This window comes from Schistocerca piceifrons, chromosome 1, assembly GCF_021461385.2.
Source record: "Schistocerca piceifrons isolate TAMUIC-IGC-003096 chromosome 1, iqSchPice1.1, whole genome shotgun sequence".
In the NCBI taxonomy this organism is placed as follows: Eukaryota; Metazoa; Arthropoda; class Insecta; order Orthoptera; family Acrididae; genus Schistocerca; species Schistocerca piceifrons.
The window spans coordinates 279201665-279778380 of NC_060138.1; the positions used below are offsets into that span (position 1 = coordinate 279201665).

At 41.6% G+C, this 576716-nt stretch overlaps 1 protein-coding gene and 1 non-coding gene across 5 annotated transcripts; one reads left to right on the forward strand and one right to left on the reverse strand.

Moving 5' to 3' along the window:
- Nucleotides 1-76270: 76270 nt before the first annotated feature.
- Nucleotides 76271-76344, forward strand: Trnat-ugu. The gene has a single exon. It is a non-coding gene; the product is annotated as a tRNA-Thr (tRNA).
- A 42220-nt stretch (nucleotides 76345-118564) lies between these two features.
- On the reverse strand, nucleotides 118565-468033 carry LOC124789689 (septin-2). Of its 4 annotated transcripts, none has more exons than XM_047257158.1 (9): nucleotides 467958-468033; nucleotides 201887-202063; nucleotides 183668-183760; nucleotides 156387-156552; nucleotides 153440-153590; nucleotides 148683-148848; nucleotides 137083-137239; nucleotides 124836-124920; nucleotides 118565-123713 (listed from the first exon to the last, which is right to left on the reverse strand). In XM_047257158.1, exons 1-9 carry the CDS (start codon nucleotides 467962-467964, stop codon nucleotides 123579-123581), a joined length of 1137 nt encoding a protein of 378 aa, XP_047113114.1. In that variant the 5' UTR covers nucleotides 467965-468033; the 3' UTR covers nucleotides 118565-123578. The 4 variants fall into 4 exon arrangements, with proteins under 4 accessions (XP_047113114.1, XP_047113107.1, XP_047113097.1 ...); XM_047257151.1 differs by having other exon boundaries at nucleotides 201887-202067; nucleotides 467897-468016; XM_047257141.1 differs by lacking the exon at nucleotides 467958-468033 and adding an exon at nucleotides 331807-331875 and having other exon boundaries at nucleotides 201887-202067.
- Between the last annotated feature and the right edge of the window lie 108683 nt (nucleotides 468034-576716).

A 576716-nucleotide genomic window follows, 5' to 3' on the forward strand; every position in this document is an offset into this window, starting at 1 on the left:
AATCACATGACATTAGATAGTTTACCCCCATGTACGCAAAGTGACACTTTTCAGTACTTCAGGTTAAACATTCCAAATGCTACCTCCATAAACAATTCATCCAGTTGTTATATATGTCCTCTAGATCTTTAGGAAACACAATAATATTGTCTAAATAGATCATACACTGATGCGATTTTAATCCATCTTAGCGCTCCATCTAATAACCCCTGGAATGTGGCAGGAACATTCTTAAGCCCAAACAGAGTCTGCCAATATTGGTAGTGTCCCTACAGAATGGTAAATATGGTCTTTGGCCAGTCTTTTGGAGCCAGTTTTAAGTGATCAAACCCACTCTCTAAATCCATCATGAAGAAATATTTACTTTGAGCCAGGGTGTCCAACTTTTCCATCATATTTGGTATAGGATATGCAACCATTTTTTTTCCACCATGATGATGACTGGTGCTCCTCATGCAATACCACTCTCCTCAGTAGTGCCATCCTTCAGCTGTTGAGTGATAGTCATTCATTATCTGTTACAGAGATGTTCTCTCTGATTTCTTATATACTAGAGAGTTATACCCTGTTGGGGTTTTATTCTGTGTCATGGGTGTAGCTGGTAGCGGTCAACTAGGATCGAAAAATCCATGAATTGCATTAATAAAGTTTCCGTAGCTGATCTATCTTTCCCTTTTCCAAATACTGTAATTTTTTTTTTTTTTTTTTTTCATAATGCATGCATTGATAGTTTGCCTGCAGCAACATTCTCCACTCAGCCTGTCTAAATTGTCCTCATCTAAGATGTCCAAATCAGCAGTCGGTAATACTTTCAGCAGATCTACTTTATTAGAGCCAAAATTATTACCAGAACTGTGTAATCTCTATTTAGGTGTTGCACTAATGCTATCTCTCTACACACAAAACAATCTGAAATATTCAGTTCATCACTGGGTTTCAAAAGCTCTATAACACACAACATAATGTCCGATAGGTCGGTACCACAGTCACACGAAGTAATTTTCCCATGCCTGTTCTTAACTTACCATGCAAATTGATCATTGACCATGTGTGACCTTATTCAGTTCCATCTTCATTATCGCTGAACCTTACAACCCTGTATCCTTATTTTTGAGTGGTTGTTCTCTGCCAACACAATGTTCTACTGAGTTCGATAGTGTTCTGCAAAAGATCAGTTTTTGCGTGCTGCTTATTCAGAAAATCCAGCCCTTGAATTGTGCGGTACCACACACCAAAATGGGGCAATACTTCCACTTATTCCCGAAAAGTTATTGCTCCAGTATGTTACCCCCAATGAAGCCACATCATTGTCCTCTCCTACACATAATCTATATCCTGAAGAATTCAATCTCTTTTGCCCAAGTGGTCAAGACTAGTCACCAACACATTGACCCCTGTGTCCAGTAAAAACTTGGGTTCCATTTACCACATTCACGAAGCAACAGTCTGCTTCTGCACACATCTTTGTATCACTGTGCTTTACTGAGAATGCCTTCTGGTGGTTGAGGAATTCCTGCTGACATTTATCGAACCCATAACGTGAAGTCATCCTCTTTTCTTTTTTTCGTGTGTGTTTTTATGTTTAAGAGGTTTAATCTCACAATTTTCTAAGTGTAAATTCATTCAGTCTGTAGTGCAGTATTTGCTCATTTGTTTAGTTTTGAAGACAAGCATCTGCTTGTTTAGTGATTCGGTCAGTAAGGCTCCAGCTCCCAGCTGATACAGATCTACAGAGTGGCAAGTTAAGTGTTTATCTTTTCCTTCCTTTTCCTCATAGTATATTTATTAAATTTCATGCATGTGTCTCTTTAAGAGGTATAAGCTCGCATTTTGTAAATGTAAATTCGGGCAGTGTGTAGCACAGTTTTCATTTCTTCTAACAGCCAGCTACATAGCTCATTGAGGCATCAGCGTACAGTCCTTAGGTGACACAGTTGCATGTCTAAGATTCTGTCTGCTTTTATAGTTTACTTCTTTAGTTAGTCTTGCTAGGCTGAATAGGAGAGTGTTCATGCTGTGTGCAGACAAAGAAGAGCTGGGTGCAGTTCACGAACAGCTGAATCCACTTTTGGCTTCAGTCAATCACGATCAGGTCTCTGCCACTGAGTGTAGCAGTGGTGAAGAATCTGGCACATCGCATGGGGCACATCAGGTGCCACTTGTTTTGTGCACAGGCCCTGCTACTCCTCCTAGTGTACCCTATGCAGTGGATATGTTCTCACAGCAGAGTGAGTGGCAGGTGATAATGTGTTTGTGTCACTCGAGGCAGAGGGCCAATGTGGAGACTGGTCATCTGGCCTCGTCCATTCACCCTGTGGGTGGACAGGTGGCCACTCCTTCAGCAGTGTCCGAGCTAGTAATCAGGAGCTCCAGTGTTATGAAGCCTCTTAGCCAGATAGCGTTCAGAGCTGGAAAGAAAGCCAGTATGCACTCAGATTGTCTGCCAGGAGGCCTCATCAGGGATGTGGAGATAGCCTTGCCTGCGGCTATCAAATGTGCAGGGTACAGTTGTTTTCAAGTTGTGGCTCAAGTCAGCACCAACAGAACCTGTCACGTGGGTTCTGGAGCTATCCTAGTTGATACAGGTGGCTGGCAGAACTGATGAAAGCTTCTGGCCTTACACAAGGGGTGCAAGCAGAGCTTGCAATATGCAGCATTGTTTCCAGAGTTTGTTGGAGGGTCTCCACCAAAAGTTTTGTCGACACTGATGGTATTGGTTGCTTATTTCTAGACCTGCGTTAAAGGTTGTAGATTTGTAAGACTTCCCTTGACAGGTCAGGGATGCACTACGCAAAGGAGGCAGCTGCTCGGGTTGCAGAGTACTTGTGAAGTGCACAAGAGGTTTTTTTAGGCTAGGCGGTAGTTTGAGGTAATCTGATGAACACTCGTCAGTTGATAAAAAAGCAAGGAAAGTCAGACAGCCTTCAGAGTAAAGATATGTAGACTGTCAAAAATTTATCAGTAATCAAAGTATCTGTAAAAAAGATCGCAAATTTACTGCCCTCCATGGAGGTACTCGCACTCAAATTATTCTCAGGACCAAGAGCTGGCTGGAACCCAGAGCTCAGAGATATTTAGCGAGTCGCGTAACATATATCGGAAAGACAGATTAGAGGCCATAGGATGGGAAGTGTTCATTGCAGTTGACATAAATATTGTCTCTATTGAGGTCAAAGTTGAGTGTGACAGTGAAGTTATATAGTCATGTATAACAGGTCTAGGTGAAACCAAGCTAATTGTTGGATGTTTATACCGGCCACCCTATTCTGCTGTGATAGTTCTAGTGATTCAAAGTTTATGGTCAGTAGCCTGTAAAAACCCAGATCATGCATTACTGGTTGGAGACAACCTACTGAGTATATACTGGGATGTCTATGAATTCATTGCAGGGATACAGACAAACAGTTGCGCGAAGTAATTTCAAATACCATTTTCAGAAAACTTGTCTTGAGAACCTAGTTCGGCATCGGACACACAATGGAAATATCTGTAGACCTTGTAGGTACAGATAGGCTGCACCCTATCAGCAACGTCGGCATGGAATCAGGGATTAGCAATCATGATATTATTATAACAACTATGGTTACGAAATTGGTTGAGAAGGCTATGAGAGTGTTTGTGCTAGAAAGAGCAGATAAGCAGTAGTTCCAGTAAGATGGACATAGAAGGAGTATGGGCAAAGTTTAAGCAGACAGTAAGTCATGATCTGGAGATTTACGTGCCTAGGAAGTGGATTAAGAAGGCGAAAGACTCTTCATGGTTTAATAACAAGATTCAGAAAATGCTGAGGAAGTGGAGGCTGTTGCACTCTCAGTGCAAAAGAGAATGCGCAAATGATGACAAACAAAGGTTGCTATAAATTCATGCGTCTGTGAAAAGATCTGTGCGCGATGCCTACAGATACTACCACCATCATACCATAGCAAAATATCTGCCAGGAAAGCCAAGAAAATTCTGGTCCTATGTAAAATCAGTGAGTGGATCTGCAGCTTCCATCCTGTCACTTGTTGACCTGTCTCGTGTGGCAGTTGAAGATAACAGAATGAAAGCCAAAGTTTTAAATTTTATGTTCAAGAAATCGTTCATGCTGGAGAATCGTACAAACATACCACTGTTTAATAGCAGACAGACTCTTGTATGGACAACGTGGTGATAAGTGTCCCTGGCATAGAGAAACAACTGAAGGAGTTGAAAGCAAATAAGCCCATATGGAATCGCAGTTCAGTTTTTCAAACAGAACTCCACAGCATGAGGCCCTTACTTATCTTGCTTTAATCGTGAATCTCTAGCCCCAGTGCAAAGTCTCAAGTGACTGGAAAAAAATCGCATGCGACTCCTATGTATAAGAAAGACAAAAGAACAGACCCGCAAAGTTACAGACTAAAACTGGTTTGGTGCAGAATCCTTGAGCGTATTCTCCGTTCAAACCTAATAAATTTTCTTGGGACTGAGAAGCTTGTCTATGATCATAATTGTTTTAGAAAGCATCACTCATGTGAAACAGGGCTTACCCTTTCCTCACATGGTAGACTGCGAACTGTGGATAAAGGCCAACAGGCAGATTCGGTATTTCCAGATTTCTGGAATGTGTTTGACACGGTGAGTCACTGCAGGATGTTGAAGTAGGTACAAGCGTATAGAATAGGTTTACAGATATGCGAGTGGCTGGAAGACTTATTAAGTAATAGAAGCCAACATGTCGTCCTCAACAGCAAATGTTCATCAGAGACAAAGGTATCGTCATGAGTGCCCAAGAAAGTGTGATAGGACCACTGTTATCCTGTATATACATGAATGATCTAGTGGACAGGGTAGGCAGCAATTTGCAGTTGTTTGCTGATGATGCTGTGGTTTACAGTAAGGTATCAAAGTTGAGTGACTGTAGGAGATTATAAGATGACTTAGACAAAATTTCTAGTTGGTGTGATGAATGGCAGCTAGCTCTAAATGTAGAAAAATGTAAGTTAATGTGGGTAAGTAGGAAAAACAATCCCTTAACACCCGGATACAGCATTAGCAGTGTCCGGCTTCACACAGTCAAGTCATTTAAATGTCTGGGCATAACATTGCAAAGTGATGAAATGGAATGAGCACGTGAAGATTGTGGTAGGAAAGGTGAACATTCACACTGAGTTTAGTGGGAGAATCTAGGAAAGTGTTGTTAGTGTGTGAAGAAAATTGCATGTACGACACTAGTGTGACCTATTCTTGAGTGCTGCTTGAGTGTTTGGCATCCGTACCAGGTTGAATTAAAGGAAGACAGGTAAGCAATTCAGAGGCGGGCTGCTAGATTTGTTACCATTAAGTTCAAACAACACACTAGTGTTAGGGAGGTGCTTTGAGAACTCAAATGGGAATCCCTGGAAGGAAGGCAACATTCTTTTTGAGGAACAATATTGAGAAAACCTTAGAGAATCAACATTTGAAGCTGGCTGCAGAACTATCCTACTGCTGCCAAAATACATTTCGTTTAAGGACCACAAAGATAAGATTTGAGAAATTAGGGCTCATAATAAGGCATGTAGACAGTCACTTTCCCCTCATTCTATTTGTGAGTGGAACAGGAAAGGCAATGACTTGTAGTGGTATCGGTTACCCTCTATCACCCACCATAAAGTTGATTGCGGAGTATCAGTGTAGTTGTAGATCTACTTTGACAATCCTGTGCACAATCCCCACCGCTTCGCACCTGTAACTTTGGATTCCTGGCATTGTTTCTGAATAAGATCCAAATGTCCTCATCTGCAGCACTTTACTTCTAAGGAAAAAGTGCTCCATTCATATTGCAGCCAAGTATTCTTGACTACTTCCTCTTGTTACTTGGCAACCTGGCAGCAGCCAAATCCTTTGGATTATTCATCTATACTTTCTTCTACATATTGAGTGGAAGTCCTATAAAACATATCTACTGCTCTGTTTTCTGCCTCTTGCAGATTAATTTTATCTGCTTACAAAGTAATTAAATACATTAGCTGCCAGTGTGCATTGATTTATATCAATGGGGCAAGTTGAAAATATGCTCTGGTCTAGGATTCAAACTCGAGTCTCCTGCTTACTGGGCAGATGTGCTCACCACTACACCATCTGGTTGCAGTTTTCACCACAACCACATGGGCTGTCCTAGCACACCTCCCGTCAGACCCATATTCACTACTTATATCACACACTACTGACAGTGTCCCTACTTGTTAGCCTCATTACTTGCAAATAATCGCCGTTCCCATAAGAATGCGAAAGAATGGACGCTACATATATAATTAAGGCAATGGCGGCCAGTGATCCCTTCGGTGCAAATGCAAACCAAGCTCAAACTCTTATGGGAATCAACAAGATGCTTCAAGTAAAGAGGCTAATGAGCAGGGGCATTACACCAGCAGTGTATGGTATATGTCGAGAATGTGGGTCTGACAGGAGGTGTGCTAGGGTAGTCCGTGCAGGTGTGGTGACCACTGTGTCTATATTGCACAGTGATTAGGGCATTTGCCTAGTAAACAGGAGATCTGGGTTCGAAACTCGTTCCACCACAAATTTTCAACATGCCTCATTTATATATGTCAGTGCCCGCTGGCAGCTAAGGTCTTTAATTCCTTTGTGTTTTGATTCATAGTGGTTGCAGGACCAACCTGGTTCCTTTTCTTTTGGACATGTCTGAAGTAACAGACAATTACATAAGTAATTTTATCTGCCTTCTCATTCAACATAAACTCACACCTTTGAACACTGATTTGCCTAATTGAATCTGAGAATGTCTCCACTGAATCATTTCGCTTCTGAGACATCCTGTTATTATGCTCCCTAAAGAATCTAGCATTATACTGCTTGCATTAGTTCTGATGGAGTCTTTTCTTGAGTTGTTCAAACATGTGTACCTTACTTGACTTGTCATGATATATGACATGTGTCTTGTTTACAGTTTAATCGCAGCTAGTTCACCGTGTCCACGCACATGTTCTGCCATTAACATGTCCACTTCTGCCATTAACATATCCACCTGTCTTTGTAACATGATATTACCCTCCAATAATCTGGACATCTGCTTCACCAGAGATTCAGCTGCTTCCTATGTTTTAATTCCTCATGTTTGTGGCATCTGTACAATCTCTGTCTACCAAAATGTAATATATCTAAAGTACATTAACAAAGCAAGAATAACTACCACAAACATAGCGCATCAAGAATCTGAGCATTGATGTTCTTCAAGCCCATAACGTAAGCAAGTACAATGGCATACATGTTAATTTGTGATCTACCAAATTATAATATTGGCACCACACCGGCTCTAAATAGTACTCCCTACAGTTTCCTGTAGATTGTGAAAAATCAACAGGTCCATCAGTTTCACAAATTGTACCCCCAAGTTCCTAGGCACATCAGTCTGTCCACCATAGCCATGTACAAAACAAAAAGGCAACAAAAATAAAAATTTCGCTCATTAAAACTTACTACTAAAGTGTACATTGCAACCTAATCCAGTTGCAGACAACAGTGACAACTTCTGATACCTCTTTCAGTAGAGGCCACATGGTAAATCTCTATGATAGGTGGTGGAACGAGGTTGGCAGAGGTCAGGAGGCCAGTAGTTCCCCATTCTGGGCAAGGCTGCAGTGGTGTGGTGAGGACTGCCTAGTAGTCATTTGACATTTTCATGAAAACATCATTGTTAAAACATTCATTTATTGCTCAGAAATCTACAATGTTTGTGACATTACCCAGAGAAGCCAGACTAGGGGATGCCTTGTTGCACAGGATGGAGTGTGGTGAGGCAAGGAGAATCACACTGTAGACCCATTTTTAATGAGGCAGCTGACAGCAGCAGTAAGGCAGCAAGGTTTTTCCCCCCACAAGCGATGACAGCTGAGCAGTTTCATAGCTCCAGGCTCCAGCTGCAGGCCACCATGTAGCCCACCAGTGCTAAGTTCACAGCTTTGTACTCGGCACAGACACCTAGACTGCAGCTGACAGTGACAGAGTCCAGAGGGGGTGACTTGTTTATCCATGTAGACTCACAGACCATCGTAGGCTCCCCCCTTGGAGCTGGGGACTGGCAGGAGTGAGGAGTATTTGTTTAAGCTTGGCTTGTTGAAAGATCAATTTCTAACATGTAAGAAACAACAGAGCCATGGCTCAGTCATACACTAACCAGGTCATCCTCACTACAGCAACTGTTGTCTTTCTGCTGAGTCAGTGCTATTATACTTCTGGTCCCTCGGCTTATCTGTAGCATGTGGTAGCTGTCTCACCATCTTGGATCCACTTCTTGCCATATCAGCAGGTAGTCATTGATGTAACGTCACCTAGCCAGCCCAATGTGAGCTGCTGCCACGAGGCACTTGCATTAGCTGTGGGCGGTGTCTCAGATTTAACCAGTGGTGCCAAGTAAATTATTTGTGTTACAACAGATGAAAGGAAGCTTTGTTCTTTTGAAACCCTGTTGAGTAAATTTCAAGTAGTAGTATCTGAGGTTAACAGTAATAGTTCTACCACCACCACTGTGTGTGTCAAATATGAATCATGAGAAAAACATAGGAGAGATAGTGTGTATTCAGAGGCATATGGTCAATTATATTTCCTTTCAAGCCATGCACAAATGGAATGGTGCAGTTTGTTGCTGGCATTGACATTAATTACCACCCACTTCAATCGACAATGGCTTCCTTTGAATAAGCACAGTCCAGTTACATTAATGTGACCACCACTTATGTTCAAAGTCAATGTGCAGAGTAGTCACTCACAGACAGAAATGTCAGCACTTAGCAGTGGAGGGTATATAAAGCATGTAAGAGGATGTGTATATGTTGAAAAATAGCTTGAAAATTGCTGTACCTGTTGCCAATAAAGTTTTTCATGTAACTGCGTTGTCTTATATATATATATATATATATATATATATATATATATATATATATATATATATTCCACGTGGGAAAAATATATCTAAAAAATATATCTATATCAGATACATAAAAAAATATATCTTACCAAACGAAAGTGCTGGCATGTCGATAGACACACAAACAAACACACAAAATTCAAGCTTTCGCAACCAATGGTTGCTTTGTCAGGAAAGAGGGAAGGAGAGGGAAAGACGAAAGGATGTGGGTTTTAAGGGAGAGGGTAAGGAGTCATTCCGATCCCAGGAGCGGAGAGACTTACCTTAGGGGGGGAAAAGGGCAGGTATACACTAGCTCGCTCGCTCGCTCGCGCGCACACATGCGCATGCACGCACACACACGCGCACACACACACACACACACACACACACACACACACACACACACACACACACACACACACACACACACAGCCATTTGTAAAGGCAAAGAGTTTGGGCAGAGACCTCAGTCGAGGCGGAAGTACAGAGGCAAAGATGTTGTTGAATGACAGATGAGGTATGAGCGGCGGCAACTTGAGGTATGAGCGGCGGCAACTTGAGGTATGAGCGGCGGCAACTTGAAATTAGCGGAGGTTGAGGCCTGGTGGGTAACGAGAAGAGAGGATATACTGAAGGGCAAGTTCCCATCTCCGGAGTTCTGACAGGTTGGTGTTAGTGGGAAGTATCCAGATAACCCGGACAGTGTAACACTGTGCCAAGATGTGCTGGCCATGCAGATCAACACCTTCAACCCATTACATGCAGTCTCCCATCCTTCATCAAAGACACCAACCACTTTCTCGAATGCCTGGAATCCTTACCCAATCTGTTACCCCCGGAAAGCGTCCTTGTAACCGTTGATGCCACTTCCTTATACACAAATATTCTGCACGTCCAGGGCCTCGCTGCGATGGAGCACTTCCTTTCACGCTGATCACCTGCCACCCTCCTTAAAACCTCTTTCCTCATTACCTGAGCCATCTTCATCCTGACTCACAACTTCTTCCCTTTTGAAGGCCAGACGTACCAACAATTAAAGGGAACAGCCATGGGTACCAGGATGGCCCCCTCGTATGCCAACCTATTTATGGGCCGCTTAGAGGAAGCCTTCTTGGTCACCCAGGCCTGCCAACCCAAAGTTTGGTACAGATTTATTGATGACATCTTCATGATCTGGACTCACAGTGAAGAAGAACTCCAGAATTTCCTCTCCAACCTCAACTCCTTTGGTTCCATCAGATTCACCTGGTCCTACTCCAAATCCCATGCCACTTTCCTTGACGTTGACCTCCATCTGTCCAATGGCCAGCTTCACATGTCCGTCCACATCAAGCCCACCAACAAGCAACAGTACCTCCATTATGACAGCTGCCACTCATTCCACATCAAACTGTCCCTTCCCTACAGCCTAGGTCTTCCACATCAAACGGTCCCTTCCCTACAGCCTAGGTCTTCGTGGCAAACGAATCTGCTCCAGTCCGGAATCCCTGAACCATTACACCAACAACCTGAAAACAGCTTTCGCATCCCACAACTACCCTCCCGACCTGGTACAGAAGCAAATTACCAGAGCCACTTCCTCATCCCCTCAAACCCAGGACCTCCCACAGAAGAACCACAAAAGTGCCCCACTTGTGACAGGATACTTTCTGGGACTGGATCAGACTCTGAATGTGGCTCTCCAGCGGGGATATGACTTCCTCAAATCCTGCCCTGAAATGAGATCCATCCTTCATGAAATCCTCCCCACCCCACTCCGCTGTCCACCTAACCTTCGTAACCTCTTGGTTCATCCCTATGAAATCCCCAAACCACCTTCCCTACCCTCTGGCTCCTACCCTTGTAACCACCCCCTGGTGTAAAACCTGTCCTATGCACCCTCCCACCACCACCTACTCCAGTCCTGTAACCCGGAAGATGCACACAATCAAAGGCAGAGCCACGTGTGAAAGCACCCACGTGATTTACCAACTGACCTGCCTACACTGTGAAGCTTTCTATGTGGGAATGACCAGCAACAAACTGTCCATTCGCATGAATGGACACAGGCAGACAGTGTTTGTTGGAAATGAGGATCATCCTGTGGCTAAACATGCCTTGGTACACAGCCAGCACATCTTGGCACAGTGTTACACCGTCCGGGTTATCTGGATACTTCCCACTAACACCAACCTTCAGAACTCCGGTGATGGGAACTTGCCCTTTAGTATATCCTCTCTTCTCGTTACCCACCAGGCCTCAACCTCCGCTAATTTCAAGTTGCCGCCGCTCATACCTCACCTGCCATTCAACATCTTTGCCTCTGTACTTCCGCCTCGACTGACATTTCTGCCCACTCTCTTTGCCTTTACAAATGTCTGCTTGTGTCTGTGTATGTGCGGATGGATGTGTGTGTGTGCGCGCGAGTGTATATCTGTCCTTTTTTCCCCCTAAGGTAAGTTTTTCCGCTCCCGGGATTGGAATGACTCCTTACCCTCTCCCTTAAAACCCACCCTTTCGTCTTTCCCTCTCCTTCCCTCTTTCCTGACGAAGCAACCATTGGTTGCAAAAGCTTGAAGTTTGTGTGTTTGTTTGTGTGTCTATCGACATGCCAGTGCTTTCATTTGGTAAGTCACATCATCTTTGTTTTTATATATCACAATTTAAATTAACAAAATTAAATTGTGTGCACTATATTTAGACCTACTGTTTGTAAAGGACGTGATTTCTGGATTCCTTACTTCTGAACTGAACTGCCATGAATTGGGAGATTAATAATAATGATAGTAATAATAAAACTTGGTACACATATTCCATAGTGTCAAGCACCAACTGCTATGGGGGTAAGAACCACCTACATACCATAGTTCACGAGTTATGATGCCATAAGTAAGAAAGATGGATGAAAAACTGCCGTATCATGCATGGCATTTAAATTTGTTACTTCTGTGCTACCACCTTATTCGCAATATATTCCGCAGAAAGTATCCACATATGCCGCTAAATGCACCTGCAAAACTATGTCATAGTATCACACACAATTCAGGAGATATGACGCCATAAATACTTAAATGTGTGAAAAGCTGCTGCATTGTTCATGAGTTTTAAATTCATTAGTTCTGTACAACTAACTCTGTTCGCAACGCATTTTGCAGACGGTATCCACATATTCTCCTGAATGGGCCTACAGAAAAATGTCATTGTATGACACACATTTCAAGAGGTATGAAATCATAAACACTGAGATGCATGAAGAAATGCCCCATAATGCATGAAGTTTTAACACACTCTTTTTTTTTTTGTGAATACTCCTACAGTCAAGTCAACTTAAGCTAAACTCCTGACACGTGGCAGAGCATTGGACAGCTTTCAAGTTTATATCACAAATAGCTGTAGGCGAAAACAGTAGCTGTCCATAGAACTACATTGAGGTGTTGTCATAGAGATGTTTACAAAATTGCATTAAGACTGTCATAGCATCTGCACCCAGCATACAGAAACTTTTCAAGATACTGTACTTACACATTTGTACATTATTGGTAGTACTTTTTATGACTGTTTCATAATTTCAAAGGTGTTTTCACCAATACATAGAAATGAAATTTTTTTCGATATTACGCAGCAAACAGTTCATTTTTTGTTTCCATTTCCGATAGAAAGATGGCAAAATAATATTATTATACAATAAAGGTTTTACAGCACTGCAGTAGCTGTTACATACTGTTGTGCTGTAAGTTAGTTCGTTTATTGTTGCAATGTGAGTTTCGAAGCAATTTGTGGTCTGTTGTGGCAACTATCTGAAACTCAAAGAAGACATTTTCGTGAGATGATTAAGGACATGTAATGTCCACATCTACATGGATACTCTGCAAATGACACTTAAATGCCTGGCAGAGGGTTCATCGATCCATCTTCACGATAATCCTCCATTATTCCCCTCTCAAAACAGTACGCGGAAAAATCGAAGACCTGTATCTTTCCCTGGGAGTTCTGATTTCCCTCATTTTATTATGATGATAATTTCTCCCTATTTAGGTCAGTGTAAACAAAATATTTCCACATTCAGGAGAAGTTTGTCATTGAAATTTTGTGAGAAGTTCCTGCCGCAACGAGAAACAACTTCAGTCTAATGATATCCACCCCAAATCCTGTATTATGTCCATGACACTCTCACCCATATTTCTCGATAATACAAACTGTGCTTCTCTTCCTTGAACTTTCTCGATGTACTCCATTGATGCTATCTGGTGAAGGTCCCACACCATGCAGCAGTACTCCAAAAGAGGATGGACAAATGTTCTGTAGGTAGCCTCTTTAATAGATACGTTACATCTTGTAAGTGTTCTGCCAGTAAATCACCTTCCCCACAACATTTTCTGTGCATTCTTTCCAATTCAAGTTGTTTGTAATTGTAATTCCTAGGTATGTAGTTAAGTGTATGGTCTTTAGATTTGACTGATTTATTGCATAAGTGAAGTTTAATAGATTCCTTTTAGCACTCATGTGGATGAAATCACACTTTTCATTATTTACAATCAATTGTCAATTTTCCAACCGTGTATCAACTTTACTGTCATAGATGCGTGCGAAATGTACAACATATGGTTCAAGTAGGTGGATTATGTGAAGATGATGTTCATACATACGTTTCACAAGCTGTAACCACAACAACATTTTGCACACATTAATGCTTCTAGGAAATACAGGGAAGCCATGGCTACGTGAGAAATCTGAAGAAATAAAATAAATAAATAAATAAATGATAGGACAGACTTAGTAGCACTGTGAAAAGTCAAAACAGCCTTCAGTGAAATTAAAAGCAAGGGTGGAACGTTAAGAGTGCAGAGGGAATTCCACTGTTAAATGCAGAGGACAGAGCAGATAGGTGGAAAAAGTACTTTGAAGGCCTCTATGAGGAGAAGGTCTTGTATGATGCCATGATAGGAGAAGAAACAGGAGTTAATAGGGAAGAGCTAGTGGATGCAGTATTAGATTCTGAATGTAAAAGAGCTTTGGAAGACTTCGAAGTACCAGCAGACTTTCAGAAAAACATCAGCCACACAACTGCAAAAATTGCAAGAACCGACAGGTGTGAGAATTATCACACTATCTGCTTAACAGCTCATGCATCCAAGTTTCTGAGAAAAATTATATACAGAAGAATGAAAAAGACAATTGAGGATCTGTTAGAAGACAATCAGTTTGGCTGTAGCAAAGGTAAATGCACCAGAGAGCAGCTCTAAGGTTGTGGTTGACAATGGAAGCAAGACTAAAGAATTAATAAGAGACATTCATTGGATTTGTTGACCTGAAAATACTGTTCAACAATGTCTAATTGTGCAAAAGGCTCAAAATTCTAAGAGAAATAGTGGTAAGCTACGGGGAAAGATGGGCAACATACAGTACAGTATGTACAAGAGCCAAGTAGAAATAATAATATTGGAAGACCAAGAAGTAGTGCTCAGATTTAAAAGGGTGTAAGAGAGGGATACAGTCTTTCACACATGATGTTCAATCTGTACGTAGAAGAAGCAAGGATGGAAATAAAAGAAAAGTTCAAGAGTGGGACTAAACTTCAAAGTTGAAAGATATCAGTGATGACATTACTATCCTCAGTGAAAGTGAAGAGGATTTACAAGATTTGTTGAATGGAATGAACAAGCTAACAAGTACAGAATATGGACTGAGAATAAATTGAAGAAAGATGAGGATAATGAGAAGCAGCGGAAATGAGAACAGTGAGAAACTCGTCAGAATTAGGGATCACGAAGTAGATTATGTTAAGGAATTCTGCTACCTAGACAGCAAAATAACCCTATGATGGACAGAGCAACGAGAATATAAAAGACAGAATAGCCCTGGCAAAAAGGGTGTTCCTGGCCGGGAGAAGTCTGCTAGTATCACACATAGGCCTTAATTTGAGGAAGAAATTTATGAGAATGTACATCTGGAGCACATCATTGTATAATAGTGGAACATAGGCTTTGAGAAAACTGGAACATTTGAGATGTGGTGTTGCAGAAGAATGTTGAAATTAGGTGCAGTGATCAAAGTAAGGAATGAGGAGTTTCTTCACAGAATCGGCAAGGAAAGGGATGTGTGGAAAACACTGACAAGAAGAAGGGACAGGATGATAGGAAATGTGTTAAGACATCTAGGAGTCATGTTCATATTACCAGAGGAAGCTGTAGAGGACAGAAACTCAAGAGGAAGATAGAGATGGGGATACATCTAAGAAATAATTAAGGACATAGGTTGCAACTGTTACTCTTGAGATGAAAGGTTTCCACAGAAGAGGAGTTGGTGGCAGGCTGCATCAAAGCAATCAGAAAGTTGATGACACACACACACAGAGAGAGAGAGAGAGAGAGAGAGAGAGAGAGAGAGAGAGAGAGAGAGAGAGAAGCCCTAACAATCTTTTAAAAATAATTTAGTTTCACGAACAAAACAGAATTGAACCCTTTTCTTTTTACCCCTCGGGGATAATCATCCCAAGATTGGGAACCACTGCTATAGAGGATTGGTGTGTGGCGCTCAGAAACACATTGTAGAAAACAGTTAACACTAACTTTTGAGCGCTTGCGCGCTCACACGCACACACGCACACACACACACACACACACACACACACACACACACACACACACACACCACTCAGACACCCACTCATGTGATAGCAGTGGGACTGATTATCAAATATCAAAAATAGTCGTCAGGGTAGATGGGGGTGGGGCTACGGAAAGACGCATTAGGTAGAGAGGGGATAGGAGAGTGGTGTGAGGGCTTTCTTTTGTCAGTTGGCACAGTGGCTACACATCAAGACGAAAGGAGTTCAGAGGGTAGAGCATATAAGTGATCAAGAGTGGGAGAGGGGGTGGGGAGAATATGCGAGGAAAGAGAGTAAGGGAGAGGGGTGGAAAAGAGGGCATGGGGGGGAGAGTCAGCATGTAGATGGAATAAGTGTGGTGAGAGAAGGCAACACATGATCTGGATGGGGAAGGAGTGGTTTGGACATAGGAGAGAAGGGAAAAGATTTGATGAGGCAGCAGAAAACAAGTTAGCAGAGGTTTAGGCTGAGGGAATTATGAGAGAGTGGGATGTGCAGAAGAGAGAATTGCCACCTGCGTAGTTCAGAAACATGTTTTGGAAGGGAGTATCCAAATGGTCATTGTAGTGAAACAGCTTTTAAGTCATTGGTCTGGTGGTGTGCAGCATGTTAAGCAACTGAGTGATCAAGTTTGCTGTTCACCACAGTTTGGCATGGCCATTCGTGTGAATGGACAATTGGTTAATTTTCTTGCCCACATGGAATGCTGTACAGCAATTGTAGCATATCTGTTACATGGCTGTTTCCATGTGTTGTCTTACCTTTTATTGGTAGGAGATTTCTGTGACTGGATTGTGGTAAGAGGTGGTTGGTGGATGTATGAGACAGTTCTTGACCCTGTGTTGACCACAAGAGAATGAGCCATGGAGTGCAGAATTGTTAGCATGGTTGGAGTAGGTGTGGACAAGGAGATTCTGTAGGTTGGGTCAGCAGTGGAACACTACTTTGGGTGATGTAGATACGATATCCCTCATCTCGAGGCATGACGAGAGGTAGTCAGAGCACTAGCGAAGGAAGTACTTGAGCTTTTCAAGGCCAGGGTGGCACTGGGCGATTAGAGGAGTTAACAGAGTTACTGTTGTCATAGGAGGAGATGGCACAGTATGTGTGTTTATGGATGACCTGGGTAGGATATTGTCGGTCAATAAAGGCTATGGCGCAGTTACCAGTATATTTCAGAAGCTCATGCTTTCTGCTGCAGATGCAGTGTCCATGGGAGGCGAGGCTGTATGGAGCAAACTCTTTAACACGGAACAGGTGACAGCAACAAAGTGGAGTTAACATTGGTGGTTGGTGCACTTAGTATGAACAGACATATTTGTGGAGCCGTCTGAGAGGTGGAGATCAGCATCTATAAAGATGAGCCACCTTTTGAGTTGAGAAAGACCAGATGAAGTTTATTTGGGAATGGGTGTTAAGGTGTGGAAGGAGGAGCACAGGTTGTCCTTTCCATGAGCCGAGATCATGAAAATGTTGTCATTGAATCTGAACTAGTCAATGGGCTTTAGGTGTTGACTGGGAAGGAAGGATTCCCCAAAACGGCCACCCTGCGGGTCCGGGGGATAGAATAAGCCTGAGGTATTCCTGCCTGTCATCAGAGGCAACTAAAAGGAGTCTCACACGTTTCGGTCTTTATCTGATGATCCCCTGTAGGGTTTGATCTCCATTTTCCAAAATTTTCCCAAAGAGCGAGCTGATTGGGGAAGGACGCCTTACATGGTGCATCGTATCCGTCATCCATTTTCTCGTCATTGCATTCCACCTTGCCTATGCAGTGTCACTTTCTGTGCCAACGATGACCATGGATTTCTTTGCACCTCATATCCAGCACAGTAGCCAGTCCGTTGTGGTGGGGCCGCCATGTACCCTGGTGGTTGTAGCCCCCCTTACAACACAGGGATCACTATGCTGATGCCTGCGCTGTTATCTCCACACATATGACAAGGAGTAGATGCCCATCACCCTGAGGCATCGGGACTCCCTGGAAATGGCCTATGCTGTGGCTGGGTTGCGCTCATTTGAAGAGCCCCTGGTCGGAGTGGGTGGCATCAAGGCGGATGACACATAGATGAAGCATAGTACGTCATCTCTTGCTGGTGGTCTGCCACCAGTAGTCTCTAAGCGGGCAAAGTCTAGCATCAGTGCCAAGAAATATGACCCCAAGTTGTTCCCCTCCTTGGCCATACCATGGCAGGAAGGCCAGGCTAAGGAGGCAGTGTAGCTTATTCACCCCGGTACCTCGTATGTACAAGAGTTGATGGGAAATCTTTCATGTCCATGAAGCCTCAGTTTTTTGTGGAGCATTAGGAGGCTGAGTTTGGGAGGTAGAGGGCATGTCCAAAATGTGCTCTTTGTGTTTTTGATAAAAACAGCATCCTCTGTCCAGTCATGGTCATTACTCACTTGGGGCAAGTTGGGGGCTGTTTCTGTCACCATCACGTCTCATAAGAGCTTAAAAATGGTCCAAGGTATTATGTTCCACAGGGACCTTCTTTTGCAGTCTGACGACGAGCTGCGCACCAATTTAGAGCAGCGAGGTGTTCATTTTGTCCGATGCGTCCATCGGGGTCCGAGGGATAACCAGGTAGCCACCGGTGCCTTCGGGGTGATGCATTGCCCGAGAAGGTCAAGGTGATGGTCTACCGCTGTGACATCAAGCCATATATCCCTCCCCCAATGCGCTGCTTTAAATGCTGGAAGTTCGGCCATATGTCTTCCTGCTGTACTTCCAGCCCCACCTGTCGAGATTGTGGACATCCATTGCATCCCAATACTCCATGTGTGCTGCTTCCCATCTCTGTGTCCACTGTACAGAAAGAGAGGAAAATCGTGGAATATAAGATACTGAACCAACAGACCTACACTGAGGCTAAGAGGAAATTTGAGCGCCTATATCCTGTGGCTGTGACCTCCTCATATGCCGTCGCTACGAGAACAGTTGTCGCCCCGTCAGTTCCTTGAATTCCTGTCACCTCTCAGAACCGGAAGATTACACCTGCCCCCTTGATGGTGGGGAACACTTCCCTTGCTGTTGCTCCCGCACCACCTACTTACGGAGCAACACCACCTCAACCATCGAGGACGTCAGCCCTCACTTCTCAGGTGGAGAAGCGTACTTATTCTTCAGCTCCTCTCGCTAGAAAGGGGTCCCTTGGTCACTCCCTTCCCAGGTTTCTGCTAGTGGGACAGATGACACCCGCCAGCAGCTGAAGAGCCCAAAAGCAGCTGGTCATAGGGCTTCACACTCATCCTCAGTGCCGGAGACTGATTCAGTGAAGTCCTCCCAGCTGGGCAACCCAAGGAACAGCATGAGAAACCGAAAAAGAAGACCCCAAGAACAAGTAATTTGTGGTGGCACCCACGCCACTGCTGCCTACAAGCTCTGTGTCTGAGGATGGGGTGGAGATTCTGGCATCCCCTGAGGACATAGATCTCGCTGGACCCTCAGACACAAATGATATAGACTTATCAGGCAAAAAGTCGGTGGCAGCAGGTGACCCTGAGGGGTAAACTGCCTCACTAAATGCTCCTTGCCTTTCCAGTCTCCCGATGATGTAATCCTCCAGTGGAATTTTGGCAATTTTTTTCTACTGCCTGGCTGAGCCACTGCAACTGTTAAGCTTTACACCTGCTTTCTGCATTGCCCTCCGGGAAATCTGGTTCCCAGCAATGCGAACCTCTGCTCTCCGCGGCTATAAGGGATATTACAGGAACCATAGTGACTATAATCGAGTATCAGATGGAGTTTGTGTTTATCTCCTAAACTCAGTCTGTAGTGAAACTGTGCCCCTTCAAACCCCAATTGAAGCTGTGGCTTTCAGAATATGGACGACACAGGAAACAACTGTCTGCAATGTATATCTTCCTCCAGATGGTGCAGTACCCCTGAATGTATTAGCTGCACTGATTGATCAACTCCGTAAAACTTTCCTGCTTTTGGGAGATTTTAACGCCCATAACCCCTTGTGAGGTGGCACCGTGCTTACTGGTCGAAGCAGAGATGTCGAAAATTTACTGTCACGAATTGACCTCTGCCATTTAAATACAGGGGCTGCCACACATTTCATTGTGGTTTGAGCCTAAAAGTTATCGACCAGTGCTACCCTTGCAAACCTTTGGTAGCATCCCTCCAGGTATCCAGGATTCCACCTATGCCCTGGACCGGTCCCATCGTTCAGTGGTTTTTGTGTGGATCCCAAGACACATCAGCATCCCAGGCAACGATCTTGCTGACAGGCTAAGCGGAAACTGCTTCTGGAGATGGGCACCTCTGAACCTGACCTGCATTCTTATTTATGCCGAAGAGTTTTTCAGCTTTGGGAGATGGAATGGCATAACAGTACATACAACAAACTGAGTGTAATTAAGGAGACTATGAATGTGTGGAAGACTTTCATGCAGGCCTCTCACAGGGAATCAGTTGTCCTCTGCCGGCTCTGCATTGGCCATGCTTGGGCGACCCACGTTTACCTCCTGTGCTGTGCGGACTTGCCTGAGTGTCGGTGCGGCGCCTGATTGACTTTGACTACCCAGCGACGAAATCTTGGGTTACCGGACTCATTGCCGCTAATTTCATCTGACTACATCTCATCGGCTGATTTTAGTTTTACGTTTTATTCGTGAGGATGAGTTTTATCACATGATCTAAGTTTTAGTGCACGTTCTTTGTGCCTCTGTGTCCTCCACCCTAGTGCTTCTAGTCTGGAGGTTTTAATGTGTTGCAGAGTGGCTGGCTTCTCCTATTTTATTCTCATGGTCAGCCAGCCATGGTAATCTGCTTCGTTGTTTTAATCTCTTCATCCTGTTTCTTGCATTTCTGTAGTTTTCTTGTCCCCTTTTGTTCATTTACATGTTTGTTGCCCTTCTTCATTCTTGTGATTTCTCCTTTCATTTTGTTTTGAGTTGTCATTTCATTTGTTTTATTCTAGCACTTGTGGCATTGTTTTATTCAGTTTGGTCCCTTTCCCCCTCTTTTAATCCAACTAACCTCCAGATGGCCCATCAATAAGTTGGCATAGCAAGGTGTCATGAGAGTATCCATGGCAGTACTGCAATATGTGTGTAGGTTTGGCCTTCGGAAGTGAAATAATTGTGGATCAAGATATGGTTGGCTTGGTCGATTAGGAAGGAGGTGTTTTGCTGACTTACTCCGCCTTCCATATCCCTAAAAACTTCCTCCACCTTCCATGAAATGGACTGTTCCTAAATACCCATCATGTATCACCATTGTCAACCTTTCTGCCGAAAGTTTGTACCCCAGCATAAGTCTCAGTACTTTATAAAGGCCACACCTTTATTCCAAAATCCAAATTCAGCCAAGCTGGATAAAAGACCGTCTTTCCTTTACCCATCCTCTGCAGTGGAAACTTTTCCTTGCTACTCATCCCACTGATGAGAGAGAACCAAAACTTCACATAGAGCCTTGTTTAAAACAGTTCCAACTTTCCTCCAACCGTGATCCTTCTCCTCTTCCACCCAATTATCTCCAGGTTGTCTTTCAGGAATTCCTAATTTCTTGCGTGGTCTCGCCTTCCTTTCCTAAATTTTTCCCCAGTGAAGCCAACATCACTCTTATGGGACACACAGCTATCCATAACCTTAAAACCAATCCAGACCTTGTCATTCTTCCCGCAGACAAAGGCTCTAACACTGTGGTCATGAATCACAGTTACTATGTGGTCAAGGCTCTCTGCTACCAACTTTCCAACACCTCTGCTTATAAACCTTGTGACCATGATCCCATCCCGGAAGTTCAAAAGGATCTCCAGCAACTTCTTAAGGCCGTTAGCCCATTCCAAAAATCATCTTCCTCCTCACAGCAGCAAACCCCCACCCCACCCCACCGCATTCCTACCTTCTACCTGCTCGCAAAACTCCACAAACCCAACCACGCAGGTCTCCCCCTTGGTGTCCAATTGTGGTTGGATACAATTCTCCCACTGAACAAACCTCTGCTTTTGTTGACCAACACCTACAAACCATGGACCATACTGCTCACTTGCTTCACCATATTTCCATTTCCTGTCCCATTATTGCCAGACTTCTTGTTGGTCACTGAGGATTTGCATCCTTATACACCAACATTCCTCATGCCCATGGCCTTGAAGCCATGGAACACAAACTTTCTCATTGTCTTTCTATCCCACAATTATTTCTCTTCCAAAGGCCAAGTCTATAAAGAAATTGTGGTAATGCTATGGGTACTCTTATGGCACCTTGCTATGCCAACTAATTGATGGGCCATCTGAAGAAATGTTTCCTTTCCAGTCAACATCTAAAATAATTGCCTGGTTTAGATTCTTAAATGACAGTTTCATGATCTCAGGACAAGGACAACTTGTGCTCCATCCTCCTTAGCCTTAACATCCATTCCCAAATCCACTTCACCTTCCTAGATGTTTATCTCCACCTCTCAGAAGGCTCCATAAATATTCCTATTCACACCAAGTGCACCAACCACCTACGCTACCTCCACTTTGATGCTGTCACCTGTTCCTTGTCAAAAAGTCTCTTCCATACAGCCTCACCACCTGTGGACACTGCATCTGCTGTAGAAAACAGGAGGTGTCAGAATACACCAATAAACTTACCAGAGCCTTTATTGACAAACAATATCCAATCCAGCTCATCAATAAACACACATACTGTGCCATCTTCTCCTCTAACACCAGTAACCCTGTTCACCAGTCACTGACCAGCACCGCTGTAAACCCAGTATTACCAGGGCTTTGACTACCTCTTGCCATGCCCTGAGATGAGGAATATCCCATCCACATAATCTAAAACAGTGTTCAGCCACCAACCCAACCTACAGAATATCTTCGTCCATCCGTACTCCAAGCCTGCTCCCAATCGTGCTCTCCAAGAGTTATTCTCTTGTGGTCAACACAAGTGCAAGACCTGTCACATACAGCTGGCCGGTGTTGCCGAGCAGTTCTAGGCGCTACAGTCTGGAACCACGCGACCGCTACGGTTGCAGGTCCGAATCCTGCCTCGGGCATGGGTGTGTGTGATGTCCTTAGGATAGTTAGATTTAAGTAGTTCTAAGTTCTAGGGGACTGATAACCTTGGAAGTTAAGTACCACAGTGCTCACAGTCTGTCACATACATCTGCCAACCATCTCTTACCATAGTTCAGTCACAGGAATCTCCTACCCAATAAAAGACAGCACCATGTACAGAAACAGGTGTGTGACATGTCGTGTGTGCTGCAATTGTGTACAGCATTCTGTGTGAACATGACAAATAACAAATTGTCCACTGACATAAATGGCAACACCAAAACACTAATGACCTCAACAGCTGCTTAACTACATGGGCATTTAGATACTCCCTTCAAACAGCACAAGTTTCTCTGAAAATCACAGGTGGGAATTACTTTCTCCCCTCCCCATCTCCATCTTCACCACCACCACTCCTCCCCCAACCCTACCTCTCTCTACCCCTTATATGTTCTACCCTCCAAATTCCTTTCATCTTGTTGTGCAGCCCCTAAGTAGTCTGGTGAAGGATCTGCCTGACACTTCCCTGCTACTGCTTCCATGTCTTGTGCATCGTTCTATACATTCTTCCCACCTCCATCTGCTTAGGAAACTGCTTTCAATAATTAATGTTCAGTAATCAATCCCACAGTTACTGTGTTCTGAGTGGATTGCGTATATGTGAATGTGTGTACTCTTTCTAGTAAGAGAACAAGAGCTAGAAAGCTAGGATTAAATTTTTTCCTCGATGTGTTTCTTTACTCAGTGCACCAACCCTTTCCCTTATTTTACATAATACTGAGTAATGCTGTTTTCAAACTTCCTTCTCAGACAAAAAATAATCACTGTGATACATTTTTTGTAAAATCCGCTGTAAGCATAACTAGAAACACTTTACATCTACGGTGGCACTAGTTGGTGTAGTTACTTCAAAGAAGTCGGTGTTGTTGTTCTAGAGTGCTGAGATAGTTTTAGAGACATCCACACGATCACTTTACCGTACGGAGACCAATTGGAAGATGTCGAAAACAAGTAAAAACCGTGTTTGCAATGGAGAAAGAGTGATGTATGAAAACGAGCATAGCTCAGGTGTGGGATGTTCACAGCTTTACTGGCACCCAAGATGAGCTCAAGCTTGGGTCTATAAATGTTAAAAGAGAATGAAAATTTCTTGACTTCACAAAGCAAATAATACAATGTTTTAGATATTGATAACAAAGAACTCAGTTATGTCACCTTGATATCCTCAAATGATGTACTTGTTTTTTCTCAAACCATTTTCTCTGCAGTGGCTACACTTCCCTTCATTATTATTTAGCCATATGTGCACTCTTCTCTGTGTCTTCATGATAAATTTCAAGGAAGACAGAAATACTGTCCCATGGTCAGGATAGTTGCATAGAAGTGCTCACCTAGTACTATATGCACTCAAACACTGATAACTTAAGTGAGTTGAACTTTTATTGATTGCTCATAAATGACACAATTGTTGCTGTGTTTCTAGGAAGCATAGTCATGGGTTGTGACACTTATCTGTCAAACTTTTGTTAGTGTCATCCCCCATCCCATATGATGATATTATGCAATTTCCATTTTGTTTGAGAATAATGTGCACCACTTGTTTCAAGGTGTTTTGAAGGGCAATAATTTAGTACCTACAAAAAAAATGTTGTTTACATAATGATAAAAAGTTTATAGAAATTGATTCTCCTGGAGAATAACCATTATAAAAAAATTAATTAACATGGAAATTTTTTCAAGGTTTTGAAACATCGTTTAGCAGCAGTGCCCATTCCGTCCTACATCTTACAAAGAAAATTCAGCAGATGAGCACAATGAACAACACAGGTAATTATATGGAGTGCTATAGGAACAATATTTTTTGTTTAAATAACCATTATGAAAAAATGAATAAAGATGACAACTTTTTCCAGGTTTTGAGACAACATGTAACAGCAGCACCCAGTCTGTCCTACGTTGTGCAAAGAAAATTCAGCACAAAAGCACATTGAACAGTGCAGGTAAACAAGAAGAGTGTTTTTAATTTTAAATATTACACTTATTAGAACCAACATCAGAAAATGGAGTTTTATAAGTGAAGGCTAGCAGAGTACTCGACATAATGCTTAGAAATAGCATTTCACAGGTATTTAACCTTTATATCCATGATGTTCCACAAACACTTCCCTTAACAGTGTGTTTTCTCAGTGTTGTTGCATAAATGATCTGCTTTTTTGGTATAATTTACAGATGGTTGATGACATTCAAAACTGATAATTTATGTTGAATTGTTATGATTTCGTACTAACCGATAATGTTATGAAAAGACAGTTTCATTTTATTATGTAATTGTTAAACTGATCAAGCAGTTTGAGAAAATAATAAAAAACAGTGATATTATGAATGATGCTGTGCTTAAATATTCGCACTATATCACCTATTTAGTTTTTTGTTGTTACACATCTGCAAAGAGAGATGAAGCAGTGGTTAAAATATTGGCCTAGTATTCGGGAAAACTGCATTTCAAATCTCCTTCCATTCATTCAGATTTAGGTTTCTGACACCTCTTTAAGAGATTGATTTCCTACCTATTGTCTTTTTGTCAGAATTCCTATTGGGCACATTCCACTTTCATACAAGGCTGCACTCCAGACAAATATCTTCATAAAAGACTTCCTTACAATTGAATATATGTTAGATCTCAATGGCATGCCTGCACTTTATATCATCCATTCCTCAGCCATTGTCAGTTATTGTGCTGCCCTTATAGCAAATTTTTTTATTTCTTTTAACGTTTTAATGTCTCTTTATCTAGTCTAATTACCTTAGCATTACCCTTGTTTCACTTTTATTAGTGTTCATCTTACAACCTCTTTTTCAAGACATTATCCACTCCATTCAGCTGCACTTTGCCCTTAGCTGTCTGTGACAAAATTACAGTGTCATTGGCAAACCTGTAATTCTGTTTCTTTTTCTTCTCCTCCTTGAACTTGAATTCACTTACCAAATTCCTCCTGGATTTTCTTCTGTGCTTGCTAGGTGTACATATTGAATAACATTGAAGATAGGGCTACAACCGTCTTACCTGCTTCGTAACTATAACTTCCCTTTCATTTCTATCATCTCTTATAACTTCCATCTGCTTTCTGTACAAGTTTTAAATAACCTTTCACTCCCTATACCTGCTACATGCAAAATTACAAACAGTGCGTTCTAGCCCACAGTGTCGAAAACTTTCTCTCCGTCTACAAATGATATAAATATAGGTTTACCTTACTTCTGCCTATCTTTCAGGATAAGTCAAAGGGTCAATATTGCCTTGTGCCTTCCTATATTTCTCCAGAACCCAAGTTCAACATCTGTGTCAGTCAAAAGGCTGCATACGCGCTGCCTCTGATGACATCATGGCCAGATAGCTACCAAAAGCATTTTCGGTAAAAGTAGGACGTGAACTCTGAGGACTGTACACCTGTAATGTTGACAAAACTGCATGGCAATTGGCAAGATGATTTTCCACATTTAAGGTGAGCAATTAAATTTTGGTGATTAGAAGGCAGGGCGATAGTCCATTTTACATGGAACTTTCCTTACAGGTCACCGACGAATTGTTAATAGTGCGGTTCAGATAGAACATTGTTGTTGTTGTGGTCTTCAGTCCTGAGACTGGTTTGATGCAGCTCTCCATGCTATTCTATCCTGTGCAAGCTTCATCATCTCCCAGTACCTACTGCAGCCTACATCCTTCTGAATCTGCTTAGTGTACTCATCTCTTGGTCTCCCTCTACGATTTTTAACCTCCACACTGCCCTCCAGTACTAAATTGGTGATCCCTTGATGCCTCAGAACATGTCCTACCAACCGATCCCTTTTTCTAGTCAAGTTGTGCCACAAACTCCTCTTCTCCCCAATTCTATTCAATACCTCCTCATTAGTTATGTGATCTACCCATCTAAACTATATAACGTCCATGTTTCACTTCCATACATGGCTACACTCCATACAAATACTTTCAGAAACGACTTCCTGACACTTAAATCTATACTCGATGTTAACAAATTTCTCTTCTTGAGAAACGCTTTCCTTGCCATTGCCAGTCTACATTTTATATCCTCTCTGCTTCGACCATCATGAGTTATTTTGCTCCCCAAATAGCAAAACTCCGTTACTACTTTAAGTGGCTCATTTCCTAATCTAATTCCTTCAGCATCACCCATCTTAATTCGACTACATTCCATTATCCTTGTTTTGCTTTTGTTGATGTTATCTTATACCCTCCTTTCAAGACACTGTCCATTCCGTTCAACTGCTCTTCCAAGTCCTTTGCTGTTTCTGACAGAATTACAATGTCATCGGTGAACCTCAAAGTTTTTATTTCTTCTCCATGGATAGGAACATTATGATTCTGATTATTATTATTATTAGGAATATTATTATATTGTGTGTGTGTGTGTGTGTGTGTGTGTGTGTGTGTGTGTGTGTGTGTGTGTGTGTGTGAACTTTCACTGAATATATCAGTCAGTTTAAACTCAAAACTATTACTTATAGTCATTGTTACTGATCCCACCGAGTAAATTGCCAGTAGGAACATTTTCTTTCAGTGAGCACAATGAGTAATGTGGACTTGGGGACTGGAAATTACGATCAGTATGTTCTCCATTGCTTTCTGGCTAACCGCAGAAATAGATTTACGGCTCTTGTTAACGACGAAGATTATTTACCTGCCACCCCAAAGTAACAAGTTTGCTTTTACTTTAAAAGAAATACTTATACACTTTTAATTTGTATAACATGGTTGGTCTCTGCCCAAATTACACGCAGACACTACACAGCACTACATGTGGTTATAATTATCATCGCAGATCCTGGGCATAGGAATTTTGCAGTAATACTCCACAGCTCGTGGTCTTGCGGTAGCATTCTCACTTCTTGCGCACGGGATCCTAGGTTCGATTCCTGATGGGGTCATGGATTCTCCCTGCCTCGAGATGACTGGGTGTTGTTGTGTTGCCTTCATCATCGTCATTAATCCCTGTTATGGTCAGAGGAAGGCAATGGCAAACCAGCGCCACTACGACCATGCTTAGTCAGCGGTACGGGTCTCTTGCATTGTTCCCTACACTCCTCGGCGTATGGGACCTCATCACCACCACTCATTAAACTAAGACAGTTTACAATACAATGTAAGTTGTTAATTATTCAATTATGGTAATTTTTACCATTCCCTGCTCTATGTTACCTAAATAATCCTTGATTTTGTAGTATGAATTATTAAAGAGATATGCTTTAACTCCTCCTCCCATGAACCATGGACCTTGCCGTTGGTGGGGAGGCTTGTGTGCCTCAGCGATACAGATAGCCGTACAGTAGCTGCAAGTACAATGGTTGGGTATCTGTTGAGAAGCTAGACAAACGTGTTGTTCCTGAAGAGGGGCAGCAGCCTTTTAAGTAGTTGCAGGGACAACAGTCTGGATCGAAATTAGAATTATATCAATACCTTCAGCTGTTGACAGGCATTGATATATATCAACAGGGACAGGTGAAAATGTGTGCCCCAACCGGGACTCGAACCTGGGATCTCCTGTTTACATGGCAGACGCCCTATCCATCTGAGCCACCAAGGGCACAGAGGATAGTGCGACTGCAGGGACTATCTCACGCATGCCTCTCGTGAGACCCACATTCTCACCTTGTATGTCCACACACTACATTCGTACTGTCCCACCCCAACACAATCATTATTCGTGGAAGACATTGTTTCCAAGTCCCGTAAGATTTTAGGGAAATGTGTGTGCATCCGCACAGAAGGAGGTCATGGCCGGTATTGCCAGAACGATATACTTATATGGATATGGTGTCTGTTCTTTCAGACATATTTCCCGAACTCTTACGAGACTTTGTAAGAATGTCTTCCATGATTAATGAGTGTATTGGGGTGGGACACTACGAATGTAGTATGTGGACATAAAGGTGAGAAGTGGGTCTCGCGGGAGGTGTGCGCGAGATAGTCCCTGCAGTCGCGCTATCCTCTGTGCCCTCGGTGGCTCAGATGGATAGTGTGTCTGCCATATAATGAGGAGATCCCAGGTTCGAGTCCCGGTCGGGGCACACATTTTCACCTGTCCCCGTTTATATATATATGTATATATATATAATCAATGCTCGTCAACAGCTGAAGGTATTAATATAATTATAATTTCATTCTAGACACCATATCCATATAAGTATGACAGTCTGGATGGTTGGCTGATCTGGCCTTGTAACATTAACCAAAATGGCCTTCTGTACTGGTACTGCAAACAGCTGAAAGCAAGGGGAAACTACAGCCATAATTTTCCCCAAAGGCATGCAGCTTTACTGTATGGTTAAATGATGATGATGTCCTCTTGGGTAAAATATTTTTGAGGTAAAATAGTCCCCCATTCAGATCTCTGAGTGGGACTACTCAGGAGGACATTGTTATCAGGAGAAAGAAAACTGGGGTTCTACAGATTGGAGCATGGAATGTCAGATCCCGTAATCAGGCAGGTAGGTTAGAAAATTTAAAAAGGGAAATGGATAGGTTACAGCTAGATATAGTAGGAACTGGTGAAGTTTAGTGGCAGGAGGAACAAGACTTCTGGTCAGGTGAATACAGGGTTATAAATACAAAATCGAATAGGGGCAATGTAGGAGTAGGCTTAATAATGAATAAAAAATAGGAGCCCCTGTAAGCTACTACAAACAGCATGGTGAATGCATTATTGTAACAAAGATAGACACAAAGCCCATCCCTACCACATTAGTAAAAGTTTATATGCCAACTAGCTCCGCGGGTGACAAAGAGATTGGAGAAGTGTATGATGAGATAAAAGAAATTATTCAGGTAGTGAAGGTAGACAAAAACTTAATAGTCATTGGGGACTGGAATTCGGTAGTAGGGAAAGGAAGAGAAGGAAAAGTAGTAGGGAAATGTGGAATGGGGGTAATCAATGGAAAAGGAACCGCATGGTAGAATTTTCCACAGAATGTAATTTAACGCAGCTTTGAGAGAGGAAAGAGTGAAGGCTGCAGAGGATCAAGTAAGTAAACACGAAGCTAGTAGAAATCCTTTGGTAACAGCAGAGATATTGAATTTAATTGATGAAAGGAGAGAATATAAAAATGCAGTAAATGAAGCGCGCAAAAACGAATACAAATGTCTAAGAAATGAGACCAACAGGAAGTACAAAATGGTTAAGCAGGGATGGCTACAGGTCAAATGTAAGGATGTAGAGGCATATATCACTAGGGGGTAAGATAGATACTGCCTAAAGGAAAATTAAAGAGACCTTTGTAGAAAAGATAACCACATGTATGAATACCTAGAGCTCAGATGGAAAACCATTTCTAAGCAAAGATGGAAAGGGTCCATACAAGGGCGATGTACTTGAGGGCAATATTGTGGAAACGGAAGAGGACGTAGATGAAGATGAAATGAGAGATGTGATAGTGCGTGAAGAGTTTGACAGAGCACTTAAAGACCTCAGTCAAAACAAGGCCCAGGAGTAGATAACATTCCATTAGAACTACTGATAGCCTTCGGAGCGCCAGCCCTGACGTCGAACAGATGTGCAGCACTATAGACCTACATCTCTAACGTCGATCAGTTGTAGAATTTTGGAACACATATTATGTTCGAGTATAATGAATTTTCTGGAGACTAGAAATCTACTCTGTAGGAATCAGCATGGGTTTCGAAAAAGATGGTCGTGTGAAACCCAGCTCGCGCTATTCGTCCACAAGACTCAGAGGGCCATAGACACGGGTTCACAGGTAGATGCCGTGTTTCTTGACTTCCGCAAGGCATTCAATGCAGTTCCCCATAGTCGTTTAATGAACAAAGTAAGAGCATATGGACTATCAGACCAATTGTGTGATTCGATTGAAGAGTTCCTAGATAACAGATTGCAGCATGTCATTCTCAATGGAGAGAAGTCGTCCGAAGTAAGAGTGATTTCAGGTGTGCCGCAGGGGAGTGTCATAGGACCGTTGCTATTCACAATATACGTAAATGACCTTGTGGATGACATCGGAAGTTCACTGAGGCTTTTTGCGGATGATGCTGTGGTATATCGAGCGGTTGTAACATTGGAAAATTGTACTGAAATGCAGGAGGATCTGCAGCAAATTGATGCATGGTGCAGGGAATGGTAATTGAATCTCAATGTAGACAAGTGTAATGTGCTGTGAGTTCATAGAAAGATAGATCCCTTATCATTTAGCTACAACATAGCAGGTCAGCAGCTGGAAGCAGTTACTTCCATAAATTATCTGGGAGTACGCATTAGGAGTGATTTAAAATGGAATGATCATATAAAGTTGATCGTCGGTAAAGTAGATGCCAGACTAAGATTCATTGGAAGAATCCTAAGGAAATGCAATCCGAAAACAAAGGAAGTAGGTTACAGTACGCTTGTTGCCCACTGCTTGAATACTGCTCAGCAGTGTGGGATCCATACCAGATAGGGTTGATAGAAGAGATAGAGAAGATCCAACGGAGAGCAGCGCGCTTCGTTACAGGATCATTTAGTAATCGCGAAAGCGTTACGGAGATGATAGATAAACTCCAGTGGAAGACTCTGCAGGAGAGGCTCATTAGCTGGGTACGGGCTTTTGGTGAAGCTTCGAGAACATACCTTCACCAAAGAGTCAAGCAGTATATTGCTCCCTCCTACGTATATCTCGCGAAGAGACCATGAGGATAAAATCAGAGAGATTAGAGCCCACACAGAAGCATACCGACAATCCTTCTTTCCACGAACAATACGAGACTGGAATAGAAGGGAGAACCGATAGAGGTACTCAAGGTACCCTCCGCCACACACCGTTGGGTGGCTTGCGGAGTATGGATGTAGATGTAGATGTAGAAATCTACCATCTGGTGAGCAAAATGTATGAGACAGGTGAAATACCCTCAGACTTCAAGAAGAATATAATAATTCCAATCCCATTGGAAACTAGTGTTGACAGGTGTGAAAATTACCAAACTATCAGTTTAATAAGTCACGGCTTCAAAATACTAACATAAATTATTCACAGGCGAATGGAAAAACTAGTTGTTGGAACAGATCTTTACAGGGAATTCAGTTAGTATTTTTATTTATTATTCTCATGTCCTTATTCTGTAGCTTGAAGATTGTGTTCATGTTTTATAAATGGGTCATACAGAATGATTCCTTAACTAAGGAATTAATGCTGATAACAATTCAGGTGGGAGTCCATTCATAAAAGTTTCATGATTGCTATACAGCTTACAAAATTTTCATCCCCATTAAATTTTACAGACTTATTTCCTCTATAATTCATACTGTTTGTTTTCTTTGTGATCATGTAACTTTATTTCATGATGACCAATTATAAACATCCTTCACGGATAAAATGACACGGCCTGACGAGAAAAGTAAAGTGGCCAGAAGCAAGGAGGATACTAAATTAAACTTCACAGGATGAGAGAGTATGTAATATTATATTTTATACATCACACAACGCCAGGAGTGACACTCTTCTGTCTCTCAAAAAGTGCTAGAAGAATGGAATCTATCCTCATGTTGCCTCTGTACTCGCCAACAGTGGCCATCCTGGATAGTACAGAATCACGATTTTTCACTAAACACAGTGCAATGTCATTCACCAGCATTCCAGCCTTGTATCCTCTCGTGAGGCTAGCTGGTGCACAGTTGTTGTAACTGGTCCTTAAAATCCTGCATACTGGCACTGTGACAGAGTTGCAGTCCAAGCTGGTCCCACATTTGTTGTATCGGTCTCAGACCTCAGGATCTTGCTGGCCACAGCAGTACCTCAGCATCACACACATAGTACTTGGAAGCATGTGCTGTGTGTGAATGAGCACTATCCTGTTGAACAATGGCACCATGATACTGTCACATGGGAGGTAACATGTGAGGATGTAGGATACCTGTGACATACCATTAGCCTGCCATCAGAGTTCCCCCAATCACTACCATTTGTGACCTGGAGTCATACCCACACCACACCACATCACCAGGAGTGACTCTCTTCTGTCTCTCAAAAAGTGCTAGAAGAATGGAATCTATCCTCAGGTTGCCTCTGTATTCGCCGACAATGGTCATCCTGGGTAGTACAGAATCATGATTTTTCACTGAACGCAATGCAGTGTCATTCACCAGCAATTCCATGCTTCATAATCAGAACACCCTTCCAAAAATGCCATTTGCGTTGTGATGTTAATGGCAGCCTTCCCATGAGACAGTGATCACCTAAACTGGCCACTGCTAGTCTCTGACCAATGGGATGGGACGACATAGAAAGCTGAAGTGAGTTCATCACTTGTTTACAGGGGCCAGAGGCAGATATGAAGGGATTACAGTATGCTTAGTGCACAATACAGTAGTCCTCCCTTTTGGTGGTGAGGAGTGAGTGACTGATGAGGATGCCTGCCCTAACATTCCCAAGCAATCCAACATTGTGCCAGAGCCAGTGAATCCACAGTGCTTATGAAGGCTGATTGTTATGGATGGCATATGTTGGACCTAGAACAACATTTCCTACGGGAGCACAGACATGAAACGAGGGGGTTTCGGTTGAGCAGTTTGTCTGCTAACTGTATTTCCACAGCTTCCTTGACCCCTGAATCCCAGTAGGATGAGGCTGTGGCCAGTATCTTGACATTCCTGTATTCGATGATATGACCAGTGGAAATACAATATTCAGCCACTGGAAACTTGTTGGTCCATCGTAGGTGAGTGTATTGCTGGTGTAAAATGGATCATTCTTTTACAAGATATAGATAACTTGTCCTGTTTACCTTTTAATTCATAAGGAGTTTTGTACACGGGGTGTCACATTTATATTGACTACCCCAAATAACTGTTTGTCCAGATGCAAATTACAAAATGTTTCAAGCAAATGTTCTTCAGCTGTCAGGGGTACATCAATCAGCATGATCGCCTTTGTTGTAGCTTTGTTTTTTACAAAGATATGAACAGCATTATGACTTTATTAAATGCACCCTTTATTTTTTATTTGGTAATTCATTTCCTCTCCTAAAGACCTATTCAAAAATGTATCACAGTGAACCATTCACTGAAACACAATGTTATTAATTACATAACACAACACTGACTTTGAGCCCAGGATCACAAACTCATCCACTTGCTGAGTTGCCAGAAAACAAATGAAAACCAAGTCAAATCATAACACAAAATCGGTTTTGACTCTCCTATACCATTGCCCAGGAGTAGAACATTCAAAGGTGCTCAGAGTGGTGACCCTGGACACTGATACACTGGTGCCCTCATTGAATGAAAGAATTATTTTCTGCTTCCAGTGTTGCCTGCTAAAGAGAATTACAAGCAAGCATGATATGTTCCTGCATGTCCTCTGGAGTTGTTGAATATCGTGATAGACAACTTCTGACGGCTAAAGAACATTTGCTTGAAACATTTTGTAATTTGCATGTGGTCAAACAGTTATTTAGGGTGGTCAAGATAAATGGGAGGCCCTGTATACCACCTTTCATAAAAGTATCCTTCACAGATCTCAGAAGATTTAACGAGTAAGTATCTGGACAATTCAGCGATGGTTGCTTTAGGAAAGAGCTTGATTTTTGCTCTTACACTAAAACCATCTTTTGTGAACTGAAGAAGCCTTAGAAAACCACCTGATTATGCAGCTGAAGGAATAAGGAGTGAAGAAGCAACATATCTTTGTCTGAAAGAACTGCACCTCGCAAACTCCAGAACAATTCCCATATAGTAATTCTTCCAAGAGACAAGGGTAATACCACAGTTTAGCTGCTGAGAAATGTCTACATAGAGGAAGTGTACAACTTACTTGAGAACACAACATCTCATAAGACTGACAGGGAGCCCACTGCGTGTGTTCAAAGAAAAACTGCTTCACTTCTGAACTCATGCTCTCTGCCCAAGGAAGATATCAACAGATTGAAAGGATGCAGCTCTGTTTCTCCAAGATTATACGGCCTCTCCAGTATCCACAAAGTAATATGGAAACAAAGAAGTGGTTCAGAAGAAGATGGAAGTTAACCATTAACGTTTAAATCAATAGTGAGATGTAAATGTCCCTTCTTATTGGTTGACTAAATATTTAGCTTTGTTGTTAAGACCTTTTGCAGGTAAAAGTGAACATTATATCCATAAGTCAGCAGGTTTTATTAGTAGATTAAACACTTTGAAACACAACAGCTTTGATTTATTGGCCTACTTCCACATTGTTTCCATGTTCACTAAAGCACCCATTGTTATTCCTTGTCATTGATTAGCAGCAAGTTTGAAGCAGAAGTAATGACATTAATAAAGCATGTGTTAAGCTTCACTTACTTTTCATTTGATAGCCAATATTATGAACAATTTATGGTGTTACCATGGACAGTCATTTCTCACCCATGGTAACTAATTTATTTATGGAGGATTTTGAAGAAAAAGCACTCAGGTCTGCATTTTTAAAACTTGACAGTGTTCTCACAGGTGCCAACTCCATGGGGACTGAGGGGGCCTGAGAGACCTCTCAAAATTTTGTTTTTTGGGGGGGGGGGGGGGGGGGGGGGGGGGTGGAGAATATTATTACTTATATTATGCTTTGTAAAATCACAAAATTTTGTTGGACTTTTTTATTTTCCTTGTTTGACGATAGTTACCTTTTAAAATAGATTCAGTAATGAGTTAAAACAAATAATTATCACGACAGTAAGCAGCTTAACTGAAAAGGAGTGGTGTGAATCATGATAGTGTTACAATTATCACGACAGTAAGCAGCTTAATTGAAAAGGAGTGGTGTGAATCATGATAGTGTTACGGGTGCTGCAGGCATACTTAGAATTTATCCGAGTGGGCAAACCTTTGGGCAAAGTCTGGCGCCGGCACTGCAGCCGCAGCAATATCAAAAGGACTGGAGCAGAAGCGCCTGGAACGTTTTGCCTTTCATCGCCTTGACGCGTCAAGACATTATGACGCCGCGGCTATGTAAGGCCCTCCCTGCTGTCTCAGTCATTCAGTGTGGATAGTTTCGTTCAGTGCATGCTGCAGAAGTGTTTAGTATTCCGGCTTTAGTGTCTAGTGGACTATTTTGTATAACTATATTTTATTTCTTTACATTAGTCTCTTAGTTTATTGTGAATTAAGTATGCAATGGATAAATTTGTTACAAAAAAGGCAGGCTTAGAAGTTGATGGCACTGCAAGTCAACCTCCAACAATTATGTCGTCTCCAGGTGAGAACCGTTCACAGCCAAAACCTGGACAATCCGTTAAGGAAAGATCATTTCAGAAGTCTTGGTTGATCAAATATACATGGCTGTCTTGGTTGATCAAATATACATGGCTAGAATACGAATCATTTACTGATAAAGCTCTTTGCCAAACCTGCAAAGAGGCAGATACTAAAACTCTATTACAATTATCTTCAAAAAAAGAAGATGCATTTACTTCCATAGGGTTTTCTAACAGGAAGATATGTTTACGCATAAAGAAGGTGTACTGAAACTAAATTCTATCACTAACTGAAGTGTGGCCTCCCAATTGAATGAACAGTTTGTGATACGAAGAAAGGCCATTTAGCTATTGAAACAGTTTTTACTACTGTACAATTTCTATGTCAACAAGAACTAGCAATTAGAGGGCATGAAGATGTAAACTTCAATTTTTTTCAATTGTTGGAACATCAAAAGAATGACATACTTGAGTTTAAAGATTCATTAGTTGGTTAGGGTGTTCAGGGTTTAAGTGGACATCCCACAATATTCAAAACAAGATCATTGATCTACTAGGAAAGTCTGTGTTGAGAAAGGTATTGGCTTCAATCAAGAAGACTGAACATTTTTTATTATGGTTAGCGAAACAAGTGATTCTTTGATTCACGAACAAGTCATTTTGTATTCGTGCTGTCGATGATTCCTTAATCATCTACAGAGACTTTATTGGCTTATACAAGACCCCCCCTGCCAACACTGAATCACAAACTCTGTTTAGTATTTAAAAAGACGTTTTTGCTTGTCTTGATTTGTCAATGGATAACTTAAAGAGGACAGTGGTATGATGATGGTGCCTCAAATATGAGAGGTAAGTTCAAAGGACTAAAAAAGTTAATTTTGGATATAAAACCAAATGCACATTATGTGTACTGCACTGCTTGCAGTTTAGACTTGGCAGTTGTAGACAGTCTCCACCATCTTAAGTCTATGAGGAATATTATGGCTTTAGCCAAGGACTTAATAAACACCATAAGGGAATCCAACAAAAGGATGGTACTTTTCAGAAGCATATGCTGTGAGAACACCAACAGCCAAGCTGGTCTACGGCCCCTTTGCCTGACTCTTATCTACTATGTGAGCTTTTAGTATCTTGAGAATATTGAAAAACTTTGAAGAACTTCTAGAGCTTTTTGAAACATTTTCTGCAGAGGACAAAACAGAGCCAGGTTACAAATGTGCAGGCTACCTTGAGTCAATGTTACAATTCAAAATTTATTTCTTTTTACGTCTTTATTGCCATGCAGTGAACCCAGTGGAGGATGTCAATGAAAAAATTCAGTGCCCTCATCTAAGTGTTGCTGATCTGGAAAAAATATACGAGGGCATGATTTGTATGTTGAATGGAAGGCGTGATCTGAACACTTTTGGAAATTATTTTTAAAAGAAAAACCTTCACAAGTTGATGATCCTTTGCTTCCCCAGAATTGAAGTATACCAAATAAGTATGAAAACAACAAAGCCAGCTCACCGCACACTTTCAGAACTCCAAAGGAATACTACAAAGCTATTTACATTGAAGTTTGTGCAGTCTTGCTTTACTGAGTGGTTTGCTTCAACTAGACTCACACAGGTCATTGCAGTTTGCTTTTAGTAAAAAGAGGTGAAACAAATTTAGAAAAATCGAGTTTTTCAAAAATTACCTAGACATTGAGAGACCTAGGCATTGAGACACTTGAGTATGTTAGCCAATAGTGCTAATAATAAAGTACTGGTCATAAAAAACATTTGTGATGTAAGAAAGTACATTACACAGAAGCCTGCAGTTGGAGAATTGTTATGTGAAATAGTGAAGTGCATTAAGCTTCTCCAAGTAGTTTCAATCACAACACCAACAGCAGAACAGTCATTTAGTGCCCTTAGGTGTCAGAAGTCATATCTCCAATCAACAATTTCATATTCAGTAATCCAGTCAGATGGTCGACATTTGCGCCTTTCTAAAGACACTGTAGCCCTAATAATGGCATTTAGAGCAATAGTAAAAATCTTTAAACAAACAGAGAATGAAATACATACATAATGTTAAATTTTCGGTTTTGAAATATTAGTACTGGTTTAGTACTGTATTACTATAGTACTGTATTAGTTATTTTCAAATACTTAAATTTTTTAGGGTGTAAGACCCAATTAAAACCTGCTATTTACACACTTTCTGACTGAACATATTAGGCATACTGTATTAACTTCATTAATTGTATTAAAGCATTAACTTGTTTTTATTTAAATGAACTCTGACCCTTATTCAAAGTAAGCTTAAATTAGCTATTTCACTTATTAATGAAAGTGCTGTTACTGTGCGACAGCAATATTTTATGTTTTATTCCTTTAATGATAGTTCAGGATTTATTTAAATATACTTTCAGTCTTTTCAGATCTATATATTCACTACTCTGTAATAGTCATAAGCATCATTATTACTGTAAATTAAATTAGCTTTTTATGAAAATACTGTGCATGTTTATGTTTTGTTTCTTTTTTCAAATGTGTCACACTTGTCGAGTTTCCCAGAGTATCGAGTTATTGAGAGTCCAGTTGACTCTAAAATGCTTAAAAAAACTCACTCTTTTCCATCTAAAATTTAGATCCCCCGCCCGAGTGTTCTGGAGATATATCAAAGACACATTCATATTTTGACCCCATGGCAGGGGCAAATTGAGTCAGTTTTGTGAACATCTAAAACTTGAAAAAAATCTCATTATCTAAAACTCCATTCATAAAAATATAAAAATTTACCATGGAACAGGAAATGAGCATCTTTCTGCCATTGTCGGATGTATTAGTTCGACGATAGGAAAGTGGGATTTTATGACACTGTGTTTACCATTACCCCACCTATACTGGTTTATACTTGCAGGCCTCTAGCTGCCATCATTCTTCACAAACTATGAGTTACCTAAAACTTAAGTTTACTGTGCTTTTGCAGTATCCAATGCTGACAGCCTACTGAGGGAACTGGTACACCTGCAAGAAATTTTCCTTAAGAGTGGATATACAAAACATCAAATTAAGAGAGCTCTGCAGTAAAAATACCAGACCAACCAAACGCAGAGCAAGAAGAGAGATATATCAAGTCTACAGCCTTTCTGCAATATGTGGGAAATACTTTTTCACAAATTGCAAGAGTTATGAAGAAGAATAAAGTGGATGTGATCTTCCTTCCACCGACCAAGACAGCAGCTCTTCTGTGATCTGTGAAGGATGATGTGCTTTTATGAAAGGCAGATATATATGAAATTCCTTTTGAGTGTAGAAGGTACATAGGATGAGCTATAAGCACTGTAAAAGAATGTGTCATTGAACATCAGTTATACGCTTGCTGTAATGTAACAAGAGATTCTCCAGAATAGTCACACGTTCACTGACAGCCAATGAGTGCTCAATAGTGTTCTGAGTCATCTGCTGTGAATGTCATACCCAATAGCTGCATTAAATGTGATCGTAGAAAGTTATTTAGTGATTTTTTTATTCCATTTAATGTAACTTTCATGGCTGATGGTGGCGATAAGTCACAATTTCTACACAGGCAAGAGAGAAACATAATTTACAGGATAAACACTTACATCAAATACAAAGCATGTGTATGCATGTACCACAGCTGTCACTTGTGACCAATAACAATGCAGTCCCCATTCATTTCTTGACCTGCACAAACTGCTATTGTTTGTGGATTGTACTATAGTGATTGAGAACATGCAAGTGTGCACACTTTGTATTATTATATGTGCTGTGGTGATGAAATTAGCACAGACATACACTGTGATCAAAAGTATCTGGACATCTGGCTGAAAATGATGTACAAGTTCATGGCGCCCTCCATCGGTAATTCTGGAATTCAATATGGTGTTGGCCCACCCTTAGCCTTGATGACAGCGTCCAGTCTCACAGACATATGTTCAATCAGGTGCTGGAAGGTTTCTTGGGGAATGGCAGCCCATTCTTCACGGAGTGCTGCACTGAGAAGAAGTATCGATGTTGGTCAGTGAGGCTTGGCATGAAGTCGACATTCCAAAACATCCCAAAGGTGTTCTATAGGATTCAGGTTAGGACTCTGTGCAGGCCAGTCCATTACAGGGATGTTATTGTCGTGCAACCACTCTGCCACAGGCCATGCATTGTGAACAGGGGCTTGATCGTGTTGAAAGATGCAATCGCCATCCCCGAATTGATCTTCAACAGTGGGAAGCAAGAAGGTGCTTAAAACATCGATGTAGGCCTGTGCTGTGATAGTGTCATGCAAAACAACAATGGGTGCAAGCCCCTTCCATGAAAAACACCATAACACCAGTCTCCTAATTTTACTGTTGGCACTACACATGCTGGCAGGTGGTGCTCACCGGGCATTCACCATACCCACACCCTGCCATCAATCGCCATATTGTGTACCATGATTCGTCACTCCACACAACATTTTTCCACTGTTTAATCATCCAATGTTCACACTTGTTTGGTATTTACCGGCGTGATGTGTGACTTATGAGCAGCCGCTTGACCATGAAATCCTAGTTTTCTCACCTCCCGCCTAACTGTCATAGTACTTGCAGTGGATCCTGATGCAGTTTGGAATTCCTGTACGATGTTGTGGATAGATGTCTGCCTGTTACACATTATGACCCTCTTCAACTGTCGGCGGTCTCTGTCAGTCAACACATGAGATCAGCTTGTACGCTTTAGTGCTGCACATGTCCCTTTGTGTTTCCACTTCACTATCACATTGGAAACAGTGGACCTAGGTATGTTTAGGAGTGTGAAAATCTCGTGTACAGACTTACAACACAAGTGACACACAATCACCTGACCACGTTCGAAGTCCGTGATTTATGTGGAGCGCCCTGTTCTGCTCTCTCTCAATGTCTAATGACTACTGAGGCCGCAGATATGGAGTACCTGGCAGTAGGTGGCAGCAAAATGCTCCCAATATGAAAAACGGAAGGTTTTGGGGGTGTGCTGTGAAGGTGTCTCGCTTTGGCTTCACAGTGTTTTGGATGACAGAGAGGAGGTGGTGCTGTCTACAATATCAACATCCAAGAAAACAATATAAACGTTTTAATTGTGAAATGTATCTTGATTTGATGTACACTCTGAAGTGGTCATAAAATTCACTCCAGATATTTTGCTGTAGTTGATGTGAGATCTATTCACCCAGCTTTGTAATTGTTTATTGAGCAACAAAATACAGAAGAGTTCTTCAAAAGACAGTTACATCATTTCACAGTGAGTTGACATAGTTGTGAGCTCTTTTACAGCCCTTGACCCTCTGCAGACAGTGAAGAAGTCCACACTGTGTAATTAGTGGAGATGCCTAGTAGGTCCACAGCTTCAATAAAATGCAATAAGGTGACCAAAGATAAAAGTAAGATAAAAGTTGAGCATGTGGGTGACAGATCGTCATGAAAGGGAAATTCAATTACAGCCACCATCCGAATTTTTCATAATTTTTTTTATTTCACTTCAAAGCCTGCTGCAGCCCATCAAATTTGCAGTGGCTGAACAATGTGTTTCCACTGGCTATTCCATAGATCATGGGAATGTTAAGATAGTGGCCACAACATCATCCTACTGAAATTCAGTGGTCATGGAAGCTGTGGAAATAGACTTAGCAGACAACCTGCTTATCTGAAACGAGGGTTTCCAGCTCTACATATGAAAACTCCTCATTTTATGTCTGCTCTCAGAGGAAATACAGGCACTGTGGATTTGTTGACTCTGTGCTTGCTTTGTCTTATTCTTAGAGATGTAAAAAAAAGAAAAAGTTTCATCTGTGACTGATGCTCTTGTTACCCAACAGTGGTATTTTTAATGTGTGTGCATTTAATCCAGTGTAAAGCACTTTAAAGCAGCTCATCTTGTGAATGGCTGAAAGGTCAGCCGAATTATCAGTACAGGAGTTACGAATATTAGAATTTGAAGCCATGTTGACTATTTTTCGACTGTGATTGTCTGAATAAATATGTAAAGGTTTTTTTATAAATTACTGCTAAACTAAGTTTGTGACTGGTAGTGTAATTTATAAAAAAAAACCTTTACATAGTTAAGAATATCCCAGATGGCCTCCCAAAAAAGTTGGATCATCTAAAAAAAATGGGATTGACAGACAGTGCAAAGCAGGAATTGCTAAATAAGAAAATGCAAATCTGTAGAAGTATGTATTACTATGGGACAGATAGGTGCCATTTATTTAAAATAAAAGAAACTGTTGGAGAAAAAAAGACTGTGAATATCAAGAGCCCAAATGGCAAGCCACCACAAAGCAAAGAATGGAAGGCTCAAAGATAGAATGAATATATAGAGTGGCTATACAAAGAAAATTAACTGTAAGGCAATATTATGGAAAGAGAACAGGAAGTAGATGAAACTGAGATGAGAGATGACATGATGAAAGAAGAATGTGACAGTTGGAATGAGGCATGAGGAGTAAATGCCATTCGCTCAGAATTATTGAGCTACTTGGATGAACATATCATGCTAAAACTGTTCTGCTAAAACTGGCGAGGGCCAATATGCTGCCAATATGGTTGCACTATCAGTCGGAGGATGACATTCATGTATCGTACAGCTGTTAGGCGCATTCAATGATCACCAGCAGCGTACATCGGCCCCACATAATGCCACTCCAAAACAGCAGGGAACCTCTACCTCACTGCACTCGCTGGACGGTGTATCTAAGGTGTTAAGCCTAAACGGTTTGCCTCCAAACACATCTGCGACGGTTGTCTGGCTGAAGCCATAAGCGACACTCATTGGTGAAGAGAATGTGACGCCAATCCTGAGTAGTCCATTCAGCATGTTGTTGGGCCCATCTGTACCGCACTGATTGGTGTCAAAGTTGGACCTCGCACGGACGTCGGGAGTGAAGTTGCACATCATGCAGCCAATGGTGCACAGTTTGAGTCATAATACAATGTCCTGTGGCTGCACAAAAAAAATTATTCAACATGGTGGCATTGCTGTCAGGGTCCCTCCGATCCATAATCCGTAGGTAGCGGTCATCCACTGCAGTAGTAGCCTTTGGGTGGCCTGAGCGAGGCATCAACGACAGTTCCTGTCTCTCTGTATCTCCTCTATGTCCGAACAACGTCGCTTTGTCTCACTCTGAGATGCCTGGACACTTCCTTGGTGAGAGCCCTTCTTGGGACAAAGTAACACGCAGATGTGATCAAACTGCGGCATTGACCATCTAGGCATGGTTGAACTACAGACAACACGAGTCTCGTACCTCCTGATCGGATATCAGATCCCCTCCATCTAATAGGCGCTGCTCATGTATGGTTGTTTACATCTTTGGGCGGGTTTAGTGACATCTCTGAACAGTAAAAGGAACTATGTCTGTGATACAATATCCACAGTCAATGTCTTTGTGCAGGAGTTCTAGGAACCTGGGTGATGCAAAACTTTTTTTCATGCGTGTATATTACTATATATATGTTAATTTATTTTTTCGAATTCAAGAAATAATAAGATCAAATATTTCAGTAAAGTAACTTAACTCTACCACACTATGAATGCCTGGGAAGACGATGTCCAAGCGGTATTCACAAAAGCATTCACTTTGTAGCACGTACTTTAAAGGAAGATATATAGAATAATACAAATTGGCACATCTGTGACAGGAAAAAAAATTACATTTCTCATTTTTTTTCCACTAGTGTGGTAGTAAGAAGTGCTGTAAGTGTTGGTGGGCTATGTCACTATGCTTGATTGCGCCAATGTAGTGTTCTGAAACCAGTAACACAATAAATTAGGCCAACTCTTTTTTATTGGAAGTCTCAAATATCTTGATGATGAGAACTCTGAACACAAATATACAAAACTTCCAATAATACAGTCTCTGCCTGAGGCTAAGTCCAGATAGCAATATAATATTTGACTGTGCTGGTTACAATTACATATCAATCACTGTACAACATATTCCATACGGCATTCAAATTAACAAATGAGGACCAAAGAACTACTACTCAGGATCTTGTGATACCATTCCAGGATTTGTTTTTTTGATGAGACTCACCCTGTCACAGGTTGGTGACTGTGGATGAATACAGGAGAGTCAAGTGATTGGCTGCTGTTATCAGAGTTAGCAAGCTTCTTGCGGGGTGCTTTCCTGACTGGATGATGTCATCATAATCCTGGATTGGTGCCTGTGGGAGGTGTGGCAAAAGTAGTTTATCTGCCAAAGGTGACCTCTGCTGAGAATTCATCAGATTGGCATGGATCACTGCATTGGAGGCATGGCCAGCAACTTGGAACACAGCAATGTGGAAAGGGATGTATTCGGCAGGAGTAACTGGAGTATCCAACACCCCTCTCCCATACAGGAGGGTGGGCCTAAGCCTCGTCTTCGTTGGCCGCAACCTATAGTTGTGAACAATATTTATCTGTGTCATGGTCTCCCTGCTGATGCCGCAGGAATCTGCTCTTGGCAGCATCAGTCACGTGAAGGCATCAGTGATGGTAGGTCATCATTATGAAATCCCTCCCTTCCAACATGCAAAAAGAAGTGTGTGGAACCTGCAATCAGAAAAGAGGTACAGGACTGGCAAGCAGACATAACTGGTACCACATTCAGAGCATGGTGACAGGAGGTCAGTGTGTCTTGTTGTAATGTCCCAGCAAAGTCCCGTTTCTTTATGGCCATGGCCCCGATGGTGAGCTGCTGTTTCCCATACCGGAAGTCAGTAAGTCCTGCTGTGTCCTGGTGGTGATCTGCGGACTGGGACTGGAGAGTTTGCATCGGGTACCCGTGCAGGTTTTCTACTCCTGACAGATTGTGGTGGAAGGAATTTCTGTAAGCAGAGAGAAAGATGAGGAGGACTTTCTCATAATTTAAGTTAATCACTAGATGTTTCATCTGTGTTTTGAAAGTGTGGATGATCCAGGTGGTGGCTCTAAGCCACCATGTGGATATGCCGAATGCTGAGAGTCTGATTCTGATGCGGCTATTACAGATTTGTTAAGCTATAGCTGGTGAGTGTATTTTGGTGTTCAATGCATTGTGCTTTTATGGTGCATATACTTTGTCCTATGCATATTTTACTACACTCATAGGGAATGTTGTGTATACCTGCTTTTCCTGACACCCTTCACGAATCCCAGGGGATCTAGCAAATATGGATCTGGACATCATGCCTATGACTGTTTTAGGAGGGTGGGACTTTGGGAAGTGTTGGGCGACAGAGGAGCATTCCCCTTGTAACTCTTTACCACCCAGGACTGGAGTAACTGCATTACATTCTCTGCCGGAGTTTCGACTACATCTTGTTGTGCCCTGAAATGAGAAGTGTCCTGCCCACTATCCTTGCCACCCCTCTCACAGTGGTATTCCACCGTCCACCAAACCTGCACAATGTACTCATCCATCCCTACGCAACCCCTGCTTCCAACCCCTTACCTCATGGCTCACAACCGTATAATAGACATAGATGCAATACATGTCCCATAAATCCTCCCACCACCACCACCACCACCACCACCACCACCACCACCACCTACTTCACTCTGGTCACAAACATCGAAGGCAGGGCTACCTCTGAAATCAGTCATGTAATCTACAAGATAAGCTGCAATCACTGTGCTGCATTCTATGTGGGGATGACAACCAACAAGGTGTCTGTCTGCATGAATGGCCACCGACAAACTGCGGCCAAGAAACAAGTGAACCACCCTTTAGCTGAGCACGCTGCCAAACATGACATCCTTTATTTCAATGACTGCTTCACAGCCTGTGCCATATGGATACTTCCCACCAACACCAGCTTTTCTGAATTGCACATCTGGGAACTTTCTCTGCAGTACATCCTACGTTCCTATGACCCTCCTGGTCTCAGTCTTCGTTAGTTACTGTCCTCACCCATCCAGCCCCTTCCCTGTTCCCATTCCAGCACTACACAGCCATCTTTCCACCATCACACTAGTCTTTTTACTTCTCTCCTTCTCTGTTACTTTCTCCCCTGCCCACCGTCTAACCTGCAGTACTTCACTGTCCGCTACCCCCACTGTACTATACTTCCTCCTCCCCACCCAGCCTCCTCCTTACCCCCACCCTGTCGCCACTCCCATCGTGCACTGGCGCTGCTGCTCGCAGTGTGGTTTCAGTTGCTTGAGATTGCGGTTGTCTGTGTGAGTTGCGCACACCTGTGTGTGTGTGTGTGTGTCATCTATTGTTGATGAAGGCCTTACTGAAAGCTTTATTTGTGACAGTCTTTTCGTTGTATCTATCTGTGACTCAGCATCTCTGCAATATGGTGATTAGCAACTTTCCTTTTCATAGTATTGTTACGTCAGTGTAGTGTTGTACAACCACTACAAAATAAACATCGATTTATTATAACTCTCAAATACTGCAATGAGAACTCTGAACACAACTATATAATACTTCCAGTAGCACAATATCTGCCTTAGGCTAAATCCATGTAGACTGTGCTGGTTACAATAACAAGTCTGTCACTACTGTAATAGACTGCAGAAGGGGGCATCCGAATTATCTACAATGATCAAAGAATTGCTGGTCACAACTCCGTGATAGAGTTCCAGGATTTTGACTCTGTGATGAGATGCTGCTGAGATTCTCTCTACAGGTCTCAGTCGCAGGTTATAATACCGTGTGGATGAATACAGCGGAGTCACATGATTGGCCACCAGTATTGGAGATAGGGAGCCCGTCATGTATTTGCTTTCCTGATCGAATGATGTCATCGTAGTCTCAGAGTGGTCCATGCAGCAGTTGGGCAAAAGTAACTCCTCCACCAGGGGTGACCTCTGTTGAGCATGTGTCAGACTGCCACTTGCTCAATGCATTGCAGACATAGCCAGCAACACAGAACACAGCAGTGTGGGAAGGGAAGTATATGGCAGGGGTAGCTGGAGTATCCACGGTATGGCTGCATTTCTTGTCGGGAATGGGTACGGCTGGATTTCTTGTCTGAAATGATGCTCCAATAATAGTTACCCAACACTGTAGCTATCAACTTCCCTTCTTATTGTTTTTCCATGGTAGATATGTATTATGGATTCTTTCTCTATGTCAGTCCAATCCTCCACTGAAACTCTCTGGAAGAAGCCAGTGTGAGAGTCTTTCGAAGACATGTTGCAGCCAAAATCTTGAGAAGTGTTGATCATTTAAGTCGCTGTTTCCTTGTACCAGGTGCATTCAGAAAGGTCGAATGACCAATAGAGAAACAAAAGCTTCACTAAGTCAGAAATATTTAATGGAATATTTATATAGATTCATTGGCTACTTCTCAACAAATTCACCACCATTTATCATAAGAGTGTGTCATCGTTGTATACCCATGTCATAGGAGCCTGCCACCAATGTCCAGAGTCACGAAAGTCACTGCAGTGTGTACCTCAGAATCATTGTGGAAATGTTTTCCTGCCAGAAAACTCTTCATGGGACGAAAGGGGTGAAAGTCACTTGAGATGAGGTCAGCTGTGGGACAGATGATTGAAGATACAGCCAACACCACAAAAAATATGTTGAATCAGTTTGAATGCTCCCATTCAAACTGATTCAACATATTTTGTGTGGTGTTGGCTGTATTGCGTCCCGCATTGTCGTGCACAATTATAGTGTCTCTTGTCGACATCCCTTGTCTTTGCTCTTTCTTGCCCTCCTTAGATTTGTCAATGGCTGACAATACCAATCGGCGGTCACAGTTTCCCTTCATGGTAGAACTCATCAGGACACCACATCGATCCCAGAAGACAGTACCCATGATTTTTTGACAGAGGCTGTCTGCTTAACTTTGGTCTTCATAGGTGTAACTCTGTACTGCCAGTGCACGGATAGTAGTTTTATTTCTGGTGTGGCACATTACATCCCTGTTTCATCTCCAGTGACAACATGGTTGAGAAACTCATCACCTTTCTCTGTGTACTGCTGTAGGAATTTCAGTGCTGCAGTCAGACATTTGATTTTGTATTCATCTGTCAGTTGCCATGGCACCCATCTTGCACATACTTCATGAAAACCAAGCTGCTGGGAACTGACTAGAGAGGTCTGAAATTGGGTCTGCCAGTCCTGAAATGTTGCTTGTCAAACACTTTCCATTAGTTCTGGTGTTAACAGGGACAGTTGGCCACTATGGTCTTTATCGTGAACATTGGTTCGTTTGTCAGTGAATTACCTGTTCTAGCATCTGATATCATGTACATACATTTAGCACAGTTGGAAATGTATCACTGCTGGAGATTGCTTCTGAACATGCAAAAATTGAGTAACTGCAGGAACCTCGCAGTTGGCAAGAGACAAAATCACACCAGCCATTTCATCATAACATTATGCCGTAATCACAGCCATCACAAGAATGAAGCTGCATCGCATATTCCGACATACCTCCTCTGCACTCCTGCGCTTGCATGTTCCTGTCCGACTGCTTCTGCTATCTCTGAATATGATCAGAACTTACTTTCTGGATGCATCTCATAATTTGCAGCTCTCCTCCTCCTCCTCCTCTTCCTCCATCATCATCATCCAAAAAAGGTTTCTGATACTTTGTTGAAACATTGGCATGCTTGTGCTTCTACAAGAGTCAAGCATGTTTCGTAATTTTGATCCAGCTGAAGTTCACAGACCTGAGGCCCCATAAAAATACACCTTTCATTTTTGCAGCTGATAGACTAGTAAATTTTTCAGCAAGATATGCAAATTCTCTGCAGGTTTGATCCATCACTTTTACAAATTGTGTAATTGAAGCAAGTTTGTAGTGAAGAAGTGGAAGAAAGATATCTTCATGAGCTACCAGACTTCGGCATTTTTTGCATCCAGTTTCCAGTTTCATTCAGACCGGTTTCTCTTTTATGTAGTTGGATTTTCTATTACAAGTATCCCAGTTGCACAAGAAATTGACAGTGACTGTGAAATGGATGGCAATAAAGGTAGTCATGTTGCTTGCCCAAAAACAATTTGAGAATTTTTTCTACAATTTTGTAACTTTCTTTAACCACACTGGCATATGCAATTGGGGCAGAGCACTTTATTTCCATTGTGGAGCAAAACATTCTTGAGACCTACTTTTGATGGATCAGTAAAATGTCTCCACTCCATGAATATTATTTGAAGTCGAGGGCTTTCATTAAGCCAGCAATGTCAGAGCGCCCTCTCTTGCGAAGTAGGAAAAAAATATGTCTCTAAATTTGTTGGTGTTAGTACTTTGGTGGAATAAATTATATTCATGTAACTTCAAACCAAGCAGTTCTACCTTATGTTTACTCAGTCTTGCCAAGAGTTCAGCCTTCAAAATTCAGTAGTTTCTAGTGGACGTTTTTAGTATTGGCTCTAAAGACTGAGGTATTGATTATACCCCCATCTAGTTCACAGCAAATGTTTACAATCTTCTTCTTAGAACCACTAATACTTTGCACTTAACAAACAAATAGAAATGACTTACAGGTACCTGAATCAGAGATTAGCGTGCATATACATCCAGATGGTTAATAAACTGAAATGGCATCAGGACATGGAAAAAAAGTCAACTAAAACACTTACTTCTGCCTATTCTGCACTTATTTTCTAACACTGTATTGTGGGCATTCTTCGATTCAGGCTCAGGCTGAAATCAAAAATTTATGACAGAAAATGAAAATTCCTCAGCTATGGGATTCAGTAATGAAGTAAAAGAGTACCTCATTTAGCCATTCTTTCTTCAGTTTATTAGAATATTTGGATTCAGATAGATTAATTCCATGTTACTCTAATGTTGTATTAAACAGATTTTACCTTTGCCAGTGCATACATAGCTGATAATGGTCTATGTAAAGGAGATGAAAATAGCAACATGATAATACACACATCCAAAAAGGTTTTGATCATGTCAGTTCCGAGAGCTTTGGAACCTGTACAGGAGATTGGAATACAGATCAACATAAACATCATTTACGCCCATCTTATTGCTCATGATAACCACACATTGCATGTTGTACCACCATACAGCGAGACCTTCAGACGTGGTGGTCCAGAATGCTCTACACACCGATGCCTCTAATACCCAGTAGCACGTCCTCTTGCATTGATGCATGCCTGTATTCATTGTGGCATACTATCCACAAGTTTATCAAGGCACTGTTGGTCCAGATTGTCCCATTCCTCAATGGCGATTTGTTGTAGATCCCTCAGAGGGGTTGATGGGTCACGTTGTCCATAAACAGCCCTTTTCAATCTATCCCAGGCAAATTCAATAGGGTTCATGTTTGGAGAACATGCTGACCACTCTAGTCAAGCAATGTCATTATCCTGAAGGAAGTCATTCGCAAGATGTGCACAACGGGTGTGTGACTTTTCATCGATGAATATGAATGCCTTGCCAGTATGCTGCCAATATGGTTGCAGTATCGGTCTGAGGGTGGCATTCACGCATCATACAGCCGATACGGTGCCTTCGATGACCACCAGTGGCATACATTGACCCCCACATAATGCCAGCCCAAAACAGCAGGGAACCTCCACCTTGCTGCACTCGCTGGACAGTGTGTCTAGGGCGTTCAGCCTGAACGGGTTGCCTCCAAACATGTCTCTGACGATTGTCTGGTTTGAAGGCATACGCGACACTCATCACTGAAGAGAAAATGATGCCAACCCTGAGCGGTCCATTTGGCATGTTGTTGGGCGTATCTGTACCTTGCAGCATGGTGTCATGGTCGCAAAGATGGACCTTGCCATGGACGTTGGGACTGAAGTTGCGCATCATGCAACCTATTGCGCACAGTTTGAGTCATAACACAACATCCTGTGGTTGCACGAAAAGCATTATTCAATATGGTGGCATTGCTGTCAGGGTTCCTCCAAGCCATAAGCCATAGGTAGCAGCCTGTGAGGTATGTCATCAACAGCTCCTGTCTCTCTGTATCTCCTCTATGTCCGAACATCGCTTTGGTTCATTCTGAGACTTCTGGACGCTTTTCTAATTGAGAGCCCTTCCTGGCACAAGGTAACAATTCAGACGCGAATGAACCGCGGTATTGACTGTCTAGGCATGGTTCAACCACAGACAACACGAGCCGTGTACCTCCTTCCTGGTGGAATGACTGGCACTGATCGGCTGTCGGACCCCGTCTGTCTAATAGGTGCTGCTCATGCATGGTTGTTTACATCTTTGGGTGGGTTTAGTGACATCTCTGAACAGTCAAAGGGACTGTGTCTGCGATAGAATACCACAGTCAACATCTGCCTTCAGGAGTTGAACTGGGTTGACACAAAACTTTTTTTGATGTTTGTATAAGAGAAGGAGCAATCACTTTTCCAAAGTAGCTGTTGCTGTCCTAATATACATATTTAATCAAGAAGTAATTCCCATAATTAGCAGTGTTAGTAGATTACCACTTGTCAGAATTTATTTGTAGTATACTCCACAGAGATAGCGAATAGTGTTTTTACCAGTTTATGTATGACTTGACTCGTTTCACATCCCTGAAGGCTCTCCTCCAAGATGGTATTTACAGAATGTGGCAAATGAATGAATCTGCAAGACACCCTGCTCATTATTCAGTCACAACAAAGGTTGGCTTGTTAGTTGATACTAAGGGCCAGAGAAAATCTGCAGTTATGAGTTTTACAGGCTCTAGTTCAGATGTATGTAATAGACACTCTTTAAACCCACCTCCAATAGTGGTAGAAACTGTTCAGGTACTTAGCACTGTGACCTACACACACGCACACGCGTGCCCGAATTTTATTTAAGTGCTAAATTTATTTTTATTGGGAAATATGGTCCATTCATGTCTCATTTTTAACATCATTCATTCTTTTCTAGTTATATGAGCAAATTTTATGAAATTGTTTTTTCATTGTATCAACAAGCATGTGACATAAATTTGCTTTACAGCCCTACATGTAAGTTATATGGAGGACTCAATTGTTAAAAGGATACCAGTCATTACTGAAGCAACCATTTGCAAAACTTTGGATCAACATAAGGCAAGTATACAGAACAGCTGCTATTTCTTCCTATTTGACATATCTGATATTATGACATGGGATATTTCAGTGTTATGTCTTGGTTATCAGTTTTCAAAGCACATTGTTTTCCTTTAAACATTTCACTTGAAGTAGTGTGCTATAGAGTACTATAAGTGGTTGTCTTTTGTTTATCATACATTCTACATCACGCCTTTAAGTTAAAGGATGTGCCCAACACGGGGAAGGGATATCTTTCAAGTTGTCTAAAAACCATTCTTTCTTTTACAACTTCTTAGGAAACTTGTAAATTTGTCAGATTGCGAGTAATCATAGCGTGCTGGCAACATATAATTCAACTTGTAACGTGAGAGAGTGGGCATTTATTGTTGTGTGTTTCGATAGTGAAACAGCATAATTTGTAGTAATGTTATATCATCAAGTTTTGTGCTATACGTGGGTAGTCTGCGAATGTTACCTTTGAAAAGTTGAAACGAGCCTATAGGGAACATTCCTTATCAAGATCGCAAGTTTTTCATTTGCACACATCATTTTTGGAAGGCCGAAAACATGTTGAAGAAGAATCTCATTCAGGAAGACCTTCAACTTAAGAATCCAACAAAAATGTCAAATGCATGTGTGCATTTATGAGATTGTTCCTCCAGGACAAACTGTTTTACAAAGATGTCCTTGAAAGGCTCTGGAAAAGGGTGAATCAAGTGAGACCGAACATTTCAGACAAGTGGATGCTGCATCATGATAATGCTCCATGTCATACGGCCACTTCTTTCATGGAATTTTTTATCTGAAAAGGCATTTGTGCGTTCCACACCCCCTCCCCTCCTAATTGACCTGATCTGAGTCCTTGTGAATTGTTTCTTTTCTTGAAAGTGAAAAAAAGGTGTTAAAAGGATGTCATTTCAGGACTTTAGAGAACATTCAAAAGAATGTCATGAACAAAGGAAGTAGGTTACAGTACGCTTGTTCGCCCGCTTCTTGAATACTGCTCAGCAGTGTGGGATCCGTACCAGATCGGGTTGATAGAAGAGGTAGAGAAGATCCAACGGAGAGCAGCGCGATTCATTACAGAATCATTTAGTAATCGCGAAAGCGTTACGGAGGTGATAGATAAACTCCAGTGGAAGACTCTGCAGGAGAGACGCTCAGTAGCTCGGTACCGGCTTTTGTTGAAGTTTCGAGAACATACCTTCACTGAAAAGTCAAGCAGTATATCGCTCCCTCCTACGTATATCTTACGAAGAGACCATGAGGATAAAATCAGAGAGATTAGAGCCCACACAGAGGCATACTGACAATCCTACTTTCCATGAACAATACGAGACTGGAATAGAAGGGGGAACCAATAGAGATACTCAAGGTACCCTCCGCCACACACCATCAGGTGGCTTGCGGAATATGGATGTAGATGTAGAACATTGAAGCCTGTCAGCACTGCTGCCAAGACTGGGAACATTCTGCCAGTGTATTGCTGCCAAAGGGAACTAACTTTGAATGGAAAATAGTGTTGTCTCAAAACAAATAACCACTTTGGTAGATAAAAAAATCAGTGTCATTACTTTTCTCATGCATCTTGTATAACGCAGCTGTACAAATTTTCTTCTTTGTAATTATGGCATGAACTATTATAAGGTACAGACAGTACTGAATCCTCGCTTTCAGGGGTGAAAGTCTGCAGCCACTCCATTTGAAAAATTATAACTTTCTTACTTTTAGGTGAAGAAGATTCTAATTAATATCATCATCTACTATGCAAAAATTTGATAATCACTTAGACTCCCAATTACAAGAACTATTTACATGCTTCAATGGGATGTGCTGGGAATGTGTAAAAGTCTGAAGTGATACATGATCTGTTCTTTTCTGATCACCGTGTGACACAGAGATAGAGAAGTCAAATGTCAGGGATTACAGACTGGCTTTATTTTCCTGCATAGTTAACATAAAAAAAGAAGGGAAACAAAGTGAAAAATTTTGAAACAAGCAGTTATTGTATAGATCTGAACCTAGAGACATGTGCTTGTGAAATGTTACTGCAGAATACTTACCTTGTACTCGTAACAATCTGCAGATCCCCTCTATGAAACTTTCAGCTATGAAGTGTAGATGCATTATTGAGCTACCTGTCGGACAAGAAGAAACTGTTTGTAGTTTATGGAGATTTCAGTGCAGATTTATTGAAAAATTATGACAGGAAAAATGAACTGTAATCTTTATTTGGCTGTTTAAACCAGATTTCAGTAACGAATTTTCTAACTCTTTTACAGCAAGATAGCAGGACACTAACTCATAAAATTTTTATACACGGTCTTCTGGCTGAAATAGTGTGTACACAATTGTTATGGACCATCTTATGATTATGCAGACATAATGGAAAGAAGGAATTCAACACTTACAGTTCTGAGGCGTATTCATACAAAGCAATGAGGTTTTTTTAATGAGGCAAAGTTACAGTGCTTCAAGAATAAGTTAAAAGATGTTGCATGGGATAAAATTGAGCAGTGGAAAGTTCATGTTGGAATGACAGCAATATAGAAATTATAGTTTGCTACTCCCCATGTAGACGTGTTAAGCTGTAGCAGGCACATTGAAAAACAGTAATCTTATTTTTTTGTTGTGTATGTCTCCAACTCAACATGTCCTTTATGTAGTGAGTAGCAATTTATACTTTCCTTATTATTGTAGTGTGGAATGAGGTACATACAGAAAGAGATGCTAATGTGAAATTAAATATATACTATAATAAATTTCTTTCAGTATTCAAAAGTAGCATGCTAAAGAGTTATTCAGAAAATCCATTCAAAAATCTAGAAGCCTTGGCTAACTAATAGGATTAAAATCTCTTGTAAATGGGAAATTCTTATAAACGTTGTAACATTTAAATATCCAACATTACTGGCATTCTACCAAAAAAAATTCTATTTTAAGGAAAGTCATTAAAATGTTGAGAAATGAGCATGTCATGACAAAAAGATAGCGTAGCTGCAGGACAGATTCAAAATGGTGTCTGTAGGTGATGTACATTACAAGCAATGTGTTGTCATTGAATTTCTCACTGCAGAGAAGGAAACTGTGGGGAATAATCACAAAATTGTGTGAAATCTATGGAGCACCTGCTGTCAACAAAAGTACAGTTAGTCGCTGGGCACAGAGAGTGAGGTCATCAGAAGGCGGTTTGGGAGAGATCCACGATTTGCAGCAGTCAGAGAGACCATCCACAGCTGTCACATCTGACATGTTGCAGCGAGTTGATGTTGTCATTTGCAAGGACAGATTAAAAAATGGAATACATTTTGAGGATGATGATGAAGTGATTCACACAGTGAAGCACTGACTCCGCCACCTTGTTAGACTCCGCCACCTTGTTTCACACTGGAGGAAGGCCACAGAATGGGATAGAGATTACATGAAAAAATAGTATGTGTAAGTAAAACACCATTCTTCTTTGTGTGTAATTCTCATTATGTTCAATAAAGAATTGTCATACTTTCTGGGCAACCATCATAAGTGACAAATGTTGTGACCAATACTTCACGAGTTGCTAATATTTTTAACAGTTACCTATGAAATGTAATAGCAAAAATAGGATTAAATAATTCAGTCCTTTGGAAAACTGTTGCAAAATCTCAAGGTTGGTGCTTGGTATGCAATGTCTGGTATCCACATCATAACGTGATTCTTTCACCAAACTGATATGTCCAAAAACTGTTTAATCTACATGTATCAACTCACAGAAGAATAACTGTATGGATATTTTCAGCAAGGTGGAGCAACAGATACACTCTCGGGAGAACTTCGTCATGAGTGCATAAGGTATTTGGTGGGGAGAGCAAAGTCAGCAGAGGTAGTGCAATCTCTTGGTTGTCTCAACTGCCTTATCTCTCTCCCTGTGATTTTTATCTTTGGGGCACATTGGAGGGTCATATGTACTCAAATAATTGTTACACACTGGGAAGAGCTGTAGCAGAACATTGAAAATGCTATTGCTGCCATCCTTCAGGCAGAGTTGCTATGCATGTCTCACAGTTTGATAAGTTGAGCACAGTGCTGCAGCGATGTCAGTGGTGGCCATTTCCATTATCTTCTGTGATATTCATTAAGAATGTTTGTAAATATTTTTCAGGGCAGTTTCATTTTGCTCACTCTGAATATGTGAATCGTCTTCACTTAACATTCATTTAGCAGAATAGGCACTTTTTGCAGGTGATACCAGTGTTACAATAAATCACATTAGAGAGAAAGCAACAGAAGAGATTGATAATGATGTTTTTCAAAGAATTAGCAAATGGTTATCTGAAAATGAACTACCCTAAAATTTGAGAAAATGCTCTATGTTCACTTCTGCACAACAGATAGTGCTATACGAGCAGTTGATGTAGCACATGAACAGGAGTCTCGGAAACAGGGTAGAATGCTCCGGACTTTTCGGTATACATTTTTAAGAGAACTTGAACTGCAAGAAGCACATTGCTGAGCTGCTCAAACAATTAAGTTCAGCCACTATTGCTATTGGTATAATTGCTAATCTTGGGGACAAACAAATCAACCTCCTAACATATTTTATGTATTTCCATGCAACAATGTCTTCTGGAATAATTATCTGGGGTATCTCCTCAGTTAGATTATTGTATTTATTGCAGAAAAGCAAGCAGTAAGAATAATATGTCATGTTCATGGTTTTGTGTTCACCCATCTTGTTGGTACGTCTTCAAGGAGTTAGGCGTTTTAACTGCTCCATCACAATATATATATTCTGTAACAAAATTTGTCTTGAATAATCTGTCACAATTTGAGAATATTAGTCATGTTCATACCTACAACCATAGGAGTAAAAATGACCTTCATTACCAGTTTTTAAACCAGTTATTGTCTGAGAAAGGAGTTTAGTATGCAGCAATAACGACACAGTCATCACCTGTCCCCACAGGAAGGACTGATTCCTTGTCTTCCTTGCACATCTGAACTCCACACAGTCCAACATCAAATTTATTATGAAGACCTGAAAAGAAAGTAGATAACCAATCCTAGATGTCATGGACAAGAGAGAAGCTGATGGCATGCCGGGCCACAGAGTGTATCAGAAGAAAATTTACCCTTATCTGTATTTGCACACAGTCAACCACCACCATCCTGTGCAGAAGAATGGAGTATTAAAAATACTAGTACACAGAATGTGCACCATCTCAGACGCAGAGTGTCTGCCCCAGGGGCTGGACCACCTCACAGTTGTGTTCTGAAAAAATGTTTACTCAGATAGGCAGATTAAGTGCATTACTCACCCCACAGCTACAGTACAACTAAAGTCATGTAAGAAGAGGTAGCCACAGCCTTCATACTGTCCACCTGCATGCTCTCTGTGGAAGTTGGGCACATATGTTAAAGCATCGAGTAAGAACTGTCTTTTGTCTGCCAGATAAAACACAGGTATCATTGGGGAGTCTCGAAGATGACTTTGGTTCGTGGAAGGCCAGGGTGTATCAGATTCCGTGTCAGTGTAGCAAAATGTGTATTGGACAAACTGTGCACTCTGTAGAAGACTGATGCCGAGAATACCAGCAGCACAATCGACTAATGAATCCCAAAAAACCGGCTGTCGTAGAGCACTGTTTCTCAGACAATCATACGATGGAGTAAGAATGTACCAGGATTTTAGCCCAAGCTTTGAAAAACTGGGACCTTGTTGTTAGAGGAGTGATCATAAGTCATACTAGGGGCAAGGGCTCTAATTAGGAAAACACTCAGCAAACAAAATTCTCTGGCAGCCAAGGCAAACAGAGCAACTACAAAAATGCTATGACAGACGCTGATGCACCAATGTTGAATTTGTATCTGTCCTGAGACGCCATGACCGGCCTCATTTGAACTCTTCTGTTGGGAGAGTTAATTTGGAGTTGGAACGGCTGCTTGGGTCGGGTGCGGGGGCTCATATTGGTGTGGTTCCTGTTGATTATCTCAGTAGGTGGGACTATACCAGGCACGGCCTACATCTCAACAGGAAAGGGAAGGGGAAACTGGCTGGGGTAACAGCAGGAAATTTAAGGGGGGGAGGCACTGCCATGAATGGTAAAATACCAGTGGTTACAGGTGTTGGAGCAGCACCTTTTTTAGGATAGGTAACACAGAAAGATGTCAAGTTCTACGAGAGGTCAGGATTGAAACAAATCTTCAGTTTAGGAAAGAAATTAAACAGCACAATTCTAGCACATTTGATCACCAATCACAGCTATCAATTATAAATTTTCACCAATCACCAGAAATTTTATCTCCACCAAGTTGTATCTCAGTCATAGGTAATTGCATTGATGAATTAAAGTCACCCAACCCAGTTGACATAATCTGCCTCTCTGAACACCATGTGACCACTGGTATAGGAACTAGGCCTAAGCACAATGAGAAACTCGGACAGGAGAGTACTGTAAATGTTAGAATAAGGAAAGGTTCTCATAAAAGTATAATTAAAAATAATGTAAGTATATTTCATCAAAATATTGGGAGTTTAAAGAATAAAGTAGATGAGCTTCTGGTTTGTTTAGAAGATTTAGAAGCTGAGAATGAAATAGATATACTATGCCTGTCTGAGCATCACATTGTTACTGATATGGATAAGGTAAATGTAAGTGGATATAAGCTCTCTGCACATGTAATGAGAGAAAATATGGAGAAAGGAGGAGTTGCCATATATGTCAAAAGTTATCATTGTGCAAAAAGTATAGAAACAAAAAAGTTTTGTGTAGAGAAACATATAGAAGCATGTGCCTGTGAGCTTAAATTAAATAAAGGCACATTTATAATTGTAACTGTATATAGGTCCCCATCAGGAAATTTTCATCTATTTCTGAAAAATTTGGACTCCTTGTTGTGCTATCTGTCAGACAGGGGGAAGCAAATTATTATTTGTGGGGACTTCAATGTAGATTCTCTGAAAGAGGGTAATAGGAAAAATGACCTTGAAGTATTGCTCGGTTCTTTCAATTTGACACCCGTTATTGATTTTCCTAATCGGGTGGTAAAGGATAGCAGCTCACTGATAGATAACTTCTTTATAGACCAAGATAAGTTTAACCAGATAAATGCTCAGCCTGTTGAGAATGGTCTTTCTGATCATGGTGCACAGCTAGTTACAATATATGACATAGCTCCATTCAGCAATACTAAACAGTCCTCCAAAGTAGTATGTTCAGTCAACGATTTAACAATTGCAAATTTCAGGGAAAGCCTACAGCAGTTAGACTGGGATGAGGTGTACCGTGAACCTGATGCCAATTTAAAATATAATTTATTTCATGACATTTTTGTAAATGCATTTGAAAACTGCTTCCCCTAGAAAATAGTTAAATATACTCGTAAGAAACCTTGTAACAAACCATGGCTTACTAAGGGTATAAAAATATCTTGTAACCGGAAAAGGGAAATGTATCTGACAGCAAGAAAGAGTAGTGACCCAGAAACTATCAAAAATTATAAAAACTACTGTGTTATATTAAGAAAAGTTATTAAAAAATCCAGGAGTATGTGTATCATGTCTGAAATCAGCAATTCTGATAATAAAATTAAAACAATTTGGAATATTATTAAAAGAGAAACAGGTCAACCAAGAGCAGAGGAAGACAGTATTACCATCAAATTGAATGAAAACTTTACGAACAAAAAGTCAGAAGTTGAAAATATTTTTAATAATCATTTTCTAAATGTTGTGGATATAGTAGGATCCAGGTGTTCATTAGAAGATGCTAGGCTGTTAATGGAAGAGGCCATACCTATGCAATTTGATACAATTGAAATCTCACCCACTTCTCCCTCTGAAATTAGGAAAATAATAAACTTGCTTAAAAGCAAAAACTCACATGGAATTGATGGCATTTCCAGCAAAATACTAAAAGCTTGTTCTCAACAGATAAGTAAGCTTCTCAGCCACCTGTGTAATAGCTCTCTGGAACAGGGCATTTTCCCTGATAATGAAATATGCTATTGTTATACCTGTGCATAAAAAGGGGGATAGATCTGATGTCAACAATTACCGTCCAATCTCCCTTCTAACAACTTTATCCAAATTTTTTGAGAAAGTAATGTATTCAAGAGTAGCTTCACATATCTGTAAAAATGAAGTACTAACAAAATGTCAGTTTGGTTTCCAGAAAGGTTTTTCAACAGAAAATACCATATATGCTTTCACCAGTCAAATTTTGAATGATCTGAATAACCGAACACCACCCATTGGGATTTTTTGTGATCTCTCAAAGGCTTTTGATTGTGTAAATCATGAAATTCTGCTAGACAAGCTCAAGTATTGTGGCATGAGTGGGACAGTGCACAAATGGTTTAATTCGTACCTAACTGGAAGAGTGCAGAAAGTTGAAATAAGTAGTTCTCGTAACATGCAAAGATCAGCACATTCCTCAAACTGGGGAACTATCAAGAATAGGGTTCCACAAGGGTCAGTCTTGGGTCCTTTGTTGTTCTTATTATATATTAATGACTTGCCATTCTATATTCATGAAGAGGCAAAGTTAGTTCTCTTTGCTGATGATACAAGTATAGTAATCACACCTGACAAACAAGAATTAACTGATGGAATTGTCAATACTGTCTTTCAGAAAATTACTGAGTGGTTCCTTGTAAACGGACTCTCACTGAATTTTGATAAGACACAGTACATACAGTTCCGTACAGGGAATGGTATGACGCCATTAATAAATATAGACCTTAATCAGAAGCATATAGCTAAGGTAGAATATTCCAAATTTTTAGGTGTGTCCATTGATGAGAGATTAAATTGGAAGAAACACATTGATGATCTGCTGAAACGTTTGAGTTCAGCTACTTATGCAATAAGGGTCATTGCAAATTTTGGTGATAAACATCTTAGTAAATTAGCTTACTACGCCTATTTTCACTCATTGCTTTCATATGGCATCATATTTTGGGGGAATTCATCACTGAGGAATAAAGTATTTATTGCACAAAAGAGTGTAATCAGAATAATAGCTGGAGTCCACCCAAGATCCCTGCAGACATTTATTTAAGGATCTAGGGATATTCACAGTAGCTTCTCAGTATATATACTCTCTTATGAAATTTGTTATTAACAACCAAACCCAATTCAAAAGTAATAGCAGTGTGCATAACTACAATACTAGGAGAAAGGATGATCTTCACTATTCAAGATTAAATCTAACTTTGGCACAGAAAGGGGTGAATTATACTGGCACTAAAGTCTTTGGTCACTTACCAAATAGTATCAAAAGTCTGACAGATAACCAACAAGTATTTAAGAAGAAATTAAAAGAATTTCTGAATGACAACTCCTCCTACTCCATAGAGGAATTTTTAGATATAAATTAAGAAAAAAAAGAAAAAAATATTTAAAAAATAAAAAAATAAAAATAAAAAATAAAGAAAAACAAGAAACACAAAAAAATAAAGTTGTTATATTAACTTAAGTATGTTGTTAAATTAACCTAATTATGTCATGTATTAGAAAATTCGACTCGTTCCACATCATTACGAAATATCGTATTCATGATCCATGGAACTAGTATTAATCTAATCTAATCTACTCGCCTCTGTGGCTCCAACTTGTGCCTTCAGGCATGGACGGTGGAGGGAACGGCTTGCAGTGGGAGTGATATAACTAGTTTATGTGCCCCCAAGAGCTGAGTTCATCAGCACACCTGGCAACAGTGACTGACAAGTCTGATTGCCGAAATATTGTGCCTGTTGGCCACTATGAACAGAGATTACTTCCATGGACTGTTCGATCAACAAATGTGCCAGGAGAAATTGAAGAATCAGATGTTGAAATCATTCTGGTGACATCAATCAGTCTTACTCAAATGGTGTGTGTGGTCAGTCAATGCCAAGCAGTCTTTTTGGTGAATCCGTGCTACCTTGTATGAAGCTGTTATTACGGAATTTATATATGCATGTTTCAGATGGCAGTTTTTGGTCATGAATGTCGTTTGTGGGAAAGTGTTCTGTGTCACTTTACTGATGAAGCACAATTTACAGTGTGTCTCGTATAACCCTGTGCAACCACATACCTGAATATAGGTTCTGCAGAACAAATATGATGTTGCATGTATAAATACTGTCTATCGTTAAAATACGTCTGCCTTACTACATTATCAAAAAGATTCCCTAGTTCTTAAGCAAATGCTCATACGTATTCGTGAATTTGAAGATTAAGGGTACTAGTGTACAGAACTAATCTTACATAGCTGGTGTTTTACAAAAAAATGCCTTTATTAGTTTGATAATATAGTCTCTTCTTTGATATAATTTATTGTATTGAAGTATAAAACTTCAATGACTGTAAAACTTAAATGACTGTTGATCACACTGCACGAGTTGTCTGTCGCATCCCGGCTAATCCCATATTGAAAATAAAGCCAAATGTATACTGAAAATAAAACCATTCACTCTGTAGTAGGATGTTAAATTCATTAGCAAAACTACTTACGGAAACTTTTACTTATCATAAATTAAATCCAGTGAAAATTACTCTTTTCTTTTGTCAGTTTGAAACAGTAACAGAGATTAAGTTACAAGCCAGGTCAGGAATATCATTTGCTACCTGTAATGGCTTTATTTTATTTTGCTTTTCTGAAGATAAAATCTAATTTTCTCAGCTTTTTATATTTTTGCCTTAAACTGTTTGTAATATTAATAATTTGAATAGGATGTTTGAAGCTGTGCTTTTTGGTTAATTTCTTTTCATAATAATAATAATAATTATTATTATTATTATTATTATTATTATTATTATTATTAATATTATTATTATTATTATTATTATTATTATCATCATCATCATCATCTTTCCAGCTAGCAAGTTTTCAATATCTTTGCTTCACTGGATAGGACTTTATCAAGTTGTTATTTTCTTAGCACTTTGTTAGACTTTGTTTTAAATACAGGTCATAGAAGGGTTATTTGTGTGAATTTATTGGTCGGAAACTAATTTTTCCTTTTTAACTTTCATGGCTTTATTATTTTTTTTCTTTTATTTCAGAATCAGTACAGCCAATTTGCTTTAGGTGTAAAAGTGCCAGCAAAAACTTTAACTTCCATTAACAGGCGTCAATAATAAAAAAAGAAATCAACAACCTAGATGCTACCACCACTTTAATCCACAAAATGCAGCAACTTCTCTCTCTCAAGGAAATTCATTATATTCGAACTGAGAATATGTTCGAGAATCCTGCAACAAACCGATGTTAAGGATATTGGTCTGTAATTATGAGGATCCGTCCTTCTACCCTTCTTATATACAGGCATCACCTGCACTTTTTTCCAGTCACTCGGGACTTTAGGGTAGGTAAGAGATTCGTGATAAATGCAAGCTAAGTAAGGAGCCAATGCAGTAGAGTACTCTTTGTAAAACCGAATTGGAATCCCATCAGGACCTGGCGATTTATTTATTTTCAACCCATTCAGCTGCTTCACAACTGCAGGGATGTCTATCACTATGTCCTCCATACGGTAATCTGTACGAGACTCAAATGGCGGTATGTTTGTACGATCCTCCTGCGTGAAAGATTTCTCAAATGCTAAATTTAAAATTTCATATTTTGTTTTGCTGTCTTCCGTTGCCAGGCCAGACTGATCAGTGAATGACTGGGTGGAAGCCTTCGACCGGCTTACCGATTTTATGTAAGACCAGAATTTCCTTGGGTTTTCAGCAAGATCTTTTGCTAAGGTATGACGGTGGTAGTGGTTGTATGCTTCACGCATCGCTCTTTTTACAGCAGCACGAATCTCTACTAACTTTTGCCTGTCCTCATTCTCCCGATCTTTCTTGTACTGCGAGTGCAACTGTCTTTGCTTCCTGAGCATTTTCCAAATTGCGCTGTTAAACCACAGTGGGTCTTTTCTGTCTGTAACCCACTTTTTTGGCACATACTTCTCCAATGCATGATTTACAATGTGTTTAAAATTTGCCCATAATTCTTCCACATCCATTGTACCGGAAGTAAATGAAGTCAATTCATTTACTAAGTGGGATGCTAACAACTGCTTATCTGCTCTTTCTAGTAAGAATACTCTCCTAGCCCTCTTGACCGACTTTTTAACTTTCGAGACCATAGTCGTAATGACAACATCATGATCACTAATCCCTGTCTCAACACTGACACGGTCAATGAGGTCTGGTCAGTTCGTGGCTACCAGATCTAAAATATTTCCATTATGCGTTGGCTGTTGATTTAGCTGCTCAAGACAGTTTTCGGATAATGTGTTCAAAAGTAATTCACACGACGGCTTGTCTGTACCACCCGTAACGAATCCATAGACATCCCAGTCTATACTAGGTTCGCCTCCAACTAATATAGCACGATCCGGGTACTTCTGCGATACAGAGTGTAGATTCTCTTTGAATGATTCTACAACTGTCACGGTGGAACCTGGTGGCCGGTAATAACACCCAACAATTAACTTTATTTCTCCTAGCCCTGTTAAACGTATCCAGATAACTTCACAATCACACTCTACTTTGACCTCAGTAGACACAATATTTAATCAACTGCAATGAAGACACCACCTCCTACAGTGTCTAATCTGTCTTTCTGATAGACGTTCCAACCCTCACTAAATATTGCATAACTTTCTATCTCAGGGTTCAGCCAGGTCTCATTCCCGAGAATAATTGCGCGCCACACTCTTCCTGTACACTGAGCACATCCTGATTTCCCTGCCTGCATGTCGACTGGTGAGTGTTCGTCAGGACACCTCGCACTACTGCCTAGCCTAAAAAAAAAACCCATGTGCATGCCACAAGTACTCTGCTACCCGAGTAGCCGCTTCCTTTGTGTAGTGCACCCCTGACCTATCTAGGGGCGTCCTACAATTCCCCACCCAATAGCGCAAGTCTAGAAATCTGCAGCCAAGACCATCACAGAGTCGACGAAGCCTCTGGTTGAGACCCTCCACTCGGCTCGAAACCAAAGGACCCCGATCCACTCTGGGAATGATGCTGCAAATAGAGAGCTCTGCTTGCACCCTGCATGCGAGGCCAGCTGTCTTCACCAAATCCGCCAGCCACCTGTACAAACTGAGGATCGCCTCAGAACCCAAGCGACAGGCATCATTGGTGCCGACGTGAGCAACTACTTGCAGATGACTGCACCCCATACGGTCGATAGCCGCTGGCAAGACCGCCTGCACATCTTGGATGAGGCCCCCCATCAGACAAACAGAGTGCACGCTGGAATTCTTTCCAGCCCTGTACACTATTTCCCTAAGGGGCTCCATCACCTGCCTAACGTTGGAACTCCCAATAACCAGCAAGCCTTTGCCCCCATGTGCCTGCTTAGGCCCTGCAGAAGAAGCGGCCACCTGCCCACTGACAGGATGAACGGGCGAGGCCAGCCTCCACATTGACCCTCCGAATTAGACAATTGTTACAAACAATCAGACAATGTAAAATCCGGGATGGAACGGTATTAACAATATTTTGAAAGGGAAAGTTGCCACTCACCATATAGTGGAGATGCTAAGTCGCAGATAGACATAACAAAAAGACTGTCACGAATAGAGCTTTCGGGCCTATGAGGCACACTTACATATGCGCACACAAAACTCACAACTCACACGCACGACTCCAGTATCGGGCAACTGTCCAGTACAATTTTCATAATTGTTACAAACATTTGTTTGAATGTGTCCCGGCTATTAACACATTTCCAGATGCTCTTTTCAATAAGGAAAGGCAATAAAAATCTCTCTTTCATCTGGCAAAAAAGTTCTTTTCATTGGAACATTCGCTCAGTGATCATCTGGCTGGATTAATCTTTTTTGTTTTGGTCAGCCTTGTCATTAGTGTAGTGTGTCCAGATGTCATTTGTGTTTAACAAGAACAATATGAGATCAACAATTGGGTATTGTTGTACGCATGTCAGTTGAGTAAACAGTGCATTCTTGGGTACAGTCAGTATGGAAGATTTGATTCTGACCATTCAGTTGTAGTGCCTCTCACTCCATTTTAATTCTTTGATATATGGTTTTATGAAGTGTATCAAAAGCTCATGAAAGATCTAAAAGACTGCTACATTAATTTCTTACAACTTAATGATATTAGGCATGATTTGATATATTCATATATTGCTGTGACTAGTATTTTTGTTTTTCTATAATCGTACAATTGGCTTGATATTAAAGAAGTTATTATATGAAGCTTTCTAGTGTGCTGTGAAATAATTTCTCATTATTTCATAAAATGATCTTAATTGGGATGGTTTTTGATTGGTTATTGGTGATCTGTCTGCTTTGATGCAGCCCACCATAACTTTCTTTCATATGACAATCTATTCAGTTCAAAGTAGCACCTGCGCCGAACATTCTCAATTACTGGTCATACATATATTCAAACCTATGTCTACTGCTACAATTTTTGGCCTCTTTAGATTCCTCTAGTAACATAGAAGCTGCTCCATTATAGTTTTGTCTTTATTTTGGTTTACTCTCAGTTCATATTTTTTGTGCTCAGTAGAGTGTTCATCTCATTCTTCACATTTTCACAGATGATTGCAGTGGCATCAGTAAGTCTTATCATTGATATCCTTTCACTCAGAATCCTAGTTCTGAACATTTCGCTGTCTTTAACTTTTTTTTTATCTGAGCATACCCTTCTTCTTCTCTACTTTTCTGAGCTGTCACTGTAATTCTCCTAAAGCTCTGTCAAATTCTGACTTACTTCCTTAGATTCCTTATCTCAAAATCGACATCTATTTCATCTGTCGTAATAGCAAATAGTTCCTGCCTGTAGTAGCCACCCTCAGTGTTGTCTTTCCACATATTTTCTCTTTCCTCTGTGTTTAACATTGGAACTCCTTTTGTTCTTTAATTATGGATGCTTTGCTTTTAAATTCTCTTCAAATTATTGTGTTTCACTGTTTTTTGTACTTCCTAAGACCATGTCCTTTTCAACTTATTCACATTTCTCCTGTGGCCACTTTTCTTTAGCTTCCTTACATTTCTTATTGATTTCATTCCCAAGTTACTCAGATTGCTGTATTTCTGTCTTTTCCTGAACATCTTTTTTATTTCCTACTTTCGTCCATCTGTTAAAGCACTTCTATTGTGATTACTGTTTTTTAATATCCAGTCCTTGTCAACTGAACTACCTACTGTACATACTCATCATTGCTGTACCTACAGCCTCAGAGAACTTCAAACATCATTTCTCAGTAATTTGTATCCCACTTCTATATACATTGATTCTTCCTAATGATCCTCTTAAACTTCAGTATGCGCCCCTGCGTATGTCTTGCAATCCAATATCTGGTCTTGTAGGCTCTGTCTCATCATTATTCAAGCTAACCGGCATCTTCCGGTGTCTCATGGCCTATTCCAATTATACCAACTCCTTTGTGATTGCTGAAAAGTGTACTCGCTGTTAATAGTTCAAACTTCTTGTTAAACTCGAGCAGCCTATGTCTTTTTCTCATTCCTATTGCTGATGTTCAGTTTTTGCATAACTCTGCCTTCTATTCTTTCCCCTACTATTGTCTTCCAGTCCCCCAGAATATTAAGTTGCATATCACTTTACATATTGAGTCATCCTTCCAGTTCCCACGCATACTCTCTGGGTCATCATCATATGCTTGTGACATCAGTATGTGTAATTGACATACAATCGTTGGCTTTAGTTTGATTTCAGTTCTGATGAGAAAGAAACCTGTCACTGAACATTTAACACTAACTTATTATTTGTGCCACCTTCCTATTCATAACAAATTCTACTCGTGTTGTACTGTTGTCTGCTGCTGTCGATATTACCCAACATTTGACTGATGAACAGTGGCAAGCGGGACTAAAATGTAATATATATTGGAAAACTGATTAAAAATTGCTGCTTAAATAATTAAAAGGTAAATTTTGAAAGAATAATTGAAAGAAATTGGAAGGTACACATATCCTGAGTGAACTTTAACTGGCACTAATACCAACAGATCTTTAATATTCAATACATTTAAGATCAACATTCACAATTTAAATTTATGTACTTCTTGCTATCACCATTGCGCACAGAGTTGGTTATGACGATCGCCCCTCCTCTGCTCATGCAAATTTCTCATTTGCTTCAATTCTCTTGATGCAGGATTCTTGGTGCGTCGCAGAATGATGAACAAATGGTTGTTTAATAAACTTCGTCTGTCAAATAACTTTTATAACACTTCTTTAATGCCCGTTTAGAATATACATTTTCCCTACGTCCCCCCGCTACCACTTACAGAGACAGATTTTTTTAACAATGTTAACTCGGTGGAGCTTGTAATATGTCGGCCCACTATCACTTCTAGAGACGAACAGATTTTTTAACAATATTAACTCGGTGGGACTTGAATTAGTCCACCCACTATCACTTACAGAGAGGAACAGAGTGTTTTATCAATATTAACTCAGCGGAACTCTTAATATGTCCACCTGCAATAATGAATACAGATGAATATAGAGAAATTAAAAAATTGAACATATATCTACTTGTTTTGTTTCCATTCCATTGTTATCTATGGTACAAAATTATTATTATTTTATATACACACATCAAAAAAAGTTTTGCATCACCCCGGTTCCCAGAACTCCTGAAGATAGACGTTGACTGTGGATATTGTATCACAAACACAGTCCCTTTGACTGTTCAGGGATGTCACTAAACCTGCCCAAAGATGTAAACAACCATGCACGAGCAGAGCCTATTAGACAGAAGGGCTCCAACAGCTGATCAGTTCCAGTCGTTCCACCAGGAAGGAGATACACGGCTCATGTTGTCTCTAGTTCAACTATGCCTATACGGTCAATACCATGGTTCAATCGTGTCCGCATTGTTACTTTGTGCCAGGAAGGGCTCTCAACTAGAGAAGTATCCAGAAGTCTCAGAGTGAACCAAAGCGATGTTGTTCAGACATGGAGAAGATATAGACAGACAGGAACTGTCGATGACATGACTCACTCAGGCCACCCAAGGGCTGCTACTGCAGTGGATGACTGCTACCTACGGATTATGGCTCAGAGGAACCCTGACGGGAATGCTACCATGTTGAATAATGGTTTTTGTGCAGCCACAGGACATCATGTTACGACTCAAACTGTGAGCAATAGGTTGCATGATGCGTAACTTAATGCCTGAATTCCATGGCGAAGTCCATCTTCGCAACCACGACACCATGCAGCGCAGTACAGATGGGCTCCAAAACATTCCCAATGGACTGCTCAGGATTGGCCTCACGTTCTCTCCACCGATGAGTGTCGCATATGCCTTCAGCCAGACAATTGTCGGAGATGTGTTTGTAGGCAACCCAGCTAAGCTGAACACCTTCGACATACTGTCCAGAGTGTGCAGCAAGGCGGAAGTTCGCTGCTGTTTTGGGGTGGCATTATGCAGGGCCGATGTATGCCGCTGGTGGTCATGGAAGGAGCCAAAATGGCTGTATGGTGCGTGAATGCCATCATCTGACCGATAGTGCAATCATATCAGCAGCATATTCGCGAGGCATTCGTTTTCATCGTTGAAAATTCGCACCCCCATCATGCACATCTTGTGAATGACTTCCTTCAGGATAACAACATCGCTCAACTAGAGTGGCTAGCATGTTCTTCAGACATGAATCCTATTGAACATGCCTGGCATAGATTGAAAAGGGCTGTTTATGGACGACGTGACCTACCAACTGCTCTGAGGGATCAGCACCTAATCACCGTTGAGGAATGGGACAGTCTGGACTAACAGTGCCCTGATGAACTTGTGGATAGTATGCCACGCCGAATACACACATATATCGATGCAAGAAGACATGCAACTGGGTATTAGAGGTACTGGTGTGTACAGCAATCTGGACCACCACCTCTGAAGGTCTCACTGTATGGTGGTACAACAAGTAATGTGTGGTGTGTGGTTTCATGAGCAATAAGAAGGGTGGAAATGATGTTTGTATTCAAAAAGATTTCGGGCTTGCAGTCGGTCGTCATTAGCTTCCATCCACGATATTTTGACTGGACAACTGCCAGCCATCCTCAGGTGAGTCATCGAAGACTGACGAAGACACCCTCCGTTCCGCAATATATAGCGTGCAGCGAGTAATCAGCGCATGTGTCAAAATCGTATTGACACACCACCCGCCGGCAGCGCCCTCGCTGGTGGAACTGCAGAACTCAGCTGTCTTCGGTGTTGTCAATTGCCGCGGCCATTGGAGTACTCTGATGACTTCGTCTGCAGCAGATCTTAGAGATGACAGGGTTCCACACATTATCTACCTGGTAGCCATTGTCACGGTTCATAAGATTGTCTGTCATGCGAGTTTCCACCGATTCTTTTATGGCAGAGTCCCAAAAGGATGTTGCTGTGGCCAAAATTGTTGTCTTGTCATACTCCATTGAGTGTCCAGTGGAAATGCAATGCTCAGCAATTGCAGACTTGCTAGGTTGCAAAAGGCGAGTACAGCGTTGATGTTCAGCGCAACGTTGTTCCACTGTTCGCAATGCTTGTCCTATATATGACATGCCACACTGACAAGGTATTTTATAAATTCCCGCCTTCCACAATACCAGATCGTTTTTCACTGATCCCAGCAGGTCGGAAGTCTTCGATGGTGGACAGAAAATCACTTTCACTTCGAAACCGTGGAGGATTCTTGCAATTTTGAAGGAAATGTTGCCAACAAAGGGAAGAAAACCTAAAGATTTAGTAGACGTGCTCTCTTCTTTCTCTGCTCCCTGATTCTTTGGCTTAATTGCAAGTGCCTTGCTAATTTTCCATGTAGAATATCCATTCTCTTTGAAAACCCTCTTCAGGTGGGCAAGCTCTTCAGGCAAACTATCTGCTTCTGACACTACATGAGCTCTGTGTACAAGTGTTTTAAGTACACTCATTGTTTGCAATGGGTGATGGCAGCTGGACGAATTTAAATACAAATCAGTATGTGTGGGCTTCCGGAAACTGAATGCCCCAGAGAGCCATCACTCTTCCGTCTAACTAGCACATCCAAGAAAGGGAGGCAACCATTTTTCTCTAATTCCATGGTAAACCGAATGTTCTCATAAATGGAGTTGAGGTGATCTAAAAACTCCATTAATTTGTCTTCTCCATGAGGCCACACTACGAAAGTATCATCCACGTACCTCCACAAAACAGTTGGGTTGAGGGCTGCTGATTGAAGTGCTCTCTCCTCAAAATCCTCCATATTATCCAATGCTTCATCAGCTATCCATACAAAGTTGTTTCACTGTTAATGTACAGCTAACACTGTTGGGAAAACAAACCCAAGACAGAGTCGAGCAGTACTGAATGTAAGCATGAAGGTGAAGAGTAAAATGGGTACTACGGTTGTCAACAGCCAGTACCATGAGTGAGTGAAAACAATGCACACAGCACATATCATTGACATTTTCATTGTTGTGCACTGCTTTTGATGCAATGCAGATGCCAAGGTAATGGGGGCAAGAAACCAAACAAGATGCAATAACTCTGTAACAAGCCACTGGAAACCTAATATCAAAATACTCTGGTAGTATACCCAAACAACTTCTGAAAGTTTGTCAGTGGATTCTGGTTCGCCCTGTATAGTGGTAAGACTTAGATTCAGAAGACAGATTTGAAACTGCAAAACATTTTCAGTTGTAAAGTGTAGACAGAAGATGAGGAAATTGCAGAAAGTAGAGCAGTTAGGAGATGCAACCTGGATAAGTGGAAACAAGCAGAAATCATTGAAAGTTTTGGAGAGAGCATTAAGCAACAGCTCACTGAAGTGGAAGAAATGAATACATTAGATAATGATTGGGTAGGCTTGATAGATAAAATAGTAAAGGCAGCAGAGGGACTCTTTGAATAAAAGTAAAGACTCGGGGTAGAAATCCATGGATAACATATGAAATACTAAATTTAAAAGTGATGAAAGCAGAAAATACAGAAATAGAGCAACTGAATAAGGTGAAAGGAATGCAGACACATAGAAAATGAGGCTGACAAAAGGTATAAATTGTCAAAGCAAGAACTTCTAGAAAATAAATACAAATCTGTAGAAGCATGAATGATTATAGGGAACATAGATGCTGCATGTAAAAATATTAAAGACTGTGTTGGAGAAAAGAGAAGCAGCTATATGAATGCCATGAGCTTAGATGCCTAGTCTGTAATCCAAGCAGGGAAGGCTATAAGGCAGAAGGAGAATGTAGAAGGGCTATATAAAGGAAAGGAACTCGAAGACTATACACTGATCAGCCAAAACATTATTACCACCTTACTTAAAAGCATGTTGGTACACATCTCAAACGCAATTCAGCAGTGAGTCTGAGTGTTATGAATTCGACAAGTTCTTTATAGGTTTCCAGAGGTATGTGGCACCAGACACCTATGCACAGGTCACACACTTCCTGTAATTTATAGGCAGTTGGTTTGTGGGCGCAGAGCTGGCACCTGATACCGACCGAAATGGGTTTATCGGATTCAGATAAGCTGAATTTTCTGGCCAAGGTATCATGCGAGTTCACTATCACACTCCTCAAACCATTACTGCACAGTTCTGTCCTTGTGACATGGCCAGCTATCCTGCTGGAAGATGCCGTCACTGTTGGGGAGAACATAAAGTATAAGGAGTAACAGATAGCCCCTAATAATGTTCTTGTTGTCTACAGCTGTCAGAGTGCCTTTGTTTATTACCATGGAAGCTCAGGTGAATGCCTCCCATAACATAACACTGCTCCCACTGGCCTGCATCCGTGGTGCTCTGCATGTTTTGAGCAGCCGCTCGCCTGGACGACGGCCTATCTGGACATGACCTGGTTTAGCAATAAACAAAATTCAGTTGACCAGGCGACACAATTCCACTGATTGACAGTTCAACCTCAATGATCCCACGCCCACTATAATCATAACTGATGTTATTCTTGGGTCAATATGGGAACACTTAGGGGTCCCCTGCTGCAGAACACCACATTCAACACTGTGTACTGAACAGTGGGCTCTAAGGCACTTGTGCCTGCACCAGCACTGTATTCTGTCATCTGATCTGCCACAGATTGCCATCCATGCTGCTTTAGAGGGCAGGCATGCCTATGTTCTGTGATGAGGTATGGACGTCCAACTTCTTGTCGTACTTGTGGTTTCAGCATTCTTCAACCACTTTCCATCGATTCTTACAACAATGTAGCACGAAAACAGCCAACCAGCTTTGCTGTTTCTGAACTGCTCGCTCCCAGGCACTGGGCCATAACAATGTGGCTTTTGTCAAACTTGCTTAAATGGGTGGATTTCTTCATTTGCGCCACTTATCATCACTGGAATGATTCCCCATTCATCTCTTCTCCACTCATATACTTGTCTTATTGCTTCACATGTCCTCAGTGCCACCAGGTAGCATACCACCTCACGGTGGGCAGTGGTTATAATGTTTTTGCCAAGAGTAGTTATATTCCCTCAGAATTATTAAAATTATGCGAGAATCCACCATGACAAAACTGTTGTCCCTACTATGTGGTGCATGTGAGACAGGTGTCAGATTACAAGGAGACTAATTATTTATGAGACAGAAATGCTCCTCAGTACTTACTTTCAGGAGGCTAATATATATCCCTGTCAGTACACACGTAATAGTTAATCTAAAGACACTATACTAACTTTAGGAACTATTAGTTGCTTTCAGAGGGACCCACATGTAGGGTGAGATCTTTAGTGAGCAAGCCCTTCCTCCTCCTCAGTTTTATTTTTATATCTGTGTACTGGCAGTACTAAACATTTCGCTATTTGTGCCTCATAATTAATTAGTTTCTTTGATTGAATTTTCATTTGATACAAGATTACAAGAAGAATGTAATAACTGGAATGCAACAGAAGGCAGGTGTTGACAGATGTGAGTACTGCTAAACCTTCAGTTTGTGTCATGGTTGCAAAACTTCAACTCGAACAAAGGGTGGAAGTTAACCTGGGATGGATCATTTTGGATTCTGATGAAATAGAGGAACACGCTTGATAATACTGAACCAGTGACTTATCTTAAGAGATATAGTGAATAAAGACAGACCTACTTTTTTAAATTTAGGAAAATATTGTTACAATGTTGTCTCAGATTCACTTTTTGAAATTTTGAAATTATCAGGGTTCAGATATGGCAACAGAAGATTATCTGCAGCTTGTGCAGAATCCAAAGTGCAGTTCACTTGGAAGATGAATTGAATGATATATATATAATACATTGAAAAGTGGTCATAAGATGAAACAAAGGTAATATACACTGAAGCACCAAAGAAACTGCTATAGGCATGCATATTCAAATACAGAGATATGTAAACAGGCAGAATACAGCACTGCAGTCAGCAGACAACAAGGGTCCGGCGCAGCTGTCAGATTGTTTACTGCTGCTACAATGTCACATTATCCAGACTTAAGTGAGTTTCAACATTGTGTTATAGTCTGCGCACAAGCGATGGGACACAACATCTCTCAGGTAGTGATCAAATGGGGATTTTCCCATACAATCATTTCATGGGTGTACCCTGAATATCAGGAATCTGGTAAAACATCAATTTCCGACATCGCTGTGGCCAGGAAAAGATCCTGCAAGAATAGGACCAACGACGACTGAAGAGAATTGTTCAGTTTGACAGAAGTGCAACCATTCCACAAATTGCTGCAGATTTTAGTGCTAGGCGATCAACAAGATGTCAGTGTGCAAATGAAACATCATTGTTTATTGCTTTCGAAGCCGAAACCCCACTTGTGTACCCTTGATGACTGCACGACACAAAGCTTTATGCCTTGCCTGGGCTTGGCAACACCGACATTGGACTGTTGATGACAGGAAACATGTTGCCTGTTTGGATGAGTCTCATTTCAAATTGTATCGAGTGGATGGGTATGAGTATGGAAACAACCTCATGTATCCTAGCACCCTGCATGTCAGCAGGGGACTGTTGAATCTGGTGGAGGATGTGTAATGGTGTGGACATGTTCAGTCGGAGTGATATGGGATCCCTGATATGTCTAGATGAGATTCTGACAGGTGACATGAACCTAAGCATCCAGTCTGATCACCTGCATCCATTCATGTCTGTTGTGCGTTCCAATTGACTTTAGCAATTCCAGCAGATCAATGTGACCCCCCGAAATCACTACAGAGTGGCTCCAGAAACCCTCTTCTGAGTGTAAACACTTCTGCTGGTCACCAAACTCTCCAGACATGAACATTATTGAGCATATCTGAGATGCCTTGCAACATGCTGTTCAGAAGAGATCTCCACCCCCTCATGCTCTTATGGATTTATGGACAGCCCTGTGGGATTCATGGTGTCAATTTCCTCCAGCACTACTTCAGACATTAGCCGAGTCCAAGCCACATCTTGTTGTGGCACTTCTGCATGCTCGCAGGGGCCTTACACGATATTCGGCAGGTTTACCAGTTTCTTTGGCTCCTCAGTATAGTATAGTCTGATTAAATTGGGTATTGCTTATGGAATTGGATTAGGAAATAGCACACAAAAAGTAGCAGATGAGTCTTGCTGTTTGGGCAGCTAAACATACAATGATGTCAGAAGTAAAGAGACTGTTAAAATGCAGACTGGAAGTAACAAGAAAAGCATTTCTGAAAAGGAGAAATTCTTTTAATACCAAATATAAATGTAAGTTTTAGGAACTCTTTTCTGAAGGTATTTGTCTGGTGTGGATCCTTATATGGAACTGAAAAGTGGACACTAAACAACACACACACAAAAAGAATAGATGCTTGTGAAATGTGATGTTACAAAAGAATGCTGAACATTGTGTGAAGATTGGCTATCTAATGAAGACATAATTAGTTGAATTAGGGGAAAAGAAATATAAGGTGCAACTTGTCTAAAGAAAGAGTTGTGTATAAGATACATTCCGATGGATCTGAGAATAGTTAATTTTGTATTGGAAGGAACTGTAGATGGTAAAAATTGTAGAAGGCGACCAATGCAATGCCTAACTGGAGTAAGCAGGTTCAAGTACACAGGTTGCAATAATTATGCAAGATGAAGACACCTGCACAGGTTAGATTAACGTGGAGAGTTGCAGCAAACCAGTTGCCAGAATGAGGACCACAACAACAAAATACATCCCCATTCTCCTTTACAAGTATTTTTGTGTGTTGTCATTTCTCCTGTTCATGGGATTATTTCTGAAAATTCTTAATTGTTTGTTGCATTGTAGAGAAACATTTATTCATTTGCAGCTCTGATAGTACTATTAGTTCTGTCATTTCTTTTTTATTAGAATCCTCAACTGTTTTGTTGAAATAGTTGTTAAAACCATTTTCTTGGGGTCTGATATGACCTCAACATTTTAATTCACTTTCAAATGTTTTGTTATTTACAATGAAATGAACACCCTTAGTTGCTTAAAGGCGTTGACATAAGTCAACGGGGACAGATGAAAATGTGTGCCCCGACCGGGACTCGAACGCGGGATCTCCTGCTTACATGGCAGACGCTCTATCCATCTGAACCACAGAGGATAGCGCGACTGCAGGGATTTATCTCTGGCACGCCTCCCGCGAAACCCACATTCTCAACGTATTGTCCCGCACTACATTCGTAGTGCCCCCGCGCATTATACTCATTACTCGCGGTGCGTTGCCGATTCCCGTAAGAGTTCGGGCACTGTTTGTGCATTCGCACAGAAGAAGAAAATGGTCAAGTCGCCGGTGAGCCTTAACTCTGTGTCCTCGGTGGCTCAGATGGATAGAGCGTCTGCCATGTAAGCAGGAGATCCCGGGTTCGAGTCCCGGTCGGGGCACACATTTTCATCTGTCCCCGTTGACGTATGTCAACGCCTGTAAGCAGCTAAGGGTGTTCATTTCATTGTAATTTCATTCTAACGAGCTGCTTGGTCACCGATGGTTTCTGTTCTTTCGGGCATGTCCTATAGAACAGATACCATCTTAGTAAATATATAGTTATTCTCTGTGTCCTCAGTGGCTCAGATGGATAGAGCATCTGCCATGTAAACAGGAGATCCCGGGTTCGAGTCCCGGTCGGGGCACACATTTTCATCTGTCCCCATTGACGTATGTGAACGCCTGTAAGCAGCTAAGAGTGTTCATTTCATTCTAATGAGCTACTTGGTCACTGATGGTATCTGTTCTTTTGGGCATCTCCTAAAGAACAGATACCATCTTAGTAAATGTTTTGTTATTAGCGTGCTGGTCCTTATTTGTTTAATTTTTTTATAATTTTCCTAATGCCGTCTATTTTATTATTAATTACGTGTGTTAACATGACACTATATAGCGTCTTCACATGTTGATTGCACTGTAGGACTTACAATACATTGTAAAGTTGTTATCTACTTCATATTGTCTTATGTACACAGCTGACTGGTAAAACTGCAACATCAGGAATGAAATTTTACTTACTGTGCATATACAGTGTAATACGGAGAAAATGCTATTAAATATGTTTGTATATTTGAGGCTATACTGGTTGCAAAATATAGTTGATTGGTTGGATGATTAACGGGACCAATTTGAAATGCAATACACAGAACTGCCATCTCTGACAGCAAAAATGGTTCGAATCCAGCTGGAAATTGAGCTGAACTGAGCTGGGATGAAAGATATAGGTACATCATTCCATGCTGCTTCAACTCTGTCCTAGAATTCATCTGTCATAGTGGCTGGCAAGTGGTAGTATGCCAGTCTCTTGGCAAACCATGAGCAGATGTTTTCAGAGAGTGAGATATCTGGAGTATGCGATGGCCAGGGTAACAGTTGAGCACCCTCAGTATCAGGTAGGTCATGACAGGACAGTGTAGACAACATGTTGAAAGGTCATGAAGGCCTCGAAGGTAGATTGCAGTCACCAAACTTAAAGCATTATAAATGTAATTGTGACTGCTCAAATTATTGGCAGTGTGAATCATAGATGATTATGTTGAACACCGAATGGCGCCCAACAGCATCAGATCAGGTGTTGGGTCTTTATGACAATGGTGAATGCTATATGCTGATGTTCTTTTTTTTTTTCCTTTGGGGCTCCAAACATGAATATGTCTTTTGTGATACTGTACACATAATCAGGATGTCTGTGAAGATAGTAAGGCATGCTCCAATCTCTAATGTTTTCTTTGGGTGCACCACTGTCAGTTCACCTCTCTCTGCTGCCTTGCCAAAGCGGACTGCAACAATGGTTGCTGCACTGACTGTCCATGGTGCTCCAGGCATCCTTTCACTGTCCATGTGGACAGTTTTCTTGCTGCATGTGACCTCATTTCCTCACTCAGTCTTTGTGCAATGGATATATAATCGTGCACGGCCAACTGAAAACATGGTGAATTTTGTTTTATTCATCTCATCATGCACATTTGCAATCCATTTGGCTTGCATACAGGAGACATGTTAAAAATTTATAATACAGTTACAATAATTTTTACATTAATAAATAATAGCACTACAATAGATAATAACACTATAAGGATATTTCTTGGATTATGTAACACATTGTATCCATCTCAAATTTCCAGTTTGTCCTGCATGAATTCATCCACTGGGTAATAACACCTCACTGTCACTACCTCATATAGCTTTGTTTTAAGTGAACCTAAATTCATCTGGATCAACTTGTTCCCTTTAAATTTATTACAAATTTTCATTCCCATGTATTGAGTTCTCTGGGCATACAGTCTGAGGCAGCGGGTGGGGAGCATAAAATTTTCTTTGTTTCTAGTACTATGTGAATGGACAAAATGGTTTCCGTCAAATAATTCATGTCTGATATACAAAAATATAATAATCTCACATATGTATAAGAATGGCAGAGTTAATATTTAAAGTTTTCTAAATGATGGTCGACATGGTTCTTTGTGATTTGCAGTGCACATGTTTCAAATGGTTTTTTTCTGTATTTTTAGTATCTGCACTGAGTTTGTCTACCCCAAAAAACAATACCATACCTAATGGATTCGAAGTAGCTTATATATGCTACTTTTCGTGTGTCCATCAGAGTTGCAGTTTATAATATTTGCATTGCAAATGCAAAGCTGCTCAGTTTGTTTTTTGGGTATTCAATGTGTACTTGTCAGCTCAAATTTTTATCTACATTTAAACCGAAGAATTTGACTGAGTCAACTTCTATATTTTGGTTGTTGTGTACAATCTTAATCTGCTCACATTTTGACTGTTTGGTTTTGAACTGCATCCCATGAGTCTTAGATATGTTTAGATTCAACCCATTTAGCTGAAACCAAGTTTCTAAGGCACTCATCTAAGATTTGGGGATGTTTTCCAAATCCTGATCTTCAACTAAGACAGAAATATCATCTGTAAACAGAACTGATGGGGAGCTGATATTTAATGGTAAGTCATTAACATAGAAGAGAAATAGGACCGGGCCTAATATGGAGATTTGTGGAACACATTGAGAATAATTCCCCCCCACCCCCACCCTCCAGTCAGGAAAATAATATGCGCAATTTGAAGAGATGCTAACTCTTTACTTTCTGTTGGATCAGTAGGGTTTAAATCATTTTAGGGCACCACCACTAGTGCCATATTTTTCAAGTTTGTAAACAAGCAATGCAGGATTTACAGAATCAAACGCCTTTGTGAGGTCGCAGAAAATTCCTGCCACCTTATTTCTCTTGTCTAATGATGTACTTATTTTCTCAAACGTGTATTTTCGCCCGGGAAAAAGTATATTTTTTAAATGGGGTATCCAGGAATTTTTTTCCCTTGTCTGCGTACATACATTAAGACTCACAGGAATTACAGACATTGATTGTGAGCAGGCATTGATCCAAATCAATTGGGAAATTTGAAAACTTGTGCTGGATCAGGATTCAAATCTAGGTCTCTTGCTTTCTAGGCAGATACACTGACCACTGCACCATCCAGACATAGTGATTATCATATCTGGACGGACTACCCTAGCATGCCTTGCGTGAGACCTAAATTTTCAACTTACCCGTGCAGTACTAATGTTGTGCTCCCTTGCCCATTATCTTCATTACTCCATGGCATTTTGCTGACCCCTGCAAGAGATTGAGCTAGGTGTGCATCTGAACTGAAGAGATCGTTGGCCATCCTTGTCTGATTTATATATATGTGGTGTCTGTACTTTTGGACATGTCCAAAAGGACAAAAACACCATTTTGATCCAGCGGCCACTATGAATTAAAGCATAAAGGAATTGCAGGCATTGGCTGCGAGAGGGCACCGATTCAAATCAGTGGGGAAAGTTGAATCTTTGTGCTGGACCAGGATGAGGATAATGGGCAAAGGGCACTACATTAGTAGTGTGTGGGTAAGTTGAGAATTTGAGTCTGACAGGAGGCATACTGTGGTAGTCTGTGCAGTTTCGATGACCACTATGTCCAAACGGTGCAATGGTCAGCATATCTGCGTAGTAAGCAGGGGACCTGGCTTTGGATCCCAGTGTGGCACAAATTTTCAACTTGCTCATGGATTTTAATCATTATCTGTTCACAGCCACTGTTGTTTCACAGCAACTGTCTATAATTCCTTTGTGTTTTAATTCTTAGTGGCTGATGGATCAGAATGATGTCTGATCTTTCTGACAGGACAGGCACCACATATATTCTATGTACATGTTATCTTTCAACTTTGTTCATTAAGGCTTGCATCTAATTTCCAGTCCACAAAACATCTCGTCTCATTCCCTCTCGGTCACCGAAGCTAAGCGACATTGTACCCACCTAATACTTGGATGTGTGGCAGCTCAGGGGAAACCGGGTGCCGCTGGTTTTAAGAACATGCAAGTTGCCGTAGTGGTGTCCAATTAAAAGACTTCCACCTGCCCTTTGTGCTACATGAGTTCTTTTTGTAAACTCTCCATTTTGATAGCTCCCTCCACCCCCACCTTACAAATATGCACACATGCTTACATGTACACATACATATGTACGTATGTATGTACAACTGCACCCCCCCCCCTCCCCACACACACACACACACACACACACACACACACACACACACACACACACACACAAATACACAGCTAATGTAATTCTGTTCCGTACAGCTTAAGTATCCAAGGAGGATATATCTGTTCTAACATCAAAACCATCAACTTTCCCAGGTTTTTCTCATTTGCAACTACTCAAGAAACCATGTCCTCTAGTAAATCTCCGAGGTGGTCTTTCTGCCCATCCTTCTGATTAACCCACTTCCAAGAAATTGTGGAGTATCTGCTCATAACTCACTTAAGTCAAATCAAACTTTGAAATTCATTGACACGTCACCAAGGTTTCATTCAAATGATTGTATATGACATGTCATGTGACAATAAAGATTCTATTTTATTCCATTCTAAGTGAACTCTCCTTGAGGTCCTCTCCACACAATGGAGAGTCAGCTTCCATCACCTTCCTAATCCTTACATCATCACTGTCAAACCCTAAGACATCCCCAGGTCGCGGTTGCTACCAAGTCATTCTCTCTGTAAAACTTGCTCCATCCTCCCATTGACTGCCACATCCTCCAGCTCAACTGCTCACAAATTGTATAATATTAAAGGCATGGAAAAATATGTAAGTACTCATATGGTGTACCAACTGAAATTTGTTTACTGCATCTGTGTCCATATGAGGTGATCACCAACGCACTGTCAAAACGCATGAATGTTCAGAGAAGGAACTGCCACCTTGGGAACAGCAAGTATCCAGTTACTGAGCAAGTTTTACAAAATGACTCAAGAGACCTGAGTGCCTGCTATACCACACAGAAAATTTGGTTTTCCCACCTAACACTAAACTCCTTGAACTCAAGGACGGGAACTGGCTTTCCAGCATATCATGCCATCACTCTACCTTCCTGGACTTAATCTCTGTAACTGAAAATCCTCCTCCCTCCCTTTTTACTACATGATACTCACCAGAGACTGGCTTTATTTTATGAATTCATTATTTATTCTACCACATCCCAACCCTCAAACAGATTCCTTTCCCCCAACTCTTTCTTTTTCTTGCTCTCTTTCTTTCCTTACACCCCCTTTTCCCCTCTACACTATTTTTAATTTCTATTCCTCAGCTGGACTATTCCTTTCACATTTACATTTCCCTTCTTCTTGTGATCCAACTCTACTTCTCACCCCGTTGCCTAAATCATCTTTGAACTGCAAGAAACAGCATTCACAATTGTTTTCGAGCAACTGCTGTTTTTCCAACAGTAGTATAACTACATCCATTCACAAACATAAACACCCAAATGCCCACTTCCATGGCAAGACTATCTTGGTGACCTTCGCAACATGTGGGCAGATCCACATGTTGCCAAACTTGTTTCAGCTATGCTGCAGAAGTTTCTTTGGGGAGCCCTTACATATCTTCCATACAGTCCAATCTCTCCCTAAGCAGATTCCTTATATTTTGAACCATGAAGAAAGACATTTGGTGGGCATCGATTTGCTTCGGATGAAGAGGCGCACACTTTCATACCACCATGGTTCCTTAAGCAACCACAAACATTTTTTCCACAAAGACAGTGGCTGTCTTGTCTCAGTGGGATAAATGTGCAAACAGTTATGGTGATTACTTTTGAAATAATAAAGAGTTTACTTACTTTTTTCCATCTGTCTCATTTTAATTGGACTACCCCTTATATGTAAAGTAAGTATTTGGTTTGTGTTGTTATAAATAAATGTGTTATGTACAACCATCTTGTTCTTCTCAGAAAATTGTACGTATGGTCTTTCTCATTTCGGTTTTATTACCTAAGAGCTGGAACTGTAGAATCAGTACCAATTGCTTGCCTACTTTTGCATTAATATTTCCCATTACTATCTTGTCATTCATCAATTTTCGTACTTCTTATTAGGGATCTGAGATATGCTATTTCCTCATCTGATTGTGAGCTAGTTGATTTTTACAGAATATCTTTTTCTTGTTTTTAAAAAAAGGCTTGCTGGCTTGAGGATTCTTCAACACTTATTGTTTTTAAGTTTCTTACTCACAAGAAACAACCCAGATTTTGCAAATTAAACAACATGCAGCATATAAGGTCACTATTAATATTGTCTACCAGGTCATTAATGTGCAGCATGAACAGCGAGATTAGCAACATGGTTCCTTGGGGGCGCAAGTGAAGTTACATCTACATATGTTGTCTCCCCATCCAAGATAACATGCTATGCCCTCCTTACCAAGAAATTCTCAAACCAGTCACAAATTTCATTCACTGTTTGGACTTTCATAAATAAGTGTTGGTGTGGTACTGAGTCAAATACCTTTCAGGAATCAGAACATGCTGTATCAACCAGACTGCTTTGATCCATGGCTTTCAGAAGTTCATATGAAAAAGGCATGGATTGGGTTTCACATAACCATTGTTTCCGTAATCCATTCTGGCTGGCATGGAGGAGGTCTTTATTTTCAACGTCCATTTCAGCTCAGACTATGTTCTATGATTCTGCAGCAGATGAGTGTCAATGATATTTGATGATAGTTTTGTGGGCTATTAGATAAGATATTTTGTTCAAGTGAACGATGTTATATTATGGTTAAAAGACTGACTAAATCAGAAAAAAAATATTTGTACAATTTATTAAATTTTAGTAATTGTAGCTTTTCCTCAATGCTGCTGACACTAATATGTATATATCAGTTGTCTTTGTAGTGGTGCAAAGATTAAAGTGGACAGTACTCTTGGATTTTCCTTCACAAAAGAAGATTTGAAAGCGGAATTCAGCATTACTGCTTTTACTTAACGGCCGTCAGCGGCATACAAGTTAACAGGTTCAGAATGTATTTCAGTCTTGTGAGAGGTCTTTTGATAATATTCTGCTATGTATTCATTGAATGCTTCATACATTGCCCTGTTGACAGCCAGAACATTTTTTTCATTAGAATCTCTCTATCCATAACTGTATGCTTTGTTTTGTACCTATAATGTGTTAGTCATTGTTCTTTAGAAGTCTCTTTACAGAGACTGCATACTACAGATGTCCCTGGCATTACAAAATGTTTAGATGCATGTGTATCCAACACTACTCAGTTATTATTCTAAACTTGAGCCACATTTCTCCTGCCCAGAGTTTGTTGTTTCAACTTCCTCCATGGGTATGACACTACAGAATCTGTATATAGTTTACTGAATATGTAAATCATTCTCAATGTTGAACAATCTTCACATTAGGTGAAGATCTACAGTTGGTTGATAATTTATAGACCAATTTCATTTTGACCAGCCAGTATTAGTGTATTGCTTCATTCTCCAATTAGGAAATGAGGGTACACTAGACATGATCCACAACAAAATAGGAAACAATCTCTACTTATAAAATTTTCCCATCTATATTTGAAATTACTTTTATTTTGGAGATAATTTTTGTTGTGGAAATTGCTATTCTGCTGTTTTTCTTCTTTATAATACACCAGACGTGTGGAAATTAAAACACATGTATACCTAATATGAAGCATGACTAAGTGAAATTGCAAGTGTGAAGCAAGTGACTGTACGAATGTATATAGTGTATACTAATGCTGGAAAAAGAGCTAATCCTTGAAAGCATGTGTGAATGCTGTTTCTTGTTATGACTAATCGTGCTCCACACATTGATCCACTTTAGGTGAGAGATTGCCTTTCCTGTATTAAAGTCCGGGAACATTTTCAATTATTTATTGCACAAGAACGAAATATTGTACAGGTGTCATACATATTGCATTTTGAAGAGAAACTCTGAAAGTTTTTTTTTACAGACATTCGATATGCGAACCTTGAGTGACCCGGCAGACGTCAATACGGTAATTGAATTCTTGCCATACCCATCCCAGCGTGGCATCGTCGACTGTGGCATTCGCTTCTCGTATTCTCTCCCAGAGCTCTGCTACATCACGTGGTAGAGGTGGTACATACACCAGATCTTTAATGTGTCCCCACAGAAAAAAGTCACTCGGAGTGAGATCTGGTGATCGGGGAACTCCAACACTCGGAAAGCCCACTTCGCACCTGAACTCACCATGTTTGCGACTAGCGCTGACCAAACTACGCTGTGGTGGTATACATGAGAAAAAAAAAGAACTTTCAGGGTTTCTCTTCAAAATAACTTATGTATGATATCTGTACATTGTTTGGTTCTTGTGCAGTAAATAATTAAAAGTGTTCCTGGACTTTATGTACATCCTGCATTACTACAGCCAGTCATTTCCATTATTATTATATATTATGACGAGTACGTGGGCAAGTGCACTTATGACTTGTCCATTGAGGGTTACATGCAAACTTAATTATCTATATAGGTAGTTCATTTACAGGTTTTGATGAGTAATTTTGCATGTATCAAAATGTGTGACATAAATGGCTATGTCATTTGATTTGATTGACTTCAAAATTTAAATTTTTTACACCATCAGGGTACCATAGGCCATAGCATTTGACATAAATTTCAACTTAATACCTGTACCCATTCCTGAGAAAATAAAAGAGGTCTTAACACATGGACAGACAGACAAACAATGAGCAGCAAAAAAGTATTTTTTTGTGATATAATTACAAATTAACAATTTTTGGATTTTTTTCCTTTATTTGTACTGTGAATTCTTGCTTCTTGTCAAATTTCATGGTTCTTGGCCAACAGAAAATATACTATAGATTTTGATGAGTGAGTTTGTGACTGTCAAAATATGTGACACAAATTACTGTAAGCTTTGATTACATTGATTTAGAAGGTTAAATTTTTTGACACTACCAAGGAACCATAGGTCTTAGTATTCCATATAAAATTCGACCTGATATTATGCATGCTTGCATCTGTTTTTTGGTGTGGTAGTAATGAGTATTTGTGATAAAAATACCATTTTTAAAATCTCTACCTACAAATTTTGTCCACCTCACTGTTTTACAACATAGTGTGTGCTTTTCAGCTACCTACTTTCTTGCAGGTGTCACATCCAGAGAGTCTTGGTACACTGTATAACAGGATTGGACGTCCAAGGAGAAAGTGTACTGTTGGTGTAAATTATTTCATATCACCATAAAATAACTATTCAGGTACAGCATGTTATTACATGCAGTATTATTTTATGTTATAGTATACTACATTATTGTGTACATTTAAAGATATAGTTATGTCATTCTGTGCAATTTTCTATGAGATGTATGTTGGGGAATACTGTTTTGTTTTAAAATATGTTAAAGTTTTTTCATTCGTAGATAGAGCAGGGAAACAATGATTGCTTAGGTACCTACTGCTACTAGTCAAATTTCATCTTTTCATTGTTTATGAGAGCCGATGTTTGGGGAGGGAGGTGTATAATTATTTTTGTATATTGCATTCTGAAAACAGATTTTATGTTTTTTGGTGTAGGTTTTAATGAGACACAAGGTTTTCTATGATACGTCAGTTGAGGTTTACCAGTGCTTATGTTACAGTTTCTCACAAAAAAGTCTTGTGTGGCATTACTGGCTTGTATATCTCCTAGGTTTTCAACTGGCTAAAGTAGAAAGGCTTTCTTTATTTACGCCCCATAGTTGCTTTTCCTTTTTAAAGTGTGGACGTTGTTTCTTTGATTCCATTGTTTGGAGTAGGTGACTGAAAGGAGTGCATGTTTAATGTAGTCGTGCATTTGTAGCTTTGATGATTATAGTAAAGTAAGAGAGTGAAACTGGGCTTGATATGCCAACCTGGTGTACAAATCACCATCAACAGTGTCTCATGCCCTCACTCCAGTATACACGATTGAGAGGTTCGGAGTTTTTTATTTTCACAGTGGCACAAATTCTGGTGATTAAGAACTTTATGCTAGCAGGCATCATTCCCTTGCTGGCCAAATACTCATGTTTTGAGCTAGCTATATTGAGGCAAGATTCACTGCACAAGTGAGCATTGGCAACTTCAGCTGTAGAGAAGGCCTAACTCAACTGTGCGACAGAAGCACTGGCGCTTGTATACTCTTATAACGTTCTCTGTTAGTCTTACCTGATACATATCTCCCACACTGTAGTGCTGTTGGTTGATACTACTGTTGGCCATACTAATGTATCTCTTTTAGTAGACAAATACACAGTTTGATAATGGGCGACATGATCACTTTGAAGAATGCAGTGATCCAATGTTTAAGAATTTGTAGAAATTAAAAAGTCTTTAATTGCAACTTTCTTGATTTAATTCAGTCACCAGTTTGGATTATTATTATTATCATTAGATTTTGCAACTTTCTCGATTTAATTCAGTTACCAGTTTGGATTATTATGATTATCATTAGACTGCTCCAGAAAAAGAAGGGATGTGCATATTTATGATTAATAGTGATCTAAAAAAAGAAAGGATGTGCGTATTTATGATTAATAGCTTCGTGATAATTTACAACAATATAAGCAGTAGTGTTGATTCACATTACCTGATAATCATTTGAGTAGTAAAATATGTGTCTTCTTAAAGTTAGTAAAAGAAGCAAATAAAAATTTTTGCCACAATTGGTATCATCACAAGAGATGAAAAACACAATAATACTATGGTGAAATCTCAGGGTTGCTGTTCGCACACTACCAATCACCTGCAATACAAACAGCTGAAGGGGCTTTGGTACTAGGTGCCATTGACAGTAAGCGCAGTTTACAATGGCATGTTACAAAGCTAGAGATAGGAAGTGTAAGACTCTACATAAGCCAAAATAGGGATGACTTAAAAATGTAATTAAAATACAGCTGGAGCAGAAGTTGTGTCCACAGTAAGGTATTAGTTAACATTACAAATTCCAGCTCTCAAGTAGGTACCTACAACATACATAGTACATTATGAAATTAGTTGATAGGATTAGAAAATATTTATGTACTAAAACAACAACACATGGAAAGTAGGCGTTTGGTATGAATTCATTCTGTTCTTTCAGAATTTTTTGCAGTGTCCCAGCACCCTACCAATAAATTCTCCGATTTGCTTGCATTTGAACCTATGTGATGAATCGCCTCATATCCCCACAAATTTTTACCTCCTGGTATTTGTGTGACGTGGTTGATTCCAGCTGTGGCTCATTAATCCTGTAGTTCAAGACCAACACATTTTTATGGCCCACAACTTTACATTCCTCTACATTAACTGCTAAGCATATCTGACAAAAAAAAATTAATCATTGTCCAGGAGACGACACACTGATACCATATAGCATTGCTCATAGCCTTGATAATTACCTGAAAACAGTCCACAAGTTTCTTCCCGTATGTCACTGCCAGCTGAAACCACTCATTGATGATTAGATTCCATAGATCTCCTCATGGCTACACTCTTCTAAAGTGTACAATTTCCCTTTCACTAATATTAATAAAAGAGGTTCTATTGTAACAAATTATATTTTAAAGAAATATTAATTCCTATATTTCATTTCTAAGAAAACTTTTATGAATTCAGTGACTTTTGTGGGCTTGACAAGAATTACAAATCTATCTTATATTAGCTTGGATGTAGGACAAATTCATATGCATTTCCTCATCTGACACCCTCATACTTCCATGTTTAACTTTTTTATATTAGTCATAATATAATATGGACTTTCACACAGATGCATAGTAGAAAATTGCAGCAGAACAATGTGTGCTCTTTTGCTTAGGTGGTGTAACTTGCCAGATAGAAATCCTAATGTTGCATAAATCTGATTCTTGTTACTTAAACTTTTATAGTGTGATTGTTCTTCATATCTGCCAGTTCCTTGTCTTCCACAAGTTGAAGTTCACAAGTACTGGGATTGATTGATTTCTTTATTAATCCGTGTAACAATTTACATTGTGTGGATTTTGTCAGCAAAATCATATACAATACAATATACCTACAATTTATACACATAAAATTAATATTTACACACATTTTTAAGGTATCTTACATTAGTTTTATATCCTTATGTAATTTTCATATAGTACTGAACAATTCTGGATTTCATATAATAATTTTTTCCTTGTCTATTACAATGCAGGCTACTTTAATTACACTACGTGTTTTAATTCAGATAGTCCATTACTGTGTAATAACTTTTATTTAATATTTTTTTTTTTAGTTTTGAACTTTCCAGTTGTTCCAATATCTTTTATATTTTGGGGTAATTTAATGGCATTGTACAACAAGCTCTGCTGAGTTTTAACTTTATTTTTCCTCTCTAGGTGCAGATTGTATCGGTTTCTAGTTTCATAGCTGTGTACTGAAGAATTTTTAATATAGCAATCAATATTTTTTTTACATACATAATACTTCGAAAAATGTATTCAAAGGGGACAGTTAGGATTTCCAGCATTTGGAAATGTTCAAGGCAGTGAGCCTTACTGCCACTCTTGGTTATTATACGAATTGCTCTTTTCTGTAATTTGAAAACTATTTGAATATTTTTACAGTTTACTCCCCAAAATATTATTCCATAAGTAATAACAGAGTGAATATAAGAAAAATATACAGATATGACACATGTAGTATCACACAATGCAGTCAGAATTCTAAGAGCATAGCATGCAGTAGCGATTCCGTTACTAAGTATTTTAATATGTTCTTCCCACTTTAACTGACAGTTAACATGTGTACCAATAAATTTTGTGTAGTCTGCACATTCTATAGTTTCATCATTCAACTTAAAGTTGTTATAGTGTGGTTTTTTGCAGACATAGAAGTTAACAGCATTTGGTGTTTTTTTTAATTAATTAGTCTTAGTTTATTATTGGATGCCCACTCACGTACACCGTTTAGTGTTTGTTCAGCTTTTTCTTTCAGTGCATCTGGTGATTTGTCACTGATTAGAACATTTGAGTCATCTGCAAACAATATTGTTTGTCCATGCTTGATGCTCTGTGGGAAGTCATTTATGTAAATGAGGAATTGTATTGGGCCAAGGACACTACCCTGTGGGACACCTATGTTTACATACTTTGGGTCTGAAGTATACTTTACAATATAGAAATATGTGAGATTTCAGTTATCTGTCTTGTATTTTTTAGATATGACTGGAACCACTTTTTCACAAGTCCCCTTATGCCCAGTTCATCTAACTTATTTAACAATATGTTGTGGTCTACTGTATCAAAGGCTTTAGTTAGATCAAGAAATATACCTGTTGTGTAGTTCCCTTTATCTAATGCTTCTAGAATGTGTTTTGTGAGGTGTGCTGTTGCTGATTCTGTGCTTTTCCCTTATCTAAATCCAAACAGGGCAACAGACAGTAAGTTGTATGTATTTAAATAATTCAATAGCCTATCTTTCATAATAGTTTCTAATATTTTTGCAAAGCATGAGAGTAGAGAAATTGGCCTATTATTTTCAATTTTTCCTGCATCACCTTTTTTGAAGAGAGGTAGTAATTTAGCATATTTTAAATAGTCTGGAAAGGAGCCCTGCTTGAAAAGGATTTGTTATCCAGTCATACTGGTTTATATGTAGTGTTGTGAATTATGCATCCAACCCCCCTTCAGTTGCACTAAGTGGTTATGAATCAGTAGCTGTATTTTGTTCAAAAATGGCTCTGAGCACTATGGGACTCAACTTCTGAGGTCATTAGTCCCCTAGAACTTAGAACTAGTTAAACCTAACTAACCTAAGGACAGCACACACATCCATGCCCGAGGCAGGATTCGAACCTGCGACCGCAGTGGTCTCGCAGTTCCAGACCGCAGCGCCTAGAACCGCACGGCCACTTCGGCCGGCGTGTATTTTGTTACTAACTGCACTTTCAGATATCAATGGAAAAATTTCAGAATTGCTTCTTCTGTTTTTTTTTCTTTTCCCAGTGTTGTACCTTGACTTTATCCATTAAGGTCTTAAGGTTGCAATTTTTTCAGTGGCAATCAGGAAATTTGTACCCTTATCTTATAGACTAACATTTCTCTTGTTCAGTATTTCAAATAAATTATAAAACAGATCTAGTGTTTACTCCAGAAATCATCTTGAAATTCATCCACAAACTGTGTTTTGTTTTCTTGTTCAAATAACTGTAGCATTGCATCCTTAGGTTCATACACACAACTGAGTAGTCTCCCTGTGTATAGCCACCGGACTTCTGAATGGAAGAGAAGATTACAATGCTGTGTTCCTAGCCCATCATATATTTGAGCAAAATGTCTTAACTTGAGAGGAACAGTACTGCACAAATGCTGAATAGATCATTCAGAGAAAAGTCATCACTCAAAGAGTTTATCACATCTCCATTTCACTGAAGAGGCCTGCTGTTAATGTAATTATTCATTTCAGTAGTTTTGCCCAAAACTGATTTCAAATCCTTTCTGATGTTGTTGTTGTTGTTTTGCTATAAGAGATTCTCTCTGTAGGTAGGAGCATAATAATAAAGTTTTAATTTCATTGTTTTACCAGTCTGATTAATCCTTTCATGGAACCTGCCATTGAAGGAACTGTGCATAGGCTGACGCACTTCTTCCATGAGGAATTCGTTGTCGCTCTGTATCCATTTATAACTTCAAAAATTTCTTTACTTTTGATAGTTAAGGAAATTCTTTGTGTTGGAAATCTCAGTCCTGCCAGACATATACATTAGAAAATTTGAGAATTGTTCCACTGACGCACCATAGCACAGTAAGCTGGTGTGATGTCCTTGTCTGCAGCTACAAGAGGTAACATATGTTTTGCAACAATCTCAGCTACAAAATAACTATTCTTGGGCTTTATCAGAGATCTTAAATTTCTGAGAGTCGGAAGTTTAGTCACAGAGCAGTGGTAGAGGGCTAAACAGAGCACATTTTGGGTATGTCATTAAAACAGTAGGACACTCTGTATCACCACATGTGAACAAGGAAGTTTAAATGCTAAATTTATATTTTTCCCCTATTGCAGGTATATTCTCTGTCACCATGCGAACCTCTTCATTGATAAATATAACAACAATGTAATAGTATGTAAAAATTATTTTTACCAACTTCGTGCACCAGAAACTTATGTGGTTGTTTTTTTTATGTAAGTTCAGACTTTTATACAGTTTAGTTGTATGTAAAATGTTATACAGTATCCATGTTCTGATATAATCAACCACTATGCTAAGTGAGTGCATAGTGGACTGTACTAGATGTTTTTGTTACATGATATTTATTTACGAGCTTCTTTAAATGCTTTGAAAATTTATTTGTACCTTAGAAAGGGATATTGTAAAAATTATAAAATTTAATATATGTGGAATTTGTATTTATCATTGTAAACAAATATTTTAATGAATGATCAAAAGCGATGTATGTGTACAAGCTGAAGAGGTATAAATTAAATTTTATTCATTGAAACAATATTCGTACTTTTTATGAATGGTCAAAAGAAATATATGCACCAAGTGCATATATGCTCAAATGGTATAAAATAAATTTTATTCATTGAAACAATCTTAGTCAAGAGCAGTGTACAGTTGTGATCATACATACATTTGAGATGTTGACTGGAATACACTGCATATAACTAATTCCTGGTAACAAAAAGTTAACTGCAGTTATATGAGTCACAGAGCACGTAATTGAAAAGGGAGTGTGACAGTGTTGTAGCTTATTCCCAATGCTATTTAATCTTTATACAGAACAAGCAATACAAGAAACAAAGGAGAAATTTGGAGGAAGAATTAAAATTCAGGCTGAAGAAATAGGAACTGTAAGATTTACCAACACCATTGTAACTTATCTAGTTGCATTTTTTGCATGGAATCATTGTCAGAGATAACAAAGTCCTTGAGAGATTAGTTATAATGTGACATGGTGCAGGTTACACAAGTACATGGTGCAGGTTACACAAGTACAACTCCAATACACAGAACTAAATCCAGGCTTAGTCATTGGTAAACAGCAACCAAGAATCTGGCCTATACAAATAATCTGTAGAGAGTCTGTGGAATATGCAAAAGTTATCTTGGGAGATGCACCCGGAGTGTAGTGAAGTAACATTGAACAATCTTACTAACCTTGTAATCTACATCTCTATCACTATCATTGGCATACGCAACAGTCCTCCCTGCCAGAAAATATCACATATGGATGGAAGCAACCCAAATTGTGCTGTCTCTGATATAAAGAACGGAATACTACACCAGATGCCATGGTTCAGGATTCCCCCAGCTCAATGTGTGTGTGTGTGTGTGTGTGTGTGTGTGTGTGTGTGTGTGTGTGTGTGTGTGTGTGTTTCATAAGAAGGCCTTTTGGCAAAAAACTTGCTTGTTTAGCAGTCTTACACTCTGTTTCAACATTGTTCAAATCAAAGGTATTTACTTCAAAAATGTTATTCTCGTAGTCTTATTTTCTCCTCATTTTCAACATTTTTTCCGGCAAAAAAATTATTTTTCATACAAATCTTTATTGACAAATAAAAGTGCATCTCTTAAATGCAGTGTAAATAATATTTGCCGGTAAATTGATGAGCCTGTGCAGCACAAAATGGCAGCCAAAATACGTCTGCACAGATTGTGCAACTAAATGATTCACATGGTTTAGGATAAAGTAAAGATCTGTAATCAAAATTAAATGTATGTATGAGGGCCATTTAATAAGTGATGCAACACTTGTTCCTCAGCCAATTTCAGTTGGAAAAATGCGGAATTTATTGTGGAACAATGTGGAGTATTTCTGCTTCAGCAGCTACAGTTTCACAAAGTCCTGGTGGTGTTACACATTGCCTTCAAAATGGCATCTGTAATAAATGTGCATTCCAGGCAGAGAGCTGTTATTGAGTTCAGTTTGATGGAAAACAAGAGAATTGCAAATATTCTTAGGCGCTTGAAGAATATCTATGGATACCTGACATTGAACAAAAGCACAGTGAGTCATCATCACAACAAGGTTGCACACACCTGTCCAATCTCCTGCGTGCCAGCCGGCAACAACAGCTGTCACTCCTGCAGTGTTGGGATGTGCAACAGATGCCTCTCTTGGTAGTGCAGACACACTCGCTGACCAGTTGGGGTATGCAAACCTGTGTGCCCGCTTATTCTTCACCATCTAACAGAAGACCACAAAGAGCAAACAATTGCTTGCACTTTATGAGGCTGTTCATGATAGTTTTTTGTCGAAAATTATCACAGCCAATGAAACATATTTTCATCACTTCGAATCAGAAACAAAACTGCAATCCATGGTGCCACACCAGCTCTTTTCCAAAGAAAAGTTCAAAGCCGCACCTCAACTGGTAAAGTCATGGCGAAGATCTTCTGGGTCCCTGAAAGGGTTATTCTGTTTGGTGTCCTCCCTCATGGTGCAATGATCAGCTCTGAAGTGTGTTATGCTGCCCTCAGGACATTGAAGAAACGACTTTAGCTTGTTCATCGACACAAAAATGCAAATGAACATCACCTTCTCCATGACAATGCAAAGCCTCACACAAGTTTGGTCACCAGACAGGAGCTCACAAAACTTAATTGGACTGTTCTTCTTCATCCACCTTACAGCCAGATATTGCACCTTTTGATTTCCATCTGTTTGGCCCAATGAAGGATGCACTCCACAGGAAGTGGTATGTGGAAGATGGGAAGTCATAAGGCCATCCTATTGAACTGAGATTATACTGAAAAATAGTGTTTTATAGCCATAAGAGTGGGGAATAATATGCTGTATTGTAACACTGAATAAAACTGACCTGCTTTCAGAAAAAAATTGTGTTGCATTACTTATTGAATGCCCATCATACATTATCAGAATTAAATTCTTTATAGTGTGAACTTGTAAAATAAATCTCCTAAAGAGCATTTTAAAACAGTGGCCATTTGAAAATGTAGATTATTTACCTTTAAATGTAAATGAAAAACAGCATCCATTTGTACCGAGTAATTCTTTTTTAAATCGTGTAAAGCAGTTTACAAAACATTGCCTCGGGAAATATGCATTTAAAGTTTTGAGTTCGATTTTTCTTCATAAAACTTCAGAATTTTTATTTTACCATTGATATCCTATTCCTGGACTATGCAGTAAACTATCCTCTTCTTTGAAGATCCTATTTTTTAAAGCACGAGTCTCTCTAGCTACAATTCTAGTGTTGACATTGCTCTGGAACAAGTGCTGGTCTTAACACTTCATGCATTTCTAGTGCCTTTTTGTGGCAAAGGAGAAAGCCATGGTGCCACTAATGTCTCCCATGACTTTCACATTATTCAAGACACTCTTAAATCCATGATTAATGTCTCGTGGCAGTGGTGCATATGACTCTACTAAATATTTTCCTATGTATTCAAATTTCAAGGTAGGGCGGTGGGAAACATTCCCTTCAATGCAGAGAGAAATGTGGAACTCAGCAATATGGTCATCGTTCTTTTCCGACTATCTCTTGTGCCGTTATCGGTGTAACAAGACTGTTGATATATGCTACAAGAAACATGAAATTGGGCTTCAATTAAGTTTATTATTGAAAATGTATAATTGTTTTATTGAATATATATATATTGTCCTTTGTCCTTAAATATGTCTGCTTGTGTCTGTATGTGCGGATGGATGTGTGTGTGTGTGCGAGTGTATACCTTTCCTTTTTTCCCCCTAAGGTAAGTCTTTCTGCTCCTGGGATTGGAATGACTCCTTACCCTCTCCCTTAAAACCCACATCCTTTCGTCTTTCCCTCTCCTTCCCTCTTTCCTGATGAGGCAACAGTTTGTTGTGAAAGCTTGAATTTTGATAATCAGCATATTTAACGTGAACATTGCTCTTGCCGTATGGCAAAACTAGGCGTCTGCAGTATCTATATTATTTTTCGTGTTCTTTTTATATTTTAGGCCATGATTTTCACTTACTGAAGCCTTACACATATTACTAGATCCAGATATGACTGGAGATATTTTCATGGAGCCTCCAGATGTCATTGTAGAAACAGATGAGGATTGAGGAGAGGAAAACGAGGGTGGGTAAATATCTTATTTCACGTACAATTCACAATTTTGAGATTAATGTGTTAAATATCACTTATCAGTGTTGAATATATGATTACAGGTTGCTTGATAATTTTATCATCTCAGCAACTAAGGGCTAATGCAGAAGTCAGACCTCCCAATAATGAAAGAATGGGCATCGATTATGATAAAGCCACTTTGCCTGATCCAGCATCACATTCTGTTCGGCTTTCAACCAGACCCTTCACTGTCAAAGATACTGAAATGGAGCAGTGAAAGAGCAGCAGGTCTGCTATAGTGAATAAACGATTGGAGATTTTTGAAAGGTTTATAGACAAGGAGATAATTCAGGATTAAGTTGATCAAACAAGACATTATGCATTATTTGTCAACTGTCCAGATTCAAATATAACAGCTGACAGAGATTAAAATGCTTCATTGGGATTTGCTTTGTTACTGGATGTAATATTCTGCCATCTAAAAGAGATTACTAGGACAGTAAGGATGACATGATGAACCAAGCTGTGTGTAAATTGATGAGGAGCTGTAGATTTGTACAAATCTGTCTAGCTTTGCGCTGTCCTGTTAACACCAAAATTTACCCTAACAATAAGGCTTGGAAAATTTGCCCAGTTAAGGAAACACTAAAAAAGTGGTGTAGAGATAATTTTGCATGTGAAGAGCATATGGTGTATGACAAACGGATGGTTAAATATTTTGGCTGTCACAGTTGCAAGCAATTTATTAGGTGTACATCAGTATGTTTTGGGTACAAAATATGGAGCCCCACCATTACGAATGGCTATTTAGTCAACTTTGAACTTTACAGGAGAGAAAATCCAAAAGCAAACACAGAGTATGTGAAAGTCTTTGGCAAAACAGTGAGCCTTGTATGATGTTACTTGATGAAATTCCAGCAGAGAAGTTATATTATACATTTTTCATGGATAATCTGTTTTTTAGTTCTGCACTTTTCTCATTTTTAAAATTCTCTGAGTGTTCAGCCATTGGAAGTATAAGAGAAAATTGAAATTCCAAAAAACTTTCCACTTTGGCTATCTTTCCCAGAAAGATTGTGGGTACTATGAAACAGTACTTGAGAGAAATGATGTCTGTTGGATGGACAATGCAATAGTGACAATGATCTTCTCCTCATGTGGCACCCAACCTGTTGGTATGGTTAAGAGGTTATCTCAGAAAACAAAGCAGAATGTGGCAATGCTGAGGCCGGGAGTAATTGAAAATTATAACATGTACATGGGAGGACTAGATCAATTGAACCAAAATCTGGGATGCTACTGAATTGGAATTCATAGCAAGAAATAATATTGTCCCCTGTTGATATGGATCTTGATGTAGCCATGCAGAACAGGTGGATTCTGTATAATAAAGCACGTACATCAAAAATTTCTCAACTACAGGTCAAGTGGGAAATAGCAAACATGCTGTTATATAAGTCCCAGATCCCTCCCAAAGCAGCTGGATGACCATCTGCATCAAAGGCCTCAACAAATAACGAAAATGTGTACTGGACTTGGATTTGAACCCAGGATCTCCTGCTTACTAGGCAGGTGCAGTAACCACTGCACAACCCGGGACGCAGTGTTATCACAATTGATAACTGTGATCCCCCTTCAATTTATGTATACTGTTTCACAGCTGCTGAATGTGCATGGTGTCTGTTCTCTCGAAGGAACAGACACCCTGCATTCAAATAAAAAATAAATAAATAAATGAATAATTATAAGGGACATTCAAATGAAACCTGGCCACTAGAGTAAAGTAACGGTAACAATTTTATTAATTCAAAAATGTAGTTATACACAGTACACATACTGAAAAATAGTCACCAAAACTGTTGACACGTTTATCCCATTGCGACACTAGCTAGTTGATTCCATCCTTGAAGAAGCTAGTTGGCTACCGTCGGATCCAGGCCTAGCCCCATTATGGTGTAGACGGTGCCCATGCTAATACCCAGTAACCTATGGATCTCGTCCACAGTGATTCTGCAGTTGTCCAAGAGTAAAGCCTCCACTTCCACAACCATTTCCGGTGTGATGATGTGATGAGCCTGTCCAGGATGAGTATCGTCTTCCAGTGACTCGTGTCCCTCAAGGAATCGTTTGCGCCAATCCACAACACTTGAAGAACTTGGACTGTACTCACCGTGCACAGCCTTCATCTGTCAATACATTTCACGGCCTCCAACTCCCTCCACTGCCAAAAATCAAATTACTCCTCGTTTACTCGCCTGCATGTTCAGTAGTGGATGATAACATGTGTGACCACCTTCTCTTCAGTGTGAAACCACACTGGCGCTATGCAACATCAAACAGTGCGCACGTATCAGTTTCTCTACCAATAAATGGCACCACCATACACACAGTTACATGGTACCACCTTACATGTAAGGCGAAGGTAGACGCACTGATCCTCATATATATCTTAATATGGTCAAACCCTACCTGCATTGTGTGCTTATGTAAAGGCGGAATATCAGCTCCTGTAAGCACCTAGTGTTGTCATATGACATGCAATGGAAACATCTTAGACCTTGTAGCTACAATTAGGCCAGACCTTATCGACAATGTCAGTATAGAAATGGGGATTAGCAATCATAATGCCATTATAGCAACTATGAGTATGAGTATGGAAGTTAATAAATGAGTCAAGAAAGCTAGGAGAGTATTTCTGCTAGCTACATCAAATAAGCGGTTATTAGCATCTCACTTAGACAGTGAATGGCATCACTCAGTTCCAGTAAGGTGGATGTAGAGGAAGTTTAAGCAGATTGTAAATCATGGTCTGGAAAGTTACATGCTTAGTACATGGATAAAGCATGGAAAAGACCCACCATGGTTTAATAATGAAATTTGAAGGATACTGAGGAAGCAGAGGCTGTTGCACACACTGTTAAAAGGAAACACACAAATGGCAACAAGCGAAGGTTAGGAGAGGTTAGGGCGCCTGTGAAAAACAGCTATTCGTAAAGCGTGCAGCTACTACTACCGTCACACCTTGGCAAAAGACGTGGCAGAGAAACAGAGGACATTCTGGTCTTATGTAAAGTCACTAAGCGGGTCTAAGGCTTCCATTCAGTCACTTGTTGACCAGTCTGGTGTGGCAGTTAAAGATAGCAGAATGGAAGCCGAAGTTTAAAATTTAATGTTCAGGAATTCACACAGGAGAATTGTACAAACATACCATTGGACAGACTCATGTATGGACGACAATAGTATTAAGCATCCCTGACATAAAGAAACAACTTAAACATTTGAAAGTAAATAAATCACCAGGTCCTGGTGGAATTCCAGTTATATTTTACAAAGAGTACTTTACGACATTGACTCTTTGCCTAGCTTGCATTTTTCGCAAATCTCTCACTCAGCACAAAGTCCAAGCAACTGAAAAAGGCACAGGGGACTCAGATATATAAGAATGATACAAGAACAGACCCGCATATTTACAGACTTAAATCCCTAACCTCTGTTCACTGCAGAGTCCTTGAACATATTCTCAGTTCGAATATAATAAACTTTCTTAAGCTTTTTAGTCTCATGTTTATGAATCAGCATGGTTTTAGAAAGCATTGCTCCTGCGAAACTCAGCTTGCCCATTTCTCACATGATATTCTGTGAACTACAGATGAAGGGCAATAGGCAGATTGCATGTTTATAGAGTTCCAGAAAGCATTTGACACAGTACCCCATTGCAAGCTGTTAATGAACATACAAGCATATGGAATAAGTTCACAGATATGTGAGCAGCTCGAAAGTTTCTTAAATGATAGAGCCAAGTATGTTGTCCTCGATGGCGAGTGTTCATCAGAGACGAGGATATCGTCAGGAGTGCCACAGGGAAGTGTGATAGGACCACTGTTGTTCTCTGTGTACGAGGGCAGTTCAATAAGTAATGCAACACATTTTTTTTCTGAAACAGGGGTTGTTTTATTCAGCATTGAAATACACCAGGTTATTCCCCAATCTTTTAGCTACACAACACTATTTTTCAACGTAATCTCCATTCAATGCTACGGCCTTACGCCACCTTGAAATGAGGGCCTGTATGCCTGCACGGTACCATTCCACTGGTCGATGTCGGAGCCAACGTCGTACTGCATCAATAACTTCTTCATCATCCGCGTAGTGCCTCCCACGGATTGCGTCCTTCATTGGGCCAAACATATGGAAATCCGACGGTGCGAGATCGGGGCTGTAGGGTGCATGAGGAAGAACAGTCCACTGAAGTTTTGTGAGCTCCTCTCGGGTGCGAAGACTTGTGTGAGGTCTTGCGTTGTCATGAAGAAGGAGAAATTCGTTCAGATTTTTGTGCCTACGAACACGCTGAAGTCGTTTCATCAATTTCTGAAGAGTAGCACAATACACTTCAGAGTTGATCGTTTGACCATGGGGAAGGACATCGAACAGAATAACCCCTTCAGCGTCCCAGAAGACTGTAACCATGACTTTACCGGCTGAGGGTATGGCTTTAAACTTTTTCTTGGTAGGGGAGTGGGTGTGGCGCCACTCCATTGATTGCCGTTTTGTTTCAGGTTCGAAGTGATGAACCCATGTTTCATCGCCTGTAACAATCTTTGACAAGAAATTGTCACCCTCAGCCACATGACGAGCAAGCAATTCCGCACAGATGGTTCTCCTTTGCTCTTTATGGTGTTCGGTTAGACAACGAGGGACCCAGCGGGAACAAACCTTTGAATATCCCAACTGGTGAACAATTGTGACAGCACTACCAACAGAGATGTCAAGTTGAGCACTGAGTTGTTTGATGGTGATCCGTCGATAATCTCGAACGAGTGTGTTCGCACGCTCTGCCATTGCAGGAGTCACAGCTGTGCCCGGCCGGCCCGCACGCGGGAGATCAGACAGTCTTGCTTGACCTTGCGGCGATGATGACACACGCTTTGCCCAACGACTCACCGTGCTTTTGTCCACTGCCAGACCACCGTAGACATTCTGCAAGCGCCTATGAATATCAGAGATGCCCTGGTTTTCCGCCAAAAGAAACTCGATCACTGCCCGTTGTTTGCAACGCACATCCGTTACAGACACCATTTTAACAGCTCCGTACAGCGCTGCCACCTGTCGGAAGTCAATGAAACTATACGAGACGAAGCAGGAATGTTTGAAAATATTCCACAAGAAATTTCCGGTTTTTTTCAACCAAAATTGGCCGAGAAAAAAAAATGTGTTGCATTACTTATTGAACTGCCCTCGTACATAAATGATTTGGTGGTTAAAGTGAGCAACAATCTGTAGTTGTTTGCTGATGATGCCATGGTGTATGGTAAGGTGTTGAAGTTGAATGACTGTAGAGAGATACAAGATGACGTGGACAAAACTTCCAGTTAGTGTGATGAATGGCAGCTAGCCCTAAATGTGGAAAAATATAAGTTATTGCAGATGAGTAGGAAGATCAAACCTGTAATGTTCTGATCAGTATTAATAGTCTCCTGTTTGATGCAGTCAAGTCATTTAAAAATCAGGGCGTAACATTGAAAAGTGATACGAGATGGAACGAGCATGTGAGAACTGTGATAGGGAATGTGAATGGTCGACTTTGGTTTAGTGGCAGAATTTTAGGAAAGAGTAGTTCACCTGTAAAAGAGATCACATATAGGACTCTGGTGCGACCTATTTTTGTGCATTGCTCAAGTGTTTGGGATCCGTACCAGGTTGGATTGAGGAAGACATCGAAGCAGTTCATTGGTGGGCTGCTAGATTTGTTATCGGTAGGCTCAAACGACACAAGTTATGGAGATGTTTCATGAACTCAATTGATTTGCTTGGCGGGAAGGCGACGTTCTTTTCAAGAAACACTATAGAGAACATTTAGAGAACCAGCATTTGAAGCTGACTGCTGAATGATTCTACTGCCACCAACATGCATTGCGCATAAGGACCATGAGGATATGAGAAACTAGGGCTCATATGACAGCATAAAGACAGTCATTTTTCCCTTGCTCTATTTGTGAGTTGGACAGGAAAGGTAATTACAAGTAGTGGTACAAGGTCCCCTCAGTCACACACTGTATGGTGGCTTGTGGAGTATCTATATAGCTGTAGATGTACATGTAGATATGGCAATGGCATTTATTTTGAAAATTAAAAATTTGATAATTATTCTTACACAGCATTTGACGTATTTAATTAGCCTTGAGCCATAATGAATCAAAAATACATAAAACAATGTTATGAAAAGGGTAGCAGCTGTTCACTGTATAGCAGAGTTGCTGAGTTGCAACTATCCTTTTTGTAATATTGTTACATTACATCTTGGATTTTTCATTGTTTAAATATATGTAAAAAGCTGAAAAAATTGTGGCACTAGTGGGTTAAAAATGATGCAGGACCAATTGTTGGCAATTTGGATGCTTACACTCGAAAACATGTCCAAATAACAGAATTCAGTGCTACGTTTTTGTTCTGAATATAGACACCAAAGAGATCTCTCCATCAAACTGTCATCAGTCAGGTATGTATACACATCAGCAACAACTTAAGTAACTTCACTCCTCATTTGTGGCCTGTAATTAAAAGGTCCCATTCATCTCAGCTTGTTCTGTCAAAAGCCAGATAACACAGCTCAGAAGACCCTGAATTACAAGTAAGGAAACACTACCCACAAATTAGCTTATTAAAATGCTATTCTAGTGATCAACTGCCAAAGAATTTGCAGCAAAACTCTAAAGTTTGAAACATTCCTAGCAAACATTGGGGCTCACACAATATAGATGCAGATAAAGATACTATATCACTGGCAGAGACTTTAATCATCCAAAAAATTGATAAGAATTATTACAGCTTTGTAAATGATGGGCATGACAAGACATCCTAAGGAATAATATATGTTTTCTCTGCAAACTAATTAAAACAGGTATTTCAGAACTATGATAGAACTATAAAATTATGAACCAAACATTTTGACCAACTGCTTAATAGCATATTTCTCCACCTTTGGAATGCCCCAGGGACACTTGCCGCTCTTTGTTGGGTTTGTTCTTGGCTACTATGGGGCCCTAACCTTTGCAGCACCTTTTCTGTTCTGTGCTGCATGTCTATCCTCTTGCTATTCCTTTTCCCCACCCTTGGTGAACATGTCTGGGGTGTTTTTTGGAATGTGTTCCGCATTTTCAGTGGCTGACATCAGAACAGTCTCACCATTGTTTTTTCATTCCTTTTTCTTTCTTTGTTCACCTTCTCCTGTCCTTCCTCCGCTTCAGCGTTTTTGACAGGTAGGGTTCACACATACCCCTGGTACAGGCCAGGCCCAGGGAGGGTGATTGTCTGAGCTGCTATCTTCCCAAATTGCCGATTGGTCCCTCTATCAGGTGTTTGGGAGGTATGGCCTGAAGTATGAACAATGACTTAAGGCAGGTGTGCTTCCTTCTGAAGGGGGCCGTCAGTTGGAAGGAGCACACCATCAGAGACACTGGCAATCATGGGGGATTTTCTTGCAGTGAGCTAATCGTCTTTACAGTCAACGGCAATGAAACGTAAATGAGTCTAACAATTCAAAGATACCCTCTCAGCTGCACCTTGTAGTTTCCTGTACTGAAGACAGTCAGCCCTTCACAATGGTCAATACATTTCTTATTCAGAAAGGTGTTGATGCAATTGCTGGCCCTGTGAAATCCTGCTCTTGTTTATGCAATGGTACTTTACTTTTGGAAACTACTTCTGATCCTCAAGCACAATAACTGCTTGCACTTTGTTCCTCCATAGCTATCCTGTTTGTGTCAAGGCCCATCAAGCACTGAATTCTTCCTGTCGTGTTATTTACACTAGGCTGCTAAATGGTCTGACAGAGGTAGAAATCCAAATGTACTTCTCTAATTAGGGTGTCATTGCCATCCGTCAGGCGATGAAAAAACGTAGATGCCTCTTTAGTGCGCGCGCGCACACACACACACACACACACACACACACACACACACACACACTCTTTTGATACAGTGGTTCTTCTGTCAAAGATCGATCAGGTTATGATGTTATCACAGCCAGACCATATATTCAGAACCCAATGTACTGCTATCAGTGACATCGTTACAACCACACTCGAGAGTCCTGTCAACACCCAGTCAAATGAGTGACCTGTGGCACAGATGCTCACGAGGGTGGTTGTCCGCCGCCTCCTCCCTGCTGCATCGACTGCAGTGGTGACCATGCCACCTCCTCCCGGGACTGTCCCTTGTACCTCAATGAGTGGGCTGTCCAGGAGGTCCTAGTGAAGGAAATCGTACCTTACCCAGTTGCTCACAAGTTGTTGGCTAGTCAGAAACCCTGTGTTCACCCTCTGGTAACTACAATACTGTTCTTGCTACCTCTCACTCCATGAAGGATGAGACATGCAACCTTAGATTTAGCACCATGGTTGTGAAATTGCCTGGGGTCATGGTAGCATCCCCATTTCCTCCTCCAGTTGTGCAACCTGCCACCAGACTTTTGCCTCATGGGACGAAGTCACCAGCTACACAACCGGCAGCCTGGAAAGAACAGAAGGAATACTCTCGTGAAGATCTACATCCCTCCAGTTACCTAATATCTGAGTCTTCCTGTGCTAACCAGAAAGGCACAAAGAAGTCAAACAAAGGCAAGTGGTCTTCTCCTTTGCTGACTTGAAGATCCTCTTTGACAATGTCGCCAGGCTAACCTGGCTAACCTCCGTGTTGCTGGTGCGCACCACCGACCATTTTGCTGCACTGGACTCTGCAGCCTGACAGCAGAAGAATGCCAGTGCTCCTGTAGACCTCACGGAGCAGGGTTCTCCTACCTCTGTGCCCTGTAGCAATGAGTCTTTGGAGGCTGGCACTCAGCAGCCACTGAGGTGACACCCTATCATATTTTCCTCGTCATGACTCTCCTCCAACACGTGAGGTGCCCTCTTGGCCAATCTTCCCAAACAACTTAACCTCATTTGTCTTAACACAGGAGCATCCACATTCCTTTCAGGCTCCACGCACACCTATTACCATTTGGACCTATCCTTTTGCACTGCCCTGCTTGCCCATTGTCTCAAGTGGTCTGTTGTCTGTGACACATACTTGAGCAACCGTTTCCCATGTGCTATCCCTTTGCTGACTCCCATCCCACCTATGTATACACTCAAATGGCAGCTTACTCATGCCGACTGGAAGCTGTATTCCTCCTTGGCGACCTTTGATGAACAACATTTTCCCAGTTGTGTGACCAGATGGAATATCTTACGAACTTTATCCTTACCACCGCAGATCGTTCCATTCCTCACACTTCCTCTTTACCACACCGTGTTACAGTCCCCCACTCGACTGAGGCATGCCACAACGTATTTTATGCCCAGAGATGTGCTCTCCACATTTTTAACCATCATCCTACAATAGCAAACTGCATGCACAGTGCCATCGCGTTCTTCAGGACAGCAAAAACCTAGCTGGGCTTCATTCACTAGTTCTATTAAAAGTTCCACTCCCTCTTCTGTCATGTGGGACAACCTCTGACGACTCCATGGGACCAAGATCCATTCCCCAATTTCCGCCCTGACTAGCAAATGTCATCAGGGAGCCTATTGCTATCTTCAACAACTGGGGTCGCCATTTTGCGGAGATTTCGAGCTCCTCTCACTATCACCCTGCCTTCCTCCATCAGCAACGAGTGGAGGAGGCTCAGGTGATACTCTTCTCAGAATCGTAAGAGTTTCAATGCCATCTTCACTGTAAGGGAGCTAGATCATGCTCTCACTTCATCGCAATCCTCTGCCCCAGGGTCAGACGCTGCTCACAGTCACATGTTTCAGCACCTTTCTCTTGCAGAAAAGCACTTCCTGCTTCATGTGTACAACTGCATCTGGGCAGAGGGCATGTTTCTCAGATGCTGGAAGTGAAGCCGCTGTCATACTCATACCTAAGCCTGGTAATGACAAACACCTTCCTCCTAGCTACTGCCCCATTTCTCTTACCAGCTGTGTTTGCTAGGTGATGTAACTAATCATTCATACTCAGCTAGTATGGTGGCTCGAGTCTCACAATTTACTAACCACTGCACAGTGTGGATTTCGAGCATGCCGTACTGCAGTTGACCATCTTGTGACTTTGTCCACCACTGTCGTGAATGGTTTTCAGCAGAATTCCCAGACAGTGGCTGTGTTTTTCGATTTGGAGAAAGTCTACATCACCTGCTGGAGGACTGATATCCTCTGTACTCTGTACACATTGGTCTTCCATGGCTGCCTGCCCTGTTTCCTTGAGGATTTTTTTAAAAGACTGAGTTTTCAAGTTACGTGTGGGTTCTGCCTTGTCGGACCCCTTTATCCAGGAAAACGGTGTGCCTCAGGGTTCTGTCCTGAGTGTCACCCTCTTTGCTATGCCATTAACTCTATAATGGCCTATCTCCCGCCGAGCATCTCCGGCTCCCTTTTCGTTCATGATTTTGCCATCTGTTGTAGTTCTCCACAGACCTGTCTCATTGAGGAGCATCTTCAGTGATGACTTGATCATCTTTACTAATGGGGCATCAACAGTGGCTTTCATTTTTCCATTGACAAAACCATTTATATAAATTTTTGGCAGCGCAATTGGTTTCTCCCTCCGTCTTTACATCTCGGGCCTGTTGCTCTTCCATTTGTTGAAACTACGAAATTCCTGGTGCTCCTGCTCGATAGGAAACACTCTTGGTCATCCCACGTGTCTTATCTGGCAGCCCGCTGTGTGTGGTCCCTCAATGTCCTACATGTCCTCAATGATACTTCGTGGGGTGCAGATTGAACCACCGTCCTCCATTTGTACCTGTCCTTTGTCTGTTCTAAACTAGAATATGCATGCTACATTTATGCATCTGCATGTCCATCACTCTTATGCCGTCTCAACATTACGCAACATTGTGGCATCCGTTTGGCCACAGGTGCCTTTTACACTATCCCAGTTGAGAGCCTGTATGCAGAAGTTGCCAAACTACGATTGTCCTACCACCTTGACTTTCTCCTCAGCAGATATGCATGCATTTGTCTGCCATGCGTGGCCATCCATCCTATGCCTCCTGTTTCGATGACTCCTTTGATCGCCAGTATGGGGTGTGACCTCCTGGAGTTCATTTTCGGTCCTTGCTCTGGCAACTTAACTTCATGCTACCTGCAACTTTCCCTATGGGTGTGAACCTTTCACCATCATGGCTTCATGTGGCTGCCCTCATTCACTTTGGCCTTCCTTCATTTCCTAAGGACACTATTCCAGCATCACTCCATCACCATCAGTTTCACTACCTTTGCATAGTATCTTTGTGTACACTGCTGGCTCTCGGACTGACTGTGGTGTCAGGTATGCATCCGTCATTGGCACAGACGTTTTTCAGTATCGGCTTCTGGAACACTGCTCAGTATTTACAGCAGAGTTCTTCACTCTGTATCAGGCCACACAGTACATCCAGCCACACAGGCTTTTCAATTGCATCACCTGCTCAGACTCTCTCAGCACCCTTCAAGGCTTGTGTTTGCTGCACACTGTCCATCCCTTAGTGCAAAGGGTGCAGGAAAACTGTCACTTGCTCACTCGTGATGGAGCCGCTGTGATGTTTATGTGGGTTCCTGGTCACGTTGGTCTGACAGGAAACGGGCACCTATGCTGCTGCCAAGGCTGCAGTCCTCGTACCTCAGCCCACTAGTTCTTATATTCCCTCTGATAATCTCTTGTGTTGCCGTCTGTCAGCAGGTGGTGTCACTTTGACATCACCACTGGCCCTCCCTTCATAGGAACAAGCTCCGGGCTACTAAGCCTCTCCCAGCACCTTGGACGAGCTCCTCTCAGTCCTTTCGCTGCAAGGAGATCATTTTAACTAGTTTGCATATTGGGCACTGTTTCTTTAGCCATCGCCATTTGTTAAGTGGTGCTCCCCCACCACTTTGTGCCCATTGCACATAATTTGTGGCTGTCCATCATATCCTGGTGGAATGCCCTCTTCTGATAATCTCTTGTGTTGCCGTCTGTCAGCAGGTGATGTCACTTTGACATCACCACTGGCCCTCCCTTCATAGGAACAAGCTCCGGGCTACTAAGCCTCTCCCAGCAGCTTGGACAAGCTCCTCTCAGCCCTTTCGCTGCGAGGAGATCATTTTAACTAGTTTGGATATTGGGCAGTTTCTTTAGTCATTGCCATTTGTTATGTGGTGCACCCCCACCACTTTGTGCCCATTGCACGTAATTTGTGGCTGTCCATCATTTCCTGGTGGAATGCCCTTTTCTTAACTGATTATGTTGTCATTTGTGTTTGCCGTCAGTTTAGCAAATGACACGCAGGCTGTCAACCACGTTTTACTTTTTATCCTCATAGCAATATGGCAAAGACCATTTAATTTTTAGTTCTGGACCTCCGTTTCTCTATGGTGTATTTTATAGACCTTTCTGCACATCCCTGTCTTTAGCTGTCTTGTCTTTAATTCTTTGGAACTGACATGTAGTCGTTTTTAACTCCTCTCTTTGTCTTTATGTTCTACAGTTTTTATCTTTATTTTCTACAGTTTTTGTCTTTGTGTTCTACAGTTTTGACATGGATGTGATGACCCTAGTTGTTTTTGTGCACTAAAACAAAACAAAACAGACAAACCTTTGGAATTCAATACAGCAGCGATTCTACACTAAATGGATTCAACAAGTTTCTGGAGCAGGGTGTATACGACCCGGGAGATCCGGGAAAAATCTGGGAATTTTTTCGTCCGGGAGAAAACCGGGAAAAACCCGGGAATTTTTTAGAACTCCGGGAGTTTTTCATTGTTTTAGTTACCAGTTGAATTTTTGTGATTTTGACTGCTAAGAACCAATCCTCTAATGAAGGATATTACTGTATCCCACTTCTGCAGAATAATGCTGCTGCAACAAAACTTGAACGAGAGAAAAAAAAAAAAACGAAAATAAAACTTAAGTCGCAAAGGAAATGCGCCACATACAACAACAAAACACAGTGCTCATACAGGCGTCTGCCAACCAAAGTGTGTCAAAGCCTTTAGGAAGAACATGCAGTGCTTCCTAACAACAAATTGCTTCCGATGAGCGTGACGTGACAGCTGTTTACATTAGATTCATTTGAGCAGTTGCGGGCGGGCTCTTGCGCATGCGCAGTTGAGTCGCGTATGAGTAGTACTGTACCTTCTCCCGCTTCTGGCTACAGACGTGTGGCTGGGCGCCACTATCTAAATTTCTCCGGTTCGGAAATATATCGTAGATCTGGGGCTGATGCACAGAGCACTCTGAGTTGTAGTGGGGCGGTGGATAGTCTCCACGTGACCTGTGCTTACGTTTAGTGATTTTGCTCTTTCCTCTTCGTTTATTGCTCTCACATTAAATGAAAACAAAACGGATTTCTGTGGCCGGGAGCTACCAAATGAATTAAAATACGTTCGCATAATTACGGAAGGCTAAAATATGTTGTTACGTTCTGACAGTCAAGCATTAACCACCTTGCAGAACAATTAACTTATTTTTGTCTGTTTGCTAAAACGATTCGGCTTTTATTAATCTTTTGCAGTCAATTTATTTGAAACGAAGTGTTTAATTTCACACTGTTGGCTAGTTTCAACTTGCATTTCAAGTGCACGTTTTCCATCTTCTAGCTCGTATGGCATTATGCCATAATAAAGAACCAAACATTAGATAATACAGCGCTGGTACTCAAGAAAATTTACATCCGAATCTGGACATAACGATTGTGCACTTTAAGCCGAATTATGCATTTTAGTATGGTTCACGAAATTCCGACGCTCTTGAAGTATCCTTTGATGTCTTGTTTCTTTTATGACATAATGCAAGATCTTTTAACGTTTTACACGTACGAAGATGGCGGGCTTCCTGCGTCATCGTAGCTGCGCAGGCTCAGTGACGCCTGTTATCTGGCGCTCTCTGGCAACTGCTTAAACGAACAGGTCACGGGAAAATATTGCGAATGGTGGCTTGAAAAGTGTTACTTTCAAAGTAAACTTCCTTTTACGCAAGATGAACTATGTGCGAGAATGTACGATGAATTTCGTAAATCACAGAGCGTTTGACTCTCATTTAAAAATCAACTCTTTGAGGACAACCATCTAGAAGAATTTCGAGCCCAGAAGATCAGACATTTACGTCGTTATTAAAAATTTTACTGGTACATTTGTGTGATGTATATTAAAGTGTAACACACACAAAAAGATCAGCATTATATGTGGAAGCTTAGCTTCTCTTGCAGCTTATTAATCTTCAAGACCAATATTATTTATGAAAGCTTTGTTTTTGTTGTAGCAATACTATGTGTATTAATTTAAACCATTAACTTTTCTTTTTTGTGTGTTCGCGCTACTTAAGAGTGATCTTGCTATTGGTTGACTACATCACGTGTCCTGTGATCAGCTGGTGAGATCACGTGACATCAGCCATGACTGGCATACAAAAGCGCATCGCAATCTCGATTTCATTGCTTCGGAGAGTAACATGCACTGTTTGGTGGAATTCGAATTATCTAAAGTGCCGGCAAATTCTACGCCTATGTAGAAAACCATAAACATTCTAAGGATTGAGAAGTTTTACAGTGCCGAGGAAAAGTATACTGTCACTTAAAACGGAAAAAGTGTATTTTCACCCGGGAGAAAGTGTATTTTCAACCGGGAAATCTGGGAATTTTTTTTTCCTTGTCCATGTATACACCCTGTGGAGATGTTTATCACCAGATATCTATGCATGGCTCACATAACTTCCTTAAATTATTGGCCAGTGGTTAATGGGAAGAGTGCTGTGACCTTTTAACTTCACAGAAGTGTTCCATCAGGTTCACATCACACAAATTTAATGGCCAAAATATCATCATATTCTTGAAATCATTGTAGCACGATTCTGGCTTTGAGATATGGACAATTGTCATGCAGGAATATGCAATCACCAACACCATCAGGGAAGACATCAGACATGAAGGGTTGGAGATGGTCTACATTATTATTCACATAGTCCACAACTGTGCTGTTACCTTCGATTACCAACACAGGTCCCATGGAAGGCCAAATGAATTTTTCCTGTTGTTTATACTGCTCCCACTTGCCTGCATCCATGGCACTTTGCATTTTTCGAGCAGCCATTTTCCTGAAAGACATTGTATCTGGATACAACCATCAATCTAGTGTTGCAAGAATTGTGATTCATTCGACAAGGTGTCACTTTGCTATTGATACGCAAGTCCAATCTCCATGATCCCATGTCCACTACAATTTCAATTGATGATGTCATCAGGTCAACATGGAAACACATAGGTGTCTTCTGTGGCAAAACCCCAAGCTCAATGTGTGCTGATTGGTGAGGTCCAAAACACTTGTGCTTGCACCAGCATTATAATTGGATACCAGGTCTGCCTAGACTGCCTCTCATCCTGCTTTGTGGAGTGGACAATTCCCTGACTCCTATGGTTTGAGATGAGGCATGGATGTCCGACACGTTGTTGTCTATTTATGGTTTCACAGAGCTTCACCCACATTCTGTAGTACCATGCTAACAACTAACCACTTTGCAGTTTCTGAGATGCTTGTTCCTAGGTGCTGGGCCATACTAATCTGCCCACTGTTGAAGTCACTTATGTCAGTGGATGAAAGGCCAATTGTAGCAACAGTGATAGCTGAAGTACAAAGGACAAATAAAGCAAGTAGAAAGATTTACATGTTCATCAATCTAAGGACAGTAGCCTGATATTTCAAGGAGAGACTTGAATCTTTTAAGAGTTGAAACAAGTAGAGGAACTGTGGCTCAAGTTTAGAACATTTGACCAAGAATGTGATAATTTGTACCTTGTACAACAGTTCATCATAGGAAGTTCCCTCCATAGAAAAAATGTCTAGTGCACACGGTAGATTGAGAAGTGCTGAGTGAAACCTAATTGGCTGCCTCATGTATTGATAATGTAAAGGTTGTCAGTGACATCTAGGTTAATGTTTATACATGCATGGACTGTTTAGAATATGCCCACCTTATGTGAAAAGATGTGTACTGTGTTTTTGTGATGTAACAAGCATCTGTGAGCTCGTTTTATAGCTAAAAGATTTTTAAGCCCTGAAGATGACAGCAAAATGTGTTGAAACCGGTAGTCTTAAATAAAGAAATATTTATATGATCGAGGTTGACGAATGTTTTTAGCAAGTAAAACAGAGCACTCCTTCAGTCTTCCCAAAATGGGAAAATTCAATCCAGTTTCATCATTAATCGGTCTCATTGTATTCTTACTGTTTCCAAACTGTCCTTACAGCTAAGATACACACTGTGACTAATGGTGCGTCATGATCGGACAATCCATTATCTCCAGATAGGCGTGTGTGTCTCAACTTCTGCTGGTCGAATGAAAACATTGCCAATAAGGCTCAAATAGGAAAATTTATGGCTGATATCACATAATTGGCCGATTCAATTTTCCTGTCAGATTCCTTCAAGAAATCTACAATAAAATCACTACAAATTAATAATTCTTTTCTTGTGTACACTGAAATGTAACTATCTTATTACCACCTGTGTAATAGCTTGCTTGTGCATCTTTAGAATGAAATACATCACTGATTCTGCATCTTGGGGATCCGGCAGTTTGTTGGTAGGTTTGTGGAGTTATGTGGCTTTAAATGTCTATGCACAGGTCATGTAATTTATATAAATAAAGGGCTGCTGATTTGCATATGCGGTGATGGCGCCTGATAGTGACCCAGATGGGTTCCATAGGATTTACATCAGGTGAATTTGGCCACTGAGACAAACATGAGTTCATTATAATGCTCCTCAAACCACTGCAGTGTAATTCTGGCTCCAAGACATGGATAATTATACTGCTGAAAGATGACCTCATCTTGGGGAAGACATAAAGCATGGAGGGGTGCTGTCAGCTTGTCTTCAATTATTACCACAGGTTCCATGCAAGTGTAGAAAACCGTCTCCTGTAGCATTACACTCCTCCCACCAGCTTGCACGTGTGACATGCTGTAAGTTTTGAGCCATCGTTCACCTTGATGATGGTGTTTGTGGAGACAACCATCGACCTAGTATAGCAAAAATGTGATTTACCTGAAAACTGACACGTTTCCATTGAATGATGGTTGGATCCTGATGGTCCCGTGACCACTGGCATTGTAACTGCTGATAATGTTTGGTCAACATGCAAACACATACGGGTTGTCTGCTGCAGAACTCCATGTTCTCTGAAAAGTCATGGATGTCCCACCACTTAGCACTTTGTGGTAGTTTCACTATCCTTCCACCTCTTTCCATAGACACCCAAGCCAGCAGCATGTGAACATTCAGCCAGCTTTGCCATTTTTGAGATACTCATTTACAGGCTCTGCCTAATAATAATCTGTCCTTTGTTAAAATCACCTAAATCAATGGATTTTCCCATTTGCAGCCCATGTCTTTGCTATGGTGATCCGTCCGTGTCTACTCCACTTACATACTTCTGCTAACACGTCACATGCCAGCAGCACACCAGGTGGCATCCAATGTTGTGGTCATAATGTTTTTGATTATCATGGTATTTCCCAATCCTGTAGCGTGTCTCTTCAGATTTTTAGCATTAACGTGTAATTTTGAGTGAACAATTGAAACTTCTGGTAACTAATTCAAGAATTGTTTACTCATTTAATAATTATTTGTCAGATAATATGTATTTCCTGGATATTTCCTTGTTCCAAACAATATGAAAGTACAATTTCTCATATGTAAGTAGTTATAATACTCACATATTAATATCTGAGAATGCACACAATAGGTAAGATACTTTATGAAAGAAATATAATATGTAACTCATATTAAAAAACTCATATCTGTATTGGAATCCAAATTTGTGAAATACTTGTCAGTAATTTTGGACAAAAAGCTGTATTAAATAAGTTGTCATGAGAGGTCCCTTATAAAACTGTGTGACATGGAGACCAAACGGCAATCGGATTTCAGCTGTCAAATACACCCCTCCCAAAGCAATTTGATGCATCTCTCAAAAATACTTGAGAAACTTGACTTTGAAGTTTTCCAACCATTTTTTAATATGCTAAACTAAGGTGGTGGTATTTTGACAAGCAGCATGGCTATGTGATGCTCACTTAACAAGTGGGGAGCCCGGGTTCAGATTGTGGCAGAGTCAAATTTTTAAACAAAGGTGCATATTCTCTGAGAATTTTTGTGAAGTGTGAAACACAAAAAGATAGGGACAAAATTTAGTTTGTTAATCAAGATTGTATAATTAAAAAAATTACAATTTTTTACAAAAAATCAGCAACTAAGGACCTTAATTTGCAATGAGAACTGAATTTTTGTGTGCAATATATAGGGTGTTACAGCTGTTGAGTGCATATACTTTTGTTAGTGACTGAGGACAGTGCACTGACGAATGTTACAGCAGTATTTACTTCATTTGCACAATAATAATCATAGCTATTAGAAGTAGTATGTTTTTAGGTTGTTTAGTATCTCCAAGTGCATGTGACAAGAGCAAGCCATTAATGCTTATTTTCCCCTGGGCAGCAGGTCAAGTGTTGAAATGTGGACACAAAACTTTTAATCTATTCTGACAGGTGTAGCCCACTTAATGGTGCAGTTACTATCTTTCAGAAAACTTGAGGTAGTAAATTATGAGATGTGCTAGTGGGAAGACTGTTAGATACAGAGAAAAAACAACTAACACAGAGAGGTGGGTACATATTAAGGTACCAAAAGAAAAAAAAAATAAGCTGCAAGACAGAAGGGCTGCCTGTGGAACAGAACATGACATCTAGTGGTAGCTGAGCTCTGCATGGCTGGTTTATTGCTGACAGGACACAGACAAGGATAAGACCAAAGCAATCTATGTAAATAACAAAGTGTGCAGAGGGGGAGCCTTCGCCACAATGATGCCAAGAGCGAAGAAAGAGACGATCTGAATCGCAACCAGAGGCGATGATAGTAAATGACAATATCAGACTGACTGATTGATGGGCACCCATATTTATATCAGCTGTAAGCAACACTATTGGCCAGTGTATTCACATAGTGGCACTAGTGTGCTCCCTAATGGCCACCCAGGTCCATTACCTCCAGCGGGCATGCAACTTCCGTAAATGCCGATAGAACATGCGCCGTTGTTTAAAAATTTGATTCCACCTGGAATGTGAGGCCACCCACACACAGCAAGCAAGCACTCCACCACAGGAGCACACTGCTCATTCAAAAATATGAACATTATTTTCGGATATTAAATGTGGCTGGAAAACTTCAAAGTCAATTTTCTCAATAATTTTTGAGAGATGCTTTGGGCGAATTGTAATTAAATTCTGACTTCTTATACCATAAATACAGAAGTCCAATTGCTATGTGGTTGCCTTGTGAATATGATAAAACTAACTGTAACTGAATTTTAAATTAAATAAAACTGTGATAATTGTTTAAAGAGTATATAATGGCAGTGACTATAATAGCTCAGTATCCATTATGTCTTATTTTGGCCCACTGTCAAATAACGGTTCTATAGAGATGTAATACGTGACTGGGTATTGTCAAAAAATCAGATGTCAAGAAGAGAGTCTGGTTTCACATTGTAGATAGCTGTGGAATAACAAACACTTTAAACAACTATATACGTATTCACTGTCAACTATTCATGCATTGTAACATAACTTTTTGCAGTCACAGTGTAACAAACATACTAAACAAAATAAGATGATAAATCTTTCTGTTTAAATGCTGTGTGATTTAATTACACTGTGTGATCAAAAGTATCCAGACACCACCCAAAACATATGTTTTTCATATTATGTGCATTGTGCTGCCACCTAGTGCCAAGTACTCAGTAGTCATTATACATTGTGTGAGAGCAGAATGGGGCACTCTGCGGAACTCACGGTCTTCGAACATTGGCAGGTAATTGGGTGTCACTTGCGTCATATGTCTGTATGCGAGATTTACATACTCCTAAACATCCCTAGGTCCACTGTTTCTGATGTAGTAGTGAAGTGTAAATGTGAAGGGACACGTACAGCACAAAAGCGTACAGGCCGACCTCATCTGTTGACTGATTGAGACCGCCGACAGTTGAAGGAGGTCGTAGTTTGTAATAGGCAGACATCTATCTGGACCATGATATAGGAATTCCGAACTGTATCAGGATCCACTACAAGTACTATGACAGTTAGGTGAGAAAACTTAGATTTCATGGTCAAGCAACTGATCATAAGCCACACATCATGCCGGTAAATGCCAAACGATGCCTCACTTAGTGTAAGGAGCGTACACATTGAACAGTGGAAAAATGTTGTATGGAGTGACGAATCACGGTACACAATGTGACGATCGTGGCAGGGTGTGGGTATGGCGAATGCCCAGTGAACGCCATCTGCTAGCGTGTGTAGTGCCAACAGTAAAATTCGGAGGCGGTGGTGTTATGGTGTGGTCGTGTTTTTCATGGAGGGGGCTTGCACCCCTTGTTGTTTTGATTGGCACGATTACAGCACAGGCCTACATTGATGTTAAAAGCACCTTCTTGCTTCCCACTGTTGAAGAGCAATTCAGGGATGGCAACTGCCTCTTTCAGCACGATTGAGTACCTGTTCATAATGCACGGCCTGTGGGGGAGTGGTTATACGACAATAACATCCCTGTAACGGACCAGCCTGCACAGTCTTGACCTGAATCCTATAGAACACCTTTGGGATGTTTTGGAATACTGACTTCGTGGCAGGCCTCACCATTCGACATCCTCAGTGCAGCACTCCGTGAAGAATAGACTGCCATTCCCCATGAAACCTTCCAGCACCTGATTGAATATATACATGTGAGAGTGGAAGCTGTCATCAAGGCTAAGGGTGGGTGAACACCATTTTGAATTCCACCATTACCGATGGAGGGCGCCATGTACTTGGAAGTCATTTTCAGTCAGATGTCTGGATACTTTTGATCACATAGTGTATGGTAGCAATAGGGATGAATATTTTATCACACACAAGGACACTGCTCAATTGTGTGCCTCCCATAAGCAAATAGGACTAAAAATGATACTGAATGTGTATGTAATGAATGGCAACAGGTATGATCACAGGTTTATTGACCCAGAAGAGAATGTCACAAAAATACTGGAAGATGCTTGATGACAAACTATCTCATGAAAATCTACTTACAAAGTTTCAAGAACCAGTATTATGTGAGTAATCTAGGAATATACAAGGGCTGTTCAATAAAGAATTATAATTTTTTTTTTTTTTTTTTTTTTTTTTTTTAACATACCTTTACTCATCCTTATAATTTTGATGGCCCTTCTCAAAGTAGTCTCCCATGAATGCGATGCACTTGTCCCAGTGTTTCTGCCAGTCTTCAAATACATGTTGGAAACAATTTTTTTGAGAGGTCCTTCAAAATCGCCTCCACAGCCTTTACCATTGCTTCTGATGATTGATAATGCCTCCCACGAGGGTGTTTCTTCATGTTAGGGAAAAGCAAAAAGCCACGGCTAAAGCTGGACTATAGGGAGGGTGAGGGGTGCACTTCATGTTGGTTTTTGCAAGATATTCAGCAGCAACATTGGCAATATGTGACATTATTGTGGTGCAGCATCCAGCCTGCTCTCACGGAAATATGGTCTTTTGCACCTCATATGGACTTGCAATGTTTTCAGGACATCCCTGTAGTATTGTCCTGTTACTGATGTATGTGCAGGTACAACATGCTGATAAACCATTCCATGAATATCAAAGACTTAGATGACCATAACTTTCCCAGCAAAAGCAATCGCTTTTGTTTTTTGGGGGGTTGGTGATGAAGGAGATTTCCACACTAAGCTTTGCTATTTTTTCTCAGGATCAAAATTATGTAGCCAAGTTTCATCAGCAGTGATTACATTTGAAAGAAACTCCAGATTTCACTTTAACATCAACTTTAACTGTATGCAGATCTGCACGTGAATGTCCTTTTGTTCAGGAATCAACAGTCTTGGAACCCATCGCGCACAAACACATGTCGTGTGTAATTTTTCTGTCACCAGGGTGTGGGTGGCACCCAATGAAATGTTTAGTATTTCAGAAGTGATCTTAAGGTAATTCATCAATCTTCTCTCACAGTGACAGCAGCAGTGTTGATGTTTTGTTCCGTAAGAGCAGTAACTGGAGCACCGGGTCCACCTCCCTTTGAAATAGATTGTCTCCCCTCTTTAAACATTTTAAACCACCTTTGAGCTGTGCTGTAGGGAAGAACAGACTCTCCATAGGATTGTGTAACATTGTATAACCATCAGCTGAAGATTTGTTGAGTTGAAAGCAGAATTTCAAAGCCATATATTGTTCCTCACATGTTACCTCCACTGCAGCGGTAGGCAATACTGAACATGTCTCACCTTGTGTGCCTCTCACTGGTGGGAACCAGGAGTCCCAACAATGAAACTACTACAGTGTGTTTGTTGCACATTAAGCTAACAGAATATCATAAGATTAAATTTTAGGGCAAGAAATGATGACCATAAAAAATTGTGATCATTCTTTATTGAACAGCCCTCATATTAAAGCTCATAGTTGAAAGTACTCTCCCATGTATTTCACAGCAGTTTGCAGAGTATGGATAAATGTACATGTGTGTGAACGGTTCCACATGCAGTGGCCACTTGCTTTCTTTAATGGAATTAGTAGTAATGCTGAAAATTTGTCTTAGTGGTGATGTTTTCAATTAGCAGGATGTTGGCAATGTTCAGTCTGATGAGAATCATTCTCACAAGATAATTAATTGGTGATGGCATCTGATGAAGTGAGGAAATAAATCTTAATATCATATAAGTTAACTATTTAATACATAATCTGCAAATTCACAATACGAATAGCAAGGTTATCCAAAATGCTAGATCAGTCAAAATTATATTGGTATGAAATTTTTAGCATTAAAAAGTTAAAAAGAGGGAATAAAAATGTACAAAAATGAGTCCTTCTGGTCCTGTACAGCACATAATTTACATATACATCAGCCTTATAATACACACACTTACACCATAGTGCTCCTAAATGTTCTAATATCACATAATTTACAGACTATGCACAAAATTCATTGTCATTAAGATAAATACAGTACATATCTACAAATGTTGATCAAAAAACAACTCTTTTATAGTATCATGTCATTAACTTTAAAAGATTTGTATACAAAGTGAAAATAAGGCACCTTTATATAGAAAGGTGTACTCTGCATTATTTCTAATCAAGAAAATCCTTTATTATGTTCCAGTATACTTATAAAAATTTTACCCATGGCTAAAATGTTGTGTGTTATTTCATTGATTAACTTTCTGTTGACTCTACAAAACCTGTATAAAGTAACGTATTATGAGACTGGAAATTTAACCCAAGAGACTTTACAATAAGAGATCTACTAGTAAAAGTCAGTCACTTTACTTTAAATAAAGTGGTACCCATTGCCACAACCTTCACTTCAAACACTTACAACTAATTGTGACTGCTGACTTGGTAGCTGCAACATTGTGTGCCAAGTAGTTATTCTGTACATTCATATGAAGGTGCATTTATTTGGAAAATATAGTACATTAACCTATATTTTGGCAGTGCATTAAAATTGTTTACATTCAATTAAAATAAAAGTCCTTCAGAAGGCAGAAAATTAAAGAATAAGTAATTTTGTTTTATGTCATGTTTCAGTGTGAAAGCATGAGTTATAACTAATAAAACTTATTTCTATGAAAACATATGATTTCTGAATAACACAAGTTGTTTTTTTAATGTTCTAGTAAAAAAATAGTTTACTCAGTATTTCCCCACATGTTATTTTTTAGTCTACTGCTTTATAAAACAGAGAAGTATCTCTGAAACAAATTATGTGACTGAAAAAATTAGCTGCTGCATAGAATTCATTATTTTAATTCAAAATAAAGTTTCCCACGAAAGCTAAATATAACAAGCAATACTAATATTACTAACTGGACGACGTTACCAATATAACCTCCTTTCGGAGAAATAGACTTTTTCACAACAATGCAGCACCATAATTACTTGCTTCCAGTAACCTAGACAATGAATTCTGCAATACAGTTTACTAAATCAATTCACAATGGTAGTTACATAAAAACTAGGTAAAGTAGAATCTTGGAGAAAGTGTAACAGTTGAAGATAGCAACATTTGTACAAATATTCCGTTAACACAAAACAATAAAATGGTAAGCAATCCTTAAACAGTGGCCTGTTTGAAAACTACTTTATTGGCATTATAGACAATATGCTAAACATAAATTTAATGATGAAACTTGCATCTACCAAGTATAAAGTTGAACAGAACTATGTTTTTTAGCTTTGTTATTAATGATGAAGTTGTGAAATATGTAAGAGAACTAGAAGACAAATTAAGCTGATATTGATGTCACCTCTTCAGTAATTTTGGACATGTGTGTCCAAAGCATAACTCAAGAGCACATGTATGTAATTATTCTTTATAAACAGGCCATTTTTTAGAGTAACTGAAAACATCAAAAGTAAAGGCTGTGTATAAGAATAGTGAGAAACCATAGTGTGAATAACTTATGGGCTGATTGGTATTTCCTCTTACATATTTAAAGAGGATTATGTACATGGATGTCATATCTTTTACGGATTAAAAATTATATATATCAAAGATCGCAATGTGGATTCAGAAGGCAAAATCAATACAGAAAACACACGATTGCATCAACTGCATATTAAGTCTGATGGACCATAAACAGTGAACAGCTGGGTTATTTTTTAGATTTGTGTAAAGCTTTTGATGTGATGTGGTTGGTGAAAACAGAATACTAAGTTAAAATGTTATAGTATGCAGGGACTTATTAACAAGTGGATCAACTCATTCTTCAGCAATCAAAAATCAGTTGGTGTTTGTGAGATACTAAGTAGCAATCTGTATACTATTAGATGAAGGTATAATCAAATACGGCATAGTCAGAAGCTTGGTTATGTTATAGGACTGCATCTAGAGGGTTGCATCTCAAGAGCTTTGAATCCCTTACCACTATCATCACAGTTATTAGTACAGTACTTACTATGTTCATATTGAGTCTCATTTAAATTATGAAATTATATTCTGAAGAAATTCTTTGGTTTCACTCAAAATCTAAAACAGAGCCCCTTAAGTAATGAGCTGAAGTAAAATAAGAGGTTCAAGTGAACCTGCCCTCGCAGCATATAATATATGCTCCCTATCATGTACATACCTTAGGTAAACATTTATGCTACTTAAAATAAGTGTAACAGAGAAAGATAACAAAGGCTGCAAAGAAACTGGTATTCACAAACATAATACGTGATTTAACAAAAAGTTTCATGTGACCCACACTAATACTGAGTTCTTCCAGAAGAGATTTCACATGGGCTTAAAACTTCTTAACAGTATTCCAAAGTCTATAAATGCAATCAAAGATTTAAAGCTCTTTAAAAACAAAACAGGGGGAAAAAAGGAAAAAAAGTAGTAATGTCTTGCTCAGTGACAGAATATTCCTACTTATAAAGTAGTGCATTCAGGTCCAGTTTATAAATCTGTATTTTCAGATATATAAGCTAAGTTTTATATTTGGTTTAGATTTACACCAGAAGTTTGGCTGAAGTAATTATTGAAGGAAATTCTTACATCAATCCAGTACATTAACACAGTATCATGAATAATCCAATGTCTATAGTATACAATGCTATTGTAGATTCAAAGGGCAAATAAATATAGTGTTCATTGAGGTTATATGTGTCAAAGGGGGAATTTAATTCATTAAATTACTGAAACCACAAATGGACAAAAAGGCTGACCCCCTACTTACCTTCACGAGACAGAACCCCAGGATTGACAGCAGGAACTCTTTAAGTGGAACACAGCATTAGTTTTCAGAACAATAGGTTTCTTAATCAAGAGGAAAAGAAGAACAGCTTAAAGGCCAAAACTTACTGTGATCATGATTTGTACTATCATTAAATGACTGCAGCATATTGAGGAAGATTGTAGTGAAAACTTTGCTATAATCAGGAGTAGGTACAAGAACTCATTATTCCTGGTGGTGATACCTCATTCTTGCATTTTCATATCAGCTATTCATCACTTACTTTTGTTTTTGTTTGTTTGTTTGTAAGTACTCTCCTAAGTGAAATCAGTATAAAATACACATCATTTTGCTGTTAAAAATCTCATTTTCATACTTCATAGTGCTTACTAATATTATGTAATGCCCTTCTTTCCTTCGTCAGCCTCTGTTTGAATCACGGTTCATTTCTTGGAATTATTTTTGAAATGAAATCTTGCCACTTCTCTTTTTTGTCGTATTCGTGCTTCCTTCCTCACACCTTCTTTCTTTTTTATTGTCATACTCCTAGATATGGTGTGACATTGTTAAGTATTCTACATTATTCTTTTGTACTGTAATTAGGTAGCTGCTGATAAACATAAGCTGGACTGCATAATTAGGAAACCATTCATGTCTCTTAATTGCATAAACCAGTAATTTGTACCATTTTAAGTTCTGAGTAGGATGCAGCAAGTTCCTATGGTAGCTACCGTAATATGTTGCTTTTAAGTTACAGTTAGTGTATACTACAGAATTATTAGTTCAGAGCTACATCCCTGTGGCAATGTAGAATTTTATCTCATTCTGTGTCACTGAGGATTGTCCCTCTTGATGGGATTGGGAGCACATACCTTTTTAATAAATATAAATCACACCACCATCAAAACAAGCATTATCTCTAAAAGTTCCATAAGTAAATATGCACAGTGTGAAAGTAACGGTATTTGACACAGGAGGGTAATATCAAACAAGAACAACTTTGAGCATAATTAATCAACACACTGTAAGTCATTTAGTTGTGTCATGAAAACAGTGAAAAGCAAGAGAAGAAAGAAAGAGAGAGAGCAGAGGAAAGAAAAAAAATGAAATATGTTTCATTCATGACTTATTTTCTCAGCAACTATGGTTTATATTTCAAAATAAAATCCAGTTGTCCGTTGCACAACTAACAACTGGATTTTATTCTGAAATTCAAGGAGAAGAACGAATGAAATTTGTGGAAAGAAAGGTTCACCAAAATCCAAACTGAGACAAGCTGGTTGCAGGTGAGCATTAACTGTGGTGGAATAGTTGAGATTCAGATTCTTGAATATTGATGATGTGCTGCTAACAAGAGAAGCTTAGAGCATGCAAATGAAAACAAAATACAAACAACATGGAACAGTTATTTTGACAGATTTTTATCAGATAATCCGCTGATCAACGAACTTTCAACTTTAAGAAATATAATGTTCTTACTTATAGGCCTTATCTCTGATCCTGAGATCATAAGAAAGTCAGTCTAATGGAAGCGGCAAAAAATATTCAGAAACTTTTGTCTTTTCTTAAATTAACTGAACTTTACTAGTGCTTGGCTTAACATGATATAATCACCAAAAAAGGAAATACTTCGTTGTTGTTCTCGTTTTTTTCATCGACAACAGGGCTTGTTTCCATATAAATACAATCTTCATTACATAAGCTGAATGAGAAAAAATTGGAATATGAGACTGGATAAAATGCAAAATAAAGCTTCCTCCATCGAAGCTTTCTTAAATAAGACTGCCGAGAGTCTTATCACAGCACTTTCCACAGGATTGTGCACAGGCAGTTTTCAAGTGCATGCGTGCGTGCACACACTGAGGGAGGTGGGGATGTATTTGATCTTGTAGGCAATTTCTGAAAGTTGAAATATATACTTTCTGTCTTGTTTAAGAGAGAGAGTATTTGCTAACTGAAGGAGAGATATTTGTGATCTGTATTATTCTATTGTTAAATTGAGCTTTTCTGCATTTGACTGAACACTTTCCTTTCCTGTTTACAAGTCGCAACAGTTTCCTTTCCTATTTACAAGTCGCAATGTTTTATCCCAACAAATCTTTCAGTGTGCCATTTTAAAGATTATAACATTAATTAAAAATGAAGTGAAAGGTGAAAAGGGAGGAGGAAGACAGGACGTTTCATCGTATTATAGATTTTCAGTTATTTGAGGTCTCTGCTTGCTGTGTACCACTTCCAGTCAAAGAACACTGACACAATATGTATACTTGCTATTTGAATTAACTAACTATACTCTTCTCATCCATTGGCAATTGGTCAACTGATAGCCTCTTATTACAAGTAACATAAAAGGAAATAAAAAATTATAAATATTTCTTTACATAACAACTGAGTACAATCCATTCAAAGCTGACATGTATACATATAAAACAGTCGAACAATTCTACATACAAAATCTTCAACACAAAATATTTGATTATTTAAATACACAAATTATCATCTTCAGTTTCAGACATTAACAACACTGTCTTGTGGTTCTTGAGACGACTGCCGACCTGGACTCATTTGACGAAACATCGGGCTTGCACCTGTGGCCTTTAGCCTCTCTTGCATTTGTGTTAGCATGTCCTGCATGCGCCGAATCTGTCGAGAGAAAATTGTGAAATTAATTGCTTTTGTTTTTGCCTTTCCCCAAGGGGTATGAAATGATTGTGTTTCACAGTTATGTAACACTTGTATACATTACGGAACAGTGCTGGAGTAGTGGTCTACACAATCACAAGTCACAGAAAATACCAGTGAAATAATTTCTTTCTTTTAGCTCTGCAAGATCTTTATTTTGCAGGAGTCAGACTGAGAGGCAATTGACAACTTATGTTCTCCTAAGAAAAAATGTGTCAGTATTCAGTTGCAGTCTTTCACAAACAAATGTGAAGATTTGAGGGAATAAAATAGGTCTGTCATTAGTATCTCCACTTTTGTAGGTAGTGGTAAGTACTACATATTTAAGTGACTTGGGGAAGACATACTTTCAGTCACTGACTGATCAAGAAGCAAACTAGAAGAGGGAGTCTTTTTTATCACCAAAATGTGTTACTACTTCGTTAGAAACGCTATAGTGCCACCAAAATAACATATTTCCTTTGCTTCTTTTTCTTTTTTTTATAGTTTAAGCTGTATTAGTAACAGAAAGTTTTCTTCTTGCAAAACTCTCATGTATGCTACAGAGCTTTAGCCTATCGTGTTTCTATTGAAAATTGCAAACCATCTCTGATCTTAACACAGTTTCAGTATTCTATGAACATTATGTTTCTAATATACAACAGATCCAAAGGTTGGATAATTCTGTCATTGTCTTATAAATAAGTGTTGTTTGCCCATGAAACACTGCATTCACCAGTTGTTAAAAAATGTTGTCAAGAGCCTACAAAGTCACTACACCTCTAAGGGAGCTTCATATTTAACTGTCTTTCAGAGGGTTAAGAGGCACCATACAATCAGAAGCATTTCCATGAAAGAAACTGATACAAATAAAAACAAACAAAGATGGATCCAGCTTTTAACTGAGTATAAGTGATTATGCAGTTACGCATGTCCATATTTTCTCTCTCTCTCTCTCTCTCTCTCTCTCTCTCTCTCTCTCTCTCTCATATGTGAAGTTTTCTATAAATCACTTCCTCATTTTACATTTCCAAATTGCTGTAGAAAAATATCCCAATATTACCAACCATTGTTTAACAAACCTAAGCTCTACACGGAACTCACCTCTTCATCCTTTTGTAAAAGGAGACGATCAGTGTCGCTGATGGTTACCGGTTCATATGCGGGACCAGAATCTCTCTTCAGTTTGCTGAAACCAGATACAGATGAATAAACGTTAATGCCTTGGAGGGCATATAAAAAATCAGATACTTCACAGACTGCATCCTACAGTATGGACTCAAACTGTTCCTTGCATGTATCCACATAGAATTAGTAACACAAGTGCCACAGCACATAATTACTAATTGTGAAAACATTATCTTAGTAGATACTCCAAATGGTCATATCTCAGACAGCTTACACCAGATATTAGAAATAGATTGCAATGATGGATGTAAGAAAATTTAGGGGTATTCTGTTGTACAGACTCAAACTGTTCCTCGTATGTATCCACCTAGAATAAGTAATACAAGTGCCACAGCAATAAATCACATAATTACTAATTGTGAAAACATTATCTTAGTAGATACTACAAATGGTCATATCTCTGACAGCTCAAGCCAAATATTAGAAATAGGGTGCAATGATGGATGTAAGAAAGTACGGAGGTACAAGAAAATACTCTCCGAGACTAACATTGACTTAGACACAGCTTGTGGTAGGAAACCTGGCAAGCAGTGTATCAGACTAAAGAAGTAGACAGTAAACTGGACACACTGACAGCACATTTCCTTTAATGGAAGTAAATCTAAACAAAACATCAATGTTGTACATGAAACATGTAACATTAGATATTAATACTAAACAGCTGAAAGGGAAAAATGGAAGAATGTATGGGCTACATAGATATACAAATTTAAATATGCATAAAGAGCTGTTACAGGCAGTATAAACACCAGAAAAAACAAACACAAAAATAGAGGAACTAAAAACTCTCAGAGACAAAGGTCAGATTGTTTTGTAAAATCTTGCCGATCTATAGTCAAAGGACTGAAGAACAACCCATCTAGAAATAAAATCAATGATATAAAAATAACTTAAAAAGTTAACATGTAAGTGATCCAGTTACAGTAAATAATTTTTTTGAATGATTATTTTATAGATGTCGTGGAAAGTGACTTTTTTTAAAAAAAACAGTGCACCCCCAACTCATCGATTATAACTGTGACAGATTCCTGAGGTTCCTAGGAACTTCAGGAATATTGTACCATGCTAAGACCTCTGTGCAACAGAACTAGGACTTTGTCAGAAGAGAGTACATGTTCGTAGCTTCTTGCAGAGACAGTTCTGCTGCAGTATGGACAATCACAATGTTCAAATGAAATGGCACAATCCACTGGAAACTTATTTCAAAGTTGAAATACCCTGGACAGTACCATTCTAAATTGTGCACAGATTCACTGTGAATTTCTGGCAGTATATGGATCAAATGCAATTTTGTGACCAGCCATAGAGAAATGGTACCAACAATTTGATTAAGGCTGCACAGACATGGGTGATGGTGATTGGGAAGGAAGGCCATTGACATTGACCACAGATGACAATATTCGTGGAATCAAGGAGAAACATCTGGGAGAAAAAGATTTTCCAACAATGAGGACATTCATGCAGCATTTCTCAAATGGCAGAATTTTCTGACTTGTTAACGGAGCCTTGGTGACTATGTTGGAAAAAAGTGTCATGTATCTGTAGCACTTTGACGTTTAGTGCAGCATTTAGTACAACTAACTTGGCCTACCGTAGTAATGTGTAACCTATTTTTTGAAGTACCCTCATAGATACAAAGCCTGTTCTCCAGCTGATAAAAAAGGTGAAGAAAAAAAGTTCTGAGGGTGAGACAGAGTTTCTCTATTCCTATTTTAAAAAGTAAGCTACACAAATAAAGATCACTTAATTACTATTTACAGAAACATTATTTTATCAGATGTTGTAAATGGTTATATCACAGATCATCACTGGTTCATTTAATTGTCTATTGGCCAGGAAAGGTGTATTTCCCAGTAATGCGAAATTGATAATTGTCAAGCCACTGTTTAAATGTGGAAATGACAAACTTATCTGAAACTGCAGACCTATTTCCTCAGTTTCCACCTTAAATTAATATGTCAAAAAGAATTATAATAAAATACGTGCTAGATGGTAAGGATACATTAGGGGATTTCCAACATGGTTTCAGGGAAATTGGAACAATATCATTATCAATGTACTTTATATACAATACTCTTCAAAAAATTGACTGAATCAAGTGCATAGCTGGAAGCTTTTAGTCTTCATCTTGAGGAAGTATTTTGACATTTCTAGTCATATATGACAAATAGACAACAAAACACTGAAATATTGTGAATAAAGGTAACATCACTGACAGGAAAAGATCCAGAATGAGCCCTAAAATTTGGTTTAGCACACAGCTCAACATTGGGACCATTGACATTGAAGTGGCCTCCCAAGTCCTAAAAAATGAACTGTTCGTCACCATGTACATCTGGTCCTTGGTAATCTTCAAAAGAAGTTCAGAACTTCATAGTGAAAACATCATCTTTTGAAAGTGAAAATTTAATTATTAACCTATTGAAAACCAAAGTAATGTACTTTCAGCCTGTTGGACAAAATGAACAAAATGTGAAGAATAAAAGTCTGATGGCAACTCAAGCCCAATTCGCAAGTTTTTAGGCACATTTTATAGATAATAAACTGACCTAGAAACATCAATTTTATCATGAAAGTAATACACTGATAAGCCACAACATTATGACAACTACCCATTGCAACACTGGACGCCGTGTGGTGGAGTTGCAGGCACATGATGCAGTAACAAAAGTATTTAAGCAGAGCTGACATGGATGGGAGATCACCATAGCAACGACATGGGCTGCAAATGAGAAATTCCATTGAGATAAATGACTTTGACAAAGAGCAGATTATTATTACGCAGAGCCTGTGAATGAATATCTCAATAATGTTGAAGCTGGTCGAATGTTCACATGCTACTTTCTTGAGTATCTATGGAAAGAGGTAGGGGACAGCACACTACCACTAGGAGCTAAATAGTTGGACATCCATGACTTTTCACAGAATGTGGGATTTAGTCTCTCGTCTGCTCATAAGTAGACTAGATGATCTGTGGCATCTTTGCCAAAAGAGCACAATGTGGGTGCACCTAATAACATCATCAATTATGACTGCAGTAGGCACAGAACCATCGTTGATCAGTGGAAACATGTCAACTCTTCAGGTGAATTTCATTTTTGCTACACTAGGTCAATTGTCATCCAGACACAAGCTGGTGGGAGCAGTATTATGCCATTGGAGACATTCTCCTGCACTTGCATGGGACCTGTGGCAGTAATCCCTTCTTCCTTGATGTCTTCCCTCAAGCCTATGTTGTCTTATAACTGTCCATATCTCAGAGGCAGAACTGCACTACAGTGGTTTTTGAGGGGCATTATAGAGAACTCATGTTGATGTCTCAGTGACCAAATTGGCACAATGTGATCATCTGGTAGAGACTAAACATACAATTGTACAGCTCACAGCACAAATATCCTTTTTTGAAATCAGTATTGCATTGTGATTAAGTTGAACAGTCTCCAGGAATAAGCTGGCAATGACAGAAATGGCAATTTTGTACATCATTTTCGCAGCCTTTAAGCAGACCATACCTACAGGAACTGAGAGTATCTTCTGTTGTTGAGCAAACACTTTAAGTACCTGCATACAGTGCTTCTTGTAATTGGGTTGTTATCTAACATGAAAGTTGGATTCCTGTTTAGGGAGATTTTGCCCTCAAGCAGCATGTATGTAGTTTTATTTGCACCTATTGTTAATGCATTGCTTCTACACCATCCATGCTTCCTCGAGAGCATGTGGTTTGCATTTTCTACAAGCTTGCATGTCTATAATCTCCAGAGATCACTACCAAGATATAATCAACATAAGCCATAACTCCATTTGCTTCATCAGCCCCAACTAGCAGTCCCAGCAGCAGCTCAATCGTTAGGTCCCAAAATATAATGTCCATATATTGAGCCTTGTGGACAGCCCTTTGTTTTTTATTTATTTTTTGTTTACCTTTTGCTGTGCAGCAAGCCACTCAACTGTGTGACCCTTATAGAAGGGATTTTGGGATCTGAAGACTTCTTAGGCAAAATAGCAGGCCACTGTAAGTTATCGAATGTGCCTGTGATGTTGATCACAACTATGCACAATATTTCCTGTTTGCCCTGTCTACAATTTTAAGAGCCTGATTAATGGTATAATCTACTGATTTACCTTTGCAAAAGCCAAACTGGCATGCGCTGAGACCCTGGAGCACTCAGTGTTCTTAAAGACACATGCATAGAAGACACTCGTGAACTTGTGCTAATGTATTAAACATATTTGTCTATAGCTCTTCAGCTCTGTGGGATCCTTATCGAGTGTGGGATCCTTATCGAGGCCTTTTGTCACACTAATTGCAAATGCAGGTTTCCAGGTGTCTGGTGCCCTGCTGTATCTCAGTATCTTGTTCAACACATGTATTAAGAATGGCACAATCATTCAAACTACTTTCTGTATCACTTCCAAACAGATACCATCTGGACCCAGTGCCTTGCCATGTTTAAGAATGGCAATCAAAACCACTACTTCATCCTGAGGAAATAGGAACAGAACATCATTGTTACTATATTCAGAACTTATCTGCTCATGGAGCTTTGGTTGACGGTTGTTACCTGTATTTTCAGATTCATCTGGCAAAAGAGTGTTTAGCAAATATTCAGTGAAGTTCCTCGAGCCTTTTGTCATTTTTACATCAGTCTTGCGAAGGATGGACAGGAAGTAATGGTATGAACAAGATAACTTAACTATTAGTAGATTCAATAAGTCAGCTTTGTGGTGTTTTGAAGAATTTGTACAGAGTGGTTATAATACAGGCACAAAAATACCTTGTTTTCATAGTGGTTTTAAAGATAGGTCATTTTTGGAGAGTATGGTAAACAAATAGGATGTCAGGAGCTGTTATAAGTGAAGACTGATGAGTAAATATCTACAATGGATGCTGCAGACCTAATTTACAAGAGGACATTACAATGAGATCAAATTGGTTAAAATTAAGTTAAAGTTCCACATTCTGGACCTAGATAGGCCAATCACACCTGAACAACTTTTGTCTCTCTCTCTCTCTCTCTCTCTCTCTCTCTCTCTCTCTCTCTGCCAATAGCATCACTTGATGTGTTGTAGAGGGGAACGTGTACAGGAAACTGCTCTTCCAGTTGTCGCCGTGTTTATTGACCTCGGAAACCCTACTAATCGGTCACGTAGCTCCTCAGCTGTCATTGCAAGACTGAATGCACTTCAAATCAGTCCTCCCACCAAGGGAAAATCTTTGGCAGCCATGATGACTGTCAGCTATGGAGGCAGGGATTGATGAATGATTAACACTGAAATGATTACAGGAGAAACGGGATTTTATGACACGAATATAATAAGATGGATCCTCATTCACTTTTGGTATCTGATTTTCCACAAAACTGAACTGCCAGGCTGTGGTTAAAGGAGAAGACTAATATAAGAAAGTATGAATAATCACTAATCAGAATGAATATTACATACCAACACAAAAAGAAGAAAGTGATTTGTCACAAGAAATAAAATGGGAGATAGTTGTGGAAAAGAAATGGAGTAGGTGCATCAAGCGAGTTCACCATATTCTTTTGCAGGTGTAAGACCTACTAATGAGACTGCCTACAATACGCTTGTCCGTCCTCGTTTAGAATACTGCTGCGCAGTTTGGGATCCTTACCAGATAGGACTCAGGGTGTACATAGAAAAAGTTCAAAGAAAGGCAGCACGTTTTGTATTATCGTGAAATATGGGAGAGAGTGTCACAGAAACGATACAGGATTTGGACTGGACATCATTAAAAGAAAGGTATTTTTCGTTGCGACGGAATGTTCTCACGAAATTCCATTCACCAACTTTCTCCTCCGAATGTGAAAATATTTTGTTTTTCATAGGGAGGAACGATCACCACGATAAAATAAGGGAAATCAGAACTCGTATGGAAAGATATAGGTGTTCATTCTTTCCACGCGCTATACGAGATTGGAATAATAGAGAATTGTGACAGTGGTTCAATGAACCCTCTACCAGGCACATAAATGTGATTTGCAGAATATCCATGTAGATGTAGATGTAGATGTAGATGTAAGTAACCTTTCTCACAGGAAACCATAGTTGTAGCAGCAGCACCTTGTAAGATGAAGATAAAGCCACATATTTCATATCTCAGGCAAAGAAAGCTGCAATAGAAAAAGAATTACAAAAATAGTAGTGTCTGGAATAACAGCCTATTATTCACAATAAATGAAAATGATGAAGACATGAGATTAGTGCTTTATGCACAGAAAGATACCCGAATTAGCAATGGTTGAGAGAGAGAGAGAGAGAAAAGAGGAGGGTGAGGGTGAGGGTGAGAGAGAGAGAGAGAGAGAGAGAGAGAGAGAGAGAGAGAGAGAGAGAGAGAGAAATACCCAGAAGAGTTTTCTGCCTTTACTTTATAATCAGAAATTGGTGAGCATGAGGCTAAGAATGCATTTATTGAAGAGGCTTTTTCACAAGTAGAATTCGGAGAACTTGCAATATATTATGCACAGACAGTGGGACAGTAAAAAAAAATTATTACTGAAATTTATTGTTATTTATCCAACAAAGAAAACCCTCCACTGAAAATAAATGGTAAAACATAATGAAGACATGGTGGTGATGGTGGTGGTCGTGGTCATGGTGGTCTTGGTGTTATTCAACAAGGTAATAACAAAATGTTGAGTTTACGGCAGAAAAAATCTCCCGATTCAGAAAGAGACTGCAAAAGAAAAGTGCATTGTCATCACATGCGACCAATGCAAATTTTCATTTTAATTTTATGTCATTGAGGGCACACTTAGTAGACTGAGCGAGGCAGCACAGTGCTTAGCACACTGGACTCGTATTTGACAGGATGATGGTTCAAATCCGTGTCCAGCAATCCTGATTTAGATTTTCCTTGATTTCCTTAAATTGCTTCAGGCAAAAACGGTGATGGTTCCTTTGAAAGGGCATGGCAGATTTCCCTCCCTAATCCGGTGGGACCAATGACCTTGCTGTTTGGTCCTCTCCTCTATATCAACCAACCAACTTAAGTCAGTCAGTGGCAGCAATGGACACCCAGTTGCTCTATTGAAACTGAGAATATTAACACTGACAAAGGTATTTAGGTTGTTTTTAAGACACTGGGAATGATATTCTTGACCAAGCTGAAGTTTTAATGAACATAGAGGAAGTTATTATTAGGAAGCCCAGAAGCTCCTCATGTATATATTCATATAGCACACAACCAAAGTTAAAAGATATAAAAGCTCTGTTATATATAAAAACAAAGATGAGGTGACTTACCGAACGAAAGCGCAGGCAGGTCGATAGACACACAAACAAACACAAACATACACACAAAATTCAAGCTTTCGCAACAAACTGTTGCCTCATCAGGAAAGAGGGAAGGAGAGGGGAAGACGAAAGGAAGTGGAAAGGACAGGTATACACTCGCACACACGCACATATCCATCCACACATACAGACACAAGCAGACATATTTAAAGACCAATATGTCTGCTTGTGTCTGTATGTGTGGATGGATATGTGCGTGTGTGCGAGTGTATACCTGTCCTTTTTTCCCCCTAAGGTAAGTCTTTCCGCTCCCGGGATTGGAATGACTCCTTACCCTCTCCCTTAAAACCCACTTCCTTTCGTCTTCCCCTCTCCTTCCCTCTTTCCTGATGAGGCAACAGTTTGTTGCGAAAGCTTGAATTTTGTGTGTATGTTTGTGTTTGTTTGTGTGTCTATCGACCTGCCAGCGCTTTCGTTCGGTAAGTCACCTCATCTTTGTTTTTATATATAATTTTTCCCACGTGGAATGTTTCCTTCTATTTTAATGATATCATTAATTTGAATCCAACAATTACGTTTGTTATTGTCACTGTTGCATTTCGAAAGCTCTGTTAGTGACACATAAAGTAATCTATTGAAGATTTAATGACTGGTTGGATTTCAACAAAGGAATAGTCCACCAATGTCAGAATGTAGATAATTAAAAAAAAAATATCATAAAACAGATTTATAAGAAAGTTATTAGGAGAAAGAATATTGTCAACAACAACTTTTAGTGCAACACGTTTTATTCGCGAGACCCCTCATGAAAAGATGGTTCATATTTATAAGAAACATTTTATGTATTGGATAAATATCCGCTCTGTGCAACCCAATTTGTGATCTGTGGAGACAGTGCACACGCAGTGACAGGGCGTAATGTAGTGGGTGCAGTAGCACTTGCTGGACATGGACGTTTTCGCCTTGGTGATGCTCCTTGAAGGTGTCATGAATGCCTCACGGAAAACTGACGTACAGTAATGTAAATGCTCAAGACAAATGAAGATTGTAAATCTTAGATATTAGGTTGAGTTCAATGTGATTGGATATATTGATTGATGCATTTAAGTTTATAAGTTACTAATATTTGGATGTGTCTTCACAACTGATATAAATAGTACGAACAATACAGATGATTACAGCTGAAGAAAGATTCATCATTCAGTAGTTAGAAGTGGTGTGGCACACTCTTACAGCATCACACTGCCTGGATACAAAGTCAAGAGGAATAAATTTGTGCACAGTCATGGTATGGAGTAGCCAGACCACGAGAATGAAACTAAAAAAGTGACCGTATTGGAAGAAGAACAGTCAACAGTAACGTTAACCACATCACACTGAAAGATATGGAAGCAGAGTAGGACATAACCTTAACACAGCACAAAATTCATTGCCTTAGTTGGAGAATTTATTGGCTTGGTCAGGGGAAAATTATTGATGTTTTCTTTGCCATTTCTGAGGAAATAGAAGTCTTCCTTGAAATGAAAGGGGAATAAATTCAGTTTCAGTTCCTAGCTAAGCATCTCAGTAACATAAATCTGTCATTGCAAGGTGAAGAGATGCTAATAGTTGAAAAGCACAACTAAATCATAGTATCCATGGAAAGGTCATGTTTACTTGAGAGGAAGGAAGATCCGAGTGTATCATCCCATCAACAGTACAGCCATTAGAGATGGGGAACAAGTTAGGATTATGGAAGGATGAGAAAGGAAATTGGCCATGCTTTTTTCATAGTAACCATCCTGGAATTTGCTTCGAGTAATTTGCAGAAAAATGGAAAACCTAAATCTGGATGGGGATTTGAACTGTCATCCTGAATGCAAATCCAGTGTGCTAACTACTATCCCGCCTCACTTGCTGGGTATGAGAGGCAAATAAGTAATGGAATTTTAAGATTTTGTAATTTTATGGCTTCTTCAAGACTACCTGAAGGTACCAGTACTGTTAAGTACAGCACAAAACATTTCCCAAGCCGCACAGATCATGTGCGTATTTTGGTCTACATATTCGTATGAGCATGTTATGGAACAGGCAAACTATTACTCCCATATAGCGGAGATGCCGAGTCACAGACAGGCCAACAAAAATGTTGTCAAATAAGAAGCTTTTGGCCAAAAAGACCTTCATTGGAATTAGCCAACACACAACTCACACACACACGACCACAGTTGGCTGCCAAGGCCAGAGGCCAGACTGCGAGCAATTGTGCACGATAGGAGTAGCAAGTTGAGTGGTGGGGGTAGCTGGGGCAGGGAGGGGGAGGGAGAGCAGCGTATGCATGGGGAATGGTAAAGTGGTGGTAATTCAAGAAAGTTGGTGTTGGTAGCCAGGTGTCACAGGCTGTGAAGCAGTCATTAAAATGAAGAATGTTGTGTTGGGCAGCATGCTCAGCAACTGGATGGTCCAGCTTTTTTCTTGGCCACGGTTTGTCAGTGGCCATTCATGTGGACAGACGGCTTGTTAGTCTTTCCTTCTCATCCCGTATGGTAAGTCTCTCCTGACCTGGGGTTGTGGGTGACTTTTCTGAACTGTACCCCTTTCTCTAAACCTCTCCAGTCCTTTTGCTTCACCCTCTTTCTTCCCATTCAACTCTTCTTTAAAAGTTAAGTATCTTTGTGTGTGTGTGTGTGTGTGTGTGTGTGTGTGTGTGTGTGTGTGTGTGTGTGTGTTTTCCTCTGCCGCTGCCCGGTGAGTAGACTTTCTATCCATCCATGTACATTATATTATCAATAATTGATTATTTTCGTTCCTTCATGTGCTGCAGGATAATACAACATGCTACAATGCTCGTTGTGTGTGCACATGGTTTTGAAGAGCACCAGGATGAGTTTTATGTACTCCCTTGGCCACTAAACACCCAGGATTTAAACCTAACTGAGAATCTGTGGCCACCTCGATCAGGCTGTTTGAGCTATGGATTTTCAACTGAGAAACCGAGCACAGCTGGCCATGGTACTGGAATCAGCATGGTTTCACATTCCTGATGGTACCTTCCAGAACCTCTCTGACCCCCTTCCTGCACATCTCACAGCAGTCTGCAATGCTAAAGGCGATTATTTAGGCTTTTGACAGATGGTCACATTAATGTGACTGGACCAACGTAAGTCACTGAATTATATCACAAATGAAGTGTATCATACCAAGTAGGGTCAAAGTGAATAATTGCTGGGAGTATCACATTCAGACACACTGTTTACAAGATAATTATCAAATCATTTGAACTTGATTTCCAGTGGCAATAATTATCAAGCAGATTTAAAGAACAGAGGTTTATTTTGACACCTATGAGCTTATTAAACTAATTTATCAGACTATTAAGCAATGGCGAATTCTAACATGGTTGTGTAATTAAAGCAGATGGTTCAAATGGCTCTGAGCACTATGGGACTCAACTGCTGTGGTCATCAGTCCCCTAGAACTTAGAACTACTTAAACCTAACTAACCTAAGGACATCACACACACCCATGCCCGAGGCAGGATTCGAACCTGCGACCGTAGCAGCAGCGCGGCTCCGTACTGGAATGCCTAGAACCGCACGGCCACTGCGGCCGGCAATTAAAGTAGACATGAACCATGTGTGGATACACCTCAGCTTTGTTAGGGAGATCATGGAACATTCTGGGTTTTTTTATAGACTACTTGGTCATAAATCTTATAGAACATGGTTTCTCTCTTAACATTTCTGTGCAACTATGTCCTAAAGCCATTAAAATTTTTATTGTAGCCAAAATAAGTAAGGATCTAATACACAGTGATGTAACATCAATAAGTACAGAAGCATCAAATACTATTTCATCCTGAACTCTTCCAAATTTTCTTTGTTTGTTTGTTTGTTTCTTTCTTTCTTTGAAAAAAGCTGTTGCCTCCTCTAGTTATATAGCTGCTGTTCACCTGCCATTAATAGCTTATATTTACTTGATTGCAGTGGTATTTTTCAAAGAAGATATGTTTTACATTTATAGGTACTAAATACTATTTGTGCTACATTAGCAACCTGTCTTGCCTTTGCTTGTGTATCACTAAGTATGTACAGCTGGCAAATTCTTTAAATATGTACAGAAACACAAAACCTTTCCTCCTGAATCAGTCTGTCAATTAGCAAAAATCATATAAAAATCCCTATAGTAGTTACTGGGATCAGCCATAACACATGAACAGAAAAATTCGGTAGGAGACATTAAAATATAATGTGTATAGATTACTATTTCTCATACAGCTTTTTAACAAATGTTTCTACTTGCCATGTAGCTAACAGAACCTTTTGATTCTTGAATCTAGGTTTTCAGATAATTTGTAGAAAGAGTGATTAATGAGGCCTTTTTTTTTATTTTCTACCTTGATGTAATGGGAAGGCTTTCCAAAGATACTTAATAATTATCCCAATATTGCACAAAATGAAATATAATATAGAGGAAAAGGTTCCAATAACTCTGCTTATAAAAAGGGCAACTCTGGAAATTGTAAATAGACAGTTGTTACTAAAAATGGAGAGAACATAGTCTGTAAGATTATCTTCCACAGTCTCTCTCTCTCTCTCTCTCTCTCTCTCTCTCTCTCTCTCTCTCTCTCTCTCTCTCTCACACACACACACACACACACACACACACACACAAGATGTAGCAATGTTTGCTACTTCTGTTTTCTAGACACTCAACTATCTTAAATTCATCCACATGTACACAACTTTTAACCAGAGAATTCACAGGGCAATGTCTGGATGCAATACTTTAATCACAGAGCAGTATATACTGACATTCGCTTATTTAGCAATATTTACAACAAAGATAATACTGTCACACACTGGTTGATTTACGAAGGGAGCAAATGTGAAATACTACAGTATACACATATTGAAATTTGCTGTAATACCTCCGCTCTCTGATTGCCTGCTGCGATATCTGAGAAATGCATTGTGCACGAAAGTTCTCATAGTGAACATCTTGTGTCACATCTTTCAGATCCTGCATGTGGGTAGAAATAAGCATTGTTCGTAGTTTAATGAAGTCACTATGTTTTGGATTTTCAACTGAAAAAGGAGAAATATTTGAATATTAACAAAAATAAAAAAAATAATGCAATTTCACTAGCATAATACTACTTAAGGAAGTTTAGTAAGCTGTAAGAATACCCTTAACACAAAGCATGGGGACAAAATAATTGTAGTACAAGACAAAAAAGTTAATATCTTAGTCCATCTCATCTTCACAACATTTCACCAATGGTTGGTTGGTTGACTGATTCATACATTCATTCAGTCTTCTTGTTCCATAAATACAAAGGCTCTGCTTAGCACAGGTGAGCACAGGATTAAATTATATTACTAACTATACCATAAGATTCCAGACTAAGTGATCTGACTGAAAATGTTGGTAACTCCAAGAAGAAAATAAATTGCTTCAGCAACAAGATAAGAACTACTCTGAACATACAGTGAAATGAGGAGGCAAGACTGACCAGGAAAAATGAAGAAATTTCTTTAAAGGTGGATTTCAATGTTATCTATTCTCTTAAAAATAAATGTTGAAGTAGTTCTGATGAAATCAGAAACGAATTAATCGACTGTTGTTCAACTGAACTTAGTACTATACAAGACAATTGCTTAGGTAATACGTCTTCCCAGACAAACTTTAACTTACTACTGTCAAACCACATCACATAAAAGGAGATCCCATTATTACCAGTATTTTAATTTTCTTTTGAGAAATCCATGCACAATAGACCTGATAAATGCAAATAATATAATTTGAAAAAGTGTTGTCAACTGAACAGATTATATTAATTTTGGATGGATGATATAGCAGATTCAGTAAAAAGGAAAATATGACCATTGGGAATATTTTGTAGCTTGGCTAAAGCTTTTGATTGTGTGAACCATATTCTCACGCAAAAATTTAGTAGCTGCAGCAGGTTTAAGGGTTTAACCTATTTGCTTCATTCAAAGCGCATACCATCAGTTCCATCTCAATCAAACAGCAATAGGCACTCAGAATTTGAAAAATTTCAACATGGTGTGCGGTAGGATCCCATGTTGGGTTCTGAGTTCCATTGATGACAGCCCACTTGCAATGTTGGAAAATGCGAATTTCATGCATTTTGCAAACACAAATACAGGAATAAAAATTATTTAAATAAAAAACTTGTTAATACAATACATTTTTTAAATGAACAAAAAGTGTAAAATAATTTCTTCTAGCCCCATACATATTTCTAACCTAAGAAGTTTCAGCATTGCAGCACATCAGCAATCATAAGTATCGATATAATTATGAAATATCCGCCTCAATTGCACAAACTACCTGGTGTTTACCTGGGTAACCATGCCTTCTTCAGAACAAATGTAAAACAGCTTTCCTAAATAGGCAGATTCAAAGGCTAAAATCAACACCTACAGCGGTAAGACCCCATAAAAGATTTTTACAAATACACATATGTACCAAATCAATAATATTGCTTATCTCAACCCTGTGTGTACCGTGTATTTGTAAAAAAATTTTATGGGGTCTTACCACTGTAGGTGTTGATTTTAGCATTTGACTATGCCTATTTAGGCAAGCTGTTTTATATTTGTTCTGAAGAAGGCGTGGTTAACCACACAGAAACCTAGGTAAACACCACATAGATTGTGCAATTGAGGCGGATATTTCATAATTATTTCATAATTATATTTCTAACCCCTTACAGATAGTCCAGAAAATGTGTGTGTGTGCTTTTTTATAGCTATAAAAATACTTGTAGAATTTAAAACAAAAAATTTGGGGCTCGTGCAAGAGACAATAGTAAGGAAGTGAACTATTCATGCATCAAATATATACTTCATGTGTCCCATGTTTTTAGTTTCAAATTCTGCAAATATTTTCACAGATATTAGAAATACAAAAGCACAAATTTTCAGGACTACCTGTGTGGAGTTAGGAATCTGTATATGGCTAGTTGTTGTTGTTGTTGTGGTCTTCAGTCCTGAGACTGGTTTGATGCAGCTCTCCATGCTACTCTATCCTGTGCAAGCTTCTTCATCTCCCAGTACCTACTGCAATCTACATCCTTCTGAATCTGCTTAGTGTATTCATCTCTTGGTCTCCCCCTACGATTTTTACCCTCCACGCTGCCCTCCAATACTAAATTGGTGATCCCTTGATGTCTCAGAACATGTCCTACCAACCGATCCCTTCTTCTGGTCAAGTTGTGCCACAAACTTCTCTTCTCCCCAATCCTATTCCATACTTCCTCATTAGTTATGTGATCTACTCATCTAATCTTCAGCATTCTTCTGTAGCACCACATTTCGAAAGCTTCTATTCTCTTCTTGTCCAAACTATTTACCGCTTTCCTTGCCATTGTCAGTCTACATTTGATATCCTCTCTACTTCGACCATCATCAGTTATTTTGCTCCCCAAATAGCAAAACTCCTTTACTACTTTAAGTGTCTCATTTCCTAATCTAATACCCTCAACATCACCCGACTTAACTCGACTACATTCCATTATCCTCGTTTTGCTTTTGTTGATGTTCATCTTATATCCTCCCTTCAAGACACCATCCATTCCGTTCAACTGCTCTTCCAAGTCCTTTGCTGTCTCTGACAGAATTACAATGTCATCGGCGAACCTCAACATTTTTATTTCTTCTCCATGGATTTTAATACCTACTCTGAATTTTTCTTTTGTTTCCTTTACTGCTTGCTCAATATACAGATTGAATAACATCGGGGAGAGGCTACAATCCTGTCTTACTCCCTTTCCAACCACTGCTTCCCTTTCTTGTCCCTCGACTCTTATAACTGCCATCTGGTTTCTGTACAAATTGTAAATAGCCTTTCACTCCCTGTATTTTACCCCTACCACCTTTAGAATTTGAAAGAGAGTATTCCAGTCAACTTTGTCAAAAGCTTTCTCTAAGTCTACAAATGCTAGAAACGTAGGTTTGCCTTTCCTTAATCTTTCTTCTAAGATAAGTCGTAAGGTCAGTATTGCCTCACGTGTTCCAATATTTCCACGGAATCCAAACTGATCTTCCCCAAGGTCAGCTTCTACTAGTTTTTCCATTCGTCTGTAAAGAATTCGAGTTAGTATTTTGCAGCTGTGACTTATTAAACTGATTGTTCGGTAATTTTCACATCTGTCAACACCTGCTTTCTTTGGGATTGGAATTATTATATTCTTCTTGAAGTCTGAGGGTATTTCGCCTGTCTCATACATTTTGTTCACCCGATGGTAGAGTTTTGTCAGGACTGGCTCTCCCAAGGCTGTCAGTAGTTCTAATGCAATGTTGTCTACTCTCGGGGCCTTGTTTCGACTTAGGTCTTTCAGTGCTCTATCAAACTCTTCACGCAGTATCGTATCTCCCATTTCATCTTCATCTACATCTTCTTCCCTTTCTATAACATTGCCCTCAAGTACATCGCCCTTGTATAGTCCCTCTATATACTCCTTCCACCTTTCTGCTTTCCCTTCTTTGCTTAGAACTGGGTTTCCATCTGAGCTCTTGATGTTCATACAAGTGGTTCTCTTATCTCCAAAGGTCTCTTTAATTTTCCTGTAGGCAGCATCTATCTTACCCCTAGTGAGATAAGCCTCTACATCCTTACATTTGTCCTCTAGCCATCGCTGCTTAGGCATTTTGCACTTCCTGTTGACCTCATTTTTGAGACGTTTGTACTCCTTTTTGCCTGCTTCATTTACTGCATTTTTATATTTTCTCCTTTCATCAATTAAATTCAATATTTCTTCTGTTACCCAAGGATTTCTACTAGCCCTCGTCTTTTTACCTACTTGATCCTCTGCTGCCTTCACTACTTCATCCCTCAAAGCTACCCATTCTTCTTCAACTGTATTTCTTTCCCTCATTCTTGTCAATTGTTCCCTTATGCTCTCCCTGAAACTCTGTACAACCTCTGGTTCTTTCAGTTTATCCAGGTCCCATCTCCTTAAATTCCCACCTTTTTGCAGTTTCTTCAGTTTTAATCTACAGGTCATAACCAATAGATTGTGGTCAGAGTCCACATCTGCCGCTGGAAATGTCTTACAATTTAAAACCTGGTTCCTAAATCTCTGTCTTACCATTATATAATCTACCTGATACCTTTTAGTATCTCCAGGGTTCTTCCATGTATACAACCTTCTATCATGATTCTTAAACCAAGTGTTAGCTATGATTAAGTTGTGCTCTGTGCAAAATTCTAACAGACGGCTTCCTCTTTCATTTCTTAGCCCCAATCCATATTCACCTACTACGTTTCCTTCTCTCCCTTTTCCTACACTCGAATTCCAGTCACCCATGACTATTAAATTTTCGTCTCCCTTCACTATCTGAATAATTTCTTTTATTTCATCATACATTTCTTCAATTTCTTCGTCATCTGCAGAGCTAGTTGGCATATAAACTTGTACTACTGTAGTAGGCATGGGCTTCGTGTCTATCTTGGCCACAATAATGCGTTCACTATGCTGTTTGTAGTAGCTTACCCGCATTCCTATTTTCCTATTCATTATGAAACCTACTCCTGCATTACCCCTATTTGACTTTGTGTTTATAACCCTGTATTCACCTGACCAGAAGTCTTGTTCCTCCTGCCACCGAACTTCATTAATTCCCACTATATCTAACTTTAACCTATCCATTTCCCTTTTTAAATTTTCTAACCTACCTGCCCGATTAAGGGATCTGACATTCCACGCTCCGATCCGTAGAACGCCAGTTTTCTTTCTCCTGATAACGACATCCTCTTGAGTAGTCCCCTCCCGGAGATCCAAATGGGGGACTATTTTACCTCTGGAATATTTTACCCAAGAGGACGCCATCATCGTTTAATCATACAGTAAAAGCTGCATGCCCTCGGGAAAAATTACGGCCGTAGTTTCCCCTTGCTTTCAGCCGTTCGCAGTACCAGCACAGCAAGGCCATTTTGGTTATTGTTACAAGGCCAGATCAGTCAATCATCCAGACTGTTGCCCTTGCAACTACTGAAAAGGCTGCTGCCCCTCTTCAGGAACCACACGTTTGTCTGGCCTCTCAACAGGTACCCCTCCGTTGTGGTTGTACCTACGGTACAGCTATCTGTATCGCTGAGGCACGCAAGCCTCCCCACCAACGGCAAGGTCCATGGTTCATGGGGGGAGGTATATGGCTAGAAGAAGTTATTTTACACTTTTTAATCCATTTTCATAACATGTTATATTGAAAAGTTTATTATTTAAACAATTATTTTTTGCTTTTAGCCACATGTGTCAAATTTTTCAGTTGATTTCAAAATTTTTGATGATATTATATCAAACACTTGTAAATTTCAGGACTGCTTCATTTTCTCTTCATCTGAATCAACCAATACACTGCTTCCTTCCACAATTGTCTTATGAAACGACCTCAAAGATAAAAATCAGAGAGAATTTAGTTCACACAGGGACTTACCAGCAACCATTCTATAGCTGTTAAAGTTAGAAGCTACCAAAGTAAGCGGGTGTTTTTGGAATTTACTTTAATAGCAATACAAGAAGGGAGTGCAGTAAATCAGTTTAGGGCAGAAGTGTTTTGGATTACTTCATCTTGGGCCATTAATATTCTACAAACAAAGGAGAAATGGAGCAGTTAATGACAATACAAAGAGTGCCTTCACATTAGACTTTACTTTCTCGGGTGGAGTGTATAGGCATGTGCAATTATAACAAACAGGTGGCACACTGAAGATGAGAGTTTATTTCTGAAGGGCAAATATATCAAAACAAACGTTGATGAATGATGACAATGCTGCATCCAAAGATCGTACTACAGTATTTTGTGTGAAAATTGCAACATTAGGAAGGATAGATGTGACAAACGAATTTCTGCTTCCTGCAGAGTGCATCCTTTATTGGGCCAAACAGATGGATGTCAGAAGGTGAGGCACCCACTTGGCGCACACCTTTGAGTACTCCAACTAGTGGGCGAGAGTGTCAACACTAGCAACCAAGACGTCCAGTTGAGCAGTGAGATGTTTGATTGTGGTCCATCCATTGCCTCAAATGAGAGTGTCTACACAATTGAATATTACTGGAGTCACAGCTGTGAGTAGCCTGTCAAGCACACAGATCAGACATGTTTACAATGATGACAGACACCTCGCCCAATGCCTCATCTTACTTTTGTTCACTGCCAGGTCTCTGAAGACACTCTGCAAGCCCCTTTGAATACCTGCAATGCTCTGATTTTCTGCCAAAAGAAACTCAATGATCGCTTTTTGCTTGGAACACAACTCCATTACAAATGCTATTTTGGAGACTATGTCTAGCGCCGCCACCTACTGGAGCTTCATGAAACCATAGGCACCAAGGCGTTAATATTTCACTATGCCCCACAACAAATTCCGCATGTTTTCAACCAAAATTAGCTCCCAAAAAAGTCTTTCATTACTTACTGAATGCCCATCATAAATGACTATGATTACAAAACATAACACCATTTCTGGCTGAGAATTCTGTATGATGTGAAAACTCTGTATCCAGCGATCAGGCTGAGGTTATCCTCCATACACGCGAGTTGAGATAACATGTTTTATCTGGCGGCACCCTAAATCATCACACTTGATGTTTGCAATACTTTACAAAACAGGATGCCACGTTGTGTTCACCATGGTACTATATACCCTGTATGCGACCATCACTGGCAGAGGTTGAGGTGCGGTGCGTCCTGTCTGAAAATATATTTTTTCATTCTGAATTCCCATAATGGTGTTTACATGTTTTTAGCCTGAAGGGTTTGTGGTTTTTGGGTGACAAACTCCTTCAATGCTGTTTATGCCACTAGTCTAGCCTACAGCATATGGCATGGCATCACTGATGCAGGCTCCTATTTAAGCCTATATGGTTAGTGAAGATGCATGGTCAATTACGGCCATGCAGATAGAATAGCAGAAATCCCATGCTTTGGTAACATTATGGTCTTGTACCCATTCATCATATTGCACAGTTGCTTCTGTCCAGTAGTTCCATATATGTATCACTTCACTGCAGCATGCTATGTATCAACCAACGCATAAGGGAAACTCCAGGTTGGAATTTCAACAACATAAGGAAAAGGTGTGATTGATACTCACCGTAAAGATGACATGTTGAGCTGCAGACAGGCACAATGAAAATACTGTTACACATTTAGTTTACAGCCAAAGTCTTCTTCAGAAAAGAAACACACACACACACACACACTCACTCACACCAAAGACTGATCGTACTGTCCTGTTTGTCCTTTAGTGTCTGTCAGCATGAGAGTTCACATTCACTATCACATTTCCACTCTGTTTGATGACTCTTTGTTGTCAAAGTTGGTGTAACAATGAACATTCCAGTCCTACTGAAGAGAGTGCTACTAAGCTTATACACGGTCCAGTCACATTACTGTGACCATCAGTTAGGTTTGATCTCAATGTACAATAACCGCTCACAAATAGCAGGTGAGGTCGCTGCACTAGCAGTGGAGAGCATATACTGTGCGTCAGGAGGGGAGGGGGGGAGGGGCCTCGACACAGAAAACCGTCATTCATTGTCGTGATGCAGAAACAGAGTTTTATCTGACACCCAAAAGGGTATGATCATTGGCTTTCAGGCGAAGGGTGGAAGCACTTCCAAAACACCTAAATTTGTTAACTGTTCATGTGCTGCCATGGTTAACGTACACCTAGCATGACAAAATGGTGCTATCCAAAACCGGTGCCAAAGCAACGTACACCTAGCATGACAAAATGGTGCTATCCAAAACCGGTGCCAAAGCAACTGTGGTGCACCAAGGGCTGTAGATGACAGGGCTGCACGACAACTACGGAGACATGTACAGGCAAACAGATACGCAACTGTTGAGCAACTGACTGCCCAAATGAACTAAGGGCTACCGATAGTGTCTTCTCAATGACCATTCAGCAGAACTGGTACATATGGACCTCCACAGCAGTTAGCTGGTTCATGCACCAATGCTGACTGCCATTCATTGGCAACGAACACTGGAATTTGCATGCCAATATTGCAACTTGACATCTACTGAGTGGCAACAGGTGGCCTTTCCAGATGAATTACATTTTACGCTCCATCGGACAGATGACCTTGCCATGTACAGCGTGAAATGTCAGACAGTAAAAACCCTGCAACAGTTGTGGTCTCTGGAATGTTTTTGTGGCATTCCCTGGGTGATGCCATCGTTCTGGAAGGCACAATTGATCAACACAAGGAAGTGCTCCATCGCAGCGAGGCCCTGGACGTGCGGAATATTTGTGTATAAGGAAGTGGCATCAATGGTTACAAGGATGGTTTCCGGGGGTAACAGATTGGGTAAGGATTCCAGGCGTTCAAGAAAGTGGTTGGTGTCTTTGATGAAGGATGGGAGACTGCATGTAATGGGTTGAAGGTGTTGATCTACGTAGGCAGAGTACTTCCTTTCACGCCGATCAACTGCCACCCTACCTAAAACCTCTTTCCTCATTACCTTAGCCAGCTTCATCCTGACCCACAACTTCTTCACTTTTGAAGGCCAGACATACCAACAATTAAAGGGAACAGCCATGGGTACCAGGATGGCCCCCTCATACGCCAACCTATTCATGGGTCGCTTAGAGGAAGCCTTCTTGGTTACCCATTCCTGCAAACCCAAAGTTTGGTACAGATTTATTGATGACATCTTCATGATCGGGACTCACAGTGAAGAAGAACTCCAGAATTTCCTCTCCAACCTCAACTCCTTTGGTTCTATCAGATTCACCTGGTCCTACTCCAAATCCCATGCCACTTTCCTTGACGTTGACCTCCATCTGTCCAATGGCCAGCTTCACACATCCGTCCACATCAAACCCACCAACAAGCAACAGTACCTCCATTATGACAGCTGCCACCCATTCCACATCAAACGGTCCTTTCCCTACAGCCTAGGTCTTCGTGGCAAATGAATCTGTTCCAGTCCGAAATCCCTGAACCATTACACCAACAACCTGAAATCAGCTTTCGCATCCCGCAACTACCCTCCCGACCTGGTACAGAAGCAAATAACCAGAGCCACTTCCTCATCCCCTCAAACCCAGAACCTCCCACAGAAGAACCACAAAAGTGCCCCACTTGTGACAGGATACTTTCCGGGACTGGATCAGACTCTGAATGTGGCTCTCCAGCAGGGATACGACTTCCTCAAATCCTGCCCCAAAATGAGATCCATCCTTCATGAAATCCTCCCCACTCCACCAAGAGTGTCTTTCTGTCATCCACCTAACCTTCCTAACCTCTTAGTTCATCCCTATGAAATCCCCAAACCACCTTCCCTACCGTCTGGCTCCTACCCGTGCAACCGCCCCCGGTGTAAAACCTGTCCCATGCACCCTCTCACCACCACCTACTCCAGTCCTGTGACCCGGAAGGTGTACACGATCAAAGGCAGAGCCACTTGTGAAAGCACCCACATGATTTACCAACTGACCTGCCTACACTGTGAAGCTTTCTATGTGGGAATGACCAGCAACAAACTGTCCATTCGCAAGAATGGACACAGGCAGACAGTGTTTGTTGGTAATGAGGATCACCCTGTGGCTAAACATGCCTTGGTGCACGGCCAGCACATCTTGGCACAGTGTTACACCGTCCGGGTTATCTGGATACTTCCCACCAACACCAACCTGTCAGAACTCCGGAGATGGGAACTTGCCCTTCAGTATATCCTCTCCTCTCGTTATCCGCCAGGCCTCAACCTATGCTAATTTCAAGTTGCCGCCACTCATACCTCACTTGTCTTTCAACATCTTTGCCTCTGTACTTCCGCCTCGACTGACATCTCTGCCCGAACTCTTTGCCTTTACAAATGTCTGCTTGTGTGTGTGTGTCTGCCGATGGATGTGCGTCCTTTTTTCCCCCAAGGTAAGTCTTTCCACTCCCGGGATTGGAATGACGCCTTACCCTCTCCCTTAAAGCCCACATCCTTTCATCTTTCCCTCTCCTTCCCTCTTTCCTGACGAAGCAACCGTTGGTTGCAAAAGCTTGAATTTTGTGTGTATGTTTGTGTGTCTATCGACCTGCCAGCACTTTCGTTTGGTAAGTCACATCATCTTTGTTTTTAGGTATATTAGTATATAATTATTATTTCTTCCAATTAGTCTTACACACTTTTTCAAAGTCAACCAACAAAAGAACCTTTTGTCACACATTTCTGTGGACAATTAGGTTTGCACATTTTTTTTTATTTTTTTTTACTCTGGATCATCACTGATGGATACACACAAGCAACTACATAATTTTTGTGGCTTGTAAACTTTACAGGCATGTTTCATCTTCTCAATATTAATGTAATGGTGTCACTTTACATTGAGAACAGTTTGTCCTCTTGTTCCGTTTTAGGGCACAAAAATCCACTAGGGTCATATGCACCCATTTTAGAAATGTAGAACACCAAGACAAAGAGAGGAGTTAAAAACGACTACATGTCAAACAGGGACATGGGATAAGGTCTATAAAATACATCATAGACAAAAAGAGGTCCAGAACTAAAAATTAAACGGCCTTCGCCATACTGCTACGATGGGTAAAAAGTAAAGCGCAGTTGACAGCCCATGCGTCATTTGTTAAAACAACCGATAATAAGACGGCAAAACACAAATGAGAACATAAGCGGTTAAAAAATGGGCATTCCATCAGGAAATGGCAAATCATCAAAAGTTGAGCACAATGTGCACAAAATGGTGGCGGAGCACCACTTAACAAATGGTGATGGCTAAAAAGACAGTGCTCAATATGCAATCTAGTTAAAATGACCTCAGATCATCCAAACCGCCGGGAGAGGCTTAATAACCTGGAGCTTGTTGCCATTAAGAGAAGACCAGTGATAATGCCAAAGTGACTCCACCTGCTGACAGATGGTACACAGAGATCATTGGAGGAAATTTAAGAACTAGCAGGGTGAGGTACGATGACTCCAGCCTTGACAGCAGCCTCATTTCTTCTCAGACTGATGTGACCAGGAACCCACATAAACATCACAGTGGCTCCATCAAGAGTGAGCAAGTGACAGCTTTCCTTAACCTGTTGCAGTAAGAGATGGATTGTGTACAGCACACAGAGGCTTTGAAGGGCACTAAGAGTGTCTGAGAAGATGACGCAGTTGAAAAGCCTGTGTTGCCGGATGTATTGCATGGCCTGATAGAGGGTGAAGAGCTCTGCTGTAAATACTGAGCAGTGTTCCGGAAGTCGATAACAAAAAATATCAGGCGCCGATGATGAAGGCACACCCAGCCCTACGGTCAGTCCAAATTGAGAGCAGTGATCAGCTGTGATGACATCATGCAAAATAACAATTCAAGGCCATTTCTTTCAATCCTTTTGCCCAAAACAAGTGAAGATATTTTCTGTCATTCATTAATGAGCACAGCCAGCATTGTTTCTCACTATCGTGTTCTTATAAATCTGGCAATTCAGTCCACCACATAAATACAAGAATTTTCAAGCAATATTACTGTAGCACACCATAATCTGGAACTTACCTTCCACCACACCCCAGGGATATTGTCTTCCCCGGACCCTCTTTCCTGCTACTTCTAGCACAGTGTTGCTTCCAACTACAGCAAATGGAACACAGGCTTTCAGTTCTCTATCCTGTTGCTTAAAATCTTCATCTTCATCAGTGTCACAATCAGGAAACTGATAAATCTGGAATACATGCACAGTGATGTCAAACACTCCTCAGCAAATTGTATACGATGGTGAATTTTTTTTACTGCAACCAAATCAGTTGACTGTTGACTCAGTGTTGAAATTGTCACCTTATAAAATAACTGTTTAGTTTTACAACTTTTATGTGTACATACACATAGAATAACAAAAAGGAAGATTGAGGAATTAAAGCATATTATGTAGAGGAGGTTGTCTGTAGTTGCTTTGCACATACAGCTACAAACAACAATCAAACAGGACAGTGTGCACAGAAAGGTTCTGATACTTCTTGCATGCTACAAACACAGTCTGTGAATGTAAACACTTGCAGACGGTCATGAGAACATCATGCAAAATAACAGATCAAGGCTATTTATTCCTGTCCTTTTACCCAACAAAACCCAGTTGAAGTCTATCTTCTGTCACAGCACAGAAAAAAAAGTGGAAGCCTGTACAACGGATTATGTATATTCGTCTTAAATGTCCTAGGTGACTGACAGCAGTTGAGTTTTCCTTGGATAGACAAGTATGGAGTTAATAGGCATACAATGGAACAATGCTCAAGGCATTAGAAGATATATATACTTAATTTTGCCTGGACTTCTTGTTGTACATCTGTATCTACAATGAGCAGCCAGAATAATAAAAGCCCACCTAACAAATCTTGGCCCACATATTGGATGTGAAACGTTACATTATTGTAGTATGGATTTCACAGGGCAATGATTTGTGACCAGAGGTGAGTGAAACAGTATGTCCATCAAACGACGTATCAATTCTGCAGAAGGAGTTTTCAGTCTTCAGTAACATGTGATTTTTCCACACTCCAGTCCTGGCATGGCGACTGCCAAGAATTTTGAAGTGTATTTTACTGCGAAGTCCCAGTGCAAGACTGGCAAAAAAAACAGTGTGATGGAAAAACACTTGTCACTTCCCCCACACCACCACCACCACCACCACCACCACCGTACTCCACCGCAAATTGTGTCACAAACTTGATACTTGCTTTGCACATTGCGAAAGTCTGATGAAAATTAACTAATATCAATGTTTACTTAATTTTCATTGTCAGACATCAGACCATCTCAAAACTGTCTTTTGTCAAATTAAAACAATGATTTCCCAACTTTCAGTACGCAGAGTCAACCAAATGATTTCTCTTTACACAATTTATTCACTATTTGACTTATGGTTATGCCATGTGGATACATAAGACCATGTGCTCAAAACTTATGAAATAGGGTCATAGTTTATTATATAATTTTCCACAAAATGTTTTGAGGAAGTGCATTCACTTCATTAACATTTATTTGATCCCTTCTCACAAAAGATCAGAGACTGTAAAGGACAATACACAAATTAATGGTTTATTTATTGATTATTAAAGAGATTATTAATTATAGAAACATTAATATTCAATAAATGAAACAGTCTCATTGCATATCCTCTACATAGACGGTCCTTTGAACTTTAATAATGACATATTCCAATTCTTTATAATTATCTATTATCAAGAAAAAAGCTATGAAAATTATTGTTTAGCCTTAAAAAAATATATACAGTTTTGCTATGAAAGAAAATAGAGGACTGGTGATTTGAGGAGGACATTTTACAAGATTGCCATACTCTGTTGGTACCCTAGTTTTCTCATTCTTTAATATCAATTTAATCTAGTGGTACTGATCAATAGTCTCCCATCTCTTTCATGCGGATAATGTTCTCTCTCTCTCTCTCTCTCTCTCTCTCTCTCTCTCTCTCTCTCTCTGTGTGTGTGTGTGTGTGTGTGTGTGTGTGTGTGTGTGTGTGTGTGTGTGTGTGTGTGTGCGTGTGTATTCTTTTTTAATGATAGGTCTTTCTATGACTCTAACACAGATTTCTATCACCGAAATATATATGCTTAATGTTTTCCTTTAAAGAATAGTTTGGAAATTTGATAGTGGAACAGCCTCTCAGTACTTCTGTAACTACTGGTATGTCATTACTTTTATATCTCTGTCCTTACATGGTAGCAAGGACAGCATGAAAGCAAGTTGGCTCCCAGGGTGCAAGGAAAGAAACACATTTACTGGTAAACGTAAATGAACAGTTCAAGTTTTGACTTAAGAATGGAAATAATAGGCATTTGGGTACAATGCCAAAATTCTCTTAACTAGAGTCTAGCTTGGTGTCCTTGACTGGTGCCTGGTAGGTGTCCTGGTAGGTGTCCTGGTTGGTGCCCAGTTTGAGTCCCAGGGTAGTGGAGGTGATGCCCCTTCTAGGATCCACCGAGAGAGGGGACCTCACAAATGATGGAGGTTGCTGCTGGTTGGGTTCTCCTGAGACATGAGTCCTCAGGTTTGGTGGAAATCAGTACTTGGCAGGATCCTGGTCTGTGCTGAGTTGATGTCCAGTCGGTGTCCTGGGCTGCACTGGAACTGCTGCTGATGAGTAGCACCAACAGCTGGGCAGCTGGACTCTGCCAGCACTGAGCCTGGTGCTTGAGCCAATGCTGTCTGCTAGTGGTCACACAGTATCTTAAATAATCTGACAAAAGGATTTCCATGAGGGGTTCATCTGACAGGCAGTGCCGTGGTCAGATGCACACACTGTTGGCAGGCAGTGCTTTAGTCTCTCATGGAACCCCTGGAGTCTGACCACAAAGAGCAATGTTTCACTGTTGTCACCCCATGTATATATAGAGCAACAGGTTGCTGTTGTCGTTCACAAATATTATTAAGCATGTGGTGTGTTTGACCACATGTGGCTGGCTTTGGCAAACAACACTTAGTCTAGAAACCCCCCCTCCCCCTCCCCCTCCCAGCCAGAGCATATGTCCACCTGGCGACAGTGTCCAAGCATCTGGCCTGGCTGCAGTACTTACTGCTTGGTATTTCTCTTGGTCTTTTGTCAGTGGGTTCAAATCGCATATTAGTCTTGGTAGCCTCTTAGCATCCATGCATTGCATATGTCCATGCCTTATCAGCTACTGTGATGTTTCTTGTAGTCTTACAATCTGAACCTCTTTTCGGATTTCCTTATTTTGAATTCTATCCTTCCATGTCTTTCTGACCATGCTATGATGAAACCTCATTTCAGCTGCCTGAGTTCTGCAGATGTCTTTACTTCTCACGGTCTATATATAAAAATGGGCATGTAATAGGTTTCATAAATTACGCTGACATTTTAATTGTACTTTCTGGTTCTATATTAGGTCTTCAATTATTTGATAGAAGTACTGCCCATTTGAATACTGTGAGTGACTTCTTTGTCTATAGAATCAATAACTGAAACAACATTGGCAACATATCTGATATGATGTGTCATCTGAAGCTGTTTTACCTCAGTTTCAATGTATCCCACTGGTTGCCCATATCTTTTAACAGCTTTTACCCCACTTTCTCCTGACTGAAGATGATACCGCACACTGAGAAACTTATGCTAAGGTGTTTATCTGATCTTAGTAGTCATTTTTAGAGTCACCTCACTGTTTGGTGTACTTTTTTCTGGATCTTGTTCATTACAGCACTGAAAAGAAGAGGACAAAGAACTCAACTTCGCATTAATGAAAATTTCATACCAAAGCATTCCAATTTTCTTCAGTGTTTACCACACATTTTCCCATTCAAAATATCAAATACTTCCTTTATGTATGTGATAATGGTATTTTTCCATTAATTTACAGAGAGCAACAATTATATCAGTTTTTTTTATTTTCCTTCCTTGAATGCTTGTGGTTCTTCCAAGAGGTTTTCTTCAGAGAGAAGTCTCTAATAAAGTTCACTCACTTGAGACTTTAGTGATACTGCTACACTTAATAACATTTCTTTCTGTCACCTTTCCTGAAAATTGGGATTGTTTATGCCAGTTTTCCAATCAGCATGTATCTTCCCATTTTTCTGTACCTTACAAAAGGGTCTGTAGATCTATCATTTTCCAGCAACTTCCTTGGGTTTGAACATTTCTGTAATTATTTCATGAACTCCAGCAAATTTTCCAGTTTTATGTACTCCAGGCATATTGCACATCATCCCCAGTTAAACTTGTCTCATTGTCCAAGTGAAACAGATGTGATGCAGTACTGTCTTTTTGTATATTCTGTACATGATGTACTTATAACAACTCATCAAAGTAAGCTTTCCAAGTTTATTTAATCTTATCACCATCCATGATGAGGTTTCCATTGTCATCTGTTATATACTTGGACTGTTCTTCATCTCTTTTTGTTTTTTCATCATCCCATATAGAATTTTCAGTGAACAAGAATCACTCAAGAGGAGGAGTAGGGTAGGTGGACCCTCCTCCCTTGAGCCAAATTAATGGTTGTGTTTGACACCACAACCAAAGGCTGTTTCTTCAACATTGCTAGGTAATACAGTTGAGAAACTAGGTCAACCAACCACAATAGAAACAGGTGGCAATGTATCTATTACAGCTTGTGAGTTTCTGGATTAGCTGACAGCCTTCCCCAAAACATTCACACATTCTTTTTAAAAAATGCACTGCTTTAACTGAAAAAAGCAAAGTTCTGAACTTGAAGGTTACAGTATAAAACATTGTTCTTTAATAGCTGATTACACTAGTTTAAAATGTTACCATGGCAGTTATTCACCTGTATTTTGTTGTCCTCAATATCGGCCATTACCCTCTCCTTGAGCCTGCGAACCTCATTTGCAGTAAGAGTGTCAGCTTTGGCAATAACAGGCACAATATTCACTTTTCTGTGAAGTCTCCTCAGAAACTCCAGATCCAGCTGCCGCAGGCTGAAATTTGTGAACTTTGATAAATTTTTAAGCTTACAATTTAAATCAGCTGAGGTTTTCTAGATTCTTTGCCTCTACAAATCATAAATCAAGTTTTCCCAGAAACATAAATTTGAAAGCATTAGAAATGTTGAGCAGTGAGACACCAAGCGCACAACTTGTAACCTATTTCTAGGTATATTTAAACAATGGAGACTGCAGGTGGGAATACCAACAGTGTAAGAAAAGAAAGATTGCTAACACACGAAGTTTCAGACCAGCACAATTAAAAGACACTTACATGTAAACTTTTGCCCACAGCTTTCTACTAAAAAAAGAGAAATGCACAACATTCATTCACACAAAAAAGCACACCTCAAGCACACGACTCCCAACAGCAGCAGCTCATGCCAAAATGCAGCAGTCACATGGGATGGAAACAGCAATCTTGTAAAGGGGAAGAAATAGCAGTGTACAGGTGGAAGGGACAGAGGAGCACTGTCTGGGGAAGTGTGCAGGACTAGAATGCAAACAGGTGTAGCATCAGGAGGTTGTGAGTCAGGGAGTTGGGGAAAATGGAGCAAAAATGGAGAGGAGTGGGGAAAGATGGGCTGGTGTGTTGGTATAGAGCAGCAAACAAAGAGGATAGGAGACAAGAATGGGAAGGAGGTGATAGGACAGAATAGGTGGAAGCTGTTGAGTGGAGGTTGTGGGGACAGTATGTTACCATAGGTTAAGGCTGAGATCATTACGGGGTTCGAGAATGTGTTATAAGGATAATTCCTATCTGTGCCTTTCAGAAACACTAGTGATGGAGGGGAAGATCCAGATGGCTCAGCTAGCGAAGCAGCCACTGAAATCTCAGCTGCATATTGGCCACATGGTGGTCTACTTTGCTCTTGGCCACAGTTTGGCAATGGCTGTTCATCCTGGTGGGCAGATGGTTCGTAGTCATATCAATATAAAAAGCTGTGCAATGGTTGCAGTAGAGCCAGTAAATGGCATGGCTGCTTTCATAGATTGCCTGGTCCCTGATGGGGTAGGACAAACCTGTGACAATCCTGGAATAGGAAGTGCTGGCAAATGCAACTCAAACAGTCCTGTTTGTATAACCATGTGCAAAGGAAGAGTATGGAATGGCCAAGAGCGACTGAAGAGTGTGTTGAATGAGTGAGAGCCTTTCATGCTTAACACCAAAAAATCAGTTCAGAACGCTAGTTGTGAATTTGTAGTTCCAGTTACATCTGTGTGGAGAATTAAGGAGATGCTTACAACGATGTCCTTATTGTCAGCGGTTTACATGCTCTACAGCCTACAGACTATGGTTTATGTGCAAAATTTGCAAACACAATGTTGCTTCATGATGAAGATTTTCTGGATCATGTCATCTTCAGTGATGAATCGACATTTCACCTAAATGGAAATCAGAACACACACAATGTGTGAATCTGGAGGTCAAAATATCCCCAAAAGATGGTACAGTTGCAACAACACTCCCCTAAATTGACTGTTTTTAGTGCTATATCCTGGTGGAAAGTTTACGGGCCTTTCTTTTTTGGTGAAGTAACAATAACTGCTGTTTCTTAATTCCTCCAGACACTCTGATCAAAGTTTGGGAAGGACTCTCTCATCAACTCGTATGTGCGACAAATGGTGCTCACAATAAATACTTATAAGAAAAGCTGTTTGAGTTGTTCTTTCATTTTATGTATTGTTCATAATTGTAAACTGAATGTAATAAATGCTACAAAGCCTTAAAGCCCATATATTTATTATGGAACACCCTTAGAACAAGTACCTGGTTGGCATAGTTACAGAGTACAACACACTACGAGGCTATTACAGTTTCAGATTTCCATCTCTCCAAGTACACAATTTACACTGCAAATGGTATAAATAAAACATTTTTTACAGCATTATAAACAAGTTTCAATTCTTTTACAAAAATCATTCCTGCATCAGTTTTTTATTTCTTATCACAGATATGGATGAAAAATTCAGATATAGTGTGAAAGCGATGAGGAAGCAAGCAGATTTTCAGATTCCTACTGGAACACAGATTTTGTTTTTTTAAAAGACACAGGTACAGATGCTTTGAACACATAGTTTCATTTTCTGTCATGTACTATGATCATGGACATTCTTATTTTTGCTGAATTTTGCAATGCTGTTTTTTACAAAGTAACATATTTCTATTATGTAGAGATTCCCAAGAGGTAAAATGAGTGATTCTTGGGAGGTCTACAGCTGTCAGGTCTGAAGGTGTCAGTTGACTGTGCACTGTTCGTTACTGTCCAAGCCCTCTTCTGAGTGAGGAAAGGGTCTGAGTTATGTGGGGAGACTCCCCAGAATATGTTATCACACTGAATTACACTATGAAATTGTGCAGAGAAAACACTGCATCCAGTCTCTGAGCTTAAGCAATAAGCAAGGATGCATTAGGCATAGCGTACTTTATTCAGCTTACTATTAGTTTGCTGATATGTGATTGCCATTTTAAGGTGTCCTCGATCCACAAGCTTAAGAATCTTGTTTCTGATGCAGAGGATATTTCAGAATAGTCAGTGTAAATTGTGTGCTTAAAAAGACATATATTCATGGTTTATTCTGTTAATACTATGCCAGACACTGTCTAAAATTTATGTTTCTGTGATTCTACTCTAACCTTGCCTACTGAGCCTTGACTTGTGTATTTAATTCTCTTCTTCTTTTTCTTTTTCTTCTTCTTCTTCTTCTTCTTCTTCTTCTTCTTCCTGTTCTACTACTACTACTACTATTAATACTACTACTACTACTACTACTACTACTACTACTAACCCGTGGCCATAAGGTGGTACAAAGTAGAGACAACAGTGAACCCTGTTGTCTTGTATGTTTTTCCTGTTCAAACCACTTTCATCCCTGAAGTATTGTTGGAACTGTTCATCCACATAGTTGCAGCATGCACGCCAGCTGTCTTCACAGTTCACTGCATCTCCAAATCCTGAATAAAGAAAATACTTATGCTATTTTCCATATAGTTAATTTATAGTAAGCAGCTGCCTCTAACTTTCCAATGCATTATGTGCAGAAGAATGTAAAAATGACAAACAATCAAACACATTTCACCAACAGGGATAATAATTTGAGACATAGCTTGAGATGTTTCAGCGAAAATCCGATAAAGCAAAAACTATTTTGAGATGTCTGTAAGAGAGCGTAAAGATATTTTAGTTTGTAGACTTTATAATGCAGTTGCCTTTAAGCTAAAGAGACTGAATTTGAAAATATATTCAAATAATCAGCCTTATCTGTAATAAATGGGCCTTCAAGTCTCTGTATGTCCATCTTTTAAGGAGATGGTTGTGGGACTCTGCTGTTTGGTACAGGATGTCAAATCAAACACCTTTCAGCCATCTAATTTCCAAACTGTTATTTTATTTGGTTACAAGTTGCAGGAATTTAATACATCATTTTCAGGCCCCCTGACCAATGAGTAGGAAGATTCCAACATAGGTTCCAGTCAAAATAGGGACCAGCATTCAAATACTGGTATCTGTAGACTTCTGCTTGATACAGTGATCACTTCAACCATCATCTGCTGATAGTCAGCTGCCATTTATCAGATATTCTACAGAAATGGAGGCTACAAAATGGAAGTACACAAAACATCAGTGCAAAATAAGATGTATATTAGTTGTTGCGTAACCCAAATAAGCACACTAAAACACAATGAAAATCAAGGTGTGATAAAGGACGCTGCACTATATACTTTGTGCTACTTTTTTGCACATAAGCCATTATACTGTGGGAACTGTTATTTTTACAATTTTGCAGTAAAAGCTATGATGTTCTGGCAAGTTGTCCATGGGAGGGATAGTTTTTTATCTCAACAAAGAGGTTAGTTACTAATAACAACTGAGATATGTTAACACAGGGCAAAGTGAAAGGAAGCACCAAATTTGGTAGACTAAAGTACTTGAGTAGTAACAGCAATGAAAACATGGTAGATGAAAAAAAATTGTAATTTGAACATTCGTATGCTCTCAGGGGACACTATGGTTGGAGAAGAAAAAAAAAAAGAAAAAGAAAAAAAGGCTTAATGTCAATAGAGATCTTACAAAATGCAGGGAAAGAGCACAAATACAATAAAAAAAGAAAATATAGATATTTCACCCTTTTCAGCAATCATTAAAATATCTGGGAATGCATAAACATGTGTCATCATTTTTACTTACCTCTGGTTTTCCCATTTTATATATGTAGCCAGTTGCATTTGACAAATTAGATTGAAACCTAAATGAAGAACAGCACATTTCAGATAGAGTCACCATGAACAGACAAAACAATTAATAATTAGCATATTTAATAATTCTTTCCTTGCTACTGGAAGATGATTAAATTTTAGCCAAATTCCTGACTCCAATAAAATGAGGTATGTGAGAGAAAATGCTACAAGCATCTATTTTCAGTGAATCTAGTACCATTCTCTTCTAACTTCATGCTCTTAGGCCCGTTTCACACTGGAACACTGGTGATAGTCACCAGCAACCGTCACCGACAGATATACATTCGTTTGACCTGGAGCATTCACACCGGGACCCTACAAGGCCTCACCGAGCCACTGTGACGCAGCATTGACTCACTCTTGCCACATGTGACAGACAAGGTCACTGTGTTCACAGCAGTCACCGCTAGACATGCATTAGTTTGAACTGGAGTGTTTGCACTGGGACACTGATCACAGAACAGCACTGCAGATTTGCCAATCAACAGGCAGTCATTTCTGAGACAGTGACGCGAAATATTTATTGTATATTATACTGTACATACTGTAGCCAGTTTAGATTTCATTAACATGGAAGATTTTGTTAGTGAAATAGAAAGCCATCCTGGTGTTTGGAATGGAAAAGCAATGACTACAGCAGCAAAGTGATGAAAACGAATGCGTGGCAAGAAATTATAACAAAGTTTGTGCTTGATTTCAATGAGAAGAGCTTAGAAAAGAAAAACAAAATTGGTGAGTTTTATGTTCTTTTTTCAAATTTAGTACCTTATTTTTCAGGCCATTAAAGGCTAGCGAAATTTAGTTGCTATCCCTGTACAAGTCCATTTCACTAACCAATCAGTTGGCAATACCTGCAATGCTGGACACCAGTGATCCAAGAGTGTTCACCACAGTCACCGGTGACCATCACTGGCAACCATCACAAGTGTCCCAGTGTGAAATGGGCCTTAATTTGTACTTGGATGAAATTTATTGACAACATGTTGGATGCCACAAGACTGCTGCTTGCCACAGCAGACCTCACTTGCAGCCGACACTTGCCTGGCGGTGAAACAACCTTCATTGTGTAAATTATACAATTTTTCATAAAATGAGAGAACGGTAACCACTAACCTATATGAGGGTGATGTGTGCTGCATAGATACATATAACAGGAAGCAGTGTTCACTAACTTTTGAGATCTCTGACTCTTCTTGTCATATAAAGTACGCAATTTCAAATGCTAAACTGGGTCAGTGTGTGTGTGTGGGGGGGGGGGGGGGGGGGGCTTTATTGCATCAAAATATTAGAGGACTGAGAAATAAAATTAATGAATTAACTATCTGCATAGATGAATTGAGTCTTCAAACCTAGCTGACATAATCTGCCTCTCTGAGCATCATGTGACCACTGGTATAGAACTTTGAAGTGTAACAGGGTTTAGGTTAGCATTTCACTTTTGTAGATCAGAAATGGAGAAAAGAGGAGTTGCCACATTCATAAGGAACTGTCATAAATTTAAGAACATAGACATTCATAAATTTTGCCTAGAACAGCATATGGAAGCATGTGCAACAGAATTAGATTTAAAAAAAAAAAATCCTTCATAATATTAAGTGAATATCGAGCACCTGCAGGTAACTTTAATCTGTTTGTAAACCACCTTGAAGCTGTACTGGCCCATTTAACAACCAACAACAAAGAAATAGTGGTTTCTGGTGATTTCAATGTAGATTTCCTTAAAGACTCTCCCAATAAGAACTTATTTGAGTTAGTAACACTATCATTCAACTTATTTCCCACTGTAAAGTTCCCCACTAGGGTAGCCACTTGCTCACAAACAGCCATTGATAATATTTTTATAGAAAAGTCCAATGAACAAAATTATATTACAAAACCAATAGTCAATGGCCTCTCAGACCATGACATGCAATGAAAAATATAACACTTTTGCTAATAAAGTGCTTACCTTATTCGAACACTGTTTTCCCCCAAAACTTACCAAGGTTAGGGCAAAGTCTACAAAAAATCCATGGATTACTCGAGGAATAGGGGTATCTTGTAAAACAAAAAGAAAACTGTATCTGTCAATCCGAAACAGTTCCGATGTTGATGCTATAGCACATTACAAGAAATACTGCAAAATATTAAACACTGTAATACGGATGTCAAAGCAAATATATTACAAGGAAAAGATAGTCATATCAGATAACAAAATAAAGACAATATGGGATATAGTGAAGGAGGAGACCGGTAGAACCAGACATGAAGAGGAACAAATAGCATTAAGAGTAAATGATACATTGGTGACAGACGTGTATAATGTTGCAGAACTTTTTAACAAACATTTTATAACTGTTACTGAAAAGATGGGGTTGTCAGGTTCGGTAAATGCTGCTATGGAATACCTCAGACCAGAAATTTCAAGCATCTTTCATAATATGAATTTGACCCTCACTATCCCAACAGAAATAATGTCCAACATAAAATCTTTAAAATCAAAAACATATAGTGGGTATGATGAAATATCAACAAAGTTAATTAAAGAATGTGATTCTGAGCTAAGTAACATATTAAGCTATCTGTGTAACCAGTCATTTATCCGTGGAATATTTCCTGAATGGCTGAAATATGCTGAAGTTAAGCCACTGTTTAAGAAGGGAGATAAAGAAATAGCATCAGATTTCCATCCAATTTCACTGTTGCCAGCATTCTCAAAAATTTTCGAAAAAGTAATGTACAGTCGGCTTTATAACCATCTTATCTCAAATAACATACTGTCAAAGTCACAGTTTGGATTTCTAAAAGGTTCTGATATTGAGAAGGCCATCTACACTTACAGTGAAAATGTGCTTAATTCATTAGACAAAAAATTGCAGGCAACTGGTATATTTTGTGATCTGTCAAAGGCATTTGACTGTGTAAATCACAATATCCTTTTAAGTAAATTAGAGTATTATAGTGTAACAGGAAATGCTGCAAAATGGTTCAAATCTTATATCTCTGGCAGGAAACAAAGGGTGTTATTAGGAAAGTGACATGTATCAAGCTATCAGGCATCATCCAACTGGGAACTAATTACATGTGGGGTCCCACAAGGTTCCATTTTGGGGCCCTTACTTTTTCTTGTGTATAACAATGACCTTTCATCAGTAACGTTACCAGATGCCAAGTTCGTTTTGTTTGCCGATGATACAAATATTGCAATAAATAGCAAATCAAGCATAGTCTTGGAAAGATCAGCTAATAAAATATTTGTGGACATTAATCACAGGTTCCTAGCCAATTCTTTGTCACTAAACTTTGAAAAAACACACTACATGCAGTTCAGAACTTGTAAGGGGTGTCCCACGAGTATATGTCTAACATACGATGACAAGAAGATAGAAGAAGTGGACAGTGTTAAATTCTTGGGATTACAGCTTGATAATAAATTCAACTAGGATGAGCACACCACAGAACTGCTGAAGTGTCTTAACAAATCTCTGTTTGCAATGCGAATTTTGTCAGACATAGGGGACATAAAAATGAAAAAGCTGGCATACTATGCTTACTTTCATTCCATAATGTCATATGGGATTATTTTTTGGGGTAATTCATCAAGCCAAGCTAAAGTTTTCCAGGCACAAAAACGTGCAGTAAGAGTTATATGTGGTGTGAACTCAAGAACATCCTGCAGAAGCCTGTTTAGGGAACCAGGGATACTAACTACTGCTTCCCAATATATTTATTCCTTAATGAAATTTGTCATTAAAAATATATCACTTTTTCAAACCAACAGCTCAATTCATGGAATCAATACTAGAAATAAGAATAATCTTCACAAGGATTTAAAGTCACTTAGTCTTGTACAAAAAGGTGTGCATTATTCAGGAACACACATTTTCAATAACTTGCCAGCAGCCATAAAAAGCTTAACAACCAATGAAATTCAGTTTAAGAGAAGCCTAAAGGATTTATTGGTGGCCAATTCCTTCTACTCCATTGATGAATTTCTCAGTAAAACCAACTGATTTATATATATATATATATATATATATATATATAAAACAAAGATGATGTGACTTTCGTATGGAAAGTCACATCATCTTTGTTTTTAAATATATTTTTCCCGCGTGGAATGTTTCCCTCTACTTACCGAACAAAAGCGCTGGCAGGTCGATAGACACACAAACAAACACAAACATACACACAAAATTCAAGCTTTCGCAACAGACTGTTGCCTCATCAGGAAAGAGGGAAGGAGAGGGGAAGACGAAAGGAAGTGGGTTTTAAGGGAGAGGGTAAGGAGTCATTCCAATCCCGGGAGCGGAAAGACTTACCTTAGGGGGAAAAAAGGACAGGTATACACTCGCACACACGCACATATCCATCCACACATACAGACACAAGCAGACATATTTAAAGACAAAGAGTTTCGGCAGAGATGTCAGTCGAGGCAGAAGTGTAGAGGCAAAGAAGTTGTTGAAAGACAGGTGAGGTATGAGTGGCGGCAACTTGAAATTAGCGGAGATTGAGGCCTGGCGGATGACGAGAAGAGAGGATATACTGAAGGGCAAGTTCCCATCTCCGGAGTTCGGATAGGTTGGTGTTGGTGGGAAGTATCCAGATAACCCGGACGGTGTAACACTGTGCCAAGATGTGCTGGCTGTGCACCAAGGCATGTTTAGCCACAGGGTGATCCTCATTACCAACAAACACTGTCTGCCTGTGTCCATTCATGCGAATGGACAGTTTGTTGCTGGTCATTCCCACATAGAATGCATCACAGTGTAGGCAGGTCAGTTGGTAAATCACGTGGGTGCTTTCACACGTGGCTCTGCCTCTGATCGTGTACACCTTCCGGGTTACAGGACTGGAGTAGGTGGTGGTGGGAGGGTGCATGGGACAGGTTTTGCATCGGGGGCGGTTACAAGGATAGGAGCCACAGGGTAGGGAAGGTGGTTTGGGGATTTCATAGGGATGAACTAACAGGTTACGAAGGTTAGGTGGACGGCGGAAAGACACTCTTGGCGGAGTGGGGAGGATTTCATGAAGGATGGATCTCATTTCAGGGCAGGATTTGAGGAAGTCGTATCCCTGCTGGAGAGCCACATTCAGAGTCTGGTCCAGTCCCGGAAAGTATCCTGTCACAAGTGGGGCACTTTTGTGGTTCTTCTGTGGGGGATTCTGGGTTTGAGGGGACGGGGAAGTGGCTCTGGTTATTTGCTTCTGTACCAGGTCGGGAGGGTAGTTGCGGGATGCGAAAGCTGTTTTCAGGTTGTTGGTGTAATGATTCAGGGATTCCGGACTGGAGCAGATTCATTTGCCACGAAGACCTAGGCTGTAGGGAAAGGACCATTTGATGTGGAATGGGTGGCAGCTGTCATAACGGAGGTACTGTTGCTTGTTGGTGGGTTTGATGTGGACGGACGTGTGAAGTTGGCCATTGGACAGGTGGAGGTCAACGTCAAGGAAAGTGGCATGGGATTTGGAGTAGGACCAGGTGAAACTGATGGAACCAAAGGAGTTGAGGTTGGAGAGGAAATTCTGGAGTTCTTCTTCACTGTGAGTCCAGATCATGAAGATGTCATCAATAAATCTGTACCAAACTTTGGGTTGGCAGACTTGGGTAACCAAGAAGGCTTCCTCTAAGCGACCCATGAATAGGTTGGCGTACGAGGGGGCCATCCTGGTGCCCATGGCTGTTCCCTTTAATTGTTGGTATGTCTGGCCCTCAAAAGTGAAGAAGTTGTGGGTCAGGATGAAGCTGGCTAAGGTGATGAGGAAAGAGGTTTTAGGTAGGGTGGCAGGTGATCGGCGTGAAAGGAAATGCTCCATCGCAGCGAGGCCCTGGACGTGCGGAATATTTGTGTATAAGGACGTGGCATCAATGGTTACAAGGATGGTTTCCGGGGGTAACAGATTGGGTAAGGATTCCAGGCGTTCAAGGAAGTGGTTGGTGTCCTTGATGAAGGATGGGAGACTGCATGTAATGGGTTGAAGGTGTTGATCTACGTAGGCAGAGATACGTTCTGTGGGGGCTTGGTAACCAGCTACAATGGGGCAGCCGGGATGATTGGGTTTGTGGATTTTAGGAAGAAGGTAGAAGGTAGGGGTGCGGGGTGTTGGTGGGGTCAGGAGGTTGATGGAGTCAGGTGAAAGGTTTTGCAGGGGGCCTAAGGTTCTGAGGATTCCTTGAAGCTCCGCTTGGACATCGGGAATGGGGTTACCTTGGCAAACTTTGTATGTGGTGTTGTCTGAAAGCTGACGCAGTCCCTCAGCCACATACTCCCGACGATCAAGTACCACGGTCGTGGAACCCTTGTCCGCCGGAAGAATGATGATGGATCGGTCAGCCTTCAGATCACGGATAGCCTGGGCTTCAGCAGTGGTGATGTTGGGTGTAGGATTAAGGTTTTTTAAGAAGGATTGAGATGCAAGGCTGGAAGTCAGAAATTCCTGGAAGGTTTGGAGAGGGTGATTTTGAGGAAGAGGAGGTGGGTCCCGCTGTGACGGAGGACGGAACTGTTCCAGGCAGGGTTCAATTTGGATGGTGTCTTGAGGAGTCGGATCATTAGGAGTAGGATTAGGATCATTTTTCTTCATGGCAAAGTGATACTTCCAGCAGAGAGTACGAGTGTAGGACAGTAAATCTTTGACGAGGGCTGTTTGGTTGAATCTGGGAGTGGGGCTGAAGGTGAGGCCTTTGGATAGGACAGAGGTTTCGGATTGGGAGAGAGGTTTGGAGGAAAGGTTAACTACTGAATTAGGGTGTTGTGGTTCCAGATTGTGTTGATTGGAATTTTGAGGTTTTGGAGGGAGTGGAGCTGGAAGTGGGAGATTGAGTAGATGGGAGAGACTGGGTTTGTGTGCAATGAGAGGAGGTTGAGGTTTGCTGGAAAGGTTGTGAAGGGTGAGTGAGTTGCCTTTCCGGAGGTGGGAAACCAGGAGATTGGATAGTTTTTTGAGGTGGAGGGTGGCATGCTGTTCTAATTTACGGTTGGCCTGTAGGAGGATGCTCTGAACAGCCGGTGTGGATGTGGGGGAGGAAATATTAAGGACTTTTATTAAGGATAGGAGTTGACGGGTGTGTTCATTGGCTGAGTTGATGTGTAGGTGAAGGATTAGGTGGGTGAGGGCAATGGATTGTTCAGTTTGGAACTGGTATAGGGACTGATGGAATATATATAACTTCTGCGCAATTTCAGTGCAGTAATGTGTTCATTGTAAATAAGTATTATAGTAGTTTTACTACATGTTTATTACTTTATAAATAAATAAAAAAACTTTTTTATTTTAAATTCAGTGCATTAGTATTTGTAAAATGACTTTCATATAGTGTTCATTAAAAAATGATGATCATTCCACTTGGGACCTGTGGAATGGTACATTAGCTTATTTGTTTTAGTTGTGAGTATTTGTCATGTATTGTTGTTTTTCTGACATGTTCCACATCCTGGAGGGCCTCCTCACTACGGATCAATTGGAATGAAAGTAAATCTAATCTAATCTAATCTAGATTACAGAGAGGGAGGGGATTACAAAAGAGAAATGTGAAGATGGAGAGGAGGGTGAGTGGGGGGAGGTGAGTGAGTGAGAGAGAGAGAGAGAGAGAGAGAGAGAGAGAGAGAGAGAGAGAGAGAATGCTGCAATGTGGAGAGTAGGAGGATTTTGATGGCGTGTGTGTTACTAGTAAACTACACATCTGCCCCTGTAGTAATCATTGTACTCCCAACTATATGAAATCTCCTTACATCTTGACTTGATGCTAATATCTACTAAATCAGTATTCAAATCCAATTTTATTACACATTGATTACACATCAGGCTACAATTTAGCATGTATTTTTATATTAAGACTGATATCCAGTTCAGACTATAACATTAACCAATTAAACAAAATACTATTACAAAAAGATACAGTATATGTTTATATTATTGATGTATACTATGTTGAAATTGTTAATATTCATTGGAGCCGCACACAGCACAGTAATCTCTTCGCTACATTTGTGATGACGTCAAGCACCATGCTACAGTTCTAGTCACCACAGAAAGTCCATAAGGATCCTCTCATGCAAATAAATAGAACAGCCACTACAGAATGCACTCCATTATAAAACATCGTACATTATAAAGACAGAACTAATTTTCAAAATGACTTTTCTATTCAACCTTACAAAAATGCCTAACTTCATGTACCTGTTTGTTTTTATATCAAGCTGGTATGGAATTTTCCTGTTACACAGATGGGTTCCTATTTTGAAATTTTTACCAACAAAATAGTGGAAAATTTGTATCCTCCCAGGGAGGGGTGAGGGTAGGCAGTACATGATATGACAGAAGAGAAAAAGGGGAAAGGTTGGAGGAGGCAGTGGGAAACAAGTTCGTGCAGGCTATGCCCGAGGATTGAGAGAATGTAGGATATGGTGGCGAGACAATTTCCACCTGGACAGATTATAGAAACTTGTGCTTGAAGGGAGTATCCAAATGGTACTTGTAACGTAGCAGCTGTTGAAGTAATCAAGTAATGTGTGTTGTAGTTTACAGCATACTTGGCAACTGCATGGTTAAGTTTGCCAGTTTGGCAATGGCCATTCATGCAAATGGACAGTTTTTACGTGCTATGCCCTCACAGAATGCTGCACAATATTCACAGTATAGATTATATACTACATGATTGCTTTCACATGTGACCTGCCTTTTATGGGGTCTAAAATGCCTGTTATTGGACTGCATTAGGAGTTGGTGGGTGGATGCAAGGGACAGGTCTGGTATCTGGTTTGTCCACAGGGGAATGAACCATGAACTGCAGGACTGGGAAGGGCTTTTCATGTCCAGGGCGTTATTGGGGCGATTTCATGCCAAATCATACAGGTCAAGAGTGAACATGTCACAACAATTCAAAGTTAGCTGAAAAAAAAATATATCTTGAAGTTCCAGAAGATACCTCTCCAAAACTACTAAATTTTAATTTTCTGATGATTTGTTAAAAATGCTACAGACCTTTATAAACGAGAGTATTTGTGAAAATGTCATTACAAATGGGACACTTGAAAAATGTATTGTTCCATTCAGTAATCTCCAGAACTGATCAATGTAGCTGAGAGAACAATTATGCCCACGCCCTTGTGTGAGTGAGTGAGTTAGTCTTGAGGATGTCCACTGTCTAAAAGCATAGCAAATGTGTTAGATTTTACCTAATATGCAACAATTTTGAAGTTATTTAAATTTAAAGATTGTTCTGGTCACAGAAAAGTTTATTAATAAGACTGGTTAAAGTTTGCTACAAATCTATAGGGTCTCATTGATTTATATTTAAAATGACATATTAATTTCTGAAGTATGTACAGTACTTTGAGTTAATTATGTTATGAACTAAAGTTACAGAAACAAACTGTGTGAAACAATATTGGTTAATATATTTATGATATATTAGTATAAATGTACTCAACCTATACTATATACAGAACTATGAAACAAGGTGGTGGTTATTGCTAGAGGTAAGTAGAATTGTATTGTTTGTAGTGGTAAGTCATGTTCAGCATGTAACTGATATGTACCTTGTTTGGACTGTAAATAACACTTGTGACTCAGTGAACTAATTCGTTACCATTTGGTAAAAGACTTTGTTATGTTGCTGGGCAGAATTTTGGTAATAAATTAATATTTTCACATAAACTACAGCATTTTTATGTGTCATGTGTCAGACAATCATCCACTGATGCACTCTTTATTGAGTAAATGCCAGTAATGGGCGAACTTCATTGAAAATCTTTACCATTAAGAGCACACTTGAGAATAACCAAACACTGGAACATTACAAACTATATGGTGTATGGTTAATCTAGAATTCTGACTTCCTGTCTGATTAGTTTGTTTCTAGCTTTGTTACAGTGCTATAACCAAAATCATATAAATTGGTCATCAATCAGAATAACATCTGACTCTTAGTCATAATCTGTCCTTGTCATTACAAATTTAATTACAGAAGAATTATGGTAGTAAGAACCATTGAAAACTCTCTCAGATGGTGGAGCTCAATCCATAGAGACTAACACAAACCACAAAATGCCCCCACATAGTGATTTACACACGTATGTAAGAAAAATTTACTATACTGAGCTGGTCCACTTATTGATAGGTGAAGATCTGTGGCTGTGCTCAAGACTGCACTACCCCAGCACCTACCTAGGAGGAGACTGAGTCACATGGGTCGGGATGAAGGATCGCATGTAGCCCAGCTGTGGGAGTAGTCTTCGAGTCTCCTGCTTGCCAGTGTCTTGTTTACAGGTGGCTTGGTTAACAGTGTCTTGTCTGGTGAGCCAGTAGCAGTTGTATCTGTTGGCGGGGCGAGGGGGGGGGGGGGGGGTGTGGAGAATTAGTATATGATGTGCAGCATTGCACTGGCAGATGGATGTGTAGTAGTTGTTTGATAGTTGATACAGTGCACCTTGGAGTGGAGCAGCTGTGGTAGTTGTAATATACTGTTAGCAAATACAGTCCATTAATTGAGGTGCTATTTGTGTTTGATTGGGCAGATGAGTTGGAGCTGCCATGCACTGCCTCTACTAGTTGCAGATTGTGTATGCTCCCCGATACATGGCTGATAAATTTTGATGGTGGAGAACAAGCATGAAATGGTCAGCATTATGTTTGCATTTAAACAGTTCTGAGTTGCATTTGGACAAGTGGCTCACTAATTTGTTTGATGTTGTTGCGCATGACTTTGCTTTCAAGTTTTATATGTTCGGTGGGCACACTTAGGAATTTTGACTGTTTTAAGAATGGCAGAAAAACTTCATGTTTCATATGTTGTTTGTTTCATGTAATGTTTTAAATTGTTTATTTGCTGGATCAATTATGCTGGTAGCATCAATTTTTCTATAATCTGCACTTAGGGTGATGAGAATTACATTGTTTCTTCACGATTGTGGTTTGAAGTAAGTCTTACCAAAAGATTGTAGAGTCTCACTAAAAGATTGCAGCTAGGATGTAAATTCTGAATGGTTTGGATCAGCTGATTATTGTAAACTGATAATAAGAGAAAATACGTTTTAAATTTGTCCAGCCTTAGGTTATTAAGATTTGTTTCAAAGACAGCTTACTTGGAGTTTCCTGTCTAAAGAATTTTAATTTCCTTTTAAAAGTCATGGCACTTTTTCCCACAGTTCTTTTAGTAAAGATTATATGGTTCATTTACGAACTGCTTTGTTTTACTAATTACAGCTTTTGACTAAGGTAGGATTGGCCAACTAAGTTTTGATAATTTTAAAACAGTTTTCTGGTTTTTGAGTTGCAAAGTTATTGAGCACTTCATCGGTTAATACTGTATTCTGTAATGATTTTAGGTGTTTTAGATTTCTCCTGAGCCTTTTATTTGTCAGTATATTTATGAAGGGAGCTTTCAGGAAGGCCTAAGTGATGTTTGATTTTGAAGGCTGTGCCGTCCAATGCATCTGCAAAGCCGATGTCATTTGAATTTGTTATAAATTGTGGAAGCTCTATGATATGGTACATTTGTGTGTAGTTAACTTCCAGATTTATGTGTAATTTACTGTTAAATAAATTTGAGCAATTTAATCGTGACTCCTCTGCGTATGTGTCCACAATCCTCCCACATCCAAACTGAACATAGTTGGCAATTTAGTTCAGCTCCATAATACGCTTTAGGAGAAGCTTTCAAACACAGACTGGCAGCAGGTATACAAACCAGATGATTTTAATGAAAACTGGGGCCATTTCTATGAAACATGTAACCATAGTTTCTATTGAGAATGGCCAATGGTAAAAAACTAAGGAAATCAAGTTATACAAAAGGTCTTAATATTCCTCCAGAAATCAACAAAGTAAAGAAATATATGAAAGGCCTATATATGTAGTTCATGCAAACTACATTGCTGTACTTGATGACAAAGTCAAAACGTGACAGGAAAACATACAAGAAATCCCCAAAGAAGTTAAAAGTGCATTATTATGTTGAACAGACAAACAAATCTAGTAATGATAGTAAAATAGCATGGAATATAATAAACAAAGAATGTGACACTACCTTCACAGTTTTAAGAAGTATTCTTAGGAAGCAAGTCTTGAGCCTCAGTCGCTAAAGAAGACAGTGTGGAAGGTTTTAAGAAAACATTTACACATGCATCCATACCAGTTACAGTTGGTACATGCTCTAAATCCAAATGACTATGAGATACATTATAACATTACAAGTGGAGTGTTGCAGCAGGAAGCTGACTTGATCATGTAGTGTTCAGTAATAAGGCAACTTCTCATCTTACAAGGGGAGGCCGCCAATTGTGAAATTCAGATTCGATTCATACTGCGCATAATAAAAGCTCATGGCCAGAGGTGTAATGTGGCAAAGCACCAAGATGCACTTCTCAGCTGTTGTCGAGAAAATCGACAGTTAAAAGAAACCATTGCGATGAAATACTCTACGATTAACAATTTTCTACAGCGTTGTGGTGCAGCGGTAAGCGCTCAGGTTCGTAATCCGAAGGTCGCCGGTTCGAATCTCGCGCCATGCAGACTTTTTTTTTTTTAGTGTTTGTTTTTTGTAAAATATATATATATATATAATTCCCAGCAATCAGTTGCAACAATTATGCATATAATAAGTTGTTGAAAGGCGTTTGTCGTGGAAAAACTGGCGACTTTGAACATCATTATGTTTTCCGCAAACAAAGTTGTATTTCACAAATGTTATTAATTGTCTTCATAATGTTAACCACGTATAGTTAACGGAAGACGTAGAAACGATATTCCGAAACGAATACGTATAGCGTAAGTCAAACGTTCGAATTAGAATAGAAACCCCACGAACACAAATTTGCTGTGGCAGGTATGATATATAAACTCCGTTACTTGCTCGTTACACTTGAAGGACAGATGTTGAATGGGCCGAAACGAGCCACCGCATAACAGCGTAGTTGCCTGCTAACTTCGAAAGAAGGTAGATGCGGTACCTAACGCAACTTATAACATCGTCGAAAATCAGTGCGGACGGGAGAGCTTTGGTACACCCTGCTAAACAAACGGAAAAATGGAGGCGGTACAATTGGAGAGCGATCCGCCTTCACCAACATGCATAAGCAATTTTTATATATATATATATATATGAATTACAAAAAACTAATAATAAAAAAAAAAGTTGCATGGCGCGGGATTCGATCCGGTGACCTTCAGATTACGAACCCGAGCGCTTACCGCTGCGCCAGGATGCTCTGGAAAGTCATTCATCGTAGAGAGTATTTCACCGCAACAGTTTCTTTTAACTGTCGATTTTCTCGACAACGGCTGAGAAGTGCATCTTGGTGCTTTGCCACATTACTCCTCTGGCCATGAGCTTTTATTATGCGCAGTATGAATCGAATCTGAATTTCACAATTGGCGGCCTCCCCTTGTTAGTCGGAAGCCGAAAGCCCAAAATTTTCGTACACTATGTGATCAAAAGTATCCGGATGCCCCCAAAAACTTACTTACTTCATATTAGGTGCATTGTGCTGCCACCTACTGCCAGGTACTCCATATCAGCAACCTCAGTAGTCATTAGACATCGTGAGAGAGCAGAATGGGGCACTACACACAACTCACGGACTTCTAACACGGTCAAGTTATTGGGTGTCACTTGTGTCACACATCTGTAGATGAGATTTCCACACTCCTAAACATCTCTAGGTCCACTGTTTCCAATGTAATAGTGAAGTTAAAATGTAAAGGGACAAGTACAGCACAAAAGCGTACAGGCCAATCTCGCCTGTTGACTGACAGAGATTGCCGACAGTTGAAGAGGATCATAATGTGTAATAGGCAGACATCTATCCAGAGCATCACAAAGCAATTCCAAACTGCATCAGGATCCACTGCAAGTACTATGTCAGTTAGGCAGGAGGTGAGAAAACTTGGATTTCATGGTCAAGCGGTAGATCATAAGTCACACATCACGCTGGAAAATGCCAAACAACATCTTGCTTGTTGTAATAAGGAGCATAAACATTGGACAATTGAACAGTGGAAAAACATTGTGTGGAGTGATGAATCATGGTACACAATTTAATGATCCGATGGCAGTGTGTGGGTATGGCAAATGCCCGGTGAACGTCACCTACCAGCATGTGTAGTGCCAACAGTAAAATTAGGAGGCAGTGGTTATCCCTTATCATTTAGCTACAATATAGCAGGTCAGCAACTGGAAGCAGTTAATTCCATAAAATATCTGGGAGTAGGCATTAGGAGTGATTTAAATTGGAATGATCATATAAAGTTGGTCGTCGGTAAAGCAGATGCCAGACTGAGAATCATTGGAAGAATCCTAAAGAAATGCAATCCAAAAACAAAGGAAGTAGGTTACAGATCACTTGTTCGCCCACTGCCTGAATATTGCTCACCAGTGTGGGATCCATATCAGATAGGGTTGATAGAAGAGATAGAGAAGATCCAACAGAGAGCAGCACACTTCGTTACAGGATCATTTAGTAATTGCGAACGCGTTACGGAGATGATAGATAAACTCCAGTGGAAGATTCTGTAGGAGAGACACTCAGTAGCTCGGTATGCGCTCTTGTTGAAGTTTCAAGAACATACCTTCACCGAGGAGTCAAGCAGTATATTGCTCCCTCCTATGTATATCACACGAAGACGCCATGAGGATAAAATCAGAAAGATTAGAGCCTACACAGAGGCATACCGACAATCTTTCTTTCCACGAACAATATGAGACTGGAATAGAAGAGAGAACCAATAGAGGTACTCAAGGCACCCTCCACCACACACCGTCAGGTGGCTTGCAGAATATGGATGTAGATGTAGATGGTTGGTTGGTTGGTTGGTTGGTTGGTTGGTCGGTGTTTAAGGGACCAAACAGCAAGGTCATCAGTCCCTTGTTTCAAATGTGGTCCATTCCGATAGTACGACATCTCAGAAATATCATAACAACAAACGGGAAAAGGCTAAAAAATGTAAAAGGTCAGTCATGTTGTCAATGGTAAAAACAAAATGAGGTAAGTCAGCAAGAGAGCGAACCCAACGTTATGCTGAAGCAGCAGAGGCAAGACCACCTGCGACTTAAAGGTGCAACCACTAGAACGTAGAAGTACATATGGGAAAAGGAAACTAACCAATCCTAAAAAAAAAAAAAAAAAAAAAATTGATAAAAACAGAGTAAAAGGGGAAGAAAAGAGGATCCCGGTCAGGGAAGGGAGTCGGGAATCAAGAGAGAGATTAAAAACTTTAAAACTGAGAATTAAAACCACTTTCCCAGAGGAAACCGAGAACCAGGGAGAGCATCCGGGAATCGTCAGCCAACATCAAATGTAAAGTGCGGGGGAGTCTGAACTTAGCACGCAGAGCCAAAAGAAGGGGGCATTGAACCAAAATGTGGGCTACTGACTGGAAGGCTCCACAACCACAAAGTGGGGGTGGCTCATCATACAAAAGAAAACCATGGGTCAGCCTGGTATGGCCAATGCAGAGACGACACAGTTCTTTTGGGAGAGGCGAAAGGAAGAACGCCACGGGCCTGGTGTCACCTTAATCGCACGAAGTTTATTAGACAGGGAAGTAGCCTCCCAAGAGTTGGCCCATGATTGTGCGAAGTGGGATTTGATGTGAAGCCGTAAATCCGCTGCAGGAGGGGTTACAGAAAATGGGGGGGTAAGTGACTGCTCCCCCAGCCAAACGATCAGCGAGCTCATTACCCGGGATACCCACATGGCCAGGGACCCAAAGGAAGTCAACAGAACAAGAAGCACGGTGAATATCAGCGAGATGGTCATGGATGGCAGAGACCAAGGGATGGCACTATAAACACCGGTCAATAGCCAGAAGGCCACTCATTGAGTCCGTACATAACAAAACGCGGTTGTGTTGGGACTGTTTAATAAAGGTAAGGGCCTGGGAAATTGCCATTAATTCCACAGTAAACACCTCACATGTAGGTGGCAGCAGATGATTTTCCATTCCAACAGAGGACATGAAGGCGTACCCCACATGATCAGCAGATTTAGAGCCATCAGTGTAAAAAACCAACGGCATCCCAAAACTCCCATACAATTCAGCGGAAAAAGGAACGGAACACCATTGGGGGGATGGAATCTTTCGGACCTCGGCAGAGATCCATCCGAATTCAAGGCCTAGGAATTAACCAAGGGGGGTGCAGGGGAGGGAGCGAGGAAGACAGGACAAAGAAGGAAGCTGAAAATCACGACAAAGAGACGCACGGTGGAGCCCAACCGGTAAACCTGCCCGAGGGCGGGAATCAGGTGGGCAACGTCCATGGTCTTGAAACAGGATAGAATAGGAAGGCTGAGTGGGAGAGGAATGGACGATGAGTGCATAAGACACCAGAAGCTGGGACCGCCGAACAGTAGGGGGGGGGGGGGGGGATCCCAGCTTCAACTAGGAGACTATCAACAGGGCTAGTAGGGAAGGCACCAATGGCCAAACAGATACCACGATGGTGGACTGGATCCAGTACGTGCAGTGTGGAAGGAGCAGCCAAACCATAAACTTGACAACCATAGTCCAAGCGAGACAGAACTAGAGCACGATAAAGATGGAGAAGGAGGGCCCTACCTTCAGAAGTCTGATATGGGGCAGCCAAGTGAGCTTGTTGTCGAAAAGAAGACCCAGGGAACGAAACTGTGGGACCATAGACAATCGTTGTGCATCGAGACGGAGCTCTGTATCAGGGTGGATCATAGTACGGTGACAGAAGTGGACCACCCGTGATTTTAAAGGAGAGAATTGAAACCCGTGTGAGAGGGTCCATGCAGAGGCACGCCGTATAGCTCCCTGGAGCTGCCGCTCTGCAGAGGCCATTGAAGAGGAATTAACCCACATACAGGGCAGGGGCAACCAAAGGACCGACAGAGGCCACTAGACCATCGATAGCAATGAGGAAAAGAAGTACACTCAAGACTGAACCCTGTGAGATGCCCGTCTCCTGGGTCCGTGGAGAACTAAAAACAGTACCAACCCGAACCCTGAATGACCGATGGAACAGGAACTGGAGGATAAAAATCGGGAGTGGGCCCCGAAGGCCCCACTGATGAAGTGTAAGTAAGATGTGATGGCGCCAGGCTGTGTCATAGGCCTTGCGAAGGTCAAAAATTACTGCAACCAAATGGCGGCGCTGGGAAAAATCCTGCCCAACTGCGGATTCCAAGTGAAGTAAATGATCGATCGGAGACCGTCCCTCTTGGAAGCCACACTGCTAAGGGGACAACAGATTCCGAGATTTGAGGATCCAATTGAGCCAACGGAATACCAACCATTCAAGTATCTTACAAACAACAATGGTCAGACTAATTGGCCGATAGCTGTCAACAAATAGGGGGCTCTTACCAGGCTTAAGGACAGGAACCACGATGCTATCCCTCCACTGAGAAGGGAAGTCACCCTGGAGCCAGATACAGTTAAACACCCAGAGGAGATGTTGCCGTTGTGGAGCACTGAGATGTTGAAGCAGTTGGTTATTATGAATGGAGTCTGGGCCAGGGGCCGTATCATGAGAAGAAGAAAGTGCGGAAAGAAATTCCCATTCAGTAAAAAGTTCATTGTAAGATTCTGACTGACGAGGGGTAAAACATAAGGTGGAATCTTTGGCCCGCTGTTTCCGGTGAAGGAAAGCAGCCGGATAGTAGGCTGATGCTGATGCCATTGCAAAATGGGTCGCAAGATGTTCCACAAGAATCAACGAGTCCGTACGAAGGCCATCTGGGATGTGAAGGCCTGGGAGGGTGGACTGCCGATGGCAACCTTGGAGAGAGCGAAGTGTAGCCCATACCCGTGACATAGGGACAGTAGAACCGAGGGAAGAAACAAATCGTTCCCAACATATCCGCTTGCTCTGTTTGATTAAATAACGGGCTTTAGCACGAAGGTGCTTAAAGGTAATAAGGCTGGCAACGGATGGGTGCCTCTTAAGGTGTTGCAAAGCTCGACGGCGATCACGGATGGCAATGGCAATGGCCGTACTCCACCACAGGACTTGCTGGTGACAAAATGGTCCAGATGAGTGCGGTACAGCAAGGCTAGCAGTGCAAACAATCGCGTCAGACATGTCACGTAGGATGTCATCAATACAACCTGACAAAGAGGGAGAAAACACGACCTGTGCAGTGTATAGAGGCCAATCGGCGTGTTGGAAAGACCAACGAGGTAACTTGTCCACTGGGGAGTGGGAAGGGGGAAGGGAGAGAGAGAATCAATGGGAAATGGTCACTATCACAAAGGTCATCGTGTGGCGACCAGTGTAATGAAGGGAAGAGAGAGGGAGAAGAAAGAGAAAGATCAATGGTAGAAAAGGTACCATGACCGGCACTGAAATGAGTAGGGGAGCCATCATTAAGAAGGCACAAGTCGTGGTCTGTAATAAACTGATCTAAGAGAAGACCTCGTCTAGATGGAAATGCACGGCCCCACAAGGGATGATGAGCATTAAAATCCCTGAGAAGGAGGAAGGAAGGAGGAAGTTGCTGAGGAAGGGCAGTTAAGGCAGCAGGTGTAAGAGTCCTGTCAGGAGGGAGATAAAGATTGCAAATCGTGACCTCAGAGTCCAGGCGGACCCTAACAGCAACTGCTTCCAATGTAGTTTGAAGAGGAATCCACGTGCTAGCAATGTCTGTACGGACCAACATACAAATGCCACCAGAGGCCCGCAGGGGTCCGACCCGATTTCGACAGAAAACACAGAACCCACAGAGGGTCGGTGAGTGATCATCAGTAAAATGAGATTGCTGTAGAACCACACAAGCTGCAGAGTAAGACGAAATAACGGATTTCAATTCCGGAAGGTGACGGTAGTATCCATTACAATTCCATTGGATAACCACAGAACGATGACTTAAATGAGGGTTGAACAGGCTAAAGCCAGTTATACTGCCGGGTCACCACCCGTTACCGACAAGGAGGGGGCGACATCCATGAACGAAAGGTCAGAATCTGGTGGTGAAGCCGGGGATGGGACCTCTGGTGACACTAGAGGCTCTTTGTCCCAGGATTTGAAAGTCTTCTTCTTTTCTGGTTGAGATCGAGGAGGGCTGTATGGCATAAAGGAACCAGCTGCAGCAAGATCAGGAACAGAAAGAGATCGAGCGACCTGGGGGCCGACAGACCGCCAGTTCTCTCGGTCATCGCGTGGCAGCAGACCTTTGGCCTGGAAGGTGCCGGGACGGGGCATCCTGGGAGGGGCATCGACTTCGCTTCGCACCGCATCTGGATGCAGTGTACAGGAAGTGTAATTAGTGTGTAAATTCCCAACTCTTGTGTGAATCATGCTTTTTGATAACTTTCCTCATCATCTCATACATCGACAATGCTACCGAGGCGCACATGTCATCCGTCGAAACCTGCTCAATGCATCGGTAATTTCACTTCCGGACAGTGCAGTGCTCCTTTGCCGATTAATTTCGACAATTTTGACTTGCTTTTGTGTAATGAATTAACTTCGTGCAGTGCTTCGACATCAGACAATCATGCCAAACAATGGACTGCAACAAACGGGGACTATGTTGCAAATCCCAGTTCGCACGAACTCTGAACTACAGCTAAATCGCATGCCTGGTCGAATTCACAAACGCCCGTCATGGCTACCAAATCTTCTGCGACACGTGCAAATTTGTTCAACCTGGTTTCCGCACCCGTCTTCCAGGGTTTGAATGTTCACGCCAAGTTTTCTGCCGCTTCTCCACGCTTGTCCCTCATTTTCAGCATTTAATTATCAACATTTCTCCCGGACCAACTTCCAATGTGGTTCATGGCTGCAGAGTGTATATTCTCCTCTTATGGCATCACCGACGAAAGTGAAAAATACCTCGTACTCTTCAGGCACCTAAAGGACTATCATTATATAATTGCAGACATTATCTATGACAATTTGAGTGACAAGTACACCAGAGCGAAAGCCACATTAATTCAGTGCCTGTCACCAACATCACAGGAACAGTTTCGTCAAGGGCATCCCACCAATCAATGACAATGCACCAATTACATCGACAACAATGCCGGCTGTTTCTCTGTGCAACACTGGACGTGCCACACCTCCCTCTACGCAGCACCTGAGCCACACCGACTCTGCTCAACTGCTACCAACAGCGACGTCACGACCGCCGCCTGCTGGCTCACTGACCTCGACCCAGTGAAAACAAACAGCTGCACGACATACAATCCTGCCACGACTACCGCACCCACATCTTGACAACATCTCACCGACACTACGCATGCTTACTGCCTGGCCGTTCACTACTCGATCGCGCCCACAACTTGTTCACCCACCCCAGAAGACGATTTCAGCTGTATCAATGCTTCATACAGCAGTGAACGTGTTCTGACTCTGCCGCCGCTGAGTACTGAGTTTCACATTCGCGATCACGTACATGATCTCTTCTACTCGAACTGTTACGTCACTACTGTGCCACCGAACTTGTCTTGTACGCCAGTTACCCATTGATAGAGACAGATTCTGATTTCGACCCCATCTTACTCAGTGATACACAGCATACTGCTTCACGACATACATTTTCGCCTGAACAACTGCGACAGCTACGTGAGCAAATTGTGACATACAACTTGTTGGTACAAGATCAGTTACGTATGCTGCAGCCGACACCAACTGAGAACGACATGCAATGACATGCTCCTGTCATTGTTCCGCCTCCGACTGCTGATGATCCTTCACCATTACTACCAGCTACAACTAATACCCTGACAATCACGCTACATGGATCTATGCCCCAGATGTCACAACTGCCATCATCACGCCGCCTCAAGTGGAAATTCTACGTTACTGATGTGATACAAGCAATTTATTTATGCCGCTGCCACCTTTCCTCGGTAGTTCCACACTCTTCGTTTCTGTACCACTGCATAACCAGCCACATTCCAGTGCCGCTTGCTTTGCTGCCCTCTTCAGTACCTCCACAATGTATGACCAACAGATCTGCCGTTTCTGCTTCGACAAGTGAGTATCTTTCCTCTTCGACACATGACTGTCCAGCAATTTCGCGTGAGCAGCTTGCAGCCTTATGACTCTACTGCAGCGCCGATAGTGACAGCACACACACAGCTCCAGTTCCATCGGACTGTGTCACCTCTCTGCCACGGACCAGTAGTTCATCTGCAGATTTGACTTCTTCACGTTCACATTATGTCTCATCGCCTTCCTGTTCTGACCATGGTTTCGCCGACCGCGTCCGCCTTCCGCGATCTCTCGCCGTCACCATGCCTCATGCACAGGGATCACGGCCATGCCCCCAACCTTCGATTACGGCTGTTTCGCACATCAAAACATCGACAGTGTCAACACTGCCATCTACCTCTGTAACACACTCACCGTCCACGTACTCTGAGGTGACGCTTCCATCTACACCGAAGTCATCCGCCGCCAAGGTCAGTCATGTGCAGCTTGCTGTTTTCTCCCCTGCTGCAACATCAAGCGCCTCTATAACTCCGTCATTACTGTGAGTGTTGCTCATCTGGCATCTCTTATGCAACCTGTTAAGCCACAGCATGCTTGCTCCTTTATGTCATACGGCCAATAATAAACTGTTATTGTAGTAAAAGAGTAACAGGCCCAATATGTAAAGACAGTGGAAGAAAGCCACTGCGCTGCCAGAAATTCATACAAACGGTTTTGTCAATGCAAATCAAAATCCATTGTCAATGCTTCATGAGTAAAGATGATTAAGATATCACTGAAGGTGTCACTCAAGAAGACAAGACCATGGAGAACTACAATAGACTGCAAAGTCATTGGCATAAAGAGGGGTCCTTTCTGCTCCCCAAGAAGTACCGCTTAGGACATGTAGGACATTGAGGAACCGGTTACGGTGGACAACCAGGTAAGACCTGTGGGAGGACCATGAAAGGGAGACAGGCCAAAATAGAGTTAATGGCTATAGCAAAGAGGATGATGCTCATGACGGAGCCCTGAGGCACATTGCTTCCCTGGATAAAGTTGTCTGACAAGGTCTGACCCCCACATACCTTAAAAACTTAGTCTTTTGAAAGTTCCTGGAGGAAACAGAGCAGGTGGCCTGAGAAGCCCCATGTGTATAGAGCAGGGGGATAAAAGTCTACCAGCAGGTGTCTCTCCAAATAAAAAAAAAAAACACTGCCACAGTCTGGTATTTCCACAGAAAATCATTCATGACATGGGTTGACAAAGTGACAAGATGGTCATCTGCAGAGCAGCGTGCTTGAAATCCAAATTGTGCAGGGTTAGGAAATTGCAAGACTCAAATCAGCATATCAGCCAGCCATGGATCATACATTCCATCACCTTGTATACATACCTGGTGAGAGAAATGGGACGGTAGCTAAATGGAAGATGTTTGTCCTTACTGAGCTTAGGTATGCGTATGACAGTGGCTTCAGGCCAGAATCTGGGAAACATGAACTCACAAAAGAGTGATGAGCCCCCCAGGGGGAGAAGACTGCTCTGCATCAGCCCATTTTGAGTGTCTTTTAAATGATCCTAATAATATGTTTGAAATTTACTGTAATGACAAATGTCCATTTGTAGGTACCTATTAGGTGCAGTTCTGGCAAAAGATAAGAATGTTGTTGTTGTAGTCTTCAGTCCAAAGACTGGTTTGGTGCTGCTCTCCATGCTACTCTACCCAGTACCAACCCTCTTCATCTACAAGTAACTACTGAAACCTACATGCTTCTGAATCTGGCTAGTGTAATCATCTACTGGTTTGCCTCTATTACTTTTACCCTCCACTCTTCCCTACAATACTAAATTGGTGATCCATCGATGCCTCAGAACGTGTTCTGCCAACCAATCCCTTCTTCTTATCAATTTGTACCACAAATTCCTCTTCTCCCCAATTCTATTCAATACCACCACATTATTTACATGATTTACCCATCTAATCTTCAGAATTCTTCTGTAGCACCACATTTCTAAAGCTTCTATTCTCTTCTTGTCTACACTGTTTGTCATCCATGTATCACTTCCATATATGGCTACACTCCATACAAATACTTTAGGGAAAGACTTCCTGACACTTAAATCTATACTCTATGTTAACAAATTTCTCTTCTTAAGAAACACTTTCTGTACCATCACCAATCTACCTTCTATATCCTCTCTACTTTTCCATCATCAGTTATTTTGCTGTCCAAATAGCAAATCTGATTTACTACTTTAAGTATCTCATTTCCTAATCTAATTCCTGCAGCATCACCTGACTTCATTCGACCACATTACATTATCTGCATTTTGCTTTTGTTGATGTTCATCTTACATCCTCTTTTCAAGACACAGTCCATTCTGTTCAACTGCTCTTCCAAGTCCTTTGCTGTCTCTGACAGGATTACAATGTCATCGGCAAAGATCAAGGTTTTTATATGTTTTTCTCCCTGGATTTCAATTCCTACTCCAAATTTTTCTTTTGTTTCCTGTACTGCTTGCTTAATATACAGACTGAATAACATTGGGGGCAGGCTACAACCATATCTCACTTCCTTCTTAACCACTGCTTCCCTTTTGTGCCTCTCAACTCTTATTACTGCCATCTGGTTTCTGTACAAGTTATAAATAATTTTTTTCTCCTTGTATTTTACTCCTGCCATGCCACCTTCAGAATTTGAAAGAGAGTATTTCAGTCAACATTGTCAAAAGCTGCTGCTAGAAATGTAGGTTTGCCCTTCGTTAAACTACCTCCTAAGGTAAGTTGTGAGATCAGTACTGCCTTTCATGTTCCTACATTCTACAGAATCCAAACTGATCTTCCCCGAGGTTGGCGTCTACCAGTTTTTCCATTCATAATTGTATGCACATAAAATAATTTATGGTTAATTTGCCAGTGCTCCACAAGCTTTTCTAATTCAGGTTGTATGCTAAGAGGTGCAGGTCATGGTAAACAACGCAGGTACCTAGTTGCATCTGTGTGGATATGTGTCCACATCACACTGCCTTGTATTCCTCCACTGATGGTTGTACCACTGTGATCAATTGCTGATTGCATGGAAGTCCTGGGCTGTCTGAAGGATTGCATGAAATATATGCTTGTAGGATGGCTTCCTGGTTAATTGGCAGTGATATGTGGCTGCATTTCATTTCTCTAGTTATTAAGAGAGGTTGTGTAGTGTTGTTCCATTCCATTGTGCAGTGCTGAGTAAGAACTTTAGGGCTCCAATTTTGCAGTGATTAGCATTTAGAAGCTTGTGCTTTAGAAGTAGAATTGAGGGACAGTTCATAGTAATAGTTGTAACTCAATGTCTCCATCCAATAATAGAGTTGTTTATGAAATAATTACAAGCACTATTAACGTTTTTAACTTCTAAACAGAATGACATACATATGGCAATGTTAAGAGTATATTTTAATATAAGTGTTCAAGGCGAATCTATTACACAGCTATATTAAATTCCTTTCTCATTTCATATAATCCAACTCTCCTTCATAAATTATGACAAAAGTTAAGGTAATCAGTAGCCCTGCTATTGACAATATCTCTGTAGACACATCAGGATTGAAAATAAATAATGTATATACTCACAGTTAAATTATTAAACTAATGAATGAAAAAGGAATTGAGGACTAACAAACAAAAAACTAATTGTATTAGCACACTGGAAAGATGTACACAAATCACTTGGTGTCAGGGAAAAATGTAATATATTCTGTTAAGTAACCTAAGTTGACAAGAAAAACATTTGAAAACAAGTTTAATAAATTATAATTCTCGTTTATTTGATTTTTTAAGTATTTGTTGAGATACTGAAATCAACCCCAAATCCTGCTAAATTGTGTTTCATTTTCCACTGCATGGCTTACTAACACAGTGATATTCATAATGCTGATTGAAATAGCTTGTCAAATCACTTGTATAAGGAGTGTCGAGGCGAGCAACCAATTGCAGGAGATATAGCGCACAATGGATCACTGCAATCCATTGCCCACACATGGGGCCCTCAACATCACTATGTAGGTAAGGTTATTACAAATAGATGAATAAATGATTCTGTTTATCAGACAGCTTTGCTGAGGGGTTCTACATTGTATGCAGCAAGCAAACATTGACAAACGATTTTTAGGCGAGGTTTTTTAGCAATTTACAACAAATTAGCTCCGCAACAATATTGTGGTGCAATTTTGTAATATCACACACTGATCACAGTGGAAGAGAACAGGTAAACAAAACTTTGCTGCCAATTTGTAATACATAAAATGTGGGTTAATAAAAATAATTACTTTTCATGTGTTCTTCAAACTTCCAAAAATATACAGAATTTCATGTCAATGATGTATTATAAATATATGATACAAACATGTGCACATAATCGTAAACAGTGTTATTATTTACAATTACAAAATGTAATGGTTAGTGCTCCCCAAAATTAATGCGAAATGCACTTAGCACGTGCTACATGGATACAGTTTGTACCTGTCAGAAGTCATCCAGCTTTCACTGATTCCTCTGCTTCCAAAAAAGTGCCAAATCATGTTGTGCATATTAATTAAAACATCAAAAGCAACAAAAAATGGAGAGATTGTAATGTGGAGTTTTCAAATATCATTAATTAATGCACAGATAAAATGTAAAATTATTGAATAGGTTACTGGTAATAGCCAAAGAAAGAAATCAATAGATAACTTACAAGAAAGGGGATAAAGGGAGGTGGGTAGAGGAAGGAACAGATTGATGAGATGCACATAAAGGATGTAAAATTACATCAGCTGATACTGGAAGGAGGGGTAGGAGGAACAGTATTTGTGGAGTAACAACAATAAGAGTAATGTGGCAGAGTTGTTCAAAAAACGGGGAATTAGGATGTCACACAATCAGCCTTAATCAGTGCTATGAGAGTAGTCTTCTTTTGAGACAGAAAGTATCGACCATGAGAGTACCTGGCGTGTCAACAACAGTCAGTCGTAACCGCACACCTCGCTCCTCAATGTCCATCGTCTTCTTCTCAATGCTAGTTGTCTTCTCAATGCGTTCTGTCAACAGACATGGAGACTTATTAGAAAGTATATCTAAATCAAATGAGCATCAAAACATTTACATACTTGTGCTGAGCAATGTGTGCACATCCGGGCTTTGTCAGTTGTGTTGACATTGTTATGAAAGTATGTTCATGTTCTGCATTGTTGGTTTTTTACACTGTTTGTGTTTATTCACAAGAAACAAGAGTTCACCCAGCTGTTAACAACTTACACTGTCGACAGGGGCCTCTAATGCTTAACTCACAAACTGTGCTCTCACACACCGCACGATAAGTTTAGAACTTGCCCTCGGAGGTAAATTGTGGTATAGTGCTTCTATACTCCATCTACACTCCTTAAATCACCAACTCTATAATGTTTTACTGTCAGTTGCATTATCACCTTCTTTGTTGCTGAGATGTATTGGGGTCTCCTAAACTTCACCTTGTGAATTACATACCCGTTTTCTTACTACAGTGCAAAATATGTTCTGAGGAAGGTGTCAATTTTAAGGGTTCTAAGTTGGATCAAGTTTTTATTTAGTGAGTGTAGGAATATGCCAGTGATATGGCTCAAGAAAGAGATGACATATATGACAATTTTGCAATAGCCAGAGATAAAAATTCTGCTGGCGAATAAGAGTGCCATTCAGAGGAAGAACTTCAGGACAATGGTGTTGGGTATCTTCCTATTTCTCCAATAAAATACTTAAAGTGTTAGTTAACATAAAATGTGTTCTGAGCTGTGGTATAAAAAAAAAGGTCTGGTAGCAAATGTCAGTTTTGCAGACTTACTTTCTGCCCTATTGAATGCAATTTTTATGTGCAAGTTTAACTCCTGGAATTATTTAGTTTTATGTGAAAATTTAAATGCTACAAAGACTATAATTTTTCAGAATGTAAAATTCAATTCTCTAACAGTTTGTTTTTGTGTACCATTTAAAAAACTGCACAAAACTATATGATTTTGTTTGATAAAAATTAAAATACTGCAAGTTTTATTTAGTGCAATAAAATCAGTGAGGAGTATTGAAATACAGAAATAATTGCAAAAATAAATGTTATATAAATTAAACTAAGATTTTCTAAAGATTTATTTCCTTCATCTCAGTTTAAACATGGAGGTCCCAGAGATGACAATTTTGGATAAGTGAACAGTGGATGATGATGTAGGTACGATTGCAAACAGTGATTTCTGCTCTGAAAACTGTGACAGTTTTTGATGTGTTTGCATCCTAATATCATTAAATCAAAGAAAAATAAATAATTTAAAGTTAATATTAATCACACAGAGAACCTTACATTATATGTACTGAGCAGCAACTTGCCCGCAAAGGTCCTGAGTTAGAGTCTCAGTCCCTCACACAATTTTAATCTGCCAGAAAGTTTCATATCAGTGCACACTCTGCTGCAGAGTGAAAATCTCATTCTGGAAACATGTTATGTATTTTAGTAAATAAGACTTAGCAAAATTTTTATCTTACTAGCCCATTATAAGGATGGGCAGTACATGCATTTACTTACAGAATTTCATTTCACTTCACAGTAACTGGTGCTGTTTCCACAACACACATCATGGGCTAATTCATGTTTTTTTGCTACTTGGCAATAACGTTACAGCACTTCATTATAGTAGTTATATTATTTAATTTATAACTTGTAGGTATAGAGCTGTACTCTGCCCAGTTTCCAGCATGGAATATCAGACTTGTAATACATTTTACTCTCCTGTGGTTCAGGACCGATTTAAGTTAGTGTGAGACTGATGAACTGTGGATCTCCTTCAGCAGTAATCATCACTTTCATATAGTATGTAACGGTAACATCTGATAAAATTTTATTTCGCTAATTTAAGCACTAACAGACACTATACTGTCTAAGATTTTTAACCGTTATCTGAGGAGCATCACAAAAAATAGTCAAGACATAAAATTAATCATCATGACTGATTTTTAGCTCCATTCACGTAGCAAAGAAAAAAAAAGTACTGTTTAGGCAAATAAATAGTAAACCCATTTTTTTCTTGTAAATACTGAAGTCAGTTTCGCTAACACTACATGTAGGTACTAACAACCCAAGTCTATCAAGTTTAGCACGCTTGAATGTGGTTTAGGACACAAGTCATTGCAAGAACCTTTTTTACCTTCCAGATACTAGCCCGGTTGGAAAATGCGACATATGCAGATGAAAGGGCAAGTTGGGAACTACTTGTATTGACACTGAAAAACACGCAAATGTTGTACCTCACATGCTTATTATGGAAGTGGCTTTCGAGTCATAGTCCTTTGAATGGTTTGAAGTGGCCCACCATTAATTCCTCACCTGTACCAACCTTTTCGTCTCCAAGTAGCACTTGCAACCTGCATCTTCAATTATTTACTGGATATATCCCAATCTCTGCCTTACTCTACAGTCTTTACCCCCTACAGCTCCTTCTAGTAACATGGAAGTTATTCGCCGATGTCTTAAAAGATGTCTTATTGCCCTGTCCCTTCTTCTTGTCAGTATTATATATTTTCCATGTATTCCTTTCTTCACCCAGTCTACAGCTAATCTCCTCATTCCTTACCTTTTGTAACATCACATCTCAAATGCCTCTATTTTGTTGTGTTCCAGTTTTCCCATAGTTCATGCCTCACTGCCATACAACAATGTGCTCCAATCATACATTCTCAGATATCTCGTTCTTAAATTAAGACCATGTTTGATCAATTGATTTTGTTGTGTTCCAGTTTTCCCACAGTTCATGCCTCACTGCCATACAACAATGTGCTCCAATCACACATTCTCAGATATCTCGTTCTTAAATTAAGACCATGTTTGATCAATTGATTGACTGATTGAGGGGGGTTATGGGCCTAAAAAGCGAGTTATCAAAAGTTACATGTATAAGATAGAGATGTCCGCTAAAAGTGGACAGATCCAGTCAGAGGTGTCAAACTGTAAGGCAAGAAAGCTGAAACCACACACAGTAGAAGACATAAAAGATTAAGCCAAATGTAAACACTGAAAAAACAGAGGGATAAAAGAGCAGTCTTTGCAAGAGGAAGTGGTTATGAGTCTCAGATTCAGAAAACACGAAGTGAGGCCCCAACCACATACCACCCTACCCTGCTCCAGGAGTAAAGCAAAATATTGTAACTGAATATATAAACCAATTTAATGTAGGAAACAGGAAGAGCACCAAACTGCAATAGTCTCCTTAATTGTGTGGAGTTTATTACTGAAAGCATTCGTGCACCAGATGTCATTCCACATTTTGGCTAAGAGAGATTTGATGTGTATCCACACATCTGCACCTGGAATCATGAAACAGAATGGGACATGTATCTGCCTCTCTAGAAAAATGGTTCATTCCCTGGGATGCCCCCATGACATGGGACCCAGTGAAAGACAACTGAGCAGGTGGCAAGGCGAAGGGTATATAGATCATGGATAGCACAGACAAAGCATGACAAGAGCAGCATTGATTTATAGCCTGCAGGCTGTTCATTGAGTTGGTACATATTAAAACACTGTGAAGGAAGACCTGAGTAACAAAATGGAGGGCCCTGTTAATGGCTAGCAGCTCTGCTGTGAACACACTACATGCTCCTGGCAGTAAATGGTGTTCGATGCCAGTAGGAGTGTGAAAGTGTGTTCTGCCTTATTGTTATAGAACTGACATTGTAGAAGACAATAGCACCACAGACCTCTGCAAGTGGGGAACAGCAAGCTACCAAAACATCATAGGGGTGACAGAGACTGTAGGACCCTGGAATAGATTGGTCCTAATCCGTGGTCTAGGCACCATCTAAGGTGCCAGTAAGGGAGGAAAAACATGGGACACATCCCAGTGAGTGGAGATGGAGATCACAACAGAGGGAAGTGAGACACATTCCAGCCATCAACCCCACAAAAGGGTGGTTTATCGGGAAGGATATGTTCCTCTTTGCAAAGAGGAGGGGTACACTGGATGGTCAAGGAATTGTGGAATGGCAATTGTGCAAGAAACCAAGAATTGGCTCCAGCATTTTTGTAGAGGGCAATCCCCACTTTTGCAAGGAGACTGTTGTTGAGACTAGTGTGAAAGACACTGTTAGCCAGATGCACTCCATAATGATGAACAGGGTCAAGTAGTTTCAGAGTGGAAGGGGCCGCTGAGCCATATGATCATAATTTAGTCTGGACAAAACTACAGCACAGTAAATATGGAGAAGAATAGCACAGCCTGCACCCCAAGATGCATGAGCCAGGAAGCAGAGAGCATTAAACTTCCGCATGCAGGTAATCATCAGGTGGCGAATATAGGGCAGCCACGTTAGTTTTTTTATAGAAATAAGGCCCAAGATATGGGACTGTGCTACAACATCTAGGCGCTGGTCGCCTGCGTAATGTTCTGAATCAGGGTGCACTGTGGGTCAATGACAAAAATGCATTACCCTCGTTTTGGAGGGAGAAAATTGGACGCCATGGGAAAGGGCCCATGCAAAGGCCCAACAGATGGCGCCTTAGAGCTGGCATTCAGCAGATAAGCTACTGAGTGGGAGCTGCACCAGACGCAAAAAATCAACAACATACAATGCTGGGGTAACCAGAGGCCCATCAGAGGTTACAAGCCCATTGATGGCGATGAAGAAGAGTGTGATACTTAACGCAGAACCCTGTGTGAACTGTTCTCCTGAATCCAAGAGACACAGAGAACTGTGAACTCTAGGATGGGGGAGCCAGTAAGATAAAAAGTTGTGGATAAAAATCTGAAGGGGGCCATGAAAGCCACAGTCATGGAGGGTAACTAAAATGTGATGGCGCCAAGCCGAGTCATATGCCTTATGTAGATCAAAGAAGGCCGCAACAAGGTGCCGGAGTTTAGAAAAAGCTTGTCAGATTGATGTTTCCAATCTGAGTAAATCGTCAGTTGTATATTGTATGTTCTGGAATCCACACTGATACAGGGATGAAAGGCCAGTAAAGGGGCAATTGAGCTCTGGGTGCAATTTTGCTACCAAATTGTACGCAAAATTAAGTAAATTGATCAATTAATTACTTCCCCACTCCAACCTCACCACCCCATTGGATGATGTCATGGATTTTCACGACACCCCCCCCTCCCCCTCCAATTTTGGGGGCATTTCAAATTTTGGCGGGAAATTCAAAAAATTGTGGGAATTTCAAAAATGCCGGGAATTTCTTGGTCCCAGAGATTAACTAAAGTCTCAACCCACCTCACCATGGAATTGGCGCGAAATTCAAAATGGCAGGTGCTCTTTCCAGGACTCTAACCCCAGCCCTTCCGACCAGAAAGACCAAGTGAACCTCCATATGCAGGGAAACTGTACAGCTGCAGGAGAGGAATGTTAAATTAGTGTACTTTATTTATTTTCGATCGGAAACTGGAGTAAGATCGAGCGTAATTACATAATTAATCAAAGATCGAGCCTAATTAAACGTCTGTATGCATAGTGCTACGCAAGCAGCGGCTAAAATCGCAATATAGATCAAAAAGTGACTATGTCATACAACTAGCGTTATCCAGCGGGAAAAAAAATCCATAATACCACTCCAAACTAGTGGCAGACATACTCATACTCTATATAGGATGATCCCTTCACCTAAAAGCTAGCGAGAAAAAGGCAGGATTGGAAGGTAGTATCATTAGTTTTGGCAGGAAATGTGTTCAACTAACGACAGTTTAATAAGTGTGTTACCCGTAAGCATACAGCTGAGGACTCACTCTATCGCTACTTGACGCCTGATTTCACTAAAGATGGCTCCCACTGCATTGCTTGACAATCACCCTGCAACAATGGTGTTCGAAATTCTGGACGGCCAGTACATACTATCACAACTGCTGATAGATTCACTGTTCTAAATGCACATTGAAATTGTTGTGAAAAAATCCAGCACAAGTAAAAAACATGTCATAATGCAATACATGTACTGGGATTGAGAAAATCATCATAGCGTAATTAGTGCAAAAACCGATCCCAAAAGATAGCACCAGCGGCAGTTACATGTGTGTTCCCCTTGACGTGTGGTCATGAAGTAACCAGCTTAGAGCCAGTCTTACCTCCCACTCACCATTCCTCCCTCCCCCCACTGTAGGTAGGGATACAGGCCTGGTGTATCCCGTCGCTGAAGAGATCCATCTCGAGGCAGTGACATACCATCTCTGATCTGCGGAAATCAGTCACAGATGAAGAGAGACATGAAACGGACGCTTCATGCAATCTGTTAAATGTATTTCCCAGAAAGACTGGCCCCCTGGAGCACCAACAAAATCCCAGAGAATTTTCCACATCGGTTTTTTGTACATCCGCAGGTTAGGAAATGTGCAGCTGCCACCCCCTCTCCTCGCCCAGCCGTAACTGGAAGCACAGTCCTGAGTCCACAGTGGAACACATGGCTGAAGGCTGTCAGCGCTATTGATGCCGACAAAAGCTAGACATACACAATAGGCCTCGACACTGGCAGGCTACAGAACAAAGCGAGATAAATGACAGCAACCCTGACCATGAGTTGGTTGTCTGAAAGAGCAGTTGTGACTGCCTGTAAGACATGCTCTACGCCACCAGCACGCGCCCCCACAAGCACTCATCATTCTAAGGCAGAAGACATTTCACGGTAACAATTGTATTTAACGTCGACACACCTCTTAGAAGCGAGCATCTATTAATAAAAAGAACAATCATGATGATAATAATGTTCTGTGTTCAGGTATTGTTTTACCCTAGTAATAAGACATTTCTTAGTTGACAGTGTGTCAACTGCACTTAGCATCCTATGCCGTAAGAGCTTCCCTTCTCCCTACTAACAGAGCGCGTCTCCCCGGCTGCATAATTTATAGATGAACAGTTAGCAAGTTGTGCATTCGAACCACAACCATCTGCAGCTGATAGCTCTACACACATACACAGAGAGACTATGCATACCTGTTACCAATCGTGAAGTCTCGATTTCAACCACTCGTACCTTATTTCCGACAGTGCTACAGCCCTGCAAGTAGTGAAAAACTCTTCACGAAAGGTTTCTGTAGGAGTTGTAAGCACATTTAAATTACTCCTGCTAAAGAGCATAATATCTTCGATGCACATTATATTACCGATATTTCATGAAAATATTGTCTAGAGTCTCCACTAATAACAACAAACCAAGGCATCCTGCTGTGCCTATCACACCTTTTATATTCTTAAAGATCAACAATGACAGAACATGATGATCCCAATTCCACTATTTGTGTGCTAGATGTCTGTTGAATGGAGAGAGACAGTTTTCATGCATTTTATTCTTATTTATGAGATAGAACAGCACAGTAGGCGGACAGTATAGTGTAGCACTGTTCTCAGATGCACCTAGTCCCTTACAATCATATATTCTACAGATGCAGTACATTTGCTCTATTTTCTGCACCTGAGACAGACCTTGAAGTCATGGTAGAAAAACAAAATGTATGGTGATGTACGAAGTTATAGTCATACACTTCTTGGATGTGTTATACTTAAAAAACATCGTAAAACTGCTTCTGAAAGATCAATACAGAAACCCTCTCTTCCCACTGATAGTCTGTGGGAGATGGTCTCCCTCCAGTACAGGAAAACAAAACTTCACACAGGTCTTTGCAAGTGACTTCGACCACTGGCCACCTGCTCCAGTGGACCAATGTGTGTACCTGTAATGTGCTTGATGTCAACATGCAGACAGCATTTGTTTTTTGTTATATAAGAAGAGAAAGATACGCAAAAATTTTATAAGAGGTTATTTTACAAGAAGTAGTACAACTGGTTAAAGTTTGGATGCAGATGTTTCATATTTTAACCGATTCTGGATGGTAAAAAATAACAATGAGGAAGAATGCTCTCTAATGTAATAAAATGACTGTATAGCTGTTGGTCTCTATCGGTATTTCATAGTAATGTCCTCGAACTTGACAATTTGTAATTTGGACATGTCGAATGCTCACAAACTATAAAGATTTCGCTCATAAAACTAATCGAAATCGACTGTACATATTCTCATGGAGTCATGACGGTTTTTATTATTATCATAACGATTGTGTGTTTAAAAATATGTATTACCACAAGTCGTATCTTGTTTCATACTTTATAACGTCTAATTATAAAGTACCCATCACTTGAGTTATCGCTAGTTGTGGAACTTAGTAAAGGTAGTGTATTTTCCAACATGTGAGTAAATTGCATGAAACAGGCTGTTCTCTGGTGACCAAATTGCTTACAGAATTACAGCACAAGAATCTGCTGCTATTGTGAATGATGGTCTGCTGGGTGGCAGAAACTTTACACGTAGGTCGCTAGAGGCCAGTTATGGAGCAAAAATGTCAGATGTCAGCGTGCATATGGTATTTGTTTTCGATGTATCGGTGGAATGTTATAAGGTTCTCTACTAGGTGACGTTCTGTTATACGGCACGCTCATGATTTTTTTTTTTTACGTTTTGTTAACGCCAGTGCGATATAGGATCACTCTGGTAAAACGGGACCTGCCATAGTGCACAAAACAAGAACTTCCTCTTGAAATACAGCTTGTTGTTGGCGAACGTAAAATGACTGTGCTTTTTCCCACATGTGAACAAATGGCGTGAAAGGCTGTATTCTGTAATCTTGTTTCGTATGTCTGAAATGTCTGTAATACACATGTGCAAATGGTTCAAATGGCTCTGAGAACTATGGGACTTAACATCTGAGGTAATCAGTCCGCTAGAACGTAGAACTACTTAAACCTAACTAACCTAAAGACATCACACACATCCATGTCCGAGGCATGATTCGAACCTGCGACCGTAGCAGTCGCGCGGTTCCGGACTGAAGCTCCTAGAACCTAGAACTGCGGCAGTGACAATTCAGTTGAGTGGACTGCCCCTCGTAGCTAAGCAGGAGGGGACACTTTTTAAGCCTCCCACCAGCTCGCTCTACTGTCGCTCGCCGTTTCAGAATGGGGGGAGGGGGGAGGAGGCACTCAAACGCCACCAGATGACGGTACGGTCACATGACCTCACTGCCTACGAGTCTGATTGGCCGGCCGGTATTTTAACGCAGCCGGATTCCGAGCTTGGCCCCAGAGATTCATTGAACTTAAAGATTTACCAACATTAGTACGTAAGACTGCTGTGAGGACAATACACCAATGTGTCATGACGCTACATTTTATTACGTGTCAGTGTCTTACGTTGAGAATATCACCATTCAGGGCTATTTGTTTTCATCGAGAACATTACTACACTCCTGGAAATTGAAATAAGAACACCGTGAATTCATTGTCCCAGGAAGGGGAAACTTTATTGACACATTCCTGGGGTCAGATACATCACATGATCACACTGACAGAACCACAGGCACATAGACACAGGCAACAGAGCATGCACAATGTCGGCACTAGTACAGTGTATATCCACCTTTCGCAGCAATGCAGGCTGCTATTCTCCCATGGAGACGATCGTAGAGATGCTGGATGTAGTCCTGTGGAACGGCTTGCCATGCCATTTCCACCTGGCGCCTCAGTTGGACCAGCGTTCGTGCTGGACGTGCAGACCGCGTGAGACGACGCTTCATCCAGTCCCAAACATGCTCAATGGGGGACAGATCCGGAGATCTTGCTGGCCAGGGTAGTTGACTTACACCTTCTAGAGCACGTTGGGTGGCACGGGATACATGCGGACGTGCATTGTCCCGTTGGAACAGCAAGTTCCCTTGCCGGTCTAGGAATGGTAGAACGATGGGTTCGATGACGGTTTGGATGTACCGTGCACTATTCAGTGTCCCCTCGACGATCACCAGTGGTGTACGGTCAGTGTAGGAGATTGCTCCCCACACCATGATGCCGGGTGTTGGCCCTGTGTGCCTCGGTCGTATGCATACCTGATTGTGGCGCTCACCTGCACGGCGCCAAACACGCATACGACCATCATTGGCACCAAGGCAGAAGCGACTCTCATCGCTGAAGACGACACGTCTCCATTCGTCCCTCCATTCACGCCTGTCGCGACACCACTGGAGGCGGGCTGCACGATGTTGGGGCGTGAGCGGAAGACGGCCTAACGGTGTGCGGGACCATAGCCCAGCTTCATGGAGACGGTTGCGAATGGTCCTCGCCGATACCCCAGGAGCAACAGTGTCCCTAATTTGCTGGGAAGTGGCGGTGCGGTCCCCTACGGCACTGCGTAGGATCCTATGGTCTTGGCGTGCATCCGTGCATCGCTGCGGTCCGGTCCCAGGTCGACGGGCACGTGCACCTTCCGCCGACCACTGGCGACAACATCGATGTACTGTGGAGACCTCACGCCCCACGTGTTGAGCAATTCGGCGGTACGTCCACCCGGCCTCCCGCATGCCCACTATACGCCCTCGCTCAAAGTCCGTCAACTGCACGTACGGTTCACGTCCACGCTGTCGCGGCATGCTACCAGTGTTAAAGACTGCGATGGAGCTCCGTATGCCACGGCAAACTGGCTGACACTGACGGCGGCGGTGCACAAATGCTGCGCAGCTAGCGCCATTCGACAGCCAACACCGCGGTTCCTGGTGTGTCCGCTGTGCCGTGCGTGTGATCATTGCTTGTACAGCCCTCTCGCAGTGTCCGGAGCAAGTATGGTGGGTCTGACACACCGGTGTCAATGTGTTCTTTTTTCCATTTCCAGGAGTGTATTATTGTACATACCTCATCACCACAGAGCGGCCCACAGCATTTCGGTTATTACATGAACATGTTGTAAATAAACATATCAATGTGTTATCTTTTTGTAGATGTCTCGGCCGGCCGAAGTGGCCGAGCGGTTCTAGGCGCTACAGTCTGGAACCGCGCGACCGCTACGGTCGCAGGTTCGAATCCTGCCTCGGGCATGGATGTCTGTGATGTCCTTAGGTTAGTTAGGTTTAAGCAGTTCTAAATTCTAGGCGACTGATGACCTCAGAAGTTAAGTCCCATAGTGTTCAGAGCCATTTTTAGATGTCTCGTTGTATTTATCGGCCACCTCAAATATGAATTTATCAAAGGGCATTCCTCGAAAAATGCGTAAGAGCTGACGCTTTGTTGTGCCGCATTGGCAACAGCAGACAGTCCATATGTGACCTGCAAGCTATCACTGGAGAAACGGAGTTTCGAAGTGTGAAATGGGCACTTACAAGTAATTTTATACTGGTTTATGCCACACCCTCCAATGGTAGCGAAATTTAATCCATCTATGACAATTAGAGTAACAAAAAGCATAGCATTCCATTGAGTCCACAGATAACAGAAACTTAAACTTATTAATGATTGCTTGATTTTTATCACTAATTTTATGTGTGATGCTAGGGCAGGCGAGATATTCTACGTACATCTACATCATACTCCGCAAGCCACCTAATTGTGTGTAGCGGAGGGTACTTTCGGTACCACTATCTGATCCCTCCAACCCTGTTCCACTCGCGAATAGTGCGTGGGAAGAATGATTGTCGTTAAAGCCTCTATACATTGGCTCTAATTTCTCGCATTTTCTCCTCGTGGTCAATACGCGAGATGTATGTGAGGGGAAGTAGTATGTTGTCTGACTCCTCCTCAAAAATGCTGTCCCGAAACTGCAGTAGCAAATCTGTCCGTGATGCACAACGCCTCTCTTGTAACGGTTGCCAGTGGAGTTTGTTTAGTATCTCCGTAACGCTCTCTCGCCATCTAAACGATCCCGTGAAGAAACGTGCCGATAGATGAACAATACTCAAAAATCGGGCGAGCAAGCGCCTTATAAGCCACTTCTTTCGTGGATGAGTTACATTTCCTTAAGATTCTTCCGATGAATCTGAGTCTGGTGTCTGCTTTTCCCACTATCTGTTTTATATGGTCATTCCACTTAAGGTCGCTCTGGATAGTCACGCCTAGATATTTTACGGCAGACGCTGTCTCTGGCTGTTTGTCATCAATAGTATAGCTGTACAGTAGTGGATTTCTTTTCCTATCTATGCGTAGTTTGTTACGTTTATTTACATTCGGGGTCAACTGTCAGAGCCTGCACCATTCATCAATTCTCTGCAGGTCGTTCTGCAAATTCGTACTATCTTCTGGCGTTGCTACTTTGGTATAAACACCTGCATCATCTGCGAATATCCTTAAAGAGCATCCGACGCTTTCTACTACATCATTTATATATATCGTGAACAGCAACTGTCCTATCACACCTCCCTGTGGCACTCCGGATATTACCTTTACATCTGCCGATGTACACTTCTGGAAGTTGAAATAAGAACACCGTGAATTCATTGTCACAGGAAGGGGAAACTTTATTGACACATTCCTGGGGTCAGATACATCACATGATCACACTGACAGAACCACAGGCACATAGACACAGGCAACAGAGCATGCACAATGTCGGCACTAGTACAGTGTATATCCACCTTTCGCAGCAATGCAGGCTGCTATTCTCCCATGGAGACGATCGTAGAGATGATGGATGTAGTCCTGTGGAACGGCTTGCCATGCCATTTCCACCTGGCGCCTCAGTTGGACCAGCGTTCGTGCTGGACGTGCAGACCGCGTGAGACGACGCTTCATCCAGTCCCGACCATGCTCAATGGGGCACAGATCCGGAGATCTTGCTGGCCAGGGTAGTTGATTTACACCTTCTAGAGCACGTTGGGTGGCACGGGATACATGCGGACGTGCATTGTCCTGTTGGAACAGCAAGTTCCCTTGCCGGTCTAGGAATGGTAGAACGATGGGTTCGATGACGGTTTGGATGTACCGTGCACTATTCAGTGTCCCCTCGACGATCACCAGTGGTGTACGGCCAGTGTAGGAGATCGCTCCCCACACCATGATGCCGGGTGTTGGCCCTGTGTGCCTCGGTCGTATGCAGTCCTGATTGTGGCGCTCACCTGCACGGCGCCAAACACGCATACGACCATCATTGGCACCAAGGCAGAAGCGACTCTCATCGCTGAAGACGACACGTCTCCATTCGTCCCTCCATTCACGCCTGTCGCGACACCACTGGAGGCGGGCTGCACGATGTTGGGGCGTGAGCGGAAGACGGCCTAACGGTGTGCGGGACCGTAGCCTAGCTTCATGGAGACGGTTGCGAATGGTCCTCGCCGATACCCCAGGAGCAACAGTGTCCCTAATTTGCTGGGAAGTGGCGGTGCGGTCCCCTATGGCACTGCGTAGGATCCTACGGTCTTGGCGTGCATCCGTGCGTCGCTGCGGTCCGGTCCCAGGTCGATGGGCACGTGCACCTTCCGCCGACCACTGGCGACAACATCGATGTACTGTGGAGACCTCACGCCCCACGTGTTGAGCAATTCGGCGGTACGTCCACCCGGCCTCCCGCATGCCCACTATACTCCCTCGCTCAAAGTCCGTCAACTGCACATACGGTTCACGTCCACGCTGTCGCGGCATGCTACCAGTGTTAAAGACTGCGATGGAGCTCCGTATGCCACGGCAAACTGGCTGACACTGACGGCGGCGGTGCACAAATGCTGCGCAGCTAGCGCCATTGGACGGCCAACACCGCGGTTCCTGGTGTGTCCGCTGTGCCGTGCGTGTGATCATTGCTTGTACAGCCCTCTCGCAGTGTCCGGAGCAAGTATGGTGGGACTGACACATCGGTGTCAATGTGTTCTTTTTTCCATTTCCAGGAGTGTAGTTCCATTAAGAGCGACGTGTTGAGTTCTATCTGCAAAAAGTCTTGAATCAAATCGCAGGTCTGCTCCGATACTCCGTAAGCTCGAATTTTTATCATTTAACGGCAGTGCGGGACGGTGTCAAATACCTTACTGAAATCAAGGAACACGGCGTCAGCATGAGTGCCGTTGTCCACTGCGCTGTGAATCTCATGGAGGAACAGAGCGAGCTGAGTTTCGCGGAATCTCTGCGGAATTCATGTTGATTTTTATAGAGGAGATGTTCATTTTCCAAGAACGTCATAATTCTTGAGCATAAAACATGCCCCATAATTCTACAACAGATATAGGTCTATAATTGTGTGGATCTGTCTTACGGCCTTCCGTAAAAACGGGAATGATCTGCGCTTTTTTCCAGTCGTTAGGTACCTTTCGTTGCTCAAGCGATCTACGATAAATTACTGCTAAAAGGCGGGCAAGTTCTTCCACATAATGTTTATATAATCTTATAGTTATCTCGTCTGATCCTGAAGCCTTTCCACTACTAAGCGATTGTAGCTGCTTTTCAATTCCGCGATCGCGTATCTCAATATCTGCCATTTAGACGTTCGCACGAAGATTGAAAGGAGGGATAGTGTTACGATCTTCCGCGGTGAAACAACTTCGGAAGGCCGAATTCAGTATTTCGGCCTTCTCTCCGTTTCGGTACCGGTGTGACCGCTGAGAGAATGAATAGATGATTTTGACCCACTTACTGATTTTACGTACGACCAAAATCTCTTAGGGTTTTTACTAAGGACGGTTGACAACGTCTTACTTTCAAAATCATTGAACGCTTCTCTTATTGCTTTCCTTACGCTCATTTTCGCTTTGTTCACCTTTTACTTCTCTTGAATCTGATATGAAGTGCATTTTGTTTACGTAGCGCTTTTCTAGCACGGCTATTAAACCATGGTGGATATTTCCCATCCCTTAAAATATTACTCGGAATATACTTGTCTAGGGCATATTGTATGACGCCTTTGAATTTTTTTCCATTTGTTCTCCACATCTCCGTCCTCATAACCGAATACTTGATGCTGACTGCTGAGATATTCTGAAATGTGTATCCTGTCAGCCTTGCTGAGCAAATATATCTTCCTACCTTTCTTAACATTCCTTGTAGGACCCGTCGTCATAGATGCTGTCACAGTCTTATGACCACTGATACCTTCCTCTACGTTAACTGATTCGATAAGTTCAGGTCTGTTTGTTGCCAGGAGGTCTAAGACGTTATCCTCACGAGTTAGTTCTCTAACGGTCTGCTCAAGGTAATTTTCGGACAAGACATCCAGAACAATGCCACACGATTTCCTGCCTCTGGCGCCAGTCTTGATGGCACAACACTCACAATCTATACCTGGCAAGTTGAAGTCCCCGGCTCCCTTATTACGTAGTAATAATATGTAGGTCTTCTTCACCACGACCACCATCAAAAGTCGTCGTTCTGATTACTGAGCGCCATGATCCTATGAACCCAATGTCGCCCTCCTTAGCGTTACCAGTTCCTCTTATATCCTGCTGAAGAGGTAGACTGGAAATCTTTATCTGTTCTATCAACCTGTATGCTTCTCTCCCCCTCAGTCTCATCTGCTCGATCTATCCTTCCTAGATTTTCTTTTTAGTTCTCTCCATGTCTTCTAACAATAAGGTCATATAACTTGCAAATCTTTTGGTTGACACAAGAAAAAAGGCGCCTGGGTATATTAAGATGATTAATAATGGACGAATTGGTCCGTTTTTTAGCGTGTTCCGTAAAAATTGCGCCCCTGGGAAAATTAAAACGCTGTCTCGTGAATTCTACATCAAGGGCAATTCCTAGGCGACATTAGTGTTTGCCGACCTAAAGGGCCTGAGCAGCCTTCCCTGCAAATGTGTGAATAGGAACTCAGATTGGCTGCAAAACGTAGCACTTCTCCCATGTTGGACTCCGTTGTTTTCTTCGAGTGCCGAAGCTTTAAATGGCACCCAAAGTTAGCTAGCGGTCGGTCTCATTCTGCTGGTTTGATCAGCAGGCAAAACGCGTCGAAGCGGTTAATACAATCGTCCCCCGGCCATATTCGCCTACAGCTTAGGTGACATGTTGCACCGCTTTACGGGAGTGCCTAAGTCCTAAGAAGTTCAGGCAAGTTTGCGAGTTCTGTCGAACAAAACAGTTTATAATCTTGTTGGTCTCTGGTCGCATAATTAAATACACCGGAATTACGATTGAAGCTCACAATTACGACCATACCAGGACCAAAGACGCACCTACACCGCGGCTAAGGTAATCTTCGACGTTGTTCTGCCTTGTACCATCTCTAGGCAGAATTTCAATCTCTGGTCCCCTGTTTCTCACGCAAGATTCTATTTTCGTACATGCTCCGTGATTTCTTGTGTAAATTTTTTCTTAGCGACCAATTGTAGTTGCCGATCCATTAGCCAATAATTATCTATAGCAACAGCACTTTCTAGTTTTTCAGATGTGAGTCTCCCTGGTAAGTATTTTTACGGGTCTGTATGAAGCGTTGTACACGGAATTTCAGAACCTCACCAACGAACTTCAAGGGATGATAAAACAAGGCGATAATTGTTTGTTACAAAAAGAACATGTTTTGGTCCGCCGAGTACGCGCATGGCCATGATGTGCACTACCGCTCAGCGACCTGCATCTCCTAGTGAGGCGGTTTTATTCTGTGGAGTAATACCAGTCCTGTTACTCAGCTCGTGTTGTTGTAATGCTGTAACTTCGGTGGCATGCGTCTTTCTAACCCTGAAATCAGATTTTCTTGCTGTTAGTATCCAATGAAACATGGAGTATGTATTTGACGAGCTAAATGACGTGTTTGTGTGTTAAGGCAATGCATGGGGAAATGAAAGCAGCTCTCACTATGAACGAAAAACGGTTCCCTAACAGAAGATAGCCACACTACATTACCTTCGCTAGATTCATGGACGTTTACGAGAATCGGAGTTTGCGTCCTCGGCACGTTGATGGTGGTATGCGTGATGTGAGAACACCAGAGTTTGAAGGTGAAGTGATCCGCACAGTTAGCAAAGAAACTTCAAGGGGCCTGTGCTATGGGAACAGGTCACGTACCTGTTTGGAGAATATTGCAGGAATATAACCTACAAGCGCACCATCTTCAAAGGGTGCTAGATTTAGATCAGCCGATTACCCACATCGTACGCAGTTTTTGTTTTTGTTCATACACCAGATGGTGAATGATACTGCCTTCCACTCACGTTTTATTCACAAATTATGGCACCTCTACAAGTGATGGGTATTTTATCAGCAGCAACAGCCACATTTGGATCAGAGAACCAGCATGCAGTTGCCGTCAAATCACAACAAAGAAAACGTGTTCTCTGTAAACATGTGGGCATGAATTGCGCTGACCATCTTCTATGGTCTGTAATACTGTCATCTAGTCCAAATGGGGCGGCTTGCAGTTGCTGTGCACCACATTTCTGGACTGCTGATCTACCTACCGCTTGCTGTGCACAGAAGCATTGGTTCCAGCGTGATCGAGCCGCACAACACTTCGTGTTGATGCGCAGGCACAGCTAAATGTCGATATTGGTCAACACTGGATAGGACGAGGACGACTTTTTGCGTGGCCAGTGTGTTTGACTGCCTTTATGCCCCCTTGATTATTTTCTTTGGGGAAGCGTCCAGAGTACGGTTTACTTTATTCTAATTGCCACTAGAGCCGAGCTGATAATCTTGAGTCAGTTATGCTTTCCATGTTCGCCCCGATAGCTGATTGGTCAGTGTGACGGCCCCCAATGTGGCATCGAATGTAATAAGACCTGCACCAAGGTGGCCGGACCTGCCCCGCAAGGGGCCTCCCGGCCAATGACGCCAAACGCTCATTTCCATTATGCTTTCCATTAAATTCGACAGAACGCAGTCGTGCTCTTCAGTTTTTGAAGGGCACTGATACGAAGGTGTGCGGCATGTATTAAGGCACAGGGCGGATAGTTTGAACCATTGATGTAAATTATTATTAGAGTACGCTAAATAATAATAGACGGTAATTTCCTTGCAATTGTAGTTGGCCATTCTCATAACCTCAAGGACGCATTTACGACTATGATATGTTCTTTCATGAAAAATGACACTGTTCGTGCGAGCTGTCATACGTCAAAGTGTGTCGGTGGGATCCTGAAACACGCCGTATCTGTTTGCCTCTGCAGTCGACTTTTATGTAAATAGAGTTGTGCTGCCCCTCCTGTCCTTAACTTTAATCATGCTCGGCCACCATAATTGCTATCGAACTTGACACCAAGGCGAATTAACCGTACATAGGAAAAAGAAACTGACACTTAGGCAACGGTCAACACAGCTTCCTGGTATAGTTGGGTGCTCGTTTTAAACCCTAGGCCGCGTTTTCGCAAACTGCACTGCTTCACTGACAACTATGCTTTCCTCGTGCCCGGTAGTGAACTGAATGACGTTCGTCGACTCGGCTGTGGAGTGCTTTACGCTGTGCACTTGAGGGGCAAGGACAAAGGACAATTGAGAGCACTTACCGTTGGCATCGGGCACGCGCCGGTCCTTGTATAGGTCGGACAAGAAGAGGCTATTGACGAGCGTGGACTTGCCGAGTCCCGACTCGCCCACCACCATCAGGGTGAACTCGAAGCCGCGCTTCACCGACTTGCGGTGCACCTGCTCCGGCAGAGTCGCGAAGCCGATGTAGTCCCTGTCTCCCTGGAACACAACAGCACACTCAAAAGCGCACCGCACGTCTTGCAACTGAAATACACACACACAAACACACACACACACACACACACACACACACAGATTCTTTTTTACGAGTGACTTTCCCGTATCAGTCTTCTACTTGTGTGATTGAGTCTACTGCAGCGCCCCAGGTATGGGATTCCTGTACTGAGTCCCACTCGTCATGAGTGAGTGTTTTCATTTACACGTCAGCGCCAAAACTGCGTGTCTTGTGAGAGCTGTCTTCTGTGCCACATCTAAACGGGGAAAGTAAGGTTATGACGGATTATATATGTTCTTTACGAAAAACTCTCGTCCTAACAGAATCTAGGAACTATAATGGTAATAGTTTATTAATGACCAAAAGCAAAATTCATAGTGGATGTTTATGACAAAAGTCGAATGGTAGGTTCTTCACACTCTTGACTACTGGAAGAATAAGGAAAGTGTCATCCTAACATTTCGAAACATCTACATTTATATGCTCGACAAAATATGTATTACTGTTCTGAAGCCATCGTACAAATTTATAACAAATCAGTAAGGAGATGCACAAATGCAAACTGGATGAAGAAAGGGAGCGTTTACAAATGTCAAGGTGAGATGAAATAAGAAGGGCTTATTTCAATAGTGGTACAAGTCCATTTTTGTTCATTCTGAGATACAGGGTCCTAAAGTTAAATGAGCACTGAAAAATCTGCAATTTAGATACCAGAAATATTCAAGCACATGGCTTCTTGCTAGAGATGAACCTTTCTTTCTGTTTGTTTCGACCATTAATTTCAGAAGCATCATAGACAGAAAAGTGGAGGTCATGAACTTTTACCACTATTGAAATAAGCCCTTCACATGTGGGTCGGACAGGAAGAAACAAACATGAAGTTCAAAGACATAATAATACAGAATGGTTCATTGGTGGTAACAAAACATCTTAAGAAGGAGCAGCATTCGTTACGAAGCATCACGGACAACTTGAATGTACTGCATATAGAAGAAAAAGTCTGGTTCCTGGAAAATTTAGAGTAAAGAGAGATATTTTGCGCTTTAAAAGATGAACGTGTTGAACTAAAACACGAAAGTGTCCAATGGGCATTTCTGGGTCCACATTATCGAGATTTTAATCGAAAGCAGCCAGCAACGTAATCTCATTAACAGTCGTTAATTGTTAATGTCTCCTGTAGGTAATTCTCAGTAGATGCAGCTATTTAACGTAGGTGTAAGACTGTTTTTAGAATTTGCTATGATATGACAAACGTTCAAAAAATCTTACTATCCGACTGCAGCGTCGCAGGTGGCTTTGATACAACTAGTGCGTAACTAGTTAGTACTAACTTTGGTAGGTGATTGAAGGTTGACTTATGTTTGCATACACAGTTCGGTGAATGTTACACACACGAGATGTACAAGGAGGACTCACAGTCTAACAATGCATGTTTGCTGCTTCCTTATTATTTTTGACTATGCCAAATGACATTAATTTTAAGGCGTGATATCTTTGGTGTGGCGTGACGTGTGCTAGACTGCTGTTGAAATTGCTCATCAATATTTTATAAAGTTCTTGTCTTCAGTTACTTATTTTAAAGTTTATTTGTTTTAATATTTACTGTAGAAGTAACTTCTTTCTGTGTTATTGATCCGACCGTTCCGTTATTGGTGAGTGCGCTTACGTCGTTCATCCAAGACTCACGCCTCAGTAGTGTGTTTACATTTCGCGGTGTGCAGTTGCAGCTGCAGCGATTCTTAAGTTCTGAGAAAGCTGTTTGTCCACTGTTATAAAGTTATTAAATTTTGGTAGTTTTCAACGGTGTCTCGTACTGTTCGTAGCGCAATAACGGTTTAATAAACATTCGGAAACGTGTGCTCACTGTGTTTTTTAGACTTTTCTGTGCGCTGAAGTCGTTTAGTAAATTTCGTCCGGTAGTTTTCAGCTGACGTTTCTTATTGTTTCTAGTGAAATATTTCGGTAAAATTTTCATTCACTGTTTTAACTTCGTAGAGTGTTCCAGCGGACGCTTGCTTTTTTTTTTTTTTTTTTTTTTTTGACAGTAAATGGTGTGAAGTTTTGTTGGTCCTGGTATTAGTTGTGATTTAGCAGCATTAATAAAAGTTGTTGCTTTTCTTAGTAGAGAGAGAATTTCGAAACCACTGTTGTTAGCCATATAAATAGTTCTACTAGTGTAATTTAACTTCGGTACGCAGACGTTCAGCTTTTTAAGTAACTGTAAAATTTTACCGTGAGTGAGAAGTGTGGGATTTGTTCAGTCCCACACTTGTGAGTAGTGGGTTACGGCGTGGGATTTTTTCAATCTATTTTCACTAGGGGGAATGCAGTGAGGAAGCCAGTGGGCATTCTAGCGAGATCCTCTCCTAGGAATGCAGAATCAGTAAGTTGATAGAGGAGCAGGAGCATAAATCTGTGCCCTTCAGGTGCAGTTACAATACGCAAAGGAGGAACTAGATAGGCTGAGGAGGGTGAGGAGTGCTGCGGAATGGGAACTGGCAGTTGGCAAGAGGGCAGCTAGGAGGAGGAGGTATTCAGACAGTTGTACTTTGCGTATATGCAATAGATTTGACCAACTGTCAAGAGTTGAGTGGAGAGGAGCCTCTTGTAGCTGTAGGTGAAGGAAACATGCAACAGTCCTCAGCAGTTAATAGGCCTAAGTCAGTTGCAAAGTCTAACAGAAAGAAGAAGGTTCTGCTGCTAGGTAGTTCGCATAGTAGAGGTGTGGGCCATCAGTTGCAGGAAGTGTTGGGGATTGAGTACATGTCACAAGCATTGTGAAGCCTAGTGCAGGGCTGGCTCAGGTGACTGAAAGCATAGGCGAGTTATGTAGGAATTTCACGAAAGAGGATCAGGCAGTGATTGTGGGTGGAGCAGGGAACAGTCTTGATAGGGATGGGGAATATGATGTAGGTGGTGACCTGGTAAAGATAGCTACTCAAACTGGTAGCACTAATATGCATTTCGAGCAACTGTTTCAGCGTCATGATCGGCCTCATCTTAATGCGGCTTTTAGGCGTGGTAACATGACGCTGGAGAAGACCCTGATGGCAGAAGGCGTGGGTCACATTGGTGCCAGTTGAGCTTATCAGTAGATCGGGTTTCACTAGGCATGGCCTGCACCTCAATAGGTACGGGAAGGGGAGGCTGGCAAATCTTATAGGCGACAGTATAGTGGATGGTGATGAGATCACTCATGGAAAAATTCCTGTAGTAGTTGGTGTTAGAGCTGCACCTTATTTAGACTGAAGTCAGCTGCTAAGTATACCTGCTAAAACGAAGTCCCTCTAACAAAGGAATCACCTTCAGAAGAGGTAAGATGTCCAAGTAGAGAAGGGATTAATATATTTCATCAAAATATAAGTGTTAAAGCTAGTGAACTAGTTATAGATATTGACTCAGAAATTAATGGCATGTCGGAGCACCACTTATATAATGGGAAAATTCAGAGGCTTCCTTTACCAGGATACACATTAGCTGACTGTTTTTCAAGGAGTTCCTTGCGGGGTGAGGGAGTGGCCATGTGTGTAAAAAACAGTATTCCGTTTGAGTCCATAGACGTAACACCGCACTGCACTGAACAGATATTTGAATGTTATGCAGGTGTAGTTGAATTTAGAGAAACTAAATTTCTAATTGTTGTTGTTGTTGTTGTTGTTGTTGTTGTTGTTTATAGGTCCCCTAACTCAGACTTCAGAGGATTTCTGCTCAAGCTAGAGGGGGTTCTTGATTCACTTTGTAGGAAGTACCAGAATCTAGTGACTTCCATATTAATTGTGTATGTGATCGTGCAGAATGTTGGTAGATCTCCTAACTCATATGATCTGATGCAGACTGAGACAACATTTTAATTCATTCTTCATTACTAGATGAGGATTCTGTTAGTAAAAGGGTGAATGGCCTTTCAGGCCATGATGCACAAATTTTGACACTAAAAGGCTTTTGCACTCAAACAAATGAAATGTCACATATAATTACAAACTATGCAGGAAAGTTAGTCCAGCAGCAACAGAGAGTTCTTTAAACTTTGTCATGGAACAAGAGTGGCAGGATGTCTACAGTGCCGATAACATAGATGATAAATATAATGCTTTCCTTAACACGTCTCTCATGCTCTTTGAGAGTTGCTTTCCATTAGAACGTTCTAAACGGGTTACTAGCAGTATAGGCAGCCCGCGTGGCTGACTAGTGGGATAAGGATATCACATACACTCCTGGAAATTGAAATAAGAACACCGTGAATTCATTGTCCCAGGAAGGGGAAACTTTATTTACACATTCCTGGGGCCAGATACATCACATGATCACACTGACAGAACCACAGGCACATAGACACAGGCAACAGAGCATGCACAATATCGGCACTAGTACAGTGTATATCCACCTTTCGCAGCAATGCAGGCTGCTATTCTCCCATGGAGACAATCGTAAAGATGCTGGATGTAGTCCTGTGGAACGGCTTGCCATGCCATTTCCACCTGGCGCCTCAGTTGGACCAGCGTTCGTGCTGGACGTGCAGACCGCGTGAGACGACACTTCATCCAGCCCCAAACATGCTCAATGGGGCACAGATCCGGAGATCTTGCTGGCCAGGGTAGTTGACTTACACCTTCTAGAGCACGTTGGGTGGCACGGGATACATGCGGACGTGCATTGTCCTGTTGGAACAGCAAGTTCCCTTGCCGGTCTAGGAATGGTAGAATGATGGGTTCGATGACGGTTTGGATGTACCGTGCACTATTCAGTGTCCCCTCGACGATCACCAGTGGTGTACGGCCAGTGTAGGAGATCGCTCCCCACACCATGATGCCGGGTGTTGGCCCTGTGTGCCTCGGTCGTATGCAGTCCTGATTGTGGCGCTCACCTGCACGGCGCCAAACACGCATACGACCATCATTGGCACCAAGGCAGAAGCGACTCTCATCGCTGAAGACGACACGTCTCCATTCGTCCCTCCATTCACGCCTGTCGCGACACCACTGGAGGCGGGCTGCACGATGTTGGGGCGTGAGCGGAAGACGGCCTAACGGTGTGCGGGACCGTAGCCTAGCTTCATGGAGACGGTTGCGAATGGTCCTCGCCGATACCTCAGGAGCAACAGTGTCCCTATTTTGCTGGGAAGTGGCGGTGCGGTCCCCTACGGCACTGCGTAGGATCCTACGGTCTTGGCGTGCATCCGTGCGTCGCTGCGGTCCGGTCCCAGGTCGACGGGCACGTGCACCTTCCACCGACCACTGGCGACAACATCGATGTACTGTGGAGACCTCACGCCCCACGTGTTGAGCAATTCGGCGGTACGTCCACCCGGCCTCCCGCATGCCCACTATACGCCCTCGCTCGAAGTCCGTCAACTGCACATACGGTTCACGTCCACGCTGTCGCGGCATGCTACCAGTGTTAAAGACTGCGATGGAGCTCCGTATGCCACGGCAAACTGGCTGACACTGACGGCGGCGGTGCACAAATGCTGCGCAGCTAGCGCCATTCGACGGCCAACACCGCGGTTCCTGGTGTGTCCGCTGTGCCGTGCGTGTGATCATTGCTTGTACAGCCCTCTCGCAGTGTCCGTAGCAAGTATGGTGGGTCTGACACACCGGTGTCAATGTGTTCTTTTTTCCATTTCCAGGAGTGTAGAACAAAGCGGTAATTATATCAAAATGTTAGAAGTAGTCACAATCAAGCTACAGTAGCCCATTACAAACAGTATTGTAAGCTGCTTAAAAATATTATTAGGAAGGCAAAGAGCATGTGGTATGCAAACAGGGTAGCTAATTAACAGGATGAAATTAAGACCATATAGTCAGTTATGAAGGAAGTATCTGGTCAGCAACGCAAGGTCGACGATATAAAGTCAGTTCGTAGTAAAAATATTTCTGTTACTGGTAAGTCAGATACATGTACAGTGATGACACTTTCTACACGACCTGACCATCATTTTTCAGGACAATGTTAAGGCACGTACAGTGAGTTCAACTCGATTTCTAAACTGAAGGAAACACTTCATGGCATTCGCTTCAGAATTGCTACAAATTCGTCGGACAACAGACCGCGCCGCTCGAATTGTCAACACAACTGGCACTACTAAGTTGACAGTACATCGGAGGAAGGCGGAAGTAATGAGGAGAAGCAGATACGAGATTAGAGAGAAACTTACCATCAAAACCGATGATCATAAATACACGAAGTTAAGGAATTGTGCCACCTTGGAATAACACATGGTAGACGAAAGAACGAAGACGTAAAAAGCAGACTAACACAAGCAAAGAAATTGTTCCTGCCCAAGAAAGTCCACCATCTTCACACATCGATCTTAATTAGAGGAAGAAATTTCTGAGAATGTACATTTGGAGCGCAGAATTATGCGTGGTAATTTATCTTGGACTGTGGGAAAATCGGAAAAATGGGAATCAAAGTATTTAAAACGTGGTGTTATACCACAGAATCGGCGAAGAAAGAAATACATCAAAAGAAGTTTTGCATCACCTCGGTTCCGAGAGTTCCGGAACCTGTACAGAAAATTGGAATAGAGATCAACATAACATCATTTCCGTCCTTTTTATTGCTCATGAAAACCACACATTGCATGCTGTACCACCATACAGCGAGACCTTCAGAGGTGGTAGTCGAGATTGCTGTACACACCGGTACCTCTAATACCCAGTAGCACATCCTCTTGCATTGATGCATGCCTGTATTCTTCGTGGCATACTATCCACAAGTTCATCAAGGCACTGTTGGTCCAGATTGCCCCACTCCTCGACGGCGATTCGGCGTAGATCCCTCACAGTGGTTGATGGATCACGTTGTCCATGAACAGCCCTTTCAAATCTATCCCAGACATTTTCGAGAGGGTTCATGTCTGGAGAATACGCTGGCCACTCTAGTCGAGCGATGTAGTTATCCTGAAGGAAGTCACTCACAAGATGTGCACGATGGGAGCGTGAATTGTCGTTCATGAAGGCGAACGCCTCGCCAATATGCTGCCGATATGGTTGCATTATTAGTCGGAGGATGGCATTCACGTATCGTACAGCCGCTTTGGCGCCTTTCATTATCACCAGCGGCGTACGTCGGCCCACATAATGCCACCCCAAACAATCAGGGAACCTCCACCTTGCTGCACTCGCTGGACAGTGTGTCTAAGGCGTTCAGCCTGACCGAGTTGCCTCCAGCCACTTCTCCGACGATTGTCTAGTTGAAGGTATATGCGACACTCATCGATGAAGAAAACGTGATGCCAATGCTGAGTGGTCCATTCGGCATGTTGTTGGGCCCATCTATACTGACCTGCATGGTGTCGTGGTTGCAAAGATGGACCTTGCCACGGACGTCGGGAGTGAAGTTGCGCATCATGCAGCCTATTGCGCACAGTTTGAGTCGTACCACGGCGTCCTGTGGCTGCACGAAAAGCATTATTCAACATTGTGGCGTTGCTGTCAGGGTTCCTCCGACCCATAATCCGTAGGTAGCAGTCATCCACTGCAGTAGTAGCCCTTGGGCGGCCTGAGCGAGGCATGTCATCGATAGTTCATGTCTCTATCTTCTCCATGTCCGAACATCGCTTTGTTTCACTCTGAGACGCCTGGACACTTCCCTTGTTGCGAGCCCTCCCTAGCACAAAGTAACAATGCAGACGCGATCGAACAGCGTTATTGACCGTCTAGGCATGGTTGGACTACAGACAACACGAGCCACGCACATCCTTCCTAGTGGAATGACTGGACCCGCTCCGTCTAATAGGCTCTGCTCATGCATGGTTGTTCACATCTTTGAGCAGATTTAGTGACGTCTCTGAACAGTCAAAGGGACTGTGTCTGTGATACAATATCCACAGTCAACGTCTATCTTCAAGAGTTCTGGGAACCGAGGTGATGCAAAACTTTTTTTTTATGTGAGTATATCGAAAGCACATGAAGAAAGGACAGAGCTATAGGACATGTGCTAAAATATCAAGGAATAATTTCTACAGTACTAGAGGGAGTAGTAAAGGGTACAAAAAGGTGGGGGAATGCAGCGATTGGAATTCACTCAAACAAATAACTGAGGTGCAAGTGCTACTCTGAGAGCCACATGTTTTGTTATTCAACATACTAGTTATAGGGATTACTTTCCTGCTGTCAAGGCATTTTCAACGCAAATTTCACCAATAGCCACTTCTGTAGCCCACTGAATGTCACGACCAGGTGCCAGATCTACAATACCTGCGGCTCTTGGCGTGACAATTAATGATATTATTAATCACTGAACGCAGCTGCAGAAATCGACCAGGTGCCAGATCTACAATACCTGCGGCTCTTGGCGTGACAATTAATGATATTATTAATCACTGAACGCAGCTGCAGAAATCTTTCAATAATATAGAATGTTGAATTTTATCCAATGAGCTCTTGGTTTGGATTAGCTTGAGGTGTGATTCTGTTCTTATCTTATTACATTCAACTACGTTTTGTTTAAAGCATATGACCAGCCTTTTCACAACAGTGGTCAGCTCTGGAAGTTTGTCAGTCTTTTCAATACACTTTTTGCTGTCAAAATATGCACGTCGGGCAAAATACGATGTATATGACTTTCTTTCAAATGCTATGCCTACTCCTTTAACCACTGCACTGATGCCGTTAAGAGACACATGCAAAAAAAAAACCTTTAAATCATGAAAACATTATCGAGAGTGTTTATTTGTTTATTTGTTTTATTTATTGTCAGCATCGAAGGGCGACATTTTGTCTTTAACGCCAATATTACGATATTTTGAAGACTTCAGTATCGATACTGAAACATCGATGTTTGACATACAGAAAGTATGTATCAGAGAAAATTTTTTTTCGGACCCTGTGGATCCATCAGGTGAAAAACGTCTAATACATAATTTACAATTATGAGAGAAACAGTAGAAAAACGTGGAAAAATTTACCGAACAAAGAAGAAGGAAATATGTCTTTAAAAGTACTGAAATAGCTATGGCTAATCAAAGCTGTCTGTTCATTTAACATAGATTCAGGCTTTTCGATTTTGTAGAGGGTATATTTCCTGGAAGAATGAATACACCAACGTATAGTGACCTAAAAAGATTAGAAATGTTGTTCTTTGTTTGTTCGGTAAATTTTTCACTAATGTTTTCGCTGTTTCTCACATATTTTTTGCACTTGATTCACAAAATACAAAACTTAACATCTAACCTTTTCATAACAGGAACATGCATTTCAGCTCATTCAAGACGAAACTTAAATTATGTATTAGACGCTTTGCACCCACAATATACACCGTGCAATTTAACAAAAACCGAAAAAAATTGTGAAAAACCGTTCTTATTTGAATTTCCTGTGCATACAATAGAATGTTCACAGCTGCAAAATATGGATAAAATTAAATCGATGTTTGAACTCCCAACATCGATATTCTGTGAAATCTAGTGAGGAAAGGGATGGCATTCAGTGACAAGGACTGCAATGATAGTGCCAGCGTGTATGGTGCACTAGGAGTGACCCGTGGATCGCGGAAGTGGGCGAGATCTGCATGCACCGGGAGACGTGGCTTCCGGCAGCAACGCCTGCCACTGCACGTGAGCTGCACTCGTGGCCACAGTAGCTCACTTTACCAGCAACGAGCAAGTAAAAGCTGTATCACTTCCTCGTAATTATAGAAGTAAAGCACACAAAAATTTAATTTCAAATAAGCATCTGTCGTATAAACATTGTTATTGTTCTACATAATTTTCTTCTTTGTCGAAGCAAAAGACGGATACTGCGCTGGTTATTTAAGAACCACTTTTCCTCATTTCTTGTGCGTGGACGATTTTTGTTCTTACAAAGCAGGCAAGGGCACCACAACGAAATATAAAGAGTTGTGGGTTTTCAACGCTCTTTGTTGACCGAGAGTAGGCATGCACGTACAACGACACCGCGCGGTGTACGGCTGTAGCCTTCGGCGCATTGTAATAGCTTCTGCTTCAGCGTTCGGGAAAATCTCTGTAAATATTTTGTAAAATCTCTTAAAAATGACAGCTTCATCATAATATCCAAGCAATCTACCGATTCGATTCTGGAAGTAGATTTCTGGTAAAATCTGAACATCGCTCGAGCAAGTTTTCGTGACCACTGTGATGAATAAAAATGCGTGAGAATGCTGTCAGAGGTCTCCCAGTCCTGCACATTAAGTTTGTCGCCACATGCCTTGATGCGAGTGAGACTATATAGCGGGGCCAAAAAATATAGAAAAGAGGTACCGCAGTCGACAGAAAACGATTTTTGTTTGATTATTGCATCCTAAAGCAACAGCGATACTTTATCTCTTTAGACAATTAGTCTCTTATGAGATCTTCGAACATCTTTAGCACTGAATAGCGATACGTTTGTGCTTTAATTATTCTTCTATTAGCAATATTACATTCTCTTCCGATCACCAACTCACTCGCTAACGCAACTCACGTCGATTTAAAAAAAAAAAAAAAAAAATTCGCTCGCAAGACGTCACAGAAATGCACTTTGTGATGCAAATGCCGGCGCGGAATACAAGCGATCACCTGAGAATGCAAACCGAACAAGATCAAATGTTTACTTGCTCGCGCTCGCTACCGTTTACCCTAGAGAGAATACTTTGTCCTGGCGTGGTATAACAAGTTTTAAAGTAGAAATAACGTAATTTTTTGCTCTCTCCTCCCGTGCATTTACCGACCGTGGTGGTTCAGTGGTTAGCACACTGGACTCTCACTCGCAATGACGACGGTTCAAACCTGCATCCGGCCATCCTGATTTAGGTTTTCCGTGATTTCCCTAAATCACTTCAGGCAAACGCTGGAATGGTTCCTTTGAAAGGGCACGGCCGATTTACTTCCATTCCTTCCCTAATCTGAGCTCGTGCTCCGTCTCCAATGATCTCGTTGTCGACGGCTCCTTAAACATTAATCTCCTCCTCCTCCTCCTCCAGTGCATTTGGCACAATGAACTCACATTCGCGAGGACGGCGGTTCAAATCCGCGTCCGGCCATCCTTATTTAGATTTTCTGTGATTTCCCGAAATCGTTTAAGATAAATGCCTGGATAGCGTCTTTAAAAGGACACGGTCGATTTCTATCCTTCCCTAATCTGAGCTTGAGCTCAGTCTCTAATGACCTCGCTGTCGACGGGACGTTGGACACTAATCTTCCTTCCTTCCAGTGCATTTCGTCAGGAAAGGGAGCGAGTTCCGAATAGGTGTCTTAGAACATTGCATATAAGATACTAAAGAGGAAACGAAACAAAATCAGCTTAAATTACAGCTAGATACTGTGTGAGAAGTCAGCTAAATTTATCTTCTTCTGCTTATTTATATGTAACATACGTTCAGGCACGGAGTGACGAAGGAAGCCTTTGCTAATACACGGAAGCACACGGTATAAGTAATATCATTAACAAACGAAAATGTGTGTACCGCGAACAGGGAGCAGTACCTGATACAGCGGAAATTACGATTTGTAAGCGGAAATTTCAAACTCCTCCAGAGGAACTTAGAACTCGCGGAAGTTATATGAAAAGATTGACTGTAAATAATGAAAATATTGCAATATTAAGTGCGTCTTTACAATAGTTTTGTCTTCAGCCTCTGAAGGGCATTTAAACAAAAAACAAGTTAATTGGACAGAAAAATTAATGATTCGTAATGTTAAAATAGTAAGTGCGGGTATAAACATGATGGAAGTTTAATCTGAACAATCTGCGTGTCTTAGGTTTTTCCTTTAATTAATTGAAAATAAGGTATTGTTTCTCTCTTTCTCTCTTCCATTATTAAAGAAGGTGTAAAGACGCATTAGTCTTTGTTTTAATAATGCGATGCGAACAAAATGAAGTCAAGTACGAGGGACAGCTCATAAATGATGTAATAATGTACAGGTTGGTATTATCGTGGATAGTTTGATGCAACAACGATGAATACTTCGTCAGATTCAGCTGGGAGCTTGACGTCGTACATCAAGGTCGAAACTTTATGCGCCAAAAACCCAACAGAAATACACAGAGCGTTAAGTGAAAATCGTGGTGAGTTCACAGTGGACCGTAGTACCGTTTCGCGTTAGATTAATCTTTTTCGTGGTGGTCGTATGAACATAGACAATAATCCAAGAACCGGAAGACCAAAGACGTCAACAGATGCACGAAGTGCGAAACTGTGGCCGATTGTCTTTAAGAAAATCGCAGTGCGAATGGCGACGAACTCTTTGAAGCCAAGGGAATTACCCCAACATCAGTATTCCGTGTTCTGACAAGTATTCTGAAGAAGAGAAAAATTTCTGTAACATGGGTCCCACATTATTTGACTGTGGAAAAGAGACAGAAACCCATGGACACTGCAGCCTTGCTCAAGCAACGACTCGAACGTGAAGGTGAAGGATTCTTGTGTCGAATTGTCGCAGTTGATGAAACGTGGATTAGAGACTGAACCGGAGTTGAAATCAGAGTCCGATGTGTAGAGGGTCGGTGATTTTTGATTATGATCACCGAAGAATCACCATGACAGAGACCCGTGTGGAAAAAGTGTTACAGCAGTGTATTATCGTAACTTGATGCAGAACTTGAGCAGAAAAACGCACAAAACCCGACATTAGTCTGGTCTACTCATTCTCGACGACAATGTTCGCTCGAATATCGGCAATGTTGTAGCCTAAAAACTTCACGAATAGGATAGGAAGTGTTGCCACATCCTCTCTACGGTCCGGACATGAATCCACCAACTTCGACTTGTTCCGGAAGTTGAAAAAACCTATGTGTTGGGTTGGGAGGGATGGAGGGGGAGGGGGAGGGGTTTGGTTCTTTGGGGAAAAGAGACCAAACAGCGAGGTCACCGGTCTCATCGGATTAGGGAAGGAAGTCGGCCCTGCGCTTTCAAAGGAACCATTCCGGCATAAGCCTGGAGCGATTTAGGAAAATCACGGAAAACCTAAATCAGGATGGCCGGACGCGGGACTGAACCGTCGTCCTCCAGAATGCGAGTCCAGTGTGCTAACCACTGCGCCACCCCGCTCGGTAAACCTATGCGGTGGTGGTGGTGGTGGTTAGTGTTTAACGTCCCGTCGACAACGAGGTCATTAGAGACGGTGCGCAAGCTCGGGTTAGGGAAGGATTGGGAAGGAAATCGGCCGTGCCCTTTCAAAGGAACCATCCCGGCATTTGCCTGAAACGATTTAGGGAAATCACGGAAAACCTAAATCAGGATGGCTGGAGACGGGATTGAACCGTCGTCCTCCCGAATGCGAGTCCAGTGTGCTAACCACTGCGCCACCTCGCTCGGTGGTAAACCTATGCGTCAACGGCTTTATCTGGAAGAGCTTTCTACGACCGTTACCCGAGCCATTCGACAGATGAACTAAAGTGGTGTCCTGCATGGAATAATAGAGCTTCCGAGACGTCTGGATTCAGTCATAGAGAAGCAGGAGACAACACTGAAGGGCTGTAAAGAGATACTGAAAAAAAAGTGTAAGTAAAAAAAAACTATGCATCATTTATGAAAAGTCCAACTTTTTTTCTACGTCTGGAAGTACTAATGTGTCCTGTTACAAAGCCAGGTGAAGTCCAATGCCGTCTCGTAAGTATTAATTACAAAAAATTTACGAAGAATTTAAGATACTTTTGGCAGATCAGTTTGACGCAGTACATTTCTGTCCGTGCGGAACATTTGAGGAGCTTTAACACATTCCACCTTTAGGGCCGAACGTACGAAGGAAAGTTGCAGTGATTATAGCAAATTTAATGTAAAGACATGACGTATTAAATAGTATGCTTTTATTACTGCCTATTGATGATTTCGCAGCGCTGGGACAATGATATTCAGTTAAAGCATTACAGAATTGACATCTGGAGTCATTTTAAGGTATGTCTCTTAACATAACTTTTGTTTTCATCATGGTTACTGGTGCAGCCGCAAATATAGCTACACATCACACCGGCTACTAGAGAATGTGTTAAGTTCGACTGAATGTATAGCGGTGACGGTCTGACGCACAGCAAGGACTGTTACAACTGGAAGTTTCGTTTGAGACGCGAAAATGGTAGTCGGCTGGTGTTCGCTGCACTATGAGGTGGCCACACAGCCGAGACCGGTTGGCTAGTAATCGAAACACCGTCGGCAGTCTGTGGTGCGGCTTCCGCGAAGCAGGCTGCGTTCCACGAATGCTGGTGCGGCGCCGCGGTTTGCCAGCGGCGCAGCCGTGCAGGCGGGGGCGGCTCTGTTACGTCATCCGCAGCGACGTCGCGTCAGCCAGTTAACCAGAGCACCAGCTTGTGTTCGTAGATCCATCCCGCGTACCATCTTTTTTCACCGCCACTGCCACGTCAAAATTTGTTTAGAAGGTATATATAGACTACTTTGTAAATACAGAGTGTACTTAAAGTCCGGGAACACTTTCAATTATTTATTGCACAAGAACCAAACATTGTACAGACATCATACATATGTCATTTTGAAGAGAAACCCTGAAAGTTTTTTCATGTATACCGCCACAACGTAGTTTGGTAATTTGCCGATAGTCAGTGCTAATCGCAAACATGTCAAGTGCAGGTGCCGTGCTACACAAGGGGGACAGCTGTTTCATGAAATGGCCTCCCCGATCACCAGATCTCACTCCGTGTGACTTTTTTCTGTGAGGACACATTAAAGATCTGGTTTATGTACCGCCTGTACCATGTGATGTAGCAGAGTTCCAGGAGAGAACCCGGGAAGCGACTACCAAACAGTCGACGATGCCGTGATGGCACGGGTATGCAAGAATTCGATTACCGCATTGACGTCTGCCGGGTCACTCATGGTTCGCATATCAAATATTTGTAAAAAAATACTTTCAGAGTTTCTCTTCAAAATGCAGTATGTATGACATACTTGTTCAGTAGATAATTGAAAGTGTCCCCTGACTTGGTGTACACCCTGTATAATGACTAGCTGAGCATTTGCAATGTGGACGACACATAACCAGAAGCGGTAGAAAGGTGCTGACAACATAATTACAAAACTAGGAATTGAGCTTAATACAGTCAAAAACAAGGTATACTGTTTGGATGGAATAAAATCGGAACTAGTAAAATAATCAGTAAATCCTGTAAGACGTTTGCGGCTATTTAACACGTGCTGACAACACTGAATAATTTCTGATGACTGGATAAAAGCTCTGCTGATGTGTTTTAGAAACAGGTGACAGAAAAAATTGGAAATTTGTGGTAAGTTCCTATGAGACCAAACTGCTGAAGTCATCGGTCCCTAGGTTTACACACTACTTAACCTGACTTAAACTAACTTACGCTGAAGGTTACACACACACACCCATGCCCAAGGGAGGGCTGGAACCTCCGACGGGGGGAGCCGCGCGAACCGTGGCAAGGTGCACAAGACCGCGCGGCAAGGCGACAGAAGTACGACAACGAATTACACAGGGATGGGATTATTAAACAACACAAACACGATATATGGAAAAATTACGTTCTATGTCAGACACTTTCTTCTTTGAAGAACAACCAAGATGTAGAAGAAGCTTGTTGAACGAATACGGGGAACTTCGCCTTACTATGCACCTCACATTCACTGACTACAAAAAGGCCTTTGATAGCGGCCAAAGACCCCTCCTATTGGACATTATGATTAAACGAGAGTGGCTAAGTAGTAAAGTGTCCGACTATAAACCTAAAGAGTTCTATCCATGGTGAGTCTTAGGATTTTTATGGGTAATTTAGCACCTCTGACAATAGTTGTTGATGTGAAAAATGCTGAGCTGCACCGTAGTTACAAGTCCATGATAAGTTGTAGAGCCCCCACCCTCCCGCCCTCAAGACCTGGCTGGGAAAGTCGTTTACAACTTCTGTGGAAGGCAAGGGCGTATCATTGTGCCTAGCAAATCAAGTGGTGTTCAACTCATCCTTCGGAGTGACAACAGCTTTACTTACTACCACTCTTGCGAACGTCATCCAAAGCTTTTTCTGGAGCTCACAAACGATACTGAGAAAAGGAAACATAAAAACAGAAAACCTGTATCACTCAAAGAGTATGTCAAGGCTGTAGCTTAATCGCCTAATAGGCATAGTTTTCATTATTTACACAGATGAAGTAATTAGATAATGGAAGACTGGGAATTAAAATAAATGGAAGAATGCAACTAAATACGAGTAGTAAACTGCTTACTGGTGATAAAGTTACTACTCAACGAACTAAGGATTGCCTTCATAAAACTGTGTATTATCTTCAACAGATATGCTCAAGATATAACATTAAAATCTCTACACAAAATACCAAGACAGTATCTTTACTGGCAAATGTGCAATCCGACTAAGAAAAACCCTAGATAATATACCTACTGATCAAGCGTCTCATTTCCAACAAAGTGGCTGTAACGTAAATTAGGAAATTGATCATGATATAGATTGCAAAATGAATTAGTACTAGGCCGTATGTGACATGATCAGAGGAAAAATACGCAGGAAAACCAGAAAAGAAACACGAATGAAATTTTACGAAGTTATGGTTGTACCAGTTTTGCTATGGCTCAGAGACATGGGTGAAAAATACTAAATATCTTAGTAAGATACTAGGCTCAGAAATGAAATTCCTAAGATCCTTGAAAGGTTGCACGAGACTGGATAGATTTAAAAATGACTGAGGAGACAACGGAACACTTTTAAAACACTTTTGGGACTAACATTTACAATGCAATATTGCTATTATTAACAACATTTGTTACAATGCATATTATTAATTAGTACAACTTGCTGATTTTTTCTATCGGTAATTTATATCGCTAATAATGCATAAAACAAGTATTAACTATTATTAGGTAGTTTCCAGAATTACATTGCGCTTGAAAGTGTGTGGGCGCTGCATGTCCCACAGTCCAAATTTTTGATAAGAGTCTTTTTTATGTCGTCCGTAACAACATATTAAAACACGAAGTAGCATAAAACAGTTGCACTTTTCCGTCGCGGGCTTCCGGACAGGGTGAGCAGCAATATGCGACTACTATGGAGGACTACTATGACTGGGACTAAATATTTATTTGGTGTGGTTAACGGTAGCTAGCACTACATGTTGAAAAATGTTAGTTGATGCAAATAAATAGGAAAAACCATCTGTGTAATGTTCGAAACAGTTGTGCGCTGTTTGACACAGTGACGTCTATTAAATATCTAGTCGTAACACTGCAGAGTGATATGAAATGGAAGGACAACATAAAATCAGTTGTAGAAAATGCGAACGCTCGACTTCCGTTTATTGGTAAAGTTTTGGGGAGTCGTACTTCATCCATTAAGGACACCGCGTATACAACCCTAGTTCGACCCATTCTTTAGCACAGCTCGAGAGTTTGGGATCCCACCGGGTCGGATTAAAGGACGAGATCGAAGCAATTCATAGGAGAGTTGGTAGATTTGTTATCGGTATGTTCGGTGGACATTCGAATATTATGGAGATGCTTCAGATTGGAAATCCCTGGTCGGACGTTTACGTATTTTTCGCCAAACGATATTTAGAATTGCCATCAAAGTATATTCCGCGAAAAGTTCGCGAAATAAGATAAGAGAAATTAGGGGTCGCACGGGAACATACGGGCAGTCGTTTTCCCTGGCTCCATTTTTGAGTGGAACAGGAAAGGAAACTGCTACTTGCGGTACAAGGTACCCTCCGCCAAGCGCCATATGGTGATTTGCGAAGTATGTATGCAGGTGTAGTAGATGACAGGGCTTCTCAGACGTCCAATTCAACAGATTGTTGGGCCTAGCTCGCCATAGTTCGAATCGAAGATGCGCGAGGTATCTAATTGGTTTGAACAAAGTAGGGTGTTTTCGTTATGGGATGCAGTCTCTGTATAGGGCTTCAGATAGTCGATGTCAGTACTGTGCGGCGTATATTATTACAGTCACGTGTTAACTAGGTCATGCGATTCCAGTTGGGATATACACTCAGAGTGTCGGCGCTAAGACACCCCATGTAATTAAACTGCCTATGTTGCCAAACAAGCCAAGCATATTCTCGGATTGAACGAGGGCGGGGAAGAAGATTTCCTCCGTGTTTTTCCACATCTGCATCAACAGCTGTACTCTTTAAAACTGCTGAAGAGCATGGCGGAGAGTACTTACCGTTGTATCACTTATGAGGAGGGCCTTTTCCCGTCATTTCGTATCTGATAGCGGGAAGAATGAGTGCTTAAATTACTCTGCGCGCTGCAGCTAATCTTAATCTTGTCTTCTGGGTCCCTACGGGAGCGAACGTAGGGGGTGGGGGGTTAGTACATCCTTTAATTCTATCTGAGACGCCAGTTACTTAAGTAATATTCTATAACGGGCCGCACAAGTGTTTCGTACGCAATCTCTATTGTATGTTGATTCCACTTTTCCTGGTTTCCTACCGATGACCCGAAGACTGCCTCGTGCTTTACCTACATCCGGTCTATGTGATCGTTCCATTTCATTTCCTCCGCAATTACAGCAGAAAACGTTGTTAAGAGCTCCCTATATCACTCGGTAAAAGCAGAACCCTTATAGCGTCGTTGTGTTGTCCGTCTATCTGCCTGACTGTCTCTCCAACCGTTAAAAACATTATTCTCATGAACGGGTAAACGTATTAAGTTGAAATTTATGTCACATACTAAGGCCCCGGCATAAAAAATTGAAGCTCCTAGGTCAATGCGGTCAAAATATACGGAATATACGGCCATTTATGTCACACATTTTGACAGTCACAAGGCCTCTCATCAAAACCTATAGGCTACTTCACGTTGCCATAAAAGCATGAAATTTGGCAAGGAAAAAGGTTTAAAATTGCAAGTAAAGAAAAAACCCAAAAGTTGTTAATTTGTAGTTGTATCACATGAAAAAGTTTTCTTTGGTCATTTGTTATCCGATGTCACTCTTGAAATTAAAACGATCAGTAGTTTTGCTTTCAGGCTGCCTGCGTCCCAATGGTGAACGTGTAAGTAGGCTTTTGAACACTATTAAGGTAAATACATTGTTTGTTCTCTATCAGAATCTTTCACTTGCTAACTATGCCTATCCGTAGTTAGTGCCTTCAGTAGTTAGAATCTTTTATTTAGTTGGCAGTATTGGTGCTTGCTGTATTGCAGTAGTTCGAGTAACGATGATTTCCGTGAGGTAAGCGATTCATAAAAGGTATAGGTTATTGTTAGTCAGGGTCATTCTTTTGTAGGGATTTTTGAAAGTCAGATTGCGTTGCACTAAAAATATTGTGTGTCAGTTTAGTCATGATCAGAAAAAGTAGAGAAAACTGTGAGTACGGTGAGTTTTGCTCAGCTGTTTGAAAATCAAATAACGTAGAAGCTTACCAGCACAGTAATTCATAATTTTTTAAAGGGCACGTTTGAAACGTAAAACATCAGGCAAGAAATGACTTTATTGCTCATGTGACCCATTTCGGAATTTAATCTGAGAATGTTTGTTTCACGTACAAAGCAGCAATCGCAATCGCTCCTGGATATCTGATGATGAATGAATTCGGAAACACGTCGTATGAGCAATAAAATCGTTCCTCGCCTGATGTTTGACCTTTACAATTACAATCCAGTCAGTCTGTATGCAGGTAGTACTTATTATTGAGACCAATATCTGCTGGTAGCAATGTCGGTAACAGGCTTAAGTGGTCAGTATTTACTATTCGCGGCATGGATGAACTGTCTGCATATATAATTAAGTTTGTACGGAACCCTCAGTGCGCTAGTCCTACTCGCACTTTTTCTTTTTTCTCCCAAGGCAACTAGGTCGGCGTTGCCTTAGAAGCTTTTGGGAGACCTCGAAAAACCGAAATAGGGACAGGTTCGGCGGGATTTGAACTCTGCTGCTACTGAAGGCGATTTGTGTGTTTTAACCACTGCAACATCTCGCACGATTCCAGGGTTCCAGCGTTCGCGCAACAAGAACTACGGAAACAGGGCAGCGAGCTGCCAGGGGAGGGAGAAGGGGGAGAGAGGCGTAGAGGGAGAGGGAGAGGGGGGGGGGAGAGGGAGAGGGGGGGGGGGGGGAGAGAGAGAGAGTGCAGAAGTGATTCTGTGAGGGAGGAGCGTGGAGCGTGAGTTTTCGTGCAAAAATAAATCCAAAAAGTGAAAAGTCACTGTGACGTTGTCTAACCTGCCGGAATTATGTTTAGTACTGAGAACACGGTCGTATCGCTTGCCGCAGAAACGCAATTAGTCCGAAATTTATAAATTCCCATTTTTTGATGATTATAGTCTGAGTGAATCAATGCATTGTTTACCGCGAAAAGCACAATAACACGGGTCTGGCAAAGCCGACAATTTTCCGTTTACTGCAGATAAGGAATTAGTCTGGGGCAGGGTGGAAGGAGGAAAGATACTATACAGTGGAAGACGTCGTTGAACACACGAAACATTCCTAACAAATCGATAGCAAGTTTTCCATTCTTCAAATGATGGTGAATTATTTTATTGATTACAGTTCCCGGTGATCTACATTCTATGAAAGAACCAGCCCGAGGGGTGATTCGTATCGTAAAGTCTTTCCTTTCCAAGGAAAAAGTATTTCAAAATATTATGCTATGACCTTTCAGCTGAAAATCCGCATAGTGTTACGTGAAACATGAATATTGCTCGACCTGTAGCTTCAGAAAAAAAACTTCATAGTCAAGATCGCAAATTGAACTTTATTTGATTACTACGAGCAGTTTCGGCTTATAAATAAGCGATCTTCAGATTACAACAAAACACATTGATTGGAGTAGAACTGTCAAACCGCGCGATGCATCGTCATTCTGTGAGCAGTATTGTTTGTTGTAGAGTCCAATGGAACAATAACGTAAATTACTCCAGAGTAATACACTGATAAACCAAAACATTAATGGCTTGTTTGTCCATCTATGGACGAAATACATCACTAATTCTGCGTATCTGAGATCCGACAGTTTGTTGGTAGGCTTGTGATGCACACAGAGAGAATCAGGCAGTTTACATACATGGACGCTGATCATATTTGCCATTTCTTTTGCCTTCCTCAACATGGGTACTTTCTTGTTCACCGATACTTGTGTCATGAACGACACGTAATGTTTATGTACAAGTTTCTAGTGTGGAAAGGGCATCTCGTTCTACAGAGTCCATAACCATCACATTAATTTAGACTAGATAATGTGTCCACACACATAAATTGCCTGATTCTGCCTGTGTGCATCACATATGACGACGTACCATTCTGGGGCAATTTAAATGGTTAATACATTGCATTCGACAACAAACAATCCTGCTCTAGCAAATTATGACGACGTACACCACCGTATGGCAGTTGTACACTAATCAATGTATTTTGTTCTAATCTGATGGCGGCTTGCACATAAGCCCAAACTAATAATCAAAATTACGTTTGCGATCTTGACTATCAATGTTTTTCACAATCTACAGCTTCAATACAACAGATCGCGTACTTTCATTTTGGGCATGTTAAACAATAAGAATATCGCTAGATTGTCCGCTTGCTTAGCTGGGTGCTAACGTGCTCGCCTCTCATGCAAGCGGGCCCGGGTTCGATTCCCGTCCGGATTTGAGATTTACTCCGTTCGGGGACTGGAAGTTGTGTTATCATCATGTCATCCTCATCATTGGCGCGAATGAAATAAAACTTGCACCTGGCGGCCGAACTTTCCCGAATAGGGGCCTCCCGGCCAACGACGCCATACGCTCATTCCCATTTTCAGCGCTGGATTGACGACAGACATTTTTACGCCGAGCAAAGCTGTAAAACTTCAAAGTAAGCATACATATTAGTCAACCACAATATATTGGACCTGGTAGTGACGGCCCTTCGGTCGGCTTATCGGGAGTTTTCATCGTGATATTGCACGAGAACACACTGAACACATTGAACTACTTTATAGTATATGCACACCATTTCTCAAGGCATTCACAGTGCGACGAGTTTTTCCTTAGTCACCACTGTATTTGTTTACTGTTATATCACTGCATGTTTATGACAACGTCCACAGGAGGCCAAGTATAATAATATCGTGGTCTAGTTATATTGCATTGCCTATAAACAACAACAAAAGGGATGACTTGCAGAAAACTTGGGTTTATATCCCTCAAGACAGGATGCGGATATGGAATTCAGTGACACTGTGGTCGAAAGCAACGGTATTTCGTGTTGTAGATGAAAATAACTGAATAATGCAACCTTGCAAAACGTCAAATGTTACCTAGAAATATTTTTCCAACGATATTTACTCCAATGAAAGATATTTATAGGTAGAATTCCGTTTTAAAAAATGGTTCAAATGGCTCTGGCCACTATGGGACTTAACTTCTGAGGTCATCAGTCCCCTAGAACTTAGAACTACTTAAACCTAACTAACCTAAGGACATCACACACATCCATGCTCGAGGCAGGATTCGAACCTGCGACAGTAGCGGTCGTGCGGTTCCAGACTGTAGCGCCTAGAACCGTTCGGCCACAACGGCCGGCAATTCTGTTTTAAAAAAAAGCAACTAAATTAACCCTAAAATTGATTTTAAAATCTGTGTCCTGCAGAAAGGGAACATGTTCAACACTAACAAAGTCGTCTCCCCCTTTAATCTTACGCCATATTTGACTTTTACATATTTATAATAAGCAAATATATCAACATCACGAAAGCAGAAATACAGGATAGGGGGTAAATTGCATTAACCTGGTTTTATTCAGTTTTTTGTTTCGACTGTAACAGTTGTAAATGTGCGAATGTTGCCTTTCTGCAGTAATTGTGTTTGTTATAAATGTTTGTGGCAGGCCACTCGAAGAGGACTTGACGATTAGTATTTAGAAAAGCCTTTCTGCACAAATCTCTGTTTACGTGTATTAGCTTTATGTAATGCAACAGGTATAATCATGGAAAGTGCTGAACTCCTGCCCGGCGGAGCGTTTCATTATCGAACAGCATTCCCCTGTTTGCCCTACGGTTTGCTTGGACTTGCCACGCTGCGCCTAAACTAGCTGTTCGTGGCGAGATTACGTCTGTCTGAGTCTGTCTGTCTGTTTGCTTTGGTCCGTAGCACGTGGAGCAATAAAGCGACGCAAGCAAAATTCGCACCCATGTTTACTTGCGAGAGATAAGGCGTGGAGGCTGTTTGTTTGTAGGCAGCGACCCGCAGTACACCCAGCTGCGCCGCTGCCACAGGTATGGTCTCAGTGGGAAGACTTTGGCGGCATCAACTCAAGGAACGAATGGAACAACGCGAGAGGGACTGACGATGTGCACGAGGGCAACTGCTACACACAGACCTATACATATTGCCGAAGGCGTAACAGTACGCTGAAAACTGCTTTATGAAACGTAGACAATAGGGTGTACCGAAAAATAATGTCTCCGATTTTTTTATGTGAAAACAATTAAAGATTTTAAAATAACACTTTCTTCTTCACGACTACATATTTATTTCTCAGCATAATCACCCTGGCGACAAACACACTGATCCCAAGGTAAGGCTACTTTGTTTATGCTGTTACTGTAGCATGTTTGACTTCGTTGACGGAGCCGCAACCTAACTTCTGCTTGCATCGCTTCATCACTACAAAGCGAAATCCTCGAAAGTGTTCTTTAAGTTTTTGAAACATCTAAAAATCGTATGGGGCCAAATTGGGACTGCATGGCGGACGATCGATGTCACTGATCCTACGGCATTGATTGTTGCAGATGTCGCAGCGCACGTGCTTGGTCTGGTATTGTCATGCTGAAGCAGAGGATGCTCCATGTCTGGACGAACTCTTCGAATTCGAAATTCGGTTACAGCACGCTGTTTCTCACACGCCGACAGAGTTACGTTACACACTGCCATGTTACACGCTACAATCGGAGCCCTCTAGAGGCAGAGGGCTGTCAATATGCAGACAAGAAGAATAACGATGCAAAAAGTTTGTTTTATTTAAAAATCTAACATTTTTCACAGAAAATTTTGAAGCATTACTTTTCAGCACGCCCTTGTAACTCTACAAGCATAATGAACAAGACACAATTCATAACGACCACTGCTGGGTTGACATTCAACCACGGCTACTAGCGACAATACATTTATAGAACCCACCCCGTATTATCACCATACTGCGCCTCTAGGAAGAGGCAGGAACCAAAGCACATGTACTTTGGCTGCCATTGATACAGAAGATTATCAGACTTCTTATTTATGGAGATAGTCAATAGTCAAATGAATAAAGAACTTCCTTGGATGCATTAACTCTCTTCATCGCGCGCGCGCGCGCGCGCGCGCACGCTTGTGTGCGTGTGTTTCGTTCAATGACAAACCTGTCGGTTAAACTAAGAGACCATTGCACTTAATTACAGCTATCAACCATGTCAATGAAATTACTCAGAAATTATTGAAATGCATAAATACCTTGAAGGTATAGGTATCCCTTATAAGTTTGGACTGGCTGTACTGTTGTACCCAGAGGCCAATAAAAAATTATAAAGTAAATTTAGTTAGTGTCTGCAGCAACTTCCACTGTGTTACATGTTCTGTGCTTCCAACGACGCAATCAGGTCCTCTCGTCTGGGCAACATGTTCATGTGAATACTATCGTAGTCACTAGCTGTACTGACCCATGTTCATGAGAGCGCGAATAATTTAAAAGCTCCATAACACTGGAACATTATTATCTGCTTACTGGTCAGTGGGTGTCTGGAGGATACATGGCAAACAGTAAGCACTGCAAACGACTGAAAACTTCAATGTAACTTTTCCGTATATGCGATCATATCTTCATGTCAACGAAAAGCTTCCGTTTTGGCCATTCACTGTGAGTTATTTACTGCTCAGACAGTGTCGCATTCAGAACATAAGTTACTGCCTAACTAGTACGAGCCTCATTTTGAAGTTCCGCCTCTGCTGACTTGCCGTGTTGTCTGAGCAGCGCATGCCTCCCGTGTTCCGCCTGGCGCGTACTAATAGGACCCCTCGTCTCACCAAAGCAAACTATTCCGTGCTCGCAACTGAATTCGTAGACGTCAGGCGTGTGTAGCTTGTCGATAACATCCTTCGTGAGCTTAGCACTTCTCTGATTTTGTTACTGCTTCACTAGATTGGTCTGATGCCCTCTCGGCGAAGAACTTTTTTCACACGTTCCCCGACGCACTGCACGTATGGTTGGGGAGCGATTTACTTTGTTTCCTCCCAGTCCCCACTTTTCTTTTGTGCTGTCATAATGCTGCGTATTCATTGTGAAACTGGATCGCACTTTCTGCAGTTCCTCCTTTACGATGCAAGACACTTCATATTACAGAAAAATATGGCTTTACGGAGGAGTATTCACTGTAACGTTGATTGTTATCCAGGGGATGGAGGGGTTGAGATTACTGATATACCACTTACTTCTAATCGTTAAGTATGTGTGTCAATTCATTCACGTAACATTACTGCACACTGGACTCGCATTCGGAAGAACGACGGTTCAAATTACCAGCCGGCCATCCAGATTTAGTTTTTCCGTGGTTCCCCTAAAACGCATAAGGCAAATTCCGGAATGGTTCCTTTGAAAGAGTATGGTCAGTTCCCATTCCCAACCTTCCCCAGTCCTAGCTTGTTCTCCGTCTCTAACGACCTCGTTATCAACGGCACGTTAAACTGTGGTCTTCCTTTTTCCTTCCTTCCAGTGGTCTCGCTCTTATACACCACCTCTAGGGTCGTTTAGCATTCGCTACAGACGTGTGTACTTTATGCTCGACCATTGTACCCCACGTTTTTAATTCCCTGTGCTCACTCATTGTCCCATTCATCATCGTTTCATCCCCATCGACGCGCAAGTCGCCGAAGTGGCGTCAAATCGAAAGACTTGCACCCGGCGAACGGTCTACCAGACGAGAGGCTCTAGTCACACTGCACATCCGACTGAGTATGAGGAAGAAATAGGTCATCGTCCCTGACCTCTGTTGCACCAACTACTATGGAAGTAGCACAAATCCCAAAGCAGAAGTGCTAATACGAGGCTTATTTGACCATTGTGGGCCGTAGTTCGCAAGTTATTAGCATCTTATCGATATTTGGTTGAAATAGAGATTCGTTATTTCACTGAACTAAAAGATCTGCTGTAGTTTACAGCTATGACCCCTAAAATTGGTTTAGTTACACATTATATTGATGGAGAGAGTATCATGTTGTTACCGCAGTACTAGTTTTTCAGTTATTCGTGTTTGTAACCGTTTTGGTTATGTCGCCGTAGATTATCTAGCATCAGTTTTGGTCGGGTGTCAAAATTATGAATGAGATTGTTGAAGTCAGTTCAAATGAGAAAGCTGTGCCAAGTTTCAGAAAGATAAGAACTTTTGAAGGACCTCATACAAAGTTATGAAAAACTATCAGTTAGAAACTTTCCTCCAGGCAAAATTTTATACATAGGAAGGCACGCTTCGCACTGAGAAGAAGGCAAATGATCTTTTTACGAAAATCAGAGTGTCGGGCCGGCCGCGGTGTCCGAGCGGTTCTAGACGTTCCAGTCTGGAACCGCGAGACTGCTACGGTCGCAGGTTCGAATCCTGCCTCAGGCATGGATGTGTGTGATGTCCTTAGGTTAGTTAGGTTTAAGTAGTTGTAAGTTCTAGGGGACTGATGACCTCAGATGTTAAGTCCCATAGTGCTCAGAGCCATTTGAACCATTTTGAACCAGAGAGTCGGTAGTGAGCAAATTGGACAGTGGAAGTGATTTAACGCCTCATTGTGCCAACAACCGACCATTACAAGGGCTGGGCAAATCGTGAAAAATCAGCAAGCGTTTTGTACGTGGTCCGCTCCCGTTGTATATACACCACACTATCTGATGAAAAATATTGTGACACCTATGAGTGGACGTTAGAATGGGGTGTGTCCACATTCCGGCTTTATGACCGGATGAACGCTACTGGAGACACTGTCAATGAGATTTCGATGTCTGTGTAGGAATTTCACCCCTTCTCCCTGAAGAGCCGAAACCAGAGGAGGTAGTGGGGTCTGGAGTGAAGTCGACGTTCTAGTTCATCCCAAACGCGTCGGGAACTCTGGGTAGGCGAGCCCATTTCAGAAATTTTATCGTCCCCAAGCCACTGCCTCACAGATGCTCCTTTATGACAGGGTGTATGTCATGCTGTCACAGTAATCATCTCGGAAGTGTTTCTTTACTGTGCGCAATACACAATGCTGTAAAATGTGTACACATCCTTCCGCATTTAGCGTTTTCTTAAACGCAATGAGGGGACGACATGGAAACCCACAAAACACGCGCGTTACTGTACCACCACCTCCTCCGTATTTCAATACTGGCACTACTCGTGATGCTAGGTAACGTGCTCCAAGCATTCGCCAAACCTAAACCCTTCCTTTAAATTACCACAACGTATAGCTTGATTCATCGCTCCGAATCACTAGTTTTCAGTCACCCACTGTCCAGTGGCGTCACCGAACGAGGTAGTGTAGTGGTTAGCACACTGGACTCGCATTCGAAAGGACGACGGTTCAAATTACCAACCGGCCATCCAGATTTAGTCTTTCCGTGGTTGCCCTAAAACGCATAAGGCAAATTCCGGGATGGTTCCTTCGAAAGAGTTTGGTCAGTTTCCTTCTCCAACCTTCCCCAGTCCTAGCTTGTTCTCCGTCTCTAGCGACCTCCTGTCAACGGCACGTTAAACTGTGATCTTCCTTTTTCCTTCCTTCCCGTAGCGTCGCTCTTTACACCACCTCTAGAGTACTTTATGCTCGACCATTGTACCCCATCTTTTTAATTCCCTGTGCTCACTGGACCTCCTGTAGCACTTTTCAAACACACCAGTGATTCCTTCCACTGATTTTATGCGCTTTTTTACGTCGGCTCTTCGCAATGCTTGACGGCCCCTGTATGCCAGTACGTGTGGTCTCTATCTGGTCTTCGTTTAGCTGTAGCTGTTCCTTCCTGTTTCCACTTCGCCGTCACATCACCGGAACAGTCGACTTGGACGACTTCATAGGGGTGTAAATGTCTGTGATGGATCTGTTTCTCAGGTGATATCCAATGACTAGTCCACGTACAAAGCCACTGAGGTCTCCTGGTCGACCCATTCTGCTTCTCTAGAGACAACACAATACCTTCGCCTCCTTTTACGCTCGCGGGTCCGTCTCTCGTTGCTTCTAGTGGGCAATTTCAGTTTACATAGAAATGTCCGGATACTTCTGATGAGACAGTGTTCAAGGTTCGGCATCCAGAGCAGGAAATGTAGTCGACAGTAAAGCTAATCCAAACCCACGACACTTGATTTTCTGATCCACGCAAAGTGACGAAATTTGCGGGCTTAGAATATTTTCTGGAAACAGTCACGTGTAGTACAAGCACTTTAAAAATATTGTAATGCTTTTAGGACTTCGTTTTGAAGAATTTAACTGTCTAGAAGTTCAGTAAACTGTTGTACGGCCGGCCGCTGTGGCCGAGCGGTTCTAGGCGCTTCAGTCCGGGACCGCGCTGCTGCTATGGTCGCAGGTTCGAATCCTGTTTCGGACATGGATGTGTGTGATGTCCTTAGGTTACTTAGGTTTAAGTAGTTCAAAGCCTAGGGGACTGATGGCTTCAGATGTTAAGTCCCATAGTGCTAAGAGCCATTTGAACTGTTGTACGGATTATGCTGAAAACAAACATTCCTGAGTGTGCTGGACCTAGATTTTTCCACAGTTATATCAAGGTGGGAACCTAAGTAATTTTGACAGGCACGTTAATACGTGGCACTCAGAATGTTTTCGTATACATTCCGCTCTATGCCACAAAAACCGCGTGGCGGCACTAACGCCATTTCGGACAGTACCGGTTGTTGGTGTTTCAAGACAAGCAAACATTTTATGAACTTTGCTATTTTTCATTCCTCAAATGATAAGATGTTAGGTTTTTGCTAACTTGGCACTGGTTTGTTCCGAATGAGAACTAGCTTTTTACTACGAGAATATATCAGATATTTACCATAAACAGTGTTGCCAATTACAACCGTACGTCATTATCGGGATTCTTATCAATAAATTTTAGTGCAAGCGTGAATGTTACGACTAGGCATAGTGTTATGCCGTTTCTTCCTATGCGCTTGTCCTAAGTTAGGCACCGAATGAGGTGGCGCAGTGATTAGCACACTGGACTCGCATTCGGGAGAACGAAGGTTCAAACCCTCGCCCGGCCATCCTGATTTACGTTTCCCATGATTTCCCTATATCGATTGCCGGCCGCTGTGGCCGAGACGTTCTAGGCGCTTCAGTCTGGAACCAGCGACTGCTACGGTCGCAGGTTCGAATCCTGCCTCGGGCATGGATGTGTGTGATGTCCTTAGGTTAGTTAGGTTTAAGTAGTAGGGGACTGATGACCTCAGATGTTAAGTCCCATAGTGCTCAGAGCCATTTGAACCATTTTGAACCTAAATCGCTTCAGGCAAACGCCGGGATGGTTCCTTTGAAATGGCACAGCCGACTTCTTTCCCCATCCTTCCCTAGTCCGATGGTACCGATGACCTCGCTGTTTGGTCCCTTCACCCAAATCAACTAACCAATCAATTAGGCAGAATAAGTTGCATGCTCATGGGCTAGTTGAAGAGTACTGTAACTGAAAGAGACGTTTATAAACATTTCAAAAAAATTAACAAATTTCATCCCTGCAGAATTAGATGCAAAACACAGCTTTCACTATCGCAGAGAAACTAACATGTCTAAAATCGAAGGAAGATAGTGTTCAGCGTCACGTCGGCGAGGAAGCCATTCGAGGCGAAATATGAAATGGAGAAGGACATAGGTGGAATCAGCGGTGTCCTTTTAACAGGAATAATCCCGGCATTTGCCTTAATTGGCTTGGGGAAACCACGGAAACTGAAACGAAGACCAATTATTGAAGCATCGTCAATTCTGGTTACAGTGGTCTGGAACTCCAGTGATTCTCCTCTGGGTACCACAGCACTATCATATCCAACACAACGCGGACCTATAAGCAAAGAACGCAAAGCACAAATGGCACCTTCTCATACCTGATTCATCTTCAAGATAGAAGCTAACCGCAGGAAGCACGAGATGGACTAAGAGTCACATGTCACCCACGCCATCATTTTACGACCGGATCAGGGAGGGAGAAAACATTTCACTGCATATTTTAAAGAGGTGGTGCCCTACAGCTCGTAAATATTTGAAGAACGTCATGATTTATCGCCAAGATCTGCTGATAAAATTTCTTTATTGAACAACGAGTTTGAGTCCACAGACCATCAGAATCATAAAAACATTTACATCATCATAGTATGTAAGTATAGTATGTTAACCGGGGGCCTAGAGACGACGGAGACGCTCCGTCCCCGCCGCAGCCGCAGTGGTCCACATCCCCACGACGGCTACCGCAGTCCTCTTCACCCCTCCGCCACCGCCCCCCCCCCCCCCCCCCCCCCCACCCAGGTAACGTCTCACACCAGACGAGTGTAGCCCCTATGTTTGCGTGGTCGAGTAATGGTGGTGTACGTGTACGTGGAGTACTTGTTTACGCAGCTGAGGCGGAAAAGGGGAACCAGCCCACATTCGCCGTGGCAGATGGCAAACCGCGTAAAAACCATCCACAGACTGGCCTTCTCACCGGACCTCGACACAAGTCCGCCGGCCGGATTCGTGCCGGGGACCAGGCGCTCCTTCCCGCCCGGAAAGCCGTGCGTTAGACCGCACGGCCAACCGGGCGGGCTACATCATCATACTAGGTGACAAAATCAATGGCGTCAAATAAAAAATCTATGAATTCGTCACTATTGTCAAATAGAAAAAAAATTACATGGTCAATCATAGAAATGTGCAACACAGTGCGCGCGTTCGTGTTATATTGACAGCCAGCATTAACACTGCAAATGGAAGCATTCTTCATAATAACAGCATACATTAAGCATCTATAATGTAGAATGGCTCCGTTCGAATTGTTAATGGCGACTATTTTTGCACAATTCTAAGGCTGACGATGTAATGTTTTACTATTTGACTACAGTGGCGAACCCATGTATCTTATTATGTGACACCATTGATTTTATGGGCTAGCACGCGGGGCGTCCAGTAAGTTATGAAACACATTTTTTCCTCAGCTAATTTTGGTTGAAAACATGCGGAATCTTTGTGGGACATCGTAGAGTATTCCCGCTTCAGTTGTACGGTTTCATTAAGTTGCTATAGGTGGCGGGGCTATAAGTAGCCTTAAAAACTGCGTCCGTAACGGAGGCGCGTTCCAAGCAGACAGCTGTCACTAAATTTCTTTTGGCGGAAGACCAGAGCATCCAGATAGTCACAAGCGCTCGCAGAATGTCTACGGAGACCTGGCAGCGAACGAAAGCACAGGGAGTTGTTGGGCGAGGCGTCGATCATCGCAACAAGGTCGACCAAACCAGGCTGATCCCCTGCCTGCCAGCCGGCCGCACACAGCTGTGACTGCTGCAATGTTGGAACGTGCGGACACTCTCATGCGATGTGATCGACGCATCACAGTCAAACTCCTCGCTGCTCAGCTGGACGTCTCTGTTGGTAGTGGTGACACACTCGACTACCAGTTGGCGTGCTCAAAGATATCCCCCGGTTGGGTTCCACGCCCGTCTAACAGAAGACCATAAAAAGCAATGAAGGGCTGTCTGTGCGGAACTGTTTCAGCATTACGACGCTGATCGTGACCACTTTTCTGTCGAACACCCTCATAAGCAATGAAACATGGGTTCATCACTTCGAACCTCAAACAAAACGGCAATCCGTAGTGGTGCCACCACCCTCTCCTCCAAAGAAAAAGTTCAAAGCTGCGCCCTCAGCCGGTGAAGTCATGGCGACAGTGTGCTGGGACTCTGAAGGGGTTATTCTATTTGATATCCTCCCTCATGGTGCAACGACTAACTATGAAGCTAATTGAAGAAGCGACTTCATCGTGTTCGTCGCCACAAAAATACAAACTAACTTCTCTTTCTCCATGAGACTATTTTGTGCTAGAGGTTAATAATAATAATAATAATAATGAAGTTTCTACACCCGAGAGCAGATCACAAAACTTCACTGGAATGTTCTTCCTCATCCACCATGCGGCTAGGTTCTCGCACATTCCGGCTTCCATTTATTTGGCCCAACGAAGCTCCGCGAGAAGCAGTACGTGGATGGTGGGGAGGTTATTGATGCAGCAAGACGTTAGCTCCGATGTCGATCAGTAGAGTGGCGCCATGCGAACGTAAAGGCCCTCCAATAAGGTAGCGCAAGACCGTCGCACTGAGTGAAAATTGTGTTGAAACGTAGAGTTTTGTAGCCAAAAGAGTGGGGACTAATATGGTGTATTGGAATCTTAAATAAAACGAACCAGTTTTCAGAAAAAAAGTGTTGTATTACTTGCTTACTGCGCCTCGTGCGATGCTGTAGACTCATGATGGGCCGTGGATCGGAACTGGTTGTGCAATGAAGAAATTTTTTCAGCTGCTCTTGGCGGTAAATCATGACTTTCTTCAATTATTTCACTAAAACGACAAACGGATGTTTGCACTTGATTTGCATATAAAGGACGCTGTGTTCGGTGTTCAGTATGATTTTTTAGTGATTTTCGTTTTTGTATATTTGAGCCAGTCTCTCTCTCTCTCTCTCTCTCTGTCAACTTGATTCAATCAGAATATTATAAATATTGTTTGCACGCGAACATAAGCGGCAATCTGAGTTTCCGCGAATTTTGTTTTGATCCACTGAATGGTATTTAACATTGGCCTTCAACGTCATTTTAAATTGTATAAATGATATTGATTCACAAGACATTGCGTAATTCTGACGTATGGCTAGTTCGACGCCATAAGCATGACATCACGAGCCATGCTAATAGAAGTAGCTGTCTCAGGAGAGGATGACTGTTTTCCGGTGAGTTACGGCAGTTACCAGCATAATGAAGGGGCGACAGGCGATTGTTGGGTTTGACTGCTTCAGATGACACTGGGTAAATTCATTTCCGAGTTATTACGGTGACGACGGGTACATAGAAATGGAGCAGGTACATGTTTTTACTTTATGCTAATAGTAGTAGACAGACCTTACACCAAACTTATTGTTTGGTATTAAAAACCATAGGATTATTTGCATACATAAGCCATACACCTGCAACGCTGGACAAAAACGACGATAATTAGAGAGGTATATCCTTGGAAGTTGTGGAATGAGCAACTACTGAATGGGGACTCGAATTATAAGCCGAACAATGGACATAGATCTCGACGTTTAGGACCGACATCCAGCAACGGTATCTCGGTACCATCTGACTGCTGATAATACCAGACCACACAGGGCTGACATGCTGGACAAGTCCCTACGACACAAGGGCTTCATCCACCATGCGTAGCAGTAGAAAAAAACATGAATGGCCCGCTGTGAGGAGGACCACAAGCGCACCACCTCCACAAAGGACCTTCGTTGACTTTCAGAGGTCACTTGTCTAGCAATGAGAAGCATGGGTCACGGTGAAGGGTCTAATCTGTAGCGTGGAAGACAGCTTCTTTGCATCCTAGACTGCTATGCAATGCATCACATCGTGTTGAAATTCGGTATGCCAACGGCAGATGGAAACCACAAGGGATATGCTGAACAATTACGAATAGTTTGCAACTCTGTTTCTTAGAAACTACAAACAAGTGTTCTAGTTCAAGACGGAGGGTTTTCGGTTTCTCTGCGCACTTGAGAGGGCAGTTTTAACGTCTAGAATTAAGTTCGCATAATCAAATGTGTTAACTAGTTGCTGTATACTGGAGCACGCACATGAAATACATCTACGAAAGCTTTCAGGCAAATTGTGGCGGAGCCGGCCGGTGTGGCCGAGCGGTTCTAGGCGCTTCAGTCCGAAACCGCGCTGCTGCTACGGTCGCAGGTTCGAATCCTGCCTCGAGCACGGATGTGTGTGATATCCTTAGGTTAGTAAGGGTGAAGTAGTTCTAAGTTCTAGGGGACTGATGACCTCAGTTGTTAACTCCCATAGTGCTCAGAGCCATTTGAACCATTTTTGATTGTGGTGGAGACGCCACGAATTCCCCGCATTTGTCACATTTTCACCGCAACAGAACGTTATTTCAGCGTTTAACAGTGCGCTCACTGACTGCAACGACAGCAAATTAACAGAACGAAAATAGCGATTAATTACAAGTTTGCATGGTATATGAAACACATTCATTTCATCTTCAAATCGCTGAGAAAAACAGATACTCTGCAGGAATATTTCCGAATTCCATCGACGAAATATCAGAGGTTGTTCAGGGACGTTTTCTGAGTATTTAGTGTAATGGAGTTGTGGACTCCGGTAGCCCGTTATAGACTAATTGCGATTCATTTGAATCCTTACACCCATTAATCTTTCTGCACAACAATGCGACGATATGTGCAGGGTGTCTTGTTTGGAAACAAATTTGTGCCAGACACATAGTACTTGCTGTTGACAACGGTCTTCGTCCTCAAATCTGCGTTCAGTACTGCTCAGTTCTGTTTCAGGCTTTTTCTTTCGGCGCTGTTGCTTATTCATTGAGCGTGATAAACACTAGTGTGCAGAATGTTAGAGATAAAGTGTCCGTCGATATGCGCCTTGTGTATGGCTATTCTGAGAAGTTCTCGCAGCGACGGCAACCGCATCTTAGTATTATTGCTTCTGCAAGTTATCGTCAGTGAACTTATTCGTACTGATGTGTATTACTATAGATATACATCTGACACTGACGGAGGGGGGGACGGGGAGGAGGATAAAACCAAGCTATACCGACCCCAAGTTTGAGGTCGAAAAGTAAAGTGGGTACTACTATCGTCAGCAGCAAGCAGCTCGACTCAATGGAACGAGCTATTTTTCAAACAAGGTACACAGTGTATACCGTCGACGTTTGCACTGTTGTGCAGATATTTTGAGTATACTGCTTCAAAGGTAAATGAGGTAAGAAATCAAACGAAATGCAATTACTCTGTAAGAGCAACCGAAATACACAGAAAATATCCCTGATAGTTTATTGGCGATATTCTGTTCCACCCTGGATATGATCATTTAATTGCTTCTGGATCATATCCTGATATGAAAGAACTGTGATATTGCACTTCAAACTATACACAATCAAACTGATATATCTGGGAGTCAGTTTGGATCGTGCTTTGATATACAAATAGCATCGTGAGAATGAAGTTAGAAACCAGAAATAATGTCCTTCGCAGAATGACTGGTAGCTCGTGCGGCTCTCGATCACAAATCCTCAAAACGACGGCATTAGCAATACGCTACAGTGCTGCAGAGTACGCATGCCCAGTCTGGTACAGACCGACTCACGCAAACAGTTGACAAGGCGCTACACGAAATCTGTAAGTCTACGGATTTCGTGTAGCCCCTTGTCAACTGTTTGCTTGAGTCGGTCCGTACCAGACTGGGCATGCGTACTCTGCAGCACTGTAGCGTATTGCTGGTGCCGTCTTTTTTCAGCATTTGTGATCGAGAGCCGCACGAGCTACCAGTCATCTGCACACGTTGTTTTTAAACCAATGTCACTTGTAAAACTCTAACAAATCTCTGGCATAGCGGCACCGCATGTTCACCGTGAAGTGTAACGGGAGATCAAATGTTTCTGTACTAGAGCTGTGTAGTCCACACGCCCATCAAGCAGAATCGCCGTGAGCATTGAGGCAATCATTCCACCGACGCATCAAGTTGAAGAGCACCGCGTCCTGCCGCGTGAGAAGTCTGTAACTGCCTGCTGCACATTCTTTTTCGACAGGAATCGGCGTTCCTTCAAGAACTTTTTTAAGGCACGGTAGGCGTGACAATCGCATAGGGAGAGGGCAGGGCTATAGGGCCGATTCTCAACTGTCTCCCAGTCGAGCAGTCGTAACTTCTGCGTTACGATATTTGCGATATCGAGATTTGCGCTACGTAGCAACAGCACGCAACTTGATGCAACATTCCGCAACGGTGGTTTTCGACAGAGATACTGCCCCAAAAAAATTGTTCGTTCTCCGATGGATGTACTTCGGCAGCCAAGAAAGGAATAACAGCATGTTGGACCCGTATGGACGCATTTGGTAATAACGTCAACATAACGTCTGAAGGTGGCAGGGGTAAAATACAGGGAGCGAAAGGCTATTTACAATTTCAATAGAAAGCAGATGGCAGGTATAAGAGTCGACGGGCATGAAAGGGTAGCAGTGGTTGGGAAGGGAGTGAGACAGGGTTGTAGCCTCTCCCCGATGCTATTCAATCTGTATATTGAGCAAGCAGTAAAGGAAACAAAAGAAAAGTTAGGAGTAGGTATTAAAATCCATAGAGAAGAAATTAAAACTTTGATGACATCGTAATTCTGTCAGAGACAGCAAAGGACTTGGAAGAGCAGTTGAGCGGAATGGACAGTGTCTTGAAAGGAGGGTATAAGATGAACATCAACAAAAGCAAAACAAAGATAATGGAATGTAGTCGAATTAAGTAGAGTGATGCTGAGGGAACTAGATTTGGAAATGAGATGCTTAAAGTAGTAAAGGGATTTTGCTATTTGGGGAGCAAAATAACTGATGATGGACGAAGTAGAGAGGATATAAAATGTAGACTGGCAATGGCAAGGAAAGTGTTTCTGAAGAAGAGAAATTTGTTAACATCGAGTATAGATTCAAATATCAGGAAGTAGTTTCTGAAAGTATTTGTATGGAGTGTAGCCATGTATGGAAGTGAAACGTGGACGATAAAATAGTTTGGACAGGAAGAGAATAGGAACTTTCGAAATGTGGTGCTACAGAAGAATGCTGAAGATTAGATGGGTAGATCACATAAATAATGAGGAGGTATTGAACAGAATTGGTGAGAAGAGGAGTTTGTGGCACAACTTGACTAGAAGAAGGGATCTGTTGGTAGGACATGTTCTGAGGCATCAAGGGATCACCAATTTAGTACTGGAGGGCAGCGTGGAGGGTAAAAATCGTAGAGGAAGACCAAGAGGTGAATACACTAAGCAGATTCAGAAGGATGTAGGTTGCAGTAGGTACTGGGAGATGAAGCAGCTTGCACAGGATAGGGTAGGGTAGCATGGAGAGCTGCATCAAACCAGTCTCAGGACTGAAGACCACAACAACAACATACGTTTCTGAATTTACCGCGCGCATGTCGGAAACGCACGAATGCCACACTAATCCCTTGGCTCCATGTCGGTGCTTATATATCAATATCGGAGACGCGCTACGTTGCATATGAGCTGCAGCAACGCCCTCAAACGGAAGCTTTTTGATCGTTCCTTATAGTTGCGGAGAAAACAAATCACGCTTAGCACGAAAATCATCCACTAAATGGGCACGTTACAGCAGTCCTAAGGTTGAGGTCCGGAAAACGTTTCCTAAAGACCACTTCAATCTTGTATACACTAGCAGCTTCAGCAAGAAAACAATTGTACATTTCTCGACTTGAGAATAACTATCGGTCCTCTCCCTTTGGAAACCCTCCTACGTGGGTATGAACAAAATTGGATGATGTGGAGATTACTGGGTCGTCTTCGTTCTGTGTATGGGAGAACCATGACTAATCTGCTGAAAAGGCATTCCCTGTGAGTACCACCAACTGTGACTGTGGAGCACTTACTGGATTCTCAGCTATGCCCTGCATCTTGCACAGAAGGTCTTGAGGCTGAGTGCAACTGAAGATGCAGGATTTTGGTCAACAGTAGTGTAGCGATAATTCTCTCATTTGTTTTTAATGGTAATTACCATTTACTGTATTTGTTTCTGAGCCTTATAAAAATATAAGGACGTTAAATTTAAGGTGGGTCTGAGTGTTGCTATATTCTCAGCTGGCAATTCCTAAATACGTATGGGAACTGGATATACATCGTAATCTTCTTCTTCTCTCCCTCTCTTTCTCCTCCCTGCTCTCTGTCCATCTCCTCTTCCCTACCTGCTCTGTAACCCTGAGCATTGTTTATTGTTATTGCCAACGAAGCATTTATTGGAAATTTAAATTGCTTAAAATGAATGTGTAAATCAGTTGGTATCATTGTTATACGATGAATGAGGCGTCTTCTGCTGCTGGATCTGTCCCGATACTAGCTTCAATGACAATATTTCACATAGTTTTAATCTAAACACGAGTATGATTACTAAGTTTTGGACAATTCAAATTTTGTAATAGTATTCTAATCATAAGTCGATAAGACATAAATACAAATTTCCTGGTTTTTTTTTTTTTTTTTTTTTTTTTTTTTTTTTTGTAAAACAGGCTAAAAGACTATATACGGGAGAAACAATCTGTTCAATGGCTTAAATGTTGTGATATCGTAGTTTAAACAGATTACGAGAAAGAATATGAATCGAACATTTTCACTGCACGGCGTAGCATAATACTCTCTTTCTAACACTCGGTTTTAACAGAAAAACTGTACATTGTTGTTTAAAAATGGTGCAGCCTACATCAACCCGAAAGTTTATTAGACTATCCTATAAAAATTTGAAATAAGTCGTTAAAGAACCTTTCGAGATTTGTCCTGACATTTCCCTTTTATATAATACATATTATACGCGTATATATATTACTTACACAAAAATATGTAGTCTACGTCCGCCCGGACGTTTATTAGAGTATCGTGTTTAACAGCTTCTTACAGCAGTGTAAATTGTATACCACTCATATTTAAAAAGTTATGTAGCCCATGTTCGTCCGAACGTTCATTACAGTATCGTGTAAAAATTTAAAGTGAATCAGTGAAGAACGTTTAGGCATTTATTTGTAAGAACATTAAACAACTACTTGTCTTTGTAACGTAGTATCGATATGGACGCTTCCACTACAAGTTCTGTAAACCAATTACAAAGCAGTACAGAAACTGATGGACATGTTTCTCTACACGACTACACTTGATTGCAACTTGCGAAGAGCCTTAAATTCTGCACAACCATCAGTTTTCTCAGGAAAACAGATTGTCGCGTTCCAACTTGCGATGCAGCTGACTACAGCTCTGTTATGTCCCTATTCTTACACAATCTCGACTTTTGGTACATACAAAACAGCTCATGAACATGCGTCTTCTAGTATTTAGAAGTACTGCGACGTTTCCCGGAAGCCGTTATGCTGCAGGGCGTAGTTAACGTGCTGCTGGTCATTACAGTACCCCCGTGTTATCGTGGCCCAACTAGGGCGGAGCAGGCTTGTGCTGGGGACAAAGTCCTGCGAGCAGCAGCGTGCAGGCAAGCGGCTGAGACCTGTGTGTGGCCGCGAGCACAACCACGTAGCTCGTGTCTACAGCAGCAACGGGCGCCAATTCCGTTTCACCGTATGCTAGCCTTTTATAGTTCTGAAGTTTGCTGTTTCCACGAACTGGCTGCTAATTGGTTCAATACAGCATAAACAACTAAGATGTCTAGTTTCAAAGGGGGCCAAGTTCCCTTTCCCTACAAAGCTTGTCACTGTATCAATCAGCATGATACAACGTGAGTCTCAAAAATTTGCACGATCATTTTTCCCCGTAGATAAAATGGATTTCGCTTTTACCGGTGCACTTTCACCTTTCCCAGGCTGTAGTTAAATGTCTGGTGTGTGATGAAGGCTCTACAAGGTGTTCCTAAACTATTCGTCCACAATAATACAGGAGGTAGACAACATCAATCAAATTTATTTCGTTAAGGAACACACTGTCGCTAAACTCACCTTGTAATATTAGGGAACCTTTTGTTAGCGGTGCTGACGTAAGCTGCTGTATCGACTTACTGATATTCACAACCGCTTTGTGTACGGATGTTTGGCTCTGAGGTCTGCTTGGAAACACACCGACTCATTCGCAGGCGTCACCGCTTTGTGACAATAGCAGTGACTTCCTTGTAAACAACCTGATTCAGTCGCAGTCATTAATGCTTTGGCGCAAGAACAGCGAACATGGATATGTTTATGTGTGCTGAATTGGCTGACATCTGGTACACGGGTCTGTGAACGGAAATGGACGAGCTGCAGTGAGAGAATACCGACAGCGCTTACCCAACCGACAGTTCCACAGCACGAAACCTTCGGACGTCTGTGTCGCCTGCCACGTGAAACTGTCTCTCTCCGTGGAAGTATGCATGCTACAGGTCGGAATCGAACAGTTCGTACTGCCCAAAGTGAAAGAAGAGATTCTGCGACATGTTGAAGACGCTCCACCTACAAGTACAGGACGTACTGCACACATCCTTTGCGTCAGACATAGCCTTGTGTGGAATGTTTCATGACCAGCAGCTTCATCCTTTCCATCTTCAGTGCGTGGCAGCACTAGCACCTAATGATTTTCCCAATGCAGTCGCAAAATGGTTTTTACAACAGACTGCGCTGCATCCCTTATTTCCGGCCGTGGTCCTATAAACCGGCGATGCTTTGTTTACTTGTGAGGGCTGCTTTAATATTCACAATTCACATGTTTGGGCACATTTGGATCCACGAGGTACTTGACGTCGTGTTCATCAACAGCTATTCCGTGTTAATGTGTGGCCGCGCGGTTAGAGGCGCCCTGTCACTAATAGCGCGGCCCCTTCCGCCGGAGGCTCCAGTCCTCCCTCGGGCATGAGTGTGTGTGCTGTCTTCAGCATAAGTTAGTTTAAGTTAGTTTAAATAGTGTGTAAGTCTAGAGACCGATGAGCTTAGCAGTTTGGTCCCTTAGAAAAATCACACACATTTGAACATTTGTTAATGTGTGGGCCGGCATTCTCGGCGACACGTTGATTAGATCATATAATCCTCCATTCCGCCTCAACAGACGGAGATATCTTCGTGAAACATGTGTTGCTAGAACTATTGGAGGATGTATCTCTTAAATGCACGATGTGGCGCCTGCCCATTTCAATACTGCTCTGTGGAATCATCTGAGAGTTACCTTCTGAAATCGACGGGATCGGCTGACATGCCATGTGGCCCGACCATCCAGGTCGCGTGTCTGGATTTCTTCCTCTGGGTGGGAGGGGGGGGGGGGGAAGGCACATAGAGCAGCAAGTGTATGAAACCGTTGTGGAAACAGAAGAAAAACTCGTCGCTAGAATTGCCGTCGCTGCTAGTACCATTGCGGACATGCCACAAATCATAGAAAGGACATGACAATCATTTGTCCGACGATGGACTACATACTTACAGGCCAAAGGTCGCGCGTTCCTGTGAATGCAACTGCTGTAATGAACATGCTAAGCTACCTTATGTGTACATCGTTCTCAGCATCCGAAACTGCCGTCAGGAACCACAAGTACCACAACTAAATATCTTTGTTTTGATCTTCGCTACCTCCTGCATTAAATTCAGTCAGTACTTTCGGAACGTCCTGTGTATCTCGGGTACAGTAACATAATGACACCGTAAGTTCTTAATTATTGTTCAACTTTTCAAAGTTTTTTTTTCTAAATAGTCTTTCAGCGTTTCATGATTAAATAAACGTGACACCCTTTCCGCATGTTTTTATGCAGATCATGTCCATGGTCGTACGTAAGCGAACCAACCTCAACAGTCTCATGAATCTCAATATGACGGTATTATACTTGAAGAAATGGCCTAAAAATTTCAGACACCTCTATCTGGGATCGATAACATGTAAAATTGTCCAATTTACACATAAATAAGCGATACTGAGTACTGATGCGTAGAACTCGAAGTCCACTCAAATGTACTCGTTTCAGTATTGGGACATAGCTGCTCTGTTAAATGATGGTGATTGATTTAGGGCGCTCAGCAGTAATGGTGATCAACGTTCATACTGGATATCTCGTGGTTTCAACTATTTCTGTTTTCACGAGCACACTGCTGCGACGAATCTTCAGAAACACACGTTAGCTACCCACTCAGAGTTCATTGCAATCTTCTCCCAAAACTATGCTGGAGTTCCGGCTCTTCAGAAAATTTTAAAATGCTTCTTCCACAGTTTGCCTTATCGACTAGGGTTGTGGACAGGTCTGAGACCAAGCTGAGAGTTACAGTTATGTCAGCATATGGATCACATGCAACTAAAATGTGTTCCACAAACTTTAAATATTGATCAGTCATGCAGACGGTAGATAAAACTGCGTCTATGTTCATTGTTCTACTCGAAACCTGATGAGTATCATTACCTTCCACCGGTGTGGCTGGCATGAGGTTCGTCACGCCTGGGCATTCGATTTCATTGACTATAGTTTCATGAAGGCGCTTGAATCATCTGTCAAACCAACAGTATTTTGGAGGTATGTGGACGATACTTCCATAGTGTGGCCTCATGGAGAAGATAAATTGTGAGTTTAATCACCTCAACTCCCTTCATAACATCGTTTGGTTGACTCTGGAAATAGAGGAAAAATGATTGTCTGCCTTTCTTGGCTGTCATGGTTAGATGGAAGAATGGTGGCTCTCTGAGTCATTCAGTCTACCAGAATTTGGATTTTCAAGGGTGGAGTTGTCGTCACCCATCGTAACTATGAGCGTCCTTGAGACACTTGCGCACAGAGCTCAAACAGTCTCAGCTCTAGATAGTTTGGCTAAAGAGCTCGCCCACCTAAAGACAGTGACCAGGGAAAATGCACATTTCACCCGGGAGATTAACAGGGCTCTGTCAGTTAAAAGAATCTGGAAGTGGATAAAGAGGAGAACATACCGGCAAAATCTTCAGCTTTTCTTTTTTTTTTTTTTTTTGGGCAACATTTCGTTTGAGATAGCAAAGAATCCTCCATAAATTGCAGGTGAAGTCGTTTCCCGTATTCCATATAAGATTGCACTGCTTCTGGAATCAGTGAAGGACTGTCTGTATCGCAGTAGGCTGGAATTTACAAAACATTTTGCCAGTGTGAGATGATTTACATAGTCACATACTGTGAAAGAACGATACACTGAACACCAATGCTGTATTCGCCTTTTGCAACAAATCAAGTCCGCTATTGGCTGAACAGTGTATTTTCACTGGACATTCAATGTAGTGTGAGAAAACAATGATTCTGACCACAGCAGCATCTTTTTGGACTATTATTAAAGAATCCGTAGAAAACGCCTGGCAGAAAATGTGATGATCTGTGATAGCGGCTACCAGTTGAACAGCGCGTGAAACTCCATCATCTCCACGATTTGTTCTAAACGAAGATTAAATGGAGCGCGCCGACGGCGGAGAGGAACGATAATGCTGACAGTTCAGCAGCTCTCCTGGTGAGGACGCTGCCACCGGCTGGTGTAGTCCGTGTGTAAACTTGATTTTGAGCCATGCGCAGAATACTAACAACGTCTTCAATGGCTCACCTGAGGATGAATGGTAGGCGTCCAGCAGTAATATCGTCGAAGGTACTGAACGACGACTGGCTGCAAGGCTGAATTTGTCTGAACATTCAATTCACTGGGAAACTTTAAAATTCGTATTAGTTCGTTGTTTACTACATCCAATCACTCGTCTTCGCAATGTTGCCTGATCCTTCTGTCCGACTATGAGATGATAAGAGTGCATCCAATCACAACGCCGCCTCTACACGTTTTCGTCGGCTGCATCATTACCCCATGTCCCGACGTGATCCAGTACCCAGCACAGCACTACCTCTTTTCTTTGTCTTTGAATCAGCTGCAAGGCGTTTTAGGCAGTCTGAAACGTTGTTCTCCTCTCTCTCTCTCTCTCTCTCTCTCTCTCTCACTCACTCACTCAACCTGGCACATTTGCCGGCCGTTCTGATTGCAGTTCACAGGAATCGCAGCTGATTAGACACTGCGATACCTTCTACCAGCTCCGGTGCCTTCAATAATGTCCATGTTAAGTTTTTTTCAGTTCGATGACTTCATTACACAATATTCTTCACTCTGATAAGTTGCCTCAAATTTAAAGAAAGACTTAGAAATTTCTAAAAATTATTTATTGGATTAAAGTACATCTTTTGTGTTATATCGAGGAAAAAGTATTTCCTTCACTTTTCATTATTAAATAAACCTTATTTTTGTCACTTTAACATTAAAATAATAACTGATAATTAGTTTCCAGGTAGTAATTTTTCCTGATGAGGGGAGAGGGAGAGTTTTTCTTACTATAACGTTACCAAGGTGCTTAGCAGCATATCAGGTATCCTATGAAATTTGTTTCTTTTTCCGGAACAGGACAACAGATTAATAGCATCACCGAAATGACGCAACATGCCACAACGCATTTCACAAAAAACAGTTCAGTTTTAATAAATCTATTCAAGAATTTGGTTCTTGTGGGGGTTCCACAGCCTTAGTTTGTTTTAAGAAAGAAAACAAGGTTCAAGCAGGCTGTTGTATATTTATTGTCCGTCTTATTCGCTGATTTCGATTGTTAGTATTTTTCAAGCACTTATGAAAAGTTTCAAGCTTCACATCAAGTTTGACTAAATAGCCAGTACAAATGAAAAACCACATATCGCTGTCATGTGCTAATGTATCGCAAGTATAATCCAATAGTGCACTATTGGACTGTATTTGTTCTGCACACGCATATGAAAGCGATGTGTGCCGTTAAATATGTACTGGCTATTTAGTCAAACATGATGTGAGGCTTGAGACTGCCGCTTCGACACACCTTAGATTGGGTCACCTGCCCTTAGGCAGTAGAGCAATCGCGAGCCACCATTCAGCTGAATGAGTGTCGAAGTCTGTGACAGCTACGTTTCTGACGTGCTCAACAAAGGTGCGTGTGTGGCAACGAGGGTGTTACCGAACTGGGCGCTCTTACAAGAACACTTTGCCGTTTTATTCACGCTCATGTCAATGTTGCATTTCTCTGTGATTACGCCACAGGAGGAAGCGAAACGGGAGGAATGGAAAAGTACAGACATCCTTTGCTGTTTCCGATGATTTACACTCCAAATGAATCAGATCATGTTCAATGGTATTGCAGTGCCACGATGTCCTTAGAGTAGCGTTGAATGGTCCGGGCGTCGCCAGCATTGTCGAATGTTGTCAAGAACGTCGTCCTGTTGCCTATCCGACTACGAACTGTCGTTTTCAACAGCGAAATGTGTGGGAATCGTCGTCCCAAGGTTTCATTTACGCCCTTTGTGCCACCTCCTAAGGGCTTTTTCTGTCGACGTGAGCGATGGTGCGCCTGAAATGTTTTCTTCAGCGCTAAGTGTAGCGATTCTCACCTCCACTGCAAAGGCGTCAAAAGAAGGGCTAAAGTGCGGGTAGGACGGGGTGTGGCGACCTTCCAACCGTGCGGCACGTCGACGATGGCGTTGGGCAGAATTGTGGTGAGATTTGGTGCCAATGTGACATCATTAACCCTGCTTACACCTCACATGAACTTCAGACACCTCCACTGCAAAGGCGTCAAAAGAAGGGCTGAAATGTGGGTAGGACGGGGTGTGGCGACATTCCAACCGTGCGACACGTCGACGATGGCGTTGGGCAGAATTGTGGTGAGATTTGGTGCCAATGTGACATCATTAACCCTGCTTACACCTCACATGAACTTCAGAACCGTAGGCTTTTTTTCGCACGTGTCGACACCTTGCTGTTTAAAGCGTTGCCAAGCCCGAGGGTGATGTCGCAGGACGCCACGTTTTTGCTCCACTATAGACGAATCTTTGAACCAAATTTCAAACATGCGGAACACTGAAAGACAGTTACGGGGTGCAATCCAGCAGAGAAATAACACAGTGTTTTGCAATGCTGTATACATATTACTCGATTCTCTCATTAATTTCCGTGGTTTAGAAGTGTGACACATGACTCGTCCGGCGTTGAGTACACTACCGTCACTCCCATATTGACTTTCTTTTCACGTTCTTACTGTGGAGCCAGCGCTTGCACGATGACTAACCAATGTATGAGTACAGATAACGCGCTGTAGCCAGAAATTTCGTTCCCGGCATACTCACTCGCTTCCTTACAAAACCTCCTCAAAGATGGAGCACCGTCACTGGGCTTAACATGTTCGAAATATAACTAGATTACCGGCTATACGAACCAGAAATGACCGCGTGCGTAGTCAACAGCAGCCCACATCATCACTTCAAGTACAGGAACCACATGACTATGACGAATGCAGCCTACAACGGCCCTTTCTCTTCAGAGGCTTCACAAACGAGTACGTCCGTTGCGATGCCCCTCCTGGTGCTCCTCCTGTGCCCAGCGTAACGCAGGCTCACCACTATCGAAGTTGCCCCTCTGCCGCCTCATCGGGGGGAAGCCGTAACAGTGATCGCCTTACTGTCAGTCTTGCTACAAACGAGCCCATTTCCACATTCGAGACACGTAAGTACTCTACACGGCCAAGTGAGCAATATATACCACGCGGAGTGGCCGCGCGGTTAGAGGCGCCATCTCACGGATTGCTTGGCCCCTCCCGCCGGAGGTTCGAGTCCTCCCTCGGGCATGGGTGTGTTTGCTGTTTTTAGTTAGTCTAAGTAGCGTGTAAGTCTAGCGACCGACGACCCCAGCAGTTTGGTCCCTTAGGAATTCACACACACACATGAACATTTTGAGTAATATATCCCTACTCTCGGACGCTAGTCACGTCGGATCTTTGAGAGCCTGCGTGGTACTGAATAGGGTCCTCCTGAACCTATCAATTTCTATCTCCCATGACAGGGATCCCGACTGACGCGAAAATCAGGGACGATAACCACAGTTTCCACTAACCACGATTCTGCCACTTACTAATTCATGCACGTCCTGATAGACGCCTCTCCCCCTGCACACGAGGAACAACACGATCTTCTCACAGACAAACAACATTCAAACGCGATTTCTGAATGAGAAACCAGATGTATAATCTTTCTTTACATGCTGACTGTACGTTGCGTTACTCCAAACCTACTTCGTGTGGCTGCACTGAAACGCTAATCGTTGAAATACTCAAACATGTATGAAGTACACTTTGTGCCAGTTTGACGTCTGCTGCCTGCCTCCGTCATGGTGTAGCTAATTATAATCGTCAGCTGTGTAGTATACAACAGAGCAGTACAAAGCATTTTCCGAGCGCCTGCTTAATGTAGAACAGCCTGGCCGTGCAAAGCACGACGCCACTTGTCAGAAACCACACAGGTGCCACTCGCCTGCAGCTTCTTCATCCATAGATAATAAAACTGAAGAGCGACCTTGGTCCGCAACTATACGGCTCAGATATTTTGCCCTTTTGTTGGTTTCGTTTATAGCTAAGAGCAACGTACGAATCTACTGTAGACGTAAAATTTTATTTTATGTCAGAATCTGTCCTTTCTTAAGCCTTTGTGCCTTCGTACCAGCATACGACTTACACTAATGTATACTCTGGACTGTCAAAACATTTCCGGTGTTGAGAAGGCTGTATGGAAACATTACAAAAGCCAACAAATTTAAAAAAAATAAATAAAATTGGCCAGTTGAGAGTAGTACTGAGGATTCTGTACAAACTTAATAATGTATATATACAGTTCATCCATCACGAGAATCGAGAACTCAACTATTTCTGCCTGTTATCGATACTGATACTTGCAAGATACCGGTTCCGCAAATTCGAAGATTTTCAAGAATGTTGTAATTTTAGTTCTGAAGTCGAATAACAAATGACAAACGATATATTTTTTCGTATGATATAAACTCACAATTTTCGTGCTTTTTCCTTTGGTTGTACTGTTAAGCCTTGCTTCTTGGCAAATCTCATGATTCTAGCTCAATGGCAATAACCCTACAGGTTTCGAGCATTAATTTTGCAAGTATCAATACATGTGACTTGCCGTCTTTTGATTGCATTGTTTTTAGAAGAAACCGTAGACGTTGTATGTAAGAGTCAGCTCGATACGCCTACGCATTCCTTGGAAAAGTGCTTTTTAACAATATGAAAGACAGCAAATTGATCCTCTAAGGATTCCGTTTGTACCGACTGAGGTGCGGCACCCTAAAAAGGGAAACTTTCAAACACTGGACCTGTTTGGATACAAATATATATTTCAGTCATGATGGAGATGTCTGTTGTTCTACAAATCCGAACGGAAGGAAGGAGGAACATCAGAAACTGACGTTTCGTCCACGTGTAGTTCATTAAAGACTGAGTACAAGCTATGATACGATAAGGATGTATCAAGGGGACTGACCATTTGCCTTTCCCAGCGACTACCCTGGAAATGATTTACAACAGCCACGGAAAACTTAAATCTTGATGGCTGAGTAGTGTACACAACACCACCTCCTTCCTTCAGAACTGAACGCTTCAGTATAGTCTTCTTCTTATTGTAAAATGAAGCCGGTCTGGATCGCTCACTGGAATCCAGATTGAAGTGAAATCTTCGCAACATCACAATATCGCAATAGCTGAGTCCTTCTCGTGATGACTTATCGTAGATTTACTATGCACATCATAAATATCTCATACCTTCATAGCAAGTTTCCCAAGTTCACAACAGCTCTCTTGCTTAAATTGTTTTCTGGGAAATTTCGTATATCAAACTCAGTTGAGGTAGGAAGAGGAAAGCAAATGACCATAGTATGACTGAGGGAACTATTCTGGTAGTGTCCTGAGGTTGTTCTCGGCAACAATATGGACCTTAGGTGATGAGACAGAACTAATCCAAGCTCCACTGAATTTAGCACGACAGTGTCTCGATTGATTGTGCTCATAACAATTGTCCTGCATAGATATGACGGTTATCTAACGCACAGTGTTTCTTGATGGCTGTCACTTTTTTTCTGCTACCGGTTCTTTCGCATCCATCTGCGATTTGTTAATATGAAAAATGCCAAGCTGTACCGTGTTGCGAAAGGCACGTTAAAGCTGTAGGATGCTCAGTAGCTGGCTCGGTTAGTCTGCGCAGAGTTCGGAGGAAGGCACTTCCAGGAGGACTATGACAGTTTTACCTGGATCTAACGAATCATAGTTTGCCATTTTAATTCCTCACGCAAAATTTACTTGATTATCTAACATAACTCTGCAGACAGGCATGAGATGAGACATCTCTAAACTGCCCTCCTGTTGACCACCTCTTGTCATTTTATTCGACATAGCCATCCCGAACTTGCTTTCTCGTAAGAAGAAGGAAACTCCCACAAAGGAATAATGGCAAAATATGAGAGGGTGGGAAGGTCTGATCAAAGTGCAAGGAAAGGTTGATCTCCTATCCTCAGAACTGGTTCGCAGAAGACCGTCATTACAAATTCCCTGTCTTAATAAAGCCCACGTAAAATTGGACTCTGTCGTGTAACGAACGCTATAGCTAATCCATCTGATATGTCTACATTTCCCTTCCACATTTACCGGGTCGACATAAGCTACAAATTTTCAGATATCGTCCAAGATGTAGTATACTCATGTACACTGAAGCACCAAAGATACTGTATAGGCATGTGTATTCAAATACAGAGATATGTTAACAGGCAGAATACGGCGCTGCGGTCAGCAAAGCCTATATAAGACAACAAATGTCTAGCGCAGTTGTTAATTCGGTAACTGTTGCTACAATGGCAGGTTATCAAGATTTAAGCGAGTTTGAACGTGGTGTTACAGTCGGCGCACGAGCGATGGGACATAGCATGTCTAAGGTAGCGATGAAATGGGGATTTTCCCGTACGGCCATTATACCGTGAATATCAGGAATCCGGGAATCTGGTAAAACATCAAATCTCCGACATCGCTGCGGCCAGAAAAAGTTCCTGCAAGAACGAGTCAAACAACGACTGAAGAGAATCTTTCCACGTGACAGAAGTACAACCCCTCCACAAACTGCTGCAGATTTCAGTGTTGGGCCATCAACAAGTGTCAGCGTACGAACCATTCAACGAAATATCATCGATTGGGCTCTCGGAGCCGAAGGCCCACTCGTGTACCCTTGACTGCGCTATACGAAGCTTTACTCCTCTCTGAGGCCACTCCAACACCGACATTGGACTGTTGGTGACTGGAAAAACGTTGCCTGTCGGACGAGTCTCGTTTCAAATTTAATCGAGAGGATGGACGTGTATGGGTATGGGTATGGAAACAACCTCATGGATCCACGGACCCTGTATGTTAGCAGGGGGCTGTTCAAGCTGGTGGAGGCTCTGTAACGGTGTGGGGCGTTTGCAGTTGGAATGAGATGGGACCCGTGGTATGTCTGGATATGACGCTGACAGGTGACACGTACGTAAGCATCCTGTCTGATCACCTGCATCCATTCATGTCCATTGTTCATTCCGACGGACTTGGGCAATTCCAGCATGACAATGTGACACGCCACGCGTCCACAATTGCTACAGAGTGGGTCCAGGAACGCTCTTCTGAGTTTAAACATTTCTGCTGACCAACAGATCCTCAGACGTAAACATTATTGAGCTTATCTGGGATGCCTTGCAACGTGCTGTTCAGAAGAGATCTCCAGCCCTCGTACTCTTAAGGACATATCGACAGTCCTGCAGGATTCATGGTGTCAATTCCCTCCAGATACTTCAGACATTAGTCGAGTCCATGTCACGTCGTTTTGCGGCACTTCTGCGTGTTAGCGGGAGCCCTACACGATATTAGGAAGGTGTACCGGTTTCTTTGGTTCTTCAGTGTGTATCGATATACAAATCCCATGGGATCCAATGGCAATTAGCGAGTAATCTGTTGGTTTGGACTAGTTATGTCTCTGGAGACTTCACAGAGGAATTTCACTATCAAAATTAAACCATCTAAACATTGATTACGATCTGATACTGTAATATGACTTGCTCAGAATAGAATACTAAAATTTGAAACACACATTACGTGAAAAAATTAACAAAACTCAGGAAAGTGTATTCCAGGTTACTGTAAAAAAACTGTTTGTTTAACGCATATATGAAACATATCTGCCATAATGAAGATAACAGGTGGACAGTGACGCTTCATGGCCTGTAGCACATGCTTTATTATCATACGAAATTAGCTTTAGTTTCAGTGTCTGCAATAAGCGTAGTAACAGGTCCATGTGCGTCCAGTAAATTAGACTGTTAGCACGACCCAAGATGCTACACATACTGGCCCAGTTAGTCACGGGATAGAACACCACAGTATTCACTATCATTTCTCAAAACGTTCATCAGGTTGCCCCTAAAATATGTAAAAAGTGTCCAACTGGCACTTCACGACTCCATGGATATATTTTGTTCGTAAACAGCACACATTCCTACAACAGTAGATAGTAACAAACCGAATGAATCTCAATTATTTGGTGAAGAGCCGCTGAAGACTGTGTGATCCAATGCAAAACCGCACAGCAAACTACCCTTACAATTGATGAATGTTTGCTAGCAGAGTTTCTGATCCTACGTATCAGTCAAATACAGAAACTCCAGAATTTCTGATTCTATAGCTGCGTGTGTACTCAGATTATCTTTCTTGAACGATTACACTGTTGAAATAGGGCGAGAAGAGGCATCTCTGCCTTGCATGATCAGTGCTCCAGCATCTGCGTCATGCGGACACACCGTGTAGAGCAAGTCGAAGTTTCAATTGTCCGACATCCTATTCCGGTGCAAAACAATCAATTTGCCATCTTAGTCACCACTTCATAGTTGTGCGGTGGGATTTGATTTTTGATTAGCAGTTCCTTGGTTGGAATTATGACGGCAGAAAATTTCATCAGATATAAAGCGTGTCTCAAGGCGATTACACCAATTTTACAACTCTGTATCTTCTACATGAATAAAGATAGAAATTAGCGACAAATTTAGCTTGCGCAATAGAAATTAGCGGTTTACCTTGGTGCTACTTTGAAGTTGTCAGCAGGAAACTCCTTGAAGTAGCTAGCTGGATCGCTAGTTCATTACGGCTTTTTCTATATTTACGAGGACAGACCGAAAATTTCGTTTTTAAAAAAAAAGCGGAGTGCCAGCCAGTGCCCTGGAAACTGGATGCAAGAGCATTTCTTAACAACCAACAAACCTGCCGATTGCTTGAATAGTCTAACTCCCACGCATTAGAAAGCTTCAAACGTTACATATTGGACTTTACCCCTAGATTACTAAACCGTCCCAAAATTTATCACTGCAGTAGAACATACAACAGGACATTTTGTGCTTAATTTGGAATGTAACATACCACTGAAAATCTAACATTTGTAATTAACTAATGCATACCCTATCATATACCCATAAATTATGACTTCCTCTGAATGAACTGTTGGGTGGTACACTTTCCGATGGTTTAGTAGCAATGTATCATTTTCCCCCTTCAGTGTTCTATGGTTAAGCATGTGAGCGCGAAAAAGCTTAGGAAAGGTTTGACACTATACCTGAAGTTTGTTTTAAGTCGCTAAGTGCTCTCATTCTAAAATAGTGGATGAATATAGTCCGGGTATTTGTGCGAGGTGAGTTACTCCGCATCAGCACATATACACCGTATCTAACTGTAATTCTTGTCTTACTGGATTATACACCTTTATGAGTAGTTCATAACAACATTTTAAATTTAAAAATTCGATGAAAAATTGGGCGAAATATTGAAAACAAAATTTTTTGTTCCTAGAAGCCGTTTGATAGGCAACCTGCAATGGCTGCTGAGTTCCGAAAGAGCTGTTTAGCAATGTAGATGAACTACCTTAGTAAAGTGTCGGCAGTAAGGGATGGTCGGTTCTCGTATAGCGTTGTAGAAGCTCACACTGGGCCACAACTCAAACAAAGTAATTTTTTGGGCAAAAATTCAGTATTTCTCTTCGCAAAATGCAAAAGTGCGTTCGAGCCTAAATTTGGCAGACTTTTTGAACCCCTCAGGAAAGTTAGAATTCAAGTCCCGTCGACCTCTGAACCATTAGAGACGCATCATTAGCTTAGTCTGGCGAAGCAAGGAAGAAAGGGGGGGAGGAATCTGTCATGGTCTTGCTCAAGGGACCAGTAGGGATGCTAAAAACCGACTGGTTAAAACCAATACCGATATTTTAGTTGTGAATAACCGGTATTTTTCGGTATTTCTTTGGTCTCTGCCGTAATATTTTTCTTTTTTACTAATAAATGGGTATAAAACTGATGTATCAATTTGCCGTAGCAGTGTCGCTAAAATTTTTGGTTTTAGGTAACACTTAAAAAAATTAACAAGGTTGTAGTATTGATCCTGATGAAAAGAGTCAACTTACAGATCAACACATTATATAATGAGTATATATGAACAGACTGGGCAATAAATATTGGCCAATGAATTGATTCGTTATTGTAATTTTAACTATTGTCATGTAATTGTCCCTGGTAAATGTTATATTTTGCCCACTCTCTAAATTGTTCATTTGAATTTTTGAAACAGCATTTTAGGTTTGACGGCACAAAATCAACTGTATTCTAATTCCCGTTGAAATGTAAGGGATATATATATATATATATATATATATATATATATATATATATATATATATATATATATATATATATATGACTAAAAAAGAGCTTTCTCATTCGTAACAAATAAAGAAAAAGAACGCGACAAGTTTTACACAAAAGCTTATTATTTGTATGTCATTTCCTTGAAATGATAAAAGACAAAGTTACGGCAACAATAATGAGTCAGAAACTTAACCATTCATTCATAGATTGTAATAAAAATAGAAATTACCTGATCTGCTGCCTGTATCTACATAATAAGGCTTTATATCGTTGTAGCCCTTAGAATCTGACAACTTAATACGAAAAACAGAATTTAAACCAGATTTCACCCTTAGCACTGACTATTCGTAATGCCCAAATAATGGTGGATCCTCGATTACCACGTGACTTTTTAACAGATATTTAATAGATTATAACCAGTAGCAGAATACTGGTGAACTTTTTTGCATTAATCAACTCCTGATTACTTTTCGAGAAAAGCAGTGACCAGTAGAAGGACTATTTTTTTTACCTATTTCATTTGATATTTTGACTCTGTCTCTTAAAACGTATAATGCAAAGGTTTGAGGGGAAACACTGAATTTTTCAATGTTTGTGCGATGTCTACGCAGTTGGAAATAATAGCCACAAAAAACCGATAATCGCTTGTTTCAGAAACTATTAATTTTAAGCGGTTTTATCAGTCAGGTTACACTGGATATGAAAAAACGGGTGTAAGCAAAAACCGATTGTTTCTGTGATAACAGCTATCCCTAAGAAAGGTGAGGAACTGAACCGTGCGCCTCCAGTATAAGAGATCTGCTGCTGACCCACTGCCAGCCAGCTTCAAGCCACGAGCGAAACGCTCGAGCTGCGACAGGAACGGCGCCGACGGTTGTGCTGCGACTTACCCGCTTCTTGTAGGCGAGGACGACGGGCCGGCGCAGCCTGCGCTCCAGCTGGTACGAGTCCATGGCGGGACAGGACAGGACAGCAGGCCCGCAGTGGCACTGGCTGTGCCGCGCTAGCCGACCAGCCACATCCGCGTTATCGCGGCCGCGCTGCTCCGCCCCCCGGCCGGACACTGCTGTTTGCGCTCTGTATCGTACACCACTACTGTGGCCTCTGCGCGTCCCCGCCTAGCGCGACCCACTGCGCTGACAACGCACCGTCATGTTGCCATCTATTATCGCAGCGAGCATTCCTGTGTACTTCCTGTCAAACCTCTCTCTCTCTTTAATTCTGTGGAACTGTATGCCCGAAAGCTAACGAGGAAGAGTGCTGAGTCTTCAGCTTGCTCACACACTGTCGGATCGCCTCCTAATGACCACCCCCCTGCGTGTGACGCCTGCAGCACCATGAATCATAACTTACGTCATGTGTTGTGCGCTGGTGAAGTCTGGTTTTAAATAGACCGTCCGGCTGTCTCCTGAACATCGTAAAATTCCTAGAGCACCTCCGGTAATTACCGAGTGAGCTGAGCACTGGTTAAGACTCAGAACATACATTCAGGAAGCGTGGGAGCTTGAATTCTGACCTGTCATTCCGAGTTAGGTTTTTCCAGTTTCCTGCATCGAAGGCGGATGCTACGACTTCTCCTTTGAGGAATAAACGACGAATTTACTTCCACATTCATTGTCTAATCCATTTCAGTGATTCGTCTCCAATGACCTCTTCACCGACGAGACGAAACAGTACAATTCCAGTACATTCTTTCACGTTAATGCTCCAAATAATGAATCAAGCCTTGCAATTCCAGACAGTTCAACTGGGTTGTCTAATATGCTCGCGGCAGTTCTACTCTGTCAACAGCTTCCCCTAGCTGGAACACCATTCCACTAAATTCTACTGTACATTACCAAAAAGTCTAACTACAGGGTCATGCTGTAGCTCTCACTTGCATGTGATACCACCTCTGCTTACTGCATAAACCGAAAGGACGCTGTACCAAAAATCCGCGTCCTCTGACACCAATGGCTTCACGTTACCCAGGAGTCCCCTTCTGGGGAGTTCAGATGCATGGTGCAAGTTCTTTTCTTTGACACAATTTCTGTGAATTTTGCCTCGGTGATGACGAAATGATGAGAAGAACTGAGCACACACACACACACACACACACACACACACACACACACACACACACACACACACACACAGTCCTGAGTGGAGAAAATCTCCATCTGGGAGTTCAGCCCAGGGCCCATGATCAAGTATCAGCAGTACTGAGCACAAGAACATGAGCTAAAGTTGGTGACTGTGTTTGAAGGGATCTTAAGGAGGAAACAACTGTTTTGATAACGAATATTCAAGATGGTAGACAGGAGATGGTGAAGAAGTGTCAAGTTAACTACAGAGGGAAGGTGAATGTACGTCAGTCAGTAGAACCAAAGCATATAGATAATGAAAGTAATACAAGTCAAGTGGAGTTTGCCGAGACAGTGGTTAAAAATGGAACTGAGGAAGATAGAGAATTAGTATTAGCTACAAATGATCCAGCAGGCACTTTAAATGTGGTATTTTAGTGTTTAAATACCCTATCATATTTAATACAATATAAAGACTTCTAACGAATACAATAAAGATGAACAAGATACTAGTCACGTGTGTACAGTTCAAGTTATAGCAAAATAGTTTGCAGTGTCATCTGAGGAGTGGCAAGGTTATCGTAAAAGGAAGAATTTTGAACAGACTACAGCCCTGCTATCAACTCCAAACGAAACAATCTGGACTTTAACTGAAGTCACACTGACACGTGGAACATGCGAGATTTTAAGCGACAGTGGAAAAACATCCACGACAAATAAAAGAAAAACATCCACGATCAATAAGAGACAAATCACGGAAGGCAAATGGATTTGTGGTAATATGTACGTCGAACCTACGTTCATCTATAACGAATTTAGATGCGACTGCTCAGTGTGCAAAAGGCTGTGGTTTAATAAATATTACGAGAAAACTGATTGTCAAATTATACAGGATGTAAAAAATTATGTATACAATCGCCCGATAATCGTACTTGGAGGACACAAAAATAACCTTTTTTATACGACAAAAATATCACAAGCACGTTGTTCAGAGACCGTGTTCAAACTGTGGTGTCATAAATACTGTTTTACACACATTCCTGGAAATGTTGTCCTATGGATTTCTTTTTATATTTGCGGGGAAGGCATTTGGCGTAGGAGGCACTTATTGACAAAGCAGAAGAGATGGTTGGCCTTTCCCGTTGATACATCTTGTTGTTTTCGACGCGTTAGTCAATTATTAGCAGGCAAATGCCAGTCGTGATTTAATGTAAACGAACAACTTTTCAGCAACATCTCAAACAATATTTGTCACACGGGAGTTTGAACACCGTCTCTGACATCACCAGCGTCAGAACCCTGATGACCTCATTGCAGGGAAACGGTGTCTGTGACATTTGTCACGCGAAGAAACTTTCAGACTCATGCTTATCTGACGAGCAGTTATTCGAGGTTCGAGTCTGAGTTGTTCGCCACTTCACCGGTGCACCGGAAGCGGATTGACTGCCGCATACTTTGGGCAGTGCATCGGCGTCCTAACTTCCCTGGTTCAGCCAGGTGGACTTAACGAGTCAGTCGCGTACTAGCCTACCTCGGATTCTTGTTTGCTCGGCCTGGGCTCGCTTGCAATTGTGTCCTGAATTCTTTCGCGCTGTCTTACTTCCGTGTTTGTTCCAGAACGTGCTTTAGACACACTCCCCTCCGGTTAGGTTGACACACTGTTTATCGCGCGCGCCATGCATCGTGGTACTCCGCGTTAGTTTCCGAGCTGTTTGTGGATTCTATCATGTCGCCACGCGATATAGAACATTTTCCTTTTCTAAAATTTTGTATACGTATTTTTTTACACCTCATAACAGAACTAAAAAGGTGACCAGGCCTACTCGCCATCACCGGATTCGTCCAAATTTATCGTCTATGCTGGGGCTGACCAGAAATGAAAATGACAGAAGCGGGAGGTCCACATGGCCAAATGGGTAGAAAAAATAACATTTTGGCGTGGGTCGGGCAAGGCTTGAGACATTTATGTTAATGTAGTTTCCAGGCAGCGGATGCTGCAGAGCAAAGAGTACAGAACACTAATCCGAGGGTCGTGTGTTCCGTATACCTACACGGGAATCTCATTTTTTTAGTCTCAGTTTTACGTTACTTACAATGCAATAAACTGAAACAGAGCTCAGTATATTGCAATTATTAATATTTTCATAAAAGGCATGAAAAGGGAAGCCGAAGGAAAATTTGAGGCTGCAAATAAATTTCCGAGAAGGGATTGTAAGGCGTACACGAAAATTTCGTATATAACATTAGATACCTTTATTGTTTTACAGTTCATGATTTTCATGTGTTGCGATAATATTCACCGTAAAAACAGAGGACGACGATATTTTCTTGGCACCTAGCCGCACTATCACATTTATATGGTTATTTTAAACTTTCTGCAGAAAAACAATATTCTGACTCTATTCTCGAAATATTCTCGAAAAATTCCCGTTTCTCAGCTAGCAAGCGAATTTGCTCCGTTGCTGTACCTAGCGTTGTCGCCAACGGTCGATTTTACCTCCGCCGGAAACCTAATGTTCGTTTGCAGCCGCCTCCGCAAACAAGGGAAACTCCCCATCGTACCCCCCTCCGATTTTGTGCTAAGAGGGCCCAGTGGATAGCCTATAAAAAACCGAACACAGATCAAGCTTGAAAACGGGAAAAAGGTGTACCGAACTGTGAAAAAAAAGGAAAATAGAAAGAGTGAACGGTCCAAGGACAAAAAGTACAAAACAGAGCAAACTGAATGAAGATCGGCGTCGTGGTTAATTGCAGCGGGCACGGTAGCTCAGCGTGTTCGGCCAGAGGATTAGCTGCCGTCTGCAATAAAAAACTGAGTCAACGGCTCAACACTGAACTTGAACGCATGTCATGGGACATCCGCACCGAACAAATGCAACGAACAATATCGAAGAAAATGAGATTAAAAAAATAAAAAAGGGTTAGCTGCCCTCTGTAACAAAAAAACCGAGTTAATGGATCAACGCTGAACCTCAAGAAGTGTCATAGGACGTCGGTCCCGAACAAATGTAACGATCAATTACGAACAAAATGAGATAAAAAAAAGTGGTAACAGTGTCGGTCTTCCAAGCGGGCGAGCCGTGTTCAAACCTCCCTCGTCCTATTATTATTATTATTATTTACGCTGTTTGCTGTATTCAAACTTGTGTCTGCGTAGTGGTGTAACGTCCATTAGCAACGAGATTTAACGAAGAGACCTATAATGACAGATGATACTCCACAAATACTCTATTAGCAGCCCGCCGGCCGTGGTGGACGAGCGGTTCTAGGCACTCCAGTCCGGAAACGCGCTGCTGCTACGGTCGCAGGTTCGAATCCTGCCTCGGGCATGGATGTGTCTGATGTCCTTAAGTTTAAGTAGTTCTAAGTCTAGGGAACTGATGACTTCAGATGTTGAGTCCCATAGTGCTCAGAGCCATTTGAACCATTTTTTATTAGCAGCCGAAAGAAAGTGGATTTCGAATGGGAACCGCAAATGTTTGAAGATAGGGCGACAAGTCAACCGAATCCTCCACCGGAAAACATGTCTGATGTGTCATACATGGCATAGGTGACAATACGTGTGTCATATGACAGGAAAATCTTACCGACTCACCTAATTTGGACACCTGGTGAGTGAGTGAAATATGCCTCCTTGCCCGATTTTGGTGTTCGTATGAATGTGAATGTGATCACTCCCACTAAAATGATGAAAACATAATAGTTTGTCACATAAGCTGCAACAAATGGCCGCAACAGTTTCACAATCACACACTTTCTCTGTGAACTATCAAAACGTAACGTATGTTTTTAACGTTTTTGAAGTTCCGTTCCGTTTTGGATGTTTTAACTTTTGAATTCGTTTTCAGTGACGTATTTCATACCGGTTTATTTGTTGCTTTCATTTCTGTAAGACGTCTATGTGGTTTTCGGCCAGCTTAATCAGTTGACATCACACTTACTTGCGACGACAACGTATTCTTACAACATGACTCATATTCTATAACCAATGTACGGTGTGACAACTACCAAGATTACAGAAAGAGAACAAACATTTCAGTGACCGGACGCCACTGCTGTTCGCCTGCGCTCAAAACTGCATGTATTGAACCTGGACCGTTCACTGTTTCTATTTTGCTCTTTTTTCTCAGTTCAGTACACCTTCTCCCTTATTTCATCCCTTGATCTGCGTTCGGTTTTTGACGGTCTATCCACTGGGCATCTTACCTCTGTACCCCTAAAACTACGGGGGAGGGAGTGGGGGTGGCGGCGATGGTGAGTTTCCCTTGTATGTGAAAGGGCTTGGGTTCGATTCCTGGTAGTATAAACAGCACATTTTCTCCGCTCGGGGACAGGATGTTGCGTTGTCCCTGCGCTCGCATCTTCATAACTGACATTGCACTACTGAGATGGCTGCATGGGAACTTTTCAAAGGCCAGTAAATATTTAAAAAATGGAACCAACGGCTAAAAATCCTATACACCGTAATTACAATCCCGTCATGAGATAATATTTGCTGAATGCTCTTGGACGCTGGTAAGTACAATCCTTTGTTGGAAATTTGTACCCTCCCCACTATACGTTTCTATATTAAATTTAGCCCAACTTTGCCTCCCACACTATATAACGTCTACGTATTACCAAAACTACGTACACTCAAACTGTTATCCAACTTAAACTTGTATGCTAACCTTTGACTGAACAGAACCTAATTTGAACTGAACTGTAACTGGTTACATTAAACAGTAACTTCTTGTATTAAAAGCGCAACTGGAGTAAAACAATTATCTGGCCCTAATCAAAATTCCTGCTTATCTCGCGTCTTCATAACATTGTTGCAGATTTCTCGAAAGCAAAACAACAAACAGCAAGCAGGAAGCGGGTAAGCAAGATTTCTATTTTTAAGTAAAATTTACAAACAATGTTCAACCTGTTGCTTACCACATGGTGCACTGTGGTTATGCATAATGATAAACCTTCTTTAAACAGTGGGATAAGGTATTCCTATGAAAAGACATTCCACGACAACGATTTTAGAATGAAGTTTATATTCAAACAGTAAAATTTCTCGTGATCTTCGCATATAACATTGGTCTGAACAGTACTATACTTAAAGTGAACAATAATTTAAAAAGGGTACAATGTTAACAGAGAGTTTATCTATAAACCCAAACAGCTTAATCAGTTGACATCTTAATGCATGACTCAGGGAAGTGACGTAGTCTTTCTCTGAGCTCAGAGCAAGTTAACTAGCTGACAGTCATTCCCATCTGCGTAGTGCTCCAGCCTTACCTGAAACTACTACTCTTCACAAATAATGTCATTAATCAAAATTTGCATTCTTTTCACCTTCCAGTATATAAATCGTATTTATCATTGCTGTCCTTTAAATTAAATCTTTCTTCATCTAATAGAAACAATCAATCAACAAAGTACTACTGAATAAGACCATCACCTACCACACTTCAACTAAGAATGTATCATACTGCGCAGAAGCAAAGACTATGCCACAACAATAGCAAAGATTGTTTAACAGGAACATAACAAACATAAATAGCATGCCATAAATGGCATGATTTGCAATCATAGATTTTGTTATCCTTTCCTTATAATGCTTATTATGAAAATATTAATAAATACAGTTCCTTTTCACTGTAAGTGACGCAAAAACAGAAAAAGTTTCCGTATAGGGACTGGATCCCTCGATCCTCGGATTACCGTTCGGTACTCTTTCCGCTGTGCCAACTGCTGCCTGAAAACTACGCGAACATAAATCGCTAATATCTTCCCCGGCTGGCGCGACAAATGCTGTTCTTTTTTAGTATAGCTTTGCCATCTGGAGCTCCCACTTGTCCCTTTTATTTCTGGCCGAACCCCGCCTCTACCATAAATCTGGGCGAAATCGGTGGCGACGAGTAGCCGCAGTCCCCCTTATAAGAAAGATACAACGACGGTAATAAGCGAAACCTGAACGAACCACATCAACAAAGCAAAACAGCTAGAAACGGCTGCTTACAGGTGACCGAAAATATTCGCGAAACTTGGTTTCTGGAATATGATATAACCGGTTGGACCGTTTCCGATGGAATGAAACAATGGGTATACACTGACTTTGCATCAGTCCCCTTCTGTTTTGGCTGTTGTAGGCACCGAATCTGTATATCGGTAACATGAGCCACACTTGCAAGGCGTGCTGACTTGGAGACAGATTCATGCATTTTCATGTTTTTTAAAGTTCTTTAGTTGAACTGCCATTCACACTGGTTTCAACTCTCAGTCAAAAATAAATTTTGAAATCGGGGAAAGAGGTTTCGTACACGCTTTACTTGCTCTTCAAGATCCCTATTCAGTAACCACCCACACAATGAAATGAAAAGATGATTCTTAACTGGAAATACCTGTCCCCTATGAGTTATGATTCGTAGTTCATGGTTTCCCCCAGTTTGTCGATGTTAAAGACACAAAAAAACTCCGTCCTTTGCATGGATCTTAACATCTAAATAAAGGTTGATAGCGGCATCAAAATCAATACGTACACATCTCGTCCTTTGAAATCAGAACTGCACGGCTGCATTTACAATGCATTTCAAAAATTTTTAAATGTGTGTGAAATCTTATGGGACTTAACTGCTAAGGTCATCAGTCCCTAAGCTTACACACTACTTAACCTAAATTATCCTAAGGACAAACACACACACCCATGCCCGAGGGAGGACTCGAATCTCCGCCGGGACCAGCCGCACAGTCCATGACTGCAGCGCCCTAGACCACTCGGGTAATCCCGCGTGGCTACAATGCCTTTTACTTGTCAGGGATATTCACTTCTTTTCAATTTGGTAAACTAAATAGAGGGCTTCCAGTCTAGAACGCAAAAAAATTATTTGACATTCTTTTAAGTAGAAATTCATCCACCAGCAGCAATCAACTCGTAATATATAACTACAGTTCATGGGCTTCAATTAAGAGAACGTTTGCACGGGTAGTGGTAATAGCGCCTAAGCACTGTCAAAAAAAGTGTAAATCAAAGTGTGTCTAAGTTTCTCGATGCCATTTCATCCAGTATAGGTCACCCAACCACCACAGTCCGTTTGGGTTTCTAAGGTCCTCATCCTGTCCGCCTCTATCTCAATTTACAGACTTTTGCACGACGTCCATAAATGGATGTGATGCGAACCCTCCCAAACTCTGAATATTGATCTGATAATTTTTTGCTTATTTTACAGATATTTATTACACTATTAATTTCGTATCCAATTATCAGGATCTGTACGCTACTGATAAGATGGAGACGTTACAACTGTTATGCGGACCACGTCGAACGATCTTCTCCTAAAGTCACCAAACAGAGTTTCCAGAAAATGTCTTACTTCATACAGCACATTGTAGGGGAAGGACTTCAGTGCAAGATAAACGATGCTCGTTCAGCATAACTGTCCAAACTCTAGTAAAATTAAGGTGGCATGTCGCAAGCATATAAACACAAGATTGTTTTGTCCACAGGCTTTTTTTTTTATTTTCCGCCCTCTTTTTCTCCTTGACTATAGTGAGTGCCATGTACGAATTACACAACACTGTAATTGTTTCGCAGTGTTAGTTTGGATCTATAATTGGGAATATAAGGCTCCTCACTGACAGTAATCTAAGGATTAGTCTGACGCATTTGATTAGGTATCATACCAATTCAAAGTGTTACACCATTTCGTGCTGACTTGTCAACAGCAAAAAACTATGTGCACGACCGATACAAAAAATATTCGTAGGTGGTGCTACCGAAGTAGATGCAACGAACTGGCTCTTAACTTTTGGGAGTTAAAGGATACTTCAAGTCTAACATTGTGACGTGATACAGTGGTAGAGAGGACTGCTTATTATACGAGGGTAAGTCAATTATCCGCAAAGAAGTTATAAAATTTTATTGTAATCATATAGAGAACTTACAAGAACATCATTTTTCGACAAAGTCTCCTTGCGTTTCAGCGCACCTGGTCCATCGTTGTACAAGCTTCCTGATGCCCTCATAAAAGAAGGTTCTCGATTGAGCTGCGAGCCAAGAATGGACCGCTTCTCTCACTGCTACGTCCGAGGCAAATCGACGGCCCCTTAATGCCTGTTTGAGTGGACCAAATAAGTGATAGTCAAAAGGGGTCAAAAGGGGCGAGATCGGGACTATATGGAGGATGATGCAGTACTTCAAATTTGAGTTTCTGGTGCGTTTCAGCAGTGTGGGCAGCAGTATGCGGACGGGCATTGTCGTGCAACAACACACTACCTTCTGACAGCAACCCTCGGCGTTTGCTTCCAATTGCAGGCTTTAGCCTGGCAGTGAGCATCTCACTGTAACGTACACTGTCTATTGTGCCTCTTTCCCCATAATGTTCCAGTACTGGACCTTGTGCGTCCCAAAAAACCGTAAGCATCAGTTTTCCTGCGGACCGTTGGGTCTTGAACTTTTTCTTGCACGGCGAATTTGGATGTTTCCATTCCATACTCTACCATTTACTCTCCGGCTCGTAATGATGGATCCATGTTTCGTCACCAGCAATGATTCTGTCTGAGAAGCTGTCCCCTTCGTTACAATAGCGATCCAACGTTTTTTTGCAGATATCCAAGCGCGTTTGTTTATGAAACTGAGTTGTTTTGGGACCCATCTTGCACAACATTTATGAAACCCAAGTCTGCTGTGGATCATTTCGTAGGCAGAACCGTGCCTAATTAGTGGACGATGTGCCACTTCGTCAACAGTTAATCGTCTTTCTAAGAGAATCATTTCGCGTGAACGCTCAATGGTTTGTTCATTTGTGGCGGTAAACGGTCGTCCGGCTCCTACATCGTGCGTAACTCTTCTGCGACCATTTCGGAATTTTTCAATCCATTCGTAGACACTCCGTTGTGGCAAAACACTGTTCCCGTACTGTGCCGAAAGTCTTCGATAAATTTCGGCCCCTGATACGCCTTCGACCACAAAAAATGGATCACTGAACGCTGCTCTTCTTTAGGGCAAATAGACAGCGGAGCAGCCAGGATTAACAGCACGGCAGTGATAACGAAACTAACCTAGCAGCTTGAAAATAGCAAAGATATAACAACAAATAAAGCATGGGTCATCAACGTAAAACGGCAGTACTACCAAAATGAACAAAAATATAAATAAATTGCGGCTAATAATTGACTCTGCCTCGTAGTTATATGCCCTGCGCACATTTTTTAACTCATCTAGATGTTTGAAGTTTCTCTAATTTAGCTGGATGGATGGATGGATGGATGGATGGATGGATATGGTGTTATGGGCGCTCAACAGTGTAGTCCTTAGCGCCCGTCTAATTTAGCTGTGACTTCTAGTCACATGAGAGAAATTTCTTATTTTGGACATTCCTTTCATTTGTCTCGTTTTAACACTGCACATTTATGATATCTCAAGTAAAGAAACAACAACTGCACAAACCGGTTCTTAATCTCCATTAATAAGTTAACTTCGACAAGTCATGTACCACCCACATGTATAGATTTGCCGCAGAAAGAGTCAACAACATTCGTATGAAACAAATACATGGTTTTTAAAAATAATTACCTGATTTCAAAACTCCATATTTATTGATAAAAACATACCACAAACATGGGATACATTGCAAATACTCAAAAAAATCAAAGTTTTAGCTATGCAATTAGAAATGCTCTGTATGTCCACCATAAGCAGCAACATGAACTACATCTAGACGAGAGCTAAATTCGTCATAAACTTGACAGTTATGGCGGTTGTTATTTGTTCTTCTGTGTCACTAGGTAACGTGGAGATGAACACACTTTCTTTCACATATCCTGATAAGAAAAAATAGCATGGAGTGATGTCTAGCTGTACTGAAGGTCAAGCATGCAGTGCTGTGTCTCAGGGCCCCGTGCGCCCTATCTAGCGTTGAGCAGTGTCATTGAGAAAACGATGTTCGTTGTGTCAGTGTGGTGGAACTTCATCCTGTTGGAAAATGAAGTCATCGGAGTCCTCCTCCTCAAGTTCTGGAAAATGCCAACTTTGCAGCATTTGGAGATATCTCATTCCAATAGCTGTGTTTTACTCAAAAAAGAAGGGATCGTACTCTTTTTCACGAGAAATGGCACAAAAAACGTTCACTTTAGGTGAGTGTCTTTCGCGCTCAGTACCAAAGACCAAATGTTTCAGGTGCGGGCAGATCAAAGCCAGAACACCAACGAAAAGCACGCTGAACCGAAATCATTCACTAGCTCTTGGCAAACAGCAGCATACAAAACGCCTTCTGTTGAGCGGACGCCATATTACTTTTGACTACCTGCGAATTGGGAAGACGTTTTTACTGACATCTAACGGCGATTTTATGAAACTCTAGGCCACGCGCATTCAAACAACACACATTGTCTTGCCGGCACGTCCCATGTTTCGTAATTATTACTGTCCAATCAGGTACTGCCCTGCATTTATATGGATGGCTGGTATGGGCGGACGCCCCATAGACGACGATGTTAATGAGATTCCTCCACCCTCCGCCTCCCGCACACGCACAAAAAGCATTAGTACAAACTGAAAATCTAACTATAGTTCACGGAGTATCCCAAAAATAATAGCGACTTTTAAAAGACCGATAGCTTCAGAAACGCCAGACCTAATAAGTGTAGTACGTTTCAAAGAGCACAGCCTGCTTGCGGTCCACAAAACCTCTGATTTCTGTCCTGTGACAGCAAAGCAGCGAGTGGTTTTGCCGGCAGTTTCACCTGTCGCTATTCGTGCTGACGATGACTCAAGAGTAGCGAGTAGGAAACCCGCAGCGAACACGGGAGAGCCGGCCCGGCGTGACTCAATGTGTCGGCCCGACATTGCACCCCCTTACCGTCGCACCCGCACTGCACCTTGCCAGTACGGTACTTTTTTACGTATCTAGTGCAACAAAGCTTCTGAACAAAGTTTTCCTGGAGTCGAAATCTGTTTTTCGGGCGATTTGTATCTTAATTTATCTTGCTTTCCTGTAAAAAAACACATATCAGATAAAGCTCCCTTCCTGCTTATACACCGTTACTCATATCTGATTTCTCAATATAACCGATAAACACTACATTTTCGACACGAACAACTTTTAGTGACTTACTGAGTGATTTGTACTCGTATTTTTGGTTTTTCCTTATCACATTCTGATACGAATCATGCGATGCACCGTCTAACGATCCATACTCAAATCCACTAAGTTATATTTTCCAAGTATTAAAGCCACTGTTTCGTCGGAAGTACAAACTTAGTCAAAAATTACAATTTTAAAACATTAAATTATTGACATTTCACCCCATTTCCGACCATATGGGTCATTTTTAAGCCTTGCATGTGCATCACGAGAACAAATGCGTCAAAAGCTAAAGCAAAAAGATTTAGTAAATTCTGTTATGTTGCCCTTGTGACAGTCTCCTCATAGTTTTATACAATGGGACTTCAAGAGCTACGGTACACTTGTCTCCACAAGTGTGTACGTTACATTTGTCTTCGCAAGTGTGGGCTTACCGCTAAGTCTGCTGCGCAACAAAAGTGTCACGTAGTCAGAACAGAGAGTTTGTGTAGAGACAGTTCTGCTGCCGTAGAGATAACAGGTGCCACAGTGGAACGGTGCATACAATTTAACCAAGGACAAAACGACGTGGGTGAGGCTGATCGGGAAGGGAGGCGATCGACATGGACCACAGTCAACTATGTCCAGGCTACCGAGGAAGTGATTCGAAGCAATCGCAGATGGTGCTACGATGAGCGCGTTCACACGGCGATTCTCGAATGGCTCGGTGACCTAAGATTGGATTTCTATCGTCGAGGAACTGGAAGATTTTGTAGAAAGTTCCGATCGAACACCTCAGTAAGACGATCTTAGATGGTGGTGATATATCCTTGCTTTTTTCTGACCTTCGAACCAAATCATGTAATTATGGAACAATTCAAAGATAAAATCGACACAACCTGCTGCTTATTTAACCGTTTAGATATGTGAGAAATGCAGACTTTTAGCCACATTGCGTGTCAGAAAATGGTATTAGTACCACACAATATCTTAATAATGGAATTATTCTTTCTTCGTTTGGGTCATCTAAGGACCAAGCACCAATTTCAATGCTTCCTTCTTTGTTGTTCTTTCGTTTTCCTCCAGTATTCTTTCAGCTTTTCACTTTGTATCCTTTTTCTCTCCTCGGACCATTTCGACCCTGTCTTCTTCTTCTCCCTCCTGCCTTGGAATCCTTTCATTTTTAACACTGTCCTCTTGAAACTCTCTCTTTCTGTTGCATCTTTTTCACTTATGCTGTTTCTTTACAAACTTTTCCTAACTTCTTGAATCCAGGCTATTGTTGACTTCTTGTCCCAAAGATATTTAAAAAATGTTTAGTTAACCTGTTGCTGTTTATTCTGTATAAGTGTCCAAAAAATAGCAGTCGCCTCTTTCGTAGTATTTCATTTATGTTTTCTATGTTGCGATAAATTTCTTCATTGCTTCTTAATTTCCATACCTCTGTAGTTTTTGGGGGTCCAAGTATTTTTAAATGATTTTTATTTCTAGGATTTCAAGTTTGTGTAATTTGTACTTCAGCACTAAACGTTCACTTGCATCAAGACATTCTGGTTTTACTACTGTGTTGCAGTATCTTGAAATTTTTAGACAGACATTTTGTTGTAGACATTCCTAGTTATTCCATAACCTCTCTCCATTTTATGTACTCTTTCTTCTATAGCGAATTTTTCTATGCCATTTTCTTGGATAGTTTCTCCCAAATATTTAAATTTATTCACCCTCTTTATCTGGCCAATATCTGTTGCTAGGGATTCCGGAGCATTTCTTATATTTGTCATAAATTTTGTTTTTCTACAGATTTTCTTAAACCTGCTTTGTTGGCTATTTCTTCTAAGAGATTGATTTGTATTCCAGCATTTGTTAGGTTTTCAGAAGAATGGCAAAATCATCCGCAAATGCTAAACAGTGAATTTCAGTATCTTTGTTTTTAGTTCCCAGTCTGATTGGTGATAGCTTCTCTTCTTTTAGTTTTTGTTTCCATTCTCTTACTATTTTCTCTAGTACGCAGTTAAAGAGGACTGGAGACAGACCATCACTGACACACACACACACACACACACACACACACACACACCAACTATTATTATTATTATTATTATTATTATTATTACAACAAAGCCACTCTTCCCAGGCAAATTAACCATGAAATCGCTACGTAAGTGATAATCATTTTCAGCGCACTGTTGCATATGTACTTCTGTCATTCTTATCCCCTGTTGTCTATCATGTTTGGCTGCATCACCGAACCAGAGGTATCTATCTAATTTTAATCAAACTTTTTTGTATCATGTAGTAATAAACAAAACCAAACCTTCCAAAGAACTATTAGTATTTTGAAACAACATCCTTGTTTGAACAGCTGAAGTTGTTCGCGGAAATGAGAATTATTCTTACACTAATAACAATAGAGACACTAATTTTCGTGATCCATGTACGGCGATGTATGTTATTCCATTCACCCACACTGGGAAAGCAGCCTACCATCAAAATGCTGAAACTAACCGATAACACACATACATACCTCACAATTGCCATTTTGGGCTAATTGGTGTCGTGCGACAACTTTTATTGCCCATTGCCATTTCCCCCATTCATTTACTTTGTACGTTTTCAGAAGCGAATTTTATATAGTGTAAATATCAACTGTGATATTCGGTGTAACTTTGGTGCTAGTGCTTGTGGTTGCATGAAACCATGAATTGGAACGTGCATTATTATATACACTATGTGCAATCCTAATGAGCGAAACGCATCTGACCTACCACATGTCGTTGTTGTTGTGGTCTTCAGTCCTGAGACTGGTTTGATGCAGCTCTCCATGCTACTCTATCCTGTGCAAGCTTTTTCATCTCCCAGTACCTACTGCAACCTACAGCCTTCTGAATCTGCTTAGTGTATTCATCTCTTGGTCTCCCTCTACGATTTTTACCCTCCACGCTGCCCTCCAATACTAAATTGGTGATCCCTTGATGCCTCAGAACATGTCCTACCAACCGATCCCTTCTTCTGGTCAAGTTGTGCCACAAACTTCTCTTCTCCCCAATCCTATTCAATACTTCATTAGTTATGTGATCTACCCATCTAATCTTCTGCATTCTTCTGTAGCACCACATTTCGAAAGCTTCTATTCTCTTCTTGTCCAAACTATTTATCGTCCATGTTTCACTTCCATACATGGCTACACTCCATACGAATACTTTCAGAAATGACTTCCTGACACTTAAATCAATACTGGATGTTAACAAATTTCTCTTCATCAGAAACGCTTTCCTTGCCATTGCCAGCCTACATTTTATATCCTCTCTACTTCGACCATCATCAGTTATTTTGCTCCCCAAATAGCAAAACTCCTTTACCACTTTAAGTGCCTCATTTCCTAATCTAATTCCCTCAGCATCACCCGACTTAATTAGACTACATTCCATTATCCTTGTTTTGCTTTTGTTGATGTTCATCTTATATCCTCCTTTCAAGACACTGTCCATTCCATTCAACTGCTCTTCCAAGTCCTTTGCTGTCTCTGACAGAATTACAATGTCATCGGCGAACCTCAAAGTTTTTATTTCTTCTCCATGAATTTTAATACCTACTCCGAATTTTTCTTTTGCTTCCTTTACTGCTTGCTCAGTATACAGATTGAACAACATCGGGGAGAGGCTACAACCCTGTCTTACTCCCTTCCCAACCACTGCTTCCCTTTCATGTCCCTCGGCTCTTATAACTGCTATCTGGTTTCTGTACAAATTGTAAATAGCCTTTCGCTCCCTGTATTTTACCCCTGCCACCTTTAGAATTTGAAAGAGAGTATTCCAGTCAACATTGTCAAAAGCTTTCTCTAAGTCTACAAATGCTAGAAACGTAGGTTTGCCTTTTCTTAATCTTTCTTCTAAGATAAGTCGTAAGGTCAGTATTGCCTCACGTGTTCCAGTGTTTCTACGGAATCCAAACTGATCTTCCCCGAGGTTGGCTTCTACTAGTTTTTCGATTCGTCTGTAAAGAATTCGTGTTAGTATTTTGCAGCTGTGACTTATTAAACTGATATTTCGGTAATTTTCACATCTGTCAACACCTGCTTTCTTTGGGATGGGAATTATTATATTCTTCTTGAAGTCTGAGGGTATTTCGCCTGTTTCATACATCTTGCTCACCAGATGGTAGAGTTTTGTCAGGACTGGCTCTCCCTCGGCCGTCAGTAGTTCCAATGGAATATTGTCTACTCCGGGGGCCTTGTTTCGACTCAGGTCTTTCAGTGCTCTGTCAAACTCTTCACGCAGTATCGTATCTCCCATTTCATCTTCATCTACATCCTCTTCCATTTCCATAATATTGTCCTCAAGTACATCGCCCTTGTATAGACCCTCTATATACTCCTTCCACCTTTCTGCTTTCCTTTCTTTGCTTAGAACTGGGTTTCCATCTGAGCTCTTGATATTCATACAAGTCGTTCTCTTATCTCCAAAGGTCTCTTTAATTTTCCTGTAGGCGGTATCTATCTTACCCCTAGTGAGATAGGCCTCTACATCCTTACATTTGTCCTCTAGCCATCCCTGCTTAGCCATTTTGCACTTCCTGTCGATCTCATTTTTGAGACGTTTGTACTCCTTTTTGCCTGTTTCACTTACTGCATTTTTATATTTTCTCCTTCCATCAATTAAATTCAATATTTCTTCTGTTACCCAAGGATTTTTACTAGCCCTCGTCTTTTTACCTACTTGATCCTCTGCTGCCTTCACTACTTCATCCCTCAAAGCTACCCATTCTTCTTCTACTGTATTTATTTCCCCCATTCCAGTCAATTGCTCCCTTATGCTCTCCCCGAATCTCTGTACAACCTCTGGTTCTTTTAGTTTATCCAGGTCCCATCTCCTTAAATTCCCACCTTTTTGCAGTTTCTTCAGTTTTAATCTACAGGTCATAACCAATAGATTGTGGTCAGAGTCCACATCTGCCCCTGGAAATGTCTTACAATTTAAAACCTGGTTCCTAAATCTCTGTCTTACCATTATATAATCTACCTGATACCTTTTAGTATCGCTAGGGTTCTTCCATGTATACAACCTTCTTTCATGATTCTTAAACCAAGTGTTAGTTATGATTATGTTGTGCTCTGTGCAAAATTCTACCAGGCGGCTTCCTCTTTCATTTCTGTCCCCCAATCCATATTCACCTACTATGTTTCCTTCTCTTCCTTTTCCTACACTCGAATTCCAGTCACCCATGACTATTAAATTTTCGTCTCCCTTCACAATCTGAATAATTTCTTTTATTTCATCATACATTTCTTCAATTTCTTCGTCATCTGCAGAGCTAGTTGGCATATAAACTTGTACTACTGTAGTAGGTGTGGGCTTCGTATCTATCTTGGCCACAATAATGCGTTCACTATGCTGTTTGTAGTAGCTTACCCGCATTCCTATTTTCCTATTCATTATTAAACCTACTCCTGCATTACCCCTATTTGATTTTGTGTTTATAACCCTGTAGTCACCTGACCAGAAGTCTTGTTCCTCCTGCCACCGAACTTCACTAATTCCCACTATATCTAACTTCAACCTATCCATTTCCCTTTTTAAATTTTCTAACCTACCTGCCCGATTAAGGGATCTGACATTCCACGCTCCGATCCGTAGAACGCCAGTTTTCTTTCTCCTGATAACGACATCCTCTTGAGTAGTCCCCGCCCGGAGATTCGAATGGGGGACTATTTTACCTCCGGAATATTTTACCCAAGAGGACGCCATCATCGTGTAATCATACAGTAAAGCTGCATGCCCTCGGGAAAAATTACGGCTGTAGTTTCCCCTTGCTTTCAGCCGTTCGCAGTACCAGCACAGCAAGGCCGTTTTGGTTACTGTTACAAGGCCAGATCAGTCAATCATCCAGACTGTTGCCCTTGCAACTACTGAAAAGGCTGCTGCCCCTCTTCAGGAACCACACGTTTGTCTGGCCTCTCAACAGATACCCCTCCGTTATGGTTGCACCTACGGTACGGCTATCTGTATCGCTGAGGCACGCAAGCCTCCCCACCTTCGGCAAGGTCCATGGTTCATGGGGGGGACCTACCACATGTGATAACTATATTTCTGTATAAACCTTATACATAATCTCAATACTTGAACCTTCAATTCGAAACACAACCACAAAACTAAATAATATCACAATGTTTTTCAAGGCAATCATTGTTTCTCTGAATATAATTTGGACAATCACTGTTTCCTAAGTACACAAAACAATGTTTAGTTCTGGCTAATTAACACTTGGCTTAACTACGCGATTACATATAAACCAGCTTTGCATTTCTCTAGAATCAACAGAAAAAAATCTCTCTGCTTTTGATAGTACTAAAATACAATCGGAGTGCAATTGAAGTAACAATCGGATCTCGCGTGCTGAAATGCGAGTCCGAATTTCTATTTTTCAAAATTTCTTAAACAGCATTTGGGATGTGGAGGCCCAATGTCGAATAATTTGAAAACTAATTGCACTTCAGTTTTGTATTCATCAGCAGAAATTTGAAGATATGAACGTAACTTTATCATGAGACATTGTTACTAGCAAATAGTTGAAATGTGGAAAAACTTTTAAGTTCACAAATCTAACACACTATATACAACTTCCATAAACATTAATTCTTTACACAAATTTTTATACGGTGGTTTGAAAGAAAGAAGGGTAAAGTGTGGTGCGGCGGTTTCCTGAGCACGCTATATGCATGTTCAGCGCTACTTCAAACAACAGTTCCAAATAGTCAAACAGTGCGGTTTACGAAATGTACAAACCAAAACTGGAAAGATTCATTAAAAGATGACAGCCCACTTTCTGCAAAGCTAGCGCAAGCGGCATATATACCAAATTGCTGCAACAGCATTCCCAAATCACGCCTCCACAGCATCGCACACGTCTACTTCAGCCAATGCTCTACGCCGAAGTCTTGCTCACGCGGGCTAACTAGCTGACAACAATATAAACTTTGGAATCCAGAGCGTCTAATTTACACATATAATCAGGAGAAGTGTTTACCATGGTTTACTGTGGCAACAAACTGCCAATTCTCATAACGTAATAAACTTTCAACTTGTGCGACACACACTGATTATTAGAATTGGCAAAGAAGTTAATTTCATGGAAGCCGGCATTTTTTTTCGATGCTCGACTTCGCAGTTAAGTAAACTGATGCGGTGCCTTAGCAGCAGTAATAGGCTGAGGAGCGGAAGCGACTGGGAGTTGTGTGGACGCAAATATATTCAAACATTCACACAATTTATTATCACAAATTTTCAACTGAGTCACAATCACCAGATATCAAGAAAAACAATTGCAAAAGGATTTGTAACAAAATAAGCACAGCAGAAACAAAAACCTTAACTGGCTCCCTTTTAGTTAAGTTCTAAAATAAACTGGGTAAAAGATTTCTGTGACTGGACAATAAGTTTCTACAACTCAATTAAAAGTACAATTGGATCACACCTCATACAAACATGACAAAATAAATCCATGGAATAATTGAGCTCTATTTCGAACTTTTTGAAATCTTTTAAAATAAAGAAAAATGAAAGCAAAGTGCTCGGCAATTTGAACAGGAAACAACACTCGTGAATTAAGATATATTACATAGCAGGTGAGATGTTCAAGCAATTCACTGTCTAAACAACAAAGCAGGGAGGTGTCACGCATGAGTGTTCCACTTAGGTAGTCCAGCGTGCGGGGCACACAGCACGAGGCGCAATCACTGCTTTTTCAATCCCCTCAGGCACGTGGACGACACTGACCGGTCAGCACTGTGCAGGGGGCGCCGCTACTTGTCGCTATTCACCGCTCAGCCTCCAGCCGCCACAGGCCTTCCTCCGCCCTCGCTCCCTGTTCCGCTCCTCCTTGCCAGACCGCCCAGTCACCGTTGCTCGATGGATCGTCGGCACTGGTGGCGCTGGCAGTTGGCTCCTGTGACCTCTTACTGCAGCAAGAAGCTGCAGCTCTGGCGTCATCTATTGATCGGGGCGGGACCTTAAGAGTGCCGCGAAATCACGGCGTAAGTCTTATTACACATGTGTCGTGCAGACCAGAGGTATTACTATGATGAGGACACAACACAATTTGAATCCGTCGACTCTTAGAGCAGGACAAAGTGCTACCATTTTTCCTCTCCTTGTCATCTTGCCCTGGTGATAAGGGCTTCTTTGAAAACATCTGCTGGAGGCAATGGACAGGGAGAGTGGGACTGCTTCATCAGTTTTATAAACTGACCCTCTTTCTGTAGGAAATAAAGCTGTCGTATAAGTCACTTTCCTGGCACCAGAAAGGTACTTTTTGTGCAAATATTCATAGTTTTTGATGAAGTGATGCAGGGTCAGGTAAGATTCTGAACACCTAAATTTGAACATACCACGGTCCAGTCACACTATGTTAGATGTTTATCTCCAATAACCACTCACAGATCAACAGGTAGCAGCAGTAACAGAGGAGGGTATATAAAGTGTGTTGAGTACAGAGCGATGTATCTCACGTCCAAAAAGGCAAGATCATTGTCTTCTGGCCAAGGATGGAAGCATTTCCGTAACGACTAAGTTTGAAAGGCAAAATGGCACAATACAAAACCAGCGTCGAGGCAACCGTGTATCAGCACCAGCCATAGACGTCAGGGGTGAACCACAGCTGCGGAGTTGTGTACAGGCGAACTGAAGTGCAATTGTTGAGCAACTGACGGCCCATGTGACTCGAGGGCCTATAAACAGCGTCTCCTCAACGACCGTTCAGCTTATGTTGCTGCGTATATGGTCTTGCAGCAAGTGCCTGGTTCATGCATCCATGCTGACTGCTGTTCATCAGCGACGAAGACTGGAATTCGCACTCCAATACTCCAACTGGGCGTCCACTGAGTGGCGACAGGTGGCCTTTTCATATGAATGCTACTCGTACAGATGTACGGCCCTTTAACTTCGTCAGAAGGGTCCAGGCAGGAGGGGAGAGCGTTATGGTGTCATGAATGTTTTCGTGGCATTCCCCGGGTGATTTCGTCATTCTGGAAGGTAAAATGGATCAACGCAAGTATGTATCTAGCCAGGGGGACTATGTCCACACCTACAAACAATATGTTTTCCCTTGGCACGTTGGCATCTATCAGCAGGCGACTGCAATGTGTCACAGCTAGCAGTGTACGTCCGTGGCTCAAAGAGCACCAAGATGAGGTTACTGTACTACTCTGCCCACGGAACTATCCGTATTTAAACCTAGTCGAGAATCTCTGGGACCATCTCAATCGGACTGTTTGCTCCATGGATCCTCAACCGAGAAATCTAGCGCAGCTGGCCACGCCCCTTCAGTCGACATTACTCCACATTCCTGTCGATACCTTCCAGAACCTTCCTGCAATCCGCACTGCAAAAGGTGGCTATTCAGGCTTTTTACATGAGGTCGTATTAACATGCCGAAAGCCGCTGTACCATGCACAGTGGGCGGTGTTTCGTATCAATGTAATAGGTTTTCTGTCCTTCGTTACAGTGTTACATTACCTACTTTTGAGAATAAATATGCATTTCATTATATTTCATCACATTAAGCGGGTTCTCTTCCGCGCTCATGCGTTATTCCGGCGCTTACCTATACCTGTCTTGTAACGGGAAACCTGTGCATTTGGAAACCTCTTGACTCACACAAAGCGACAATAGCAGCTTCCGTAAACATCTACAGCTACGTGATTACTCTGCTTTTCACAATAAAGTGCCTGGCAGAGAGTTCAGTGAACCACCTTCAAGCTGTCTCTCTACCGTTCCACTCGCGAACGGCACGAGGGAAAAAGAGCACTTAAATTTTTCTGTGCGAGCCCTGATTTCTCTTATTTTTTCGTGATGATCATTTCTCCCTATGTAGATGGGTACCAACAGAATGTTTTCGCAATCGGAGAACAAAACTGGTGATTGAAATTTCATGAGAAGATCCCGTCGCAACGAAAAACGCCTTTGTTTTAATGATTGCCACTCCAATTCACGTATCATGTCTGTCACACTATCTCTCATATTTCGCGATAATACAAAACGAGCTGCCCTTCTTTGTACTTTTTTGATGTCATCCGTCAGCCCCACCTGAAGCAGTTCCCACACCGCACAGCAATACTCCAGAATAGGGCGGACAAGCGTGGTATAAGTAGTCTCTTAACATCGACAGACTGGAGATTTTACCTGTGCAAATGCATATGTTTACATAGATAGACACGATACCAGCTGTGAACTCCGTTTCTTACACCGCTGTTTTATTGTTTGCATTTGTATAACACGTAGAACGTACGTTGTCATACTAGAGAAACAGCGCAGCAGCAGCAACAACTGGATAAAGGCTCCTTCAAGAATTCTCCATGCAATACGGTCTTCAGGAGCACGCAGCCATATTGTTTGCGGATATATTTTAATGCCAATTACCCATTTTTCACTAGGTGTCGATTAGGTTTCTTCTTACCGCTTGTAGTCCAGCAAATAACTTCCTTGGTCTGTCTACCATCAATTTGGCAGGTTTTAAGTCTTGTCTGCTTCCATTGCATGTCAATTCTAGTAATGATTATGTCTTCCGCTTCAGTCTCTTTCCGGATTTCTTTGATTGTTTTCAACTCTCTCTCCCCCCCCCCCCTTCTCTCTCTCTCTCTCTCTCTCTCTCTCTCTCTCTCTCTCTCTCTCTCTCTCTCTCTCTCTCTCCCCCATCGCCACCATCCTGGACAGTAATTCCCAACACAGATCTCTCTATCTCTCTAAATTTTGTCGCTGACAACTATCGGTTTTTGAATGGGATTCGCGTTGAAAATTCATGTCTCACTGCTACAAGGGCAGACTGACAGTACTCTCGGATCGACAGCTTTGTCCATACACATTTGATTCTTCGTTTTGATAATCCTATTTGTGGTAAACTAAATTCTTCACGACATTTATACTCTTATTTTTTAATCTATTTTTTTGTATATGTCCAGTCATTTTCATCAGATGGCCTGAATAAAAAACAGGTTAAGTTCATCAGTCACTTCATTGTTGATCTGTATAACTCTCATTTCGATATATTGATTAACCATTATTTTAGTCTTACTACAGATAATTTTCAGGTCTATTTCTAAACTTGCAGTATTAACTTCCATCATTCATTGTCGAAGACGACTTGCACAAGAAGCAAATGGCAATTCAGACGTATTCCACTAACACAAATTATTTCTTCATTTCCAAGCTGAACTAGCTGAAAACTGCATCTATGGCTTTTAGAATAGCTCTAGTTGGTATGGAATCTCCTTGCCCGACTCCTCTTTCAGTTCAGAGTTTCCTCCTGCCATCATGAAGTGTCATGGAAGCTCTGTCATCGTTGTATACATGCTTCAACACACTAAAGTAGGTTGAGTAAAAATGGCTTTCTTGCCTCTAAAAATATACAGAATGAAGGAATTTAGGGTTTAGCGTCTCGTCTACGACGAGAGCATGACAGCCATAGTACAAATCGGTTCGGGAAAGGAAATAGCCCTTGTGTTTTTGAAGGAACCATTCCGGCGCTCGCCATAACGATTAGGAAACTCATCAGAATCTATGAATCCATTTCTTGACAAAGCTACTCAAGTTAACTCAATTAAGTAGTCTACTTTTACAACGAAAATAACAATTTCGTGCAATGACATTTCTGTTCACACTGTCCACTCGATGCATTATTCCTTTTGATAGTGAAAATCACTCACAGCTCATTTCATTAGCACATCGCGCTGATAGTTGCGTTTACACATGGATGTAACACTTTGTTAACAGTAGTTTACATATTTCAGATGATCTGAACAGGACATCGACACAAGGTCTCATTACTAAGCTTTTAATTCATATTTTACAGAATGTTTCAGTCATAAATTAATAAATTATTGAACGGTAAGTGGAATACAAAGGCGGCCAGTCGTGCACGATATTGAATACCAGGTTTCGTTTCTAAAACTGGAATCTGTCGGTGCCCACACTCAGAGCAGCCCCAACTCGCCAATGGTCGCGATACACAGATATGTTATCAATTCCTTATTGATATCTGATGCAAAAGGGATAGAGAGGAACAACAGAAGTAGTTAATGGCCCAGTCTGTTGCAAACAAAGGTACTTAATTAAATACATCCATAACATTATATTAAACTGAAAACTGCCACAGTACACATCCACATCAGGTTTTCCACCTAATTGTGTGTGTGTGTGTGTGTGTTTGTGTGTGTGTGTGTGTGTGTGTGTGTGTGTGTGTGTGTGTGTGTGTGTCCGTCTCAAACAACTAAGAAAGAGATCAGACAGGCTCTGGGGTTGATTTGAGGCAATGTCCCCCCCCCCTCTCACCCCTCCCCCCTAACACGCACACACTCACATTTTAATGTCTAAATTTATGTCGGCGTGCAGAATTCTCGATCTATCTCATGACAGCACTTTTCACGCTGCTACTATGTCTTTTAAAAAGTTTAGATTTCGTTGAGCAAGCTGTATTGTAAATTTTGATTACGCAAAATAACTTGCATCGTTTACACGCAGCATGGACGTCCGTTTCCGTTGCGCAACCCATACTGCAGAAGTTACGTTTCTGCCGCTTGAAAGAGACTTTAATAACTTTGTAACTACACAGACATTAGAAGAATGGCCACTGTACCTTAAGTAACCTGCAAGATAACTTTCAAAACAAGTAGCTCTTTCTGGAATATGCCGTTCTGCTTGGTTTCCCGTCGATGTTAGAATCAGCGGTTATTGTGACGTCGGCAAGGAGAATTAGTTACCATTGTGTGGTCAGCAGCTACTCCTTCAACCACAGGAACCGTCAATACCTTCGCTAGGCGAGGGTGCCCCCCCTCAGCTCATGCTAAATTCACAGCTGCTGTATTGACCCGGCGACAAAGCTCGCCAAAGCCGCAGGCCTACCTACTCATGGCAGTTCCAGGGCATAAACTAACCCTAACCGTTCGCCCAAAAGCGAACACTCGACTGCCTTTAACATAAGCTGCCAACAGCAGTGCGTAGAAATGTGTGTCACAGACATTAGGTCATTTGTGGCTGCGGGAATCGTGCTTAACTCCATATACTAAGAACAGCGCTCCAGTGGTGTGCAGGTTTTGCTTGAGGAGAGGAATTACGATATCTTCTTTAAGAACACAGATCAAATTACACAGTGACACGATATCCAGCCTAACGGTGCTTTCAGATGGTTGGCCATAAGTTGTTAAATGAATAGTGGGGCACTCCCAAATTCCCGCTCTTCAGGTGATACTGATAGTCATCCCAATAAGAGTAATATGGCGACGAAACACATTTAGCCCGATTAACAACTACAGTCAGTCTCGAATTGGTGCATACAAACCATGAATGATTTCCAATGGAAAAATGTAGACATAATATATTGATCAGAAAATGTTTTACACTTCATTCTTAACTTTCTTCCACATTTGTATTACATTTCTCCACGGCCCAAACTGATCTTCCCTTTGGTCGGGCTTCTATCAGTTTTTTGTGTTATTTTGCAGCCACAACTTATTAAACTGATAATTCGATAATATTCACTCCTATCAACTCTTGTTTTCTTTGGAATTGGGATTCTTATAATCTTCTTGAAGACTGAGGGTATTTCACCTTTCTCATGCATCTTTCACACCGGATTGAAAATTTTTGTTACGGTTGGCTCATCCAGCGCAGTCTGACGGAACGTCGGCTGCTCCCGGAGCCTTGTTTCGACTTAAGTCTTTCAGCACTCTGTCAGATTCTCCTCGCAGTATCATATCTCCCATCCCCTCTTCATCTACGTCCTTTACTATTTCTGTAACATTGTCCTCATGTACTTCTTCCTTACGTAGACCCTCTACATATTCCTTCCATCTCTCAGCTTTCCCTTCTTTGCTTAGGACCAGCTTTCCATATGAGCTCTTAATATTCATACAGCTGCTTCTTTTCTCTCCAAAGGCCTCTTTAATTCTCCTGTAGACGATATTTATCTTTTCTCTAGTGATATCCGCTTGTAAATTATTATATCTGTCCTCTAGCCATTCTTGCTTAGCCATCTCGCACTTCCTGTCAATCTCATTTTTTAATCGTTTGTATTCCCTGCCACCTGCTTCGTTTGTTGCATTTTTGTATTTTCACCTTTCATTAGTTAAATTCATATCTCCTGTGTCATCCAAGGATTTCTACTAGGCCTTGTCCTTTTACCTGTTTGATCCTCTGCTGCCTTTGCTACAACATCTCTTAAAGCTACCAATTCGTTTTCTACTGTAATAATTTCCCCCGTTTTTGTCAACCGTCGCCCAAAGCTCCCTCTGAAACTCTCATCAACCTCTGGTTCTTTCAACTTATCCAGGTCCCGTCTCCTTAGTTTCCTACCTCTTTGCAATCTCTTCAATTTTAATCTACAGATTATAACCAATAAATTGTGGTCACAGACCAAATATGCCACTGAAAATGTCTTACAATTAAAAATCTGGTTCCAGAATCTCTATCTTACTAGTATACAATCAGTCTGAGACCTTCCGGTGTCTCCAGGCCTCTTCCACGTTTACAGCCTTCTTCCATGACTCGTAAACTAAGTATTAGCGATGATTCAGTTATGCTCCACGCAAAATTCCTCTTCCATTCCTTCCCTCCCCATCCCTCTCCCCCCCCCCCCCCCCCCCAGTCCATGTTCACCTACTAATTTTCCTTCTCTTCCTTTTTCTACAATCAAATTCCAGTCCCCCATCACTATTAAATTTTACTGTGGTGGGTGTGGGCTTCCTGTCTATCTTGGCCACAATAAAACGTTCACAATGCTGTTCATAGTAGCTTATCCGTATTCATATTATTCGTTGTTAAACCTACTCCCGCATTATCTCTATTTGATTTTGTTTTTATAGCCATGTATTCACCTGACTAGAAGTCCTGTTCCTCCTGCCAGCGAACTTTACTAATTCCCACTACATCTAGCTTCAACCTATCCATTCCTCTTTTTAAGTCTTGTAGCCCATCTACCCGATTAAGTGATCTAACATTCCAGGATCTAACATTCCACGCTCCAATCCGCAGAGCGCCAGTTTTGTTTCTCCTAATGACGACATCCTTCTGAGTAGTCCCCGGCCATCATAATTTAACCATACAGCAGAGCTGCATGTGTTCGGAAATTTTATGGTTTTAGTTTTCCCTTGTTTTTAGCCGTTAGCAGTAGCAGCACAGCAAGGCCGTTTTGGTTGATGTTACAAGACCAGATCAATCATCCAGACCGTTGCCCTGCAAGTACTGAAAAGGCTGGTGCCCCTCTTCAGGAACCACATGTTTTGTGTGACCTTTCAACAGATCTCCGTCTATTTTGGTTGCACCAGCGGTGCAGCTATCTGTACTACTGAGTCACATAAGCCTCCCCAGCAACGATAATATATTATGGAAACATATCTCGGTGACCTATTTGAAAACTACAGATAACACTTCTTGATTTTCGTACTTTTGACCATTTAAATGCTTTTCCAGCGTTTGTAGGCAATTGATTTATACCTTCATCAAGACACAACTGGGAATTAATTTCTTCATAAATATTTCAGGCAATATGTAAAATCGAACTCTTACATCTTATCGTTAAAATCACTTCAATTAATTGAAATTATGACTGTCGCAATACTTTAATTATACTAAAAACACTGTTAATTACTTACATATGTCAATGAGCAAGGGTAATTGAATAATGAAATGAATCGATGAAAATTGTTTACAGGACATCAACAACAATTTGATTCTAACGGAACTTTTTAATGGAAGAAAAAATCCACTTTGTAGCAAGCAGGGCAGGCAGCTGCAATGTGGCAAGTCGCTGTGACTGAAGTGATTTCACTTCCGTGTCACAGCGGTGACGTGACTAGAGCCGTCCTCATCTTGAGAAAACCTTCTTGGTTTTTCATTCATGAAGCGTCAGTCAACGCCAGCAACATTATCTCTTTTAAATACCTACTTAGATACAAGAAGGACCTGCAACAACTTTAGCTGAACTGCAGCACAATGCAGATACCAACAATCACGTCCTATGGTTCAGATAGCTGCTGACCCGACTGATAACGCTGCTACTTACTCATGAGGCTAATGGCTGACTCCAAAATTAGTTAATTTTTTTATTCGCAAGGAAAAATTTTAAGAATTTCACGGTACCTTTTCACTTTTATTGTACTAATGATCACCAAGTTTGCGATTTATATCCTAATCGTGCTTGTTCCTACAATGAAAGATCACCAACTCCAAGTCATATTTTAAGAAGAAAAACGCATGTAATTGACGCAGAAATCGGTACAGCGCAAAAATTTGGGCCATAATTATAATCGTACGCATTATGACTTCCTGAACGTACTTTCAAACTTATGCGCACGCAGGCTGTCTGTCACTCGCTCCGCCCGCTGCAGCCGCTTAATGCGTGATTGTAAGTAGGCTGTTTAGGTTTTTCATTGGTAACGCCACCTCTATGAAAATCACTGGCTGTGCTGTGTGCAGTCTGTGGCTGCTTTGCATTGTTGTAATACTCGCCATTGTAGTGTTGGGCAGCGGCAGCTGGATGTGAACAGCGCGTAGCGTTGCGCAGTTGGAGGTGAGCCGCCAGCAGTGGTGGATGTGGGGAGAGAGATGGCGGAGTTTTGAAATTTGTCATGAACTGCTATATTTATATATGATGATATCAAGGTAAATACATTGTTTGTTCTCTATTAATATCTTTCATTTGCTAACTATCCCTATCAGTAGTTAGTGCCTTCCATAGTTTGAATCTTTTATTTAGCTGGCAGTAGTGGCGCTCGCTGTATTGCAGTAGCTTGAGCAGCGAAGATTTTTGTGAGGTAAGTGATTTGTGAAAGGTATAGTTTAATGTTAGTCAGGGCCATTCTTTTGTAGGGAATTTTGAAAGTCAGATAGCGTTGCGCTAACAAAATATTGTGTGTCAGTTTAAGCACAGTCATGTATAATTGTTCTAAGGGGACGTTTCATATGTCGACCCTTAGCCTAGGATACCTCACTGGAATCTTCTGATTTTTTCTTGTAGTTTGTGTAATTAGTGTAGATTTTGTTTATTGCTAGCGCGTAATTGTAGAGAAAATCTCCTTTGTAGTTGCAGACTTTCATTGTTGTACAGTAAAACAGTTGTGGCATGCATGTAGATTTGCACCAAGTATTTCGCAGCTGCAATTAACTAGATATTATTTTCAGTGCTATGTTAATGTGTTCTCTTATTTTTGATCTTCAAATTGTGTTTTTCTGTGTTTTCGTGTGAAATACTGTGACAATAATGGCGTGTGAAAAACGTAATACTAGGCTCCAAAGTAAACTGAGAAATGACAGTGAAAATGAAAGCAGTGTGTTAGCGCCACCGAGTAATGAATTAACTGATGTTCAAAGTAGTAATTTGGTAATCGTGCATAGGGAAATGGAGCGGGCTGCAAACAATGGTGTAGACAGTGAAACAGGTAGTGAACAGGGAAGCATTATCGATCGATCGGTCGGCAACAGCTCGCCTCAGAAATCCGAAATGACAGGACACAATTTCGCAAATACTGTAGATTCAGGTTTTGGGTCATCACCGTTTTCTCAAATAAGTCAAGACACATTTTCTGCTTGTCAAAATGTGAATGTTGCCGGTGCAAATGCACTGCCGAAAAGCGTAGAGAAACAGATTCCAGACACTAATACATTATTATTGCAATTAATGCAACAAATGGAACAAAATCAGAGACAAATGGGACAAAATCTTAAAAAGTTAGACACAGTGGAACAAAATTTTAAAAAGTTAGACACAATGGAACAACATCAGAGACAAACACAGCAACAGTTAGACACAATGGAACAAAATCTTAAAAAGTTACACTCATTGGAACAAACACTTGAACAAACACGTGAAGATTTAACTACTGAGTTACATAACATTGACTCGAAACGTCAAAAAGTCTGTAATGACGTAAAAACGCAAATTTGTGAGCATTTTCAACCTATTTTTTCGCAGCATGAAAATACATTACAGAATCACGAAGCAGCCATAAAAGAACTGCAAACCATTGTTCATGAAAATCATGAGACCTTGTGGGCTAAAATTGACTCAGTTGCATCTACCGATTCGGTTACGCAACTTGCAAAAACTCAGGAAAACTTAAAGGACACAGTAGATTCGATTTCAACACAAATGGACACTCTGAAACTTGGTTCAGAAAAACACACTGAGGAAATGTGTTCACTATCGGAGAAAGTAGCTGAACTTTCGGATCAGGTCACTAACTTATCTACAAAGGTAGATGATGATCTGAATGACACAAGACCTGTAGCCTTCACTGACACAGAAGAGTATGAACAAGTTAGAAAATTCAAACAGAATCAAAATCAAATCAATACACAGTACAAAAGAGAAATCCGGGACGTACAAGATCAGCTGACACAGGTAATACAAGAATTACGTATTTCAGAGGATACTCGCGCCCCAATACGGGAAGAGGGACACAGAAATACGGAACAGCCACAAAATAATAACACAGGGCATTTCGGAAGTTATGAAAGAAATTGGCAATGTGCACCGAATTTTGAGATGGAACGGCCGACACGACCTAACAATGACCGATATGCAACTCGCCGACATGATGATTTTGACTATAAGCTGTTCATTACTACACGTAAATTCAAAACATTTAAGAATTCTGGCAACGACATTCATCCACAAACATGGCTCCATCAATTCTCGCATTGTTTTCCTCCCAACTGGTCGTTAGAACACAGATTAGAATTTATGTGTGGCTACTTGGAGAATGAACCAGCTGTAAGAATGCGATCGGTAATTCACGATTGCCACAGTGAAGGAGAGTTTTACCATGCCTTCCTCTCAGCATATTGGTCTCAAGCCAGACAAGACCGAGTAAAACATAGCATCATAATGATGAAACGTTTCGAACAATCTGAATTTTCCAGTCTTATGAAATATTTTGAAGACATGTTGCATAAGAATCAGTATCTTTCAAACCCATACAGCCCCTCAGAACTCATCCGCATTTGCTTAATCAAACTGCCTGAACATTTACGACATATTATTTTGGCAGGACGTTGCAAAGACGACATTGAAGCATTTCAGGGACTGTTACAAGAACTGGAAAGTGACACTGACAATCGCGGAATGCAGGAGCACAACAATTACAGATCACATCAGTCGCAATTCCGTGACGACAGAAGTAATAACTGGACGCGACAAGGCTATTCTCACAACACAAATCGTGACCAAAACAGACACCACCCTTATGACAACCGCTGGCAGAAAAATAGTTACAGAGAAAGATCGCATTTCCGTAGAAATGAATATGACAGAGATAACCATAGAAATAGACAATATGGTAACCAGAACTATTATTGTCAAGGGAGGCAGAATAATTTCAGACACAACAGTTCAGCACGCAGTTATGATTCTGGGAGAAATTCTCCACCACGTGGCCGACAAGAAAGAAACTGTGTAAACTACCGACAAAACGACAGACCTGAATTCCATCAGAACTGGCGAGCTTCAAACAGGGCAGGGCCTTCCCGTCAAAGTGAATTTGTAGAAGTTAGGTCTCCTAATTCCAATAACGACGCGCGCCAACAAAGGAACAGACAATGACTTGCACCACAGGCAGCCGCGTGCGCCGGCTGGCTCAGAGAAAAATAACATAGACGCTAACCTTAAGAAAAATTTTAGCATTCCTTACCGACGTATAAAACATGATAATTGCTTTTCAGTTGATAGTCTGCGTACTAGGAAGAGTAAAGGTTTACACCACATTTCACATGTAAAACCGTTTATTGAAAGATAATCTACTTTTTAACTTTGTCTTTGCCATAAAACTTTTCACTTCACATTTCTAGTATGCTTTGTCAGACTTAAGAAACTGTTAACATGCAACAATGTTTGAAGTTAAATATCCAGTCTAGAACCTAGGGAACATTTTTAAACAGTAATTACGAATGCATTGTTATTGTGAAGAGACGACCCAGTGTTATTGTGTGTGTACATTCTTGCTTGTTAGTTGCACGATTATGGAACGACTATAAGGCTTACATACTTAGAACATTTACCAGTACTGCTAATGAGATTTTAATGCAACATTTTGGTTTACTTGAAAATATATTCTGGATTTAAAGTACTTTCAGTGAGATACCAGATGGCACAGTGGTTAGTTTATGTGACAGCTACACGATTTTATCACGACGCTACTAATGAGTGACAATTTACAATGTTGCTTTTGCAGTGTTTCTGTTTTATATCGGCACAGTTTTCTGTTTTATTCTGGAAAGTAAAACAGGTTTTAGTAGTAACTTTTGTGGTATAGCTACAATGAGACTGCCTTTTCCGTAGCACAACAATATGTTACAGCACAGTATTTTCATCATCACAACAATAAGCGTAATAACTAAGACATTTATATGCAAAGCATTTCACTTTTGTGTATTATGAGGTAAGTACATTGACTTCTGCAGAACTTAGCTTTCGGAGGACGATAACTACGACACTTCCACACAGATTATGTTGCAACAAGACGCACATTTAGCGCTACAGGACACGTATTTCAGTGATTAATTTTGTACTTAAAACATTTATTTTTAAAGATTTTTGAATTACAAAAAAAGTTTTCTGTGATACATTTCATTCCATTGCTGTAATCTGTAACACCTGAGGGTATAATTACATTAATCCTCAGGGGGGTACACGCTTACTTTGTGTACCATGTGTGTGGCAACCACAAGGAACCCTAGCTAATATGGTATTTGCTTATACAACTTTACACATCGGTACCATATTTCTCTAACACACAAATTACACAGCTATCTGATCATTTAACAGAGAAAGAAACTTTTTTTTACTACATCAGTGACAGATGTTTAAGTAATTACACAGTTGGATAACTTCACACTTATGAAATTGTATTTTGTCAGTACTTTGTGAAATGTTCATATTTTTTCGGAACCATTGTGATACTATGAGAGCTTTGAATGTCGTATTTGTTATGGGATCATGATTTTTAAAGTACATTTGAGGTAGATGACACTATTGAAATGAGCAGAGAATTTTTTTTTTAGGTTTTGAAATTATTACAGAAAGCTATGACGTTTTTGAGATTTGACTGAGGTGTTATGATATTATTTCGACGACGATGTGTACTATGCTGTTGAGATATGTTTATGATCAATAAGATGATGCTACCGCATATGAGGAATAAGAAGTATGTTGGAAACCAAGAATCGTACTTTAAGAGTTATGAAATGTGCGTAAATGCATGACTGTATCACAATGCTGACGAATATTTTATTTGGACACTTATATTTATAGGATTTTCTTTCTACAGATTTGCAACGCTAATTCTTGACCTGTGAAATATTTTTATGTGAGACTGTCACTGTAGCGGAAACTGCTGTCGTAAATATTTCCGTAAGAAAGTTAAGTGACCACCTGCATGTAATGCGTCGCGGGCACCCACCTGGGCGATGGCCGCCCGAAAAAAAAAAGCCATTAGCCTTTCAGAGGCGCAGGTGGAGAAAAAAAAAGGAGAGACCATTAACCTCGCTATTGACATTCCTTTGTGGAAAGCATCGCAAATAAGACACGCTCATTACTTGGAAACATATGATTATATTGTGGAGCGCCTACTTTCTGCTACTTACTGAAATCCTTATAAACTGATGGGAAATATTCTTACATCTGCAAACCTGATAATGACAAGTGTCTTTCTGCGAGAGTTGAGAGCTACTGACTTATGAAATGTCACATGACTATTGAATGATATTTGTATGCTTTGGTTTGCGTAATTGCTTATTTCATTTGATACCTGTTTTCCAGCTGTGTTACAGCATTAGTTTTATAAAATAAACTTAGATGCATTTGCTAATGTGAACACTTTCTGTCAACAGATCTATTAAATGATAATTTTGTAATCCACATTCTTTAAAAAAAGGAGCACTTGGAAAGGAAAGAACAATAAGAAGGGACTAGTAACAGTAACTGGACACACAATTTTCTTTTCAAGTACATGGTAATATTTTTTTTACAATAAGTTGTTGTGGTGCACCACTTTAATTACTTAGACATTAAGATGTGATTATATATTTCCCTTATCTGCATTGTTATCTTTACTGTAATATTTTTTCTGCTTGAGCTATGTCATGTTTAGATATAAGCTGCTGTTTGCCAGGCATAGTGCTACTGAAGTTTAATTTGTGTTACTCTGCTAAGCCAGATTTATTTTTTTGTTTGCTGCGCATTGCCTCATATTAGTTGTAATGTTGAATTGCTTGGTAATTTAGATTTACTGTAGCTTGCTTTGCGATTTTCCATTTTTTTTTCATTGCTGTTTATATTAATTGTTTTATGTGCTGCTGCATTGCCTCGTCCCTTAGTTTAGCATCTGAGCTCAGTAGATTTAAGTTAGCTTAAGAGGGGGTAGCCTATAAGAGAATGAGTTGCGATGAATTTGAAGAAATGCACTGAGAGGCTATACGAGAAAAGTACGGGAAGGAGGTATAGATAGGACCTTTTGGGAATAATGATGAATGAAGGGAGATCTCCAAGAAGTAAAGAAAGTTTTGTTCACAAAACACTGCAGTAAAACAAACCCTGTCCTTTCCTTGTATTATTCCGCTATATGTTTGTGTACCCTTGGGTATTTATGTTTTTCCTGTATTTATATGTTTATCTGATAAGACTTATGTTGTAGAATTTTTCTAATACTAAGCTACATTCACTATGATGAGGAATACTGTTATCCTCAAACATAATTTGCATTTATAATATGTTATTTTCTTTGTAAAAATGTTTAGACATTATTTATTCTGTTTTGTTTTAATGCTCATGTTTGAGGTTGATGTTTCAAAAGTTATTCTGATCTTTTATATATTTACTTATGTCATAATTCCTGTAACATTGATGTATATGTCTATTTCTATTCTTTTGTAAAGCCTGTTTTAATACAAATGTTATCTGTATTGGTATGTTCTTTAATGATGTATTTTGTACCTTTGTTATTGTATTCTCATGTTATAAAATTGTAATTGACACTAGTTCATCAAATTAAGCAACTTGTAAGTTACATTTCACTGCACACATTTCTGTTGGTCATCGTTTATGGACAATATGTGAGAAGTAGGGACTGTTAGTGTTTGCACGTGTGTTAATAATTCAGCAAGGGACTGGATAACAGCATTGTTGGTTCTAAGGACAGTTCCGAAAACTTTGTAAGTGCACAAGTGGTGGTTATGGACTAGCTATATTATCCGCAAGACTCCTCAATGGTGATTGTGCACCTGCACAGTCACAACAGATGGCTGCTGGCTATCTCTACAAGGACTACAGTGGGTCTACATCTTTGATGATCCATCAATACCATTATTTCTACAAGGACTGCAGTGGGTCTGCACCTCTGGTGGCCCACCAATACCGTAATCTCTACCAGGACTACAGTGGGTCTGCTCTGTGATGACCGACCTACCTACCAATACTCTTCAAAATTACGACTGACTCTGCTGTGGGTTTGCTCTGTTGTGGCCCATTACCTGTATGCATGTCAAGAGTCAGCACTGTCTTTCCGTTGGAAGGACAACACTACTTCTTCAAGACTGCATGGAAATCCACTACTTCTGTGTGCATTTTCTTTTACCGCTCAGACTTTGAGAAAAACTCTGCATTTTTACTGTGATGAACAATCTGGACTGTCTTTATGGACTGTGAGAAATTTTTAGCTTTTGACCAACATTGTATCAATAAGTGTGTGCATTTGATTTCTTTGTTATTGTAATTATGAAAATTTTTTTTCAAATCTGTATTGGCCACTGCCCAATCCAATTTGTAAAAATTTTTTGTGGGGAGCATGGGGGCTATGTAAGTAGGCTGTTTAGGTTTTTTATTGGTAACGCCACCTCTGTATGAAAATCACTGGCTGTGCTGTGTGCAGTCTGTGGCTGCTTTGCATTGTTGTAATACTCGCCATTGTAGTGTTGGGCAGCGGCAGCTGGATGTGGACAGCGCGTAGCGTTGCGCAGTTGGAGGTGAGCCGCCAGCAGTGGTGGATGTGGGGAGAGAGATGGCGGAGTTTTGAAATTTGTCATGAACTGCTATATTTATATATGATGATATCAAGGTAAATACATTGTTTGTTCTCTATTAATATCTTTCATTTGCTAACTATCCCTATCAGTAGTTAGTGCCTTCCATAGTTTGAATCTTTTATTTAGCTGGCAGTAGTGGCGCTCGCTGTATTGCAGTAGCTTGAGCAGCGAAGATTTTTGTGAGGTAAGTGATTTGTGAAAGGTATAGTTTAATGTTAGTCAGGGCCATTCTTTTGTAGGGAATTTTGAAAGTCAGATAGCGTTGCGCTAACAAAATATTGTGCGTCAGTTTAAGCACAGTCATGTATAATTGTTCTAAGGAGACGTTTCATGATAACCAGAGCCGCCCTATTCACGGGATGTTCAAGGCGAGGGCAGTGGAGATGTGGGGGTTTCTGCCCGACATGTTTTTAAATCTTGTTCGAGATCACACGGATAACAGTACGTAATATGTGTACGTCATATGTCAACCTCGCCGACAAATTCAATTCAGTACTATTTTAACAATATTCTCGTAACAATATTCTCGTATCGATATTTTGCAGCTATATATACGCCTCACAATCAAAATTATTAAATCTAACTGACGGATAATTTTGAAATTAAGTTAATTATTTTCTGCTTGCAATTTAGTCACGCCAGTCATATTGATATGCGCATCCCCTGCAAATGTACTTCACTTTTAAAAGAAAAGTGTCAGCTTTAAAAATCCAAAGAAAATGACGCATAACAGCGATGTTAATAATTAAACAGCGTTACACAACTATTTTAATGGCACACTAATTCGTTTCGTTCATTTACACTGCATTTGTGAATCGCAACAAAAATATACAAAGCAAAGAGATTACTGGCACCAGCGACAGGTTAGAATGTGGGCACTCTGACATAGTGAACAAAGTATGTTGCCAGTGTCAAAAACAGTATTTCGTCAATGTTTCGCAATCGGGCATCAGGCGGCTGCAGTGGGTCGGAGCGAGTGACAAACTGTGCGCAAGGGAGTTTGAAAGCTGTACTTTCGGGAGGTCATAACTGCGTAGAGTACGTGCAATATTACTCTGCTGCTAGCTGCGCAGAAAGCGCGGCATGGGAGGGGACTACGGTAGTGGTGAGGGGGCGGGACTCATTTGCAAAGGGGACAGCACGATACAGGAGGTGTAGTTCTGTACCACAAGCCTCCACACTAAGTGCAAACGCCTATCTCGTAGACTTTTTAAGCTACGGCTAGCGACTTTGCAAAGGCCGTATTAACAGGTTATGCCTGCACGACAAATAATACAAGCCAACCATTTATTAATAAAAACACAGTGGACACAGGATTACGCTGAAACTGGATCAGAGAGAGACGCTTTTTTTTTGCCACTCTTGTGCACCTTCTTTTCTTTATCTTGTTGCCATGTTTAAACTAGCTTCTTTTCCCAAAACCCAGCGGTGTTTACACAATTTCACCTCACTAATGCAGCTTGAACTGCAAAAAAAATCTTGAAGGAATCTCTTAAACAATTGAGGGCAAGTGAAGATCAGTAATGACATGCTCATGCTTCGCATAAAACTAAAAGTGTGATTCCTTCATTTATGGTGTCAAAAAATCCATATAATATACATTTCACCAACTATCGACGGACCTTCGAAGAATTAAATTATTTCAATGAAAACAGTCACTCTTATTCGCAGTAGATAAAGTTTTGCATAACAGTTATACGGCAAAATACTCCCCGCTTTGTCTCCTATCATTTGCCAAAATTCCTTTCAGTATCTTGAACCGTATATGAGTTCTGAAGGACGATATGAATGAATATTTCACTACTTCTCTCGTTTGCGCAGACGATCGGAAGGGAGTACACTACATACAATCCATTTTCTCGAGACTGGCGATGGATATAGATATAATGGTTCAAATGGCTCTGAGTACTATGGGACTTAACTTCTGAGGTCATCAGTCCCCTACAACTTAGAACTACTTAAACCTAACTAACCGAAGGACATCACACACATCCATGCCCGAGGCAGGATTCGAACCTGCGATCGTAGCGGTCGCGCGGTTCCAGACTGTAGCGCCTAGAATCGCTCGGCCACTCCGGCCGGCATAGATCTAATCTTACGTTCAAAGTAAAGTTTAGTATGTTGGCTGCATTCCCTACGCAACAATACGCCGACTAACATGCACCAAACACAAACTCATAGTGACCCCTGTTTTTCATTGTAAAGTATTCTAATTTAGCACAATACATTACTAAATACAGAAATATCACGATAACTATCACCGTTAACGAAGTGATAGGCAGTTCATCATGAAGTTGAAAAATGAGGCTATGAGATTTGTGAGAATCATTTATTTTGCCGAATAATTTATTTAAAATCGTTTGAGGAAGTCGTCTGTGCAACCGGCGTACACAAGCCTCTGTTAACACAGTGTAGCCGAGAGACAGCCTAGTAGCCGATAGGCAAGCTGCCGCCCCTTTGTATCAGAGTGGCGGATTCGCCCAGTGCTGAGAACGAGAATGCGTTTCTGCGCACCGGTCAACTAAACCTGCGCGAAATCTACTATCAGAATTATGGCCCCAATTTCGGGAGGGCTCGATTGCTGGGGCTGATGCCTTACAAGTGTCCCTCTTTCTCCTTAAATTATGAGACCGAGTTGGTGACTTTTTTTGTTGGATTAGGTGGCTGCTGAAGCTGTACCGCACAGACGCCTCTCGCTGTGTCAGCTCTCTGAATTCTGCGCAAAGATATGCTAAGGCAAAACTGTGATATGGGCTACATGGTACTGCTGTGACAGACAAATATTTTTAGATGCATTTAATGACAAATAGCCTATCAGAGGTCCAGTGCATTGGAACCAGTTAGTTACAGTTGAAGAAAGTACTCTAAGCTCCTACAAGGAACATAAATTTAACAGACGTAATCCTGTTGAAATATCACTACTTGGGTTGATTTTTACACAGAAGTGACAGTTAACTAACTCGAAAAGTGTTGCTCTGGAAAACGACATTCCAAATCATTTCGTTTATAGTAGTTAAGTTGGGTGAAACAGCGTTCAACGATGAAGAGAGAAGTGGATGATAGCCGACAGTAGTTACCGAAAAAAACGTAGCTGCAGTAGTCAGAACAGGGAGGGCACTTACCTGAATGACATAACTGAAGGCACGAATGCTGTCAAATTGTGCCACGAAATTTACAGTCTTGACCACTGCGTTCAGAATGAATCTTCACTTTGCAGTGGAGTGTCCTCTGGTATTAAACCTCGTGGCAGATTAAAACTTCGTGCCGGACCGCACTTCGAACCCAGGACCATTATCTTTCGCAGGCAAGTGCTCTACCATTTTTTTTTAATCTTTTTTTTTTTTTTTTTTATTAGTGCCACAGTCAGTTCAGGTTGGAGGAGACAAGGTGGGCACTGGTCGAATTCCGAGGCTTGGCCACGATGCCTCCCCCCTCCAATCGCTGTGCTGTACCCTCACATTGCTCTTTTTTTATTTTACTTATTTATTTCTTGTCCACCCCCGGTAGCTGAGGGGTCAGCGCGACAGAAAGTCAATCCTAAGGGCCCGGGTTCGATTCCCGGCTGGGTCGGAGATTTTCTCCGCTCAGGGACGGAGTGTTGTGTTGTCCTAATCATCATTATTTCATCCCCATCGACGCGCAAGTCGCCGAAGTGGCGTCAAATCAAAAGACTTGCAAACGGGGAACGGTCTACCCGACGGGAGGCCCTAGTCACACGACATTTACATTTATTTCTTAATTTTTTGCACATATATACAGTGGATAAAAATATAAACTAGTTCACCCATCCGTCGGCCGCTGTGGCCGAGCGGTTCTAGGCGCTTCAGTCCGGAACCGCGCTGCTACTACGGTTGCAGGTTCGAATCCTGCATGGATGTGTGTGATGTCCTTAGGTTAGTTGGGTTCAAGTAGTTGTAAGGCTAGGGGACTGATGACCTCAGATGTTACATCCCATAGGGCTTAGAGCCATTTGAACCATTTTTTAGTTCACCCATCCGGAATCCGGAAACTCCGCAAGGTGACGACAGGCGGGCCGAGTCCAAGGTGTAGGCGCGTCATGTTTCGTTCCGAATCGGGCGGACGTCTTCCACGCCGGGAACACGCCAGCTTAATGGGGGCGTGGTAAAAACACTGTTAAGATAACTGGTAAAGTACGCGCGATAACGGGAAGGCCCGCATATGCAGTCTGTAAACAATCGAGGCGCGGCTGACGATCAAGTCCGCCGGTCCTATGGTATGGCGCCGCTGATTGGTTGGATACTTCCTCCCACAAGTCGATCAGATATGTGTCGGAAAAACGTTGATGAATGTACCGCCAAATAGCAGTCCACCGCAACAACGGAAACTTGCATTCTACAACGTTACGTGCGACAATATGCAGGAAGACATAGAACTCCTTTGACCGCGGCCGGCGCGTTCGTGAGAGTTCGGCGCGAGCGGTAACTGAGTTCCACATGAACGCCGCGATGTATGTAAACGCGGGACCGGGACCGTCGGGGAGAGGGACATTGTCAGGACAGCAAGTAAATGGTACGTATGGAGGCCTCGACACCGCGCCTTTGTTTAAACATCGTGACCATGTGAAGTGCAGCCGCCCATCCTTCTGCACGTCGGTGGCGAGTGTGTCACAGCGTACTTTGAAGATGTGCCCAGCCCTCAGAAAATATCCGAAAGCCGCTTGAATAAAACGTCCTTTTGTAATCGGCATCGGTAGAACACCAGCAATGTGAACGACTGAGGATGCCACATGGGCATTCAGGTAGGCCGCACGATGTAAAGGATTGAGACGGCGTTGCGAGTTTTAAGTGATCATCATACGGGTAATTCCCAAAACCTGACGAAAGTTTAACACCACTGTACAGCGCGTTGATGATGTAAAGTGATCCCAAGACAGCGAAGACACTGGAGACAGGGCTGGGGCGCTATGTCTTCTGGGGGTAGCCCGCGACCAATAGACAGCGCCGTCGATTTGCGGACATCCATCGTACTTCCAGCCTTCTTCCCACGAGCCGTGATGGTATCGAGAATCTGTGCGACTTTCTCCCGAGAACTAACCAGCACCAGGTCATCTACGTATGCGTGACATCGGAAGGTGTAACCGTGTAAGGAAAGTCCAGACAACTGCGCTTTCAGCAGGCCTATGAGCAGCTCTGACGAGACTGCATAAAGGTACTGTACATGGTCAGGGGGCAGTCTTGGCGGACCGACCGTTGGATCGGTATCGCACCTGCCACACTCCCATTGACCTAGACCAACGAACGCGCCCCGCTAAGGAGCCGGTGAACGACGCTCATGAACAGGCAATGAAGCCCATCCGTTCTAAGACCGAATGTAGAAATACATGGAGCACCATGTCAAACGTGCTGTCAAAACCTACGGCTACGATCGCTGCACGAAGTCTGCACGCCTCTGCCAGTGCAGTCACCTCACGACAGACTCCAGCGGTTATCTGGACTTTAACTGTGCCACCTGACGCAGTTTGCTCAGTGGAGAAGACACGTGAGGTCGGCAGCGGGTCGCCAGTAACCGCGCAAAATATTGTAATCAGTATTTAATAAGCTTCCTGGAAGATTAAAACTGTGTGCTGGACCGAGACTCGAACTCGGTACGTTTGCCTTTCGCGGGCAAGTGCTCTACCAACTGAGCTACCGAAGCACGACTCACGCCCTGTCCTCACAGCTTTACTTCTGCCAGTACCTCGTCTCCTACCTTATCGAGTGGCTGTGAAAGCGGATGTAATTAATTTCTAGTCAGAGCAGCGCATTGCAGTACAGAATTTCTTTCCTTTTTCAGAAAACATGTAGTTCCTTTTTCCTTATTTACGTGAAAGTGACAAACTTAATGGCATTTGGCTGGGACTAATTTGTATCCTATCTTGGGGTAATGGTGGTACAATATTTTTATACAATTAGTGTGAAGATTGTGGTAATTAGATGCTTTCTATTAAAACATATATGAACATTCTTTCCTGTAATTTATTTGTGGAGGTAGGAAGTAGTTTCCTCAGCGTATGATGAAGATGCAATTATGTTTAAACTCTAATGTGTTTTATGAAGTTGGATGAGAGCAGATCGCTTCTTTTTTATGTCACCACATGTTCAAGGCAATCGTAAAATGCGTTTTAGACAGGTACGTGCCGAGTAAAACTGTGAGGGACGGGAAAAACCCACCGTGGTACAACAACAAAGTTAGGAAACTACTGCGAAAGCAAAGAGAGCTCCACTCCAAGTTTAAACGCAGCCAAAACCTCTCATACAAACAGAAGCTAAACGATGTCAAAGTTAGCGTAAGGAGGGCTATGCGTGAAACGTTCAGTGAATTCAAAAGTAAAATTCTATGTACCGACTTGACAGAAAATCCTAGGAAGTTCTGGTCTTACGTTAAATCAGTAAGTGGCTCGAAACAGCATATCCAGACACTACGGGATGATGATGGCTTTTGCTCGAGTATCATGTCGTGTTTGGAAACCCAGAATCTACTATGTAGGGATCAACATGGATTCCGGAAACAGCGATCGTGTGAGACCCAACTCGCTTTATTTGTTCATGAGACCCAGAAAATATTAGACACAGGCTCCCAGGTAGATGCTAATTTTCTTGACTTCCGGAAGGCGTTCGATACAGTTCCGCACTGTCGCCTGATAAACAAAGTAAGAGCCTACGGAATATCAGACCAGCTGTGTGGCTGGATTGAAGAGTTTTTAGCAAACAGAACATAGCATGTTGTTATCAATGGAGAGACGTCTACAGACGTTAAAGTAACCTCTGGCGTGCCACAGGGGAGTGTTATGGGACCATTGCTTTTCACAATATATATAAATGACCTAGTAGATAGTGTCGGAAGTTCCATGCGGCTTTTCGCGGATGATGCTGTAGTATACAGAGAAGTTGCAGCATTAGAAAATTGTAGCGAAATGCAGGAAGATCTGCAGCGGATAGGCACTTGGTGCAGGGAGTGGCAACTGACCCTTAACATAGACAAATGTAATGTATTGCGAATACATAGAAAGAAGGATCCTTTATTGTATGATTATATGATAGCGGAACAAACACTGGTAGCAGTTACTTCTGTAAAATATCTGGGAGTATGCGTGCGGAACGATTTGAAGTGGAATGATCATATAAAATTAATTGTTGGTAAGGCGGGTACCAGGTTGAGATTCATTGGGAGAGTGCTTAGAAAATGTAGTCCATCAACAAAGGAGGTGGCTTACAAAACACTGGTTCGACCTATACTTGAGTATTGCTCATCAGTGTGGGATCCGTACCAGATCGGTCTGACGGAGGAGATAGAGAAGATCCAAAGAAGAGCGGCGCGTTTCGTCACAGGGTTATTTGGTAACCGTGATAGTGTTACGGAGATGTTTAATAAACTCAAGTGGCAGACTCTGCAAGAGAGGCGCTCTGCATCGCGGTGTAGCTTGCTCGCCAGGTTTCGAGAGCGTGCGTTTCTGGATGAGGTATCGAATATATTGCTTCCCCCTACTTATACCTCCCGAGGAGATCACGAATGTAAAATTAGAGAGATTAGAGCGCGCACGGAGGCTTTCAGACAGTCGTTCTTCCCGCGAACCATACGCGACTGGAACAGGAAAGGGAGGTAATGACAGTGGCACGTGAAATGCCCTCCGCCACACACCGTTGGGTGGCTTGCGGAGTATAAATGTAGATGTAGATGTAGATACTACGGGACAGAAAGATATTTCTCATTAAACAACGCATCAGAGTAAGTTTTTATGTTGAATGCATCACGACAACTCAGCTGATAATTTCAGCTTTGAATTTACAATTTCTTGCTGCAGCTCATTTTATTTTGGTTACAGTTCCATTGAGCGCTGGTATCTTCGGCGAACGAACTGTTCATTCCAATACTTCGTTTATTTAGAACGGTACTTCATTCACTTCACGAACGAAATCTGATTTCATGCGGTTATCACTGTACAGTTACTACTGACACAGAAACATTACAACTACACGCCAGACTCAATCGTAAACAGTAATGACACAGCATACGAAAACTAAGCACAAGGTGACGCTTCTTATTTTACTCAATGCATACTGTCTTAATTTACATGAAGTGGTTACAAACCAGCACAAGTGAATGCAACAAATAAGAAGCGGCGTAAGGCGACCTTAATGCAGACTTGCGACATGCACCAGAAAACAGGCATAGAGCATCGCCTCTTTGTCGGTTAATCGCCGTAACTCAATAATAAGGGGTATTATGTCAACGACACAACGAGCGCAGTGTACAGAGGCGGACGGCTTTTAAACAGAGGAAGAGCGGGTCACAGGCGATGACTCCACGGCTGGCAGCTGTCATAGACGATTGCCAGCCATTGCATAATCGTTGCGGGGCACAGACAGCGTACGACTACAGCACTACCGTAGACGTCCGTGAACGGTGCGAAAATTGCGCAGTCGTCACACGTCGCCGGCCGGGGGCTGCAAATTAACCACACAACCGCACATCACGGAGTGACCGGACTGTTCCGAGCTGAGAAAGCCACTTTCGCACTCCCTCCCACCTCTTTCCCCTTCCCCGCCGTCTTACCCTATCGCGCTACTGGCGTCTCTTAGCGCTCCGACAAAGAAAGGGAAAGGCTACACACAAAGGCCATTGTTTTGTGCCGTGTTTACAACGCACACTTCCTACCAAAGCCGTAACAAAAGAGATTCTCAACACTGCGTACGGGACGGAAGTTTCGATCTGTACTGCCCTGTTGCTACACCTTCCTCATTGCACGAAGATTCAGGTTTAAATCTCTTCGGTTACGAGTCATTTTGGATAGAATCTTGGTAAGTGAATTTTACACACTCAAAAATGCCAGTTAGTGTTAGGTGTGCAATCTAAAAGAATTTCGCTGAAATAAAATGTTTTGAACTAAAACCGATAGTCCCACAAGGGTTATAAAAATAATGAAATAGAAGAGTAACCACAGCATCCTGGTTTCGCCAAGGAAGCGCATAAAGTTAGCATAAAATATGAAAGTAGTTCGAATTCTTGATATCGAAGTGACCCCTAACTAAAATAAACTTTTCACTAAACGCTGTGTCGACATAGAGCTATGGCGAACTGAATTTGCCATTTTTATACAGTCATCCGATGTGACCTAACTGATGAACGGAGAAAAAACAAAAATGCAGCAAATGAGGCAGTCGACTAAAAAGAGATTGACAGGAAGTGTAATATGGCCGAGTAGGCAGGGCTATACGAGAAATGAAAGACAGTAGAAGCATGCTTCACTATGGCAAAGGCAAATGCCACCTATAGGAAAATTACACATTTAGATAACATGTATGAATATGAAGGCCTCGGATGGCTAGCCCGTACTAAGCAAAAAGAAGCAGCCTAAAAGGTGGAAGGAGTATATAAGATGTTTATGCAAGGGAAACAATATTGAAGACAATATCATAGAAAGATAAGCTGACGAACATTATGGGACATATGAAACTACGAGAAAAATTTGACACAGCATTGAAAAACCGTGGGAGAAACAGCCAAGACAAAACTACTGCGCCTCGTATGCAAGATATATGATCAGGCGAAATACCCTCAAGCCTGAAGAATGTAATAATTCCCACTACAAAGAATGCAGGTATTGACAGGTGTCAATATTACCGAACCTTCATTTAGTAACTCGTGGTTGCGAAAGTCAGACACGAATTATTTGCAGAAGAGTCGAAAAACCATACAAAGCTGATATTGGGGAAGATCAGTTTGGATCCCGGAAGGAATTAGGAAGTAACATCCCCTCGCCAACCAACGAGGTCGATAGAGACTGAGTACATGCGCGGATCGTTGCAAGAATGGGGAAGGGGACTGGTCGTACCCGTTCAGAGGAACCATCCCGAAATTTGTCTGGAGCGATTTAGGAAAACCACGGAAAACCTAAATCGGATGGTAGGAGGCGTATTAAACCGTCGTCTTCTAGAATGTGAATTTTTTGGAAATGTGTGGTTTTCCAACTATCGATGTAGTTATTTGTTTATTTTTGTAATTTCTTGCGTGTTCGAGTGCTCACTAGGCACAACCTTTTTTATTTTTAATAACAATGTAGCGTACAGTACCACCGTTGTTACAGACGCTTGTATCGACCGTCGTATCGTACAGGCTTTGCTTTGTTTTGCTTAGTGTAGCTCAGTGTCAGACTGTCAGTGAGAGAGCACCTCGAGGTCCTGCTACTAATAACCCGAGTACACCATTCGTTTGGGCACGGGAAATGACCTGAGGGAGTCACTGCTACAACCTTGCGATTCTGGCTAAAAATTGGGGTGAGATGCGAATATAAGAACTCAACAAGAGAGTTCCCTTAGTCTCTCTTGCCTCAATTCTCCACAATCCTACCTACACGTGGTGCCCCTGTTAAGCTGAGCAACCCAGTGGAAGGTTGGGTAACCAATCCCAGCGGTAAACTGGGTCAGCGAGCCGACAGGCTGTGGAGGACAGTGGAAGGCAACAGGAAACCACCACTGCAATTACTTCCCTAGGCGTTCTTGGGATGAACCTCTTTGTACAATATTCTGGAGGTGATGCTTCCCCTCAATCGGATCTCCAGGAGGGGAATACGAGGACTCCAGAGCTTAGGGCAAATGGTAAAGGAAGGAAAGAAGGAGAAGAAGAAAGACTTATTGAGGATTAGGACTTGGAATGTTTTAACCCTTCTCAATGAAGGGAAACTAGAAAACGCCAAACATGAAATGACAAGAAACAAATTGGATGTATTCGGAAAGTGTGAGGTGAGATGGGGTGGTTGTGGAGAACTAGATAGTGCCCACTTCTGATTGTACTATTCAGGTGAAGATGAAAATGGAATGCATGGGGTTAGAATTTTGATAGGTAAAAGACCGAAGGACAAGGTTATCAAGGTTGAATATGTTAGTGGAAGAATAATGATGACGATGAGAGTTAAATGGAAAAATAAAGACTTAGTTATCATCCAGGTCTACATGCCAACAAGTAATCATTCAGATGAAGAGGTAGAAAAATGTTATGAGAAGATAGAAAACTTAGCAGAGAGAGAGAGAAAAGAAATGAATGTATTGTTATAATGGGTGATTGGAATGCAGTAGTTGGTGAAGGACCAGAAGGAAAAGCTCTGAAAATTTGGACTGGTCGTTGAGTATTTTTACGAGCTTCAAATATGAGCGACTTCAGCAGTGGATAGGAACTGTGACTGCTGTGTACAAATGCGAGCTGAGTTGGTGACCCTTCGCTCACAGCTCCAAGGAGTGCTGGCTACCGTCACACAGCTTGAGGCTTTTGCCAAGGGGCGTCACTGTGGGGAGGTCGGACGCAGGATGCGAGTGACGTCGAGCCTGTCCCATGTGTCCTCCGATCGGTCCACTGCTGTGGCCGCCCCGGGTACTGCATGTACCGAGGTTGACCCCTCACCCGTGCTCGAGCGGGGGATCATTCCAAACTCTGGCATGCAGCGAAAGACCTTCTGAAGGGCCGATCGTACGGCCTCCCCGGTTCGTTTGACGAACATGTTTCGCGCGATATCTGTGGCTGACAAAGTCTCTAAGCCGGATGCAGCCGTCCACCCTGTTCCAGAGGAAGCTTCTCGGCCTGCAAGGTCTGGGCATTCACAGAGGATGGGTTTGCTGGCAGTTGGGAGCTCCAACGTTAGGCGCGCAATGGGGGCCCCTAAGGAACATGACTACCAAGGAGGGGAAGGAAGCCAGTGTGCACTCTGTGTGCACACCGGGGGGGAGTCATTCCAGATGTGGGAAGGGTGCTTCTGGATGTTGTGAAAAGTACAGGGTGCAGCCAAATGAAGGCTGTGGCTCATGTCGGTACCAATGACGTGTGTCGCTTTGGACCCGAGGAGATTCTCTCTGGTTTCGAGCAGCTAGCAGAAATGGTAAGACTGCCAGTCTTGCTTGTGAGATTAAGGCGAAGCTCACTATCTCCAGCATCGCTGATAGAACGGACTGTGGTCCTTTGGTGCAGAGCCGAGTGGAGGGTCTGGCGGTTCTGTGACCGTATAGGCTGCAGATTCCTTGAGTTGCGCCATCGGGTAGTGGGTTTCTGGGTTCCGTTTAAGACGTTAGGAATCCACTACACACAGGAAGCAACCACACGGGTAGCGGGGGCTGTGTGGAAGGGACTGGGCGGGTTTTTACGTTAGAGGGTCCCAAGAAACCACAGAAAGGGCGTCTGTCTAATAGGGGGAGGTAAAGCACAGTAAGGTAGTTGTAGAAACGATCGGTATTGTATTTGTAAATTGTCGTTGCTGTGTTGAAAGAACCAGAGCTCCAAACCCTAATAGAAAGGACTGATGCTCAAATAGTTACAGGTGCGAAAAGCTGGCTAAAGCCGGAAATAAGTTCAGCCGAAAGTTTTTCAAAGGACCTAACAGTGTTTAGAAAGTATAGACTAATATCGTTGGTGGTGGGGTATTTATTTCTGTCAGAAGTGGTTTACCTTGTAGTGAAATAGTAGTAGATAGTTCCTGCGAAATAGTATGGGTAGAGGTTATACTTGACAATCGGACTCAACTATTAACTGGATCGTTTTACCGACCCCCTACTCACAAGATATAGTTGGTGAACAGTTAAAGAAAACTTTAGTCTCGTTCCAAATAGGTTCCCCATTCATACAATTAAAGTAGGTGGTGACTTCAATCTACCCTCGATATGCTGGAAAAATTATACGTTCAAAGGCCGGCTGCAGGCATAAAACGTTATCCGAAATTGTACTTAATGCTTTCTCAGAAAATTATCTTGACCAATTAGTTAATGAGCCCACTCAAAGCATAAATGGTTGCGAAAGCATACTTGACCTCTCAGCAACAAATAATCCTGGACAAATAGTGAGTGTTGTGATGAATACAGGGATTGGCGACCACAAAGCAGTTGCTGCTAGGCTGAATACCGTAACACCCACAACCATAAAAAAGAAACGCGAAGTACATCTACTTAAAAGAGTTGATAAAAAGCTCTTAATGCCTTTTTAAGGGGCAGTCTCCACTCCTACCATTCTGATCATGTAAGCGTAGAAAAGATGAGGAATAATTTCAGAGAGATAGTATCGATGGTAATTGAGAGATATATACCACATAAATTAGTAAGTGTTGGTACAGATCCCCCACGGTACATAAAACGGGTCAGATCGCTGTTGCAGAAGCAACCAAAAAGCACGCCAAATTTAAAGGAACGCAAAATCCCTAATATTTGCAAAGTTTTGCACATGTTCGAAATATAGCGCGTACTTCAATGCGAGATGCTTTTAATAATTTAAACAATGCAATGCTGTCTCGGAATCTGGCAGAAAACCCAAAGAGATTCTGGTCATACATAAAGCACACCAGTGGCAAGACGCAATCAATACCTTCACTGCGCGATAACAATGGTGAAGTCACTGATGACAGCGAAACTAAAGCAGAGTTATTAAACACGGTTTTACGAAACTCCTTCACCAAAGAAGACGAAGTAAATATTCCTGAATTCCAATCAAGAACAACTGCCAAGATCAGAAACATAGAAGTAGATATCCTCGGTGTAGCAAAGCAGCTTAAATCACTTAATAAAAGCATGGTGAAAGGTGGCTACACTGTGCCACTGCGCCAGAGAGTGCGCCAAAGAGTACTATTAAGCCGCCTCCACAGTGGTTGTCGAGAGCTCGGAGAAGTCAGTGTGTGTTGAGAACTCAGAGTCAGTGCCTGTTGAGAGCTCGTTGAAGACAGTGTGTGTTAAGAGCTCGTGGTTGTCGTGAAGTTGGAGTAAGATGTTGTAGTAAAGAGTGTTGTTCCATGTTTTATGCAGTTATTTGATGGGAGAGATAGCAGATGTTATTGTGTGCATTTCGTCAATATATATGAAGGTAAAACTTACAATGTTCTTTTATTATTTGTGTATCTGAAATAATGTGTCACTACAGGTTCAGTCAACAAAGCATCTGGCTTGTGTTCTTGGATTAGAGTGTAATTGTGATTTTCTTGCGTAATTATAGTTTTTCTAATTTTCTTTTGTCACGTCAGTATAATTGGTATTAAAAAATTCTTGTCTGTTGGAGAAGAACCGTGCCAGATGTGGACGTTGAGTCACACTCCCACATACTGAACAGTTACTCTTGTGCTTGTTGGCTTCGTAGATTTTTATAGTTGCTGGGGTCTTAATTAATTAACTGTGTTTACGAAAATTTTCTTACATTGTTCTTTGCAGTCAGATTGCGTAATAATACTAGTCAGGGCCAACCGTTTACGAGACTTACGTAATCGGACATACTAAAAAACTAAAAAAAAAAAATATTTTCAATCATTAAATTTAATTAAGCCCCCATGCACGTGGCGACCGCTGCTTCGGATCGTCCCTTGGATTCTTCTGATTGTGAAAATTGTAGACTGTAGTATTGTTGTAGTAATTTGAGTTTAGTAATTGTAGTCTATTTTGCATGTGTAAATTTGGTAATTGGCATTCTTCTAATGGTATTTTTCAAAATTTAATTTTTATTGCCTTGTATACGCGTTTGACAAATTAGTGCAATTATTTCAATTGTTCGATGGATCGTGTCTGAGGGAGACATTTCATGTGAATAGTATTGTTGGAGATAAAGAGTCATTGTGTGTAATTTCGTACAGTGACGAATCTTTCGTATATTTTGTAAATGATTACGCGATCAATGAAAAAGGCGAAAATGATGAATAGTGAGAATAACGAAATTGTTAACATGGCGAACTCGCCAACAGAGGAAAACAGTATGATGGATAATGAAGTGGAAAACAATGTAATAAGTCGGGAAAATAGTCCGGAACCATTTCAAAATTTTTCTCAATCAGAAAATTCACAGAATCCGAGATTAACGATAGAAGATTCTGAAATAGTATCGAACACAGATAGCTTTACAGCTATGACGGAGGAAACTGGTTTTGAGGGAAATGTTAGGGGCGAAAATAATTTTGAAACAGTTACCATGGGGCAGTTGATGAGTGCTATATTAAAAATGGAAACACGGTTTGGATCTGAATTAAAAACAGTGGGATCAAGAATAGGAACAATGGAAACAGAGATGGGAACTTTACGGGCTGAATTAAAAACTGATATAGGAACAATTAAAACTGAGATGGAAGCAATGACAACACGGTTATGCTCACGAATAAGGACATGTTTCAAAAATACGAATGATGAATCAAAGAAAGAAATTAGAGAAGTACAACCGATTTTGAATGCTCACAATAATAATTTAATTTCGACAGAAATCAGACAAGAGGAACAGGGCAGGGAACAGGAAGAAAGAGATCGCGTGATAGTACAGAATTTTTCAGAGTTAAATTTACAACGTGCAAAGGATAAGGAAGAAATAATTGAAGGAACCGAGGAATCCGTACCAAATGACAGAATAAATAACTTAACGCAACAGTGTGAACACTTAACTACTAAAAGTGACAATACTGAAACCCGAGTCGAGACATTTACAGAAGACGTAAATAAAGTGAAAGAACAATTAAGTGACTCATCGGAAAGAGTCGAGGAGATCTCAGATAAATTGACAAGTGTTAGTTTAGCAGAAGGGTGTGAAGAAAATAATTTGTTTCATTTACGAGATGCAACAAGAGAGCGCCAGGCGCGCGAACTTTACAATAATCGACATTCGGACCGGGACAGACGCGGTAGGTCTTTGTCGCCACGAGGCGAAAACTTTGATTATAAACACTTTTTGACTGTCCGGAAATTTAAGATCTTCCACAATTCTAAGAATGACATACATCCATGTGCATGGTTAGATCAATTTACGTACGCACTACCGCCAAATTTACCACTAAGTCACAAACCGGAAATTATGTGCGGCTATTAATGTCCTCAGGGGATTCACTACTCTAAGTGAATATGTGCGGTAGCGAGCATAGGGCCCCGAGCTGTAGTGGTGCTATTTCTCTTTTAGTTTTCTGTACCGCTGCCTACTCTTTTACTATTCTTTGCATCTGTCAAACCAACTCTTCGACTATCAATCTATCTAGTGAGTAAGTGAACAATAACCGGATATGACTGTTTTGCCCAAAAGTGACTTTGGAAATTACCGATTGGACTTACTGTACCTATTGCAGCATTCATTGTAGTTTAAACGAAATGTTACCTGTTTATCTTCGTGACAACATTACTTCGTATGTTGACGACATTCTTATTGTTAAACGTTCTTGGAGTGAGCACAACAAAATTTTGGACTCATTGTTACGTATCTTTGCAAGAGTTGGCATTACAGTGAACTTGGAAAAATCTGAATTTGGTCGTTCTCAGGTGAAATTTGTCGGTCACATTATTTCGACTGAAGGTATTCTTCCTGATCCAGAGAAACTAGATGCTATTTAGTTCGCAATGACATTCTTTTTAAACGGAAATCGGTCGACAACTCTGTTTGGTTAGTTTGTATTCCTGATGAGTGGGTCAATAAATTGATTTGGTATACGCATTTCAGTTATGCACACTTTGGTCCCAGAAAATGCTTTCACAAATTACGAGAAAATTGTTACTTCAGTAATATGGAAAAACGTATCCGATCTGTTCTTGCCAAATGCAAATTATGTCAAATGGCTAAGCCTCCAACGATTTCTCACAGAGCACCGTTGTTTCCCATCATTCCAGCGAAATTAAAGGAGATGGCTGCAGTCGATTTGTTTGGTCCAGTGGTTCGTTCTACTAATGGTTTTGCGTACATTTTCGTAGCAGTGGAACTGACGTCAAAATATGTGTGTTTTACACCTTTACGCAAAGCAACAGCTCGTTCAGTATCTAATGCTTTCATCAAACATTTTCTTAAAGAAGTTGGTCATGTTGATAAGGTTATATCAGATAATGGATCACAGTTTCGTTCTAAAATTTGGCTTCGTACTCTACACCGTCGTAAAATTAAACCAATCTTCATTTCACTTTTTCACCCTCAATCTAACGCTTCAGAGAGAGGGATGAAGGAAATCAATAAACTGTGTCGTCTTTATTGTCATCAGAATCACAGAACTTGGGATCAGTATCTTCATATTTTTCAAAATATTCTGAATGAACTCCCTAATGATTCAACTTCTTTACCGCCTCTATTGATATTAAAAAATAAAGCACCGACAAATCGCATATCTGAAATCATTCCTTTTCCGCCTTCACGGAAACTGCGGCATTCTGAAGTTGTCAACCTGGCTCTACGAAATATTGCATCTGCGGCTGCTAGAAGAGAGAAATCAGCCAAACGTCCTGGTCGTTCAAAAATCTTGTCAGTTGGTCAGAAGGTATTAATTAAGTCCCATCGTTTGTCTCACAAAGGAAAAGGCTTGTGTCGCAAATTTTTTCTGCTTTATAACGGCCCATATAGAATTCGCAAAATTATACATGATAACACTGTTGAAGTAGAAACTCTTAAATCTCGACGCTCTAAAGGAATACATCATATATCAAACGTAAAAATTTTTGTGGAATGACATACTTGTGAAAAACTAACAGCTAGATGTAAACACGCAGAGAGTACAAGGATACCGCGCTGTTTTGGCGGCGGCACATACTCAAAGCAACAGTCAAGTCTGCGCGCCGCACAAGGCAGTCGTTGACCGCGAACAATAGCTTCCTACGTCACGCGCCCACAGCTGATCGAGCGCTCAGTGCGAATGCACTGACAGCCGTAAACAAATACACAGTCTAATTTCTCCGACTAAATTCAGTATAAAGCTATAAGGACTTGTTGAATTGTGTTATTAACATTCAGTATTTTGCAGGATACGGTTGTATAAAGTATTTAAGAACTTCAGGTAAATTCTGTGCGTGTCCGACGTTAAGACGACCTACTATCGAGAAAATTTCAGGAAGAATGTAATTTCGAAGAAGAAAGTAATAAACTAAAAAAGGTAACTATTAATTGAGTTCATTTTTCAGGTAACATATTTCCACTTAGGTACGTACTTTAGACGTAATTTGCTGCTCGCGATTACGTGATTCATACTTTGTGCTAATTTCATGTTCTATGGATTTACTTGTGAAGCGACGTGCTTGTATACATTTACTGATTTTGACAATTATTGATTAATGAACTGGGTTGTGACTTGTATATATTATGCATCGCTTGGCTGCACTGCTTTTTCACTGATGTCATATTTTTTTTTAATTATGTGCCTGCTGTGCTTATTTATTTAAATTATAATTGTAACCTGATTTATTGTGCTGATGAGTTTAGTTATGTAAGTTATACTTTGTGATTTATCTGCTTGCGCCTTCATGTTTACTTATTAAGATGACATATGAACATTTATTTGCTTATGCTGATGTAAGTTATACTTTGTGATTTATCTGCTTGTGCCTTCATGTTTACTTATTAAGATGACATATGAATATTTATTTGCTTATGCTGATATGATGCTAATGACCTGTTTATTACGTAAGATATATGTTTGCTGCTTTTTGTATGGATTGCATATTTACACATTTCTGTTTTGTTGCCATAACTACTCTTCAATTTAGAATATAGAAATGCTGGTATACTGTGTATAAACATAGAGTTTAGGTCACACTATTGGATTAATTATAGATTGTTCGCTTGGCAGAGCCTCGTTGTAGGATTTGAGCTGCATCCACTTGTTGACATTGTGTTCTCTACTGGTATATTTACTCGCTATTGCTTGTTTTGCTTACGCTCAGTGCCTTATATTTTTAAGATAAGAAAATTCACTGCTATCATTCGACGAACGACATTAGTACAAGAAAGTCGTTGAAGTCACATGAGCTGAGGTTTTATGGAAGCTGTATAAATTTATGCTAATAGGAAGGAAGCTAACGACATGACAGACCGAAACTAGGTTTAGACCATTGACAGAATTACACTGCATTTTCGTGAGCAATTGAAATAGGAAGTGACACTTGACACAAGAAATACTCCACAAGTTTGCTTCTGTCTGCCATAATTCTTGAAGTGGTGTACACACTGTGAAACATTATGATTATTCACACTCCGTAATCGTACTTAATTACTGAGAGTTATTCGAACTAAGTCTGTTAGAGGTCAGGTATGCATTTCTTTTATTTAATGATGGACAAGGAACCAAAATGTATCTTATAATTTATAATGAGTAGAAAATTTGGGTTAGATGGATTACACAGAGGTTGTGTGTGGACACTGTGTCTTCGGATTGTATGGGATGCTGAATTGAAGTTGCATTAGGATTTTATCTGTACTTGTTCGAGGAGACTGACTAGAGGAAAGAGTAGTTATGGAAGTGAAATGATATTGGTGCTGAGGTTTATATTTATCGACGTATTATTGAGGTATAGAGATTATATGAAGTTGATGATTATTGGAGTTTTTGTGGACAAGAGGTAAGGTAAATGATATTGATGATAAGACGTATTGAAGAGGTATTATTGAGATTGTGTAAAGCTGATGATTATTGGAGTTTTGGTGTATAAGAGGTAAAGTAAGTGAGGAGCATATTTGTTTTGTTGGTCTTATGGAACAAGGAGGATGAAGATAGCAGACTAGAACACTAAAATAGAAGGAAGATAGTCTATACACACACTTTGTTAAATCACTAAGCAGTATATAATTTTTTTTTGGAGAGAGGAAGTAATTGCATATCTTGGCTCACTGACAGTTGTTCAACAACAGTACATTTGATCTGGCTTGGCAAACATTGGTCTTGACATGATGACTATGACGTTGACTAACTATTATTGACTATTATACATTGTTGCCAGTACTACTTGATACACATGATGAACATCAGATTTAGACAGAATTTCATTTACACAGTTAACACTATTCAGTTACACAGTAGTACTTAATGTGGATGAGAGATGAGTGAGTGTGTTCTGTGTGTTTTCCTTTACTAATCCTACCTTCCTATCCTAAATATTATTTTATTTGTTGGTAGTGGCTTGCACTGACACCCATGAATATTATAGGTTTGCTGGTACTTGTGTATTGTAATAATTAATAGGATAATTATCTGACATCATTTGTGTGTTTGTTATGATTTGTATCTTACTGTAAAAGCATTTGTATGTGCATTCAAACTATTGTTCATGCCTGAACTGTCTGATTAGTGAAGATAAATATTCTGAACTGTTACCTGCACTTTTCAACATGATTTGTGACATTTGGTCGTGTTTAATTTCTGCTGATGAACTGTGCGATCAGTGATTTTAAAAAAAAAAAATTATGGACTGTTACCTGTACCTTTTCTACATGATTGGTACCACTAGGACATGTTTAATTTCTGCTCATAAACTCTGATGAACAGTGTGATCAGTGCTAGTGAGTTTTATGGAACTGCTTCTGCTGAGAAATGTGACTTTTTGGTGTCTGCACCTGCACTCAACATTGCTGGGTGCAACTGATGAACTGTTTCTACTGAAATAATGTCACTTGTTGCTGTCTGCACCTGCTCAACATTGCTGGGTGCAACTGATGGACTGCTTCTACTGAAATGGTGTCACTTGTTGGTGTCTGCACCTGCTCAACATTGCTGGGTGCAACTGATGAACTGTTTCTACTGAAATGAAGTCACTTGTTGCTGTCTGCACCTACTCAACATTGCTGGGTGCCTCTGATGGACTGCTTCTACTGAAATGATAGTCACTTGTTGGTGTCTGCACCTACTCAACATTGCTGGGTGCAACTGATGAACTGTTTTTACTGAAATGAAGTCACTTGTTGCTGTCTGCACCTACTCAACATTGCTGGGTGCCACTGATGAACTGCTTCTACTGAATTAATGTGACTTGTTGCTGGGTGTACCTGCTAAACTTTACTGGGTGCAACTGATGGACTGCTTCTACTGAAAAGATGTCACCTGTTAGTATCTTTTTTTTGTATAGACTAATAATTGAAAGCATTTTATGTGAACATTTGTATAAACTGATTTTTTGTATATTGTGTAAACTATTATGTAAAGTCACATGTATGAAAAGAAGTTGTATTGCTTACTGTATTTCATATGTTAGGTTAGTGAAACGTCAGTGCAAAGCCAAAATTTTAACTAATTATGTGATGTTTAGGTATTAATATTATCTTTTATTTTTGTCTGTATTTTTTTTTTTGGACGAATTTGGTGGTATTTTCACCACCAATGCTGGCAAAAATACCATCAAATTCTGGCCTGTGGAGGAGGGGCATATGAAAGGTGGCTACACTGTGCCACTGCGCCAGAGAGTGCGCCAAAGAGTACTATTAAGCCGCCTCCACAGTGGTTGTCGAGAGCTCGGAGAAGTCAGTGTGTGTTGAGAACTCATGGAGTCAGTGCCTGTTGAGAGCTCGTTGAAGACAGTGTGTGTTAAGAGCTCGTGGTTGTCGTGAAGTTGGAGTAAGATGTTGTAGTAAAGAGTGTTGTTCCATGTTTTATGCAGTTATTTGATGGGAGAGATAGCAGATGTTATTGTGTGCATTTCGTCAATATATATGAAGGTAAAACTTACAATGTTCTTTTATTATTTGTGTATCTGAAATAATGTGTCACTACAGGTTCAGTCAACAAAGCATCTGGCTTGTGTTCTTGGATTAGAGTGTAATTGTGATTTTCTTGCGTAATTATAGTTTTTCTAATTTTCTTTTGTCACGTCAGTATAATTGGTATTAAAAAATTCTTGTCTGTTGGAGAAGAACCGTGCCAGATGTGGACGTTGAGTCACACTCCCACATACAGAACAGTTACTCTTGTGCTTGTTGGCTTCGTAGATTTTTATAGTTGCTGGGGTCTTAATTAATTAACTGTGTTTACGAAAATTTTCTTACATTGTTCTTTGCAGTCAGATTGCGTAATAATACTAGTCAGGGCCAACCGTTTACGAGACTTACGTAATCGGACATACTAAAAAACTAAAAAAAAAAAATATTTTCAATCATTAAATTTAATTAAGCCCCCATGCAATGGGCTCCGGCCCACATTGTATACCAGTCAGGTTCGTTGCAGAATATACTGTGGCTAGACGCCTCACACCGCGCGGCTACCTTGCGCGGCTCCAGAATGTGAGTCCATAGCGCTACCTCACTCGGTCCGGATTCCGAAGAAATGTATGAACAGACGTGGCAATAATGGCCCTACACCTTATTTTAGAAGACAGGCGAATCTATCTATACAGAATTTGTAGATTTGGGGATAGTTTCTGACAATGCTGACGCATACTCGCTTTGATAGTCTGAAGGTAGCAGGGATAAAATACATACAGCGAAAAGTTATCGACAATTTGTAAATAAACTAGACTGCAGTTATAAGAATCGAAGGGAAAAGCAAGCAGTGGTCGAGAAGGAAGTGAGATGAGGTTATTTAATGTATACATTGAACACGGGGGGATACAGAAAGGTAATTAACGTCAAATAAAAAGTCAGCTAAATAACTGCTGATGCCCAAAGCAGAGATGATATTAAGTGTTAGGATGTCTTTTCTGAAGGTAGCCTTGTACGGGAGTGAAACAGCGCAAACAGTAAGGTAATTGAACCTTCTGACATGGGGTGCTACAAAAGAATGCCGAAGATTAGATGGGTAGATTAAATAGAAATGAGGATGGATACTGTATCGAATTGGGGAAGAAATAAATTTGTGGTACAAAATGTATTGGCTGTAGGGCACATCCTAAAACATCAAGGAATAATTAATTTGGCAGCGGAAGAAAGCGTAGGATGTAAAAATTGTGCCGGACGGTGTGGCCGTGCGGTTCTAGGCGCTTCGGTCTGGAACCGCGTGACCGCTACGGTCGCAGGTTCGAATCCTGCCTCGGGCATGGATGTGTGTGATGTCCTAAGGTTAGTTAGGTTTAAGTAGTTCTAAGTTCTAGGGGACTGATGACCACAGATGTTAAGTCCCATAGCGCTCAGAGCCATTTGAACCTTTTTGTAAAAATTGTGGAGGGAGACCAAACATGAACACAGTTGGCAGGTTCAAATGGCTCTGAGCACTATGGGACTTAGCTTCTGAGGTCATCAGTCCCCTAGAACTTAGAACTACTTAAACCTAACTAATCTAAGGACATCACACACATCCATGCCCGAGTTGGCAGGTTCAAATGGATGTATGTTGCAGTAATTATGCAGAGATGAAGAGGCTTGCACGGAATAGACTAGCGTGGGGAGAGGTATCAAACCACTCTTCGGATTGAAAACAACAACAGCAGCAGCGTTACCCACAACCGTAGCTGAAATTTAAGCTCACTAGGCAAGTTGCACTCGAAACCAACAAGAGAGTATTTGAACATCAAGGGAAGGAGCAGTTTTGCATACATTTTCCGATCATGGACTGTGTGGCGGACCTTTTCGTAGTATCTCATGGATGGCATGTGACACAGCGCTTGGCGTCTGCTTTCTCTCTCTCTCTCTCTCTCTCTCTCTCTCCGCCCCTCGTCATTATCATAAACGCAACACCTCGCTCGCAGAGGGTAGATGCTCGTGGAGGTCTGTATAAAACCAGTCTTCCGACTGAAGATAACGACAACAATTTTTGGTTGGTTTATGTCTTCTTCCATCTGTCTTTATATATTTTCTAATATTTATGCCCCCTAAAAAATATTCCATCTTCCACTCCCATCAGTGATACTTTTAACTTTGTCTTTGTGACTCACCAGATTTTTACTTAATCTCATCGTTCTTCTGGTATCGATCTTTCCACTAATTTCTTATTTCCTTAGTCTTTTAGTACTTATTTCGAGTACCTAGTTATTAAGTAGCTTTAAATAATAAAGTTGCATACAATTCGAAAATTGTGTTCAACATCGCAATTGTTTATTAAGCACAGTGCTCTAAGCGACGGTATGTCGTTGCCATCCTCTTGCCTTACCCAGACAGTTTTTGGGGGCACTACAGTTTACATTAATCTGTGAACCACTAAGCATAGTGTCATAATTCCATATGATTCCAGTTTATCCTCCTGACTTTTCGCGGTCCACGTTTCTTTTCCACAGGATGGTGTGCTCGGTGCTCGAAATGAACAGGTCCAGCATATTCTGTTCCACGTCATTATAAAACTACAGCAGAACTCTTGTTGACGAAAACTTCCCAAGACAGCATTAATCTATTTCTCGGCATCTCAGTTGTTCGGCTACGTTTTATAATATTGCTTCCGATGCAGCACAATTTTTTTCACTTTCCTCCTCTATCTTACCCAGTTCTTATTTTTAGTTTTTGGCTGCTCTCGTTTCTGCGGCTATGCACAGTTTTCTCCACCATTTTTGGTTCTTATCTAATAAGATAATCCACTTTATTCATCAATTCGTTATTTCCTACTTGTGATGTAAAGGACTATGTCGACTGTGGTTACCAGCATTTGGGATTTGTTGCTCTTAGACAATTATTCGTGTTCTGAAAATTTCTTTCACCTATTTAACTGCTTCTCAGCCATACAAATTAAACAGTAGTGCCGATTACCCAGACCTCTCCCTTACCATCTACTAAACACAAACTTATCTCTCTTGTTTTCGTGTTTTTATTAACTTCATTTGGTTTTTGTACAAACTTACCAAATACAGAAAACTAGTTTTCATCCAAGGAAGAATTTGTATGCAATGTATTTTGACTTTTAGCTATATAGACATAAGATAATCTGACAGATACAAGATGATGTATATGAGAGATTGTAAAATGATAAAACGTACCCATGTGCGGCAGTCAGTAGGATGTAGAAATGACCAAACATGACAAAATTGCATGCGTTTCATTTCGCGTAAGTTTTGTGTGTGTGTGTGTGTGTGTGTGTGTGTGTGTGTGTGTGTCCAACAGCGCTCTGTGAGAACTGTGTTTCTGTAGAACGTGGAATATAGCTCCGCTAATTGGAGTATCCCAGGCGCAGTTTGTGTGCGTTTATTGACATGCGTACGTAGGAAAGCTATTGCGGCGATAGGGAAGCTAATAACGCAGGTACAGGCCCGCCCTGCCTGGACAAAGAAGAGAGTGCTGCCCAAAGTCAATATTTGATCGAAAGCCTCAGCAGGCGGTGGAGGCACCGTGCACTGCGAGTAATGAGGACACGAAAATCAATTACGGGACAAACTGTACTGCAGCGAGGGGTGATTACTTCGCTAGATTCTGTGACGGTCAACTAACTGCACCGGCTCAATACAATGTAACGTGGAGCAGCGTATCTGTAAAATATTCACTCACCAGAGGTATGCGTTCTGTCAACGTCACAAAAGCGTATTGTCTACAGATATTACAATGAGTTACATACCAAGAATTTCACAATCCCTAAAAAGGGCATTTTGTTGTATACCATGGGCTGCACTTCAGAATTATTTGCCGGACCGGTATTCGGGCATACAGCCCATTATCAGTGGCATGAGCTGAGAAGATAAAAGAAATGTAGGTGTATCGATGTTGGTAACGTAAGAACATTTTGTATACACCAAAGGAGAAACGTAAAATTTCATACATACTGTGCACAGTTACACCAACCGACGTATTTGTCAACTACAAATTGTTTATGATGGTGCAGAACGACGTTTATCTAGGATACACAGAAACCCGACATGTTTTTAAAATCTAATTGTAACACTATACATAATCCTGAAAGGATTCATTGTCTTTCCTTTGCAGTACACAGATCGTCATGTGCTCATGTTGTAACTGTGAAACGCTAGAGGGTCACGCTTCCTGGTCATATCGGACATTATTGTCACAGGAGGAAATCATGGAAATTGCGGTCAGGGCAGAGTGTCTCATAGTTGCGGTACTTTTTTACTTCCAAGACCATACGTAGGTAAATCTGTCGCATGCGTTCACTGTGTACGTTCATTAATTACCAGCTTTGGACAAATGGTATGTAAATGTAGAATATATAATGAGACAAGAATTGATGTCAATTGTTATGAGCATACGTAGGTAAATCTGTCGCATGCGTTCACTGTGTACGTACATTAATTACCAGCTTTGGACAAATGGTGTGTAAATGTAGAATATATAATGAGACAAGAATTGATGTCAATTGTTATGAGCAACACACTTAGCAAAACGCGTAAATCTAATGCAAGGGGGCGATCAAAAAATTTCTGTTTGAGGGCGTCTCTGCAGCGATATGAAACCCACAACCACTCCGAAGCGGGTGTACAAGCGTACAATCAAAGCGAAACGTCCGGGGAAACTGCTACGAGGCGTGCTGCTGCTTCAAGACAACAAATGTCCCCACGTCGCAAGTGTCGTAACGCACAAGTTACACCAACTCAAGTGGGAGGCATTGTTAACATCCGCCTTATAGCCTTGAACTCTCCCCATGCGATTATCACGCTTCAGTCCCATAAAAAGGGTCTTAGATGGTCGAAGATTACTGCCGGACGAGGATGTGCAGCAGACAGTCACGAACTTCTTCACGCAGAAGCACACACCAAACGTCTATCTGCAGTCTGGTACGTCGGTGGGATGATTGTCTAAATGTTCATGACGGCCGCTGTGGCCGAACGGTTCTAGGCGCTTCAGTCCGGAACCACGCGGCTGCTACGGTCGCAGGTTCGAATCCTGCCTCGGGCATGGATGTATGTGATGTCCTTAGGCTAGTTAGGATTTTAGTAGTTCTACGGGACTGATGAAAATCAAATGGCTCTCAGCACTATGGAACTTAACTTCTAAGGTCATCAGTCCCCTAGAACTTAGAACTACTTAAACCTAACTAACCTAAGGACATCACACACATCCATGCCCGAGGCAGGATTCGAACCTAAGACCGCAGCGGTAGCGCGGTTCCAGACTGTAGCGCCTAGAACCGCTCGGCCACTCCGGCCAGCAATCGCTTCGAAATTATGTTAGTCTTCCTTACGGATAATGTACTAAAATCAATTGCTTACTTCATGTAATTGTTATATCGTATACTGGTAAACGATACAATGATAGCGCTTTGGTTGCTACTGGCAGATTGTGTAGCACAACTACAGAAAAAGTAACCCGACGTTGCTGTGTTTTTACCGAGTTGACAGGGTACCGTAACCGTTTACGACTACTCTTCGTAGTACTCAGCAGTAATAGGAAAAAAACATCTGCACCTGATTTGTAACATCATATCTTCTACATTCAGGGAAGACCTTCTTGCTTTCACCGATCTCAGAATATTATTGTTACAATACTGCAGTCTCCGAATTTATTGGACTACATAATTCATTTTTCATATAATCTTTACATATGCTTGTTTCAAACCTGCGTTTCCTGATGCATACAAGCAAAGCATATGAGCTTCCCTAGCTGGTACTGCATGCATTTGAGGAGCTCACGCCACTCCATAGTGCATTACATGATTTGTATCTTGGTGGACGACAAATATTTTCGCTAAGATATCGCAAAATACCTATTAACGATAACTCATCATACTACTCTTTTACATATATAAATCTATTGTGATTAGTTTTTTGGATCATGTCCCACAGTGACATAATTCGGAAGCAAAATTCCTGCAAAAACTTACTACACACCAAAGTAGTAGAGTACCGCGCTAGCTGAAGGCTTTCTTGTCATTACAACGAAATGAATACCCCTAGCTGCATACAGGCGTTGATATAAGTCAACGGAGACAGTTTAAAATGTGTGCCCCAACCGGGACTCGAACCCGGGATCTCCTGCTTACATGACAGACGCTCTATCCATTTTTTTCCCTCATTTTGTTCGATATTGTTCGTTGCATTTGTTCGGTGCGGATGTCCCATGACACCCGTTCAAGTTCAGTGTTGAGCCGTTGACTCAGTTTTTTATTGCAGAGGGCAGCTAACCCTCTGACCGAACACGCTGAACTACCGTGCTGGCTTTTTTTTTTTTATCATATTTGACCATCTTCTTCTGTGCGGATGCACAAACAGTGCCAGAACTCTTACGAGAATCGGCAAAATAATGAGCAGGGGCACTATGAATATGTTGCGGAACAATAAGTTGGGAATGTGGGTCTCACGGGAGGCGCACCAGGGATAAGTCCCTGCAGTCGCACTATCCTGTGTGTCCTCGGTGGCTCAGATGGATAGAGCGTCTGGCATGTAAGCAGGAGATCCCGGGTTCGACTCCCGGTCGGGGCACACATTTTCAACTGTCCCCGTTGACATATCAACATCAACGCCTGTATGCAGCTAGGGGTATTCATTTCATTGCAATTTAATTCTAACGAGCTGCATGGTCACCGATGGTATCTATTCTTTCGGACATATCCGAAAGAACAGATACCATCTTCATATATATATATTTCTTATCATTGCCTGTTACACGCGCTGCAGCAGCAACATTCAAACAAGTTTGAATGCAATCGTCGCCTGTTGTACAGGCATCACCACGAACGTCGCCCTTGTAAGACAGGCGCCGCGCTACCACACAGCAACTGATGTGTATTGTCCCTGCGGCTGCTTCTGTCGCTTGCGTGTAGCGCCCGGCGTTAAACGACCTTCACACGGAAAGTGCAACGCGCTGACGCGGACTTAACCAAGCTGGTGCCTATGTGTCGATACGTCCGAGGAAGCGAAGGGATACCAACCTGATAGTCGTCCGACACATGGCCCGACAACTAGGTGTTATGGTCTGGGATGCCATTTCATTTCGTAGGAGGACCCTTTTGGTTGTTACCCACGGCACCCTTTCAGTACAGCGGTAGTCGACGATATTCTACGCCCCGTTTTGTTTCCCTTCGTGGCAAGGCATCCTGGGCTTGCCAACGGCGACAGTTTCTACTGCTTGTCTTCGTGCTTGTTAAAGCTTAACTTAGGCTGTTAAAGATCGCCAGGTCTCTCCCCAATTGAGAATGTTTCGAGCATAAATGGGCAGGACTCTCCAAACATCTCGCGATTTGACAGAATTTGGCTCCATATCCCCCAGGAGGGCATGCAACAGTTCTGTCAGTCAGTGCCAAACGGAATAACTGCTTGCATAAGGGCGAGAGGTGGACGAAAACGGCCAATTTGTGGAGCGCTTCCTCTTGAATAAATCATCCAATTTTTCTGAAAGTGTAATCATTTGTTTGTGTGCTTGTGTACGTCACATTTACCGATTTCCGGACCGTTTGGATAATTTCTTCGTGGTGCGTCGTTTTCTTGTCTTAGAGTGGGTCTCAAAACAAAAAAGGTATTTACGTTGTACAACACACGGACAAAAAAGCCAACACTATACGTAAATAAATACGTAAATAGACAAACGTTTTTGATGAAAACTGCCTCAAAAGCGACACAAAATTTCGACGTCATTTGACATTTAGGACGGAAATTAAGATACAATTAATGAACTAAAATAGCGGTATTTACTGCAATCTAAAAACAGTTTGATGTGTTTGTAAGTATATATTTTCGCGACCAAGTAAATGTCGATGTTCTGAAATTTTTGGATGACACTTTTTTTACTCTCAGTTTTAAGAGTGTGTGAAACATCCATTCTGAATTTAAAAAAAAAATACAGTAAGACTAGTGCTATGTCAATTTCATTTGCCTTACAAGTAATTGCACCGTAAAAGCACTAAATGAATCACACCTCACACAACGATAGATAGTACTGCTTATGGAGGCAAAATTCAGCATGTACATATATAGTAAATATGAAGCTCATAATCTCTCATGAGCTTTATATTTACTATATACATGCGTGATGAATTTTGTCTGCATAAGCAATACCATCTATCGTCTTGTGATGTGTAACTCACTCAGCTCTTTTACAATGCGAGTCTTTTAGAACAAATGTAATTGACAATGTACAAGTCATAGTTATTTCGTTACCTTTTATTTTTTTTTCTAATTTCTATGTAGAAGTGTCTAGGTAATTGGTAGATGTACTACTAGACTAGCGCCCTCTTGTGACCAGTTTGAGTTAAGACCATGTATCTTCACCATCAGGTTGCACTTGGCTATGGTTCACAGCAAGTGAGACGTGATGAACCAATATGTCAGTACAGTAAACAGTATTTTAACATGAAGATTATTTTAGTGGTAAGATTCCTCCACAAATTTATAAGATCCATTGTGACACTAACGTAACTATTACTTATAACACCACGTATATACTCATTTCAGCCTTTGAAAAAGATATATCGAAACGAGGAAGCAATTTCATCCAATAAAAAGTGTGGCTTAGGCCGGTATTACACTATCAAATTTCTTTGTCAAAGATTTGATCAAAAATGTGATCAAATACTCCGTCAAATATATTTGACAAAGATCTTTGACGTAGCGCTAGAAGGGGTATTACACTGTCATCATATTTTTCGTCAAAGTTCAAGATGGCTGACAACAACTTGTTATTAACGCAGCAGTTGCATGTACCACAACTGCACTGTGTGCATATGCGGAAGAGAAGCGGGGAAAAAAAAGGAAACATACCTGGGTGAAGCTGTGGGTTTTACGACGACACGATAAAAGCATTCAACAAAACTTGTTACGTGAGCTTATAGTGGAGGACGTCAAGTCGTACATCAATTACTTAAGAATGGATGAGCATACATTTCTGGATGTGCTCAATGAAGTGTATACTCATATCACAAAGCACAATGTTCACTTAAGAACTGCTACATCTACAGAAGACAGGCTCACTGTAACAATCCGATTCCTTGCTACAGGAGAGGGTTAGGTTAGGTTAGGTCAGGTCTCCAATCTTCGTAATCTATTTTTGTATTCAGCGTGCCTCACCTTGTAAAGTGCTTCATCAGCTTCATACATATCTATTAATTTTGTAGTTGTCGGCACACACCAATTGTATTTACCCGCAATAAAACACTACAGACGACAGAATACAGCGATGCCAGCGCTCCATGTGGTAACATGTCACATTGCAGTGAACAGAAGACAAGCGACTTCCTTGATCAAAGCTACAGCGAGGCTCTAGATTTGATCAAATATTGGACGACATTTGACAAAGTTCCCTATTATACCATCAAATATCTTTGACAAATATATTGGACAAAGATATTTGACAAAGAAATTTGATATTGTAATACCGGCCTTAGACACGTGAAATTTGAAGCGCAAAATGGCCACGGGTTCTTATACTGCGTTTTTGCACGTTATCAAGCACAACTCTTGAGAGGTCAGACTCAGTACAGGAGTAAAACGCCAGGAGCGCTGCAGTAGACTCACTTGTGGCGAGCAGTCGCATGAGACGAAGTTGCTCTTTGAGAAGGGTCTCTATACAGGGCGGCACGTGGTGGGCGCCCCGTGGGCGGCGGAAGCTGACCCTCAGCACGCGACTCGCGGCTCGTTAGGCTGCTGTGCGGCGAATTAGCGCGGCCGTGGGCGGCGCGCTTCCCAGAAGGCGGCAGCGCCGGCCGCTCCCCTCACACTCCACCGGCTCAAGTGTTCCACGCTAGCGTCGGCGCCAACGCGCACACCACTTTCATGTGACGCGCGTGCTTTGTCTCTACATTACCGCGGCACATGCGCCTGTGCATACACGTACAGTAATGACTGTATACCTCCGGGGGAGGTTCGAGTCCTCCCTCGGGCATGGATGTGCGTGTTTCTCCTTAGGATAATTTAGTTTAAGTAGTGTGTAAGCTTAGGGACTGATGACCTTAGCAGTTAAGTCCCATCGCAGTCTCTCTTCTAGGACGGCTATCCACAGAGTTATGACAGATGTTCACAGGCATTTTCTTCCCATTACTCACTCAACCTGCCGAACATTTTCGAAGCCTTTCTGACGTGCGCTAGTCTCGTTATCAACCAGGGCTCCTAAACAACTCGCAAATTTTTCAGGGGTGCAGAGTCAGGATTCTTATCAGTGTCTCTCTTTCATTGGTTATTGTATTAATTCTTTTGTACCTGTTTGGCCGATGACACTCGACCACACATGTAGAATACGTCAACAACCTCCAAAATCTTAAAAAGAATATCGCCAGTATAATAATAGTTCAGTTATGACATGCCAAAACGTAAATAATAATGACGACGATGTCGAAAGCAATAAAAATAACAACAATATGAAACAGAAAACACTTTCCTGATGTTTAGCAAAATATGTTATTTTTATTTGGCCACGGAATTGCTTTAGGCTTTTTTCGCCGTTGTCAGGCGTCAATTGAATATCTCAAATACAGATAAAATGACGTGCAACTGATTCAGACATAATTTATACAGGAGATACAAAACTTATGACGTTCAGAGTGTATAGAACGGAACGTATTACATTCGTCATGCTGCAATAAACCAGTTAAATATGAACTAAAAATGGAAAGTATTGTTTATGTGGTTATTGTTATATTTAATAATAGATGAAAAAATAAAAATTGAATTCAAGGTCGTAATCTAATATTATTAGGGGCACTACATTAACAAACGTAATTTGAAAGAAGAGGAAAAAGAAAATTCCAACAGGAATCAGAAACTGTTGCACCAGTCCCGTATGTTAGCAACATTTCAGATAATCTCGCAGAACATTTGAAGTCTCACAACTACAGACATGAGTTTTGCATCAACGGAATATCAAAATTTTTATTCAACAGTAAACACAACTTGCAACCTTTGCCACAGAGTGCTGTGTATAAAGCCACACGTAACCACAGTGAAAAACTGTGTGTTCGTCACTGAGGACGAGCTGTGGCGGTTAGTTCAAGAATGTAGAACAACCTGACAACTCGGAAAGACATTCACCCTTTGAGGGCCATCTTATAACAGAAACCCACCTATATTAAGTAGATGCGACACTTCAGACACTATTAAGCAGAAAAGAATCATAACTCTACTGGAAATTCTGAGAATCAGTAAACGTTTGGCAATGAATGCACGACCGAACTGTTTCGTTTCTCCCCTCTGTTAAGTTTTACTCATATAAATAATAAACTACAATTGTTAAATTCAACTTTATTTATTAACTGTTAGGAACGACGTAAAAATGTAATCTTTCCTTTGTAAACTACCTTTTTTTTACGTATTTTGTATGTTTTCCGTAAGTAATATCGTTATAAGCCTCCATAGAACGGAACATAAGTCTCAAATCATTCCTTGCGACATTCAGTTGTCACCTGACAGTGGCCTAAGAAAATGATGGCCAGTGCGCAAGCAGATGAAAATACGTTTTGCAGAACGGTAGGAATATGTTCCCTGTTTATTTCTCTTTTGCTCTGCCAAGCACCCACGGAAAATTTGGTTAGTGTTAATCACACAAACGGCATAATAATTTTCCTAATATTACGAAACTTAATAGCTAGCAAGGAATGCTTAAGATATCAGTGGCCTGTCGGCACGAACTACGCACCTGAAATGATTGGAAACGTGACCTTGGAAAATTCAAATCTGGAATCTTGGTTCAGGTACGCAAGTCAGAAACATGTTCACACTAAGAGTTTTATTTTTCTATTCGTCAGCTTATTAAAATGAGTCGGAGTTACCGAACCAAAAACAAGTGGACCTAATGAAATCAATTATGAACCTATGACGTCTTACTTTTCATTTATTTCAGCGAACTACAAGGCAATAGCCTGCACAGGGTATACCCAAACGAAGTAGGAATAAAGGAAATTCCATTTTCTATCTTGGCTATATTACAAACACATTCATTAATTTCACACGACAAGGTGATTTTGGCGATGCACCATTTTCAAATGGATACTCATATCCTCGTAATTTTACACAGTCACCCTGTACGGGTGAATACAACGTAAGTCTCTCATTTAAATACACAAGGGTGTTTGAAAAAGAATCCCTGTTTTAAGTATAAATTTAATGGGAAAATTAATGAAAAATTACATCAATGAGTACATATCATGAAAGAGAATTACTTCAGAGTATTGATTAACGTTAGTAGACTTCAACGTAGGATCCATTTGTTGCCCTGCACACGTCGAGACGAAATTCCACTTCTCGCCACGTATTCAGCAACATTTCTGGTATAACTGTCCCAACCGCTGCGACGATTCTTTCCCGTAAGTGATTGATGTCTCTGATCTTTTTGCTGTACACAACATTTTTTTATGTGGCTCCAAAAGAAAAAGTCCAGTGGGGTTAATTCTGGGCTTTGTGGTGGCCGCAACAGTTGCAATTTCTAGGCTAGCAACATAGTCTTTTACGCACATCATACACAGTACCTTTAAGCACTCCTAATTGTAGACTGCATCTGGCCAATGACTTCTTCGGTCTCCGAACACTCGAAACACGGATCTGTTCAACATCTTCAGAAGTTCTCAGTCTACCTAGTGATTTTGCTTTTAAAACATTACCGGTTTCCTTTACAGCCTTTAGCCAATGACGGATAGTTTTTCTTAGGTGGTTCACCACCTTACTGACGTTTAAAATTACGTTACACTGTTATAACGGACTCAGTTTTCACAAGCCAAGTAACACACGGCGCTTTCTGTTGCGGAGTACAAATTGTTGCTGTTGCTCTACACTGCACTGCACTGCACGCACGCATGGGCTGAACTGAGGGAAAAAGAGGAAAAAAAAAACAGCACTGATGCTGTCTCAAGGTCAAGCAGACCTGTTAACTGTAGATGAGCCGAACTTGGAGAGTTGATGAATTGAACACCACAAACTGGAATAGTGTAAGTCACTTTGTACAGATTCTAAGGCACATTAAAACTAGGGAGATATTTTACAAACACACTGTGTAACACCAGTCGAAGTCGACGCTTCAGACAAATGACGGGTTGGTTACTTTGAAAATGATGCGACCGATTGCCTTGCGCAATTCGAGCTGGTGCTTAGACTCCAATGACATACCGCTGACGCTACGTTAAACCATTTTCTTCTTTTCCTTCCATGATACGCTCAGTCTTATGTTATGTAGACTGTTATATATTGCCTTGACATATATAAAAGCCAGCAGCGGCCCCCAGAACAGCTGACGGTTCACAATTCAAGCTCGTGAGCGTTTCTGTGAATTGACTAATTCCCGTTCACAATTATTTATCTCGGGATCTCTGGTTTTCTGTATCTGTAGTGCAGCGCTATATTACAGCATTCTTAACCGCAAAGCATATCACTTCAAGATTTGTTCAAAACCCTTTGAATGAGAAAGCCATTGGGTATTTTAATGTTGCTATGAAGTCCAAATAGCTAGATCCATTGCTCGAAAAGTATTAAATCCAAGCCCATATCAGCTCTTACACAGCTTAATGCGGGATAAAGTAACCTGGATAACAACGCATCCACTTACGTTTCTTTTTTTATAGGCAAACCATACCTCACAACTTCATTAAGTTGAAACAGCGTTAAAAGATAGAAACAGTAGGTTCATTGTGGCACGTAAAAGGTGAGCAACTGAATGGAAGGGAACGTGCAACTGCAGCCCTCCTCATCCTTGATCGCAAACCATCGGTACTCCTAGCCTTGACAGACTTGTCTGCGTGACAACGATAAAATGCGCCAATGTGCATCTACTGACATCAATAATCCAATTACAAAACTCATTCGCTTGTTTCCCTAATCAACTTTTGAAGTACATAAAGTTTGACTAACGCCACAGATTCACTTTTTCAGGATTGAGTTATGTATCAGTACATACAGTGTTCCGTGACTGGAGATTGGTTTCCGACGGCTCTGTGGAATCTAGCGCTGCTCCCTATTTAGACAGACCCGAGAGGCTTGTATGACTGACACAATGACACAAAGGCGTGAAGTTCGTCCTCCTAGGATGCATTCAGCCGTCGTGTACTGACTAACCGTCTAGGGTAACATCATACCAACGCTCTTAAGAGAACCCAAATCGCTGTTTAACAGAGACAAAACGCAGTCCAACCGGAACTACATTCTTTCACATCTTTCGCTTGCAAAACTAATAAAATCCAAGAAATCGTCATGTCCTAGACGTGGGAACTTCAATTTTTCAGTACCCCAGATGGTTGAGAAATGAACTTAGGAAATTAGAATAGAAGACGTCTGCCTGTGACAGCGGGAATTGCACCAAACTGAGGACTATATAGTCTTTACATATCTTCGAGCTATCTAAGGTACTTTTATAAAGTGTTCGTAATGCATACAACCTGAACGAAAGCATCCGACTGATTTAATATTTTTTTTAGTTCAGCTGCTTTTGTGTATCAATTTGTCTCCAACAGGTGTTCTATAAAATATTTGTAGTCTCAAATGCCAGTTCTTGAGCTGAAGTCACTATACGCTGCAAGAAGGGCAATCAATTCCAGTGGGCAGCATTTGGAAGTATTGCACTGTACGTGCAGCCCAGTTTCTGTACGGCGTTGCCATAACAGCCCAGCACTACCTTTTAGTTACAGTTCACCTCCTTGCGCAAGACTGACCGCCGACACACACACACACACACACACACACACACACACACACACACACACACACACACACCACACACACACCCACACACACGGTCTTCAGCAAGCGCTCGTCGCCGTCACGTAGGTCGTTTCCTCTACGCCGCCGAACACGCCCAACAAGACGCCGCCTGTTTCCTAACTTCTGCACACCCACAGCCTTTCAATTCACATTCTTCAGACATGTTAGTAAGTGCATTTACTACAAAACTTTGCCTTCAAATCTGCGTATAGAAATAATTATATTTCGTGTTTGCGAGCATGTGTCAAATTTGTTTCTAGCAGTGCCTGGAAGGAGGAAAGTAAGTTTCGAATGAAGCAACACGTTTACTGTTACGTCACTGTCTGTATCCACAACGCGTTGAGAGGGTTTAAACCTCTAGCATCGGGCGGACTTCTGTGTGTGTAGTGTTGCGACTTTGGCGTCAGCGGAGGCACTGTCTACTGAAGAAACAAAACTATTATTTCAGAACATGGTTTTGGGAGGTTTTTGCAAATAACTCAACGGTTATCTACGTGTGAAAATAAAACAACTAAAACAGAATACCTCCAGTGGTCACATGCTTCTTTCTCTGTCGCAATACATTACATGTAAACTGTCATACTGTAAACTGTCATACTTTCTAAACTAAGATGGCGCCTGAAAACTAATAGTTGCAAAGAACATACAGCAAAACAGAAACATTATCTCGAAGTGCAAAGAATATATAGCAAAACAACATTATTATTTCAGAATAAGTTTTAAAGGTCTGTCGAGACCTTTTGTTGGATTGATGAATACATGGGGCAGAATAAATATTGCAGTGTGATATACAAATCCTTTTCTGTCAAGTTTATATAGCTTAAATTTCATACTCGTTTATACAATCAGATGACATGTTTCAAACCAAGTTTGATAATTCTGTTAGTATTTTATATGACTCCTATAAACGTCAAGTTTTTCCATAGCCGATTCAACAAGCCGCGAGCTATGTATGTATCCGATACCAGTTTCTTCTAATGTGATAACACATTTATGAGCAACGGTAGTGCTGTCCGCTTCATGGAATCTCGAGCACAATGAAACACGGCAGTGAAAGGAAACGTAAAATCTCTCGATGCAATTAAACATTTAGCAGCCATTGCCGACAGACAAGAAAGGTCCGTTCTTGACATACCGGGGCACTATCGGCTGGCGCCTTTCCCGGGGCTATGTCGGTCATTACATTGGTAGATAAACGTCGACCACACACTCGTACGGTTAAGAAGTCTCAGACAGAAAAAAAGCTGATAATGCATCTAACAACTGTGATCGCTACGCGATTCGCCAGAGACTAACGATTTTGTCGACTTGCGAGATTGGATATGAAGGAAAGCCGAGATTTTAAGCGGCAACGAAGCGGTACACCCGTCTCACTCCTACTCAAAACTGATCAAAGCTGCATCTACAAGAGGGCCATCGAAAATGTTCTTTTCTGGGAAGAGTAGACATGAACTAGCATTGAGGGAAATGATTTTTCTTCCGCTACCTCCGAAAGACTGGAAAACAGAATTACGGCTTGAAATGTAATGTTAACTAAAATGGCGATCCAAAGGCAACAAAGATTCAAGCACACCGTTATTGATTAAGATGTCTAGCTGCGATTTCAATGCGAAACAAAACATTTTGTGACAGACCCAGAACTTTTGTACCATAAAATAATTTCGCACTGTACCGCAATGGATAAAAAATTACTGTGTACTAGGTGTTAAACAACCAAAAAATTTAGTGCATGAAACATACCACACGTAACAAAAGAAATATGGTATCAGTTCAAATAAACCTAACGCAGAGAAAATCAACAGGCCAAAGCAATTGCTAAATGTCTAGAATACGCATCCTTAACGCCACAGAACTAGTAGAAAGTTAGCTCATCTTGCTAAGCTTCATGTACCAGTCTATTCAGGAGCTTCTGAAGCCTACTCAGTACCATTCGATTTTTGAGGAAACAAAGGATTAGCAGTGAAATGTTCGTTGCACAAGAGATTTAAACCACTAAGCAAAATCTGATTTTTTAGAAGAAACTTTTCATTATAATTACACATTACTAGTCATTTATATGTGGTGTTTACGAGTATGGCAACTAGTGGAAAGTTTCGCTCCATGATAAACCTATTACCGTCTCTCTTTTTACCATTGAGGTTCACCTGTGGGCTGAAAGAAAATAAATGTAACTTATTGTTCATAATTAAGTGCAGAGTTCTGTTACTGTTCGAGTACACTATTGGTGATGAATCACTAGTATCTTCCGTGAAATACGTAGTAGTAACCGTCTAGGATGGCCTAAATGGATATAATTAAATACAATTAGTTATAGAAAAATCAGATTCAAGGCTGAGTTTATTTGGAAGAGTCTTAAAGAAATGCGGTTCATTCCTGGAGAAGTGGCTTATAATGCACTGTTCGATCGGTTCTTCAGTAGTAGTCATCCATCTGCGACTTGCAGATTTGAATTGAGAGAGAGAGAGAGAGAGAGAGAGAGAGAGAGAGAGAGAGAGAGAGAGAAAATATCCATCTAAGAGAGGTACGTTTCTCATCGTATTGTTTAGTAAACGCGAGGGCGTTACGGAAATAATCATTAGAGCATACGCTAGAAGACGAAACTGTGCATTACGAAGAGATTTACAGTTGTGATTCGGAGAGCATGCGTTACAAGAAGAATTTGGCACCATACTACTTCCTACCACATTCGTCTCGCGAAATAACCACGACGAGAAGTCTGCCGATAGTCGTCGTTCGAACGGACTATTTGGAAACGGAATAAGGAAGGCGGATTGGATTGGATTCTTTGGGGAAAGACCAAACATCGAGGTCATCGTATTAGGGAAGGACGGGGAAGGAAGTCGGCTGTGCCCTTTCAAAGGAACCATCCCGGCATTTGCCTGGAGTGATTTAGGGAAATCACGGAAAGCCTAAATCTGGATGGCCGGACGCGGGATTGAACCGTCGTCCTCCCGAATGCGAGTCTAGTGTGCTAACCATTGCGCCACCTCGAATAAGGAAGGCGGAAAAGTCATTGAGCCACAAGTAGCTTCCGGACACTCCACAATGTAGCTTGCGGAAGATAGACGTAGATGTAAACCATGAAAACCATAGAATTTGTAAGGAAGAGATATATGTGCAATACCCATGAAATGTAGGGAGGCGCTTCAGGCGCACAGACCGAATACTACCGGAATGGATTGGTGTATTGACCGCAAGAAGTAAACAGTAAAAGTCGTTCCTCTAAGCTGTAGACCAAGCATTTAGTACTGGCAAGTCATGGTGTAAGGCCTGGGAGCATTACAGTACGAACGCCACAACTGACATAGCAAGGCGGCAGTCCCTCTGAAGCGGCGGCGTGCTGTACTCACATAGGTGACTTTGAAGTGTCGGCCGCCGGCGGACGTCATGGTGGTGGCCGCGGGCATGTCGCTGCGCTGGACTGCGAACCAGGGGCAGCAGCCGCCATACAGCAGCGCCTCCCACCTACGTGCCCCTCCCCCCCCCCCCCACTTTTCTCCTGCCCCTCGCTCCGTAAGATCTCTTCTCCTACCACGCGCCCACGCTATCGTCCCCACCCACCAGATAAGCCCTTCGCACGCATTTTTTTCTCCACCGATAGCGCTTTTACTGTCAAACAGCGGCTTTACGAGAAGGCAAGTGTGACAGCCGCTGGCAAAGCCGCGCAGAAACTGACTTCGACCACTGCACAGGAAGCGAGAAGCAAGCAGTACTTTAGGAAGCCCAGCTTATCTGGCAGGGAGGGCGACCCACTCAGGAATGTTGTCCCCATTCCGACAGGGATGGATTGACAGCTCTTATCTCGCTGGGATTAAAGTCGGGCTGCCCTATTAAAGGCGAGTTTGACCGTCACGACTAAGCACACCGCACAAAAGTTTGGCCACTTCCAGGAGACATCAAGCTAGTCCTGTGTAACGCTAAAGGTATAAGCTTCACACACTATTAGGGAATGGTGCAAGGTTCGATTCCACCCGTCCGCTTTGACCCATGACGTCATATTGAGTAAAGGGCATAGTTTACACAAGTTACTAAGACAACCACAGATATTTCATAACAGGCCGTCAAATAGGATGTAATGGGTCAAAGCACACAAATGGAATCTGACCGTGCGCTTGACCTCAATATTTGTATTGCTTGCTTCTGCCGTAATAATACCTCATTTCCTTCAAATGCAATGCCCAGAGGACCCAGTAAGCAGCTGTCCTGTCCAGTACTATCTCCTTACACTGCACACTGCAGCAGAGAAGCCGCCGCAGCACCCAACTATCCTTGCTCACTGCACATGAGAGTACACACAGATTAGCTTGGATGCTACAACGCTACCATTGAACTGACGAGTCACTGGTCACGTACGTGCACATTAACGGCAGGGCATGAGCTTGTCGCAAACTACAGAGGGTAAGCTACCTGTTCCGACGTTGGTCCTACTGTTCTCTAGCAAACATGCTTGTCTGCTACCATCAAGCATGCAACTATAAATACATTTGCTCATTCATCTTTTCACACAGAAGGGAATGGGGATGACAGTATCTTATCATATACAGTATATAAAAGAAAGCGGATGTAGGTTCCGTATGAGACTGTGTGACATGAATTACATATAAACTGTGTTTTAAAGTGTAGTAGTGTGACAGATCGTTCTTGATTATGTGTAAAAGTAACACTTTCCACTGCTCAGTCTCCTCCCAGATAGTCAGAAACACCACAGTAAATTTAGAAGTGGAATGTATGCCGTAAATGACAACAGTTTTAAAAAATTAACGTGAAAGGAATCCAACAGAGACCTTTCACGTTTCACACGGTGTTCGAAATAGTCTTATACTTTTTCTGTGGGCATAATACCAATGGCGCCCATACGATAGTTTGTATGGGAGAGCCTAGACCTGGGATTATGGAGTATTTTTAGTATTTTGGAAGACTAATGATGACTTACTAGTAGAATTAGTAATAGCAGTAGTCCCGGTGCAGATCCTGTTCAAAAACCTGCGTAATACCGACTTTTAAATAATTTTCTTGAACAAAAAAGAAAAAAGCACTTGACTACCCTACATTCTTTTCCTTCCCCTGAGAGTTAGAGGGGAGGTGCGGTGGCGGTCGCGGACTCCCTTTGCCCCCGTGATGGGGGCCCTTCCGTAACACTGCACTAGCCCGCCTTCGTCCGTGTACTGTAACGAGACGTAGACATCCATCATCCCGTCGCCTGCTCGTCCCGCCTTTAAACCACATCCATAGATGCTTGCAACACTAACCCGCAACTCACAAGGAGACTTTTCTGTATCGTATACTACGAGGCGATGTCTCTTGGACACTTCTGTTTAAACCGAGATTTAAAGCATAAATCATACGGAGATTTTAATTTAACGTATATAAGATTTATTTTTACAATGATTTAAGTGTTGTTAAAATAATCCTTGTTGATAGAGCGTGCTGTATTTTACTTTTAATGTCACAAAATCACTTTTTTGCGGTTATTTAAACAGTACACAGAAAAGAACTGTTAATAGATCTAAATTTTACATTCTGAAAAATTATAGTCTCTCTGCTGCAAGTTAATTTTCACAAAAAACTGAATTCCCAGGTTTAAACGTGCACATAAAAATTGGAATCCATAGGTACAAAAATAAAGTTTGCAAAATTGACATTTAATGCTGGGATTTTCATTTCTCATCACCACCACTCTCAACACATTTGATTTTAACTGACACTAAGTATTTTATTAAAGAAAGAGGAAGGTGCCAACACCATCACCCTGAAATTTTTCCTCTGAATAATTTCCTTGTTCGTTAGCAGAAATGTGATCACTGACAACTGTATAGTCGTAGGCTTCTTCGTCTGGTTCTTGATCTGTATCACTGGCATCTTGCTCCATCCACCACTAACAATTTTAGCAAACTGTCGTTAAAATAGACATATTTCTGCGAGCACATATTGTACTGCACTGAAGAAAACAGGTACATAGTTTACGAGGCGCAGTCTGGGAGACCACAATGCGTGTCAACATTACGTCCAACAACAAACAAAGAAGGCGACAATGCGACCGACAAGAAAATATTCTAAGGTTGATGACTTCAAGTAGGATCGGGGAAATGTGGAAGCATTTCGCCAGGACATACTTTGGAGAGCGTGTTCGCAAATTCTCGTGCGGTGTCGTGAATTGGAGGTCAATGGAGTTCCCCATTTGCGGCTCGTATCGTCGCTACAAAACCTTCTACTTTTCTCTGCTCTGCTCACGCCTGTAAGCGTGCCTTACCACTCACGTGTCCGCAAAACCACCAGGCTGCAGTCAGTCATAATGCCTCGTGAGCCTACCTAAGAGCCAAATTTCAGCTTCTGGTGGGAAGAGTAAAGTTACGAGTAGACTTCCCAGTGTCCTAAGGTGCCCGCTTATGGGACAATAATTCCCAGTTTAGATTATAACATGAGTTTAACTTTGCAGTGCTTCTAATTGTTAGCGGCCGGTGGAATACGTGAGCATGTCCATTGAATACGTAAGCATGTCCATTGCAGTGCTCAATTTCGGCCGAAATCTCCGGAAGGGCATTCCGTCACCTCCCAGGAAATTTTATTTTAACTCACTGGGACAAGTCGGCACCGTGTATTAACTCGCAATGTAACTAAACACATCAAATAAAGTTTAGCATCACCCCGGTTCCCAGAGCTCTGGAACACAGACGTTGACTGTAAATATTGTATCACAGACACAGTCACTTTGACTGTTCAGAGATGTGACTAAATCCGCCCAAAGATGTAAGAAACCATGCATGAGCAGCGCCTATTAGACGGACGGGGTCTGACAGCCGATCAATTCCAGTCATTCCACCAGGGAGAAGGTACACGGTTCGTGTTGTCTGTAGTTCAACCTTGCGTAGACGGTCAATGCCACGGTTCGATCGCGTCCGCATGTTACTTTGTGCCAGGAACGGTTCTCAACAAGGGAAGTGTCCAGGCGTGTCGGAGTGAACCAAATCTATGTTGTTCAGACATGGTGGAGATACAGAGAACATGATCTGTCGATGACATGCCTCGCTCAGGCCGCCCAAGGGTTACTACTGCGGTGGATAACCGATAGCTACGGGCTATGGCTCGGAGGAATCCTGACAGCAACGCCACATTGTTGAATAATGCTTTTCGTGCAACCACAGGACGTCGTGTTGCGACTCAAATTGTGCACAATAGGCTGCATGCTGCGCAACTTCACTCCCGACGTTCATGCCGAGGTCCATCTTTGCAATCACGACACCATGCAGGGCGGTACACATGGGCCCAACAATATGCCGAATGGACCTCTCAGGATTGGCATTACGTTCTCTTCACCGATGAGTGTTGCATATGCGTTCAACCAGACAATCGTCGGAGACGTGTTTGGAGGCAACCCGGTCAGGATGAACGCCTTAGACACACCCTCCAGCGAATGCAGCAAGGTGGAGGTTCCCTGCTGTTTTGAGGAGACATTATTTGGAGCCGACGTACGCCGCTGGTTGCCATGGAAGGTGCCGTAACGGCTGTACGATACGTGAATGCCATCATCCGACCAATAGTGCAACTGTATCGGCAGCATATTGACGAGGCATTCGTCTTCATGGACGACAATTCAAGCCCCCATGGTGCACAACTTGTGAATGACTTATTTCAGGATAACGACATCGCTCGACTAGAGTGGCCGGCATGTTCTCCGGACATGAATCCTATCGAACATGCCTGAGATGGATTGAAAAGGGTCGTTTATGAACAACGTGACCTACCAACCACTCTGAGGGATCTACGCCGAATCGCTGTTGAGGAGTGGGGCAATCTGGACCAACAGTGCCTTGATCAACTTGTGGATAGTATACCACGACGAATACAGGCATGCATCATTGCAAGAGGACGTGCTACTGGGTATTAGAGGTACCGGTGTGTAAAGCAATCTGTACCACCACCTCTGAAGGTCTCGCTGTATGGTGGTACAGCATGCAATGTGTGGTTTTCATGAGCAATAAAAGGTGCGGAAATGATGCTTATGTTGATCTCTATTCCAGTATTCTGTGCAGATTCCGGAACTCTCAGAACTGAGGTGATGCAAAACTTTTTTTGATATGTGTATAATTTGCTTTCCGAAGCTGTGATCGTTACATATGGTTACGACCGCCAGCAACTTCAGAGATCCAGCGGCATGGCGACGTCTGGTGTTGTGTGTCAATGAGAAATAAGTTATATAAGGAGTGTTTGAACATGAGCGTCTGTATAACGTGCTTTCACGAAATCTTATTTCTTGCGTATCGTAATGTATGCCTGAGCTGCTAGCCAACTGCGCGCACGGCTAAGAGTTGGCAGCCCTTCGAGCAGACACGTAAACATCGTTCCACTCATAGGCGTGCCCCAAGGCAGAGGGGTGGCAACCGTGTGCACTTGCTCCTCCCCTGGATAGTGCAGTACAGAGTTTTTATTCATTACAGAATTCTCATATACTTCTAGAAGTGATTCCCACTATTCCACAGAAACTCTCTTTAGCTAATTGCAACACATGTGGCTGACCGCATTGAGACGGTATTGTCGTGGTTATCATCCTGTCTAGATTTTTAGAAAGTGGAGCACCAGACTCTCGATTATGGAGCAAAGGCTTTCGTTTGTGAGTTATTCTACCTCCCCTAATAATGAGAATGCTGCTGTACTGAAGATCAGACTAAGGCGGGAAAAAGCTGCTCTTGGGAGCCCAGCCGGCTTCCTTTATCTGCCTCTTCGAAGTATTGTTGTCAAGTTCGCTACGAGGCATACCCCATCTGTAGCAGAATCAAATTCCCGCAGCAGTTTCCAACAATAGCTGAACACAGCGCTTCGTGGGGCATTGTTTGATTACACAGAACGCCACGTACTGTACTGTGTGCACTGCATTGTGCCTTAATGATCAATTTCATAGCAGCTTTGTCTCTTCATCACGAAGAGACTTCCTGGATTTCACTTCGCCATTTTTTTAATTTATTGGCTTTCGGAACGTGCCCATACAGCCATCTCAACACTGGAAATGTTGTACTACATTTTGTTTTGACAGAATATATGCACCAGTGTAAGTCGTACCCTGGTACGAAGTTACATAGACTTTTAGATTTACATGGATACTCTGCAAATCACATTTAAGTGCCTGGCAGAGGGTTCATCGAACCACCTTCACATTTCTCTATTATTCCAATCTCGTATAGCTCGCGAAAAGAATGAACACCTATATCTTTCCGTACGAGCTCTGATTTCCCTTATTTTACCATGGTGATCGTTCCGCCCTATGTAGGTCGGCGTCAACAAGATATTTGCGCATTCGGAGGAGAAAGTTGGTGATTGGAATTTCGTGAGAAGATTCCGTCGCAACGAAAAGCTCCTTTCTTTTAATGATTTCCAGCCCAAATACTGTATCACTTCTGTGACACTCTCTCCAATATTTCACGATAATACAAAACGTGCTGCCTTACTTTGAACTTTTTCGATGCACTCAGTCAGTCCTATCTGGTAAGAATCCCACACCGCGCAACAGTATTCCAAAAGAGGACGGACAAGTGTAGTTAGGCAGTCTCCTTAGTAGATCTGTTACATTTTCTAAGTGTCCTGCCAATAAAACGCAGCCTTTGGTTAGTCTTCCCCACAAAATTTTCTTCATGTTCTTTACAATTGTTCGTAATTGTAATACCTAGGTATTTAGTTGAATTTACGGCTTTTAGATTAGACTAATTTATCGTGTAACTGACACATGCATAATACAACGATCCTTCCGCAATGTAGGAAGAGTAAAACTGTTGTATTCTACAATGAGTAAAAACAGATAATGTAAGTCGTACATGCTAAGTATTCACTGAAGAAATGTGTTTGAAAAATTTTATTTTGCTAACTTAGTTATTGACAAATTTTGGCCACAGCATCGACAATTGTTATTCGCGTTCAAACAAGATCAAGTATAATAATATGTTCTGTATAGTTTCATTTCACATGTGGTTCTTCACACTTACTCAATGAACAGTAAACATCTATTTACTAAAACATTTAACTCCATGTCTCATGTCACATCGTGTTTTGTTTTTTCAGGCTCTTCGAGAAGTCGGACCTATACGTGACCATGATTGACATCTTCATCGCCTTTATTAATTATTGCTGGACACTCGTTCGCCGAGCAGGTACAATGCAGTTGTTTGAACGTTGTGGCCGGCAGCAGTTGAAAACATGACGTCATTGTCACAAAGACAGGGCAACACAGTAAAAAAAAATAAAAAAATAAAAATAAAAAAATCTGTTGTTACTCCTTCGTAGTGCAATCATTCCAAGTAGAATTATATTTTTTATGCCAAGATTATCAGAAATTTGAAATGATGTGCAATAATCTACATCTACATTTATACTCCGCATGCCACCCAACGGTGTGTAGCGGAGGGCACTTTACGTGCCACTGTCATTACCTCCCTTTCCTGTTCCAGCCGCGTATGGTTCGCGGGAAGAACGACTGTCTAAAAGCCTCCGTGCGCGCTCGAATCTCTCTAATTTTACATTCGTGATCTCCTCGGATGGCATAAGTAGGGGGAAGCAATATATTCGACACCTCATCCAGAAACGCACCCTCTCGAAACCTGGCGAGCAAGCTACACCGCGATGCAGAGCGCCTCTCTTGCAGAGTCTGCCACTAGAGTTTGCTAAACATCTCCGTAACGCTATCACGCTTTGACGAAACGTGCCGCTCTTATTTGGATCTTTATCTCCTCTGTCAACCCGACCTGGTACGGATCCCACACTGAAGAGCAATAGTCAAGTATAGGTCGAACGAGTGTTTTGTAAGCCACCTCCTTTGTTGATGGACTACATTTTCTAAGGACTCTCCCAATGAATCTCAACCTGGCACCCGCCTTACCAACAATAATGGTGTACCCAACAATGTACGTAAGGATCACTGATTTCTTACAGCGCGAGAAATTATATATATATATACTACTCTCAAATTGTACCTGAACTGCGTAGAAACTGTAATACAATGAAACGGCGAATTCGTATAATGTATCTGCACGTATGGTGCTAGCACGGCCCGTCGGCCACAGGAAGTCGATGTTAGTGTCTGCAGTGTGCGAGAGGAAACAGCGGCGCCGAGAATAGCTGCGGAGTGTTTTGTCACAGCGAGTGCTGTTTAACTGTAACGGAAGTAGGCCCGGAAATATTTAGGCTCAGGACGGAACGGTCACCCAGTGGAAAGTGCACTGAAAGCAGTGGAGCAATAGCAGCTAGCACCTGGTCACGTGACCGAACGACGCAAGGGGGCTCCGTACCCTCTTACCTTCCAGCAGAAATGCGGGAAGTACATTGATCAAAAAGTGTAACACGTCGAAAGAATAGTCCAATGTAGAAGTAGTATCATACACGTATACACCATCACTAAGTCTGTAAACGATTCGAGTCGGAAAATGCATTAATGTTGCCGCCATGTGCTCACATTATCAAACGTGGAAGGATATACACCGTAATGGGCAAGGGCAGCAAGTAGGACTACGGGAAATGTCGCTTCCTCGCATGAGAATTGTTTTTTATTTTCTTTTGCTTACGGTCTAGCCATTCTTTAGCTTGCCGATAACGGTCAGAAGTCTGCTGAAAAGACAACGGGCTGATCCTACGATAATTCAGCATGCGATGGCGTGTGTGCGCGCTCGGTAGGATTGTTTGTTGGCCATACATATAGAGATAACCGGATCTAATCAACCTCCTTGCGTCAGCCGAGAAGTTACTGTAAGGGAAGTAGCGCGGCTCCGATTTCAGACTGCGTAGCTGGTGACATGCTCCGCGAACGCTGTCGTCCACAGAAAACACAGGTTTAAGATACAACGGTGGTCGTTCAGCAAGCCAGTGCCGGATAGAACAAAGCTGGTGAGGAGTTAAGTTCCAATTTACAGCCGAACTGTCGGGTTTATCGTTACACGTAACTGTAACAGAAAGTGTCATAATTATTGCTACCCACCAAATCGAGCGCTCTATCACAATGATTTTGGCAACATTCACTCGTTGTGGTGGTCTGACAGACATGAATACACCTGACAAAAGACGGAAGGTCTGGTGCTGCGTCTAAAATCTTGTATGATTCATTTTGGTGTGTCGAATAGTTCGCCGACTCGGTTCCTAAAACCACAAATGTTTCAGTTTTCCGGAGAATAATGGATAATTCTCTGCTGCTAATACTGTAGTTACAAGGTAGAAGAAACCCATATATATCTCAAAATTTGAAGCAATGAAAGTAAATGTGGTTGCCATACAATTCCTGAGAGACCTTTGATAAGAATCGCCGCCATGCGTTACAGTGCAAATTGAAAACCTATTCGAACACACGTTTGCTCACCAATCACCTATAGGATGAATAGTAATCTATTCTTCTTTATATATTGTTGTATCATTTTGACAGTCAAATTACAATACGCCTCTGTTACAGGTTTAATAGTTGCCATAATATATGCAGCTAACAATAATTTGGTATTTTGTGATGAAAAAGACACTTTTAGCTAAGCAGTCATTTAGAATTTGTTGAAATAGGTTACCGCCTGCGATTACCTGGATGCACCGGCCTACATTTTCTTCCACCACAGTGTCCATCTTAGACTATTATTTACGCAGGTAATTAGCAACTGACGTTGAAAGTAACTTCCTTGAGATAGAAAATAAGCCTACTCGTGTCCTTTAATAGCTTTCTACCAACCACGGATGCCATCGGAATAGAATCCTGAAGAAATGAAGATTTGGAGTGTTCCAAACACCACAGGGGCACCATATTTCAGAGTCCTTCAGACATCAGCCTTTGCTTCTCACCTGCAGAGTATGTTGCACTAGCATGCAGGAGCTCTACGCGCACTTATCGAGTACCAGCGATAAATGATTAAGATTGAGCTTCACATAGCGCTGACCGCTCGTTACCTCTTGCCAGTCAGCTTGGAACGTTTCTCCTCGTGTGTCGTCTCGCAGCGCCCCGCGAAGACCACCTGCGGGCGCGGCCTGACAACCGTCTCCATCCGGATTATAGTATTATCTCCGTACAAAAAACAAAATAATTTAAAGTTGCAACGGGCCCAGTAACTCCGTAAAAGTTTTTTATTCTTTTTTTACGTCAATTAAATTGGGATTAATATCCCAACTTTATGCTGTTAGAATTATTCAATTATTCTTTATCTGATTTTGTAGTTTTGTTTAATATTTACGGTTGCGTAATAAGGTTTTCGGAATGAATTAACATTAGCTTTAAAGTGACATATCTGCAATTTGTCCCAACTTTATCACGTTGTGTAATAAGTTACCGAAGGGAACAGTTACAGCGTGTAAATACCGTCGCCTACAGGGAGTCGTTAAAAATATGGAAACACCATGAGAAATGCACGCTTGATCATAAATGCAGGCGCTAGCCAAGCCTGCCGGTTGCCGTGTTGTACAGCTGCTCACAGAGCTCCAGGGCAGGCTGTGATTATCGTACGGCAGCGAAATTTGGTACATACGCTAATGCGTTAATGGGAGGTTTACTATCTTTGGCCCGAAAAAAGCATATTCTTTGAGAATTTTTTTCTCGGGGTGTGTTATAGATATCAGTGTCAAATTTGGACAATGGTTATTGATATTTCCTCTAGAAACTGGAATTTTTTCGACCGGAAATTGCGAAGAGCAAAGGCGGAAGTGCCGTCGGAAAGAAACAAAATTTCGATGTAGACCTCCACGCGCGGTATGTCACAGGTCAGCCCCCCACGCGTTCAAACTTTCATTTGAATGTTGTGTGTTTCCTCCCAAGCACCGGTACAATAATTCGTCCTCCGATAGAAAAAAAACTGGGGCGTGAGAAAGGCCAATTTCAGGCAGTTGCACTTTTTTGTTCAGCCGCGAACAACAAACATATCCGTTCCGTATTCGGAAAAATCGTTTCAACGGTGGATTCTAAACACTTTTATGGATCCAAAAATGCAATTTTTTAAAAAATCGATTTTTTTAACCAGAAGATGGTAAACCTCCCCTTAATGTGTTTGGAACCAATTTACCCAGGGAAAAAAAAAAATAGTTCCATGATTGCACACCTGGTGCAAATCCGGCACTTTACACGGTTTGGCGGTATTACATCCACGCCGTCTTTTGACAACCCATAACGTGATTGAGGAATAGTGCTGTCGAGAAGGGAGACTTAGCGTCGTTGTCAGTGAAACTGTTATTTGAATGGCAGCAGTTAGTGCTGTATTGAGAGAGTATCGCCAAATGAAAGATATGAGAAGAGGCTTGGTGTCACTAAACGGTTTAAAGAAGACAATAATAAAATTCGAAAGTACGTGTGAGCTTGGTGTGGCATGTGGAAGAGGAAGGCGTCCTATTATTGATGAGGTTGCTGTTCCTGTAACTGACCTTGCAGCAGCCCCACGGTAGTGCATGCTCGTGCACTGACACGAAAATTGTCCATCCAGTGGTCAACAGTACGGACAGTTTTGCGGTATATATTACGCTGGTACCGTATCCTGACGCAGCAACTGAAACTTCATGCAAACAATCCTGTTTGAGGAATATCCGTAACTGAGCATTATACCAGAGGTTGAAAATACCGCTACAGTTGTAAAGTTCTTTTATTATCTCACGACTGTAGCGGTATTTTCAACGTCTGAAACTTCATGATCTGCAGCAACGTTCTGAATTTCCTCTTCGGTTTCTGGCACGGACCCAAGTTGATAACATGCAGCCGGGCAATATTCTGTGGAGTGACCACGCACATTTTACGCTAGAAAGTGCATTGGATACAAAGAACTGCAGAATTTGGGATTGTGCACGAGGAGCCAAACTCGCTGTGTATGACTCTGTGGATTCACAAGCACATATATTTTCGGTCCTTTCTTGTGTTAAGAGAATACTCTTAGAGGGCCTGGCAGCTATGCCGTGACGACTGCACGTTATCGAGGGCTCGTTATACATGTGATTCCTGCTTTGCAAGAGCGCAACGCTTCATGTCTCTCGCCCAGTGAAAGACCTGCTTAACGCACGCAATCTTCCACGAATTTGTTATCTCCGTAGGTTTTCAAGACGCACGGCCTGCAATATCACCTGATCTGAATCCATCTGACGTTAAGCTGTGGGGATATCTGAAAGAACGAGTTTGTCATGGATACGCTCGGTTTCTACCTGATCTGACGGTCAGTAAACAGGAATACGTTGCTTACATTCCACCGGAACTGCTGCGAGCAACTGCTGATCACGTAGTTTAACGGGTGCAGCATCTCGTCGACGTCCACAGCGCTCATATTGAACCAATAGTTAAGCGGCGGTTAATAATAAAATAAACATTATGCCTCTCTCACTTGTTTAACCTTTTCTGCCCACGTCCATTTCCTAATCCATTAAATATAAAAACATTTCTGTACGTACGTCTGTCTTGCATTCACAGTGGCATATTGTACCGGGTAGCCAAAACTGGAAATATTTTTTCAGAGTAAATCGGTTCCGCATTAACACATTAGCGTATCTACTAAGTTTCGCTGCCATATGATAATTACAGCCCACACTGGACCTCTGTGAGCAGCTGCACTTTAATTATAAGCACCCGGTATCTGGCCACGAACGGCTCCTGTGCAATGTATTCGACTTGTCATTCGTGACCAGAAGAGTGTTCTGCGCACTTGGGGGTGTATTATGTTGGAGCTAAGGGACTTCGGAGGTGGGCAAATTGTTGACGTTCGTACTGTGTGTGCTTCCGTAACGAAGATGACCGAAGTGTTTGGTCTTCCAAGAAGCACCATATCAAAGGTTTTTACGGCATAAAGGGCAAGCAGGAAAACATCATCCACTAGGTCACAACGCGGACGAAAGTGTATGTGACAAATGGTCACTAAAGATTGTGAGAGGCGACAGCTGCAAAAATCGCTGCAAAACTTAATGTCTCACTCGCGAATACCACCACCACGAAAACAATAAGAACGGAGTCCCATAATCTGGGAACTGCAGAGCGAGCTGGTATTCCAGAACCACACACGCCTGTAATGAGAGAAGGTAGTGCCAAACCCGTAAATCTTTGACTATGCCGCTTAGAGTGTATTTGCAGCTACATATCTAAGATTATTTTCCGACAGTTGATTCTCTTTTTTTTCTCCTCGCGTATCGTTGTCTCATCTCAAGCCGTAGACCTTTTAGTGAGACAAAATATTCAGTCGTATCGTTATTGCTCTTTTCAGCGGCAACGATATGTGGTAGGTCGAATTCATATTTTAATGAAATTATGGCTTATAATTTCATGTTATGTACATTGTATTATTCTCATGCAGCCACAAAAGATAATTTATTTTGTTTCATGAGCGGCGCAGCAAGAAATAGGTAGCGGTCACAATCCACATCCGAGAAAGCAGTTTACGCCAGCGGACATATTCGCCATCAAGTCGGCGGCTACAGGTATGAAAAAGATGCCAAGAGTGTCAAGTTTTTGCTATGCCTATTTTTTGGTAACAATGTAAAGAATGAAGATATAATTTGTACTGAAAAAGAACTGCCAGTCGCTCTTGAGATCTTGAAAGATGATGTCTTGTATTCTGCCCTTGTTATTCGTTACGTGACTGTACACGTCGTGCGCAGTAAATCTTTTGTGAAGTTGTTGCAATTAATGGGAAGATATCAGTATTCTGATTTACTTTGGAAATCGTGTGAAGAGAACTTTTTGAAGAATGATTACTGGAAAAAATATTGCCGATTCAAATAGACGTCAATGAAGAGAGAAATGTTATCCGGGTTCTGAAAGTTAGCAACTAGACTTTGTTAATCTGTTTGGAAATAGGAAATCAATGTAAAGTGATATTTGAGACTGAAATTTCCTTTAGTTAGAACGACTGGACAGTTTAGTCAACTGGATGTTGAAATTTAAACACGATTTACATTTTATTTGAATGAAGGATATTACGTATGAGAGACTGTTTCATTCAATTGATCTCTGTCTAAAACAATATACGTAAATTAGAACCAAGAAGCGCAAATGCATAAAACGTCATAGAGGTTATAGGCTCTTGTCCCTGCTGTCAGTGAAGACTAAGACTGAATGATCAGTACATACGAACAAATGGACTTTACGGCATTTTTTTGAGAACAAAGATAGTGCGACAATCTGAACTAATCATGGAATTGACGGATCGTGAAGAACACTGCACTTAAACGTAATTACTGGGTCAGTATAGCAAAGGGAAAATCAACTAATCCAGTTGCTTCTGACTTCAGAATTGGTTTGGAGAAACAACAGAATTTAACTGGTGCACTGCAGATTTATGCCCACATTTAGGGTGCGAAAATGTACAACACCCTGTCAAAAATACATTACCTTCGGGGGTATGTGAGATGCGATGTTCGTGGGTTTAACCAGGAGTAGGTACGTCGCCTTACATACGTACTACTGGCTAGGTTACGACGTTATCTCATATTAAGGTCGTACGACTCCAGCATTTTTACGATAAATTGTTATTTTTGGGATAACCACTTAGATTTACTCCTCATTCATTCATTCATTCATTCATATGTTCGCAAATGTGTATCATCCTCTTCACTTGATCTATGTAGATAAACTTCAACTTTTGTTGTCGTGTCATCCTCAGTTCTGTGTAATATAAATGTTGTTCATTTTCACATTACGCTTGTTTATGTGCAACTGAATAATACCAATTTTATCATCTCGTACGCCTTCACCTTTATTTTTTGAAAGACGTCATCGGTGGCTTAAATTATACACATATTTATGCGTATACCATTTTGTTGTTTGTACTAGACACTGTACTGTTAGGTTAGTAACAGATTTAGCACTTTTTTGTAATTTAATAATAGTCAAAATGTTTAAGAAGACATTTAAAAACACAAAAACAAGCGCATATGTAGCGTAGCACCTACAAACATTCTAAGAAGAAGTTTAGACTATTATTTCGTTACTGAATGTCAGAAAGTGCCAAACCTCCTCCTAACCTGAAAGTACAGTATCTAGTACGTAAAACAAAATAGTACCACACACATGTGTTTCAGGATAGTGATGGTGCCTTTTAAAAATAAAAAATTAAGGCGAAACGCTTATGATGCGATAAAAGTGGCTTTATTCAATTACACATACACACAGCGTGGAAATTATCAACATTGTATACAGTAAAGTTTATTTTCCGAAACTATCTTCGATTCCTTTCCTTTTTTATTTAGCACTGTACATCGTCGCCTCCATCTCTACAGCATTTGTTACCGCGATCGATTCGTTTTGTTTCGGATAAATGAGACGGCAAATACACTGAAGTTTTGAATAATCAGACTTTGCTGATGTGACACATAGCATCAGAAAGAATTCTAGACTTTCATGGTTGCCGGTTACCAAATTTGGATATCCTACCTGTAAAAAAACACAGAGCTCTGACTTTTAACTAGAAGATCATGCTGAATTGCAATTAACTAATAATTACATATTATTTTGTATGTACGCTTCTAACGCTAGCGGCTTGGAAGTCAAGATTGTCTCCGCTGCAAAGTCAATGGAAGCAGACGGTCGCTTCCGCTGTCAGGCTCAAGCGTTGTGCACCCCCTATTTCTATTTACCAAAACTGCTGGCCACTGGCAGTCAGATCCATCACTTTCTTACAGGCATGAGGGTCGTGTACCAAATTATCACCATGGTTGGCATAAATGCAGGACGGAAAAGAAGGATTGATAAGGTCAGTGGGTTCAACAAATTACTTCGTGGCATAATAAGTGGCCAGATATGAGGAAAGCAATACGCTTATAGTCTTCAATGAACAGGGAGACATCCAGAAAGGGACACTGTAACAAAGTATAATAATGTTCACTGTACCAAAGAGTAACAGCGTCTTAAGAATTAATCTAAATCGTTTCACAGAAGTTTAATCAAATTTAAAATAATGTTCCTATCACTAGCAATGTAGTAAGCGTAACAATCTACGTTTCTGACCATAGCCTGCCCCTGACATAAAGAACACTTGAACGCATTGCGAGTCTAATTCAGAAGGACGAAGTATTGGTAACTTGTAGGAGAGAACAAGGGTTGGCATATCTCGGATGAGAATTCAAATGGGGAACTGAATTCCCGAAATGGCTCTCTACCTGGCTTGACTGCCGATTCTGGGGTAGTACAGTTACGTTGGCGGTGAATTACTAAGAAAATCGCGAGGCGGTTGGTAAAATTAACTTTATCATGGGTTAACGTGCAGAGGAATGTCTACTTTCCCTGCCAGCCAAAATTTGTTAAACAAGCGCATCAGTCTGGGTCGGAGAACAGACCAACATGTAGGTCCAAGAATAATTAACAGTTTTTCTAATAACGATCCATGGTTTTTGTCCTGTACAGAACGACACCTCTGCACCAAGATCGAACACTAACGGTAGGCAAAAGTGATAGTGAGGCAAGTAGCGTTCGTAAACTTATGTATTACGGGATGGATTACTAAAACTGTATCCGTTTAGCACCCACTATGCGTGAAGGAAGCAAGGCTCTGTGAAGCAGCAGCATTCAAACGAGCAACGGCTGCTTCTCATTAGCCACCATCTTTATTTTAATTAATCAACAACTAAGGCCAACAAACCGAAGCTTTCGGTAGCACTGGTTGTTGCTAACAGTCTGTTTCGCTCAAACCAACGAAATTAAACACGTATAATTCGGCCATACAGTTTTCAATCTAGGCTAATGAGCACACCAAAATTTAAATTCTACCTTTAATTTTCAATAATTAAATGATACCATTACTTAAGGAAAGGGTCTCGATATTTGAGATGATACAATGAACTGGACAAGGCGTGTCTGAAAAGATCATGGAATGGTCTCAGAAAATAAAAGAAACAAGATCTAAATTTAAAATACCTTTACTGACCTTCGAAGTAATAGCTACAACACACTTCTGGCACGGAAGTAAAGCTTTTGGGAACCACCGGCAAACGCTTTTTGTGGAATGGCTCGGAACACTGTGGTCACGTGCATCGTCTGCGAAGCTTAAGCCGATCAGGGTTAATTTAAGACGGGAAACGAAAAGTGCGCCGGTACCAAATCTGGAGGATGAGGAGGTGCTGAACAGCCACGCTGCGTTGAGCGCAGAAGCTGAGCGCGGACGTGGTCACAGTGCTTCGAGCGATTCCAGAAGAAGCGTTTGCTGACAGCTTGTAACAGTTTCGCAACCGACATCAGAAGTGTGTTGCAGCTACTGGTAACTACTCTGAAGGCCAGTAACGGCATTTTGTGTGTAACTTTTGCTTCTTTTATTTTCTGAGACCATTCACGGCACTTTGCATAAAGTCGTACTTTTTTTGTTTTGTATTCCGGTTGTTATGGGTTTTTGTATCGATTGTAATTTTTTATTTGTAGTTCACTGTTGCAGTTTGAGTATACATTTTGTCACTTTTGTCATCTGGAGATAGTGAGTGGAGCTGTGGACGCTAGTGGAGTGCCAAGAAAAGAAATCGGAACATTTCCGACGTAGTCTCTTGTTTAAGTTCAATAAAGGGGTGACAGCAGCGGAGGCCGCCAGAAAAAATTGCACCCTGTATGGGGACAATGCCATTGGACAGAGCACGGCAATGAAAAATGGTTCTCTCGTTTTACGGAGGGTCGTTTTGACATTAATGACTCTCCAAGTTGAGGAAGACCTTCGGAGTTTGATGAAGATCGTTTGAACGCATTGATCCAGAATGATCCACCTCAGTTTACTCGAGAAATCGCAGATATTATGAACTGTGGTCATTCCACCGTCGTCTGACATTTGCATGCTATGGAGAGGATTCAAAAATAGGGTGTACGGTGCCGCATGCTCTATGTCAAAATCACAAAAATCACCAGGTGGCCATATTTGCATCTCTTCTTGCTCGTCAGCAACTTGCTCATGAACAACATCGACCATTCCTGTTGTATATCGTTTTTGGTGATGAGAAATGGTGTCTTTATGGTAACATAAGGAAAAGAAAGGAATGTTTGTGCAAAAAAAGCAGCAACTGCCCGTCGAAAGGCCCGCTCACATCCATAAAAGATAAAGTTATGCATCTGGTGCAACAGCGACGATGTGGTGTACTAGAAATTGCTTCCCCGAGGTGTAACCATCACTGCTGACATTTGTTATCAACAACTCAGACGTCTTGCAGACGCAGTGGAAGAACGACAACAAGGAAGACTGAGTGAAGTAATGTTACTCCACGATAATGTCCGCCCATATTCTGCTAGCCTGACAACAATCACTTTACAGGAGAGGATTCGCGAAGTCATCCCACACTCATCCCATTCACCTTATCTTGGGCCCTCAGATTTTCACTTTTTCCGCTCTGTGTCGAACAACGTCCAAAGAACTTCCTTGCTGGCTGAAAACAGATTCCGCCTATGGCTCGACAAGTTCCTCGCCTCAAAACCACGGCTTTCTGCTGTCACGGAATTGAAAGTTACCCAAGCATTGGCAGACTGTTGTAAATAGTGACTAAATTGTTATGTGTATGTGTAGTGTTTAATAAACTTATGAGAAAGCTCTACTAATGCCAACCATATTCTTGAATCTGTTACTGAGCAATGTACACTACTGGCAATTAAAATTCCTACACCAAGAAGAAATGCAAATGATAAACGAGTATTCATTGGACAAATATATTATACTTAAACTGACATGTGATTACATTTTCACGCAATTTGGGTGCATAGATCCTGAGAAATCAGTGCCCAGAACAACCACCACTGGCCATAATAACGAACTTCTTACGCCTGGGCATTGAATCAAACAGAGCTTGGATGGCGTGTACAGGAACAGCTGCGCATGCAGCTTCAATCTTCAATACGATACCACAGTTCATCAAGAGTAGTGACTGACGTATTGTGACGAGCCAGTTGCTCGGCCACCATTGACCAGACGTTTTCAGTTGGTGAGAAATCTGGAGAATGTGCTCGCCAGGACAGCAGTCGAACATTTTCTGTATCCAGAAAGGCCCGTACAGGACCTGTAACATGCGGTCGTGCATTATCCTGCTGAAATGTAGGGTTTCGCAAGGATCGAATGAAGGGTAGAGCCACGGGTCGTAACACATCTGAAATGTAACGTCCACTGTTCAAAGTGCCGTCAGTGCGAACAAGAGGTGACCGAGACGTGTAACCAATGGCACCCCATACCATCACGCCGGGTGATACGCCAGTATGGTGATGACGGATACATGCTTCCAATGTGCGTTCACCGCGATGTCGCCAAACACGGATGCGACGATCATGATGCTGTAAACAGAACCTGGATTCATCCGAAAAAATGACGTTTTGCCATTCGTGCACCCAGGTTCGTCGTTGAATACACCATCGCAGGCGCTCCTGTCGGTGATGCAGCATCAAGGGTAATCGCAGCCACGGTCTCCGAGCTGATAGTCCGTGCTGCTGCAAACGTCGTCCAACTGTTCGTGCAGATGGTTGTTGTCTTGCAAACGTCCCCATCTGTTGACTCAGGGATCGAGACGTGGCTGCACGACCCATTACAGCCATGCGGATAAGATGCCTGTCATCTCGACTGCTAGTGATACGAGGCCGTGGGGATCCAGCACGGCGTTCCGAATTACCCTCCTGAACCCACCGATTCCATATTCTGCTCGCAGTCATTGGATCTCGACCAACGCGAGCAGCAATGTCGCGATACGATAAACCGCAATCGCGATAGGCTAAAATCCGACCTTTATCAAAGTCGGAAACGTGATGGTACGCATTTCTCCTCCTTGCACGAGGCATCAAAACAACGTTTCACCAGGCAACGCCGGTCAACTGCTGTTTGTATATGAGAAATCGGTTGGAAACTTTCCTCATGTTAGCACGTTGTAGGTGTCGCCACCGGCGCCAACCTTGTGTGAATGCTCTGAAAAGCTAATCATTTGCATATCACAGCATCTTCTTCCTGTCGGTTAAATTTCGCGTCTGTAGCACGTCATCTTCGTGGCGTAGCAATTTTAATGACCAGTAGTGTAGTTTCAAGTCAAAACTATGCACGGAACTGCTTTACGTGCGATTTGAAACTATGGGCGGAGACACTAAGATATAGCCATGTCGGTTACACAGCCTAACGCCCTGTCGAGTGGCAAACACGTATTGCCGCAGTGTCCACTTTATCGGAGATGCCCTGCGGAACGTAAATGCAGAGGCAGCAGTGTTTGTTACCTGAGGCGGCGCTCCCGGCGACAGCTGTTTGGCGAGGGCCGCGGCGCTGAAGGAGAGCCCCGTCGGCAGGCAGGAGAGGCATGGATTGTTGGGCGAGCGCGGCGGCGCGCCCAGCGAGAAGGCGGGCTGCGCCGCCGGCGGCCGTCTCGAGGGGCTGGGCGACCGCGACCGCTGCAGGTACACGTGCAGCGTCTGCGATGACATCCCGCTAGCGTCGTCACAGTAGCGCAGTAGAACAATCTGAGGCGCTGACTATCTACTTCTGGAGTCGAACTAAATACACTTCGGCACTTCGCAAAAACCTCCGAAAAAAATGCGAGTGGTCGATCTCGATAAACGTCGACTTTTAATACAGCCCAACTAGAATCGCGGGCAGTCCGTCAACAATCCCTCAATCCCTGGCCTCGTACTTTTTTTCCAGAATCTGACTTCGGTTTTTACGTTTAGCGCAGCTATTCAGAGTTGTAATCGTTTTTCATACTTCGAGAGACTGCTGCTGCGCTATCGCGTGCCGTTTGAATATAGCACCACATTTGGCGCCGAAAAAGATGTGCCCGATGAGCTCCAGACACTAAGTAACAGTGATGGGCGTGCAGAGGAAGCCCGCACAGTGGTGTGCAGCGACACTGACCACGAGCGCGGAGAGGCCTCTATAAAAAGGGCCGCAGAGTGCGCTATCTGCAGGGCGGGAGGCAGCGTGCGTGCCCTTTCCCAAATGTCGACCCGGGCAGGAAGGAGGCTGCCACCGAGAAATTAAAATGAAGCCACTCTCTCAGGGACCTCCTCGTGTTGTAAAGGTTGACGTGACATTATGCTGCCGTACTGCACCTGGTATTTCAAATGGTACACTGATCATCATCAGTTGTAATACACTACTGGCCATTAAAATTGCTACACCACGAAGATGACGTGCTACAGACGCGAAATTTAACCGACAGGAAGAAGATGCTGTGATATGCAAATGATTAGCTTTTCAGAGCATTCACACAAGGTTGGTGCAGGTGGCGACACCTACAACGTACTGACATGAGGAAAGTTTCCAACCTACTTCTCTACACAAACAGCAGTTGACCGGCGTTGCCTGGCGAAACGTTGTTGTGATGCCTCGTGTAAGGAGGAGAAATGCGTACCATCACGTTTCCGACTTTGATAAAGGTCGGATTGTAGCCTATCGCGATTGCGGTTTACCGTATCCCGACATTGCTGCTCGCATTGATCGAAATCCAACGACTGTTAGCAGACTATGGAATCGGTGGGTTCAGCAGGGTAATACGGAACGCCGTGCTGGATCCCCACGGCCTCGTATCACTAGCAGTCGAGATGACAGGCATCTTATCCGCATGGCTGTAACGGATCGTGCAGCCACGTCTCGATCCATGAGTCAACAGATGGGGACGTTTGCAAGACAACAACCACCTGCACGAACAGTTCGACGACGTTTGCAGGAGCGTGGACTATTAGCTCGGAGACCATGGTTGCGGTTACCCTTGATGCTGCATCACCGACAGGAGCGCCTGCGATGGTGTACTCAACGACGAACCTGGGTGAACTAATGGCAAAACGTCATTTTTTCGGATGAATCCAGGTTCTGTTTACAGCATCACGATGGTCGCATCCGTGTTTGGCGATATCGCGATGAACGCACATTGGAAGCGTGTATTCGTCATCGCCATACTGCCGTATCACCCGGCGTGATGGTATGGGCTGCCATTGGTTACACGTCTCGGTCACCTCTTGTTCGCATTGACGGCACTTTGAACTATAGACGTTACATTTCAGATCTGTTACGACCCGTGGCTCTACCCTTCATTCGATCCCTGCGAAACCTTACATTTCAGCAGGATAATGCACGACCGCATGTTGCAGGTCCTGTACGGGCCTTTCTGAATACAGAAAATGTTCGACTGCTGCTGCCCTGGCCAACACATTCTCCAGATCTCTCACCAATTGATAACGTCTGGTCAATGGTGGCCGAGCAACTGGCTCGTCACAACACGCCAGTCACTACTCTTGATGAACTGTGGCATCGTGTTGAAGCTACTTGGCCAGCTGTACCTGTACACGCCATCCAAGCTCTGTTTGACTCAATGCCCAGGCGTATCAAGGCCGTTATTACGGCCAGAGGTGGTTGTTCTGGGTACTGATTTCTCAGGATCTATGCACCCAAACTGCGTGAAAATGTAATCACATGTCAGTTCTAATATAATATATTTGTCCAATGAATACCCGTTTATCATCTGCATTTCTGGTGTAACAATTTTAATGGCCAGTAGTGTAATAATATAGCAATCTATCACTTGTTACTGCAACCATACGTCAAGTTCCTGAAATTACGAAGGAACTTCAAAACGAAAGTTACACACTATTATGGGAGGCCAAATGACTAATGCATACTGCACTACAATATGCTACAAACTGACAGATACATAACACGAACGTTTAATCAATCCTTAATTCCAGAATGAATTTTTATAATCCTTCAATTCCTCGACGCCATCATCGTCGGAAAATCACAACCCCTCGCTCCTCCCCACTCCCCTTGTTCTTTCAGTTTGCCAAAAGGATTGCCTGGACTTTATAGTCTGTGGTCGATATCGATGGCACTTTTCCCGATCATCATCGCCCACGTGTGTGCCTCTTTGGCCAAATTGTTGGCACTATTTTACTTACAGCTTGACGCGACATTGCATTTGGCCCACCTACCGCCAGCACTTCACGGTGAATCTATGTACAATTTGGACGTTTTACGCACAAGAATCGTTCTCACTTCAACTTTAGAATACATTCCAGTTGCCGCGCCATTCCACGCTGTGGTCAACCTGTTATCCGCACTGCAGCACAAGTTTTGATTGTGAGAAACCCGGAAAATGTGCTCTCTTCTGACAATGCACCATTCTTCTTGTGCATTGTTCTTACCTGGGACAACGTGTGTAATTCACTTTCTGAAGTACCTACGTACCTACAATTACACTAGTGGATTCTTCTACGTTTACTTAGTAGTGCAACTTCATATTTGTGAATGACAACCTATGGTCACATACCCATGTACGTGGCATAGTCTAAGTTTCAACGATCACTTCGAAAAATGTCAAGCTTGGAAACGTGCAGTTAGGTACGTTTTATTTTATTCCCCTCCAAATTACAAGGATGAGTCAATGAATAAGTCGCAAACGCAAGAATACTGCATATCGTCTTGAATTTCGCACATATACGTACCTAAATAGTGGCAGCATATATCGCGTGGAACGTAGCCGATGCACTGCACTCCAGTGGTTAATGATGTGCAGTCAGACCCACATGGCACGTGTGCTGGCCATGTGTACCCGACTAAAAGAATGCGTTTTTGAGAGCCGAAGGGCTGTGTGTGGAGCGCGTCCATGGCGACATCGTCTCGTATATGGTTAGAACTGAATTTCATATAAATTTATGTTCAACACGATACAGGAATTCAGCAAAGGACACAAAATCACAAACAAGGAGCGTACTTGCCTTCTTGGTTGTCCATTGGTGTCACATTGATAAGGTTATTTCGCTACCCCCATGACATGTCGGTCTTGCGGGTTGCAGCAATTTAAGGAATCAAATGTTTTTGTTGTGATCTTCAATCCGAAGAGTGGTTTGATGCAGCTCTTGATGCTACTGTCCAGTGCAAGACTCTTCATCTCCGATTAACTGCAACTCTACGATTTTTATCCCCCCCACACTTCCCTACAGCACTAAACTGGTGATGCCCCGATGTCTCAGGATGTGTCCTACCAACCGATAGCTCCTAGTCAGTTTGTGTCACACATTTCTTTTCTCCCCATTTCTATTCAGTACCTGTTCATTAGTTAAGTGATCTGCCTATCAATCTTCAGCATTCTCCTGCAGCATCACATATCAAAAGTTTATATTTTCTTCTTGTCTGAACTGTTTATGGTCCACGTTTCACTTCCGTACATGGCTACACTCCATAGAGATACTGTCAGAAAAGACTTCCTGACATTTAATTGTGTACTTGACGTTAACAAACTTTTCTTTTTCAGAAACGCTTTTCTTGCCATTTCCAGTCTACATTTTATTTCCTCTCTTCTTTGCCATCATCAGTTATTTAGCTACCCAAATAGCAAAACTCATCTACTACTTTAAGGTCTCATTTTCTAATTTAATTCCCTAAGCATTACCAAATAAAACTGTTATATTTCCAAAGGATCATTCATAGATACGAACGCTGCCACAAGAATTATACGCTGCAATATTTTAAGGTTCGCAGTGGCCGAGCGGTTCTAGGGGCTACAGTCTGGAACCGCGCGACTGCTACGGTCGCAGGTTCGAATCCTGCCTCGGGCATGGATGTGTGTGATGTCCTTAGGTTACTTAGGTTTAAGTAGTTCTAAGTTCTAGGGGACTGATGACCTCAAAAGTTAAGTCCCATAGTGCCCAGAGCCATTTTTTTAAGGTTTTGTCGAGCGATGGAATAAGTGTTTACAAGGGACGTATGGTGAGAAGTCAAATCTCAGGCTGGTACACGCTGCTCTGATGTCTTTATCCCAGTTTGCGGCTTATTTAGTGACTCATCATGGTATTACGAGGGCTATTCGGAAAGTAAGGTCCGATAGGTCGGGAAATGGAAACCACGGTAAAAATCTAAAATGTTTTATTTGCAACAGTTAGATACACCTTGCAGCTACTTATCTCCATAGTCGCCGATCCGACTTAGACGTGTATCGTAGCGTTGTACCAACTTTCCAATACCCTCGCTATAGAAGGCAGCCGCCAGTGCTTTCCGCCACTTCTCTACGCTGGCCTACGGCTCGTTGTCTTGTGCCAAAATGTTGTCTTCATAGCCAGCGGTTCATGTGAGCAGAGATGAAACTCAGAGGAAGACAATTACGGGCTGTATTGTGGGTAGTCAAACATTTCCAATTGACAACGATGCAGGAGCATCTTCATTGCCCCTGCAGAATGCGGCGGAGAATGGTCTTGAAGAAGAAACAGCACGACAGTTATGTAATGTTAGCTGCATAGCTTCAGGCGAAATTTCTCACCAGGCCCTCGTACTTGGCGGCAGACACTATTTTCTAGACATCTTTACGCATTCATTGCGAGCTCAGAAATGGGAAGAGCGACGTGATGGTCACTGGGGTTATACTAGAGACACTACCCAACACATCTGTGCAAAGCTTTATCGGATTGTCATAGTCGTTTCCATTTCGCGACCGATCGGACCTTACTTTCCGAATAGCCCTCGTAATTTTAATGATAGGCCAGGCTAATGAATTTTGAACGTCTAATGAGTGATGGGAGAAGGGCTGCAAGTGGGAAGAAAATCTTTTTATTTGATCATTTTCTGAAAACCAGTTGCAAGCAAAGAACGTCCGAGCCGCCATGCAGCCTGACGTCCTGGGGGGTGGAGTGCATGGAACACCGAAGTAGAGGGGTGGACTCGCGAAACAATGGTCAAGCAACAGTTACGGTAAACGATTTAAAGTCAGTTAAAATTTTACTAATATCAGGCACGCTGCCGATAATACTTCCAAAGAAAATAGTTTAGTTGTCTTTAGGTGACCATAATTAAATTTGCATCGTTATTGCACGTGAAAGTATATTTGTTTTATGTTTAATCATTTTACGATTATACAGTTTTTAATTCCAGTGAGTAAAGCTGTGAATTTGCTCTTTGTTTTATGGTGGAGTACTCTTTGGGCATTCACATGGAGCTGAATGTTCTTTACATAGCCAAATTCATATTTTATGAACCCAGACGTACTTTTTAGGCTGGTTAAGCAATATTGCCAGGATATTTTTATTTTAGGCCCCTAATACTACTGGTTCATCACAAACTAATAATTTTTTCTCCCCTGGAATGATGAAATTTCACGACGATACAGTTTGAAGTTTGTGTTACAGAAGGTATTTTGTTTTAATGTGCAGCTCTTACGAGAGAAGCCTGAACTAAGAAACAAACATGGCGCGCATGTTACTGTCGCCAACTTGTGAAGGGTAGCGAAGGGTAGTTCTATATTTGTGGGCCAAAGGGCATAAACTGAGTGAAATTCACAGGGACATGCGTGGTGTGTATGGGACGACTGTATGGACCGTAGCAATGTGTCCAGGTGATGCCCATTCTTCCGAGACGGCCGTTGAACCTGAGTGATTCGCCACTGCCGGTAACAGCTGCAACACCGCAGAATGCTGGAGCCATTGAGGCAGCAATTTTGAACGACCGGCTTGTGCAACTGCAAACCTTATCGCAGCAGTTCAACTTTCCTGAGATGCGGTGTATGATATTGTTCATGTCATGTTGAAATTTCGTAAAGTTAGTGCTCGCTGAGTGCCTAAGAACCAGACAGACAACCGCAAGGGCCAGCAAATGAAGGCAAGCTTGGATCGCTTAACGCGCTACGCCGGAGAAGGGCATGACGCGCCCAAAACCAAGTAGGCCTCTATGGAGTGGAACCATTCTGGTTTCTCAGAACGAAAAAAAATTCAAAGTGACTCAGTCTGCTATGAAAGGGACTCAATCTGCTAGGAAAGTGCTCGCGACAGTGTTCTGGGATATGTATGGTATGTTACTGGCGGACTTTGCTGAACATGGAACCACTGTGAATGCTGCAGCCTACATCAAAACTTTGGTTAAGTTGCGTCGTGCCCTTCGTGATACACGCCACAACATTAACGCTGACGGTGCCAAATTTCTTCATAACAATGCTGCTGCTCCTGTTCTTGAGAAAGTCGCCAGATTTTGGTGGGAGCTGCTCCAGTATCCACCCACCATATAGTCCGGATCTTGCACCATCCGACTTTTATCTGTTTGGTCTCATGAAAAAATTCCTGGCCGCCCAATGCTTTGCGACGAATGAGGAAGTGAAATCAGCTGTCCGCAGATGGCTATACTCCAATCAAATGGACTTCTGCGAACAGGGCATAATGAACCTGGTACCTCAATGGGAGAAATGTGTTGGGAACGTTAGTTCCTAGGTAGAAAAGAGGTAAGAGATTTAAGTTCATTTGTAATTTTTTGTTTTCTTACCTAATAGACTTTTTGGTAATAGAATTACTATGCGTTACTTTCCGATCTTCCCTCATTTATTACACATTCGGGATGTGAAAGTTGATATATATTACCAATTAAATTCTATCATTCATACCTAAAGGAACCGTCACAAGCTGCAACCATCAAACTTGGTGATGGTCTTGGTCCTCCTCTGCATATCCACACTTCACTGCCATTCATTTTCCCAACCATTGATGTCTTGTCTGAGACCTCGGTTGTAGAAGACTGCATTTTGGCTGAACAATAAACGTTGCCTGCAGGGAACGACCTAAACTTTTCCGAGGCTGCTTTTGAAGTACCATTTCATATATAGGCTACTATTACGATGGGGTCGCCACTCCCAAAAGCATTTTGGAGCTGCTGCCAGCATATGTTAAGTGTATTAATGGGGAATGCTCGATTGGAGACAGAAGTTAGTAAAAGAATACAACAGAGTATTACATTTTACCAGTGTGTGAGGGGCTTGGTGTGTGGAAGGGAAGTGCCAATGAGGTGCAAGCTGGTGCTACACAAGACTTACTTCACACCCATACTAATTTACGGCTCAGAGACTTTGACTATGACTAGAAGAGAGGAGAGTAGGATACAATACAGTGAAATGAAGTTTCTGAAAAGTATGCTAGGGAAGGCAAGGAGAGAGAGTGAAAAGTGGAGATTTTAGGAAGGAAACTGGAGTGGAGAGGTTGCCTGAAAAAATTGAAAAGAATAGATTAAAATGGTTTGGGCATGTGAAGAGGTTAGGAGAGGGAAGAATACCAAGAAAATGATGGAGTTCAAGACTGAGGCCAAGAGGAAGATCGGGAACAATATGGATTGATACAATAAAGATGAGTTTAAGGAGAAGAAACCTGCTATGGAACCAAGTAGTGGAAGAAGAATGGTGGAAAGAGAGTAAAGTGGCGAAGTACCATTGATACCCCAACCCGACCAGATGTTGGATAGAGGGGGAAACGAAGATGATGAATGAACTTTGCACCTCTGATTACACATAATAACAATAATTATTATAATTATAATAATCATCGAAATGCTAGCCACGCAGTGGCTTCATTATCCGAAGAATAAATCACTAAGTGCCGTGTCGCAACGTCTGTGTGATGCAAAATATTATAGCGCGAAGGAGAGGCGTGTATGATCGTTCGGTGAAGAGTCAGCTGCGGCGTTGCCGTGAAGAGAAAACATCCCCTCAGATAGCTTACCGCGACACTATCTTAACAGCTTCCCGCAACGTAATTTCGGAAAGGCGTTCCTGTGACAGTTTGCCTCTCACGAGTTTTATCTGTTAACGCGACACCATGACAACAAAAAAACACTAGGAATCTTTGTATTTCTCGGCGTTGGTGAATCCACGTTTCACCCGTTTGCTTCGTTCCTATATCTTGGAGTTGTTATAGAACGTATATGAAAAACTGAAATGTAATTAATTACCGATTACTGTGTGCGTCATTATTATGCTAGGAGTTGCTAAGTCAAGGAAGCTATATCGAGCAGATGTACAAGATTCTGTGCGAGCACTTCTGGGAATGGTCGTTACACAACAATTCCTAGCCGGCCGAAGTGGCCGTGCGGTTAAAGGCGCTGCAGTCTGGAACCGCACCGCTACGGTCGCAGGTTCGAATCCTGCCTCGGGCATGGATGTTTGTGATGTCCTTAGGTTAGTTAGGTTTAACTAGTTCTAAGTTCTAGGGGACTAATGACCTCAACAGTTGAGTCCCATAGTGCTCAGAGCCATTTTTTGAACACAACAATTCCCGCAAACATGACGTCATTTTGACATCACCTGCAATAGCGACAACTGCATGATCATCTACTGACTTGTTAGCGTTCGATAGAGGCGTCACACAAGGTTTAATGCACGCTTACCGGAGATTTACAAGAAACACGTTATTCTTGGAATGATTTATCATAATTATTGCTATAATAAACTGTTACACAATGATTTATCGATGGTTAATGCCTTCAGTAACAGTGCTCAGTAGTGAGTTATTATAGTCAACAATTTACAAATTAAGCATGAAAAAAAACTTGTTTTGTATTGTGCACGCCGTTTCAAGGTAACAGATCACTGAAAATTTATCACGAACACGTCACCATCATCATTAAATGTAAATAACGCATCAACGACATAAGCTTTCAAGAGAAAATATGATAACCAAGACAGGAGAAAAAATCACATGATTAAGTGCTAGCGTAGGCTCACATCTCACCGCATGCCAATATTTTTTCATGTTAGCGTTTTTAACATATTCTGGGACATTCTTATGAATGTAATACGGTGTGTTCTGGTTCTGCAGTATTCAGTTTTATTTACATTCCGTCTGATTTGAAGACGAAGGATGAAGTAAACATTTAGCGGTTTCCGAGGGTGTTGTTAGGCTGGAACCTAAGAGCAGAGTTTTAATTACTGCAAGTGAAAGGATTAGCGATAACATTCGTATTAGTGACAAGTATATTACAAGCACTGGAAAACTTTATAGCTCCTAACCTCACATTAGAAGACGAGTAGCACAAAACATAGCGACAGAAAGAGAAGGCATAAGAGACTAAGGTAAAGTAAGAACAATAAGAGAATCATTTGAAAAGTTTTTGCGTCCAGAAATTGTCAACATCAATGAAGAGGCATTGAGGCAGAAAATACCTGGATGTAACACTTTGTAGGGATATCAAATTGAACCGATTACATAGGCTCAGTTGTAGCTAAAGCATGTCACAGACATTGGTTTATTGGTAAAATACTGTTGTTGTTGTTGTTGTTGTTGTTGTGGTCTTCAGTCCTGAGACTGGTTTGATGCAGCTCTCCATGCTATTCTATCCTGTGCAAGCTTCTTCACCTCCAAGTACCTACTGCAGCCTACATCCTTCTGAATCTGCTTAGTGTATTCACCTCTTGGTCTCCCTCTACGATTTTTACCCTCCACGCTGCCCTCCAATACTAAACTGGTGATCCCTTGATGCCTCAGAACATGTCCTACCAACCGATCCCTTCTTCTAGTCAAATTGTGCCACAAGCTCCTCTTCTCCCCAATTTTATTCAATACCTCCTCATTAGTTATGTGATCTACCCATCTAATCTTCAGCATTCTTCTGTAGCACCACATTTCGAAAGCTTCTATTCTCTTCTTGTCCAAACTATTTATCGTCCACGTTTCACTTTCATACATGGCTACACTCCATACAAATACCTTCAAGAACGACTTCCTGACATTTAAATCTATACTCGATGTTAACAAATTTTTCTTCTTCAGAAACGCTTTCCTTGCCATTGCCAGTCTACATTTTATATCCTCTCTACTTCGACAATCATCAGTTATTTTGCTCCCCAAATAGCAAAACTCCTTTACTGCTTTAAGTGCCTCATTTCCTAATCTAATACCCTCAGCATCACCCGACTTAACTCGACTACATTCCATTATCCTCGTTTTGCTTTTGTTGATGTTCATCTTATACCCTCCTTTCAAGACTCTGTCCATTCCGTTCAGCTGCTCTTCCAAGTCCTTTGCTGTCTCTGACAGAATTACAATGTCATCGGCGAACCTCAAAGTTTTTATTTCTTCTCCACGGATTTTAATACCTACTCCGAACTTTTTCTTTGTTTCCTTTACTGCTTGCTCAATATACAGATTGAATAACATCGGGGATAGGCTACAACCCTGTCTCCTCCCTTCCCAACCGCTGCTTCCCTTTCATGCCCCTCGACTCTTATAACTGCCATCTGGTGTCTGTACAAATTGTAAATAGCCTTTCGCTCCCTGTATTTAACCCCTGCCACCTTCAGAATTTGAAAGAGAGTATTCCGGTCAACATTGTCAAAAGCTTTCTCTAAGTCTACAAATGCTAGAAACGTAGGTTTGCCTTTCCGTAATCTTTCTTCTAACATAAGTCGTAGGGCCATTATTGCCTCACGTGTTCCAACATTTCTACGGAATCCAAACTGATCTTTTCCGAGATCGGCTTCTACCAGTTTTTCCATTCGTCTGTAAAGAATTCGCGTTAGTATTTTGCAGCTGTGACTTATTAAACTGATAGTTCGGTAATTTTCACATCTGTCAACACCTGCTTTATTTGGGGTTTGAATTATTATATTCTTCTTAAAGTCTGAGGGTATTTCGCCTGCCTGATACATCTTGCTCAACAGATGGTAGAGTTTTGTCAGGACTGGCTCTCCCAAGGCTGTCAGTAGTTCTAATGTAATGTTGTCTACTCCGGGGGCATTGTTTCGACTCAGGTCTTTCAGTGCTCTGTCAAACTCTTCACGCAGTATCGTATCTCCCATTTAATCTTCATCTACATCCTCTTCCATTTCCATAATATTGTCCTCAAGTACATCGCCCTTGTATAGATCCTCTATATACTCCTTCCACCTTTCTGCTTTCCCTTCTTTGCTTAGAACTGGGTTTCCATCAAAGCTCTTGATATTCATGCAAGTGGTGCTCCTTTCTCCAAAGGTCTCTCTAATTTTCCTGGAGGCAATATCTATCTTACCCCTAGTGAGATAAGCCTCTACATCCTTACATTTGTCCTCTAGCCATCCCTGCTTAGCCATTTTGCACTTCCTGTCGATCTCATTTTTGAGACGTTTGTATTCCTTTTTGCCTGCTCCATTTACTGCATTTTTATATTTTCTCCGTTCATCAATTAAATTCAATATTTCTTCTGTTACCCAAGGGTTTCTACTAGCCCTCGTCTTTTTACCTATTTGATCCTCTGCTGCCTTCGCTACTTCATCTCTCAAAGCTACCCATTCTTCTTCTACTGTATTTCTTTCCCCCATTCCTGTCAGTTGTTCCCTTATGCTCTCCCTGAAACTCTATACAACCTCTTGTTTAGTCAGTTTATCCAGGTCCCATCTCCTTAAATTCCCATCTTTTTGCAGTTTCTTCAGTTTTAATCTACAGTTCATAACCAATATATTGTGGTCAGAGTCTACATATGGCCCTGGGAATGTCTTACAATTTAAAACCTGGTTCCTAAATCTCTGTCTTACCATTATATAATCTATCTGATACCTTTTAGTATCTCCATGGTTCTTCCACGTATACAACCTTCTTTCATGACTCTTGAGCCAAGTGTTAGATATGATTAAGTTATGCTCTGCGCAAAATTCTACCCGGCGGCTTCCTCTAATTTCTTAGCCCCAATCCATATTCACCTACTATGTTTCCTTCTCTCCCTTTTCCTACTCTCGAATTTCAGTTACCCATGACTATTAAATTTTCGTCTCCCTTCACTACCTGAATAATTTCTTTTATCTCCTCACACATTTCATCAATTTATTCGTCATCTGCAGAGCTAGTTGGCATATAAACTTGTACTACTGAAGTAGACGTGGGCTTCGTGTCTATCTTGGCCACAATAATGCGTTCACTATGCTATTTGTAGTATCTTACCCGCACTCCTATTTTTTTATTCATTATTAAACCTACTCCTGCATTACCAATATCTGATTTTGTTTTTATAACCCTGCATTCACCTGACCAGAAGTCTTGTTCCTCCTGCCACCGAACTTCACTAATTCCCACTATATCTAACTTTAACCTATCCATTTCCTTTTTTAAATTTTCTAACCTACCTGCCCGATTAAGGGATCTGACATTCCACACTCCGATCCGTAGAACGCCCATTTTCTTTCTACTGATAACGACGTCCTCTTGAGTAGTCCCCGCCCGGCGATCCGAATGGGGGACTATTTTACCTCCGGAATATTTTACCCAAGAGGACGCCATCATCATTTAATCATACAGTAAAGCTGCATGCCCTCGGGAAAAATTACGACTGTAGTTTCCCCTTGCTTTCAGCCGTTCGCAGTACCAGAAGAGCAAAGCCATTTTGATTAGTGTTACAAGGCCAGATCAGTCAATTATCCAGACTGTTGCCCCTGGAACTACTGAAAAGGCTGCTGCCCCTCTTGAGGAACCACACGTTTGTCTGGCCTCTCAACAGATACCCCTCCGTTGTGGTTGCACCTACGGTACGGTTATCTCTATCGTTGAGGCACGCAAGCCTCCCCACCAACGGCAAGGTCCGTGGTTCATGGGGGGACAGACAGACTTGAATTCATGTCATATATAGGGCTACTTAGTATTATGGGGAAGGAAAATGACAGCTGTTGCACATTTATGGTCTTAAACTTTAGGAAGGTATATTTACACTACTACCATGAGCCGAACCAGATTCCAGCAGTTTACTAAAATAGTAAGATTTGATGAGAGAGAGTCGCGAAGCGATTTCAGGGAACGTGACAAGTTTGCTGAAATTCGAGAAGTTTTTGATAAAATGAATGAATTACTTCCAAAATTCTGTTACTGATGAAATGTTGTCATTGTTCTGTGGCAGGTGTCCCTTCAAGGTCTTCATGAAGGAAAAACCTGGTGAATACGGTGTACTGATACGCACGCTCACAGACGCTAAAACCAGTGTGTTATCAGCATGGAGCCTTACGCTGGGAAAAGAAATGGCACACAACAATGAAATTGCAGCAATCCATTGCAGCTGTGGTCACACGCCTGGTGATTCCTATACATAATTCAGGGTGAAATATCACCACAGAAAGATATTACACACTTCAAATCATTTGGCCGAAGATATATGGAGGAATCACAACTCTCGTGGGAACATTACAAAGTAAAAGGAAACATGTATCTCAGGAACCAAAGATAACTCAAAACGAGAATTACATTCTAGTAAATTTGCTTCAGTGATACTAGTACTGGAAATATTCCAACCACAATTGTTTCTTATATCCCCCATGAAAAACCCAAAAGAAATCTGCTGTTTCTATCATTTCAACATTATGACGCTGCAATTGGTTCACCTACTGACACTAAGAAGAAAACAGTTATAAATTTACATTATAATGAGGCTAAATGTGGCGTTGACACGATAGGTCAAAAGGTGAGGCAATATTCAACTAAGAGGACTAAAAGAAGGTGGCCGCTGTCTGTTTTCTGTACTCTTGTGGGAGCGGTTATACAGTATTTTTGTTGAACTTCCCGGATTGAAATAAGAAAAACCTAATAAGCGACGACTTTCTTCAAGAACTGGGACTACAGGTCACGACACCGTACATTGAAGAAAGGACTACAAATATTGCAGGACTGTCAAAGCCTGTAGTTTCAAGTATGGAGGGTATTCTCGGACGGAAAATCAAGCAGAACTTTGTTGCAAAGGAAGCTCATGGATGCCATTTGTGTGGCAGTGAAACCCGTTCAAAAGCAAAAAAGTAAAACAAAGCGAACAAAACAACGATAATATGTGACAATTGTACGAGGTACACATGTGGTAAACACAGCAAAAAAACTGTTGTATGTTCCAAGTGTGAAGTAGATTCTGAAGAAAGTGGTGAATAATTCTTCTCATAAAACTATGGTATGTACCTAAGCTATTATTGTATTATCTCAAGTTTTTGCAATGTTTTTTTAATTATAGTAAATTGCACTTCAGTGGCACTATAACGACTTTTACTACAAATTTTTCTTTTTCAAGATAGTTAAGACTTAGTAAACTTAAATGATGAAGTAAGTGAAAGATATAAAATGCATTTTTGAAGACAGTTTTAAAAGAAATATTCAGGTTCTGGGTACTGATTATGCATCAATAGATCTTTCAAAATATGTTATTAATGTAATTCAAGAACAACTAATGAATTAATTAATGGATTTTGTTTTTTAAATTTATGGTGAGCACTAAGTAACCCCCCCCCCCCCCCCCCCCTCGGTAATACACGTTACTTAAAATGGCTTGGTATTGCAAGGGTTAAAGCAGTATTAGGCGAGTCGACGAAATGAAGGTTGTGAATAAATTTAAATGAAAGATTTCAGTTCTGTAAGGATTCAAAACATACTTTAAATTTCCATTGAGTCATAATTATCTTGTTCCCAGAACTTCGCAGTCTCCTATAGAGTTGGCGTCTATTCCTTTTGAGAGGTGTCACTAGCCTTCCATGATCTTTCCATGTTCATAACTCTACACAAAACAAAGATAAAACACGCAACGAAAGAACTTAATTGTGGCACAGAAGTCAAAGCATCGGCTACTGTACAGTACGCTACAATGAAGCGAACCACTGCGCCTAGTGGACCTAATGAATTCAAGTGTCACCTCCAGGAGAAACACATGACAAATATTTTGTTACGTTGCTTAGGATTGTGGAACTATAACTGGCAATAATGAAGAATTCCGCCAAGCCGAAGTGGGCTATAACCTCAGAAACATCGGCGCTTGGAACGCGAACTCCATCTGTTAATCTCGCTGCTGAGTAGCTACTGCTGCCATCTTACGGGAGAATGCACGAGTTATCTGCACGTCTGACAACTGCGGCAGTAAATTACGTACGCTCCTGAAACTGTTGGAGCAACAATTGTTGCATGAAAGCGTTTCATACGCATCGGTATTTATGTACACACATTTATTAGCCTGTAGTTAAACCAAAACAAGCAATAAGCGCACAGACGACTCCGTAATCAGGGCATTCGCAGCTGTATCAGTACATTTTATAGCAAGAACTACTCAAACAGCTGTATCTTGAACCAGTTTTATGATGGTTTCATGGCCATAAGCCACATCAAGTGCATATCAAAACTAACTCATGATGAACAACACGGCGGAGGATATAGAATGCCCAAACTCCACAGTTAAAAAAGCAGTAGGGAACACTGATATGTCTACGTATGGTAAGAACAACAACAAATATGGTCTGTGTGTTTTCACTGTTTCATTTACTCCATAATTCAAAATCGCTCACATGGCTCTGAGCACTATGGGACTTAACATCTGAGGTCATCAGTCCGTAGACTTAGAACTACTTAAACCTAACCAACCTAAGGACATCACACACATCCATGCCCGAGGCAAGATTCGAACTTGCGACCGTAGCAGCAGCACGGTTCCGGACTGAAGCGGCTAGAACCGTTCGGCCACAACGGCTACTCCGTAATTACTAGAATCGTTTCTTCTTCTAACTGGACGCACAGAATACGAAACTAATAGACATGTAAAAGAATGCAGTTTAAATTAAACAAAGAAAATAACAGAGCAAGCATTTTGCTTTATATAAAACTGAAACCATGCCCCACCATAGGAAATACCACCAAACACAGTAACAGATAATACACCACTTGAGCAGGTCTCTTACTTTAATTTTTTGGGATGCATGACATGGACAAGGACATATAAAATTATATTAACAAACACCAATCCCTATGCCGTATGATAAAGACTTATAACAAAGGGAGGTAAGTAACATTTTAAGAACAATGGCTACACCTGTATCGTTATATGGAAGAAAGCCATGGATCCCTTAAACTCGATAAAAGTAAACAAGGAACGCGATAAAAGTTAACTCCAAGAAAAATAAATGAGGTTTTTTAAGGAAAGTGAGAAGTGTTACCGGGAAAAATCGAAAACCTATAACAAATGGAGATGTTGGCATTGAACTAATTATTTCTAATGTTAATGGAAAGAAGGAAGAAAATAAAACATTATAGAAAAGTCATCTACTAAGAATGAGTGCAGAGAGAACCCTACATCAGGCTTTGCAGCACCAAGCCATGAGAAAGAAGGGACGTAGAATTACGTAGAATGAGGTGACAGTGAAAACAGACGACAGAATAGGCAAAAGTGCCTATCTTGAAGTGAAGAAGAAGAACAATATTACTGATGTACCCACGAAGAACCCTAGTATCAAATGCTACAAATTGTCATGAACTTTAAGAGTACATCCCATTTTTGTATTATGCAACAAACATTTAAACTGATATTGAAGGAAGACAATGTGTTTCATAAACTTCGCCAGTACAAGGAGCCACCAGCTAAGGCGACAACTATGAATATCTAGAGCTGTGATGCAACAAGTTGTATGTTCATGATAGAAAAGTTACGTATGAAAGTAAATTAAACGCAGAAAGGAGATTTTTTCTGTGTAAAATACCTCGAAAAAGAGAACATCGAAATTGCCACATAGTATCATACGAAAGTTTTCTTGCATGCGTAAGTTAACAGGGTCGCGTCTATTCACAAACATTACTAAACTACAATTGCGGGGCCTGTAAGATCACTACAAAATTTCATTCAGAGTATTCAAACATTATTGCACAGCATAGTTCACTAAGAAAATTAGAATCAACAATTTGTATGGGTGGAATGTTAACTTTGGGCATAATGGACGCTTCTTCCATCCGCAAACGATACTGGAGAAGAAAGGCTAATTAAGTAAACAAACTTTTTTTTGCCTTGTTTCACAAATTTTATCATTAATGTTACTGCGCAACCTAGGCTTCGGGTTATAAGCCCCTTTTCAAGTACATTGCTGATTCCGAAAGATGATAATGCAAAGATAGTTGTCTCAGCTTATTAATGTATCGATTCCTGCCTTAATGTAAAATTACTTCAATGATCATTTTTAACAACTACATATGGAATTACACAATTCAGCAATTACACTAACATGATGGGACTAATTTTATGCATCACCCAAGTACATTTTATCTGCAGATGGACTGAGGCCCAAAGTTTTATTTCTATCCTGGGGATGTGATATCGTCTAAAAGAGGTGAGTAATCGAATTGAGTTTGCTCGTTTAATAGTAGTTGGGGGGGGGGGGGGTGTACACTTCTGTCTTAAATTCGAAAATTTCTAATTGGTTGACTTTAGCCCCCTTTTCCTCTGTGTGTAAGACTTGTACATCTATTATGTATTTGTGGTTATTGCTCAGGCAATGCTCCACAAAGGCTGAATCAGGCTTCTTCGATCTCCAGGGTCTATGATGTTCTTGAAGCCTGGTGCAGATTTACCTCTCCATCTGTCTAATGTAGCAAGACTGACACTCACGGCATGTGATTTTATAAACCCCACTTTTTGTGGTGGCTGGTTGTTTGTCTTCTGCACTGAAGAAGCAACTAACTATTGTCTGAGGGACACAGGAGAACAAAGAGAAGAACAGCTGAACATTGTAAGTACAGTGAAATGTTGTTTAAATCAAAATTATTTCTATTTTCAAAAGGGCTATTATCAGCAAGCAGATGATCTGGCATTGGGCTCACCTTTATCCCCCTTACTTGCAGAAATGTTCATGGACAAGTGGAGACTGATTTTCTGAAGATGGAATCACTGCAAAACATGTTGTGTATTGATACAGATATGTAGATGATATTCTCCGTACGTGGAAAGGTTCCAATAGATGACTTCACAAAATTGTGGAAAATATTAACCAACACTAACAAAGGTCAGCATGGAGTGGGGGGGGGGGGGGGGGTGGGAGGGAGCATAAATTTGCTGGACATTTGCTTAAAGATAGGATACACTAACTGTAAATTTAAAATTTATCGAAAAGACTTCTTCACTGACACATTCATCCCGTTTCCTCCCAACATCCTACAGTGTATAAACATGCAGCATTCAAACTCATGATCCATCGACTCTCTTCCTATCCCTGTGTCCCAAGAAGACTTTGACCAGGAACTTAATACAATAAAAACAATAGCCACAAATAATAGGTTGGTTGGTTGGTTGGTTGGTTTGAGGGAAGAGACCAAACAGCGAGGTCATCAGTCTCATCGAATTAGGGAAGGACGGGTAAGGAAGTCGGCCGTGCCCTTTAAGAGGAACCATCCCAGCATTTGCCTGGAGCGATTTAGGGAAATCACGGAAAACCTAAATCAGGATGGCCGGACGCGGGATTGAACCGTCGTCCTCCCGAATGCGAGTCCAGTGTGCTAACCACTGCGCCACCTCGCTCGGTCACAAATAATAATTTAGCCCCAACATCATTGATAAAATTGTAGGTAAAAAGATGAAAAGGCAAGCCAGGCCTCTGCTGTCCCCAAAGAAAAACACAAACTAGAAAAGAAATGGTGCAGATTACATTTTATAGGGAAAAATCAATTAGTGTAAGTAACATTTTGAATGCAAATGGTTTCTCTTTGTTTTTATATGCCTTCATTATGTTTATCTGTGCATAATCATCTTTGGGAATAAGTAATAAAATTGAAAAGGGGCTTATAACTCGAAGCCTAGGTTGTGCAATAATATTAACAATAAAATTTGTGAAAGAAGGCAAAAACGGTGTTTGTTTAGTTAATTTACAATGTTTCACCAAGAACCCACTGTTGATTCAATTAAAATAGGCTAATATATGACTGTTCAATTAGAAGGTGGTTCTCATAAACAATAGTTTGGGAGACACCTATTAATGCGTTAAAGTACTGATCAAACAACAGCAATTATGTGCAGTCTTTGACTGGATATCCGGCAGGGACAAGGAGAATGTTTTTCGGCGTGGTACAGAAATTGTATTTGTAAGAATGAATTTCTCGTTGGTACAGGTTGAACAGTAATGTAAGTCAAGTAAAAAATTTTATCCACGGAACAACTTCGTTATTGTGGTTTATTACAGTAGAATGCTGTACATGTCTACACCGAATGGATGAACTGGGATACTGTGCCGCCTTAAGAATACTTTTCTCTGCCACCATGTTTCCTAAGTCGGTGAAGCCTTAAGAGTTTGCTCCTCCACTTTCAACAGTTAAGAAATGGGCGAGCACATTCAAACGTGCTGTACTTTTCTATGATGATCCACGTAAGGGCGTCCCAAAGGTGCAGAGACAGGTTAAAACATCGACGAACTGCATATTATGGTACTGAAAACAATATAGGGTACGCTTTAAATGGACAAGTAGCTACGAGGAGGCTTTTATACAAGGTAGATGCTGCATTTGTAAATGCTGACCAAAAGTAAATGCTGAAACATATTTCTTGATGTGTCGGCAGCTGGGCCAACACCTTGTATATCGAGATGGCTGAAAATGCACGCTAGACTAACGCAGACGGGCGTGAAGTACTGGAACAGGCTACGTAATTAATGCTATGAAGAAAAGTACGTAGCTGGATTAATACTTATCTTTAATCAATCATTGTGGTAAATCGCTCTTGACTATACACAGGAGACTTTAATTACAATCACTGTAAGGCTAATGGCGCCTTGCTAGTTCGTAGCCATTAACTTAGCTGAAGGCTATTCTGTCTCTCGGCTAATGAGAGAGAAAGGCTTCGTACATCTAGTCGCTAGCTAGGTCGTCCGTACAACTGGGGCGAGTGCAATATCGTATCACGAGACCTGCCTTGTGGTGGCGCTAGGTCTGCGATCACACAGTGGCGACACGCGGGTCCGACATGTACTAAATGGACCGCGGCCGATTTAAACTACCACCTAGCAAGTGTGGTGTCTGGCGGTGACACCACATTTCTCTCAGCCACATCTGCAGCGTTTAAAAAAGAAACTGTTTTTGAGACACTTGCGATGTGTATTTTGTCTGCTGGAAACGGCATGGCTATACAAAAGCGATACTTCGACTGATTACTCTGTAAAAAGTGAAATAATAACGAACGAATTTTACTGAAGCCATCTTGGTTAAGTGAGTGAACATAGGTGAAAAAAGACGTGGATTCAAAATGAAAAAAAGCTTCTCTCATCAGGACAATACACCTCTCAACATAGGTGCGTTGTCATTATGATAACTAAGGCTTTTTAAATACGAATTACTGGAACATTCAGCCGAATCACCAGCTTTAGCAATCAACCGATTTTGGCGTATTCCCACAATCTAGAAAATATGAGACTGGCGAACTGAGTTGAATGTAGTGATTATAGCAATTGCAGAATCAGATTTCAGGGAAGAAATTTTGGCTAAACCGTGACATATAATAGTGAAAAAAAGTCTAGGAAAAGATGAATTATTGAAGTAAAAACATAATATTTGACTGCAAGGTCGGGGAATATTCTCGGTGCGCTCTTACTTCAGCTGAATCGCATAAACAGTGTTACACGTTACCCATAGTCACATTAAAAAGACATACCTGTTCTGTCAATCACAACGGGTACTCAACCGTGCAGGCCACGGAACCTCCGAACGTTAGGCAGTAGCCATGGTGATTTGTTCGCCACACATCCGGTGACAGCTGCTATTGACAAGCGGAGAGCGGAGTGCTGTGTGAACGAAGCGTTTGCTTAGGTCCCCCTTGCGCGGGGAGCGTGCGCGGCTTAACCACCGGTGAGGGGACGTTGTAATGGACATTGCATTGCGAGCGCAGACGGACAAAGGCGCCGTCCGCACACCCCGTGGAACGGGAACGCAGCATGCCCTGTGGGCTATGTGCGCTCTACACTTCTATATCTACAGCTCTACTCTGAAAACTCCTATGAAGTGCGTAGCAGGTCAGTTATCAGGGCTTTTTCCCGTTCCAATCAGAGATGGAATGTGAGAAGAATGACTTTAAATGCCCCTGTCACTCTGTAATTAATTAAATCTTGTCCTCACAATCTTTAGGCGAGCGAAATGTAGGGAGTCGTAGTATAGGGCTAGAATCATCATCGAAAGCCTGTTCTTGAAACTTTGGAAGTAGGCTTTCTCGGGATAGTTTACGTCTCTCTTCAAGAGTTTGTCAGTTTAGTTTCTTTCGCATCCTCGTGACTCTCTCTTACGGGTCAAACAAACCTGTGACCATTCGCGCTGCCCTTCTCTATATACGTTCAGTATCCTACCTGACACGGGTCCCACTCGCTCGAGCAATATTCTACGATGCGCCCCACGAGTGTTGTTTATGCAAACCTCCTTTGCAGCCTGATTGTATTTCCTTGGTATTTTACTGAAGACCACAACAACAACAACAGTATTTTACCAATAAACCAAAGTCTGCGACATGCTTTAGCTACAGCTGAGCCTATGTAATCGTTCAATTTGATATCCCTACAAAGTGTTACATCCAGGTATTTGTGCGAGATGACCTATACCAAGTGTGTATCACTGACATAGCACAGGCTACTACGTTCTTTCGTTCTGTAAAAGTGCACAATTTTACAGGTCTGAGAATTTAAAGCAAGTTGACAATCTTTGCACCATTTTGAAAGCTTTTCAATATCTGACTGAATATTTATGCAGCTTCTTTCTGACAGCACTTCGTTACAGATAACTGCACCATCTGCAAAAAATCCTCACTCCAGTGACAAATTTCATTTGATACCCCGTATTTTCGTTCTTTTGATAATAAGGGTAGATGCGGTACTGTATCAAATGATTTTCGGATATCGACAAATACTGCATCTATCTGAGTGACTCGATCCAAGGCTTTCAGTACGAGCCGGCCGGTGTGGCTGAGCGGTTCTAGGCGCTTCAGTCTGGAACCGCGCGACCGCTACGGTTGCAAGTTCGAATCCTGCCTCGGGCATGGATGTGTGTGATGTCCTTAGGTTAGTTAGGTTTAAATAGTTCTAAGTTCTAGGGGGCTGACGACCTCATATGTTAAGTCCCATAGGGCTCAGAGACAATTGAACCATTTTCTTTCAGTACGGTAGTAGGAGGTCATTCTGCTCACGATTATCTCACTGCGTTTGAGCTCAGAAGAAGTTCTAAGATTTTGCAACAAGAATTTTCGATAGGTGGTTTTATGCATCAGTTCTGCTACCCTTCTTGTAAACGGGTGTGATCTGTAGTTTCTTCCAACTTCCGGGTACGGTTTTTTGTTTGAGAGAGATACGATAGATTGCGGTTAAAGGAAGGGCTAACACAGCCGCAAACTCAGTATACAATCCCATAGGGATTCCGTCTGGCCCTGAATTAACAGGGCACATAAACTGCGCAATAGAATTAAAGGATCACTTCTGCGAACTTTCCATCGTGTGACATCAACGGTGGCCTTGGCCAGAATTGTGGTGAAATTTGGTGCTAATGTTGACATCATTAATCAATGTGACATCATTAATCAATGTGACATATTAACTCACTTGACATGTCTGATGAATTTCTGAGCTGTTTGCGTTTTTTCGTGTATCGATGCCGTGCTTCTGAAGAGTCTTCGATCCCGAGAGTGACGTCACTGGGCGCAACGTTTGAAACACGTATGTAACGCAGCAGCGATGGCGAGGCATTGTAGCATCTGTGACCAGAGAGTTTGCGCTTGACCGCGCGAGTGTTGCGAGCGGTTCTCAGTCTGTCGTTGCGAGTAGCAGTCAGTCAGTCGTTGCGAGTCTGTCAGTAGTAGTCGTTGCGAGTCTGTAGCTCTGTCTAGTTGAGAGCAGTACTCAGTCTGTAGTCGTCATGCAGAGCGGTCGGTCAGTAGTAGCAGCGCAGTGCGGTTGTGTGATGTAGGCGGTCGGCAACACTGGTCAAGATGAGGAATAAGGTATACTGTTAATTAATATAATCATTAGATAATGAAAAATTTTATTTATTGTAATTATTCTCCAACAAGTCTCCCAATAATAATTTTTTATTTCAAAAGCATTTTTCTCAAAAATTTAATTTTTTATTGAACTCAAGATTTCGTTGCACTTCCCATTTCATTGCACTTCTTTTGAAAAAAATTCCACTAAAATCACAAAAAAAAAGAGAATATTATTATTTGCAATGCAGTTCCTCCAAGCGGTGCGCAACAACAAGAGCAGATATGTGACATCCATTTATTCTGAGGTAAGACTTTAATTCTGATTGTTTTACACAGGGCCAAAAACCGATATTTCGGTTTAATTGAATTTTCTTGTCACTGAATGGACTTTAATTTTTTGAAGGATTTATATTTGAGTCAGATTGCGTATTTCACCTTTTTGTTGCCATTGTCAGTACATTTCATTGTGGGCAGGTTACGCATAGAGCAATGTCCATCAGCATTTCTAATTAGTATCGTCTTTTCTTTTAAAATTTTTGTGGGGAGGTTACACTTGGCTCCCATTTCTATTAAGTATTGTCATTCCTTTTTTCTTTAAAATTACGGTGGGGAGGTTACACTTGGCGACACCCAGTCCAGGATCGAATTTCGTTGAGAGTCTTTTGAAAAACAGTCACATATCTGCTCTTATTTGCTTAGATATAATTAGGATTTGGCGCAACGCTTTTATTAACTTGTAACTTTTTTTCTACAGGTCAACGGCAATTCGTTGCTCTATTGTATTTGTGTGTTGCTTTTGGATTTGTGCTTATTGTTTTGTGAATATTTGTGACTGTTGAAAAAATGCCGCGAAAGACTGTGAATAGCGTATCGCGAGGTATTACGAACGAAATTACCGGCTCAAACGACTCTACCGATAGGACATGTGACACGCAGTGTAATGATGACAATCCTGCGTTCACTAACAATCTGTGCATTCCAACCTCTAATGATGACTTTTACCTTAATGATGAACAAACGAACTCAATTGTCTCGTCTGTTAACTTGACGACAATTGATGACGCAGAACGCTCTATTGTAATGAGCGCTGCCGAGCTTAACACAGCCGATTTGGAAAATTCAAGTAACGGACAGACAAATTCGTCTAATGAAAATAAACAGATCACACAAAGTAGGACGGATTTATTTAATTCCGAAATAGTGTCAGACACTGTACATCCGACTGACAAACCTTTTTGTAAATTACGGAATGACCAAATGGTCACACAGAACGTGATAATGGCAGATACACCGTCAAACAGTACAGAGAATAGAGCAGGTAGGGCTACTGAAGCTCAAATTATAGCATTTTTGCAACAAATGTTTAAACAACTTAATGAAAGATTTGATAAAAGTGATGAAAAACTTGATAAACAGCACAAACAACTTAGCGAAATGATTGATAAAAGTTTCAAACTCACAAACGAAAAACAAGACGACCTTAAAGAACAGAACAAACAAGCTAGCGAACAGATTACAGGTGTTACCATGCAATGCCAGGACATTAAAGAACAATTACGTGTGAATACTAAGACTTGTGCTAATAACAGTAATGAAAAAGTTGGCACTGTTGCACAAGAATTAAGTAGCACACGTGTAAGCACAACAGAATTACATAAAGACGAGATTATTGCAGTCACCGAACAATGTTCAGCAAACGAAACACAGATACACGAAATTAATACAATCACTGAACAATGCTCTAAAAACGCAGTACAGATTCGCGACGAGGTTAATTTAGAATCAGTGGAAGTTTCTTACACTCCGAATACGGAAGTTGACGAGAAATTTGCACGACAGAACAACCAAAATGTCGAAAGCATTAAAGTAACAGAATTAAAGACTATTTCAGTCACCAACACGTCACAGAATCCGCCACGTTGCGAGCATTTATCAGAGTCGCGCAACACGTATAATGTGAGCAATTTACAGAGACTACGCGACTTAAAATCCGAAAAGCCACGCGACTTAAAATCTGAAAAGCTACGCGACTTGAAGTACGAAATGACACAGACGAACAGATTCACATACAAACCCGAACGTGTTCTCAAATTCGGTGACGAGAACATAGATTATGAGCAATTTTTATCCGCAAGAAAATGTAAAGAATTTAATAATGACAGAACACAGGTACACGCTTTGAGCTGTATACGACAATTTATTTTTGTACTTTCACCGCTATTACCTGTAATGCAGAAACTAGCTTTGAACCAGATGCGACAATTTATTTTTGTATTTACAACAGCATTGCCTATAATGAAGAAACTAGAATTAACTTGGATACAACTATTTGCTTTTGAATTTATACCGCAATTGCCTGTAACGCAAAAGCCAAAATTTATTTGCAGTGCGTAAATGACCTCAGGGGATTCATTACGCTTTAATGAATATGTGCCGTAGCGAGCATAGGGCCCCGAGCTGTAGTAGTGCTGTTTCATCTTTAGTTTTCTGCACTGCTGCCTTTTCTTCTACTATCCTTTATATCTATCAAAATTGCTCTTTAACTATTGCTCTACCTAGTATTAAGAAACGAGTAATGAAAACCGGATATGACAAATATTTTACCGAATGTGACAATTTTCAGTAGGCACTCCCGTAATGACAACTACCGCCGTAATTTTAATAACAGATAAAATCGTAATCATCAGTATGTGTAAAATTAACAGCAAACCACATTTTTGTAACAATAGATGTTTTTCACTATAATAGCATGAAAGTCAGCCGCTTAGCATACCTAACCAACAATGGAATACACAAGGTCAACCAGGCTTTAATGTTTCGCCACGTGGACGTATAGCCCCTGGTCCAACAAATAGTAACGCACGGGAGCAGAGAAACAACTATGTACAAAGAAGACAGTATTTCAATTCCCATCGCAATACACCGTATAGGAATGACTATTACGACAGACGTAAGAACGATGAGCACAATTATCAGCGTACATTTAATAACAGTCGATCTTATGAGCAGCATCAACATCAGCAACAACGAATAATCATGAATGAAACAGACAATAGGTGTCATCCATAGCGTAACACGTCAGTAAGAAGTAATAGAACAGTTCAAATAGAAATGCCACAGCATCCTCCCGTAAATAACAGCACGTACGATAGAATTTGACCAGATACAGTACAGGTTGCATATTCCAGTAACGTAAGCAATAATTTTGACCCTCAGAATCTTGTTCACGAAAATGTTATTAGTTTTGACGCCATCCGACACACGTTTGCATGAAAGATATTATCACAACGTACGTAGACGACATTGTTATTGCAGAAGCTAACTGGTCTGAACACAATCTGATTCTTGAACAACTGTTGCAAACTTTTCATGCACAAGGACTCACAGTTAACCTCAGTAAATCGCACTTTGGCAAAACTTCCATAAATTTCTTAGACACGTAATTTCAGCAGAAGGCATTGCACCTGATCCGGAAAAACTTCAAGCTCTACGTGACATTACTGTTCCTACGACGAAGAAACAACTACGCAGTTTTTTAGGCATAATTAACTTTTTTCGCAAATTTATTCATCACACTGCTTTAGACACACCTAGATTATGTCAATTAACAGGTAAAAACAGTATTTGGTCTTGGGATAAGCAAGCACATTCTGAATTTGTGAACCTGAAACATGCTTTGTTGAATGCTCCACTTTTATCGCACCCAGATCTTACCAGAAATTTTTCCATTGCCACCGACAGTTCTAACACCGCTTTAGGCGTACATATTTTCCAGGAAATCGAAGAAAACGGTTCTACAGTAATTAAAAACATCGCATTTGCAAGCCGCATTCTGTCACCTGCTGAGCGAAATTATTCTGTTACAGAATTGGAAACATTATGTGTTGTATGGGCTTTCACGAGATTTAGGCACTTTCTTTATGGCAGAAATACTACCGTTTACACAGATCACAGAGCGATACAATTTTTACTTTCAGCTAAATTTACTCACGACAGATTAAGCAGATGGAAACTGTATTTACAGGAATTTAATTTTACAATAGTTCACATTCCCGGCACGCAAAATGTTATAGCAGACGCACTATCGCGTTCTCTGAGCAACAATCAGCAAGACGTAGCAACCAACTTCTGCAAAACAAATTTCAGTGTCATGTACATTCAGCAAGTTGCATTTGAAAACTTTATTTCATCGTCATTACAGGACATAGCAAAAGAGCAAAATAAAGACAACGTGTGGAAAGAAATTAAACACCTTTGGCAAGATAAGAATAATGTTACGATTAGAAACCATTACACTGTGCGCAATGACATTCTGTTTCGCCGTTCTCATCCTGACAGCAACATTTGGTTATTATGCATACCTGACGAACTGGTTAACAAATTAATCTGGTACATTCATTTAAGTTACGCACATTACGGAGCAAGAAAATGTTTTCTTATACTGAGACAGAACTGTTATTTTACTAACATGGAGAAACGTATACGACGAGTTTTAGCGTCTTGTAAAATTTGCCAGAAAGCTAAATCAGACACCACTTCACATATTCCTCCATTATATCCCATTATACCTGTTAAATTAAGACATATGGCCGCAGTAGATATTTTTGGTCCGATTCCCAGAACTAACAGAGGTTTTTGCTACATCTTTGTCGCTGTTGAGCTCACTTCAAAATTTGTTACTTTCACTCCATTACGCAAAGCTACTGCTAAAACTGTTTCAAATGCATTTATAAAACATTTTCTATTTCATGTAGGGCATGTAATGAAAGTAATTTCTGACAATGGATCTCAATTTCGTAGTAGTGTATGGACACGCATGTTACGAGCCAGAAACATTTCTCCGATTTATATATCCAAGTACCACGCTTCTTCGAACCCTTGTGAAAGATTAATGAAAGAAATTGGTAAGCTGTGCCGAATATACTGCCACAAAAGACATATTGATTGGGATACACACATACTCTCATTCCAAGATGTAATTAATTCCATTCCAAACGAATCCACTATGCTATCTCCGACTGTTATACTGAAAAACGTTGAACCACCGAACAAAATTAAAGAATTAATAGAATTTCCCAAAAGTCGTCGCCTACGACACCACGAAATAATTGACATTGCGCTGAACAACATCAAACGTGCCGCAGAGCGCCGGAGAAGACAGCAAAAACAGGTTTGTACACGCCACGTCTTTCACGTTGGACAGAAGATACTAGTACGTACACATTATTTATCCAGTAAATTAAAAGGTAAGTGCAGTAAATTTGAACTTCTATACGCAGGTCCATATCGGATTCGCAGCATCCCTCACCCCAATGTTGTACATGTCGAAACTTTGAGAACTAGAAAATCGAAAGGCAATCACCATATATCAAACATTAAACCGTTTATTGAGTGAAACCACTGTATGATTCAACACACTATGATGCCATTTACTAATGCAATTATTTCACGTGACTAATTACTGATGATTATCGTATTTTTTCTTGGCAAGTGCCCGGCAAGGTAAGGTTAGCAGGTCGCTTTTCTTGTCGTTACACATCAGACCATGCATATTTTTCCAGATGAATTTACACATTTATGACTATTTCTGCAATTATATTTATGTGACTACTTATTGATGATTATCGTATTTTTTCTTGGCAAGTGCCCGGCAAGGTAAGGTTAGCAGGTCGCTTTTCTTGTCGTTACACATCAGACCGTGCACATTTTCCATTTTTTTTGTGTATATGATTGTACTCCAGTTTTGTTTGTATGTACTGTGAAATAGTTAAGATATAACACACACCAGTTGACTTTGACATTTTTTTTTTTTTTTGCCTTATGACATCTCAACATCGTGACTGTTTCACATTTTTTTTTGCTGCTGCATTGTATTATTCTGTGTATATCTTTGTTTTTGAACACTGTCAATGTTTTTGACATATTACGTTTTCTGTCATGTTATGCTGTAGGGTTAATTATGTTACCATAAACCAGTCATTATCTAGTGGGTATATGATTTAAATGCAGGACATTAATCTCTGTCATCAATTTCAGGAAGAAATGATGTATGTAAGAAATAAATTTAACATAAATGGGAATTTCACCTACGGAATAAACGAAAGGAGATGCAATAACTTTATGAGGAAGAGTAAAGGGATCAGGATTAACAAGCATTAACAAGACTATACTATACTCATCACAGAATAGCAGTCTTAACTAATGTTTTCTTTCAGAATACAAGGTGATTGATGCAGGCTGTCAGACTGAACTACACATCTTAGTTTTAGTGATGAAATATGCTAGAGATAAGGAACAGATGAATAATGATGAAGGATATGCTGTTATGAATAATGAAGTTTTTCTTTACAGGTGATGATAATGGTGAAGTTATGATGATATGGATAATGAAGTTTTTTTTCTTTACAGATGAGGATAATGTTGAAGTAATGTATTTATGCTACGTAGTTATTTAAGTATTTGTTGCAGTTTGCTTTGACAGCAGGTGTTACATTGCATAGTAGGATGACTGAAAGTTTTGGAAAGGACAGCTATGGAATACATTTTTATACACACTTCACTGCCTGTTAATTCGAAGTTCACTACTTTTCAGCATAGTGTGCGTTTCTTCTTTCAGGTCAATAATCCGTTTTTGTATTTTTTCCAGGAGAAGCTTTTCATGATACTTACTAAACCTGTTAGTTATTATACCTGTTCTAGTACTTGCATTTTTATTTTTTACCCATTTGTGTCTATCGTTTATAAATGTGATCACATGTACTGCCTTGTTACATAATCTTGCTACAGCTGACTCATGACGAATGACGTTACCTATCCTCATTTGCAGTAATAGGTCAAAAACAAATAGTGTTATGTTTCAGCAATTAATTATCGATCCCAACGCAATGCATTGCTAAAAAAAAAAAAAAAAAATATAAAATGTATTAACAGTCCCAAATAGTGATACCAGTTTGAGAAAATTCTGAATAATACTGATCAACTCTGAATAGCATGTCACTTGAGTAATGACCTCTTAATGAGACTATATTCAAAATAATGCTTTGTCACTAGCTAATAACTGCCACTGTCTATTATAATGATACTACGTATAATGCCTGTGATTATTAATGATTTGCCTGTAATTAACTGATTTTAATAATGACTTTGTAATGGTCTGAATACTACTGAAGGAGGAACACTGTTTATTGTAATGTTACCACTTATAATGCTTGTGATTACTAATGATTTGACTGTAATTAACTGATTTTAATAATGCCTTTGTAATGATCTGAATACTACTGAATGAGGAACACTGTTTATTGTAATGAGTACTTGTAATGCCCATGATTATTAATGCTATGACTGTAATTAACTGATTTTTAATAATGACTTCGTAATAATCTGAATAATACTGAATGATGATTTTATTCAATACTTGCTGGCCACTGAGTGCCAATAATTAATGTCACTCCACGAATTGTTATTAATTATGCCATTGATTAGCTCTTGTTTCCAATGTTGATACTTTGTAATTTGAAATGAATGTGACTGTTTAATAATGCTTTGTAATTAGGAGAAGGCTAATAATTCTTAATATATTGGAATTTCAAATGATTAATTAACGATGCCATACTTTGTTGTTGGAAATGAATGTGACTGTTTCATAATGCTTTGTAATTAGGAAAAGACTAATGATTCTTAATAGATTGGAATGACACATAATTAATTAACTATGGTACTGTTTAATAATGCTTTGTAATTAATTAAGGCTACAAATGATTAATTAATTAACTGTAATTAGACAAATGATTAATTAACGACAAATGATTAATTAACTGTAATTATACAAATGATTAATTAACTGTAATTAGACAAATGATTAATTAATGACAAATGATTAATTAACTGTAATTAGGAAAAGGCTAATGATTCTCAATTATACTCTGTAACTGGAAAAGAATGCGATTATTTAATAACGCTTTGTAACTAGGAAAAGAAGATTACTGATTCTATGTAAAACAATTAATGAACATTTTTCTGTAATACTACATACTTGGTACAGAAATGTTCAATAACTGGGCTATGAATGCCACAAACTACTAATTAAGTCTGTAATTGACAATATTATGTGACTTAATGTCCTTCACCTTATGAGCTAACTACCCTGAATTACTGCAATGTCCATTTGTCCTGTTTATCCTAGTGATCATGGAGCACTATCTTTGGTTTTGCACTAATTCTACGTTGGTGTGCCTTGTAAGAGTGTGGTGTTGACACGACATGCTGTCCACCACCGTGAGCAATGAAGACGTTATTATGGTCCCACTGTTTGGTGTACCTAATGTACTGCCAAAATGAAAACATGGAACATTACTACGACAGTTCAGTGTCTTGGCTACACTGATAAATTCTGATGGGAAAAGAACTTCAAGTTGTGTCACTTGGTGTTGTACTTCTGTGGAAGATATGGACTTTCAGAGCAGCTGTGTGCAATCTAAAGTGCTACAACCATGATGCAATCCTTCCCTTTCCTATCCTGATTCTTGCCACATAGTTCATAGGTTATACATTTTTCGATTCGCTGAACTCCAATGCGAATACACTTATGTCACTTGTCAATATAATATTTTTGCCAGTCTGTTCATTTGTTCTGAATATGCTAAAGAATTTTTTCAGTGCCTGTGCACTTTATTATCTGTCAAATAATTTGTATATACTTTTCTGATTTGCTACTATGTTTTGTATTCACATTTTGTCTTTGTCTGGTATATTTTGTACTTAGTGCGTGTGCACAACATTTAAATATTCTGTAAGTTGTAGAATTTTGTTAATTAAAGAAAAATTTTGCCGCGCTTGGCAAGTCCAAATGACTCACCATCGCTGCCAAATTTTTGCCCCCCCAGTGGAGGGTTATGAAACACGTATGTAACGCAGCAGCGATGGCGAGGCATTGTAGCATCTGTGACCAGAGAGTTTGCGCTTGACCGCGCGAGTGTTGCGAGCGGTTCTCAGTCTGTCGTTGCGAGTAGCAGTCAGTCAGTCGTTGCGAGTCTGTCAGTAGTAGTCGTTGCGAGTCTGTAGCTCTGTCTAGTTGAGAGCAGTACTCAGTCTGTAGTCGTCATGCAGAGCGGTCGGTCAGTAGTAGCAGCGCAGTGCGGTTGTGTGATGTAGGCGGTCGGCAACACTGGTCAAGATGAGGAATAAGGTATACTGTTAATTAATATAATCATTAGATAATGAAAAATTTTATTTATTGTAATTATTCTCCAACAAGTCTCCCAATAATAATTTTTTATTTCAAAAGCATTTTTCTCAAAAATTTAATTTTTTATTGAACTCAAGATTTCGTTGCACTTCCCATTTCATTGCACTTCTTTTGAAGAAAAATTCCACTAAAATCACAAAAAAAAGAGAATATTATTATTTGCAATGCAGTTCCTCCAAGCGGTGCGCAACAACAAGAGCAGATATGTGACATCCATTTATTCTGAGGTAAGACTTTAATTCTGATTGTTTTACACAGGGCCAAAAACCGATATTTCGGTTTAATTGAATTTTCTTGTCACTGAATGGACTTTAATTTTTTGAAGGATTTATATTTGAGTCAGATTGCGTATTTCACCTTTTTGTTGCCATTGTCAGTACATTTCATTGTGGGCAGGTTACGCATAGAGCAATGTCCATCAGCATTTCTAATTAGTATCGTCTTTTCTTTTAAAATTTTTGTGGGGAGGTTACACTTGGCTCCCATTTCTATTAAGTATTGTCATTCCTTTTTTCTTTAAAATTACGGTGGGGAGGTTACACGTTCTAGCACCAATACAGAAGAAGGTAGCAGGCACGTTTGAGTCAAACTTATGCGTCGCAATCGGAGTCATGAGGTTTCGAAAAAGGGATCTTTCAATTTCTGTTGCGCAGTGTATTAAGGTTGAACTCCATATGACAAAAAATTACATTTTTCGTGACGCTGTGTCCGAAATAATTCACTATGTTTACATGAACTCCCAAATTCTGTTTTTGTAAACATGTATACCAACACTGCTTTCGCGAACTCTCCAAAACCGATTTTTGGGAACTCGGTTCCATCTGCCGCATTTCCACTTCCAGAGCCGCTCCCATGTAAACGCTCATTCGTTTTTGAAACGTACTTATGGTGCCAAGTTCCCGCTTGTTTTCAAAAACGTCGGCTGATCTGAACGGAGAGACTTTGTGCTACAGAGGAGAAGTACAAATATTGATCTGAGTAAGAAGTTACCTCTATCCTACATTTAACTAAAGCCAAACAGCCAACATGCTGGCCTGTTCCCCATTTATGTAAAACAACTGACGTGCGGAAAATTGATAGATGACCGAGCTATCAAACTAATTCAGGCCTTAGCATATAAACACGACAGCAAAAAACGGTTTCCGAAATTCGGTTTTCGTCTTACAGAAACTGTGTCGTCGTAACCTCTACCACCACCACCACCACGTTTCATAATCGAAAGCAAGCATTATTTACTTTTTTCTGTCGAGATAGTTTTCAAAATTTTCGTATTAGTTTTTTGGTCTCAAGCGAAATGTAAACTTATTCAATATTAATTTCTTCAGCCCAGTTGTCTTCCTTAGTGTGGAAAAGAAATCGCAATTGTTAACCATTTTTCTGATTTTGTTTTGGAATTTTAAGTTGGATCTTGTTTGAGCTATGTTATGTCGTTTTCAGAAAATAGTCAGTGTTCAGTGGCTTTCTTTTCTGAAAACAACATAACAGAGCTTCTCTTCGCAGAAAAACAAGCAAAAACATACATTTTAATGAATCCCGCAGGCCCAAAACTGAGAGCTCAACCTAAGATCCATAAACCTTATGTTCCAATGAGGCACATTGTTAACTCTAAAAATACACCTGCCCCCAAAGTTTCCCAATTACCGAACGAAATTCTGAAACAATACCATACGTTTGAGAAATCATACTAAGTTAAGAACACAAATGAATTAGCGACTAACATTATAGATGTAAATATTCCTGCAAACGCGAGGTTTGCTTCTTTTGATGTAACTAACCTATTTACAAATATACAAACTGAAGAAACAATAGAATAATCTTTGAAAACTTAATAAAACAAAAACGTGTCAATTGCAGAAATATCTGACGTTACAGATAACATCAGAAGTTACAGCTAATATTGCCTCACAATTACTTGACATTTAATGGGAAAGTTTACCAACAGAAGGAGAGTTTTGCCATTGGCAGTAGCATATCAAGTTTTCTGGCACCTATGAAAAGTAGGTTCTTTAATGAAAACAATAGACTCAAAACTAAAATAATATATAACTGGAGATATGTTGATGATAACTTGCTGCTGTTCGATGGAACAAAAGACGAGATCGAAGAACTACTAGCAGTATTCAGGTCTTTCCACAAAAACATAAAATTCACAATAGAACATAACAACAAAAGCATAAATTTCCTAGACTTCAAAATCACCAATCACCGATAAAAACGTAAGTTCAGCATACACAGAAAACACACGAACACATACATAACACTGGACAACTTATCATGCCATCCCACCACACAGAAACATGCTGCATTCAGGCCCATGCTACAGATTAGATTAGATTAGTACTTGTTCCATGTATCATGAATACGACACTTCGTAATGATGTCGAACGTGTCAGATTAATAAAAGGTGTCCATACAAGATATTATATTACACAAAATATTACTTGACACTTAATATCTTTAATTTCTTTGTGGGGTTGGGGAAATTACCCACTTACTATATCCAAAAATTCATCTAATCAGTAGAAGGAGTTGCCATTAAGAAATTCTTTTAATTTCCTTTTAAATGCTGTATGGCTATCCGTCAGACATTTGATGCTATTAGGTAAGTGACCAAAGACTTTTATAGCAGCATAATTTACCCCCTTCTGAGCCAAAGTTAGATTTAACCTTGAGTAGTGAAGATCGTCCTTTTTCCTAGTGTTTCAGCCATGTACACTGCTATTACTTTTGAATTTGTTCGGATTTAGAAGAATACACTCTCAAGAATGCGACAGATACAATAAAGAGCATTGTCATTAGCAATGGCTACACAGTCAAAACAACTGACAAGTTAAATAGGCAAATACACAAAAGTAAGACAACGAACGAATGGCCACACTGCGAAAGAAGAGAAAATATTCGCCAGCATACCATACCCGGGCCCCATATCACAAAAAATCGCTAACCTTTTCAAAAAAAGCAAATGTAACAGTTGCATTCTCAACTAATAATAAGTTAGGAAACCTACTCGTCCACAACATAAAATCAATATTTTCTTTGCTTATGTGGTAAGTTTACACAGTTATGTTTTCCACTATTTCGCATATTTTTTCCGTGTTTGACTTACGAAATTCATAACCTAATATCAAACCTTTTTGTAACAGGAATATGCATTTCACGTCATTCAAGAGAAAAAAAATAAAGCATGTATTAAGACAAATTACACTTGATGATGGACCCACAGGGTCCGAAATGCACCGTGTACTTAATAAAACACCAACAGTTGTGACTGAAGGCGCTTTTTAATTCATACCTCCAGCGTATCGAATACAGTCACGTATGAAGCTGCGAAATATGGATAAAGTTAAATTCTATTATATTTTTCATGGACACTGGAGCACTTCATACATTTTTTCAGTGAAGATTAAAGAGGCCTTGTTTTGACTTGTGTCACTTTACTTGCCGGGTGCGATGTGGGGGAACTGGATTTGTAAATGTTCTGTGTACTTATGATCTTTATTTAATTAAACTGCAGTGCAGAAGGTTTTGCAATGTAATGCTTGAGTTTTTCATTTTCAGGTCTTGGTGCTGTAAGAAATATTCGTCACCAGTATTTGGTACAGCTTCAGACGACATATTTTGCGCCAATGTCATATTTTAAATTCCAAATTTCTCCTTAATGTCTCATTGAATGAAAGAATACCACATTGTTTATGGTGTTCACTAAGGACGGTTGAGGACATTTGTTCGGTGGCCTCTTGTTGCACTGCAGGTAGGGATGGTTTAGACCCCCCTTCCCAGTAATTAGTTTCACGCATTTCTTTCTTTTCCACTCTCGTCTATGAGACTAACACACTGTACAAGACCTCAGACATACGCAAGACACAAATGCACTCATGACACACATTAGTGAAATGTTCATGGTATTTTTGTGTGGCTCGAGTTGGAATACATAAGATAAATTGGAAGTGACAAAAAATACTGCAGCGACACACTTTTGATACTTTTGATGTATGCAAACGTCAGTTTGTCGGACATTGGCGTATGGACGCACACAACTTAAACACACAACTTAAACCGAAAATAGCTTTAACTAAAGCTTTCCATAACCTCAAGATTGTTTTGAATACCACAGTGATCCACTAGACATCATCCTGTTGAGAATTTTATGCCCTTCCCTTCCTTCGCACGTTGACGTGAATGATCCAGCTACATCTACATCTAAATTTAAACTCCGCAAGCTACCCAACGGTGTGTGGCGGAGGGCACTTTACATGCCACTGTCATTATCTCCCTTTCCGGTTCCAGTCGCGTATGGTTCGCGGGAAGAACGACCGCCGGAAAGCCTCCGTGCGCGCTCGAATCTCTCTAATTTTACATTCGTGATCTCCTCGGGAGGTATAAGTAGGGGGAAGCTATATATTCGATACCTCATCCAGAAACGCACCCTCTCGAAACCTGGACAGCAAGCTACACCGCGATGCAGAGCGCCTCTCTTGCAGAGTCTGCCACTAGAGTTTGCTAAACATCTCCGTAACGCTATCACGCTTACCAAATAACCCTGTGACGAAACGCGCCGCTCTTCTTTGGATCTTCTCCATCTCCTCTGTCAACCCGACCTGGTACGGATTCCAAACTGATGAGCAGTACTCAATTATAGGTCGAACGAGTGTTTTGTAAGCCACCTCCTTTGTTGATGGACTAGGCGTTTAGTACATTTAAAAATCATTTCAAGACATCAAAAAGAAATTTCACGATTGGTCAAATTATTTTTTTAATGCACCATACCCATCTACAGGGTTATTACAAATGATTGAAGCGATTTCACAGCTCTACAATAACTTTACTATTTGAGATATTTTCTCAATGATTTGCACACACATACAAAAACTCAAAGTTTTTTTAGGCATTCACAAATGTTCGATATGTGCCCCTTTAGTGATTCGGCAGACATCAAGCCGATAATCAAGTTCCTCCCACACTCGGCGCAGCATGTCCCCATCAATGAGTTCGAAAGCACCGTTGATGCGAGCTCGCAGTTCTGGCACGTTTCTTGGTAGAGGAGGTTTAAACACTGAATCTTTCACATAACCTCACAGAAAGAATTCGCATGGGGTTAAGTCGGGAGAGCGTGGAGGCCATGACATGAATTGCTGATCATGATCTCTATCACGACCGATCCATCGGTTTTCCAATCTCCTGTTTAAGAAATGCCGAACATCATGATGGAAGTGCGGTGGAGCACCATCCTGTTGAAAGATGGAGTCGGCGCTGTCGGTCTCCAGTTGTGGCATGAGCCAATTTTCCAGCATTTCCAGATACACGTGTCCTGTAACGTTTTTTTCGCAGAAGAAAAAGGGGCCGTAAACTTTAAACCGTGAGACGCACAAAGCACGTTAACTTTTGGTGAATTGCGAATTTGCTGCACGAATGCGTGAGGATTCTCTACCGCCCAGATCTGCACATTGTGTCTGTTCACTTCACCATTAAGAAAAAATGTTGCTTCATCACTGAAAACAAGTTTCGCACTGAACGCATCCTCTTCCATGAGCTGTTGCAACCGCGCCGAAAATTCAAAGCGTTTGACTTTGTCATCGGGTGTCAGGGCTTGTAGCAATTGTAAACGGTAAGGCTTCTGCTTTAGCCTTTTCCGTAAGATTTTCCAAACCGTCGGCTGTGGTACGTTTAGCTCCCTGCTTGCTTTATTCGTCGACTTCCGTGGGCTACGCGTGAAACTTGCACGCACGCGTTCAACCGTTTCTTCGCTCATTGCAGGCCGACCCGTTGATTTCCCCTTACAGAGGCATCCAGAAGCTTTAAACTGCTCATACCATCGCCGAATGGAGTTAGCAGTTGGTGGATCTTTGGTGAACTTCGTCCTGAAGTGTCGTTGCACTGTTATGACTGACTGATGTGAGTGCATTTCAAGCACGACATACGCTTTCTCGGCTCCTGTCGCCATTTTGTCTCACTGCGCTCTCGAGCGCCCTGGCGGCAGAAACCTGAAGTTCGGCTTCAACCGAACAAAACTTTATGAGTTTTTCTACGTATCTGTAGTGTGTCGTGAACATATGTAAATGAATGGAGCTACAGTGAATTTATGAAATCGCTTCAATCATTTGTAATAGCCCTGTATATTAATAGTCCTATCACTGCCAGTTTCGGTATTGTACTATCATCTCGGTAGCTGCATCAAACCAAACAAAGCAAGCAATATACGAAAACTAATCATTTTTGTGGAAGTGGTGTATAAAGGAATACAAAAAGTTCATTTACTTACATGTCATATAATTTTCCAATATACAAATCTATATAATGCATGTTCTAATTACATAAAATTATGATTCAACCGTATTACTTTGTAGTTAGTAATACATCTTCCTATAATACTTTGCTGGATTATTTACTTAGAGAAATCAGGGCTCGCACAGAAAAATTTAAGTGCTCGTTTTTCCCGCGCCGTTCGAGAGTGGAACGGTAGAGACAGAGCTTGAAGGTGGTTCATTGAACCCTCTGCGAGGCACTTAATTGTGAATAGCAGGGTAATCACTTAGATGCAGATGTAAGTCCTGTAAATATTATACATTTAATCTCATAAGAAATGAGGTGTTAACAGTTTTCTAGTTATTCAAGAAAAACGTACAGAAATGACCTTCAAACACACCTCCATCCTCACATTCATTTCTCATCAGTCAGGATTTCTGGTCTAGTATGTTGCTCATGGCGCTCCGTCCTACCAATGTACTATATTTTCGGACCACACGAACTACTCCCAATATTCGACCTTTTATGGTCTCTCTTGGTTGTGGTATTTCGCCACTAGCGTAGTCAGCTATTTTGTTAAATTATTAATTTAAGCGTTGTCATAAGGGTAATGAAAGAAAAACGACTTCTGTAAACGTTACGTTAAAACTAATTACATTGACAATTCGATCCAACCTTAATCCTTACGGGCACAGTAGTTTTGCAGTCAGAAGCTCTGACGAATACAATGATGTAATTGTTTATTTTACGCTGTTAAAATTCACAAAACTGTTACGTGAAATTTGTACTGGCGCCAATTTTACAATTTGTACGTACTCATCTAAGCCAGTGGCATAATAAACCCAGTCAAAAAAGATCGAATGAGAGACTTAATTTGTGCAGTTGAAAATTTTTGTGCAGTGGTAGGAGGGAATGCCATGTACAATATACTAGACATCCTGATCGGTGGTGGCTGAGTGTTGGGATGGGTAAACGTTTGAAGATCACTTCTGCAAGTTTTTCTTGAATAGCTCGATCTATGGCCTGTAGCGAAAACGTACCCCAGTACAAAGTTTAACTAAATTAAATTTCCTTCAAAAAGGTACTAATATTTTCTGTGGGAGCAACAGTGAGCGAGAGAATGTGAAAATCTCACACACAGTATTTGAAGGCGCTGCAGGTTACATAAAAACCATCGATGAGGCAGCGGCATCACCCTGTGTAGTACTTACAACTTGACACTGAGAAGCTTACATTATTTTTTACATGTGATTTTGCATCATGTCGCAACCCTCTGCAGAGTTTTGTTGTTTGTCTTACTCAACTCTTATGTACTCGTAATTTCTATTGTTATTTTTGATTCTCATATTACTGTGAGCACACTTTTTTCTGTAAATACAGTGCACTTGTTTTTATGAGAAAATATGTTACTCATGCATGCAATTGGGATAAATATTATATGTGCATAATGTACACATACGTGATGTTCCCGCCTTCTGTATAGTTTGGTTGTTGATATACTTTACTCTTATTGTGATTTGGTTTGTTATTCTGATTTTTATATTTACTGTAAGCATGTTGGTTCTAAACTACTGCTGAGAAAATACACGGTGACACAGAATAACGGCAATGTTTGAAATGAGTAGTGGCAGCCCTGGGCAGGTGGCAGCACTGCGGGTTCGTGACAGTTAGCGATTAAACAGCCCGCCACATTTCAGTAATCATGGATCAGTGGAACGGATAACAGCGTGCGTTAGCCATAAAAGTGTTTTATAAAAATAATGATAGTTTGATAGCGGCACAGAGGGAGTTTCGGCGCTTTTATAATTTAGGAGTCATTATCCCATTCCGCTGAAACACGCTATAAAATATTGGATTAATAACTTTGAAGAGACTGGATCTGCCCTCGAGAAGAAATCAACAGGACGACCAGGAAAGGTACGTTCTCCAGCGAACATTGATGTACGCGAGTCTGTCTTACGGAGCCTACGGCATTCATTTCGTAAGCAAGCAGCAGTGGTTGCAATGTCCTGGGAGAGTGTTCGCAGAATTCTTTTTATTGATTTAAAATTTCATCCGTACGAACTACAGATGGTTTAACAATTGAAGGACCACGATTACCGGTTACGATTAGGCTTCTGTCATCAAATGATAACAAAAATAACCAATAACGATGAATTTCTAAACAAGTCGTGGATGGAACAGAAAAGGGAGGTAATGACAGTGGCACGTAAAGTGCCCTCCGCCACACACCGTTGGGTGGCTTGCGGAGTATAAATGTAGATGTAGACACTAGCTGGTTTTCTGTGTGTGTAACAGTGTAGATAGATACGGATTTCTATTTTTACAAATGATATGACAGGTGATAAATAATAAACCATATCGCAAGTATTACTTTATATACCACCTACATACAAATTATTAGTTTCCCTATACTTCTGTATATTTCTTATTTTGCTTGGATTGATACACATACCCAGATCATGGTACAATACTGAAGCTGTTGGTGATAAAACACTACTAATACAGTTGTCTCTCACGCATTTAAAAAAATACATTACTGCTGCTGGAAATCGCCTGTATAATTTTCGAAATCAGCCCTGCTGACATATCCAACAGCTCCGCACAACATTATTTCTGGAGTTCGAGATGGATGGGTCTCTAGAACCGCTATTTCCTGTGACCTTTCAACAGGCCGTCTACGAACACATTGGTGTCGATCTCACCGCCACTAACAGAAGCAAGGCTCATCGCTGAACACTATCCGACGGTTCATGAGGACACTGCCTGTAATTTCAACCTAGATTGCTGGTGTCTGTCTAATTATCAGAGCCAGTCGAATAGTTCTGCGATCTCCTCGCGACGTAGCCCCCCCAGGGTCACAGGATCTCCATCCCTTTACGTGCGATACTTGTGTATTTTGCGTTGAGTTGGCTCAAACGGAAACTTTTTGATCGCGCTCTTACAAGAAAAAGCTGATGCCATAGGAAATTGAAAAGTGTGATCTCAGTGAGTTTCAGGTCAGGAATTACTATCATAGGTTTTGATACGTCTTTGTACGACATAGGTATTACATAACCTCTGTTGTAGCTTTTGGTCAGCAATTTTCTTTTCGTTGAAAAAATCAGCTGATACTGTGCGCTGATATGTTCCCGGGGGTAAGACACGTATCCACCTCTACACACTAGACATGAAACAGCAGTCAAAGCGGGGGCTCCTGCACTAAACCGGCGAAGCTGCCTGCCTCTGTAGGAACAGTTATAGTTAGTATTTACTGAGACAAAAGGGTTAAAGAACAACTAGAGAGTACTGCGCATGTCGTCTGGAGAAACTGAGTAAAAAAGTTTGTGAGAAAAAGTCCTGAAATTTAACAAAAACAAACTATTCATCATGGGGATACATCAGGCCTCAAAGATGTTCTAGCAATGGGGAAAAATAACTGCCACGCCAGGAACACTTCTATCCCAGACTGGCAAAGCATACAGCCAATGGGTCACAGGTATTGCTAATCTTTCGCACGACTGTTGTAGTGGGTGGTTATAATTAAAGTGCAATTGCTCATGGAGGTGAGGCTGTACTTATCTTATGACAGCGAAAGTTCGTAGATATGCCAATGAGTTAATGCGGAACCGATCTACACCAGAAAAAAATTAGTTCCAATTGTAGCTACCAGGCGCAAATCTGGCGCTGTACACTTTATGATAGTATGACATCCACGCTGTCACTTTACAAGCCATAACGTTAGTGAACGGTGTGGATATCGAGGAAGGAGACCGTGCGCTGTCAGTGAAACTTTTATTTGAGCGGCAGCAGTTCCAGTGCTGCACTGAGAGAGATTTTGTTGTGGGGTTTTAGGGCGCTCAACTACTAAGGTCATTAGCGCCCAGTCACAACTGTAAGTGTACATATTATCTGGTAAAACTCAAGGGGGGGGGGGACACCAGAAAGGTCTTACAAAGACGCAGATAAAATAATTAAAAGAGTTAGATGTCTTTGGACAAGTCCGTCAAAGTAATAAAACTAAGAACACGAGCTGCTTCTCGAGCGTCTTCAGCTAAAATTGCCTGTAAGGTAGATGGCAGAGACAGGACAACACGAGATTGATTGAAACGGGGACACGACAATAAAACATGGCGCACTGTCAATGCATGACCACAAGGGCACTGCGGGGCGGGGGTCACCGGATAGCAGGTAGCGGTGGCTAAACCCGCAATGCCTAATCCGCAACCTGGCCAAAATGACCTCTTCTCGCCGCGATGGTCGGGAGGAGGTTGTCCAAGCTGTTGGGAACAGTTTTATGGCCCGGAGCTTATTTTTCTTGAAGTGACGACCAAGTATCCCACCATAATGACACAAACGTCTTACAAACAACCCCACTAATGTCAGACGATGGGACACAAAGGGAGGCTGGCCGAGGCAGCATTGCATTGAGAGAGAGTTGCCGACTGATAGGTCTGAGCAGAGGCTCGATGTAATTAAACGGCTTAAAGAAGATGATAATAAAATTCGAAAAGACGGTGAGCTTCATGTGGCACCTGGAAGACGAAGGCGTCCAATACCGGTGGAAGTTATTGACGAGGCTCCCGTTATTGTTAGTGACCGTGCAGCACGTGCCCGGGTAGTGTTAGTACTCGTGCATTGTCACGAGAACTGCTTATCCCATGACCAATAGTACGGGAATTTTTTGGTCTATTTTGCAACGGCTATGTTGTATAACGCAGGGAAAGGTGAGCATATTCGTTGTCCCGCTGGATGAGCGGTGCTTCCCTCGCGAGCCGAGGGGCCGCCGTCAGCCAGCCGGCGGCGACAGCGTTACGCCGCTTTCACACTATACGGTTTTGACCGTACGGCAAAAAGCCGTACGGCTGTAGGTGTGAAGAAATGTATGGCGCCTTTCACATTATACGGCGACGGCAAAATGCCGCTGCCGTGCCGTGCTGCAGCCGTGTCTTGCCACTACAACAGACGGTCGCCGTACGGCAAGTTCGACAACAGTGGCCTACGTGACTAAGTGCATGCTTTCACACTGGACGGTTTTGAGCCGTACGGCGTCGACTAGTTCGTTGTAGTGTCGTTTTATTCATTTGTGTTTATTCTTGTTTACTGAAAAGTGTAGAAGAATGGATGAAATTGATACTGAACTTTTGATAACCTTGGTGGAAGTAAGACCTGTTCTGTGGGACAAAACTCTAGATGCGTATAGAGATCGTATTGCTACAAAGAATGCTTGGCGGGAAGTTTGCGTAGCACTGAAGCAAGATTTTGATGAGATGGAAGACAAAGATAAAAATGCGTTTGGTAAGTATTTATTTAATATATTAATATTACATTTAATACGTTTTAAACAGTTTTTATTTAACGTTATAAATTTTATTCTAAAAGTAAATCGTTTGTTTATAAGTAAATTACTGCTACCAGTCACGTTTTTTTTGTTTTGTTTATATTTTGCACGACGCGTTTCGGGAAATAATTCCCATCCTTAAGTGCGTTTTTCTCTAAGTTTTCATCATGTGTGGTGTCTTTTTATGTGTCAGGTCTTGCATTCTGTTTTCTTTACTGTAATTTATAAGAGAAACACGCACAAGACCTCACAAATAAAAAAACACTACACATAATGAAAACTTAGAGAAAAAAACGCACTTGAAGATCGGAATTATTTCCCGAAACGCGTCGTACAAAATATAAACAAAACGATTAAAAACGTGAGTGGTAGCAGTAATTTATTTATAAAGAAAACTATTTACTATACAGTCGCAGGCTTTCACAAACAATCTACAAAAAGGAAAAGGCTTGTTAATTTATATCTTTGACATCTGCCATGACACGCTTCCAGCATTTGTCATAAAATATTTACAAAGAGTGTTCCTTATGGCGTTGGCTGTCAGTCCTCCTCTTATGTTGGCATCTTGGGCTAAGTCTTCCAAACCAGTGAAGGATGTGGTGTCTTCAATTATAAATCCATCTCTCTGACGTACAAAATTGTGTAAAACAATGCAAGCTTTAACCATTTTTACTGCAAAATCTGGATGAACATTTAAAGGTCGGTGAAACAACCGCCACTTATTGGTGAGGATGCCAAAAGCACATTCCACATACCTCCTTGCTCTGCACAAACGGTAATTAAATACACGTTTCTCAACTGTCAAGTTTGTTCCCCCAAAAGGCCGGAGCAAATGCGTGTGTAGGCCAAATGCTGCGTCTCCCACGAAGAAGTAGGGTACTTTTGGACCTTCCGTACCAGGCAGACATTGGACGTCTGGAAATTCCAGGGAATTACTTTCTATTGACTTCCATAAACTGGACCGTCTGAACACTGAAGAGTCACAGTCTTTGCCATAACTTCCTACGTCGACATAAATGAACCTGTAGTTGGAATCCGCTACAGCCATCAGAACCACAGAAAAGTATTCTTTGTAATTGAAGTACATTGATCCGCTATTAAATGGGGCAGTAAGACGGATATGTTTTCCATCCACCGCTCCTAAGCAGTGGGGGAAATTAGCAGTACGTTCAAATCCAGCCGCTATTGATTCCCATACCTCTTTGGTCGGTCTTTGTATACATTCTTCCCGCAGTGATGACCAAATTGCTGTGCATACATCATTAACCACTTTACTTGCTGTAGAAATCCCAATTCTGTACTGGAAATGTAAGTCAGTGAAGGAACAACCGCTTGCCAGATACCTGAACAAAACGAAAAAAAATCAGTGACATTTAGTTTGCAGTGGACATTTTTTGTTACAGTTTTGCTTTTTTCTATACAAAATTAAAATGTTTTCATACAGTTTTGTTTTCTTTTGATGTAGGTATAGAAGTAATACGGAGGTGGACCAATCTACGAGACTCCTTTGTGAAGTCAAACATAAAAATTCAAGCTGCGAAAAAAAGTGGCTCAGCAGCAAAGAAAATGAAAAAGTATGTATATTCTGATCAGCTGCAGTTTCTAAAAAAGCTGTATGATGCTCGAGAGACGGAGGACAGTTTTCAATCGGAACGCACCGCCAGACTGGAAGAAGATATAGAAACGCAGGGCTCCGTCGAAAATACTGAGAATGTTTCTGGGCCATTTGATACAGCACCCACACAACAAACATCCAAAAGCGAGTGCCATACAAACAGAAAACATAGAAAACCTGATGCAATCGAAATGAAAATATTACGAGCTCTGGAAGAAGACAAACCTTGCAGCAAAATGTCATTTTTACTTAGTCTGAAGCCTCATCTGGAAAAATTTGATGAACAGGATTATCTTCAGTTTCAGATGGGAGTCCTCAAAGTTATAGAAAATATATATGAAAGGAGAAATATATTGACAGCTCAACCTCCTCCATTTACCCATTACACACCTCCCATGCCCTATAATAATAGATTTCAAGCTTATTCTTATTCACCTATGGAAAATGCTGCTCCAATATCCTCTTACCATACGCATCAGATTCGTCCTCCTCCAGCTGCACCAAACCCAACTACTTTTCTCGAACAACCATTACAGACTTCTCAAGGTCGCAGTTCTTATCAACGAATTAATAAAGTGCCACCACCATACCCTTCGCCTTCCACAAGTAGCCATGAAGGCCCACCATCAACAACGCAGTTCTACAACGTTTTTGCAGAGAGCCTGTCGCCACAAAGTGACAGTACAGTCAGTCCTGCTACAAACTCTTTGGTTTCAACTGCTGATATTGATATTGACTTTTCTACTTCATAATCTGAGCGTAATAAAAATGTAAAACACAAATAAATAAGTAAATAAACAGAACTAGTTTTTATGTATTAAATTACCTTAACGTGATAGCCAGCATTTGAACAGGTTGGATGCAATTGCGGAATTGTGTGTTTTGTCGTTGTAACACATCCTTTAGTTTTCTATGTAATTCGTCAAACGAGGTAATAGACATTCGGAAATAGTTAAAGAATTTATTTCCGTCGTTCCTCAAATCTTCAAAGAGTGTATAAAATAAACCCACTTCGTCTCTTCTCTTAGGCGACGGTCGACACTGCCCTCCTGTCCAGCGGACACGCGGCGTCTATTTCTGTTTACAAACACTCGAGGCGGCCAGCTCCGGGAATAGCTGCGGCCACGGGCCACGCACGCCACTTGTCCGGGGCCTGGAGGAGGGCGTGCGGACTGCGAAAGTAAACAGCACAGTCTTACCGTCCACAAAGCGCTCGTCCACTTCCTCGTCGGAAACACCACGAATCTGACCGAGACGTATCCTCGGAATCCGAGAAAACATCCGCATTCATTCTCCGCAAGTCATCAGTCCCCTCGACTTAGAACTACTTAAACCTAAATAACCTAAGGACATCACACACATCCATGCCCGAGGCAGGGTTCGAACCTGCGACCGTAGCGGCAGCGCGGTTCCGAACTGAAGCGCCTAGAACCACTCGGTCACAGTGTCAGGCGGTCACGATGGTATGTAAGGTATTCAGTGTTTGGAATCATTTGCCCCAGTGAACAACTCGTTTCCTGGTCGCACCTGTGTGTTCTCCCTACCGAGTGGTACGCTTTCTGGGGGAATGAGGCTTTCTTCAGCTCAGTTTTCTTTTATTTTTCTAGTGTAGTGGTCTGGGCATAAGGGGTCGACTCGCCCTTGGTGATATCTCCAGGACACCGGGTTTCCGGCGCCTGTGCCATAGAAAGTTGTAAAAGGCCTCACAGGAAGCAGTACTGTTTAGAAGGACTGTAGGCGGGACGCGCGGGATTAGCCGAGCGGTCTCAGACGCTGCAGTCATAGACTGTGCGGATGGTCCCGGCGGAGGTTCGAGTCCTCCCTCGGGCATGGGTGTGTGTTTGTCCTTTGGATAATTTAGGTTAAGTAGTGAGCAAGCTTAGGGACTGATGACCTTAGCAGTTAAGTCCCATAAGATTTCACACACATTTGAACATTTTCGAACAGTAGGCGGAAGCGGAGATGGCCAATGAAAATTCGTACATACCTGTCCCGTTCATGCTCCGCTGAAAGGTTCAGATGATGATGAATTCAGATCGGTTTGGAGCTGACGTATTCGAGTAGTATGTCGGCAGCTGTCGTATGGCGTAAAAGTAGTGTTCCTTCTAGGGCAGAGGTGTATTTTTCGTAGTATACTTCGCAAGTCACGAGAAGGTGATGCTTTCGTGATTAACGAGTTATTTCTTGCAGTACGGAAATTTATCAGAATCCGAAAGTGTTTTCCAGCAAGCGGACGTAGATATCGAGTTGAGTTTAAAATGGTTCAAATGGTTCTGAGCACTATGCTACTTAACTTGCGAGGTCATCAGTCACCTAGAACTTAGAATTACTTAAACCTAACTAACCTAAGGACATCACACACATCTATGCCCGAGGCAGGATTCGAACCTGCGACTGTATCGGTCGCTCGGTTCCAGACTGTAGCGCCTAAAACCGCACGGCCTCGAGTTGAGTCATTCCAGTTTTCTATTCGAATATCGAGTGTGCACATAATAGCCAGAGACCTCAAAATTAATTAGTGGTGCCGTGTAGCTAGCTGGAAGGAGGTGTTTAGTGAACGGGGCTGACCTTGCGAGGGATGCATTGAAGCCAATAAATGATATTGGCTTCTATAGAAATTTCTTAGAGCGTTTTGTACGTCTTCTTGCCTTGCTGACATTGAGGCGAATGCTTCCCTTGTGTGTGTTGGATGGAGGCAGCAGCACTTTGCTGCAGGCCTCCTGTGCACCGGACGCCACGGGCGCTGCCGGGTCCCTGCACAGTACGCGGCACTTGACGGCTATCGCGCTGGCGAGCACCGCGACTCAACAAGAGGCAGCACCATAAAAGGAAGACTGTCGGAATCCGGCGCCTCAGGGTACGCCATAAGAGGCGGACAAGCGTGTACGTGCTGCCCGCACATACTCTTACGACAGCAACTCCTGCCTGTCGCGGGTTCCTTTCCCGTGGCACTCGCTGTGGCTGCCGACTGCAGCAGAAATTAGCTGCTACACAAAACGAAACAGCACTACAGTTCACACACACACACATTGATACAGCTAACCTTACGACTGGAAAATAATGTAGCCAGTCAACACAAACGTTGCACTAAAATTTGTTTTCTTATTTTCATTCGTTCCTAGATGTCATGTTGTACAATATCTTGTGGCAACTTAACAATGGAAACTCGCCATCGCACCCCCTCAGATCTAGCGGTAAGAGGGCCCAGTGGACAGCTCGTAAAAAACTGAACACAGGTCAAGCATGGAAACAGGAAGAATGTGTACTGAAGTGTGGAAAAAAAATAGAAACAGTGGACGGTCCAAGGTTAGCAAGTGCAACATTGAATGTTTCCAGAATGAGATTTTCATTCTGCAGCGGAGTGTGCGCTGATATGAAACTTCTTGGCAGATTAAAACTGTGTGCCGGACCGAGACTCGAACTCAGGACCGTTGCCTTTCGCGGACAAGTGCTCCACCACCGAGCTACCCGAGCACGACTCACGCGACTTACGACCCGCTTTCACAGCTTCAGTTCTGCCAGTACCTCGTCTCCTACCTTCCAAACTTCACAGCAGCTCTTCTGCGAACCTTGCATAACTAGCACTCCTGGAAGAAAGGATATTGCACGGTCCTGAGTTCCAGTCTCGGTCCGGCACACATTTTTAATCTGTCAAGAAGTTTCTTTAACATTGAATGTATTGGAGAAGACACGGCGTCGCAGTTAAGTGGTCACGTGTTCGATCATGAAGCCGTGTTCAAAGCTCCCACGTGCCATTCTTTTGTTTTCTCCGTTGTATTCAAATTTGTGTTTGTGGCTGTGTCGTGGTGTTAAGTCCGTTTGTAACAGCCAGGTGTAGGGAACGGACCTGTATTGAAAATTGATTCTGCACAACTACTCTATTAGTAACCGAAAGCATGTAGCTGTCGAATGGGAACCGCAAACGCTTTATGACAAGGCGACAAGTCAACCAAATCCTCAACCGGAAAACAAGTCTGGTGTGTCATACACTGCATTAGCTACAGTGCGTGTGTCATAAGACAGGAACGCACCTAATTCGTACGACTGGCAAGTGAGTGAGATATGTCTCCTTGCCAGATATAGGTGTTCGTATGAATACGATCACTCCCAAGCAAATGATGAATACATAATAGTTTATCACATAAGCTGCAACAAATGAACACGACCTTTCACAGTCACAGTGTTCCTCTGTGCTCTGTCAAAACACATGTTTTTGAAGTTGCGTTGTGGTTTGGAAGCCTTGACTCTTTATTTCCATTATTGTAACATAGTTCACACCCGTTTGTTTGTTGTTTTCATTTCTGTGAGACGTTTATGTTTTATCTCCGCTGCTCTCACTACTCATCACATTTACTTGCGACGGTAATGTATTTTTACCACATGACTCGTATTCTATTATCGATGTATAGTATGACAACTACCAAAACAACAGAAAGAGAACAAACATTTCAGTGACCAGATGGATAGTTCATAAATGAAAGTAAATGGCACAAGGGAGGTTTGAACCACGCTCGCCCGTTTTGCACTGCAAACCCCATGACTTTTTTTTTCGTTGTCTTTGGTCGTTGCGGACGTCACACGACATCCGTTCAGGTTCGTTGTTGATCTTTTGACTCAGTTTTTTATTGCAGAGACCAACCAGACTTAACCACGGAAGTCGCCGCTCTACCGTGTCGCTCAGTGTTGCACTTGTTATGCTTGATCTGTATTTCAAGAGCTATACACTGGGCCATCTTACCACCAAACCTGAAGGGGGTGCGATGGGAAAGTTCCCTTGTTAGTATTCCTGACAAATTAGTGAAGCTAAAACATATATAATATTACAACTAACAAAGCAATTGAAAACTTAAAAGTTGTCGCAAAAATGGAGAACAGTTTAAGAGCAAAATCAATAACATAGCAAATCCTGACAACGTTGCTCTAACAGCTGCCGTCGAAAGCTGTGGATTAAACTAGACGAATGGGGTGTTACTGGATAATCACAGGCGCCGCTAGGTGTAAGATAGTGTTCCGCAGCTGCCGCGAGCGCTGTCTCTGGCGTTGCGCGGGATCCAGCGAAACTGTGGACGGGCCGCGATCTCCATGTGACGCTCAGGACCGGGGCAGACGACGTAGAGGTTTTAACACAGAACTACATTAGACGAGTTGGGTGCGGCCTTAGAAAGAGGTCTCAGGAAATCTTTGCAAACCCATAGCATTTCACACTGGTGTGTCAGTACCTGCGCACAAACTCGACCTTACACCTTGCGAAGCTACGCTAGTGCGTCGACTGATCGCTTCCAATACCGTTGCTCGACGTCAGTACCGCAATTGACTAATGCATTCTGAGTGTGATCCATAGGGTGATCGTGAAACGCACATTTATTGGGTTACTTTAAATTCCGTGAAGTTGTCTTCTGAAAATCCTCATCAGAAAATTTACAGCCTCTGCGTGGTATGAAAACAAAAGTGTAGTGTGCAGTGAGTGTATCACGAATTACTGGAGCAGTGTTTTCCAACAAAGCAACTTCTGATAGGCATGCCAACTTTCTTCTGTCAATGGATGCTGGAAGGTTACTTTGTTAGGTTCCATCTTGAGTTTGTGTACAGCTCTGTGACCAGATGCTACCGACATATGATTTCGGAATGCTAAGTGGAGCAACAATTTTGTCGGACTTATTTCTAAAGCTGCTCCGAAGTAGTCTATTTCAACAACTAAAACCGATACGTCACTTACCATGATATCCAAGCAACGCGCAAAAGGAGTCATACGGATATAGCAGCCTGCTTAAGTGTTGTTGCATCTCGCGCAACATCATAGACAGCACCTGTGCCTTACGTGAAGCAAGAGGATCAGTACACCCTACGTAATGCGGAACTGACCAACATGTCACGAGGCAGACCCTTCTGTATAAAAGAGGGCGGGTGGTACTGTGTTGTCAGCAGTAACAACAGAGTGGGTCAATGCGATACGATATTGTTGTGCCTGTCTTATTCCGAACCACGATGCAAAGTTTCTTCGGTCAAGCGTGCAAGTACGAAGGAACAGGCACTGCGGCAACTGCAGCCGTCATGAAATTACTCGCAGCCGCGAATATAGACAATAAGAATGTACCGGGCCGGGACTCTAACCCGGATTTCTGCCTATCGCGAGCGGTCGCCTTAACATGTGGCTATCCGAACACGACTCATGACCAGACTCATCATGCTTCCACATGTCGTCAACCATGTGTCTACAACATGTATTCATATATCCATTATGTATATTCCCGAACAGGGGAGACTGCGGAGGGTGGTTGTAGAGAAGCGCGCGAAATCAGACGGAGGCGTTCCAAAGGGCCACCAGCAGTGCAGCTATTACAGTGACTGGGTAAAGTGTTAGAAGGATGGGCTACAGTGGTTGAACCCCTCCTCCTAAGTCACATATTTCTCTAGTCAGTGTTAAGCGACGCTTTAGATTGTACAAAGAACGACGTCACTGGAGAGTGGAAGACTGGAAACGAGCGGCAATGCGAAAACGCTAAATTCGAAATGATACGAACACACTTCAAAGCATTGTGTACTACGTAGATTACAGGAACAGTTCGGAGAAGATGATTGCATCAGCGTGACAATGCCCCATGTCAAAGTAGCTTCTGCAAGACAGTGCTTGTGAATAACATTCCTGAAATGGACTGGCGTGCCCAAAGTCCCGATTTGAACCCAACACGTTTGGTATGAGCTATAAAGCCAACTTCGCACCAAACCGCAGCGCCCGACATCACTACCTCCTCTTGTTTCGACTCTTGATTCCTTCACAGATATTCAAGACACGTCATTAAAACTGTTCCCAGCAGAGAATTTCAAGCCGCCATAAAAGCGAAGGGCGCACAAGTGCCATATTAATGCCAACTAATAGGTTTATGTATACTTTTGGTCAGGTATTGTATGTTAACCGGGGACCTATAAACGACGGAAAGGCTCCGTCCCCGCCGCAGCCGCAATGGTCCACAACCCCACGACGACTACTGCAGTCCACTTCAACCCTCCGCCGCCAGACATCGAACCCAGGGTTATTGTGCGGTTCGGCCCCCGGTAGACCCCCCAGGGAACGTCTCACACCAGACGAGTGTAACCCCTATGTTTGCGTGGTAGAGTAATGGTGGTGTACGCGTACGTGGAGAACTTGTTTGCGCAGCAATTGCCGACATAGTGTAACTGAGGCAGAATAAGGGGAACCAGCCCGCATTCGCCGAGGTAGATGGAAAACCGCCTAAAAACCATCCACAGACTGGCCGGTTCACCGGACCTCGACACAAATCCGCCGGGCGGATTCATGCTGGGGACCAGGCGCTCCTTCCCGCCCGGAAATCCGTGAGTTAGACCGCACAGCCAACCGGGCGGGCTTTCATCAGTTAGTGTACGTCGTATATATCTTGGGCAGTTAGCTTAGCGGTCGTCATAACGCGCCACATCGCGGCAGAGCTCCACGTACTCCTAATGTGAGACAGGACGACGCCTTTAGTTTACGCTTACTACGATCGCGCACGACATTTCGGCTATCAAAGAGATGACGGCCACAGTAAGAAAAATATACTCTGTGTGCATGCGCAACGCTAGTAGCCAAGTCCTTGTGGCAAACATCAGCCGTCTCATTTGTCAGGATTGCGAGTGGGCAATGTTGGTAGTTTAGTCTGTAGCGTCGACGTCAGCTGGCATGCCTAGAATGTGCGACATCTGGCACGGGGATGGTAGTCTACCGCTTGAGGGAGACAGCGCCAGCTGAAGCTGAAGCAACGTCCCCGCGACTGCGTGTTCTGTGAGCTGTGCTGCACTGCGGGCTCGCGAGAGGGCATTCATCCACAAGACATCAGCACCTGCGTTCCATCTGACGTGCCGGCTGTTTGTTTTAGGGCACGGCGCGAAGCAAGACTCTCGCTAGCCGCATCACGCCTGATACCTGCCAGGCTCAGTAAACAGACGCGCTCCTTTGATAGACTGTTACATCTCTGGTTTCCAGAGCGCCTTCCCTTTCTTCGTGTCTACTTACATCTGGCGAGAAGTTCCCCCCTGCATGAAATGACAACTGCCCCTTTTTAAAGTACATGAGGCAATGCTAAATCGAGCTGTGCGGCTAAACTGTCAGGTCTTCTCCACATTTAGAGCGGCTTCACACATCAGAAGCACGCACGAACCTAAATTAGTTTTGACTGTAAAAGTACTCAAAAGATCTGCAAAGAAGCATCTTTTTGGAAGTGGCGATTCTTCACCGCAGAAATATAGGTTTATGTTTAGTTCAACGAACACTGGTGACGAAGCCATTGAAGAATATAGCTTTTTGTATAGCTGTGTTTTATCTTTTTGTTTATACATAATTTCTTTGCCTCCGTTATGCTCGGAGCACATTTACTTATTTTCAGTCATTCTACTTAGAGGAAAATATACCAGTCTTAACACATTCTACTTCACTGTGCTGCATTTTGCTTTTGCCGCAATATGCGAGTAGCTTTACGTAGTAGTGCGTACAGACCAGCGCCCTGCACAGTGCTGAGCTGTGTGCCGCCCGAAGCGCCGCAAGTCGCCTAGCAATGTTCGCCACATACGCACCATCGCCATCACGCCGTGGGTAGCCCGCTAGACATGTGAACAATGAGCGAACATGAAAGGTTTCTGCGTGTATTTGCATCGACTGGCAGTCTCAAACGATGGAGTTAGGCAATTACTTAGAAAGGCTCTGTACATATCTGGCCTTTCTTGTGGTTTTCTCAGCATTACTGCACCCAGAAATACGGTGGTGATGTCCGAAATGGAAACAAACATATTCTGGTACTGGGGAAAAATAAAAGTAAATGAGGGAAGCAAGAAGCATCGTTATGCTCGGAGCACATTTACTTATTTTCAGTCATTAGAGGAAATTATACCAGTGTTAACACATTCTACTTCACCGTGCTGCATCAGCACAATGGGGTGCGTGTCGTGTTGATGAGGTTGTCAAATAACTGCACCTATTTTCCTTCAGAGCTCTAGACAATACAAAAAATTCAGTAAGCCACAGATGTCTATGTCTGAACAACAACAACAACAGCAGCAGCGGCGGCGGCGTCAGTAATAGTACGAGGTAATGTGAAATTTCGTACAAACAGAAGTCTGTAAGGTAGAAATGTCAATTTGTGCAATAACTGACTTTTTAGAAATTGCAGGCATTTGATAATATCATCTGAAATGAAAGAAAGAATTAAAACCGCTTCTATCGAATCCTACATACTAGACTTTGGCCGATTCGAAGCATGGAAGTGTAAGGGACTTACAGACTTAGAAGGCGCTGTAGTAAACAATGGTCCTTCTTCTGGAACAGGCAGTGCAAACAAATTAACACTGCATGTCGTAACAGTGTGTACGACACTACCATGTGAAGGATCAGTATCGGCCGGCTGGAGTAGCCGAGCGGTTCTAGGCGCTACAGTCTGGAACCGCGCGACCGCTATGGTCGCAGGTTCGAATCCTGCCTCGGGCATGGATGTGTGTGATGTCCTTAGATTAGTTAGGTTTAAGTAGTTGTAAGTTCTAGGGGACTTATGACCTCAGCAGTTGAGTCCCCTAGTGCTCAGAGCCAATTTTGATCAGTATCGTTGCTTTTCCTTGTAGTGTCCCAAACGTGTCTGCTGACAAGTCATGCCCTCATACGAAATGTTTAAAACAATTTGCTCGCAAGTTTAGTTTTCATTTACCTGTTTCATGTGTAGAAAATCTCTTGACACCAGGTTCCGATATGCAATTTATTTTCATGCACACTTAGGGACCCACACCTGGACGAGCGATTCGAAAAGGAAGACTCTTGTGACGTCTTGTGTCCTTGTGTCGGCCAAAATGGGAATTTCCATTGCAATAAGGGAGGACAGAGTACCATCGGTGATGGCCAGATCGTAATGTCCATCGTGATGTCTTAGCTAGATGCAACTAATCGAAAATAATACATCAATATGCAAACAATAATATATTTATTGGGCATACGGAAGCGAAGATTAAAAAAGTGAACTTTTGCCATAGATCACTTTGGCTCAAATGGTTCAAATGGCTCTGAGCACTATGCGACTTAACTTCTGAGGTCATCAGTCGCCTAGAACTTAGAACTAATTAAACCTAACTAACCTAAGGACATCACACACATCCATGCCCGAGGCAGGATTCGAACCTGCGACCGTAGCGGTCACGCGGTTCCAGACTGAAGCGCCTTTAACCGCACGGCCACACCGGCCGGCCCATAGATCACTTTATCGGCATTATTATAGTATACTACTTATGTAACAGATTGCAAAGAAACTGTTATTGATAATATTATTTAAAAAGTGTGTCTTTGTCCATTGTAAATGTAGAATTAAGAAAGGTTCACAGTCTTTCTCTCATCGGTCGATTGTTTGACTTGACGAGCGTATGTGGATAACATTGTCAATGTAATTACCTTTATTACCTGTTTAGCAAAATAAACGGCAATTTTTTGTGAGTGAGAGCGGATTAGGGCCCTCACTGCTATTCTTGGTCAGTACGTGGAGTTAAATGTTGACCATGAATGTCAAAGTTGAACGACCGCCCTAACTAAGGCGTTATCTGGTTTACAAGAAAATTACGGTGTTGAAATTTCATATCCTCATTCTTACAATAATTTTTTACTAATTCAATCTTCAGTATAGTTGTGAACGAATATAAGGAAAAGTGAAGCTGATCATTGTTTTTTGGTCCATTGAATGCAAAATGCGCATCTGTAATTTATTAGTCTCTGGCAGGCATAATTTCACGATTCAGTGGTAGTATTTATTAGGTACCGATCACGAAAATAAAAGTAATGAAATAACGACAGTATTAAATAGTGGCTGGGTACAGCATAAATATCAGGACTTTTATCTGTAAGCGACATTCGACCTGACGAATGCATGATTAAATGGGAAGTTAATTACGTTTCCACATAGCACATTGGTGGCAAAGGATAGATTTAAAAGCAGAAAATTATTCACTGGAAAGAAAAAGTATAAGAAAGATTATTTTTGTATTTTTTTCGTATGCTTGCCAAAGCCGCATTTTAAAACGTGTACGAAGAAGTCTATTTTCTGTTATTTGACTTTGACGTACAAGATATACCTTGAAACGGAGCCAAAGCAAAAATTTAAAGTCGCAGCGTCTAGTCTCGAAAAATTCTTAAGACTTTTTTATTAGTAATACCTTAGTCGTTACAGTAAAAGGATAAAAGAAAACGAGCCAGTGAACTGAATAATTATGCAGTCTTGTCGAAACGGACAGAAATGTATATAACTGAACAGCCAGAACATTATGACTACGGACCTACTATCAATATAAACCCGTCTAGGCAATAGAGTCGCCTGGCGAGGAATGTCTGCTAGTCACACACACGTACGGTGTATGTAGCTTCAGAGAGCGTGCTGTCCGTGTGTAGAATGGGGAAGGCGCGCGAACTAGCCGACTTTGACCGAGGGCAGATTGTGATGGCCCAGAGGCTCGATATGAGCATTTCGGGACGTTCACGACTTGTCGGGTGATCGAGAAGTGCTGTAGTGTCTTCAACACGTGGTGAACCCAAGATGAAACCACGTCCAGGTGTCATGGGATTGGGGGCGGCCATCCCTCATTACAGATTATGCACGTCGTAGGCTGGGCAGACTGGTAAAACAGTACAGACGGCGAAATGTGGCGGAACTAACATCAGACTTTAATGCTGGTCAGAGTACAAGTGTGTCTGAACACACTGCACACCGAACACACTTAACGATGGGCCTCGCAGCCGACGACCCATGTCTGTGCCAATGTTAACACCGCGACATCGATAACTACGACTGAAATGGACACGTGACCATCGGACATCGAGCGTCAGCGCAGTGGCAGAGCGTTGCATGGTCTGATGAATTCCTATACCTTCTTCATCATGTCGATATAAGGAAAAGTGAAGATTTTGCAATCAGGAGTACTGTATGTTCATTCAAGTCGTGATCCAATTATGGTTCAGACGAGCAATTAAAGATTGGAGTTATTGAAATCTAGGCTTTGTTCGATTATTTTCCGATCGAGTTCCGTAACTCTTTCTAACTTCCATTTACAATATCATGAAAAAGAAAATTACCACACACCATATAGCAGAGAAGCTGAGTCGCAGATAGGCACAACAAAAAAGACTGCCACAAATTAATAAAGTTTTCGGCCAGTAAGGCCTCAGCGCGCGCAACTCACACACATGACTAAAATCTCAGGCAACTGCAACCACACTGCGAGCATGATGGGAGTGACGACTGGATGGGGGTAAGCAGGAAGCAGGGCGGGTAGGGGGAGGAATAGATGGTAGGGGTGGCAGTGTAATGCTGCAGGTTAGACAGAGGGCAAGGGAGTGGTGGGGAGAGAGGGGGGGGGGGGGCGAGTAGCGTAAAAGGAGAGAAGTAAAAAGACTGAGTGTGATGGTTAAATACGGCTGTGTAGTGCTGGAATGGGAGCAGGGAAGGGGCTGGATGGGTGAGGACAGCGACTAACGAAATTTGAGGCCAGGAGGGTTACAGGAACATAGGATGAATTGCAGGGAAAGCTACCACCTGCGCAATTCAGAAAAGGTGGTGCTGGTGGGAAAACTTTCAGTTAGCTATCTTTACATTAGCTGACCTTCTCCTGTCTCCAGTCACTGAACGTCTAGACCACCTGCTGGACGCGACAGATGGAGTGGTTAGAGAAACATAGTTCCAATTGATGTGCTTGCGCCCCAACTCGCCAGATCTGAACCCTTTGCAATACATCTGGGATGTGAGTGATTGCGTCGGAGATATGGCCCCCTCCCCGGAATTTACAGGAATTAGGTGACTCGTGTGTGCAGATATGGTGCCAAATCCCTTCAGCGACCTACCAAGGCCTCATCGCTTCCATGCCACGACGGTCGCCACTCTTATCCATGCCAAAGGTGGACATACAGACTATTAGCTAAGTGATCAGAATGTTCTAGTTGATCAGTGTAGATTAGTATTATATTTTTTCGCTTTCTTTTTTATTTTGATTGTCACTGAGGACGATGTATCGTGGCTAACCTTAGATCAAATAGTACTCTGTAGGTGGTGGCCCACACGACGCGCAATAGAATATGAAATTTAGGTCGCAGGCTGCGAGTTGCTCTACACTAAGCCGGCTACTACTAGGGTACTTTGGCACTAATATGAACTGTGCATTGTGAGAGCACCGGAATGGAAACGCTGCACCACGTATAGGCCTGTAGGCAGTAGAAACAGCAACTCCTATAGCGTCGTTGAAGCTGTGCGACAGACTTCTCGTTTGTTCAGTCTGCAGGTCAGATATGATAACGCTTAAAATAAATCCAGCTGAGCTCCGGCTCGAAGATCATAAACATTACAATCTAAGGAACAAGGAGGTGGCAGGTACTTTCAGAGAGATCTCTAAACTAAGCATTGCTCTTGAATGCTTTTACAAGTTCTTTTTTTGTGTGTGAGAAGATGGCATTATTCAAGAGCAGCAGAAGTCGTTAAAATTAATTCGATTGTTAAGGCTAAAGAACTTGAGCTGACCAATCAAGGGCAAGGGTACTTCCAGGGTAATATTTACTTAAAAACTGAGCCGCCAGCCTACTTCACTGACATTCTGATTTCTCTACTGTGAAACATATAGTGATGAAGGCTAAAAGAAACGAAACACACTTCTGACATCGATTAATTGAAAAGTTTATTACGAAATGTTGCAGTTCATTTCGCAGCAATGCCATATAGATTAGGTCAAAAACAATTTTAAATACTTCAGTAGGTCCAAAAATGATCAATTGACAGCGTAGGACCTTTCATTGTCCCTTAAACAATATAAGTTTGTATATATTTATCAAATGTGTTTCCCTCTTTTTTCCATTGGCCTGGTTTTTGCACAAATGGTGTAACCTACAATTAAAATACTATTTTAACACATCCTGACTAGAAAAGAGTAACGTCACTCTTCTCCAAATTCAGCTGGCACCATTAGATGGTCAAAATCGAGTAAATAAATTCGGCCTGTCACCCAACATTCTGAACAATTCCACACACAGCTACAGAAGGAAGTTCTTCCATATTAAGGTTTGACAGTCCCTGAAAGCCCTTTCTGCCACTGTTAACAATTTGAATACACCCTTTGAAACAGTATAAAAACTATTTTTGATGTATTTTATTGCAGTGAAACCTGTTTTTCCATCAGTTTGAGCAGAAAGAACTTACGAAAAACTACACATTTAACTTTTTTACAAACTTGCCTGACAACACTTCCAGAAATGTACTCCACTTGGTTATGCACAAATGGTGCAAGCTACATTTAAAACACTGTTTTGGCAGCATCTTGGTCACAAAAGAGCAACAAGACTCACCTGCAAATTAACACCATTATATAGTCAAAATCAGTATATAAATTCTGCCTGTCTCCCAACTTCCTAAAAACTTCCACATAAAATTGCACAGTATAGTTCTTCCATATTAAGGTTTGCCAGTTTCTTTTATTGCAATGAAATGCTTTTTTCTGTAAGTTTGAGCAGAAAGGAGAACTTTTACACAACCTACACAATTAAGCATTTTACAAACTTGCCTAACACACTGATGTCTCTACTGTAATACAAATGGTAATGAAGGATAACAGAAACGAAACACATTTGTGACATTAATTGAAAATTTATTACAAATTGTTACACTTAATTTCACTGTAATGCCATATACATTCTGTCAAAAACAATTTTAAATAGTTTTTAAGTTCCAAAAAGGAGCAATTGACACCACAAAACCTTTCATTACCCCTGAAACAATATCGGTTTTGTATACATTTGTCTGATGTGTTTCCCCCTTTTCTTCCACTGATTTGGTTTTGCACAAATGGTGTAACTACAAGTAAAATACTGTTTCAATAGCACCTTGACAAGAAAAGAGTAATTTGACTTCTCCAAATTCAGTTGACACCATTAGATAGTCAAAGTCAGTAAATAAATTTGGCCTGTCACTCAACATTCTGAACACTTCCACATATAATTGCGAAAGAAAGTTCTTCTTACATATTAAGTTTTGACAGTTCCTGAAGACCCTTTCTGCCACTGTCAACCATCGGTGTGAGCAGAAAGGAGAACTTTTAAGCAACCTACACATTTAACCTTTTTACAAACTTGCCTGACAACCATGCTAGAAATGTACTCTACCACCGTTTCCGAATATAGAGTAAACCTTTTGCACTCTGGAATGTAGTAATCATGGTCAAATTCCTCAACACCATGTGGATTCTCAACAGGATTTGATATTGGTACCAAAAGTGTCTCCAAATCTCTTACAGTGCTATTAGAATTTTTTGAGGGCTCTATTTGTGTTAAGTACTTTCTGTATGCTGATCTTAACTGTAACGCATTGGGATTATTCCTATTGCCCCCACATCTGCGAATGCTAGAGAAGAATTGTTCTAAGTGTTCTTGGCTCATCCTCTTTGTCAAAATAAACTTAAGCACTGGAGAGTCAGTCCACACATACATTTCAACCACTTGTTTTATGCTTAAGAGATCTAGCACTATTCCAGAAACACCCATTTTTCTACCTGATAAATATAGTAGATCACCATTACAAAGTGTCAATTTCATAAAATACTGAATGGATTTTTCAGTAATTTTACAGACTTGTTTTATTACCTTTAACCACTGGTGTTTTGGTGCCTTTGTTCATAAGGTTGCACGAATTAAGTAAATCAAAAGCAGTATCCACCATTTTTAAGAACTAAACAGTGCCCTCACAACTGACAAACTCTGGTAACTGTAAGTCTCTGCAAAAAATGATTGCATCAGCAACAGAATTACTCAGAGTCTGGGCAGCCAATGCTACCTTCATTTTCTGAGATTCAAATTGAACGTGTGTCCTCCTCATTTTGTTTACCACATGCAACCCTTGCTGTTCTTGCAATTCAACTAGCCTATTAAAATATTCCCACTTAATTACTTGACCATCCCCATCTAGTAATTCTTTTTTTTCACATACAGTATTCCTAATTAATTTCAATATGTGAGCAGCATAAAAAAAACTTTTTTGTCATCATTTGAGGGATGAGGAAGCCAGCATTGGGAGTCAGTTACACCTACCTTAATTCCTAATTTGTCCATAACACACCTGTTAGCTGCAACACCATTACAAACAACACCAACTATATGCACTTCTATTTCCTTCAATTTACGGAGTAAATTAAGTTTCACACTTGCTGTTAAACCATTAAGAAAACAATAGCCAACAGGAATTTTCCAACTCCAATTAATCCTAGTGACCATAAACTGCCTCTTTTGCTATTTGGCTATCATCACTTTTCTCACACCCTTGCTCTAAGTCAACATAGCCCCAGACCTTATTACCATCCCATATTAAGTCTCTTTTAATAGCCACCTCATCGAACATAAGTGCAGCTAAAATAGGTCCTGAACTGCTTTGAACCTCATCTGCTTTTTTTTAAGCTTTCGTCTGTGAATCCAGGACTGCCATTTACTGTAGTTGCCCACCTGCGGAGTGTTTGAGGCTGGGGTAAGTTAACAAACTTCCACAAATAATTATAAGCTTTGGAGGAGTAAAAATTGAGTGTAAGGGCAGACTGTCTTATTTCTTTAGGATATTCAGGAACTGAACATTCGTTTTGCATTGCAAAAAGTTGCTTCAGAATATTACTATTTTTGTCACATCCTATCACTTCAGAAGCACAGTCCTGAAGTCTCTTATTTAGGCCTGCAACCACTGTTTTATACGTCACAATTTGTTTCTTCTTTCTTGAAACACTTTGCCTTGCAGGTTTCGCTTGCTTCCTCAGCTTCTCGGTCCTTTTCTGTAGTGCCTCATAATTCTATTTCAATTTTTTGGGGCTAGGCAAAGAGTAAGAATGACCTGTATGATCATTCTGATTCACTCTTTCACCTACAAAAATGTAGTATTATCATTAAGCTTTATTTTTCTTCAACCACACATTGATAAATAGTAAAATTCACGCATAACTCATAACAAATAAATAACAGGAAAACTATTTTACCTGGTTCATTTGATAAGGAAACTGATTATTCATTGACAGGCCATTTCCATGGTTGTCTCGCTACTATAGTTGTTTTCTGCAGATGGTCAGTTTGCCAGAAGTCGCCTTTTCTCGTTTGTACTATACATATATCTATCTTCAAAGTGAAACGAGCATATATAGCTATATTGAGTTGGCTGCCACTTATCTCGCCTCATATTGGCTACCCACCGACTTGACAGCTCTTTCTTTTTCAGAGGAAATCTAAAAATAAAGAGACGCGTATACAGTAGCTTATTTACATTTTGTATACAGCCTAAACACGAAAATGGTGCACAAGATTCTAAGTAAAACACGCATTTAGATACTCACCTGAAATATGATATTCCAGTTGTTTTATCACTTCTATTAGCGCAATTGTACGCTGCACATACACTGGGCGATAAGACTTTTAAAACAAATTACAACCTGGAAACAGTGATTTTCTAACACCAGTATTATACACCAAATGTAAATATACTGACATGTAGACGTTCCAAAAAATGACGGCCAGTGCTGCTTTTTGCTGCCGCTGGGAGCGCTGTTACCTCAGATAGCCACTCTATGTAGTTTATATACCTCCTTGGCTACAATCTACGTGGTATACTTCAACATTTGCTGCAAAATCGCTCAAAGACCTTTGTTGTGAGCATAAGCGACGAAGAGTGATTCTGGTCTAGTTCTATTATGTCAAAGATATTCACACAACATATGTTGCCTGCCCTCTCATACATGCAGTGTGAAAAGCACGCAATGTTTGATGTCAACACACTAGCCACACACTACCTCGTGTTGAAATGCACTAACGCACCCTAATAAATATCCTCCTGCCATATTTCTGTTTCCCTCACAACAATAACAAGCATGCAGGAAAGCGACCCCGAGATTATCATATATACAAAGGCTACATTGTTTCTGAATCTCAGATTACAGTGGAATCAAGTAATATGTGTGTGATCAAACGCTTCAGAGTAGCGTTTTGACACATTTAGTATTGGGAAATGCATCAGTTCAGCAGTCGTGTGAAATGGATAAATATTGTGGAAGTAAAACCTATTCTGGTGTACAGTCATGTGCATCTAATCCTTTTATTTCGATTTGCTGCAAATACCACATTTGAGTGCCTTACTGGAATTGCTTTACTTAAGCACGGTATTTATAATTAAATTCAGTTAATTAGATCTACGAGTTGCATAGAAAAAACATGGTTTCAGTCCCCCCCCCCTTTTCCCACGCAAGACAAACTTACAGGCGCTATATTCGCTACAGTGAAAGATCCCTGACAAAGTGGCCTCTGGCGTGGCTGCCTCACTCGTCAGCCGCAACCAATCACGTAATGCGATTTCGTACACGTGTTGTCGCATCTCTTTAGATGACTACCAGGAAGCTACCACCACTAATTCCTTAAAGAACCGATTTCTCGTTAATAAAAGATTTTCTAACGTTTGATTACTTTACAAATGTGTTACATATAACCATGTACGTGAGAGAAAGTTTAGACGATTAAAATAATGCTTAAAGTTTTTCACGGGTTTCAATGCTTATGACGCCATCTATTCTGAACTTGTCGGACAAAAATATACTTTTGCAGGTACATTCAGTGTTATGAGTGGTTGCCGTCTGCAAAACATGCTGCACATAGAGTTAGTTCTAAAGAAGTATTAAGTTGCAAGCCATGGCTGAGGCCGAAGTTTTACTGGATGAATAGCAAAAACATAGTAAGCGATACAGTTTTGTCTTTCACTGTTTTGGAGGGCTCTGTGTCAATGAGAAAAAGTATGAGTAAAACTGAGTGAAAAATCATTACGTGCTCACATTCTCAAATACTAAATGAATGTAGTCTGGATATTTTGCGCGCCCTAAGCTACACTGCCTCAAGACGTTCGTATTCACGGTTTCCAACTATAATACTCGTCTGAACTGCGTTCAGTCTTTAACGTAGGATTATATACGTTGTAGTCACGTTGTGACCGCCAATCTTCGACGTCAACTGGCAAAAATCACACATAGACGGGAGGTGGCAGCACTGGCAGTGAGGGTATGTAAGGCCTGTCGGGGGATGCGGACAGCAGTGCGGTAGTTGTAATGCGGAAATAAAGCGTTTTATCTGACTCGCAAAAGGACATGAACTTTGGCTTCAGCGCCAAGGTGGAAGCATTTCCGAAACGGCTACATCTACATCATTACTTTGCTATTCACGATAAAGTGCCTGGGTTCAATGAACCACCTTCAAGCTGTCTCAATACCGTCCCACTCTCTAACGGCGCGCGGGAAAAACGAGCACTTAATTTTTTCTGTGCGAGCCCTGATTTCTCTTATTTTATCGTGATGATCATTTCTTCCTATGTAGGTGGGTGCCAGCAGAATGTTTTCGTAATCCGAGGAGAAAACTGGTGATTGAAATTTCATGAGAAAATCCTGTCACGACGAAAAACGCCTTTTTTTCATGATTGCCACTCCAATTTACGTATCATGTCTGTGGCACTATCCCCTCTATTCCGCGATAATACAAAACAAGCTGCCCTCTAAGTCTGCAAATTGTTCGCGTGCCGCTGTGGTTAAAGTATACTGCGCATGGCAAAACAGAACTATTCAAAACAGAGGTAAGTGTGGTGCACCATGGTCCATAGATGGCGTAGATGAACGACAGCTGCGGAGATGTTTACGGGCGAACAGACGGACAACTGTTGACCAATGAGCAACAGACCGCGACTGCCCAGATGACCCGAGGGGCTAGCAAGGGTGCCTCCTCAACTACCGTTCTGCGAACGTTGCTGCCTAGTTACGTTGTGCAAGACGCGACAGTTGGCTGCGACTGCGACACTGCCCCCTCCTCTTTTCCCACCCTGGCAGAAGGCGACACGGCCGCAACACGACTGGAGTCGTCGCTGTTTCCCAAGCTCCGGTCGGCGGCGGCGGATTCAAATACATAAGAAAAATAAGAATTCCGATTTTCTTGCTGTAAAAAATACTGTATGTTAATGCAACAAAGTTACATCGGCTCCCAGAGTTAGTTTTTCGATACAGATTCTCCTTTTACTTTAAAAAATTGAAAAGTATCTCTTCCGATTTTGCGTGTTTTTTTTCGCTGTATATTACTTCTCTATCAATTGTGAGGAAAGTAAAAGGCACAAAAAATTGATGTTTGCGTATCTTACAGTTTCACATCACAGCTTGATAATGAGGTGTCTATTTTTCCGATATTCGTCACAGTTATTCCGATACTTAATTTACAAGTAACCTACTGCATAAAATTTTAAATTGTGTACAGTGAAAAATGTGGTCGCTGGCTACTTTACGTATGGTTCACGTTAGGTCATACATCGTCGCCGATGAAAAGAAGCTAACATATCGAAATTATTTTTAAAGTTGAGATCAGAATGATATCGATCTCCGTTTCCGAGATTTGGGCTCATATATCTCCGGGAGCGTCGCGACTAGCCGCCAGTTCTGTCGACGCGCAACGAGAATCGTGTGGTCATCACACGATAGAGAATGCATTTGTTTTGTTTCGCTGACACATTTGGACCTAATGAAACCATTTTATGTCATATTTCTCCGGTATGAGTTACTAATATTTCTCCATATGCTCTTGACAATTTCATTTAAAATGCCACGAAATGTAGGTTTCTTAAAGCCAAGTGATCAAGCAGAACGCACTTTCTTGGTTTTGCTGAGGCATCTGAACCTGTTCCAAGCTTTCTTTCTCGTTTATTTCTCTGATACGAGTCCCGAATATTCCTCCATCTGTTTTTGCACAATTCACCTAAAATTCCAATGAAAGATAAGTTTATTAACAATAAGCGCACGCTAGCGTCATTGCATTGTTTCAAGTTCTTGACAACAAGATAGGGTTACACCTTAAACATCTCTAGAATTTTGATTCTGAACGTCTACAGTATACACTGGGAGAAATGTGGAAGACATAATGTCCGTGCTTGTTCACAAAATTTCCCCAAATTATACTTGTCAGTTTCTCCCATGCAGAAACTTTTGGAACAAGCTAAGGCAACTTTCAAAGCCGACTGAATCTTTATTCCCATCCAACTGAACTTCCATATTCTTATATTCTCACAGCATACATCGTTATGGATGACATGAACATTTAATCTTGCCAAGCTGCACTCAAAAGATGACTCCAGGATTTACAAAAGACGAATTTCAATTGTGAACTGTGTCAGACCAGAATGGCCTTGTAAAACAGTAGTGTACTTTTGGCACAAGTTTTTTGAGCAGCATCTTCTACCAATGAATTGAAGTGAATGTGACAAATTACTTATTGCAGCACACTGTTTGCGCAATCTGTTGAGAAACGCCTTCCTCAAAAACGAACATCTATTGATTACAGAAAGTTGTACAACAATCTGGTGGTGGTTTTTCACAACTAGAAGGTATCATCGAGACACCAATCTACCGTTTACTTTCAAAGTGAAGGTATTGTAAAATGTAACTTTCTCGTTGTACTTTAGATTGTTCATTTTATAATGTACTTGCCGTTTTCAATTTTTTTCGTCACAAAAAAGAGTAATGCGAAAATTGACCTTCAAGTTCATTTTCATCATTCTAATTCTACATCTGTATGGATTATACTGATTTTCATAACAGGCCTGAAAAATTTGCATTAACGGGAAAATATTATATATTTCACTCACCTGCCAGTTTCAACTGTGCACCAATTTCTTCCCAAATTATGTCTCTGAACATAGTGTCTCTATATTAAGGGTTCTTCAAATCGTAAAGGCAAGGATGTTGCGAGACCAGCTCACAGAGCATCACATCCTGTGAGTGGCTCATTTCAGTTTTCCTTGACTGGCTCGACATCTTTCTGGCAGCCGTGCGTCTTTCTGTCGTGCGACTTCGTCGCAACACTGCTCACTGGTGCAGTGCTGCGGCAGCTGCCGCAACAGTCGCGCGTCGCATCCCAAACTCGAACTGCGCATGCGCCAGCAGGCAACTTCTGACGTCACGTAGCGACCCGTCGCAGTCGCTAGTGTGCGTCGCGTCTTGGACAACGTACCTTAAGGGCCTCCACAGCGAGCGACTTTCATGCACCCATACTGACTGCCGTTAATCGGTGACGAAGGCTGGAATTTGCATCCCAGCACCGCGACCAGACGTCCAATGGTTGGCGGCAGCTGGCGTTTTCAAAGAATCACGTTTGCGTGTACGGCAAGAAACGTCTGAAAGCAAACACCCTGCAACAATTGTGTGAACTGTCCGCGCTGGAGGAGGGAGCGTTGTGGTATGGGGCATCTTTCGTGACATTTGTCATCTCGTCATTGTGGGAGAGACAATGGATCAGCACAAGTATGCACTTATCTATGTGGATCATGCTCACCCCCACACGTAGTTTGTTTTTTCCTCAGCACGATGACATCTACCAGCAGGACAATACAACGCTCCAGAGCTCATAGTGTAGGTGCATAGTTCGAAGAGCACCAGGATGCATTTACAGTACTCCCCAGGCAACCAACTCCCCGCATTTAAAGCCAGTCGAGAATCTGTGGGACCACCTATATCGGGCTGTATGCACCATGGACACTCAACTGAGAAACCTAGAGCAGCTGGCGATAGCACTGGAGCCGACATCGTTCCACATACCTATAGCGAAAGGTGTTATTCAGGCTTTTGACAGGTGGTCACAATATAATTACACAGTGCAATGGGTAGCTTGTGACAGCATTTTAAATTCGGTCAGTAATTACTGGCCATTAAAATTGCTACACCAAGAAGAAATGCAGATGATAAACGGGTATTCATTGGACAAATATATTATACTAGAACTGACATGTGATTACATTTTCACGCAATTTGGGTGCATAGATCCTGAGAAATCAGTACCCATAGCAACCACCTCTGGCCGTAATAACGGCCTTGATTCTCCTGGGCATTGAGTCAAACAGAGCTTGGATGGCGTGTACAGGTACAGCTGCTCATGCAGCTACAACACGATACCACAGTTCATCAAGAATAGTGACTGGCGTATTGTGACGAGCCAGTTGCTCGGCCACCATTGACCAGACGTTTACAATTGGTGAGAGATCTGGAGAATGTGCTGGCCAGGACAGCAGTCGAACATTTTCTGTATCCAGAAAGGCCCGTACAGGACCTGCAACATGCGGTCGTGCATTATCCTGCTGAAATTTAGGGTTTCGCAGGGATCGAATGAAGGGTAGAGCCACGGGTCGTAACACATCTGAAATGTAACGTCTATAGTTCAAAGTGCCGTCAGTGCGAACAAGAGGTGACCGAGACGTGTAACCAATGGGACCCCATACCATCACGCCGGGTGATACGGCAGTATGGCGATGACGAATACACGCTTCCAATGTGCGTTGATCGCGATGTCGCCAAACACGGATGCGGCCATCGTGATGCTGTAAACAGAACCTGGATTCGTCATAGAAAATGACGGTTTGCCGTTCGTGCACCCAGATTCGTCGTTGAGTACACCATCGCAGGCGCTCCTGTCTGCGATGCAGGGTCAAGGGTAACCGCAGCCATGGTCTCCGAGCTGATAGTCCATGCTGCTGCAAACGTCGTCGAACTGTTCGTGCAGATGGTTGTTGCCTTGCAAGCGTCCCCATCTGATGACTCAGGGATCGAGACGTGGCTGCACGATCCGTTAGAGCCATGCGGATAAGATGCCTGTCATCTCGACTGCAAGTGATACGAGGCCGCTGGGATACAGCACGGCGTTCCGTATTACCTTCCTGAACCCACCGATTCCATATTCTGCTAACAGTCATTAGATCTCGAACAACGCGAGCAGCAATGTCGCAATTCGATAAACCTTTATCAAAGTCGGAAACGTGATGGTACGCATTTCTCCTCCTTACACGAGGCATCACAACAACGTTTCACCAGGCAACGCGGGTCAACTGCTGTTTGTTTATGAGAAATCGGTTGGAAACTTTCCTCATGTCAGCATGTAGTATGTGTCGCCACCGGCGCCAACCTTGTGTGAATGCTCTGAAAAGCTAATCATTTGAATATCACAGCATCTTCTTCCTGTCGGTTAAATTTCGCGTCTGTAGCAGGTATCTTCGTGGTGTAGCAATTTTAATGGTCAGTAGTGTATATGAAACATTGAAAATCAGATTTTTGTTCACCCTGGAAACCCTTCGATAGGCAAACTGTACGTGGAGATGTGCCCGGGTTAGATCTTTAGTAATCGTTTTAACATACGGGCGTTTGCGCTTCGCATTTGAAAGCTAGAAACAGCGCTGTCAGCTGTGAGAGTTATTCTTTAAGCTTACGAAGTAAAGCTAGTGCAATGATTAAAGTACTCGACTCGCACTAGGAAGAGATGTTGGTCGTATCTCTAGCCCGTACAGATTTAAATAACGTGGTTTCCCCATAGGCAAATTCCTTTCACAAGCTATAGGGCACTATTCGTCTAAATTAATGAAAAGTTTTTTGTTTGGCTATGTCTGTAGCAGCAACAAGTCTGAGTCGGCAGCTTAACGCGTGCCACCTTCTCGACAAACAAACGGCGACTGTCCGGATCGTATTACAGGGTCGTGCCGCCGGTATCAACAGGTCTCTGGCGAAGGGTTTCCCGTCGCCGGTCGGTTGCCGGATTACAAGCGAGGGCGGGGAGGGCGGGCACCCGACGCATTCCACTGCTGGCGCGGCTTTCTGATATCGAGTTGCAACAGCCGATTAAGGCAGGGTTCAGATACTTTCATTGTACGGACATTCGTTCTTCCGAAAATATTTTCACTATTTTTTCTGTTGCCAATAACTTTTCATATGATTGTTTATTCAACTAACCACATCACGGTCTGACCATCAATTCTGGCTATGTGTTAAACTCTCGTCAAATATTGTTGATGCATCCTGTCTTTTAGATAGACTTGTAGACCGTGTCTGGTTGGTTCAAATGGCTCTGAGCACTATGGGACTTAACTTCTAAGGTCATAAGTCCCCTAGAACTTAGAACTACTTAAACCTAACTAACCTAAGCACATCACACACATCCATGCCCGAGGCAGGATTCGAACCTGCGACCGTAGCGGTCGCGCGGTTCCAGAATGTAGCGCCTAGAACCGCTTGGCCACCCCGGCCGACAGACCGTGTCTGGACTTGGTGTTCCATTTACGTGAGAGTTCAGGGACTACGGTCAATCCGTGAGAGAGAGAGTTGTTCTCGATTCCTCGGTACCCCGTATAAAGTTTGTGTCTGTGTAGTATAGATGAGTGATGAGTAGAGACCGGATTATGTGCATTTGTATGTTGCATATCCATTTGCCTATTTGGATCCTTTTCACCAGTTATTGCATATTTTAACTAAAAACTAGTAACGATGCATATTTTCGCGCTATGTTTACAATATTTTAAAATTTAGAAGGGCGGTCTGAGCTCGATCTAGTTTTAATGTCTTACAGATTGACCGCGACCTAGAACTGCGTGCAGTCGCTAACCGAAAGGCCACTGCCTAGCGAAATCATTACAGAAGAGGAACAGACACAGTCAATGCTCCTACGCCCGCGCCCTCGGTTAAGCCTCACCGTTGTCATTCCGTACGCGTCGGCAACAAACTACGCAAGCTTTTAGTTGCACGTCCATTGTTTCAGTTTAGCTGCGTATTTACTTGTAAACAGTTGAACGTGTTTATGACATGTAGTGTGTAATGTGTTGTCCTCCATGCCCCACGAAAAAAGAAACGTCATTTCGTTGATAGCTGACCATCCTGGAACATTTACATATGACGGAATTGTTTTATATTGTCGAGTTTGCGAGAAAAAACGTTTCGAGCAAAAAAGTTTCAGATAGACCATCATGTCAAGACAAGTCTTCATACCGCAGGAATGCAGAAGAAATGACCACAACAACTTCTGACAGCAGCAAGTCGCCGTAGCAGGGATTTATCCAAAGATAACCAACAAAGGTTGGTTTAACAGGATTCAATGTGAAGCATTCATTGCAAACAATATTCCTCTTCACAAACTTACAAATCCTATCCTCAAAGGCTTTCTCCGCAAATATTGCTTAAATCAAAATACACCAGATGAATCAACACTGCGTATGTACCGACAATTTACGTAAATGTTCTGGAAGAAATACGCGATGAACTCAAGGACAGCATCATGTGGATGTCAGTTGGCAAAGCTACAGGCACTTATGGCCGTTACATTGCAAATTTATCAGTTGGTGCTTTAAAAAAGAGCCTCCTCCTTCCGATTTAGCAGCCTGCAAAGAACTTAAAAAGTAAATTATTCTACGATCGCCAGATTTGTGAATGAGTTGTTTAAAGTTTCAGTTGATGTTTCAGGTCTTTTACTTTCATCAACTCACTTTTTCTTCCATAGTTTCAGCTCTCCTTTCATTAAACGCGAAGAACTCTCCAAAAACTGTTCTTATTTCTCGGATGCCTGGATCACTTCACCCTCACTGTATTTTAAACAGTATGCAGGAATAAGACCTTCAAGTGGTAATATGGTGCGAAAATCTTGGGGAAATCTTCGTTTCTAGCTCGGCAATGAAACAATCCACAACAGGTAAAAGTACTGATCGCCTGAAGTATTCCTCGACATTTGAAGCAGGAACGTTGTCTCTTTTGTTTTGTGTTGAAATAGTTCTTGGCATTGCTATTACACTTGCAATATCTTCTGCCAGTTTAATAACGTCTTTAAAAATACTTTCGAATTCTATTTCCGCATCCCTCCTTAGATTGTTGATCACATAAAGCACATCACTGGCATGATTCAAGGCAGTTGTTACATCCGTTTTAGAACTTTGGACCTGTTCGCTTAAACCTAGAGTTAAAGAGAAGCAATATGTGGTAGCTGCTAAAGATACGACCAAGTCTTCGCTTCGGACAGCAGAACTAAACATACAAGCTTTGCTGCGTTGGTTTCACGACTACTTGAAACTTCGTCAAGCAAGGTCACGACCGGGACAAATAGCTCCCTGAAAGTACTAAGGGTATCGTGTCTTTCTACCCATCTTGTCGGACACATTACCTTCAACTTTGTTTTCTTTGACTCTGAACGGTAGTCGTGATATAGCTTCCTCTAGGGAATTTTTTCTGTTTGCAGAGGCAGACAAGAATGCTGAAACTGATCCTACAATTCCCATCATCTTTCTAACTCTTGGAGTATTACAAGACTTAGAAATGCATAACTTCAAGGAGTGGTTAAAACAGTGGGTATAAATAGCCAAAGGTTGTTTACTTAAAATAAGAGCTTGAACTCCTTTAAATTTCCCAGTCATGTTTGAGCCGCCATCGCACCAGTGTCCAAAAAGATATTTGATAGCTCAGCACCAGTGCATTCGAAATGCCAGTAGCTGACTTAAGCACAGTAAAGCCCAGAAAGTCTTCTTTCGTAACACACGTCTCTATGTCGATGTACCTAATACAAAATGTCATCTGTTCCTTAATGTTGACATCAGTTGTTTCATCACACATAATGTTAAAAAATTTACCCTTTTTTACATCCCTCGATATTGAGGAGCGAATAGCGTCACCAGTGCAATGTATGACTTCGTTTTGGAGTTTATTACTTATCATAGAACTGTTTCGGCCACATGTACTGAAATGATGTTTTAAGTCTTCATCTCCAGCATCCACATGAAAAGCCAAAAGACTCTGAAACACTCCATGTTTTCCCGCTGGAAGATCAGTTTTTTCTTCTTTTCACTGAGGAATTAAACTGTGATCACGATGTCCTCGTAAAGGTAGGTCATTTTTAGGACATAGGACTGTTTATTATAAAAAGCCTCAAGCGTTTCCGATTTACTTCAATAACTGATGATTTCTTGATATCGAGGACAACAGCAATACTTTTTTTTACTTGATTCCATAGATTTTGTGATCTCTATAGCCTTCTCCATGGAAAATTTGTGGTAGTTTGTGTTTTCATGATGACGAAGATCTTCCACAGCCTTTTTGTATTTACCAATGGTTCTTTTACCAGTGTTTTCAAAGCCTATAAAAATAAATTAAAAATGTTTTACGTAAGGAACTAAGTAAAGAAAAAATAATGAAAACACCAAACCTTGTAAGCACTCTAAATGTTAGCAACACAAATTTTTGCTGAAAAACCAACCCTGTAAACTATTTGAATAATTATGTTTTTGTATCTGAAGTGTTTCCGATTTAAAACGACACCTCCAGGTTATTTACGTTTCTTACCAAGCCAGTTAAAGGTTTATATTATTTAGAATAATGAAAAGCTGTAATAAGTACCTGGGAGCAGATTCCGGCACCTGAAGGAGAAAGCAGAACACATGTTTTACAAAATCCACCACAACATTTTACTGTATGAAAGCCAGTTGTACTTGCTGATCCATTCGTGCTCAAATATTTGGTTTTGCTTCTTTTGTAATTGAATAGGAAAGGAAAAGTTTGCGGGAGGCTTCCAAGTATTCTTTAAAAACTTAAGCTTCTTATCATATAAGGCGCCTTTAACAGTTCTTGCTATTATTATATGGGTCATAACATGTCTTAGTTCTTTCTTCCTGTGAATTAAATATGCTATAAATGTCAGTATTACATACAAACTTCCAAAACATTAACACTATCCCGTATCCCCAGGTCTTGCCCCCTCCCCCTACAAACATTCGTATGGGCGCCCTTGGTAAACATTATTGAAATGGTCTTATGTATTGACATGCTTAATGAAGATACTAACTGCAGCAATTCCGTACAATGACAATGAAAAAGACTCAGAACAGTGAAGCACCAAAGAATAAGAAAGCAGGCAATGGCTACTTCAGTGTTTCAGCTACCTAACGTTCCGGCAGCCTGGAACAAGTGACTACTGGCCGAAGTCTCCCGACTTCTACCAATTCAGGACTGGGCAACAGGACTGTCGAGATACAGTTTAAACACTGTAACTCTGTTTGTGAAACCGGTCCGTGAACAGTATTTATGAGTCCAAAGATACGTAAAATCTAAATTTCTCTTAATTTAGTGGCCTTTGTCTGGAAGTTTTGTTTACAAATGCTCCTACAGTAACGCTTCAAAATTTAACACGACTTTAGCGATCTATGTCAATGAAGATCGTTGGTTGGTTCCGCCCTGTGCCGTCAGTCGGTCGCAATGAGATTAACAGCAAAACCAGGAAAGATTCCGTATCACATTACTTACTGCAGGCCTGTAAGCTTTCTTCTAGTAGTCTGAAAAACTTTTAGAAACTTCTAAAATGCTTTCACATGTTTATAGACTATTATTGAAAGTTAATACATATTGTTCAGTAAGGAAGCTTTGAATAATTTTGTTGATATTAATAATACTAAAATTACGTATGGCCAGTTTTAATAAAAAATACATCAATAAAGTGTTATTTTTCAGTACAAATTAATTAAATAATGCTGGTTTGTGCAAAAATGATTTTACCTCCTTATAGATTAATGGCGTCTTTAAAAACATGACCTCAACTTAAATGTTATCAACCAGTCATATTCTTACCATTAGTTATCGATTAAACATAATATCGCTAATCTTACTTAATTAAACTAATAATTACTAATAATAAGTCCCAATAGCATGAAGGTAGTATTATTTAAAATTAAGAAGCTATGACCCTTACCAATTGTTTTGTGTTGTCGAAATTGTAGACTGTAGATCCACAAGCCCGTGACGGTTCCAATTCTGTACCGCAAGCAACATCAGATTCCTTTCGAGAGTTTTTGGCCCTACGCTCGGGTTTTCCAGAATAATCAGTTAGCTTGCGATTCATTGCAGCAACGTCTTTAATCACTCACTCCAATCACTAATACACTATTATTTCAGAAAAATTTGACGCTTCACGATTATGTCACACTACTCAGTTACACACTTCAATAATGTCAATAATCGTATGTAGAAGACAAGTGTTTGCCGACAGCACTTAGAAGAGTTTGAACTACTGACGAGACAACCGAATGTTTTTAACAATCGATTGGTCAGTCGATTGTTTTTTCGTCCATTCTATTTCTTCACTCGGTCGCAGCCGTTGTATGAATGTTAACACTCAGTTTCCGGGTTTAAGCTATTTTATTTACATTCTCTTTCAGCTTTTTCGGTTATCAATTTTTGGTTGGTTTTTAAAGTTTAATATCAGATCTCCGCTGTAAATTTACGTATATATAAATGAAATATTACTTTTTAATTCGTTTCTGAAATATCTATGTTCAAAGTTGTAAAGATCGTTTTGTAACAACACCTTGTATTTATCGTAATTTTTTATTGAGGCAGTGAGAAGCCACCAACAATCGGCTGTCGTATACATTCATTGAGCTGTATGAAAATAGACTTAATTTACGTTCGTACTCCTTACTACATACGCGTACTACGTTTGAACATGAACGTCTCTCTAATGCGCTTTCACAAATTGCTGTTACTCTCGTGTGTAGTTTATATCTACTGGTCGGTAGGTGGCGCGCGCCCGCTGGCGTTGCCAGCACTGCAACGCGTCCACATGATGTGTGTGCCCGAGAAAATAATACGATTTGACTCAGATGTCCAGCGATTTCGAAGTTTTTGTCTGGGGGCAGCAATTTAAGTGTTGGTAGGCGTACCCGACATATGTAGCTTTCTTGATTATTGTAAGTGGTACATTAATATACATCCAATGTATATTAATAAATAATAAGATGCCCATTTTAAGTTAAATGATATTTGGTGGTTTAGATAGTAAGCTATTTGTCGGTCTTATTCTTTTCTTAAAATGTATTTGAAATACATTGCAGCCTATATTGCTACATAATTATAAAAAAAATGATTGAATCTGTTGAAGTAATATTTGCTGATTTCTGAAGTCATTTTATCCATTGTAATATGATACTCCATTGTGTGTGTGTGTGGGGGGGGGGGGGGGGGGGGCTATAGACGCTCCTGAAGGTCGGCGCACAAGTCCGACGTATAACAGATGATTGGGTTACGCGTAATTACCAGCCCTGGGCCGACAGGGTTTGCACTTACCCCCTGCTACAGGCCAGGCCCAGGGAGGGGTGATTTCCTGAGCTGCTATCTTTCCAAATAGCCGATTGGTCCTCTTTCAGGTGTTCGGGAGGTGTGACCTGAAGTGTGAACAGTCACCTAAGGCAGGTGCGCCACCTTGTGAAGTGGGCCCCCAGCTGGAAGGAGCGCGCCATCGGAGACACTGGCAATCATGGAGAATTTCCTCGCAATGAGCCAATCGTCATCTTTGAAGTCCATGTCTACCAATGTAAACCAAATGAAGCTCCCAATTCAAAGACCTCCCAGCATCACCATGGTTCCTCGTGGTTTCATGAACTGAAGATGGTCAGTCCTTCGCAACAGTAAATCCGTTTATTATTCAGAAAGGTGTTGTTGCAATATCTGGCCCTGTGAAATCTTGCTCTCCTTTACAGAATGGCACTTTGCATTTGGAGACTACCTCTGATTCTCCAGCACAACAACTGCTTGCCACTTCACTTCTCCATGGCTATCCTGTTCGTGTCGAGGCCCATATAACTCTGAATTCTTCCTGTGGTATTATTTACACAAAGCTGCTTGATGGTCTGACCAAGGCCGAAATCCAAACATACCTCTGTGACCAAGGTGTCATTGCCATCCATCGGGTGATGAAAAAGGTAGATGCCTCCACAGCGTCCACACGCGCTTTTTTTCTCACCTTTGACACAGTGGTGCTTCCATCCAAGATCAAAGCAAGCTATGAAGTTATCACAGTCCGACTGTACATTCCAAACCCGATGTGCTGCTACCAGTGTCATCATTTCAACTACACTCAAATGTCTTGTTGACACCCGGCCGAATGTGTAACTTGTGGTAGGGATGTGCACAAGGGCGGTTGTCCACAACCTTCTCCCAGCTGTATTAACTGCAATGGCGACCACGCCGCCTCCTCTCGAGATTGTTCCGTGTATCCCAATGAGCAGGCTGTCCAAATGAAAAAGTACCTTACCCGGTCGCTCGCAAGTTATTGGCTAGTTGCAAACCCTGCTTTCTACCATCTGGAACTTACATACCGTTCTTGTTACATCTTGCTCCATGAAGGACATTGCCATGCAGAAGACATGCGACCTCAAATTCAGCTCTGAAGGTTGTGAAATCACCCAATGTCATGGTAGCATCGCTGTCCCCTGGTCCAGCTGTGCAACAGGCCATCAAACTCTCGCCTCATGGCGGGAAGTCACCAGCTACAATCGCAACGTCCACTTGTACTCTGCCTTTGGGAAACAAAATTGCGTCTTAACGATCACTTTGAGCTTTCGCATTTCTTCCGAGTCCATTTTGACATCCCCCCCTCCCCCCTCCCCCCTCGAGGTCGGCGTTCCACCTCATGGGGAAGTCATGCTCTTCACATGGGATGACATTCATAGTCAACCCATTTCCCTGACATCTTCAAGCTGTTGCAGTTCGACATTTCCTTCCTCACTTGACCTTTTCCCTTTGTACCATTTACATCCCTCCATCAATTGATGTCATCAGAGCAGATTTCCTCCAGCTTATTGGGCAGCTACCTCACCCATTTCTGCTGCTCAGTGACTACTGTGCACCATCTTCTTTTGGGTTCTCCTAGAACCTGTCGGAGAGGTGTCCTCTTGGCTGACCAAATCAACTTAACCTCCTCTGTCTTAGCACAGGAGCACCCACTTTCCTTTCAGACTCCTCACACACCTATTCCCATTAGGACCTATCCTTCTGCACTGCCCAGCTTGCCCATCGTCTTGAGTGGTCCGTTCTTTCTGACAACTATTCGAGTGACCATTTCCTGTGTGCTATCCGTTTGCTGACTACTACTCCATCTGTGTGCACACCCAAATGGCAGCTTACTAAGGCCGACTGGAGGCTTTACTCCTCCCTGGCGACCTTCGACGAACAAGACATCCCCAGATGCGATGACTAGGTGGAGTCTCTTAAAAACGTTATCCTTACCGCTGCAGAACGTTCCATTCCTTGAACTTCCTCTTTATCACGCTGTGTCCCGGTCCCTTGGTGGTATGAGGCGTGCCACGACGCAATTCGCGCGTGGAGACGTGCTCTCCGCGTTTTAACCATCATCCTACTATGGCAAACAGCATTCATTGTAAACAGGTGCACACACAGTGTTGTCACGTTCTTCAGGATAGCAAAAAAAGTAGCTGGATTTCATTCACTAGCTCTTTTCACAGTTCCACTCCTTCTCCCATTGTGGGGGTCAACCTCCGACCGCTCCCTGGGACCAAGATTCATTCCCAATTTGCTTGGTCCTGTTGCTCTTCCATTCGTTGAAACTACGATATTTCTGCGGCTCTTGCTCGATAGGAAACTCTCTTGGTCCTCTCACATGTCTTACCTGACAGTTCGCTGTACGTCGTCCCTCAGTGTCCTACGTGTCCTCAAAGGTACTTCCTGGGGTGCAGATCGAACCACCCTCCTCTGTTCGTACTGGTCGCTCGTCCGTTCGAAACGGAAGTATGGGTGCTTTGTTTAGGCATCCACCCTTCTGTTCCTTGTGCTCCGTCTCAATACTATCCACTATTGTGACACCCGTTTGGCCACTGGCGCCTTTTACACTAGTCCAGTTTAGAGTCTGTATGCAGAAGCTGCTGAACTATTGGCCTTCTTTCTCTTCCACAGGACACTACTCTAGCCTCTCTCTATCGCCTTCAGTTTCACGACCTTCGCATGGGACTTCGCGATAGTATTTTTGTGTACAATGACGGCTCTTGGACTTCGTCATTGGCGCCGACGTTTTTCGGTATCGGCTTGGCTTCCGGCACACTGCTTAGTATTTACAGCAGAGGTCTTCGCCCTGTGTCAGGCCACAGAGAATATCTGGCAACACAGGCTGTTCAATTGTGTCATCTGCTCGGACTCTCATCTCCCTTCAAGGCCTCTGTGTGCTGCACACCGTCCATCCCGTAGTGCAACAGGTCCAGGAAAACTGTCACTTGCTCACTCTTGAAGGAGCCACTCAGATGTTTATGTGGGTTCCTGGTCATGTCGGTCTGACAGGAAACGAAGCTGCTGACACTGCTGCCAAGGCTGTAGTCCTCGTACCTCAGCCCACTAGTTCTTATATTCCCTCCAACAATCTCTGTGTTGCCATCTGTCAGCAGGTGGTGTCACTTTAGCATCGCCACTGGTCCTCCATTCATGGGAAAAGCTCTGGTTTGTTAAGTCTCTCCCAGTGGCATGGATGAGCTCCTCTCGCCCCCTCCCACCACAAGGAGGTCATTTTAACTAGGTTGTGTATTGGGCACTGCCTTTTTAGCCATCGCCATTTGTTAAGTGGTGCTCCCCACCACTTTATGCACATTGTAGCCAACTTTTAACTGTCTGCTATTTCCTGAAGGAGTGCCTTTTTTTTTAACCGTTTATGTTCCCGTTTGGGTTTGCCATCTCAGTTATTGGCTGTTTTAGCAAATGATGCCAGTAGAGGGGTTAGGAGAACTCTGAGCCATTTTGTTAGTGCAGGTTGCCTACATCAGGGGGCAGGCATGAACTCGGTGGCAAACCTATTTTTCTCCTTTGATTGACAGGCACTTAACCTATTGTTCTCCTTTCACTGACAGGTACTTAGGCTATTGTTCTGTTAAGTGGTTTTCCATGTCGCTGCACTTAACCTATTGCCCCCCCCCACCCACACTCACTCCCCCCCCCTCAGAAAGGGGGTGCTGGCTCGTTTTGTTAGTGTGGTTTGCCGTTTTTAACCCCCCACCCTCCCCTTTTCTTCATGTGTCACAGTTCTGACATAGGTGCTTATGACCCTAAAACAAAAACAAAATAAATCCCCTCTAAGCAATTAAACAGTTATATGCATCTATTTCGCAGAAAATTGGAGCAGCGTGACAAACACGGGCAGTCCATAACCGTATTAAAGGCTTTCGTTTAAGATTTTTCAACGTTATTAGTCTTATGTCAACATCCTGAAGTGTTGACAGGCACTTCCAGGATTCCTGGTTAATAAGTTGTCAGAGGCCCATCTGACATGGCAATTTAGGAGGGAGAAAGTACTTCAGGATATAATACTGGCGGCTAACTGCTACAGGAATCGCAGCTCTAACTTGAAAATTGTGACCATTACTGTACTCAGTTTCCTTGAGCTTGAAAGTGCTGAAAACGAAACTCTAACACGTAGTAGCTGGAATAGCCTCCGCTGATAACACATTGGCGTTACAAACTAAGTTACGCTATCAGAAATATTAAGCATCTCCAGCTAACCACAGCAATAGAGATAACCACACCTGCAGTTGCGCGGCTGTTGAGATAAAACAGCCCTTCTGTTTATTCGTAAACTGTAGACCACCTTAATGCAAGGTGTCATGGACAGCATAAAGAACAGAGTCGGTCACCAAGTGTCACTGAAGTTTGATTAATTGTAATGAAACCATCAGCGCAACTCGTGCAGAATGTCCCTTGGAACGTTCGGGATGACCACAGACATCTCCCCGTGGCAATATAAGAACAATCGGGGGATCCTTTGCCTTGCCACGAAGAAATGTGTGCTGCAACCATCACGCAGATCCATTGCACACGCCAGGTTTCAACATAAATTGGTGCCCTTTATGAAGATTTTCCTGACCGCAAAACTGAATTATATGGATGGAAAGCGAACAAACGTGCAGAACAGACAGTAGTCACAAACTAAATGAGAGTGCTACAATTAAGTTAACGGCTTAACAGTTGCATCTACTGGGCTCCTAGAAATCTACAGGTTACTGCCGTAAAGCACGTAAGCTTCGCAGAGACTACAGCGTGTTGTAAAACAATATCATTGAGTCGCTTGGGATTATCCTTTTTTGATTACTTTAACGTGTATGCTTTGTTACGCCATGTGATAGTTACAACAGCAATAATTCATTTTTGACAACATTGTAACTGGTCCAGTTTGGATTGGAGAATCAAGTTACACTAGAAAATCACTGATTCAAAAATACTTTCTGATCGAAAGATTTACTTCTGGCAAGTTGGAACACGTCACTATCAGGATAATGCAACTTCGCCCGATAAATGGAATGGACGGCAACGTTTATTGGAGGCGATGCACGCTCGTCACACGTCCCACTCGTGAGAGTTCCTTTTGGTAGGGTATTTCTAGGTTTAGGCTGTAGACATGGATAACGTTCGAGAACAGAGTGTCGATTCAAAGAATTACAAAAGAAAATCTCATACAGTTAGTACAGACAATGAAGGTCGCCAGTTTGTTGAAGTGACTAATAATACACTCCTGGAAATGGAAAAAAGAACACATTGACACCGGTGTGTCAGAGCCACCATACTTGCTCCGGACACTGCGAGAGGGCTGTACAAGCAATGATCACACGAACGGCACAGCGGACACACCAGGAACCGCGGTGTTGGCCGTCGAATGGCGCTAGCTGCGCAGCATTTGTGCACCGCCGCCGTCAGTGTCAGCCAGTTTGCCGTGGCATACGGAGCTCCATCGCAGTCTTTAACACTGGTAGCATGCCGCGACAGCGTGGACGTGAACCGTATGTGCAGTTGACAGACTTAGAGCGAGGGCGTATAGTGGGCATGCGGGAGGCCGGGTGGACGTACCGCCGAATTGCTCAACACGTGGGGCGTGAGGTCTCCACAGTACATCGATGTTGTCGCCAGTGGTCGGCGGAAGGTGCACGTGCCCGTCGACCTGAGACCGGACCGCAGCGACGCACGGATGAACGCCAAGACCGTAGGATCTTACGCAGTGCCGTAGGGGACCGCACCGCCACTTCCCAGCAAATTAGGGACACTGTTGCTCCTGTGGTATCGGCAAGGACCATTCGCAACCGTCTCTATGAAGCTGGGCTACGGTCCCGCACACCGTTCGGCCGTCTTCCGCTCACGCCCCAACATCGTGCAGCCCGCCTCCAGTGGTGTCGCGACAGGCGTGAATGGAGGGACGAATGGAGACGTGTCGTCTTCAGCGATGAGAGTCGCTTCTGCCTTGCTGCTAATGATGGTCGTATGCGTGTTTGGCGCCGTGCAGGTGAGCGCCACAATCAGGACTGCATACGACCGAGGCACACAGGGCCAACACCCGGCATCATGGTGTGGGGAGCGATCTCCTACACTGGCCGTACACCACTGGTGATCGTCGAGGGGACACTGAATAGTGCACGGTACATCCAAACCGTCATCGAACCCATTGTTCTACCATTCCTAGACCGGCAAGGGAACTTGCTGTTCCAACAGGACAATGCACGTCCGCATGTATCCCGTGCCACCCAACGTGCTCTAGAAGGTGTAAGTCAACTACCCTGGCCAGCAAGATCTCCGGATCTGTCCCCCATTGAGCATGTTTGGGACTGGATGAAGCGTCGTCTCACGCGGTCTGCACGTCCAGCACGAACGCTGGTCCAACTGAGGCGCCAGGTGGAAATGGCATGGCAAGCCGTTCCACAGGACTACATCCAGCATCTCTACGATCGTCTCCATGGGAGAATAGCAGCCTGCATTGCTGCGAAAGGTGGATATACACTGTGCTAGTGCCGACATTGTGCATGTTCTGTTGCCTGTGTCTATGTGCCTGTGGTTCTGTCAGTGTGATCATGTGATGTATCTGACCCCAGGAATGTGTCAATAAAGTTTCCCCTTCCTGGGACAATGAATTCACGGTGTTCTTATTTCAATTTCCAGGAGTGTATTTGTTAATGTGATACAGTTGACAGTCTTTGCTATGGCTCATTCACTTTTTATCCATGTTAAGCAATAGTACATTTTGTGTAATTCGAAATAGGATTCCATTTCTTTTGGAAGATTTTGTACCCAGATTTTTTATAGCAATATACACAATACTATAGAGAAAAAGGAACGAAGTATTGCAAGACTCACGCCATCATTTAAATTCCTCGGCTCAGAACTCCGTCCGAAATGTGATAGAACTGTAGGGGCAACAATAAACAAGAAATGGATTGTCAGATTATTGATAAGAGTCTTGTATCGAGGATTCTGAAATGATGAAACGCAATGACTTCGTCGGAGTCTGATCATATTAATAGATATGGTGAAATTTTAAGTAATTTGTTGATTTCACATATATTGGTTCATGAGTGTCTTAAATTTTTTCGTGCGAAATGTTTAGGTATTGTTCTGAAAGATGTTGCGATGCTTGAGGCGCATTTGCTTGTGATAAAATATTATTTGAAATAACCAAACTAATATTACCGTAAATGTAACGCATTACTTGCAAATATGTCGAGAGCTCCACCAGTACTCCACAACGCTACCTGTGATAAAAAACTGGAAATGCTAAAAATCTTAAAATACCTAGGGGTAACCGTCCGCAGCGATATGAAGTGGAACGGCGACAAGAAACGGATTGTAGGTACATCAGATATCCGTTTTAAGTCTCTTCGGGTCATGTAATAGACGCACGAAGAATTGGGTTATGAAACATTTGTAAGAACGATTTTTGACTACTGCTCGTCAGTCTGGGAGCATTACCACGTTGGACCATCAGAAGAGTGGCATGTTTCATCACGGGATCATTTAGCAAGCACCAGGACGTTCAGAGATGCTCAAAAAACTCCAGTGGCAGACAAAAAAGAAGATGATGATTAAGGGACTCAACAGCCTTGTTATGAGTACCTTTCTCATCAACGAGGTTCAAAATTGGTTCAAATGGCTCTGAGCACTATGGGATTTAACTTCTGAGGTCATCAGTCCCCGAGAACTTAGAACTACTTAAAGCTAATTAACCTAGGGATATCACACACATCCATGTCCGAGGCAGGATTCTAACCTGCGACCGTAGCGGTCGCGCGGTTCCAGACTGTAGCGCCTAGAACAGCTCGGTCACCTCGGCCGGCCATTTGGAGAATAATGTAGATAATATGGAGCCCGGTCAAGAGCTGTCACTGTAACAAGCAATGACTTGCAGGGAACAATGAACCAAGAGTACCGATAAAAGAAGACGTAGAACGTGCACAGGTGAAGGCAGAGCAGTGTGCCGAAAGTACCTCTGAAGAGGAAGATGTACCTCAGAACACCCCGTTTTTCTTCCCCCCCCCCCCTTACTCTCACCCTTGACACTAGGAGAAGGTATCTTGAAAGGGAAAAGGCGTTTAATGTATTATGTATAATAAGAAAAATTACTGCAGACTTTAATGCATTACAGAAGAGGCGTTATGTATCTCTAAGACGCTTACTGTTGATGTTCCGAGAGCGTACATTCAAACAAGGCCGGGGTGAAATATTACTTCCTCCGACAAACGTCTCGCGAAATGACCACTATGAGAAAAATCAGAGAAATTAGAGATCTTTCTTCCCAGGCACCATTCGCGAATGGAACAGGGTAGGGCGAGGTTAATGATAGTGGTATTTTAAATGCCCTCCGCCACATACCGCGAAGTGGCTTGCGGAATACAAAATAATTCAAATGGCTCTGAGCACTATGGGACTTAACATCTGAGGTCATCAGTCCCATAGAACTTAGAACTACTTAAATCTAACTAACCTAAGGACATCACACATATCCATGCACGAGGCAGGATTCGAACCTGCAACCGTAGCAGTCGCGCGGTTCTGGGCTGAAGCGCCTAGAACCGCTCGGCCACCACGACCGGCTACGGAATACAGATGTGGACGTAAATTCACGTGTGAATTGTATTAATGTAGTGCTACTTCCTGAAGAAACTATCAGTAATAATTCGTTCTACGTGCCTTACGGAACTTTGTTATGAAAGTGCCTTTGCTGTGCTCCGTAATGAGGTATGCTGGGTTCAGATGTAGCGTTAGACTACTTAAGTTGAACGAAGAAAGATTATGGTTTGACGCCCTGTAGATGACTACGTTGTTGTAGACCGTACACGAACTCTGGTCGGGGAAGGAAACCGGTCAGGTCTTTCTCTCTCCCCCCCCCCCCCTTCCCAAAGGAACTATCCGCCATTTTATAAGTGATTTAAGAAAATCGCAGAAAACCGAAATCCGGATGGATGGTCCAGTGAAATGAATCCTTTCCTGCCGAACGCGTGTCGTGGGCCAGGAAGGGTTGAATGTAACATGCAGGCAGCGCGAACGTAGGCGCGGTAGCTGGAGGTGGGCGCAGGCAGATAGCGTTACGGCGCGCAAGTGGCTGTGAATGGCCCAATTGAGTTACCGCAGGCACGAGAGCCGGGCACACCGCTCGCTTCCGCGCGCTGCAGCTACCAGCAAAGCCTCACAACTACCAGCAAAGCCTCATCCTAGGTGCAGTGACTGCGCTCTGAGAGACACCGCGATTTGAGTTTCCACCTCTTACTTTCGTAAGATATGGTGACATAGAAAGAGTATACGACAACGTAAAGATGTTAGACAATCGCAGGAATATGTATATGTCTAAGTAACAGAAAAAGACAAGTGATATACAATACGTACAAGAACCAAGAGATGTGCGGCTGGTCCCGGCGGAGGTTCGAGTCCTCCCTCGGGCATGGGTGTGTGTGTTCGTCCTTAGGATAATTTAGGTTAAGTAGTGTGTAAGCATAGGGACTGATCACCTTAGCAGTTAAGTCCCATAAGATTTCGCACACATTTGAACATTTTTTTGAACCAAGAGGCAGTGGCGGCTCATGAGTATACATTGTGGATGTCACAAATTATTTTGTTTAGATGACTTTGCCAGTGTGAAATTAATAGCCTCTGCTATATAACAGCTATGCTTATCAACACGTTTATACAACTCAACTACAGCCACTGCCAACAATAATAATAATAACAATATGCGTAACTTATCTGACAAAAGAAAGACTTGTTTTATGGACGTTTGTTGTTTTGTACATAATTAAGTACAGTTTAGGGCAATAACGAAATAATGTGTAAGCTTTCGCAACTCTCCGTTTCACATTTTTCAGACGAACGTACAAGATCTCTAAAAAACGTATTTATTAGTTCACGAATTTACGGGCTGAAAATCAGATATTCTTACGCCGAATCCACACAACTTGTTCTAACTGTAGACTCCCTCGTTAAATGTTCGCTTGTAGTCACGCTTATTTTTTCGTCACTCTCTCAATCAAAGGATCTTTTCTCGGAGGCCCTAGTTCCTCTGCTGCTATTTTTTCTAGTAATTTACTTTTCTGTTCCCAGGATGAGATTTTCACTCTGCAGCGGAGTGTGCGCTGATATGAAACTTCCTGGCAGATTAAAGCTGTGTGCTGGACCGAGACTCGAAGTCTGGATCTTTGGCTTTCGCGGGCAAGTACTCTACCGACTAAACTACCAAGCACGACTCACAACCTGTCCTCACAGCTTCACTTTTCTGTTAGTATTTAAAACAGATTCAACATAGTTCATGTTTATATTGCACACTAAAGCCGATTCCCGCACAGTAAACGACCACCTCCAAACACAAAGTACCGTTTTTGGAAATGATTAAACTCAAGTAGCAATGTCTACTAACATGATCACTTGACTAGAATACAAATGAGGCGTTGAGATACATAGGGGCTTAAAGCATGCCGCTGTCGATCCCACATTTAAGTGATAGAGAAACCAGTGATACAGCTTTTTGTGAATTTTCATGTATACGACGTGGGCCCACAGCATAGATAAACGTGACTCAGAAGCATGAATAAATGATACAGTCTCATAATCGTCAGTGATGTGGTTTAGCCCTTACGATTCTCGGCACCTCAAATGGATTACCGTATAACTTAATATACTGTACTATAACTCATTCAGAAACCCACAAAATAGGTTTACTGTCAGTAAAACTTTAACATATACTGACGTCCGATCTAATTTTACTGCATGGTGAGTGAATCAGCATATCTGAGGAGTGTGCTGCCATCTAGCAGGATTTATGCTGAGCAATTGGGGATAAAAGTTTTCCGCAGTATCTGTCACCTGATGGCACTGACGTAAACTTCTAGTTGAGTGGTGAGGGCTAGCTGTGCACATCGTGAACTGTGCACGTTGTTCGTCAAATTCGCATGTATTTGGACCGTAAGGCAATAATGTCACGCGAACTGCGCATGCGCAAAAGCTGATTGAAACTTGCACAACTGGTGTGCTCGCGATCCTGATACCAAGTTTCACCGATTCTAGGGGAGCGAGTAGCGCGGTAGATTTAAGTGCCGTATCTTTCAGATTGCAGCATCTATGTTACGCTTAACAGCACTCAAAGAAAAATAACCCATAAAACCGCAAGGGATCGAAAGTTAGGGTGTTCACGTGCTCTTATACAGCAGCCGCCACTGCCAAGAGGGGTAAATAGGAATGGAAGACCAAGAACGAAGTACTTATCGTACAAAGGGTATAAGATAGGGATGCAGTCTTTTCACCCCTACTATTCAACCTGAATGAACATGGAGGGAACAATGACGGGAATAAAGGTTCAGGAGTGGCATTAAAATTCAGAGTGAAAGGATATCAATGATCACGCCCCGTCCTCAGAGCTTTACTTCTGCCAGTACCTCGTCTCCTACCTTCCAAACTTCACAGAAGCTCTTCTGCGAACCTTGCAGAACCTGTGAGGACGGGGCGTGAGTCGTGCTTGGGTAGCTCAGATGGTAGAGCACTTGCCCGCGAAAGGCAAAGGTCCCGAGTTAGAGTCTCGGTCCGGCACACAGTTTTAATTTTCCAGGAAGTTTCATATCAGCGCACACTCCGCTGCAGAATGAAAATCTCATTCTGGATGGGGTAACCTGTTTGAGCATCGCGCCTTCAATGATGCGTAGTGAATCTCGGACCATCAGGATACGGTCAAGGCAGCAGTAGTACACATTGGCAACGCCACTATAGAAGTAGTAGCGGCTAGTGGGACATCTCGAATAAATCAGCACGCCGCCAAGTGCGAAGCTCCAAGACTCCAAATGAATAGTACCTTCTTTCAACTTGTTCTAGTCCCATACTCTTCTGTGTCACTCAGTGTACTCTCTTTGGTTAATCCTATATATGTTCTCCGTCCAACGGGGTCTGGCACTAAACACACTTGGCTAGCACTATGGGATCTTGGTGCCGCATTGTTTATGCGCCTAATAAATACTCACAGAAAAATTGCTCCGATCGGGATTTTCATTTTTGGCTGCCATGTGCTACCGGTCGTCCCAAACCAACTTTTAGGTCCGCCGGGTTTAGATCGCTTTATTAGAGCGTTAATTAGTACAAGTCTTGCACTCTGCCGTTTGTTTTCTGGACAACGACGTTCCCCGTAGTCAGGTGTATGATCTAGTGTGTCTCTATAGAGGTATACCAAGCCGTCTGCCAACAAACAGCTAAATTACCAGAAAGGTCCCAGGCAGGCCACTCCGTGACTTAGCGATTCCAGAAACTGCCGCTGTGGGACTGAATCACGTACCTTGTATACACCAGTGATTGGCATCCAACCACACACAAATAGAATCACTCGCATGTTACTTCGCTTCTGCGCTTATCTCCACCACATACATATTTCATTCGTGGAACACAGAATTGCAAGTATCTTGTTTACCAGTCCTCCCAAAACATTTAGTCACCAAGGCATTTCTAACGTTTACGACTGCATGAATTATCTGCAAGAAGTCATATTTTGAATGCAGATAAGCTCTCCCACATATGATCTCAAATATCCGCTTGAAAAGATCTAAAAGAATAAAATCGTTTTGGGCTTCCAGCCGCGACAAGGGGTTATATATCAACCAGCTTTTAGGGCGAGTGCTCCTTAGCCATTAGGAGGTGGTTATTTGTAAATGGATCCTTGCCCATCATGTGAATCCACGTTGTCTCTCTTCAAAAGGATCAAAAGTATCTTGGTTTAAAATTTCAGTTGTCTTCAGATTCACTGTAGGAACTGGAAAAAAAGGAACGCTTAAATATTTCCTTAGCCCTATAATTTGCCTGGTGTGGACTTGATTGTTTCTGCAGAGCTTTATCAGTGACAACTATGTGCATACCCGCCAGCAACTGTGAGATGTCAGAGTCTATGAACCTACACAACCAACTGACAGCGTATTATTGGAATTACTTATACTTCTCCTAAGTGTTGACCATACTGTACAAGGCAGCGGTCGTGGGTACTACAATGTGACGATAATGTTGCGATTCGACGTCACACACGATTTAAACGAATTAATGAGCAGCACACGACGCCACAGCAACTTTTTTTTCCCCATCTAAATGTACATCAAAAGCTGTTGGTCCTTTTATTTTCTTGTGTTGTAAGGACGTCCTAGCGTTTATAGGTTATTCCAACATCATTTCAGTTGCTAGAATGTAGTCGAAAGAACGTGACCTGTACCTGCACAGGTGGCGTGGTAGGGGGGGGGGGGGGGCAGTGGCAGTGGTGGGGGCTCTATTGCGTGCAGCCTCCGTGCGGTAGGGGCGGTGCAGTTCGACAGGTCAAGCCTACTCACAAGCGGAACTCTAAGCTACAAATAGCTACTCTGCAAACGATCCTTATTAACACGTTGTGCAATTCGACTCATTATTTTCAAAGTTAGAGTACTGTATATGGAAATCCGCACATAAACAAATAAGGCAGCCACTTCTAACAGACAAAGCAAATCTCTCACCCAGTGCAACATCCCAAGCGACTGGAGAAAAAACCTATGGTTTGTCCATACACAAGAAGGGTAAAAGAACAGCCGCAGAAAATTCGACCAATATGCTTAACAACAGTTTGCTGCACAATTATTTAGCACATTCTAACTTCGAATACAATAAATTTCATGGGAGGCAAAAGCTTCTGTCCACGACTCAGCACTGATATAGTAAGTATCACTCGTGCAGAACTCAGCTTGCCCTTCTCTCGTTTCCGGAAAGTTTTAGACACATCGTCACACTGCAGACTTAACAAAGCTGCAAGGGTATGGAATGGGTTCTCACATACGTAAGCGGCTCGAAGACTAATGAAATCCAGTACGTTGTCCTGAACGGTGAGAGTTCAGAGACAAAGGTATCGTCAGGAGTGCTCCAGGGAATTGGGGTAGAATCGCCCTTGTTCACCATGTACATAAGCGATCTGAAGGACGAGTTCAGCAGCAGTTTGCTACTGTTTGTTGATGACACTGTAATGTACGGGAAAGAGTCGTTCAATTTGTTTCAAATGGCTCTAAGCACTATGGGACTTAACATCTGGGGTCATCAGTCCCCTAGACTTAGAGATAATTAAACCTATCTAACCTAAGGACATCATGCACATCCCTGCCCAGGGCAGGATTCGAACCTGCGACTGTAGCAGGCGCACGGCTCCGGACTGAAGCGCCTAGAATCGCTCGGCCACCGCGGCAAGCGAAAGAGTCGTCGTTAAACGACTGTAGGATGGCATTGGTTTGCTTGGGCACAATTTCTATTTGGTGTGATGAATGGGAGCTTGATCTAAATGTGGAAAATGTAAGTTACTGCAAACGAATAGGAAAAACTAGTTTGTAATGTTCGAATAACGGTATTAGCGGTCTGCTGCTAGACACCGTCATGTCGATTAAATACAGAGGCGTAACGTTGCGAAACTACACTAAGTGGGAAGCTCATGTAAAGTTGCTTGTACGAAAGGCGAATGGTCCAGTCTGATTTATTGGGGCATTTGTACGAAAGGAGACCGTGCCCATTCTTGAGTATTGTAAGAGTGTTTGCATCCCACAAGGTCGGTTGAAAGAATGACATTTAAGCAATTCAAAGGCGTGGTGCTAGGTTTCCTACCGGTAGGTTCTATCAATAAACGAATATTACGGAAATGTTCCTTGAACTCAAAGGCAGTCTTCTGAGGAAATAAGACGTTCTTTTCGCGAAGCGCTTTTGAGAACCGGTATTTGCGGCTGACTGCAGAACGATTGTACTGGCACCAACATAAAAGGGGAGGACAAAAAATGGAAATAAACAACAGATTACCATGCCTAGCACGGTGCAGGAAAACCGTTACGTTCAAAACAGTTTCCAGTCGTCTCGGAATGAGTAAGTCCAGTGTGGTTCTGAAGGGAATCTTGTGCGATTCTTCCTGCGAAATAGCACAAGTTCCGGTAATGATGATACAAATGGATTGTGATCACACGCCCTTATCTCCAAAAGAGACTACAAAGGCTCAGCAGTACTGAGATCTGGTGGCAGCGGTGGCCAACGGAGATGTGACAATTCATCCTGTTACTCAGTTCTGGACGATGCGAGCCGTGCGAACAGCGTCCCGTCGCCTTGGAACACAGCATCGCTATTCGGAAACAGACACTGTACCATGGGACGGACCTGATCAGTCAAAAATGGTTAGTCAGTTGGCAATGGTGCGACCTGGCAGAGGAACCACGGGGCCCATGGGATACCGCGATATGGCTGTCCAAATCGTAACCGAACTCCCGCCGTGTTTCACTCTTGTGATCTAAACTCGGCCAGTAACTGGAAACAGTGGGTGAAACGAGACTCATTCGACGAATTCACTCTTTTTCTGTTGCTGCGTTGTTCAGGTTTTATGGCTTCGGCACCACGTTTTCAAGTTACGGACATTTGTATCATTGACGACTGGTTTTGGAATTCCAGCTCGCCTTGCAGTTTCCTGCCTATGGGGCTCCCTTCGTGTTGTTCTGGTTGTGACGTAGAAGTTTATATATAGAAATTTTCGGTGCCTACAGTGTCACGTCTTTCAGTGTCACAAAAATTTTTATTTTTAAAGGGTTCGCCCCTCAAATTTCTCCCTCATATCACAAAATTGTCGTCTGATGTAGTACCAACTGATAAAATAAATTCCTTTTAAAGCACAGTTTCGTATATAATTTATATTTAAAACCTTACACCTGTGTCACAGAACAAATCCTACATCTAGAATACTTTACACAAGTTTAAGGGAAGAAATGCTTCCGATAATTATTACAGTATTTGAAGAACATCAAAATATGAACAGGCTGAAATGAACAAATAGTACATGAGACTATGTTAATCAATTCAACTGTAAAAAGCTAAGGAGCATATTATTAGCAAAATGAGAAATATGCAAAAGTGAAATGCCAAAATGAGCACTTCTCAATTGGGAGTAAATCAAAACAATCAGAATGGCTGAAAGAGAGCACAATAACATGAGCCATAAACGAATAAGAGCTAAGCAACTAAACAAATAAGAGAATAGGCTAAATGAGATGCCAACAAAATGAGAGCTGACCGAACTCCGTCGGCACTTATATACGGTTGCGCTCGTGCTCGCGGCCCGTACGCAACACGCGCGTTTGCGATCGCAATGCACTCTTAGCGCTCGCGGCGGCGTCTAGCGGCCCGTACCCTAGTTGTGCGATTGCTGTCGCAGGTCGACCCTTAATCTATGATGGTACATGGTGCAGACAAGATTCGCGAGCGCGACATTCAGTGCTGCGTTGACTTTTGCACCTGTCGTCCTCTAACTTTTCGTCACAATCCTCTTCAATGGCTACCTGTCACAATCATTCAACACACACTTTCGTCCGCGTTGTGACTTAGCGGATGATATTCTTCCGTGGTCTCTTGAAACACCAAATATTTCGCGTGCCTCGACTACGGAAGCACCCAGCACACGAGCACCAACAATTTGGCGTCGTTCACATTCACTTAGTTCTGACATAATGCACTCAACTACAAAGAACGCTGTTTTGGCTACGACCGACACGTGTAACGTTTTGAGGACGCAGCACAGGTGCCGTTCGTGGTCAAATATAACAGTGCAAACTGCACGCTTGGCTAGCATCTGCATTTACATTCAAGCATTTCTCGCGATGTTTCCATACCTTGTCCAACCCCGGTACACCTCACGCAAGGACTGCCAAGACGAGAGAAATCAGGGTTCGTGCGGAAGCATATAGACAGCTATTCCCCCTCCCCGTATTTCTCCCACGCTTCATTTGCGAGTGGACTAGCAAAGGGAATGACTGGTCATGCACCATATTGTGGCTTGCGGTGTATGTAGACGTAGGTTTCCTTCAAGAAAACCTGAACGACTTCACTGATTCGTCCTTATCGTCGTCATTAGAAACTTAACATTGCATTACTTTGACAAAGATATTACCATCGGATGCGTTGTTTCAACGGAGCTAGTTTATGGTTTGGTTTGACTGATATTTAAGAACAACTGGAAAGCTAAATCAAACAGGTTGGACCGGGATATGACTGACCTGTCCCGAACGTGAATCTGGTGGTCTACACATGCAACACCCGCCAAGGATGACGTCAGAACTGCCCCATGCAGTAGCGACAACGAGTTACTGCACGATCTAGATCCCTCTAGCCAGAGAATATTTGGCGTGACGATAAAACTTCGGAGATGCGGATCAATTAGACACGTTTTCAGTCTTGTTCCAAACTTCATCTAAACAGATATTGAAAAAAGTTATTTACATATTTTATAGTAGTCTATTAAAAATAATCTTTTTTCCGGAATGTACATGTTGTATAATTAGCCGGCCGCTGTGGCCGAGCGGCTCTAGGTGCTTCAGTCCGGAACCGCGCTGCTGCTACGGTCGCAGGTTCCAATCCTGCCTCGGGCATGGACTTGTGTGATGTCTTTAGGTTAGTTAGGTCTAAGTAGTTCTAAGTCTATGGGACTGATGACCTCAGTTGTTATGTCCCATAGTGCTCAAAGCCATTAGATTTGATTTTTTTGTTGTATAGTTGGTTCTAATTGGTACTGCTCTTTTCATGTGAATAGCGATAGTTGTTCGTTCCATGACAGCTGTTCAAGTTCATTGTTGATCTGTTCACTCAGGTTTTTTCTTTTTTTATTTCAGAGGGCAGCCAACCCTCTGACCGAACACGCTGAGCTACTGTGCCGGCAAAATCACTCCACCATCATGAACACTAACGTCCGGCACCTACGCGCAGATACATAAGCCACATAATAGACACGTAAAAATGCACTTGCGCTTTTCTCGCAATTGCCAGAGTAGTCCACCTTACTAGTGCACATAATGTTGTTTTAATGGCCTCCTAAAGGTGTACAGAGTGTGAAGCCAATCTGTGATTCCAAATTCGTGTATTCCCCTTGTTAGATTTATTAAAGGGGTCTGGGAAAGCTCAAAGTGTCTCTAAAGAAGTGGTCGTTAAACTGCGGCCCGAGTCAATTATTCGTACGTCCCGCCGTTCTTAGCCGTATTTCATAATAAGCATCTAGGTACCAATAACCGAATCCAGAAACGACTAACGTTAAGAGCTTCTTAAGAGCGTAGGGCTTCTGCTCAGCAACAAACAAAACTACTTGCAAAGATAACGATATTTTAAGATGTCCTTAATTTCAACTGACGTTGGTGAATTCGGCCTGAGGTAAATAAAGTTTGGCGCTCATCTCAATGGCAGAGGGCTAAGTAGCGTGGCCACTGTGGGATTTAGAGTGGAATGTTTCACTATTTGATTTCCAATGACTCGCACCAATCAACTGCGACCGTATACGGAAGTGACATTGGTTCAAATGGCTCTGAGCACTATGGGATTTAACTTCTGAGGTCATCAGTCCCCTAGAACTTAGAACTACTTAAAGCTAACTAACCTAAGGACATCACACACATCCATGCCCGAGGCAGGATTCGAACCTGCAACCGTAGCGGTCGTGCGGTTCCAGACTGTAGCGCCTAGAACCGCTCGGCCACTCCGGCCGGCGGAAGTGGCATTGATTCGTAAACGCGCAATATAGTCATCTTCAAGTGAGGTACATATTTGTAGCAGTGAGTATGCAACTATATTGAGGCTGTTGTAATAATTTAAAAAATGATGTACAAAACATATAGCGAACATCTGTGATCGTGTCTCATATTGTACAATGGACTTAATGTAAGTGCAGTTACTGTTATTAATCAGTTAACCATGCGCTTACACAGACAACAGAACACGACTTCGTCGGCAACTACAGTTTCACAAGTTTGGAGTTTCAGAGGGTGGCTACAATCTAAAAAGAACAGTCCACACAAAGTCTTCTGAACAGTGCCTACTTTTAACGATCAGCACTTGGGGCCGGCAGCTTATCGCGTCCTTACTACAGCTCGTGTATAGGGAGCTCATAACAGAAATTAGTATGTACTTCGCCACTTACAGTAATAATGAGGGTTTATGTCCGGCCTGAGGTGTCGCCCCACAGTGTCAGTATTGTCTCTAGAGCAAACAAGTTTGAAGACCACTGCTCTAAAGGATACGGCACACAAGACGCTAGTGCGATCAATTCAGAGCTTTGTCGAACGTTTGGAGTCGTTATCAGGTAGATGTGACAACAGACCCTGAACGACTTCAGGTGCACCGACAGGATGGTACGCTAACAGGACAATCCAGGTCAAGCAAAAGTGCAACAGAGATGATCAGGGGAGGTAAACGAGGATCTTTAGTATAAAGGAAGTCTGTTTCGTATACGACGAAGAATGTGTGATAGCCATGCGTGCTCTATTGCATACCTCAAGCAGGTCTCACAAGAATACACTTCGGAAGCCTTTTCCTTCCTCGCTCAGTGTGCGAAGATGATACGACAGAAAATAGCTGATTTCTTTGTGAATTACTATCCGCCATGTTCTGTACAATGGGTTCCAAAGCACGTTGAGGTACGTTTTGGGCCATTGGTCCAGAATACGACTATCTTTCTTTCTTTGATTACTCTTACTACTGCTGAATAACATCTGCGGAACCAGTTGACTGGGACTCTTGAGGTAACCAGAAGGAACACTGAAATTAATTCATTAAATTAACTCCGAGGGAGGCAAACTGTGCAGTTCACTTGGCTGGAACGATAGGAAGAAGACGCCGGCTGTCGTCCAGGAAAGCCCGTTGGAAGACACTCTGGTTCGGCTGTTGCTCCATTAATGCTAACGTGTGAGGTGACTAGCAGAGTTAACCTTGCCGTGACGGTACGAGCGGTGCTAACATCAAAGGCACGATTTTCATCCGCTTTACTCAGTTCATACCAGAGTACAGTGTAACTGCTGAATGATCTACCCTCGTGCATCAAGCACATAAGTAAGACCAGCAGGAAACACACACTATTATGTATAAACTCGCAAAAACTGTAAATTGTAAAGGTAAATTTTAATTATTTGATGAAAACATGAGTCCTTGATGTAATAAATAAAAATATCATCTAGCTCCCTGCTTGGTACAAGCGTAACTAATTTGACGCTACTTAAGCGGCTTGTGGGTCAGTTTCGCTGCTTATCTACTCAAGCAGCTTCTCACAAATATGAAAGTATCCTGTTTCAGATCTCTCCACTAGAACTCAGGTCGTCGCCGGAAATCCAACCAGGGTCCTCCGCCAACGACTAGACCACGCGACATTACTCGCAATTGCATTAATTTGTGTAACGTAAACATTTCTTTGATATTAGAGAACTAGTATATATTGGCTCATTGATTTATAAGTAAAATGGGTAGTGAAAACAGTTTAAAGAATAAGCTGTTGATATTATCGTGTTCTCCGAGAGCTAAGAACTATTCTGCTGCGTTTCAGCACAGCTACCTCCTGCAGGCATTCGAGCAAATGATGCATTTTCAAGTCTCGCAGTCTTTTCTTTGCTTGGCTGAATTCACTAGCTAAGTTTTGTTTATCATTGTTATATCAGATCGACTGCACTGGATTATTCAGTAGTCATGCTGCGGTTTCAGCAAAATTATACGTTTCGTTTTCTGTAACAGTGAGAGGGTTGTTTCTGTAGTGTGGACAGATCGTCTTCCTTTAACTGATTGTACAACCGTAATAAATGGTCAATTATTTTGGCGACCTCATCATGTCTTCAATATTTTCTGACTACCAGATGTCATGTGTCATATGGTTCCCTTCTAATCCTCATATTTCCTGCAGCTGTTGTCTGTACGTTGCTCCTTCGGGATATACGTCCTGTATTTTCTCGGCGCAAATCACCTATCGCTGTCTTTCTACCTGTAGGTATAGGCGCATCAGTTATTTATATGATGCTTCCAAATCGACATGATCTTATCTGAAGTCATTAGGATTTCATAGTGCGCTTTTCTGTTCAAACTCATCCTCTAGATGACATCTTGGTAATTTTCCCGATGCTTCTGCCAGGCTGAGTTGGTCGTTATTTTTGCCTTCAGTTTTTGTTGATTTATGGACTTCGATTTTTTGATGCAGCTGCTGAGTAAGGGCAGAATCCCGAGGACCAGGCGGAGGTTTGAAGTCATTTCCACGAGAATATCAGTCCACTGACTTGATCGGAGTCCCCTCGCTCCACACTAAGCACGAGATATCAACTGAAAACGTTCGTACTGCGGCCAGCAAAAATGATTGATTGGTTGGTTGGTTGATTTGGGGGAGGGGACAAAACAGCGAGGTCGTCGGTCCCATCAGATTAGGGAAGGATGGAGAAGGAAGTCTGACGTGTCGTTTCAAAGGAACGATCCCAGCATTTGCCTGAAACGATTGAGAGGAATCACGGAAAATCTAAATCAGGACGGCCGGACGAGGGTTCGAATCGTCGTCCTCCCGAATGTGAGTCCAGTCAATGCGCTAAAGACAGTGCCGCCTCGCTCGGTCAGCGAAAATGACAAAAGGAGAATATCACCAATGCTCCAGATATATCTGCTGTGTACTTAATTACACGCAGGTGACTATTCTGTTGGAAGATTTCACGTCTCACTAATCCACGCATAGTGCTCATATTTGTGATTGAGGGTTCGGAGTGCTGTTCCCTTCCTATTTGCTTGGATATTGCAGTAATCGCCATCAGCGACGGATGCGACGTTCAAATATTGACAATACTGGCGAAGCACGGTACTATGCACATGCGCGCAGAGGCAGACACACACACACACACACACACACACACACACACACACACACACACACATTTGCTAACAAATTCTTTAATGGCTACACCGATAAGTCATTTTCAATAGCGCTACAAGAAAACTGACACGAAATTGTGTATAAGTAGATATGCAACTACATTACAACGATGAACTAAATAAATACAAAAGTAAACTACTTAAAATATAAAAGTGAAACTGCTACTTTTCAGTCAAAACTTGGGAGAATCTGCCAGAACGTTAAACAAAATCAGGTGAACAGAGGAAGACTTTAAAGAATTTACGTGAGCATTTGACTGCAATAAATTTTGTAGTTAAAAGTAATGCTATTTTCTGTCAATAACTTTGCAGACATGAACATACAGATTAATTCTTACAAAGAAGAAGAAAAAAGCAAACAGCCACTATTGTTGATGCCATTTATTTACACGAACAGAGCCCTTACCTGTTTCGAACCGACAGGTTCATCTTCAGACGTCTCTTCACGACTAGATACACTTTTTTTTATACCTTCATAAGTTTTCGGCTCTTTATTTCTATTTCCTCTCGTGTTTAAAATTCGTTCCGTTAAAGCAGCTATTTGTGTAAATAAACAGTATATCAATTGTGGCTGCTTTCTCTTTTCTTTATCAACCTGTGTTTTGTACACAGTCACGGTCTCAAAATGTCAGTTTTCGACAAACTAGCATTAAGATGTGAACATGTTTTCTTTTTTTTCTGGGCTTTTAGTAGCCGGCCCGTCTGTTACACGTCTTTTGACTTTTTGTAACACCTTCCTGCAATCACTTAAATAATTTCAGGTCTGCGTTTCACTCACCCCAGAAATAGATCAGCATCCCCTATTACCGTTCATGACCATCCGTCTGCCTCCCAAGACACGTGTTTCACTCTGTGTATTTGCATCGCTCCCATTTGTGTTTCGAGGGAATGCTCTCGTGATTTCTCAAAGGTTATGCATGTTGCCTTCTCCTGCGCATGCAGAAGAAGTAAAAAGTCTGCCTCTGTTCATCTGATTTTGTGAAACGTTCTGGCAGATTCTCCCATGTTCCTAGGCAACAACAGTTATCTTTTAGAGTGTAACGGGAAAAGTCTGTGTGTGTGTGTGTGTGTGTGTGTGTGTGTGTGTGTGTGTGTTAACCGAACAATATTTCAGGCCAACGTGCCATTGTTGGAACTCTCCTTTCTACATATATTACAAATATCTTGGGCAATTAGACTTCCTCCAGGATTGTAAAGTATTTTCAGAAGGCAGGATGTTTCTTCCCCGAAATCCCGACCAGTCGTCTGCTTTCCAGCGAGGTGAAACTTCTCCTGAGGCACGTACAGTCCGTGAAATACGAGAATAAAGAGAAACTTTCATGGCGTGGCATGCACGTGGTGTTGATATCAATGAAATTTTTGTGTTGTGCTGCTAAAGATTGCGGAATAACGGAAGTAAAGCGTCAACCTCATCTACAGAATAATATTGTTTATGACTCTAAGTAGTTTGTATGGTTCGAATGAGAGGTGTTTCACGATATACGATACAGCGAACGCAGTAGTATTCGGAAGATAGAATCCGGTACATCTTACATGAAAAATTACTTAAGTAAAAGCTTTGTACAATGTGGACGGAAAATACGGTGAATGGTTACAAAAGTCAAATGCGAAAATTATTTTTTCAGCAATTACCAGGCCGTTCAAATCAATCTAGTGTGCTTATTTGTTACTGTGAATTGTCGTCGGTGCACTACTTCACGGTAGAAACGAAACAGCAATAATATCGAGGGATCTGAAGTCGGGTTATGGGAACATTCAGCCTTATTTGCCAGATTAAGCTCTCTGAATTCTGCTTGTTCCCACATATATTTTTTTAGTCCAATTAAGGGGCGTTGCCAGCTGTAAAGGGACAATATATCGCTTAAAAATCAATTTAGGGATGGAATCTTAACAAGAAGAACGTTGACTAAGTGCATCTTACTGCAAGGGAACTACTCGTATTTTGTAAAATCAAAGATTTTCTAAAGGCAAGCTTTCAATGCCAGAGTGATAACTTTCCACCTTGCCCTCGCTGTTGCAATATGTACTGACCCGTTCCTCGTGTTTTGCTGCCTAGTTTGATATCGTTGCTCGTTACTGCACTACAGGCATTCCCAACACACACACACACACACACACACACACACACACACACACCTTCCCATCTGGCCGCCGTATGGTGCCGCTTGAGTCATCACTCCAAATCATGTGTTTCATAATCAGCTGTCCGCAAGTGTTTTCTTTACAAGAAAGCGCTTGACGTTTAGTGCATACAACTGTAGAGAAAATTTATGGACATTGCTGCTTAAAATTTTAATTATTGGCACAAGGGCTTCATAAGTATTCATTGTTTCCTTCACTCTTCGCATAAAACCCACAATAATGCATCTTATTAAGGCCAGGATAGTCGTAGTGTGCTGCCGATCTAAAGCTTTGGCTGGGTCTGTTCTTATCACAATGAGCCTTAGTGAACCTTTTCTTCAACTGAAGATTTACTAGAATAATTTTGTGTGTTAATACATGACAATTTTTTCCGTATTTAACCACTACGACACACGATTCATCGTGGTAATTTCTTCTTAGATACTAGTTTGTGAAGCATACCAGATTTTCAATTCAATCAAGTAAATTTATGTCCATTTGTATAAAATGAAATCGTTAAGAGAGAAAGAAAGAAGGAAAGGTAAGACGACCGTTTAATTGGTGACCTTTGTAAAATTAGCGACTTTTATTAATCATTTAACCCCCGACTACTGTTTAAGAAATGTTTACTATAGCGAAATTGAAATTCCAACATCAGCCGCAATCGGGCATTGAAATAAATTAATGGCACATTTCACACTGTTTAAGATGAACCTGGTGATACTCTACAATGACTAATGGGCAGGGAGACAGGATCAGTTCCATAACTTGCTTGTTCGATTAATGTCTGTGGTTGAGATTTTTACCTACGGTGCCTCTGGAAATGGCTTTATGCAGAATATATTCCTGGTGGGGATATACTTCATCAACGTGTCCTGAATACCTGCGATTCCAGTCGACACTGTGGCAATTTTATGGGATGTGAAACTCCGCGATTCGACGAATACACGCGTGAATACAAGCGAGGAAAAGACTTTTTAACATGATATTGCTCCGGCGTAAAGTCAAGCGCCGGCACGCCAGTCGGAAATGTTGAGCAGACAGGGCTCTGAAGAAGACGTCCGCCAATTGCAAGCTTACCGACCCCTCTCCAGGACAACGCGACGGCAGCGCCATCTACTCGAAAACATACGCGCCGCACCGACTAGCGGCGGCCCAGTTATACCAGTTCTAGAGAATCGTCAAGACCAGCGACCTGGATAGAAGCATGCACTATATTACTTCACTTGTAATAGGACTTATATATGCTGATGAGATTTCTTATTTTGCATGTCGCGCTTTGTTTACGTCACGTCTTGTAAGAGGTATGCGCTGCCTGCGATATAGAATCGCTGACCAGAGAGCAGTGTTGACTGCAGTACGAACTGTGTAACTGTAGCAGTTAGTTGTTGCTAGTCGCTAGTCTGAGGTTGTCTGCGCTTGTCTGCAGTCTGCTCTGGTCGGGAATCTGGAGATGGAGTATTATTGTATAAGGTAAAGAAGCAGCGTCGCGCATATCTAGTAATGTATCTGAACTGTCATCCAAATGTTTTAAAAATGTCCTAATAATAATTTTGGTAATATAAAGCAATTTTTTTTTAAAAAAAGCATTCATTTCAAAAAAATCAGTTGCTTCCTTTCACAAATCACAAATGTAGAGGCCAGCATTGCACGGAGCTGTGCCGAAAAAAATCTTTAGGTAAGAGCAGATATATTCGCCGTTTTTATTGAGGTAAGAATTTTTGCTTTTTATTCATAATGATCTTACAGGGCCACGACGCAGCACTACTGTCGTCCAAATTTTACCAGGTTACTGAATTTATTTTTTATTACGAGGTTTAGGAATTTTTCTGTTTCGTGCTTACATTAAATGACAAAAGAATTTTGTGGGTACATTAAATGTGAATGCATTTGTGCACGGAGATTATAAATGGGAACCAATTTTGTTCTGAGGACACACAAAAATTAGAATCGCTATCCATAATAATTATTTTAATTTCCAATTTATTTTGTGGGGAGGTTACAGTCTGTATTTCATAAAGTTAAGTATTTTTATCATTTCCTGTTGCAATAAAGTTCATTAATACGATTTGCTTGAATAGTTGTCTAGTGATCCGAGAAACAGCTTTCCTAGGCATCCCATATATGACCAGAAGTCAGGATACATCGGTTATGCATTTCCACCTCGGGAATTTCGTTAAATTTTCTTCCATTAGTAACCCAAAAACAAACGTTTTTCGGATACATCCAAACAAACGATTTTATGCTTGCTGTGTTTCCAAGTTTTCCAAAGTGTTTTTGATACAGGATGTATACACTTCTTAAAATTACAGATGCATACACCACATTACAAAGGTTTATACGCCAGCAGCTGTGACCGAGCGATTCTAGGCGTTTCAGTCCGGAACCGCGTTGCTGCTACGGTCGCAGGTTAGAATCCTGCCTCGGGCATGGATGTGTGTGATGTCCTTAGGTTAGTTAGGTTTAAGTAGTTTTAAGTCTAGGAGACTGATGACCTCAGATGTTAAGTCCCATAGTGCTTAGAGCCATTTTGAAAAAAACGTTTTGCATCATCCCGGTTCCCAGAACTCGGGAAGATAGACGTTGACTGTGGATATTGTATCACAGGTACACGCCTCCTGTTGTCTGCAGTTCAACCATGCCTAGACGGTCAGTACCGCGGTTTGATAGCGTCCGCATTGATACTTCGTGCCAGGAAGAGCTCTCAACAAGGGAAGTGTCCAGGTGTCTCAGAGTGAACAAAAGCGATGTTGTTCGGACATAGAGGGGATAGAGACAGTAACTGTCTATGACATGCCTCGCTCAGGCCGCCCAAAGGCTGCTACTGCAGTGGATGACCACTAGCTACGGATTATGGCTCGGAGGAACCCTGACAGCAACGCCACCATGTTGAGTAATGCTTTTCGTGCAGCCACAGGACGTCGTGTTACGACTCAAACTGTGCGCAATAGGCTGTATGAGGCGCAACTTCACTCCGACGTCCATGGCGAGGTCCATCTTTGCAACCAGGACACCATTCAGCGCGGTACAGATGGGCCCACCAACATGGCGAATGAACCGCTCAGGACTGGCATCACGTTCTCATCATCGATGAGTGTCGCCTAAGCCTTCAACCAGACAATCGTCGGATACGTGTTTGGAGGCAACCCAGTCAGGCTGAATACCTTAGACACATTGTCCAGCGAGTGCAGCAGGGTGGTCCAGCGAGTGCAGCAAGGTGGAAGTTCCCTGCTGTTTTGGGGTGGCATTATGTGGGCCGACGTACGCCGCTGGTGGTCATGGAAGGCACCGCAGCGGCTGCACGATACGTGAATGCCATCCTCCGACAGATAGGCAACCATTTCGGCAGCATACTGGCGAGGCATTCGTCTTCATGGACGATAATTCGCTCCCCCATCATGCACATCTTGTGAATGGTTTCCTTCAGGATAACGACATCGCTCGACTGGAGTGGCCAGCATGTTCTCCAGACATGAACCCTATCGAACATGCCTGGGATAGATTGAAAAGGGATGTTTACGGACGACGTGACCCACCAATCACTCTGAGGGATCTACGCCGAATCACCGTTGAGGAGTGAAATAATCTGGACCAACAGTGCCTTGATGAACCTGTGGATAGTATGCCACGACGAATACAGGCGTGCATCAATGCCAGAAGATGTGCTACTGGGTATTAGAGGTACCGGTGTGTACAGCAATCTGGATCACCACCTCTGAAGGTCTCGCTGTATGGTGGTACAACATGCTATGTGTGATTGTCATGAGCAATGAAAAGGGCGGAAATGATGTTTATGCTGACCTCTATTCCAATTTTCTGTACAGGTTCCGGAACTTTCGGAGCCGAGATGTTAAACTTTTTTTGATGTGTGTAGAATATGAATAGACCACTCACTCATGCCTGCACCATATATCGCTAATATTTTACTTCAAAAGACGAAATCTGAGATATTCACTTGTCGCCTATATGTCTGCAACTCTTCCTGCAGTGTTTCCTTGCATCTTGTCAAGCAGGATGAGTGTCGATCCATTGCGTAGGATAAGTATGTTGTTATAGATGCAGTGACCTTTTAAATGAGGAAATTCACATATACAGGGTGTTTCAAAAATGACCGGTATATTTGAAACGGCAATAAAAACTAAACGAGCAGCGATAGAAATACACCGTTTGTTGGAATATGCTTGGGACAACAGTACATTTTCAGGCAGACAAACTTTCGAAATTACAGTAGTTACAATTTTCAACAACAGATGGCGCTGCGGTCTGGGAAACTCTATAGTACGATATTTTCCACATATCCACCATGCGTAGCAATAATATGGCGTAGTCTCTGAATGAAATTACCCGAAACCTTTGACAACGTGTCTGGCGGAATGGCTTCACATGCAGATGAGATGTACTGCTTCAGCTGTTCAGTTGTTTCTGGATTCTGGCGGTACACCTGGTCTTTCAAGTGTCCCCACAGAAAGAAGTCACAGGGGTTCATGTCTGGCGAATAGGGAGGCCAATCCACGCCGCCTCCTGTATGTTTCGGATAGCCCAAAGCAATCACACGATCATCGAAATATTCATTCAGGAAATTAAAGACGTCGGCCGTGCGATGTGGCCGGGCACCATCTTGCATAAACCACGAGGTGTTCGCAGTGTCGTCTAAGGCAGTTTGTACCGCCACAAATTCACGAAGAATGTCCAGTTAGCGTGATGCACTAATCGTTTCGGATCTGAAAAATGGGCCAATGATTCCTTTGGAAGAAATGGCGGCCCAGACCAGTACTTTTTGAGGATGCAGGGACGACGGGACTGCAACATGGGGCTTTTCGGTTCCCCATATGCGCCAGTTCTGTTTATTGACGAAGCTGTCCAGGTAAAAATAAGCTTCGTCAGTAAACCAAATGCTGCCCACATGCATATCGCCGTTATCAATCCTGTGCACTATATCGTTAGCGAATGTCTCTCGTGCAGCAATGGTAGTGGCACTGAGGGGTTGCTGCGTTTGAATTTTGTATGGATAGAGGTGTAAACTCTGGCGCATGAGACGATACGTGGACGTTGGCGTCATTTGGATCGCAGCTGCAACACGGCGAACGGAACCCCGAGGCCGCTGTTGGATCACCTGCTGCACTAGCTGCGCGTTGCCCTCTGTGGTTGCCGTACGCGGTCGCCCTACCTTCCCAGCACGTTCATCCGTCACGTTCCCAGTCCGTTGAAATTTTTCAAACAGATCCTTTATTGTATCGCTTTTCGGTCCTTTGGTTACATTAAACCTCCGTTGAAAACTTCGTCTTGTTGCAACAACACTGTGTTCTAGGCGGTGGAATTCCAACACCAGAAAAATCCTCTGTTCTAAGGAATAAACCATGCTGTCTACAGCACACTTGCACGTTGTGAACAGCACACGCTTACAGCAGAAAGACGATGTACAGAATGGCGCACCCACAGACTGCGTTGTCTTCTATATCTTTCACATCACTTGCAGCGCCATCTGTTGTTGAAAATTGTAACTACTGTAATTTCGAAAGTTTGTCCGCCTGAAAATGTACTGTTGTCCCAAGCATATTGCAACAAACGGTGTATTTCTATCGCTGCTCGTTTAGTTTTTATTGCCGTTTCAAATATACCGGTCATTTTTGAAAAACCCTGTATATTCGTTGCTAAGAATGGAGAAGACCTGTAAATTTGGGCGATAAACTGTCTTTGCTAGACAGTACGACAATTGTCATATAGCAGCATCAGGGATACAGTCTCAAATAAGGCATGCGACTGGTGGTTTGAGCTCGTATACTTTAGCTTGAGCCCCGTAAATGAGAATGTAATATATATTGTATTTTGAGTCTGAAACTGGAAAATTCAAGTATGCTGTAAGGCGCATCAAACATTAGACTGGTGACGTGTAATGTACGAGAATGGTAAGTTCTGCATGGACTGGACTTCAAACAGAACACTGACTGGGAACAGTGTGCTCGTCGTTGCGGTAGTTTAATTTGACCGACAAAGGAGCTAGCATGGAGGAGGTTATCAAGAACAGGTCATGGTCTTCTCTGGACCCCTTTTTTGCAAAGACTGCCGCTCTTCGTCACAGCATTTCTACTCGTATACTACTAATGAAATGGCTGTTCACAAGAATGGAAAACGAGGTAGTCATTAGAATGCTACCGGATTTTGTTTTCGTCTTATGATTTTTCTTCCTTGTACAGGTCACAATCTACGGTGAAAGGCTGCGAATTATCAAGAACAAAGAGCAGCAACGAAACTATCTTCAGAAACGAATTCAAAAAGTCATTAGAGTCGATGGAAATAGGACTCAATATATATATGTATATATTGTCCGATTTGACTAAACTGAACATAGTACTGCTCTGGATTGCAGCGTTTGTGTCCCGCCAAGCAGATGCTTTAATAGCGTCCCAGTAAGAAAGGATACATGAAACCAAAAAAAATTAAAAAATATCAAGCTAATGATACTGTTGTACAAAATCTGTGTGTCTGCGAAATGAGTGGTTGAAATAAGCCACAACTGGAAAAAATAGTCAACTGTGTCCAAAGATAAGTAACAGAAGAAGTAGTATTCGTATTATGTATTGACATAGCAGATAGTGTTAGTTGATGTCGCAGACTTCTAGCAAGGGCTCGAGTATGTATATAGAAGCATTATTCGATAAAAATTTATGACTGCAGTCGGACCTGAGGGGAGTCTGGCAACTAGCCTTCGGTATATATATAAAAAAGCTGAGTTGTACATTTCATAAAATTGCTTACACAGTCATAACTGGTATCAGACGAGTCCTACATATGCCTTACTGTGGGATGGCTGTAAGTGGAACGATCACAGACCCGTTTGTAGATTAAGCTGATGGCAAGCTTCGATTTATTGCCACCGTAAACAGCGGCAGCAACAGTAGAAGTAGTAGTAGCAGTAGTAGTAGTAATTTTATTTATACGCAGATCTCCTTTACAAGGCTATTAGACACGTGTTGGTATTACAATTTAAGAACAATGTATTGGGAAACTGGTGTTTGCCTAAGTAAGAGATTTTAGAACGTCTGCATGACCCACAGTAGAATACTGCTCAAATATTCTGTATCCGTGTAAGGCTCGACTGAAAGAGAAAGTACGGTAGGTTAGAATTTAACGCCCTGTCGACAGCAAGACCATCAGAGCTAGTGTACAGGCTTGATTCGGGAAGGATGCTGAATAAATTTGGGACAGTGTCCTCTTCAGAGGAAGCATCACAGGATTACCTGAAGAGTTAAAAAAAAGAAAAAAACAGAAAACGTAAGTCAGGAAGGCTTTAGAGGAATTTGAATCACCGTTCTCGTGGGTGAAAGTCCAGACATTAGCAATGCGGCCCGTGTTCGGTCTGATTGCTGATTGCTTCGAGGCTGGAGGAAAGCAGGACTTCCCATCTTCTGAAGCACGGTACTTATTGTGATGTTCAGTCTCATCTTCGCTTGTGTAGACTACAGTGTACAAAGGTCGTTGCAAGTGGTAATCATTCTGAAATCTTGATTGTCATAATTGAAAACGAGCGTGGCTGGAAAGGGATTTGAACGCGCCGCTCTCTTAAAGGTGCAATTAGCGGGAAGTTATTAAGGAAACAGGTGAATTTTTATGCTACTTTGTAAAAGCGCTGTCAACTTAAAACTTGTTTTGGCGATAGTATTTATTCCGCAATGTTTCAGCGACACAGGTTTCCTCCATGATTTAAACGATTTACGTTTTATTTCCGCATAACAATCGCTACTTTAAGCGGCCGGCAAATAAAATACACTCAGTTTTGAGTAAGCGGAGATGTTTCGATATATCTGTGAGCGTGTCTTATGACCTCCTCTCCCGTTGCACGTGTCATAAGCTTGCTTTTCGTTTGAGCACGGTGTATGAAGTACTAGGAACAGAACAAGATTATAACAGCCCTGGTGAAACAACGTCAGCCGTGAACGAGCGTGTAGAATGAAACGAAGCAGAATATAGCCCATTATGTCAAGTCTCATGAATGAGGAACAGTCTGTGCGGCACAAAGGGCGGGCCCGTGTCATGGCCCAGTTCTCCCCCATGCCTGTGACGATACTGTCACAGCCCTGCAGCTATTTCCAAATGCGTTCCAAACTACTGGACAGCGTCAAGCGCTCAGCGCCCTACTCGGCAAGCACCAAGCAGGGAGGCACACAGTACACGAAGCTTCAATTTAACAACGCTCTGCAACTAGGTGAAAAATAAAAAGTTAAAAAAATGCATGTGGCAAATTTGATGTGTCTAGGATATACAGGAGTGATTTTACGAGGGCTATTCGGAAAGTAAGGAAAGATAGGTCGGGAAATGGAAACCACAATGAAAATCAAGACTTGTGTTTGCAACGGTTAGCTACACCTTCCAGCTAATTCTCTACACAGTCGCCGCTCAGACTTGGACATCTGTCGTAGCGTCGTACCAACTTTTCAATTCCCTCATTATAGAAAACAGCCGCCAGGGCTTTTCGACAATTTTCTACTCTGGACTGCAGCTCGTTGATTGTGTCAAAATATTGTCTTCATAGCCAGCGGTTCATTTGAGCAGAGATGAACTTCAGGGGTAGCCAATTAGGGGCTGTATTGTGGGTGATCAAACACTTCCTATAGAAAACGCTGCAGGAGCATCTTAATTGCCCGTGCAGAGTGAGGCCTAGAATTGTCATGTAGCCGGCCGGAGTGGCCGAGCGGTTCTAGGCGCTACAGTCTGGAACCGCGCGACCGCTACGGTCGCAGGTTCGAATCCTGACTCGGGCATGGATGTGTGTAATGTCCTTAGGTTAGTTAGGTTTCAGTAGTTCTAAGTTCTAGGGGACTGATGACCTCAGAAGTTAAGTCCCATAGTGCTCAGAGCCATTTGAATCGTCATGTAGAACGAACCGCATGACAGTTACGTTATGTGGATTGCATAGGTTCAGGCAAAATCCTTCGTCAGACCCTCATACTTGGCAGGAGACTAATTTCTAGCCATCTTTACGTTCTCACTGCGAGATCAGAACTGAAAAGAGCGACATGATGCGATCGACGGGCGTACTAGACAGTGCCCAGTGCATCTGTGCAATGCTTCATCAGATTTTCACCGTATTTTCTATTTCGTGACCGATCGTTCCTTACTTTCCGAATAATCCCTGTAATAATTGTGATAAATATTATACCGGAAAGACTGGCGCTCTTTTAGTGTCACGCAACAAAACTCCCATATCGTTGCATTTAGCAAAAACTGGTCAGTAGTCATACTATGAAGAACATTGAGAATAGTATGCGTATTCTCCACGGGGTGCAAAAGCACCGTGCTCTCTGTTATAAGAACTTGAAATTTATGAAGCTAGAAAACACAATCCAACAAGAATACTCAATGGACATTTTATATCCAATGCTTACTTTGCTTTTTGTGACAAGGTTCTACATTTATCACTGAAACCGCTTATATATATGTCTTGTTGTTGCCTAATATAGAGCTCATTACCACATTCGCTTCATTTTCGTACGTTGATCTTGTTATTCTCGTGTTTGAGTTTCCCTTATCTGTTTTGTATAATATATTTCATTAACTAGATAATGTTATTAAGTGACTGGTACAATGTTTTCTTTTTCTTTTCTTTGAACTGCATGTCGCGTGGTTTGAGAGGCCCTCTGGCGGTTCAGTTCCTCCGAAGACTTCTCGCCCATGCTACAGTCTGGCGGCTATGCCAACAGAGGGTGCTCTGATTTCTTTCCGTCTCGTTTCAATCATTTAGCTTATTTCACTAATTATTTATTTCATTTTTATATGCTGTTAGCTCCATATGTTTGTCCTTGTTTGTGTTATTTATTTTTCTAAAATCACTGCAAGAGCATCTCAGAACACTTAAGCATTTCCTTTTTAACAATTTTAAATTAAACTTTATTCTTGCTTTTAAGTTATTGATTTTATCGCTGTAATATCTTGTACGCTCGATAAATCCACCCCCACTTCGTTTTTCCTCTCCTTCCTCCCTTTTCTTTCCCATCATCTGTCCACGTTTCCCCCGTCTGCCCTCGGCTGTGGTGTGTCATATTTGTGGCAACTTTTTAGTGAAGTGTTCAAGTGTTCGTCTTTCCAAAGTGTTGCAAACAGATATCATGCTGTCGCTGGGTGTGATTTTTATATCTCTTGCGAACAGAAACCAGACTGTTGTCGTGTTTTTTAATTGTCTGTATTATTTTACATGTCTGCTTCCTGTGTCTTATTAGCACAACCAACCCTTTGTTTTATGTTCCACAATTTTCCGCCATTTTACCATTTAAGTTACCGATTTTATCTTCATTGTTTTTTTAAACAAGTTCTGTAGGCTGAAGAGCGGCGTACTAAGCTGCTGCCAGCCCGCCCCCTATGGAGGGGGGGGGGGGGGAATCTAAACTCAATAAAGAAGAAAAAAAAGCGATAAACCCACTCCCCCTCATCTGTCCTGGTCCCCCCCCCCCCCCCCTCCAACTGCCATTGCCTGTGGTGTGTGTCATCTTCGTGCCGACTTTTCAGTGCAGTGTTTCCAGTGATTGTTACGTGTTGTGCGTCTTTTCCGAAGTGTTGGGAACGGACATCATACTGTTACTGGGTGTGATTTTTATATCTCTTGCGAACAGAAACCAGACTGTCGCCGTGTTTTTTTAATTGTCCGTCTACTATTTTCCCCTGTCTGCTTCCTGTGTATTTTATTATCATCGCCCACCACTTGTTTTATGTTTTAACTTTCCACACTTTTCCGCCGTTTTACAATTTATGTTACCGTTTTATCGCCTGCTTTTATTGTTTCTTATCTTCTTATGTTTTAAAAATTCTGTACGCTGAAGAGCAGCGTACTGCCAGTCCGCCCCCTTCGGGGGGAATCTAAATCCAACAAAGGAAAAAGAAAGATAAACCCACTATAGTCTTTCCCTACAGTATATATCTTTTTAGTATATTTTGTAAAACTATGTAATCGATGAATACGTGTAGACTACTGTACTGCAGGTTGTTATGAACAGTGCCACTATTAACGGAATGACTAGAGGACCGGCTTTGTAGCCTAGGTTACACAGTATTTTAAATATGTGCGACGATGCTAAGCTTATTTTGTGGGTATTTTTTTATGAAACCAACACGGCTCCATTATGCACTGATGACAAAACTCATGGGATACCTCCTAATATCGTGTCGGATCTCCTTTTGCCCGATGTAGAGCAGCAAATCGATGTGGCATGGACTCGACAAGTCGATGGAAGCCCCTGCAAAAATATTGAGCCATACTGACTCTATAGCTGTCCATAATTGCGATGGTGCGGCCGGCGCAGGATTTTGTGCACGAACTAACCTCTCGATTATTTTCGATAAATGTTCGAGGGCATTCATGTTGGGCGATCTGGGAGGTCAAATTATTCGCTCAAACTGTCCGGAATGTTCTTCAAACCCATTGCAGACAACTGTGGCCCTGTGACATGGCGATGGCGCATTGTCGTCCACAAAAATTCCATCGTTGTTTGGGAACATGTAGTCCATGAATGGGTGCAAATAGTAGCCACGCACTAACCCTACCATCAGCTCTTACCAACTAATATCGGGACTCATCTGACTAGGCCAAGGTCTCCCAATCGTCTAGGGTCCAATCAATATGGTCACGAGCCCAGGAGAGGCGCTGCAGGCGCTGTTCCAATGTATACGTTCGTGGTACGTTCCACATTGGTTTCTGCGGTTATTTCACACAGTGTTGCTTGTCTGTTAGCACTGACAATTCTACGCTCTCGGTCGTAAAGTGAAGGTCGTTGGAAACTGCGTTGTCCGCGGTGAGAGGTAAAGCCTAAAATTTAGTATTCTCGACACATTCCTGACACTATGGATCTCTGAATATTTAATTCCCTAACGATTGCCGAAATGGAATGTCCCATGTGTCTAGTTCCATCTACCATTCCGCGTGCAAAATCTGTTAATTACCGTCGCGCGGCCATCATCACGTTGGAAATCTGTTCACATGAATCACCTGAGTACAAATGGCATCTCCGCGCTGCAGAATATATTGGGGCATCAAGGATTGCCCGGTCTGAGGATGGAAGTTCAAGCCATGGGGCTACGCCTTCAATAATAAAATTGACATTAAAACAATAGCTTTTTGGTTGTCATGTTTTTTTCTGCTTTTAAATGATTTAAAAATACATTAGCTGTATAGTAAAATTTATTTTATTTCTTTATTTTTTCTTTTTTTCATTCGCTCACACATTCACACAATATATATTTTACTCACACATACATATTACAGTTAACACATTCTCACACTCATTCATTCACATTTTTTGTATAAGATAATAATAATAAATAAATAAATAATAAATACAATAAAATAAGATTAAAAATAATTAAAATAAAATAAATTAAGATAAAATAAAATTAAAAGTAAAATTATTAAAATTGTTAAAATTATTGAACTTATATAAAAAAATATGTACACAAGATGTGTAGTCTTGTTATTCGCGTAGGTCATCGGGCCATCTGGTGGAGGCCAGGTAGTGCACCCTGTGTCCAAGTTCTCGTACAAGTTCATTATCTGACTGTTGTGTGTTTTCATAAAAGGTTTTTGCAGTGGTTCTGAATCGGTCTTTCAAATAGGGTACCCTTGCGAGTTGGTGAAGTTCATTCGTTGGGAACCGGTATGGCACATGGAGTGCTCTTTTCAGAGCACGATTCTGAATTCTTTGTGGCCGTTGTATGTGGGTTGGAGCAGCATTGCCCCACGCGACAGCGGCGTAGTCTAAGACTGGTCGCACCAGTGTAAGGTACAGTATCACCCCCAGTCTTGATGGTAGTGTTGACGCTGGATTTAATAATTTAATAATGTACCATTCTTCTCCTGGCTTTCTCTCGAATATCTTCTATATGAGGTTGCCATGTCAATCGCCTGTCAAGGGTCACACCCAAGTATTTTGCTGTTTTTGACCACGGGACTGGGGTGCCCCTTATCTCAATGGCCTGGATGTTAGGTGGAAGTGGTCTTCTGCAAATTGCTATTGCCTGCGTCTTTGTGGCGTTGAAAGACAGTCGCCATTTCGTTGCCCATTCACTCAGCTTATTACATGCTTGTTGCAGTCTTGCCTGGCAGCTCCGTCAAAGCACTGCCCTTTTATACCTCGTGTATGCGATACTACCGCCGTTTCTATACGTGCCTATCGTTATTTCATGCCTCGTCATTTCAGTGTATTAGGTTAACCCTGTCATATTTTAAGCACATTTTCCACATGCTTGAAAGTAATACTTTTCATTATGGCATATTTTATTGTTTTAAGATTGATTGTCCAGTAGATTTATTTCCGTTTTCCCATGTTTTTCTCCAGATCTGAAGATCGTTGTCGCTGACCGAAACCGGCAGTCTAAAGGCAGAACCATTTTATGATCATAGACGGAAATAAAGTTATTCTACGATTTCTGGATCAGTGTTCTATTCGCGAGTATGCTGCATCTTATTATATGAGGCGCCACTGACAGCCAATATCCCTCTAACCCGGATATCCACTCACAATCAGGCTCTGGAGATTTACAGCCTTTCACCCGATTAACAGATTTCATGGATCTAATAGATTTCATATTCACGATAAGCGAAATAAAAAAGATATTTGCCGAAGCAGCGATGTTACCCAAAATTACGTACAGGACGCTAATCATCGGAGCTAAGGAATTTACTTTAAGTGGGCGGGTCTCTGCAAGCATAGTACATTACTTCAGTAAACACTTTGCTTTCCTCTTTGACGGGAATTCAGGCCGCTGTAAGGGACGCTAGAGAAGTCCCCTGACAGGTTATTAAGAGATGTATGAATTGTTTGGTCATAGAAGGACGGTGGAGGGAATGCGATGTAGCCTGTTCAAAGTAATGATTTACGCTGAGCTAACTTAAATTCAATTTCGAATAACCGAAATCAGGGAGACTGGGATGTAAACAATGTGCCCAATTTCAACACATTGCTTGTTATTATCAAGTGAGACAAACAAGATCTTGACGGGTACTCCGAGAAATCCCTTTAGCTAACACTCCTACAATGCTAACAACACAGCACATAGTGAATTCATAACTATATCGGAGTGTGGGCTGTTTGGAAACTTCCTGGCAGACTAAAACGGTATGTTAAATCGGGACTCAACTCGAAACCTAGTCCTTAACGGGCAAGTGCTCTTACCGACTGTATTATACGGACACAGCTCACGACCTGTCCTCACAGCTTTACTTCCGCCAGAACCTCTTCTTGTAACTTGCATTTTGCACGTGAGTTCCCCCATATGTCATGCAGTGCTTCAGTACTGGAACTTGCAGAGAGAGAGATTTCAACACTGCGAAGGTTTGGTTTTTCATTGATAAGTTTGCTGTTATACCTTTAAGCAGGAGTACGCTTCTCGTTCTGTCTCGTGTCTGATGCAACTAAAACGTATTAGGTAACAGACAAGATACGGCAACCAGTTACGTAGCCAATACACGACCATATCGAGTGCAACTATTTAAGATTCCTTGGTAGAGGAAATGGGAGACCATAACGAGAACATTGAGAAAAATTATTTTAAAGGCTCCGAATTAGCAAATGATGTATGCGTCGTCTTTTTATAAGTTAGAAGTATAAACAATAAAACGAGCTTAATTTTGTCAAATCAGTCGCAAACTGCATTTCGTTTAACTGTTCGATTCAATGGAACGGAAAGTCAAACACTGCTACGTGCAACAGATATACAGAATACAACATGGGTATGTTCATAAAAACACATTCTGTGTACTGAGTAATGTTAATTACATTTTGATAAGAAGAACTACTCGGAAAATTCTGTTAACTACGAAAAATAGCTGGAAAGAAAAGTAGAAATGATATTAAAATTCAGAGTACGCTTGAAGTTCTACTTTATAGTGAGTACTATGATACGAATTTAATCGAGTTACGAAATAAAAGTTCTAGGATTGGTAAGCGATATATTTATGAAATAATTTTATTTACAAGAACGAACTCCATATTGTATTCTCCAGACGTATTGTGTTAATTGATATTCTTTGTTTGACGACGTCTGTACGTGCCGACATAAATAGCACTGATTCACAATTTTTTTTTATCGTAACTCATACTTTTTGAGTATTTCGGGGCAAATAACCATTACGTTTCGAACAATTCCCGCCGGCCATGTGCGATAACCTGCCAGGCGCGATAATCTGCGAAAGATTAAACAGAAAAGAAATCTTCATATTAAACACAGACTTCTCTCAAACAACGGATGAAATCTTGATTAATATGATATATGAAATTTAGTGAGGAAGGTCTCACGTGACCAGCCCGATGACGAAGGTCAATGACACCGTACAATATTCAGAGCATGCCACTCCAGCGACAAGACATTCAGAATATTTTCAATTCTTTTGAAAGACTTGAGTTCCAAGTAAACAAGACTCATCAAAAATGCATAATATAAACACCACCGAAACTATGATACGGGCAATCGTACCATGCACTGAATACACAAACAGCAGTATCGACAGTCACAAAATTGGGAATAGTAACGACGGCTCAACCGTGCAGTGATGTTTGTACTGCATTTAACTAGTGCTAAAGGCATTTTTAGTATGTTAGCTCATCCCCAAGGCTTTAAAACCGGTGTACATACAGGCTGAAAATTTCTCATAATCATGTCTAACTACAGCGCCAACTGTTTCACGCATGGGAAAGAAATTCACGTTAATAATGGTATTTAGCAATCACTATAATTAATTTTCAGGTCCTGCCGAGGTTAAATCAATGTTTCGTTCCCAAATACACAGTGCCACGTCAAAACGCGTAACTCGAGCAAATCCGTAAATAGCTGAACATAGTTGATCATCTCCATCTATAGAACAATTTTCCGCAAAGGACAAATAAAAATTAAGAAAACATTTGTCCATGTTATTTCCACTATAACAAGACAGATAGTGAAAGCACATAGTTGACAGCAGAACATGGACTGTTTGAGGACAGTGGTTGGGCGCCAGGAGTCGCCGGCTCGGTGCGGGCGGCGTCCTTACCTGTTCTGCGCGCAGCATTTTCGGAGCGCACCTCCCCCGCGACCGCCGGCGCGCCACTAACCTGCCATGGCTGTGCGCACCGTGCTGTCAGTTGCCTCGGCCACCCCGCTCCCACACCGCCACCGTACCTACACGGCGGGATCGATGTCGCGACTGCCGCCGCTCCGTGACAGAAGCCGATCAATAGAGCCACGCCGAGCAATGCTGCCAACTGCGCGTCCTCGGAGCGCGTGCTCTTCCAGTAGCGCGAGTAGTCGATATAGCGCGGGACGCTCAAATGTTGGCGACATGCGCGGCGGCGCTCAAGTGCTTTTCGCGCAGCTTCCTCGGTGATCACGAGAGTGACATCTGGCGCAGATGTTCGCTGTACCACTTCACCGACAATACGAAAAATTCGCCAAGAAAAAAACACACCCTCAGTGAGAGGGGGCACCGGCTTCGGGATAAGCGATGTCGAGGGTAATAACCTGAATTTCGGTCTATGTGTAAAGCATTCAGTTATGAGGTCTGAGATCCATCCAGTTCTCCAAGCATTGCTTAAAACTAAAGGTCTGTCCACGTGTAACGATTTGGTGGCGCACATCACATATGCGCAGGCAAATTGTGGCGTGCGTGCCAGAAATGTGCGCAATGCGACATGTACGCAAACCTGAAAATTGTAGGCTAAGGTCTGAGCAAAATTGCTCAAATTTGTGAGAAGAAATCACAAACAAATTGTAGCATGTGAACTGGAAATCACCACTAATTTTGAGCGCGACACGTTTTTGAATAATCCATTTTTTGGGAATAGTGTTTCTCGTCATTGCGTGCACAATAAATTCTTAAATGGTTGATACGCGTCAGTCCTCTAGAGAGTTCATTGGTGAATTTATTGAAATAAAACTCAAGACAAAACAAGAAAAAGAAGAAAAAAGCACATCACAAAGGAATTATTCTAATGGGTCGCAAATAAATAGAAGTGATGTGCATGACAAGACAAACAAATGATTTCAGTTTCAGAAAAACTGTCCAGAGTCTCCAGACACGTCCACTGCCTGGAATCTCACTGACTGGAGTAGAATTGTCTTCAGTGCTTTGAACTTAGTCCCGATGTTTCCAGAATGAGATTTTCACTCTGCAGCGGAGTGTATGCTGATATGAAACTTTCTGGCAGATTAAAACTGTGTGCCGGACCGAGACTCGAAATCGGGACCTTTTCCTTTTGCGGGTAAATGCTCTACCATCTGAACTACCCAAGCACGACTCACGCCCCGTCCTCACAGCTTTACTTCCGCCAGTACCTCGTCTCCTACTTTCCAAACTTCACAGAAGCTCTCCCGCGAACCTTGCAGAACTAGCACTCCTGGAAGAAAGGATATGGCGGAGACATGGCTTAGCCACAGCCTGGGGGATGTTTCCAGAATGAGATTTTCACTCTGCAGCGGAGTGTGCGCTAATATTAATCTGCCAGGAAGTTTCATATCAGCGCACACTCCGCTGCAGATTGAAAATCTCATTCTGGAAACGTCCCTCAGGCTGTGGCTAAGCCATGTCTCCGCTATATCCGTTCTTCCAGGAGTGCTAGTTCTGCAAGGTTTGCGGGAGAGCTTCTGTGAAGTTTGGAAAGCAGGAGACGAGGTACTGGCGGAAGTAAAGCAGTGAGGACGGGGCGTGAGTCGTGCTTGGCTAGTTCAGATGGTAGAGCACTTGATCGCGAAAGGCAAAGGTCCCGAGTTCGAGTCTCGGTCCGGCACACAGTTTTAATCTGCCAGGAAGTAGGAACGCTTTGGTTGTTATCCGCGGCACCCTTACAGCACAGCGGTTCGTCTGCAATATTCTACGCCTCGTTTTGTTGCCCTTCGTGGTAAGCCGTCATGGACTTACATTTCAGCAAGGTAACACCAATAACGTTCTACGAGTCGGGGGGTCGAATGTCACAAGTTTGATCGTGGTAGGGGAGCTAGAAAATGTGAAAAGGGAAATTCTAAGGCTCAGTCTAGATATAGCACGGGTCAGTGAAGTGAAATGGAAAGACGACGAGGATTTTTGATTAGATGATTATAAGATAATAGCAGCAGCAGAAAAGGCTATAACGAGAGTAGGATTCGTTATGAATAGGAAGGTGCGGCAGAGATTGAATCACTGTGAACAGTTCTGTGATAGGGGTGTTCTCCTCAGAGTCGACAGCAAACCAACAGCGACAACGATAGTTCAGATATACATGGTTCAAAAATGGCTCTGAGCACTATGGGACTTAACATCTGAGGTCATCAGTCCCCTAGAACTTAGAACTACTTAAACATAACTAACCTGAGGACATCAAACACATCCATGCACGAGGCGGGATTCGTACCTGCGACCGTAGTAGCAGCGCGGTTCCAGACTGAAGCGCCTAGAAGCGCACAGCCACACCGGCCGGCTCAGATATACATACCGACGTCACAAGCAGTAGAGATAGAGAAAGTACTTGACGATGTTGAGCGGCTAATTCAGTACGTAAAAGGAGACAAAAATCGACTAGTCATGGGGGATTGGAATGCGGTTGTGGGGAAGGAGCTGAAGAAAGGGTTACAGAAGAATATGGGCTTGGGACAAGGAATGAGGGAGGAGAAAGACTAATTGAGGTCTACAATAAAAATCAGTTAGAAACAGCGAATATTCTGTTCAGGAATCACAAGAGGAGGAGGTGTGGTTGGAAAAGGTTGGAAGATCCGGGAAGATTTCAATTAGATTGTATCATGATCAGGCAGAGATTCGGAAATCAGATATTGGATTGTAAGGCGTACCCAGGAGCAGATAAAAACTCCGGTTACGAATTGGTAGTGATGAAGAGTAAGCTGAAGTTTAAGAGACTAGTCAAGAAGAATCAGTGAGCAAAGAAATGGGATGCTGAAGTACTGAGGAATGAAGAGATACGCTTGCAGTTCTCAGAGACTAAAGATACTTTGATAATGAGTAGCTCAGTAGGCAGTACAGTAGAAGAGGAATAGACATCTCTAAAAACGGCAATCACAGTTGCTGAAAAGAAAAACACAGTTACAAAAAAGTAACTGCGTGGAAACCATGGATAACATAACAAACACTTCAGCTGATCGATGAAAGAAGGAAGTACAAAAATGTTCTGGGAAATTTAGGAATACGGAAATAGAAGTCACTTAGCTTCTCTGCATTTTCCGTGCAGAACTGTGAAGAACTGTCACAGCATACAGAAAAGTCAAAACAACTTGCGGTGAAATTAAAAGGAATGGTAGTAACATTAAGAGTGCAATGGGAATTCCACTGTTAAATGCGGAGGAGAGAGTGGTAGATGGGGAGAGTACGTTGAAGATCTCCGTGAGGGCGAACGACTTGTCTGAGGACGTGGCAGAAGAAGAAACACGAGCTGATATACATGAGATAGGGGACCCAGTATTAGAATTAGAATTTAAAAGAGCTTTGGAAGGCTTAAGATTGAAGACGGCAAAGGGATAGATAACGTTCCATTAGAACTTCTAAAGTTATTATGGGAAGTGTCAACGAAACGACTATTCTCGTTGCTGTGTAGAATGTATGAGTCTGGCGAAATACCTTCCGACTTTCGGAAGGAAAATATCATCCACACAACTCCGAATATTACAAGAGCCGACAAGTGCGAGAATTATCTCAAAATCAGCTTAACAGCTCATGAATCCAAGTTGCTTACAAGAATAACATACAGAAGAATGGAAACGAAAACTGAGGATGTGTTAGATGACGGTCAGTTTGGCTTTAGGAAAGGTAAAGGAACCAGAGAGGAGTCCTGACATTGCGGATAGTAATGGAAGCAAGACTAAAGAAAAATAGAGACACGTTCACAGGATTTGTCTACCTGGCAAAAGCGTTCGACAGTGTGAAATATTGCAAAGAACTCGACATTCTGAGAAAAATAGGGGTGAACTATAGGGAGAGACGGGTAATATACAATATGTACAAGAGCCAAGAGGGAATGTGTTACACCTATATCGATAAGAAGTAGGTTTATACTATGTAACTGTGTATCTGTGATTATGATGTGTTTGTTCTCTGTTACTTAAGGTTGTAACAACAACGACGCTGTACTATTGTACATATGAGTAATTTTTTTCCATCTGATTTTTCGATAAACTTGTGTAATTGATGTTCTGATTTCAATTTTTGTTTGTTTCACGCCATTGTGTTAAGAAAACTGTAAATAAGTTTCAAGGTGACTATTAATGTTGATGTCAAATGTTAAGTAATATTGTAATAGAATTGAAATGTAACAAATGTTGAGACTGTTGTAAGATGTTTAAAATTGTAACTGTGCGTCTGGTCCATACGTAGGCAGTGTGTTAGGATATGTAGAATGCAGAACCTCGGGTGAATACGCGGTCTGTCAGGGAGCGGTAAAAGGTGGATGGCAGGCGAGCGCGGGAAAATGCGCGCAGGCACTGCACGGCACAACAGGCACAGTATTAGCTGGAGTTTGGCATTGGTTTGAGCAACACCTTCTGGAGCGAGGAGGCTCTCCTGGAAGACATAGCTTCACTGAGCCTCGGGTATGCTGTTCCAACGCCCACACAGCATGGCAAAATTCCATAGGCACTAAATGGAAAAGTATTGCGACGCTAAGAAGAATTAAAGTGCCGATACATCAAGAGCCATAGCTGTGGTTGTATGTGTGCTCTGTGCCTCGCCATTTCGCCGCCCGCCAACCGCCGCATCGATACTAGCAGGTTGAAACTTTTAGTACTGTAGCCGTGTGGATCAGAGAGTGAACTGTATTTGTTTGGTGCAATAATAACCTAAATTTTACCAGAACTTTCCAATCATTTAATTATTCTCACAACTAACCTAGACAGGGTCCTTTCCAAATGTTGTGCAATCCGAGTGTCCCGAAACGAAAATTAAAATTTTTGTTAATAATAATTATTTGAAGAACTAGCTATGTTAGAATGGTGTTTAAAGAAATGTTTTGTTAATGAACCAGTAAATGAATAACGAAGGTCTAACAAAGTTGAAAGATAACTTTAGTATTGATATAGTAATGAAGTTTATTATTTCGAGACAGAGTTAAAGGCATTTAAATGAGCAGTAAATAAGATGAAAAGAGTAGTAACTTATATACTGGAAATCTTGAACGCATAATACACTCAGTAATCAATTTTTTAAATACAGCGATCATAACAGTTTCAGGGTCCCCCCTCATTCATTTGAATTCTGAAGTGTTCTAAATTGGTTTGACCAACAAAAGTTAAAGTCAATATAAAAGTCAAAATTTATCAGTGCTTCTATCTTTATCAAAATTGACATTTTGTGTGTGGCACGAAAGTGCAATTTCTAGGGTAACCTATGCCCGATTTTAATCAGATCAATAGATAGTATAAAGTTTTGTAGTATACATTATAGGTTAGTGTTATGTATTCATCCATATCAATACAGAACGTGAAACTATCAGTTCATTAGATTTTCTGCTTCTAAAATTCGTCAATATTATGCAGTGTTACAACTTGTTGTTTTGCATGAATATATACCAAACTGTAAAGGGAAGAAACTCAGTTAATGCCTAATTAAGCTGGCGACCGTATTATTATCTAATTGGTAGCATCTTCTGGGTTGCTTTTGATCCATCCTGACGTGTAATTGTATTTCGAAATTACTTGACGGATAATTGTTTTTACAGAGTGGATGTAAGTCTGATTTGCCACCATTCAGGTACACGCGGTCGATAACTATACGAAAATCCTTTCCCATAAGGTGAATTCCGCTCACTTACCATAGCACAGGCTTTAACGAGTACTGTGTCACGGAGGTTACAAGGTCATTGATTTGTGACAGAAAATTTAAAGTTTGTAACGTGTGTACAGAGAAAACTAATTAATGTTTAAAATAATGAAATTTTATAATATGTGTATGTTTATGAAAAACATTGTATATTGGAAGCTGGTTCATGCTAAGGACACTTGTATTATATAGCGTAAAAGATGTAGGGAAGTCCCTCCGCAACGGAAGTGGCTTGGAGCGATGTGAAAGGTGGTTTTGGCTGTCGAACGGAGGCGGCTCCTTGGTGGGAACGGTAAGCCGTTGCACGGTACACATCGAGGGTGCCAAGGTAGGCATTTGGAAGCAGTTTTGCAAGGCATTTTGCCTCGGACGTTGATTTGGCTGTTGCGTGGTACTCTCAGCAATAAGGAATGGCTCTAACACATTAAAAATCCGTCGCCAAGAAGAAATTGTAAAGAGCATTCAAACCTCAAGAGTCGTGAGTACAACTTCATGCATACAGAGCACGGACCAGTTAATTTGCATGAGTGTTTTCAATAATAATCTAAGTGCTATAAACTTGTGTTTTGAACCTTAACTTTATCCTAATCATGAACTTATGCTGGATCCCCTCCTAAGTGTTCAGAAACCCGAGTATCCCGTTTATAACGAATTAGTGATTTATTTCTGTGTATTAAATGTGCTAATATTCAGTGCCAGACTGTGAAAATGTTACTGTCTAAAATACCTGCTTCTCAGGTGATGAAAAAGGCACACAAATTAAACTTATTTGAAACACAGTTTAGCCTTGATTGCTATCGTGAACGATTTTTTTTTTAGATTAATCGAGCTCAGAGTTGAGTAATTTGCTTTGTAGTATGAAAACATAGACTATTCCATGTGAGGCTAAGAATTAAATTTAGTGGAATTGAATCTTACTACTGAAATAATCATAGTGTTTGACTAGTGGTACAGTATCAGTTTACAGCTCCCCACCATGTTATTCTCATATCAGAGAGATAATTGGAATGTTATCGCTATTAAAGAAATCTGATACATTTCTATAAATAAGAGTATAAACAGTGTAACTGTAGTATTATTTAATTTTATTTGTGGTATTTATATGTCAGTTGAGTCAGACACTTTTCCATGTCCAACTTTAGTTCAGTGCTTCCTGCAGTAACATCTCAGTACTGAGTCACGTAATGATCGTGATTGTAACTCTTATTATTATGAGTGGGGTACAGATTTGCTTTCTATGATTACTGGTTTGTGCATTAATGGTAACTACTGCTATCCACAACTTAGATTGTCCTGTATTTGTGTGTATTCAGTATGCTATTCAAAGGGAGTCTTAATGAAAGTCACTACAACAATTAATATTCAATTTTCTTGAACATAATATTTCGAATTAATGTGCCTAATTTGGCTGGCGACCGTTCGATTTTTCATTCATTACTACTTTCATTATCCCCAAAGTAAAAGCCTGTTTAGTTTTCCTATTAATTACAATATCTTCAAAATTACTGTCCGATACCCTCATCCATTAGACACACGCACGGTCAAAACTCAAAATCCTCCCAGAAGCTAACACTAGTTTGTGTCATATAAACGGTAAGAGTGGAAGACCAAAAACGAAGTGCTCGGATTAAAAAGGGTGTAAGACAGGGATGTAGTCTTTCGCCCCTGCTGTTCAATCTATACATCGAAGAAGCTATGATGGAAATAAAAGGAAGGTTCAAAGTGGAATTAAAATTCAAGGTGAGAGGATATCAATGATACGATCCGCTGATGATATTGCTTTACTCAGTGAAAGTGAAGAAGAATTACGTGGTCTGCTGAAAAGAACGAACAGCCTAATGAGTACAGAATATGGATTGAGAGTAAATCGAAGAAAGACGAAAGTAATGAGAAGCAGCAGAAATGAGAACAACGAGGAACTAAACGCCAGGATTGGTGATCAGGAAGTACATGTAGTTAAGGAATTCTGCTACTTACGCTTCAAAAACTCAACATGGATAGAGCAAGGAGTTCATAAAAAGCTGACTAGCACTGGCAAAAAGAGCATTCCTGGCCAAGAGAAGCCTGCTAGTATCAAACATAGGCTTTAATTTAAGCAAGAAATTTCTGGGAATGTACGTTTGTAGCACAGCATTGTATGATAGTGAAACATGTTCTGTGGGAAAACAGGAACGGAAGACAAAACAAGTATTTGAGTACAGAAGAAAGTTGAAAATTATGTGGACTGATAAAGTAAGAAATGAGGAGGTGAGTCTTTAATTTCTCCAGGCATATTTTATGATGAAATAATATTTTATGATGAAATAAATCTCGGGTGAACAGCCTGGTTTTCTTATGAAGTGCCGAGAAGAACGTGTGGTACCAAATTTTGCTAAGGTCAAGCATCACATCGACTCAGCGGCGGCCAGAAGAATCGAGAAACGTGCCAGCCTACCTTTGGTACGAGAGAGAGTTCGCTTCACACAGTGGCGCTTGGACACTACCAACAAAGAACTCCTACTACAAGTGGCCAACCGGTTCAACCCCTGGACGTGGGATTGGGTTGATGGTGCCACATAGGCCACAGCGGCCTCAACCCAGAGGAAGTCAGCCGAACGACAGGCATCCAAGTTTGAACGTATACCGGAGAAACAACCTCCTGATGGCAGCGGAAAGACCTTCATCAATCTCACTAACAAGGAACTGGACGATGACGCTATTTCGGTTCTTAAGAAAGGATTGAATTTCGCTCCGACTCCTAAAGATGTACCCATTGCTAACATCATTAGCACAGTGGAACAAACAGCTGCTGCAGAAGCTCGTCGCGAATCCTGCAGAGATCTAACCAAAACAAAGCTGATGAAACCGTACATCTCTTACAGGGCCGCCGTACGGGAGCTAAGAGAAGATCCAGACATAGTAATACTACCTGCAGACAAGGGCAACGCAACAGTGACCCTATCCCGACAGGATTATGCTGAGAAGATGCGGGGCCTTCTTGGTGACAGCGCATACCGCAAGGTTGACACCGATCCTACCAAGCGGGTCGAGAGGAAGACTCTGGCGCTTCTCAAGGATCCCGGCTTCCCTGACGAGATTACCAAGAAGCTACGCCCGAGGGCTGCTGTTCCTCCTAGACTTTACGGACTGCCGAAGGTGCACAAGGAATCGATTCCGTTATGTCCCATTGTCAGAAATATTGGTGCCCCAACGTACCTTCTCGCCAAGCACCTCAAACAACTGCTTAGCCCTTACGTTGGGATATGTACACACCATATCCGTAACTCCGTGGATTTCCTGGGACGCATCAACAACTTTGCGCTTAAGGAATCTGACATACTGGTGAGCTTCGACGTGGTATCTCTATTCACTGAACTTCCGAATCCTTGGAACTCATCAGCCAGAAATTTGACGAAGAGACCACCAACCTTTTCAGACATGTTCTGACATTGACTTACTTCTTATTTGACGGTGAATACTACGAGCAGACAGAAGGAGTAGCCATGGGGAGTCCACTCTCACTCGTTGTCGCAAATATGTACATGGAAAATTTCGAGGAGGAATCTCTTGAATGAGAACATCTAAAACCCACCTGTTTCTTCAGATATGTGGATGATACCTTCGTTATTTGGCCACATGGAAGAGATAAACTGGCAGACTTCCTCACACATCTCAACTCCAGACACGGGAATATTAAGTTCATCATGGATATCGAAACGGATGGAATGCTCCCTTTCCTAGATGTTTTGATCAGCAGACGAGCTGACGGCACTTTGGGCCACAGCGTGTGTAGGAAGAAGACGCACACCGATTTGTACCTACATGCGGATAGCTGCCACCACCCAGCACAAGAGAATGGCGTGCTCAAAACTCTTGTACACAGAGCTCACACCATCTCCGACAGGGACAGTCTCCCACAATAACTGGACCATGTGAAGACCGTGTTTGGGAGGAACGGTTACAAAGAAGGGTAAATTCGGAAGGCTCTACATCCCATCCCACACCTGCAGCACAGTCGGAAACTGCGGATGAACCTCAGGAGGAGGCGGCCTTGGCTATTATTCCGTTTTGTGGAGCTTTATCCGGAAAAATTGGACGCATTTTACGTAAACACCAAGTGAAAACTACCTTCCGTCCTCCAAGCAAAACCAAGAGCCTTCTTGGTAGTGTCAAGGACAACCTTGGTCTACGTAAATCGGGGGTTTATCAGATACCTTGCCAATGCATTAGTGTATACATAGGGCAGACCATTCGTACCATTGAGGACCGATGCCGAGTACATCAACGGCACACTATACTGCAACAGCCCAGTAAGTCGGCAATCGCTGAGCATTGGCTGTCGGAACTCCACAGCGTGGATTATGACCAAACCAAATCCTGACACAGACTTCCAAATACTGGGACTGTGTCATCAAAGAAGTCATAGAGATAAGAGTAAGGGAGTCACAACTAAATCGTGACAGCGGTTACATCCTTAGCAAGGCGTGGGAACCCGCGGTCACCCGGATTAAGAAGAAAAGGGGTATTTCCCAGAGTGTACCGACTTCGGGGGAGGAGGGAAGAATAACGAGAGCGGTGCCGGCAGACCCTCCTGAACGAGAAGACCTAGGACGCAGCAACCAAACGGCGGGACAACGGAAGCTGTATCTGGACCGCGTGTGGGGCGCGAATCGCACCGACTCATAAGGAAGCGCCTGAGGGAGGAGCGGGAGGGGGACTGTCCTATATATACACGGCGCCGGCCCACCGCCGGTTAATACATCAGCGGACCTGATGATGGCAACGTGGTCGATTGCCGAAATATTGTGTCCTATGCACACTCATACCAGGCTGTTCACCCGAGATTTATTTCGTCAGGAATGAGGAGGTCCTGCGCAGAATCGGCGAGGAAAGGAATATACGGAAAACACTCACAAGAAGAAGCGACAGGTTCATAGGACATCAGGAAATAACTCTCCTGGTATTAGAGGGAGCTGTAGAGGGTTCAAAAATGTTCAAATGTGTGTGAAATCTTATGGGACTTAACTGCTAAGGTCATCAGTCCCTAAGCTTACACACTACTTAACCTAAATTATCCTAAGGACAAACGCACACAACCATGGCCGAGGGAGGACTCGAACATCTGCCGGGACCAGCCGCACAGTCCATGACTGCAGCGCCCCAGACCGCTCGGGTAATCCCGCGCGGCATAATGACAACAGACATCAATAGAAATATACGCTTGTCATGCATGAAATGAATTTACATTCTCTTGCTTTCAGCGGAATAAGTCACAAATATAGACATATTTGAAGGTATTTCTTCATGAATGAGTTGTAGCTTATGTCACTGAATCAGTGTTTAAATGGTTCAAATGGCTCTGAGCACTATGGGACTTAACTTCTGAGGTCATCAGTCCCCTAGAACTTAGAACTACTTAAACCTAACTAACCTAACTAACCTAAGCATGCAGCTTTACTGTATGGTTAAATAATGATGGCGTCCTCTTGGGTAAAATATTCCGGAGGTAAAATAGTCTCCCATTCGGATCTCCGGGCGGGGACTACTCAAGAGGACGTCGTTATCAGGAGAAAGAAAACTGGCGTTCTACGGATCGAAGTGTGGAATGTCAGATCCCTTAATCGGGCAGGTAGGTTAGAAAATCTAAAAAGGGAAATGGATAGGTTGAAGTTAAATATAGTGGGAATTAGTGAAGTTCGGTGGCAGGAGGAACAAGACTTTTGGTCAGGTGAATACAGGGTTATAAATACAAAATCAAATAGGGGTAATGCAGGAGTAGGTTTAATAATGAATAAAAAAATAGGAGTGCGGGTAAGCTACTACCAACAGCATAGTGAACGCATTATTGTGGCCAAGATAGATACGAAGCCCATGCCTACCACAGTAGTACAAGTTTATATGCCAACTAGCTCTGCAGATGATGAAGAAATTGATGAAATGTATGATGAGATAAAAGAAATTATTCAGGTAGTGAATGGAGACGAAAATTTGATAGTCATGGGTGACTGGAATTCGAGAGTAGGAAAAGGGAGAGAAGGAAACATAGTGGGTGAATATGGATTGGGGGAGAGAAATAAAAGAGGAAGCCGCCTGGTAGAATTTTGCACAGAGCATAACTTAATCATAGCTAACACTTGGTTCAAGAATCGTAAAAGAAGGTTGTATACATGGAAGAATCCTGGAGATACTAGTAGGTATCAGATAGATTATATAATGGTAAGACAGAGATTTAGGAACCAAGTTTTAAATTGTAAGACATTTCCAGGGGCAGATGTGGACTCTGACCACAATCTATTGGTTATGAACTGTAGATTAAAACTGAAGAAACTGCAAAAAGGTGGGAATTTAAGGGGATGGGACCTGGATAAACTGACTAAACAAGAGGTTGTACAGAGTTTCAGGGAGAGCATAAGGGAACAACTGACAGGAATGGGGGAAAGAAATACAGTAGAAGAAGCATGGGTAGCTTTGAGAGATGAAGTAGCGAAGCCAGCAGAGGATCAAATAGGTAAAAAGACGAGGGCTAGTAGAAACCCTTGGGTAACAGAAGAAATATTGAATTTAATTGATGAACGGAGAATATATAAAAATGCAGTAAATGGAGCAGGCAAAAAGGAATACAAACGTCTCAAAAATGAGATCGACAGGAAGTGCAAAATGGCTAAGCAGGGATGGCTAGAGGACAAATGTAAGGATGTAGAGGATTATTTCACTAGGGGTAAGATAGATACTGCCTCCAGGAAAATTAGAGAGACCTTTGGAGAAAAGAGCACCACTTGTATGAATATCAAGAGCTTTGATGGAAACCCAGCTCTAAGCAAAGAAGGGAAAGCAGAAAGATGGAAGGAGTATATAGAGAGTCTATACAAGGGCGATGTACTTGAGGACAATATTATGGAAATGGAAGAGGATATAGATGAAGATGAAATGGGAGATACGATACTGCGTGATGAGTTTGACACAGCACTGAAAGACCTAAGTCGAAACAAGGCCCCCGGAGTAGACAACATTCCATTAGAACTACTGACAGCCTTGGGAGAGCCAGTCCTGACAAAACCCTACCATCTGTTGAGCAAGATGTATGAGACAGGCGAAATACCCTCAGACTTCAAGAAGAATATAATAATTCAAATCCCAAAGAAAGTTGGTGTTGACAGATGTGAAAATTACCGAACTATCAGTTTAATAAGTCACGGCTGCAAAATACTAACGCGAATTCTTTACAGACGAATGGAAAAACTGCTAGAAGCCGACCTCGGGGAAGATCAGTTTGGATTCCGTAGAAATGTTGGAACAGGTGAGGCAATACTGACCCCTACGACTTATGTTAGAAGAAAGATTAAGAAAAGGCAAACCTACTTTTCTAGCATTTGTAGACTTAGAGAAAGCTTTTGACAATTTTGACTGGAATACTCTCTTTCAAATTCTGAAGGTGGCAGGGGTAAAATACAGGGAGCGAAAGGCTATTTACAAGTTGTACAGAAACAGATGGCAGTTATAAGATTCGAGGGGCATGAAAGGGAAGCAGCGGTTGGGAAGGGAGTGAAACAGGGTTGTAGCCTGTCCCCGATGTTATTCAATCTGTATATTCAGCAAGCAGTAAAGGAAACAAAAGAAAAATTCGGAGTAGGTATTAAAGTCCATGGAGAAGAAATAAAAACGTTGAGGTTCGCCGATGACATTGTAATTCTGTCAGAGACAGCAAAGGACTTGGAAGAGCAGTTGGACGGAATGGACAGTGTCTTGAAAGGAGGAGATAAGATGAACATCAACAAAATCAAAACGAAGATAATGGAATGTAGTCGAATTAAGTCGGGTGATGCTGAGGGAATTAGATTAGGAAATGAGACACTTAAAGTAGTAAAGCAGTTTTGCTATTTGGGGAGCAAACTAACTGATGATGGTCGAAGTAGAGAGGATATAAAATGTAGACTGGCAATGGCAAGGAAAGCGTTTCTGAAGAAGAGAAATTTGTTAACATCGAGTATAGATTTAAGTGTCAGGAAGTCGTTTCTGAAAGTATTTGTACGGAGTGTAGCCATGCATGGAAGTGAAATATGGACGATAAATAGTTTGGACAAGAAGAGAATAGAAGCTTTCGAAATGTGATGCTACAGAAGAATGCTGAAGATTAGATGGGTAGATCACATAACTAATGCAGAGGTGCTGAATAGAATTGGGGAGAAGAGGAGTTTCTGGCACAACTTGACAAGAAGAAGGGACCGGTTGGTAGGACATGTTCTGAGGCATCAAGGGATCACAAATTTAGCATTGGAGGGCAGCGTGGAGGGTAAAAATCGTAGAGGGAGACAAAGAGATGAACACACTAAGCAGATTCAGAAGGATGTAGGCTGCAGTAAGTACTGGGAGATGAAGAAGCTTGCGCAGGATAGAGCATCATGGAGAGCTGCATCAAACCAGTCTCAGGACTGAAGACAGCACAACAACACAACCTAAGGACATCACACACATCCATGCCCGAGGCAGGATTCGAACCTGCGACAGAAGCGGTCGCGCGATTCCACATTGTAGCGCCTAGAACCGCTCGGCCACTCCGGCCGGCGAATCGGTGACATTCGGTTATTTTTACCCGTATTTAACAATAATTCGAGTCTCTTGGTAACTTACTAACACCTGGAACATACAAATATAATCACTGTTCCGTTAATTAAGAAGAAAATAACTAAAAACAAACATTACCCATACGACGCATGTGACTGTCTACCTACTCACCGCTTGGATTGCTGGTCTCGCTCCAGCCGTCAAGCGGTACAACTCTCGCACCAGAGTGGTCGGACTGTGTTTATTGACTGTGGCCATACTTAACAATGATGCCAATTACAAGACTGTACTTTTGCATCTGAGGGTTTTTGCGCTACTGTACGCTGTGTCCTGTGTTGTACATTTTGGCGATTGCATATTACATGTTTATTCACTACTGCGAAGATACTTTCGCCGAATCTAACTAAGGTAACTGGAGTAACAAACCACATTAATCATAATGGCATTATTACTCTGCAGTTTGCCATCGGAACCACGGTCTCTTATATGAAAATGCTCAGAAGTATCACTAAACAACCTCCAAATTTTTTTTCCACAATAGTACATTTGCTTGACTAGTCGATAATAAACAATCCTAGTGCAGCAATTGATGATTATATGCAATTAAAATTTTAATACCGCTAAGGACAAATCAGGATCAAAAACATTAAACAAGAAAGTAATAACGGAAGAATTTCATTTCTTAAAATACTCCATAGTGTGCTCAAAATATTTTATAGCAGAATTAAAAGGGGAGTGTTTAATGAGAACTTTGCATATAAACGAAAACACAGCCTAGGCAGGGACGACAGATAAAACGTGCTTGTTTAATGTGAATACGATGAGATTCTTGGCAAAATTTTTGTGCCTAATGAAATGGTAAAACCTAATGAAATGGTAAAACAAGTACAGCAACGCAGCACACAAGTACAGGGACAGGTCGACATAGGAACTGCCCAAGTTGAAACTTTGCAAACCTTGACACATACGCGCACTGAACGTTTTATTGAAATAACAGAGCAAATACAAGAGATTAGCAATAAAGTGGCAAATTTGTTCACCATCTCTGACAATGATTCAGTTCATACGACAGCAGTGCGTTTTTCGGAATCGGCGGAATATCAGTCACTGAAACACTTTGAAGGAAAACAAGATAAGATTAACGAGTAGCAGAAGGAAGACAACAGGTGGCTTCAGGAACAGCTCAAACGCATCGAAAACAGATTGAACGGAAATGATCGCGAGCAGGAACCTTCTTCTTCCACCAGTCCAGCAACAGAGAATACAGAAAACTATCACCGTCTCTGACGCCTTGGGGAACAGCAATTTATGCAAAACAATGCACTACAGCAACACGGTGAGCGTAGCTCTTGGAGGAGTCAAAATTTCGGCGCGCCAGGACGCGATGAAACTTTTGACTATAAACACGTCTTTTTCAGTACGCAAATTTAAAACATTTCGTGATTATAATGGCGAAGTACATCCCCAAGCCCAGTTTTATTATGCTATTCCACCACTTGGTCTTTGGATACAAGTAAGAATTCATGTGCAGTTTTCTTGAAAATGAACCTGCTGTAAGAATGCGAGCACATATTAGCGAATGTCATCCTGACCAAGATTTTTATAACGCTTTTATCTTAGCGTACTGGTCACCAGAAAAACAAGACCGTATTAAACACGGCATAATCATGTTGCAAAACTTCGAATAATCAGATTTTCCAGCCCCGTACAGTATATTGAAAATATAATCAGACGCAACAGACACCTTTACAACCCACTCAGCTTCCCTGAATTGATCAGAATTTGTTTATTAAAACTATCAGAACATTTCCGCCAAATTATCACTGCGAGCAGATGTAAAGACAAGAATGTAGAATTTGTTAATTTATTACGTGAGTTAGAACTTGACTGACGAAGAAGCAGTAGAAAAGTTTGACAATCATGACAACGTATATTCTCGTAACCATAACAGAACTACGGATCATAGAGTAAGTTTTGCAACGAAAGAAATTTCAGACACATCCGACAGCACCATGCATATAATAAGAATATCTGGCATGAAAACAGCTACTAGAGTTGTCAATATTTTCAGAGTAATGGCCGCCACAAAAATCAGTACGGTAACGCCAATGAGTATAACGACAAACAATACAACGGTAACAGATATGTAAGCGATCAGAAATGCAATCATTCAAACAAAGGTAACAAGCAAAACGAATCAAGCTTTAATCAGAGGTCGCGTCAACAAAGCCACACAATCAGCAAAAGTGGCAAAATTCAGAACATTTTAACGAAAAGAAGCACGTAGAGATCGTTGAAGTACGTAGGCCTAAGAGAATCGATAACACACACACAAATAAAGGTAACTCACGCACAATCTTCACAAGGAAGGAACATAAAACTTCTGACGTATGCACACACTTTACAAAAAACGGTAATGTATTCTTAAAAACGTCTCATGGTATTTAATTAACGGAAGGGTCCGTTAACACAAACAATAGAACAAAAATGATGGCTACATCGGCACTTTCATAAACATGGTTAGCCTCATGTTCGAGACAGATGTGAAATGGATGGGATAGGACAAAGAGAGTATGAATTGCTTGTACCTATTCCCGTAGCCAAACGTGGTGGGACGCTACGGGTGATATTAAATCTCATGAACCATTACAATTAAACCCATTGGAGCAAATCAGAGAGAACACCGGCAGATTACAGGTCATCTACCATGATATCAAAAGAGAATTAAAATCTATAAATGAAAAGCGAAAGAGAATCTTTTATACATTTTGGTAATCGTTCTACACGTAATTTCATGTATTACAAGGATTACAGTGTTACATAAAGGGTATAAGACAAGGGACACGTGACATGGACTACTTACCAAGACTATGTCCACTAGTGAGAAAAAATGGCGCAACTCGCTTTAAATGAACAAAAGTAAAGGGTCAGGGAATGATAAAATCAGTTCGCTGAAGGCCCTCGCCTTTACCCTTAATCAATACTCAATGGATTTAACCCGACCACAGTACCATGTGACAGATTTACAGGCAAAGAACCAAGGTCTAAAATACTAGTTAATGGGTTAAAAACGACAAAAAATTACGAAAGAACTATCTCCGTAAACCTCGCGTACAAATAGGTATATGAATTAGGAATTTAGCACCTCATGAGAGACTAAATACAATGAACCGCAGATGCTCTTCGTTACATTTTTTAATGGACAAAGCCCTTCATACAACTGCACTCTGCAGTATGCATATAAAAATTAAATGAAAGAAATAAAAACATATACGCGAAAAACTCTGTCGAATAACACAGCTGAAAGGCTCAGATTAAGCCCTGCTACATGTTGAAATAGCTCAAACTGCTGCCTAACTGCAAACAGTAAGCTCTAAAGAGCACCACCTTTTACTCACACGCCAGGAACAGGAATGTTAGTCTGCTGGCGATGTGGAGGTGAGAAAGAACCCCTTACCTAGCGCCAATCCTGCTTAGAGGGGTTTTGGTGGGAACTGTATACCACTCGCCTGACCTGAGTTCACTGCTATACGCTGTTACACGAGTACTGTCAGAGTGGCAAGTTCAGTCATACAGTGATTAACTTTCTGGTTGTCCTCCGAACTTTCAAAACAAACTTCTTCACTTAGCCAATCATTCAGAAGGGTGTACAGGAAAGGATACGGGGCAAAAGCATTTAAACACGTAATAAGTAAACACATTTCCGACTCATCCTTCCTCCACGGCTCATCAAGTAGGTCAAAAAGAGTAATATTTACGTGACGTGCATGATGTCAGCAGGCCAGAAATTCTCCTATGAAACAGCACTGATGTCACGCCTTAGCAAAAGAACTGGCAGAGAACCGTAGAAAATTCCGTCTTATGTAAAATCGCTACACGCGTCTAAGGCTTCCATCCAGTTCCTTGCTGACCATTTGGTATGGCAGCTGAAGATAGCATAACGAAAGCCGAAGTTTTAAATTTCACGTTCAAGAAGTCGTTGACACAGGGGAATCGTACAAACGTACTGTAATTTGAGAATCGGACAGAATCCCGTGTGGACGACGTAGTAACAGGCATCCCTGGCGTAAAGAAACAACCGAACTATTAGAAAGCAAATAAATCACCAGGTCTGGATGAAATCCCTGTTCGATTTTACAATGAGTACCCTTCGGCGTTGGCCCCTTACCTAGCTTGCATTTATCGTGATTTTCCCAGCACAAAATTCCAAGTGACTGGAAAAAAACGCAGGAGACTCCAGTATACAGAAGCGTAAAAGAACGGGCCCACGAAATTACAGATCAATATCCCTAACTTTTATTTGCTGCAGAATCCTTGAACATATTTTCAGTTCGAATATAATAAACTTCGCTTATGTCCACGAATCAGCAGGGCTTTAGAAAGCATCACTCGTGCGAAACTCGGCTTGCCCTTTTCTCACATGATGAATTGCGAACTGTGGATGAAGGGCAACAGGCAGATTACATATTTCCAGATTTCCGGAAATCATTTGACACGGTGCCCAGCTGCAGGCTGTTAACAAAGGTACAGGCATATGGAATAAGTTCACAGACAGATGAGTGGCTCAGACTTCTTAAATGATAGAACACAGTATGTTGTCCTCAACGGCGTATGTTCATCAGCGACAAGGGTATTGTCAGGAGTGTCCCAGGAAAGTGCGAGAGATCCGCTGTTGTTCTTTGTACACATAAATGCTGTGGCGGACAGGGTGGGCAGCAATATGAAGTTGTTAGCTGATGGGGCTGCGGTATACGGTAAGGTGTCCAAGTTGAGTGACTGTAGGAAGATACAAGACGACAGACAAAATTTCCGGTTGGTGTGATGAGTAGCAGCTAGCCCTAACCGTAGAAAAATGTAAGTTAATGCGGATGAATAGGAAGATCAAACCTGTGATGTTCGGGTACAATGTTGCTAATGTCCTGCTTGACACAGTCCAGTCGTTTAAATACCTGGGCGTAACGAGCATGTGAGAACTGTGGTGGGGATGGCGAATAGTGGATTTCGGCTTATTGTGAGAATTTTAGGGAAGAGTGGTTCACCTGTAAAGGAGACCGCATATATGACGTTGGTGTGACCTATGCTTGAGAAATGCTCAAATGTTTGGGATCCACACCAGGTCAGATTGAAGGAAGATACCGAAGTAATTCAGAGGTGGGCTGCTAGGTTTGTTACCTGTAGATTCGAACAAAATGTAAGTGTTACGGAGATGCTTTGGGAACTCAAATGGGAATCCCTGGAGGGAAAACGACATTCTTTTCGAAAAACTGTATTGAGAAAATTAGGATAACTGGAATTTGATGTGAATAAAGAAACACAGATAAAAATAATGCTCAAAAATAAATTGCTCATTTTCAGCCTGTCGTAGCGACAAATTTGATATTTTCTTCACATTTTAATTTTGGCGTACTGGGAAGTCATTTCGTAGTGCGGCTGTAGCATTATTTATTATAACAAGCTCTGCAGTACGATAAATTGCTGTACAAAATCCAAAAATCAGCAGTCGTCACTCCTTTTTTCCTATAAAAAAAAAACTGAGCTCTCCAAAGCTTTACGCCAGTTCCATCCAGATATCAAATGCAAACTGTTAAACACACCTATGAATGCATGTACAAAACCGACAGTACGTCTTAATTGGCTCTCTGTGCACTAGCGATGTAACGACATTCAAACTGAGCAGAGCCCGTACGTACAAACCTTATGCTGTACCTAAGTAATGAGACTTTGCAAGCGATGTCTGTCAACGATAAAAGTTCTGTTCTGCGTAGCCGAAAGCTCATCCTGTAAGTATTCCTACTCTGTGGGCATTAGAAAAAACAGTGCATGTTTGAGACCAGCGTGCATTACTCAGCCTCGATATTTCCTAAAATATGCTTAAGCAGTACAATATAAATTTTGCGTGTATTACCTCATGAAAGATAACAGTTAAATCGAGGTGTTAGTTCATGAGGCCACGAGAATAGTAAACGGTTGTGAAAACACACTTGACCTCTTAGCAACAAATAATCCTGAGTTAGTAACGAGCATCAAAATCGATTCAGGGATTAGTGAACACAGAGTTGTCGTAGCGAGATTGAATATTGTAAACCCCAAATCCTCGAAAAATAAGCGAAAAATATACCTACTCAAAAAAGCAGATAAAACTTCACTTGACGCCTTCCTAAGAGGCAATCTCCACTCATTCCAAATTAATAATATAAAGTAGACAAGATGTGGCTTAAATTCAAAGAAATAGTATCGGCAGCAATTGAGAGATTTATACCAAATAAATTAACAAACGATGGAGCTGATCCACCTCGGTACCCAAAAAGGGTTAGGACACTGTTGCAGAAACAACTAAAAAAACATGCGAAATTTAAACAGACACAAAATTCTCAAGATTGGCGATCTTTTACAGTAGCTCGACCAGCCAGTGTGGCCGATCGGTTCTAGGCGCTTCAGTCTGGAACCGGGCGACCGCTACGGTCACAGGTTCGAATCCTGCCTCGGGCATGAATGTGTGTGATGTCCTTAGGTTAGTTAGGTTTAAGTGGTTCTAAGTTCTAGGGGACTGATGACCTCAGATGTTAAGTCCCATAGTGCTCAGAGCAATTTGAGTCACCGAAAGTCGAAATTTAGCGCGGACTTCAATGCGATATGCGTATAACAGTTTAGACAACGAAACTTTGTCTCGAAACCTGGCAGAAAATCCAAAGAGATTCTGGTCGTATGTGATGTATGTTAGCGGCAAGAAATAATCAATGCCTTCTCTGCGCGGTAGCAATGGAGATACTATCGAAGACAGTGCTGCCAAACCATAGTTACTAAACACAGCCTCCCGAAATGCCTTCACGAAAGAAGACGGAGTAAATATTCCAGAATTCGAATCGAGAAAAGCTGCCAATATGAATAACGTAGAAGTAAATATCCTCGAAGTAGTGAGGCAACTTAAATCACTTAATGAAAGCAAGTCTTCTGGTCCAGACTGTATACCAATTAGATTCCTTTCGGACTATGCTGATGCATTAGCTCCATACTTAATGATCATATACAACCGTTCGCTCGACGAAAGATCCGTACCCAAAGACTGGATAGTTGCACAGGTCACACCAATATTCAAGAAAGGTAGTAGGAATAATACACTAAATTACAGGCCCATATCGTTAACGTCGATATGCAGCAGGATTTTCAAAAATATATTGTGTTCGAACATTATGAATTATCTCGAAGAAAACGGTCTATTGACACATAGTCAACATGGGTTTAGAAAATATCGTTCCTGTGAAACACAGCTAGCTCTTTATTCACATGAAGTGTTGAATGTTATTGACAAGGGATTTCAGATCTATTCCGTATTCCTGGATTTCCAGAAGGCTTTTGACACGGTACCACACAAGCGGCTCATAGTGAAATTGCGTGCTTATGGAATATCGTATTAGTTATGTGACTGGATTTGTGATTTCCTGTCAGAGAGGTCAGAGTTCGTAGTAACTGACGGAATGTCATCGAGTAAAACAGAAGTGATTCCTGGCGTTCCCCAAGGTAGTGTTCTAGGCCCTTTGCTGTTCCCTATCTATAAAAACGATATGGGAGACAATCTGAGCAGCCGTCTTCCGTTGTTTGCAGATGACTCTGTCGTTTATCGACTAATAAAGTCATCAGAAGATCAAAACGAACTGCAAAACGATTTAGAAAAAATATCTGAATGGTGCGAAAAGTGGCAGTTGACTCTAAATAACGAAAAGTGTGAGGTCATCCACATGAGTGCTAAAAGGAACTTGTTAAACTTCGGTTACACGATAAATCAGACTAATCTAAAAGCCGTAAATTCAACTAAATACCTAGGAATTACAATTAAGAACAACTTAAACTGAAAGGAACACATAGAAAATGTTGTGGGGAAGGCTAATCAAAGACAGCGTTTTATTGGCAGGACACTTAGAAAATGTAACAGACCCACTAAGGAGACTGCCGTCCTCTTTTAGAATACAGCTGCGCGGTGTGGGACCCTTACCAGATAGGACTGACGGAGTACATCGAAAAAGTTCAAAGAAAGGCAGCACGTCTTGTATTATCGCGAAATATGGGAGTGTCACAGAAGTGATACAGGGTTTGGGCTGGACATCATTAAAAGAAATGCCTTTTTCTTGCGACGGAATCTTCTCACGAAATTCCAATCGAATGCGAAAATATTTTGTAGACTCCAACCTACATGGGGAGCAACGATCACCACGATAAAATAAGGGAAATCAGAGCTTGTACGGAAAAATATAGATGTTCATTCTTTCCGCGCGCTATACGAGATTGGAATAATAGAGAATTGTGAAGGTGGTTCGATGAACCCTCTGCCAGGCACTTAAAAAATGATTTGCAGAGTATCCATGTAGGTGTAGATGTAAGCTGCTACATTGTAAGTTAAAATTAACCTTTCATAAGTATAACTAGATGAATAATCAAGGAATGTGTGTTCAACATCTCGATTACATAGTTTTAATATCAGATAGACACAAAACCATTACACCACACTAGTACTTGCAAAGTCTACCATGAAACAGAGAAAACAAGCTTATTAATAACAATTACATTGTTTCCACGGAATAACAAGAATGTTAAGATATCTACCTCATTTACCAAAATGAGTAATTTAGCAGTGCAATGCACATTACAATATGACATATACAGTCACGAAGCTTCTGAGATTGAATTCAATTTATATTACATAGCTCCCCAATGGGGGAAGACATTTTTACAGAGTAAACATGTCTGCCATCATCCTAGTTTCTCCATCTCATTCTTAATTTATATCCTTGTCTGATGATCATATTGATATTTATTATTTCCTTTTTGAACACTGAATATTTTCTTTTGATAGGATAAAGGTAAGGACAGAGATCGCTTGGGATTCATAGTTATTTGATGTATCACAAGCGTTCAGAAAAACATCGATACGCATTTTGACAGGATATCATGTAACAGAGAAAAATGTTTTTAGAGTAATGAATTAGTTTATTACAGTGTGAAATTTTCAAGTACTATCATATCCCTGTTTGGACACTGTATAAGTCTGCTCGTATTAAGAATACATTTACATTACATGGTATGAGACACTGAAAATATTAATCACAGATTATATTAATTTTCTTTCGTAGAAACATGAGATTGGTTTCTTTCACCCTGGAATAACCCCTTCTTATACTGCTCCACGATTCTGATACATTTAAAAGGCCACTAGAAACAAACTCTTTATAGTTTATTTGAATGATAACTTCCTAACCCTAACACTGAACGGACGATATAAAAGTTAAATTTATTGTCATGTAAGGTTAACATGATTAAATTAGCACAACTATTTAATGATACTCCATTTTTCCAAAATATAAGTAAAAAAACTTACCGTGAATTACCGCTTCAGGTGAACCAGACAAACAACTCAATCTCAGTCACCTTTTTATTTATACAATTACACTCCTGGAAATGGAAAAAAGAACACATTGACACCGGTGTGTCAGACCCACCATACTTGCTCCGGACACTGCGAGAGGGCTGTACAAGCAATGATCACACGCACGGCACAGCGGACACACCAGGAACCGCGGTGTTGGCCGTCCAATGGCGCTAGCTGCGCAGCATTTGTGCACCGCCGCCGTCAGTGTCAGCCAGTTTGCCGTGGCATACGGAGCTCCATCGCAGTCTTTAACACTGGTAGCATGCCGCGACAGCGTGGACGTGAAGCGTATGTGCAGTTGACGGACTGTGAGCGAGGGCGTATAGTGGGCATGCGGGAGGCCGGGTGGACGTACCGCCGAATTGCTCAACACGTGGGGCGTGAGGTCTCCACAGTACATCGATGTTGTCGCCAGTGGTCGGCGGAAGGTGCATGTGCCGTCGACCAGGGACCGGACCGCAGCGACGCACGGATGCACGCCAAGACCGTAGGATCCTACGCAGTGCCGTAGGGGACCGCACCGCCACTTCCCAGCAAATTAGGGACACTGTTGCTCCTGGGGTATCGGCGAGGACCATTCGCAACCGTCTCCATGAAGCTGGGCTACGGTCCCGCACACCGTTAGGCCGTCTTCCGCTCACGCCCCAACATCGTGCAGCCCGCCTCCAGTGGTGTCGCGACAGGCGTGAATGGAGGGACGAATGGAGACGTGTGGTCTTCAGCGATGAGAGTCACTTCTGCCTTGGTGCCAATGATGGTCGTATGCGTGTTTGGCGCCGTGCAGGTGAGCGCCACAATCAGGACTGCATACGACCGAGGCACACAGGGCCAACACCCGGCATCATGGTGTGGGGAGCGATCTCCTACACTGGCCGTACACCACTGGTGATCGTCGAGGGGACACTGAATAGTGCACGGTACATCCAAACCGTCATCGAACCCATCGTTCTACCATTCCTAGACCGGCAAGGGAACTTGCTGTTCCAACAGGACAATGCACGTCCGCATGTATCCCGTGCCACCCAACGTGCTCTAGAAGGTGTAAGTCAACTACCCTGGCCAGCAAGATCTCCGGATCTGTCCCCCATTGTGCATGTTTGGGACTGGATGAAGCGTCGTCTCACGCGGTCTGTACGTCCAGCACGAACGCTGGTCCAACTGAGGCGCCAGGTGGAAATGGCATGGCAAGCCGTTCCACAGGACTACATCCAGCATCTCTACGATCGTCTCCATAGGAGAATAGCAGCCTGCATTGCTGCGAAAGGTGGATATACACTGTACTAGTGCCGACATTGTGCATGCTCTGTTGCCTGTGTCTATGTGCCTGTGGTTCTGTCAGTGTGATCATGTGATGTATCTGACCCCAGGAATGTGTCAATAAAGTTTCCCCTTCCTGGGACAATGAATTCACGGTGTTCTTATTTCAATTTCCAGGAGTGTATTTGCTACTTTAATTTCAACTGCTTCGTTGATAACACTGTCCCAACAGCTGGAACTGCATGCCAAAACCTCCGTGTTGTTGAATTCCATAGGATAACTGGTGCCAACACAATATTCTGCAACAGCAGATTTGCTCAGCTTTTGTAAGCGCATATGACATTTATGCTCTGCATGGCACGGAAATCGGCGGTAGATGTAATGTGTATGTACAGACAAACAAATGATTACAATTTAAGAAAAACTTGATGATTTACTCAAGAGAAAGGGCTTCACAAACTGAGCAAGTCAATAACGAGTTGGTTCACCTCTGGTCATTAAGTCCTTAAACAAGCATTCGGCTTGTCATCAGTTGATAGCGTTGTTAGATGTCCTAGTCTGCGTCCTGTTTTGTTGCCATTCATGACAAGTCATCCTGGGCTTACTTTTCACAAAGATAATGTCTGCCCGCACACGGCGAGAGCTTCTACGGCTTATCTTCGTGCTTGCCAAAGCCTAACTTGGCCATCAAGATAACTGTATCTCACGCCAGTTGAGAAGATTTGGAACATTATGAGCACGGCCCTCCAACCATCTGGGGATTTTGACGATCTAACGTGCCAATTGGACATAATTTGACACGATTTCTATCGGGAGGACGTCCAACAATTTTATCGATTAGTGCAAATCCGAATAACTGTTTGCAGAAGGGCCAGTTTTTTGAGAGTTTGCAGTCCCTGAAAACGCTCAGTATACAACCATCAGATGTCTTAGTGAGTTTCAATATTCTCGCCTGATGACTATTAAAACTGCAGCACCATAAAGACAACATGGAACGAACGTCACATTGGCTTGAAGTGTACTGCTTGGTCAGGTATGCATATGATTAGTATTTCATCACAGCTGTACAAAGCAGGTAGGAGTAATGCCCTTTATATACAACAGGAGATTACGCAGCAGGTTTCTCATTTAGAAGAAATCGCATTTGAGTGATGGTTGTTTGCGAGAAAAACGTGTCAATCCTCGAGTAAGAAGGTAAAAATCTACCAGAATGTCAGATTTCGACACTAGCAGGATTGTGGCCTACAGATACAGCGGTTTATCACTCTGTGATATTGCTCCGTAAAAGTTTCCCAGCATAGTAATTGATATTATTGCTCACGTTGGTCGGGATCCCACGACCTGCCATTACGAATATGGAGTCGACGGGTTCAGGAGTTCATACTCAATTCTGTGCAGAATATCAGTGGCTCCACATACTAGTGACCGAGGTGATAAACATATTGTTCACTTGGGCGTGCAGAATAGTACAGCCAGATCGTGTACTATGAGTCAGGAAATGGGCCTGTTCTCAAGTTGACAAGTATCTGCATGGATACTGTAATGATATCTGGACCACCATGGAGTGTCAGTACAGCGACTATTGTTGCAGTTTCGTTTGTGGAGGTAGCAGAGAGACGTGTGCACTGACAATGTTACGCCCAAGGAAAACACTGAACACTGGTGCAATACAATGTTGTCTTATCTGACAAGTCTCGATTCTTCCCATGGCATCACGATGTGAGGAGGCTCCGAGGAAAATGAACGTTACCAGATTGCATTCATCATCGTCATATGGGCTCAGCACCTGGCCATGCCATTGGGTACACAAAACGATCACCCTGGTTTACATATCTGCTAATTTGGACAGCGGGTGTTACATATGTGGCGTGTCAAGGTGGTGGCTGTACGCTATTTTCGAGATCTCCATGACATTAAATTTCACCAGATCATGAAAGACCGCTTGTTGCTTATGTTGTCCTGGACTACCTCAATAAGGAAAGTGTTCGACTGTTGCCCTAGTCACGTTCTCCAAATCTCTCGCCTATTGAAAACGCATGTCCATGGGTTGCCGAGACACTGGAATGCCAACTCTTGCCAGCTACTATGATGAAGAACTGTACATCGGAGTATCGCACTGACTGGAATGGAGACATACAGCAGCATTCTAAATATGACCAAGGGAAATAATAAGCTACATGTAGAAGATTGAGAAGTTGTTATGAGATATGGATGATTCAAACGAATTTTTTAAACGCTCTCGAAAAGGGATTATGGTATGTGCAAAAATGAATATGCTTAAATAAAAAACACTGACAATAGAAAAGACAATAGGCTTGAACCTTGATAGTTTAATAGGAAAACTATTATATTCTTCAAAGAGTTGGATTTTGCACCATGTGTCACATAAAATAGTGCATATACACTAGACTCTCGCTAGTCCGGCCCTCAGTAGTCCGGCCTCTCAGTAATCCAGCGTACCTCCAAAAACACGTGCACAATGAATTATCGTGCTCAACAATGCTTAGTTAAACAATGCTTTATATATTGTATTTCAAATTGTAGCTTTCTTTACAGTTCGGAATCATGTCTTCTAAAGGAAACACGTTACGCTAGATCTCAAGCAGAAACTCGAAATTTTAGGTAAGTTAAATCGAGGTTCTCCACAGAAAGCCATTGCTGCTGACTTCAATATTGGACGAGCAACTATTTATGACGTCAACAAGAAAGATGTTATTCGACAGTACTCAACACAAATGGATAGTGAGTTGGGAAAATGGTAGGTTATGCGAAAGAGTGAGAACGAAAAACTGGACGCAGCTGTTTATAGATGGTTCATGCAACAACGCAGTAAAGGAATTCCAATCAGTGGCCCTATTATAAAGGAAAAATCAGTTGCATTTAACGAACAACTTGGCTGTAGTAACTGGTTTGCAGCGAGGGAAAGTCGCTCAGCTAACGATGAGGATACTGATGAGTTTGTAAGCAAGATAATAGAGGAAGAAGATTTAACTGTTGATGCCTTGTATAATGCTGATGAAACAGGACTCTTCTACAAGATGCTTCCTTCAAAACATTGGCTGCCAAGAATGAGAGGGAAGCTCGTGGTTACAAGTAACAGAACAGCGTGTAACATTAATGGCGTGTGTAATGCAAATGGGAGTCATAAATTACCGCTTATGGTGATTGGATAATCCCAACATCCACGTTGTTTCAGTACACTGACATAAATACTCTACCAGTGCAGTATTGTGCTCAGAAGAAAGCGTGAATGGACAGACAAATATTCTCCCAGTGGTTCCATGAAACGATTGTACCAGCAGTGAGAAAAGAGCTAGAGAAGAAAAAGCTTCCACTGAAAGCTATCCTTAAAATTGACAATGCTCCCAGTCATCCTTCAGATGTTTCTCTAAAGTTCGATGGTATAAAAGCACTTTCTCCCACCCATTGTGACAGCCCTAATTCAGCGCACGGACCAGGGAATTTTGGAATCAATCAAACGTCATTATCGACATTCACTTCTCGTCTCTTTGCTGAACAAAAGTGAAAACGACTCTATCGAGACTGTGCTGAAGGCATGGTAAGCAATTACTATACGTGATGTTTTCCAAGCAGCCGAAGCGTAAGGTTAAGTGGAGAGCGCTACCACAATGGAGCTGGAGGGAATTGTGGCCATCCATTGATGCCGACTTTGATCCACTAGTGAGTCACAGCGATGAGCCAGTCAATTCGGAATTATCAATTACTTTGTACTCTGATATGTTCCACAACCTTCTAGGAGGAGAGGAAATTGATGATGAATATGATACTAAGTGTCTGAATGAGGAAAACTGTGATAGGGACCACACTTAAACAGATGAATAAATAATCACCCAAGCGTGCAAGAAAGTAATGATGACATTGATGAAGACGAGGGCACAGGAGGAGAGAGCATGAAGATTTCTCACACTGTTGGTGCTGAAGCTGCCGAGGTCTTCCTGGAGAACATTATGCAACAACCAGATACATGCAGTACCGATGTAATGCTTGTAAAGCAGTTGCGTGATAAAGCATGCCACCGTCATGTATCATCAAATGGTTCTAAGCACTACGGGACTTAACATCTGAGGTCATCAGTCCCCTAGACTTAGAACTACTTAAACCTAACTAACCTAAGGACGTCACACATATCCATGCCCGAGGCTGGATTTGAACCTGCGACCGTAGCAGCAGCGCGGTTCCGGACTGAAGCGCCTAGAACCGCTCAGCCACAGCGGCCGGCCACGTATCATCATTGCGACGGTTAAAAATTAGGGACATGTTTCATAGTGAGTGATACGACTGTGTAATTATATACAGTACACACTCAAGGACTAAGTTTTCTTTGAAAATTAATGTATTTTTGGATTTAATAAAGTATATCCTGTATGTTTTAAAATTGTATCCTTCGGTTTAATAAAGTACAGTACACTATATCCCCTATGTTTTCAAAATAAATAAAAAGCAAAATAAATGAATTAAATAGATTTCAGACACTCAATAATTCGGCCCTTCCGCTAATCCGGCACCCATATGTGCCAGGAATGGCCGGATTAGCGAGAGTCTAGTGTACTACATGTCAGACCAATTCATGTCGCGTTTAACGTCTCAATGAACCCGTATCTCACTGACAGATTGACTCATACAATCTATGGTTTCTTCCCTACAGGTGGACCAGGATGTAAGATTGTTGAAGCTCCTACTAACGCCACATAGCTTCCAGTGATCATCCAGACATTAGATCATCTAGAGTTGTGTATTGTGAACCTAGACAATCATCTCGTCGATTTTTTTGATGAGGAAATCATAGTACGTCTACCCCTAAGGTAGGATGGGCATAAGGCATAAAAGCAGCACACACAACAGTCCTTGCACCACTTCACAGTGGAGACATAACATGAGGATACCAAAGGACTACCAGTGCCTCAAGTCACAGAGCCTGAAACCTTACAGTGACGTCACCCGATATAACAGCTCCTATAGAATATGATGGGAGGATTGTACTTCAGGAATATGCTTCTCACAAGCCAATTGCCTTGGCAACGTTTAATAAAAGTGACGAATCAGGATTCTTATCCAGCACTGGGATGCTATAACCATTCCATGCAACAGTTTCCAATATTTGGGTGGGAAATTTCGGAAAGTTGCTACAGTTGGATCAAATCTTACAGTATTTCTATTTCAGGAAATAAGATATGAGTTGAACGGGGTCGAGATTGACAGCACATGTAATGTGGGTATTACATCGACCCTTGAAACATATGTTTCCACATAAACCTCAGAATTTATCAGTTTAGAGAATTCAGGCACAACAGCAGTGTTGATGGAGTACTCTGAAGACATGAATCACGCAATTATGATGCAATGTAGGACCTTGTCTTGGTAAGAAGTGCAGTGGATAACAACTTGTACGTTCGAGGGAGAGGTGGTGAATTGAATGAGATTATCATTGATGAAATAATACAGAAAATGTCCCACATCACTGTAACAGATGAAGAATGTTTGAAACTTTCAAAAGTTTCGAATGCAGGTATTCATCTGTCATTAACAAACTGTTTGTGGGAACTCTTTGAATATCCTACGATACTGACTGCATACGAGAAGACTTGATCTATTAAAACCTCTGTTCAATTAGAAACACTTAGATTCGTTATACTAGCATTTCAAGGCAATAGGAACTGTAACTCAGCAAACGATTCGAGCATATTCGACAATTTTATCTTAACTAATGCTAAAGTCTATCAAAATTCACTTTACTGTCCATATGATAACTTACAAACCAGACAATTCCTCCTTGGTCGATCTTTTTTTCTGGTCTCAAAATGTATTTGCTAATTCCTGTTTTCTCCTACAAGTTTCATCTTCTACAGTTCCGCTCTAGCTCCATGAAAGTTATTCCATGATATTTTAACACATGCCCTTCCTTCTTGTTAGTACTTTGCACATATTGCTCCCCTTATTGATCCTGTGGCCACCCTCCTCATTTCTTATATCAGCAGTATACTTAATTTTCAGCGGTCATCTGTAACACTACATCTCAAAATCTTTGATTCCCTTTTTTCCCAGGTTTTCCACAATTCATGATTATTTTTACATAATTTTATAGTCCAGACATACTGTATCTATAATACCTTCCTCAAAAGGAAGAAAGAATGTCCTATCGACAATGAGATCATTAAACATGGAACAGACGCTTATATTGATAGAGGATGGGGAGAAAAGTTGGTCGTGCACTTACAAATGAATCATCCCGGCATTTGCCTGAAGCGATGTAGGGAAGTTACGGAAAATGTTAGTCTGGATGACCAGACATGAATTCGAACCGCCGTCCTCGCGTATGCGAGTCTATTGTTCTAACCACTGCCCCATTTCGCCTGGTGTGACCTTCTCAACTTACGGGCGCTGTTTAATACTATATACACCGTTCATTATAAGAATAAACCTAATGTAAACATGACACTAGGTATTCTTCCTTCTGCGTCTGCTGTAACGCCATTGGATTTCGATTCAGTGGAGTGGAAGCCAAGCTGTTTCGCGTACAGTCAAGTATGATAATAAGGATACGTTTTATACTGTGTGTTATGCCAGAGCCAAGGTGGCCCCTGAGGACCGGCAACCCATATTACACCACAGAGGACGGCGTTTCTATGTCCAAGGCGTACCAAAAGCACCATAGTAAACACCGGCTATTTACATATAAGATAATGGAAACAGAAATTCCGAGTACTACTTCCTGCAGGGGGAGCTCGAGCCATGGCATGCAGGAAGTATCACTGCGCCAAAACCTGATTGGCTGGAGACAGCTATTTAGTGGCTAGAACCATCCCCGAAGTTCAGTTCACTCCGGATTCCGACATCGAGTACTTCGATCGCTGAAGATCACGTATTCGTCTCTGAATTGGACTCTTACTAGTGTGTGTGTGTTACCACGAACCTTTGTGGAAAATTAGAAGTGAACTTTTATTTACCTCAATTAGGAGACTTTTACTGGCATAGTTATTGTTACCTTTTCGTTTGTTGTTCAGTCATCAACCTTGTGAACTTACCTCAATAAAAGTTGTGCTTGTGAAAAATTGCGAATTGTCAGTCACAACACTGTGTGTTACGCGCACACCGACTCAGAGATAATACGGGCCAACAGCTTTACCTGAACATTTAAATTGGGCAGCACTGGCCAGGCAAATGATCCAACTAATCTGCAGTGATGTGAATTGTTGCAGTAAAGACGTAAAAAGAGACGAGCATGGAACAATATAGCTTTGAATATCATCGGACTCCAAGGAATACATTTAAGTACTGCTACGTTGATAACGAGATAATTAGCAACAGAATCTCAAGCCACCAAAAAATCCATTTTCTTCCTCCTCTTTTATGAAGTGCTGTTCTACATTTCGCCATCGTTCGGCAGTGACGTGTCACAAAGCTTCATGCATTGGTTCCGGTACGTTTGGCAGATTAAGTGTCTTATTTCTCGCAACAGATCCCTTAACTTGGGTCCAGATCGATCCTATTGGGTTCAAATTGCAGTGTTAAGGTGACAACTATAAAAATGCAGCACTTGTACAAAGTGTTCAATCCTGTGAAAATTATTGTTTTCCATGTTTCTACGACGCTTATCACTATGGCTCGTGTGAGACCACATCTGTCCTATAAAACAATGGCCATATTCAAACAAAGAGTATTTGATTTTTCATTTTTCTCCAAAAAAATGGAATTGTGTAATGTTTTCTTTACTTCAACAATCTTTAACAATCTGTCATAAAATATCAGTAATTAAGAACGTGTATTTGCAATGAAAACGAGAATTTTGCGTGCATTATCTAATTAGAAACTAGAAGACATGGATTTATCTTGAAAAATGATGGTTAAGTACGAGTTAATTACCACATATTTGATGAATTTCATGTTTAAATGATTTAGGTATTCAAACCGAACAGAAATATTACAGACCACAACGAGTTTCGAACGTCTGCTCGCCAACACGTTTTTCAATTTAGACGCAACCTATTACACCACGGAGACAATAACATCAGTACCTCTTATTGCTATTACATAGTGTTTCTCGAAGAAACGTCAAAGCTGGTTTTGCTCTGTAATCTTACGAAAAACGTTAACTACAACTCGTTTTGCCATTAACAGTGTTCCGCGCGCGTCTTTCACTACGAGGCTGAAAGCAGTGTCATCCATTTTCTCGGTACGTATGAACAGCGAGACAAACAGAGTACAAGTAGCGTTTACAGAGACTGTGACTTTACATGAGTTTTGAAATAAAAATTACGTAGCTGAAGTATGATTAAGAAAAACGATGATGGCTGCTAATACATATCACAGTTTCATTTACAGTAATCTATTAGTAAGATATCCAATACATAAGTTAGACCTGCCTACAGGAGTTGAACAACACCATTGTACGAGAGCTGCGGCTGCTGACCAATCATCGCGTTTGTGTTTGTTTACATCAGCTTTATTTTTATGATGAACGAAGAATAGTACACCTTCTTTGGCGAAAAATGTCCTCTTTGCTTGAGGTTGATATATAGAGCAAGGTGCACACATCTCAAACTGTACAGCAGCATGACATTTGTGATTGGAAACGCATCAGTATTCTCAATAATTTAGCTATATAATTGCACATCCCCACATGCGAGGTCTGTTCAAAAAATTTCGGAACTTTGTCCACAAAATTTTTCTACGCTTACCTTTTACTTATTGTGTATGGTCTTCTTCGAAATACTCTCCTCCACAATTAATACACAGCTCCCAATGCCGTTTCCAGTTTCGGCCGCAGTCTTGATACGCCGCTTACTGGTTGGCGTTGTTTGGGGGAGGAGACCAGACAGCGAAGTCATCGGTCTCATCGGATTAGGGAGGGACGGGGTAGGAAGTCGGCCGTGCCCTTTCAAAGAAGCCATGCCGGAATTTGTCTGCGGCGATTTAGGGAAATCACGGAAAACCTAAAACAGGATGGCCGGACGCGGGATTGAACCGTCGTCCTCCCGAATGCTAGCCTCTTACTGGACAGCGCGAAGCGCCGTCTGCGAATTTTCTCGTCTGTCGTTGCAAATCTTCGTCCTTACAAAGGGGCTTTCAACTGTGGAAATAAAGAAAAGTCCGCGGGAGCCAGGTGTTAGAGTACGTAGGATGAGGCAGTACAGTGATTTTGTTTTTTGTGCAATAGCCACGCACCAATAGGGATGCATCTGCGGGAGCGCTACCGTGATGCAGGACCCATGAATTGTCTCGCCACATTTCAGGCCGTTAGCACTAATGCACGATGAACAAAGTCAAAGAAAACTATCAGCATGGCTTTGACATTTGGCCTTACGTGATGAGCAATTTTTGGTCTTGGAGAACCTTTACTGACTCATTATGAAGACTGAACCTTGGCCTCAACACCATAACCGTAGATCCACATCTCATCATCAGCTATGATTCTCTTAAAGAACTCCTAGTTCTTATTTGCACGTTCCAAAAGTTCTTCACAGATTGAGAGGCGAAGGTTTTCTGGTCTTAGCTCATGAGCCGTGGGACGAACTTGGCGGCAACACGATGCATTCTAAGATGCTGTGTCAGGATTTCATGACATGATCCAACTGAAATGTTAATTCTTCTGCAATCTCTCTGACAGTCAGTCTTCGATTGGCACAACAATTTCGTTGACGTTCCTGACATGAGTGTCGTCGGTAGACTTCGAAGAGTTTCCTGAACGAGGGTCATCTTTAACACCCGTCCGCCTTTTTAAACCGTGTGAACCATTCGTAACACCGAACACGGTTTGAGCACTCATCACCTGCATAATTTGGCATGTGTCTGTACAGGTTTCCTTGAGTTTCACGCAAAATTTAATGAAGAAGCGTTGCTCCTCTAACTCTGTCCTATCGAAATTCGCAAATCCTGCGACACAACGTTCTACTCAATACGGCATTAAACAAAAACTAACAGACATACAACAATGAAACTTCCAACAGTTACACATCAAACACAAACGTGTGCAGGTATGCCAACTGCATTTCGCTCCAACTCATCATTGGCACGAAATTACGAATGTTCTGGAAAGTTCTGAACAGGCTTCGTACAAGTATTGCGATCCAGAAATGAAGCATTAAATCGACTCACGAGTGGTGACAAGGGATTCAATCTACTAGATGAGGCCTGCAAACAGCACAGTATCCCTGACAAATAAAGATCAACATATTACAGATCGAATTTTAGCTGATAGAGCTAAGGAAATACGAGCAAGAAGAGAGAACGCCATAGGACAGCATATTACAGCACTTTCTGTTGATAAAGCAACATGTGCAAAATTTGTATTGGGTCTGGAGTTAAATTACAGCCAAGTTAAGAAAACTACTCGTCATCTGCTAAAGAAGAAGATGTAGAAAACCTGTTAAAAAACTCATTCTGTCATGACTGGTGGCAACTAAGACTCTCAAAAGGAAAATTGATGAAAACGTCTGGGGTTCTTCCATATCTAGAACATCAGACAGAATCCTTCGATTAATAATTCCAGAGCTGACAGGACTATTACCAGAACAAATAAAAGTGGAGAAAACGCTCAACAACACCATGACAAAGCGAAAAGACATAATATGTAGTGATGGAAACTGTTGCTATTGGGAAAGGACTATATTTAAAACCGCACCGACAAGGCCTTGATTGTTCAGAAAAATAGCTACTTGTTAGACTGCTCGACAGATAGCTTAAAAATTTCGATCTACTTAAATTCGTCAAAAAGTTCTTTATTTCAAGATTTCTTGGATAGGTTATGGGAACCACACTACCTAAAATGAATGCTGATTTTTTGTTTATTAGCCAAGATCACATTGAGGAAATTTGATAACTGGCTCTGCCGTTACCGGTCATCTTCATAACTGAAAGACGTAGAAACATAAAGGTTGAAAGACAGGAATTGCATGTGACATTGACAGTACTTGCAAAACTTTTCAACAAACTTGCTGAACAGTACATATCAAAATATACACAGCGGTCTCTAAGAGAAGAGGATACTTTGCCAATTAACTGTTAACACCACAAGGGAAGACACTGCTGTGTATATTTTGGTATTTACTGTTCAATAATTTTCTTAAAAGTTCCTTGAAAATACCATTAATGTTATAAGCAGTTCCTGACTTGTAATCTTTCATTTCATTGTCTTTCAGCTCTGAAGGTGACTGATAGCAGTCGAAACGAATTATCAGATTTACTGTATGTTATTTTGGCTAATAAAGATCTTACAAGAAGAAAAATCAACATTCATTGAAATGATACAATGCCAGGGAAAAAAATTGTTGTTGTTGTTGTTGTGGTCTTCAGTCCTGAGACTGGTTTGTTGCAGCTCTCCATGCTACTCTAACCTGTGCAAGTTTCTTCATCTCCCAGTACCTACTGCAGCCTACATCTTTCTAGATCTGCTTAGTGTATTCATCTCTTGGTCTCCCTCTACGAGTTTTACCCTCCACGCTGCCCTCCAATACTAAATTGGTGATCCCTCGATGTCTCAGAACATGTCCTACCAACCGGTCCCTTCTTTTAGTCAAGTTGTGCCACCAACTCCTCTTCTCCCCAATTCTATTCAATACCTCCTCATTAGGTATGTGATCTACCCATCTAATCTTCAGCATTCTTCTGTAGCACCACATTTCGAAAGCTTCTATTCTCTTCTTGTTTAAACTATTTATCGTCCACGTTTCACTCCACACAAATACTTTCAGAAACGACTTCCTGACATTTAAATCTATACTCGATGTTAACAAATTTCTCTTCTTCAGAAACGCTTTCCTTGCCATTGCCAGTCTACATTTTATATCCTCTCTACTTCGACCATCACCAGTTATTTTGCTCCCAAAATAGCAAAACTCCTTTACTACTTTAAGTGTCTCATTTCCTAATCTAATTCCCTCAGCATCACCCGACTTAATTCTACTACATTCCATTATCCTCATTTTGCTTTTGTTGATGTTCATCTTATACCCCCCCTTTCAAGACACTGTCCATTCCGTTCAACTGCTCTTCCAAGTCCTTTGCTGTCACTGACAGAATTACAATGTCGTCGGTGAACCTCAAAGTTTTTATTTCTTCTACATGGATTTTAATACCTACTCCGAACTTTTCTTTTGTTTCCTTTATTGCTTGCTCAATATACAGATTGAATAACATCGAGGATAGGCTACAACCCTGTCCCACTCCCTTCTCAACCACTGCTTCCCTTTCGTGCCCCTTGAGTCTTATAACTGTCATCTGGTTTCTGTATAAATCGTAAATAGCCTTTCGCTCCCTGTATTTTACCCCTGCCACTTACAGGATTTGAAGGAGAGTATTCCAGCCAACAATGTCGAAAGTTTTCTCCAAGTCTACAAATGCTAGAAAAGTAGGTTTGTCTTTCCCTAACCTATCTTCTAAGATAAGTCGTAGGGTCAGTATTGCCTCACGTTTTCCAACATTTCTACGGAATCCAAACTGATCTTCCCCGAGGTCGGCTTCTATCAGTTTTTCCATTCGTCTGTAAAGAATTCGCAACAGTATTTTGCAGCTGTGACTTATTACACCTGGAAAGACGACGTCGCTTTTGATCCGATGGTAGCAAATGCCACCTGGGGACTTGACAACCAGGAATGGTCTGGGGTACCGTTCCATTTCATAGTAGGATACCTTTGGTTGTCATCCGCGGCACCTTTACGGCACGTTGTTATGTCGACGATACTTTACGCCCCGTTTTGTTGCTCTTCATGGTAAGACAGCCTGGGCTTACCTTACAGCAGGAAAATGGCCACCCACACGCGACGATATCTTCTGTTGATTGTCTTCATGCTTGCCAAACTCTAACATGGACTTCAAGGTCGCCGGATCTCTCCCGAATTGACGACGTTTGAAGCACTATGGGCAGCGCCCTCCAACTAGTTCGGGATTTTTATGATTTAACACACCAGTCGGACATAATTTGGCATTATATCCCCCAGAGAAGATTCAGCAACACTATCAAGCCCAGTAACTGCTTGTATAAGGGGCAGAGGTGGACCAACACGTTACTGACTTGCTCAATTTGTAAAGCTGTTTCTCTTGAATAAATCATCTAGTTAGGCCCACCTTCCATTTGGAATGGGGGTGCACTCAACGACAGTGATATGACTTTCAAATAATAGAGCACAGCAATCAGTGGTCCTTCCTTTCAGGTTTTATTAGGCAAAGCTATATTTCGGCTAGCACCTACCCATTATCAATGCACTATTTCATGGTATCAATGCTTGTCCTAGTACGTCAGTCCACTGTTGTTTGAGCTACTGTCACAATTCGTTTTCTGAAATTGTAATCATTTGTTTGTCTGTACACGCACATCACATTTGCTGCTTATCGTCCCATTCAGATAATTTCCTCGTGGTGTGTCGTTTTTTCTTCTTCTTTGTCTTAGAATGTATTAGGAACACAGAGTTCCCTTGTACTGGTCGTATTTGTGTACAAGGGGTGTCAGTGAAGATGTAATACATTTACCCACAAAACAGATGCGTGCTCTAATGTTACTTATATAATGTGACGAATGGGAACCACAAACTTGTGGATCTTCAGCACAATATATAGTCTTGGAAGATCAGAGGTCTGTTGATGTAATTGTACGGCGTTGGGTGTAATGGAAATCGCTGAGGAGGAACAGGGTTTTCCCTTGAATCATACCAGTTGTATCGACGGTAGGAAGGCCCATTGAACAATTTAAACATTTAACACACTTCTGAGAAAATGGTGTTTCCCCTGTTGGCGGGATAAATGTATAAGTGATATCCTTGTGTTCTCTCCGAGCCAGACTTCTGCCCATCGTAATTTCTTCGGCAGAATCGCTGGAAAACTACGATATCACCTGTCCTCTTCCGCTAATAACTTCATTAAGATAAGAAGCCTTGTTGTATCAGTAACGTCCTAGACTTCTAATCAAAACTTTCTGGACCTTGGGTTTGGTTCCAGCGAGTTCTTAGATAATGAAAAAAAAAGAAAAACTGCTGCCGGAGATCTCCGGTAAAACGAATCCCACACACTCTGCCACACTTGTCCATAGAGGATGGAGAAGATTCAGGGCAACTCTTGCCGTTCAGGTAGGCAGCTGCTCCTAAAAGGCGAAAGAATGTACAGTGGTTGACAACGGGAGGGTGCAGAAGGAAATGGAAACCACTGCAGTAAAGACAAGTGGCATGAGCAAGTACACGCTTCAAGTCGGAGCGTAATGCCAGAGTTCTGAATGTGGGAAGGGGACGTGGGGTAGAAAATGTGAAAAGTACACAGATGAGCCATAACATTATAACAGCTGCCCACCACGAGGTGGTGTTGGGGCACGTGACGCAGTAAGGAAAGAATGCAAGCGTAAGAATTGAAATTTGTGGTACGTTCCTATGGGACCAAACTGCTAAGGTCATCGGTCCCTAGGCTTACCCACTTCTTAATCTAACTTAAACTACTTACGTTAACGACACCACACACACACATGCCCGAGGGAGGACTCGAGCCGCCAACACGGGTAGCCGCGCGAGCTGTGGCCAGGCGCCTTAGACCGCGCGGCGGGAAGAGAGAGAGGAATAGGAGTCATTATAGTGAAGATACTGGCCGCAAATGCAGGAATCCACTGATATAAGCTGTTTTGACAAAGAGGATATTATTGTGGCGCTAGAAACGAGAACCTCTGAAAAGGCGAAGCTGGTCGCCTGTTGGCGTACTACTGTCGTGAGCACCTATAGGTTGAAGGATGAAGAAATAACGAGTAGGCCGTATTGTATTGGGCGCCTGCGTCTCATCAGAAAATATGGAGGTCGGAGGATCCCTCACTATGTAATCCAGAATAGACAGGGGTGTGTGGCAGGTCTAAAGGCAGAGCACAATGCTGGTGCACGCACAGGTGTTTCGTAGCACTGCGTTCAAAGGCCATTGTTGAAAATGGAGCTCCACATCACAGACCTCTACGGGTTCCTGTGTTGACACAACGACATCGTCAGTTATGTAGATCAATGGGGGCAGAATCATGCTATGGGGTACATTTAATGGGGCTTCCATGGGTTCTGAGCTGGTAATCGAAAGAATCATGACAGCAGTGAACTACGTGAACATTATTGCGGACCACCTGCGTCGTTTCATGCTTGAAGTCTCCCCCTGTGGCGATGACATTTTCCAGCAGGACAACTGTTCGTGCTGCAAAGTCAGAATCTCGTGTTGCAAAGTCAGAATATTGCTACAGTCGTTTCAGGGACACTATAATTACCTCAACTTGATGTCTTGGCCACCAAATGTGTCTGATCTGTACCCATTGGAACACATATCTGGCGCCAGCTGCTTGCTCGTAAACAACCATCCCGTAATTTGCGGGAATTGCTTGACCTATGCGTGGACATCTGGCGCCACGTACTAACGGAATTTTGTCAAGGACTTGTACAACCAGTGCTAAGAGAAATCTCTGTGTACTGTGTTTGAAAAGTGCAACAACAAGCTGTTAAACAGATGGCTCACTGGTGTAAATGCAAATGCTGAAACTACACATAATAGGAGTACGTAAAGTGAAATTGAAATAAGATTAAGATATATGGTGAGACGAATATAGAATAATATCAGTAACACCAGAAAATGGTATAATTGGAGTAGGTTTGTTTTGAATAGTGAGGTGGGGTAAGGAGTGAGTCACTGTGAACAACTCATCAGAATCACACGAGAATCTAAACCAGACCAATACCAACTATTACAATACAAATATACGTTCCAGCGTCACAGGCTGAATATAGCGAGAAAGAGTATATGAGGAAATCGAACAGGTAATTCAGTACACAAACGCAGATGGAACTTTAAATATCATGGGGATTGAAATTTTACAGCAATGGACGGAATATAAGGCAGAAGTACGGAATAAAAAGGGATCGGTAGTATGAATCAGAAGGGCGGAAAAAATAAATTTCTGCAGTAGATTTCAACTATTGGCACGAGCAAATACACTGTCCAAAGTCACACGAGGAGGAGGTACACTTGGAAGAGACCAGGAGGCACAAGAAGATCTCCGCTGTAATACATCATGGTTGTACAGAGATTCCGAAATCAGATATTGGTTTTTAAGACGTACCCAAGAACAGATAGGGACCCTGATGTCAATCTGGTCATTATGAAGAGTAGGGTGAAGCTTAAGAGAATTATCAGGAAGAAGCAACGTACAAGCAAGTGGAATACTGAAGTAATGAGAAACAATTATGTGCCTTTTAAGTTCTCTGAGGTTGTAGGTACTGTGATACCGAATACCAAGGTAGATAGTTCCCTTGAGAAAGAATGCATATCTCTAAAAATAATAATTACAGAAGTTGTGCAAGTAAAAATAAGTTTAAGAAAGGTAGCTTCGAAGAAATTGCGAGCAAAGGAAGAAATACTCATACTGATCAAAAATGAAGGGAATACAAAAACTTCAGTAAAAGAAAAAAATACAGCGATATAAGTCACCGGAAAGTCAGATCAATAGGAAATTCAAGGAAGTATATCGAAATGGCTTCTGGAAAAATTTGAAGAAACCAAAAAAGAAGACGTCATCATAAGGACATTTTCACCATACTTTCGGAAAATTTAAAAGCGAAGACACCAACAATAAGTGTTCAGTGAGCGATCCACTGTTAAACCCAGAGAGAACAGTCTACAAGCGTTCTAGATGATAAAGTAGATGTTGATTTTGGCAGTATTACACTCCGGTTGGGCAGAACTTTGGGAGACTTGCGATCAGTCAAAGCAGAAGCGATATATAACACTTCTTTGTACTTTCTAAAACCACTGGGAAAAGTGGCAACCTAAGAATGATTCAAGTTGATGTTTATAATCTATGAAACTGGGGACGTACGATCGGGCTTACGCAAGACACACAATCCCAAAGATGGCGAGGGGAGATAAATGTGGACGTTATCGCACTATCAGCTTGTGACACACCACGCATCCAAGTTACTGACTATAGTAATATACACAAAATTAAGGAGAAAATGGAGATTTTGTTAGACGACGGTAAGTTTAGTTTAAGAAAAAGTTGTGGCACCAGTCAATTCTGACGTCACGCTTGATAATGGAAGGATTTATTCACCTAAAAAGCTTTCGACAAAGTTAAGGACTGCAAGATGTTTGAGACCTTCAGAAAAGTAGGAATTCGCTATAGGGAGCGACGAATACTTTAGGATATGTGCAAGAAGCACAACGAAACAATGATAATGAAGATCAAGTGTGAAGAACTCGATTTAGAAAGTACAGAAGGCAAGGGTGTAGTCTTTCTCCCATACTGATCAACCCGAATATCAAATAAGCAGTGAAGGCGATCAAAGGAAGTTTCGTAAGTGGGGCTGAAATTCATGGTTGAAGGATATAGCTGATGGTATTTTTGCCCCGTCTGAACTTGAGGAAGAATCAAACGATTTGCTGAATGAAATGAACAAGCTACTGACTATACAATGTGAATTGAAACGAAACTTAAGAAAGACGAAAGAATTAAGAAGCAGCAGACATGAGATTAGAGACCACTTATGCTATGTTGGAAGCAAAATAACACAGGGCAGGCGAAAAAAAGAGGACATAAGAACCCCTGTTTAAATCAGTTGGTGGAAAGTAATTCGCAATTAATACTGATGAACATTCTTTTAAAGGCAGTGTATGTGGCATCACGTCTTAACCTCAACTGATGAATAAATGTGTAATGCTGATCCTTATCCACTGAAAAGCCAAAGAAACTGGTACACCTGCCTAATATCGTGTACGGCTCTCGCGAGTACGCAGAAGTCACGCAACACGACGTGCCATGGGCTCGATTAATGTCTGAAGTAGTGCTGGAGGGAACTGACACCGTGAATCGTACAGGGATTGTCCATAAATCAGAAAGAGTACGAGGAGGTGAAGATCTCTTCTGAACAGCACGTTGCAAGGCATCCCAGATATGCTCAATAATGTTCATGTCTGGGAAGTTTGGTGGCCAACAGAAGTGTTTAAAACACAGAAGAGTGTTCCCGAAGCCACTGTGTAGCAATTATGGACGTGTGGGGCGTCGCTGGAATTGCCCAAGTCCGTCGGAATGTACTATGGACATGAATGGATGCAGGTCATAAGACAGGATGCTTACATACGTGTCACCCGCCAGAGCCGTATATAGGCGTATCAGGGGCCCCATATCACTCCAACTGCACACGCCCCACACCATTCCAGAGCCTCCACAGCTTGAACAGTCCCCTGCTGACATGCGGGGTCCATGGGTTCATGAGGCTGTGTCCATACCTGTACACGTTCATCCGCCCAATACAATTTGAAACGAGACTCGTCCGACCAGGCAACATTTTTCCTGTCATCAACAGTCCAGTGTTGGGGTTGACGGGTCCAGGCAAGGCGTAAAGCTTTGTGTCACGCAGTCATCAAGGGTACAGGAGTGGGCCTTCCGCTCCGAAAGCCCATATTGATGATGTTTCGTCGAATGTTTCGCGCGCTGACACTGGTTGATGGCTCAGCATTGAAATCTGCAGCAATTTGTGAAAGGACTGCACTTTTGCTATGTTGAACGATTCTCTTCAGTCGACGTTGGTTCCGTTGTTGGATCTTTTTCTGGCCGCAGCGATGTCGGAGATTTGATGTTTTACCGGATTCCTGATATTCATGGCACAATCGTGAAATGGTTGTACGGAAAAATCCCCACTTCATCGCTACCTCAGAGATGCTGTGTCCCATCACTCGTGCGGCGACTATAACACCACGTTCAAACCCACTTAAATCTTGATAACGTGCCATCGTAGCAGCAGTAACCGATCTAAGAACTGCATCAGACACTTGTCTTATATAGGCGTTGCCGACCGCAGCACCGTATTCTTCCTGTTTACATATCTCTGTATTTGACTACGCTTGCCTATAACCCGTGTCTTTGGCGCTTCAGTTTACATCCTTCTTATTCGTTGTTAATGTCAGGGGAAACATGAGACATAGACGACTGCACACGTATGTAACGAATTTTTTGTAGCGTCTAAAATTGTAGAACAAAAGGTTGTTAGTAAAGCATTGTCGTAATCCTTCTGGTGGATTCAGATCACCGAAAGAATAAAAATAGTAGACGCCATTCACAGGTTTTTTAACAGACGCCAACCAGTTTATTCCAGGTCATCCTGCAACATCTAAATTCACAATACTGCGTTTATTAGATTTCCACATAGTCTTAGGCAATATATTCTACATAAACATTCCACAAAATCTTGACATTGAATTTTTTGGCGAATTTAAGCAGATCGGTATTCGTAAGTGGTTCATTGGGTAGTACAGCTAGGACATTTTATGTGAATAATCCAAGCCCTTTCCTGTGTGGTTTTAAATATAGTCCTTTGCAAACGGCCACAGTTTTCATCATCCTATTGTGTCTTTTTGCCTCATCAAGCTGTGCCTGGGCACTTTTAGCGTTTTTCATTATTAGGGTGATGGCTGCTGCACCTCCAGCTAAAGAGTCAATCGCTGAAAGACCCACAAATATAGGAATTAGAAATGAAATAATTCCACCTGAGGTCTTATGTATTGGTAGAACCCTAGATCTTCTTCTTCTTCTTCTTCTTACTGCTTTCTACTTCGGGGCAATTTTTTCTGCTAACTCCGCTAATTGGATGCAGTTCTTTTAAACACCCTTGGGTTGTTTTCTCATTCTTTATAAAAAGCACCGTTCACAAGTTTTCAAAATTTTTTACCCAAACCCAATTTAAGCTTGGTTAACATTGTTTTATCAACTGCAAATTCCACGGTATGTTGCCCCATAACAGTACCTCTTCTTGCACATAATGCCTTAGCGTTATCAGCCAATATTCAATCTTCAGCATGATGTTCTGCCAAATCCTCATCTGCAGCTTATACAATACCACGCTCCTTGCACATCTCGTCCAACGGATTTATCCCTTTATCACCAAGTGCTAACCATTTTTGCAACCTTATTCCAAAGTCGGGCAGTTTCAGTGTGAACCATAACATTCGATATAAAGTGTTTTCTTTGTTTCATATGATAAAAGTATGCTCAGGAAATGCTAATTTTGAGGTGTGTCACTTCGCCATCCTTGATCAGTTTTTTATGGCGTAATTTTATTCAGGATTATGAAATGTTCCAAATAATACAAGAAAATAATTAATTATTCTTTAATAAAAGCCGCGAGGGATTAGCCGAGCGGTCTAGGGCGCTACAGTCATGGACTGTGCGGATGGTCCTGGCGGAGGTTCGAGTCCTCCGTCGGGCATGGGTGTGTGTGTTTGTCCTTAGGATAATTTAGGTTAAGTAGTGTGTAAGCTTTGGGACTGATGACCTTAGCAGTTAAGTCTCATAAGATTTCACACACATTTGAACATTTTTAATAAAAAATAATAAGGTTTGAAGATTTTATATGTTTGCAATTTTTCATTTATAACTACATTCGATTATGTACACCAGAAGATTAATGTTACGTGTCTCTCATGAAAAACTTTGTCAACAAATATAGAATAATATGTTAAAATACTGCCTTCAGTGTGTTTTATTTAATGATACATTTTTTGCACATTATGTTATGGTATCAGTCAAAAATTTCCTCATGTGTGTCACATATCAAATGTCGATATCATCTTCATCGTCAGTTTCATCTCTGCCGGCGCAGTCCATGCTACTTCTGGTGGCTGTGAAAATATTCACACATGTATCTGACGATGCACATTTACAATATGTTGTGAAAGGTAAGTTATAAGACTTGCAACTGCAGTTACTTTGCTCGCACGTCATTCACGTACAGGCTACTAACTGCATCAATTCAGGAGGGCCTACAGAACTCATTCCATTTAATGGTATGGATGAGTCATTTTCCACTTGCCAACCATAGTCACGGAGACATTCTGTAGGAGGCGACTACTGCTCTGCTGCTTTCCAGTAAATGATTTACCAGGTGAACACTGTAACCTTCCAACAGACAAAAAATATATAAATATGTATAATAAAATATTCTCATTTAGTGTAACTGCCCAACAGATAAATTCCATAACGTACCAATAACACAATGCGACTAACCTCCCAATAAAATTGTGGCTCACTTATAACTTTCAATAACTGACTGTGAATTTAAACTGGTAAATTTTGGACGTCAGCAACGCTGCGTCATGGCCCTGAAAGATCATTCTGAATAAATTGAAAATTCTTACCTCAATGAAGTCACCGGATAACGCATATATATCTGCTCTTACAATAAATTTTTCTGGCACAGCCCAGTGCAATGCTGGGCGATAGATTTGTCGTGTATAAAAGGAAACAACTAATTTTTCTTTACAATGATCAGGATGACCATGGATTGGAGAAATTAGTAAATTCTTTAAATTGAGATGAATGATTGTCATAAGTTAATTTTTATAAAAAAGATTATTAGTAAGACATTTTTTTTTTAAATTTACATGTGACTGGATATAAGAATACTACATATGCGCGAGGCTGTTTTACCGTATATTATATCGCTCAGGCTCCGCCATCGCTCCCCACGACCAGCCCAGCCAACTCCATACACACGACAGCTACTACTGCTTACTACTACTACTGCACAGTTCCTACTGCATACAGCACTGCTCTTTGGTCTGAGATTCTCTTATAGCTTACATATTGCAGGCAGCGCGAGCAATCCATCGAAATTACATCTGCTCGAGTGCGCTAGCAACAAATTCCTTAATCATGGACCTCTTACATAACCCTCCACTGGGGGAGGGGGGGCGGGGGGGGGGGGGGGAAGGAGGGGCAAAAATTTGGCAGCGATGATGAGTCAATTGGATTTGCCGTGAGCAACAAATTTTTCTATAATCCATTTAGTTACTAAGTCTACAGTCACAGAGTATATACATTATTGATAAGTGCAGAGCATATTAAGAAATGAAATACAGTGCACACGCACTGAGTTCAGAACATATTAAGAAATGACAAAATGTATACGCAATGAGTACAAAATATATTAACAAATGAGATAAAGTGCACACGCACTGTGTAAGTCTTTAGCATTTTTTGCAAGAACTTAATACATTAAGAAATTAAATATAGTGCACACGCACTGTATAAGTCTTTAGCATTTTTTTACAAGAACTGAATACATTAAGAAATGAAATAAAGTGTACATGCACTGTAAAAATCTTTAGCATATTTAGGACAACTGATCATATTAACAAATGAAATGAAGTGCACACGCACTGTATAAGTCTTTACAATTTTTTTACAAGAACTGAAAACATTAACAAATGAAATAAAGTGCACACGCCCTGTAAAATGTTTTAGTATTTTGTACAGGAACTGAATACATTAAGAAGTGAAATAAAGTGCATACGCACTGTAAAAGTCTTTAGCATTTTTTACAAGAACTAAATACATTAAGAAATGAAATAAAGTGCACACACACTGTAAAACTCTTTAGCATTTTTACATGAATTGAATACATCAGGAAATGAAATAAAGTGTATACGCACTGTATAAGTCTCTAACATTTTACAAGAACTAGGAAAGGAATGGGAAGGATAGCATCATGGTTGTAGCACAGTGGGTTGCACGTAGCTGCACGGAAAGTCCATATCTTTCTACAGAAGCACAACAGCAAGTGAGACAATATGAAGTTCTCTTCCCTCAAGTATTTATCAGTGTAACCAAGACACTGAAATGTTGTATTAATATTGTATGTTATCATTTTGGTAGTACATTGGGTACACCAAACAGTGGATTGCTCGCGCAGCCTGCAATATGTAAGTTATAAGAGAATCTCAGACCAAAGAGCAGTGTTGTATGCAGTAGGAACTGTGTAGTAGTAGGAGTAAGCAGTAGTAGCTGTCGTGTGTATGGAGTTGGCTGGGCCAGTCGTGGGGAGCGATGGCGGAGCCTGAGCCATATAATATACGGTAAAAGCAGCCTCGCACATAAGTAGTATTCTTATATCAAGTCCCACGTAAATTTTAAAAAAAAATGTCTTAATAATAATCTTTTTTATAAAAATTAACTTTTGACAATCATTCATCTCAATTTAAAGAATTTACTAATTTCTCCAATCCATGGTCATCCTGATTATTGTAAAGAAAAATCAGTTGTTTTCTTTCATACACGACAAATCTATCGGCCAGCATTGCACTGGGCTGTGCCAGAAAAATTTATTGTAAGAGCAGATATATATGCGTTATCCGGCGACTTCATTGATACAGCATATGTGCGAGGCTGCTATTACCGTATATTATATCGCTCAGGCTCCGCCATCGCTCCCCACGACCGTCCCAGCCAACTCCATACACACGACAGCTACTACTTGCTTATTTCTACTACTACACAGTTCCTACTGCATACAACACTGCTCTTTGGTCTGAGATTCTCTTATAGCTTACATATCGCAGGCAGCGCGAGCAATCCATCGAAATTACATCTGCTCGAGTGCGCTAGCAACAAATTCCTTAATCATGAACCTCTTACAACACTTCATCTGTTGGCGGAAGTAACTTTAATTTTGAAGACATTTCTCTTTTGATTGTAAACAATTGGTGTTGTAGTTGAGTCATTGATTCACATATCCTGTCTTCATAACAAAGAGAAAAAAGCTGACACCAAGCTTTCATTATCTGATGATGATCAATGTAAATCTCGCCTGGCATTTCGAGTCTATGATCTTCATGTCCCTGTGACAAAGTGCCTGAAGCAGGCTGCCAGCACAATCACATGGTGTTAAAACATGTATCGTAAGTATATCCTTACACTTGTCACCCAGGTTATTAGAACTTGCTTTAATGTCTATTGTCTGCCATTAAATCTCCTCATATTAAAAACCTTAGGAAGTATCTGTTTCCAATAAAAGTACAGCATTAAAACAAACACATCTATACCATCACCAACGATTTGGATGTTCTTCTTATCACGTTGGAAAGCCAACATCAGCTTCCTCATGAGCGAGTAATGACTCCTTACTAAATATATTTGATTACTTCAGTATTTGATGGAGTGTAGCAAATCAGCAAGAAGTTGCTTATCTCGGATGCTATTTCTAATAGGAAAGTGCTGTTGTCAAAGTTGTCTTTCTCTTCGTGGTTTTTAATAAACGGAGTCTCATTTTTATAAAAAACCAATATATGCTTCATAACCTCCTTTCACAGCATTTAGCACGATGGAGTGCAGGACATTTGGCCAGTTGGCCGTTTCATATGATACATCAAAGCGTTGAATGACTGCGTGGCCTCGCGGCAATATGAATTAATAAAATCTTCTGGAGCTTCCAGCCACGTCAGGTGGTTAAAATCACACAGGATTTCGACTGAGCTCTCCTCGGCCATAGACATCGTCGTATTGCCTATATGACGGCCAGTATTTCTACCGTTTGGACGGCATGGCGATGAGAATTCCGTTAGCTCCACCCACAGCCAATCTTTTTTATGGAGAAATTCGAAGACATCACTTTGGACACAGCTCCAGATAAGAAAAGTTGCTGTTATCGTTATACTTTTATCATCTGGCCTCACAGACGTGTAAAGCTGGGAGAATTCTTAGAACAACTGAATAGCATTCTCGACCACATTAGGTTTATGATGGAAGTAGAGATACATGGTGCATCGCTCCACCTTGACGTCCTCGTTCACTGGAAAATCGTTGTACACCTCATCCATAGTGAGTACTGGAAACATACACACACATGGGTATCTGCACGCTCCTAGCCACCACCATCTGGCACAAAAACGAGGCACTCTAAACCCCCTTCGTCCACCGTGCTAAAGTCGTCTCAGATGCTGAAACTCTGCCACTATATATAAGCCAACGCTGAAAAGTCCTCCGGGAAGTCGGCTACAGGTATCACGGGCTATTTCTGGCGAGATACGCAGGAAAAACACCACCGAAGAAGAGAACAGGAAACTAGCGATTTTGCTTTTCTGTGGCACAGTGTCGGGATAGATTAGCCGGCTGCTGGGGAGACACAGCACCTCATGAAAAATACGACAACTCATGAGGCCCGTGAAGGACGACATAGGGCTTAGGGGTGTACAAAATACCATTTCAGTGTGACTGCTGCTATGTCGGCCAAACAGTACACACTGTGGAACAACGCCGGACGGAACACAAGAGAGTCTTAAGCCTACAGTATCCTGAAAAATCAGCCGTGGCAAAACATGCTTCAGAAAATCGACACCGAATCCAATCTAACGAAACATCTGTCATTATGATAAGGCAGGGATTTAGGGATAGCGTCATAAAAGAAGCGGTAGAAATACGCTGAAGAGCCAAAGAAACTGGTACACCTGCCTAACATCGTGTGCAGTTCCCGCGAGCACTCATAAGTGCCGCAACACGACGTGGCACGGACTCGATTAATGCCTGAAGTAGTGATGGAGGGAATTCAAGCCATGAATCGTGCAGGGCTATCCATAAATCCGTAAGAGTACGATCGGGAGAAGATGTCTTCTGAATAGCACGTTGCAAGGCAACCCGGATATGTTCAGAAACGTTCATGTCTGGGGTGTTTGGTGGTCAACGGAAGTGCTTAAGTACAGAAGAATGTTCCTGGAGCCACTCTGTAGCAATTCTGGACGCGTGGGGTTTCGCATTGTCCTGCTGGAATTACTCAAGTCCGTCGGAATGCACAATGGAGATGAATGGATGCAGGTGATAAGAGTGGATGCTTAGTACATGTCACCTGTCAGAGTCGTAACTAGACGTAAGAGGGGTCCATATCATTCCTACTGCTCACGCCTCACACCATTTCAGAACCTCCACCAACTTGAACAGTCCCCTGCTGAAATGCAGGGTCCATGGATTCATGAGGTTGTCTCCATACCCGTACACATCCGTCTGCTCGATACAATCTGAAACGAGACTCGTTCGAACAGGCAACATGTTTCCAGTCACCAACAGTCCAATGACACTGTTGACGCCGGACGAAGTGGGCGAGCGGTTCTAGGCGCTTCAGTGTGGAACCGCGCAACCGCTACTGTCGCAGGTTCGAATCCTGCCTCGGGCATGGATGTGTGTGATGTCCTTAGGTTAGTTAGGTTTAAGTAGTTCTAAGTTCTAGGGGACTGATGACCTCAGCTGTTAAGTCCCATAGTGCTCAGAGCCATTTCAACCAATTTTTTGAACAGTGTTGACAGGCCCTGGCGAGGCGGAAAGCTTTGTGTTGTGCAGCCATCAAAGGTACACGAGTGGGCCTTCCGCTCCAATAGTCCATATAGATGATGTTTCGTTGAATGGTTCGCACACTGACCCACGTTGATGGCCCATCATTGAAATCTGCAGCAACTTGCGGAAGGGCTGCACTTCTGTCGCCTTGAACCATTCTCTTCAGCCGTCGTTGGTCCCGTTCTTGCAGGATCTTTTTCCGGCCGCAACGATGTCGGAGATTTGATGTTGTACTGGATTCCTGATATTCAGGGTACACTCGTGAAATTTTTGTATGGGAAAATCCCCACTTCATCGCTACCTCAGAGGTGCTGTATCCCATCGCTCGTGCCGCAAAGAAAACACCATGTTCAAACTCACTTAAATCTTGAAAAGGTGCCATTCTAGCAGCAGTAACCGATCTAACAACTGCGCCAGGCACTTGTCTTACATAGGCATTGCCAACCGCAGCGCCGTATTCTGCCTGTTTTCTGTGTTCTGTACTGAATACACTTGTCTATACCAATTTCTTTGTCGTTTTGGTGTAAAAATGCCTGAAAACACCATCAACAAGGATGGCGATTTGTAGCTGACCACAGCCTCGGACGCGGCATCGCGAAGTTGAAGCGGGTGCGAGAGTACCTGTGATGTCACAGCCAGCAACGCAGTTATACGAGGGTTGACTGAAAAGTAATGCCTCCACCTTCGTAACTCTACAACAGTTGGCAGCATTGGTATGCGGCAGGTACTTGCTTGTTCCGTAGCCTCTTCTCTACAGCTCCAGCTGGCGGGAAGCCTTAACATTGAACGGTTGTGTTTTTACAGTGTAAAGTATGGACCCTGCGCGGACGACCGGTCAATGCGATTTAAGCGAGGCGCAGCCTTTGAATTCTAGACAGCAGAAGGTGTCACCCCAAAGGAGGTTCATCAGAGAATGAAAGCAGTTTATGGTGATTGTGTTGATATGAGTATTTTGCGTCGTTGGGAGAGTAAGTTTAAAGTTGTTGAGGCAGGAACATCTGACTTGCGTGACAAACAAAGAGTTGGACGTTCTGTAACAGTACCATCAAGTTTCACAAGGATTCAGGACGATTGTCATATCACTCAGAGAGAAACTGCAAGCACAATCGGCATTTCACAAGAACATGTGGGTCACATTATTGCTTTATTTGGCTATCAGAAGTTCTGTGCACAATGGGTATCCCGGATGCTGACCCCTTAAATGAAACTGCACAGACTTGAAATTTGCCAGGAACTCCTCTCGCTTTACGAGAATGAAGGTGACGCCTTTTTCCATTCAATTGTGACAGGTGACGAAATGTGGGTACACCATAGGACCCAGAGACGAAACGTCAGTCTATGGAATGTCGACACAAAGACTCCTCCCAGAAAAAGAAATTCAAGACGCAGCCCTCCGTAACCGTGGAACAACAATAAATTCAGAGCATTACGTCACAACGATGCGAACTCTGAAACGACAGCTAACAAGGGTCCAAAAGGAAAAGGGAAATGTTTTACTGCAGCATGACAATGCCAAATCACACACTTCGCGTACCACCACAGCAAAACTTCAGAGACTGAATCTCACCACTGTACGGCATCCTCCATATAGTCCAGTTTTAGCACCATCCGACTTCCATCTGTTCCTGATACCCTAAACACGGGCTACTTTGGCCCTATGGCCCTTCTTTGGCCCAACAGCAAAATAAAATGAAACACATTCTGTTGAGCGTTTCGTGGCAGTATCTGAAATAGTTTCGATTGGTTACGCCAGGTGGTAGCATCATTCAAGCTGCCTGATAGTTCAAGTGATTCCCCAGTTTGCCGCTAGGATGCAGTACCACAAGTTGTGTGTTTAGTGTAAACATGTGGAATTTAACGTTAAAAACTTCTTCCTGCAGAAGACGCATTTCTTCAGGAACTTCTAATGATGTAAGTATATTTTTAGAACTCTTTTTAGTTGTTTATGTCGTGCTGTAGTTAGAACTCAGTGAAACACAACGTGTCTTCCCATTTTCATATATTTTTAAATCAGTTCTGGTAACCTGTAAAGTACGACCTACTTTGGCCCAGCTTTTTTTTTGGGCCAAAGTAGGTTGTACTTTTATAAACACGTTATTTTTAGCGGTAAAGTTCTACAAATAGCTTGCAAAATGGGTACAGGTAGTGAATACACTTCTATTGCATGTGTTTGCTTTCAGCTTGCTCAAGATGCCCTACAACCACACACGTCTTCCTGGGAGCTTAAAATATGCTGACTACTGCAATGAATATCTTCAAACCTGTTTAGAAACCATCAGATCTGGTGAAATGACACAAACGCAGGCTGCTGAACATTTCAGAATACACCGAAGCACTATTAAAAACAAGTTGAAGAATGCATCTTCACATTCCTCAGGCCAACCTAAAGTATTTTTGCAAGAAGAAGAATTAGCTTTTGCTAGTCATATCGACAAAATGTGTCAATATCGTTTCCCACTACATGAATTTATTTTGACGTACATCGTAAAATCTTACCTAATTAGATAAAGAATGACTGTACAATGTTTTTTTAACAATGTTCCAGGTCATGACTGGGTTAAGTCATTCTTAAAGAGACACTCTCAATTGCCAGTCAAGTTTTCGTGTAACATCAAACGAAATCGAGCCCAGATTGATGAAACAATAATAACAGAGTACACTGATAATCTGAAAGAGGCGGTCAATGATGTATCGCCAGATAAAATTTATAACTACGACGAAACTTGTATGTCAGATGGCCCTGAAAAGAAAAAAGTGATTTGTAGGAGGGGCTGCAAGTACCCAGAATGGATAATGAATTCCACCACATCTAACATAAGTGTCATGTTCTGTGGTAATGCCAATGGTGACTCGTTGCCTCCTTATGTTATATATAAAGGAGAGCATTTATGGAGTACGTGGACTGAAAATGGCCCTGAAGGAGCACGATATAACTGGACAAAAAAGGCTGGTTGATGGTGCAAATATTGAGATTGGTTTTCAACTCATCTACTTCCTGTTCTAAAAAAACAAAAAGGCAAAAAAGTATTCACATATTATAAGTGTGAAAGCTCTTAAACTTCGTGAAGAGAACAACATCCAATTTGTCTGTCTGTCTCTGAACTCTTCGCATTTAACACAGCCACTTGATTTAGTTTACTTTACGCCTCTCAAAATGAAATGGAGATAAGTTCTTACAGAGTGGAAACTATCAGACAGTGGCAAAGCAGCATCCACGCTATCAAATAACATTTTCCCAAGATTGTTAACAAAGGCCTTAGACAGCATAGAGTCGAATGTATGGGATAATTCTTTGGCTGGATTTAAAAAGGCTGGAATCCACCTGATCAGCAAAGAAGAGATTTTTAAGCGATTGCGATCATGCAATGCTTCTTTTAACCTTGATTTCATATGACAAAAATTTATCAAACATCTTAAGGAAAAAAGACAAGAAGTTGTTCAGCTGTGAACAACAAAACATCGAAAATTGGAAGTCCCTGAAGGAAAAAGTATATCTTCAATTGAAATCCTTCAGAACCAACAAAAACAGGACAGTGACATGAACGAGAAAAAGAAAGGAGAAGAAGCTTTGAAAAACCAGAAAAAAGTTGAAAAGTGAACGAAAAACTAGAAAAAAAATTAGATGGAAACAAAAAAAGAAGGGGTAAAAGAGCAGTAAGCCTTTCATCAACAGATGACGATGATGAGAATTTCAGCTTAGTGTCCTCATGTCACAGCGACCCAGTTTTTTCCAGCAGTGATGAAGACTCTTTTAGTGTCAATGAACCACATAAACCAATTAACTTAAATGATTCAAGACCCAGTACAAGCTTCCAAATTGCAAATGTTGAAGACCCAAAAGGAAGCAATGAAGACATGAAGGAGCTTGTAGAAAAGGACAGATTTGTTGTTTATTGGAACAGACTCTGATTCCCAGAGTTGGTGCTCTCTGTGGCAGAGGAGGGAGTGACAGTGGACTGTATGCCGCCGACTAAGAAATTTTGGAAGTGGCCCCAAGAAAAGGATACATTATTTTCCCAGTGGTGTGACATAGTAAAAGTTATTCAACCAACAAAGCTCGTAAAAAGAAGCCTTTTTAAGGTTGATTTCATTTAAACATAAAAATTCCTTTTTTGAAAGAACTTTTATTCTATTGAAACTTTTTTTTAAACTTTTACTAACCTATGCATTTTTAACTTGGTGTAAAATATTACTGTAATCATTAAATAACGTGTGTTTTTAAATACACTCCTGGAAATTGAAATAAGAACACCGTGAATTCATTGTCCCAGGAAGGGGAAACTTTATTGACACATTCCTGGGGTCAGATACATCACATGATCACACTGACAGAACCACATGCACATAGACACAGGCAACAGAGCATGCACAATGTCGGCACTAGTACAGTGTATATCCACCTTTCGCAGCAATGCAGGCTGCTATTCTCCCATGGAGACGATCGTAGAGATGCTGGATGTAGTCCTGTGGAACAGCTTGCCATGACATTTCCACCTGGCGCATCAGTTGGACCAGCGTTCGTGCTGGACGTGCAGACCGCGTGAGACGACGCTTCATCCAGTCCCAAACATGCTCAATGGGGGACAGATCCGGAGATCTTGCTGGCCAGGGTAATTGACTTACACCTTCTAGAGCACGTTGGGTGGCACGGGATACATGCGGACGTGCATTGTCCTGTTGGAACAGCAAGTTCCCTTGCCGGTCTAGGAATGGTAGAACGATGGGTTCGATGACGGTTTGGATGTACCGTGCACTATTCAGTGTCCCCTCGACGATCACCAGTGGTGTATGGCCAGTGTAGGAGATCGCTCCCCACACCATGATGACGGGTGTTGGCCCTGTGTGCCTTGGTCGTATGCAGTCCTGATTGTGGCGCTCACCTGCACGGCGCCAAACACGCATACGACCATCATTGGCACCAAGGCAGAAGCGACTCTCATCGCTGAAGACGACACGTCTCCATTCGTCCCTCCATTCACGCCTGTCGCGACACCACTGGAGGCGGGCTGCACGATGTTGGGGCATGAGCGGAAGACGGTGTGCGGGACCGTAGCCCAGCTTCATGGAGACGGTTGCGAATGGTCCTTGCCGATACCCCAGGAGCAACAGTGTCCCTAATTTGCTGGGAAGTGGCGGTGCGGTCCCCTATGGCACTGCGTTGGATCCTACGGTCTTGGCGTGCATCCGTGCGTCGCTGCGGTCCGGTCCCAGGTCGACGGGCACGTGCACCTTCCGCCGACCACTGGCGACAACATCGATGTACTGTGGAGACCTCACGCCTCACGTGTTGAGCAATTCGGCGGTACGTCCACCCGGCCTCCCGCATGCCCACTATACACCCTCTCTCAAAGTCTGTCAACTGCACATACGGTTCACGTCCACGCTGTCGCGGCATGCTACCAGTGTTAAAGACTGCGATGGAGCTCCGTATGCCACGGCAAACTGGCTGACACTGACGGCAGCGGTGCACAAATGCTGCGCAGCTAGCGCCATTCGACGGCCAACACCGCGGTTCCTGGTGTGTCCGCTGTGCCGTGCATGTGATCATTGCTTGTACAGCCCTCTCGCAGTGTCCGGAGCAAGTATGGTGGGTCTGACACACCGGTGTCAATGTGTTCTTTTTTCCATTTCCAGGAGTGTACCAGGTCTTTCTTTGTCACTTGCGTTTACACAACGCTTTTTCTATTGAAAAACTACCTTGGGCCAAAGTTACCCTTTCCTTAGGGCAACATTGGCCCAAAATTAAAAAAAAAATTGTTAGGTCAAAAAGTGTACAGCATCTAAAATATAAGATGTTAGAGTTGTATAAAAAGTTTACCAGAACTTAAATTAAGTAAAAAATGATTTGTTTGAAGGGTAAACCATGTGAAATTGTTCAAAAGTGGGCCAAAGTAGCCTGTGTTTACAGTAATGTAGACGATCTGTGGAGACATCATTATACTTCTGATGAAGACGTTGAGAGAACTGTGAGACTGTGGTTGCGGAAACAGAGTATTGACTTCCTCCATGACGGCTACAGAAAACTTGTTCTATCATTGGCAGAAATGAATCCAATTGGCTGGTGATTATGTGGAAAAGTGAATATTGATAATTAAAGATAACATTCTAAGGATTATTTCTGCATTTGATTTATTAAAATATTCCCATCCAAACCCAATTAACGAAGGTGGAGGCATTACTTTTGATTCAACCCTCATATAATGGCGAGGCCATGGCGGCATGGCAGTCATTTACCAATTGACGATGGTCGAGGAGAACTCAGTCGAAAGTTTGTGGGTTTCTAACCACCTGACGCGGTTGGAAGCCCGAGAACATTTCATCAAAGTGCTGTCATCAGTCAGCTGAGCATCTGGAAAATTAGCTACCGAAGCAATGACAGCAAGTTTCTTTAGTAGAACTGCTTTGTTTCCTTTTCGCATATTACTGTATTCATCAAATAATGACAGCAGAACTGCAGACAATTCATCTTCAAGAGTGTCTAACAGATTCATCTTCCTTTCTTGAGAGATAGGCTAAGTAATAAGCGGGCATATATCTTACCCGACTCATAAATTTCCTTTTTTCCAACTGTAATGCTTTTCTTCATTATAGCCTTGGTTGTTACTTCTTTATCAATTGTGTTGTAGAAAACAGTAAGTAATTTTTCTTTAAAAGCAGTCGCCATTTTGCTGCCAGCAGTTAGAGCATCGTGAACATTTACTCTTTTATCAGCATTCTGGCCACTGACGGTGTTGACTGTAGTATCTGATTCAACTAACAAAGGATGCATGTATTGCGAAACAGCGAACTGAATTTTCATGTTGTCGTGGGAATCTAGCATTTGTCTACAATTTCCTATTTCTTAATAAGAAGTGGCTGTTGTTCCTCTTGGTGTTTCACACATTAGGTCCATTGATATGGATACTTCACTACATACTGCATGTGATGTGTGAAAGTACCTATCCAGCTATTTGATTAGGAGACTGCGTCGTTCTACAAGACCCCCTTTCGCTCTCCCATAGTCCACTAAGTCTGCTCACCAAACTAATCAAGAGATATATGATTCCAAAATCTGAGTTTGTGTCGACATACATGTGTTCCTTTTCTTAGAAGAATTTTCTTCTGGCAACATATTTGCAGTTTCTAGTACTTGCATAATTCCAGTGTGTAGCTGCAAAAATGAATGGAATTATTCCTTTTATGCAATGCATTTCTAAAAACCAGTGTCCTTGCCTGTGCAGTCTTATTAAGGGATGTATGATGATTAAGGGTGAAATAAGCATATATTCCAGTAACCTATCCATAGAATTATATCTAATTTTCCTCAATGTCTTCTAAAGTAGAAATGTCTATGATTTTCTTCAATGTCTTCTGAAGTTGATCCATAATTAAAGTAACAAAAACACAAAGGACATCTGTGACTAGCATCCATAAACATCTAACTGCTTTTGGCTGTACTTTGCCTGATATATACTGGGCATACACTTTCTAAAAAACTGTGACATCAGTCATATGTCAATTCAGTGCAATTTTCCTGGGAAATCTGATTCTGGAACAAAAAATAAAAGGTGCTGTTTAAGCTTTTAAAGTTATTTGCCCCCACTCCACTACTAATGGAGGGGGGATGGCGAATTTTTATCGTCATTATCTTTCCTGATGTTGAGTCTGAGACATTTTATGACTCACTTTCTTTGATCCATTGCCTAGTTTTCGAGATATTTCAATTTCTTAAGTAAAATTGACCACTTCAGGTGTTACGCTGAGGCGACAAAAGTCTTGGGACACCTCGTAATATCGTGTCGAACTTCCTTTTGCTCGACATAATGCAGCAGCTCGACGTGGCGTGGACTCAACAATGCGCTGGAAGTCTCCTGTATAAATATTAAGCCGTGCCATCACCATCTTGCACAGCGTTTTGTTGGCAATTTGGGTCCATGGCTTCATGGGGTCTGCACCATCCTTGAGCCCTACCATCAGCTCTTACCAACTGAAATCGGGACTCATCCGGCCAGGCACAGTATTCCAGTTGTCTGTGGTCCAACCGGTATGGTCAAGAGCCCAGGAGAGGAGCTTTAGATGAGGTTGAGCTGTTAAAAAGGCACTCGCATTGGTCATCTGCTGCCATAGCCCATTAATGCCAAGTTTCGCCGACTGTCCTAACGAATACGCTAATCATACATCCCACATCGACTTCTGTGGTTATTTCACGTAGTGTTGATTGTCTGTTAGCACTAATAATACACAAAACGCCACTAATCTGGGTTGCTAAGTGAAGGCCGTTGGCCACTGCGTTGTCGGTGGTGAGAGGTAATGCCTGAAATTTTGAATCCCCTAACGATTTCCTAAGTGGAATGTCCCATGAGTCTAGCTCCCAACTACCATTTCTTGCTCAAAATATGGTAATGCCCATCATGTGGTCATAATCACATCAGAAATGTTTTCGTGTGAATCACTTGAGTACAAATGACAGCTCCACAATGAACTGCGCTTTTATACCTTGTGTACGCTATACTATCACTATGTGTGTATGTGATTATCGCTGTCCTATGACTTTTGTTCAAAATGTTCAAATGTGTGTTAATTCCTAAGGGACCAAACCGCTTAGGTCACCAATCCCTAGACTTACACACTGCTTAATCTAACTTAAATTAACTTATGCTGAGAGCAACACACACACCCATGCCCGAGGGAGGACTCGAACCTCCAGCAGGAGGCGCGCGTAATCCGTGACATGGCGCCCTAAACCGCGCGGCTACTGCGCGCGATTATGACTTTTGTGACAAAAGTCATAAAACAAAACATGTAAAGTCACAAAAATTTATGCTCAAGAGTGACAAAGTGGCAAACATGGATTCTTTCATGTCTAATCAAACTTTATACTAAATGTTAATTTTTACATAGATCACTGTCAGACTACCAGGCCCACATAACTTATAAGTAGTGATGTGTACAAACTGGTTGTTTATTGATAATACGACGACCTGTGAAGTGCTTGCTACCACTCATGTTATGCTACTGCACAGTTTGAGGTTTGCATGCTCTGTTATGCAGCAGTTCATGAGCGTCCACCTGACTGTTGTGTGACAAAGAGAAACCAAGTCATTTCATCAAAGCCCTGTCCCTTTAACGTCCTATGACATGCCCTGTGAGCAATACATCCAGCTGAGATCTTTTCTACAGTTTTTCTGTGTAACAACTTACAGTAATTTCTTGATCTTTGCCATCTTTTAAGGGGCTCCGGAACGCCCTATACTTGCGATGTTAAAATAACGCTTATAAATTACATCTTTCCTCACAAAGTATTTGAGGTAGGAAGTTGAACTTTTTACAGATTATTTATTGGAATATGGGCTACAACTTAACACAGGGATTTTACAAAATTTTAGTTCAGTTATTAAAGATGATTTTTTTTCAATTGTAATGAAAATTCACAACATTTTTTTGCAATTTTTTATTTATATATTCAAAAATATACAGTTTTTTTGGAAAAAGGCTGTGTTAAATTATGCAGAAGGTACTGTGTAACATTTACTGAAAGTTTGAAACAAATATGTTTGGAAGATCCTTAGAAAACATGTAATTAGTATGAGAAAATAAAAGTTTTGGGAATCGAGCGACAAAGATTGGATTAACTTTTTAGTGCATTCCAGGTCCATAGGATGGATTATCTTCATCCTCTGCAAACTCCTCCTCCAGCTTCCTCTTGTTCCTCCTCCTGTTTACTCTTGCTTGTATTTCTAGACTCTTTACAGCCCTTTCTGCAGCCCGAAGGCGTTCCTTGTCTAAAGCAAGCATCGCTCGTACCATGTTAGAACCTATCTTCATTCCCATATTTCTAAATACCTTGCACCTTACAATGTTGCCATCATTGAAAGTCGCAACAGCATCATACACACCAAAGTGAAGTGTTTCTATTCCAACAAATACAGTCTTGGGGATTCTCGACCATATAACACTATTTACACTTTCATTGGGGTTTTGAGTTTTTCCGTGAATACACTTTTTCAACAGTTCAGGTGCTGCTAAGTCTCTGAAAATGGGTTTTATCACCTCCATTATTGCATGAGGCAGACTATGCTTATGAGTGTACACTTCACCAGTTAGCAATCCTTTGTTATATTTACACCAACTGTCTTCTTCTTTGGGACACAAACTATGTTGGGGATTTTCATCGATTGAAGAAGTATGAAAAAAAAGAGCCCAAACAGCCTTCTTCATTTCGTCGACACTTTGTGTATTTTGCCTAATAGCCATTCCATAATAGTTCTGTATTTTGTCAATTACACTGTCAGTTAACCTTCCCTTCCCATCCAACCCTTTACCATCTCTGAGTTTTTGTTTTTTGTACGAAGCTTTCAGTCGCCGAAGTCTTGTTCCCATTCGCTTCTGTACGTGTCAAATACACTCAAATTTCTGCACTACAACATCATCACCATAGGGCTTCAGTCCTTGAACATGTTTGAAACTTTTAGAATCACCAAGGTAATTAACATATCGCACTTTATCACACGCCTCAGAACGCTGGAATATACTGACAACACCAGCCACTTCCATTCCTCCACTACTGCCACTATAGTTAGCTTTGCAATTATTTTCATGTGTACCTTTATATTTTTGTGGACATCTACAATACTTTGATATTACTGCTACATCTAAAACTTTCCCTGTATACATACTGGTGGCAGATACTACACCATGAAGAGATGTGTGTCTCCGTTTATGCCAGGTACCATCGAACGCTGCAGTCAAATCTCTGTTACCACTATTTTCCATTACTGCCTCTTCCACAGCGTTCTTCATAGATTCTATACAGACATCTTCTACTTTAGACCCTATTAATTTATTATAGGTCGTAAACTTGGTTGGGGGATTTGGAAGATTCATGATGCCACAGAAAATTGCACCTGCAGTAGCACCCTTACCAACTGAACGCAAGGAATAAACAAATCTAATGTTGTGTTCGTAGATTTTGCTACCATTTTCTTCAGTTGCACTTACTGCAACACTGTTCCAAAAGGTGGTCATGTATGAACACTTATCACATTTCAGTTGTATTTCACTAGCGAGTCCTACATGCTTATTATGGAGAGTTCCAGACCAACTTCACTACAATGAATACATCTTACACAGTTTGAAAAAATTCCTTTGAGAACCGACATATCAAATATTTCATTCACATCCGATTCACCCATAGAACATTCATAGTTTTCACTCATTGAACCAAGCTTCTTCTGTGAAGTATTTTCTTTCCCACTTTGACTGCTATGGGCAGGTGTACTTGAGAGGTTAGGTTCACTCACTTGGTTATCGTCTTTATTGTTTACAGTAATAACACATACCTTTGGCTTTTCAACATTTCTCCTTTTCTTAAAAGCCTTCAGAGGATTTCTAATACCTTTACTTTTACTCATTATTATACTTCAACAAAACAGAGACAAGAAACAGAATTAATTACGAACATTTTCGAGATAACGACAGAGTATATAAACATGAAACAATCGACAGTCACACCAGCGATATATATTGAACCATCACAGGTTAACCACAACACATACTTTATCTCACATCACTAAAATGTACCTGATGAACACGGACGTTAATAATAACACCATTTGACAGCAGTTTAACAGCGCCACAGTGGGTCACGCCCATGTAGAACACATTTCAAAAAAAATTTAAAAATAGTTGTAGTCTTTGGAATTGAATAAATTATATATCTATTAAAAGGTAATAGTCTGCAGATTCAGAAAACGCAAAAAAGTAAAAATTGAACTTTTCATGATTTTGAGCCTTTCTGGAGCCCCTTAAGACATTAGCCCAAGGATGTGTCCTCAGCACTTTGGGAACTGTGGATATCTGTTGACCAGTTTGGAAGGTCAGATATCTCAAATGCAGTCTTATACTTTTAGATACATACTAAATTATCAACATTAAATTTCTGCTTGGGTGTATCAGCCTTTTTCATATGATTGTACATAGTATTTAAAAGCTCATTATCATGAATCTCAGTTGATTTCACTTGCACTGTTTGATGTGTAGTTCGGTTACACTCATCAGTAATTTGTGGGAAAATATACAGGCATTTGCATTAGCCTTAAAGACTAAAACGCATCCATGTTTGATTATACTTTTTGATTGTAGGACTACTGTTTAACCGTTCCACAATATCTGCTTTGATGTGGGAGAATGTTGAGTACTGGTATATCTGATGTTGCTCCATTACCACATTGAAAAAAAAAAATCTGGAAATCTGTGATAAGTTCCTATGGGAACAAACTGCTAAGGTCATCAGTTCCAGTCCTTACACACTACTTAATGTAACTTAAACTAACTTACACTAAGGACAACACACACATCCATGCCCAAGGGAGGACTCGAAACTTCGACGGGGAGGGGAGCCGCGCTAACCGACGCAAGGCGCCATAGACCGCACGGCTGTTCCGAACGGCGGCACCACTTTGAAATGCGTATGATACGCACATCAAAAAAAGCTTTGCATCACCTCGGTTCCGGGAGTTACAGAACCTGTACAGAAATTTGGAATAGAGATCAACATAAACATCATTTCCACCCTTTTTATTGCTCATGGAAACCACACATTGCATCTCATGTTGTACCACCATACAGCGAGACCTTCAGAGGTGGTGGTCCAGATTGCTGTACACACCACTACCTCTAATACCCAGTAGCACGTCCTCTTGCATTGATACATGCCTGCATTCGTCGTGCATACTATCCACAAGTTCATCGAGGCACTGTTGGCACTATTGTCCCACTTCTCAATGGCGATTCGGCGTAGATCTCTCAGAGTGGTTGGTGGGTCGCGTCGTCCATAAACAGTCCTTTTCCATCTATCCCAGGCATGTTCGATATGGTTCATGTCTGGAGAACATGCTGGCCACTGTAGTCGAGCGATGTCATTATCCTCAAGGAACTCATTCACAAGATATGCACGATGGGGGTGCGAATTGTCGTCCGTGAAGACGAATGTCTCGCTAATATGCTGCCGATATGGCTGCACTATCGGTCGGCGGATGGCATTCATGTATCGTACAGCCGTTACGGCGCCTTCCATTACCACTAGCGGCGTACGTAGGCCCCACATAATGCCACCCCAAAACAGCAGGGAACCTCCACCTTGCTGCACTCGCTGTCTCGTTCAGCCTGATCTGGTTCCCTCCAAATACGTCTCTGACGTTTGCCTGGCTGAAGGAATATGCGACACTCATCACTGAAGAGAACGTGATGCCAGTTCTGAGCGGTCCATTCGGTATGCTGTTGGGCCCATCTGTAACGCGCTGCATGGTGTCGTTGTTGCAAAGATGGACGTCGGGAGTGAAACCGCGCATCGTGCAGCCTATTACGCACAGTTTGAGACGTAACACGACGTCCTGTGGCTGCACGAAAAGCATTATTTAACATGGTGACGTTGCTGTCAGGGTTCCTCCGAGCCACAATCCGTAGCTAGCGGTCATCCACTGCAGTAGTAGCCCTTGGGCGGCCTGAGCGAGGAATGTCATCGACAGTTCCTGTCTCTCTGTATCTCCTCCGAACAACGTCACTTTGGTTCACTCCGACGCCTGGACACTTCCCTTGTTGAGAGAGCCCTTCCTGGCACAAAGTAACAATGCGGACGGGATCAAACCGCGGTATTGACCGTCTAGGCATGGTTGAACTGCAGACGGCATGAGCCGTGTACCTTCTTCCTAGTGGAATGACTGGAACTTATCGGCTGTCGGACCCCCTCCGTTTAACAGGCGCTCCTCATGCATGGTTGTTTACATCTTTCGGCGGGTTTAGTAACATCTCTGAAAAGTCAAAGGGACTGTGTCTGTGATACCGTATCCATAATCAATGTCTCTCTTCAGGAGTTCTGTGAAATAGGGTGATGCAAAACTTTTTTTGGTATATGTATATTTGAATCCTTTATTCATTCTTGACTGCTGCATCATATCTACAAGTTCAGATTGCCATAAGTCATTCAACTCACATATTATAATATGTCTATGAGGGTATATTTTACATGATGGTTTGTGTAATTATTGAATTAACGTTTCTGTAATTATTTGATGATCTGTCTGAAATGACTGATACGATTTCAATTGTATAAGCTGTATAAGCAGTGTTGGCTGATTCTATGAGGAGTTGTAGCTACTCTATTATTTCATTGGGGTTGTCATAATATATACCTTCCAGATATGTATTGTTCATTTTTTATGCTGAATGTCAGTACCTTTTCTGGTGTTACTGGTTAACACCTCTTTAATAATTTCTATATTTCCTACTGTTATGGCTTTTTATTCACCTATTTTTCCTATGTTTTTTAGTGATAAATAATATTTCACTGTATATTTTTAGATCTTTGGGTACAGTATTGTCAGAGTTTCAGATTCTGAAGGACATTAGATCAATTAAGTCAGGTTTTCTTTCAAATTTACTATCCCAAACACTATAATACATGCTTGTTTAAGCTTATAGGTTGTGTACCCAACGTCTCATATATGGTTCTTTCCTGCTGACCCATATGTCCACTCTATGTCACTGTCCCTGCGATGACTAATGAAATCAGCAGTAGTTTATCCTTCTTCTGTGCCTCCATCTGTCTTAGTGGACATGTGTGAGTTGCTCGCTGGATTCATAAACTGCTTTAAAAGTTTCTCTGAGAGACTGATTCCTTCCACTGTCCCATTCTTGGCAATCGTATTTTCTGTAGAATAAACATCCGTGTCTCAATGATGTTTTATCAGGATGTTTTCTAAAATTCGTTCATTTGCATCAATCTTTCCATTTAATGCATCGATTAATTTCAGAAGGGTTCTGATATTTATTTCTTCTTGTTCTTTTATTCCCTTAATGTCTTCATGATCGATTGTTTTGATATCTTCTAACATTTGTTCAATTAACATGACTCAGGTAGCTTACATATTAATTATCTTCTCCAAGCTCCTTCATCGCTATATACAGAGAAACTCATGGAATTTTCGTCTGCATCATCCATAATTCAAATTTCTTGTTTTATCAATAACCAGTAAACCAAACTGTGTTTATGATTCCAGTTATCTCCACATGTCTTTATATATTCAGTGAATGTCATGTTTGGTTTCTAAATGCGCTTGACAAATGTGTTTTGAATTCATGTTGCATGTTTTAAAGCTATGTTAAGGTTTGCGTTATCCCTCACCAGCTGTTTTGGAAAATTAACTGATGTCCGACTCAAATAAAAGATGTCAACGCCCATATGATGGATAGAACAGAAATATTCTGTAATTCATTCTGGTTTTTACATCATCGAATATAAATACAATGTTCCATAATAGTCATTCTGGTGATGGGATATTGTCACTTTCATTAAATGTTGTGCACGTAGCACCGCTGATCCCCATGCAGTACCTCCCATAATAGCTGCTATTTGGCCTGAAATAGGGTTTTTGAAAATATATACACATGTTCATAGTGAATTCCATCTGGATGTGTTAACGATGACATGATCACATTCATCTTAATACAGTCAGTTGGACGTAAATTTATCGCTCATGTATTATCAGGGAGGAGTGTCCCATTCTTCTCCCTCTTACAGTCTTTGGTAGGATTGTAGGAACAGTCAGTTACTACAGAATTCTTGTGATACAGGTGCTTTGCCCTCTCAACCAGGTTGATGACTATATGAGAACATTAGTATGCAGGTGGTTATTATAAAGAAATGAAAAATATATGTCACTTAAACGTTTTGATTTATAAACTCTTACAGATTGTTGCACCCCCATGAACCATGGAACTTGCCGTTGGTGGTGAAGCTTGCATGCCTCAACGATACAGATAACTGTAACATAGGTGCAACCACGATGGATGGGTATCTGTTGAGAGGTCAGGCAAATGTGTGGTTTCTGAAGAGGGCAGCAAGCTTTTCAGTAATTTCAGGGGCAACAGTCTGGATGATTGACTGATCTGGCCTTGTATCATCAACCAAAACGGCCTTACTGTGCTGGTACTGCGAATGGCTGAAAGCAAGGGGAAACTACAACCACAATTTTTCCCAAGGACATGCAGCTTTACTGTATGGTTATATGATGAAGGAGTACTCTTGTTAAAATATTCTGGAAGTAAAACAGAGCCCCATTTCGATCTGCAGGCGGGGACTACTCAGGAGGACGTTGTTATCAGCAGAAACAAAACTAGCGTTCTACGGATCGAAGCGTGGAATGTCAAATCCCTTAATAGAGCAGGTAGGTTAGAGAATTTAAAAAGGGAATTGGATAGCTTAAAGATAGATATATTGGGAATTAGTGAAGTTCACTGGCAGGAGGAACAAGACTTCTGGTCAGGTGAATACAGGGCTATAAATACAAAATCATTTAAGAGTAATGCAGGAGTAGGTTTAATAATAAATAAAAAAATAGAAGCACGGGTAGCTTCTACGAACAGCATACTGAACACATTATTGTAGCCAAGATAGACACGAAGCCCAAGCCCACCACAGTAGTACAAGTTTATATGCCCACTAACTCCGCAGATGATGATGAGATTGAAGAAATGTATGATAAAAGAAATTATTCAGGTAGTTAAGGGAGACGAAAATTTAATAGTCATGGGGGACTTTAAGTCGATAGTAGAAAAGGAAGAGAAGGAAAATTACTAGGTGAATATGGACTGCAGGTAAAGAATGAAAGAGGAAGCCTCCTGGTAGAATTTTGCACAGAGCCTAACTTAATCATGAAAGAAGGCTGTATACTTTGAAGAGGCCTGCAGGCATTGGAAGGTTTCAGATAGATTATATAATGGTAAGACAGAGATTTAGGAATCAGGTTTTAATATGTAAGACATTTCCAGGGGCAGATGTGAACACTGACCACAGTTTATTGATTAGGAACTGTAGACTAAAACTGAAGAAACTGCAAAAAAGTAGGAGTTTATGGAGATGGGACCTGGCTAAACTGAAAGAAACAGAGGCTGTAGAGAGTTTCAGAGAGAGCATTAGGGAACGATTGACAAGAACAGGGGAAAGAGATAGAGTATAAGAAGAATGGGTAGCTTTCAGAGATGAGATTCGATAAAAAGAGAAGGGCTAGTAAGTATCCATGCCTAACAGAATATATGTTGAAGTTAATTGATGAAAGGAGAAACTATAAAAATGCAGTAAATGAAGCAGGCGAAAAGGAATACAAACGTCTCAAAAATGAGATCGACGGGAAGTGCAAAATGGCTAAGCAGCGATGACAAATTTAAGGGTGTAGAGGCACGTATCACTAGGGGTAAGATAGATACTGCCTACAGAAAATTAAAGGGACCTTTGGAGAAAAGAGAACCACCTGTATGAATATCAGGAGCTCAGATGGAAAACCAGTCCTAAGCAAAGAAGGGAAAGCAGAAAGATGGAAGGAGTATATAGAAAGTCTATCCAAGGGCGATGTACTTACGGAAATGGAAGAGGACGAAAATGAGGATGAAATGGAAGATATGATACTGCGTGAAGAATTTTACAGAGCACTGAAACACCTAAGTCGAAACAAGGCCCTAGGAGTAGACAACATTCTATTAGACCTACTGTTACCCTAGGGAGAGCTGGGCATCACAAAACTCTTCCATCTGGTAAGCAAGATGTATGAGAAAGGCGCAATACCCTCAGCCTTCAAGAGCAATATAATAATTCAAATACCAAAGAAAGCAGGTGCTGACAGGTGTGAAAATTACCGAACTATCAGATTAATAAGTCATGGCTGCAAAATACTAGCACGAATTCTTTACAAACGAATGGAAAAACTGGTAATAGCCAAACTTGGGGAAGATCAGTTTGGATTCTGTAGAAATGTTGGAATACGCGAGACAATACTGACCCTACGACTTATCTTAGAAGATAGGTTAGGGAAAGACAAACCTACGTTTCTAGCATTTGTAGACTTGGAGAAAGCTTTTGACAATGTTGGCTGGAATACTCTCCTTCAAATCCTGAAAGTGGCAGGGGTAAAATACAGGGAGCGAAAGGCTATTTACGATTTGTACAGAAACCAGATGGCAGTTATAAGACTCGAGGGGCACGAAAGGGAAGCAGTGGTTGAGAAGGGAGTGGGACAGGGTTGTAGCCCATATCTAATGTTATTCTATCTGTATATTGAGCAAGCAGTATAGGAAACAAAAGAAAAATTTGGAGTGGGAATTAAAATGCACGGAGAAGAAATAAAAACTTTGAGGTTTGCCGACGACATTTTAATTATTTCAGAGACAGCAAAGGACCTGGAAGAGTAGCTGAAAGGAATGGGCAGTTTCTTGAAAGGAGGATATAAGATTAACATCAGCAAAAGCAAAACGAGGATAATGGAATGTAGCCGAATTAAATTAGGTGATGGTGAGGGAATTAGGTTAGGAAATGAGACACAAGGTAGTAAATGAGTTTTGCTATTTGGGAAGCATAATACTGATGACTTTCGAAGTGGGAGGACCTAAAATGTAGACTGGCTATGGCAAAGAAAGTGTTTCTGAAGAACAGAAATTTGCTAACATCGAGTACCGATTTAAGTGGCAGGAAGTCTGTTCGGAAAGTATTTGTATGGAGTGTAGCCATGTATGGAAGTGAATAGAAGCTTTCTAAATGTGGTGCTTCAGAAAAAAGCTGAAGATTAGATGGGTAGATCACGTAACTAATGAGAAGGCAATGAACAGAATTGGGGAGAAGAGGAATTTGTGGCACAACTTGACTAGAAGAAGGGATCGGTTGGTAGGACACATTCTGAAGCATCAAGGGTTCACCAATTTACTATTGGAGGGAAGCATGGAGGATAAAAATCGTAGAGGGAGACCAAGAGGTGAATACACTGAGCAGATTCAGAAGGATGTAGGTTGCAGTAGTTATTCGGAGATGAAGAGGCATGCACAGGATAGAGTAGCAACAAACCAGTATCTGGACCGAAGACCACAACAACAACACGGATTGTTGTGTGTATATACATGCCAGGATGTAGCCCTATGCTTACTTGCAGCATGCCTAGTTCATACGTATTTGAAAGTATTGATCCACTATAGGCGTCATAATGTTGAGAGATTACTTCTTGCAATGTGTGCTTGGCTTTGCACGCAAACTCCATCAGGTCAGTCCATACTCGTCTGTAGAATATATACATATAATACTGCCAACTTAGTCATTCCTCTAGAACATGCTGGATCCTTCAGCTGGTGTACATTAAGGTTTTAAAAATATGCTCCTGCAGAAGAGTGCACTTTTCTTGCTAACTGTTTGTGGAAAGCCCCCATGTAGAGACTGTATGATCTCCTAATATCACCGAGGGAGTTTGAGCAGTTCCATTGAATATAGCAGAAATTTGGACTGAAGCCTCACACAGGCAAAACTAGTCATTCAAGGATAATATGACTGTAGTCTCGCCGTATCAAGAGTTTTCTGAAACTAACACTGTGTAGGACTCACGAGCCAACTGTTGTGCCCTGCCTTCTCGTCGCTATGGGGTGTCTAGGAAACCTGCTTTCTTGGATCGCTAGACAAAAATTCAAGCAAATCGTATTAATGAATTTTTATTACAAAAATCCATTAATACGATTTGCTTGAATTGCTGTCTAGTGATCCGGGAAAGCACGTTTCCCATAGCGACAAGTAGGCAGGACACAAAGGTTGGCTCGTGAGTTAAGTATTGTAATCATTTCCTTTTATTAAAAAAAGGAAATGATTACAGTACTTAACTTTGGGAAAAACGTGTTTCGCAAGCAATGGGCGACAGACAAATAAGAAGTCTCTTCAGTATAAACGAAGCCTAACACAAGTGAAATTATACAGTTCCTACGTCGCAGCTGTAGAGCTCGTAGAACGGCTAGTCTTCAACTCGGCTGCGGCCGGCTTGTGGTGGGGTTGTAAACCACTGAGGGCTACGGCGGAGCCGAAGCCTCTCCGTCGTTTCTAGGTCCCCAGTTCCATACAATACAAAAGAGCAGCTTCGGTGTTTCACGGTGACGCTCGGCTGAGTGGCACTTGGCGGCGCACTCAAATGGTCAGCAGCACAGATGCACTAGGCTCGGAAGCGCTCTGCCCTGGCTTTTGTCACGTTATCAATCCTCTTACACTTGTTTTTGTTTTAAATTGTGTACTTGATACGCTCGAAAAATTTTACGTAGGAAAACAAAAATTATCGAGAACTAGTTCCCTGTTAATGGTTTCTGTCATTATCTTTCGTGTCCATATTTTACAAATTAATGCTTAAATATGAGACATATAACTTGTGTTAGGGGCAGCACAGCCAAGGCAGCAGACTTTATGTATCTGAAAGTTCCGCTGTCGCAGGACACCATGTTTTCTGTCATCTAACCTACTGCTGACATACTATTAGTAATCTACTACTAGTAACGATTTTAAGCACCGAGCCGCAACAGTGATAGGACTAAAGTTGGAAAAAATGGAGTATCGTTTCGAATTAGATGTCGCTGTTTGAACAGAATGATGCTGAGATCATCGTCGAGCTGTCAATGCCTACAAATGGCAGACGTTTCAAAGCCACATGATTTCACCATTTCCTAAGCATTTTGTAACACTACGATTACCGATATAGTTATCTACCGGTGTAGGATCAGTTTGGCGAAGTTACCTCAACTGAAACCTACATGCACAAGATTCGGTATGCAGGACGCTCACAACTGAGACAAATGATCATTTAGAGAGATCCGCTTCAGCTGTACTAATTAATTATTCAAACCACAACTGTATTTGGTAATACATAACATACAATCGGGCCAGTCAGTGCAAGGTCTCCAGTCACTGCACATTGACAGAAACTGTCAGTTACCAGGCAGCTGCCGGGTAGGAACGCCAACTGTGACTGAAAACTGTATGTTGTCTGTGGTCTATGGGCAATCATGATAAGTATTTTTTTCATTCCAGTGTCTTATTTAAACGTATTTCTTTGGTTTGCTCTGCCTAGTGTGGTGTCATATCACTGACAAGGGGCAGGCCACCAACATGGCCAGCTGATACAACTCATATTTGGCAGGTCACTTGTATACAAGCTAAAACGCTAGACTAAAAGATATTTTGGCTCAACATTCGCCCCATCCCGTTCCTGGGTGGACCACCACTAAAGTTCATGATGTGCAACAAAAAAGCGGTCCTACTATGAGAAGAAATGGGACCCCAGACCGTCAGTCCTGGTTGTCGAGCCGTATGGTGGGCGACAGCCAGTTTGGTATCCCACCACTGTCCAGCTTGTCTCCATAAACGTCTTTGCTGGTCGTTGTGGCTCAGTTTGAAGCAGGAATCATCACTGAATACAATTCTCTTCCAGCCAATGACATTTCAGACCGAAGACGTGTCTGGAGACGCCGCAGACAGTGGTGGGATACCAACCTGACTGTCGCCTTTCGTAAGGCCTGACAACCAGGAGTTGGTCTGGGGTGCCTTTTCTTTTCGTAGCAGGTCCCCTTTGGTGTTCATTCATGGCACCCTTACAGCACATTAGTACGTCAACGACATTTTATGCTCGTTTTGTTGCCCTTCATGACAAACCATCCTTATCTTACATTTCAGCAAGATAATCCCTGCCCACACACAGCGTGAGTTTCTAGTGCTTATCATAGTGCTTGGTTAACCCTACGTTGGCCTCAAAGGTGATCGGATCTCTCTCTAATTGACAACGTTTGGAGAATTACGGGCAGGGGCCCCCACCACTTGAGATTTTGACGACCTAATGCGGCAGTTGGACAGAATTTGGCAAGACATCCCTCAAGCGATCATCCAATAACTCTACCAATTAATGCCATGCCGAATAACTACATGCATAAGGGACAGAGGTGGACCGATACTTTATTGACCTGCTCAATTTGTGAACCTCGTTCTCTTGAATAAATCATTCAATTTTTCTAAAATTGTAATCATGTATGTACGTCAAATATATATATGTACATCACATCTACCGATTTCTGTCCCATTCGCATAACTCCTTCGCGCTGCATCGTTTTTTTCTCTTCGAGTGCATGTTTTGTAAATTTTGTTTGTCCATTTAATGTATTTGGAGTAACAGATATAAAATTTTTTAATTTCATTATTTTCTTATAAGTACTGGGAAACCTTACGCAACAATTTCCCAGAGGCTATGATGGAATATTCCGCCGCATAAAATTGCATTATTTTGTTTATCCTAACATGTGCGACAAGGGTTCGTTTTTCTCCCTTATGCGATAACGTACATTGAATGCTCGGCTTTGCAACACTCTTAGTGAAGTTGTTTTCATACAACAAAGAGTAAAATTTTAATTCCTTACTAAAACAAGTACTTCGGGGAATTTATTTGCCTACCTTGTTCATTATTCATTATTCCTTACTCATTTACTTACCTTATTAACCCTCCTACTCCCATTAATTTCGAAACGAAGAAGAATATAAATGAAAAAAGAGAATGCATTTGGGACTCGAATACAGGTTCATTTTTTCCCAGGGCAGATGTATTGGTCGCTACACCATCGGCGCTTTCATTGCGCGCTGTTTACGTTATGGATACATAGAGTCAAAAAGGTTTCTTGCCTTGATTTCTATGAAAGTACAGTATACGTTTGTGGATCCCATATACGATGATGAAAAATGCTCAGTTTTCAGTTACCTTAGGATATCGTCAATGATGAGTCGACTGAACATCATGAGCTAATTTAGGTGTTGTTTTCTCAAAAATGGTTCATTTTAGGTTGTACACTAGCTACATGCCCAATGTGAACCGAATCGGTTGGACGTGTCTGAAGCCTTCTCCTTATGAGTAGCTGGCAACATTGCTATAAAACGCGAAACGCTCTGAGCTCGATAAAATAGTTTCCTGATTGTTTAGTGATATGCCCAGATTATTTATCCAGTGAAGAGCAAAAGAGAGTCGTACTTCGACGTTGGGAAGTTACGTGCAATAATAATGGACACAAAACCAAGTGCATAATTTATCATCTATTTTAAAAAAAGACTGAAGGACACCAGCAAATGGACATTTCGTTGTAAGCAAGAATACCAATATACGATAATTAGCTTAGTATTTGGCGTTGCCTGTATATAGTTTCTCCAATCTTCTATTAGTTCATTCCCTCCCCACTCCACCCCCTCCCCTCTTTCTACCCATTCTCTCCGTCTTCCTTTCCTTGTCCATCTCCTCCTTTTCCCATTATGTGTCCATTTACTCCTCCACCTCCCCCTGTCCATCCTACAGCCTAACTCCCACAAAGAATCGATACTATTTTGAAAATTTATTATTTAGAATTTTTTGGCTGTGTATTTTCTAAATCTACATCTACATATACACTGATCAGCCAGAAAATTATGAGCACCGACTTACTACCGATATAAAACCGTCCACTGCGATAGCAGTGTCACCTGGCGAGTAATGTCTTCTTCTCAGACAAGCACAGTGAAGTAGTATCAATGGACTTGCCATCCATGTATAGAATGAGGAAGGTGCGTGATCTATCTGAGTTTCACCAGAGGTTCGGCATGAGCACTTCGGAAACTGCAAGACTTGTTGGATGTTTGAGGATTTGAGGAGTGCTGTGGTGTGCCTCTTCAATACGTGGTGAAACTAAGGTAAAACCACGTCCAGATGTCGTGGGGTTGGGTGGCCACCCCTCGTTACAGATGTCGGACATCGTAGGCTGGGCAGACTGGTAAAACAGGACAGGTGGCGAACTGTGGTAGAACTAACATCAGACTGTAATACTGGGCAGAGCACAAATTATCTCAACACAAAAATTGCACTGAACACTCCTGACGATGGGCTTCCATAGCTGATGACCCATGCACCTTCCAATGATATCACCACAACATCGGTAACTGTGACTGAAATGGGCACATAACTACCGGCACTGGATGTTGGCGTAGTGGCAAAGCGCTGCACAGTCTAATGAATCCTGATACCTTCATCATCATGCTGATTGCAGGGCGCGAATCTGTCCAGGGAACAGCTCCTTGACACCTGTACTGCAGGATTCAGACTCCGTTATGCTCTGGGGATCATTCAAATGGTCATCCACGGGTCCAGTGGGGCTCGTGTAAGGCACCAATGTGGCCAAGGAGTATCGCACACTGGTTGCAGACCACATACACCCCTTCATGAGGACCATATTTCCCGATGGCAGTGACATTTTTCAGCAAGATAACACGCCATGACACAATGCCAGAAGTGTGATGGAGTTCCAATTGACGTGCTGACCCCTCAACTCGCCAGATCTGAGCCTGATCAAACATGTGTGGGATGTGATTGCAGGTGACATCAGAGCTCATCACCCGCCACCTCCCCAGAATGTATGTTGTCTAGGTGGCTTGTGCATGCAGATGTGGTGCCAACTCCCTCCAGCGACCTACAGGACCTCACTGCGTCCATGCCATCATGTGCCGCCATTGTTACCTGTGCCAGAGGTGGACATACTGGCTGTTAGGTGGCCATAATGTTCTGGTTGATTAAGGTATATTCTACAAAGTACCGTGATGTGAATGGCAGAAGATGCTTAGCATGGTATCACATGTGCTCCTATCATATATAAAATGTGGGAAGACCGACTGCTTAAATGCTCTGTGTGTTCTGTAATTAGTCTAATCTCATCTTCACGGATCCAACAAGAGAGATACGTAGGAGGCTCAAGAATGTCTCCTAGGCTCTTCACTTACTACTGGTTCTTGGAACTTTGTAAGAAGGCTTTTGCGAGATAATTAGCGTCTGACTTCAAGTGTGTGACGTTTCACATTTTTTAATGTTTCCATGATGCTCTCCCGCGAATTAAACGAAACTGTGACCATTCATGCTGCACTTTTTCTCAGACATTCAGTATCCACAGTTAGTCCTGTTTGGTATGGGTCTGACGCAGTTGAGAAATATTCTAAGATGGGACATGCAGATGATTTCCCTGCTGTCCACTGTGTAATTTGGTCCGATTTTCCCAGTATTCTGCCAATGAATTGAAGTCTGCAAACTGAGTGACTTACTACTAAGCCTATGTGATCGTTCAGTTTCATACCACTACAAACAGGTTGTTGTCAACCTGTTAATTGTGAGAGTCAGCTGATTCCAGTTGTGCATAACTGATATTATAGCGATATGATTTGCTCTTCTGCACATTGTGAAGTGTACGACTTTATATTTTTGGACATTTAAGTTGCCAGTCTTCGTGCCACTGCGAAAACTTATGAAGGTCTGACTAGGTATTTCTTGAGGTTTCTTCAGATGGTACTTCACTGCAGATAATTGCATCATTTGAGGTCTCTTCTATTGCGCTCCAAAATGATACTCGATGTGGAAGTTAAAAATTGTTAAAGTTCTCCCCGGTCAGAGCCAGAGCCAGAGTGGAAGCCAAGACAGGTTAGTAGGCAGCATCCAAATAGGAATGACAACCTGGAAGAACAGCCGACACTGCATCTAGTACGGGCACACTGCTGAGTGAATAGGCACAGACCACTCGAGATGGATGACAAAGCAGCAGAGTGACGTCATGGAGAAGGGAGCTGTTGACCACACACAGTGAAGCAATAACACCTACGTCATACACAAGATTGACTTAACACCACGCTTGACTGCAGAAATAACTAAGCTGAAAGTGTGAAAGCATGAGTTGCAACACTGCAGTGTGGTATGGACCGTTGACAGAGTCAGAAAACTATAGCACATTCACTTATTCTTGCCACAGCATAATGTCATCTGCATAATCATGTTTTGTGGTCTGAAAAATTTTATATTAAACTCTACTGGTTACCAGTTCCCCTATGGGTACATTTATACCGCTTCCTGCTGAGCTGACTAACTACTATCGTTCCAGGGGAGTGCAGTAGCAGCCACCTCAACCTGGATCTATAAGCAGACTCTGGTGTGTAGGGCTGTCCTCTCGCTGAGAGGCTGTGATATAATACTTCAAAACTATGGCTTCTTCTTGTAGACCTGTTGAGTGCCTTATTTTTCGGGGCACAGTCTACGATGTCAACAAGAGGGGCCTGGTAATCTGCTAACTGAGTTGCTGGCCACGAGGCTATGCACACAGCATCAGGTCGCAAACACTTGTCACGTAGCTGCCACTGCACGAGCAGCCATGCTGCAGCCACATCAAGACCACAAGGTGCATACAACCATCATGTAAGCGCCTGGCATGCACTAAATTGTCCTGCCAGCGACCTGGGGAGGGTAGTTGTGTATTTGTGAATAATAAATGTATATGTTTCTTTAGCACCTTCGGGAACACAATAGTTCTTCACCTCTGGACTCTGCTATCCTGACAATTGTAGAGGTTTAGATTAGATTAGACTAGATTAGATTAATACTAGTTCCATGGATCATGAATACGATATTTCATAATGATGTGGAACGAGTCGAATTTTCCAATACATGACATAATTAGGTTAATTTAACAACATACTTAAGTTAATATAACAACTTTATTTTTTGTGTTTCTTGTTTTTCTTTATTTTTTATTTTTTTATTTTTTTTTTTAATATTTTTGTTTTTTTTTCTTAATTTATATCTAAAAATTCCTCTATGGAGTAGAAGGAGTTGTCATTCAGAAATTCTTTTAATTTCTTCTTAAATACTTGTTGGTTATCTGTCAGACTTTTGATACTATTTGGTAAGTGACCAAAGACTTTAGTGCCAGTATAATTCACCCCTTTCTGTGCCAAAGTTAGATTTAATCTTGAAAAGTGAAGATCGTCCTTTCTCCTAGTATTGTAGTTATGCACACTGCTATTACTTTTGAATTGGGTTTGGTTGTTAATAACAAGTTTCATAAGAGAGTATATAAACTGAGAAGCTACTGTGAATACCCCTAGATCCTTAAATAAATGTCTGCAGGATGATCTTGGGTGGACTCCAGCTATTATTCTGATTACACGCTTTTGTGCAATAAATACTTTATTCCTCAGTGATGAATTCCCCCAAAATATGATGCCATATGAAAGCAATGAGTGAAAATAGGCGTAGTAAGCTAATTTACTAAGATGTTTATCACCAAAATTTGCAATGACCCTTATTGCATAAGTAGCTGAACTCAAACGTTTCAGCAGATCATCAATGTGTTTCTTCCAATTTAATCTCTCATCAATGGACATACCTAAAAATTTGGAATATTCTACCTTAGCTATATGCTTCTGATTAACGTCTATATTTATTAATGGCGTCATACCATTCCCTGTACGGAACTGTATGTACTGTGTCTTATCAAAATTCAGTGAGAGTCCATTTAGAAGGAACCACTTAGTAATTTTCTGAAAGACAGTATTGACAATTTCATCAGTTAATTCTTGTTTCTCAGGTGTGATTACTATACTTGTATCATCAGCGAAGAGAACTAACTTTGCCTCTTCATGAATGTAGAATGGCAAGTCATTAATATATAATAAGAACAACAAAGGACCCAAGACTGATCCTTGTGGAACCCCATTCTTGATAGTTCCCCAGTTTGAGGAATGTGCTGATCTTTGCATGTTACGAGAACTACTTATTTCAACTTTCTGCACTCTTCCAGTTAGGTACGAATTAAACCATTTGTGCACTGTCCCACTCATGCCACAATACTTGAGCTTGTCTAGCAGAATTTCATGATTTACACAATCAAAAGCCTTTGAGAGATCACAAAAAATCCCAATGGGTGGTGTTCGGTTATTCAGATCATTCAAAATTTGACTGGTGAAAGCATATATGGCATTTTCCGTTGAAAAAACCCTTCTGGAAACCAAACTGACATTTTGTTAGTACTTCATTTTTACAGATATGTGAAGCTACTCTTGAATACATTACTTTCTCAAAAATTTTGGATAAAGCTGTTAGAAGGGAGATTGGACGGTAATTGTTGACATCAGATCTATCCCCCTTTTTATGCAAAGGTATAACAATAGCATATTTCAGTCTATCAGGGAAAATGCCCTGTTCCAGAGAGCTATTACACAGGTGGCTGAGAATCTTACTTATCTGTTGAGAACAAGCTTTTAGTATTTTGCTGGAAATGCCATCAATTCCATGTGAGTTTTTGCTTTTAAGCAAGTTTATTATTTTCCTAATTTCAGAGGAAGAAGTGGGTGAGATTTCAATTGTATCAAATTGCATAGGTATGGCCTCTTCTAATGAACACCTGGATCCTACTATATCCACAACATTTAGAAAATGATTATTAAAAATATTTTCAACTTCTGACTTTTTGTTCGTAAAGTTTTCATTCAATTTGATGGTAATACTGTCTTCCTCTGCCCTTTGTTGACCTGTTTCTCTTTTAATAATATTCCAAATTGTTTTAATTTTATTATCAGAGTTGCTGATTTCAGACATGATACACATACTCCTGGATTTTTTAATAACTTTTCTTAATATAACACAGTAGTTTTTATAATTTTTGATAGTTTCTGGGTCACTACTCTTTCTTGCTGTCAGATACATTTCCCTTTTCCGGTTACAAGATATTTTTATACCCTTAGTAAGCCATGGTTTGTTACAAGATTTCTTACGAGTATATTTAACTATTTTCTTGGGGAAGCAGTTTTCAAATGCATTTACAAAAATGTCATGAAATAAATTATATTTTAAATTGGCATCAGGTTCACTGCCCCAGACCTCTTTCCTATGAATACTCTCTGTTATGTCATTAACATACAAAACATGAAAAGCAAGGCTCCCAACACACTCCTTGGAACACCTGAAGTTACTTCAACTTGTGTTGATGACTCGTTGTCCAAAATAACAGACTTTGTTCTCCCTGTCAAGAACCTCAGTCAGTCTCTAGTTTTGTTTAATAGTAGTATTTTTGCAAATAAACGTTAGTGTGGTATCAAATTTACAGTAAATACATCTCGTTCGACGTGAAATAGGATTTGCCTGCTGACGCTGATTGGCAATACTAGCAAAACATCTTGTCCTTTGGCGCTTGTATCACAGGCCACGAAAAACTGTGTTAGATGGGTCGAACAGCATGACTAAGTTAATAAAACTTAACAAATGAAATGATAACCAATCATGTTTAGTGTTTTGAAAAACTCTATTAAACTATACCAGTTACCGATTTTCCTAAGGGTATATTTAAGCTGCGCCCTCACTGCTGGCAGATCACATCTCGCTGCTTGCCGAAAGCCTTGTTATATGTTACAGCCTTGTTGTTAGCACATTGCTGTTCGCTCGTCGTGCAGGCATCTTCCAGACAATCTTTACCCTGTGACTGTTCACATCGCTAGTTGAGTGCATTACTTGTAGTCTGTGAAGCAAAAACAATGTTCTGTGCATCATCTGACGACAAAAACGTGGTTATTGACAACGAGGTATGGAAGCTCACTTTGAATATAGACTGTCCACACTGCAGATACTTTCATCAGTTCTAAGAACAGCTCAAAAATTATCCAGAGCTCTTTTTCAGACAGTTATGAATTTCGTAATAAATTTTCTAGTTCATTTTAAAAATCATTGGACCAGAATAGTTAAGATATCACACCCCAGCTAGAGGAGTGACCCAAGTCAATAAACGACAGTATTTAGATTACCTCACTGACATGTAGGAGTGAAGTGGCCCAATGTGAACGAAAAATATAATGGAATTTAGCGTCAACAGTATTTCATTGAAATTTAAAGGAAACTTGTACGATTTCAATGCAAGTTTTATTGATTTGTAAATCTGTTTTCAACTATCACTAGATGGAATTGTTTTTTCTGATAAAGACAAAGATAGTCAGACTCGAAATTAGGTAGTTAAATCTTGTTGCAACTGGTTAGTTGTGTTGTACAAATCATAAAAGTTTTACAGAATTACTAAGTTGTAATTCCTCAAGTACTGAATTTTTAAGTTGTGCCACTGTTCTTGCCAGGTGCAATATGAAGATTCAACCCAAAATTATTAAATTAATTCCTGCTGCAAAGCAATTCGTAGGCCTACTCTTTCCGAGGTAATATTCCATCAGCTTTTATCCACATCTGCTTTCGTACACACATACGCAACTGGCAAATTTTCGTGTTGGTATTGTAACGAAAAACAAACGATAAATTATATGTAATAGAGGAAATAATAATGTTATCAATCATGAAACAGTTATGGTGATCTGTATGCCTTTGGTTCCAGATAGCTTTACATCAAAAAAATACCTGTTTAAAATCGTCACTTCTAGTTCTCACAACATTAGTTTCTTCATATGGTGGTTTCATTGGTAGGATACTGGGAAACTGAATTCAGTCTACAAATGGGATTGCTTATAAACTCTCTCTTGACCCATCCTAGAATATACGAGGGTGTACTGAAAAATAATGTCTCCAAAAGTTTTATTATGTTCTTAAAAGTCGATTGAGGTTTCATGCATCTTAATTGGTGGCCTTTCCCATTCCGCTAACACAAATTGTAAAAAACTGCCGCTAGAGGGCTCTGAATTATAGCGTGTAACATGATGGTGTGTAACATAACCATGTCGGTGCACGAGAAGGCCGGCCGCGGTGGCCGAGAGGTTCTAGGCGCTCCAGTCCGCAACCGCGCTGCTGCTACGGTCGCAGGTTCGAATCCTGCCTCGAGCATGGATGTGTGTGATGTCCTTAGGTTTAAGTAGTTCTAAGTCTAGGGGACTGATGACCTGAGATGTTGAGTCCCATAGTGCTCAGAGCCATTTGAACCATTTTTTGCACTAGAAGCAGCGAGGTGTAATCGATTTCTAACCACAGAAAACGTTCCTCCAACTGATATCAATAAAAGCTGTTTAGAGTGATGATTGTATCGACATCAGTAACCTGTGATGTCGCGTTGTTTACACTCGTAAAGGAAGTTACAGTAGTACTAACTTTAAAGTGTGTAGCAGAGCCTGGGATGGATGCCTGCATATCAACGAGACTCATTGGAATTGGGCTGATGAACTTATCAAAGAATATCGGTGGATAACACAGATACAGCTCTTGATTAAGTGTGGAAAATCATGAAAGCATGTACAAGTTGTCATTGCAGAACGGTGGTACAGAAAACTGTGTGCATGATGGGAGCCTCGAATGCTCACTCCTGACATGAAACAGAGAAGATTAGACACCTGTCAACAATTTCTTTTGTGTTCTGAAAGTGAGGTTGATGGCTTCCTTAACAAAAATGTGACAGGTGATAAAAGCTGGGTTCACCATTTTGACCACGAAAACAAGATAGCGTCAATGGAGTTCTACCATTAATGATAACAGAAGCTGAAAAAGTTCAAGATCATGCCATCATCAGACAAAATCATCCTCACAGTGTTGTGGGATGTTCAAGGTGTGTTGCATTTGGAATTTAGCCCAAAGCCATCTCCATAAACTCCACAAGGTTCTGTGAGACCGTCAGAAAACTGAAACCATGATTTCGTTGGGTTTGTCCACACATGAAGCATCCTCTCTTTTAAGTGTGACAATGCCAGACCATACACGAAGGCTACGACATCTGCAACAATCTGAAACCTTGGGTTCACTATAATCGATTATCCTCCATACAGTACCGAGTTGGCCTCATCCGATTTTCATCTGTTTCCAAAACCTAAAGAATATCTTTGAGGACTTCAGTTTGATAGTGATGAAGCAGTGCAAGTGGAAGTCAGGTCGTGGCTCTGTCAACAAAGTCAAGTATTCTACAGTGATGAAACCAACAAAGTGATATCTTGCTGGGGAAATGTGTTCATCGTCATGGTGACTATGTTGAGAAATAAATATGTAGACATGAAGAACAAAAATGTAGAACGTTAATGTCGTTTGTTTATTTGAAAAGTTTTATGAGTTTTCACATAAAAAATTCAGAGCCATTACTTTTTAGCACCTCGTAGTTCAAGTGTGTGGCATCCATACCAAATAAGACTATCAGCCCAAGGTGTCCATACGACAGTTTGTAGAGGGGAGGGCCTAGATATGAAGGTATGGATTTGTAGTAGCCATATAACAGTTAAAGTTGCAAGCCCATTATAAACCCACATAATATCGACTTTTAAATCATTATCTTGAAAGAAAGAAAAACATCTGATTGCATTATATTTTTCTTTTGCCTGAAAGCTGCGCATGGGGGGGGGGGGGGGGGAAAGAGGAAGCGCTTTGCCCCCCCCCCCCCCTGCCACCGTGCATGGACCCGTTCGCTGTCAGCAGACATTGTAAGTATATAAAGAAGGGCAGCACCAATAGTCACATGTTTGTTTGATGATGAGAAAAAATCACGAAAACGCAGAAAAAAGCTGAGTTGGAAGATAGTTACAGTTGGACGCAAACTTTCTCTAGAGAGTGCTTACTCAAGAACCAGTATTTCATGATCAATCTAGAATCTACTATGGCTCCCTATGTGCCAAATTTATAGTGATCCAAAGATACGATTAATGTAATTCCAGCTTGCACTGAGGTATGTAAGAAGTCATATCTTACAGAGTTGCATAGAGTTACCAGTGTTTACAGACGAACAGCATTGCATGAAATAACCGTAAAAATCAATATGGAATGCACAGTGAACTATCCGTTAGGGCAGTCGACTAAATTTGGCATTAACGTGCTACAGAAGCAGACGACCAGCGCGAATGCCTTTGCTAAAAGCACAGCATCGCCTGAAGCGCCTAGCTTGGGCTCGTGACGATAATGGTTGAGCCTTAGACGACTGGAAAACCGTGGCCTAGTCACATGAGTCCCAATTTCAGTTGGTAAGAGCTGATGGTAGGGTTGGAGTGTGGTCAAACCCTATGAAGCTATAGACCCAAGTTATCAACAAGGTACTGTGCGAGATGGTGGTGGCTCAATAATGGCGTGCTGTGTTTAAATGAAATGGACTGGGTCCTCTGGTCCAACTGAATGGATCATTGACTGGAGATAGTTATGTGCAGCTACATGGAGACCATTTGCAGCCATTCATGGTCTTCATGTTCCTGACCAATGATGGAATTTTCATGGATGACAATGCTCAATGCCATCAGTGTGCAATTATTGGCTATTGGTTTGAAGAACATTCTGGGCAACTCGAGCGAATGATTTGGCCACCCAGATTGCCCAACATGAATCCCATGGAACATTCATTGACATAATCGAGAGGTCAGTTCCTGCACAAAATCCTGCATTGCCATCACCTTCGCAATTGTGGATGGCTATAGACACAGTATGGGTCAATATTTCTGTAGGGAACTTCCAACGATCTGTTGTGTCCATGCCACATCAAGAGCTGCACTACATTAGGCAAAAGGAGGTCCAACACGATATTAGGAAGTATTCCACGACTTTGGTCATATCAGTGTGTGATACTGTAAAAGGTATTCACATTGGGGGTAGTGGCCGTTACTAAACACGAATAAAATATATTAATGTGTCAGTGATGGCTAACTACCACCTACTACTGAATCGAAAACGATATTGTAAATAGCTTGTATTTATTGTAAATTATCTCATGATAGAAATTAGATCATATTGAACAAATCATGAATGAAAACAAAATAAACAAATTGTACACTTTTCTTAGATATACTACACTGGTAAGATTGGCTCTCAGTTCTTAATGTTAAGTTGATGCGAAGTTAGATTTAATTATGCCCCTGGATAAGCAAATGGTAAATGCGATCTGACTGCGTTCCTTTAATCTCAATGCGTCTGAAATAATACGCACTTCAGACACCACCACCAAGAAACAAACCAAACAACATGCGAAAGACAAATAACTAATAACGAATCGTAAGCAAAACTGCACGGATGCTCAGTGGATGGCAAGAACACGATCCAACAACTATTTCTGAACTTTACTGCCGCTGCTGCAAGTTTTACAATACCGTCTACCAGCGTGCTGGCTCCGTGGATACTACTGGGGTGACGACTGCAGCTGCGAAGTCGCTGAATTAAGATAAGTCTCTCAAATATCTTGAGCAGAATAAACTACTCAGAAACTGCTAATACCACAAGCCCTATATTTCCTCTAAATGGTATACAATGCTTTCAAGACTGGCTCAACAACCTTTAAGGTGCAGCCCAGTGTGTCTTGTACTAACGTGCAATACCAGTATGATAGCTCTGTGCACTGGTTGACTACGTTCAATGGTGACTGCCAGCCTACAAGGCGGAATCAACTGCAATTATACTAGTAGTCAATGCAATGCCTATCGTGGACGCTGATGTTCTACTGTAGCTGCAGACTCTAGATCATACACAGCACAGTATTCAGAATCTAAGTCCCTATCTCAGAGCTACCGAACTTTGCGACTGTCCGCTTTCACAGCGCAAGACGCTCTCCAACCTGTCGCTCTCTGCATGATGCTCTTGCGACAATCTTGCCGCCAAACTCTAATCAGCCAATCCCGACGCTGCAAAGGCCTCCCACATCTCCCTCGCGGAGTAATACAATTTCTCCACCTATCCAAAAATTTCTCTGTTCAAACAGCGGGCGTTAAGCCTCAGCGCTTCCCACACTTTCTTATGAACTGCCCAATCAGAGCTCAGCCCATTTGCCGCTGAAACAGCGCGCGACCGGGCGGCGCCACCGCGTACGTTGGACGCTCTCTGTCTGCTCGACATTTCCTCTCTCTCTCTCTCTCTCACCGGGCACCCGGCGGCGTTCCTTTTTGATGCTTGCCGGTCACTGGCCGCATCCCCTGGGACCCCTGGTCCCTGCACAATGCTCTTCCGGCGATCGCCGGCCTTCGCCTCCCCGACTGCGCCCGACCACTCTTCGCCTCCACTGGCAAATTTACTTTGCTTACACCTACAGCATGCAACTAAATCTTATCATTACCAAAGCCCGTATTATTTCAGACATGTGTCTAATCATCACATATCTCTCTTTCTAATCCAGCTAATAAGACTAATTAACCATTATATGGGATTATTTACTCCAAATATGCAGAATAATCTTCGAAATGAATGTCACAAATGAAAGCCACCTTTCAATACAATCGGCAGTACCTTCTATGACGCACTTCACAATATTTTGTAGAGAATAAATGTAGATGGAGATGTAAAAGTGGGTGTACACTGTGCAGGAAACCTCCTAACAAGGAACGGTCGAGTGCAGCACTTGAAGCTAGAAGCTACCTAACAATCATGGCTCAAGTTTAAGGACATGCAGGTTCAACTGGTTCAAATGGCTCTGAGCACTATTGGACTTAACATCTAAGGTCATCAGTCCCATAGAACTTAGAACTACTTAAACCTAACTAACCTAAGGACATCACACACATCCATGCCCGAGGCAGGATTCGAACCTGCGACCGTAGCGGTCACGCGGTTCCAGACTGTAGCGCCTTTAACCGCTTGGCCACACAGGCCGGCCGTGATTTCTTAGTTTCGTAACGCTTCCCAACCGATTTTGAAGAAAGTATGCGGCTAAAGAATCTGATTTTTGTACACGTGGTAGTGCAACATCTTAGCTTCGTATTGAATCATTTATCTTTCCATATTTCTTAACAGTCATTGTGAAATGATGCTATTTGTCAACGTTGTGCACTTGATTTACAAATCTTGTAGTGAAAAAGTTATGTAGCGGGTAGCTTACTGTTAGATCCGTTTTAGACCATACATTGTTGGGAAAGAAATGTAGCTAAAAGTACCAAAAATTTTTGAAATGATAATGATACTGATATCTGTCTCTGGTCTCAAGTAATGCGAGCTATTCAGTGGCATCAGTGCCGCGTCCGCAAGCCACGGAGTTCGCGCGGTTACAGCTTGGTTTAGTGTAGTCATATAATGCAGGACAGAAAAAAAGTAATTACTAGTGATCAGCGCAGACCTAGTGCCGGTCCCTCTTATTATTTTAATGGTCTCATTCTCTAGATAAATCCAAATGCATAAGAATTTTTCCCTCGGCTACTGGACAATCATCTGCTATGCTTTTATAATTGGCCACACGTTGCATCACAAAAGACAAACAATTATTTGTCATCAACATCCTACAATTAGTATGATGTACATTTCGTATTTCGAACTAAAAGATAACTGAAGCGCAATTCTATAGTCTCGTTGTCTACTTTGACAGAAAAAATAATGGAGAGTTAATGAAACTACTGTAGATCGGCACAGATGTGCGTTTCATTGTTCTTCATTGTTTTTTTTTCTTCCTTGGCGGGCTGCGCTGCACTGTCAAGGTAATCCCCACTCTTTGGCTAAATGGCTGGCGGGAGGCCAAATAAATAAATTTAAAAAGATCTCCACCCTTCGACAGCTGACAAGCAAGTCAGTAGAAAACGCAGCTGCAGTCAACAGTTGCTCGCCTTTAGCTAGTCTGTGCTGTCGTGTAGAACAATGTCTTCACTCTTTTATTGGTATTGTTTTGATTCTGCAGTAACTCGTCGAGTTTTGAAGTAGAGAAGAACTAGGAGGTTATGGATTCATCCCATGAATAGCGACAGACATTTAGGAGAGTTTTTTTCTTTATATGAAGAACTTAAAAACTATCCTGAAAAATTTTATTCAAATTACAGAATGAATCATAATACATTTCAGTATGTGCTGCAGAACATTCAAAACAAAATTTCTAAACAGAACACAAATTTTCGCAGAAGTATAACAGCAGAAGAAAAATTGTGTATAACGATAAGGTAAGATTCGTTAGTACACACTTTTTGGTTTGCAGTAGAACTTTGTACGGCATTCACTACCTCCAGTTAATTGTAGTCATGCTTTTGTATTTTAAATTTCACAAACGCTTACCTCTGAGGGGAAGAGAGTTTATGGGACTCCTGAGAATCATTAGGAAGTAATTAGCTTCGTCATTTTGGGTAACGTCTTGCTGTGCCTTCAACGAAGAATTGCAGAAATACTCCTTCAGAATTTTCCAACTTTTTTCTTCTTTTTTCTTCATGATGCAGCGCTTGGCAGTGGTGATGGTTCATCATGTGGAGCCACTGATAACCTCACAGAATTCTTTTCATTACCTTGTAAGATAGACAGATTGATAGGCGAAGAGTTTTGAGATAATGCCCTTTGACTCAGTGGTTCTATTTCCACCGATAAGGAACTGCCACAGCATGACTTTACAATGCATTATCATCTGGTAGGGACACATTTCCGTCCCTCAGTGACACTCATATCTGTCTGCGTTCACAAGTAAATGCGAACTATTCAGTGGCGGCAATGTCGCGATCGCTGGCAAGCTATTGTTGTAAATGCATGTAAATACGGTAGATTAAATAAATGAAATAAAAGTAATTTCGCATGTATCATTATAATAAACGTAATTTTTCATCACTGATTGTGAAATGTGAGGTAACACTTTAAAATAAAAGACAGGTGCAGTCACACTTGTGATGAAAGCAGAAGGGAGACGTGTGATGCGTGAACTGCAGAAGCTGTAGTGCTGCTCCACAGGCTCGCGCCTGCGGTCGGCTCGCGCCGGCAATATTAAACAGTCGGGATGTCGCCGGCTCGGTTCCGGGAGGCTCACGCCGTGTCGGCGCGGCCCGGCCGCCAGTGTGAACACCACAATTCAAAACCATGTGTTTGATATCAAAGCGGGCGGCGGCCCGGCCAGGCTCGGCTCGGCCCGGCCGGCAGTGTGAACGCAGCCTTACACTGATGTGTGCCAGGCAAGGTCGTGAGGGATGGAAAAGACACACCATGGTTCAATAGACATGTCAGAAATTTACTGAAAAACGAAAGAGAGATATGAATTACATGAACCCAAAATGTGTGTGAGGAGAGGTACAAAGGTATCATCAACACGAGTTTACAAAATTCCATGTGAATGTGGCCTTTCTTACATTGGATTCTTACATTGGACAAACAACCTGTACTGTCCAAGGAAGATGTACGGAACACCGGAGGTACACACGACTTTTAAAACCTAACAAATCGGCACTGGCAGAACACTGTATTGACACTGGTCACAGTATGTTGTATGACAACGTTGAAATCTTGGCAACTACATCATCTTTTTGGGAGGCAATTGAAATTCGCTTGAAGTCGAATTTAATTAATAAAGATAGTGGTTTCAACCTTGATAAATCATGGAATCCGGCACTTACTGTAATAATCGCACAAAGACGCCGTCACAGTGCAGCTCACCACATATCGACATGCCAACACAGATCGACTGCGGAGTCATAGATGTAACTCGCCTTTGTGCACGTCTCTGCCGCCGATCCACGTCTCTGGCGCATTTGCATCTGTGGCCGCATGCGCAGCTGCGCGGTACACGAGTGTAAAGGGACGAAGTGAGCACTGGAGCGGAAGTCCAGCGGCTCACCCTGAAGATGACTGAACGTTATACGGTCGAAATATAAGAAGAAGAAAGAGAATTCTTGCGGCTGCACACCCGAAACTTAATGGAACAGTCTTTGCGCCGCCAAAACCTGAAGATTCACGTGGTTCGTGTTGATTGACAATATCATGGACAGAGATGTCATATGCAATGATGAAGCCAGACTCATGTGCCTAATAAACCACCTATGGGAACATATAGACTTGATCAGTGACTTTATTTTGACCCATCTGTCCCCTCCAAAATATGCCAATATGCACTTGATTATCACTGAATGCTTGTCTCATCTCCCCAAGGATGCTTTCTGCCCCATCATCCATGATGAGTACCTATGAGACAACTCCCCTTCACAGCTCTGGCAGAGGTTAAGTGCTCTTATGGACCTGGAAGTGATGCCTGATGTTGCTCTGTAGACATTATGGTAGGTCAAACTGCCTCATGACGTCCAGTTTTAGCTACTGTCACATACCATGGAGCCATTGAACACTTGGCTCTGGCTCAATTATCGTGCTTACCACATCATTCGCAATTGTCAACTCCCGCCTGCAACAAATCACTCTCAGACTGACAAGGTTAGTAACAGTGGTTCAACCGCCATCCTGCCTCCATACTCATATGGCAGAAGTTGCATGAGACCTCACGCAATGCCTGACGCCGTCGTGCTGCCACCTGGGGAGGGGGGGGGGGGGGGAAGGGGGGGTGGCAGCCCGTGGCACTATCTTCTCCTGCTTCCCACTATTCTCTCCAGCTGCTAACACACACTCTGCCACTGCTAGTCACGAGCATGTCCCAACAGATGTGAGCGACACCAACCTCACCCCGCACCCCATCTATGCATCATGCCAGATTCACATGAGTTTAAGTGATGCTGTAAAAAGTGTTGACCCCCATGCATGTGGCAGTCCAATTTGTCATGTGGGCTGGTTTAGGGCCCTTGTCCCACATTGCTGCACAGGGCGCCATCTCCAGAGTCAGTCATCATCCTCAGGATCTCGTTCCACCGGTAGACTTTATGTGCTTTATTGGGAAAATAATATTCAGTTTCTCATCAACATGCATGCAGTTTCGAGTGTTGTCTCTCCCTCCTAGGTTGGTTCTTCGAACAGCCAACAGATCCGATATCACCGTGCACCGCGCTACAGATGTTCAGCTTCAGTTTATATGGCCCTTTGGTTCCCTTGGACATTCCATAGGGCGAACATGGTGGACCCGGTCCTTGGGATCGATTTTCTTAAACAGTTTGGTCTCTCGCTGTTCTACATTCTGTTGACTTACTCCACCATGGATTGAACATGTGCATTCCCAGCTCCTTCACCTCCTTTCAATACCTCATCTGATGTTCAGTGTGAGCCACTTGTTCACACTACTTCTGAGTGCTCCTACTTGACAGCTAACCATGTCAACTCTCTGGTGGAGCTAGTGACGCCGTCAGTGTCAACAACATCCTCCATTAGCTGATTGCTGATGTGTCAGCCAACCTAGCACATGCTCTCTGCACAGTCGACGACCTCGCCCCTGCACTGCTTGTTAAGGGTTATGACTGCACATCTGCCACTGCCTCATTGCCATCTTTGCCACACTCATTTCAGATCAGTGACTCACAAACTATTAATGTGTCGCGTGAAAATTCCCTCCCATCTCATGCAGCTACAGTACAGCGCTACCAGCGATCTCTTAAGCTACCTGCCATATTCATGATGGAAGACCCCCCCATTCCTTCTGGTTTGAAGAACGCTGCCCAAATGTGGCAATAGATTATCGACTATGTACTGTTTTCTATACCTTTTTGCTACACTTACATAGATCTCATCTTCTCCCCCTTTTCTCCCTCTGCTGAAGAGCATGAGTGGAACTTTAGAGGTCAACCATGACAAGTCACAACTTTGACACCATATTGTTACCTTCCTCGGTCACACCATCACTTCCAAAGGAGTCCATTGTCCATGTACGTCTCATTAATGAAATGCCTCTACCTGAAACTTCTCATGATCTCAGACTGTTTCTTGGCATGATGAACTTTTTCTGGCATCATGTTCCTCACGCTGCTTAACGTTATCCCCCCTGACAGATGCCCTGGCGAGCAAAACGATTTTCAGTGCATGCAAGGTGCAAGGGCCCCAAGGTATGAAGTGCGTTTTCAATGGCCTCAAGATAGCTCTTAAAAACGCCCTCACTCTCGCACACCCAATTGCAGACCCTCACACCTCCATCACTACTGATGCAAGCGGATCTTCGATCGGTGCGGTTTTGCAACAACATATTGGTGACACCTTGCAATCATTATGCTTCTTTTCCAAAAAAAACCTTCCTCCTCATTACACAAATGGTCGACCTGTGATAGAGAATAGCTAGTGATCTACGAGACTGTCCATTACCTCTGGGAGGACATAGAAGTGCGAAAGATTATGGTTTTTACCAATCACTGACTGCGTGTAGATGTGCTTCTTAACCCTACAGCTAACTTCCCACCACGCCGTTTCTGGAACATAGATCTTGTCTGGCAATACGCCGGAGACGTCCACTATAGTTAAGGAGCTGACAATGTTGTGGCTGACTATATTTGATGAGTGCACATTATTTTCTCCCTACTCGAATTAAATGAACTAGCTCACCTGCAAGTGCAAGACCCTGATGTCCAAAACCTGTTACATGATATCTCTTCATCTTTGCCTGTGCAACCAGGTCACCTTCCCAGTTCTTCATTGCTGAATTTGTGCAACACATCTATGGGTTGACCACGACCTGTGTACACCACATCTCTATGGCATAAAGTTTATATAGCCATTCATGACTTGGCATACCCCAGCATCAAGGCTACCATGTGCCTAGTGACCGAACGTTTCATCTGGCTAGGAATTAACAGTGACTGTCGTGCATTAGCTCGTGCATACTTACCCTACCAATGCAGCAAAGTTGATCGACATGCCCAACCCCCTCTGGGACTTCCTGAGATCCCTAAAAGTCGGTTTCGTCATGTACATCTAGACCTCGTAAGCCGCCCCCCCCCCCCCCACCTCTTCTGATGGTTTTACACACATTCTCTCCATGATTGACTGCGGCCAGAATAGGGGTGGTAGTAATGCCCTTGACTGACATTTTTTCCTTCATTCTTGCAAGCTTTCGTTAAAAGATGGCTCGTCCATTTTGGCTGCTCCTCCTCCAAGACAGCCAACCTGAGAAGACAATTTGAGTCTCTTTTTTTTCAGCCTGCATAACTTGTGTGGAGCCAACGAATTCAACATAACTGCATATCTCCCTCAGAGCAACAGGTTGGATGAGTGTTGGCACTGCACTTTGAAAGCAGATCTGATGTGTCATGACGGATTCTGGTTCGAAGCGCTACCTAGGGCGTTAGTTGATGTACGTACCACTTTCAAGGAAGATCTCAACTCCTCATTGGAAGAGCTCGTGTATGGTCAACATCTTGTACTCCTTGCTAAGTTGGTCGAGGATTCTGCTCCCTTTCTCCACCTGAGCTTCCAACACTAGTCGAGTGTGTCCACTCTTACATCACCCACATATGTACCTCCTCCACGTGGTCATTTCTGTGCCTCGTGTGTTCATCCACAAGGAACTCAACTGTTGTGAGTTTGTTACACTATGATGACTCAGTTCAGGTAGCTTTGTAGCTCCTGTACTCAGGACTGCACAGAGTACAGCAGAGCCCCAGTAATTCATGACCCAGTATTTCGAGGTTACATCTACATTTTAAGCACTTTCGAATGTGTTATATTTTGAATTTTCTTCCAATTTTCCATGTACAATACAGGTAAAACTGTCTCACATACGGTTTTCCTTCATAATGCAAAGAAATAACTTTTGCTGAAGACTGCTAATACATTTCTATTACAGATGGGTAAGTATCATTAGGTTTCGATGAGTGACTTGCGCTCTCTTTGTCGACCATTCACTAATTTATTGTTTCTCAGAAGATGGGGCGAAAATCTGCTAAAAAACGAAGCTCTATTTTGAAGCAAAGGACTATTGACAATTTCTTTAATATGTAACTTACATTTTTGCGACGTGGACATGTGTGCCCATATATTTACAAAAAAAATGATTTAAATGGCTCTGAGCACTATGGGACTCAACTGCTGAGGTCATTAGTCCCCTAGAACTTAGAACTAGTTAAACCTAACTAACCTAAGGACATCACAAACATCCATGCCCGAGACAGGATTCGAACCTGCGACCGTAGCGGTCTTGCGGTTCCAGACTGCAGCGCCTTTAACCGCACGGCCACTTTGGCTGGCATATATTTACAAATAACACAGGTATATAATATATTGTTTTTTATTTATTTTTAATTATTGCTGCGGTCATGAAACTTTTATTCATGATTTACCCCCTGGTCAAGTGATATTTCTGTATTATACGATGTTTTTATAATTTAAGGTATCGTAAACCCCAGTTAGTTCGAATTAACTGAGCTATACTGTACTTCATTGTCGGTGTTCAAACAATACGATGAACATTTACGCGGACGACAAGCGCCAAACTGTAACACTCAGTAGAGTCAAACTGGCATGGACACTCAACAAGGGCCCTCTGCAGCCTCTGGTCTGGACGACGTTGTTCCTAGTGCATTCTCCTTCGGGTGTCTCAGCCTAGAGCCTCCCATGTGCGATTTAGAGAGTGTGGCCTCAGATTCGAATGTTGTAGGTGCCATGTCCGCCCTAGTGCTCTTTCTTCTGGGTGCTGTAGTCCAGAGGCTCCCCCACTCTTCCGTCATATGTGCCCATAGACACAAGTGCTGCATGAACTGCCTTCTCCCCTGGTACCTTCTTCAACATCATCGCTCCCCACTCCATCCACTGTGGCGACTTTTTGCATCGACGCTTCATCATACTGCACTGGGGACCTCTCCCTCCAATTAACGATGGCACACTCTTTGTGCCCTTCATGCCTGCCCCTCCACTTTTTCAACAACCCTTCCATCAGCCATGGTATGCTCCTCTGTTATCATCACCTTCCACCTGATGCTGGTGATGAGAACATTTTCGCTTCGATCGACGCCAATTGCTACTCTGTGGTCATCATAACCCTCGTCTTGCCCCCCTCCCCCCATTCATGATGCGCAACCAAATGATTCCAATTTCCCGTATGAGCTGTCTGCTACACTCACCATATTGGCTGTGGGTCTTCACCGTCTCGGCCTTCAGCATCGAGTTGACACCACACTCTGCAAAAAATGGTCTGGTCGTAGCTTCCCGTGGGGCCAGCCATGACCTGACCAGTCTAACAATCCTACCACAACAAAGGTCAAAAATTAATTATGATTGTAGTGTTGCTCACGCTGTTAAATATTGCATTTTTGGGCAACAACAAAGTTATATTATATGGCAGGTGTCATTAGATCACAGTTAATAAAGTCATTTCTTGAAATAATGGATAAACTAGGCACTCATCTTTTCGTGTTTCCCACGTTGATCTCGTTGTGAACTCATGGCTCAATCGTAGAAAATCTAGGTAGTGATCATTCCAAGCTCGGATACAAAAAGGCCAAGGTGTTATTCTGCAATATTCAAAAGTTTTATAGATGTGTTTCATAAACCATTCTTGAGAATTAAACTTTTGCAAGTTAGAACAATGGTGATGTAAAAAAGTAATCAGCACTCCGAATTTAAGTTACACTTCTTTTTTATTACTTTTGTTGCAATATCACGTAACTCGCTCCAAAACATCACTTCACGATATAAAACATACTTGAAAATATCTTCCTCACTGTTAAAGTTCACATTTCATAAACTGACTACAATTTGCGTCTTTTTAACATGACGACCAAAGCTTGACTCTCTAATAACCGCTTATGCGCACAAAAATCAGAGTTACAAGTGTGTCAAAGATCATAATGACAAAAGAAAGAATACACATAAGAATAATATCATTGCAATATATACATATCGATGTATCGAAGTACCTCTACATTAATGAAATCAAATCTGAATGTTGTCACAGAAATATGTTAACTATTTTACAGAAACACAGTAGAATATTACTGGTATCGAGAGGTTGAGGTGAGGTGCCGTAATGGTTATGTAATTCAAGTACCATGATCCGAAGCTCTTTGACTGGACGTTACTCGGCTCCATCTTGCTCATGTGTACTGTAGCGTATGTCTCTTGCATCAGTGTATTGTGTAATAAAATCTCAGTCTTACAAGCATGCTATTCTTCAGCAAGTATAGGACCCAATTTCCCAAGGCGAAGAAATCCACTACTGTACTGTTACATTACTCTGCTGACAACAAATAAGTGCTAAAAAACGAAGCTCTATTTTAAAGCAAAGGACTATTGACAATTTCTTTAATAGGTAACTTATATTTTTGCGATGTGGACATGTGTGCCCATATACACTCCTGGAAATGGAAAAAAGAACACATTGACACCAGTGTGTCAGACCCACCATACTTGCTCCGGACACTGCGAGAGGGCTGTACAAGCAATGATCACACGCACGGCACAGCGGACACACCAGGAACCGCGGTGTTGGCCGTCGAATGGCGCTAGCTGCGCAGCATTTGTGCACCGCCGCCGTCAGTGTCAGCCAGTTTGCCGTGGCATACGGAGCTCCATCGCAGTCTTTAACACTGGTAGCATGCCGCGACAGCGTGGACGTGAACCGTATGTGCAGTTGACGGACTTTGAGCGAGGGCGTATAGTGGGAATGCGGGAGGCCGGGTGGACGTACCGCCGAATTGCTCAACACGTGGGGCGTGACGTCTCCACAGTACATCGATGTTGTCGCCAGTGGTCGGCGGAAGGTGCACGTGCCCGTCGACCTGGGACCGGACCGCAGCGACGCACGGATGCACGCCAAGACCGTAGGATCCTACGCAATGCCGTAGGGGACCGCACCGCCACTTCCCAGCAAATTAGGGACACTGTTGCTCCTGGGGTATCGGCGAGGACCATTCGCAACCGTCTCCATGAAGCTGGGCTACGGTCCCGCACACCGTTAGGCCGTCTTCCGCTCACGCCCCAACATCGTGCAGCCCGCCTCCAGTGGTGTCGCGACAGGCGTGAATGGAGGGACGAATGGAGACGTGTCGTCTTCAGCGATGAGAGTCGCTTCTGCCTTGGTGCCAATGATGGTCGTATGCGTGTTTGGCGCCGTGCAGGTGAGCGCCACAATCAGGACTGCATACGACCGAGGCACACAGGGCCAACACCCGGCATCATGGTGTGGGGAAGCGATCTCCTACACTGGCCGTACACCACTGGTGATCGTCGAGGGGACACTGAATAGTGCACGGTAGATCCAAACCCTCATCGAACCCATCGTTCTACCATTCCTAGACCGGCAAGGGAACTTGATGTTCCAACAGGACAATGCACGTCCGCATGTATCCCGTGCCACCCAACGTGCTCTAGAAGGTGTAAGTCAACTACCCTGGCCAGCAAGATCTCCGGATCTGTCCCCCATTGAGCATGTTTGGGACTGGATGAAGCGTCGTCTCACGCGGTCTGCACGTCCAGCACGAACGCTGGTTCAACTGAGGCGCCAGGTGGAAATGGCATGGCAAGCCGTTCCACAGGACTACATCCAGCATATCTACGATCGTCTCCATGGGAGAATAGCAGCCTGCATTGCTGCGAAAGGTGGATATACACTGTACTAGTGCCGACATTGTGCATGCTCTGTTGCCTGTGTCTATGTGCCTGTGGTTCTGTCAGTGTGATCATGTGATGTATCTGACCCCAGGAATGTGTCAATAAAGTTTCCCCTTCCTGGGACAATGAATTCACGGTGTTCTTATTTCAATTTCCAGGAGTGTATTTACAAAAAAAAAAAATGGTTTAAATGGCTCTGAGCACTATGGGACTCAACTGCTGAGGTCATTAGTCCCCTAGAACTTAGAACTAGTTAAACCTAACTAACCTAAGGACATCACAAACAAACAAAAATTAGCATACATAACACTCGTTTGACTGATTCTTGAATAATATCCGTTAGTCTGAGAACCTTGCCAGATAGGATTAATAGAATGGGTGGAGAAGATCCAATGAAAAGAGGCACGTTTCGTCAAGGGATTTTTTTTTTTTTTTTGTACTAGGGCGTTACAGAGATGCTCCACAAAATGGCAGATAACAGAGACATTTCGGATCACGGAGAGGTTTACTGACGAAATTTCGAAAATGTATGTTTCGAAGAAGAGTTGGTTAAGATAGTACCTTCTACCACAGACGTCTTAAAAAATGACAACGAGAAAGTTAGAGAAACTATATGTAATATGGAGCTTCACAATAACAGTCTCCCCCCCCCCCCCCCCACATCATTCATGAAGGCAACAGCGAAGACTGGGTAATACAGTTGTACCAGAAGTGCCCTCCACCACACAGTGTAAGATGGCTTGCGGAGTTTAGATGAAGATGCGTTGATTTTGTTATTTTCTTCACTGAGTATGTAAAGGAGTGGCATATTTACATTTTTTGGGAGAGGGTCTATGCCTCTCATTTTACGATAGATCAAATTAAAAATTTATTTTATTGACCAGTACTAATTTAAACATATTTAATGTCCAAGACTATATAATTAAAGAGTGTCATTGGTTTATAGTTGTTAGAATACTAATGACATTACGAAAACGATTTATTGAGGTTATGAATTACACCATGAAATCAGTTTTATAAGGTTATGAAGCCAGAATAATTTCAATAAAACATAATCCTCTTTCTAAGAGAATATTCCACACCGATTCTATTAACTGCCTATTTTTGCAGTCTAGGCCTAAGTTAATTTACTTTGAGGAGTATGAAAGTTGCTTTTGTGTGATGCTTTAACACACATAAATAGAACAAATTATTAAACCATTTACTAGAAATTTGAATTACAAAAGAAGACGGCAGTCTCTTTGTTTGCCATATCACTTACCATAGTTTGAACATTGATCCCTTATTCTCGACGAATAGGCGAGTCCATTAAGACGTGCCTCACTATTTGTATTCCTTAAGTATGTGTTTATTCTCTTAAGGGTAGGAAATGGTGGCCGTTGTTACTAGTAGAGTTGTCAACAGCTGTAGGAATCGAAGCACATTAGGATAGATCTGCCAGTCCCAGACAACAAAAATTCCATTGTGTTTTGAGGCAACTGCTCCAGTCGACTCAGGAGTTGATGAAAATGTTTCAACTGAGCCGTTATAGTTGTCAAATCGGCGACTAATGGGCTGAAGCATAAAATGAATGATACTTATGTTTTCTTTTTGTGGTAGAAGACAGTTAAAGTAGTTAAAAAGTTCACAATCGTTAAGAACCGGTCCTGCTGTCAACCAATGAATGCACCCAGAAAGAGTATGAACACAGACACTTTATAGCAACCCTCCACATCATCACCGGTATTCTGATTTGTATGATGTTTATCTTAGCAGAAGTACGTGTTTGCTTGGTTTCAACTCCATTGGCAAAGGTAATTCCTTGACTTATAAGAAAAGCTGGCTGAAAGTATCATTAACATTTTCTCTCATTGCCAACAGTTCCCTTTTGAGATCCCTGTCAATGTTGATTAACTCTGCAAAATCTATATTTTGACGCTGCAGTTGACAACAGATGGACTCACCCAGCGCAAACACGTCAGAATGTATAATCGAGCAGTCGAAAAAATCTCCATTGGTGATGGCTACTGAGAGAATCATGGTATCGTGGGATGTGGTCTTGTTGTCGAATTCTTAAATCTTCCCCAGAGCTAAAACAACACAACCATATATTTTCTTAAAGTGTTGTGCGCTGCAAAGACACTCAATCCGTCTAGCATGTGTGGTATATTTCAAACTCATGATTCGGATTTTGGTTAATTATTCAGAGCAATGTTTCATATTTGCCTACACTTCGGTGGCCCAAAGAGTTATGTAACATTTCCAGTGTTCCTAATGAATTCCTGATAAGTGGAATCTTGGATGTGTCAGTGACAATCAAATTGAAATAATGAATTGCAAAATGAGAATTTACAGCTAAAGGGTAGTCCTGTTGTATGAATTCATGAACCCCATTGGCTTTTCCCGACATGGATGCTGCACTGTGATAGCCCTGTTCCCATAAAAATGACACATAAAGACCAAATTTTACCAAGTTATCAATTATAGATCCAGCCTTGCTCGCACTGGTGTTGAAATATTAAAGAGCATGGTCCCATGTCCCAAACTTGGAGGTTACTAGGGCTCCAACATTTTGATGACTATCTTCACCCTTCTTGTCTTAGAGACAGTATTTACAAAAGTCACTGTCCTGTTTGGGAGGGTATATTGATCAAAAATATTTCTCCTTTCCAACTTAGGTTAAATCTATGATATTAGTCACTTTGCAAAGTGATGGGATGTGTCATGAATGAAAAGATTTTGGAAATGTTGTTGCTTCATGTGGTCATTAACTTTTTTATTATTTGGTAGCAAACGATCACTTATGTGATACTTACAGTCTGGTGAAGGATTGTCAGAGCTTAATTTGTCAATGAAAGTTGTGATTTAATCTCAGGAGTCAACAAAGGTGATTTTGTATCACCAATAATGCTTCTGTAGTTTGGAAACGGCAGTGGCGGCAACTATGGTATATCACTGAGTTCCTCGGCCTGAGAGGACAGAATTTCTTTTGCTCATGGTGTTTTGGAGAAGTAGTTCAAAATGTTTTCACTTTGTGTTTTGTGGTGCTTTGTCTTAGCTCTCAAAATCAAGATATCACTATAGAAGCTATAATAGCACAGGTTTTTGCAACACTGTCATACCAACAATTTAACAACTGGCAACACAGAGAATTGTGCACAAAACAAGCTAGGATATTTCCTGGTCAACACATGCACCAATAATGAGTCCACCACTTCTATAATATTCATTGTTTCTGTATTCATTAACATTCATTTACCAGTACTGTAATATACTGAGACTGAGCTCGTTAACTTTGTATTTAATTCACCATTGATGTCAAATTGATATGTGTTACTAAAAGAAACCAGAAAATATGAAATGCTACTATGCAGTAGAGCATGTTTTTTAAATAAATAAGCCTTATTGCTTAAAAAGCTCTATTTATTATTAACAGTCACAATGTACAACCACGCCAGTTATGGATGATTCTCTTTTGTGTAAGATTCGTTCGGAAACTGTCTGCTGTTGGCATACTGCAGAAGCACATGCCCACATTTTCACATACTGAAGCAGAGATGTTATTAACCCTTGTTTTCAACTCCCATAGTATTACAATATTGTGTGCAAAGATGTAAGATAAACATATGTATAATTTCACATGTGGGCAGGGGAGGCATAAGCCCAGAAGCCTACCCCCCCCCCCCCCAGCCCCCCCTTAAATACAGGAAGAATAATGGTCAGAAATTGTTAAATAGTTTCTCAAATTCTTCAGAATGAGAGCTGCAGCAGGCATGAAACACAGTTTCTTAACACCATTCTTGTGATTTGTTTCAAGTTATTCACATGTAAATTAAAGAAAATAAATGAAAACAGATTTAAAATGGAATATGATATGAAATTTAAAGCTTTTACATAATTGTAGCATGAATAAAGTTGACTTAAAAAGACGTTAGTATTAAGCGAAAAAAAAGTTCAGTGATTTGGGATTGATACTATGAACTTGGCATTTGGAGTCTCACATGCTACCAATTATGTTAAAGGTGATATTGTGTTGCAAGTGCTAAGTAATGGGGTATATAAATTAATTGTTACATAATCTGCAATGAAGAAATGTTTATATATCTCAACTAGTCCAGCAGACTTGTATGGGTATGAATCTTTCCTTCCAGTTCAATGTGACCATATCTTGCACCTTTCCATAATCCTTTTGCCTAGTGAAATTTGAGAAGAACTTCTGTCCTTGAACAGCAATTTACTGCGCAACACTGTGGCAGTCTTCACTCCAGAAAACGTGGCATGTTTTGTTAGGCTCTTAATTTAATATAAAATGGATCTGTATGTTTCACACACCTCCATATACTAAGATAATGGCTAATTAGATCAATTCTCCCATTTACTCTCAGGTAATACTAATGGCTGCTTTGTACCATATGATGTTCGGCTGACCAATCCACACATAAAAGGTTGTCACTGCTTCCTTTATGCAGGGCTTTAGCATGTGTTGCTTCTTATCAGCCGCACTGAGCTGCTCCTCACTACACAGCTTACACTGTGAACTGCCATTCACAGAGAGGTCCTGAGGACTCGAAGCTGACCAAAGCTTCCCCTTGCTCTACAGTTCCATGACACAAGCAGCAGTCGGTAATGAGATGTAGCAGATGTTAACCAGGGAGTCATAGAAGAAATGTATGGGGATACTGCGGAGTCCTTAAGCGTGTGAGAAAGTTTGCACTGTTACCTTCATAATATGAGGTGAAAAGTGCAAACTGCTGTACCTTCATAATACAAGGAGTAAATTACAAAATGCTGAAAATTTATTTATTATGTTTCAGGCAGTGTCAAAGAATAAAACTACATCTTATTCTACCAAGTGGACCATCTGTCATTGTTGCTATTGACATATGCAGAGCATTTCCTAAAGACAGAACAGATGTGACATATGGAACTGCTTAACAAGCAAGGCTGGGTTAAGCCATGTGGAGGTCCAGAACTAGAAACATATGTGCGGCCCATACTGACTTCATGTACGCATAATACATTTATGGCGAAGTACAGTAAGAAAGTTAAGGGAATACACATAGTTCAATGACATCAGCCGTGCCATTCATTAGATGGTATTATATGTAATGGAACTTTCCAAAAGCATAAATAAACACACAAAGTTACCTTATTAAATAAAAAAAACGAGTTATTTTCTTCTCACACTACACAAAGAACATGTAAACAAGAAACCTACATACGCAGTGACGCCGTATGTAGGAACAATATCACACAGAGTAGTGAAAATATTCAGGAACAAAAGTGTTCAGATAAGCTTTAGGACTGAAAATCATTTGCAGAATAACATCCTGACAGTAACCAATACTTCCTCACCATTTGCAAAATCAGGGACATACAAAATTAATTGCAGTAGCTGTAATAAGTTCTACATAGAACATTAGAACATACAGGATGGAGCTTCAAGATACAACATAAGAGACACACTAGTAACGGGAAAAATGCGTTCTGGGGCATTTTGTAAGCGTGGCTTGCATACATTTCGGGGCAAACTTGACTGATTTAAGAGCTCCTCCTACTCCCCTTACCTACTGTTCTGTTAATTGATTTATGACCTCTGGGGGTTGATTTATCAGCCCCTGGGGATAATCTGCCCTTCTGATAAACCCCCACACTCCTCCCACCCCTCGTCACCCACCCCTCTGGGAAACCTCCTTGGGGATACACACACACTTTAAATATCAAATTTATTGACTAATTAATCAAATAAATGGCTTAATTAACGCCTCATCCTTTGGGGAATCCCCCAGCTCTTCCATCCTTCACTCACACTTTCTCCCTCCCCCCCTCTGGAAATTAGCAAGAAAAGGACTCAGCCTGTGCTGGAGAGAAAGGATCTCACGACAAGTAATTCAATTACGTAGCAAAGGATATACTGTTTGTTTATAAAATTCAATTCCCAGGGGTTGGATCTCTTATTTCCTTGGTGGGAAAAGCTCATCATTCTTTCCTGTTTCGTAAGATGCAGATCTTGTATAATACATTGTAAAGAAGTAATTAAATAGATTGCTTTTTTTCCCGATCGCGCAAGGAATACTGTCACGAAATCAACGTCAGCATAACTCTGTTGTGGCGTAACCATAAACGCCGGAACGAAGAGGCGAAATGCAAGATCAGAGAAGGCTGTGAGGAAACGGCGGCCATTGGTGCGCGGAATCAGACCGCGCTGCGCCAGGCGCGCCCCCTGCAACAAGTGCATATAAACGACGCTCCTGCTGGCCTCGACCGTCCAGATCGGCCCGAGTCTGCAACGTAATCCGTATCAAGTGTTTCCTTGGACTCTGTGTATAGCAAGAACTGTACTGTTTTCATGTCGCCTCTCGCTAGCGACATTTGCTATAGTGAAGTTAAGTACGGTCAATATGCTTTATGGAAATAAACTACTGATGTTACTCGATTGGATTGCTGTATAGCATTCCAAGAACGCTGCATCCCATAGGCACCCTATTAGCAATGAGTGGGCAAGACCCCACATATTCAAGACACGTAATTACACTGTTAAAAATCTTCCAACAGCATCTTCACACCTACTGCAGGACAGGGAGAGAGCCGGCACTACACCTGCTTGCACCCGAACGGCTGTCGGCTGTCGCACCGTCAGCTACCTTGCGTATTACTATGCATTCATGTCAGCAGAGAGGCACACAGACAGGAAGTCACATTAATTCCCAAACAAAGTGTAAGTGATGGGACCCTTTGGTATTGATACCCATTAAATTCCTGTTGAAACACTTGCTCTCTCTCCTTCTTCCCCCCCCCCCCCCTTTCTCTCTCTCTCTCTCTCTCTCTCTCTCTCTCTCTCTCTCAAGTAGCCAGGTCCTGTTGTGTAGCACTTCTAGGCATGCACCCACCATCAGTCGTGGCCGGACTGAACTGCAAGCAAAGTAGCTTTTGCCTGGGAAACTCCAAAGCCTTGTAGTGCTACAACGATGAAAATTAATATTACGACGATGTCAAGCCTTATTTTCATGATTTAAAGAAGTATTCATGATATTAAAAATGTAATTATAATTTTATTATTTTCATTTTTGTGCTCAGTGTATCAAAGACTTTCTAGTGCACGGAATAAATTAGCATTGTTTGTACTACGAAACTATATATGATTGTTAAGGGTTAAGCATGTAATAATTCGATGTAAGACATTTTGTTGAGTCTGAATTTTGTTCTCGTACTGGTCGGTAGAGAAGGAAAAGTTCCTTAATCGATGTGAAGGTATAAAGGCTGTAAAAAGAAGAGCGAGAGAGAAGGTAAATACAAGTTATTCAAAACAAATATCTCTAAAGTGTAACGTCTTGTGATTCCCTATAACTAAAAATTGCAAGGTCTAATCTGAGCCTGTCCTGAATAACAGCGAAGAACATTTATGTTATCATATATTTTCTTCGTTTGATCACGGTTGTGATTCGCATGTTTCTTTTTGTTACGCGACGTATAGTTTCATTATACGCGCAAAAGTGAACACAACTTTAATCGAACCTGCGTCTTTCGGAAACGATAATTTTTAATCAGTACAATTACGCGAATGCCGTCTAAATCGCAACCGTGATCGCAAAAGTGTTTCCTGGACCAAATAATTCTTATAAAATGTGTATTCTCCAAAGCGAGCAGCATTGCAGTATCGCTGACTAGCAACATTCGAAAGAGTAAAAACAGTGCTTAAATAAAATTGTCACCTTTTAATAATTATTATTATCCCATTAAATAAATAAATAGCAATTCAGTGGCTATCCAATCAATAAACAGAGAGCGCAATTCAGTGGCAACCTATTGACAGGAGTAGCTTATATTTGCGTGCTAATGTGTGTTTTTTCTATTTGTTTCATGCTGTAATGAGCGGAATTCTACGACGACCCTAAAGGTAGGCACGTCATCTTCTTCAACCTGGTGCTGTACCTTAATAAGAGTCAATTATATTTAAATAACTGCAAGAAGGATCAGTAAAATACAGCATCAAGTGTTTTTAGTAGAGGTTAACTGAACGAGATTGGAACTGAATTTTAATCAAACGAAAGTGAACATTTATAGTACTGATTCCAATCTGGTGCAGTGTAGTAATTATTTTATGTTTTGTGTCATGGAATAATTGATGTGTTGCGTGTGACGTTTTCCCGATTAGACTTGCACCCAAACATTTGCAAACATGGTGAAAACAGTGCGACGTGTAAGAAAAGCTACACAGCAGGAAGTAATTGTAGAACATTCAGAGGAGGAAGGAATAACTAGTGATGTAGAAATTGATAATATTTTTTTCAGATCAGACAGAGGATATAGAACAGGACACTAATATTAAAGTCAGTGATCCATCTGCTATAGAACACTCAGGCAGAATACAGACGGTAGTTCAAGTGCATACTGAAGCAGAACCGCAAGAAACACCAGTTACAGTCGATTTACCACTGGTAGAGCCAACACAAACAGTAATGGATCCATTTTCTCTCTTAATGATGAAAATGGAACAAATGTTTAAAATACAGGAACAATCACAGATACAGCGTGAACAAGATACTGCTAAACAGCTTGCAACTGAGATTATTAATAATATTAGCAGAGTAGATGAACGGATTAGGACCTTGGATGAACGCATCAGTCAATTAGACGAGCGCACGCAGTTAAGCTTTTCACAGTTCTCAAAAGAGAGAGATCGAAAGCTTGAAAACCGGTTAAAAGAACACGATCGCCAACTGCGACAGTAAATAGATGCCCAGTTGTCTGCTATACAGAACAACATTTCAAGTATGCAACAAACATACCATAACTTACCACAGAATGTAAAGCAATTAACCCAGGATGTGGACAAATTACAACAAACACACACTTCTTTGGAAGCAGAAATACGCAACATAAGTACACGTATAGAAAACCTTACGGTTGATAATCAAAACGTAATAGAACAAAAATGCAAAGAACAAGAAGAACGCGTTGTGACCACATTCAACACACGGCTAAATGACAAAGACAAACAAATTAGCACTGTTATACAGAAGGAACTACCTGTGATGTTACAACGAGCAGGAACACAACTCATACATGAGAACAACATAAAGATTCATGAACTCCAGACTGAATTAAAAAACGTGCAGAAAGTGCTTACTGAAACACGTATGCAAACATCTCATAACAGTTCACCGGAGTGTGTTAGTATCACAGAAACACACCCTGATCATTATGAAATGCCTTTAACTGAAAGTAGGGGGCAGACGAGCAATAATTTCAATCCAACACGTGGAGTAACATCCGTTTATCAAGACCATACACAATCATTGGTGACTCAGGATGCTTTAGTGAAGAATTCACAGTTTCAGAAGTTTACCAATGATAAGAACGGACCCCATCCAATTGTGTTTATCAAAGGGATCCGCGGAATAATGCCAAAAAGTTGGAACGAAAGGGAGAAAATGTCTTTACCATTACCCATATTCAAGGTGAGCCAACGTTGTTCGCGACACAGAAAGCTGAAAAATGCAGCTCCTTCGATGAATTTGAACAAGCTTTTCTAAACAAGTATTGGTCGCGTGGGGCACAAGAACGATTAAGAAACGAAGTTTATAGTCCTGAGCTATTTAATAGAAAAGGCGATACTTTCCGGAAATATTTCGAAAAGTATCTGGACAAAGTGAAATATTTATCCACACCAATTCCTGAGTGTGATGTTTTAAAGATATTAAAGGAGACGTTACCGCGTGATCTAAAGGAGAAATTGTTTCACATTCCTGAAGACAACGTGGAACATTTTCTATCTGTACTGGACTCTTTAGATTTGGTTATCGAAGAGGACAGACACCATTATGGGAATAATTCGTCGAATAATGCTAATGGTAATGGCAACGGGCGAAACCACAAGAACAATAGTAATAGAAACATCTACTATGGGAATCAAAATCATTGGAATAGTCCGAATTATTCAGGATGGCAGAACCACAATATGAACACAAATGGACAGTACGGTAATGCACCGAATCACAATTATCATCCACAGAACAATAGTGGACAAAACAATACCGGAAACTTTTCTAAGAAACGGAAACGAGATTTTAGAGCTAACGCCAATTACAATCACGGTAATTTTTCAAATAATCAGCAAAACATGCAACCACCACATAACTGGTCAACACAGAATTATGCACAACAGCAATGGCAGTAGCCTAGGCCACCGCAATATCACAACAACAATCATGTACAACCCCCGTACAATACAAATATGTCAAATAACATGCAGCAGCATATGAATGCGCAGCCATGGCAACCACCAAATCAAAATATCAAGATCATTGAGGTAATCAGCAGCGATCGGGTCGAACGACGCAAAAGATGCAGTGTGTAGGAATAATTCTGTTGATGTTGCTCAGCAACGTAGTTCAACTATGCAGATGTTAAGATATAATGACGGAGTCTATGTTCAGATGTTCAGATGTGTGTGATATCTTATGGGACTTAACTGCTAAGATCATCAGTCCCTAAGCTTACACACTACCTAACCTAAATTATCCTAAAGACAAACACACACACCCATGCCCGAGGGAGGATGGAGTCGATATACGAGAGGAATTTGTCAAGATTTTCGGAAGGAGTGTAATTTGTTTGAACGGGAAGTTGTACAAGCAGCTATAGTTTGTGATATTTATGGTATTCAAACTACGGTGATTTTAGATACTGGAGCATCTGTTTCTGTGCTGAATGAATCGTTCTTTCTTCACTTAAAGAAGATTAGAAAGATTCCGGTTTTTCCAGTCACTAATTGTCGAGTTACAGGAGCCATTAGTCAGAAAGCCCAACTAGTTCGGTAACAGACACAGATTTGTATTAATTTTGGAATGGGAGCCAAAGAGTGCACCTTCCGTATCGTAAAGAATTTAGCCGTGAACTGTCTCCTCGGATTAGATATTTTGCGAGAGACGGAAACTATAATCGATCTCGCAAAGGGTGAATGCAGCATGTGTTTCGGTGACACGAGAGTCGGGTTAGACTTGGTAAAGACCAAAGAATTGCATGGCAAATATTGTCAAATTTTAAAGATAGAACCGATTCGCACACATTTATGGCGGCTTCAAGATAGTTTCAATTTCAGTACATTCCCAGTCATGGAAGATGTGAAGGACGAGGAGAATATCCACCTCTCTGAAATAGTAGAAAAAGTACAACAATCCTCTGGTCTTGACAGTCTGCAACAAAAGCAATTATTAGACACACTTACTAATTATCATAAAGTGTTTTTGAAAAAACCTGGACTAATTAAAGGTTATGTGTACGACATGCAAGTGTTTCCCCATGAAATTTACTGTCATCTAACGTACTCAGTACCCAGCACGAAAAGGGCAGCAGTAACAAAAGAAATTAGACGAATGCTGGAATGGGGAATTATTGAGACCTCGTTATCACCATATAGAACCCACTTTTACCGCTGATGAAATCCGATGGAAGCGTAAGGTTGTTTCTCGACGCTCGCCGGATTAATCAAATTATTATGCCTGTCAGGACGCGGCCTGAGAATCTAGAAGAACTATTACAGAAGTGCCATGGGATAAAGTATCTATCAAGCCTCGATCTCCGCGCGTCATACTGGCAGGTGGTCTTAACGCCAAGATCTAGGAAATACAGGGTGATTCAAAAAGAATACCACAACTTTAAAAATGTGTATTTAGTGAAAGAAACATAATATAACCTTCTGTTATACATCATTACAAAGAGTATTTAAAAAGGTTTTTTTTCACTCAAAAACAAGTTCAGAGATGTTCAATATGGCCCCCTCCAGACACACGAGCAATATCAACCCGATACTCCAACTCGTTCCACACTCTCTGTAGCATATCAGGCGTAACAGTTTGGATAGCTGCTGTTATTTCTCGTTTCAAATCATCAATGGTGGCTGGGAGAGGTGGCCGAAACACCATATCCTTAACATACCCCCATAAGAAAAAATCGCAGGATCAGGGCTTCTTGGAGGCCAGTGATGAAGTGCTCTGTCACGGGGTGCCTGGCGGCCGATCCATCGCCTCGGGTAGTTACGGACAGATAAGTGCCATCCTGCTGAATTGTGCTTCTTGTTCG

Excerpts from the sequence above, each read along its gene's own strand:
- LOC124789689 (XM_047257133.1), bottom strand. The coding sequence starts at position 256,126 with ATGGACTCGTACCAGCTGGAGCGCAGGCTGCGCCGGCCCGTCGTCCTC. Across the intron at positions 137,240-148,682 it reads TCCCTGGGGTGTGGTGGAAG|TTGAAAATCCAAAACATAGT; the intron begins GTAAGTTCCAGA and ends CTCCTTTTTCAG. Across the intron at positions 123,714-124,835 it reads TTTTACAAAAGGATGAAGAG|ATTCGGCGCATGCAGGACAT; the intron begins GTGAGTTCCGTG and ends TTCTCTCGACAG.